Source organism: Pelmatolapia mariae, linkage group LG10_11 (genome assembly GCF_036321145.2).
Source record: "Pelmatolapia mariae isolate MD_Pm_ZW linkage group LG10_11, Pm_UMD_F_2, whole genome shotgun sequence".
In the NCBI taxonomy this organism is placed as follows: domain Eukaryota; kingdom Metazoa; phylum Chordata; class Actinopteri; order Cichliformes; family Cichlidae; genus Pelmatolapia; species Pelmatolapia mariae.
Genome location: NC_086236.1, coordinates 46,472,195 through 46,878,893, shown reverse-complemented (window position 1 = coordinate 46,878,893; position 406,699 = coordinate 46,472,195). Strand labels below are relative to the sequence as shown.

The 406,699-nt window shown below is 39.3% G+C and overlaps 11 protein-coding genes and 1 non-coding gene across 20 annotated transcripts; 7 read left to right on the top strand and 5 right to left on the bottom strand.

Annotated features, from left to right (window-relative positions):
- The first annotated feature begins 5,196 nt into the window (after window positions 1-5,196).
- LOC134635421 (C-C chemokine receptor type 2-like) lies at window positions 5,197-9,099 on the top strand. The gene is made up of 3 exons (XM_063484801.1): window positions 5,197-5,203; window positions 6,199-6,333; window positions 8,198-9,099. The coding sequence occupies exons 1-3, from the start codon at window positions 5,197-5,199 to the stop codon at window positions 9,097-9,099; spliced, it is 1,044 nt and encodes a 347-aa protein (XP_063340871.1).
- Window positions 9,100-11,597: 2,498 nt separating this feature from the next.
- On the top strand, window positions 11,598-13,898 carry LOC134635420 (C-C chemokine receptor type 2-like). The gene is made up of 3 exons (XM_063484799.1): window positions 11,598-11,604; window positions 12,634-12,783; window positions 12,997-13,898. The coding sequence occupies exons 1-3, from the start codon at window positions 11,598-11,600 to the stop codon at window positions 13,896-13,898; spliced, it is 1,059 nt and encodes a 352-aa protein (XP_063340869.1).
- A 7,359-nt stretch (window positions 13,899-21,257) lies between these two features.
- Window positions 21,258-22,723, top strand: LOC134635419 (C-C chemokine receptor type 2-like). Its single transcript, XM_063484798.1, has 3 exons — window positions 21,258-21,264; window positions 21,521-21,676; window positions 21,825-22,723. Exons 1-3 carry the CDS (start codon window positions 21,258-21,260, stop codon window positions 22,721-22,723), a joined length of 1,062 nt encoding a protein of 353 aa, XP_063340868.1.
- Window positions 22,724-24,669: 1,946 nt separating this feature from the next.
- si:cabz01093077.1 (C-C chemokine receptor type 2) lies at window positions 24,670-27,656 on the top strand. Its single transcript, XM_063487172.1, has 4 exons — window positions 24,670-24,732; window positions 25,584-25,738; window positions 25,967-26,139; window positions 26,870-27,656. Exons 2-4 carry the CDS (start codon window positions 25,594-25,596, stop codon window positions 27,584-27,586), a joined length of 1,035 nt encoding a protein of 344 aa, XP_063343242.1. The 5' UTR covers window positions 24,670-24,732; window positions 25,584-25,593; the 3' UTR covers window positions 27,587-27,656.
- A 951-nt stretch (window positions 27,657-28,607) lies between these two features.
- Window positions 28,608-36,652, top strand: cabz01093075.1. 2 transcript variants are annotated; one of them, XM_063487137.1, is made up of 2 exons: window positions 28,608-28,842; window positions 34,100-36,652. In XM_063487137.1, the coding sequence occupies exons 1-2, from the start codon at window positions 28,814-28,816 to the stop codon at window positions 35,187-35,189; spliced, it is 1,119 nt and encodes a 372-aa protein (XP_063343207.1). In that variant the 5' UTR covers window positions 28,608-28,813; the 3' UTR covers window positions 35,190-36,652. The 2 variants fall into 2 exon arrangements, with proteins under 2 accessions (XP_063343207.1, XP_063343206.1); XM_063487136.1 differs by lacking the exon at window positions 28,608-28,842 and adding an exon at window positions 32,410-32,480.
- A 5,376-nt stretch (window positions 36,653-42,028) lies between these two features.
- On the bottom strand, window positions 42,029-147,969 carry LOC134636986 (triple functional domain protein). 6 transcript variants are annotated; one of them, XM_063487287.1, is made up of 61 exons: window positions 147,683-147,957; window positions 133,234-133,287; window positions 106,583-106,657; window positions 104,769-104,883; window positions 101,992-102,184; window positions 101,053-101,157; window positions 100,415-100,855; window positions 99,514-99,636; window positions 93,589-93,780; window positions 92,592-92,723; window positions 91,388-91,618; window positions 90,134-90,256; window positions 89,665-89,856; window positions 87,940-88,109; window positions 87,465-87,639; window positions 81,617-81,812; window positions 81,099-81,265; window positions 77,866-77,985; window positions 76,762-76,860; window positions 76,577-76,669; window positions 76,140-76,289; window positions 75,145-75,259; window positions 74,210-74,325; window positions 72,725-72,847; window positions 72,202-72,396; window positions 71,780-71,895; window positions 70,984-71,050; window positions 70,570-70,679; window positions 70,367-70,436; window positions 70,114-70,203; window positions 69,823-69,915; window positions 69,628-69,739; window positions 69,181-69,371; window positions 68,640-68,741; window positions 66,678-66,817; window positions 66,403-66,502; window positions 63,553-63,805; window positions 53,207-53,493; window positions 52,956-53,126; window positions 51,891-51,986; window positions 51,415-51,563; window positions 51,177-51,243; window positions 50,974-51,077; window positions 50,777-50,846; window positions 50,591-50,680; window positions 50,388-50,480; window positions 50,257-50,307; window positions 50,009-50,086; window positions 49,549-49,740; window positions 49,201-49,378; window positions 48,150-49,066; window positions 46,802-47,055; window positions 46,550-46,679; window positions 46,419-46,446; window positions 46,143-46,305; window positions 45,795-45,916; window positions 45,583-45,661; window positions 44,857-45,057; window positions 44,620-44,758; window positions 44,311-44,497; window positions 42,029-43,556 (listed from the first exon to the last, which is right to left on the bottom strand). In XM_063487287.1, exons 1-61 carry the CDS (start codon window positions 147,750-147,752, stop codon window positions 43,138-43,140), a joined length of 9,474 nt encoding a protein of 3,157 aa, XP_063343357.1. In that variant the 5' UTR covers window positions 147,753-147,957; the 3' UTR covers window positions 42,029-43,137. The 6 variants fall into 6 exon arrangements, with proteins under 6 accessions (XP_063343357.1, XP_063343352.1, XP_063343353.1 ...); XM_063487282.1 differs by lacking the exons at window positions 42,029-43,556; window positions 44,311-44,497; window positions 44,620-44,758; ... (4 more) ...; window positions 46,419-46,446; window positions 46,550-46,679 and having other exon boundaries at window positions 46,948-47,055; window positions 48,767-49,066; window positions 147,683-147,962; XM_063487283.1 differs by lacking the exons at window positions 42,029-43,556; window positions 44,311-44,497; window positions 44,620-44,758; ... (5 more) ...; window positions 46,550-46,679; window positions 133,234-133,287 and having other exon boundaries at window positions 46,948-47,055; window positions 48,767-49,066; window positions 147,683-147,962.
- An 8,612-nt stretch (window positions 147,970-156,581) lies between these two features.
- Window positions 156,582-247,612, top strand: dnah5 (dynein, axonemal, heavy chain 5). 3 transcript variants are annotated; one of them, XM_063488497.1, is made up of 88 exons: window positions 156,582-156,671; window positions 164,630-164,764; window positions 164,913-164,990; window positions 165,265-165,405; window positions 166,886-167,104; window positions 167,282-167,419; window positions 167,589-167,765; window positions 167,934-168,047; window positions 168,199-168,306; window positions 168,477-168,599; window positions 168,848-169,063; window positions 171,131-171,238; window positions 171,441-171,526; window positions 172,439-172,646; window positions 172,774-172,887; window positions 173,868-174,074; window positions 174,311-174,391; window positions 175,451-175,541; window positions 175,789-175,934; window positions 176,152-176,329; window positions 176,458-176,466; window positions 176,555-176,794; window positions 176,910-177,106; window positions 177,249-177,342; window positions 177,816-177,958; window positions 178,179-178,255; window positions 178,337-178,461; window positions 178,563-178,798; window positions 178,986-179,204; window positions 179,341-179,403; window positions 179,710-179,948; window positions 180,891-181,038; window positions 181,161-181,253; window positions 181,533-181,732; window positions 181,878-182,031; window positions 182,540-182,703; window positions 182,923-183,079; window positions 183,330-183,542; window positions 185,158-185,382; window positions 186,367-186,539; window positions 187,763-187,833; window positions 188,233-188,340; window positions 188,560-188,747; window positions 189,578-189,772; window positions 190,067-190,201; window positions 190,301-190,408; window positions 191,000-191,153; window positions 192,450-192,596; window positions 193,635-193,876; window positions 194,043-194,219; window positions 194,532-194,736; window positions 194,968-195,110; window positions 195,755-195,889; window positions 196,623-196,745; window positions 196,853-197,066; window positions 197,411-197,634; window positions 198,077-198,275; window positions 198,362-198,534; window positions 198,872-199,002; window positions 200,762-200,915; window positions 205,358-205,625; window positions 205,828-205,951; window positions 206,099-206,206; window positions 206,380-206,494; window positions 207,116-207,292; window positions 209,379-209,582; window positions 210,070-210,249; window positions 213,264-213,401; window positions 215,419-215,554; window positions 215,956-216,137; window positions 217,645-217,779; window positions 219,090-219,245; window positions 220,708-220,890; window positions 225,673-225,777; window positions 226,020-226,158; window positions 226,468-226,582; window positions 226,908-227,098; window positions 228,784-228,905; window positions 232,789-232,938; window positions 234,066-234,311; window positions 234,479-234,698; window positions 235,445-235,650; window positions 235,884-236,087; window positions 241,565-241,780; window positions 242,498-242,710; window positions 244,247-244,399; window positions 246,171-246,402; window positions 247,430-247,612. In XM_063488497.1, the coding sequence occupies exons 1-88, from the start codon at window positions 156,582-156,584 to the stop codon at window positions 247,579-247,581; spliced, it is 13,923 nt and encodes a 4,640-aa protein (XP_063344567.1). In that variant the 3' UTR covers window positions 247,582-247,612. The 3 variants fall into 3 exon arrangements, with proteins under 3 accessions (XP_063344567.1, XP_063344566.1, XP_063344565.1); XM_063488496.1 differs by lacking the exon at window positions 176,458-176,466 and adding an exon at window positions 170,383-170,409 and having other exon boundaries at window positions 164,913-164,997; window positions 165,239-165,405; window positions 176,152-176,323; window positions 176,555-176,803; XM_063488495.1 differs by lacking the exon at window positions 176,458-176,466 and adding an exon at window positions 170,383-170,409 and having other exon boundaries at window positions 164,913-164,997; window positions 165,224-165,405.
- Window positions 247,613-250,755: 3,143 nt separating this feature from the next.
- On the bottom strand, window positions 250,756-304,096 carry adcy2a (adenylate cyclase 2a). The gene is made up of 25 exons (XM_063488498.2): window positions 303,530-304,096; window positions 296,726-296,923; window positions 280,736-280,897; window positions 269,660-269,809; window positions 266,499-266,647; window positions 266,202-266,313; window positions 265,427-265,554; window positions 264,902-265,060; window positions 264,578-264,710; window positions 264,306-264,482; window positions 264,172-264,215; window positions 263,899-263,979; window positions 263,572-263,641; window positions 263,343-263,440; window positions 263,103-263,187; window positions 260,465-260,602; window positions 259,300-259,419; window positions 259,008-259,192; window positions 257,072-257,156; window positions 254,792-254,950; window positions 253,716-253,862; window positions 253,435-253,545; window positions 253,219-253,333; window positions 251,903-252,027; window positions 250,756-250,914 (listed from the first exon to the last, which is right to left on the bottom strand). The coding sequence occupies exons 1-25, from the start codon at window positions 304,049-304,051 to the stop codon at window positions 250,762-250,764; spliced, it is 3,606 nt and encodes a 1,201-aa protein (XP_063344568.1). The 5' UTR covers window positions 304,052-304,096; the 3' UTR covers window positions 250,756-250,761.
- An 18,368-nt stretch (window positions 304,097-322,464) lies between these two features.
- On the bottom strand, window positions 322,465-330,767 carry LOC134636674 (terminal nucleotidyltransferase 4A-like). The gene is made up of 12 exons (XM_063486769.1): window positions 329,885-330,767; window positions 329,655-329,778; window positions 327,218-327,264; window positions 326,037-326,157; window positions 325,854-325,961; window positions 325,611-325,739; window positions 325,232-325,445; window positions 324,784-324,910; window positions 324,570-324,694; window positions 324,265-324,449; window positions 323,952-324,080; window positions 322,465-323,812 (listed from the first exon to the last, which is right to left on the bottom strand). Exons 1-12 carry the CDS (start codon window positions 330,577-330,579, stop codon window positions 323,354-323,356), a joined length of 2,463 nt encoding a protein of 820 aa, XP_063342839.1. The 5' UTR covers window positions 330,580-330,767; the 3' UTR covers window positions 322,465-323,353.
- An 845-nt stretch (window positions 330,768-331,612) lies between these two features.
- On the bottom strand, window positions 331,613-342,609 carry ice1 (KIAA0947-like (H. sapiens)). Its single transcript, XM_063488027.1, has 20 exons — window positions 342,397-342,609; window positions 342,153-342,211; window positions 340,970-341,081; window positions 340,737-340,813; window positions 340,455-340,492; window positions 340,286-340,368; window positions 340,075-340,151; window positions 339,896-339,933; window positions 339,701-339,783; window positions 339,016-339,052; window positions 338,819-338,875; window positions 338,617-338,700; window positions 338,164-338,513; window positions 335,151-337,772; window positions 334,683-334,845; window positions 334,255-334,415; window positions 332,925-333,115; window positions 332,672-332,772; window positions 332,478-332,576; window positions 331,613-332,251 (listed from the first exon to the last, which is right to left on the bottom strand). The coding sequence occupies exons 1-20, from the start codon at window positions 342,484-342,486 to the stop codon at window positions 332,070-332,072; spliced, it is 4,704 nt and encodes a 1,567-aa protein (XP_063344097.1). The 5' UTR covers window positions 342,487-342,609; the 3' UTR covers window positions 331,613-332,069.
- An 808-nt stretch (window positions 342,610-343,417) lies between these two features.
- On the top strand, window positions 343,418-343,489 carry trnae-cuc (transfer RNA glutamic acid (anticodon CUC)). The gene has a single exon. It is a non-coding gene; the product is annotated as a tRNA-Glu (tRNA).
- Window positions 343,490-350,817: 7,328 nt separating this feature from the next.
- Window positions 350,818-405,809, bottom strand: LOC134635418 (A disintegrin and metalloproteinase with thrombospondin motifs 16). The gene is made up of 25 exons (XM_063484797.1): window positions 405,729-405,809; window positions 405,530-405,620; window positions 402,128-402,486; window positions 385,072-385,214; window positions 384,857-385,014; window positions 382,108-382,310; window positions 380,492-380,575; window positions 379,677-379,836; window positions 377,174-377,279; window positions 376,840-376,977; window positions 372,819-372,972; window positions 370,428-370,523; window positions 367,866-368,014; window positions 366,238-366,410; window positions 366,006-366,136; window positions 365,542-365,665; window positions 365,078-365,322; window positions 364,838-364,979; window positions 363,611-363,737; window positions 353,010-353,214; window positions 351,847-352,041; window positions 351,690-351,746; window positions 351,274-351,480; window positions 351,013-351,160; window positions 350,818-350,933 (listed from the first exon to the last, which is right to left on the bottom strand). The coding sequence occupies exons 1-25, from the start codon at window positions 405,807-405,809 to the stop codon at window positions 350,818-350,820; spliced, it is 3,792 nt and encodes a 1,263-aa protein (XP_063340867.1).
- Between the last annotated feature and the right edge of the window lie 890 nt (window positions 405,810-406,699).

Genomic DNA, 406,699 nt, shown 5'->3' with positions numbered 1-406,699 from the left:
GTATATGTGAAAGAACAAAAAATAAACTCTTCATTTGCAAACATTTTCGCCTCTCTTTTTTCTATTTCATATTAATGCTAATCAAAAACAAAACTACACCACCACCTTGGCGTGGGAAATGTGAGTTTCAGGACAAACAAGAAAAAGCCCATTATTTGCATACATTTTAAAAAGGAAAAAGGACATGATGGGTCTTTCAAACGAAAAAGTGGAGAAGTCTTTGACGCTGCATCAAAAACTACCTGACTAAAAGTTCAGCAATCTGAATACAATGTTTGTTCCATGTAAGCATCAAAGAAAAGGGGGATTTCATATTTTCATAAGATAAGATGACCTTTATTAGTCCCACACGTGGGAAATTTGTTGTGTCACAGCAGAAAGTGGACAGTGCAAAGTTACAGTAGAAAAAATTCAAAAAACCCCACTGCAATAGGATAAGCTAATATAATAAGAATGGGGGGGGGGGGGGGGGGGGGACAACAGAAGGAGTCTCACTATCTATTTAACATCTTTCATTACAATGGGCCCAGTGTCTCGTGTGTAGGTGTGATACAGCATAAGGCCCACTTGTAGTGCACATGCATAAAACTAAGTGACAGGAGTGTTCTTGCTATACTAAAGTGAGAAAGTGATATTACTATTACTAATGTGATATTATTAAAATATATGATTAATACATCTGAAAAGAAATCTTCCACGACAGGAATCTCTCCGTCCCACATCGTGGGTGCCGCAGCCTGCCACTGAAGGAGGTGTTCAGTGCTGTCAGGGTCTCATGCATGGGGTGGGAGATGTTGTCCACAGCTTAGCCACCATTCTCCTGTCATTCAGCACCTTCACAGGGTCCAGAGAGCATCCTAGAACACAGCTGGCCCTCCTGATCAGCCTGTTCAGTCTCTTCCTGTCCCCAGCAGAGATGCTGCCGCCCCAGTAGATCACACCGTAAAAGATGGTTGAGGCCACCCACCACAGAGTCATAGGCTATGTCCACAATAATACATTTTTGTTTGAAAACGCATCTTTTTCTCTCCGTTTTGGCCTTCCGTCCACACTGAGACAGCGTTTTTTGTCAAGGAAAACAGAGCTTTTTGAAAATGCTCTCCAAAGCGGATACATTTGAAAGTGGATATATTTCGCAGCACAGTGTAGACTGCGTAAACGGAAACTTTTTAAAATGATGACGCATTTTAGTCATATGATGCAGTCATGTGACCAGTTAAACTAAGATAGCGGAGGGCATTATACAGCAGTTGTATAGCTTTTCTTCAAATTCTCTAATTCTCAACCCTTTTGCAACTTTGTACTTTTATGTTACTCACAGCAACAACTCCATCTCATTATCAGTCCATTTAAAAAATTTCCTCAACATTTTGCAGCGACGTTTCAAAGAGCCGGAAAGTAAATATGGGGCAGACAGGGCAGTCTTACGTTTCACCCATGCGCAATACAGGAACATAGCAGTTTCGATTGTTTCAGTGAGGATGAACAACTGTTCAGAAACGCTTGAAAACAATAGAAAATGCCGTTTTCAATTTTATCCGGGCTAGTATAGACGTAGCCATAGAAGGTCTTCAGGAGTTGACCCTTCACTCTGAAAGACCTGAATCTCTGCAGCAGGTACAGCCTGCTCTGCCATTTCGTGTTGAGGGCATCTGAATTACAAGTCCAGTCCAGTTTATTGTTCAGATAAACACCAAGGTACCTGTAGCTATCCACAGCCTCAATATCCATACCTTGAATGGTAAGTGGTTGCAGTGGAGGATGTTTGTGCCTGCGGAAGTCTACCACCAGCTCCTTGGTTTTACTGGTGTTGATCTGGAGGTAGTTCTCCTAGCACTAGTCCATAAAGTCTTGGGTCAGTTCTCTGTACTCCCTCTCATCCCCATCAGTGTTGAGGGCGACAATTGCAGAGTCATCAGAGAACTTCTGAAGAAAGCACTGGGTGGAGTTGTGGGAGAAGTCTGGAGTGTAGATGGTGAAAAGGAATGGAGCCAGAACCGTTCCCTGTGGCGCCCCCGTACTGCAGACAACCCTGTCCGGCACACAGCCCTGAGTTCTCGCGTACTGTGGTCGGTCGGTGAGGTAGTCCAGTATCCATGATGTGAGGTGATGGTCCACTCCTAAGTTCTCCAGCTTGTCCTTCAGGACCGTGGGAAGAATGGCGTTGAAGGCATTGGAGAAATCAAAGAGCATGATTCTCACAGTGCTCCCACCGGTCCACAGGTGAGAGAGGGAACGATGTAGGAGGTGATTGACGGCATCATCCACTCCAATGCCAGGTTGGTAGGCAAACTGAAGTGGGTCCAGTGATGATCTCACCAGGGTCCGAAGCTGAGCCAGCACCAGCCGCTCCAGGGTCTTCATCAGGTGGGGAGTCAGAGCCACCGGCCTGTAGCTGTTGAGGTCCTTGGGACGTGGAGTCTTTGACACTGGTACAACACAGGAGGTTTTCCAGAGCTGTGGAACTCTCCCCAACCTCAGGCTCAGGTTGAAGATGTGCTCGAACACCCCACACAATTGGTCTGCGCAAGACCTGACAACGCTTGAGCTGATGCCATCTGGACCTGCTGCCTTCTTCACTTTAATCCTCCTCAGTTCCCTCCTAACATGGCTGGTTGAGAAAGACAGGCCAGAGCCTTGTGGTGAATGGTGTCAGGGGTGGAACAGCAGCAATGGGGGTGGGTGAGTCTGCAGCCAATGTTGGAGACTGCATCCTGGATCAATCAAACTTGTTAAAGAAATGATTCAGTTCATTGGCCCACCTCACATCCCCCCAGGCAGAGAATTATTAACAGCATGTTAATAAAAGATTCAAAGAATATGAGTGACAGCTGTTGCTAGAATGAACAAAGTGTGTCACTGCATCCCCAAATGCAAGTTTAAACTGTTCCATGCAAGAAAAACTATACATTTACTGCACATATCAATAAACATGCCTGTTCAATTGCACATAAACACAAATATCTAATTAGCCAAACTCGTGGCAGCAACTCAGAGCATTTAGACCTGCACACATGGTCACGTCAACCTGCTGAAGTTCAAAGTGAGCATCATAATGGGGAAGAAATTCAGTTTAATTTCTGTTTACCATAACGTGGTTGTTTGTGCAGAGGGGCTGTTCTGAATGTTTCAGGAACTACTGCACTATCTATTCAACCATCTTTAGTGTTTACAGAGAATGGTCCAAAATAGAAACAATATCCAGTGAGTTGCAGTTCTCTGGTTGAAAATGTCTTGTTGATGGAGAAGACCCAGACTTCTGACACAGACAGCTGGCACGAATGCACCAGTAACTCAAATAACAACTCGGTATGACCAAAGTATGCAGAAGAGCATCTCTGAATGCACAACACTTCAAATCTTGCAGTAGATGTGTTACAGCAACAGAAGACCACATTGGATGCAACACTGTCAGATAAGAGTATGGGGAATGGCTTATTTCAAGAGTTTCAGTCGGGTTTCAGAGCTCATCACAGCACAGAAACAGCTTTAGTGAAGGTTACAAATGATCTTCGTATGGCCTCTGACAGTGGACTCGTCTCTGTGCTTGTCCTGCTAGACCTCAGTGCAGCATTCGATACTGTTGACCATAATATCCTATTAGAGCAATTAGAGCATGCTGTAGGTATTGCAGGTACTGTGCTGCAGTGGTTTGTATCATATCTATCTAATAGACTCCAATTTATTTCATGTAAATGGAGAGTCCTCTTCACACACTAAGGTCAACTATGGAGTTCCACAGGGTTCAGTGCTAGGACCAATTCTGTTTACATTATGCATGCTTCCCTTAGGCAGTATCATCAGAAGACATAGTATGCATTTTCACTGCTATGCTGATGACACTCAGCTCTATCTATCTATGAAGCCAGATAACACACACCAATTAGTTAAACTGCAGGAATGTCTTAAAGACATAAAGACCTGGATGGCCGCTAACTTTCTGCTTCTTAATTCAGATAAAACTGAGATTATTGTACTCGGCCCTGAAAATCTTAGAAATATGGTATCTAACCAGATTCTTACTCTGGATGGCATTACCTGGCCTCCAGTAACGCTGTGAGGAACCTTGGAGTCAAGGTTCCTCACGCTGTGAGGAACTTAGGAGAACCTTGGAGCATGGAACCAGAATTGAAATTCTGGTTCCATGCAAATGTGATAGCATCGTGCAGTTGCTATAGATTTGGTGGCAGCACATTCATAAAGACAAATCTCCAGTTTGTTGAACATCCCAAAGCTGGTCTGGTGGATTTAGGCTGTGGTGGCTGTGGAAGCCATTTGAGCACATTGAGCTTGTCATGTAAATATAATAGTGTGAGGTTATTTGAACTCACACATGGTCGGTGTTCCTGCTGGAATCAGCCATTAGAAGATAAAAACATTAGAGTGATGAAGAGTTGCATATAGTCAACAGCAATACTCAGGATGCTCAGCTGGTGCTTAATAAACCATGGTGAGGCAAAACACACAGAGTCTGCGTGAAAGTTACTGCATATATGTTCAGTGCAGACAGATATATAGTGCATATAGTTATATAGGTATACATGTAGTCCAAAAATCCCCCCGCCCTTTCCTATCACTCTTCATTATATCTCTTACAAAAAGGACCCAATATTATTGTTCTTTAAAGAAAATGAATGTGCAGCCACCAAATCTACAGCAGCTGCACGATGCTATCACATCAACATGAACCAAAATAACTGAGGAATGTTTGCAGCACCTGTTGAAGGTTAAAGTGGGTTCAACCCAGTATTAGTGAGGCATAATGGCTAAAGTCTCCTGTTAGTACAAAGCATATAATATGTAGCAGTGGTGTACATTAATGAGTCCAAGAAGAAAAACAAATAAAAATAGTAACAATAACAATAAAAATAAACTTTCTGTCACTTTTGGCAAAAAACCAGCAGTCATTTTGTCAAAGTAGAAATTTCTGTCACCATTTGCTGTGTTGTGCTTTGAACCATTTTCTGTCAGTCTAGATTTCAAGCAGACTCCTGATAAAGATCAGACTTGGGGACGTACAGGAAACAACATTTTTTTTTTCTCTTTCTGTTCTCATCATTAGCGGACTGCGGAACTTTTGATAGTTAGTTCATTTCTGCACATCTAAAGGGATCGCAGAAATAAACGGGGAAAGGGAGCCTTGAAGTGTAATTCCTGACTGGACCTGGTTGGAAGAGACATCACTGAGATATCACAATGTCAGGTAATTATCTTTCAACATTAATCCACAATTTAGACTATTTAAAGTGTCATGTTTTAAAGAGTTCTTGGACATTTACTTGGGTTATAAAGTATAATGTTTAAGGCTGCACGCATTGTCACAGAGATCTAAAACCAAATGTTGTGACTGAAACTCTGTCAAAGTTACTTCACGATTTCTAATTTCATCTTTAATCTAGAAATCTTATTTTTACTGTTGTTTTTTTTTAATAGTAGTTAAAAACAACACAACACTGCCACAATTCCTTAATACAACTTTTACAAGTGCTGTTATTTCCATCCATGTATCTGTTACTTTCAGAATAATAATGGTAATATTGTAAAATCATGGTAATAGTTGTAAAAAGTTTCATCACATCCAAAACAATGCTTACATAAAAAATTATAATAACACAGATAAACAAACCCAATGAAATAGTCGGTCATAGGTTTATTATGGAATACCATCCTCGTCTAATAATTTTTATCCTAATAAAACGAGTTATCAGATTTGTTACAATAATGGTGCAGGTTTAAATCATAGACAGTGTGAAGAAGATTTAAATCCTATTTTTATTTTTTAAAAAGAAGCATTTTATGGATTAACGATGTTCCCAATGACGGAGTACCAATGAGCACCAATAGGTGGCAAAATCAGCACCACTGTCAAATGACTGATGGCCAAACCAGCAGACGTGAATGGATTATTTGTGGTGCTCATAGCAAAGGAAAACCTCCTTTAAAACAGAAATATGTCATCAGCAATAGGTTGGCAATTCAGCTGGCACTTGATAAGGGTTGAAACGGCATTACGAAACCAAACCTAACACTTTGATGCAATGAGCATTCAAAAATAAATCAAGTTAACCTCCAACGGTAGCACGTGTTCACAGCAGTATAGAAGTCTTTGATATACTGTTATGCACCTTAATTGTCGTAGCCTGTGCTGAAATTAATATAAAAAATAATAATAGTAAATCTTTCTCTCTCTTGCTGCAGAAGAAAACACCACATCCTATGATTACTCTGAGAACGACACAGGCTTTCCTCCTACCTACGTGGGTGATGTAAAGGACTTTAACAAAGTGTTTCTCACCACTCTCTACAGTTTGGTTTTCATCATGGGCTTCATAGGTAGGTGTGTCCTCTTGTGTGTATATTATGGGGATTGGATTGTTTCTACACATTGCACAGACCTCCTTTTCTGGGAATTTCCAACTTGCGAACTTTTACCTATGTATGTAGGTGTGTGTATGTGAGACACGCAGATGGAACAGGAAAGAGAGAATGTTGTTCAACATGTAACAGTGTGACAGGTAGGGCTGGGCTATATCATACCGTTCACGGTAATACCGGTATAATGTTGGGCAATGATAAGAAAATGAAATATCACGATAGAATATGGGTAAAACGCGCATGCGCAGTGCCTTTGTTTTCATACGCACATGGCGGAAAAAGCATGGCGGTGACGGAGAATGAGAAGGGCAAAAGCGGATCTAAGGAGCTTGGAAAGAAAAGCGTCTGGACTTCTTTGAGTTGCTTGAAGACGTTTCACCTCTCATCCGAGAAGCTTCTTCAGTTCTAAGGGTCAAATGGTGGAGAGTCCCAGATTTAAACCCAGTGGGAGTTTCCCTACAAAGAGGGACAAAGGACCCCCTGATGATCCTCTACCTAATCACATGAGCCAAGGTGTGAAAGCGGGTGTGGGTCACAATCAGACAGGGTTTCGGGTGAGCTCATTGTGAAACCTGGCCCCACCCTATCATGTGATTTCCTGAGGTCAGATGGCCCAGGATGTGAGTGGGCGTTAAGGCGTCTGGGAAGGGATCTCAAAACTGGATTATAGATGGCAGACAGTTGGTGTCGTAAACCACCGCCTCTGTTCAAAGATGGTCGCTCACAGTGGACGTAAATGGCTTCTTTCACTCCTCTTTCAAACCATCTGTCCTCTCTGTCCAAAATGTGAACATTGGCATCCTCGAAAGAGTGATCTTTGTCCTTTAGATGCAGATGGACTTCTGAGTCTTGTCCCGTGGAGGTGGCTCTTCTATGTTGTGCCATGCGCTTGTGAAGTGGCTGTTTGGTCTCTCCGATGTAGAGGTCTGAGAAGACGCTGTACAGCATATACCACATTGTTAAGTTTGTTTGCTCCTTAGACTACGATGACCTGGATGACTGAGAACCTTCACAGCAAAAGTGGATCGTTGAATGAAACGGATGAACCAGAACTGGTTTGTAAAAATGCTGCAACTTCAGTGGTGTGGAACTGATTTAGCTTTCGTCTGTCAGATACACAACAAAGCACTATTTTTGCAAGAGCATGCTAGCGGACCGCCGTTATTACCATGTTTTTCCGAAAATACGGCACACTTAAAATCAATCCTTTTTATGAAAATCGAAAGTGCCCCTTATAATCCCGTGTGCCTTATGTATGAATTCTGGTTGTGTTTACTGACCTCGAACCGATTTTATGTGGTACACGGCGCTCGAAAATCTGTTAAATGTTTTAGTATGACTTTGCTAAGCTACGAACCCGCACCGCTTGATTGATTGTCACAGCATCACGGCTACCGTAGGCAGGAGCCTCGCGGAGTGATACATACTGTGCTTCAACATAATATTACCGTATTGTTTGTGTATAACCTCTTTTTAAGTTTTGTGGATATTATACATGGTTATGCTAAGGATATGTCGGCCAATTTCCACTGGAAATGCCTTTTGGTTAAACTGTCAGCAAGGAATTTGCATTTGCACTGTTAAATTTTTGTATAACTTTAATGCACATAAAAAACAGCTGCTTGTTTAAGTGAAAATACATTGATGGGGGTTTTTTTTGCACTAATAAAGTTGTGGAGTTGTAAAGTATTTTGTCTAGTGTCAATTATATCATCAGTCATATCGTTATCGGAAATTTTCAAATGTATATTGTGATAAATATTTTTGGTCATATCGCCCTGCTCTAGTGACAGGTACATATATTATGTCTTTTCTCCCAAAGGTAACGGACTAGTGGTGTGTGTCCTGGTGAAGCACCGCAATCAGAGCAACTTGACAGACATCTGCCTCTTCAACCTGGCTCTCTCTGACCTCCTCTTCGTCTTCACGCTGCCTTTCTACTCTCACAATGCCAGGGTCGGCCAGTGGACTTTTGGAGACTTCATGTGCCGTTTGATCTCCGGGTCTCACCACATTGGCTTCTTCAGCAGCATCTTCTTCATGGTTGTCATGACGCTGGACCGCTACATGATCATCGTGCACGCTCACAGGGTTGCACGTTATCGCACAAATAGGGCAGCCATCATTCTGACCGTGCTTGTTTGGATGCTGAGCTTGTTTGTCTCTCTGCCGGATTTTATCTTCATAAAGGCAATAGGACAGGAATCCCAAGGGGTGGAGTGTGACTATCCCGAGGAGAGCAAAGTCTGGGAGCATTACAGCCTGTTCACCATAAATGTGCTGGGTCTCATCATTCCCTTGCTGGTGATGGTAGGTTGCTACTCCAGGATCATTCCCACGCTGGTGAGCATGAGGACCGCAAAGAAGCACCGCATCGTCAAGCTGATCATCTGCATAGTGGTTGCATTTTTCTTACTCTGGGCTCCATATAACATTTCCCTTTTCCTGGAGTTTCTTCAGAAAAGAGAAATAATCTTCAGTGATAAAACCTGGGACAATAATATGAGGCTGTCAAAAACAGTGACCGAGGCCTTAGCTTACACTCACTGCTGTCTGAATCCCATCATTTATGCTTTTGTGGGAGAGAAGTTTATGAGACGAGCCTTGCAGCTGCTGAAAAAGTTTGTGCCTTTTTACGGAAGATATTTGTCAGACAGTTCATTCAGGAGAAGCTCAGTTATGTCCAGGGGCTCTGAAATCACCTCTGCTTCTTTGAAACTGTAGAAGGTGGAGTGCAGTTGTAATAGTTTTTGTCATGAATTTTTCACCCTCAGACCATTCAGTGTTTTTCCTGTTAGTTTTTTTGTTTAGTCACTTTGCCACATACAGCCAGTTTTATTCACCAGTGTCTCTCCTTTAAAGTTTGTCTGTACACCTTTAGATCCTGCTAATGTTGTTATGACCATAAGATTTCAGATGTCTTATAAACAACTGTATTCTGTTACCATAGCCATATGTTTTAGAGAATCTCATGTCTTTTCCAAACTCTGTGCAATGCCCTTTCTTCTTCTGCTCAGGTTTAATGAAACTTGCTTAAACTGAACCTTTTGTTTACAACAGTATTTGTAACAATCTGTTAGTTTATTTTTTGTCACACATCTTTAATGAGCTTGTGGAAAAGTGGTTTATTCAAATGTATGGAATTCTGAAGTTGGGTTTTAGAATAACTTTTGAAAAAAAAATGCTTTATGCCAGCATTTATAATGGAATTTGATTGGAAACAAACTTTCCAGTGTTGGTTTTTGTCTCACTTTTTAATATGTATATATATATATATAATATACAGTGGACTGACCTACTTTTGCTACCTTTTACTTTTACATTGTAAATAAATTCTTTTCATTTGCCTCAGTAACTTTGACCACCATTTCAGATGGGTTTTTGTTTTTGGTTTTTTTGTATCGTGCCTGCACACTGTACTGTTTTCCAGGTATTGATCTTATGCACGCTTATGTTTTGTTATGATACTTGTACCTGTACTTGCACTGTTCATGAATCAAGGCTGACATCGACTGATCTCTTGTCCTGATTTTGTATCAGAATTTTCTTAAGTCAAAACATTTTACTGCAAATCTTGAATTTACTTACAATAAAAATCACATTGGGTTCTTAATTGTCCCTGTGACATCGGGGAAGTACACTTAAGGGTAGCTTAAGTGGTCATATTCTACATTCATTCCATATGTTTGTATCTCAACTTGAACAAAGTTCAATTCCTAAAATTAAAATAACTCAAATAAAAACTTCTTACAACCAAAATATGTAGAAGAGCATCTCTGAATGTATAATATACATTAACCCAGATGTGCTACAGCAGCAGAAGACAACACTGGATGCCATTCTGATCAACAGATCAAGAAACTGAGGCAACAGTTTGCACTACATAGTTTGGACAACTGAAGACTGGAAAATGCTGTCAGTTCATATTATTCTTGAGTTCTGCTGCCATACTTGGATGGCAGGGACATGATGTCAGGTGTTAGAATTTGGTGTAGACAACATGAAAGGATGGATCGATCCTTCCTTGTATCAACAGTTCATGGTGCTGCTGGTGGTGTAATGGTGTGGGGGATATTTTCGTGGCAAAGTTTGTGACCCTCAGCACCAACTGCGCATCCTGAGTATTGCTGTTGACTATGTGCATCACTGTAGAGTTTCCATCTTCTGATGGCTGATTCCAGCAGGAGCACCCACCATGTCATAGAGTTCAAATCACCCCACACTGTTATTTTTACATGACAAGTTCAATGTGCTCAAATGGCTTCCACAGCCATCACAGCCTAAATCCACCACACCAGCTTTGGGATGTGGCTGAACTGGAGGTTTGTCTTTATGAATGTGCTGCCACCGGAGCACATTATGAATGTGCTCCGTTACCGGAGCTGAGAAAGTGAGTTATTCAGGAGAACTCTCAGCAGCATTAACTGCCCTGCTACTGTACCACCTTAATAAACCATGGTGAGGCAAAACATCTTGTGCTTAAGAGTCTGTGTGAAAGTTACCGCATATATGTTCAGTGCAGACAGATATATAGTGCATATAGTTATATAGGTATACATGTCATCCAAAAATCCACCCCCCCTTCCCCACCCTTTCCTGTCACTCTTCACTATATCTATCAAAAAAGGACCCAATATTATTATTATTTTAAAGAAAATGAATGTGCAGCCACCAAATCTACAGCAGCTGCACGATGCTATCACATCAACATGAACCAAAATAACTGAGGAATGTTTGCAGCACCTGTTGAAGGTTAAAGTGGGTTCAACCCAGTATTAGTGAGGCATAATGGCTAAAGTCTCCTGTTAGTACAAAGCATATAATATGTAGCAGTGGTGTACATTAATGAGTCCAAGAAGAAAAACAAATAAAAATAGTAACAATAACAATAATTATAAACTTTCTGTCACTTTTGGCAAAAAACCAGCAGTCATTTTGTCAAAGTAGAAATTTCTGTCACCATTTGCTGTGTTGTGCTTTGAACCATTTTCTGTCAGTCTAGATTTCAAGCAGACTCCTGATAAAGATCAGACTTGGGGACGTACAGGAAACAACATTTTTTTTTTCTCTTTCTGTTCTCATCATTAGCGGACTGCGGAACTTTTGATAGTTAGTTCATTTCTGCACATCTAAAGGGATCACAGCAATAAACGGGGAAAGGGAGCCTTGAAGTGTAATTCCTGACTGGACCTGGTTGGAAGAGACATCACTGAGATATCACAATGTCAGGTAATTATCTTTCAACATTAATCCACAATTTAGACTATTTAAAGTGTCATGTTTTAAAGAGTTCTTGGACATTTACTTGGGTTATAAAGTGTAATGTTTAAGGCTGCACGCATTGTCACAGAGATCTAAAACCAAATGTTGTGACTGAAACTCTGTCAAAGTTACTTCATGATTTCTAATTTCATCTTTAATCTAGAAATCTTATTTTTACTGTTGTTTTTTTAATAGTAGTTAAAAACAACACAACACTGCCACAATTCCTTAATACAACTTTTACACCTGCTGTTATTTCCATCCATGTATCTGTTACTTTCAGAATAATAATGGTAATATTGTAAAATCATGGTAATAGTGTTAAAACCTTTCATCACATCCAAAACAATGCTTACATAAAAAATTATAATAACACAGATAAACAAACCCAATGAAATAGTCGGTCATAGGTTTATTATGGAATACCATCCTCGTCTAATAATTTTAATCCTAATAAAACGAGTTATCAGATTTGTTACAATAATGGTGCAGGTTTAAATCATAGACAGTGTGAAGAAGATTTAAATCCTATTTTTATTTTTATTTTTTTTAAAAAGAAAAAAAAGAAGAAGCATCTAATGGATTAATGATGTTCCCAATGAGGGAGTACCAATGAGCACCAATAGGTGGCAAAATCAGCACCACTGTCAAATGACTGATGGCCAAACCAGCAGACGTGAATGGATTATTTGTGGTGCTCATAGCAAAGGAAAACCTCCTTTAAAACAGAAATATGTCATCAGCAATAGGTTGGCAATTCAACTTGCAGTTGATGAGGATTGAAATAACATTACGAAACCAAACCTAACACTTTGATGCAATGAGCACTCGAAAATAAATCAAGTTAACCTCCAACGGTAGCATGTCTTTACAGCAGTATAGAAGTCTTTGTGTAGCTTTTTAGACATACCGTTTTGCATCTTATTTGCCGTAGCCTGTGCTGAAATTAATAGAAATAATAATGTTAATAATAAATCTTTCTCTCTCTTTCTGCAGAAGAAAACACCACATCCTATGATTATCCATATTACTTTGACTTTCCTAACGACACAGACTTTTCTCCTACCAACCTAAGTGATGTAAAGGACTTCAAGAAAGTGTTTCTCACCACTCTCTACAGTTTGGTTTTCATCATGGGCTTCATAGGTAGGTGTGTCCTCTTGTGTGTATGCTGTGGAGATTATGGATTGTTTCTACACATTGCACAGACCTCCTTTTCTGGGAATTTCCAACTTGCAAACTTTTACCTATGTATGCAGGTGTGTGTATGTGAGACACAGATGGAACAGGAAAGAACGAGAATGTTATTCTACATGTAACAGTGTTACAGGTACACTTATTGTGTCTTTTATCCCAAAGGTAATGGACTAGTGGTGTGTGTCCTGGTGAAGCACCGGTATCAGAGCAACCTGACAGACATCTGCCTCTTCAACCTGGCTCTCTCTGACCTCCTCTTCGTCTTCACGCTGCCTTTCTACTCTCACAATGCCAGGGTCGGCCAGTGGACTTTTGGAGACTTCATGTGCCGTTTGATCTCCGGGTCTCACCACATTGGCTTCTTCAGCAGCATCTTCTTCATGGTTGTCATGACGCTGGACCGCTACATGATCATCGTGCACGCTCACAGGGTTGCACGTTATCGCACAAAGAGGGCAGCCATCATTCTGACCGTGCTCGTTTGGATGCTGAGCTTGTTTGTCTCTCTGCCAGATTTTATCTTCATAAAGGCAATAGGACAGGAATCCCAAGGGGTGGAGTGTGACTATCCCGAGGAGAGCAAAGTCTGGGAGCATTACGGCCTGTTCACCATAAATGTGCTGGGTCTCATCATTCCCTTGCTGGTGATGGTAGGTTGCTACTCCAGGATCATTCCCACGCTGGTGAGCATGAGGACCGCAAAGAAGCACCGCATCGTCAAGCTGATCATCTGCATAGTGGTTGCATTTTTCTTACTCTGGGCTCCATATAACATTTCCCTTTTCCTGGAGTTTCTTCAGAAAAGAGAAATAATCCTCAGTGATAAAACCTGGTACAAAAATTTAAGGCTGTCAAAAACAGTGACTGAGGCCTTTGCTTACACACACTGCTGTCTGAACCCCATCATTTATGCTTTTGTGGGAGAGAAGTTTATGAGACGAGCCTTGCAGCTGCTGAAAAAGTTTGTGCCTTTTTACGGAAGATATTTGTCAGACAGCTCATTCAGGAGAAGCTCAGTTATGTCCAGGGGCTCTGAAATCACCTCTGCTTCTTTGAAACTATAGAAGGTGGAGGGCAGTTGTAATAGTTTTTGTCATGAATTTTTCACCCTCAGACCATTCAATGTTTTTCCTGTTAGTTTTTTTTGTTTAGTCACTTTGCCACATACAACCAATTTTATTCACCAGTGTCTCTCCTTTAAAGTTTGTCTGTACACCTTTAGATCCTGCTAATGTTGTTATGACCATAAGATTTCAGATGTCTTATAAACGACTGTGAAAAGTGGTTTATTCAAATGTATGGCATTCTGAAAGTTGGGAATTTGATGTTAAAGAAACTTTCCAGTGTTGGTTTTTTTTCTCACTTTTTAAATATATATATAATATACAGTGGTCAGACCTACTTTTACTACCTTTTACTTTTACATTGTAAATAAATTCTTTTCTTTTGCCTCAATAACTTTGACCACCATTTCAGAAGAGTATTTGTTTTTGCTCTTTTTTTTTACTCTGCCTGCATACTGTACTGTTTTGCAGGTATTGATCTTATGCACACTTATGTTTTGTATGACACTTGTACCTGTACTTGGACTGTTCATGAATCAAGGCTGGCATCCACTCAGCTCTTGTCCTCATTTTGTATCAGAATTTTCTTAAATCACAACATTTTACTGCAGATCTTGAATTTACTCAAAATAAACATCACATTGGGTTCTTAATTGTCCCTGTGAGATTGGGGAAGTACATTGAAGAGCAGCTTGAAGTGGTCACATTCATTCTATATACTTTTATCTCAAGTTAAGCAAATTTCAGTTCCTAAAATATTTAACGGAGAAAATTCTGCATCAAATCATGAAAAGTGAAATTATCAAATTAATTTGTCCCAGATTAATTTATTAGACAAGTAATTGTTCGCTATCATAAAAGCTTTGTAGTTACTGATGAGCTTCTGTTAGCAGAGAATCAAATTTTTTTCATTTGAATACATTTTCCCTTTCCTATTTAAATCTAGTGATCATGCGTGATCACTAGATGCAATTGTTAAAAACGTACAGCAACAACTTTGTGTGAGAGACATGAAGTTGCAGGGAAGCACAAGTACACATATTTGCATAAACTTACCTTATACTTTTAGCTTATATTACCTTATACATTTCACTTCAGCAAGAGAAAGACTTTTTATTTTTTATCCCGTGCATTGACACAACACTGCAAGAGATAAACAGGTAACATAAGGCTCCGCAGGCTAGGCCCACTATGCTACCCAAGCCCGCCCCGGAAAATGAGCATGAGACACATAGCTGAAGCCTTACTGGCTCAGACGTTGCATCATGTGTTGAGGAACCAGGACACACTGATGAGAAGTGGGCTACTGAAGTATCAAGGCATAAGTGGACAAGCACTGAGAATAGATGTTGGAATGCTGCTACGTATTTAATGTGGAAAGTGGAAGGAGTTACATGAAGAAGATTTGGGATCTATGCATTTTCTGACACCCAATATATAGAGTAATGGCAAAATATCTGACAGCTATGTGTTTAAACATCCTTAATTGGCAACTGCTATCACAACTAGAGATTGATGAGTTACAACACAAATGATACGGCAAGGGGTGCTAACATGCCAGGTCAGGAGGGAGATATCATCACCCCACCCTCAAAGATTGGGCACCGAGCCCCAAGAACAATTAGTATTCAAGGCATTGAATACAAGAGCAGCTTACCTGAGAGACAGGCTCATAGCTAAGGTGGAAACCTGGACACTTCATGGTCGATTACCAAGATTACATTAAGTACACCTGAAAGTCTGCTAAAAGAGATGTGAATGCAGCATTTTAGACAATCCCAACTGCAACTTTCACTAAAAACAAGCAGCTGATCGACACCATGGCAACAATGATCCTTGAGATGTTGGCTACAAGATGAACAGCCACATAGAGCAGTGCTCTTTATGAAAAAGGAGATTAGAGGTAAAGATCAAGGCAGCACGGAGGGAGGTTAGCCAATTATAAGAGTGGCTTATATGTGTGCCTAAAGATGTGATAAAGAAAGGGATGTACTAAGAAGTGCAACTAGCTGCCAATAGCTTAGGCCTTAGGAGCTCCCCAGCAAGACTCAAAGTATTGGCTAGCTGCTTGAAGAGGTACATCAGAGAGACAGAAGCCAGTAGAAAACCCAGATGTTCTCCACTGAACCATCAAAGATGCAATCCCAGTGGCACTTCACTCCATAAATGTTTGGCAGTGGAAATGAATGAGCTGCTAATGGATGAGAGCTAGCCAGAACGGCTAACGGCTATAATAACTCAAAAAACTGATGTACTATTAGCTTTCAGTGTAAACTAGACATTCATGAATAAATAACAAAAACATATAGGCTATTTTAGTGTCAGTGTTTAGAAATCAAAGCTGGAAGGCTGCTGCACCTGTCCCTTTAAACAAGAGGTGAGTAGCACAGAAGGGCCCAACTGGAGTAACTTGTTCTGTACACAACATGACAAGTGACAACACACTCTTTAGCTTCTGACTTTCTCTCTGAGCTGTAACCTTACTTTTAAATGCATACATTTTTTCAGCGCAGTCTCATTTTCACAGTTCTGTTGCTAATCTTGACAATCTGTCTATTTCGCATTGGCCAATTTGTGAAAAACACACAAAATATTGAGAGGAGGAGGGATTTTGTATTTTTTATGGGTCAGAGTAATTTTTCATGTTGTTTTTGTTTTTGAGTTAAAATCTCAAACAATTTTTTTGATTATAGAAATGCACTTATTAACAAGCTGAACGTAATAGCTTTCTTTGAATCAGTTTTTCACTGTGATGCTAAAACCATGTGTTAGCTAGGTAAAAATGTTTACCAAGAGGTCAGCTTAGGTGACAACCAGGCCCCTGAGAATGAGAAATGGTTTTACAGTTATGTGTTTTTGTTTCTTTGTTGGATAAGCAGCTTGTATTAAGCCATATACCAATAGCTGGCCCACAAAGCAGGGCTTCAATGTGTTGTCTGCAAAAACTGATCACTCAAAGATTATATCTCTGACAATCCGGTATGCACATTTGTCATAAATGAGTTGTGTGACTAATGCACAGGTTTGCTAGATCAAGACTAGCAACCTTAAAAATAGGCAGCCTTTCCTTATCTGGATGATCTAGCATGCATCAAGATTTATAACGGAGAATACTTCACAGTCATCTTGATGTTGATGTACTTCTTTTTTACACTGACTTGCTCACTGTCGCTCAGGTTATCATGCATAAAAACAGTTTGTCTTTTAAAAGATACTTTTGGCCTTTTTGAAATTATATCAAGGATACATCAGTACAAAATGCAGTCATGGTGGAGCGTGCTGACTGTTCTCAGTTGTTTTTGTGATTTTTAATAAAGGCTACATTATTAAAGCACTTGTATTTAAATGAGGCAGTGTTTATTTCTAAACTTGTTTATGTCTCTATCTGAAAAAAATAGAGAATAAAATAAAGCCTTTTTTACATAACCAGGGACAACCAGCCCCATGATGGAATTGGTTGTCACAAAGTGTTAGAGTGTGGTAATTACTTTTTGTTACAGTTAATTGCAAACATGATAAGCAGACCCATTTTGAGCCAGCCCAAACCTTAAACTTCAACTTAATGAAGGAATTGGTATTTAAGGATGTTTCAATGATCAACAATTTTAGCAGTACTAAAAAGTGGGCCAACAGATGTTGGTCTATGCTGTAAGTAAAGGCAGACAGTAGGAGAGAAGCAAACAGACATAAACTGCTAAGAAAACAAGTTGAAGGCGATAATATGTACTGAAACAGCAAAGATTGACACGAACACACAGAAACACACTCAGTACTTGTGTTTGCTATAGAAATACTATAAATGGGCCTTTCTACATTCCAAGGTTGTCCCTCAGAATTACAGTCAGGTCCATAAATATTGGGACATCGACACAATTCTAACATTTTTGGCTCTATACACAACCACAATGGATTCCAAATGAAACGAACAAGATGTGCTTTAACTGCAGACTGCCAGCTTTTATTTGAGGGTATTTACATCCAAATCAGGTGAACAGTATAGGAATCATGACAGTTTGTATATGTGCCTCCCACTTCTTAAGGGACCAAAAGTAATGGGACAATTGGCTTCTCAGCTGTTCCATGGCCAGGTGTGTGTTATTCCCTCATTACCCCAATTACAATGAACAAATAAAAGGTCCAGAGTTCATTTCAAGTGTGCTGTTTGCTTTTTGAACCTGTTGCTGTCAACTGCCAGGATGAGATCCAAAGAGCTGTCACTACCAGTGAAGCAAGCCATCATTAGGCTGAAAAAACAAAACAAACCCATCAGAGAGATTGCAAAAACATCAGGCATGGCCAAAACAACTGTTTAGAACATTCCCAAAAAGAAGGAACGCACTGGTGAGCTCAGCAACACCAAAAGACTAGGAAGACCACGGAACACAACTGTGGTGGATAACCAAAGAATCCTTTCCCTGGTGAAGAAAACACCCTTCACAACAGTTGGCCAGATCAAGAACACTCTCTAGGAGGCAGGTGTATGTGCGTCAGAGTCAACAATCAAGAGAAGACTCCACCAGTGTGAATACAGAGGGTTCACCACAAGATGTAAACCTTTGGTGAGCCCCAAAAACAGGCAGGCCAGATTAGAGTTTGCCAAACGACATCTGAAAAAGCCGTCGCAGTTCTGGAACAACATCCTATGGACAGATGAGACCAACATCAACTTGTACCAGAGTGATGGGAAGAGAAGAGTATGGAGAAGGAAAGGAACTGCTCATGATCCTAAGCATACCACCTCATCAGTGAAGCATTGGGGTGGAAGTGTCATGGCGTGGGCATGTATGGCTGCCAGTGGAACTGGTTCTCTTGTATTTATTGATGATGTGACTGCTGACAAAAGCAGCACAATGAATTCTGAAGTGTTTCGTGCAATATTATCTGCTCATATTCAGACAAATGCTTCAAAACTCATTGGACGGCGCTTCACAGTGCAGGTGGACAACGACCCAAAGCATACTGCAAAAGCAACCAAAGAGTTTTTGAAGGGAAAGAAGTGGACTGTTTTGCAATGGCCAAGTCAATCACCTGACCTGAATCCGATTGAGCATGTATTTCACTTGCTCAAGACAAAACTGAAGGGAAAATGCAGCAAGAACAAGCAGGAACTGAAGACTGTTGCAGTAGAGGCCTGGCAGAGCATCACCAGGGATGGAACCCGGCGTCTGGTGATGTCTATGTGTTCCAGACTTCAGGCTGTGATTGACTGTAAAGGATTTGCAACCAAGTATTAAAAAATGAATGTTTGATTTATGGTTCTTATTCTGTCCCATTACTTTTGGTCCCTCAAGAAGTGGGAGGCACATTTGCAAACTGTTGTAATTCCTACACCGTTCACCTGATTTGGATGTAAATACCCTCAAATAAAAGCTGACACTCTGCAGTTAAAGCATGTCTTGTTCGTTTCATTTGGAATCCATTGTGGTGGTGTATGGAGCCAAAAATGTTAGAATTGTGTCGATGTCCCAATATTTATGGACCTGACTGTATGTTTTCCCACATAGGTCTAAATGTGTGCATGTGATAATTATAGCTTGATAGCTACAATTAGCTCCACTAGAGCTCCACTGTGAAGTAATTATCTGAGGTAGTTCACTGGGTTTTCAGTTCTTGTTTTTATTTTTGGGTATATTATGAAATATTTTCATGGCTATAGTTGCTTTCAGAGATGCCCTTCTTTATATTTTACCAGAGGTGCTGTGTTTTTGTTTAACACACCAGTCTCCAATTTTTTTTTAAAAAGCGCTAACATTACCTCAGAGGACTGGTTACTTTGTGACTTCATGCATTCACACCTCACATGTCTGTTTTCCAGTTTTTCCATTTTTTTCTGTGGAGTTTGGTGTTTTTGACCAAAAGAGGACTTTAGTTCCTCTTCACAAAGAGCTGCACAGCAGATTAAGCTCTAAAAAGACTTTAAATTTAACTTAAAGTTAAAATGTTGGTGATTTTATTTACTGTACTGTTTTGTGGCTGCACTGACACCGACAGAAGTTTGCAGTGAAGAGGAAGATCTGTGGTCTCTCACAAAGATCGATGGAGAGGGCGAGAGATTATTCTAACCTATCACAAGATTGTATTCAAACACAACACCCTCTCAAGTTTAAAATATCTGCACATGTCAGTAAAGCTGCAGTTAAAGTTATGATGGTGATTGGATTCTGTGTGTCGCTGTAGCCATCTCCTCACACAAAATGGCTTATAAACTCCAAACTGGAAATTTCTATTCACCTGCTAAAAAAAATACGACAGTTCCAACAAGTTACACTACAGATTTTTGCGTATGTTTTCCTAGTATCAACCCGGAGAAGACGTTGGAAATAAGACCCATTTTCTTATTATTTGAGGGTGGAATATTTGCTGTAGAGTAAAAATTGTGGGATTGTTTAAAGAATTTTTCTGTATCTCCCATTTTACTGGTTGATTAGTTCACTGTAGCCTTATCAATTACTCAACTGGAAGGAATTTGGGAGATTTCTAGAAAAAAAATTAATACATTCATAAAAACCTAGAAAAAAGTAGACAGAGTTATTTTAGCCATTTGATTTGGTGGAAGAACAGTGTCTCTATGACAACCAGTCTGACAGGAGATGGGTATTGAGGATTAACAACAAATAATAAAGAATTTAGATGACGGCAGCATATGTTGGGATGATTCGGTGTTTATAAAATCGCATTATTAATAAACCCTTTAACGCTTTAAGCAAAGTCCAACAGTCATTTTCTGAAGCTGTTAATATGTGTCCACATGTCCTGTCTTTCTCTTTAAAGTTTTATTGCTGTTTGGATGTCAAGCTATATCTTTAACTACAGAATCCTGATAAGGATCTCACTTAGGGCACATACACGAAACAACATGTGCACTTCTGTTTCTGTGGTCCTTATTATCGGACTGCAGACATCAAGACAGTTACTTCACCTCTGCATGTCTAGAGGCATCACGTCAGTAAAAGAGGAAAAAGGAGGCTTGAAGTGGAATTCCTGACTCTACCTGGAAGAACCTTCACTGAGACATCGCCATGGAAGGTTAATATATTTTACCAGCAATTCAGTATTTGGTTGTCTTACTTTGAAAATTGTTTGCAAAAAGGTACAAATTCTATGCATTGTCGCAATGTCATTAAAGTTCATCTTAAGGCTTTTGTATTTTTCTGTCATTTAATGTCCTATCATTTAACTCATATGAACTAAATAAGTTATAATAATTCAGGTTTAATTAACAGACCAAATCCTATTTTAGTGTAGCAGTGGTATCTTATGGATTGATGATGGTGGGAAATGAAGGGGTGAGAAACTTCCAAAAATATACCTGTGTGGGAAAATAAACCCTCATTTATCAATTATCTCTGAGGGGCCAAAATGCCAGGTAACGACAGTTCAGTCAATGATTATCAGTGGTTTTCTCAGAAAAGGAAAATCACCTTAAAAAAACACACAAAAGTAACCTTTGATTGGGCGACTACAACCAGCACTTTCTTCTCCTGTCCTATCCCCAACAGTCAGCAGCAGGTGTATACAGTAGCAGTTGTGTTTGTGTTTCCTAATAAATAGGCTCTAATCCCGATGCATGTGTGTTGTATCTTAATTGTTGACATTTTAAAAGCTTTTCTCTCCCTTTGCAGGAGAGAACATCACAGAATACACCACAATGTATGATTACAGCACTTTTTTTACTGACGATGGAAACTACACTCCTATCAGCTACAGCGACGTAATGGACTTCATCAGAGTGTTTCTGGCCACTCTCTATAGTTTGGTTTTCATCCTGGGCTTCATAGGTAGGTGCGTCGTCTTGTGTGTATATTATGGGTGTTGGATTGTGTTTAAATGATGTATGAAAGTGTGTGTATGTAAGAGAAAGAGAGATAATGTTGTTCTACATGTAACAGTGTGACAAGTACACTTATTGTGTAACTTCTCCCAAAGGTAACGGACTAGTGGTGTGTGTCCTGGTGAAGCATCGCAATCAGAGCAACTTGACAGACATCTGCCTCTTCAACCTGGCTCTCTCTGACCTCCTCTTTGTCTTCACGCTGCCTTTCTACTCTCACTATGCCAGGGTCGGCCAGTGGACTTTTGGAGACTTCATGTGCCGTTTAGTCTCCGGCTCTCACCAGACTGGCTTCTTCAGCAGCATCTTCTTCATGGTTGTCATGACGCTGGACCGTTACATGATCATCTTGCACGCTCACAGGGTTGCACGTTATCGTACAAAGAGGGCAGCCATCATTCTGACCTTGCTCGTTTGGATGCTGAGCTTGTTTGTCTCTCTGCCGGATTTTATCTTCACACAGGAAACAGAAGAGTACCAGAAGTTTGGATGTGACTATCCTGAGGACAGCAAAGTCTGGGCTCATTACAACCTGTTCACCGCAAATTTGCTGGGTCTCGTGATTCCATTGTTGGTGATGGTAGGTTGCTACTCCAGGATCATCCCGACACTGGTGAGCATGAGGACCTCAAAGAAGCACCGGATTGTCAAGCTGATCATCTGTATAGTGGTTGCATTTTTCTTGCTCTGGGCTCCATATAACATTTCCCGTTTCTTGAAGTTTCTTCAGGAAAAAGGAAAAATCCCACATGATGAAACTTGGGAGAAAAATTTAATGAAATCAATAATAGTGACCCAGGCCTTGGCTTACGCTCACTGCTGTCTGAACCCCATCATATACGCTTTTGTGGGAGAGAAATTTATGAGACGAGCCTTGCAGCTGCTGAAAAAGTTGGTGCCTGGTTACAGCAGAGATGTGGCAGACAGGAGAAGCACAGTTATGTCCAGATCCACTGAAGTCACCTCCACTTACATCTATGGAGGTCAGTTGTAGCCACAGTACTCTTCACCGGTGTCTTAGCTTCAAGGTCTGTCTGCACATGTTTAGACCATTTGAATGAACATAACCTGTTAGCACTGCCACCTGCTTTACAGAATTTCAAGTCTTTTCTAAACTCTGTGAAATGCTTTTCCTTCGTCTGTTCAGGCCAAATGAAACTTGCTGGTGCTGTAAACTGAACTTGTTGTTCACAGCAGCCTGTAACAGTTTGCTTTCTTCTTTTACGTGTTGTTAATGAGCTGTGGAAAAAGTGTTTCATTCAAATGTATCGCATTATGAAGTTAAGGTTTAGAAGCATAATTTCCACATTTCACATCATAATGGAATTTGATATGTTTATGTGGAACAAACTTTCCAGTGTTGCCAGATTTTATTATCTCACTTTTGTATTTCTGTACATTATACAGTGTGCTGTTTTTCATTCTAAACATATTCTAAAATAAACTTTGCTTTTTCTGATGTTTGTACAAAACCTGTACTTTCATTTACATATTTCAAGCTAATCTCGTTCTAAATTTCAAATATATGCAATTTCTCTTTCTTTTATAATTTCATGATTCCTTGTATTTGTAAGTACTCTGCAAATGGGGAGATCAAAGTCTTTCATGTACTCATCTCTCATCTTGTTTCTGTGTAACTGTTTTCTTAGGACAATAAATGATACAGTACATCTTGAACTTGAAATGAAAGTCATACACTGGGTCATTGAGCATTCTTGTCAGATTCCAAAATTACATTTGAAATATGTATATTTGGTAAGACATGTTAGGTAGTTTCAAATCAATGTATTTATGGTTGCAGCCACCACTAAACACTAGCATGATTTATTTCAGGCATGAACTGTGAGTAAGTTCAAGTAAAGTTGTGCAAACTACGCTCAGTCATTCCTGATGAGCTGAATTTAGTTTTTAGAAATCAGATTATTAAGAGGTATATTTGAAAGGAATGAAAAGGAAACTCCTCATTTGAATATATTTTTCCCCTTTTGTCTTTTCCCGCCTCATGTTAACGCATAAAGGGACATTTCTGAGAAAACCGCACCAACACCTCTTTGCAGGTTTAACACAATGCGGAGGAAACAGCAAAACCCAGAGTTCACGTTACCAGAAATGAGCTCCGCTGCAGGATTTGACACAAAAAGCAAGCAATGCATATTGGCAGGATGACATGTAAGCTCGGCGCGCAGCACAAGAACATACACATTCAGGAGCAGTGATTTTGGCCAAAACTGTGGTAAGTGTGTTCAAATTTTTGATTTCTAAACATTTAGTTTCAACTTACTAGACTTACTTCAGCTCATTCACCTCCTACACCCTTTAACCCACTGTGTAGTTGAGGAATATGCGTGTGTGTGTGTGTGTGTGTGTGTGTGTGTGTGTGTGTGTGTGTCAGCACGTAAACACTGTCACCCACAGGAAGTGAGGGTCGGCATGGGTAACAAGTCAGGTGGTTGTGCATCTGTTTATAGTGAAAGGAAAAATGTTTGACATGCGGTTTGAATAGATCACATCAATTTGATTATGGTCACGCCGGCAGGAAGTTTTGAGATGTCTATGGATGTATAAGCATTCATCTACAGCCATTCTTTATATTTAGCCTGTACTTGAAACACAGTTTAAATTTGAAAACAGAAGTTAACCTTCTGGGTGGTTTTTACACATAAGCCTCTCTTACATGACTCACTAAATGATGATTCTATCAAAAATGTTCTACTTAAAGGGCAGGAAAGTCCAGTCCACTCTCTCAATTCCCTGTTTGAACTAATTTTTCCCTTTTGAAGAATTTATCATCACTTTAAAATGTTCATTTGATGAGCAAACTGTTCACTCATCATGCTTGTGGGGAATAGTGTGTCTAATAAAGAGAAGAAATAAACAACATACTCCTTTTCTGTTTCTTGAAGACTGGCTTTAAAGACTTCTGATAGGTAAACTATGGAGGAAATTCTTATGTGATTTTCAACAAGAAAAATTAAATCAGGAGCCAAAAGGTGCCATCATAAAGTAAGTAGGCTTTTTTTTTTTTTACACATACATACATATTTATATTTAAAATATTCAGGTGCTTTGGCTTTAAAATAGAATGAGAACAGACTCAAGTTAATGTTTGGTAAGAAATTCAGTAACTACCACAAATGGCTTGTAGACATGTTCTGGCATAATATGGCACAAAAAACATAATCTTATAATCATCATAGATGTAAATGTGCCTCTTTAAATTATCTGTGATATCTGTTAGACAGCAGAGTGACTGAAGAGTGCGTGGCACTGGGGAAAGGGAACAAAGAAGGCATTTGAGGACAAAAACTGAATAGCGGAAGTTTTATGTCTGTTGGGCATTTCTCTCTATCTGTATTGCCACTTTTTAATCTTCTGATGTGCTGAAGAAAAATGAGGAAGATACTGGAACACTTCATATGTGTGCATGTATGTCAGAGACTCACCCAAAACAATCCAGAACTGGGTTTGAAACTGAAAACATGATCAGCCAGGTCCAGCTGCTTGAGTGGTTTTGGCTGGTGCTTTTTAAAGTACTGAGCTGCACCTTTTTTAACACCAGATGAACTACTTTTATTTGATTTCCCAACAAGCTGATTTAACAGATTTAGTATTGTTGGTGCCAATTACATCTATATAGCAACAATGGGCAGCCTCCATATTGTTATTACTTGTGTATTGTTTACATCATTTTAATAACTTGAGATGAATACATTGACAATAGTTCAGGTAATTGTTTTTTTCTTTTTTTCTCTTTATATCAAAGACTACAGTAGCTTTTAAACGTGACGGTGCTATTCTCACCTTTTTGCACGACTGCGCACTCCATTGACCAAATTTCCTTTTCTGTCTCACAGCTGTACCACCATGTCAGATAACGGGACCTCTAACTACTCAGACATTTATGACTATGATTACAATGATACCTGCGATCAGGATGCAAGTTCGGATTTCATTGGATCCATGGGCTTAACAGTGCTTTGCTATGTGCTGTTTTGTGTTGGCATTCTAGGTATGTTTCGTACTATTTTTCCATACCAATTCTATGTAACACAGCATTTATAAACCAGCCCCTGATAAGGCTTTTCGAATACACAGACATAGCTTGTACGATAGCCCAAGACTCAACACTGTATACTGAAGCACAGAACACATAACTCATCAAAGTTCATGCATGCAGCAGACTTTCACATATGAAATGTCACATGTTCTAAGGTTAATATCTGAATTTACTTCACAGGAAACAGCACAGTCCTGTGGGTCCTCCTGCGACATGTTAAGCTCAGAACTATGACTGATGTATGTCTTCTCAACCTGACTCTGTCTGACCTCTTAGTGGCTGTATCACTGCCCCTCTGGGCCTACAGTTCCCAGAACCTCGGCTTATGCAAAATAAAGACAGGAGTTTATCAGGTAGTTATTTTCTTTCTTACTTTCTTTCTCTAAATGGAAAACCTTATGTGTACCATAACACATGGAATGCATATTCATTATTGGAACAACTGAAGCACTTCAACTTTCATGATTAACAAGTCGATAGCTTGCCTTCTTCAGAGCCAAGGCTGCGGTCCACGAGATTTAAAAAACAGATAATCTGGATTCTGTTGAATTAGAAATGTTGCAACTATGACTGACGAACTGCAACTTCCTCATGGCTTTGCCATGTTGTTGGTGAAGAGAAAGAGATGATTATTCTTAGGCTCTTTATTCTTAGGCTCATCAAAATCAATAGTTTTAGGTTGTATTGAATCATATGTACTACCAAAAAGTAAAGTTTATATATAAACTAAGTAATCTGAATGGGCTCCTTTGTCAAGATGAAAATTTTTTTATGTTACTTTTTGTTTTTTAAATAAGTGAAAGTTTAACCGGTTTACTCACATTAATTACTTCATGCTTTTTCATGTAACTTATATCAGAAGTTAAAAGAAATTATTTCTGTTTTCTGAATGCAAAATTCACAAACAATTACACCTGTTTAGTTGTTCGATGCTCTAAAGCTCAGGTGATGTGTGAAGCAACTGCTGGGTAATGTCAGATTTGTGAAGAACCTCACTGACGCATTTAAAGCCTCATCAAAGGTTTCCTCATCTCATGTCACATCCTGTTCTAATTTTACTTCCTCTCTTCTTCCACCCAACAGTTAGGCTTCTACAGTGGGACCTTGTTCGTGACCTTCATGAGCGTGGACCGCTACCTGGCCATCGTCCATGCCGTGGCAGCCATTCGAGCCCGGACACGTCGCTACGGCATCACAGCCAGCATCATTATTTGGGCGATATCTGTCACTATGGCAACCCCTCGGGTGGTATTTGCCTCCTTGGAGTCTGATGATAACACCTCAGAGTGCCAGCCCATCTATCCAGAAGAAACGAAGCATTTCTGGAAGTTGCAGCGCAACTTCAGTGAGAACACAGTGGGCCTTTTTCTGTGCCTTCCCATCATGATTTTCTGCTATGTGAAAATCCTCATTGTGCTGTCAAAGTCCAGGAACTCTAATAGGAACAAGGCTGTGAAGCTGATTTTCATCATTGTGTGTGTGTTTGTGGTGTGCTGGGTTCCCTATAATGTTGCAGTTTTTTTCAAAACACTGGAGCTGTTTGAAATAAACCTGGGACTCGACCCCTGTGTGAGTTCAAAAACCCTCAACGCTACCATGAGCATTGCCGAGATTATCGCGCTGTCCCACTGCTGTGTAAATCCAGTGATCTACGCATTTGTAGGAGAGAAGTTTAGGAAGTCATTGAACAAGGTGATGGCTAAATACCTTGGCTGGAGTTACCAAAGCAGTGGTCCTTACAGCCACAGGGATACCACAGACAAAGAAACCTCCAACACACCTGTAAGATCAGAGTATTAAAAATGGGTCGTGTGCTTTGCTGATGGGTGTAACTGTTTCCGCAGCACTGGATTTTTTTTTTATTTGAAACTGAGAGACTACAAAGATCACAAATTACATATGTGTGTGTGTGTGTGTGCGCGTGTGTGTGTGTGTGTGTGTGTGTGTGTGTGTGTGTGTGTGTGTGTGTGAGCGCACGTGTGTGTGAACGCATGTCTGTGGTTAGTACCTCTGAGTGGTGTAAAACAATTCTCCAAACCAATTTGCAGTTACAAGCATTCATTTTCAAAAGTGCTTAAAACAAAACACATGCATCAAAACATAAATGTCGTGTTTATTCACAGTTTGTAAGACAATGTTATTTTTGAAAAAATAAAATTATTGAACAAAAAAAACCCTTTCGTCATTCTTCTTTCCTTTTACAGTAAGAGGAAAAAAGTCTCTGAAGCGTGTTAAAGGGTGTTACCAACAGTGTGTTTGCAGGGTAAGATAGACGCATAGCAGCACTTTATGATGGAAATGGCAAAACCACTTTCACTGCTGTAATTCCTGTTAGAGGGTTATTATTATTTGAAAAGAAGTGTACAGATCTGAGTTCATGTGTCATCTAACAACAACATATCTGAGTAACACAAGGCATTGTAGGGGCCTACGAGGTGAATTTAAATGATGCACAACAATATTAAGATCTAGTAAACACACAAGTCACACAGAAGGTTTCCTCTTTAGATTTTAGTCAGAAGTCTACCCCTAACTCAAAGAAAGAAATGCATTTAGCAGACACGATGCTATTCTGAAACCATTGTCTGTACAGGGTGCACTGCTGGCTGTGTCGGTAGTATCACTTCTGTCAGGCAAAAAAAACAAAAAACCCACACGCAAGCCTCCAGCTGTGTGCGCCTGCAGGTCTGGTCAGAGTCACCTTGCATATTTAAAAGTTTGCATATATGGACTTGTGGGTCTATAGCTGCACAGACTGTGGGCTTTTGCACTGCGTGTTTCAAAAACAGTCTCAGGAAACAATTAAACCATACATCTCACATCGGAACCCGCAAGCCCACCCAGTTAACTTGGTTTTGAGGAAGGTTGTACTTTTTAAAAAAAAGCAACACCTTCAATTTTTTTCATGTGTGTGCAAACCATTTCTCACTTAATGTGTGTGCAAACCATTTCTCACTTCACAGATCTTAATGCAAAGTGGATAACTTGTTTGATTAGACAAGGCATCTCTCTATCCTGCGATCCACAATGAATTCCACCATCAGCACCACGGAAAGGTAAAAATATTTTTCCCACTTTATATGCAGAATGATTTAGGCTAACATGTCAGCAGTATTGCTGCACGCCTTTACAGTTCTGTAAGTGGGAAGAAAACAATGACGCACACTTATTTATTTTCAGCCTGTAACAATTGAAATGTTTTTTTTTCTTTAATGGAAAGCGTCTATACTCATATCTAAATGGACAAAAGTATAAAGCAAAAAGAGGAAGGTCAGTCTAATGACTGTCATTTTTCACTACATGTTCAATTATAATGCAATTACTGTCTCAAAATGTTTTGGATTTAGCTCATAGATCCATATCTTAGACGCAAGATCGTTATCAGTTCATCTTTTACCTGTTGTGGTATAGGGCAATCTGAGTGAAGAATAGTGAACTGGGGCACAGTGAGGAATGTTTTATCTATGCATTATTGAATTAATGAGAGTAATGGTGCATAATTTTCTTTTTTTTTCTTTTTGTAAGTGATAATAGAGACAAACACCAAGGTGCATTTTCTGTATCTGTCTATCTGCTGACAGTGACAGGGCATTTTCTCTTTTGCGTGTTAAATTTAGGTCAGTGGGAGAGGAAATTACATCCTCATCTCATTCGTAACACTTTTGAATATAAAATGCAATATGCTTTGATAATATCCAAGTTATCTAAGTGGTTTTCTACTTTTTTGCCTTGTTTTGTTTATTTGTCTTTTTGTGTGTGTTTTTTAAATTAATGGAACGTGTTAAAAAAAAAAAAACTTTTCTTAATTCTTGAAAAACAGTAGTAGCTATCATCAACCGTCATTTCCCATATGGAAAAGATATATATATAAATCTTATAAAGTTTGTATCTGTCTTGTGTGAAACTTGTATGAAAAGCATACAAGAGTGAGTACTGATATAAGATCCCTTGAAAAATTATATAATGAAACTTGTATGTTTTGGATATTTACTAAAACAATATATGAAAGTGGCCACTTTCATGAGTAAATCATATAAGCCTTATATGATTCACTATATGAAGTAAGCCAAATCTGATGCAAGTCTTTTATAAGTTTTTTCTATTTCTTTTCCATATGGATTAGACTGACGCTAATCACAAAACATTTGAAATAAAGTGTGACGCACTAACTACAAAGTTCTCACAATTCAAGAGTTATTTTTTCAGTCTTAAGTATATAAACTACCTACAGTGGAGATTTCTTCTTCTGTGGCCAGCATGCAGGATTTTTAGTCTTTAGTCAATTTACACCTATGTAGTGGTAAAAAAACAGCAATTATTCTCTTTACGGAGAATAATTGCTTCCTTTGGCTTCCTTTTTTAATACTTTTATGCTTAAAGTGACCTTGAGTTCCTTGAAAGATACCATATAAAGCTAAGCTATTATTATTATTATTATTATTATTATTATTATTATTATTATTATTATTATCATTATTATAATATTGTGTAAACAAGCTGCCGATACTGACTGCTGACTGATGCACACAAATCCTATGCCAACTCAGGTTCTGATAGAAATCATGACATAATCAACTTTAGCGAGATATTCTCCTTTAACATTGCTTTTCATAGATTTATTTATTGATTGATTTGTTGTATTTTTTTGCATGCAGCTGTGAAAATGTGTTATAGGCACATCACTGAAGAAGCTACAACAGTCAGTGTGCTGCTGTAACAGATCATTTATTAGATTAAATTTACCAAAATTTGAATCAAAAGAGGAAAGGTAGAGGGAAGAGATGACAAAACCACTGCTGGGGAAGCCTACCACAAACTGATGCAGCGCACTGATTCTAATCCACCTGTGTGAAATGTAATAAACCAAAAGTGCTATGAAGTTAAAAGGGCATACAAAAGAAATCTGTCGCCACAAACCATAAGAGGAGCAAATGTGGGTCACCCTCCCCTCAATACATGGAATGACCACAAGCATGTAAGTCATCAGCAACTAGAAGCAGATAGATCTTTAAAAAATGTTGCAAGTGTGTAAAACTTATTTATATAGCACTCTATAAAACATGTAACCAGTCACAAAGTCATTTCATATTATTAAATAATGAAGCAGTTAAAGACTAAAGAGCATTCGATCGACTGGTAAAATAATCCCAAAATTAACAGCAATCAGTTCTCGAATTAATTCCGAGTGCGCACGGAGCAGATTTGAGTTGGCTAGCTATAGACGTGTAGTGTTTTTTCCCCACTCCTCTGTACAACCTCGCTTCAATTCATTGAGATATTCAGGAATTTGTTCATGCGCAGCTCTCTCAAGGGCCAGCCACAGCATTTCAATCAGCCTAAAGTCTGGACTTTGACTGGATCATTGAAACATGTTGATCCTCTTCTTTTTCAGCCATTCTTTTGTGTCACTGTCATCAATGATCAAACTGGGTCAGGCTTAAGCTGTCAGACAGGTGGCATTTGACATTTGATTCTAGAGTATTTTGGTATACACAAGAGAGCATGGTTGACTTAATGATTGCAAGGTGCACAGATCCTGTGGCTGCAAAAAACCCCTATATCCTCGCCTTTCCTCACCTTCGTGTTTGACACTTGGTATGTGGTTTTTGTACTGACATGCTGTGCTTGGTTTTCACTGAACGTAGAGCATGTTCGGCTTCATGGCCAATCATCTCCACTTTGGATATCTACTTTATCGGATTATTCATGTGAGGTTTATTTCCACTTCTGCACCATAATGTGCCTTCTAATTTATCCCATTTCTTTGAACACTTTTGTTACTTATATTTTTGCAGATCCACTGATATATATATGATATGATATATATGTCAACTATAAGTTACACTGATTTATGCAGATAAATGAACTTGCAGATAAGCTTGCAAGCTGGGTTTAAGTATTAGGTTAACAGCAGTATAGAATCATTAACATTTGGTTAACCACAAATACTTCTGCTGCAATCGAGGTAAGCAGCATGCCTGTGAGGGACAGCGGTGAGAGGTAACCCTCATATATATTTGAAACTAAAATCAGGTCAAAACAAACAGAACTGTGTTGAAAATAAATGCGGGCTCACAGTCAGCTGTCCCACTGTGTGTGGCGGTGCGTCTGCTTTCAAACATGTATTTTCCCACTTTATCTGTGGCTACATTCCTCTATGACATTATTATGCGTGTATGGGTGCAATTATGCAGGGTATGTATGAGTGCAATCACATTTTGTATTCTAATTCATGTAATAGCAAAGTGAATTGAGCCAAATTCCCCCCATCAAAGCTGTTTGCCCATCCAGTTCACATGGCCTGGTGCTGAACCTGTCCCTGTGTGTGCATATACTTACACGCACATTTAATTTGCCCAGATTTAACTCAGTTTAAGATTTAACATTTGAGTTATGTATCAAAATTGCATAGAACATTTACATGCAATTTAATGATTAAACTAATTTACATCCTTTTTTTACCATATAAGTAGGGCTGATTTTTGCTAAGGAGTGAAAACTAGAGATTTATTTCACTCCTTTACAGTAGAGTTAAAATACAGTATCCCCACCCCTGCCACTTTAGGAGGTAGGACGGGTTTTCAGTTCTTTGGCTTCTTTCTTTCTTTCTTTTAAAGCAGCTGATCATGGACGAGACCACCGAAACTGACTTTACTTTCAGTTTGAATCTTACTGAATCTTCACTTTTCCAAGGGTAAGATTAGCTATAACAAACATCTATCTGCATTTTCTTCATTTATTGCTCATCGTGAGACTATTTTAAGCTTTTTAATATCATTACTATCCTTCCCCACCCCCGTCTTTTTGAATCTTCGCGGTTTTCACGTTCCTTTCATTTTTCCTTCCAGGCGACGCATTCCTAGTTATTGTTTTAGCGCTGGCCTGCATTTGGACAGTTTGTGTCACTGTCTCATGAACTGTGGGCGATTCAAAATCTTCAAGCACTTCGTCATTTGTCGCCAAATACTTGTGATTTGCTCGCTTGTAAACAATCGCCAGCTGTTTGTTTTCACAGTTGCTGGCCGCCTGCCCTTACTTCCAAACACACCAGCAGCAGTCACAGACCGTCTGTCTCGTAGGAAGTTTAAAAAAGAAGCCTGATAAAGCTTACCTCGCTGCCACGTGAGCTCGTGCAGTGGTTCTCTTACTTTGCTACAGTTCTTATCTGCACCAAAACAACCGTGCTGCTTCACTAACCGCTTATTTTATTTACAACCGCAGCACTTCATAATAACATTTGACTTCCTGCTGAGCTGTAAGACTGAAATTCAACTGAAGTAAATAAACAGAATGTTATGAATATTCTTTAGATTATATATATATCATAAAATAAATGTTAATTGTACTTACAGATTAGAAAAACTGGTCACACAGACCTTCATGATGCTCATACTGTGTCTGATTGCCTGCGCTTAAAAGTGCCAGGAGGCATTTTAAGATGGTTGCAAAACCTGGTGAGCGCATTGAGAAACTCTTTGATAGAAGGACTTGGCTGGCTGACACCGTATTAAAAATTGATTAAATTCAGTTAAATTCATTTTTATTTGTGTAGGTCCAAATCTCAGCAAGGTGCCTCAAGGTGTTTTATTTTGTAAGGTAAAGCTTCTACAATAAACACATAACACGATAAATGATCAAATGTAATCTTAGTTTCATCATTGTATATGTTAGTTTTCCACTATACTCTCATTTAGTTAAGATGTTGCTATTAATTAATTATTGTATTCTGTATGCTGTGCAGTGTCACAGCTGTGGTGCTGCTATTCAGATGGTTCAGATGAAAGTGTCTATCGGTACTATCACACACAAACGTACACGTTCTCAGCGGCTTCACTTTAAATGCATCAGTGCATTTAAAGTGAAGAAAATCTCCTCAGTGCTCCTGTTAATCAACTTTTACCTGAGCAGCTGACAACTGAACAACTACCAGTCTTTATCCCCTGCTTTGATTTTGCTGATCCCAGTATTCTGATAAACAAGCTGCTTTATATAAATTGTTTCTGTTTAGACTTCCAACACTTTGAACAGCTTTGGTCAAGGTCAGACATAGTACCAAAACCACTGATCATGTGAGAGACTGGTTTTGAAAGTTCCTCATGCCAGTCCTGAAAGTGAAGAAATGATTTCCAATACTGTTTAAATGAGCTGCCACACAGTTTGAAGCCTGCAGATCATCGCTGAGTTAAACTGTTTAAAAATGTGTTGTTTTATGTACATGCATACTTTAATCTGTGATAAACAAAGTTGTTGAAAATAAGTAAGGCATATTGAGTAAATCTAATCATTTGTTTTTGTGCCTCTGTTTCTTTCCAGCTTCAGCACGCCTCCAACTGAAAATAGTCCTGCATATAGTTCTGAATATACTACTTACTTTTATGAATATGACCCATCCATGTTCGATGGATTTGAACCATGTGTATATGTGCGACACGGAGCAACTTTTCTTCCTGCCATCTACATCATTTTCTTCCTGCTGGGCCTTCTGGGTAACTCTCTGGTCTTCTGGGTCATTACTTGTGGAGCGCGACTCCGCACCATGACCGACGTGTGCTTGTTAAACTTGGCCATCGCTGACCTCCTTTTGGTATGTTCCCTGCCCTTCCTAGCCCACCAAGCCAAGGACCAGTGGGTGTTTGGGGATGCTATGTGCAAAATAGTCTTGGGCATTTATCATATTGTCTTTTACTGTGGGATATTTTTTATCAGTCTAATGAGCATTGATCGGTACTTGGCTATAGTGCATGCTGTTTGTGCAATGAGAGCACGTACACGCTCCTTTGGAATGATTGCAGCTGCTATTACATGGGGAGCAGGATTTCTGGCTTCTTTTCCTGACTTGATCTTCCTCAGAGAGCAAAGAAATGTGTCGGGACAGCACACTTGCGATCCTGGATTTCCAGAAGTGAATTCCAGTGTTCATTTTTGGCAGGTCTTCAGCATCGTTAAAATGAACATTGTAGGCCTGCTCATCCCGATCATCATTCTGGGTTTCTGCTACTCACAGATCATCTGGAGGTTATTGAACAGCCAGTCATCCAAGAAACAAGCTATCCGCCTTGTTGTCATAGTGGTAGCTATTTTCTTCTGTTGCTGGATTCCCTACAACGTTGCATCACTTTTCCGAGCACTGGAGCTAAAGCACCAGTTGTTAGATTGTGGGCACAGCAAAGCCATCAGACTGGCTTTACAAATCACAGAGGCCATTGCTTACTCTCACAGTTGCCTCAACCCCATCCTGTATGTGTTTGTCGGGGAGAAGTTCAGGAGGCACCTGTTGCGGATGATAAACAGATCTCCCTGCAGACTGTGCCAGCTGATCAAGGTCTTCATACCACAGGACAGAATTTCTACATCAGTCTACTCACAAACTACCAGCGTGGATGAGAGGAGCACTGCTATGTAGTGAACTAGGACAGTTGGGGGATGTGCTCTTTTCATTTTTTCATGTCCAGTAAAAATAGATCACTGTGGCGTATTGTCACTTCTAGAGTGCTAAGGTCTGGCACTTGTGAATGTATGCATGTGACTGTATATTAATATAATGTACCACAGATATGTATTTTTTCCTCTGTTTTTGTACTTCTATGAGTTATGACCGAAATATACGCAATTCCATTATAAATCTCATTTTGAATACTTTGTTGTATCTTCACCTTGGACAATGAGTCACAGTTAAACTTGTTGCAGTTTGTTTTGCCGCTGGCTCTTTACTTAGCACGAAACTGTGTCAACTACAACATCTGTCAGCAGCTACGGCAACGTCATCCAGTTTAAGTGGGGAAACGCACCACCATGAAAAGTTACATGTCATAGTAGCCTACATTTTTATCCAAACATGATGACCCCCCTCACAGTTGTACCCGTTGCATCAGTCTGCGCACAGGAAATCATGTTCAGTGCAACTTTGCAGATTCAGCAGTGTAGGTTGCCTAGCATCATTAGCAGAACATTTGCACTTTACCCAACACAGAGAAAACCACAACCTGAAAGAGGAAGCATGTAACCAAGCTGTTAGTTTAACCTTTGCAGTCTTTGTGCACATCCGAGCCGTTTGTTGTCAAGTGACTTCATAGTTCTGCTGGTTTTTCTCGTGATATTAATCAGGATTACAAGAAAGAAGTCCCTTTTTACAAGAGTTTATTGATGGGCATGCGGACAGTTCCTCTTTCAGCTTCTTTGTTTCAATGCCCGGAGGGATGACAAATTACAGGAAAAATCACAAAAACTCCAGGCTGCATTTTACTGGATCCTCTTAGAGAAGGGTAGCTCTGAATCAATAGAAAGTTGTTCTCATATGAATTGATATCATTATTATTATTATGATACTATTACCCCCCACCCCCCTTTCCAGGAAAACAGCTATAAGGAGTCACTGAATTGTCTGATAAAACTTGGTTCTATCTTTTCACCTATAATTCCGCTGATGTTTTTTTTCCATCTTTGCTTCAGTTTCCAGTTTTTTGATAGTTTTTGTAACATAAACGTTTCTGGTTTCTGTCAAATGGGTGCAGTCATTGGGGCCACAAGAATTACGATTTGGTTTTTGGGGTAATTTAAATGTTTGATCAGTTTTTGTGTTGTATTTTCTCATGTCTGTTTAAAAAAGGTGTTTGTAATCAGCTGACAATACAGAATAAAGGTGTTATATTTCTATGGTAAGTGCGGCATCCCTGTGACATGAATGAGTGTGTATGGTGAAAAGGTGTGACAGATCCAATCTAACCGCAGTTGCCTCTCTTCACTATTTTTACCTTTTGCTTTAAGTGCTTCCACAAAATAAGGAGTATTTGCACTGACTAACAACCCAACTTTGATATGTATGTTACTGTAGAGAGGTGTTACTGTTCTGTAATAAACTGTACTATTCATCTGGTTTCAGTCAGTGAAGCTGTTTGCTTTACAGGCAATCACGTTTTTCATCTGATAAATTAGCCACACATTTCTTCTAACTTCCTGGTGTCATCATTTTCTTTCTTTGATTTATATATATTAAATTTTACTATATTTTGAAAAGAAGCATGCAGCTACCCATCATATACCATTTTTTAAAATCTAATAAAAATCCCCCTGATTTTTTTGCGCATCACACCATTGTCTATGTGGAGAGATATGAGCTAAAACATTATTTCTGTTAGTCTAGAGTGGCGCACTAAGTCCATCCTTGGGAAACCCAGTTATGTCGACTCTTGAGGAAAGTGACAGAATACGCCCATCCCTTGATAACACAATCTGCTTCTGTTTTTTGTTTTTTTTAAAGAGCTTGCTCTTAAACTACTGAGAACACAGTGTACTGAGGAAGTGGAAACCCTAAACTGAGAGGAGGGGCAGGCTTGACCCTGTCTATAGATGTAGATTGATGATTACTGCTTCCTCAGAAAGTGTTAGATGAAACCTGCCTTATTTAGACTGCTGACATTTAATGTCTGGTGTTTAAGTCCCAAGAGAATGGAGTTCTTAAGATGCTCAAAACAATGGCGAGCATCATCATCATCATCATTATCATCAGCAACATGTAGATTTCAAATGAAAAAATTCCAGTCCAGGAAGAAAACATCTGATGCAAAAAGAGTTCTCAAAAGCTCCAAAATTTCATCACAGGATCTGCAGGAGACTGTGCGCAGCTATTTGTGTCAAAGTGAACGTGTTTACTTTCAGAAAGCACAAATTTGGACTGAATCAAAAGCGTACCAGGGAGAAACATTTGCTGTGCAAAAAGACGATTAGAAGAAAATTGCTTTTAGTCAGTGAAGATACTGACACAAATTGGGGCTTTTTGTTCTGGGTGGATGAATCCAAAATTGTAGTTACTGACCTTCCTGAAGACCACTTTGACGTGTATCTACCATCAGGAAAAGCCCCTGTAAAACAAACCATATATACTGTGATCTAACTAAACAGGAGTGTAAGGAGTTAATGGATGTTACAGCATCCTACAGAGCTGTAAAGCATGATCTGAAGGTGCTGCACGGCTCTAAGCAGTTTTAGGGTTGGCACAAACATTTGGTTTCTGTGGTCAAAGAACTGCTGAGGCAGTACAGAAGCATCTCACCAGATAAGGCTGTTTAGGCAAGGAAACGGAAAAACAACCTGCAAGTAAACAGTTTGAAAACTGTCTGCGATATAAAAAAACAAAAGCTGAACAATTATTCCCACTGCAGTACTAATGAGAAAGAAGAAACAAGCAAACATAAAAAACAAACCGCCTAACGAGATTTTATTAGCCTCCCCAAATAACCCAGGTTAGTACAGCAGAGGACTGAAAGCGTGTCTTAAATGCATTCCAGCGAGATGTCAACAGCTGAACTACTTCTTGTTGTATATAAGTCTGGAGAATGCAGCGATAAAGCAGCAGCTCTGACAAGCTCTGGGGGAAAGTTTCACACTAACTACTAGGAAAATGCTTTCCCTGCAATGCTGAAATGATTAAAAGTGAAGTCTTCCTTTCACTCTATAACTTAACCGCTCACGTGGATTGACTCATGCCAGACTTCAGATACTGATCTGTGGTCTTTACTGATAAATGACTCGACTTTACTTCAGCTTGGTGCTCATGACTTGAAAAACTTGAAAAAGCTTTTTTATTTTTTTGTTGTTGTTGTTGCATTTGTGTTGCATCCATTTTTAATGTATTGACAAGTTATGTTTTGTTTCTTAACCCTGATAGGGTGAGTTCAAGTTATGATCTCTCTCCTCCCCCCTTCCTCTTAGCATGTGTGTGTGTCGGGGGAGGGGGCATCAAACTAAAATACACTTGTGGAGACCTCTAGTGTAAAAAGGTTCAGTGGCAGGTCTGCAGGTTTGCTGGCAGATTTTTATCAATGTGGAAGCATCGCAGCCATGAAAGAAGATGCAGTCCAAAAATTTGATGTCATCTATAAATGACCTCAAAATGAAAGTCAAATTCCAAAAACAGTGGACTTAGGGAGACTTTGTGATGTGTCATGTGTTTTCCCCTTATCGTCATGTTCTCACAGTACAGTTAAAAAAGGACAAAGGGTCAAGTGAGAAAGATGGTAAACAGATACGTGAGAGTTGGGGCTGTGATGTCAGTACTTGTTCTTACTGGCTGCCACGCAGCGTGAAATACCAGTACGATATAACATATGATATAAAACGCATATTTTCACATTCACCTGTTTTTGCTCTCACCACTTTAAATGTGGAAACTGGGCCAGCGAGTTTCATGTGAACTGCCTGGCCTGTAGCAGAGAGTGTGACTCAACTGCCCAATTCTCACTACATGGGAACCACCTCTGCTAAACACACAAAACTCTAGTGAACCTACAGAGGGAATTTACCCTCTGTAGGTTCAACAGAGTGTTTCAGCAGTGCATGGCACATTTAACCTTTTAATAACACACAGTTCTGTTATCTCCGTCAAACCCTTTTCAACACTACGTGCTGTTTCTGTTGTTCTTCTCCAGACTGCAGTAGTTTCTGTTTCGAGCTTGGCCAATCAAATTTGCCGGTGGTTCTTTAATAACGTCTGTAAGTTGTTGCTCTGCAGGTTGTTTTGCACACGACGTGTTCCGCTATCGGCAAATTCTTGAAACCAAGATCTCCGATGCCATCTAGTGGTCTCTTGTCTCCTGATTGTGGTTAGATAGTAGGAGTGTTCTTGTTTACAGTCTTGCAACTCGCGTCCCGTCCCGTTAGTGTGTGGGCCACAATCACGTCATTATTCTCCTCATCAGTGTGAACTTTCTAAGTATTTGACATCTCTTTCTCTGACTCACGTTTGCTTTTGGTTTTAAACTACAGCCAGACAGGACTCTCCCCATATGAGTGAATGCTGAATTCAGTGGGTGGAAAATGCCCAGAAGCAACAGTGGGTGAGAAGGCGCAAAAACTGGGAAATATCGGGCTGTCGAGAAATCCACATAATCGTGTATTAGGTATTTGTGTCGGGTTAAACGTGTGGACTTAAAGTAAAGCAGTACCCGAATAATGAAAATGAATAAACAACACAGTATTTGGTCACAGGTTAAATCAAGTTTGTAGAACAGAAAAAGAACTCTGCGCTGGCGTGCATCACCTTCACACTTCACAGCTCTTGCGTGAGATTTTGATCACAAGATTTTGTGTAAAGATTGGAAAGATACCCCTTCTGTGGTTTCATGCAAAAAATAAAAACAAAACAAAAACTGTTGCTAAGAAAGACGAAATAGATTTCACACCCGATAAGTGCACAGGCACCTTTCAGGCACTGGGTGAAAGCGCCACTTTCAGAACAGAGACACAGGTGCGTCAGGTGAAGTAAATAACCTCGAATGGGGCTTAGATGACAAACACTTCAGGCTGATAACGCTCATGCGTAGATACCAGGGTTTAAAATGCTGCAAAAAATGTTCTCTAGCAGACCTCAGTGAGTAACTATTGTAGCGGACGTGGGTTGAGTGGGAGGTAAAATCGTGCGTTCTTTGTGCAGTGATGCAACACACACTGCTTGCACTGATTCAGAAACAGCAGCGGCATCTGCTCCAGACTGATAAGATCAGCAACAGTCCCCTCCTGATACCTTCTCATAGTTTATCTCTTGAACTGATCTTCATCACAGTAATGACATTCGTTCACTATTACTGTACACGTATCTTCCTCCTGATTTTAATATTCTCACTTTGCTTTTCATTGTTTCCCCGCAGTGCTTCCAAATGTCACACTTCATATGAAAATGAAAAGTAAAAAAAGTAAAGAAAAACGTGTCAAAGGTGTTACGCTATCGCAAACAATGATCCCCTCTAATGCAAGGCTTAACATGACTGCTGTGTTAGTTGGGTTTTTTGTGTTTAATAATTTTAATGAATGACTGATTGCAGCCATGTGAATTAAGGGTTTCCCCCTGTTTTCTAATCATGCCGGGAATACAGATTTATCTCATCTTCCAGCCCTCAAAAGCTTATGGGAAATCATGAATGAATGATAATAACAGACATTCTCACGGGGGTGGAGATGAATGTACAATATATGCGCACAAAAGTTTCAGTAACGCTGACTGTGCCTTGTACGTTTAATGGCAAAATAACAGAGGACAAAATAAGTTATTTACAACACGTAGTAACATGTAAACACAATCTTCTGTACAAAGAAATATACATGCAAAAGTAAAAATAAGTCATACTAAGACATTCAAGATGACATTTCTGCAGTCTTGTTTTAGGTGTATTTAAAATATGACAGTTGTGAGGTTTACATCCCGGGTGTGGGCGAACTGCCCGACCCTTCTCTGTACATCTTTACATCGTGAGCAGGCGGGTTTCCCACGACACCGTTTCATCGCTTCGATCGTAACCCGAGCGCGCTCTGACAAAGCGATGATCAGAATAGTTTCAGGGAAACCCTTATCCACATTAATAAATAAAAATGACACAAAATGAAAGACGGAGACTTTACAGACCAGAGAGACAAGTCATTAAACTCAACATGTTATCGACAGCAACTGACAACCTTCAAATAAAACGAGAAGCGACGCAAGTTTTTCATTTTTACCAACCAACTTAATTCACTGGACTGGCACTTTAAAGAAGTTTTTAAACAACTTTTTAACCTAAAGACGTCATCGTATTTAAATTAAAACAACTGACAGAGACCTTTTTCAAGGGAGATACCTGTTAATGCTAATCAGAAAAACGGTGATTCAGGGGTTGTTATTATCTGCCAGAAGGTATAATTCTTTCATCAGTGCAGTCCATGGTGACTTTTTTCACCCCAGACCTATTGCTTGGTGAAGATATAAATCAATACGGTCTAGCAACATACACTAGTATCTACCTACAAGAGCCAAACAAACTCACACGGCAAATAACTTTGTGCACGGCTTGAAAAAAAAACAAAAAACCCAAAAGAAATAATAATAAAAAAAGACAAGTCAATATAATTTTTTTCAGCAATAAACCACCAAACAATCTTCTTATTACAATAAGAATAAATAAAACCACAAGGAACCTTTGTAAACGCTCATATGCCTCTGCTCAGTGTGGTCTGTTATAACTCAACATGACAAATCATTAAAAAAAGCAAACAAACATATTAGCAGGAAAACAAAGCAGAGCCAACTTTGGTATTGTTACAAAAAAAACAAAAGCGAAACAAGGACGACATAAAAGCATAAGTGCCTATATTTCATAGATACACATTTTTATACATTATTTTGGAAAAACTCTCCTTTTGTTGCAGGGTTGTTGTTGTTGTTTTTTTGTTTTGTTTTTTTTTGCAGGATATTAATACTGAACTTAATACATAAGAGTTAACACAATACAGACATCTATTGCAGTACCAGGTACGTACATGCCTTTTTAAGAATACGGCTACAACACAAGTTTTCATAAATAGTTGCATAAATGTTAAAGCTGCGACATTGCACGTGGGAACCTAGTAGCGGTTTGATCCGGCTGTCCGCAGGGACTCACTAAAACTCAGCAGATGGAATCGTTTTTGTTTGTCGAGAGATAAATCCGTCAAAATGAGAACGAAAAGCGGGAAAAACGTTATTTACAAATAAGGCGGATGCAGGTAAAAATCTGAGAAGCTCTATCGGGATATTCTTTTTTTGCTGAGTTGTTTTAATGCTTTGTTCAAGTTAGTTTCTCTTAGTGTCACAAACAGAAGTGATTTAACCTTTGAAACTGAAGCGGGAGAATAAAGAAAAGCAAACTATTGCACTGAATGTAAGTTTCTGCAAAACGTGGTTTTGGTAGTTACACCTTGTTCCAGAATAAGAGGACCCTGCTGATGGGTGCCACTTCACCACGCAAATCTCACTTCCCTTTTTTTTTTTTTTCGGTTTTTTCTTTTTCTACTCATCAACTACCCTTTGTTTTCCAAAAGGTTATGAATAAAGACAGTTCTCTGTTTCCGCGCTGTACATTTTGTTTCATTTACAAAAAGTAATCTCTCGTTACAAAAAAACATTTTCTTGTGTTCAACCGAAAGCAGCCTGAAATATTCCTATTGTACAGTATTCTTCTTTTTTTTTTTTCTTTGTTTAACACTGTCCGAAACGCAAGACTCGCTCACGCTGGCTTGTTGAGAAAGCTTGGTTTTCTCCCTGCTGAGTCAAGGTTTTGAAATCTCAAATGGATTCCAAGAGTTCGCTTGTTGTGCAGGCATAGTGACGGTATGCCAGGTTTAAGGAGGGGAAGGACTTGGGGGTTCGAAGGGTTTAATCGGCAGAGGTTAGTCAGTCGGCAGCAGCAGCAGCAGCATCAGGACTTTTGTGGCTTTGTGAGGGAAAAGGGGATTGTAGCAGGCGTGTCGCTGGTGGTGCTCTCAGTAGGCTTCTAACAAGGATCAAGTGAATGAAGAGCAGTAGTGGAAGGAATTCCTTCTGGTCGTGTTTACCTGGTGACCTACTGTCAGGTCTGGCTGAGCAGCCGGCTGTGAAGGAAGGCCTTAATGGTGCCTATGGGCCGGACATCATTCTGGTGTTTCCGTCTCTCGATGAAAGAAATGAGCCTGGATGTGTCCAGATGTGTGCCGCAATGATTCCGAGATGGTGACAGTGCTGGTGGCTGTGTGGGATTTAAGGTGGAGTCACTGCTTGATAAACCTCGAGGCTGGAGCCAGGGCTCCTCCAGGCAGGACGCAGCAGGGGGCCGTCGCTCTGGCTCGCCCTGGAGCAGCAGGCAGATGAAGTCTCTGGCAGCTGGGCTCACACCCTGGAAGTAATCCTCAGGGAAGCTAAAGTCCAGGCGACAGATGTTCAGACACGTCTCCTCAAGGCTCTCGTCCAGGAATGGAGAGGCGCCGCTCAGAACCACATAGGTCACCACCCCTGTAAATCATCCAGTTGGTCAATCAACAGGTTATTTAGCCAAATTAAATTAATTCATTCAGCTCATTTTTAATTTGGCTATAATAATCAATATAGCTTTATATTAAACAATCATGCACAAAAGCAGCTTCTGCAGCTGCTAAAATATTATAGCACCAAGACTACAACAATAACAATCCTCTGTTAGATAATTTGCCTGCTTGTTGGGGCTTTTACTGCATTACTGTAGGGTTTTTACCTTACAACACAAAAAAGCCTATAAATGCCATATAAATAAAACTGAACTGAATCATTAATTTTACACTGCACTCCCTTACGCTGTACTAATATATACATTTTTCTGATGAAACTCATCATCTACATACATAGCAGTAAAATATCACTTGAAGCTTCAAAATATTGAAGTCAGTTAATAGATTGCTGCACGGTTGGCAAGTAGAAATTGCGACTGGGGATTTAAATCACTGATCTTTGCATCCCCAGAGAGGCTGACTGACTGCACTGCAGAGGAAACACTTGTGTTAACACACCTGGCTTAGAGATTGAGATGATAGTATCGCATGGGAGTATTTTTGTCTATTTTTGTGTCTTAGTCAAATATCAATAAGCAGCCTTTTGCACATACTGATAAATAAGAACAAAGGAATTTGTATTTAATACTATTACAGTGGGTTTCTGCTGCTGTGATTGTGTATTCGAGTACATAAAGGGTTCTCTAATGCAAAAATCAGCAAGATACAATTTCTCTACAGACCTAAGCTCCAGAGGTCAGACGTCAGTGAGACGGGCTGACCCAGGATCAGTTCAGGAGCAGAGAACTCTGGGCTTCCCAGAAGAGGGTGGATGTAAGAGGAGGGGGGGTTCAGTTGAACAGCATCACCAAAGTCTGTCAGCTTGATCACTGGCTGGGAGGACGCATGTTCCACCACAATGTTTTCAGGCTGTGGGAGCAGGATAGGAGGATATGGAAACAATCATCAGACCTAGAGAAGCACAACAGCAGCGCAACAGCTTCCCCAAAATAAGATTTAGATTGTAATGCTTTGTTTGTTGAACTGTTTACTTTGAGGTCAAGATGCGCTATCCTCCAGCTGTGCAGGTAATGGAGAGCTTCAAGAATATCTCTGAGGTATAAAGCAACTTTCTCCTCCGTCAGGTTTCCCCAGCTCACGATGTAGTCCAGGAATCGCCCCTGGTCTGCCCTGATAACACAAACACAACATGCATTTTATTTATTTATTTTTTTTAGAGACAAAGTATGTTTTTCAGACAGATGAGATGTCACAGTCGTTTTACTTACATCTCTAGTACCAGTACGTAGCTGCTGGCTGTCTCATACGTGTCTAGCAGCTTGACCAGATTGGGATGGTCTAGATTCTGGAGGAGTCTGATCTCCTGCAGGACCTGTTCTCGACGCAACAGCTTCTTATTAACATGCTTTGCTGCAACTGTGCGTTTACTCCCTCTCTGGTCGCATCGCTTAGTCACCGAGAACCGACCCCTGCAAGGCAAAAATTAGTAGTTAGTAAAATGAAACTTGAGGAATAAGACATTTTATTTGTGTTTTACTTTAACTGATTTTAAAGATCCCAGGAACAGGACTGGACTCACTTTTTTTAAAAATATCCTACATCAAATTTATAAACTATAACGCCCAATCATGACTGGTGGACTTGGATGCATAATGTCAATCTACTTCTTTGTTGATTATCTATATCAGCTTATCCAATGTACAACCTCATTTCCAAAAAAGCTTGTGACACTTTGTGAAAATGTAGTTTCTCATTGCTTAGTAAAGTTTGAACTTGTATTTGTGAATGCAGTCACAAATTGTGTTAAATGATTTGAATATTGTTGCATTCTCTAACCAGCTACTAAGAAATAAGCAACTCATTCCTCATTTAAATACCATCACTTGTATCATCTGTCGCTACTACTATTACTACTGCTACTATATATATGAGTGCAGCTCCTGATTTATTAGCTTTGATGTGGCCGAGAAGCACTGCGTGACAGGAAAACACACCTTCCTAGTTCAGTAATCTCTGTGTACTGGGACTCAAAGCCGTTTTTCCAGAGGAGTTCGCTGCCATCGTCAGGGGTTCCTGAGACAACACAGTGAATTCACAATGATTCAAGTATACTAATCAAATGTAAAATTAATAAAATCAATGTTTTAAATGTTTCAAACACCTGCGTGGCATAATATCAAGAGACATACACAATGACAGGACTGACCTGACACTCTAAGACTGGCAGAGGAGGTGACAGCGCCTGCTATGTTTGTAGCAACACAGGTATACATGCCGCTGTCCTCTACAGACGCGTCCGTGATGCACAGGGACGCCTCTCCGGTCTCACTGCAGAAATGAAGAATGAAAGGAAACAAAGCATTAAGTGAAATTCACAAACTGATACTGTAATTTGCACACAGTTATTATGACTTCATATTCTTTTTTAACAACATGAATGTGTTAACTGAGTTTGTTAGCAGCACATCTGCACCTTTACGTCACAGGCTAATGTAAGATTTGGATTTTTCTAGCTAAAAATCAATAAAAGAAATTCAAGTGAGCCCCCCCACACCTGTAGGTCATGCTGTAATGTCCGTTGTTGCTCAGAGAGTTGTTGTCAGGGCCACGCCAAGTGATGGTTGGTCGGGGGCGACCGCAAACTTTACACCTCAGAGTAACTGCATTGCCACTCTCACATGTTGCATCACTAACTGGAATGAGGAACTCTGGGGGACCTAAAAACAACAACAACAAAAACCCAGTAAAGCTTATTGTTTATCTTTTTGAATTTTTATTCCAAATGCAAGGAAAGATTTGCTCCTTGGCTGAAGCAACAACGTGCACGTACCTTCATAGATAAAGTTGGGATTCAGAAGCTGAAATGACAATTTGAAGACATAATTAGATTTCTTGCACAAATTACAGTGGATGGGGGGGAGGGGAGTCGGTGGGGTGACTTTTAACGTGACACTTTTCTACCTTGACAGAGACTTTGTTGGCCAGGCTGTCCTGAGACTTTCGGTAGCCGTTCTCAATTTTCCTGCCCTCCTTGTCTCTTTTCTCAGACTTCCGGCGAATGCGCAGTGCTGTGTGCCACGATAATGACTTTCTAAACAAACGCAAGAACAAAAATGGAGAAGTTTCAGGTTTCACGTTTGCATAATCGTAATCACTATGACTGTCATGTTTTCTGTGGCAACCTAAAAAGGAAGGAAGGCTGCTTATGCTTACTTTATGGTGCCTTCGGAGAGCTCGGGTGTGACTGAGGATGAAGTGTGTCCTAACACGTAGCCAGGGATCCAGCCCTCAGCCGCAGGGCAGTGCTCATTGGCCGCCCGGTACACCAGGAACATGTTCTGCTGGTTGCTTGCTAGCATTTGGACCACCTCACCCTGCACCACACTGATCTCATCCTCCTTCACTGCCACATAATCCTGAGTCACCAGCATGGTGGACACGCTGCTGCTGCTACTACTGCTTTCACTCTGTCAGGAGGAGAACACATTAAATCATGAGTCAGGAGACACTTTAAATATAGCAGAACATGTTACTGCACACATTAACACACATGAAAATACATAAACGCACATATGTCTAAAAGGGAAATGTTACTTTACACCAATCAAATGGATAGTTTGATTGCAGGGAACATATATAAAAATGAAATTGAGAATATGTTGATCGCATGCAGTGCAAAATGCTTTTTTTTCTTCTTTTTTTGAAAAAGCACTTGTTTGTATTTAGAGCGACGGGCTGACAAGTTAGACTGAAAAGTTACAAAAGCACAGAGCTTATGATCCCCCCGGGCAGGGATGATGAAATGAGGAACTTTCTGTTTTCAAAGACAAAGACAAGCTTTCAAGAAGAGGTGCTGAAGACACTTTGAAACAAACAGGGCAGGTTGTGGGAATTAAAAAAAGCAGTTTGTGCAATCACAAGCTTTTAGCCTTTGTGAAGTGAGAAACCATCTCACCAGATAAAAAGCCATTTCAAGAAGAAATTCTGTTGGTACTGTCAAACAAACAAGGCAGGTTGCGGAAAACAAAACGCTGTTTGTGCAATCGTAAGGTTAATCTCTGTGAAGTGAGAAACCATCTTACCAGAACAGAAACGGCTTTTTTGAAATGTGCTAATGTTTTCAAAAAACAAAGAAAAAAAACGTCCCATAGCTTTTGAAAGGAGATTAGAAGTTATCACCTAACGGAAAAAAGAGATAACATGTTTTTGAAATGGCACTTGTTAATGTTTAGTAGCTACAGTTGGAAAGCAAATGCGTACTGAAGCTCAGAGAGAGTCTTGAAAAGCAGATACAAGTTTCTCTGTGACTCAGATCCACACTGTTAGTAGTTTCCGGGAAAGGCAAAAATTATCCCTCACACACACTGTCGGTGAAGTTAGTGCACTCAGATAGGTGTTATTCTTCAGTCATTCAAGTGTTTCAGCAGCAGTAGTAGTTGTTGCATGTAAAAGCCATTCTTAGAGCCAGCGGCAGGTTGACTGACTGACAGACAGGCAGCCACTGAGGGTGAGGTTAGTGACTAGTAAGTACTCTAGGCCTCACTGAAGCCTGGGCCTCGACTTGGCATCTTACCCCATTGCTCTGGGTGGAGTGTATGGACTGCTCGCTGGTGGAGGAGCAGGTGCTCATGCGATCTATGTCCTTACTGTGGCTGGAGTGGCGGTGATGAGAGGGAGTCCCGTGACTTCCTCTGCCCAGAGAGTCGCTTCCACTGCCACCATTGTCACTGGGGTAGGAGAAGGAACCTGGCCTGCTGGCAGGAGAGGGAGGCATAGCGGGGACTATGGCCCAGAAAGCGTTGCCTTTATGAGCTGGGCTGGAGGGGACAAACGCTTCCTTTCCTCCTCCTCCTCCGGGAGTTTGAGGTAATATCAGAGGTGAAACTGTCCCAACTCGAGGGCTTTTGAGATGAAAATTCAGAGGAGCTACTGGCATCTGTGGTCTGCCGGCCATTTGATGCTTTGGCATTTCCTCTGAGCCTCCGAGAACCTGTCTGACACTGCTGTCCATACTACCTGATGGCCTGTTACTGTTATTACTGTTACTTCCATGAGGACTATCCAGCATCCTCATCTTAGGGACCTCTGAGGCTAACAGCTCTCCATTTGCTGTGCTGACTGAACGGGGGTTAGAGGAGAGGGACTGAAGCGGCTGTGGGTGGCAGAGTGACCACATACCTGCTGATCTGTCGGGACCCTCAGGGCCCGGGGGGTGATGGTGGTGAACAGGCTGGGGGAGGCGTGAGGATGGCTGGGGGATGCGAGATGGTCGGGAGCGTGGGCCGCACAGGGAGGAGGCGCTACCCCCTGCTCCCCCAGAACTGCCTTCGCCGCCACCTCCTCCCCCCATATTGCAGGTACTGTTGGAGCTGCTGCCTCCTGGTAGACCTGCAGTACTGCTGCTGCTACTGCTAGGTGGACCGCTTGGCCCGCCACCTCCCACATGGTTCCTCTGATACTCTATAGGTGACGTCAAAGCTGTGGGATCGGACAAGTGTTAGGTTTTTTTTAACAACTTAATAGCCCTCTTAAACTAAAAGGACCAAGAGTGTCAAAATGTTTTATGTAAAAATGTAATTTTATGTGTTACAGTATTCACAACAATTTCTTACCATTGAGGAAATTTCTCTGATTCTCCAGGATCTGGCTGACCTGATGGATCCAGACTTGACTGACTCCAGGACTTGGTGAATGGAAAGTGTACCTCTCCAGGTTGCCACTAGATGACCTGGAGGTCAGTGTGAACTTGCAGGGGTCATCTGCATTTTCTTCTAGACCCAACCAGCTCACCTGAAGTTATGTGGCAGGCAAGGGTAAAGAGACAAAGATAAGAAAAAAAATATATATATATATGAAATAAAATAGAGCAGGTTTAGCTTCATGATCAAGAGGTACAATCCAAAGTAAGTCCACACAAGTTTACAGTTGGTCTCAAAGCTATTTCAGTGAACTGTATTCACCTTAATGCTGTTCTTGAAGAGGTAGCCAGGAGTAGAGAAGCCCTTCTTTTTGTCCAGGGGTTCACTGAAGATAACTATCTGCTCAAACAGAAACACTCTCCTCTCTTTCATCCTGGACAGGAGCCCTCCATCCTGGTCTGAAACCATGAAAGTGTCTTGGAGAAGCAATCTGCCCTGAGCCACAATTTTACCCTGAGAAACAAACAGGCAATCCAAAGAAAGGTCTAGATGGTGAAGGAGTTTTCTTAAATAGTTTTACTTTGGATAAGTTATTAGAAAAAATGAAAGCGAATCAAACACACAAAATCGGACAACAAACTACAGCTGCAAAAACAAGTGCACACTGACACCAAGTGGCAGTTGCCTGAAACAAGACAAAAAATGTGAAGCATTTATTCTATTGTATTATTTATTTTGGAAACATTCACACACTATCAGAGGTACCGAAAGGGAGACTTACATCAAAGCCTTGGAGGCGCCCAACATTCATCATGTCATTGCAGCGTTTGGGGACCACGCACATCACTTCTACAGCTTTCTGTGGAAGAACATGAGAGAAAAAAAGTTAAAAACTACTTGCATATTAGACAAAGTGACTAAGAATATAAATTTAGTTATGATACTTTCACAGCATTCATTGGAAAACACAGCAGATTATTATTTTTTCATTAGTTTTGTGCTGAAGCCTGGGCTTTTTCTCGATTGTACCTCCAGCTCTGTGGCATCCACTCCAGCCTTCTTAGAAATTTTAAGAAGATCCTGTGAAGAAGTTAACAGAGGTAAGGAGAGAAATTCAGACTGTATTGATCATACTTTATGTTGTACAGAAAAAGATTTACCTTCAGTAGTAGTTGGTACTTCATTATGCGCTGGACAGGTTTGATGAGTAAGTCAGTGAGCTGCAGTCTGTGTCCCAGTCGCTGCTTCAGGTCCTGAAGAAAAATAAAAATATATCATGTCCGGGGCCTGACTCATGACACGGACAATGCAATACAGATAGCATGCTGTGGCTACGAGGTGCAAAATGATTAAACAATCTTACCTCAAAGTACGTATCAATATACTCTGACACGATGTGCTCAGACTTAGGCTTGTTTTGGCAGTACACAATATACATGTGCAGTCTCCGTTCCTGTATTTGGAACAAAAACAGAAAAGAATATTACAGATAAGAACGTGTAATACCCTCTTTAACAAAATCATGCTGCAAAACTAGTTCATTTCTTACTTGTTTGACAAATAAAGGTGCCAGCCGGTCAGGATCCTCCAAACACTTTTCAAGTTCTCCCAGGAAAAAACTGTGAATGGATACAGACATGTGATTTAACCTGCCAAGAAACAGCATGTTGACATTTTATTTGTATAATGCTGCATATGCCCTGAAGCAGGGGCAGGTACTACAGCTGAAGGATTCTGCCAGCGTACTCTTTGTGCCAGTCATAGATCTGATGGATGTTTCCAAAGACAATCTTGTCTTTTCCTTTCATGTCATCTGGAACTCCTTCCTCTTTCATTCTGCTCATGTAGCCCTGAAAGAAAGAGCCACCCAAAGTGTAAGAAGCACAAGCAAACACTGACCAACAACTATGTCCGAAAATTTATTTATCCAGATTTTTTTCTTTTCTTACCTCCACCACTGATCCCAGGTCTCTGACATAGTCTCTCTCAGTCTCCACCAGCTCCAGAAGTACATAACTGAGAGAAAGAAAACACAGAAATTGTCGCGAGTAAGACGAATGCAACGCTCAGCTGTGGATGAATATCAGAAATGCTCCATATAAGCACACGAATGAGGACAAACATCATTTAGTGTCTGGGTTCAAGCAGCTTTTGTTTATAAAAACACCAACAGGACTTATAACTCACTGTCTTCTCTTGAGGAAGCCAGATTTGCGCTCATCCAACTCGTCGATGGGTGAGGAGGAGGAGAGGAGGGAGTTGTCGGAGGGATTGAGAGAGGGAGAGCTGCTGTCACCTTGCTCCACCGACAGAGAACTGGGACGGTCTTCCAGTGACTGAATTAAAGAATTAAGAAATTAAGAGGCAGAAAAATATGTTCCACTTACTTATCTTTATCGAAATGAAGCATAATATACGTGGAGGCCAGTCTGCACGAGTATACTGGGGATATTCGCCAGAGTGCAGTGCCCATTTGTTGGAACAGAGGACAGCTGGGATAGTTAGTCACAGTTTTGACAGATGACTAGCTGGCAATGATGCCATTCTCTGTCACTAACACCAGAAAGAAAGCGTGCGCTTGTATCTACATCTATTAAAATTGTTCTGTGTGCAAGTGGGCCTCATTTGCAAGTATTTGTGAGTGTTTATGAAATCCATCTCACCATCTTGCTCTTCACCAGTTCTTCGATGGCACTGACCAGTTCAGCCGCACTGGGTGTCTCTGAGCTACTGGGACGGCCAGACAGCCGAGATGCAGACTGAAAGAGAGAGAAGAAACGGAAGGAATAAAGAAAACTAACGGTTAATCTTCAAGACACTGTGAATGGAGAACTTTTGGGTGTTGCATGCATACAGGAGTCATACATTCTTAGAGACTTGAGCTCACCATTGTCGTGATTTGGACCTCGATATTCCACATGTCCAAATAAAGACTTGGTTTGTGTGATCTCCCTAATAAAAGGGTTAATTGGGAGCCAACTTGGAGCCAATCACAGACTATATTCTTGGGAAAACAGGGGTTACGAGGTGGGTTTAGGTCAGGGGGAAACTGTGATTGGAGTGCTCTTGGAGCACACGCGCCATAATTGGTCGAAAAAATACTCCATTGGACGGAAAGTTTGCCTCTGCTACAGAGCTTAGTCGGAGGCACAAAGGGCAGGGCGAGATTTAAACGATCCACAATAAACAACCATTTAATGTCACAGACATTTTGCTACTGCAAAGACATGTAAATGGAGTATTCACTTCAGCAAAAAAAAAGAACAAAAAAAGAAGAAAAACCCATGCAGAGGGAATTTAATTAGACAAGAAAGGAAAGAAAGGAAAAATCTAAATAGGATCATTTAGAGGGTTTCACATGGACAGATAGGGAAACTGGGACAGAAGAGAAGCAGAACAGAAATCAACATAATGCTGAAGGAGGGAACATGCAACCATTAAGAAAATAGGAGAAAACAGGCAGAGTTATTAGTGCCAAAATAAAGTTAAGCTGTTATTTTAAGCTGTGAGTGGAGGAGCAAGTTAAAAATCTTGCTGCCTATGAGTCATGTGGATTAAATACTAACAGAACAAATACAAACAGAAATAAACAAAGAAAAAGCTCAAATATATGTCCACTTTATGCTGTTCAATCTATCTTACTTTCTCTCTTGTTGATGCACATGATGAGCCGTTGTGTGTACATCATATATTTATGACTGCGTATCGATTGCTCTGCATGTCCCCACCTTGTCATCCTGAGAGTCGGGCTGAAGCAGGCTGTGTTGCTGGATGGCCATTGGGGGAGGCAACGGGACAGCGTCCGCCCCCTCTTCTCCTTCCTCCTCACCGCAGCTCTGCATGCCCGATGAGGAAGACTTGGACAGGGTGCCGCTGCTCAGCCCCTCATTGCGCATACGCTGGAGAGAAATAAAGAACAAATGGTAGTTCAGAGTCAGACATGGTCACAGTTATTCAGCATTACGGTGCGTTGTCTTACTTCTTCCAGGGTCTCATCTTGTGGCGTGGCGGCGCTGTCGTCAGAGTCCTTCTGCGAGCCGGGCATCGCGTCCATGTTCTTCCTCGTGCCATCGCGGTTCTTCTTATGCTTGTGGGCGAGCTTTTTGACGTGGCCATCGGCTTTACCGGAGCTGAGCCGCCGAACTGGACTCGTCAGCCACTTCCTTAGCGTGTTTCCAGGACGTTTGGGACCTGGGGAGCTGTGAGGACCCAGGGTTTGGCTGGAGCCGGGCTGCAGGGCGTCATTGCTGGATACGGACAAGGTGTCTGAATGGATAGAGGAAAGAGAATGAAGCGCATCCAGTGTTACTCAAACGAAACGCAAAGAACATGCAACCATTAAAGAAAAAAACAAACTTTTTTCAGTTTTACACTGACTGGCAGGTCTTTCAAATCAGGGACTAACAATGGACAGCTAATCCATGTGATTAATGCTGTCTGGTTGTGCTGTTGTGAAGGTTTGTTTACATCACACATGCTTTTACACCGGCACAAACTCGTCCTGGAATATGAAAGTATGACCCAAATCAAATCTGTCAAATTTATTGCTCATTGTAAAAATCATGCATATTCATGGTAAGATGTTAAGTGTCACCAACTCATTTATTTCTGCATTAAACAAAACTCTATGCATATGTAACATAGCCTAGAGGCAGAGTGAAGAAAAAAAATAAAGTCAATATATGTTAAAGATAAGTGTGGATTTGTTTGTTTGTGCTCTGTGCAGGAGGCAGGCTGGCCTCCTCCCCCTCTCACAGTGATGACGGTTCCTCGGGGAATCTGTAGGAGGAAAGCTCTTTTTCTTCGACTAGAAATGGAGCGGTGAGAAAATAACGCAGTATAAAGGGATGCTTGAGGCTTTGTCTGAGTACTTCAAACATACAGCCACCTGTCTGTCTCACCTGTCTCTGCTCATTTACTCCTTTTCTCCCTCTAACCTTAATTTGTTTTGCCCTTGTATCACCCTTTATCATTCATTGCACTACCATCCTCCTCTTTAGCTTCCTTTGCTCTCGCTGAAAATGCTGATGGGATACTCACAAGTCTGACAACTAAACAAGCTTCTGACAATCTCTGAACAATCTCAGGATGAAGGTGGATATCCTCAACCAGTTCAACCGAGGGTAACAACCTGATTTAAAAGTTTTTCTCAATCTGCTCATTTCATGAGAGAAAGAAAAACAAAAACCACAAGCAGTAACTCTGACTGTGGAGACCACAGAATACATTATGTTAATTAATTGAAATTAATTACACTGCTGCACAGTTTGTCAGCCTGAGTGGACATGTACTATTGGACACACTTTCATCCCAAGATTGTTTTACACTATGTTTTTTTTTCTCTATTTGGCCAAATTATTATCAATCACCATGTCAGCTACAATTTTTATGCACGACAGAGAGCTGTAGTTACAGAAAAATTATGAAAGCATCCCCAGTGCATGCAAAAATCATATAATAATAACATAAAATTAGGGATTTTAAATTCTGTCATCAGGATACTGTTTTTTTAATCTTAGAAATACACTAAATGGACAAAAGTACTGGGGCGCCTGCACATTACACCTACAGGAGCTGTTCAGCCATGCCATGAAGCTCCCGGTGCAATTTCTCTTCTGATGTTAATGCCAGAGGAGGTTTCAAACTTAGTTATTGAGTCAGCAATAAGTAACTGATAGAGGCTTTTACACACTATGCGCCTCAGCACTTAATGACCGCGATCTGCAACTATACGTGGCCTGACACTTTGCGGTTGAGCTGCTGTGGCTTCTAAATGTTTCCGCTTTGCAAGCTGATCTAGGACAAAAGAGTGACTTCTTGGAACAGTAGCATCCTCTTTCTGTACCACAATTCACTACGCTCTTTAGAATAACCCATTTTTTCACAAATGTGCGGTAAAGGGACAAAAAAGACCTGAATTCAAAGATTACGAGAGTGTGGGACCCAAAACTTGTTTCCATTTTCAAAGTCTGACCTTTCAGAACAATGCCTCATTTCTTCATGCTTTTATCACTGCCAATTTAGACTAATAACCAGCACTTATTCTGCTTTTTGTTGAATTTAGAAAACAAGCAAACAAACGAACAAACAAAATGAACTACAGTGACACTGCATTGGCTCTCTGTACCTTATAGAACCTGTTTGTTTTGTTCTCCTCTACATGAGAGACTTAATTTCCTTTTATGTTTCAGCCAGATCACTGCTTTTCAGCAGTGAAACCACCTACTGATTTAACCCCTCATACAGGCTTTCAGTATATTTTAAAACACAATTTAATACCTGTCTGTTAAATGAAGCACTTGTTATATTATACCCACAGTTTTATTCATTTTAAAGTCTTTGTTTTAAATCCTATTTTGTCCTCTGTTTTTATTACACTGATTTCTTTAAAGATCCTTTGCATGAAAGGTGCGTTGTTAATACAGCGAGTTAAATTAAAGGCCGTTTCTTGATACAGGCGGTGATGACCTTTTCATTGTGGACACGACTTCCAGTGAGGAAGTGACTGCAAAAATATGTTTATTCATACAGGGGCGATGAGTCAGGACAACACACTTTCCTCCTACATCACTCTGCTTTAAATTGTTTGCATGAAAACACGATGAGCTTGAAAACAAACATCCAGAAAGGAGAACAGAGAGATGTTTTTCATCTTTTAGAGGAAGGTTAATTTTAGTGTGTGTACGAGTAGAAGTTATCTAGGTTTTATATTACTGTTAAACAGCTAGACTAAAGGCAAGGTTTAAAATACTCGAATTCAGTTATTAGAGCATTTAAAAAGGTGCAGCTGCAAAAGATTAAGGCACACGCCTGAGCCGAACGGCTTTTATGAATAGCAGGTGTGGAATTTCTGCCGTTCTTCATTGGACGATTTCACCCAGCCTGACTTAATGCAGCAACATGTGAATGTGTGTGCCCGTCATTAAGCCTCCAGAAGACTTTTCTTCTTACTGTGCTCTCCTTACTTATAGAATGTGTTCCTGCATCACATGCAAAGGAATGAAGACATCACGGTTCCCACATCAGGCACTGTAAAGGCTTTAAATCCATCTTTACTAAGACTCCTCGCACCATCTTCTTCTCACAGTGAGAATCTTTCAATATCGTGCACTTTGATGGCACAGAAAATGAGAACACATGTTTTTTACAGGTTGCTTTCATTTTGTTCAAGCATCTTGAAGGGATGGGAAGGGGAAACTTGGGACGCTTTGCAAATCAATATTTTCCACCCAAACACTCTATTTAAAGACAACAGGAGGTGTCGAAGATTTGTGTGTTTTGCTTGAGGGCAACTTCATCGCTTTTGTTGGCTCAAAAGTTTTACGTGCAACCTCGCTGGTTAGAGCAGATTTGTGGGGGAGCTTTGTAAAATGCTCTCCTCCAACAGATCCCCTGCAGTACTAAATGAAAACCAGTCACAATTGCTGGTTACAGTACTACCCTGGAATTTTTTAGTCACGGGTGCATTCACGGATCCCGTTTAAGGCTGTAATTCTGATGACTCAGAATACCTTTGTTGGTCTCCGAGGATTCCAAATCCCTCACTTATGAGTTCTGAATCCTTCCCCAAATGATGTTTACATTCGATCCACTATTCATGCTAAAAGTTAAAACTACAGGTGCTGACTAGACCTTTGATTTATTAGTGTTTAATATCCGGAAGAGTGTAGGTAAATACCTGTATTAGACAACTGTTGTTCACTAATGGGAACCAGATGAGTCTCTGACACATGTTCACCCAGGCTGATAAACTGTAGCAGTTAAATCAAATTTAACCCAAGCTAAAGTGATTAAGGTAACCGCTAAAATGATCACTGAACTGAGAGACCACACCGATGAGCTCCAGCACTTAGGTGGAAACTGCTGCTTTCACCAGGAAAGCATAGAGAAGTGAGGACTTCTCACAAAGAGCAAATGGACTGTGGTTCCTGCAGACATGCTGTGGTTAACAAGCATGAGGTGCAGCTACTTGATTCATAGCCTCACCTTGATGTAATTAAAATTATACCAAAAAATACTACTTTATAAAACAGTAGCAGTGAGGTTAAACTGTCTTCATAACTGCACTGGAATTTTATAGGTTTGTATATTAGCAATAAGCAGAGAATGGAATCTGCTGGTTACTTATTGTGATCAATATGCAGATATACAGTGTGCAAGATATTGCACACTGTATATCTGCAAGTAGTAAGTGTGATGCTGTTGATTTTTCACTAGTCCCACCTGTCTCATGCTTAAAAATCTTCAAGCTTTGGCTTGGTAAGTGTTAAGTGGCAAACTGAAGATGTTGATCTAACAGGAGTGTAAATGAAAGTGTGAGACACCTCTCGAACAGCTGGTCAGCCTCTCGCTCATGGGGAAACAAACAGAGGGAAGTGGCAATTTGTTTGAAGCCTTCTTTTTAATTTTATTCTTATACTGTCAATTATATTTAAATCACAGAAATAAATCACGTTTTTTTTTGTTCAAATGAGCTATAACTGCATTTACTGTATTATAGGCATCATCCTTAAAGACCTTTCAATTTTGCTGCTAAAATAACACAGAATGTTCTACTGGCAGCGGTAGCAGCAGTGTCCGCTTTAAAGAGGTTTGAGTTTTTACATAACTTACATTTAGATATTTTTTCCTTATAGGCTTGATGCCTACAGTACGCAACCTTTATGCAAAAAATTAAAAATAAATCCTTAATTATCCTGAATTCTCTATTACCCAAATAGAAAATGACTATAATAAATCAATAACTGAATCAGCATGTCTGGCTCTTTGTATTAGATCTAGATAGAGCACCAGATAGACACATAAGTAGATATTTATGGCACAGCTGCCCTAAATTAACAGTGTGGATAATTACTAAAGTCAAGTTTTTATATTTCTGTACTGGCTAAGTATGGAGACTATTTTTATGCTATCATTATTATTATTATTATATTATCATTGATTTTACTTTTGGATTTTAAAACGTACTCTTTTACAAAAAAGCAGAAAAAAATCTGGTTAAGCAGTTACAAGTTACATGTTTGATTAACTGCTGACTTCTTAGAACAGTCCAGCGTGCAGGTTCATCCTTAGATACAGAAACAGGAATTCAGTTTCTTATTTGCCTAATAAATAACATAATAATAAATAATAATATTTTTTGACAGGTGGTCTAATAAATTGGTCAGGAAGTATACATACATAGATGAGAAAAACTTAAAATTTATTCTACTTTCTTCATAATTCTGGCTAGAAAACAACAGTTGGTACTTAAAAGCAAAGTCAAATCATACTTGTGTTAGACTTCTCAATACTCCTGTTCACTTTAACTTTGTGGGCTGATGTCCTTCAGAAGAACCCACCAGATGTTCTAATACTACTTAAGCATTTTCTGATTTATCAGCAAGCTTCAGACACAATGTGACGACTCAGTCGCTGCTCATTTACGCTGCTGCAAAGAACATGCTAGATTTACAACTTTATGTGTGTTCTTGTGTCTCTAAGAATAGAAGTGGGGTAGGTGGAGGGGTTCTTGTACAACTGCAGTGATCCAAAAAAGCGCTGCTCAACAGAAGCATGCCTGGGATTCCAGAGGTGTCACCAGGGGAGCATCTTTCATGTGCCCTAATCTTGCCAAGAAGAAGCAAAACAAACACACAAAGCCATAAACATCAGTTGGTGTGGCTGGGAACGTGCTTTTAGGGGCGGAGGTGCAGCGTGTGGGGAGAGCTCCAGGGGATTTTGGTAGATGATCTGAAAAAATGTGTACAATGCTAGAGAGGGCTTGCCACCAACAGCCACATTTAGGGAAGGGAGTGGTAATAGGATGAGAGACCACCCAGTGCACATTCTGGCAGAACTAGTGCATATTTGGGTGATTTGTAATGCTTTATCACACTGTATCTAGCAGACACCTGTGAAAACATTAAAAAGGAAAGGGATTCCATTGTTTAAGAGTCCTCATTCTCCCCTTCTCGTCAGTTTGACCTCATCATTCTCTCTTTTCTCAACAACACGCTCTGTCCATCTGTGCACCACGAGCCTAACCTGGATTTAAACAGGAACGAAGACATAATCTTGTCCTGGTGATTTTAGTGGATTTTAATATTTCATTATGTAACGGTGCATTCACCAAATTACTTTTGCAGCCATAATGCCACCACATAATCGACAGATGAACTGTGAAACTGCAGCACAAAGCCCGTACAAAAATAGCTGATGTAAACCCAGCAAATAAGGACAAGCTGTCAAAACGACAAATGTAGAGTTGCAGTTGTTTCTTGCACAGCTGGAGCTTCAATGTTGCACTTTAGAGCAAAAAAAGACCCGTTTTAATAATCATAAGACCAGAGGCATAGTCTAATTGAAATTCTAATGTTATGCTTTTGTTAGATTTTCACCAGAGGAACAAACAATAGCAGCAAGCCGCTAAACCAGAACAACTTAGCGCAACTTATCATTTTTGTTTTCCCAAGCACACTGCATAAGAAGCAAATCTAGCATTAACAGGATAAGAGGAAGCAATTTACTTTTGTCCTACACATTGCACCTACCCAGATCCAACAGCCAGAACTTGCAGTTGTCAGAGTGTTCTCCCTGCGCCGAATCCACAGAGTAAAAAGGGTTCAAAGACACTAAAGATTCAATTCCACGGGCCATGCTAGTGGAATATAAAAGTCTGACTTGAAATATTTCCTTAGAGCATCTCCAAAGGTATGCCAAATGGCTTTAAGATCCTTTGAAAAAATCCCAGAATCTTTATAAATAACAATAAACCTGCAGTAACTACGTCGCTGAAATTCCAGGGAAAGTGTGAAGTCCAGTGTGAGAGAAAAGCAAAAGTCAAATGCAGCATTAGAGAGTAGGATGTTTTCTCTCTCTTTCTTTGTATCTCCATCCCTCCCTCCCTCTCTCCCTCCCTCACGAGTGGGCTGCTGTGAAGATATTGGGCAAACCTCCACTGTGCCTCTCCCGATCCAAGGGGACGTCTGGAAACAGGCAGCATTTCTACCGTATTACCCTTTGTAGAAGCACCCACTCAGTTTGTGTGGGCGGGTGCATATTTTACAGGCATTAGGTCGCATACAACTTGTGCAGTATGCTTGGAACAAATATAGATTTGGTTATGAAATCGAACACAAATGAACAGCATAAAGCTTGGTTTAAAAAAGGAATATGTTTTCTATTCAGTTGTTCATCAAAAGTGTCACGCGTACATTTCAAATTTTCTTTTTACATTTATTTAGTTTCTGAATGGTACTACTGACTATTTATCCAACACGTAACTCTGTTTTTGGAGCGTCTTCATCTGAAACTGTGCTCTGTGCAGCCTTGAGCAGTTATGCAAGCTAAACACACAAAGACCTGCCTGTTTAACTATGAGTGTGTGTTTATGTGTATCTCTCTGGGCTTTAAACACACTCTCTACTGTTAGGGCAGACACACACATACACAGGCACTCCGAGTCCTTATATCAATAACATTAAGTTTCATTAAGTGGGTACTTTTGTATTTATTCCATTTCGAGGGGCAGTGCAGTCCACCTGCACGTCTGACAAATCTGTGATATTACATAGCAGGGACGCGCAGGCTTGTGCAACTGTCAGCAATTGGATTAGAGCCAGAAAAACAAAAGAAACATATCATAAATCTGAATAACTGAAACTGCCAAGTGTACATTTTGTGGCTTAATTCATCTGCATGTGAAGCCTTCTATGGTACTCTGTCCCCTCAGATGCCTCAAACTGCCAGTAACTCTTAGTGGTGAGAAATTGCAGCTGTAGTCACTGGTTGTCTGCGAGGCTTCACCTCAGTTTATTCATGTCACTGAACTGTTTGTTTCTTTTGGAGGATTTATAATGCCATTTTTCCTGAAAAATGATATGGCTTACTACCTTGCTAGAATTAACTTTAACCTTAAAAGACTGAACCAGGGGTGTCAAACTTTCCAAACCCCTGGCCGGCTTTGGAAAGTGTGAAGGAGGACACAGATTTTGGACTTTTACTACAAATAAACACCTCCCCCACCATCATTCATAGTACAACGAAGTCATTACGTAATAGAAAAGCAATTAAATGACTGAAAATGTCCCGTTTTTCACTATATACTATAGAAATTTCAGGATTTTTTTTTACAGTGATTTCACAGTCCGGGAAATGTGCTACCAGAAATTTTTCCATAATTTTACACACTTAAGACCCAAAGAGTCATGTTGACAGATTTTTTTTTAAATTTATAAATTAAAGTTTTAACAGAGAGTTAAACTTCTTTAACTTTTTTGCTTAAGCTCAAAGTGGAGTGTAGGTGGCCCACGGTGTAAAATGTGTTTGACATTCCTGCTCAAAATAGTCTTGAAAACTCAAGGTTTCGACGAGCATAAGCTGATGATTCAAAAAAAATGCATCCAAAGAACACTGGATGAAATGTCAGGGTGAATATCTATACACATTTTTACCTTTAACGTACAGTCTATGATTGTGAGACATGACAAGAAAAATGGGAGATTTCCTGGACGACCATCTTAATGCCCTAAACCTTCACCCTTCCACCACTTTGGACAAAGCGGCATCCACGGTTGGTCTGTAAATAAAAAAAGACTGACAAAAACTGCACAAAAAGCCTTTTTTCCCCTTTTTTGTCATCCTCGTCTCCCTCCTCTTGAGCAGCAGCCTTTTTGACGAGAGTAACCCCTGCAGAGAAAGGCTCCTTTTCATCACCCCCTCTGACCGCACAAACACACAGCGACAAACGGACAAGAAACACAAGTCCCAGTAAACAAAGTGAGGATGACAAACAAAGAGCTGGAGTTGAAAGCGTAAAATAATTGGTTGGAAAATTGTAGCCTTCTTCTCGTGCTGGTCTAGTAAATCATTCAGCTAATGCCAAAATTGTTAGTTCCTGTATTCACCATCCAAGCATCCTTTAATTTTAAATGCAGACCTTTCTCGTACTGACTACAAAGACGCTGCCAGCAAAATATTTGTATGCTATATCACCATAGAAACAAGCAGTCCACCTCTCACCCACTCTTCCAGATTAAAAAGAGAAAGGCACAAGCAGAAACTTCTCTCAAGACATGATGACAGCAGCTCATAACTCCAACTGGCTACGCGCAATTTGATCACAGCTTGGATTATGAGTGTTTTGGTCAAAAGAACAACAGTTCACAGCAATAACTAGACAACCCTATGATATATTCACATAAGAAAAAAAATGAATATAAAGCATCTAGCTAAGCCAACTACAAGTCACTGTGTGACTAATTAAACTAAAAGCATGCATGTTTTACAGCAATGCAGCATTAGCATTGGTGGAAAGTCCTTAAGCAAAATTATGTGCTACAGTACAGTTCTGAGGAATATGTTCTGCTTTTCTTTAGGCTATATGGTAGTATCGAAAACTCTGAATTAGTGCCACTTTTGCCAACAGCAAAATTTAATTTATGCTAAGGTAAGAGTAGGGCCATTCCTATTGATGAGCACTTCTTTTTTTGGTGCTACGAGTATAATTAAATACTAATAACTTGTAAGCATAGTGGGATTCATTGTGCGTGTCATTTTTTGCTAGAGACCTACAAGCCCCTACTTCAGGAAAATAATATTTTATTTTAGAACCATCAGGCTATAGGTGTATTTTTGGATCTAATACCTTCAGAGGAAGTACCTCCTTCTCTGTGTGTCTGCACTGCAGGAACCTGGGATTACTGAAGTTCTTAGAACCTCATTTTTAGGGCCACAATCCCTCATCAGTGTTGAGACTCTGAGTTTTTATGTCCTTTGCCCAACTTCACGTGTTAGATAATGCTTCAAATAACAACCCAAATAAGTTCCTGGAAGTCTTACATGGCGAGTGCTGAATGACTAGACTTAGTTTGAGAAGGGCTTTGGTGTTAATACATACAGATTGAGAAAATCCATTGGAAATGTGTTTTTTCTGCCAAAATATGTCAGGTATAAGAACAAAGGCACCAACACAAGGACAAAATGAGGTTTTCTGACAGTAATAACATCTGTCAATGCTAAAATTGTTAATGAAAAAAGTTTAAAAAAAAAGAGTCTAATGAAAAAAAAACTGCTGTGCTTCAAGTGGGCCTTCCACAGTTGCATAGCAACACCTAGAAATACATGTCTGTGTTCCCCGAAGCAGCTGTTTAATGGAAAGTGAAGGCTCTACGGGTCATCGATGTTGTATTTGCAAACAGGAACCGAATCCGATATGTCCATGCTCATGCATGTATGCGACGAGCAGCTGTTTTTAAGTGTTCAGATGTGCTTCGCGACAAAACAAACATCAAAAAACATCATTCAGTGCACCTGTAATAAGCCAAGAAATTATTCTCCTCCTACCTTTGTGGTTGAAGAGGCCCTCCATCTCCATGGAGGACCTGGAGTGAGCGATGCAGAGCATGGAGCAGGGCACAATGCCCTCCTGGGCTGGCGAGCGATCCGTGGTCCGGACCAAGCACCAGTCCGGCTTGTCGTGCAGTCGCTCCAAAACCTCAACAGTCTGGCCGCGGCGGACTGTCAGCTCCCCGTTGCTGCCGCCGTTACTGGCCACAAAGTCGTGTATGACCACTGTGAGTTCACAGCCACCAGAGAGCTGGAAGGGAAACAACAGTACTCTAAATGTTTTTTCAAGAGGATAACCTCCATATTAATAGGTGTTGGGCTAGTGTAGCAAAATTTTCAAACAATCCATTATTGTCTCATTGTGTTCCCTTACAATATACATAAACATTTCTGAGTAGTTTTCTGCATTTTATTAATCTTATCACCAACACTTGCTCGATGTTAAATAATAACCCTGCAGTAAAACTTTCCCTGGCAATTAATTAATAACTGTAAAGCAGATGTGCCCACACACTATCATGTGCTATCAGCACAGGGACTCAAGAAGCTCTGTACAGTGTAAGAATGAACCGGTGACTCATCCAAGCTCAACCGAATAAAACGTCATTCTGACGACGTGATCGTCTATGAAAGGAAAGGCAATTTTAGGTAGAGGTGGAGCGAGTCGGGATTAGTCATTTTTCTCACTGGTTATTTTAAAAGGTTTGTCCTTTTAACGTGTGAGTGAAAAAGCAGCTGCTAGTCGCTAATGATGCTTTGATCTGTTGTGGAGGCACAGAGGGTGAGCAAATGTAGCTATTCTGCAAACACAAGAGCAGATAAGATAGAACATTTAAAATGTTTTATGCAATTACAATTCTGGGAAATACAGACCTGAAAACAATTAATATATTAATACTATAATTGTTGCATAATGAATAGCTTGTACTCATTCTTATGCACTGCAATGGACATTCTCTGTTTTTAATGCTGTAGTTCAGTAATCACTGGGAGTATAATTGTAATCTTTGAATGACACATTTTCAAGAAGGAAAACCTGTGTGTTTTTACGTTAAACATAAAAATTATTAGCAACAGATGAAAAGTCTTGGAAATGGAGTGAAGCCATGCAGCAGTCATTAGCTACACACTCTGCAGTGTAAATACTCTATCCACTGAAAAATGTCCCATGTTTTCCAATACTTACAACTGCTCTAACTGCTTGTGTGCGCTTCCATTTGAGTCTTTCAAAGCATATATTATTGCTCAATATTTTATTCACAGCACACTACACTGCATTAATTGTCACGGCAAAGCAAAGCAGATTATCTGAAACATACCCTTTGGTAGTGGGGCAAAGCCAGAGAGCTTAGGAGCTGAGAAACGGGATGTGAGCTCCTTTCTCCAAACCTGTCCATTGTTTTCCACTCCCTCATTGCAAGAAAAGTTCCAAAAAAAGATAGAAAAACTCTACAGAGCAGAGTTATCTGTGTCTCAGTCCACTAAAGTTCGAATCACACTAAGGGGATGCAGGGAAGCAGGTAAGTAGAAGTTAAAAAAGAGGAATAATCATTCATTTTTAATTAGTATTAAAATTCCTGATCCCAACATTCCAAAGCCAGTAGAAAACTTCCTGCTGTCCACTGTAATTGCACTCCTCTGTGGGTCCTTACAATCAGACTATTGAAGATTAAATGATTCCTTCTCTTGTGTCACTTTCCAGAAGCGGCGCAATTAATCCAGCCGTGTCTTTTAACAATTACTTTCACACTGAACCTTTCATCAAGAAAAACAAAAACAAAACACACACCGGGAAAATTAGCGGTAAAAACATTATGGTAGCCTGTATTTTGAAGCAAAGAGTAAGATCGATAGCTGTGAGGACTTAAAACTGTGCTCTCCTGTCTGGCATACAGACGAGCATCCTCTGTGAAGTGAGCGTGGGAGGCTGAAGCTGCTGACACACAACAAGTCAGTCACTAAAGCAGAAATGCACACAGGAACAAGCGCGCACACACACGGCAACACAAACACGCCACTGTCACTGCCTCTTGAATGAAACGTCTCATGGAGTCCGCACAAAGCGAGAGATAAAGAGATGCATTCAAAAAGTGAGAATGAGATGCTAATTTGAATTTGCAGGTGTTACTGTGTGTTTCGAATGTGTATGCATGTGACTGCTGCCTAAACTGAGGCGCTGTGACTATTTAGTCAGTGTCTGTGATAGTTTAGACTTCAGCGGATGCTCCTCACACCTCGACCATTAAAATTTCACATTTGGGTCATGTGAAACGACCGCAACTCAAGCGTGAAATTAAGGAACCGATGCATGAGTCCGGTGATCAGTTTATAATTAGTATGAGATAAACGTACGGGAAGGCTATTTTATCTGTGTGTGTGTGTGCTGCATGTTTTTTAGCTTTACAGTTGATCATACTGAGCGTAGGAGGACAAGCCTTCTGTGGTGCTATTACCAGATATAACCACAGCCACAAGCACAAATACACACGAAAAAACAAACACACACATGCCGCTTTAAAGCTCTAAGAGTCGCGCTGTTTCTTCCTCCTAACACAATCAAACAATTTCACAGGAAACGACTTGAGGACAGTCGACTGCATCTAAGCATTTTGCACATTTGTTTTTTGTTTTTGTTTTTTTTTTTTTACAATCGTATTACTGAGTGACAGCATTAATCGACAGCTGAGCTGCAATGTGACTGCATGAGCTGCACAGTGTGACAGGACATAAAATAAAAACAAAAAAAAGAAATAAATAGCACTGAAAACTTGACTATTTTTTAATGTGGCTACAGTGCTTCCCTTACATACTGGTTATGACGAACGTCTGCGTGAGTTGTGTTTTTACCTTATCGCTGTCCAGTGTGTTCTGGGATGTACGTGAGGCAATAGAGATGGTATCAGGTTGGCTGCTGGCGTCTCCCTGGCTGTCCAGCTCCTCTCCATCCCTGCAGGCAGGCATCATTACAGCAGACCCATAATTACTATGACCAATAAACATGACATTTACCCTATAGGGCTATCTTTACATCATATAGTTTTGTTCGGCTGAAATGCTTCTAGGCATTATCATAAAACTGATTTCTTTTTTTTTTGCCTGACAGTAATCTACTTTTAGCTCACCTTCTGCCTTTGTGTTTAGCTGTGGTGGCTTTAGGGATGTGGATGGGTTCCTTCAGAGCTCCACGCAGGTGGATTGTTCGCTCCTGTATGACTTCCCGAATGTGTTTGATCCAGTCCTGCTTATTCTCAATACTTGAAGCCTGGTGCATAACAGATAACTGGGTTAGATATATGTTAGATTTCAAAGTTTCTTAAGTGCACAGTTTTCTCTTTTTTAACCTCTTAAGCCCCAAGCCTAGCTGATCTCCTGCCTTTTGCCCCCGTATCAGGGGGCGCTGGGGCTTAAGAGGTTAAATACAGACAGTGACAGCATTAATAGCAAGAAAAACATGGGTCTACAAATAAGGCCTAATTTAGTTATTATAATTCTCTCTTCCCACAGTGTGCTTAAGCCCTGCAGTCTTTAACTTGACTCACACGTCTATATGATGAGCACAGCTTCACTCAGAGCCCCAAAAAGCAACCACGGTCTATTATTGTGTTTATTTACGTCACAGATTCAATGTGTAGATGCAGCTTTCATCCTATAACCACCCTCATTTGAATCTTCCCTTCCTTTTTCACTTAGCAACCAGGACCATGACTGCCATGGAGCCGAGTTATATAATATACAGTTTAAGATGATCATCAGAAGTTATGTAATAAGACAGATAGCTGTACAGCACACATTGCCAAATCGTAACACACCCTGGGAGTCTTTCTCTGTGTGTCAGTCTCAAAAAGCAAACGCATATCTACACACACACAGCATGCACAAAACATTGCTTCTGACTCACTGTGTGAGAATTACCAAGTTGCTTGTGAGGTTTGGATTATGACCCATCAACTGCTATGCTAATGTGATGAGTGAAGAAGTAGCAGAAAGTAACACTCCACCCCCTTACAGGGACTGAACTTTGTTGGCTGAACAAAAGGAGCCAGGGAGGATTTAGTGAGGATGAACTATAGACATGAAGTAACACTTCTTCATGTATCAAAAACCTTACCACTTCCTGTGATCATATGAGAAGTACATCCATGTGAAAAAAAGAGTTTTCACAGGACTTTATGCATTCCTCTGAGAAACACAGCACACCCCAGATTCAGCGGCTTGTAGAACCACTTTTAACACCAATAACTTGAACTGTTTGACTTCTTCAATCTCACACATAATTGTGGAGGAAATCTGCCCCAGTCTTTTTTACAATGTAGCTTCACTTCATTGAGGTTTATGTGTTTATGTTTAGCTCTCCTAAGGTCTTGCCACGGCATTTCAGTTAGTTTGGCATCTGGACTTTGACTGAGCCACTGAAACACCTTGATTCATTCCATTTTCAGCCATTATGTTAAAGATTATTGTTGTGTTATGTTACATCTTCACTCTCATTTAGCCAAAGGACGTTGTTCCAGACGTCTTGTAGTTTGTTCAGATGCAACTTTGCAAACCTAAGCTCTGCAGCCATGCTCTTTTTAGAGAGAAGAGGTTTTCTCCTGGCAATGCTTCAGCACAAGCCACACTTGTTCAGCTATTTTCCAGTTGAACTTTAAGTTTGAGCATAATCTGACCTTGAATTTGCTGGGATAGCCACTCTTAGGAAGATTGCGTTAACACACACTTCAACACTCAAACAGCTGGTTTTACAGAAGTGCTCACATTCACTGGTCATTTAATCAAGTACTTGTGATTAGCAGCACTTGGCTGCTTTTTACTCTCTTATTTCCCACAGAAGCAGTAAGGGTGTACTTAGTTTTTCACTGTACTGTATAGAGCCCTATGAAAACTTTCTTCACACAACTTTATAGTAACAATGCTAGAAGTGCCAAAGCTTTTTTGCAAGAGGATTACTTCTAAAATGATTACATCAGATATGTTATAATATTCAAGGCTTTCAGTAAATCTGCTGGTTAATCTTAAAATACTGTTAAAATAAATATGAATGCAATGACTCTTTCCATAACCCATTGAAGTCAACATCTTCATACCTTCAGAACAATCTTGTTGTCTGAGGTTGGGGTCCTCCCCAACCAGAGGGCAAACTTGCAAGGATCTCCCTCCACATGTTCTGTCACTCCAAGCTCTGACGTCTGATGAGATGAAAAATGTGCAAAAAAATTAGAGGAAATATAAAAATATCTGAGATCTACCATCCTACAGTTGCATTCTTCTGCTAAGTTTTTTAAGACTTCACATCTTTATCATTACTTCATATTATTTTTATATGCAGTTGTGTCAAATTTAGTCATATTCAGCGTTATGGCCAAGGTCACAGTGAATGGTACGATTTGAAAGAATTCCCTCGAGGTGTTCAAGAGATATCAAGTTCAAAATGGGAGTGGCTGACAAACAGGCTGACTCATAGAAGTAGGGGCAACTGAGAAGCATTCTGTCTCCAGCCACAACCGTTGCCATCACAGAGGCATAAAAATGATGTGATAACAGCCTTGTAACCCAGATAAAAACAACAGGTGTCTCGGAGGACCTGGCGTGGATCCACCCAGTACAGCCTGATAAAACAATTCTTACAAAGAGCTTGCTCTTGTAGAGGTATTTGCTGCGCCCATTGGAGTCTTTCACTTCTTTGCTGAAGACCAGAGACATCTCAAAGAGGAAGAGGTGTCGATCCCGACCCTTCCGGATCAGAGTCTTAGGATCCCAGACCTGGAAGGACTCCTGGAGTATCAGCTCTCCCTGGGAGTCAATGTTTCCATCAAATCCTGAGGTAGTGAAGGGAAAAGCAGGGAAGATTCACTTAAGGGTGCTTTCTTGTTTCTGCAGTAAATGCAAATATGTTTGTAGGAGGCAAGTTGAAATAATTTACTTCTGACTCACAGCTGAGTCAGAAATACAACTGACTATAAAAGTGAGCAACATATTTCGTTTTCTCTCAAAAAAGCGAAGTGACAGTTCAGTCACTGGCTACAGACAAGCAAAGAAAAACATACTAGCAGATGTACAGATATGTATACCCACCCTCCAGCATAGAGAGGTGCATGGCATCGTTGGCTCTCTTGGGGACACTGAGCATCACTTCCAGGCCATCCTTGATCTCCCCTTTTCCTTCCTCACAGCATGTTAACAGCTCCTACAGTGGAGCACACAAACGTGTCAATCCAGTGGCATTTAAATACAAAACTTTCTTAAGATTCATTTAAATGTATGCTCTACCTTTAGAAGCAACTGGTATTTTGTGATTCTTTGGACTGGCTTGATCAGGTAAGAGGAAATAGAGTTTGCGAGACGATGTCTTTGCTGGATTTCCTGTAAATTGAAAAAGGAAAGAGACACTTTTACAGGAAAGTGCTTCATTCATTCTAAATCATGCGGCACACAGAGGAACCTTGAGAGTTAAATTAATTATGATTCGAAGGGAGCCAATTTCAGATATAAAATGCAAATTTAGTATTTCTACTCCCTGAAGATGAACAGAAAAGATTAATGCTGTTGGTAATATCTTACATCAAAGTAGGGTCCAGCATGTTCCACGATGAGCTGAGTTGAATCTGGCTTGTTTTTACAGTAGTTCACATACATCTGAAACTTATCAGCCTTAGCAGGAAAAATAACAGCAGTATTTATTCACAAGAAATCCAGAGATGTGGATAAAACATAAACCTTTTTAGAAGAAATTGACTATTGTACTTTGCCATATTTTAGCATTTAACATAGTGTAGAAAGAAACAAATTACTAAGGTGCAAGTTTATCTCTTACCCAGGTTACAAAACAATGGCCGACATCTTCTGGAAGCTGCTCGTACTTTTCTAACTCCTTCAGGAAAATACTGTACAGAAAGAGGAAAAGGTAGAGGGTCAAATTTCTGTGGATTCAATGCACCTAACAATGATTTTTTTTTTAAAATCAACTGATATTGATGGTAAGGAAAACAAATTGTCACAAAATAATGCACTACTGACTTGTGATGAAACTCATAGAGGTCCTGCATGTTCCCAAAAATGATGTGTTCCTTGTTGACAATACCAGGAGGAATTTCCTCCACGCCGCTGGTCATTTCCCACAGGTAGGTCTGCACAGACACGCACGCCACAGAATAATTAATTCATCACCTAGACTTGTGTCTAGCTTGGAAAAAAAAAGTAAACTGGCAGTGTAACCAAATGGAAATCATTTTAAAGAAAAATATCGTCATTATTCAAGAACAAAGAATGAAATATGTAAAGTTTTATTTATATTGCACCTTTCAAGATAAACATCAAAGTGCTTTACAACGAAAAGAGTAAAAAATATGAACAAAAAGCTACCTATGAGAAAGTTTAAAAAGATGCGTTTTCAGCTGTTTAGTGAAGACTCGTGTCTGTTACAATACTTACATCCATACACTCTCGTAGGTCTCGTACATAGGCTTTCTCTGTTTGAATCAGCTCTGCCATTATAAATCTGAAACGATATAAATGTTGGGAAATACAGAAAGTGATGCACACGGCACACTGCTGTGACTGACAAAAATGCAAGTATATATAACTCAAAAACAAAAGGATTTCTGAAGAGATTAAAGACTGCAATTTAGATCAACACTTTAGAAGAAACGAAGAAGAACAAATTAAAGGATTTTATGAACAATTTATCCACAGATGTGCTTGTAAAACCTGTACCTTTTTGTTTCTTAAAGATGACTTCATGATGTCAATGAGTTAAACAAACCAATCGGTATGATAGAAGTAATCCATGTGTGTGTAAATATTACAAAAAATTGGTTAACAAGGAAAGACACATAGAACAGTGCTGCTCTATGTGGAAGCATTATAATTCCCCTTGCTTATAGCTGCTTATGAGTAGTTACAACAGATATTTTTTTACAGCATCAGCAACACAAAGTTGTGCCATTAAAGCTCATAACTCTATGTCGTTGTGCACTATAAACTGTTTTTGTACACACTTGAATGAATCTGAGGTAATCAGGATGATATTTACATGAAGTTTGGGTTATTTAACATGAATTTACACATTACTTAACAGTAAATAAAATGAAAGCTAACCTCAAGCTAGATATTGTCAACAGCACTGAAAATGCTGAAAATGTTTTGTTTTTATGTTAGCTGGAAATGATGTGCCTGAAACCTATGGCCCTGGAAATAAGCGGAAAATCAACCCGTCTGCTGCCCTTACTCTTTCCTTCGTGCTGATTTCCTCTTCTCCTCATTGAGTTCATGGGCAGCGTCCCGCAACTTGACCTCTGACCCTGGAGCACTGGCTGGAATGATGTCCAGTTGCAACTCTTTACTCTGAAAACACAGGAGCCAAGGGCTATTATGTGGTGCACAACAGGCCACATCAGTCACTCAGCAGTTCCACACACCAGTGGGTGATTTATCAGCAGTTAAACAAACAGGATTCAGTCCAGGTGTAGTTTTTTTGGGCTATATCAATGTTAATCCCATCAAGCACAAAATGATTTTTGAAAAGCTGAAAGTCGAAGTAAACGGTCATAATGCATAGTTATATCTCGCAAATACACATATATGCATGCAATTTCATTTTTAAAGTTGCTTGAAAGATCAGATATGGTGTTATCAGCGATGGGCACTCACGGCCTTGTTTGAGTCGGAAGAAATGCCAAGCGCTGATTCCAGGCAGGTTCGGTATTTGTCCATGCGGAGAGAGAAGTCCCTGTAGCGCTTGTCCACCGAGGACACCCATTTCTTTATTTCCGAGGCATGGGCGTGGCCCTTGTCACAAAACCCATCCGCCAGCTGGATCAACAGCTTTACCCGCTCTTTGGTTTGCTGTCAATAGAGAGGGAGGGGGCACAGAGTGGAGAGGGATGGCCATACAGAGGAAAGGTAGATGGCAGAGAAAAAGAGAGAGAGTGTTAGGAAACAGTGTGTTGCCTGATGGACACAATAGACTGCTCCCTAACATAATAACAGCGACACAGTAAAGAGGAAACAGGACAATATGCCGCCCTGGGAATGGGCCTCACAGCAGAGGGTGAGACTGTGCAAATATACACGCAACGCAACCAGTAAGTAGCAGGTAGGAAAAAAACTGCAAACAGGCTCGTCCTCCTTCTTTTATGGATAAATAAACAGACATAAATGTACACACACATACCTTTGCTGTGATCTGGAAATCTTCATGTTCCTTCAGTAGCTCCTGTGTGTGGTGAATGCTCGACCCGGTGGATGTGTGAGTGGACAGGTAAAACTCCCCAGTGTCATGGATCCACTCCAGGGCCTGAGGAAACAGCCAATCACAAATGAGTATGTATACAGTGAAGGGATTTTAGTTTAACACAGACTACCCAAATCTGAAGACCTAATACACTTAAAACTACAAAAAAATATAAAAATAAACCCTTAGTGTATTATGTAGTATGTAGAGTATTATGCAATATGTATATGTAAATTTAAACTAACAATAATTCTTGCGTTTAAACTGATTGTGGTCTCTCTGTAGTATTTTCTGCCATACAGATTGCCTCTAAGAATCCCTATAATTCCCTACGATCACATTCATGGAACTTCTGGATGAGGAAAGTTGACATCAGTATGACCTTGTGAAAATAACAAGACATGGAAATATTATGCATAATTTTATGTTTTTTGGTTTCCCTCCAGATCCAATCATTTAACACTTATTAAAATAATTAGCTAGTTCCTATATTTCTAGCATTCACTTTAAATATGTCCTATTTAATTTCTATCCTTATTAGTGTTTGCGTACTTTAAAACTGGGTCTGCCAGTGATACCTCCCAACCAGTGATGGCAGAACTGGTCCAGTCAAACTGTGAGACCAGAAACAAGCCCTGGGCCCTGGGGATAAAACCTGGACCAGCCTAGAATAGCCATGTCCTAGAAACACGCTGGATGTCATCTGGCTTTATTGGCTAAGAGAATTGGTCCGTGCATACACCCAAACACCACAAGAGGGAGCCAAGTAGCTTATATTAAACAACCTAAGGCATCCTAGTACAGGAAAATAGAGTGCAGATTCAAACTTGCTTTGGCTCTCTCATGTCATGTTTAAATAAAGCATTCCAGTTATGAGCTCAGTTTGTAGAGTGTAAGGGCATCCCACCTGCTACTGCAAACAATATTAACCAAACTTTTCTCAAAGTGAGACTTGTTTGAATGAGAAATATTGAGTGTTCTTTGGAACTTTGGTCTAGCTCAGTTCTCTTATTCTTCACAGAAAAGCTTCCCAAGGTTGGGTTGACATGTAGGGGGAAAAAAGAGTTGAAGAGATGCCTTGGAAATGCTTTCCAGTAACTGTAACCTTTATATGTCCTGTGCCACATAATGGTAGCCATCCTTAAGACATTTATACATATCACTGCCTGTTTGCAGCACTTCCAGTTGAATGTGCCATTATAAAGAAACACTAACTCATTGTTTAATTCAAAAAGAGAGACAAAACAAGATGGACGTTGCAGCTGCTCGCCAACAAAATGAATATGCTGATATACTCCCACTCCAAACACGAGGCTTATTTCTACTTCTCAGTCTGCAGTAAATCAAACACCACAATGCAGTTATCTGCTGAGCCTCATGATCAGATTGTGCTTATTCCCACTGCACATATAAACAAGCACACACCTGTTTGGCGCTGCGTTCAAACACTACATATTGCTGGCACTGGTCCAGTCTCCGCTTCCTCATGGTCCAGAAGTGAAGCACTCTGTTTTCTCTCTGCAGCAGCTCATTCAAGATATCTGATGAATCGACACAAGCATTTTGTTTATTTGAGTCAGTTACGAATTTCTGCTTAACACGCGAACAAACGCAGGGAAAAAAATTGAACGCATGAAATCAAAACTTCTCAGAATAATTAAAATGGTGCAAGGAAAGTTAAAAAAAAAAAACCTTTTCAACCATGGAATACATATCAGCTTCACACATCTGTTAATATTAATGTTTATGTTCGTGCATTTGTTATTTGCCTTACATGCAAAAGCACTGATGGATTTATGCCACTGTCAGCATAAACTCTAGTTTAGTGTAACACCTCTATGTCTCTCTTTGTGTCTGTATACGTGCAGTAATCAAAGAGAGGTGAGAAATTGCTATAACCCTCCCACAAATACTCAGGAAGAGGGCGATCTCCCCCAGACTGGGAATAGCAAAAGCCCATCACAGTCTTTTATCTTATTGCAAATTAGCAGCAGTGTTGCTGAGACAAAATGCTATTATGTAAATGTGTTTACTGCTTCAATAAACCTAGATGAGAGAACTGTGCAGCTGTAATTTTCAGTGAACACATCTATCACTGTGACTGCATGCATTCAGACTTGTTTTCTTTTGAAAGTGACATATGAAGGACCACTGCCCTGACTTTTATTTAAAAGCTCTGGGGAACTTCCCAATCAGACATGAAGAGATGTTAAGATGCCATCGAGTTAATGGCAATGAGTGCATGTCTGAAAGGGGCTTAGGTTTATACCAACTGTGTAAAAAACATTTGTAATGATTCCTGTAAACTGTAATAATGAGATCCAGAAACGATGACAGTTATCTCTGAGGTGTTTACTTACTCTTAACCTGAGTCTCTGGAGCTTTGACGTGGGACAGCATGCCAGGCATGTTGACGCTGTTTCTGTGTAGGTACTTCAAGAAAACATCAGCGTTGCGTCTGGCTAGCGTACAAGCCTGTAATTGTGCAGAAAGAACCCGAATGTTACTCAGCGGGTCAACACATTCATATCCTTATAATCAGAGGTTGCAATGAGAATTGGAACCCTAAGATCCAGGGTAGAAGCACAGCGGCGAGCATGCCTGTTTCACAAGCCCTAGACAGTACAACGTTGGACTTTTCCTTTTGCTACCAAATGTATTTATATTTGTCAAACATCACTTGTTGAGCAGTCTTTACCTTTGAAAATAGTCTCTCATCTTTCTCTCGTATCCTCTCTTTTGTACATCTTTCCCACACACATTAGCTCTTTTTTTCTCCCTGCAAGCATGGAAACTCTACCTTTAACTAACACGTGCTACTTCAAAAATGTAACTGCTAATACTCTCGCTCCTTTTCTGTCACGGTAGCTAGAGTGGGTGTCCTGGGTTACGTCTTTTGTCTGCCTTTTGAATGCTTCGTTCCACCAGATGAGCTGGAGGAGTTGGCTGGGAAGAGGGAAGTCTGGGCTTCTCTGCTTGGGGTGCTGCCTCTGTAACCCTGCCCCACATAAGTGGCAAAAAAATGGATGGCTTGATAGCTTAGATGCTGAAATACCAAGACCCCAACATTTACTGACGCTTGCGTACGCTTGACGAGGACAAAAAGTAAATAAAATGTGTGTAGACTGTGCAGATGGGATCAAGGCTAACATTACTTTCTCAGCAGTAGCAGCTGTTAGCAACAACAAGCGGCAGCACATTAACAATGAACTCACTTGATCTTATTTTGCATTAAACTGCCTGTCAGATTTAATTACTCTTTAAGTGAGTGTGCAGGAATGCCATTCTGGATCAGTCCAGGCCCCTAAAATGCTGACGTTTATTTTCCTATTTGCAATAAAATCATCATTCTCACCTTGAGGAAGGCCTCTTTCTGCTCCAGATGTTTGCTGATCATGGGAGTGACATGGTCTGATTCACTGTTAGGGCCCAGTTTATCAGCACCACCGCACCAGTCTTCTTCTCTCTTATACTCCTGCTCGAGGCTTTCTAGCACACTGCACACCTACGACACAGATGACACAGTGCAGTTTGTAAAAAAAACTGCTCTTCAGTAATCCACTCCTGGTCTACACTTTCATGCAACCTGTGCAAATTCAGGCTGCTGGAAGCAATTTTCTTATCCCAATGTAAATCTGCAGGCACTAACTTTGGGGACTGATGCTTACCAGGGAAAGAGAATGTTTGTAAACTTAAATTTATACTAAACTTACTCATACATTAAGATCAGATATTACTTTGGTGGCACCCACTCCCACACTCATATGCATTCACGTGCACAAACAATAATACCTGTTCAGAGGTCTTGTAGAAAGCCACAGAAGCATTAACCAGCTTAAGTCTGTCCTCCATCTTTAGCATCAGCTGCTGCCAGTGGTCTGCCACCTTCAAGTCAAACAAAATAAATCAGTTTACCATTACCAGCCACTGCACTGCCCGCACTATTTTCCCTCAGAGACAACACAAAGCAACAATACCTTTTCTGCACAGTCTCTGATCATATCCATGTCATAGTGGTTTGCCTGGAGTAGAGCCTCAGCTTTCTGCTGTACCTGCAGCGCGCTCTGATGGGTTTTCTGCACGCAGGGGAAGGGTGATATGAAAAACAATGAATTTCAGGCGGTACATGAATCTCTATATCACAACGATTGCTTTGAAAATTCGACCTCAGCTTCCTCTTGGCCCCACGGGGCACTTTGGTAGAGATCTGTGAACTGGGAAGCAACAAAGTAAAGGCAATATAAACAAAAGCTGTGTCTGATTATAGCTGTGTCATAAAGGCTGTCCTAGAGTGAGCATTTCGGAGAGGAAATGAGATCGAGGGTAACAAAAAAAACCAGTATCTGGTGATGTTTGAGTTAAAGTGCATAGCCTGAGAGTAAGGCTTTTGCTTCCTGCTGGACTCGGGGCAGTCGAGGATAAACAAAAGAAAAAAATTAAGGATATCTTGCTACCTTTGATAATATTTTTGTGGGATAAGTCTTAAGTCCGAAGCATCTGCTGTGTACAATTTAGAAAGATATTGCTTTTTTTCCCTTCACTAGTGCTGGGGTGGGAATCAGGGGTGTGCAGCATGTGTTAAACTTCCACTCTGACTTACACAACAATAAAAAACAATGTTCTTCTATGTGTGAATTGTCGCATGTATGTCAGCGTCGTAGAAGTAGGTCAGGCACAGGCCTGCATTAAAATGAACCAGTCTCAATAGAGTTCAAAGAAATGCACCCCGAATAATCAGGGGTAAAGAGGAGAAGGAAAATAAGGGGGAAAGGTAAAAGCAGCGAGAGAAGAAAGAGAGGGGTATAGATGCTGGTTATTCATAATTCCATTTCATGGCTGACTTGTGATCAGACGGAGAGGCCGTGTGCAGCGATATCAGCCTTAAAAAGAGTTTTAGAAAAGCAAAAGGTTGGAAGATGAAGGGCAAGAAAGCGACACGGGAGCAGAAGCGAGGGTGGAAAAGGCAACTAGACCTTTAAAAAATGAATCAAGGTAAACCTGGTGAAAGGGGGAAGGGCGGGGAATTAAGTTTTTACAAAAAACACAGAAGCAAAAAAATGACACAGCTGAGTTTCTTGTACCTCTATTGCATGTTGAAATTGTTCATGCTCCTTTTGCAGCTGTTCAGCCTCTTGTAACGAACTGGCTGTGATCAGACCTGCGTTCAGCATCGACTCACCATTACGGATCCAACCCAGCACCTACAGCACAACAGAAAGTGTATTTATTTATCTTCGAAAAGAGTGGGAGTAAATTTATTATGACATTTTAAAAACAACTGAAAAACAAAAAAAGTGGACTGGTCACTTATTTTTTCAGCTACTTCTCTATTCTGCTATATTTTACTGTTGGTACTCTGTGACAGAAATGCTCATTTCCAACTTTTAGATCTTGAAATTATACCCTGCGCACATTTCCCAAACCACCTACTCTACCCCGCCTTGCATACATGCTGCCTGCAGCACCCAAAAATCACATTTGCTTTTGTTTTTCGCTGGCCTAATTCTAGCCAAAGGTTAGTCTCTCGAAGACACCTCGCTCACTCTCTCTGACTCAGCATGCACGCCTGCTGAGTGGGTGGTAGCAGAACTGCAACTGAAGCGTGGCCAGAAAATTAATGACGCTACACAACACTGACACCTGTTTTTGAGAAGTTTTAACAGGGTCAGTGTTTCCATTGCACTTGCAACGACCTGAGGCGAGGCAGGTATGAGGTTAGCTTTTTAATCTCAGAGGAGCTGTGGGGACATGTGGCTTAACACAGATGTGTGAATGAACACTAAACCCTTTTATAATATAGCTCAATATTTTATCAAACCATGGCATAAAAACACAGCTTTATCTATTTACAATCCTTTTATTTTGTTTGAGCTCCCGCTTTTCTATTATAAGGCCTCCAGCAGACCTAATAAGAAACTACTTCTGGGTTTGGGTTAAAAAAACAAACACACAAACTGACACTGGTAAATTTAGCACAGCAATATTTAGAGATAGTTCAGCAGCATAAACACACAAGCTACAATTACAAGATTACTGTTGTTCCCGGCTTTACTGTAAAAGGGTGCAGTTAGAGGATTCAGAGCAGGGTGTGTAATAGCTAAGCTCCCCCGTGTACGAGAGTGGATGGCAAAAGCAGTTGAAGTGTATTTTACACCGGATTCCTGAAATAATACGCACTAACCACACTGACAATCTCCATCCCAATTCAGATTTTCTAGCTGAACATGAGCTGAATAAACAATCATCACGCTCTGTAAAAGAGCCGCACCTGCAGCAACCTTTCTCTATGAATGATGAGCAACTCCATTCAGTAACTGAATGAAAACTAACTCCATGCTAACACGCTATCATCATTCTGTCAGCTGTCGTATCATTGTGACGGCAGTGGGTTTGAAATGTTTTGACGCAGCCCTCTTCGAGTATCAATATCATTTTTTTTCCAGCAACCAAATTTTTTTCATTAGTTTTAGTTCAAGTTCAAGCCTAAGACTGTTGTTATTTGGCTGCATCACCACAATAAGAGTCCTTGTTCTGAAAATTGCCTCCGTGTTTGTTGATGTTTTGGTTTCAGATAGCAGCAGGAAAGATTGCTCCACATGATTGTCTTGCTGTAATTGTGTTCCACTACTGAATAGATACTGTTAGGGAATGACTAGATGACATGCAAAACAATAGGCAAAGCAAAGAAACCACATCTGTTTTTGTCTGGATTATTGGTTTTTCTTGTGTTTCTTTGTAATATTGCTGTTTATTCAAGTATTTGAACAAATAGGAATATATTTTTCTTAATGCTCTGTGCATTAAATGTACAATAAATTAGTGGACACTACACCGAATTTCAAAGTTGCTACTTTGATTGGACTTTTCTAGTTATATTGAAAGACGTTTGTGGGTAATATACAGTCATGAGAAAAACCATTAAAACAGATCATTATGGAGGGATTTTGGTTCATTCTTCTTTACAATCTTGTTTAAGTTCATTGAGGTTTGTTGGCATTCATTTTAGCACAGCTCTCTTAAAGTCCTACAGTCATTACAGCGCTGAGGTCTGGGCTCCGACTGTGTCGTTACAGCACAGGATTCAGCTCTTTTTCAGCCATTCTGTTGCAGATTTGCGGGTGTGCTCGGGATTATTGTTGCATCTTGAGATGTAGCTGAGACACGACGTCACATTTGACTCCTTTGGTGTACAGAGGAGTTCATTGCTGACAAAAGCATTCAGATTCATAACAAGCCCAAATTATTACTCCTCTACCACCGTGCATGATAGTAGGTATGAGGCGTTTGTACTCTGTGGTTTTCACCAAATGTGGCAAACAGCTCCACTTTGGTCTTGTCTGTCAAAAGGACATTATTCCAGAAGTCTTGTGGTTTGTTCAGATATAACTTAGCAAACCTAAGCTGCGCTGCCATTTTGTTTTCAAAGAGAGGAGGCTTTCTCCTCGCAACTCTTCCAAACAAGCCATACTTGTTCAGTCTTTTTCTAATCGTACTGTTATGAACTTTAACATGCTCACTGAGCCTTTTATAGTCTAAGATAAGACCTGAACGCTGAAAACCAGCAAACTGCTAAAACGTCTGCTTTTATAGAGGTGCTCACACTTGCTGATAACAGTTAATCAAGTGCATTTGATTAGCAGCAACTGGCTCCCACTTGCACTTTTAATTCCTAAGGAAGCAAAGTGTACTTCATTTTTCACAGCACTCTTGTGAGAAAATCTCTATCCGTCATAATGCCATGCACCTGGACAGATCAAAGTGGAGTCAAAGAAATTCATATTTAGTATTCTGATGAAAATTTAATGATGGATCAATTATTGCACTGCAAACTAAATTTGCTCATTACTGAATATTTTTGGGAGAAGCAGAATGAATACAGTTAAGAACGAGTGAGAGAGACAGAGAGAAATTGTTGACACAGGATGAGTCATCTACCCATGGTCATGTACAGACAGAACATAGTATGTGTTAAAAGGCCGCACTATCACTCTCTGCTGCAGATTCTCAGTATGTTAGCAATGAAGTATCCGAACAGATTTCCATTCAGCAGCGTGACTACAGGAAAAAAGAAGCCTCATGTGAATATTCATGTGAGACTATATGTATGGGACGCGTATATGCAGTTCATAATATATAAATATGTTATGAGTTACCAGATGTCAGAAAACAGTTTCAGGCTTTGTGAGTATAATGCAGTCATTGTTCTTTTTCTAGCTTTTTTCTGCGTTGCTTTTAGTGAGCTTTTGAAACCCAAGTTAAACCTTAATCACTGCTTTAGTGTTGCATCTTTGTCTCCCCTGAGTCACATACATACCTGTTTGACTTCAGCCTGCAGATGCCTTAACTGGACACACTGCTCCAAGTGTCTCCTGTGCTGTTCTGCGGCGAGATCCAACTCCTGCTGCTTCTCGTGGAGAAACTCCAGCAGGTCCTGAACCCGTGTGGCCATGTCCACATCTCGGTCGCATAACAGCTCCACACCTGCAGAAAGTGGACATTCTGTTGTGTTACCAACACTGAAAAAGGTTTTCTAATATAATCAGGATGGTTATACTATACATCACTATATTTCCCAGCATCCATACAACAGCAGCAGCCACAGCTGGATGGCTTCCTATTTTTACACTCTACAAATTATTCATGGAAGGCATGAGCAGAGGAATAAGCTGGGAAATGACAATGTAGCAAAGGTTTGGCCTACCAGAAGTCAAATAAGGGACTGAGCTCCCGAGGGTATTTTAGCCCATGCAGAATTTCCCCTAACGACTGGCACTGGGTCGCCCCCTTGAATAAATACTGAAGGTTTAAGTGTATTTATATTCCCTCACTCACCAGACGCCTGGACCTCCGTGACATACTGCAGCAGCTCTTGTCCCTGGTGGATGACATCAAAGGTGAGGTTGTTCATGGTAAGAGCTTTGTCCGCATGATGCTGCAGCCTCTGCTCAGCCAGTGTGAGATCCTCCGTGTCAAAGTCGCTCATCTGCTGTGACAGTTCCTCATTCCATGACTCCAGGTCTGAGATGATCTGAGAGGGGCAGAGAGGGTTAAGGCAGGAAGAAGGGCTAACATGCACATAAAATGGGAGAACGTTTCCTTTTTGTATTATTATTCCCACAAAGGACAGTGACAATGAAGAAACATTTGCACCAACAGCTGTGAGCTACTTGATCCCAGAAATTTTTCCTCTACACCACAGTTACCCCTCAATCTAGATATATATGTGTATTTTTGGTTAGTTAAAATCATTTTGAATGTATGTTCATTTGGTGTTGAAAAAAGGGAAAAATAGATACCAAATGACTATGAATTTAAAAAAAAAAATCAGGGTTTCTATGTTTAAATATTATCCTGCTAATTCAAAGCAAGATGTCTGACAAAAAACAAAAGAAGAAGAAAGAGGGAAAGAATTGCATTTAAAAATATGACAGCTGTTTCATCTTCAGTTAGCAACTCAAGCACTTTAAGAGCTGTAAGCCAGCAGTGCACTGGCTTCCACAATAATGGATAATATATTACAAATGGTAATAAACGGCTGGTGGAGCAGATGTACTGAGATGTCAGCGCTTGTCTCTGACTGCCCACACAGACTGAATCATGATACCAGGAGCACCTTGATCCTGGCACCATTCAGCTCTGTCTCCATGCTGTCTCGATCTTTTTTGTTTTTCTTGTTTTCAAACCGTGAGTTATAGTTTTGTTGTTTTCTAGAAGGTATTCACCTCTTGCTCTGCAGTCTTTATTTATTGTATCAAGAGAGAGAGAATCACGTTTTATGAATACTGTTATTACAAGCAAACTTTTTTTTACTAAACTTGACTTTACACATTCCAAAAGCACTTTAAACACACAGGTATGCTGGGGAATCACATCTTAATGTCAGATCTGAGCTTTAGAGAGTGACATTTACAGTGCTGCATCGGCAGTAAATCAAATTTTCAGATTTCAATATCCATGGTTTGTGCTGTTTTAGTAATATGAGCAAAATCCAAGTTTCTTTCGAGGTCTGACCCTAGTCTCTGTCCTAGTGTAACCCAACAAATGCATGTAAAGAATTTAAAGTTACCTTTGGGTAACTTGAGTCACCGTGCCCTAAAAATGAAAAGTCCAGATAAGAATTAAACATTTTCCTGGAAAATCAAAGCTGTCCTCTTCAATTTATAAACAGTTATCCTGTTGCTGTCATGGTCCTGGGTTTGTGACCAAGTAGTTTGTGCTTGTCTTGAATTGTTAGGTATTTCTGGAATGAGGTTTAAGATAATGTGTTATTTCCTGAGTATAATTTCCTTCTGTTTCTTACTTTGGTTAATTCTCTGTTCCTTGTTTAGCTTTATTTAGTTCCCTTTTCATGTCCAGTCTTCCCTCTGTGTACCCGTGTTAGTTATTTGTGTTTCCCTGTGAAATCTGTCTTGTCTCCATCTTTATTGGACTTTTTCCTCAGTCTTCTCTCTATGTCCCTGTCTGGTCCCTCGGTTCCCTCTGTGTCCCTCACTCTCGCTCTCCCTGTCTCTCGTCCTCGCTCTCTCTGTCCTTCGCTCTCACTTGTGTTCAGTTTCCCAAGCTCCAGCAAAAAAGCTGTGCGAGTTCTGAATCTGTCTCCGAGTCTCACACATGACAGTTACACAGAAAACCTCCAACACAGTGAGAAAAAATAAGCCAACAGGTAACAGCCAGGCCACTGAGTTTCAATATAAGGCAGAAAAATAAAAATCAGGAGACAGTCATACAGAAAATAGATGTTGAAAAAAGGAGAACAGCATTGATGGCATCACATTCCTAATCATATGTGAATAAGTTAAACCTCCTCAGCCAGTACTGTGCTTAATTTAATCTGTCCCTCAGGTACATCCCCTGATCCAGATTGCCAGAGACAGTTATTTTCTTCATAGTGCAGTTACACTGTACACTGCTAAAAATGTAATTTACTACAGCCTCTACATAATGTGTAATTATACATTTTGCAATGCTTAAGATTGTTACTGGTGTTCTCAGAGAGGTTCGCCTAGTAAGTGTGAGACAGCTGAGAGCTTTAAATATTCCCCCGAGATACAGAAAACAAGCCACAAATGCCAAATTCAAGCTACAAGAAAAACGTTGTCTTTCAAGTGTTTCTATGAATAAATACATATTCTGTGGAGGTATATTCATATTTTAGCAGGTATCAGTCTTCAGCTTCCTGATTTCCTTCTCCTTTTTCACCTCATGACAAAAGCAGACTCAGATGAGAATTGAACCAAGGGAAAAAAAAAGATTCACAAAGTCTTGAATTTTCATTAAGATTAAAACTGATATACTGGAATTATTCAAAGCAATGAGGAAAACACAATGCATGAAAGTCTACTTCACAGGAAGGTCCTAATCGTAACTATCGAATAAGTATACAAAAGGCGAGATAGACCACTTCTACAACAGAGAACATTACCCTGTCTTCAAGTGCCTCTGCTTTGTGCACTGTGCTGTAGGAGTTTGGATTAATAGAAATTCCCCTGCCATAAAATCTGCTCTGTACAGAGACACGATTTTTCTTTCAGTTAACACACAGGATAATCTTATCAAGCTTCCATAAGAGAATAACAGATAATACCTTCTTAAACCAATATGATGATTTTTACAAATCTGGCAACAAAGTTTTAACAAACTTACCAAGCGCTCATTTAGACTCTGCTCTCCTCTCCTCTTACAGTTAAGTAAAATGCCCTCTGAGTACAAAAAGACCATTTCCTTAATCTACAAAGTCTGAAATGACTAACTAATGGAGGAGAAGTCTCCCCTCTGACTGTTTTGGTCTTGGTGCTATGCACTCATACACAGCTTTTGTCAGGCAATAAAGCACTGAGGGAGGAGTGTGCGTCTCACCTCAACCAGTGCCCTCATCTAACATACACCCCCCCCCAAGTTAAGCCAGGAAGGAGTGTCGTTGTGCAACTGCGCGTGTGTGGAGTGGCAGGAATGCCTTTTCCACTCATCATATTCCTCAAAGTCCCTCTGTTAATGCTGTGTGCAAGAGTGGGTGTACCTGACCTGACACGCACATGTAATATACACCCCTTCATATAATACTAAATTTTAAAGCTTTACATAATGTAATGTTTTGACTCTACATTATATTTATATACTTATGGTTAGTAGATTCTTCTTAAGTTAACAATATTTTTGTTCAGATGAAGAGAACAGACAACTCAACACTTAACATGCTAGCTGATATGTGACAAGCATTTTTAACATATTTATCATATGCTACTAATAACATTACAACCAGGTTTATTTTAAGGTCATAGGATATTTATAGAAACTTATATGTAACCATTGACTGTTTATAGACTGTTAGAGAATGCTAATAAAGCCTGAGTCTAATTCATTTATCAGTTGGGTAACTGTTAACAAATTAACTTTTTTAGTTACATTTAAGATACATTTTTGTTATACATTTATTTGCAGTAAAGTATACATTTTTGCAGCTATTACATTTATTAACATTTACTATGTTATGCTATACTATGCTTTATTATGATAAAAGATGACAAAAGATGCTTATTATTAGATAATTACATAATCATATCGTCATTAACGCGCTCAATAGACACTTTGTGGGGTTCACCTGTTTGACTGCTCGTGAATGAAAATATCCAATTAGCCAACCACAGGCAGCGACATTTACGCATGTCAACATGGTCTTGAGACCACCTGTTCAAGCTCAAGCTAAACGTCAGAGTGGGGGAACATTTTCCCACACTAACGTCTCTAAAGTTTAAAGAGAATGGTCTGAATAAGGGAAAATCAGTGAGTGTGAGTTCTCTGGGTGCGTTATTGATTAGAGTGAATGACCAGATAGTTTCAAGCTGATAGGAAGACAACAGTAACTCAAATAACCACTTGTTACAACCAAGCTGTGTAGATCAGTATTTCTGGACACGCAATGTGGCAAACCTCGAAGCAGATGAGCTACAGCAGCAGAAGACCACCACAGATTCTGCTCATGCCAGCTAAGAACGGGAAACTGAGGTTGCAGTTCACAGGAGCTCACTAAATTTAGAGAATAGAAGATTTGATAAACGTTGTCTGGTCTGATGAATCTTGATTTCTGCTGTGACATTCACATGGTAGGGTCACAATTTTCTGTAAATAACATAAAAACACAGTCCTATCTTGTGTTGTACTAACGGTTAGGGCCAATGGTGGCTGTTTGATAGCGTGAGCGATATTTTCATGCCACACTTTGGGGCAATTAGTATCAACTGAGAATTTAAACACTGCAGTCTGCCTGAGTTTTGTTGCTGACCATTTTCATCCCTTCACAAAGCTGCAATTATCTCAAACTGGTTTCTTGAACAAGACAATGAGCTGACTGTATTCAAATGGCATAGACAGCCATAGATCGCAGAGCAACTTTGGCATGTGGTGAAAAGAGAGATTCACATCATGGATGCACAGCCAACAAATCTGCAGCAACTGTGTGATGCTATTATGTCAATATGCAGCAAAATCTCTGATGAATGTTTCTAATACCTTTGTTGAATCAATGCCACAAAGAATTAAGGAAGCTCTGAAGGCAAAAGTAAGTCTAATCCAGTACTAGTAGGTTGTACCTAACAAAGTGGCTGATGAGTGTAAAGTAAAGCCAAGACATAATCAGGAGACTCATTCTGTGGGCTTTCCACTTACCATCATCATCATCATCATCATTATCGCAGGATCACCAAACCAAGTTAAAGTCATCCACTTACCATGAGTGCTGGTGCTCTATCGAGTAGCTGTTTAAGCTATTTTTATTCTGGACCAAAAAACACTAAACCCTATCACCCACAGAAACCACAAGTGATGAGTTTATAACTGAAAACCATTTTCCAAGATAAATATATTCATTATGTCCTCAATAATGACTTTCCACATCTCTTCTTCTTACTTACATGATTCTTATTAATATAAGCCTGCATCTCTTTTTAGTGCGTTTGCTTCTAAAGTGCCTGAGTGTAATTCTTCTGTCAGCACAGTATGGCTCAACAAATCTAATTTGATAGCCATGATAAAAATAAAAGCAGTGCTTTCTTTCTTTCTTTCTTTCTGTTTTTTTAAGAGCAGCTCTCATTTCTGAGCACCAGCTGAGTAAAGTGTTCACTCTCACAGCAAGATGCTAAGGAATTAGCAAACTGCAGACCGGGGAGGGGGAGACATAACTGGAGCGAGTCAGTGGATGAGATTCATCGAGTGGAACTAAACACTTTTTTAATGTAGCGCACGTGCGAGTATGACTGTGAATTTAGCTGAGATTTAAACCAGCTGGAATTCTCACTCCAGGACTGAATCTTCCTTTCACACTGTAATGGTCCATCAGCTCACAGTCACAGTCATTTTGGTTTGCCAGTAAGCCCGCTGTCACATGTAATTGATCTTTTCAACAGCCAATAAGTTGTTATTTCTTTCTTAGCATATCACATGTGTAGCACTTTGTTTTTCATGTCCAAACTTTTAGTCTTTTTGGTCCCTGCTGTACACCTTAATTTCTCCCTTTTCATTGAAAACACCTTCCTGCTGTTTGGATATTTGAAACATTCTGTCTTCGCTTTTACATCTAAAGATCACGAGTTCTACTATTCTGGTGTTTCCTGTTCTGTCTTCCTCACTCTCACTTTTAAAAATAAATATGCATCATACACCAACCCTCTATTTTCCACCTACTTACGTCAATTGCGTCCCTTTCAAAGATGCGGAGCTGGAGGAAGAGCTCAAGTTTGATCTTCCTTTCCTGGAACAACTCCTCCATCTGGCCCTGGGCCTCGTCCAGCTGCTGCAGCACGCTCTCGATGTGGGCCATGGAGCTGTTGTGCGGAGTCTTGTTGCTTGAGATGGCAGAATCTCTGTAAGCAGGGGTTAAATGGAGAGGACTTAGAGGTCTGCAGAGGTTTGTTCCCAATTTTTGTCAAGTCATTCTATTAGAAATCACCCTCACCCATTTTTCCCAGTGTATACTTCTATCAGTGCTTCTTGTTTTCCTTTTATCTCACGAGCACATGATTGTTGAATAATTGGAAAATATGTGTAACCCAAGGCCATCTCCAGATGGCAAATGTGACAGATGATCAGATGAACATTGAATATTACAATATTCAGACTTTATTGAGGCATTTAAAAATGTAATAATACTAATAAATGATCACCTGAGCTGTTGTATGAGGTCCTCTCCTTCCTTTATAACATTGACTGTTGCCTGCAGGGTGGTCTGCTGCTGCTGGCCGAATCGCTTGATCAGATCCTGGACTGCCTCGACTGACTCTGCGTAAACATCATCCAGCAGTTCTTTCTGAAGCTCCTCCAGCCATGTCCACAGCTAAGTGTCGACAAAGAAAAAAAGCCAGTTTAAATGTAGGAAAAAAAAGCACAATAATCTGCAGACACATGTTTGAGGGTGGTGCATATAGTGCTGTGAGCTAAACAGAGATCTAAGAATAAACAGACAAGCTGCCAAATGGATAGACACGAGATATGAGACTGAAATCAACAACAAATCAAATCCAACCAGTTCTTTTCAAAGCTGGTGTTTGTGAATGGTCATCTTTGTAACAGATTAGCCATCTGGGTGAATTGGCTCAGGGTACTGAAGCCCTGGCATACGGTCCAGGCTGCAGGGGAGAGACCCTGGCACCCATTGTTTGTCTAACACCCACGCTGCCAACACAAAAACATGCCTACTTTTGATATGGTTCACTGCGTTAACTATGTTACATATTAAATGGTTTCCATACTGACACAGACCATTAAAAATGTGTGAAAAGTGAAATCGAGTGAGTGACTCATTTTTCAAAACAAATGCTTCTCTCTTTGTCAAAGCCCCTGTCTGAGAATTTCTGATTAAATAAAGATGGCTACTTTTATTAGTCCGAGCCTTCTGATCAGTTAGCTTCATGGAAAACTGGTGCAGGTAAACTGCTTCTTATACAATGTAGTTCATGCCCTGTCATCACAGTAAACAATTGCCCTCTAACACACTGGACTGCATCCAAAGGATTCTGCAGCACTTGAAGAAGTGATGGGCAGCAGAGTTGGAAACATTCACTTGTACAAACATATGCATGCAGAGAAAAGAATCATAGTGGCACAAACACACACACACATGCTCAGAAATACACGTGCGCTCATACAGATAGCGTACTGCTATCATTGTGAGCTGACAGATGGGATGAAGGAGATTAGTCCATATGGGCATTAAAGACTAGCTTCATTAATAATACCTAGGCTCTGACTGTCTATGAGTCTATGTAAACAGGATGTAGTGTTAACACATGCAGAGAGCACTGCCTTTCCGTCTGGGAAGGTTAATTTTGACAGTCAAAGATGCACAAAAGAGTTATTTCAAGGAGTGCTTAGCACAAATGCATTTTTGCAGCTCCCTAAAGGCTTAAGAAGACAACCTAAAGACCTGCCTGCCTTAATCAAAGTCAAGGAGAAGGCAGATGAGGTCAGATTACCTTTGTATGGTGTGTGAATGTGTACCACAGAGGCAAAAGAAAATTATACTCTTTGTTTTTTACAAACAGCATAATGATTGTTGCAGGAACACATCTGGAACCAATCTGATGCATTTATGCAAACACACTTTACATAAATTGCTACGGCTATTCAACATAGCCTGCATGTGAAAACTGCCAGAGCAAAGTTAGCCTGCAGAGTTTATTGCATTTCAGCTGGAGCTGCAACAAAAATATGAAGACAGGTAACTCAGTTTAAAATATGTTTCTTAATACAGAATAAACATCATTACATCATTTTTATACACACTGTCCTCTTACTGTATTAGTCGCATTAAATTCTAGCAATAAGCAAAACAGAGGAGTTAAATCAATGCTGCAAACAGGACAAGTTGAAGCAGGGAGAGGGACACACACCTCTTTGACATGTGTGTGGAAGGCAACAGACATGTCCAGCAGCACTTTACGTTGCTCAACACGTCGCACAAAATCCTGGATGCGGTCTTCAAGCTGGTGGGCGGCCTGGTAAATTTCCTCTGGGTCGCACTCTCCGGTCTGGGCCAGCTGCTCTGCAGCCTCTAGTAACTTGTCAGCATTGGTGTAGGTGTTCTGAAAGATTAAATACATTTAAAATGAGAATATTCTATCTCTTGCAAGTGACCTTTACAAGAAGAACTTTACTTACTTTCTCTTGTCATTTTTGTCACAACTTATTAAACTGAACTTACCAACTCAACGTTTTGTTGTTTTGTTTTGTTTTGTTTTGTTTTGTTTTGGGGGGGTTTGTCAAGTCTACACAGTGGAATACTGTTTTCAGGTTGTTGCAAAAATAAGAAATTGATGGGAAAAAGTATGTCACAGAACAAAACGTGTTTGCTTTGCTCACCTGTGCAACCTCTTCAAAGTCTTCATGCCTTTTCTGTAAAGCCCTGGCTCTGTGCAAAGACTTTCCAACACCTGTATGTTTGCTAAGGAAGGCCTCACCGTGATTTTCTATCCAGTCCAGCACCTTTAAACACACACACAAACACATGCACACACACAAGCACATGTAAACAGGTAAAAATAAGTAGTGCATTTGAGGATGCAGTACATATTTTCCAGCAGTAGGGGGTACAGTCGGCTGCATTTAGACCACATTAATTACAGCAGTCTATAGATGTCATCTCTCTGCTTCTCCCCACCCCCTTTTCTTTATTCCTTTCCTCCATATGCAGTCTGTCATGTTTAAATTACAGCCTGGGTGACTGGGTTTTGCTTCAGTGTAAATCCAAAGCAGTGTAAAGAGTCAACATTTCCATTGTGGCTGTGAACAGATATAAGTCTTTGTACTTATTAATAACCTTATTATTTATTAAACAGATGGCCTAACTCCATCTGTTTCTATGTGGGGTAGTGAAAGGGATTTTCAACATCTCTGAGAGAATATTTTGATGAGGCAAACACATATGAACATGCACACAATGCCCTCGAAACATTATGTGACAGTAAATTGCATCACCATGGAAACCACTACCAAGAGAAAAAGGTGATAAAAGAAGAGATGGGGAAGACAGAAGCATAGACGTACAGCAAGAATGAGTGAGAGAGAAGGAGAGGTGGAAGAGGGGAGAGAGGGGTTCATGCCCAAAGGACAGAAATACACCAACTCAGAAGTTTTGATCTATGAGCTCTGCCATCCCCACCACAGCCATACATAGAGACACTCACTCAAAAGAAATAAAAAAAGCCCAGAGGAAGTTAAAAAAAAGGTACTGAAATAACTGGAGATTATTATATCATATTCTTAATATCACCCCCTCATTTTTTAAATTCAATTTCCAGTATGAACTGGAAAATACAAATATTTATAAGATTCAATAACCCTAAAATTGACATATAATGACAAGCCTAGGAAATCGCTCTTCATAGACATCCTCTCAAGCTCTCAGAGTAAAAAAATGCTTAAGTGGACGGATTTCTGCATTGGATAGTTAAGTAGCCAGAGTACAGACAATTTAAATCTACAGGGAAACTAATTCAGACATAAGGGCAAGATGGGACAGCACTTTATGCAATTCCTACTGTACTGTCGTTGTGTGGGCGTTGAGAGTCTCAGCAAAGCCAGGTTTTGCTGTGGATGTTTGCACACATTTCTTACTTGCTGTACATCCTGCTGAAAGACACACAGCTGCAGGCGCTGGTGCAGACGGACTTTGCGATGCTGCCAGATGTTTTCCAGTTGCCTTTGATGATGCAACACCTCATGGATGATATCCAAAACATGATGCACAGCTTTGGAGTAGTTAGCTGATGCCATCAACGAATCTGCACTTCCTGGGGTCAAAGGTCGCTGCAGTTTGTCCAACAGAGACTTGCCATCCTGGCTTACCTTTGAAAGTTGATGGGCAGTGTGACATTTAGTACTGGGTGGATCTGATGCGTTTGATGCTGTAAGTCGACTTAGAATATTGATATTAATACAATACTAAAATCATTTGATTATTATATACGTATAATATATGTTTTTTATAATTTAATTCAAAAAGTTAAAACTATTACTTAATCTATATTCATTTACATACTGTATAGAAACATTTCAAGGCATTTTATGTCATTTTGAAAATGATGGGCTATGGCTCATGAAAATCAGAGTCTAAGATCTCATATTATTAGAATATTTCCTAGGATGAATAAAAACAGGATTTCTAATGCAGAAATGTGGAATTTCTGAAATTTTTGGGCTTCCTCTTGACAATATCTCATAGATTCTCTGTGGAGTTGGCTGGCTAGTCAAGCGTACCAGTAACATGGTCAGCAAACCATTTAGTAGTAGTTTTACCACTCTGGGAAGATGCTAAGCATCTTCATAAGGCTTGTCAACAGACTGAAGCAGGAAGTGCTTTAAAATCTCATGGGAGGCGACTACTATAGCACACAGTGGACCAACCACTACTAAATACCAGTAGATAACATAACACCCCTAATAATGTTTTTTATCTCATCGTGTCATGTATGTTTTTAACAAAATATTGTTTTAGACTTCTTAGCTGGAGGCAGTGAATCTACCAAACTAAATTTCAAACATTGTTTAATTTGTGTTATTTGCTTTATTTTAAGTTGTGAAACTAACTAAAACCCAAAGAGATGTATCGATGGAGAAAGTTTCCATTGTTGTTGAAGGCATGTGTGAATATTTGGAATGCACGATTTGCATAATCATCACATCTATTGTTTGTATTCCATAGAGTCACAATGATATTTGTATATATATTTGTATACTCTGCGTGTTTGCATGCTTATTTGTGTCACGCACTTATGGTTCAGCATGCACTGTCTCTTCAAATGTGCCTGTTCCTACTGACCTCAGAGTATGCTGTGGTGATGTGCTCATACAGCCCCTGGTGATGATGGATTGTGTCTTCCAGATCCTGGAGTTCAGAGGGCAGCTCTCCCTCACCACATGCCTTACACCACGGCTCCACTTTACTCATGTACTGTGGAAAAAGACAGATATACAGTATTTGTATAGAAACACAAGTACAGCATCATACAAATGCTATTAAGACTGAACGAGCAGGTCAGTTAAAGATTACAATAGCTTTAATATGTCTTCGAAAGTCATTTTTGCACACAAATAATAACCCTGAACTTTTCTATCCAGATGGTGGTGCATATGAGAATTTCTATGGGAGGACCAACACAGTCAAAAAGAGAAAAGTAAGACATCACTTGGAAAAAGAAAGACAGAGTGATGGTATTTATTCACAAAACTGTGAACAACTGATGGATTTTGATCTTATATATCATATCATATACATATCATAATACAGTCACTTACAAGGAAGTCTTGGACATGAAAGACCACACAGAAAAAAAGCCACTCAGCAAACAACAGTTGTCAACAACTAATGTTCTGCTACTGCAACCGTAAGCAAAACAATTTAAAGTAGTATTGATCATTTAAATGGTCTCTCATTGGCAAGGTTCCACAGTAACCTCAGGGCCTTTAAATTGCAAAGGTTTTTTTTATCTAAATGTATAAGTAAGTAAGTAAGAGTAGAAAATTACACAAAGCTGTAATACGGTTTAGATGACAAAAACACATCATTACATAACAGATCATATGCTGCATGCTCCAGTTATTGTTTGCACAGCATGTACTAAATGAATGTAAGAACTCACAACTTTATAAATACATGCAGATATTCTGATGCTTTCAAGCAGAGCTGCCAACAGCACATTTACTTCTGCCAAAAAAAAGTCTTTTTGCACATATAGAAAAGAAGAAATGTGCATCTATTATGCACACATGTATTAGTATAATATCAGAAGTGTAATTAATTTTTTGCATCCCAGTACCTGATCTGCTTTCTGGTGGAAGCTGGCAGACATCTCCAGCAAGGTGCTGCGTTCGTCCAGTGCTGCAGCAAAGGCCTTCCACTCTTGCTCCAGCTGGCTTGAGATCTGCTGGATCTGCTGAGAGGCATAGTGGCTGGACTCCAGGAGCCGATTTCCAACAGACATGATTCGATTGATGTTCACATACACATTCTGTTTTTCAGAGAGAAACAGATACAGGGAAAAAAACCAAAACATATTAAAAATAATTAATTTCAGTTCTATACAAAAGAAAAGCTGCATTTATATAAAGAGTGCTCTTATCGATAATATTTGGACATCTTCCAGTGTAGTCTGTCATTCAAAGTATATCCAGTCTTCAAATGGCCCAGACTGTCACTGTTCATTCAAAGCAATTAAAGTTATATGTGGAAAGAATAGTGGCTAAAATTATTTATTACATATTTCACCTCTGTCCTCACACACACACACACACACACACACACACACACACACACACACACACACACACACACACACACACACACACACACACACAGTGTAATTCACTTGGGAGACATACCCCCATGTGAATAATAAAAAAGCCCATTTGTCTCTTAATCTTTCAGTCTTTTATAATATATGGGCCCCAAGCTGTTTTGTGTAGATAGGCATGGATCAGCAAACGCTAATTAACAACTGTGTTAACAGTGTGTTATTATTCTATTCAATTACTGCTCCTGGAGCCTATTATGGCTCTTAGCTAGCTTGTTTCAATCACTATGGGAAGGAAAGATGAACCAAACACCAGCTACAACCCTTATAGCAGTTTTCATCAAAGCTGTGGACACTGGATTTACTTTGTTCAACTCAGGAAGCTTTGAGTTTGTCTGTTTTTATATTAGGGTTTAGAGAGATTTTAAACAGCTCTGCATTTGCGTGTACTGTAGAAGAACAATCCATACTGTGCAGAATCAACACTGAAACGTGCTCGATACAATCTGATGTTGGTACAAGGATAAGAGCGACAGTGGTGAGCTAAACAGCACGGCTAACATGAGTTCAGCTTTTGAATACACAGCAGAAGTTAAGTTGTCATAAATAAAAGCATGGTGGTTAGGACTAGAACTACTATAATCCCATAATAAATCTTACACATCAAATGTCACAGGAAGAACTGTCTCTGAGGTTTTATGTGGTATCAGGGACTATTGGGATTTTGGGGGGACCTCCAAATCACACAATCATTCATGGGAAGAGAGGAAATGCAGACATGTTGGACTACTTCGGGTGGTAATCTAAAACTGATGGCTGAAGGAGAGAAGGGAGGAGCAGTTGGGAGAATATAAATTTAAAAAGTCTTCTTAATTTAAAACTGATGGTGCCGTAGGGAATGAGAGTGGCTGTGGGAGAGAAAATAGACATAAATATGGAAAATGGAAAAGAGGACAGGTCCCAGAAATGAATCAATCTGTAGAAATAGACAGTGTCTATCCTGTAAATGAAGCACAAGAAACATTAAAAACTCCAAAAACCTTAAAGCTTTAAATACTTCCTGTTTCTAAAATGACCAGTAACCAGACTTGCTGCTTTTGGTACAATATTTACTGAAGTGAAAAATTCATGTGTAATATAGGGATGTCAAGAAATATAAAAATATCTCTACAATGTGCAATTCTTCAGCTAGCTATAGGTTAATGTAAATGTAACTTTGCAGGACGTGTGAATTTATGCTAACCATGAACAGTGTAAATAAACAAACCAGTCATTTTGGGCAGGATCCTAATTCAGTTAGCAAGTTAGCTGTATGGAGATGACTGGCTTTGTAACATGAAACACTAGTAAACCCAAAGCGCCATTTGTAAGATTCCTTTACTCAAACAATGTAAACCCAGTTTTGAATAACTGGGTTATCTCAAGGTTCACTTTCCCAACACCCTGGGCTCCAGCTTTCCAGTTTTCACGGGAACTATTCCTAATCTCTGTGAACCATCTCTTTGTATACAAACTAAAGGCAAATCATCGATTTGCCTTTAGGAATTTTTCTTGGTTTTCCATTTTTTATTCCACTGAACAAGATAGAGTTTCAAAATCCCTCCAGAATCCTTTGGAATTCAGATTCTTTTTTTTTAACATTCATTCTTCTTTTCTTTTTTTTACATTTTTATATAATATATGCTGTTATATTCCAGATGTAAAAAGTAGCTGCCCGATGCTTCCAGTGAAACCTTTTTACATAGGCCCCTCCTACCAAGTCATTTGCATCGATAAAAATCTGTAAAGTATTTTAGAAAAACACATCACACAGTCACTAACAACCAAAGACACCACTCAGCAATGGCGGAGCCGGCAGCAGAAAACGATGAAGATTACATGACAATGGATGCTGACCAGTGGTCAGAAGACGACAATACTTATGAAGTTGCAGACACACTCGGTATAGATTACAACGCAACGAGGGACTCAAGAGAACAGCAACCAAGCCCTGTGTTCAGAAGTAAGAACAGAGAGGCGCTGAAAAATCAGAGAGCTGCGACAAACGCAACACTGCCAAGCATTGGAAACCAAAGCGCAGCCACGAACCGCCCCCCCTCTCTTAGGTACATGACTATCAGATGGCCGGGGTTCAACAAAGGAAAAAAGCAACCTCCTGAGTTAGGTAAGACAAATATTCAAATTCAGACGATACGAACACATTAAATACAAACACACAAAACTACTTACATTATTTTCTCATTAGTTTTTTTCAGGCATGCTACAGTGTGTCTGGCGGTTCTGTGTATTCTGTTAATCAGCGTACTCATCTGTGTGAGCATCGCTTGTGAGTCTGAACTTCACTTTCGTGAAATCATAATGTTATCACCATGTGTATACACTGATCTACGCACTGATGTATGGAGGACATTTTTAAGGCACTACAGCAGATCTAACAGACTACATTTAAAAATAGTGATACTCACAATGACTGAAAGTTTTATCCTCATCTTCAGTGAATATATTAGCTCATTTATCACTTAGTCATGTTACTTTAACTGTCCATAGGACCATGAGCCTGGAATAAATCTTCTTTGCATTGCTGTCCTTTGTAAAGAATTACGTCCGTATGTGAGCTTCAGTTGTACATGAACTCATAAACATATCATTCCTTTCATAATAGGTGCCACTTTAGCTGGGCATCAGATGAAGTTGACTGAAGAAAGCAACAAGCTACGCGGAGAAAACAATGAGTTGACGAATCAACTAGGCACGTAGTCAATAAACACAAAATCAGCATTAACATCTTCAAAATTCAGCACAACTCCATCACAACAGAGTGCAAAAAACACAAAATTATGACATAATATGAAGACAAAGTCCACTCTAAATCCTTGAGCAAACAGTTTCTTAGATATATAAATATATATTTATTTTAAAGTGTACTTTTTTAGAAAAAACCTGTTTCTGTATTTACAGATAATTTAAGAAACGTTTCCACAGCAGCATATCATGTTTCCAGTGATGCTTACCCTGCCTGCCTCTCTGGAAGAACATTCTTTGTACTTAATTATGAAGTACTTGATGTAAGAAAGCTCTTTTCCTGTATCTCTATGTGTGCGTGTGTATATGAATGTTATGGGTATAAAACATTATGCTCAGACTTAACAGCTTTATTTATCTTTAATGCAGGATATCCTGACAGAGTGCTACTTCTATCTGCGCAAAGTCAGCATGGATGGTGGAGGCTGCAATAGCACATTTTCTTGGAGGTGTGCACGTACCTTTCCCTGAGACCGCAACAAATATACAAAACGACTGCTTGTACAGATCATGGCATTTCTAGAGTCTGACTTCGGGCTTATATTGCAATATTTTTTGGACAGTTGTTATATTTGCTGCATAACATACACCATGTGTTTCCTTCTCAACAAATATGACTAGAAACATTTCGACTCCACACATGACAGTTTGAACAAATCTACTAGCAATGCTTATTAAATTTAATTATTACAAGATACCCAAGTCCTGTGGCTTCAACACAATCCCACCATCCCCTCCCATGGATTCTTGTAGCTCTTGGATTTTTTGTTTCTCTTAGCATTTCTATGACCTTTAGGTTAATTTGTTGGGATGTCCACTCCTTGCAAAACTTTCAACTGTCTTGATTTTTTCCAGTTGTGAAAATGTTTCTCATTGTAGAATTACAGATTAGTTTGGAAATGTCCAAACAATTGATGGGTAGCAACAATTGCTTCTTTGAGATCATTACTGCTGACTTGCTTCTCTGGCATCTATAAAATAAACATCTGAATGTGTCGCATCATCAAACTGTTAAAATCTTCAGCAAAACTGTGTTAGTTATCAAAACAAGCCAAACAATCTGAACTCTCTGAATGCATTTTGTGATATTAGAGTTTTAAAACCTGTAATAGTTGGCATCAAACATGTGACCCAGAAAAGGCCACATATGTAAAATGACGGCTCTATTAAAAGTGTTTAAAAAAAGCTCCTTGACTCCTAAAGTGAATTTTTAAGTACCTCCCATAGGGGGAGTAACAGTATCATAACCCTAGGGGTTGTATTTTGCAACATGACACATTATCTCTCACATAACAACAAAGACTCACCATCAGCATTTGGTCCAAACCTTCACTTACACATGACACTCCCATCACTGATGACTGCCTGACACAATACAGTAAACACATGCGGGTGTTTTTTTTTGTTTAGTCGCTGGAAAATGGCAAACGAGTAATTGTGTTGTTTCACCTTGGTTTTACTCTTGCTACAATGTTGACACAGTCGGAGAACGCGGACACACAAACAGGAGAACAGGCAGTATAAACACACCTACTGACACTGTGTATTTCCATTGTGCTGTGCAGGCAACAGGAAGGGGAAACACCGCTTCCTGTGGAAGAATAGGTGGAGGGGGCGGTGGTCTTTCACTGTTAAACCATCTGTATGCGTGTTTGTATATGTTTGTGTATACTGTCAATATGGGCCTGAGTATACTGTGTAGGTCTATCTGTCTTCTCAGCTGTCTCAGTTGCTTTTTGGCTCACCTCAGCCAGTACAGTTGAAACATCCGGCTGTGGGAGGTCACTGAAACCGCCCTCTCTGGGCTGAATGTTGCAAATGATCTGTAACACCAGTGACTCTGTAAGAAGATTTAGGCCAGTTGCCCTGCTCTCCATTGGTTACACTTTTGCACTAAAAATAATTACTTTCAGAAAGTGGCACGGAAAAACTGTCTCAAATCAGAGGTAGTGGGCTACATCCTTATTGTTTCTCAGATTGTTTTGAAGCTGTTTTTAGTCTAAAACAAATCTACTAATTTAAATGCATCCCATGAAGCCTGGAACAAGTTTGGTTTACTTGCTTGATGATATATGACAAGCAGGAATAATACACCATTATAAGTTATGAGGGATGTAAAAAGAAAGTGCACTGCAAAGGATTGACAAAAAGGATGAAACAGAAACCTTGCAAGGCTTACCAGTCAAACCGAGACAAAGGAAAACAAAGTTAGGGCAGAGTGCATAGTGCGGTGGGTGCAGTGACACAATACAATATCCTCAGCTAAATTTATTAGCCAACAGCAGAGCTCTAAGGACTAGAGTGAGGTATGATGTCGCAGGGAGGAGGGTGGAGCACAGCAGCAAAGGGCAGCACACAGCGGTGGGAGGGGCACAAAGGCAATGCGGGTCAATTATGGGAACAGCACCATGACAAGACATGACAAACTGGGGCAGAGTTGAAGCAGAGTACAAAAAAAGATGAATATGAGAAAAAGGGCATGGCAAGACAGAAGACATGAGTGTCCCCATATAGGGAGAGGGTGGTTTGGGATAAAGGGTGGGAAAAAAAAAGCATTTAGTGTGGATGAGAGGAATAATGGCAGTTTACGATTGCATTACCTGTTTCTGTGCATTTGTATGTGCGTGACAGCTAACGATAGGGTCTTACCATGCAGTTCATAGCGAAGTGGTTGTGCTGCGTCTGCAACTCCACAGCATGCTGGTGGTTCCCTCCGATCTCCGTGTAACTGGTCAGGAAAAGCCCCTTGTTGTGCATTATCCAATCAAACATCTACACAGAGAGTAGGTGGAGAAAACACAGTTAGCTTTACAAAAAGCACATCAAATGAAAAGCTGCCCATCTTGTGGTAACTCATGGCAGCAGGAGTGAGAGGCCTTGTTGATTGCTAATTAACCACAACCGCTGAAGAAGGCAAAGGTCATCTCCAAGCTCCTCTGATACGAAAACTAGAAAACTATGTGTGGGATGCGACTGCTGTTGTTCACCCTCTATTGAGGTAAGAATATGACAAATGTGTGTTAAATAAAGGTACTTGCCAAAAACCCTGAAAAGTGTATAGGGCTACAGTTTCCATTCGCACACACTCACACATTACTTAGAATATGAAAAACTCCATTATATATTTCCAAAGGGCATTTAAAAGCTTGTAAACTCAATGGGCAACCAGAAATCTAAATATATATTTAAAGAATATAAGCAATTTCCAGTGTAAATGTAAAGATGACATGTATTATGTCCTCCATTCATTTAGAAGGAAAAGAAAATTAATATTCAACACCTGCCATCAGTGAGCTTTATTAAACCTTTACCACCATATTGAGTCTCAATTATCTGGCTTACATGGTAATGGTGATGATCATGTTATATTTTTTTATGCCTGAATAGAATTGGTAAGTATGCTCATGCAAAAGAATAGTCAGGTATGACTGCATGTCCAAAAAGTTAAACCGCTGTAGTGGCATATTTAACATCAGGCATACTGCAGAACTGACAACACAATTAACTTTGTGATTAGTTCATTTGTGATTAGAATGATTAGTCCTCTGACCTTCTCAGCATCTTGCTCAAATAGCCGCAGTTGGAAACACTGGTCCAGCTTCAGTTTCCTCATGTGCCACAACTGCTGCAGATTCTGGCGCATCCCGTGCAGCTTATCCAACAAACCCGTCACTTTAGCCACCAGATTGTGCGCGTCCGCATGCACATGAAACCCGTGATGGTGGTCGTTAGAATCTCCGCTAGCTCCAACACTCCCAACCCCTGCAGTCTGTGACTGTAGCCTTTGGAGCAGCCTCCGTCCCTGTGCGTCGAGCTCCTCTACCGATGCTTTGGTGGCCCTTTTCTTCAGTGCAGCATGTTCTTCCATTAACCGCCGAGCCCCTTCCAGATCCCGTGGGAGATCACGCTGGGACAAGGTTTCCTGGAGTTCTTCAAGGCGTGATAAAGCCCGCGCTGCATCACTGGCAAACGTCTCATAAGAGAGCCGCACCTGAAAGGAAAGTTAAAAGTCAACTTTTTTTCCCCAATAAGGAAATTGAATTGAATTTAACATTAAAGAATTGAATTTTTAAAAAGATCTGCAATAAGACTGGTCTTTGACTGATATTTTCTTAAGTAAGCGCACAAAAGATTTAAATTAAAAAACATCTTATGAAGGAACAGTAAACAAAAGAAAAGAATCAAAACCTCAATCCATTCATCATGGTTGTATTCTAGGCTGCCCTCGAAGTCGGCTGTCAGCTGGGAAGGGTCCACAATCTTGGTTAAACCCTCTAAGGAGACCATCACCGTCTGGTGCGGGCAGGCAGATTTGGGACACACAAGGAAAAAAAAAAAAGAATTACAAATAGACGAAAGGGCGAAAGAGGAAAAATAAGCACAGTTTACACTAATATAATCAACACCATATTCCAGACTAGTCAACTGTTAAGTTTCTAAAATATTTCCAACTGTAAAAACTTGACTCTAAAGATAATACGCAATCAGTAAGCACTGTACACCCACTGTTTGAATGGGTGTGGTGAGGAAGAAAAAGACAACATCATATTTAATAAGATGTTATTAATATAAACCCTCAACACAATTAACCCCTCTGACAAGAAAGACTGAGTTATCTCTCATACGAATGCTTCTATCACTGTGGTCTGCATGATAAGTAAAACTCTACGAAAAAGAAAAAAAAAAACAAAAAACAAAAATACAACAAGTTGCTTGTCCAAAGCCAAATGCACTAAAGTTAGGAATAAACTCTTTGCCACGTCCTATATATCCTGTTTCCATAGTAACTGGGTCAGAACTAAATATACCACCTCTACATGCCCACACGGGACAGAATCGTGCCACTGACACAAAGCACAGTCCAATTAGAGCTGGTAAAAAAGGCCAGCGGGTATGCAAAACTAACTAACAGTTTACAACAATTTGCTCATCTGAGCATATGGTACACTGACATGACGAGACAACCGGTATCTATATCTGCTGTGCAAAACAAAATACAGTAATCATTATTAAAAAGAGAAGAAAATCAGAGCAAAAACCAAAAATTACAAAAAAAAGCAAGGTGGAGGGGTTAAAATGATTACTTTTTTATGCTGTACTATTTAAAGCACATCGAGCATCACCTACCTCAAATTCAAACTTGGAGCTGCCAAAGTTGGTCCTCTGCTTCTGCCAGAAGTTGTCTGGCTTGATGATAAGAGCAACGTGAATACAAGAAGGGAACGATTCCTGAAGGATCTTTAGCAGAGGTTTGATGCTGTCCCACTTAGAACCACGCATGTCCACAATGACTGTGAAGCCATGTCTGGCCACCTCCTCACTGCAGAAAAAAAGGAAATAAATAAAAGAGGTCATATCCCAGGATAAAGGGTTAATTCACAAAGAAAAAGATGCAGTACATTTAACATTTATAATGCTAACATAGAACCATTAAAGCCAGGTTAGAGAAAAAAAAACAACATGCTGGCAACGAAAGGGCAAAATTTGACGTCACTGCCTCGTAACATAACATTACAAAGCCCTTTTCTAAAGGAACTGCTATAACTGAAGTATCCAATCTCCACAGCATCTGGAGAGGAAAGAAAACAGTTAAAACATTCAAGCGTTGAAGTTTCCACCGCCGCTTACCAGGAGTCCTGCTGCCGTACACTTCCATAAAAGGTTGTTTCTCAGTATTAAAGGCTTTAATCTGAATGTGTAGCTAGGACACAGAAACAGACGCAGGGCCTCCTGCTCTATCTCACTCTGACCACACTCTATGAAAACAGATCGGCAGCCAAATGGATAGAGAAAAAAAACCCCAGAGCAGAGCGGGTAGAGAGGAGAGCGAGTGAGAAAGAGAGATACTGAGACTGGAAGGAGGGTAAAGAAAAAAAAGGGGGTAAGGCAGCAGAAATATTTAGACAGGAGGAAGAGAAATTAAGCTGAGGAAAAGAAGCTGGCCTCCTCCTGACTTATGACACTCCTCGGCCTTCCGACTGGATGACTGGCCACCTCTGACTAATCTTTTATCCTCTCCAGTCTTACCTCTTTCTAAAGAGCTGAGCCGTTTGGAAGCCTGTAAGTCTTTGCACACCAGCTGTATCGGCTTCTCCGGCTTTAGTTAGAGGTAGATACTTGTTTTTTACCTCTCAGTCCCAAAAAATACTTTAGAGAAAATTATTTCAACAATTTTAATAAAGAGATCAGACTGGCAAAATGGTCTGCCTTCAGATAATGATTTTAACATAAACTTTTTATCCAACACAGACTGCTCTCCAAACTTAAAATAACAGGCACTTTGACATAAAACATAAACTCCTCGCGTGCATAATTTAGACTTCATTCACCCCCTTTTTGAGTCTTTAGGCATTTGATCTGAGAATATATTCTGTGGGATGATAACTACGCACATAATCTATAGAGAGTAAACAAAGTAAAGCTGTGAACCCAACAGTTAAACTTGATTCTGCTGCTGCTGCTACTGAAATTTATGCAGGGACTGAAAATGCCTCATTCAGCCTCTGACATCCCACAGATGAACTAAAAGATCAGTGAATCTGCGCTCCATCTTTTTTTTCAGTAACTGATCTGGACCACTTCTTGCCTCAAGACAAATCTCCAAACTCCACCGTGAAAAAGACTTTAAAGCAGTCAACCTGCAAAGCACTAGTAAGCATAGCACAGGGGAGATCAGACGCAGCAGAGAAGAAAAGTGCAAGCTTCCCTCTAAGCTAATGACAACTGACTCCAAACAGGTAAACGCCCGGAGCTACGTATTAAAGGTGCTTCTAGATTTGAAGATCAGCCTGCACACAACTACAGGGAGCAACTGTGGAAATGCTTCCTGTGGCAACACGTTTTGAGTGTGCAGTAGACTCTAGTCTAGCATGACAACACATCAAATGCAGGAACGGGAGGTGAGGTGGGGGGGTCAACAATTGGCAATACACCCTTAGACACTTTATCAGTAACAAAGTGACAGAGACAGAACAGGGTGAGAGGTAAGCTAAGCAAAGTAGCAGCTTTTTCTAGACAGCAAAGAGGAAATGAGAAGGTAAAAAGAGGAAGAGGGGGCAGGGGCTAATTCTCCACAGAGAATCCAAAATAAAAACAGCCCACGTTACTGTTGACTTGGGTTTTGCTTCAGTTTTTATTTCTTTAAATTGAAGAAAGGTGGGAAAGTCGAACACAAACCAAGCAATGAGTATACTTTGTCTGTCTTCAGGCTTTGTGGATACATGACCGCTAACCATCTGATGTTAACTTGTTTGACATTTTGGATGTGGGACAATCATGGTGACAATGTAGGATCAAGTGAATAAGGTCCCAGTCATACAGGCCTAGACCGCACAACCATCTGGCAATCAATGGTCATGAAGGAAAGATGAGTATTTCCTGAGCAAGTTGTAACTGCAGGTTGATGGAAGTCGATGAGAAAATCTTTACTTAAGCCAGTCAGTGACCCCCTGGCAGCTACCTTTTGGCTGGGAGAAAAGTGCATTCCCCCAAAATGTCCTTGTGACTACATTGGTTGTTAGCATATTGCCATGGTGGTAGACTGAATGGAAGTGATGGACTTGTCTACAAAGATTGGCTGACTACTCTGTGAAAAGTACTACTGCTCACCTACAGGCAACTACAGGCAACTACAGGCAACCTGCTAAAAACCAAAGCAATCACCAAAAGGTTTCTGAAGCAGCATCTTCTTTAAAACTAATTTTACCCAGTAACAGCCTCCAGAAACCACTGCAAACCAGTTGGGGAACACACATTTTCATCTAGCAGTTGTCAGTTGTATCATGTCCAGTTATTGCAAACAACTCTCGATGTCACGTGGGAAACATCAATAGCAAGCTATAGCAGAGGTTAGATTTGAGCGTCTATGCACGTCCATAGATGGGCATGTGTTCCACTATCCTTACCTTGGGATGGTGGCCAAGTATGCTATGAGCCTGCGCAGGTCTTCGGGTCGTATTCTGTCATGGTTGCTCCGGGCTGGAAAGGTGAGAATCGGACCTCCACGTCTGTCTCTGCCACCTTCGCATAGAAATACAATGACACAAAGAAAACCTATTTAAATGATGAAGATATTTTCTTTTTACAATTGTCAGAGATAACTAGTGAGTAGAGATAGCTCGTTCAGATGCAAAGACCGGTCAAGTGAAACTTCAAAACAAGTTACTTTTGCTGAGAGCCAGGAGTGAATTTAGTCTCACAGTTAGGAGACTGGTAATAGAGTTCCAGTCACAGAGCTATAACAAACCACACCAACTACTAATCTGACAGAAAAAAAGCATCTTAAATTACTCACAACTATGCCAATACAGTTAACACAAATGAGGTAAAAGTCAGATCAAAACCATGCTGTGTCAAATTCACAGTTCAGAGAAATAAGTGAATGCTAATAAATTACCTACACATACCAAATGCAACAGGGGAGCCAACAACTATACCCAAGATCAGTCTCCATTTCCATGTGAAAATTTCACACTTTTCAAGGATGATTTCACTGACCTCTCACCTTTAAAGCCAAAAATGTGCCCATGTTCCCAACCTATTAAGCTAGCAAATTGAACACCTGCCACAAAATTAGACAATTAGCCCCTAATGGTTTATAATACAGTCAAAAAGATAGAGACTCCTGCTGCAGATAAGCACACTACATAGTTGGCTTAAAGTACTACAGAAAATACTGCTCAAGTTTTGGTTCCTAGAGTTTCAGTTGTGCATGTTTCACTAAATAAATAGATTAGAAATGTGAATAGGGAAAGTGTCTAACCGAACTCATGACTAGCTAGTAGGCTAGCAACATAGGCAGCATCTGTATAGTTAGCTTAAGCCAAGTGAAAATGATGAGATGTCAGTGATCATATGCAACATTTTTTGAAGCTTTCAAGATTGGTTAATCTAGATAAACTATGGGTTTGATGTCATCACAGTAGCTATTTGGATAAGTGACCTAGCCTACACAAGAGAGAGAGAAGAAGCAGGTGACAAAAAATGAGACATCAAAAAGTATCCATGTGATTAGAAAAGTGTACTCCTATAAAACTCTGATGAGGAAATTATATTTAATATTGTGGATAATGGTTTATGTTCATTAATACAGATTAATGAGGAAGGTCAACCACAGAAATATAAATCAGAAAAATAACATGATTTGGAAGAAAATGAGAGATACCGAGGAAACAGATTAAGATATTAAACTAGACGATAAATGCGATAATTTAGGTCATCTGGCTGCAAGAATCGGCAAGATTCACTAAACAACGACCAATACTCCAGGGGAAGTATCAATTCTCAGTTGGGCAGAAAACTCACCATGGACTAAGCTCACTGGTCTTTCAACCGGATGAGCAAAAAATGTTTGGCAGGTTTCACAGAATACATTATTTGATAGAAACAAAGGGATTTTCTAAATGGCTGACAGTCTAAGAAAGTAGAATTAGAGCAAAGCATATTCTCAGGTTTGTCTAAATGCTAAAGTGGCTTTACTCCAGCCTGCCTTGCAAACACTAAAATACAGGGAATGACACCAAACATAGAGCACTGTAAGGACTCTACAGCAATATAGTGATACAATGGCTCCTTCAAACGGGTAAATAAGAGCACAATTTTGCTGAATGTCAGAAGTAACTAGACTGACTTCTTCACTGAAAAAGGATGAATGGAAGTTTCAGTGAGCTTAAAGTTGAAACAGATATTTACAATTACAGCACATAAAAATGACACTGACCTGAGAGAAAGGCAACCTTCTCCTTGAGGATTGGAAGCACATCAATGGCCTTCATATCCTCATTACGATGAAACCCTGAAACACAGAAAAAATAAAGGTGTAAGCAGAATAGAATATTTAAAATCGAAATCTTTAACGCAGAGACAGCAATTAGACCAAGTTCATTCAACCTTTACACCCATGTAGAGGATACATGACCCTGCAACACACCATGTTTAAAGATAACCGAGCCTCTGAAAAAGCCTCCAGGAAAAAAGGCAAAACGCTTAAATAAGGTAACCCACTTTATAGCATGGCACGCAAAAAAACAACATAAATGTACATTATAATGCTGTTTGTAACTTTGTTCATATCTATGACCACAGACACAGCAGGAGTGGCTCTATGGAACTGGTTAGAGTTAAGGTTGATGTTGTTACTAGTAGTAATTCTGAAGAAGTTAAGACTGGCTGCAGATCTAACTAGCTGCCAACAAAATCTCTGTTTTAACTATCTGCTTCTTGTAGCTTGCAAGCTATTACATTTGCATTATTTTTGAAATAGTCCATTGCTTTAGCACTGAATGTTCAGCCTAGCTAGGTTTACTCAGGAATTCCCACAATAGTCAGTGTGTTACACTATGTTGCTGAAATGTCATCCCCTTTGCCTCGCCTCCTCAACAGATGGCACATGGTTAATACCAGGAAGATGGAGCATTTATGTACACACACACGCACACACACACACCCTCGGTCTCTCTTTCTCCTTCACATCAAATCATGTTGAAGTCTTAAAGTCATGAAAACAGCACGTTTACTGAAGGCAGTATTTTGGAATTTGGTGATAACTGATAAGCATATTTATTTTTCAGGAAATTTCATTATGAAGGACTGAAAAGGGCATTAATGCATAGCTGAACGCTATCATGCCAGAGTTAGTAAGAGAAAATATACATCAGCCATGATGATATTGACATTTCAGGCTAGTGAATATATGAGTAAGGCGCTGGCGGGTAGGGAGGGGGCTCTGTCTGCAGTTTCAGTTTGCTAGTGATGTCATCAGATATTCCTCACGTAGCTCTTTGTCATCTCTCTCACACAAACACATAAGAAATGTAACCGATGCGGTTCATTATCTTAAGTCCCGCCACCACATAAATCACCGCTATCACCTGAACTACAACTGACTCAAGGCGTGATAATGCTATTAGAACTGAGGGCACAGACTATCACATCCAGGAAGGCGCAGAAAAATAACAGTCCTGCTTTGCATAAAACACTTCAATAAGTCGCCGTTTGGGGGGCTAAGTTCTGATAAACAGAGCCTAGGGGGTCAAAAAAAGAAATACATAGTAACAACTTTGCACAAACACGGTGCTGCTTTGGCATTTCTAATATAAGCACTTTATCATACTGACTACCAACAGAAACCAACTAATCAGAGAGGCCAGTCTACTGAGTGCTGAATCATGCCAAATTCCCTTCAATAAAAGTCAGTCGTGACAAGTACAAGCCAATATCTCCAGCAGGAGGTAGTGACTTAATATTACTCTAAAAAAAGTGATGGCTTGATGGCACAATTCAAACACTGAGTGACATGATGTAATGTAGATATATTTCAACATGAGTGCCATTAAATCTGTGATTGCATCTACTAGGTTGCAAGTGAGTTATAAGCTGAAGATATGAAGAAACAGGAAGCAAGAGATAAACAGAGAGATAAATGAGTTGGCAAAAAGATAAATGATCTATTGGATTGGGGGGGGGCTATCTTTTAAATGTGCAGTATGACATCACAGGAATAGAGAAGCCAAGACGGATTTGTGAAAGCATAGAGAAGAATATGGGGACAGAACAACCAGCTGTGACAGCACACACACAGGACTGCAGAAAAGCAAAGAGAGAAACAGCTAAATAGCTCCTGCAGGTTTAAACAGCTCCTGTAATATTGATTTCAGCAACAGTTTGAAGTCAGGCCTGAGTGGTATTACGTCACCTCTCTGTGGGAAGCGACTGGACTGATTCAAGGATAATGTCACAACCAGCTGACAGAAAATGGGACTGAGGTAGCAACAATGGCTTTTTATTGTCTTTCCATTGGTAAGAGGATTGGGAAACCCACATATTTTAAGCCTCTATGCTTCATGTCCTCCTACACCTGTGTGTCTTCTCTTGACTTGCAGATAAATTTAAAAAAAAAAAAACAGTAATAAGACTGATCATGGAAAGAGTTAACAGAGAGACAGACTTCATTGTGTGTCTTTAGAATAGTGCTTTGTTGCTGGGACTGCGTTCACTGAAAATCAGCACTATACAGAGCAAAGGCAAAAAGAAACAATACACCTCTAGCACGTTTTTGTGTTAGCACATGTGTGCCTTTCCTGTGAAGTGTGCCCCAGACACATTCCTCTCAGTGGTAGTTTATGTGAGATACTGACTCTGGCACGCAGCCAGCACTGACCTCTGTTACACTCCTGCTTTCCCCGCTAAAACTCAAGCTACGCACCTTTCTCAAACACCACACATCAGACCAGGTCAGACAGCAGAATGCTGGGCTTATATGCACTTAAGCTTTATGTTGAGGACTGTGCTAAGCTAAACAGATCTGCAGTTGTATATTTTAATGCCTAAATACCTGATTTTTCAAAATTCGGTGGTGAATTTAACATAAATGCTGCATTGCTAAAAAAAAAAATCGAGAGCAACTGGCAGTAAAGAGAAAGTTTCACAGTATGACGGCCTATTACTTATGACATCAGAGCCTCTCCTAATTTTAGTAAACAGTAAGTACTACCCTACACACTGTGATTCATGACATCCCATCACCGCCTCTTGCCACACACACACTGTTGTGTAGTTCTTCAGGCTTTCTGGGGGTGTTTCAAGTTTTTCTTTGGACATTTTCACTCATTTTCAGTCCAGTCCTTATACCTGACCAAACCACTTAATACTGAACTGTGAATCATTCAAGCATAAAAAAGGTAACTAAATCAAGGGATTAACCAGTGTTGTGTCTACACATAACAGAAAACTTAGAAAAGAAACAGTTTTAAATTGTATTTGTAGGCACTTTGTTCCTAGGAGTCTGTTGCAAAAACACATCATTTGTTTCCATTTCTTCAAAAGAATCTATGAAAAATGTCAAAGACAACACAGTCCAAGCATTTTTTCGAACAACAAGATGAGTATTAAAACGCTATTAGCCAAAACTTGGTATATCTCAGCATGTGTGCAGTATGACTTTAAAAAAATCTGAGGAAACTGGACAAGTGTTGGACAAAAGGTGTGCCAGGCCTAAAAACAAATTTCAGCAAATGAGCAGCATCTGCAAGTCATGTCCTTAAGAAACAGGAATAAATCCTTGACCTGACACACGAACTGAGAAATGCAGCTGGCCCATCAGTTGATCTATCTACTGTTGACCGAAGTTCATCAGTGGAAGGGCGGCTGTCAAATTACATTTGACTGAAAATCAGTGACAGTAATGAATCCAAGATGAATTTTTTGGTTCAAATGGTCATTGGTATGTGCACAGGAGATCACCAGTGAGGTACAACAGTGAATGTCTACATCATCATGTCATGGTGGAATTGATGGAATGGAACTATGAACTCAGAGGAATACCATCAAACTTTGATCCCTCATGCAATACCATGAGGAAAAAATCTCATTGGTGAAATGACTTCATTTTGTAACACAACAATTACTGCAAATTGCTAATATATTAAAAGGCATACCTTGTTGGTCAAAAACACAAAATAGAATCCCAAGAGCCCAACGTGGGCTCATCTTTGAATGGAAACCAAGAAGCCTGGAGAACTATTCCTGAAGACTAATGAAGAAAGAAATTACTTAAAGCTTGCCTAAGAGAGGTCCGGCTGTGTTGAAGAATAAAGGTGGTCACACCAAATATTGACTTTCAAGCTTGTTACAATTGTGCAAATGCTGTTTTTCCCTTAAGTACTGTATTTCAATTTATGTTTACACATTTTTCAATAAATCCCTGCACCCATTTGTACACATTTCCAATTTTCCTAGCGAAATATAAAGAAATAAGGGGTGGCTCGAGGCTTTTGCATAGCACCGTATTAAAACAAAAGAAGCACACACACAACAATCTCCTCCTTTCACTACATGTGACCCTTCATTTACAAGTCTACTGAGCATGAAATAAAGCTTTTCAATCACAGATTCTTTGTTCATAGTGGTCTCATAATGAGTACAATCCATTTTACTGGTGGTGTGCATTTAGCACCCTGTAATATGAATAATGCTTGTCCACAAAATATGGCCTTTATAGTAAGCTTTTTATTATTATAACATATTACAACAATTTAAACAGGAAATAAAGACAAAGGACCATAGCAACATATCTTTCCTCAAATCTAGAAAGTATCAGGATATGCCAGGTGATGAATGCAAAACAGAGGATCAGCTGCACACATGACAGATCATCTAGACATATGCAATGCATAACAGTTTGTCATTCATCACAGACAGAAATGTGGGCAGCGACATATGCATTTAAATGCTTTCTGTCTCTTTGCACATTTGTTAATGGAGGCATTGTGCAGACATCCATCAAAGGTGCAAATAACACATAATGCGAGGGGTTGCGAGGCGTGCTCTTTGTAGCAATTTGCATTTCCACTACATATTTAGGTCGTGCACTATACTCTGATATTGTTTTACTTTATTTTATTTTTTTAATTTAATGGATATTTAGTATGGTTCAAAACCATGTAATATTCACGATCCCAACAAGTCATCGCAAATGGCTACCCTGCCCTGAGCCTGGTTCTGCTGGAGGTTTCTTTCCATTAAAAGGGAGTTCTTCCTTCCCACTTTCACCAAGTGCTTACTGATTGGCTGTTCTATGATTGTTGGGGTTTCCCTGTAATATTGGCAGGTCTTTACCTTACAATGCTTTTGCGCTATATAAATAAAATTAAAAATAATTGAATTGAATAGAAGAAAAGGTCAGAGGTGAATGATTTTTTCTCTCTTTCTTGCAAACAATAACAAGCAAAAAGCAAAGATGATCTCGTACAGTTTGCTCATTTGTATAATGCAAACTGCTGTATGTTTAGTAGTGGCAGCAACTTGGCAAAACTTGTGTTTTCATGTTGCTCGAGGGTCAGTCAACCCTTTCAGTTTAGTTGGGCTTAAGACAGAAAATTGCAGCTTGCATTTAACTTCACGTGAGATCTTGACTGAGCCTGTACGTGGGAGTAAAGAGCTTCATGCATGGTTTCGAAACTGTAATGTTTCTGTGATTCCAAAACTCCACAAAGAACATTGCATTTTCACTCCTGTTGCTCTGCATGAATTTAGAAAGCAGAGTTGGAGCAAGAGGTGATGACACAGATTCACTCTGTTCAGCCCTTTTTTTTGTCTTTCTAACTCCAAAAGGATTGTGCCCTAAATCCATCAATTCGCGTAGTCGTGTAGCAGAAGCATGCCAATCCTTTTCCCTTTGCCCTGCTAACTCCGGGCTGGAAAGACTCACATACTAATCTGAATACACTACTGGAGAACAGATTGTCTTCAGTGTTGTACTAATTCTTCACAGCACAGACTGAGAACATCCTACATCGTTTCCAATCTGGGTTACAGGCTAGTTTTTAGAAGGCTTTATTGAGATGTAATGGGGGAATGAATGCAGTAAGTTTACACAGTAATGTAGAAATTCTACGAACCCCCAACCAAAATTGCAACACATGCAGGGATAATTGCAAGCAATTGCTTCACCTAGAAGCGCTGTAACAACATCTCATAATCCAAAATGAGCATATGTGCGTCGTCTTTCCACAGAAAGTTGGAAATCACAGCCTCGATGCACAGGGCCAATCCCTTTGATTCCAATCCGTCAGACCACAGGCTAGACTGAACACGGTGCATCTGTGCAGCCTGCCACATGATGCCAATCCTCTGGCTCATAACCTCGTAACCTCAAACTCAGACCAATTACAAGCCAGGCTAAATGTAGTGCAGTGGAACAGATCAGGCATGCAGCATAATGCTGCAGAAATACTACAGTACAATTCCACTGGCCGATATCGTGACCATCCCAGCAAAAATTTGATAACGTGCATTCCAGCTGCCAGCGAGGATAACTGTGGTGAGATTCAGAGATTTAGAGCAGCACTTGCTATGAAATGAATTTCATACTAAAAATGTGCACCCAGCATTTTATCATACAACAATATTTTACCGGACAAATCTAACAAATTACAGCTGTAAGAATGCAAGACTCTTTAAAATTAAGTGGTGACCACGTATGAATATTTACAATGCAAGAGCAACACGAACTGCAGTGCAGTTCATATGCTTCTTCCATACTTCAGTTCTGGGTCAGAGCCCAGTATGTGACCCTCACTATGTGTTAGTGCTAAAAGAGAGAACTGGGAGTCATTTGTTGCACTGCTCAGCATGGTTTGGCTCAGTATATGTGCAGCTTTTAGGGAACAGCGCAGACACTGAGGAAGTGTGGGAGCGGATTCATTTATGGGACCAATATACCCAGTCAGAACAGCTTGTTGGACAGTCCAGAAGCTTTGGAAACTGCCTGACATATATCTAACCCTGTCATTGTTACATATACAGAAAGGCACACTTGTAGCTTTAAAGGTTCTGTATGTGTACGGAAGTGTGCTGGTGCTGTTCTGGCTGGTGCTTCACGGTGCAGCAGTGTGACTGACATCCTTTGTGAGCCTCTCAGAATAGTGCTCCCTCAGAGGGACGGATGTGCCACTTTATAAGCTTTTTGGATAAAAGTAAAGAGAACTTTGGCAAAAAGCAGGGCACAGGCCACAGACGCTCCATAAACTGTATATAAAGGATGGAAATAGTCACTGTGATGCCACCCACTAGTCTTGGAAACCTTAACCTTAGGATTTTGTATGCCATTATATTAGCTCTTTAAGAAAGTTTGGGAGAGAGGGCGAGCTGTTACACTATTAGTTAACACTAGCAACCCTGGTTAGCAAGTTGTATCCATAAATGTTGCACAAACACGTATTTGCTAGTCAGTGGAGATTAATATCAATAAAACACTAGCAAACTTCAACAGATCATTGGTCACCAATACCGACACACATTCATCTTGGAAGGGATGTACCACACAGCAAGCCATAGTATTTGTTAGATAATGTCATTAAAAATGTTGTAACATGCACTGACAGCATAAACATGTCCAAGAGGTCCAGCACAGTGAAACAGTGAGACCTGGCAGACAAGCTATACATCAGCATCATTCTGGAACCTTCTCTCTGAATGCATACAATCATGTTTTGGAGGTTTTTGCAGTATTTTTGATGTATTTAGCCAGGACTGTTCCAGCCAGTATTCTGGCTTACTTTGAGCTAATGGTGACACTAGGTATGCCATTTGTTTTAAGCTCAATAAGCTCCATATTTATATTTTTGAATCAGAGTAGCTTTGCATGATTCATGGTTCAAAATAGCTCTTACTTAGCCTACACTGGACGCTAGCACAAACCATCAGTTCATCCGCTGTCTGACAAATGCTGCTCCAGGTCCTGTCACTTCAAACAAGCTTTCTTCTAACTGGCTGCCTCTCAGTCTGAAATGCCAGTGGGTGGGCCTGCTGGGCTCACAGACAGAGCTGTAAGTCGGAAATAAAGATATATCTATGACGTCATACAGATCTAAGAGTAGAGATAATGTATAGTGTTTAACATGAGCATCCACCATTGCACCACTAGTGCAACAGTAAGGCAGAAAATTAAAAAAGCACAATAACTCCACAATAACAACAACAAAAAAAATCTTCAACACGCCGCTTATACAATTCAATACTGAACTATTGCAGCTATTTTTGCAATCTTTTACAAGAGGCTTAGAAAATCATCTTTAAGCTCAGTTAGCACATCCATTCACACATCACCTAGATTTGTCATGTGTCTGCCATATGAAGTTGTCGTGTTGCGCTCTATTTCTGCTCATCCCCCTAGTGTGTAGTGGAGATCAAGCTACCTTTCCCTTCATGTAAGAATGTTTGGCCTGGTCTCTATGACAAGCAGGGCAGTCATCATGTCCCTGGTGTGACAACCAGGACTAGGAAGTGAGTGTTGCAACAGGGTGATAAGATAAACAACAGCAAACTCTCTCATCGCGCTCTCTCTTATTCTGCTCCTCTCCCTCTGATTCTCTTTCTAGGCTCTTCAGCTGTAAATCACCTGCATTTATTTATTTTTGGCACTTTCATTCACACGTCTTCCTCACATACAAAGCCACTTCTAGCAGCCCCTGCCCCACTCCACTCTAATTCTGCAACCTTCATCGGGAGCTGGCAGGGGGCCTGGGGACTGTGGCGAGCTCAACTTTCATTGGGTTTCTCATATTGTTGTTACAGTGTGGCTTACAGCAAAAATAACACTTTGCTCCAACCGCAACCCCTCGACCGGGATATAACCCCTAAACCCAACAGAAAGAGGCCATGAATAAATCATAACAAACTGGAAAGGTAGAACACCAAAATCTAATACCACACTCTCACACTGTGCTTAAATCTCAAATCTGCAGTGCAGCTCCTTCAGATAAAACACTGCTATCATGGATTCTTCTTTTTTATCCTCATAAATTTTTTAAATGTTGCTCGGCACATTACTACAAACAGCACAATGTTTAAAACAAGCTGAATGAAAACTTAAATGCAACCCTTCAACACAATGTCACTTGCGTAAATAAGTTATTATAGGGATTATCACAGGAAAACCTAAGAGATGACAGAGTGAAACTAAATATATGTTAAAGATTAAAAGCCCCGCTGAATGAACAAGTCATCGTCCAGAACAAACCGCGGGACTAACAGCTCCGTAAAATCATGTCCAAGTCAAACAATACAACAAATACAACTCGACCCCTAAATATAACTCTTATTTAGCAGAGTGTGTGAGCAGTTGAGGGGCAGTGCAAAGATAAACAATGGTCAGCAGTCTTATGCAAGCCAGTGATTGTGCATGTGAAGGCTATTTCACTGAGCTGTTTGTGAGGGAGGCCGACGAAGGGTACAATCAAAGTTTCAATGCTGGATAATGAACTACTGTGGTCACATCTGTGCCCTCATAATAGTGCATCGCTACGCAAAACACTTGCATACACACTCCTGGAATTATCTTGCAAGTGTAGCACTTTGCAGCGATATATATACGAGGTCTGCAGAACTTGGGAGTGAGCCTGCGGTCATGAGACAACGTGCGCGGCTGTCTGTTTGTATGTGCAGCTCTTTCATTTGCGATCCTGTTAGAATACACCTTGAGAGATTATAAGTCCTTTATGTGTTCTTATTAAGATGCTACAGCTGTTTCTCTGCTCTGTTCACAGCTCACTGAGTCTGAATAACAACCTCAGTGTTTAAGTCTCCTCCTCGCTTTGTTCTTTGCACTTTTCATCTCTTGTGTGACGTCCTTTCACTCTGTCTGTCTCCATTCTCACCTCCCTCTGTAGTTTGACTGTATTTGCTTCTGACATACTTGGCATTCCCCTCAGCCTCACTACTAGTAACCCACTGTTTCAGTTTGTTTCTGCTTGGCATTACTTAGTTTAGTCTTAAATGTTGGGGTGTAGGCAAAGTTAACCTCTGCTGAAATAAGGACGGCCTTTCGATTGGAAGCGCTCGTCATTTTGCATCTATCCAGCTTTTATAGGGCAGGAGAGCCATAACGGAATATAAAAATGAGACACCTAAAGTGCTGCAGCATGAAAGGGGGGTTTTAAAGTTTTGAAAATCTGCAACAAAGTTTGATGGGCCTGTCACTGCTTTAATTTCCCTCAATAACATTCATCAGCACATTACAGTGCACACATACTCATGCTTTTACAATACTGTTGATCACAGGGCCAAAAGACTAGGTCAGTGCGCTTTACTATACAAAACAAAAGTTCACTCAGTCTCAGGTGCAAAGATTGATCCAAGCGTTGCCTTAGTGCATGTATTTTAAATTAAACTATGCCAGCGGCTTCATATATCCTCCCTCAGCTGGCTCTGTTTTGATCTCACTCTGCTGTGTACCCATCGTGACAAATCGCACCACTTCTCCTAATCGCCTCAGAAGTCATCTACTCAGACACCTGCATTCATTACCCCTACAGGTACTCAGTCTTGTGATTAAACAAGTATGGAGGAAGAAAAAAAAAGATGTTTTTTACTACAAAAAGATGGGTAGCTGTCATTTCTTCTGGTGGCATTAGAGGAATATATTAAGGAACTAAAACCATCCCAATGTTATGCACAATATGTGAATCTTTGAGGTCTGTTTTTGGTTCCATCAAGACCAGCTGTACTGGTCAATCTGTTTCAACACATGGCACTGACCCACTGAGGCTGTCCAGACTGACTATTTAGGTATGGTCTTCATTTTCATAATGCACCCTTAACACCCAATAAACAAATATAAGATAATATTTTCCTTTTCTTCCTATTTATATGGTAATATAACTTACAGGTCTTAGTTTCAATCACTCTTACTATCTACTTAACAGGAAAATGATAACCTTTTCAAGCATCTGACAATGTACACATAGACAGACTCTCTTGTCCCTCCGCCTGCCATCAACATCACAACACCCCCCCCCCCCCCCCCCCCACACACACACACACACACACACACACACATCTTGGCTCCTATAGTGACCTAAGGAGCAACATAGCTCAATAAAACCACAGGCTTAAAAACATAACCTCAGTTAAAGAAAAATGTAAAAAAAAATCTAAATTATAATCATCACAACAGTATCATTTAGTGTGCATTTTTTGAACTGGTTTGCTATGCATTCCTATCATTTTTTCTCTTGGGAACTGCTTTGATACAGCTGTATTGCATTAAAGCCATTCTGCATTAGTCATGGGACACAAACATCACAATTGACAAAGCATTGTGAGGCCTAATGAGGCTCGTGATCACGAACATTAAATAAGGAGGGAAAATAAATACATCTCTAGAGATTGGAATGAATTTTGGTGAATATCTCTTCGTGGACATTATTATTTTTTAACCACACACCCTGTCTCATCACAGGATTTTGGATAAGCATAACAAAATACATTTAAAATAAACAATACTCTACCTGATAGCCTGATCAGGGTTTTTCCAGCCTGGGCGTACTGCCAGCTGTGGTTATCCAGCACTGCCATGGGTAAACTAAATCCAGCAGCAAACCATTCCAATCTATATAGTCCTACACTACATCCTATCAAAATTTACAGTGGCTATCGCCCCTACCCATTCTAGCTTTCTGATTATACCACTGTGGCATGGTGAGGAGGCAACTGAACAACAGCCGTGCCATATATTGGTCAACGCCCCGCCACCCACTGAGCTGCAGAAAGCCAAAGACACTGCCAGCTCCTTTTTGCCTTCACCAACTGGCTTTTCTTCACTATGTCCCCCCACATGTCACTAACCCCTCCCCAAAACAAGATTTAGTAACAAGTGCTGCTTTGCATTTAATAGTTTCTCCCCATCCTGTGTGCCTGGCTAGCTACTCACAAGGGGGAGGAAAAAAGTTAAGCCAGCCAAACAGTTGTAGCTGGTGGATTTGTGAGTGAAATAGGCTTTAATAATGATTGGTTGTAATCTGCTCTCTGACTAATACTCAGAATCTGTTGCTATAAGCTTTAGCAGTGGGCCACCTCAGGGCCCTTAATGTAAATAATGTCCTTCTTGTCATCTTTTCAAGTGTATTTACATACAGTGTGTCTGCTGGGACTTGGATCTTCTTCACCTGATACAGTTAGTCTTTAAAATTGATTGATGAAGCATGCACACACACTAATAATCAGTTTGTTCATTTGTGTGAAAAGCTTTTATATTTTAGCCCTTGCGTCATGTTAATAAACCTCAAAATAACTGAAGCAACATTGGTGCATAAAGTAATTAGCTTGCTGTTTTCCTATCCTATCGGGATAAATTGTATTAATATCCATCCAAACTGTTGCATTTTCTATTTTTTTACAAATTGTAAAGAAAGTTTAGATAAGACTGAAAAATAAGAGGCTCAAAAACGCGTGATCCAGCAACCAAAAGTGTGCTTAGCGTGCATCCGCATTCAAGCCGCAGCAAAGACATAAAGCATGACACACTGAAATTTAGCATGTGCAGACATTTTTGACACAAAAGCCATAAAAAAGACAAGAAATGTGAATACTAACATTCACATCTTTAGTATTCTCTCAGCAGCACTTTCTGGGTGCACCTACCGACTCTGTTAGCTGCCTGATGCGGTTCCGCTGTCAGCCGACCTTTCCTGTCCCTGAGAAAGCCCATGTAGTGCAACCGGAATAACACGGTCAGACTAGCCATATCCAGAGTCACAGATAACAACCTGGGGTCTCATAGGAGCTTCGAAAAGCAGCGATCCTTTCGGTTTCCCCTAACTAATTTATACGCTCTGAGGTGCTGAATGTGTTCTCTGGGGTTTTGAATTAAATAGTTATCTACCTAAGTGCACAGAATCTGAGGGTTAACTATGCTTTGTTTTGGTTTCAAAGTATTATCTTAGAGCGTGAAAGCTGGCAGCGTCTTGTCTCTGTGAGCTGAAAGGGAGGTCTGTCCTTGCTGCATGTGAAAGCAAGAAGGCCAGGTCACATATATGTGACTGATCCTGTTGGAATAAATAACTGAGAGGGATTGTCACCTCTCGGTGACGGAGTCAGTGACATGCTGACAGATGAGTGTGTGTAATAGGTCAGGCCTTTCAAGCTGTAGATATACAACAACCTAACAGCCAATAGCATTACCTTCTAGACATGGACTGCGTCGCCTTTCTATAAATATGCTAACTACAGTTAACCCGGGTTTTTGAGGTACTGAAATTTGCCACAATGTGTATATGTCAGTATATTAGGTCAATATTAATTGTGTTGTTATACTTTAACATATAACTGAATACAAAAAGTAAATTATTTGAAGACGGTTATTAGATAAAGTCTCTCATTTGAATTGTTTCTAACTGCAGTGTTTTTATTTCTTATGGATCACATTTCATGCGTTTCAAGCAGAGGGGGGAATAAAGAAAAGCAGCAGTTATGAATTGAATTGCTGCACACGCATTTTGTGTCTGTATTAACATTTTGAATGTAATTTTTACACTGTATCACCTTAGTTAATTAGCTCTCTTTGCCCTTTTGTTTTTCTCCTGTCAGTTTCCTTTTCTTCACAACTTGGTTCATTCTTGTTCACTCACTCGTTTGATAAGCAACGACTGTGACAAACAGTGTGTCAAACAGGGAGGTAAATCCTTCCAGAACCGCTTTGTGTTTTAATGAAAATATCCTTACTTGGTACCAATGGAATAATTAAGAGGAAGTGATATATATTTGTATCTTTTATTTCGTCCATTTGTTGTATTAACTTTAATGCAGCTTTCACATTTTAAATCTGACTCGTAGTCCTGTGTGCACCCTATTCTGTGTTTGGAGTACATATTGTGTGCATGTTTGGCCCATGTGGATCGCTACAATGGGAAAGCACTTTGGGTCAACTTTGGTTATGTTTAAAAATAATTAAAAAATAATAATTAAAAGCCAATCAAGCCCAACCAATATATCAATCAATATTAGCTATTTCCCAGTTTATCAGTATCAACATTTATAATCTCAGATAAATGACAATGTAAAAAGTAAAGAAGAGACGGGAGAAACATCCTTCAACCAGTTGATGTTGCCTAGATTGTTGAACAAAGGGCGTTCTGCTACGTCTTTGTTGGCAACACATCTTGAAAAGAGACCACGAACACCACAAGCAGATGATAAATGAGAAATCCGTGAATTGTTGTGATATTAAAACAAGAATATTTTTAAATGGTCTTAATCTTAAAAAGGACTCATAAATGCGTACACTTTACAAACATTAGGGAAATACACGTTTTTGAAAGACAAGAAAATATGGATACGGTGGATGTTTATCGGTCGGGCTGTAAAAGATGCATACTTGATATATCAGTCATATCTGCCATATCAGGATATTATATCAAGGCTGGCCATCCAAAGCTAATTGTGATCTATGTTAATAAGTTGTCACTTAGAGTAGAATTTCATTCATAGAAATGTATTCACCAAAAGAACTATTCACGGTGGCTTCCTGTAGCCTTTAAACTGCGTCTCTGTGACCTCCAAACAGACTCCATGTTACATGCTACACAGCTACTGTAGCAGAGAGAGGGAGAGGGAGGGCAAAGGAGAACAGAAAGACCACAAGAGAAGCAGTCACTGGGAGAGGGACTATAAAGAAGATTGAATGTCCTTTTCAGTGCTGAGCGCCCATGTGCATCTGTCTGCTTGCAAACCCACAACAGTACACAGTACGAACTCACTGGGCAGCCAGCTGAGCCGCATCAACACATCAATGAAGCGGGGAGGAGGACGCTTTGTACTGCTCTGGATGCGCCATTCATCAGTTTCCTCTAACCAAACCACCCGATTGTCCCGCTGCACAACAAAAACAGGCCAATAAAACACAGCAGACCAAATAACACTCGACAAGCAGGGCGCAGGAGGGAGAGAGCGAGAGGGACGAGTGGAGAGAGCTAGCGCCGCTGTGGTCTGATGTGTCACTAACTGCCTCAGAAGAAAGGGGGGCAGAAAAGAGAAAGAGGAGGAGGAGAAAGATAGAAAGAAAGTGCTCGAGACAACACCGTGTCAGCTGTCCCTCATTCATCAAGACAGTTGTGGCCTGAAGCAGATGGGACTTGAAACGATGATGTCAGACGGTGGGAGAGAGAGGTGAGGAGCGGAAGAGAGAGAGAGAGAAAGAGAGAGATGGGGAAGGCACTTGTTTTTCTAAGCTCTTCCAAATCTGATGCTTGAAAATACTTTAATAGTGCAAGTGTAAAAATGTGGGTTGCTAAAGTGTAGGAGAGCAAAAGTGGGCTGTCACATGGTCGCCACCTACATATATATCTGATAAAACCATGCAGATCCATGTTGGTATTGTATTTGATTGATACTAGCATGATGGGATCAGTAATTTGTCCTCTAATGTCAGTATGTAGCCAACTGAATTGTATTCAATTATTTTCATTTGAAAATGTAAAAAAATCAATTTCAAACATGAACTATGAAAAATCTTTTTTGTGCTGACTGTCACATCTATTTTATTTACATCCAATATCACATTTAAACAACAGAAACTGACCCTTGCTTTAGAGAGGGGTGTGTTTACATCCCAGGTTTTCAAAAACACGCTGAAAAGTGGGGGGGTTTGTGGAAAGTAAAAGTGTGTTCATTAAAATGTGCTCAGAATTTGTAAACTGATGATGATTTATCTCAATACAAAATACTGGACACGCATAATGCACACACACAGTAGGCAATAAGTGCATTCTTGTATGGAACGGCACAGAAAGAAACATCCCATTTCACAGCAGAACTATCAGATCAGCCGACTCACGACCTGGGCTGACAGCAGCACTAACAGAGCGACAGCTGAGCTCTGATAATAGGATTAATTACTCCTACAAACCTCAGGGACAAAACTAACAATTAACACGTGATGAGCTTTAAAAGCTAGTCATTAGCGCGAGCACCGTGATGACGCTCGACTCTGCACCGGAGACGTCTGGCACACTTCGCTGAGATAAAGCTGCGAACGTGACTCTCTGCAAAACATTTTTTAGTAAACAAGCTAAAAAAAATAAATAAAGGAATGCTTAAAAGAATCCAGTAGTGGCTTACTGTCCAGTCTTTCCCTTGGTAGCTGCTTTTGGAAAGAACAACAGACAAAATCTGAAATGAAGTGCTGCTGAGAGCTCGCCAACTGGTAATTTCTTTCTGTAAACAGTATCTGTAATGAAAACCTCTAACAGAGCGCTGAATGATAAACAGAGAATCCGGTCCTGCAATTTGTGTCTCAACAAATCCAGCAAAACAGATAAAAACTATCATAGGCGAATCCAGCTTTTTTTTTTTTGATGACGTGTGTAAGCACCTGCAGGGCTGCCAGTTTGCTAAAAGCAGGATAGTTCCTGTTTACAAGCTCGGCAGTCAGAGTCTGCTCCCAGAGGAAGACACAGAAAGACACGTGTGTGCACATTACTGTTACTAATGTATATCTGTGCGCGTGTGTCAATGTAGTCCAGGGGGAGTTTGAGTGGACTGTTTATGAGCTCCTGTTGCACAGATGCATCACTTTCTCTTCTCCTGTCATCCTTCGCTCCTCTGCAGCCAACTTCCTAAGCACATCCCCTCTCTGTTACCCCTCTCCTATCGCACCGTCGCCCTTCCTTGCCTTTTTTTCCCCCAATCCAAAACAGTCTCTTCCAGTCATTTCCAATCATACCCTCCCTCTCCCCATCGCCTCTAACCCTATCCCCCAGTGAGTAGATTTTCACTAGACTTGTCCTCAACAAAGACCAGTGTCCTGTTGAGTACACACACAGCAAACACGGAACTACGGGGCTACAGCAGGAGGCCCCGACCGGGTCCCATGGTTATCCAGTGTTATCACAGCCCTGAAAAACAACTGGCTTAGAAAAACAGGCGCCACCGCACTATCTTATGGAACATCTGACTTATTGTACACGCATGGATACCCAAGTGATGCACAGATTCCCCACAACAGAGTGGTCAATAGTCACCAGGAGGAGAAAAGTGACATGTTTGCTCTCTGCTTCAGATAAATGATGTAAAAAAAACAACAACAAAAAAAACCTCTTTTGCATGAGCACAAAGCTACATTTTGCAGTGAAAAAAATACCCGCATGCAGCGAATAAGCAGCACTTACTGGTGGGAGTATATTTGCAACTTGCCAATTGATTTACAACAGTGTTTCTACAGAGGGAAAAATTTCACATCAATTCAGACAGTTGAGCAGTCCCAAATCTAATCTCATCTAGACGTTTTCAGGGTTTGTTCAGGCTCCTGACTGTCTCAGTTTGTAACCATCCTCTGAGAGGAAAGGGGGGGTGAGAAAGTAAGGGGTAGAGGTGCGAGGAGTAGGGGACGATAAGAGAAAAGACAGAAGAAGACTTCAGGATTTGTTTGTGCCTCCTCATAATTTGCTCTCTTCTAGCCATTTCATTTTGGGTCTTTTATGACTTTGGGGCCTCAAATTCATGCTCAACTCAGAACCACATCTGCATCCAGACTCCACCCTGACTACATATAGATAGGATGCAACACACAATCATGTTATACGTGCTTTCTGTTTTTAGCAGGGCGACTAGTAAACACAAACACAAACCGCACCTATGAACTAAACACGGAGCAAATACGCAGAATTACACGCAAATAACACATAAAATGACAGTATTACTGCGAGAGAAAAAGAGAGAACGAGATGGGGAGGGACAAACACAAGTCCCTGCACTCTTTACACTCACACAGTAGGGGTCACTAGATGCATTTATCAGTTATTCATTGGTAGGAATAAACATATTTTAAAACTGAGAAGATAGCATTTATTCAATTAGTTTCTGGGAGGAAACTCCTTACCAGCAGAAAAACAAAGAGATATATCACTTTTTAAGCTCCAACATCTTTTCAACATGAAAGTCATGAATTGGAATTGTTAACTGATTAGTCTTAATCCGCCTAAAGCCACTAATTACAGTGGCCAAGTTAATTATTTTATTTGCATGATTTCTTTAACATCCTGGGCCTACACTCTGGCATCTTGCTCTTTCTTCCTTCTCTAAACTGAAAGGCTTTTGTACCAAGATGCCATGATGAATAAAATATTCACCCTTAAAGTATACATTTTAACGTGGAACACAGCATCCTCAGGGAAAAACTGCGAGTGGCTGAGCACTTTCGTCTTGAGCTTTAGTATTCAGCTACGGCGTTTGATTTCTGGACGTCATTCAAAAAACACATTTTCATTTAACGCTGGAAGAAAGGAATATCATCAGTCTTGGGTTCGGCAAATTACGTCGACAGCACTGACAGCTTATTACTCTGTCACAGAATACGTGCATCAGCAGCCATGTCGAGAGGGGGGAGAAAATGGAAAAAATGATTTGATTATGTGGCTTTCTGCTTTGAAAATCAGGCGTTTCTGTCTTCAGTTAGCACAGCGCGACTTAAAAACGCTTCCTCCCAAAATTTAAATGAATAACAGGAAACCAATAAAGCAGACATTCCCAACATTAATGACCCTAATATTCCCATAATCCAGCCGTATAAAACCTTATTGACAAGCAGCTTACATATTATAAGCTTACAGGTCACTAAACCCTTTTTTCTTCCCCACTGCCAAGAAGGTCACAGCTCGCTGTCTGCTCATGTTTTGATCAATGAGTAATATGAACAAGTTATTTGATATGCCGAGCAGCTACAGGCTTACTTGTTCAGGTGCAAGCAGAAGCTTTTGGTGGCTAATATTAGCCACTGTTGGCAAACTTTGAGCATAAATCATTTGCTGATAACTTGACCAGCTTGAGTACTCTTTTGTACTTGCACCCCTTGTAAACATTCACCGGTATCCTCTAAGTTGCCACTCTTTAACTAAAAACCTTAAAAAAATTCTTTTAATCACCACCGTGGACTCCAGCTGCTCGCTCAAAGTTCGTATCTTCACTTTGAAGTCGGTTCAGCTCACGAACGCTCTATTATTTGTCTTTTATGTTGAGAACTGCTGGCGAAGTGATACGCTACACCTTTCTAGATTTTATATATGGTCTTGCTGGTGGTCACACCCCTTTCTATGTAAACATAACCCTTTGCAAGAGGATAGGCAAGGCCTCGTGACTCACATGCATTCATTAGTTACCCAGCAGACCAAAAATAGGTGGTTGTGACACTGCTGAGAAGTAGCTCTAAGCATAGCTCAGCAGAGTTTAATAGAATCCAAACGCTGCCAATGGAAATAATGCATTTTTTTAATGGGCATTAGGCATATGTTTTGGATTGATCGGCAAAAAAACAAACATAACAATAGATGAACATTTCAAAGCCTGTACTTTTCTTTCCTGTGTTTGAAATAAGTCAGTCTAGCTTTGTTTTATCATATCATACTTACAAGCTTTTACAGACATGATCCAGATGGTCAGTCAGCTGACCAACAAAGAAAGCAGCATGCCAGCACAGGAGGGATTCCAGCCAGAGGAGAGTAGATTGTATAGCCTCTCTCATTTAAAAAAAAAAAAGGTTGCAAGTTTCAACAACTAAAGCCGTTACCACCTGGGTTTCTCTCCATTATAAACACTGCTCTAGTGAGTGTCAACTCTTATCTTGTGTTGACTCCATATTAGTATAAACCTGCAGGGTATAAACCAATCAAATTCATAAGAAACTGTCAATATTAGTTCCGCTGCATGTGCTTAAATGCCTGAACTGAACTGTGGAATCACTATAATAGTCCAACTGCCACATTTCTGCAGTGCAACAAGCCTTTGACTACAGTATTCCAGCATCAAAATGATCCAGTTCACTGCACAGATGCAACTACTATCAACAAATCCAACATCATGCTCCCACTGCTCACTTGAATGAATGAACAGAAATTTTAGAACAGGAAATCAGATGTTTTGTCATAAATCAGCACTGCTCCTGCAGCAGCTCAAGCATCAAAAAGTGAAATTATGGTCCTTTTGAAAAGGATGGAGCAGGCATTGTAATGATTTTCCTCTGTCCTCGGAGCAGCCAAGCATCCTTTATATCCCTGGAATCAAGCGGCAACCAGCAAGCACACGTATACCACCACCCCCCCCCCCCCCCCTTCCTGTTCAGCCCCTCCCCCGAGATGGCTATTTCCAGCAAGCAATTGGCTGATGCGCAGGGGGAAGAGGTTGATGGCGATTGGATGGGTGATAAGAATGGAAACCCTGACTTCCTATGCATCAGTGCTCTCCAGGAAAAGGATGGCTAAGTGACAGAGGGCAAGATGATAATGATGTGAGAAGTAAGAATGATATGATGGTGTGGGGGATAGGGAGGAGGCGGGGTGAGATCTAAGCTGCTGAAGATGAGCTACATCATCTAAATTCTAATGAAATGCTGTCTGGAATACATCTGTATTTTATTACTATTAACATGAAGTTTTGCAGACAGAGGATTCTGATGAAAAGAGTGGACCTGACGTTAACGGTGCAGGGGGAAAAAAAAGTGCAGAGGAACTCACTGCCTGAACGTCAGGCCAGATACAGTTCACAACAGATGGAACCAATTAGCAGACAGCACAGCGGTGTAAATTTCTGCATTTAACATGCGTGTTTGTATGTGTCAGGGAAACCCGATCAGCAGCGCATGGTAATAAGGAAAACAAATATCAATAAAGCTATGAATTACCTAATCCTCAAGGGAATATTGGTCATAGTGTTGGGATGTAGCTGGAGGTGTCTGAATGTCCATAGGTTGTGGAGAGGGAGCGGTAGCTGATCCCAGCTGACAGAGTTAAAAGCAAGGTGCACCATGCACACTCTGACATCCTACAACCAATTTAGAACCACCAAATAACCTGACATGCCTCTCTTTGGACTTTGAGAGACGGAGAATATGCACAGAAAGGCTCAAGCTGACCTAGAGGTACAAGCAGAAAAGTTCCTGGTGACAGTGATAACCACTGCACCACCCACACGATGGCTCTGAAATCCCTTAAAGCAGCGGTCCCCATCCCCCAGACCACGGACCTGTACCAGTCCGTGAGTCGTTTGGTACCGGACCGCGAGAGTTGAGGCTTGGGTGTGAAATTTATGGTTTTCAGTGATTTTAGCGGTTTTTGTTTTTTTTTTGTTTTGTTTTATCGTTTTTATCATTAACTTGGTTTCCCTGGGTCTTTTCCCATGTGTTATGAATAAATCTTTTATTTTGGTACAGGTACTGGTTTTATTTTGTTGTATTTATCCGCGACACCTTAAAGGCCGGTCCGTGAAAATATTGTCGGACATAAACCGGTCCGTGGCACAAAAAATGTTGGGGACAGCTGCCTTAGAGCAACACATTCAAACATATAGGGTAACTCTAAAAGTAAATGGTCAGGTGGTAAATTTCCAGATGGGTTATTTTTACATGGTACCTACCTACATCATTGCCTTTCTATGATGGCAATGAGTACTGTATAAAGAAAGATTGTATAAAGAAAACAATCACATTTACTTCCTACAATTTACGTGGTTATTACGTTTTAAAATAAATCTCAGACACTACTGGACCCATTAAAACACATGCACATTTTCAATCAGTTTAATCATCATCCTTTTATTCAAATAATGAATTGCACAGCTTTTTGGCTCAGTAACTAATAACTCCAGTAAACCTGTCCAACTCTTTTTAAGAGTAGTAATACAGATATTTAAAGCTATGCTCAAAATTCATTATCAATTGACAAAAACATCTACTCTACAGTGTGCATGGATTAAATAAGAACAAGAATACATTTCACTAATAGGCTCCAGTTTAAACAAGCCAGAGTGTGGTTTGGAAAAAGAAACTTTTTGGATTCGATTGTCTTATTATTTGCAGCCAAATGCGGCACAGCCAAACAGATATCATTATGTTGATATCCTGTCACAGAAGGATGCAAGCTGTGTTCTTAAAAAAAAGAAAAGAAAGACAGCCAGTGTTCTACAGCATGATCCAATTAAGGTCGTCTGCGCAAACACATACGCACACATACAAAAGAGGTCAGGATGCACACATCCACATGCAGAAATCCACAGAAGGTTCACAAAGACATGACACAAACACACTGCAGAGTGCAGAGTCCAGCTGTCTCTGTGTAAGACACCACAGGGAGTCTAACTGGCTTTCCTCTCTTTTATCATATCTCACGAGTTTGTGTGTGTGTGTGTGTGTGTGTGTGTGTGTGTGTGTGTGTGTGTGTGTGTGTGTGTGTAGCTGTCAGGAAGAATTTGGTCATTTTAACTCTAATAACTATGTAGCGGCACGGGAGTCAGTTAACTCTAAACCACGATATTATTGAGAGGCTGTGATTCATTACACATTCCAGTGAACACTTTGCAAAGTCCCTGTTCCATAGTAGTGCATGTATAAGGTCTACCTGCCATACTAAACAGTAAGTATGCCGTAGCTGTTACACACATAGATGTTAACCACACTATGCACACTTTTTAGGCTATAGCACAAGCTACACTGACAGATATAAAATGTTATGGCACACTGTTGAATACGCAATAGAAATGAGATTAATTAGTCATCTGCTTTTATGATAGTTCAAATTAGGTTCAGAGAGCCCCTTCTTTAAACCACAATATTAAACACACACATTGTGTGCTGTGGAAGTACATCTGTGAACTTACAGACTTAACTTAGGTTACTGCGTTCAATTTGTCTCCTCATGCCGCCTGTTTTATTAGAGCTTTCATGACCTTTAGTTTCACCCTTTTAGTCTGTTCTCTGCATTTGAATTGAAGTTAATTATAAATGAAGCTAAAGCTTCATTTAGATAAAAGATAGAAAAAAGAACAAGTAAACAATCAAACAGTCAAACACACACACTCTACACTCCAGAGTTTAGTGTTCCCAATCCTGGCCTTTGCAGGGGAGAAAAAAAAAGATCCAATGAACTCCAGAGAAAACCACTTCCTTTTTGCTTAGAAGTTTGTGAGTGTGTGCGTGTGTGTGTGTGTGTCTGAGTGAGCCTGCCTGCCTGCCCGTCTTACCCGTGGTGCACATGGTTAGCATTCAAAGCCTAGTTCAATAGGAACCACACAGTGAGCTCAGTATGGGCAGAATGGGAGACTGAGCTCACAGCTGAATTAAACTGAACAGAAACATATGGAGGAAAGCAGAGGAAAGGAATGGAGGAGAGGAGGGTTGCTTTTTTTTTTCAGTCAACAAGTATAAGACTGAAAATCGCTCTCATCTAATTCACTGTTGACTGTCTGCGCTAGAAATTATTAGGCCAGAAAAAGAGATGAAAATCATCCTGACTAAACTGGCAGTTGGCTACTGTTGCAGATGATTATTTTGGAATGAGAGTCTCAGCATATCTGGGGAATAGTCCAACACTTTACTCTAAGCATGCTTAGTCTGTAAATCCATATGCACGCAACAGTGTTTTGGGGACACTTGTGATTTTGTGGTTAAGTGTCTTCTACAAACTATCTCGGCTGTAAGTAATGCATTTTTTTAATCTCCTCTTCTATGACAAATTGAAATGAATTTGTAACGCTCAATCCTGTTAATGCATAAATCAATGCATAAAAATTAAATAAAACAGAAAAGTGATAAGTGATAAGCAAGAAAGTAAACCTCCACAGTATGTGCAGAATAAAAGCACCAATATTTAGATGCAGGATGGATCCCTGCCCCTGTGTGGCACTGCATGCTACTAGTGGAACAGATGAGTGCTGGCAGATCAGACAGACGAGGCAGGTTGATGTTGAAGAAAGGTTAAAGTTAGCATGAGTTTATGGGATGCAGAAACATCACTCACCACTAAAGCAAGACCTAAAAATCTACCAATTCCCAGCATTACTTACACTTTTAAACCTAAATGATAACATAACTGATCGATCTTCTCTTTCTATGAAATATGCAGCATATCTCCCAATGAATGAAACAGGCTGTTATTGTTGTTCAAAAATAGCTGTATGCAGATAATGTAATATTACCTAACATGGCTCTGTTTTTTGGCTATAAGTGTGATTCTAATAATGGAATCCCTTCTCTGAACCACTGCTTGGCCTACACGATGCTGCAAATATCTTCATTGAGCGACTTCATCCAGTGTTTTTCTTCATTAGGATGCCATTTCATACGCCAATGCTAACATAAAACATTAGGTTTTCTCTCTATATATTTTTATTTGGAAAGACCTGCATCCACACAAAGATGTGGGAAAACCACAGCTTTTGTTATATCCTCACAACATTTTATTTTTTCATGAAAACTGCTGTACCCATGCTCTACGGAGAAGTAAATTGTAACAATGAGGAAAGCTTGAGTACAGCAGAAAGGGCTACATTGCTGTAACTTACAACATGTGGGCATCACAGGCCAATAATTCATGTGACCATCAGCTCATTATCTCACAGAGGAATGGCAACAATATCTCCAATAGTAAGGTAGTCCACATGGACTTGCATTCTTTGCATCCAATGAAGTTGGACTAGACTGTAACACAAAGAGTTTATCAGGTGCTTGTAATACTTATGATAGGTCATAATGATAGTGTTGATCAGTCTGCCTGCTTGACAATCCCATTTTATCTTAAACAAAATGAGTGAAGTAAAAGGAATGGACTGAGAACTTTATCTTATTAGACAAAACAGATATTCACAAAGTTTACCTTTGTGGATTTTAATTGCAAAAACCGGTGAGAAATTGTAATATATTGCAATATATGGGCAGTAACGTGATTACTTTTTTCAAGTAACGAGTAATGTAAGGGATTACTATTGCAAAAAAGTAATTAGATTACTGTTACTTTCCCATGTGTTACTGCCTTACTAAACCGTCGTGATTTTGTTTGTGAGAGTGTCTCATGACAATGCCGTACAAGCATGTGACGCCCGTGGCAGCAACAGATGTGTGCAGATCAACAATGGAAAATATGGAGTGTGGGAGAGAGTACGACCATGCAGCGTTTAAAGCGTGGATGTGCTGACATCACTATAAGTTTTATTCTGTAAAATGTGACAAAAACATTAGCATCCGCTGTACACTCTGCGTGGGAATAAAACTTCTTTCTACAGCAAAAAATTAAAACAAAAAAAATATTAAACACCTAGCAAGCCGCCACATGAATGTGAAATTTACAGAGAAACCTCAGGATCCTCCCATTGACATGACCGCTGTGGCACCGGGCAAACCTCCGATATACCCACTCCTGCTAAACAGGTGAAAATAGATTTAAGAGCGACAGGACTTAGTGCTGCTGAATCTTTGATTTTATTTATTTTTTGCTGTGTTTTACTTGCATCTATTTGAAAGGGTGAGTGTAAACCCAAAACATTATTTTATTTTATATGCTGGAATATGCAGAAAATAGGTTTAAATGTTAAAGAATTTCTTCAAGTCAAAGACTGTCGCATGTAATTAAATTTTTTGCTTAATGCAATGTGCATAAAATTAAAAGATTAAAACTCATAATACAATTTTTAAAAAGAGGCTTTCCATTTGATTCAATTTAATATGATGGATTATGCATAAAAAACAGAATTGGGCTGAAAGATCTATTGCGTTATTACGTATTCAGGTCGTGTATCATGTTTTTAAAAAGTAACTAAGTAACTAATTACTTTAGAAAATAAGTAATAAGTAAAGTAACGGGATTACTTTTTTGGCAAAGTAATCAGTAATTAATTACTAATTACTGTTTTCAAGTAACTTGACCAACACTGATATACACACACACACACACACACACACACACACACGGGCTTAAACAATTCTTAACCCTCTAGCACTTTCTATCTAACAGACATACTCAGGTAAAAGGTAAAAGCTTGTATTCTTCATTAACATTCACAATACATGTTTAAAATGCACCACATCAGCACAAACGCTTTTCCACAAGGACACCTGCAATTTCATGTTACAGTGCAATAGATTGCTACAGGCAATTTGCTAAACTGACACTTAATTCAACAGCAAGATGATTTTCTTCACAGTAATTGAGAATGAACAATGAACAATCAGCCATAAGCGGCCAATACAATCTGATTACCTTTGATTCGCCGTGAGCAGCTCAATTTCTTAATTTCTGCCCGATTTTCACAGAAACACAAAGACACCAATGCAGCTCTAATTTTTTTCGTGTCAGCTTCAGGAATGAAGTTCAAAGTTCACAGGATTTAGCTGGCTTGTTCCAATCATTTCACATTAACACCCATTCAGATTCTGGCAACTAGGAATAATAGCCCAAACGGTCAATTGAAAGCAGTCTTCTTTTCATCCCTGGATGACCCAGTTGGAAAACATCAGGTCAAAACTGTGTCTCACAATCGACTAACAATGACACTCTAATTCTGTAAAACCCCACATGATATGCTTTTTTTTTTTATTCACTCTTAGCATGACAACACAAATGCACTTTCTGTCACTCTGTGTCAGCTTTCCTGGCACGGATTACACCAATCCCTTTAATTTAAATCAGACTCTCTCTGGAAACAGTCCAAACACTTTTGGTGTTTTAGTCCAAGACCGATTAAACGGAATGAACTGGGGCCAGGGAATCTATGAACTACGTGCATACACTAATATGGGCCATTTAACTGACCTGCTTATACCGCAAAACAAATCACCCTGGCAAGTGTGACTTGATATATTTTTAGTATGTGTGTCCTGGGGGTATTAGGGATGAGAAGCAACAAGGTCATGGTTGCTATCTGATGCACAGAGGAATATGAGTGTGATGGGATTGGACACAGAGAGCTTTGATGGAAGACAACATTTTATTTAAAGTGGACATAGTATATGGTGTGAGCCATGTTTTGGGGGTTTCAACACTGCCTCTCTTCTACCCACACAAATACATATACTATAAAACTATGCTGTCCCAGCCACGCTAAACTGGAGAGCATTTTAAGTGTGAGCCTTCCTTCTTCGGCTATAGAAGTCTTAACAAACACAAATGTGCATTTTACAGACCTCTGAGGCTTTCGTGGAATTCTATTTGATGTGGGACAAATGAGATTATGTATAACTTATTTTGTGATCACTAACTGCGAGATTCACGGGACGTTAAGAGATCATGTGCATCTATTCCCCTCTGTAAAGGGATTTCTGATTAGTCCCTCGTGACCTACCTGAAGTTTGACCAGGGCCATCCAGTTTGGATTCACATTTTGGAAGAGAGCAATCTAAAAAGAGACAGAGATAAAAATGAGAGAGGGAGAGAGAAAGAGAGAGAAATTTTAATGAAGGAAATATAGAGCTAAAGGACTGCCCAGTGACCCACTAAAGCAGCAGCATGACCTTCATCATGTTTTAGTGTCCAAACATTAAAGCCTTGGGATTACAAATGAGAGCGAGTGAGCAATTCAAGAGGAGCCCTTTGATCTGCATATCTGGACAGACCCACCCTGAGATTAAACGCCATCAGACATTTTGTACGCAGTTCTACACACACACACACACACACACACACACACACACACACACACACACACACACACACACACACACACACACACACACACACACACACACACACACAGTTGTGTTTTCATATCTTAGTGGGGACATCTAACTGACATAATGCTTTCCCTAGCCACATACCCTAACCCTAACCATCAAAAATTAATGCCTAACCCTAACCATAACCTAATTGTAACCCTGATACTAAAAAAATATTTTGAGTCTCAAAAATGCCTTCAAACTTGTGTGGACAGGTATTTTGTCCCCATAACAGCTGTTGGTCCCACAAGTATAGTAACATCCCAGTTTTTGGTCCCCACAAAGATATGTAAACATGGTACAAACACACACGCGCGTGCACATTCACATAGATGTATAAATGTGCTACTATATGTGCTATCTGTATTTATCAAGAATATAGGTTTTTCTGTACTCTTAAACACACTCTTAGACATATGCTCACACACATATAGGACACCCAGCACTGATAAGTGAATTAACCTTTAAAAGATACCAAGTACAGCTGATACCATAGTATCTACTGCCTGAGAAACCATCTTTAAGGAGATAAAATTATTCAACCAGATATGTGAAAAAGCAAAGCTGCATGCTTGGCAATTTCTATGCTAAGCGTGTAACACTACAGTTAAGACAAATTTGGTCTGCCCAAACTGCTAAGCTGCAATCAATAATGTCAGTTTGAGCACCTCAATTAATTCAGGATAAAATAATCAATAATGACTCATTCATAATGGATCCTCTCCTAGTCCACACATCCAGCACACAAATCTAATTTTGCCAAATTCATACATAAATAAATAAGGCAACATTACTTCAAAGGGAACACTGATGTGAGAGACATTCCATGCCGATGACATATACCCTTGAAAATAAATACAAATGAATGAAATGACTCCAGACTGTAATAGAAGTTTCCCAGAAGTCAGTGCAGGTAACAGCTGGACCAAATGACCAAATCATCTTGCAGCCTGTAGAAGACTGAGAAACTCTTTCTGGGTCGCTCACTAGTTGTACACTATAGTGGCAAAAGATAACAGAGAGGAGAGGAGAGGAGAGGGGCAGCTTAGTCCTTCACTCTGACTTTTCCTGGACTCCTTTATGAAAAGAACAGCCTGGCATATGCTGTCGCCTAGCCAGGATTACAGTAAGCACCTGTTCACGCACAGTACGCTTCATTTTGTACAGTGTAGATAAAGTTTTTGGTCCAGTGAAAAGCACTAACAGAATTTTCAAGAGCTTATATATACATGCATGTACAGCAGCCTGCGAGAGACAGACAGGCAGTCGGAGATGCCAAAGGGAACGCGAAACAGAAGGTAACCGTCTACCAAATACTGTGAAATAAACAAACCACTAGGTTAAAAATATTTGAAAGAATCTTTACTTGTACCTGAGGACAAGGTCAAGCTGTTAGGAAGTTTTAAAGTAAGTAGAAACTATCCAGATTTCTCCAAAATCTGCACAAATGAACTTCTAGACAATAAATAATGCAGATTATTTAATATAAGAGAATTAATATAAGAGAGATGTCATGGAAAACAGAGGAAAACCCTTTTAGAGCAACGATGATATAGAAAGATGTTAACCTAAATCCTGTGCCTGTTTTTGTGATCGTGCAGGAAAACAGAGAGGGGAAAAAAGTGAAATCGTGCACCACTAAGTGTGACCAATCAAATTCATTTGAGTGCATGTGTGAATTCGACAACAACAGAAGCAAGAACCAGTACTTCTGCAAGCCTATACATTAGGATGGTATGTTAGTTTGATCCTCAACCCATTTTATACAAAGGCAGAGAGGCTTTGTCGGCTAAGTCCGAGGAGCACTGGGCTGGCACTGTTCACGCAACACAGATCAGAGCCTGCTGCTGCCTTCAAAGCAAGGGTGAATGATGCAGAGTCAGTCTGTTTGCGAGGGGAAGAGAGACTACACAGTTCCTGCTGGAAAGAGCGAGTACAGCTGTTGGCAGAAGACAAGCAGTCACGGGCAGCACACAACCTCACACATGTATGCAAACACACTCTGCAAGCTGTGCTTTGATTTTACCAAAGCTGAGCCCATGATGCACTTTAGTCCGATTTGTTGTTTTCATGCTGACTAAAGAGCGTCCTTGACTTGCCTGCTAAAGAAAGTAAAACATGCTATCACTGCAGAGAAGAGCAGTAAAGAGTACAGGTATGTTATCAGATTCAACTTAAACATAAATAGGAAAAGTGTTAAATTAAATATTCCAAAGTTAACAACACTATGTACAATATAAGCAAGATATTACAAGTGAAAAATAGTCCAGATGTCATAAGGAGGAGATGTAAAGTTTAATTGCAGTAGGTAGGAATGCTTTCCTGTGCTGTTCTGCGGTACATCGTGGTAGAATGAGTCTTTTGCTGACCGTGCTACTGTGGCTTTCCAGCAGAAGATGGAGAGGATGTAAACTAAGAAGCTTGGAAAGAAAAGTGTCTGGACTTCTTTAAGTTGCTTGAAGACGTTTCACCTCTCATCCGAGAAGCTTCTTCAGTTCTAGGGTCAAATGGTGACACCAACTGTCTGCCATCTATAATCCAGTTTTGAGATCCCTTCCCAGACGCCTTAACACCCACTCACATCCTGGGCCATCTGACCTCAGGAAATCACAAGATAGGGTGGGGGCAAGGTTTCACAATGAGCTCACCCGAAACCTTGGCTGATTGTGACCTACACCCGTTTTCACACCTTGGCTCATGTGATTAGATAGAGGATCATTAGGGGGTCCATTGTCCCTCTCGGGGGGATACTCCCACAGGGCTTAAATCTGGGACTCTCCATCATTTGACTCTAGAACTGAAGAAGCTTCTCGGATGAGAGGTGAAACGTCTTCAAGCAACTTAAAGACGTCCAGACGCTTTTCTTTCCAAGCTCCTTAGACTACGATGACCTGGATGACTGAGAACCTTCACAGAGAGGATGTAATAGATTGTCAAATACTGTCCGTAACTTGGACAGCATCCTCCTTTCTGAAACCGCTGTCAGAGAGTCGAGCTCCACACCCACAGCATCACTGACCTTGTAGATCAGTTTATTGAGTCTGTTGCTATCCATTGCACCACAGCGCAGACGATGGCACTGGCCACCACAGACTCATAAAACTTCCCGAGCATCATCCGGCATATATCAAAGGACCTCAGTCGTCTCTGAGAATACAGATGGCTTTGGCCCTTCTTCTAGAGGGTTTCTGTGTTTTTAATGAAGTCCGAGGATTTTTTTGGTCAATGTGATCACCGCGGTAACAGTATATGAAGTTTCATGAATGCAGCTTTTGCATGTGTGCTTCTGTGCGTGTGACAGAATATCGATTATTTAAAGTTACTGCTACACCATCAGCCTCATATAAAATTCAACAGAAAGACTTAAATTAGGAGCTGTAATTTTTTTAAAGCAAGAAACTAGAGTGCACAGTGTAAGAATGAGGCCTCCTTTTCTTTCTAACTCTATGCAGGAAAAGCAACTGGTACTCTCACTAACTGGTTTTATGAATGGAAAAAAATAGCACACTGCCTGACACTTGACATGCTACCTTTCCCTCAAAAAGTATTTAAAAAAATAGTCCCAGAACTCAACAGAGCACTGGCCTCATGAGTCATTGCACGTGTTTTTTTTTTTCAAAGTGCTTTTGGTGAAAGTAAAACTGAGGCACAAAGCACTGCATGATGCTCCTGACTTAAAAGACTCCACATTCAGATACTACCGTTGCCTGAAAGAGAGCCGAGATAAGGGAGGGTATAAGTAGAAAGCTTGAGAAAGGAAGAATCATATTTTCGTTTATGAACATATGGAACTTCATATGATGATGTAAAGCATTTTATAATCTCTGCATTGGTGTCTCGGTTACTGAAGGTACAAGAAAAGAATGGAATTAGATGTGGTGGGACTTGCAAACAGAAGATCTGAATATTACAATAAAAGATCATTACTTGGATATATGACAACCCTGAGCAGAAGCGAGGTCTGAAGTAATGATGGAAGGCTGTGTGGGAGAGAAGTGGAGGAGGCGAGGAAGGGAATGAAAAAGGACAGAACGAGTGGGAGACTGCAGTTGAGTGATAGGCTTCACTCTTATCAGATGGGGGATTTGCAGAAGACACAGAGACGAACCCACAGCTTATTTTTATGACCTGCAATCCTCCTTCATTCCCCCCCCCCCGTGCTTCATAAGCCCGGGGCGACGTGGGTGGGATGTAGTGATTTATACCTATGTGCATGTGTGTGTCATATGTATATGAATGTGCTGAATGTGTTAAATGAACGAACGTGATCTCTGTCACGGTGCAAAATAAGGCAGCGTAGTTTCACTCAAGACCTTAACTCAAATTAACTCGAGAAAATAAATGGCAAACTGAAAAGTTTGATTGGCTTCATTAAAGCTGAAACAACCGCGGCACGTACTTCCACATTTCCTGTGTTAACATAATGGCCCAGGCCATGTCGGTGTGCCTTCAAAGCGACTCCACAGATGTACGTGACATTTTACAACAATCAATAACTTGGCGTGATGGAGTGTATTACGACTCTCAAAAAGGTCAAGAGCCTTTGATGGGATCGATCAGCATGGTCTGGCTATAAAACAGGTAATTGCCTCACTGTGCACCCTTCTTGATTGTCTTTGCCATAAAACTCTCTGATGAACGCTTAGAAATGGATCCCGATATCTGGCCCTTATAATACAGTATACAGTAGGCTTTTTATATAAATTCACAGCGGGTGGAGGATTAACTCTTTATTAGCCATATCAGCAACTTTGTGAGGGTATTTCAGGCACACAGGCACCAGCATCTGGTCTGTTTATTGCACATACCTGACCAATTTGATCACAAGTGGGATAGAACATAAATGCCACTCCACTGCAACATATATGTTTAGGGGGGAAAATTAGTAGATCTGTTTAAATTCAATTTGCTAATATCAGGGATTAAATACTTTCCATACAGTTTGACTCCTATATAAGTTTCACCACACTGCCAATGCTTTAAATTGAAAAAAGGAATTATTAATGCCTTAAACACACTGTAAAGCTACTCAGTGGGTTAGATCGGACCCTATGGTGGGCCAGTTTTTGCTTACTGGCTGTGCACAACTGATTTATGGGTCTGTTATTTCTCTCTCTTATATGGAGAATTAATTTGGGAATACGCTGTTGCTTGCACACCTGTGAAAGATAATTGGATTTTGACAGAAGATTTGGACGTTCAGTAGTTGATAAACAAGCATAAATGGTTAAAAACATACTGTAAAGCTCAGCATGAATGTGTAAATATTTATTACTTATGGTACAAACACCGAAAGTATACAGTATTAAATGACCAATTTGAGAGAACTCAAGTTCATAAGCAGTCCTTTTGGTTCAGTTTGTATCACTTTGTTTTCAAGCAAGCGCTCTGAAAACAGCCTAAAACATTTCCTGGCTCCGAGATGTTGGCATTTAATATATATAATCTGCATGTTTTGTGGACAGCGTCTTAACTGTTGGCTTTAGAGCAAAGGTTCTAACATTTCTGACAAGCACACAAGAAAAAATGTACACGTTGGCCAAAGATACGGAGAATCTCTGCTGCGAATAAAAACAGCCAAGCAATGACGCAATGAAGAATAACTGGACTTTCCAATATTTCGAATGTTTGCTATCTTAAGACTGTTTGCAAATATGTCTTAAAACTATGCCAAAAAAATGCAGTTTACTGAATAGTTTTCTGATGCATGAAGTCTAAATAACACACAGTTTTACTCCAAATCTTCGTCCCACAAGGAGGTCGGCTAGGAGGAAAACACCCTGATGAGTGCAGCCACACAAACCTTGGGCTGCGACCCGGCCAGTCATTCAACCAGCAAAATTTCCCCCCTTTTTGCTGACAGCTTCTCCATCTTTAGCCTGTGGCACTATGTGGATTATGATTGATCGACAGTTGCTTGTAAAACCAGTGGAGTTAAAACTTTGATCTGCAAACATGCTACAAGTCAATCTTGGACTTTACCCTGGTTTTCTCTGCTGCGTCACACTTATTTAACAAATAGTTTATTGGTTGTTGTCATTTTGGCTTCTTTTACTGATTTTTAACTATTACCAAGGTACTAATTCTTGACCACTGCCTTATGTGGCATTGCTTGGACGGCATAATCAGCTGATGATGGCTAATAAACAAGAGTTAAAATAAAAGAAAAATGATTATTTAGTAGTGCTGTCAGCATTAATCTCGTTAAAATGACGTAAACGCCATAACCGCAATTAAGCCGCAGATCTCCGTTAGCAAGTTAATGCGGATCGCCCCTCGCGTGGGGCTGCACGGCGCTAACGCATTAACGAGCTAACCGCGCCAAAGCGTTAACGAGCTAAACATGCTAACGCGTTAACTAGCTAACCGCGCTAACGCGTTGATGCTGTGCAGCCCCACGCACGGGGCGATCTGCGTTAACTCGCTAATTTGATTTGCGGCATTAATGCAGTTATGGCGTTAACGTCATTTTAACAAGATTAACGCTGACAGCACTATTATTTAGGTTTTTTTTTTTATTTATTTGTATACAGTGACACAGAATGAGGATGCTTTATTTTTGTCACATTTGCAAGGCAGACAAAAGTGTTACCAAGGTTTACCACTAGCCAATTACTCTAAACCCCTAGTTTTAAAGTAACGTTTCACATATAAAAATGTTGGTTCATGTTGTTACTCTGCGCAACACTGAAATACACTCATATATCCCAGCGTTAAGGAAGGCAAAGCTAGCCTGATTCTTGTAATTGCAAACACAAATGCTGCCATGAAAGAGATTGTTATTTTGTCCTTGTGTAACTAGCATTTTACAAAAACCATAGTGATATCTATGTTTTTCAAACTAGTCCTGTTTTTCTGTGGAAGTTTACCTAGCAGACTCTTTAAGCAATGCCGGCTGATTTAGCAGCACAGGCACTGCCAATCTAAGCTTACAGTCTTTAACTCTGACCAACTGCCAATTAAGCTGCTCCGAGAAGCGACCGTAAGGTCTCAGCCTCAAGACCAGAGTAGCCTACATTTTGCAGGGTGTACTCCACCCAAGCCTCAGATCTATAATTTGATGACTGAAGGTTTTTTTTGTCCCTCTAAGTATGTCATGTCCTCTCTTTCTGGATCTCACTCCAGTTCCCCTCAATCCCACATTTACATTCACTTTCTTCAATCTGTTTCTCTTTGCCTTCACTCTGCCGTTTCTCTCAGTACACACTCCATGTTTTAAGATGCATACTGCATCTGTTGAAGTTCTCTTCCTCATCTACATGATTATATAAGATTTACGCTTGAGTCTGCAAGGCAACGCTAGGTCGTTATGCTTCCATCGATTGCGAGTGTGCTCAACGAAAATAAAGAATCACTGCTCAGTGATTTGGCTGCTATTGCAGCCTGCACTGGCAGAGGTCACTGGGTTCACTTTGGGCACAGAGAGAAATGGCTCACTTTAATGTCAGACTGACTCTGGTAATAATGATTGAAGCATTTTGATTCTAGTCTTTCTGAAAGAATAACTGAGGGACAAGCCATTAAAAGCAACATGGACGGAGCCCCAGTAAGCATCACTGTTGTTTAGTCAGTCGCTGGTACAATTCTGTAAACTTGTCTATGCAGTACAAGGTTGTCATAATAGTCCCTAATAGTCCAAGATCTGATATCCCAATGTTGGTGTTGTTCCTACATCATGATAATAATCGTGGTCTAGAATCAGCATTGCAACTGGCCAGTGAAGTTGCCATACCATTATGTTAGCATTAGCCAAAGGGTTAGCTAGCAAACGAAAATGAGTTACCTAAATTTGGCTGACAGCAAACCTAACTTGATAATATATGTATGTCTTGTATATAATATTAACAAAGACAACATTTATTATGCTTACTATATGTTTTTAACAGTACAAGCACAACAACTGCAAATAGTTGTTCATGCCATAAAAAGTAGATCTTTGCAAAAAACCTAAACCCTAGGGCTGGGCCATATCACGGTAATACTGGTATAATGTTAGGCAATGATAAGAAAATGAAATATCACGATAGAATATGGGTAAAACGCGCATGCGCAGTGCCTTTGTTTTCATATGCACATGACGGAAAAAGTATGGTGGCTATGGAGAATGAGAAGGGCAAAAGCGGATCATTGAATGAAACAGATGAACCAGAATTGGTTTGTAAAAATGGTGCAACTTAAGTGATGTGGAACTGCTTTGGTTTTTGTCCGTCATATAGCCACCAAAGCACATTTTTTTGTACATGGCGCTCAAAAATCTGTCAAAAAATGTTTTAGTACGACTTTGGTAAGCTACGAAGCCGCAGCGCTTGATGAATTGTCGAAGCATTATGTCTACCGTAGTCAGGAGCCTCCCGAAGTAATGCGTACTGTGCTTCAACCTAATATTACCGTATTGTGTGTGTATAAGGATCCCAAAATGGCACCTGTTAAGAGACATGCGTATGAAGCGGATTTTAAACCCAAGGCTATCAGTCGTGCAGTAGAACATGGGAATAGAGCAGCTGTGAGAGAATTCAGAATTAATGAATCAATGGTATGGAAGTGGAGGAAGCAAGAAGAATGAGTTGAGTATGGTTTGACTAATCTGACTGAAAAATACGTATTTGACTTATTTATTTGGCACACTGCAGTTTCATGTTGCAAAGCACCTCTTTTTAACTTTTGTGGATATTATACATGGTTATGCTGAGGACATGTCAGCCCATTTTCACCAGAAATGCCTTTTGGTTAAACTGTCAGCAAGGAATTTGCATTTGCACTCTTAAATTTTTATACAACTTTAATGCACATAAAAAACAGCTGCTTGTTTAAGTGAAAATAAATTGATGAGGCTTTTTGCGCTAATAAAGTTGTGGAGTTGTAAAGTGTTTTGTTTCACATCAATTATATCGTCAGTTATATCATTATCGCAAATTTTCAAATATATATCGTGATAAATATTTTTGGCCATATTGCCCTACCATACAAAACCCTATAGTTTATTGATATCATGACTAAAGATGCCAGTCCTATGACCAGTGTAGTTGACTGTAGACTGGGAATATGGCTCTAATGCAAGATGTTTTGACAGTTATTGGACCTTCTTCCAACATACATCTGGTTGCTTTTACGCCAATTGAGTTTCACAGTGCAGCTCTGTACAATAATAGTATTGCGCAGGGCCAGTAACTTCATTTAGCATCACTCAAAAGACTATATGAATTAATACCTTTTATAATATACCATCATCCCAGTTTTATTTTTTTGTCTTGCCAGTAAGGCTCGCCCCAAAGCACCTTAATGTATTTGAAAGCGGTTAATCAGAAGATATGATGGGTTGCAACATAATCTGATTTGTTGGCTCATATTGCTAGTGATGCAAGTGTCACATCACTGGCCATATGAAATACAGAAGACTCTATTCAGCATTTTGCCAAATTAGAAATTGGCAGCACATCTCAATGACAGACATGCCCTATGTATGACATTACATGGAATAGAGTCATTTAAGCATGAAATAACACTTATTGGTCAATATTTGTAGAAGTCAAACTGGATAATAATTTGCATTTTGCACAACTTAATGTAGAACATGCAATACTCACTGCAAACTGCAAACTCAGAGCACTGCAACCCCAGTTGTATAATTGTATAATTTTTAGGTTGCACATTAATGGTTGTATTGCACATTAAATAAGGTTAATTGTATATAATGATTAGAGCAGGGCGACATGACCAAAAATATTTATCACAATATACATTTGAAAATTTGCGATAACTATATAACTGACGATATAATTGACACTAGACAAAATACTTTACAACTCCACAACTTTATTAGTGCAAAAAAAAAACATCAATGTATTTTCACTTAAACAAGCAGCTGTTTTTTATGTGCATTAAAGTTATATAAAAATTTAACAGTGCAAATGCAAATTCCTTGCTGACATTTTAACCAAAAGGCATTTCCAGTGGAAATTGGCCAACATATCCTCAGCATAATCATGTATAATATCCACAAAAGTTAAAAAGAGGTTATACACACACAATACAGTAATATTATGTTGAAACACAGTACGTATCACTCCGCGAGGCTCCTGCCTACGATAGCCGTGATGCTCCGACAATCCATCAAGCGGTGCGGGTTCGTAGCTTAGCAAAGTCGTACTAAAACATTTGACAGATTTTCGAGCGCCGTGTACCACATAAAATCGTTTCGAGGTCAGTAAACACAACCAGAATTCATATATAAGGCACACGGGATTATAAGGGGCACTGTCGATTTTCAGAAAAATCAAAGGATTGATTTTAAGTGTGCCGTATTTAGAAAAAAAAACACGGTAATAACGATGACATGCTCTAGCAAAAATAGTGCTTTGTTGTGTATCTGACAGACGAAAGCTAAACCAGTTCCACACCACTGAAGTTGCAGCATTTTTACAAACCAATTCTGGTTCATCCGTTTCATTCAATGATCCACTTTCGCCCTTTTCATTCTCCATCGCCGCCATGTGCGTATGAAAACAAAGGCACTGCGCATGCGCGTTTTACCCATATTCTATTGCGATATTTCATTTTCTTATCATACCGTTCTTACCATGAACGGTATGATATGGCCCAGCCCTAATAATGATATATTACAAAAAACTATATATTTAGATGGGTGTAGGTAACTTATTATAGATCAGTGCAGGTACACATATATTATTGCAATGAGGGACTGTGTATTACATAGCTCTATTTATTTACAGATAGTTTATATGTATATATTAGACTGTATAACCAAGAACAGACATATAATGAGTTAAATAGGGAATGAATAAGCATTTGCTTCCACCCACTCATTTTCAAACAGGAAATGGTTGATATTTTATAGGATTTCAGTCTATTGAGTTTGACTGACATAGTTTTTCACATTAATATGATGGCTTTCTTTTATTTAATGTTTCTTGGGCTTTTTTTTAAATCTTTATTTACATTAGTTACTTATATGTTCAAAACTTAAGATCTCATTCATTCAACTTCCATGCTCATTTAGACAGATAAAGATATGGAACAGTTCCTGACTATTCTATATCTAGGGAAATCTTTAGTTATGAGCAACTTGCCTTGATCACAAATGACCTAATATTATCACAGTTACGTTTTCGAGTAATCAGCAGTAGACTGTTGCACCATGATGCCTTACTTCACATACTTGATCCAATCCAAAATTCAAACTGGAAACAAAGGAGTATTAATACATATTCTTGATCTGATAGTCAGCTGATTGTGCTATTTATATAAAGGATAGGGAACAACTAAATATAACTATGAGGAGTGTTATTGTACTGCCATGCCTTATGAGGTTTTCTCTGCAGTTAGGTGAAAATCTTGACGGACGCTCGAACAGCTGAGCAGTTGAATATGTCTCATCTTTGACCAGTTGCAACATTTTCGAGATTAGAGTCTAAGTCATGGCACAAGAAACCTCGGAGAGTGACTCAGCGGCTGAGCTGTGATCCACAGCAACAGTGTGGGACTCAGAGATGGAGCACCATCTGCTCACTGAAAATAATCACGCGGAGATGAACACTGAGTATATTCGAGGACCGGTGAGAATATTATCTGTTCAGGTGAGGCGAATTAAACACCAGGGCTGGATGTGGATGTAAATGTGTTGATGAAACGCAAATCACTTTCAATCCAAATAGTCCACCAGCTTTATACATAAAGTACAAGCTTAAATAGTTATCCAGATCGTAAAGACGTTAGTCTTTCTCTAAGTCAGACTCTGAGTCAGTGACCAAGCTGTTCAGGTAGCCCATCGATCACTTTAGTGTCGGTTCAGTAAAGGAATCTGCTACCTTTTGTTTTCCTTCACTGACTAACTAGGGCACCACAGTGCACCCACAGACACACACTCACACGCACAAATCCCCAAAATAAGTATTCAGAATCAACTAGGATGGGCAGCTGTTTGGCAATATTTCAACATGTAACAGGCTGGCAGGGTTTAGGATTCATGCTATGCATGCAAGAACAAATTAAATAATTGACATGTTTGCATTGGGCTGAGAGTAAAAAGGTATAGAAATAGAACATAAAATGAAAGGTGAGGGAAACTGATGAATGATTCAATCAGCTTTAAGGAGATGTACATAGAAATTAATAAAAGAGTGTTGAAAGGAGAATCAGAATCAGAAAGGGTTTTATTGCCAAATGTTAAGCAGGTTTACAACATTAGGAAATTGCTGCGGTACTTAGTGCAAACATACTGTTATACAACTCTTAAATAGACATAAAAATAAGAATTAAAAGTGCTAAGAGGATAGATATGTACATGAGTGCAGGTGGTGATCAGTGCCAAACATGGAATGATGCAGTGAACACAGTGTAGGGTCATGTGTTAGTGGTGGGAACAGTCATATGGTTATTGTTCATGAGTCCAACAGGAAGGAAACTGCTAAATGGTAAAAAAAAAAAAAATATCGCTTTCAATGTCAGATTGATTTCAGGTTATCAATGTATTTGAGTGCACATGATTTTGTGCTTTTGGGCATATTTTTCAAAGTCTCAAAAAGCAAGGAAAAGCGTAACTTTGACCTTTGAACTGTTCGACAGTATTCACAATGCATTTTGTTGTTTTCCCAGAACCTTCTTTTTCCATACTTTCTCTTCATAATAGGCTCTCGTAAAAGTTTCTTGAGGGCATAACCTATTTCTGTCTCCATCATGAATACTGTATGAACTGCATTTGCTGCTATATAAACAACCAAGCAGTCCAACTTCACTCTGAGCCAACTTTCCAGCCTGATACAACACAGCTATAGGAAAATACATTGGCAGGCATCCAACCAACCGTAACAACGGATTTGAATACAATCCATTTTGACAACATTCCTTACTGTCTGACTGGCAGGGAAGGCAATATCCAGGAGAAGGTATGGGGTTTATATCGGCTGTTTAAAAAGTGCGCACGTGCAAGCGCAAGGCTGCTGCATTTATCAAATAATTTTCACTTAATTGGTGTAAGTGTGTGTGAGCGTGTGTGTTCCTACATGTGCGCAATCAGTGGATGTGGTGGACAGCAGACCCCAAGGCACCAGGTGTCAGAGAGAGAAACAGCTGAGAGAGAGAAAGACAGCTGCTTGTGCTGTTGTGTATCAGAGGTGGTCCTAATACTGGACTGTCAGCCTAATGTTTGTCAGATTCGATTAAAGAGGTATTGTACAGAGACTGAATAGGATAAAAAGAAAACAATCACAAATGTGTTAAGTCTGGTTAAGATACAGATTAAAACAGATCTTCCTATAGAGTGGAACACATAAGGAATTATTATCACTGGAGTAAGGACACTCCAGTTATCTGAAATGACAGATCAAAAACGGATTAAAAAAATGTTTGCCACAGACACCTAAATCTTAATACATGGCTGATATCAAGGAGGCTTAAAGACCTCTAGGACCTATAAATGGTGTTTACATTATTTCCATGGTGAGGGATAAGGCTGGCAGGCCAATCCTTGTTTGTTGTGATGATGCCATCATATCAGGGAGGCTCTACGCTGTAGAGTGCAACCTATTGCCCATACATGCATCTATGGCCTTGCCTATCAGTGCATAAGATGATGAGAGAGGTTCGTTAAGATCAACATCTACTGGCTTCCCATGTTTCTCTCTATTTGAAGACATGAAAAATAAATTTTACAAAAAGATCGAGTCACATCTGGTGGGGTTCGTGATGGATACTGTGTGTATAGCATCAAAACACTCCTTCAGCCCGAGGAGACCACGGTCTAGCTCTATCACATCCACACCTTGTTGTAGCCTAGGCTGCTTGGTCCAACCCAAAATGGGGTCACTGCATAATAATCAATATTTCAGGAGGTATGATTGGTAGTTGTCATTAAAAAAGGTGCGACATGACAACTGAGTGGTTGACTACAATGTGGTAAATAACTACAAAACTGTGAGCATCTCTCCAGCACGTCCGACGCGCACTCTGCATCTCGCCCATCACTGCTTTTTGTCATATTTGGCAACAATGTGGCAGACCACCAGTGAACACGCCGATAGCTCAGGGTCTCCTAGAGGGAGACTCGCCCCTTCTCTGACTTACCGGATTTGAAAAACGCCGCTATGTCTGCCGCGTCCTTCCCAGCCTCATCTAGCCCCTCTCCTGCGCTCATGGCTGCGGTCGCTTGTGCGGAAATAGCGATAGATATCCTCAAAGTGTTAGGTTGCTGCAAGAACTATTATATCAGCAAAAGCGGGTCCTGATGCCGATCATTGAAGCAGATCCGCTCATATAGTCGGTGCTCTCTTCATTAAGCGAGAGACCTTCTCCTCCATTTTGGCCGAGAAGGGAAAATCCTGGCGACCGATCGGCGGCGCTCCCGAGTTGGGGACGTGAGGCCGACAGCCGGGGAGGAGGAGGAGGAGGAAGGGGGTGATAATGAGAGAAGGCGGAGGTAAAAGAGGAGGGGAGTAGGAGGACTGAGGAAGGAGGGCTATTCCGATTCGAGGGGTGGGTGGGGGTGGGATATCCTGGGATTCCGTTTCGGGGGGTTTTGGTGCAGTGTGCGCCACCCAAATTTAGTGTGCGCCACAGCACATCAGCAGTCCCAGGCGTCACTTAATGCGGTGCTGATGCGGGTTGCGTGGGAGTCATACCATAGAAATTTATGCTTTAATTGCTTCAAGCTCAGATATTACATCAGATGTGATATGGAAAGGCACAGATGTGAAGTTGTATTAACATATCTGACTTTCTCATATAGTCCAGGCCTTTCTAACGAAATTCTTACGAAAGAAAACACGATTTTACATGTCCACGAGGGTCACTGAGTTCTGGTGTTGCATTATTAAGTTCCCGGTTTGCTTTTAGCTGCTGCAAGGTGTCGCTTGTCTTCTCTCAGTGATGCCAATCCACCCACGCTTTTAGTTATAACAGGGTGAAAACGACCGTGGCAGAGAATGACATCATCATCCTCTCTTCATCTCCTCTGTGATGAAGAGGATGCTACAGCATGAGGTCATTTGCCCCACAAATCTAACCCAGTTCAACAGGACAGCTGCAACTCAGTCCTGGAGGAACAGGACGCTGCTGCCATCTAGGGGTTGTCGTCACATATTGCCTCGGGAGGTCAGCAGCGCTGCACGGTGGAGATGTTTGCGAATAGAAATTGACTCCGCAACTTCATTACCTCCAGCAGTTGGCGCTGTTTGTAAATGTAAGCATATTGACTAAGCCAGTGACTCTCACCCAGGAGTCCAAGAACTAAACTGGGTGCTTTTACACTTTCAGTAGAACAATTAGGTCACCTACTTGGACATATAAATAAAAAGAAAGGAAGGAAAGAAAATATAGTTAAGTAGAAATAAAAAGGTATGGAAGGTAATAGTAGTGAATAAGCATTAAAAACAGCTTCCTCAACATTTAAAATTGAATAGAAGCTCAAAGTAGTGAATTAACTAGTAGTAAGTGTATCATCAAATGACTTGAAGTCGATAACAAGAATCTTATACATCAGGCAGGTCATCTGGGGTAACTTTTATAGCCTGCAAGGTCAAGGTGGCCTATTAGCTGAAGAACCACCCATGATAGCAAGTTATCAGTAATAGTAGGCCAGAGAATGGTTGGAGAAGGTGGGAGAGATGAAAGTTGTGAAATTAACCATAACTGATAAATGTTTAACTGAATACAACAGCTGAGAATAAACAGTATAAGGTCAACAAATTAAGAAATGGTTCAAGTAGCTGAAAGCTAAGAGGCTATATAGTTAAATTCAGTACAGTGCAAATGCTTTGAGCCACCACTCATTTCTTTACATTTTCCTCGAAAGATAGAAAATAGGTGCAGAAATTTATTGAGTCATGTACAACTATACATGGCAATACTTTAAATGATACAGAGTTTGTATAATTCTAAAAAGCTTGAAAGTCAATCAGTATTTGATGTGACCACCTTTATGAAGCTACTGCCAGCCAAACACTTTTCATATGGTATTCCATGGTAGATCAAAAATTTGCAGGTACCTTTTAACATCAATGTAAATGCCGCCATCCTTCCACTGAATCAATTAAAAGAACAGATGAGGTGATGGTTCTTGACTTGTACTCACTGTTGAGTCAGTGGGTAAGGGAATGGTCCCAGTTACAGTGGCTGGTCATCTATCTATCTATCTATCTATCTATCTATCTATCTATCTATCTATCTATCTATCTATCTATCTATCAAAACTCAAGGAATGCAAATATTTAGATGCTTACAACTGTGTACTGTGCAGTCATGTCTAGGACATACCAAGAGTATAACTGATATTATTGATTTCTTCTCTCTGCTTACATTGAAGACCAATGTCAGTCTGTGGGAGAGTGAATCCCTGGAGTATGTTACTTGGCACACACACACGCACATGCACACGCCGAAAAAGGCAGAACAACAAGCACATCCTTCCACCTTTTGTGCACAAGAGGAGAGCCTACAGACAATGACATTAAAAATATCAAACATTACAATAAAACAGATGATCTACAAGTGTAAGTCCTACTCTGGAGGCCAGAAATGGAGTAAAGATTACACTAATTTCTATGCTTGTCATGGTCTCCGTGCCTGCCCTGCCGGCCCCACAAAGCTACATGTGCTGTTTTGGTTCTCTCTCCCTCTCTCTTTCTCCCTCTCTGCCTGGGCGGAGCTCACTGTGGGCTCCCGCCCTTGGCCCACACACCTGACAACAATCACCTGTCATCACCGGGAGCACTATTTGAGGCTGGAACACAGAGCCTCTCGTCGCTGGATGATTGTACTACAGACGGTAGTGTTTCTCACAGCTCCTGTGAACCTGTGCTTAGTAATTTGAGATTCGTGATTAGTTTGTGACTTCCCTTCTCTTCTGCTTCAAACCTTCCTCCCCGGACCTGTGACCTCCCTGCCGTGTGAACGTGTGTGAGTGTGGGCAAGAAGACGTGAGCGAGTGTGAGAGAGCTACCCTGTGATTCCCTGGAGTTCTGGATTCCCTTCACTGTATATCAGGGGTATCCAAACTTTTTTCGCTGAGGGCCACATACATAAAAATATAGGACGGGCTGGGCCACTTACTAGAAATTAGGTATATAACCTTTACTGTTTTAAAAATCACTTAAAAATGGTCAAATGTGTTATATTGTTGAATATAATTAAAGACAAAACTGCCTTCATCACAGTTTTCCATAAATGGATCTTTATTGATTTATTCAGAAAAAGCTTTGGTAGCTCATTCTCAGAACAGCAGCCTCAGATTTCTTCTTAGACAGAAGATTTACTCTACAGAGAAAAAACAAAGGGGAAAATGGGACGGGTAAATTTCAAGTTTGTTATTTAAGTTATTAGGCTTAGCAACACACCTATTAACGTTCGTTTGAAACGATTATCAACATTAACAGACTGAACTGGACTTAATAACAGGAGTGCATATAATTTTAGTAAATTATTCTGGTGAGTATCAGCTGCGCCGGGTATGTAAATCGGGCCATCCAGCTGCGGTGCTGATCCGACGCCACTCGTGCCAAAAAATCCGGACAAATGTCACTTGATCAAGGAGGAAATCTGCATCAGATGAGATCAGCTGACTTTGCATGTGCGTGCGCTGTGCACAGCGGTGTGTACTCTGTGTGTTAACAAGAAAAACGCATATAAGAAAGTGGTGCGCAAAAGCAGGCTAGTGACAGAATCGATGCGCATTATTGATATTTGAAGCACGTGTACCTGCACGTTAACACGGGTACTGTGGAATACATTTTTACTCACCTAAAGTGCTCGTGCTCTCGTCCACTCCCCGCAAGAAATTAGCAGCTGTGCGGCGTCTGTGGCATCAGCGCTCTCATCACATGCGATGGAGTAAAAATCAAGAGCACAGCTTTATCAGACAGTTGCAGTTTAATGTTGGCTGACGAGTCTTCAATGCGTCGCACAACTGGATTTCTGGACATGCTGACTTTGTTGAAGTCCTGCACTTTTTCCGGGCACGTTATTTCGGTGACTTTAACAAGGCCGTGTTTTATGAGGTCTCCATCCCGACCTCATATTGGAGCCTTTTCCTGGACAATTTGAGCACGAAAAAAATACTGTTGCTCACCCTGCAGGAGAGCTACCATTTGCTTTAATTTCTGATCTCGCTCAGCACCAGTGTAGGATGCATAGGCCTGATGTTTGGTTTGATAATGATGTCGTACATTATACTCTTTCAAAACTGCCACAGTTTCAGTGCAGATCAAACAGATACACGTCCCCATGAATTCTTTGAAGAAATATTCACTCTCCCACCTTGTCTGAAATTTTCTGCACTCACTTTCTACCTTTCGCTTCTTCGGTTCTGCCATGTTTAGTAACTTGGGGGTAAATTTCTCCTGTGATTGTACTTTTTGGTGGAGCAACTGCCTTGATCAACAGCAGCTCCCCCTGGTGTTAAAACTAAGAAGTGCAATACACTCAAGCAAAAGTTGAAGTGCGGGCCATATTCTATTCAATTTATAAAATTACTTGCGGGCCAATTAAAACTGGACCGCGGGCCGCAATTGGCCCGCGGGCCGGACTTTGGACATGCCTGCTGTATATATTGTGCACTGGTGCTGTAAATAAACTGTTTTTTGAGACGTCTAACCGCTCTGCGCCTGAGTTCCTACAACCAGATTGTGACAATGCTAGACTTGCTGGTCTTGGTACTCATCCATATCACTTACATCTTGGTGCAAGTTCCTGTATGTTGTCTGTCAAGGTCCTCAGTCATCCAGGTCAAAGAGCTTGGAAAGAAAGTGACTGGACTTCTTTAAGTTTCGTGAAGACATTGCACCTCTCATCCAAGAGGCTTCTTCAGTTCTGAAACCAAAACGTGTAGAGTCCCAGGTACAGGTTCTCGATGGGCATATGGAGTACAACACACAGTACCACAGTCCAGGACGAGACAACGAACATTCACGAGTACGTCAGGAAAATACCACAACCAGCCGCGTGTTCAGTGAATATCTCAGGCAGCAGAAATTCAAGAAAGAAGACCAAGAGCCATCATGGAAGGTCAGGCCCCTCCATGGTATGTACCACATGCAGATAGAGGAAGTGGCTGATATCTAGAAATCCTACCAGTAGCTGGACCAAGCTGGACTGAAGAGAAACACCCACTACGTCTTTCGTTATATTTTGCTTTCAAGAAGCCAGTCGTTTAATGTAATTTTAAAATGATTTTGAGAAATAGTTTTCCGGGCTTTAGGAATGGTTTTCAAAGTTTTCTTTGGACAATGACTTCCTTTTTCACTCATTTTAAATCCATTCTTTGTACTTGATGTTGTTTTTTCTTTATTGTTTTGTTTGTTTGTTGAACTACTTAACACTGACCTATAAATTACTCAAGCATAACAAGGAAGCTAACTCAAGGGATGATTCAATCTTGTGTCCAGCAAAGTTGATTCACCTACTGTTCACAGAAGCCTCATCAGAAACGTTCTCAGTGCAAGGATGGCTGTCAAAGAAGCCATTCTTAAGGAAGGCAAATGGAAAGAAAAGGCTCAGGTATGACAAGATACACAATAACCTGTTTCATGGAGTGATCACTCCCAATTTGAAAATTTCAGTTCAAGTTGTTGTCAGTTTGTATGCAGGAGGTCGGGGGAGAAATGTAACAGTGAGAGTCTACAGTTATTTGTAAGAGATGGAGTAAAACGTGACTTAGGGGATCTTGTCAAAATTGATGGAAATATGAATGAAGAAAAGTACTGTCAGATTTTGATCCACCACATAACACCAGTTTGGAAAATGTCTGATTGGTAATGACTTCATTTTATACCTGGATGGGGAAAATAAATACTGTACATGTGAACAGTGTCAGTTACATTAAAGTTGTAGTGCATAAGACCAAGCATATTTTGATGATCATCCATGCATCACCGCTACAGTATCTTTCAGTTTTGATAATAAAGACTACAAAATAAGAGTCGTAAGCACAGTACAGGAAAGAAACTGCTGAGCTCTTTTTTCCCACAAATTTCCCACATGTGGGACTAATAAAGGTTATCTTATCTTATCTTATCTTTGATTGCACTGCATTTACCTTGCAGGTTAACATGCTGTCAGAAATTTCATGCTGCATCATAGATGGCTTTAGAGATCATGACATTTTCATCTGGAAGTAAAAGATGGATGATTAGAATCATCACACCTCTGCTGAAAATGATTAAGAATGGTTCTATTATGAATGATTACTTCACAGCACTTCGACACATAGGTCTTAAATCAGTGCATCATTTATTATTTAAATATTCAGACGTGTATACATTTTATACTAGTGAAGACCTGACTAGGGTACTGAGCAAATACACCAAATCATTCTGCGATGGGAACCAGAAGATGCTTTACAGCAGATTATAATCATATATATATTTCTACTTGTAGTCTTTGATGGTTTAACATGTTAGACATTGCAGAAAAGCTATCAGGACAAGAAACTACAAAAGGAAGACAGCCTGGGGCTCAACATCCCTTGAAGTAATGGAGAGACCAGTCATTGATTTAATGGGTGGGAAATCCATAAGATCAGTTACAAAAGTGAGGAAAGTTGACAAATCAACACTTTGGAGGAACAGTAAAAAGAGGCAGGCACTCAAATATACACGTTGTACAAGAATGCTGGCCCATTCTTCTTTGGCAAATCTCTAAAGCTTTTCCAGATCTGATGTTCTTCTAACATGGATCTTGGTTTTCAGTTCACCCCACCCATTTTAATGGGATCAAAATCAGGGCTTGGTGTAGGCTAGTCAGTAACGTTCACTTTGGTTGCTTTGGAGGTAAGTTCTTCACCAGGATCGAATTATGTTTTAAATCATTTTCATGTTGGAAGACAAAGGGAAGACCCAGACTGAGCTTTGCTGCTAACTGCTTGAAGTTTTCTTTCCAGCTGTCCTTCTTTCTTCATGGTTTCTTCCACTTTGATGAGATTTCCAGTTCCTGGTGCACTGAAGCATCCCCACAATTCAATTCAGTTTTATTTATACTGGACCACATCACAACAACAGTCACCTCAGGACACTTAATATGTAAGGTAAATACTCCCACCACTGTGTTTTACAGTGGGGGCGGTGTTCTCTCCCTTCTTTCACCAAACATATACAGCATCATAAGCCAAAGAGCTCTAGTTTGGTCTCATCTGACCAAAGGACAGAATTCCAGTATGCATACTCTTTCTCCAGTTTGTCCTTAGCACACATCAGTCTGGCTTAAAGATGTCTGCAGAAGTGGAGATTTTCTTGGTCTGCAATCTCACAGTCAATTCCTGTGCAGTGGTTTTCTTCTCTGAGACTACAATTCCTGATGTGACTAAGTCATTGACTGGTGTCTTTGCAGTTATTCTCATTAGACACATTTAGACGCCTTAGACATATTTCTCATTAGTTTTCTTCACAGAGTCTTGGAAATCTTTTGCTTCTTGCCTCTGCCAGGCTTGTTCTGTACTGAGGGGCGCTCTTTAAATTTCTTGATGATACCTCCCACTCCAGTTCTTGACATTTGGAAATCCTGTGATAACTTTGTACATCCAACTCCTGCTTTGTGAGCATAAGCAATTCTTTTTCTCAAGTCTAAACTGATTTCTTTTGTTTTTGGCATGATGCTTCCTCGAAAGACAGCTCAAACCCACGCTGAAGTATTTATGCTGTGAGTAAATTGGAAGATAACTTTCAGTTTTAACTTGATTTTAAAGACTTTGAGCATCGCAAAGTTAAAGCATATCATTGCACAGCAGTGGATTGTGCTATGGCTCAGTACTTTCATTTTTCAGGAGCCCATGAAACTGTAAAACAATTTACTCTTAAACTCCAAAAAGCCTGCTGTTGATCTCAGTAAATGAAAGAGGACTGTCTCCCCTCCTCTTCAGAGATTTGCAAATGTGGATAAAAGAGGGGCAACACACTGGATGGAAGAAAATGTCTAAACCAGCCTAAAACAGACATTTTCTTAGGAACCTACTGTATGGAAATATTTAGTAATTCTTTCTTTAAACTGACAAGATTTTCTGCTGTTGCATTTTGTAATTATTCCATATTAAATACCGATGTTAAGTGGCACAGTTGGGCAAATAGTGTTGAATGGAGGAAATAATTTAAATCTGGCATCTTAAATCATCTGTATTGTTGTGTTGGTTTGCCATAGCTACATGGTCAGACTGGGAATGATTTTCGATCATTTCATTAAAAAATTAAAAGCACATAGGCCAGTGAACGCATAATGCTTATTTGTGAAAGAGGGAGAGTTTTCAACCTCATGTTGCAGTTCACAGGATTGAACAGCAGGTGGTAATGCTAGATTAAAAAAAAAGACCTGAGATCCAAACGCACAGCAGCCCATGCATTGGACAACTGCTTCTTGATCACTGGAATGCATGTATCATCCTGCTGAATTTATAAGAGGGGCACTTCAGATCAACCTGCTTATCAGCAATAACACAGCACAATAACGCAATAACACATGAGACGATTTTCTCTTTCATTTTAAAATCTGCTATTAAATCTTCAATGTTTTGTGCGTAAAAGTCTCCCACACTGCTGACTCAGTAACTGCAGATTTCCAAACAGTTTTATGTTAATACCAGAGGAGGCATGGACATGTAGGTGGCCCTCTACTTTGGCTCATGTAGTGCATGTTTATATCTGCGTGGTTACCCCGTGACAGGAAGTCCTCTAGATAATTCCATGGCCCTTTTGATCCACTGCTGGCTGTAATGTGAAACACCTGCAACAAAATAGCCAATAAGTGGCCCACATTTTTTTTTAAAGACCAGCCCTCTCTCCCTTTGCCCCCTTTTACAAATACCTCGTTACCTTGGAAACCAGTAACAACACGAGGGGCCTTCCTGGAAAGTGAGAGCGTCAACTAAATCGCTAGAAATTGTACCCCAAAACATAATGGAGTAAAACGCCTTTGCTTGGTCCAAATGAAGCTTTTGATATAAAACTGAGTTACTGAGGAGGCCTGTCCGTGAAGGAATGCTGGAGCCATGTCCTTCAGCGCCAGGATCGCTAAAGTGAGCTACAGGAACAGACCCACCCAGCCTTCCGTGGCTGTGGAGTCACTCAAGGAAATGCAGGTTTGATCCCAAATGCTCTCAAAAGTGTCTATAACACTTTTTCTTTTGTATTTATTTATAGTTCTGTGAGCTAGGACTCCTAGTTGCCCTTAATGTTCTGTGTTTCTAAAAGCCACCATTGTTATTTATATGTGTGGGTTTATTTTTTGGTTCGCGTGTTGCACAATTAATTGTATTATAAACAGGTAAATTATACAAAAACAATAGTTTAATTTTTTTAAACTATAAAATATATGTCGTTGATTCTTTAGACTTTTTTTTTTGTAAATTATGTCTTCAGTATCTCCGGATTCTTCTGTTGATTTGTACAAGTAAGTAAGACGATTTTCATTCAGCCTGTATCCTAGAATCAGGACACCAATTTTTCCTTTCCACTTTTCGTAACCTAACCTTTTTTGTTTTGTATTATGCAGATGCAGATATGCATTTTATTTATTTTACATCTTGTATAGTTGCTATATAGTGCAAAATATCCGATATTGTCACAAATCAAAGAGATTTTTAAATTTAATTTCAGTACGCAGCAACACTTTAACTTTGCCCTAAAGGGAAATCTGTCAGTGCAAGAGATAATCTAATGTGATTTCATTACCATATTTTCAATATATGATTATTTTTCAATTTTTTTCTGTAATTAATTGAAAAGTGAGCGTTGATATAATACTGCAGTAATTGAGCACAGGAAGATGTAGCTAACCCAGCAAGATAATGAGCTGCAAGAGTGTAACACCAGAAATGTCGTTCTCTTGTGAGAGAGGGGAGAAAAAAAACACAATGATGGGATTAATTTGCACTTCATTTTCACCTCAGGAGCTCTCTAAGCCCTTTGGAAAATTGCTCGGAGACTCACTACACTATTAGATTCTCTGGCATAACAGCAGGCAAAGATAGCTGTGGCACAACCTACTGTAATGTGTGGTTGATTGTATTGTCAGCCCCAGCCCACCAGATGGCGGGGTGTTCATAGTGTTGCTGCTGTCTTATTGGCTTTGCTGCAGGAGGCTGGATGATGTTGCCCAAAGACAGCTGAACAGTAAACTTGAAATGAGCAGTGAGTATCCAGCTTCTGTCATTCATGTGGAACTCTGTCATTATTACAGTGACTGGTCTTTGTGGGGTCTGTGACACACTACTTTTAAAAATCTCCTTTCGCTTGTAGGTGCTAAGAAAGTCAGATTAGGCCAGGATGGAAGTTATAATAGTTCATTTTATTAGTTATTTTTATAAACTTTTAAACATTAATCTACATAACCCCTTTCCATGTTAATTGGTCTTCTGCCTTTAGTCAAAGCACAGCCTTTCACACATTTTAGAAATGTTAAATAGCTATGCTTCTTTGCCTCCCAATAGCAGTGCAGCACTAAATATGGCACTTTAAACCAAGTACATGTTTAATTAGTATGCAATAGACATGAGCAATAGTAACTAAAGCCCCCTGCACTCTATGTCTATGTGTCAGACCCACTGCCATCATGCAAAATACTCCAGTTTCTTGCTTATTTTTCTACAATACTGACCGTAATGAAATAGAATTGGCTGAGGCATTCCTGCATTGTGCGAAAACACAGGCCAGATGAAGCAATGTCAGTTCATTAGAGTCAGTTTTCGGCATTGGACCCAGCGAACCAAATGCAAGGAGACGCCATGGTCCTCGAAAGGAGAATAAAGTGTATTAGGCATGACATTTATGAGCCACATCTTTCTTAAACATATTTGCTTAAGCTGTCTGTGCTTCTGTCAGTGTGAGCAGTCGCTGTGAAAAACTGTGAACTCTTGTCTGTCTGTGTCTTCAGATCTCACCACCTCCTCATTTATAATTTACAGTCACTCTCATGTTTCATGGCCGCTCACAACCAGGCAGTTCCACACAGAAAATCAGCCATGGAATAGTGAAAAATTGATGACCGACCCATTCTGTAATGCAAAGCTTTGCAACCATTTCTTCACTATCTGACTCACAGTCAAATCCTCATGGAGAGGGATGTGCCTCTCATCGGCAAGATGCGACTGTAAAAAGCAACGAAACTGAATATTAATTGGTGGCGACGGTGGGGTTGTATATGCACTTGTGCACATGCATATGTGCTCTCTAGGTAAATAATTAGGATTACCCCAGGGGTAGTGCATGCTTAATCTCATTAGGTTCTAATCTATTGTTTTTCCTGATTATTCAGTGAATTGTAAAATGTCACAAAAGCTATTTAAGTTTGCAGTGACATGGAAAGAAGCAGCACAATCTCACATTTCAGAAGCAAGAACAAGAAAATGTTTAAAAAATAAATCTCTCTAGTGTGGGGATTCCTCCTCACCTCATAACTGTCTGATCAGTGCCGCTCCAAGCAGACTTAGACAATGGAGTTCAAGGGATCTGCTAACATAACAACTGATTGAATAGCAGATATTTTTTTTAAGCATCACACTGCCACATATCAGGCACAATGAGTCACCCAATAAATCTGTTAGGCAACTTAATGATAATCATGTTACACTTACTGCTTCACACAGTGAGTTCAGTCCTATACTGTTAAAGTGCTGATCCAGGTGATGACCTTGCATCGGCTTCCTTTCCTATAAGCATCAAGTTTTACTCTTGCTTAAACTGAATTTCCATGTTAATTTAATTTCTAGTATTTTGTAGCACTTGCTTTCAAAGCAAGGTGCCATTGCCTGTTAAATTACACTACTGGCTATATCAAATGACTCGCCACATTTTTTCCTTTAAGAGGAGCGTAACACATTCTCTAATAGAGCCAATTGTACTACAATGATGCAACATTTATTTTTTTTACTCACTTTTGTTTCTGTATTTTTTTAAAAGGTTGTACCTGAAACTATCTCCCTCTAATGATGTATTCTGCAACCTTTTCGTTCCACCCCCCACCCACCACCCCCCATCCTTCATCCTATTGTTGTAACAGACTTGTAAGGTGAGAGTTGGACCTTGATAATTACCCTGCTGACAGGAGGTCATCCAACACCGCATTATCTAGTTAGCAGTACCCTTTTAGGAGAAAGAGTCTGATAATTTCAGGGCAGCAACCTTTCTCACATGACAAACAGGAAGACTGATTGCTCACATAGTGTAGCGCAGCCACTTGTTCGCTGTCTTGTCTTCTTTGTTGGAAGCTTTAACTCTCTGATGTCATGAAAAACGCAGACAATTAAGAGGGTGGAATGACTTGAAAAGAAGTGTCAGCGTGAAAGGCCGACAGCGACTATGCTGCATTTCAAGCCAGACTATCAAAACAAGGTAAGGTGACCCAAGAGTTCTGAAGTTACAGATGACTTGAGCTTCTTGACTATCAACTTTGGCCAAATGCAATTCATCATTAATGTGCCGGGATTTAGTAAACAGCGGATGTGTTTGGAGTGTGTATGTGGTGGAAAGCTTAAGCGACACAAAACCATGCAGTTGTGAAAGCAATTTTAAAGGCATTTTAGTGGGTTTCTGTTCAGGAAGGCCTGGTTTTATATGGCAGAAAGCCTAAAATAAGTTTGGCAAATGTGTCATAAAATAATAAAACAAGTGTACAAGTAATTCTGTGTCAAAAAAAAACTCAACACAAACTGCTGGACACAAGATTACATTTATTTAAAATGTATGTCATGATGTTGCAATGATAAATCCCAATTTTAACACCCGTGTTAGCATCCAAAGAACCCGTTAACACGACACTGCAAATACAGACAAAAAAAAAATGCGTTCACTAAGTGGAAATGATCAAAATTATAATGCCACATCACATATTTTTATTTTTTTATTTTTAACTTTTAACATGTTTAGGTGTTAGGCTGCTGATTATACAAATAAAACATATCTAAAATTTAGACAAACAAAGCTGATCTGTTTTTGAGATTAGTACAAAAATTACATCCAAGCAAGCAGAAAGGTTTGCTGCGGCAAACTGGACGGAAACTGAATTTAGACTTTTTGTGACTGTTGCTGTAAAAAATGAATAAAACTTACCTTTTAAAATCCACTGAATTAGTTGTCCCTGTAATCTATACTGCTACTGTTTGTCAAAATTTCATCTGGAGCTCAGAATCTTTAATTACCACTTCATCTATGCGATTTGGTGAGAATGTCCATGAGCTTAACACAGAATTCACTCCCAAGCACTTATTTGCACTGTTACATTATAGTGAATGCTGACAGCTTTGTTCTGGTGTGCTGCTAATCCTGTGAGCCAGTGATTACCTCAGTGTTTGACCCTTGTGCATCTGTGTTTGCATTCCTTTATGCTAGTTCATTAGCGTACACTACACATGTGCAGACAGAGCTGTGAGTTTTTCCTTTCCGAGCATCACTCCATCTATGGGAATTTCAGCCTAAAAGCGAGGGTATGAAGCCCCATCTCATAAAGCTCTCAAATTGCCTGTGCTTTTAAGTCGAGTGCCTCTTAACATTTTGACATATTGCTTGAACTAGAATGTCAGAATAAAGCAAGCGTTTTACTGTTCTTAAGGGATCATGTCTACCCTGACATCACCTAGCTGTGAAAAGTCATACACTTCTGATGGCAGTGGCCATCATACATAACGAAAGTATAGCCCAAACTCTGCTAGCTGAGCGCTCACCACTGACAACTTGATAGTGCTAACCCTTCGAGGGTGAGAGTATATGTCTCCCCTGTGTACATACTGATGAGAACGTGATAGCAGGTTTTAGAGAAGGTATACACGGGTTGGCTTGAAGAGACGAGGAGTTGTCATGTCGCAGGTGTATAGAAAACAGCTCTGGAGACAAATTGTTTCCAAAGTCATTCAGGTAAGAGAATTCATGCAGCAATGGAATTGTTTTTATTGTAGGGTCATTCGAGGTTTTCTCTCTCACATAATTTTCATGAGCCATTGGCTTTAACGTTTTAGACTTTGAAATGAAATGAGCAAAACTAATGGCAAAGCTTTATCTACAGGGACTGAGTTGACTTTGACAGCGTGTGTCTGCTGTTTTCTATTCCCTGGCTGATTTGGATTAAAATTGATGAAATTTATCAGATGCCAAACTGTCCCCGTGCACATTTGTGTTTTCTCTTTAATTCCAAAAGCCACAGTTTGTTTATTATAGGGATTCTCTGTCTCGCCATAGCTTATCTCATGATGGGGCTTTGTGTGCTTCTGAAAGCTATTAGCATTGTATCTGTTATTATTTGGGTCTTTCAGCGCTGGCTTCTGTGTCTGTGTCATGGGAATAACTAAATGTGGATTTGTGTTTTGCCGGCTTTTGTTGACTAGTGTATTTTTTGTGTTTGTGTATTGCATTCACTGGTGACTTAGTCTGCTTGTTTGAATAATCTGCGCCACCCTGCAATGTGCCTGTATTGTTTGTGTCTACCCTGAAGACTGAGACTTGGCTGTTCATCCAATTTGAAATAAGGGCAGAGAGAAGGTGTGTGAAATGGCTGGTCGCCTGGCAACGGTTGGCTTGGTATCCTTTTTTTTTTTTATAGTCAGTCCATGATGTTAGTGTGTGTTTATGTGTGTGTGTGTGTTCAGAGAGTTTCTGTAATGGTTTAAACAGATGGGTGTTACATTTATTTTTTCATGCAAGAAAAGATCATATTGAAAATATAATTAATATTTTTGAATCGAGACTGAGTGCGCTTGATTAACACTGATCGATAGCTCGTTCTTTTGTTTGTGATATATTCTTTACGACAGGAAAGCCATACACTGCATTAATAATAAGTGTCCATACTCTCTTAAGCCACCCAGTTTGCTTCCAAGGAGCCAGACATTCTTGCATTTTTCAAGGATCTAGAGTTTAGTAGTTCTCCAGGCTTTCTGAAGGTCTTTAAAGGTTTTTCTTTGGATTGAGGCTTTTTCATTTACATTCAGTGCAGTCTTTGTACCCGTTCATTTTCAAAGGAATGCTGATTGTGTTTGATTGTAAAGCCACTTAACACTGACCTATGAATAATCAAAGCATCCAAAAAGATACCTAACTCAAGGGATTTGCCACTGTTGTGTCTTCACATAACTTCACATTCACTTTGGCCACTTTGTTACTGGCAACCTGTGGCAGTGTGCCCTTAGAAAATATAAGTAAAATGAACAAGTGGAGGACAAAAAACGAGTGGTAGTCTTAAAAAAACTTTGATATGTTAATAAAATTCACGTAATTGTGATGGTCACTGCAGATATTGACTATCAAACCCATTAGAATTGTCCAAACTCAGTTTTTTTGCCTTGTATACTATAATTCAAAAAGTGCTCATGGGTTAACCATCTGAACTGTGCAGACTTTTGTTGTGCTTTCTAAAAACACTGTTATCTTTTGAAGTGACCTTTTAAGCAAGGAAATGCACGCAATGTGCCAATGAAAGATTTGGGAAGAAAATCCTAATCGTTAACATTTCTACCAGGATTTCTGTGAAGTGAATAATTATGCAGATTTTGCAGCTGCTGTAGTTAGACATCATTTTAGTTCTTTTAGTCTTTTTTTCTCTTTTTTCACTACAGACACTTGGATGTCAGCTTTGGTATTTCTTGGTCTTGTTTAAAGCCACTAATGTGCTGATATGTTGCTGTTCTCCCAACTATGCTGACACTTACAACCTGAGAGATTAGGATGTTTTCCACTTTAGAGACTAGTGGGCCATTTTAATTTGGCCAGCAGATCTGTGCGTGTTCAAACTGTGGGAACTTTGACATGCTCCTGATAACCTTGGCTTCATATGTCCAACTCCCCTTAGACCTAACAGACAGCATAGCTTGACCACTATGATTTCTGGTATATATAGAGTTGTCCTTTGTTTATGTCCAAGTATTTATGTCCTCCGTTACACACAAATTTTTTCCTCAATCTATTTCTTTTCTCTAAAACTTTTTTTTCACCTCATCCCATTTTTTCTTCTCTTTCCCGTACTCCTCTGTCATATAATTTATATTCTTCCCTTTCACCTTTTTGGTATTCAATCATTTTAATCCCTTCTTTAGCTCAACCTTTGACAGCTACATTCCTCATCCCTGTTTTCAATGCTGTTGCTTGATATCAATCCAGTCTTTTGGATTAGATTTTTTCCACATTGTTTTAATTTAAGTCTCAGTTCTCAACCTCTAAAGCCAAAGTTGCCAGTTGGTTTCTTGCACCATTGCGCACTACAGACATTTACAGTATTCTTGAAACTGTTATTTGAGAATAAGGCAGCATATAGTTGTAAAATCACTGTTTACTACAAGGCAACCACATGAATGTGCACACAAGGAAAAGAGAGGTGAGACAAAGAAAATACATTACTTATTATGCGATACTCAGTGTTAAAGTTTAATCCAACTGTTTCACATTGTCTAAACAGACTGTTGTATAAAAGCAGTAGCTCTCAAGAGTAATTTTGGTATAGCTATTCACAATAGGATGCTAGAAGTGGGCTTGTCTGACAAAAGCAATGTCAATGTAAAATTATTTCAAGCCAGGAACAAATATTCCTTTTATCTCCTGTTTGGTTAAAAAACAATTTCTATACAGATGAAAGGCAAATGAGTGATTTTAGATACACCCTACTGCAACGGCTTCATACAGCACCAGGTTTCATGTAATCTGTTTGTTGGCTGACCTTGTTCCTGTGTTACTAAGCAGCACGACCTGACAACCCATTGTAGCTGATTTTGCTCCCCAGACCTAAACACAAGCCACTGCACGCAAGCAGCAGAGTCTCAAGTAAAAGGGTGGCAGTGAATCTTTTATATATGAAACTCAAGTGTTTAGTAACATCAGATTAGGATGCTGCAGAACAGAATTATTCACAGTTAACTGAAATGTATCCAACTTTCTTTAAAAATTGTTGTGTTCTTTGGGTCCTGTACTTAAACAATGCCTAAGCTTCAGTCAGTTGAAAGATGGTCATGTGATGGCTGAACTGTCCATTCAAAATCTTTGAAAAATTACACAGGTTACATTTTTATTGAATGGAACTTGGTATTTAGTAATTCAAAATTTTGGAACTTTTTTTTTTCAGCAAAAGTTGAAAGAGGAGCGTGAAGCCAAGCGGGCTCAGCTGGATGGAAGACATGACTATATCCTCAGTATTGTGGCTTCATGCTTGGGGCTGGAGAAAGCAGATGTGGAAGATGCCATATTGGAGGGGAATCAGGTACTTTGCACATAAATGTTCAAACAGATTATATTGTTTTATTGGACAACTTTACAGGCCTTAAAAGACAGAAACAAGCAAACAAAAAAATGTGGTGCATCTACAATGGGACTGAACAGTGCTGAAGTTTTGTTTTCATCTTTGTCAGATTGAACGCATGGAGCAATTTTTCATTGCTGACGGTCTTCCACACCTAATGTTCTACTATCAGGACACTGAACCAACTGTAGCAGGTACCATGAAAATCTAGAGTCTTATAAAAAAAAGTGTGTGTAAGTTATATTGTGTAACTTTGCGGTACAGCAGCTCTAGGTCTATCTTATATGAAATTGTCTCTGTCACTAATAGAGATCATAAAAGTAATCCATTCTCAAGTAAATGCCACAGTATTAAAATCAGAATAGGAAGTCAAAGTTGGTTACCATGACACCTTTTGTTGTTTCCAATCCTTTATGCGAGCAGCAGCAGCACCAGCAGCTACAGCCTCTATGCCCGCCCAGCCTGTTGCCCAGCAGCCTGGTCACAGCAAGAAGTCCAAAGTGTTTGTAACAGATGGGAGGGATGTGGCACTGACCGGAGTGTGTGTCTTCTTCACCAGAGCCAATACTTCAAAGGCAGTCACCTCTGAGAACATACACAGAGTGAGTCAGTTTGTATTGTTTTGGGATATCTAAGTTATTCATTTCTTTGCGAAAGAGGAGGGATTTAAAGTCAATTAAAACCATGCAAGTGGACAAACACAAATTTAACCATGACTGTGTTGTGGTTGTGAGCACTATGGGAAGTCAACTTTTATCAATTTGTGAAACGTAATTAATGATAGGCACTGAGTGTCACAAGACAAATGTTCCGATTTTTTTTATTTTACTTGTTCTTATCATGCATGATATCCAATTAACTAAAAAAAGCTTCTTACACCCAGAGGTAGTGAGGCACTGGGGGAGCTCAGTAATGGCACTGTGATAGCACAGCTGGTTCTGGCTATTGATTCCTACTGAACACCTGCTATCTGCAGCAAAGTTAATCACCACCACTGATAACAGGTCCTGTTTGCTACAAAACACCCTCAGCTAGAGACAGAGGAAAACAGGACTCGGTGTGTATGTGTGTGTCTGTGTATTCATGTAATGAGAATGAGAGAAAGCACTTGTGTGTACTTCTCTTGCTAAATTTCATAATTAGTCGCTTCAAAAAAATTCAAGGGCACATCAGGTGTTCGGGTGTTACTTGACATTTGGGTGGATTAAGATAGAGGAGTTATTATTAAAAGGGAGGTGTCCAGCTCATGGCTGACAAAAGCTGTTCACCAAAGATTCACAATTATGTGTTGCTGGCAAATTGTTCATGAGGACTGGTGAGTTGCTAGTTAATTAAAATCAAGTCAGTTAACTAGCAGCCACGGGGTTAGTGGATACATTGTATTCTCTAGATGACTGTGCCACACCTTTGAAGGGTTAAAGTAGTATAGTACAGTAATAAATGATTAATGATTATTATTAACAATGTTTAATAATCATATTTTTTAATTCATTTGAAAACCAGTCCGTCAGCATGACCCAAACGGTTATGTTAAAGTTATAGCCGATTTATAAATATTATTGGAATTTATATCATGAAGTTTATAACACTTGGTTCAAAAAATTATAAGTAGGCCTTTGGGACCCATGGATGGTCCCGTGATAAAAACCCTTAGAAAACCACAATAACATCTGACAATCATTTAAAAGGGGTCGTATATTTTTAATTTAGTCACATATGTGCTGGTTCTCTCTTATTAGATGTGATACATTACAACCACACAAACTAATGAAATCTAATCTAATAAATGTAATATTATAACTATGATTGGTAAACATTATGTCCTTTTTGCTAGCAGTATAGTAACTTTTTTTAATGCTTTTTCAAAGTATTACAGCAGATTTTAAATAGCTTCCCAGACTCACTTGAAGGACACATGCATAGTTGGTTCATTATAGTGTCTACACTACACTAACCCAGGGAGACTTCTGCCAAAAGCCAAAAGGTTTTCTTTGCCAACTAGTAAGCTAGGAAGGTCTCTTTTGCAGCATGTTTAATATATGAATGCTAAGATTTTTATTATCTTTTTTTACTATTTTCTAGGATGTAAATTTCAATATGTTGGATACAATGGAAGGTGGTCTTTTAAAAAGTGTGGAGCAGCTGCTCTCTGAGATCTTCATTCCCACACTGAGGAAGATGAACCACGGCTGGGGAGAGGGGACAAGTCCTCAGACCCTGGCTGTCAAACAGGACTTCATATCTTCATTGGAAAGCTTTGTGTCTGTGTTGGCTGGAGCACAGGAGAGCCTTCAGGAAAAGGTAGGGGACAGACAATGTCACTAATAAAAGCACCATATTACCAAAAACTAAATTAAATATAAAATACATAGTAGGTTAGATTAACATAGATAAATAAACACAGTTTAAACATTACATGCACTTACATTATAGTAAGTGTGTTGCAAATAAAGTAACAGGACACAACTTTGCTTTCAGGTTACCTTGAAAGAGTGCGATACCTTTGACTTGAGGGTACTGAAGGGCCCGTCTGACTACGTGGCAGCTGCCAGCAGTACAGAGACCATAGAGAAGATAGAGGCCTGCATGAAAGTCTGGATCAAACAAATAGAACAGGTGAGAAGGGACTCTCATCGTGTTTCTCCTCAAACTTGATACAGAAAAAGTATTCTCATTCATTTATAACAAGTTTTCTGCCATTTTATTTGAATGTGCTTGCATCAGATGAAGGATAAACTGCAGACCTGAAGTTTCAGCAGTGATATCGAATGTCTCTATTCTGCAGGTTTTAGCTGAGAGTGACCAGCTTCGAAAGGAGGCTGATGATCTTGGCCCTCGGGCCGAGCTGGAGCACTGGAAGAAACGGATGACTCGCTTCAACTACCTTCTGGACCAGCTGAAGAGCCCTGATGTCAAGGCTGCTCTGGGTGTGCTCTTGCTGGCTAAATCTAAGCTCATAAAGGTCAGATGTGACTGTCATCTACTGCTGATTTTAAGTGGCTGTACCACATGCTCTCTTTCTTTGATATTGCTGCTTTCTCTTTTATTTCAGTGGTTTATTGTAAGATTATGTTTGGGTTTTTTGAGAACGGTGCACACCTTAATTAAGTAACGGTCTGTAATGGTCTAGTCATGGCGGGAACTGGATGCAAGGATCACAGATGGAGTTAATGAGGCCAAAGACAACGTCAAGTATCTCTACAGCTTGGAGAAGTTTTGCGACCCGCTCTACAACAGTGACCCTGTGAGAAAAGAATATTTTATCACACTCTGGTGCATTTTAAAAAATAAACCAAATCAACTGCATTCATGGTGAAGACAGTACAAATGTGCTGGATGTGTGTTATATTTGGATGTACAAAGAAATCCAAGCTATAATTTCTGTTTCATCCAAGGTGTCAATGGTGGATGCAATCCCAGGTCTGATCAGTGCCATCAGGATGATTCACAGTATTTCCCGCTACTACAACACATCTGAAAAGATTACATCACTTTTTGTAAAGGTATTGTGCAGATCAACAGGCTTTTGTTATGATGAACAATGGGATCCTACATTTTTTTTATGAATGATTGATACTGAAGCATTTTTAGGATACTTTTACATTAAGCCAACAAAAAAGTACACATTTACAAAATGATTTATAGTTTCCATTTCTTCCATCCTCATCTCCAGGTGACAAACCAGATGATCACAGCTTGTAAGGCCTATATCACTAATAATGGCGCAAACTCAATATGGGACCAACCTCAGCAAGTCATTACTGAGAAAATCAAAGCTGCCATTCGCCTAAACCAGGTAATGGATCATTTCTAAAGGAAAACAAAATGTGTTTTGTAGCAAAATGCACCTCTGTCAGTTTTTTATCAGTCAAAATATGCAGATTTAACACGATATTCCTGTCACAAGCACAGATGAGGATATGTCATTTTCCTATTATGTGAAAGGAGTTATTATATTAAAATCTTTCATTTTTATCACTGTCGGCACTGTTGGCTTGAAGAACAAACAACATGTTTGGTTCTGTATCATAATGTGTTTTCCAGGAATACCAGCGATGTTTCCACAGAACTAAGGAGAAGCTGGAGCAGACTCCTTCAGAAAGACAGTTTGACTTCAGCGAGATGTACATCTTTGGAAAGTTTGACACATTCCAGCGAAGACTGAACAAGATCCTTGAAATGTTCGCCACCATTTCCACCTACTCCGTTCTAAAGGACTCGAAGATAGAAGGGCTGGAGACGATGGCCACCAGGTTTCAAGTGAGTATACTGTGATATCAGACAGTTGTCAAATCCTGTTAATAAGACATGTGCAGGGAGGCATTGCATTAACTGATTAAATGTCACTGCCAGGCAGCTGTGTCTGTATTTCTCCTGGCATCTTCAGATGTTGAGCGTGTTGCAGTATGGTAAATGGAAAGTTTCTCTGCATGGTAGAACAGAATTTCAGGCTGCACACTTACAATGCCAGTGGCAGGCAGTGTTGGGAAGGTTACTTTTAAAATGTATTCCACTACAGATTACAGAATACGTGCCCCAAAATGTATTTTGTAACGTATTCAATGAGAGTATATACGTATTCTGAATACTTTGGATTACTTAATATATTATCATGCTGTTTACAACTACATGAAAGTGACTTATTACTATTACTGAAGGTCCGCGGCTCCGAACCATAGTAAAGGGACCTCTGGCTAATATGTCGGGTTCCTGTCGGGCTCGTAGCCGAAAAATAGCTTTACTTTGTTGTCTGGGTCAAGTTTGCTAGCGAGAGACAGAGAGAGGCGTTGGAAGGCTGCTCCAACGGAACTTATTGTTTCGGAGGAAAACACGAACACAGTGTACAGTCGAGTCTTAATAGCTTACTTACAACTGGGCTCATCAGGCACTCTTTTTGGCTGCAGTGGTTATTATTATATTTACATGCTTCCAGCTCCCGTTTCTGCTCGGTGACAGCTCGTACTTTTCCCTTTTCTCCCTCCTCGCGCTCACAGACACATAAGGGGCATGGCAGTCCATTCTCCCTGCAGCACGGACTACACTGCCCATGATGCTACATTCTTTAGGGCTATGCCTGTAGCATTCTGCCTATTAGCATAGCACAGCAACAACAACAAAAAGCCGCTCTCTCACGCAGGAAACACACAGTCGCACAGAGAACGCGCGTCACCCTGTAACCATGGCAACCGTAACGCTGCCGCCTGGAACAACAGAACACAGCTGTCAAACAAACCCAAACAGTCCTGACCCGCGACAATATGAAACAGGAAAATACAGCCGTGTAATCCATTTATTTCAACAAAGTAACTGTATTCTAAATACCACCTTTTTAAACGGTAACTGTAACGGAATACAGTTACTCATATTTTGTATTTTAAATACGTAACGGCGGTACATGTATTCCGTTACTCCCCAACACTGGTGGCAGGCTGCTGGTTTTTTTCTGTGGTTTCCTGTTGTGCAAACAATTAATTTTTTTACATCATCAAACTGTGATGCTTAAGGTTATAGTACATAATACGTTGAGAGTCTGTTGATGTAAACTATGTGTTTGTGTCCTTGCTTCTTGGGCTACACAGACTGCAGAAATGCAGGGGAAATGGGAGGTAACGTCTCACTGCAGTCTTCAACTTTTAGCAATGCATGACCCATTTTTCTTGCAGACAGCATGCAGTGGTGAAATATTGTTGTGCAGTGTTTTGCCGTACATATGCCTTAATAACAAAATAACTACTAATTGCATGAAGATTAAAACCAACTCCTTACTTTCTCTTTTTTCCCATTATTAGGGCCATAGTAATACTTTCTAAACTCAGCCCTGTGATGACCATTTGTTAATACTACAAACTTGTATCCCAACCTTTCTCCAGTTCATGGGGAGCTTCTGAGTTTCCTGTTTAGATTAATACTTTTTCACAAAGGAAAAGTGTGTGCAATGGTGTTCATTTTAGTGTACAGGCAATTCATTCTCATGTTTCACTTGTAAAATGTTTATCTAAAGTTTGTGAAACTTCCTGAATGAATAAAAACTTAACAAAATGTTTCACATGCATGCTTGAAGTAACCAAACTGAGCTAGAAGATGAGATTGCAAACCTTTTTTTGGTATAACTTGATAGTTAGCTTTGCAGAACATCCATAGCTTGCAGTAAGACACAGTTGCACTGTTACATTTCTACTAGACTAATAGACTACAAGTTCCAAAATGTATGCATTTAATTATGCATTTAATAATAATACCTTCAGAAGAAAACAGTGCATTTTATTTAGAGCTAAAAATGTTTTCTAAAATGTGTGTTTGTGTATGTCTGGATATTTTTTTTGTTAGGCTATTGTGTTAAACATGAAGAAAAAACATTACAGTTTTCTAGACCAGAGGAGAAGTGACTTTGATGTTGACTATGAGGAATTCTGCAAAAGCACTTCTGAACTCCACGTAAGTTAATTAGACAGTGCATTTGCCCTGTTTTGTGCAAATAAAGTTAATGCAAACTGACTAGACATCTGTTTTGTAATGCGGGTTAGCCAAGTTCATTTGCTGGTGATTAAGGATTCATTAGGTGGAGTTTCATTTAAAATTCATTTCATTCCGCTGTCGTTGTTGTGAATATTATTGTTGTCTGCGTTTTCCTTTCCAGAATCAACTGAAGAGTTTCATGGATAGCACCTTTGAAAAAATGGAAAATACAGAAAGGGCTCTAAATGTGCTGAAGACCTTTCAAAGGTATTTCATTGGTAACTAATTAGCATCATTCTGAAATATTTACCGCGATTTCCCTAATCTTGCCAAAGCCGCTTCATGTGACATACTGCTTAATTTAATCTCTGAACTTTTAAACTATTCTGCAATCAAAAAAAAAAAACAAAAAAAACTCAGAGTAGATATTTCATTGAAATAAACACCGGGGTAAACAATAACTGTCATGGTCCAGAGTCTCTTTATGTTTTGTGTTTATTAATTTTTTAGAGTTTTCTGTTTTTTGTTATTTTTCTTCCAGTGTTTAGGTGTTCTCTGTGCTCCCCTTGTGTTCATGTCATTTTACTTTGATGGTCCCTTGTCTCATGTCTGTGTCTCTAGCCTTGTCTCCCCTTAGTCTCGTCAAGTGTGATCAGTCCCAGCTGTGCTCTCCTCCTGTGTCCCATTCCCTCGTTATCCCTCAGTGTATTTTAGCCCTGTATTTCTCTCTGTCAGCATTCTGTCCTCCTGTCATGTTGTGTGGGTTTCTCTTGTTGTGTCCCCTAAAATTGCCGTTCCTAGTGTTTTGTTATTAGTCTCCAGTTTCTAGGTTTTGCTTTGGTTTTGTAAGTGTCTTTTGTGGAAGTTGTGCCACTGCAATAAAGCAGCCTCCTTTAGTTCATTCCCTTATTTTGAGTTCTGCATTTGGGTCCTTCCTCCTGCCTGCCACAGCCGTTTCATGACAATAACAAGTATGCTTTAATGTACAAGTAGGTTTGCTAGTTACAGGGTCCTTCTTTGCACATTTTAGCTCAAAACATTTACCAGCACATCCAAACAAAATAGAGTCATTACTGGTGCTGGTACTGATATGTGTTTATTGCTGTATTTAAATATTTTTATTGCTGCTGGGTTTGAGTTCTGCTGAACCACTTGTATCTTTGGTTTTCCCAAAAACAGACTGGGCATCCCAGATCTTGGGATTGATGAGAAGTATCAGCAAATTTTACAAAATTATGGCCGGGACATTGAAATGGTTTTCCGCATCTACATGAAGCAGAAACTTGACCCCCCCATTGGCAGGGACTTGCCCCCAGTGGCCGGTCAGATCATGTGGGCTCGGCAGCTGTACAGCCGTATACAGGGACCCATGGATCTCTTTCAGCAGGTAATATTGCATGTCTGACTTTCAGTTTAGGTTTGGCTGGTTCTAGCAGATTAATGATAAAATTGTTTGGCATTTCCCATCCAAGTAATGCATCATGTTTGTTTGTTTCGTTTATTACTCTAATTAGCATCCAGGAGTTCTTTCCACATCAGAGGCAAAAAGGATCATCAAGAACTTTAACCGTGTAGCAAGAGCATTGTTGGAGTTTGAGATGATCTACCATCACAGCTGGATGAAAAAGGTTAACGAACTGTAAAATTTATAATACAAACAAGAAATCTGACAGAGGAGCATTTATATACAATATGTATTGTTAATTCCTTTATATAGTGTTGTGATTTCGTTTGTTGCATATATGTTAACAGTTACATGTTTGAGATCATCAAACACATTTTAATACTAGACAAAGTTGATCAATTTAAAAAGGAGAAAGCTATCTAATTATATCTGGCACTGTGTAAACAAGTGATTTGGTGAAAATGATGGATGACTAAAAAGGACACTAAGGCTCCTCTCAGATCTGCCAAAAAACATCTTAATGCTCCCCAATATATTTTGTGGACTGATGAGAGTGACATCCAGCACAAAACTAATGCAGCATTTCATAAAAACAATATCACACCAGCTCCTGAAGGACAATGTCTGGCCATCGGTTTGTGCCTTGAAGTGGAACAAACTGAAGTGTAATCGGGTTATGTAGCAGGACAACGGATATGAAAAACACCAGGAAGTCCACCTATGAAGGTCGAAATGTCTCAGGAGCTGCAGATGAAAATTAGCTAGCAGCTAAATCTGGTACAATGCATCCTTTCTCTATAGAGGTTCTGTTTTTGCTTGGTCACTGACAAATAAAGTGGAAATGACAAATAAATAAATAAACAAAATGAAGGGTTTGGAGTGGCCTGGTCAAAGTCTGGACTTAAATCAGATTGAGGTGCTTTGGCATGACTTCTCCTTGAAAACCTTCTAGTGTGGCTGAATTAAAACAATTCTGCAAACAAGAGAGAGGCAAAAATCTTCTACAGCGAGATAAAAGAATCATTGCAGTTCTTGCTGGAAAAATCTACATTTTGTCCATACTTGGGTTATCTTTGTCTAATATTAAAATTAGTTTGAGGATCTGAAACACAAACTGAACATCTTTTCTCCCCTCTTATTCACAAATTTTCCCCCTGCATCTCTTCACATAAACCTCACTAAACACTTTATACCTCAACGCAGATGGAGGATGCCAAAGTTGGCCTGCAAACCTCTCTTCTGGTCAGATCTCCAGAAACTGGCGAGTTATTTGTGAACTTTGACCCAGAGATTCTGACGCAGATCAGAGAGGTGAACTGCATGACAAAGATGAATTTGGCAATCCCTCCCTTCGCTTTTCTACTGCTGCAAAAACAGGATGTCCTTAAGAAACACTACAATAGAATACAGGTGAGCATAGCACACAGTTGTAGCTAAAATTTCAAAAATGCATACAGTGAACAACCAAATGATCAAAGCTGCATTTATCTAGGAATATAAAACATCCTGGAATTGTGTTCGAATTCCACACAGACTTAAAAATGACTAAAATCGACAAAAGCCCATTTTATTGTCAACTGAAAAATTCAGTTCATCCCTTTTGTGTGATTACAAAAATGCACCAACATGCATCTATCTCATTTCAGCTGATGTTGAGCGAGAACACTAGAGTGCGTGCTAAGATTCAGAGTGTCTTTGAACAGCTGGCCATGCCACATGTAGCTAAGGTAAGTGGACCGACCCTCGGCTACCAAAACTAGCAATTGGGACATGGAATGTCACCCCTCTCATGGAGAAGGAGCCTGAGTTAGTGTGTGAGGTTGAGAGGTAGCGGCTAGATATAGTCAGGCTCACCTCAATGAATGGCTTGGGCTCTGGAACTAGTCTCCTGGAGACTCACCCTTGGTGCGAGGTGGCGGGCTGGGGTGGGAATCCTAGTGTGATTGACCGAGGAGTAAAGGACAGTCAGGCACAGGTTAAAGTCCAAAAAAGTGTTTTTTATTTAACCCAAAAAATAAACTTGGGTAAATAATACAAAAATCAACATCTTGGGCAAGAGATCAAAGCAACTGAGCTCTACTCAAAGAGTGTTTTCCTCCCTACCCTCACCTATGGTCATGAGCTTTGGGTAGTGAGTGGGTAGTGGAGGAGGTGACTGGGGAGAGGGAGGTCTCAGCTTCTCTACTTAGGCTGCTGCCCCAAGACCCGGCCCCGGATAAGTGGAAGAAAATGAATGGATGGATGGATGTCTGTGAAGGTTCTCAGTCATCGTAGTCTAAGGATGGATGGTTTCCCTCTGTTCTTTATCATGTCGATGTCAAATCCTTCATGTTGTGCGCACTCCAGTTAGCTAAATTATGTTTGCCAGTGCTAGCTAATAAAGCTTTGTTTTGATTTTATATTTCTCTGCAAAGTCCTGCATTTCAGTCCATTCTCTGCCTGGAACCCAGCACCCCATGAGAGTAGTGATATGATTTTAAATTGCTCTTCCCAAAGAGCGTCATGTGATTACATAAAAGTTCAAAATAGGACATTTAAGAAAAGCATATCCCTGGTATCCCATTTTATTTCCTTTCATTTCATTTTATTTTATGTTTTTATTTTCAATTGTCTCTAGCAAGTAAGAACAACACACAAAAAATGTTAAATCCCTTTTTATTGTTGCTTGGTTTCATCATGCATCTTTTCTAAGCATTAAACAGGTGACAGGTATGAGACTGACTGTCACAGCAGGTTGCTTACAAAGTGCATCACCATCATCATACCATACATCACTTACTTGACAGGTGGATGAGGCTATACAACCGGGTTTGACCTCCCTCAACTGGACATCTCTGAACATTGACAAGTATCTCGACCGCATCGACAAAGCGTTGGGTAAGCAAAAAATGTAACGAGATCGATCCTGTACACGCTGACACGAGACATTCCTGCAACTCAGCACTGGCTGCGTGTGATAACATTTACATTAATGGATTTATTGCATAGTTGGTGTTCTCACAAGTAACACTCATATATTCAATAGATTCTTTCTCCCCTTGATTTTTCCCTCTTTCCCTTATTTTTGGTGGGTTTGTGTCCCTCTCTCTCTTTTGTGTTGTTTTTTTTTTTTTTGTCTGTTTAGCTGATCTTGAGTTGCTGATGGACAGAGTGAATGACCTGGTGGAGTTTAGAATAGAAGCAGTACTGCAGGAGATGAGCATATCCAACCTGTGTGTGCTGCCAGAGGATGAGCCTGTGACCTGTGAGGAGTTTGTTCAAACCACCAGGGTAAATAAGGACAATAAAATAAAAGTATCAGCTGGGTTATTGTTGCTCTACTCAGTCTGTGTAACTATGCAGACATAGTTGAAAGATGCTGTCATTATTTATTAAGTGGGGGTTTGGTAATTCTCACACATTTAAAGTACTTTTTTGTAATCAAACGTTATTTCTTATTCTAAAGATTAATTACATTGAACTGAACTGTATATCTGCATGTGTCTAGGACCTTTGCATAAGACAAGCCCAGAAAGTGAACATGAAGAGCTCACTGGTGGAGGAGGCAGCTAATGAACTGATCAACATGCTGCTAGAGTTTGACCACAATCAGAGAGAGGAGGTGGAGAAGTTTGAGGAAGAAAGCTGCACAGAGAGCAAGACCATAGACCACAATGACAGTGAAGGTATGCTGACAGTTTCCTTTCATGATCAAACACAATACAGTGTGATAAATTATGATTCAATGCTGTAAGAGACAAGTTAAAAAAGGCAGTTCAAAAGCATTTAAAGGAAAGGGGATTACCTTTTTTAGAACCTTGTTGTTTTTACTTTTATTATAATGCTGATTTATTCAAGGTGAAGTGTTGCTGAAGGTGTTCATATTGACTGTAAATGTGTCGGCTTCTTAGGTGATGACGAGCGTCTCTTCTCCAGAAACACGCTGCTACGTTCTGCTAGTGTTGGTCCTTCTTCTCCGTTGGTGAAGAGGAAGAAGAAGAGGGACTTGATGGAAGTGATGGAGCAGGAAGCCCAGGAGCTGCTGTCCTACTTCAACCACCGTAACGTGGATGCCTTGCTCAGAGTGACGCGCAACACCCTTGAGATGTTGCGCAAGCGCATACATACATCCTCACTCATACATTTCTCTGGTGCGTCTAGTTTAATTGTTTGCTATATTTCTGTAAAGGCCTAAAATATTTAAAATAAGCTCATAAAATGTCTATTCCAATACTTTATGTGTGTTACCCTTCTCTCCCTCTGTAGCTGCAAGTGACCCAACCATAAATGGCAAAAGCAGCGATCACCATGCAATCTTCAGAGTAAACATGACCCTTTCCATCCCTAATATTGTCATGGTTCCAGCTTTGGAGGAGGTTCAACAGGCTCTAAACCGCGCTGTAGAGTGTGTAGTCAGTGTCAGCAAAGGAGTCAGCCAGTGGAGCAAAGAAAGGATATCTAAGGTGAATAAAGGAAACATTAATTTGTGACAGTATTTAGCTTGATAACTGTAATAAACTGTTAGAATTGCTCTTTTTGAACTAATGGTGTCGTGGTCCAGCAGTGTACTAAATAAACCCCGAGTTTTTACATTCCCCTTTCCAGAGACAAATGAATGAAAGGCGAATGGCAGCACTGAAACAAGACAGCTCTGAGAGTGAAACAGAGGACGGAGCAACAACATACAGAAGCTTGGCTGGTAGTAGAGAATATTATCACTTTCATAGCTTAACCTCAGACCTTCAACAGCTCCCAACTGTGTCAGCTCACTCGTTTTAAAAATTTTAAGATTTGCTGTTTTCAGCGTACAATTACAACTCAATTTTACAGCTCAGCAGAGCAAGCAAATATCTGACCAGGGGCAGAAACACATAATATTGCTTGGGAAGGAAAGTATTCAAGAATTTCATATTTAATGCAAATTAAATGCATATTTAATTATAAAGTGGCAGGGATAATCAATTTCCACTAAGAAAAGCACATTTTACTTTTAGAAATTATATATACAGAGAGAGAGAAAAACTAAATGGAAGTAATTCCATTATTAACATGTTCTCTTGTAAAAAGACCTGTAACATATGATTATTTAAAAAGCCCAGAAGTTAATATTTGGAAGAATAATGTCCATCATTTCTGCTCAATGTGTTTTCTATGAACTTCTGTCATTTTCAGATGGCAGTACCTCAGACATGTCAGCTTCTGTGATCCAGGCCATCCCGTTCCAAGCCAGAAATTACTACAAGAGTGTGTCTGAGAACAAGGAAATAGCCAAGCTAATCTCTGTACTTAGCACCTCTATCACCTCCAGTAAAAAGGTACATGGCACTTAATTAAGCTATACTGCACATTTTATATGAAACTAATCCAAACTTAGCTGTACAGATTTTTCTTTTATTAAATCATGCCATACACTTTTTATATTTCTTTATCCCACATTAACAACAGATATTTCTGTATATTTAATGAATATAAATGTCTTTTATTTTTCTATAAGTGCACTTCATTTCATATTCTCCTGTTGATATTAATGTGCAGGAAGTGGTGACCGCTCTACATCACTTTAGCCGTTACCATCACATCTGGAGGAAAGACCGTGAAGAGACCATGAGGAAGTAAGTTGAAATGTATGGTTTCTATTTAAATCTGCTTATCTGACATCGCACTAGTACTATTTTTGTTTGTGTTTTGAACAGATTTATCGAGGGGAGTCCCTTGTTATCAGAGTTTGAGAGCCAGATTCTTTTCTATCGAGATCTAGAGCTGGAAGTAAACTCTGAACCAGAGTATATTGCTGTAGGAGCCTTGGCGCTATTCACAGGTCTTATTAAGTTACAAATTTAAAACCAGCATGAATGAGATTTTCTAGATTTTCATCAAGTTAAATAATGCTCTCTGCATGCTCATATTACTTTCTGCCAGCACCCTTAAAGATGTCCCTCTCTGCTGAAATCAAGAATTGGATGGTGGACTACGGACTTTACTGTAACAGGAAATGTCGCTCAGAGATGGAGCACATTTTTGCTTTTGTAGATGAAGCAGGAAAAAAACTGAATCGACAGATCAAAGACCTGGATGACATTCGTATTGCCATGGCTGCACTGAAGGAGATCAGAGAGCACCAGATATCTATTGATTTTCAAGTTGGGCCCATAGAGGTAAACCACAGCATCACATATTTATTGAAGCTCTTTTTATACACACAAATACACACAGTGGGAAAGAGACATTTTTAGCTGTTTGAGTTTATGAGTCTGTACAAGAAGCTCAGAAAGAAATAATTACACATTTGCACATTCCAGTTTTTGTCAGGTGGAAGGCTTAGTATCTTATTTTTCCTCACAGGAGTCCTATGCCATGCTCCATAAGTATGAACTATCAGTGGCTAAAGAGGAGGCTGAAAAAGTGGATACCCTGCGCTACACTTGGGAAAAGCTCTTGTCCCGGAGCACAGAGGTGCAGAATGAGCTGGTCGCCTTGCAGCCAAACTTCAGAGAAGAACTGGTCAGCAATGTGGAGACCTTTCTGGAAGACTGCCAACACTTTTATCAAGATTATGAAAAGGTAAAATATCTATGGCTGTTTGCTCTGTTTCAATTAAACTGTTGATTTCAATTCAACAAAAAATGTTCAGTTAATTACAGTTAAGGTTTGTTTTAATAATAGCTACTAAAAAGACACTTTTCCCTCTCTGTTTAAGGACGGTCCCATGGTTGTGGGACTTGCACCCCAAGATGCCAGTGATCGGCTGATCATGTTCCAGGTTGGTTAGTGATTAATTATTTTGTCTCTCTGTCAGTTAGTAAATATTTAGATCCTGCATTGACCTGATGCCTCAGAAAAGCAGTTACTTGATACTAATGTTAAAGCTATTATATATTGAGCTATTATATTTTTATTATTATTATTATTATACTATTACAGTTTCTATTTCATTGTTAGCAAAAGACAGATTTTTTTAATTCTGTATAAATTATACTCAGATAATTACAAATGTTTTACCTCAAACGTGTAATGTTTTAAAGTCCATAAGTAAGCTGTACCTGATCGTAGCTCTTCTCCTCTTCAGAATCGATTTGACAACCTGTTTAGGAAGTACATCACTTACACGGGAGGAGAAGAGCTCTTTGGACTTCCTGTTACCCAGCATCCTCAGCTATTGGAGATTAGGAAGCAACTGGCTCTGCTGCAGAAGTTGTACGGCCTTTACAACAATGTCATCGATACAGTTAATGGCTACTATGATATCCTCTGGGCTGACATCTGCATCGAGAAGATTAATAATGAGCTGCTCGACTTTCAGACGAGGTTTGACAATTTATTTGTTTGTTTTTTATTCAAGCAACTGTTGAACTCTTTTAACTGTAGATGCAGTAACATGAGCTTATGTTAATGAAGAAGGAGACGTTTTCAGGAAAGAAGCTGAACTCGAAACAAACAAAACTAGGTGTTTTTCTGCAGAAGCAGAATTAAATTAAATGATTTTCATTAGTCCATCCATAAACATCACTCCTATTTTCAGGCATTAAAGAAAGTGCTTCCTCTCACTTGCTACGATATGGAAACTTGTTTCGAGATGTTATAATTTCGAGATACTAACCCAAAAGTTTTACATAACAACAAAAAAAATGATTTTATTTCAGTGGCAGAAACAAAGCTTCCTGTTCTTCATCAGCACTGCATTAATATTTCAGCCTCACAATGCAAAGCTAATCTTTGCCCTTTATGAGGTCACATCATGTGTCAAATGGACACTGAAGGGGAAAGAGGCTAATAAGATACAAACTAGTTTATTTTACCTAAAGAAATTAAGAATAACTTTTAATATAGCTGGAAGGGATTACTTGACAATGAAAATCTAGATAAACATTAGAAGCAGTCAGAAGGAAAATATAGAGCTATAGTCAGAGCTGAAGAAGAGAGGATATTTGTTTCCTCTGGCAGAAATGTCAGCTATCTGTTGTGAAGGTGTTGATTTGGTTGAGTGAAGCTATGAACAGACACTGATGCATGAACTTTTGCTCTGTGCTAGTAAGGAACGATACCCCAAAAGTTGCCCAAACAATGACTCTTGTAGCGTTAATACCAAACTTGAAGTGTATTGTAATACTTTTCCTTTAACAAACAAAATGTCAACTATACATCTAATCTAGTTCATGTCAACTTTACTTGACTTCAGCAGAGCTAAAGTGTAGTTTAGAAAGAAGACAATAAATATGAGTTTGACTGTCATGTCCTGTGAACTACCAGGTGTCGAAAACTGCCTCGTGCTCTGAAGGAGTGGCAGGCCTTTCAGGATCTGAAGAAAACAATTGATGAATTCAGTGAGTGCTGCCCCCTGCTGGAACTCATGACTAACAAAGCTATGATGGCCCGGCACTGGAAGAGGATAACGGAGGTTAGTGAAACATGGCCACTGGTGTAGCACTGCAACTGAATGTTATTCTTGACTGAAATCAAGTCATCACCAGAACCTAATGATAATGATAATAGCTGTAATTTGTCCTGTTTTGTATCCAGGTGACTGGCCATACCTTTGAGGTGGAAACTGATACATTCAAGCTGCGTAACATAATGGAGGCTCCTCTACTCAAGTATAAAGAAGAGATTGAGGTACAAACGAATCATTAGCTACTAATTCATGGTGTTTTCTTTTTTATTTGATATAATAAATTCCAAATAAAATACAAGTTTGGAAAATTGTTCGGAGGAAATGAAAACATTTAAAAAGTTTAAAGAGTAATATATTGAATTAACTTTGCCAACTGATATAGGTGGTCCTGTTCAGTGCAAACACTGATCCTGTTTTTTTCAGTGCATATGCATCTGTTTGCTATTAGCATTTTTATTGCTAACATTTAAAAACATTTGGGGGGCGGGGTCCTTGTGCAGGATATCTGCATCAGTGCTGTGAAAGAGCGTGATATTGAACAGAAGCTGAAGCAAGTGATCGCTGAGTGGGACAACAAGACTTTTACATTTGCCAGTTTTAAGACCCGTGGGGAGTTGCTGCTGAGAGGAGACAGCACATCAGAGGTCATTGCCAGCATGGAGGATAGCCTAATGATCTTGGGATCCCTTATGAGCAACAGGTACGGCACTGTTGAGTGTCATTATCATTAGTGTCTGTAGTGATGATCTTCTTCCACAGCTGTGGGAAATGTAGACATTAGGCGAGCCACACACAGGTGTGCGTCCCTAAGTAAGGCTAACGTGATGATTTACCTTCTTTTTCAGGTACAACACCCCATTTAAAGCCCAGATTCAGAAGTGGGTTCAGAATCTCTCCAACACCACTGATATTATCGAGCACTGGATGACTGTCCAGAACCTGTGGATCTATCTGGAGGCTGTGTTTGTGGGTGGAGATATTGCCAAACAGTTGCCTAAGGTGAACAACATTTCAGGATGTGATTCATATTGGTTATCAGGCTTAAACATAGACTCCAAATGCAGTTTAAAAGGCAATTTCAGTTTAAAAGGCAAACAAGTTACACTGAACTGAAATTACTCATTTGCAGTTAGAATTTTTTATGTAAATTGTGTATCTTTACATCATTATCAGATTTCTGGACAATATTCTGGATGTTTAGGTGCAGTGTAGTGCATTAATGTGCCAGGCGTTGAGTTTCTTTTATTTCCATTTTCAATTATTATATTTCACAGTCTCTTGAGCAAAATAAATCACTGATCCAGTCAATGTTTTCAGGCCACAGTGTTTTGACATTTAAAAGAAGGAAAAATAATAGTGAAATGTTGCCATTGTAAGATTGTTTTACGAGCTTACTTCTAAAATCGGAGCCAAACAGTGTCCAAGCATTTAAAAGAAACAACTAAATACAAAATAAAATAATAAAACAGTCTGATCATGAGATAATTGACTAACTCAATCTTTTTAGGAAGCAAAGCGTTTCTCTAACATTGATAAATCATGGGTGAAGATCATGATGCGAGCCCATGAAATGCCCAATGTGGTACAGTCATGTGTGGGGGATGAGACCATGGGACAGCTGCTTCCACATCTCCTCGAACAGCTGGAGATCTGTCAGAAGTCCCTAACAGGGTGAGTAGAAAAAACTAAAAACACCACTATGGACCATCTTTTTAGGTTCTAATGAACTTAACCACCAAAAGAAAGGTAGAAGATTTTAAACGATAATCAGTAGTGAGGGTAAGTGAAGTGACTGATTTCCTTTTTATGCTGTACAGTTAACTATCTGGTTTATTGTATTGTCTGATGATACTTTGGTATTGATTTTTTTAAAATTATGTGGTCAAACAGTTATCTGGAGAAGAAGCGTCTGCTGTTTCCTCGTTTCTTCTTTGTCTCTGATCCTGCCCTGCTGGAGATCCTGGGCCAGGCCTCTGACTCCCACACCATCCAGGCCCACCTTCTCAATGTCTTTGACAATATCAAGTGTGTCCAGTTTCATGAAAAGGTGGATTATGTTCTTTTTTTGTTGTTTATCTTAAACACTTAACCTTCTGACAAGAGAATTTTGCAGAACTAAAAGCTCAGAAAAATATGTGATTGTAACATGAAAGTAATAAAATATAATAGCTGCTTTAATGTCAAATTGAATGAACTAATCAGAGTAATGTAGAATTTGAAAAATATACATTTTATAAGAAAAATAACTTCATCATTGTTGTTATAATAATCGATCTAATCAATGTTGCCTTTCACAGATATATGACCGCATTCTGGCCGTGTCATCACGCGAAGGAGAGACTGTGGAGCTCGACCGTCCCGTCACAGCTGAAGGGAACGTGGAGGTGTGGCTCAATGCTCTGCTGAAAGAATCCCAGAGGTCTTTGCACCTTGTGATCAGACAAGCTGCTCTGGCTATCCAGGACTCTGGCTTCCAGCTAATTGACTTCCTCAACTCCTTCCCTGCTCAAGTAAGTCATTGTTAAAATCAAGGAAGTAATCTACCTAGTTTTAAAACATTGATTCGACCACAACTGACTATCCTTGGGGAGCAAGGACGGCACTGCTCAAAAACAGAAACCTGTGTAGCCTAAAGACCCAATCACCTATGAACATTGTGATAAACTCTAAAACCAATTCTAAAGAAAGTTGGGATGCTGTAAAATGTAAGTTAAAATAGAATGCAATGATTCGCAAATCTTATAAACCCATATAATAAATCTAGCAAATGTTTAAAACTGAGAAAACTATTTTGAGATAAAATATTGGCTCATTTTGAATTGACTACAACACATCTCAAAAAAGTTGCGACAGCCAACAAGAGTCTGGATAAATTAGTGGTAGTAAAAAAAACAGCTGGAACATTTAGCAACTAATTAGGTTATCTGGCAACAGCTCAGTAATATGAGTGGATATAAATAGAGCATGTTAGACGAAAAAACTGGGCTGAGGTTCACTAATCTGCAAAAAACTAAAATTGTAGAACAATTACAGAATGATGTTCTTTAGTGTAAAATTGCAAATATGAATTTCCCGTCATCTACGTTACATGATATCAAAAGATTCCAAGTATCTGGAGAAATCTCTGTGTGCAAAGCACAAGGCTGAAAATCAATATTGGATGCCTGTGATCTTCAGGCCCTCAGGCAGCACTGCATTACAAACAGACCTGATTCTGTCATGGAAATCACTGCATGGGCTCAGGAACACTTCCAGAAAATGAATGTGTAGGAGCACAGTTTGCTGTACAGGCTAAAGCTCTATGCTGCAAAGAAAAGGCCATGTGTGAACATGATCAGAATCACTGTTATATTCTCTGGACCAGAGGTCATTTAACACTGACTGAGCCAAAGTGGAAAACTTTTTATACAACATGGAGACCACATCCTCACGCAATCTGTCTTTATTCTGCTCTCTCTCATGGTATGGGGGTGCATCAGTGCCTATGAAACTGGCAGCTTCCACATCTGGATAGATACCATCATTCCTGAAAAGTATGTAAATGTTTTAGAGCAAAATATGCTCTAATCCAGTCATGTCCCTGTCTTTTTCAGGGAACAACCTGCATATTTCAGCTAAATTGCATACTTTGTAGAAGGATACTCTGGGTTTTTAACTGCCTTTCATCAGTCCAGACTGTTCACCACCTGGAAACATCCTGTGCTGGTCTCCCCAGTTCCCAGATGTTTACTGACTGTTGTTAAAAAAAGAGGGAATGCCACACAGTGGTAAACATGGACCTGCACTAACTTTTCTGTGATGTGTTGCTTCCATCATATTCAAAATGAAGAAGTATTTTTTTTCTTAAAAGGGTGCGTTTTCTATAAGTATTTGTTATTGTTTCTATGTTCTGTTGTGACTAAAATATGGCTTTTTGAGATTTGCAAATCATTGTGTTCTGTTTTTCATTTACACTATAGTCAGCATCCCAACTTTTGGGAATTGGGGCTGTTATTTTCTCTGTAAATTATGGGGTCTGGTACTAAACTGCTATAGTATTCCTTCATCAAAACAATAGTTAGATTTCTAAGGTCATCGGTACATTTGACCATTATGATGTGTTTTGTTTTTTGCACGTTAATGTAGGTGGGGTTACTGGGTATTCAGATGATTTGGACAAGGGACTCAGAGGAAGCTCTGACCAATGCCCGATACGATCGCCGCATCATGTCCAAAACCAACCAGTTCTTCCTGGATCTCCTTAACACCCTGATTGACATGACCACAAGAGACTTGGAGGCTGTGGAGAGGACCAAGTATGAGACCCTCATCACTATTCATGTCCACCAGAGGGACATATTTGATGAACTGGTGAGTATGTTGATCATTCAGTAAAAAGAGGCCAGACATCCGAGCTGGGATCAGTTAGACTGACGCCGAACCGTGCACATGAACGCTTTGCAATTTCTGTTCAAGATTAGAATCTCCGGCTCAAAATAGCAACCACTCTGTAAACTGTGTTTGATATTCAGACTCCCTAGGGCTGCCATGTCAGAATACAAAATGTTGTTTACTGCAGCGAGTAAATTCTGTCGAAAGTAGTCAGAGGGGTTTTAATGGCAGTCAAGTAATATTTAAAGTCACGACTGTGTTTGAATCTCCACTTAAGGCATAATAAGCATGTTGCTGAACCCCAAGGTTAATAGAAGCAGTTTGAAGAAACTTTATTTGGATGTGTTTTTTTTAGTTCTTTCTAAAATCATTTGTATTTATTTACCTCTTACCATTAATTTGTCCTGCTCATGTTCCTTTGTCCTGTTTGTTTCTAAACACATTTTTGCCTCACCTTATTTCCTCTCCAATAATATATCACACTGCTACTTTTCTACCCCCACTGTATTTTTTCTCACACATATTCTGCTTTTTATCTCTTCTATTCATTACTATTCTAATTCATTTTGTACTTTTTCCCATTTGCATCATTTTAACTTGCTGGACTTTTCTCTTCCCTCCTCTCACTCTCCCCTATCCTTTACCTTCCTTTCTTTCCATTTCACTTCATGACCTCTTCTTTCATCCTCCACTTTCTTGCTTCTCTTCTCTTTCCACTCTTTTAATGCTACCCTCCTGTCACTGAAATCCCTCCTCACACATCCTGCCCTTCCACCTTTCTTCCCCTCTTTTATCCGGCTTTCATCTCTCTTTTCAAATAATCTTCTGAGTGGTGCCCTTCAATTTCTTATTCTTCACATGCCATCTCCCTTCTCCCTTCACTTCTGTTTCCATCCCCTTGTCTCCTTCTGCCCTCTCTTTCCCTCTTTCCCTCTCTCTTATCGCTACCCTTTCTCCGCCTAGTGCCGGTTGCATGTCAAAAGCTCCAGTGACTTTGAATGGCTGAAGCAGTGCCGTTTCTACTTCAATGAGGACTCAGACAAGATGATCATCAACATTACAGATGTGGGCTTTGTCTACCAGAATGAATTCTTGGGGTGTACCGAAAGGCTTGTCATTACACCTTTGACGGACAGGTAAAGCAGACATACGTGCGTAAAATGTATCATAATGGCAAAAGTCACATGCACACACACTAATAAGAAAATAAAGGAAAAAAACAGACCTAAACAGCAGTATAACTTTTCTTTTTTGCAGTTTAAACAAAGACAGTTTAAGTCAGAAATGCATGCTGCATCATGCATCAGTTATTTTAGGAACCCACTTTAGATTTATGCTGGAAACTTGACCATAAATGTTCGTTGTAATGTCAAGTTTCATGGATTAAACTTTCTGTGGTTGACTAATGACTGGATTTGTAAAGCAAAGATAAAAAGGCAACTCGGGGACTGTGAGGATGAGAAATTAGAAAGCAGGATGAAGCGGGATGAAGCAGTCTTACACAGCGATCATCACCTCTGTAACTAACAGGCGATATGAATGACAGAAAGAAAAGGAAAGAGGATCAGACAGAGTGAGGGAGACAGCAGTCCAACAACAAGAAGTGTCTTAGTAACAGACACAGAGGGTAAAATATGAGAAGAGACAAGGAGGGAAAATAAGATGAGGAGAGACAAGGAGGAGATGTGAGAGGACAGCACTAGGGAGGGAGTTACCAGCTAACATCAGACAGCAGCTCTCCAAAAAAGTGGCATGCTGGCCTTATGGCTAGAGGCGCCAAGACAGCTCTGATTTTCAATCATTTTCTCATGCTATCTTTCTCTGCCTGAAAGCCCATCCACTTCATTCTGTTCAGTTCAGATTTGATTTGGTCTTTTTTTTTGTTTTGCTTGCTATCATTGTCCTACCTCCTCGCTGCCACCACATCACGTTAAAAAAGGGAAAGGTGCAAGTGGTCCTAAATTGTGGCAAAAAAGATGTTGGGATAAAAAAAAAGAAATCTGGTTACGGAGTGGTCAGATTTAATCTGTATCTGCTGAAGGAGAGAAAATATGTCAGTATCCCAGCTTTACCATGATTTTTACCCCGAGGTCAGTCATTGTAATGAAGATGGAGACCAGTGACCAGAGGGCTAGGTCCTGTTGTCAGTCATCCTTATTGCTGATGTGTCCTTGAGCAAATCGCTGAATCCCCATCAGCTTCAGGGGCAGGGTTCTAAAGCTTAATCCTTAAACCTTGTGGAGAATGAGATCACGTTCATTTGTGGTCATTTTGAGTATGGATATTATTAGCTGATGAATTTATGAAATGATTTATGAAATTAGATTGTCATTATGTTTGTGTGTCTACAATTGGACAGGTGTTACATCACTTTAGCCCAAGCTCTTGGTATGAGTATGGGTGGAGCACCTGCTGGTCCAGCTGGAACAGGTATAAAAATTAGTCACACAGTATCTATCTATTTTTTGGAAATTACATTGAATCAAAAATGCAATATTTTATAGAAATGAACACCTAGAACTGGTATGCACAACTTATGATTTCGGAATGGGACAGACATGTTAAAAAGCTGTTCCAAGGTTTGCCAAGTGTTAAAGTAATTGAATTTAACTGTTTTAAATATAGATAATTTACCCTTCTAGACTCTATACAACTCAGGTCATTTAAATGAAGAATCAAACAACACAGCTATCTCAGTCGGGAAAGGCTTCATTACAGAGTTAGCTTTAATAGTTTCTATTATGAGATCATTTGTTATCAGGTTTTCTATCAGCATACAAATGGTTGCAACTCAGTTTAGGCTGTGAAAATGTTGCCTTTTGTTATCAGGAAAGACCGAGACCATAAAAGACATGGGTCGCTGTTTGGGAAAGTACGTCGTGGTCTTCAACTGCTCTGACCAAATGGACTTCAGAGGCTTGGGAAGAATATTTAAAGGTGAGAATCACTAAGTAAAGTCATGCTATAAGTATATTCCCAGAAAGAAGTTTAAGGCTTTGGGTTATCAGGTTATAGACCTGTGTTTTTTTGCTAATAAATCATAACAATGTAGATTAAAAAAACCAGCAATCACACAATATGTAATGTCAGATATCTTAAACAATTTATTTGTTTGCAGCAGACGGACCATAACTCTGTGTTTATGTGATTTACCAGGTCTGGCTCAGTCTGGTTCGTGGGGCTGTTTTGACGAGTTCAACCGCATCGACCTCCCAGTTCTTTCTGTGGCAGCCCAGCAGATCGCGATAGTTCTCACCTGCAAGAAGGAACGTCGCAAAAATTTTGTCTTCACAGATGGAGACAGTGTTGACATGAACCCAGAGTTTGGCATCTTCCTTACCATGGTTAGTAATGGAAGTAGAACAAGACTGCTAATATGTATTTGACTGGTCAGAGGAGATATATAAAGGATGCAGTTCTTAACATCAGTAAATTTACACCTTAGTTAACAGAATGAATATTGAAGTGTATGAGCTGTATCTGTTTCAGAAGGTGACTGGACATGCTGTGCATGCATGGACATCAATATTTACTCTTGGCTGTTAGATTTATCGCATAATGATTCCTTTTTTTTAAAGCAAAAACTTTAATCTTGTAATGAAAAGCGAAATAAATCACAAATAACACTAAAATGGAATTGAACTCTAACATGTAATATTTTATAAGTCCATTTTTGAATTAAACTCAAGGCTGTGCCTGCTATTTCATGTGATTTATTTCTTAGAGTAATAGTTAAATCGCTTTATCTCCTTGCCTCATTTGCTATCCTGAGGCAAGTCATTAAACATAACAGTGGAATTATTCTTCCCTGTGGCGAGAGGGGTCAGAGATCATTTTCCTCTTTTTTACTCTGTTAGTGTGTGTGTGTGTGTGTGTGTGTGTGTGTGTGTGTGTGTGTGTGTGTGTACATTAGTATAGACAAGCTTTGTGAAACAGGCTATGTCTGTAGGCTGTGTCTGCTGAAGTTGAAGGATAGCGTTTGTGATGACGATGAACTACATTCCAGTATAAACTTCATCCATTTAGTTTCATTGTTGTTGCATTCTAGTCTGTCATCTAAATTTCTAATGTAATAGAATGGGCAATGTAGCATTTACTCCTAATTATCATTAAATGTTTTATTTCTGTTTTACTCCATTAATATTCATTGTTTTGTTATTCTCCGTGTAATCAGAATCCAGGTTATGCAGGTCGTCAGGAGCTTCCTGAAAACCTGAAGATCAACTTCCGCTCCGTGGCCATGATGGTTCCAGACCGTCAAATCATTATTAGGGTAAAACTGGCCAGTTGTGGGTTTATCGACAACATGGAGCTTGCACGCAAATTCTTCACGCTTTACAAGCTGTGTGAGGAGCAACTGTCCAAGCAGGTATAAAAATGAAAATTGAAGATCTTTCTTTTAACCTTGCAGTAACAAGTTGAAAGTGGTAGAACTTGCATTGAGTGTGGGAGCATTTTCAAGCTGCTGCTAAAAATGCATAAAAAGGCTTACTGACACACAGGCTGCTGAAAATAGAGTGTGATGCTTGGGAATGGGGTCAGAAAAGGACTTAGTTTGGAGCAGGTATCATTGTCACATGACTTAACAACAAGGTTGTTTCAGACGCAATTTGTCTTTTCCATTAATGTAAATGAAACTAAAATTATATTTATGAATGTTCAGGTTCACTATGATTTTGGCCTGCGCAACATTCTGTCAGTTCTGCGAACTCTGGGAGCAGCCAAGCGAGCCAACCCCAGTGATACAGAGTCTACCATTGTCATGAGGGTTCTAAGGGACATGAACCTTTCAAAACTGGTAAGTCTACAAAGTACACAATAGGGCATCAAAAAGATAACCATGCTAATATTTCATGTTTTCACCGGGTTTTGCAAATTTGTGTGCACATGTGTTTAGATCGATGAGGATGAGCCACTTTTTCTGAGCTTGATTGAAGACCTCTTCCCGGGCATCCAACTTGACAAAGCAGGCTACCCTGAACTAGAAGCTGCCATTGACAAACAGGTAGGAGAGTTTGAAGAATGGATTTATCTGTTATTGACGAGAAGAGTGAAAATCCACAGTAACACCAAGTTTGCAAGATGGGGGAACAGGAAGGGGAAACGATGGAAAGAGGCAGAAAGAGAAATGCGAAGGCTGAGTAAGACTGTCCAAAAGCCTAATGGAGAGTGAGGCCGCCGTATTTGTCATGTCACACCTCAGGACAGGACATCGAGAAGGATATAAATGGTGGCATTTATTATTTGTAAAGGACCTAACCCGAGGACTTGTGAAAAACAGTGCAGGAAGTGAGAGATGCAGTTAAAAGTTAGAACTTTTAGATTTTATGCTGTTTTGTTGCTGATCAGTTAAGCAAGTGCATTTGATAGTATTAGTTTAGTTTTTCATATATTGCTTCTGCATTTTGGCTTAATTTTTTTAATTTTAAAAAAAGATGTTTTGATGTGTGAAACCTTAAAATTGACTGAAGGTGTGCTTTTTTTTTTCTTTTTTTTTTTTTACCACGACTGTATACTAAGTTATTATACTTGTAAATACAGTAAAAGCATTATTGTTACAAAAATAGCTGGAATTGTAACTACTTTGTTTCTTCAGGTGGAGGATGCAGGCCTAATCAACCATCCTCCTTGGAAGCTAAAGGTCATCCAGCTGTATGAGACTCAAAGAGTCCGACATGGCATGATGGCCCTGGGGCCCAGTGGGGCTGGAAAGACAACTTGTATACACACGCTTATGAAAGCTATGACAGGTAGGATTTAGTGTATTTTGTCGCATGTGAGTTTAAAGAAAAAGACACCAACTTGTGGTAAGCTTGTTTTGAATCTATTGTACTGTAGACACGAATATGTGAACAGAATAACTGAAGAAATATACTCACACTGGGACGAGATATCTATTTAATTTATGGGGTATCTTATTAAATCTACATATTTTTAGGGTAATATTGTTACTTTTGCAGTGTTGGGAAGGTTACTTTTAAAATGTATTCCATTACAGAATACCGAATACATGCCCCAAAATGTATTCTGTAACGTATTCCGTTACGTTACTCAATGAGAGTAACGTATTCTGAATACTTTGGATTACTTAATATATTATCATGCTTTTTACAACTACGTGAATGTACTATTGCTGTGATTTATTACTGTTACTGAAGGTCCGCGGCTCCGAACTGTAGTAAAGGGACCTCTGGCTAATACGGCGGGTTCCGTGTCGGGCTCGTAGCCGGAAAAAAGCTTTACTTTGTTGTCTGGGTCAACTTTGCTTGCGAGAGACAAAGAGAGGCGTTGAAAGGCTGCTCCAACGGAACTTATTGTTTCGGAGGAAAACACGAACACAGTGTACAGTCGAGTCTTAATAGCTTACTTACAACTGGGCTCGTCAGGCACTCTTCTTGGCTGCAGTGGTTATTATTATATTTACATGCTTCCAGCTCCCGTTTCTGCTCGATGACAACTCGTACTTTTCCACTGGCCTTTTTCTCCCTCCTCGCGCTCACAGACACATAACGTGTATGGCAGTCCATTCTCCCTGCAGCACGGACTACACTGCCCATGATGCTACATTCTTTAGAGCTATACCTGTAGTATTCTGCCTATTAGCTTAGTACAACAGCAACAACAACAACAAAAAGGCGCTCTCTCACCCAGGAAACACGCAGAGAGAGCGTCACCCTGTAACCATGGCAACCGTAACGCTGCCGCCTGGAACAACAGAACGTAGCTGTCAAACAAACCCAAACAGTCCTGACCCGCAACAATATGAAACAGGAAAATACCGCCGTGTATTCCATTTATTTCAACAAAGTAACTGTATTCTAAATACCACCTTTTTAAATGGTAACTGTAACGGAATACAGTTACTCATATTTTGTATTCTAAATACGTAACGGCGGTACATGTATTCCGTTACTCCCCAACACTGTACTTTTGTGACCTTGTCATGTGTTTAATATAATTATTGCTCCATTAAAGTATTATATTATCCATTATATTAACTTTAGGAAAACAGAACATGTTTCTGCTAATATCTAATTTTCTTCCAGAATGTGGTCATTCTCACAGAGAGATGCGCATGAACCCCAAAGCCATTACTGCACCTCAGATGTTTGGCAGACTAGATGTGGCCACAAATGACTGGACTGATGGCATCTTCTCTACACTGTGGAGGAAAACACTGAGAGCAAAGAAAGGTCCAAAAAGTTTCTTATTGTGCACATATTTCACACTTGGATATTAATAAAGCAAAAAATCATTGGTAAACATTTTTTTCCATGAGAACTTTGACAAACCAGTTCAAGTAGGTTATTGCAATTAAGTATTAATATGTTGGGACAACATTGGAAGGTTCAAAGGAAACAAACCACTGTTTAATCTTCCTATTTAGTTCTAAGCTTACACGGATAATTAAAAATGTCTGCGGGCAATTGCGTATGCATTCCATGTTTGCTTTTATGTGTCTAAGTACACATCTCATCTATTAATTACTTGTTCTGATGGTGTTTTGCATATCTATGAGTGGGGTGTTCTCTGCGTATTTGCATTATTTTCCTGCTGCTACTTCCTGCTCATTTGTAGAGCTTGCTACTTTGGACAGAGTGAATTCCAGTGTAGAAAAGTAGATGTGGCAATGTGATAGGGCAGCAGCTCCTGAGTCGAGTAGATATTCCTCAAAGAAAAGAAGTACTTTGTGAAAACAGCTGTGTGCTGTCCACGCTCATTGTGTTTTAACTGATGCAGAAACAGCCTCGTGTGTATCATCTGGTAACTTCTGTGTAAAACACGTGCTCATGTCTTATGTTAGTAGTCATATTCAAAGGAACTGATTTCTCAGAATTTAGAGTGTAAACCACATTCATTGTCAAACAGCAGCTTTATTGTGCGATATTGCCTGAATGTCAGACAACTGTCTTTTGCTTGTTTCAGACGCAATTTGTCTTTTCTGTTTCTGTTTTTGGATGTTTTCCAACTTGGAGGAGAGCGAGGAGGAGAAACGGATTTCTTTGTTCATATTTAAAATTCCACAAAATAAATGACTCAGTTCTTGTTTTTCTTGCAAACAGATAGCTCATGATTGCTGGTTAGCCAAGAAAACATTTTGAACTCTTTTTTTATGCACTAAATTCATATTCAGAAATGTAGCTCATTTTTGCTTGAGGGTGACAGCACAAGGTCTTCATACCACCTCATTTTCGTAATCATGTAAACAAACACTTTTTTCCCCCTCACAGGAGAGCACATCTGGATAGTGCTGGATGGGCCAGTTGATGCCATCTGGATTGAAAACCTAAATTCAGTTTTGGATGACAACAGAACTCTTACACTCGCAAATGGAGACCGAATACCAATGGCTCCCAACTGCAAGGTGGTATTTGAGCCGCATAACATCGACAATGCCTCTCCAGCCACCGTCTCACGCAATGGCATGGTGTTCATGAGCTCCTCTGTGCTCACCTGGATCCCCATACTAGAGGTGAATGAGCTTTATGAAAAACTGGTTGTAATTATTTTTGTTTCATTTTGCAAAAGTTTGAAATCAAGGTATATTAAGACAATATTTACTTATGAATCATATAATTTAAAACCTGTGCACTGCATGTAGTTTTGACTAAATAGAGTCATACTGTTGCTGCTTCTAGGGCTGGTTGAAGAAACGGTCCCCACATGAGGCAAAGATACTGAGAGAGCTCTTCTCTTCGTCTTTCTCCGAGCTCTACCGCTTCTGCGTGCAGTCACTAGAGTTCAAAATGGACATGCTAGAGGCCTTTGTAATCATGCAATGCATAAACATGCTACAGGGACTCATACCACCTAAGGTAAGGTATTCCCATCCACTGGACATGCACACGAACAGCAACTGATATATATTTCATTGATAAGTGCTGTCAAGACAAAGTGACTCTTGAAGTAGAAGTGGAAATTTATAGTGAGACCAACTCGTATTTATGTTTCCAAAACCTTTTTTAAGCACATTTATACCCATTGTACAGACTGGGACTCATAGTTTTGTCCATATATTTTGTATGTTCAGTTTCATAGACTTGGCCTAACCTATGAAGTGCTCATCTCCTTTTTGGGTTCTTTAATTGATCCCTGTATTTCCTCATCTTAAAATGATCAATTTACAGGAGCAGTGTGGCGATTTATCCAGAGAGTTCTTGGAGCGGCTTTATGTCTTTGCATTAATGTGGAGCGCTGGGGCCGTACTTGAACTGGATGATCGGAGGAAGATGGAAATCTGGCTTAGAGGAAACAAGAGTATTCATCTAAACTTGCCAGACATTCCTCCTGACAGTGAGGACACCATGTTTGACTACTATGTCACAGCAGATGGTAAGCATGGCTTCATTAACTTTCAGTCAGATGGCGTTGTTTAGTTACTGGGTAGGCAAAAACATTATGTCTCATGTTGTACTTATGGAAAGTACATATATGTATATAAAATTATTTTTAGTGATACACTGAATTAATATCTTTGGGTTAATTATTTTGAAAAATTATTGTCATATTTTGTGTTGATCTCTACAACAAGCTTTATCTTATTAAAATTAAATATTTTTCCAGGTCATTGGGTCCATTGGAACACCAGAGTGGAGGAATACATTTATCCATCTGAATTCACACCAGAGTACAGCTCAATTTTGGTCCCCAATGTGGACAACGTTAGAACAGACTTCCTAATCCAGACTATTGCAAAGCAAGGCAAGGTATGGTTACCAGTTAGAGTAATTTCCATCCAACAGTCACATCATCAGCAAACACTAGTGACCCGCTTCCAGTGACAGCCATACACGCACATGCTTTAATGCATACTGTTAAACTGCCTCCTCCATGTTTGATAGACAATGTGATGATGTTCCACATACTTTTCTTTTCCCATCATTCTGGCACAAAGATTCTTAGTTTTAGTTTTTGGATAATTGTGCAAGGCTCTTTTTAGCTGTTTTCTATTTTCAAAGTCTAATCTGACCTTCCTGCTCTTGAGTGTTTTGTGTCTTTTCTAAATCCTCTATATTTACATTTATGAAGGTCTCATTTGTTTTTAGACTTTGACAATGAGTCATGTACTTTCTCCAGAGAGACAACTTGAAATAAACTTTGGATAACAGTTTAAATGTAACTACAAAATCAGCATCATGTGTTTATGCTCAGCAGATGCGGAGGATATGCTCTTACTTCCCCTTTGATCTTTCCTCATAGAATATGCCATAGACTTGCCTCTCTTGCATTGGAGGACACGGTTAACTGTTTGTGGTCTTGTTCTACTGTCGTCCTTCTCATGTTATCCTATAACGTGGAAGTTAGTTGGGATAATTTGGACTGATGGCAAATGTAAATATGTTTGTTATAGGCTGTTTTGCTAATTGGAGAGCAAGGAACAGCCAAGACTGTTATCATCAAGAGCTACATGTCAAAGTATGACCCTGAGACCCACATAGGCAAGAGTCTCAACTTCTCTTCTGCTACTACACCACTAATGTTCCAGGTAAAGCGGCAGGTCACCTGCCTACTTTTCTCTTAATTTAGAAGAAACAGCAGTGTGTTACTTTTTGAATTTTTAACTTAAAAGGAGCGTTCAGTTAAAAAGGGGGAGAACTCAAATGCGCGACACCACAGGCAGGTAACAAGAATAAAGAGCAAACTTTCAACAAAAAATGAAAGCTGATGCAACAGAACATAACGCCAAGAGATCAAACACAGGAATTAGCTGAAGGCTTATACAAATAGTAGTAAAACCAAAAACAAAAGAATATGAAGGATGGATGCAAAGTACAATGAAACCAAAATAGACACTAACTAGGAATGAGGGTGGAATACAGCTGAGTAACAAGGCATATTATAGGCTCCTTACTGCGCACACTCAGGGACCGATCGAGTGATGAGATACAGCTGAAGTAGTAAGGGTAGACAGCAGTCACACAGCCAAAGACAGGAAGAAAGTAATCGTTTCAATGCAAGGCAGGGGGCAGTTGCATAAGGCATTGCCAACCTGGATGAATCACAGAGCAGGTCTATAATGAAAACCAACACCATGACTGTGTTCATTTGCCATTAAAGAATATGAACATGTATGATATTGATGATTGGTGATGAATTACATATCAGTTGAAATTAAAAGATCTCCTTCTTTATCTCGCTGTACTTTTTCTTGCCTTTTTTCACCCTGATTTTTTTTATGCCCCCCTCATCCCTCCCTTTTTTCCTTTTTTTTTTTTTAGAGGTCAGTTGAGAGCTATGTTGATAAGAGGATGGGGACCACTTATGGACCGCCTGCTGGGAAGAAAATGTCAATTTTTATAGATGACATCAACATGCCTGTCATCAATGAGTGGGGAGACCAGGTCATTATAACATTTCTACTGGCATTTTTTCATTCATAATACTGGTTAATGATAAATAAATGAAAACAAAACTTTTCTTGATTTAAGCTTCTTGCTTTCAATCACAGGTGACTAATGAGATTGTCAGGCAGCTGATGGAACAGAATGGTTTCTTCAATCTGGAAAAACCTGGAGAGTTCACAAATATTGTGGATGTTCAGTTCCTGGCAGCAATGATTCATCCTGGAGGGGGCCGTAATGACATACCACAGAGACTGAAAAGGCAGTTCTCAATCTTTAACTGCACCCTGCCCTCCAATGCTTCAATAGACAAGATATTTGGTGGGTAAAACACTGCAAGAAATCATTTTTCTGCAGTCATTTATATTTGGTGGGATTACTTCGCATTACATGTTCATACATGGCAAGGCCTAAGGCAGGAATTATATAGGTATTCCTGAGAGACATACATTATTTTATTTGTTCTTATTTTACCATTTCCAGGCAGTTGTGTAGGTGTTGTGTGCTTGTAATATAGTTGCCAATCACATATATATCACAGCAAGTTAGAAGGATGAACTAAGTACTAATAAATGCTATCATACAGTGATTTCACAAAGCACACTGTATCCTTTACTTTGGAAAAAAAATATATAACTTTTCTAAACATCGACTTTATGACACAGGCGTGATTGGTGAGGGCCACTTTTACACAGGACGTGGTTTTAGCGAGGAGGTCCAGAGCACTGTACCTCGTTTGGTTTCCCTCACGCGTCGTCTCTGGCAGCTGACTAAGGTCAAGATGCTTCCAACTCCTGCAAAGTTCCACTACATCTTTAACTTGAGGGATCTCTCCAGGATCTGGCAAGGCATGCTCAGCACCAATGCTGAAGTCGTTACCTCTGTCCAGGTGAGATGGATTTTGCATGCTTAATTACCTAATTTTTAACATGACAAGTAGTTAAGAAACTTGACAACATGTTGAGATTTCCACTGGAGAAACAATATTTTTTTGGTCACACATGCAGGATTTTTCCAAGGACAAATATGCATGACTGAGTAAGTGACAAACAGGGGAAGTGGCAGCAGTATGAAGCTGAGTGGCAAGAACTGTCACAGGAGGCTTGCTGAGGTTGAAAATAACTAGGTTAAAAATATCAGCTGACAGTCTGACTTCACATTCAATAAGTCAAATAATACACTAGTAATACAGTTTTGCAGTAACTAAGCTACCCCAGTGCTTTTACCTATTACCAGTCATTATTTTTTTTATTACTTATTATTATTACTTTATCACATGTAGCTAATTACCTTCTGTCTAACAGAAAAATAACGCGAAATATATTTTCCAGATGTTGATGGCACTTTGGAAACATGAGTGCAAGCGTGTGATAGCGGATCGATTTACGATGCCTGATGATGTGGAGTGGTTTGACCAGGCTCTGGCAAAGCTGGTGGAAGAACATCTTGGTGAAGAGCACAAGAATATGGTGGACTATGGAGCAGAAAGATATTTTGTTGACTTCTTGCGAGATGCCCCTGAGGCCACAGGTACTACTGAGTCAGACTATATTGAAACATATATATATTTAAGATTTTCTCAGTTTTGTGACTTGCTTTCATGTTTTTCCTCACAGGGGAAGAACCAGAAGACTCAGACTTTGATTTGCCCAAAGTGTACGAGCCTATTGAATCACATGAGGCTTTAAAGGACCGTCTGAACATGTTCCTAAGCCATTACAATGAAAGCATTAGGGGTACTGGCATGGATATGGTCTTTTTTCAGGATGCTATGATACATTTGGTCAAGGTACTCTAAAGAATTTTTTGTTGTGTTTGTGCCAACCAAAATAATCTACACTTCCTAACGTTTTCATCAGTCAGTGTTTGTACATTTCAAAGTTCTCCATAAATGTTTTCAGACCACCTTAAAGCCCAAGGAATATCCTAACAGTTTTACTTCAAGGAATATAAATTGTGAAGTGTTCACAAACAGTTGCTCACTCACAGACATTTGCACTCAGACACAGATTCCTACTTTATCTTTTTAATGTATTCCTACTTTGCTTGCTATTTTCTTTTGTTGCCTACAACTTACTGCAAATTTAAACATGCTTATTTGACTCTAGCTCTGTGTGTATTTGTAGGTGTCGAGGATAATCCGAACACCGGGAGGTAATGCCCTGTTGGTGGGTGTTGGGGGTTCTGGCAAACAGAGCCTGACCAGATTGGCCTCGTTCATAGCTGGATACAAGATCTTCCAGATCACGCTCACACGGTAGTGTGCTGGCAAAAATTAATATTCATATTCATATTGATATTATTAATGATGATACTAATTATATATTAGTGTAAGTAGGGTGGTGTAAGTTGTAAACCTCCTAAGGATTGGAGTGTGGAGTGGTAGTAACACCTTTCATTGTCAGATTTCCTTTTCTGAGTAATTCCTTCACAAAACATGTCAAACTAAACTTGTTTTATAATCGTTAGATTTAGTTATAATCTAATCATTAATCATATAATCATCTATAATCAAACCATTAAACTCAGAACCTTTGTCACTGATGAGAAACATTCTGCATTATCAGCTCTCAGGCCCAGCAGCTAGTATATTCTCATTAGAGGTACGTTTACAATTTGAAGGAAAATGAATCAGATATCACACTAATTATATGATATCTCAGAAGCTCTGGCTTCACGAACGTACTAACTCACCATCACTAACTCGTGCTTCCAAACCTGTCAAATGGTTTCCTCCTTCAGTCCCTACATTCATTTATTGTCACACTTTCCACCGGTTTGTTCCCCAAACAGATTTTAATGTTTCCTATTAATATTAATGAACCACATGTTTGTCCTCTTAGCTTCACAGCTATCCCTGGTGAAAACAGATACCTCTATTGTGTGTCCCCTTCCTTCTTTTTCATCTGCTCTCTCTGATACACACATAAAACTGATTTTCAGATGCACATCCAGTACAGATAGGTCTCTTATTTCATGCAAACTCAATTTACTCTCTTTCTCTCCCTCTGTCTGTACAGTAACTTAGACTTTCTTGTTGCTTTAATGTACACAATTTCTTTTAAACTTTGTTATTCTAACACTATTATTCCTACTAGAGATTTTTTAAAAGCATTTATTTTGGTATATATACTGCTGTGATTTCTTAGAAGCACACTAGACTGCATATAAAGAAGCATTTCTATCATCACAGCAGCCCTGAGTGGCTAGTAGTCATGCTGTCTGTGTCCGGGCTCTTTATCCATATGGCTGACGCAATGTTACTTTTCACTTAAGCAGCTTTTCTCCCTTGAGTGGAGAGGTTACTCTTTACCTGTATCTTGCTTAACTAGCTTCATTGCTCTCAAACTGGCATTATTTTGTCCTCAAATATTATTTCTTCTTTTACAAACTGGTCTACTCATCACTTTTGCTGGGTTGAGTTGGGAACAGGTGTGTTTATTTTTAATAACCAGCAATGCGTATCTAGTCTGGCAGTCACAGCGTAACTCCCAGCCACTTAGGGCTGTTGTTATAATTTCTTATTAACTACAGGATGGAGTATCTCATCTCACTGATAGTCATTAAAGAACCAGAAGAAAGTAAACTGTGGTTTCTCTCTCATGTTGTTTATGCAGTTAATATCTCCAATTTGCAGCTTCTTCCATTTTCCCTCTAACTTATTTTTTATCTGCCTCTTTATAATTCAATAAATTTGACATTCACACACTAAAGCAGGTGAACCTTCAAGCTAAGATGTGCTTCACTTTCATTGTCCAAGCCTCAAACTGGTGCGCCGACACTTTTTTTTTTTTTAACCGCTCTCACCAATAAATGTAGTTTGAGCTTCAATCTCATGAGAAATTTCATGCAAATTGGCACATAAATAGATGAATTAAAGTTTTTGTGCGATCTAGTTTTCTGCTGCTGCACTTTTTTATTGCATTTAACTACGTATGGATGATTTTTAGAAGCTGTAAAATTAGTTATTAGTGAAGAAAGGGTGTGCATATTTCTTTTATGCTTTTCTTTTCCAGCTCATACAATACATCCAACCTGATGGATGACCTGAAGAGTTTGTACAGAACAGCTGGCCAGCATGGAAAAGGCATCAGCTTCATCTTTACTGACAACGAAATAAAAGACGAGTCCTTCTTGGAGTACATGAATAATGTGCTGTCGTCTGGAGAGGTCAGCAGCACACACAAGGAGAAAAGATTTCAAATAATCCGTATTCATAGTAATATAATCCTCTACTTAATGTGGGTCACAGTTAAGGCTTGAGACCAGAACAACAAGAGAATATGCAGTGTGCAGTGTTTGCAAGTTGTATAGTTTTAAATTAAATAATCGATGAGAGGTTAAGGTATCTTTAAAAAGGCAGCTGGATGCTTCTACTTCTTTTATATCATTAATAGACAGTAGTGATCCAGTGCTGTGCATGTGCATGGACTGCATTGGCTCTGTTGTTGTTTTTCAGGTGATATCACAGTATATCCTATGGTTCGTAATCAGGAGTTATAGCTTGGGAAACAGTTACTTAGATATAAGTTACATTATAACTTGTTTTGAGCGCACTAGTAGATTCTTATTTGATAAGCTGCCATGTGATGTTGCTACCATGATATCCATTTCTCTTTGTGGATTTAGCTAACTGAAGTCAACAAGATATAAGCACGTTTCACAACCTATATGGCCGATTTCTAACCCCAAGATATTTTAAAGGTAGTATAAAAGGTGGAATTTGGCGAGATGAATCTAATCTTCATCATCTTCTTAAATAGAAATTCATGTATGCTACACTTGACGTAGCCTAATATTGACCATGAACACACTACAGCCTGCTCTGTACCAGTCCAACTTAGTGTGTCGCTATTAACTTCAACACAGTGTTTGAAAGTAACTGGCATAGCCTGCACTAAACTGTACCAAACTGCCCAGTGCAGTATTTTCATGGAACTTTTGAATAATATAAAGGAGAATACTTCAGTTTGTTTTGCAAGATGTTTCACCAAAAACACAAGTCAGCAACTTATCATGTCTGATTTAAAAACTCTAAAATGAATTTTGGGGCAAAATGCGCAGACATAGTTTGTGTGTTTTCTGATATTTGTTGAATTATGTGAAAAGTTACTCGAAATTACCCACCTTTAAAAAAAAAAAAAAAAAAAAGACAAAGCAAAACAAAACGAGTTACTCTATTTATTCAAACTCCTGTTCTGTAGCGCAATAATACAGCCAAGTACAGACTCTAGCTAGCGCTAGTAACTTTAATAATATCAGCACCATAAAGCCATCACAGTGTCAAGAATGAAATATGGAATGTGCTGAGAGCTTAAGCAGACTGAAAAATGTAATCATTCTTATTATGTACTGAGCTGTATCATGCCGTCACTGGAAGCGACACCAATATGCATTCTGTTAAATTTAATTGCTCATTAGCTGAAGGTGCTGGAATGGCCTTTTAGCTTATTCTGGGCCACTTCAGTCTCTGTTCATAAGGCATTCAAAATGTTATTCATACCTTTTATTTCCTGTCTTTATAATACAGGTTTACCTTAGTTATATATTCTCTAAAATGTTTTTTTTCCAAAGCTAATCTTGCTTTTCTAGACTGGTTTGGACAAAGACTGACTGACTTTTCATTGACTTTTCTGCTAAATGGCTGAAATTTCTCAACACTTAATGCAAGTTTTGTGTTCATCCCCTAAAATTAAATCAGAAAGTCTGAAATTTAAGCTTGCCATAAAACTGTAACTGTTTATAAAACTGTTTACAGAGCTCAGTTAGTGTTGGTGTTGAAAAATATATGGTTCCAAGTTTAAGTAAGAGGTTGGAGTCTCATTGTCTGATAGTCCATCTGAATGACTCATACTGATATTTTATATTAGATAACGTTACTGTAATTGGTCTGTCAGGCACTACAGTACAGAAAGCTACTTGGTGCTTCCTTAAGCACGTTTTCAATCCATTGGTGTCTTTGTTCTGCAGCTTTTCTTTGCATGCTTTACAAACTTAATGTTTTACATTGCATGCATTTTATATTTACATTTTTGTAATTTGCCTTAGAATTGCTATATAGTTACTGGAGAGGTGGACTTTATTAGAAGGTGGTGTTTATTAGAAAACTACAATTCATGAATTCTTTGGCACAAGTATGATTGTCTGATTTACATATTATCTTTTTATGAAAGCGCTGGCACCAGCTGTTTAACAGTCACACATAGTTTTGGAAAACCTACACACTGTTGTACTCGCTCAGATAGCTGTGTATATTCACTTCAAGTCAGCTTAATTTCGTTTTGTTTAAAAATCATCAGTTTGCAACCCGAGTCTACTCAAGGTGCTTAAAATTGTGAGGTCAAGCCCTTAAAATATTAGAGAGAATCACAGTGGTCCTCTGCAAGCAATTACTTGGTGACATTAGGGAGAAAGGACTTTATTTTAACATGAAAAACCTTGGGGCCTGGGTGAGAAGATAAGGAAAAGAGCAGGATAAAGAAGCATGTTAGAAGTCAACATTTTTTTTTTGCACTGCATTCCTCTTTGAGTGCAGTAAACATTTCATGAATGCGATCTTAAGAGAGCACAAGTCATATCAGTTCAGTGCAATTTTAAAAGTGTATTTTCCTCACCATTATAACAGAGTTGCAGTTATTTTCTCTTTGATATTTGTAATGAAATGAAACTGTAATGGACAATCACATACAAGTACACCTCTATGTACTACAGCATTTTTCATTACATCTGCTGAAAGACTCTTTCTCCACTCCCAGAATTTTGTTTTCATCTTTGTCCTGCCCTTTGATTTTTTTCCCCGCTAGTTCTTATGCACATTTCTTACTGTCTTCTCTCTACTCGCTGGTTATATTTTCTCTTCCCTTTCCTTCTCATCTTTGCTCCTCCTCTCCATGTTTGTTTACACAGTTGGGGGGGGGGGGGGGTGTATGAATTGAAATGAACCCTGTATGTTTACATTTCGTTATTCGGGAAGTCACTTAATAAAAGAGGGCGAGTTCTCTGAGTTCTTTTAAAAGTCAGATCAATTCATGTGACAAGTATTAAGCTTCAAGTGAGGTTTACCAGCACTCACCAAGCTGAAGCTCTTACACTGTTCGAAGTCAGTGGATATCATTGGATTTGACATTTAACACTATGGGAACACCATGATAAGAGCTATGCAGTTGCTTTTTCCCTGTTAGTTTCCCACTTGTTTTCCCTTCTTTCAATTATTTCTTATTTCTTTTCCCATCTTTTTGTCTTCTTTTCTTCACATTTTCAACCGGAACTTCCTCTTTTCTAATCTCGTGTATGTAAACGTGTCTGCGTGTTCTATTTCGCTGTCTGCCTGATAATAGTATTATTGTTTCCTCCTCATCTTTGACCTTTTCCCCCTGCTCCCGTGTCACCTTTTCTTCTGCCTCCATGGCTTGATAACAGTTTAAGCAGCAGCTGCATTACCAGGGGGGGTAAATTTAAGTGGTGAACTGGGTAGAACGGCATTGGGGTTTTTTTTATTATTGTTTGTGTGTAGGTGAGAGGTTTGTAGGTTATGTTTGTGTTTGGTTGTAGAAGGGAGTTTGTGTTGCAGTAGTATTAGGATGTTTGTGTGTGAGAGAAAGTGACAGAGATGAGAAACAAAAAGGAAAAGCAAGCTGTTAGTGTGATATTGTTGTTTTTGTGAGAGTAACAGATGGTTAGGGACACGGTGCTGCTTACCACAACACCACATAGTCCCCCAAGACACTGTTTCACTTTCTTAAATCTGAGTTACATGTTCTCTCTCATGGAAACTGGAGATTTGGAGAAATGACTCAGCTTAAAACATTTAAACAGTGAATCTCGTACCTTCAGCCACTTGGTTAAACTTGTACCCACACAGCGTGCTGTTTTAAAACTCACCATTTCAAGATTTCTTGCCAGCAGTCACATACATTTAGTTCATCAGCCAACCAATGTACACTACTTCTACTGAAATTGCTAAGGAAAGAAGTTGAGGTAAGAAGAAGTGACAACTATTATGAAGTGTGAGGAAGAAGAAGATCCAATTAAAATAATGTTAAAAAATGGTCAATAAAACATAGTATTGTGTAGGGAAAGACATGAATGTTAGAAACATTCACGTCTTTGGACTGTGGGAGGAAGCCATTGTATCTGAAGAGAACATCCAAGGTTTGCACCCACAGCCTTCCTGTGAGGTGACAGTGCTAACCACTGCATTTAAAAACTGCAACTGCTAGATCTCTGTATGGGAAATCTTTGATCAGATCAGAATGAAAACTTTCTCTGTAAAAGATTTGGTTGGCACTATTATCGGAGTAGAAATGTTTGAGCTTTAAAATACACAGCAGTACAGGTACTGTGGCTTGGGAGCGGCTGCAGGGGAGGATGAGACACAGCGGAGCTCCATCAGCTCATCACACCCCCCCTGTTGAAAAAAGTATGCCGGGACCTGGCAGTTGTTGGACGCAGCTAAAAAACGCTGCGGCCATGAGTTGTAAGAGACGACAGCCGAAATTAAGTAAAGTGTTAAACGAGCGAACTACAGTTAGGTCCATCATTAACGTTACATGGATGCATTGATTTCAAATAATAAGAGTATCAGTGACATTAGTGGATGTTTCTGCCTTCAGGTGTCCAACTTGTTTGCCCGTGACGAAATAGATGATATCCTCAATGATCTCATCCCTGTCATGAAGCGAGAGTTTCCCCGGCGACCTCCAACCAACGGAAACCTGTACGATTACTTCATGTCACGAGTTCGACATAATCTCCACGTCATTCTGTGCTTTTCCCCTGTTGGGGAGAAGTTCCGGAACCGAGCGTTGAAGTTTCCGGCGCTGATCTCTGGTTGCACCATGGACTGGTTCAGCCGCTGGCCCAAAGATGCACTAGTTGCAGGTATTTTTAACAGACAGTTTTATTTTCACAAATGTGACCTGTCTGGTGCGCGCATTTCTTTTCAAAAATGTATGCGGTACATGTTATACTCAGTTTTCAAAGTGGATGCTGTTATATGAATATAAGATATCGACTTTCTTTGCGTTCTCTGAGGTTTTTCTCCAATTAATAATGTCCTGTCTCGTTTCTTCCTGTCCTTCAGTTTCAGAGCACTTCCTGTCTGTTTATGACATAGACTGCTCAGCCCAGGTTAAATGTGAGGTAGTTCAGTGCATGGGCTCCTTCCAGGATGGTGTAGCAGAGAAATGTGTGGACTACTTCCAGAGGTACAGTATATATATATATATGTGTGTGTTTGTGAAGATTATATGCATATATGTGAAGATTGTTTTATGTGTGTCTGCAACGCATGATGATTGTCATAATATTTAGCATGTTGCAGTATTAATGTAACCCAATTTGTTTAAATCTAGATACCGACGCTCCACCCATGTCACACCCAAGTCTTATTTGTCCTTCATTCAAGGCTACAAAACCATCTATAAAGAAAAGAGGTCTGAAGTTCAGACTTTGGCCAACAGGTAAATTGTTCAAAATGAGTTCAACAATGTTGTGCAAATGATAACATATCCAAGTTTTGTTGCCATTTAAGCAAACAGAAACCCAGATAGTAGACAGATAGTACACAGAAGCAACAAGTTTGCTGTAATCATATTTGACTTGATCAACTGTATTCAAAATTTCTCCTCTTTAGGATGAATACTGGTCTCCAAAAGCTGAAGGAGGCATCGGTGTCTGTGGCAGCTCTCAGCAAAGAACTGGAGGTGAAAGAGAAGGAGCTACAGATTGCCAATGACAAGGCTGATATGGTACGTTTGTAGACAGGGAGGTATGTGTCTACAAAGTATTTGTATTTGTATGTGTGTGGGTTTAAGGTTCAAAAAGCATACAGAATGCTTCAGCTGGCTTTTTTGTTGCATTTGTATTAAAACAGCAACACGGTCTATGAACTAATGCTAGTTTGTATTAGACACTAATATAACATTTCATGCATAAAGAAGAAATTGAACACAGAATGAAGAGATGAAGTGTTTATTCTGTCCGTTGCTGGGAATCAGGCTTTCCAGTGATTGTTTTGGGAATATTGTATTGTTGCGTAAAATTACCCTCCTGCAGTGTGTGAAATAAGAGAAATTGATGTTTAATGGGGCGAATGTGTATTTTTTACAGTCATGCTTCAGTATAAGTGAAGCAGTTTAAGCCGTCTCTTTTTTTTCTCCATTGGTGAACGCTCACTCTTGTTATACAGAGACCTCTATATCAGGTAGAGCCTCTTCAGTGTTAAAAATGCTCAGATCTGCCATCTCCCATTGGATTGAGCATTCTGTTTTCTACTTAACCACACTTACGATCTTTTCTCAGCTGAGAAAGTCTACCAGCTTCAAATCATTTCTCTGTCACTTATAATGTGTGTTTGTTTTCTTGTGCAGGTGTTGAAGGAGGTGACAGTAAAAGCCCAGGCAGCAGAGCGAGTGAAGGTAGAGGTACAAAAGGTGAAGGACAAGGCGCAGGCCATTGTGGACAGCATTTCAGCTGACAAGGCCATCGCTGAGGAGAAACTCGAAGCTGCCCGGCCAGCTCTCGAGGAGGCAGAGGCTGCGCTGCAGGTATGGGATGTTGAAACAGCAATGTTGAATACATGCCTCCAAGGCTTCCCTCCAGACTTAATTTTCTCAGGTGGACATATCAGACGTCTTTTTTTTGGTTTGTTTTGTTTTAAATCACTCAGAGCCTATAGCCATGCTAGAGATTCACAACATGCTACACGAACCATTTCAGTTTAAATGTTAAACCTGAGTATTTTTTTGAGTACCACATTGGCGGTAATGTGAGTGTATGTGTGTGTGTGTGTGTGTGTGTGTTGGACCGGGGGTGGGGGGGTGTATTATAGGATAATTAGTTTTGCAAGTAGTTGATCATAAATCACTTAATTAGACAAATTAAAATGATCTGAAGATTACAAAATGTGCTGGAAAAATGATTACAATTAATCATTCAACAGCAACATGACATTGTTGTCTGAACTGGCTTTCATGAGCCAAATGTCACCCTAATGTTAGTGCCAGTGAAAAAAGGCGGGAGATCACCAGAGTCATCAAAGTTCATCCTGTAGACACCATGAGTCTTGTAGCTATTAGATTATTTCACTCATAAAAAAGTTTTTCCTGTGTCACAGCTTTAGGGGGGTGAATGTAAGCATGTTTGATCCAGTGAAGCAAAGCATGTTTGCTTTTGCCTTCATGATCTAACCCTACAATATAACTTGAGTATTTAAAAAAGTGAGGGCAGTCTTTTTGTGCTTTAATGTGTGACTTACATTTACTCAATTTAGATTTCTCCTGCTCTTTAACTATGTATTGCTTCAGGGTGCCACTTAAAGCCCTCTGTGACTTAATGTGTGAAGCTGTATGAATGTTTCTGCCTGCAGCCTTACTGTCCTGGTGTGTCTAAACTTAGTATGGTCGTCTGGTGCCTCTAGCTGCATTGTAATTAAAGCTGTCCTCCTGGGTAGATGGTTGCATGCAGATCTCCTGTGGCATTTCCCTGATTTAAAAAAATGTTATCGTGCAACTGCATATAGAAACATCGGATTTCTAAACAGACAACCCAGGACACTTCCTAATGTTGCTGGTGTTCTGCAGTATAGCGAGATTAAAGTAAAAGATATTTTATAACTTATTCAAGAGCATCAGTTTTAGTGGCAGAGGAGTTGAAGGAATTCATGTTTCCTTTCTTCAGGCTTTTCATACCACACTGTCACATTAAAATATTCACAGACAGGTTCCCTTTCCTGATTAATTTGGATATTCACCCAGCCTTTAAAAGGACCAAGTTTGTGTGTGTGCAAACTCAAGGTAACAGTACCATTCTATAACATTTCCTTGTCATACAAAAGGAGCTGATTTGCTAATAGTTACAGTGGATTAATGATGGCAGTAAAGCATAAAATAGTTTTGTTTTTATAGTACTTGCTGAACTGGAGTGATGATTTTTTTTTCTTACAATAGGCTTAGTAAGAGATTTTCATAAGAAGCTGTAGGAGAATAGAGGATATAGGCTAGTGAAAGTAGAAGTACATGATAACCCAGACTGTCTGCTGGCTGACACTCTAGTGGGAAATTCAGGCTTGGACTGAGTGGAAATGGAGCAAGGAGGAGAGAACAGAAATGAGAAGTGCAAAAAAAAGAAAAGATAAGAAGAGAGTAAAGCAGCCGAACAGTTCTCACAGGAACATTTTCTTTACTGGTCTGCTGTCTCTTGTTTTAATCAGTCCCTGGAGGTAATCCTGTGTCACCCTCTCCTGAACTCCTCTCATTCTGCCACAGTTTATACTTACAGTCTTTGTGTTATTTCCCTCTGTCTCTTCTTAGTAGCGCCTCTGGTTATATTTTCTCTGCACACCTCTGCTTTTATATTCTGAAACTGGAGAATTAGGTATAATCCTCATTAATGTATCTGTCTCTTCTTTGAACATGGTAATGAGAAACAAATGATTTATTCTTTGTTCTCGTCATAGTAACGCGCTGCTCTAATCGTCTCCTAACATGCTCTGCGTTTGTCCAGTTTGCTGGAGTCAAATCCTTACTCGACTTACTTGTCACATGTTTCCAGCTCTACCATCGGGGTCATGCCATACAGTAAATGACTGTTCTAAATTCTCCCGCTCTCCGTTTGTCCTCTTTGCCCACATAGACAATTAAGCCGTCGGATATTGCCACAGTACGGACACTTGGTCGCCCCCCTCACCTCATCATGCGGATCATGGACTGCGTGCTGCTGCTCTTCCAGAGGAAGGTCAACCCTGTGAAAGTTGACCCAGAGAAGAACTGCAACACTCCTTCATGGCAGGAGTCATTAAAACTCATGACTGCTGGAAACTTCCTGGGCAGTCTGCAGGTGCAGTAACATTTATTTAATTTGTATATAGTTAAGACTGAAGTGCTCATATTATCTCAACACATGATTCAGGATTTATGCTTTGTGTTATTTGCCATGTTTAACATGAATGAAAGCTACATTCTACATAATAGAAAGGACTAAACTTAGACTCTAAGAGTTTATTCTCTGCACTTCCATAAAAGTGGTTCATGTCTTATTAAAATATTTATTTGTAAACACCTTTTATTTTAAACATAACCCATTGATGCCCTGATTTAAATAGTTTTTTTTTCATCCTGATGCAATTTTGGTCTCAATTGAGTACAGGCTCTATTTTCTGTCTTTGTCCCTTTCAGTATGTATGTTTTTCATTTACTCTGGTTTTGTATACCTTTGCATAGATTTGCATTTTCAGCATTTGTCTAAATGCACAGGCTGAAATAAGTCCCAGATTAAACCACCGCATACTCATTCTGTTTTTTCTGCCTCTTTTTCCCTCCTGAAGCAATTCCCCAAGGACAGCATTAATAGGGAAACTGTGGAGCTCCTGCAGCCTTATTTCGAAATGCCTGACTACAACATTGAAACAGCCAAGAGGGTGTGTGGCAATGTAGCTGGCCTAGCATCCTGGACCAAAGCCATGGCCTCCTTCTTTTCCATCAACAAGGAGGTCTTGCCCTTGAAGGTAACAAACAGTATTGTAGATCTAGTAGAGTGGTTCCTCAGAAAAGCAGAAAGTGAACTGAATTATCTACTATTCCACTGACTACCAGTTGGCATCTGTAAGTTAAACTCATCCTTGCAAATATGTATTATGAAACGCCTCCTAAAATGTGTAACATTAGGGACACACACACACTTTTTGGACTATTCTCCCAATCTGATGAATATGAAACATTTCATTCTGCAGAAAAGCCACAAGCCACAAAGGCACAAAAAGAAACATATTTCCATTTCCAGACTGCAGCAGCAATAATTTGCTGATGGTAGAAGTTTGAAGTGCAGCAAAATTCAGAAGTATTTATCCACTGATTATAAACATTGGGTGCATCTCAGATTTTCAGGGCTTATGTGATTTAATCCTGTGATACAAGCCTGAAAATGGATTTCCTCAGACTCTTTGTACTCAAAGACTGCTGGGTGAGAGTGAGTGAGAGAGTGCTGGGTGGGGCGAGACCATACTAATCAGTATCTGTGAATTTAGGTTATCCTATAATGTAGGATTTACTATGTGTGAGAAAATATAAAAATACTTCTTTTAAGATCATGACATCCTCATTTTATCCAATACAGTGAAACATCTTGTTGATAATCTGGCATGAGCTGAAAATAAAAAGATTACATTTTAGACACTCTTCATGCTTTCTACAACTGAAGGGAAGCACTTTTTTGTATTACATCCAAGAGACTGATATAATCTATTTTTCCTTATTTATGCAGCAGACTGCACTATTTATTAGCTTTATGTCACCGTTTCTGGAATCCCTGTGAATTATTAAATCCACACACCCAGATCTGATATCTGCAGAAAATATGTGCAAAGTCTTGATTAATACTGCACAGCATCACACATCACAAGTTGTGTAAGCTAAAAGCTTACCAGCTGAGCCTTCTCTCACCTTCATGCTTACCCCAGAGATAAAATACAAACATAATAAATCTTTATTTTTGTCATTTTTTTGTGTGTGCCATTTTTGACAACTAAATGGATCAGCAAAATCAGCCACTAAAGGTGAAGTAAAATGTTTAACAAAAAGAAAAACGGTTAAGTGTATTGCATCCATGATTGACCTTTAAATCAAACATTTTCTTGATCTGTGGCTGTTTTTGGGGAAAAAGGAGCTAACATTTTCAATGTTAGAACGTTTCTAAAGTGTTAATATTCAGCCTTACCTTATTCAGCAGTTAATTCTTCCAAAACAGAAAATTATTTGGTCAAAAAAATATAGAAATATAGAAAATATGTTTAGAGATAATGTAGTCTAAACACGATGGAAAAGTGGATATAAAGATGCCAGAGAGTGCCAATGACCGCTTTCTAACCAGAAGCAACTGAACTTTACTTCAACTAATCTCTCTTTTACTTATCATTTTTTTAAAGGGACAAACTTACTTAACTAGTCACCCTCTAAACCGAGTGTCTCTAGTTGGATGAGTGTGCCAAGCTGGGTCAACGGAAGAGGTTACAGAATCATGAGAAGCACTACACAGAGTTGCTTGCAGAAGCTTGTTAGCTACAAACAATACAAAACTAGCTAACAAGCAATCTTTAGTTCGTGCAATCAGGAAACACAGCATGGCATGTTGTTCACACTGTCCTGAATAGCAAAGTGGCAGCTCTTTTAAAGCTGCTGCTGTGATTAGTGCTGTATTCCAGTTGAACCACTGCACTGGGGCAACTGTCCTGTCATTCGTGAGAGAACGCAGAGCAGGCCAGGAGGCAGGATGAGAGACAAGTGCAGGCACCAATCATTAACAGGGGCTTGCACATGCTAATAAGCATACAAAACAGACAGGGCTAATCACACCAGATGAAGGAGCGAAGTGACCCATGGCTGTAACATGTGCTTTCACCAAGACAAAAGGTAAAATTCTTCTGAAGAATCACCCACTCAGTTAACTACAAGTAAATACAAGCTGGTGTGAATGTCTGATGGGTCATAGTCATTTAAAGGCATTTACAGAGTACATTTATGCTTTTGGAAATGTTGCCTGATGATGACATCTGTTGCTGTCACCCTTGTTGTTAGTTCTCATTCAACACCTCTCTCTTTTCTTAACTGCATTCTATTCTTTTTGCTCTAGCCACCAATTTCTTTTTCCTTCTTTCCACTTTGTTTCCCTTATCCCCCTCCAAACACACTCACACACAGCTACATATACACACATCAACACACGCACACACTGTTTTTCATATGTTTTGTACAACCTCCCTGAGAACTCTTGGCGCTGTTGTTTTATTTTGACCTTTTGTGGAGCACAGCCTGCAAAACAGATTTTCTGGTTTGGAGCCCAGTGGTGTTTTCCCTTTAAGCTGGATACAGAGATACAGTCGAATGGACAGACATGCAGAAAGATGAGAAGGGATGTTCCCCTCAGATGTCAATTAATATTAAATAGCTATGTTTTTTCCTTATCCCACACCAAGCACACTCTCAAGTTTTCTCCAAAGCTCTTGAGCTTCAGTGTTTTCTCTACAAACCTAGCTCTATACACAAACTATCTTTTTGCTGACTTCTGTCATCTTCAAACTCTTTCTTTCAGTGTTTATGTCCATTCTTCTAAAATATCTTACTAACCATTTTCAGACATTTCTGCCTCTATTAGATAGCACACTGGTAAATAGACAGGAAAGTGGGGAACAACACACAGCAAGGGGCCATGGGTTAGAGTTGAACCCTGGCTGCTGCATTTAACCTTTGTGGCTTGCGCATGCTGTGAGCTAAACTGGCACCCCACTAACCATTTAACTATTTAATTACTTTTTCTCTGTTTTTCACAAATTCTTTGTTCCATTGTTTTTAATCCTCACCTCATTAGGTTTCTTTTCTTTTCGATTTTTTTTTAGCAATCTCACCAGAGAATGTACCATTAACCCTGAAACTATTAATGTGCAAAAAACAAAGCAAACATACAAACAAACCATCACAGCTCCTTCCCCCCCGGCACTCTTTCATTATTTCTCTCTGTCTTTTCTAGGCTAACTTGGCCGTGCAGGAGAATCGTCTGACCATAGCTAATGCGGACCTTCAGAAAGCTCAGGCTGAGCTAGATGCCAAGCAGGCAGAGCTTGATGTGGTACAGGGGGAGTATGAGAAAGCAATGATGGAGAAACAGGTCAGCAACTTCATCAAAACACAACTGTAATTTAGTTCAGTACACAAAACCCGTGTGTTGCTCCTTCCACTTTGGGAATTTAATACCTTTATCTTTTATTTGGAAGTGCAACAATTACTATAGTTTATTATTTGTTACATGATATTTTTTCCCATGTTCTTCAAGAAAGCAAAATGTTTTTTGAGAATATTAATGTGCCACTGATGTAATAACAATATTATTATAAACTGCAGTATGTACTTTGACAATTATACCATAAGATCTGTGACAGCCTGGCAAAAAGGAAAAAAGGGACTGAACCTTAGTTACTGAAGTGACTGAGTAACACCAGTTAATCCTCTGTGGAGGTCTGTGAGAGCATCTGGTCTGTGTTTTCCCATGTTCAGTACACTTTGTGACATGAAATGTAACATCTTAATGGAACAGCAAGTGAATCAAGACTCCCTGATTAAGAGACCAGGACGGGAACAGGTTATAATGTCATGATTAAGATGCAGAGACTGTTCATCTTCCAGGGCTAAAAGTGAGACTGAAAGGCTCGTTGCAAAGGCATTTGGTGTTGATGATGGACAGGAGTGGCTCCAAGTGAAGACCAAAGTCTCGATGTAAAACAGAAAGCAAGCTTTATTAGGAATGCAGTCGAAGTCCATAACTAAACAATAAAAGGCAAAAAAACAGAAAAAGAAAAAAAGAACTGGAAATCTAGATGGCTCTCTGGATGAAGCCTGGGAACACTAGGCTCATGGGAGGGAAACAGATAATCTGACCAAGAAGTAAAGACTTTGCAACCCCTGACAAAAATGATGAAATCACCAAACTTGGAAGATGCTCATTCAGCTGTTTTAGTTTGTATAAAATAAGGACATAGACCTAGAGAAGATGTGGAGGGTTAAGGAAATAGTGGTACCTGTAGTAATCAGACCACTCGCAGCAAATCCTAGGAACGAAGCTGAGATCTCTGTTCAGAAGAGTGCAGTCCTAAGAACAGCTAAGATACTATGCAGGAGCTTTAAGCTCCAAGGCCTCTGATAGAGGACCCGAGCTTGAATCACAAATACTGACTGCAGGGCGAGTGGGGAATATAAATGCTGACAAAATACTGTTTAAGTTAACATGCTTAAAAATATCATAGCTCAGTCATTAAGATACTGATGATCTAAACAGAATCTGATGGACTGTAATCAAGTGTTTTATTCAATTATGTTTAAAAGGCGAGTTAGATTTGCAGCATAATTTACCATGGTGATATAACTCTGTAAGAAGTAAACCACCTTCACAATACAAAAAACCCAGGGTTAGCCCTGAAAGTACCAGGATAAGATGAAATTCTGCTTCATAGCACAGGCCACAGGCCTTTTTCAATATTTCCCCTTTATAAAGTGGTAAAATATATTTTTTAAAAATGAGTCCTGGAAAGCAAAAGAAGACAGATAAAGTGAAGATAACATTAACAACAATAGCTTGGGGCAATACAAGCTTCCCAGGGCGTGTTAATCTGTCTGCATTTGTTTGTAATCACAGATTTAACACCTAGCATTTTCTTTATTTTGCCCAAGTCACTGTGTTCCTGACACATCACACAACTTCTTCTCTCCGGTGACCTGTTGGAACAGCACCACCTCTCCTTTATAGTCCTCTTGATTTACAGAAGAAGCCCTCGGTTTTTCTCTCCTGCTTAACAAAGCACACACTTCAGCAGTGTGGAAGGGCACTGTGTCCCTCTCTGTCAAGCAAAAAAGCCTAAAGTGTGGCTTGCGCATGCAGTGAGGGGCAGTTCACTGGTGAGCAGCTGAGGGAAGAGGTAGAGGCAAATATTCTTAGATTCATGCGTACTAAGTTAGATAAAGATGGCGGGTATGTAATTCTGATGAACAGAGATGAGCTTTTAGGGGTTTAATCCATGAATGTGCAGATGGTGGAATAAGACTTGGATAGAGGCAGACACACTTGGACAGACACACAAGGCTAAATAGTCACATCAACCTACTGACCTGTTTGCGGGCCCCTTTCCCATCAGACGCTGCTGGAGGATGCTGAGCGCTGCAGACACAAGATGCAGACAGCGTCCAGTCTCATCAGCGGTCTCGCTGGCGAGAAGGAGAGATGGACGGAACAGAGCAAAGAGTTTGCTGTCCAAACCAAACGGCTCGTGGGTGGGTTTCACAGCAGGTTTCAAAAACACAGATTTAGCCTCTGCAACATAATAACAATTATCTATCATAATAATATAAAGTTCTTTGTGTGATATGGGAAATGTTCTGTGGATGAATAATGTGAAGTGAAAAATCTCTGTCTGATGATGCAGTTATACTTGGAGTTATAACCTTAATGTGTCATGTCGTTATTGTATGCTAATGCTTTTAATTTATCAGCGGGATAGTCGTGATGCTACTGTTTGACATGGAATTTCTTGCACTTTTAAAATTACCCCACTAATATTTCGGCATGTTCTCATTTCAGTGCATAGGCAGTGCCACATCTGATTAATATGTAACTGATACACTGATGTGTACTGATAAGTATGTATACGTAACAACGCTTGTTCCTGTTCCAGGTGATGTTCTTCTGGCCACAGCTTTTCTTTCTTACTCAGGACCTTTCAATCAGGAGTTTCGTAACCTTCTGCTGAACGACTGGCAGCGAGAGCTGAAGCAACGTTGCATCCCGTTTGGTAACAACCTCAATCTGACTGAACTGCTCATTGATGCGCCCACTGTTAGTGAATGGAACCTTCAGGTCAGTGATCTATTTTGCCAACTAGAGATGTTTTTACATATTAATGCCACATGTAAGGTAGCACAGCATTATATACCAGCAAGCCCAACTTCAATAACCCTACAAGTAGGGCAGTGCGATATGACCAAAATCTCATTTCCCGATATAAGACATCTATCGTCCGATAACCATATAAATTACAAAACAATTACATTTTCTGTAAATTCTGTGAATCTCGGGCAGCTCGACTTGCCTGAAGTGTTTCCAGCTGGGCGTAGTGTACCTGGAGTCGAGTGTTTTAACCGATGCATGAAGCTATACATTTTTAGACATACGTTGTAACGGCCGCCGTTTTCTTTGTGAGTATTTATTACACGGCGTGCTGCGGGGAAAAGCCTGTTCTAACGTTTGAGTCTAAGGTTTATATTTTAGCACCTGACGGCTCTTTTTTGCTTCTCATCCTAAACACTCTGCATACTCTTTCACGTGGTTCAGTTTATTTTGAAAAGTCTCAACAGGATCTGGAGCTTTATTGTGAAAGGCTTATGTGGAAAATAAACAAGCGGACACGCGATGGTTTTACCGTCATTGTTGCTAACGACAACGCATCCATAATGTGGTTAAATATAAGAGAAAGAGAGAACTTTAAGAAATTAATATAGCCACTACAGTGACCATCAAAACGATCAAAAATATTGCTGTAAACAGTTTATTTTGTGACACCACGAAACAAACAATAGCGTAAAATGAAACGATACATATCCTTATATGAACAGCCCTACCTACAAGCATCACTGCTGTTTAGTTTTCTGTCTTCATTTATGCTGGCAGCGATAGCAGAGCTGTATGTTTTAATTTTTTTTTCAGAAATCTCTCAGTCAGAACATGGTATCATGTTTAGACAGAAACTAGCGAGGTAACTTCCTGCTAACCTATAACTCTAATCTAACCTATAACTATAATCTTATAAATTCTGTTTTCATGGATGCCTGTATATTAAACGAATTTGTTACACCTGGTAAATCAGCAACGCTGATCATTTTATTAAATATGAAAGAATTTAGACAGTTTTTAACTCTCAGTGATGTGCACTGTTTGTTCGACTTTGGGACCTGAAGCAACGGAGTTTTGGACCCAGATTACTCCGCTAACATTTTTGTTAGCTTAAGTTGTTTTAACGTTTGTGTAAATGTTAGTTCATGTTAACAGTCATATTTCTTTTTTTACCCCTCAGCAGTAAAAAGCTGATGAGGTGTTGTTGTCAGTCTGCTGGGTCGCCAACCGGGTGGTGTGGACGCCCAGTTTGTAAATAAGATAACTTGAAAACCAGACAATTTAGGATTTTTAAACTGATACCCTAGGTGCTACTAAAAGGCTGATGGGTAGCACTGGTAGCTGCTAGTATTTTTTATTTATCTTTCAAACGAGGATCCCAGGAAACATTGATTGCTGGACTATTTATCATTGGTGGAGATACTGTTAAGCATCAAGATTGACCCTCACCATTTATTCATGTTGTGTCTTACAGGGTTTGCCAAATGATGACCTGTCCATTCACAATGGCATTATTGTAACCAAAGCGGCCCGCTTCCCCCTCCTTATTGACCCACAGACACAGGGAAAAATCTGGATCAAGAACAAAGAAGCCAAGAATGAGCTACAGGTTCGCAAAACTATCTTCTACAATTTTGTTTCAATGTCTGAAGCATATAAAGGTTAAATGAATGCATCCATTCATCCATCCGTAATGCAGCCTTTTGCATTATACCAAGTCTTCTTCACCAGTCCAAATGTCCTGTGCCCATTTTGATTTTTAGTGGCCTCTAATATCAGAATCAGAATCCTAGAGGAAATTGTGTGTTCACAGTTCCAAGTAAGAACAGTTACTACCAAGTTAAAGTACCAATTAAATAATACAATATAATACTAATTTAAAAATAGAACAAAACAGCTCTAATAAATGAAAATAGCTCCAATTATAAATATCCCAATATATTAGACAACATTGAATATAGACAAAGCTGAAATTGCAGTGCCCTTATATTCCTGTATAGGATGTGCAGATCATAAGGGTGTGCAACTACTGCAGTGTGTACTGGTGGTTTAGATTCATGAATTTTACAGAGAGAGAGCCACAGGCAGGAATGATTTCCTGTGTCATTCAGTGGTGCATTCGGGTAATCTCAGTCTCTCACTGAACGTGCTCCTGTGACTGGCCAGCACGTCCTGGAGTGGGTGGGAGGTATTGTCCAGCATTGTCCTTATCTTGGAAAACATCCTTCTCTCTGACACCACGTTTAGAGAGTGCAGCTCCATCCCCACAATGTTACTGGCCTTGTGGATCATCATTGCTTGTTAGTAACTGTGGTCCTAAATTCTTTTCTGCCCTTGGTCCTTCCTGCTGTCCAGTATACAGAGCACAATGTCAAAACCCCCCACAAGAAAACTACCACCAATTCTGCAGACATAATAAGCTAAGCAAAAGTCGCTGACCCTGTTAGGGGCAATCTCTAAGCCGAGTGAATGCATTCTGAAATCCCATTATGAGCATCCTGGAGACACATTTCCTCCAGCGGTAGGTTTCAACCCTTTCTTCATGTCACATCATTAGAAAAGGCTTATTTATTTTTTTCTAAAAATGGCTCACTTGAAAAGCAATTCTTTGTTAGCTTGAATAGTCAGAATCCGCACATAGAGGCTGACCTTTGTAGCTTTGAAGGAAAAGTGAGGAAACCACACATGTGTCTCCTACTGTTGGAGACAAATATTATTGCTGCTGAGGTCACATAGGAAGGTTATTGTATTGTACAGTAAAATCAATATTTTTGTCTGTTTTGTAAAATGCGTCTCACATTTAGCCCATTTATTTCATATCCTCAGGACAATATTGGGCTCTGTGGTGGTGGTCATCCAAACTGCACATTGAAATCAGACAATTACCATTTTAAAATGTATTTTCTTGTCTGATCTCAGATCACCTCACTGAATCACAAGTACTTCAAGAACCACCTAGAGGATAGTTTGTCTCTTGGTCGACCCCTTTTGATTGAGGATGTGGGGGAGGAGTTGGACCCTGCACTTGACAACATACTTGAGAAAAACTTCATCAAAACTGGCTCCACTTACAAGGTAACAACACAGAACGAAATAATCCTACTTAGATCCACGTGTTAGATTTTACTTTTAGTTAGAAGGGTATGAAATGGGCAGGCATGTTCAAAGACTAGTGGTCAGTATGATGGGAATTTGCCAGCTTCTCCTTGGCACGCCAGCTGTCACATCTGGACTGATAGGACTTGATAAGCTCAGACAGAGAAAAACAAGCTCTCTCGCTGACACTGCACAGGTAGTGTCGGCTGGAAGAGAGTTTTAAGTATGAGTATCATTGGCAGCCAGACCACATTTCCTAGATCATATTAATTATTTTGAGACAGATTAAAATGTGCTTGGTAAGTCTGGGAAAATGGTTTACACTGTGCAGTGTACACTGTACTTTTTCCTCCTTTATTTTGCTGGTTTTTATAGAAGGTCGGCATCATTAGATCTTGTCAAAAAGGCACAGTTGGTTCTCTTGACTCTGCTTTGGGTATTCAGACAGTTTTGAAAGCTACATTAACAAAAAATACAATAAAATATAGTACTTCAGTCCTTTTAAGACATACTCAGGGAAACAAACATTCAATATGTCACCACTTAGAACAAGGGCAAGTGTCGATACTTTAACAGACTTCTGTTGCATAATGAAACTTCCTTTTCTTTTTTATTTCCATCATTTTTGTTGATGCCAAGCAAGTTAAATTCGCCACATAAATTAAACTCAATCAGTTGTTAAAGTAACATCAAATTAAATACAGTACACAAAGTGCATTCGGTATCCTGTATTAGCTCACATTCTAATGCTGTGGAGCATTGAGCCAGTGCAGATGGGATGTGGGTTGATTTGAGTGAATATTATTTTGTTGGGCGAAATAAACAAACCGTCGCTACCTGATGCTATTGCGTGAGTTGTGGGTTTTTGGGGGCATGTTAGTAAAAAAATAAAAAAAATAAAAAAATTGCTCAAATCAAATGATTTTACAGGATGAAGGCTGAAATTGCAGCATACTTTTGCAGAGTGCTTCCTGTTCCTGAGATGTGAAATGCACCGATTTTGACTCTATTGCAGCTTCAGTTTTATGTAATGTTGAAGATAATTTTAGTTGGGAAAATTGCAGATCACAGTTTGAGTGGTTTTGGTTTCATTAGCCAAATTAAGCTTTGGAAGTAGACTCTGGGTACAACAGGACATTCATATGTTTTTAATGGAAAAAATGGTTTGCACTTTTGAACAAAAAAAACATTGATATTGTGCGCAAATGTCTTTTCTGTGTTGCTAATAAAGATTTGAACAATTCCAATTTCCTGAAAACACAAATGAGAACACTGTAAATTAATTCTGTACTCTATATGAACTTTTAGCATCCAAATACACCCAGATTAATGTCCAATGGAAAACCAGAACTCCAACCAGTAATTCCAACTCTGAGCTCTTTATTATGTTATTTGTAAGAGTTAATATTCTAAACAGTAACACACATACACCCTCTTGCAGGTGAAGCTTGGTGACAAAGAAGTGGATGTGATGAAGGGCTTCAGGTTGTATATGACCACCAAGCTGCCTAACCCGGCTTACACTCCTGAAATCAGTGCTCGCACCTCCATCATTGACTTCACTGTCACCATGAGAGGACTGGAGGACCAGCTGCTGGGCAGAGTCATCCTCACTGAAAAACAGGTATACAAATACTCAAAATGGTAGCCACTAAAGCCAGAGGATACATAATTAAGGAACATATTTAAATTAGGTTAGCATAATGTACTATTAGATTGTACCCCTTCATTAATACTGCTTATGTGCATCCTTGTAGAACCTGAAATAAATCTTGAACAACATTTAAATGCAGACTCTCTACATCTTTCCCAATCTCATTTTCTCTCTTTAGCAGGAGTTGTACTGTGACATTAGAACGCCGTTTGAATACAAACAATTACAATCGCCCTGCTTTGGTCAAACACAGTGTGAGTGGGGAAAAAAGTAACCCAGAAATAGTGCTCACATGTATCAGTACCAAGCATACGCACAAAGACACAGACAAGTGACGTCAGTCTCACTGGGGAATAGATTAGTGAATTATAAATGCACCAAATGCAGGACTCATTGATTGTCACTCTGAAAAGGCTGGTCCTGTTACAGAAAAACAATTTTCCCTCTGCTGATAGGTGGTCATGAAATGAAAAATTTATTCCAGATGGGAAGAGGCTTGTTACTGTATCTGTGTACTAAATTTGGATTTAATCAAATAAGAGCTAAAACTACTACCTCAGCTGTAAGCCCTGCCTCTTGTCTTTGCAGTTTGTGCAGTTTTCACAAACCCAACATCGCTGTTGAATCGTTTCTTTTTACTTTCAGTCACACTTCAATTCAAGGTTCAAGGTTCAAGGTTCTTTATTTGTCACATGCATAGTTATACAAGTATAACACACAGTGAAATGTATCCTGACACGCTCCTCAACATGTGCAAAAAAAGGGGGGGGGGGGGGGGTAGAGGAATAACATTATAAATATATATATATATATAGTATATACATTGGGTGAATGTGCAGTAGTAGCAGCAAGCAGGTGAATTCTGTACATTAATATGAATAGACATCTGACTATTTTACAGAATGGACAATATAAACATATTTAAAGTTAAAGGAATTGAGTGTCTGGAGGAGAGTCTCAGTCAATTATAGATGATGTGAGAGGGCGGGTGTGTGTGTGTGTGTGTGTGTGTGTGGGGGGGGGGGGGGGGGGGGGGGGTTGGTTTAGGGCCCGGATGGCTTGAGGATAGAAGCTCCTCTTGAGTCTCTCTGTCCTTGCCCGGATGATGCGGAAACTTCTACCAGATTGTAGAAGTTGGAACAGTTTGTTGCCAGGATGGGACGGGTCCTTCAGTATCTGCGTTGCTCTAGTCCGGCATCTCCTGGTGTAGGTGTCCTGAAGCGGGGGGAGAGCAATCCTGCAGCAGTGTTCTGCTGTACGGATCACTCTCTGGAGAGCTTTTTGGTCCTTCACACAGCTGTTTCCAAACCACGATGTCATGTTCTGTGTGAGGATGCTCTCCACAGCGCCTGTATAGAAGATCCTGAGTGTTAGAGTGAATTGTTAAATGTTTGTCATTTTTATGCTGACCATCCCTACGAAAGGAATTTCACTGTCCCCCTCCCCAGATTCTCGAGGTTCTGGGTGGGGGGCTGTAGTCTTTTATTACAGGCAACATCCTTGTGAAGGTCTTTTTTGATGTAAGCTTCCTGGTCTCTCTCTCTCTCTCTCTCTCTCTCTCACACACACACACACACACACACACACACACACACACACACACACACTCTTACTTACATACAGAAGTTCACACATATACATACAATGCCTTAGAACTATGTGGGCGTTGCTTTGCTGTGTTTTGTGTGAACTGTCTCTCAATAAAAGGCAGCGAGAGGAGGCCGGATTTGGGGTTATTTTCGTGCTGGACACAGATGAGGCCTCCCTTGCGCAAGTAATCGATCGAACGCTGTTGCCTTGTTTTCTTTCATGATGAATAAGTCTCTAGAACTAGCGGGGTTTGTGGGAACAGACCCAACACTGAGGATCTTTGGAGAGACCCTGAACTTCCTCAGTTGTCGTAGGTGATACAGGCGCTGCCTAGCCTTTTTGGTCTGGGCCTGAATGTGGGCAGCCCATGTCAGGTCTGAGGAGATGTGGACGCCAAGATACTTAAAGGACTGCACCCTCTCTACTGGAGCTCCATTAATGATAATGGGCTTGTAGTCTCTGTGCTGACTCCTTCTGAAGTCCACCACCAGCTCCTTGGTCTTGCCGACGTTCAGCTGGAGGTGGTTGTCCTGGCACCATGATGCCAGATTCTTCACTTCGTCCATGTAGGCCGCCTCATCGCTGTTGGAGATGGCACCCAACACCACTGTGTCGTCAGCAAACTTCACAATGGTGTTGGAGCCGTGGGTGGCCACACAGTCTGAAGTGTAGAGGGAGTAGAGCAGTGGCGAGAGGACACACCCCTGTGGTGCTCCTGTGTTGATGGTGATGCTGTCGGAGACACACCTACCCACCCTCACCACCTAAGTTCTGCCAGTGAGGAAGTCCAACACCCACGCACACAGACGGCTGTTGAGTCCCAGATCCCTCAGCTTTGTGAACAGTCTGCAGGGCACTATTGTGTTAAACGCTGAACTGTAATCAACAAACAGCATTCTCACATAGTTACCCTGTTTCTTGTCCACGTGGCTGAGGGTGGTGTGCAGGACGTGGGCGATGGCGTCCTCAGTGGATCTGTTGGGTCGGTAGGCGAACTGGAGCGGATCTGTGGTGTCTGGGATGGAGGAGGAGATGATGTTCTTCAGCAGCCTCTCAAACACCTTCATTACTACCGAGGTCAGCGCAACTGGCCGGTAATCGTTCAGGGATGAGGGTTTGCTGTTCTTGGGCACCGGGATGATGGTGGATCTTTTGAAGCATGTGGGGACCACAGACTTCGCCAGGGACTCGTTGAAGATGTAAGTGAACACACCTGCTAGCTGGTCAGCACAGCAGCGCAGCAGACGGCCGGTGATGCCGTCTGGCCCCGCCGCTTTCCTTGTGTTCACTCTCCTCATGCCGCTCAGACGTCATGCTCCGCGATGCTGGTCACCGGTCTCTCGCTGATGACGTCACTGTCCTCGGTAGTCAGGCGGTAGATGGCATTAGCCGCCTGGCTAACCTCGAAACGGGCGTAGAACTGGTTCAGCTCATTGGTGAATGCAGAGTCGGCGTTGATCGGCGCAGTGTCCCTGGGTTTGTAGTCCGTAATGGTGTGTAGTCCGTGCCACATACTCCGTGTGTCGCCCTGGAGGAAGCGGGACTCCACACGCTCCCGGTACCGGCGTTTAGCATCTCTCACCGCGCACCGTATGAGGCCGCTTTGTAGGTGCTCATATCGCCAGTGGCGAGACCCGCGTTGTAGGTGGCGGTCCTGGCGTTTACTGCAGCGCGGATCGATCTGTCCATCCACGGTTTCTGGTTTGGGAATGTGGTGACTCTCGCAGTGGGGATAATCTCCTCCGCTAGCATATTGACGAAGCATACTGCTACTTCCGTAAACTCGTTGATGTCGACTGCGCATGCTCTGAACATGTCCCAGTCGACGTCGTCGAGTGCGTCCTGTAGTGTAGATTGGGCAGACCACCGTTTCACCTCCCTCGTGGTTACTTCTTCCCTCCGTATGTTTTGTTTATACTGGGGAATGAGGAAGATGGCGTTGTGGTCAGACTTCCCAAAAGCCGGGTGTGAGACAGCTTTGTAGCCCTGCTTGTATGGTGTGTAGCAGTGATCCAAAATTCGATCCCCCCTCGTTGGACACGAGACATGCTGGTAAAAGTTTGGCATGACTTGTCTGAGGTTCGCTTTATTAAAGTCTCCTGCTACAATTCTACACACATATGCAGTAATAGAAAGGGTATGAATACTAATTCTGTCCTCTCAGACCCACTGGTTTCAAATCAGCCTGCTGTCTTGACCATAATAATTCTCATAGTAAAAGTAAAATTATAGGAAATGTAAAAAAAAAAGCATTTTCATAAATATTTGTGTATTCATATTATACATATATATTCTGTTATATTATATTATATTTAAAGAGCATTTATCATCGATAAAAACCTGCTGTAATAGTGTCCAACACAGCAGTTCTTAGGAAAATATGCTTGCAATCTACAATCAAAATAGCAATATAATTGATTTAAAACACACCTGCCACTTAGAAGTGGTAACTGGTGAGTGGGTTTTTTTTATACCCGCTTAACGGCAGTCAGTTTAATGTGATGTGGATAGTCGGCCTACTTATGAGCCACCATTAAATTTGGCTTAGATAACAAGACAAATCTTGTTTTAGTTTAATCTCTCGCACTCTCAGAACAAAATGTCAAATTACTGTCTCTCATACTCTAAAAGGGGTTTAACATGCTGGTCAAATTTATGCTCCCAGCAGGCAAGACTGTGGTGTAAATTTTGATAAGACCTGCTTTCCCCAGTGCAGAAATAACACTTTTGGACACTTAGAAGAGGTAAGCTGGAGTCATTTGCTGGGGCTTACTTAGGACTACGGAGAAAAGGGCGACAACATAGCTTTACAGGTCTTATCATCACCATGAGGCTCTCCTCTCCTCTCGGGGCGTTTTTATTCTTCACATGGATTCTGTTCATCTTTTCATTTAGATAAGGTAATTATTAATTGTTTTTGCCAATATCTCATCTTCTTGACCTTCACGTGGCTGCAGATATTAGTAAGAATAATATAGACAGCTACCAGAGGCCACCATGATAGACAGGCACCAGAGAAGAATCTAAAGCCACAGACAGAATCAACTCATCAGAGCAATGCAGAATCAAAGACCTTTGATTTTAATGACAGGCTTTCTCTAGCACCGTCCTGCAGCTATATCTGCTCATTGGGTTGTGTTTTCTTTGCTTTTATGACACCAGGAATTGGAGAAGGAGAGGACAGACCTCTTGGAAGATGTGACATCTAACAAGAGAAAGATGAAGGAACTAGAAGACAGTCTTCTCTACCGACTGACCAGCACACAGGCAAGAAACCGCAATGTGTCAGAAATTTTCTTTTTAGAAATGGTTAACTACATTGCCACCAGTGAGAAAATGTTGTATTTATTTGCATGGGTGAGGTTGGGGCCAAGTTTTGTGCATTCTCATTTTTTAATTAAAACTAGAAATAGTTTGCAGCCTTCTTTTTCTTTTTCTCTTTTTCTTTATAAGAGATAAATTATGAAAAATAACCGTTTTTACAATTTTTTTGTGTGTGTGTTTTTTAGGGTTCCTTGGTTGATGATGAGAGTCTGATTCTTGTCCTTAGCAACACAAAGTGTACGGCTGAAGAAGTAACTCAGAAGTTACAGATTGCCGCAGAGACTGAGATCCAGATCAACGCAGCCAGAGAGGAGTACCGGCCAGGTAAGTTAAAATGATTTAAAAACAAATTTCCCTCTTTTTTTTGTGTTTTTCTTTGGTGAAAGTAAGCCTGCAAAGTGTCAGTCAGCCTTCAGTTACACAAATATTCTGCTTTTAATTCAGATGAAGCAGTGACAATGAGCCCTTGAGCTTTATACTCACACAAAATGTGAGACATATTGGTTTTAATTTAAAAATACAGGCTACAGTTAACAGACCATTCTTTCAAAAACCTGTTTAAAAATGTCCTTATGAACGATATTGCTTGTTTTGTTGGAGTTTGTGCATTTGTGTGTCCCTGTGTGATTTCAGTGGCCACCAGGGGCAGCATCCTATACTTCCTGATTACAGAGATGAGTATGGTGAATGTCATGTATCAGACGTCTCTTAGACAGTTCCTGGGACTTTTTGACCTTTCTCTGGCCAGGTGAGGATACGCTGACATTTACCATTTTCTGCTTCCTTTAATGAATTGGTTTGCCAATAGTAATTTGTTGTGTGTTTATATGTATATTGGAAAGTCTTTGCAAACTTCAAATCAAGGAACTATTGTGCATTTAAAACACCATACCTTTCTAATGTAAAAACCTACAAGTTATTACTTCATGAAGTTGTGCAATCATTACTAGTAGTTTATATTTGATTTTAGAGAAGTTCTCACTCTTACTACTGGCAACTATAATTTTATGACATAGTAACAGAATCTTCAAGTTGCTATGTTATTTAGAACACCTGTTTATTTCCCTGAAAAGGTCTTCTAAAAGCCCTATCACAAGTAAACGGATCGCCAACATCATAGAGTTCATGACCTTTGAAGTTTATAAGTACGCAGCACGGGGCCTGTATGAGGACCACAAGTTTCTTTTCACTTTGCTGATGACGCTGAAGATAGACATGCAGAGCAACAAGGTCAAACACGAGGAGTTCCTCACACTCATTAAAGGTAAGAGGCAGATGCAAACACTGAAGGTTTTGTTTGTACTGGTAAATTGTTGTTTTTGTGAGCACATACAACCATGGGTTAGTTTGAATATTTGGAACGTTTCAGTGGGGTCATAACTCATGTTGATTACTGGCATTTAGATGTGCATAAGTATTCTTTATTTATTAGGTATTTAACTGCATATTACAAATATAAAGAATAGAATATTTGTTACATGAAATAACATCAAACAATGCAACAATATTTCTATGATCTACTAAAATACGCCAAATGAAATCTATTTAGTACACGCAGGAAAACAAATAAAAGATTAAAATGCTAAGACCCAAAATTGTGAGTTTCAACACATCTGCTCTGAGCTATGAAAAAACATGGCTTGTATTAACAAAGATTCTTAGTACTAAGAATTTAACAACATGCCACCGTTGCAACAAGTCAGTTTGGGAAATTTCTTCACTCCTAGATATTCCACCATCGGCTAAACTACAAAGTGTTAGACCATGTAAAGTTACAGGGCGGGATCACTGAGTACTGAGACACATAGTGCATGAAGGCTGCCAGTGCTGTGCTGACTCACAAATTGTCCAGAACCAAAGAGTCCCAAACTTCCTCTGGCATTAACATCAGCACAAAAGTGTGCACCGGGAGCTTCATAAAATGGGTTTCCATGGTTGAGCGGCTCCTGTAGTTAAAGTGTTTGTGAGCCAATGCGGCCACGTGCCTTGTGGCTGGGGGCGGCCTGCCCGGGTTCGGGTGCCCTGTCTGTCTCTCCCTCCGCCTTCCTGTTGTTTTTTCACTGTATCTGTCAATAAAGCTAAAACAACCCCCCCAAAAAACAGAGATTACATAAAAACTGTAAAAATGATGCGCACGTCGATTGTGTGCAACTACATGTGTTATCAGTGTGCTGTGGCAACTTGACGTTTGTGGAGAAACTGAGATTTTTGGAAACGTTGATGCAGGTTAATTGCTAATTCTGTTGCTTCTCTGATTTAGATGGGTGATTCTACAACTAACGAATAGATCATTTAGCTAACAACACTCATGTTCGATCACATGGTTGTAAACATGATTATGATATTTCTTATGGCTTGTTAGAATGAACAGACAGATTTTTTGAAACATATTCATCTGGACAAAACTGTTTTCCCTACTTTTTCTTAAAATTTATTTTAAAAACACCATTTTAAAATAAAAATGAAAATACAAGGGTTTCTGTAAAGCTATCATTCACATCAAAACAGCCTCAAGGTTTGTTAAAATTGCCATCTGTTTCTGCTGTTTGCTATTTTTTAACCATATTTATTGTTTATTTCAAGGAGTAGACTTGTTTTAAACCTCATGACAGAAACTATGCACAATTTGAACATATTGACACTGTAGCAGTTCACTGAATATGATATGGAGTGCTCCTCACTGTGGGGATAAAACCCAGCAATGGCAACTGGCAGAACCAGAACAGCCACAGTCTGGTGCATGCACGCAGCTTCACCATCTGTCAGCTCCGGCCTGATAAACAACAAATTACAATTCTGATGACTTTTTCTGTGTTTTTGAAGATTGGGTTTACATGTTTACATTTGTTATGTGTTTTGGGATTTTAGAATGGAATTTTTTACATTGGATCCTCCAGTTTGTACTTACAGGTGTCTATATCTGTAATTGTTCATGTTCATATTATTCAGGAGGTGCATCCTTGGATCTGAAGGCTTGCCCCCAGAAACCAGCTAAATGGATCCTTGACATGACCTGGCTAAATCTAGTAGAGCTCAGCAAACTTTGGCAGTTCGCTGATATACTGGATCAGGTACAACACACACTTGATCAATTTAGACATGCCTTGACAGCTGTATGATAGTGTCCTTTAGCCTACAGAAAATCTACCCACTTGGACTTTTATCTTTTAAGTCTTCAGATAGCAGTTCTAATCTATCACATACACACCTGCACACACACACACACACACTCACATACACAGCAGTTGTCTCAAGGTGCTTATTAAATACTTTTCACAGCTCTTCTTTGCTCTAGTAAGCATGTCAATATCAGTCTCATCATGGCTCACTTCATTTCCCTCTTGTACATAGACACACACACTCATCATGATGGACTGTCACTCACACTTAAATACACACACCCTTGTGGATGAATGACAGCACTGTGGTCCCCATGGAGTCAAAACTCAGTGCTCTGTGAAATGAGCTTAGTTGGAGAAACTTCCAGTCAAATACTTTTGGCTGAGCATGTGTGCATACACAAAGTGTGTGTGTGTGTGTGTGTGTGTGTGTGTGTGTGTGTGTGTGTGTGTGTGTGTGTGTGTGTGTGTGTGTACTTGTTTGAATATCTTTGTGAGGACAGTCACTTGTGGGGATGCCGATCCTCATGAATTTGAAGGCATTTTTGAGGTTCAGAATGTGGTTTTAGCGTTACAATTAGGTTATGGTTAGATTTAGAGTTAAGCTTTCATTTCTGATGGTTAGAGTTAGGGAAAGCATTATGTCAATTCAATGTCCATACTAAAATGTGAAAGTCGTATGTGTGTGTGTGTGCACTTGGAAATAGACATTTGTTTTTTTATGCATGAATCACAGGGATAGTTGGATTAGCATTTCAGATGCAGGACTTAAATGTGTAACACACTCTGTTTTATCAGTAATTACTGTTAATGTACTCTTCAGCAAAGCACTAGACCCCTAAAATACTTTAATGCTTTCAGGGCTAATAGACAAACATAAGCAACTCTCAGTTTAATGTTAAGTAGCAGCAGGTAGCTTTTTGACTGCAGTAAGTAGTCATTAAAGGGCATACTCTTTTTCAAGATTACACACATGCCTAAATATGAGCAATTTTAAAGGTACATTTTTATTGAGATTTAGAAGCAGGGCTTGCTTTATCCCTTTGAAGTGACTTGATTTCTTAAAGAAACTAGTTGTTAAGATGTTGTTAATACAGCTTTATTAGGAAACCTGCCTAATTTTTTCTAATTTTGTTCGATTACACACAGTTATCCATGGCAATGCTGTTGTTGCTAAATATAAAAACATGCGTGTTTAAGGTAATTTATGATTCTGACTTGACCACCATATGTGTCGGTACCTGAAGTTTTTGCAATGGTGATAGTTTGTAATTTGGGCCTAAATAAGCAGTTTTTCCAAGAACAACATCCACCCACAGGTTGGGAACGTTTTTGCTAGATGTTATTGGATTAGCCCTGGACTGAAGCTGGACTGGTTGAGGCCTCCCTGGATGTTGTGGCTGTGTAGCAAATTAAAGTGAAACGCTCTGGATTAGAGAGGTGGTGGAAAAAAAGAAAAAAAAAACAAGGTGAAGGTGGTGGACTTTCTGTCTCCTGATCTGACCATTCAGGTGTTCAGGTTAAAATTATATTTCTAACTGTTCTGCTTTTAGCAAAGTAACATTGAAGTTGGCATTGTGTATTTCTTCATAAGATACACACCAATGGTATAAGTGAATAGGCTAGTTTTCTTGCAGTATTATTGTAAGGACAGGTCTGACTTTCGATGTTATTCAGACAGAAGTTTTGAGGTTTAGTCAAGCATTTAGTGATGATGTTTGAAAATGTTCAGTTGTCTTCTTCTGCGTCTTCACTTCACTTTAAACTGAATTTTTTCTTCCTTTATGTTTTTGTTCCAACAAAAACATTTAAAAAAAGCCTATTTCACCTGTTATGTCAAAGTGAGCCTTCAGTTTTGAAGAGTAACACTTGCTCTCAGTCTCAAATCATTGAATCTACGATAAATTTGGAGCAAAAACAGTCTTTACTTGTTAATGTGTTAAGTGAATTTCAGTCTGGCATCAGAACTGGGCACAGTACAATTACTGCTGCTTCAGAAATGACCTTGTGGATTGAACTGTAGAAAGTAATTTGGACTTGCCAAAAAGGGCATCTAAGAACTAAGTCATGTTTTGCTTGGGGATCAAATACTTAATTCTCACAATGATAGGTGAATCAATTTGTAACTTTTATGTAATGTGTTTCTTCTGGATTTTTGGTTGATATTCTGTCTTTCTAAATTGAAATGAAACAACCATTAAAAATAGAGACTGTTTTTCATTTCATTGGAAGTGAAACTTACAAATTGGCAACTTACAAATTCAGCAGGGGGTCAAATAATTGGTCCCTCCACTATGTATGTGTTACCTTATGACTGACTGCTAAACTGTCTTGGGTATATCCTCAATTTTGCTCATTTTTTTTCTAAATTTGATCCTAAAGTATGTGAGAGTTTAAAGCTATATTGATGAGCTGTATCCACTGTTATACAGTTAAAAGGTTATTGCCATGCCATTGCCATGCCACTTCTGCTAGTCTAGTTTCCTTTGTGCTTCGTTGTGATAAACATAACAATATTAGCACAATCTGTTGGCATATTTTGTGCTATCACACATGCAGATCGCATCTTGGAAGCACATGGTGTTTACAGCAGTGTCAATTCATGGCCTCCTGTTATTGCATAATCATCTGAGTTAGGTCACGCGTTACATGTTGTGTCCGTCTGTGCTCGTTATAAAATGAAGTGCCATAAATAAGACTTCTTCCATGCATGAGACTTCAGCTATATTGTCATGAATTGCTGTGTGAAGCAGGCAGGATAGGACAGAAATGCAGACTCACACTCAGAACAGCTTTATTGCTGGACGCCAGGAATACAAAACTAAGTAAACTGGGAATACACATGAACTACACAGGCAGGCAGAACACACAGCGCAAATACACACCAGGGCAATTGAGGGAACAAACTACTGGAGGGAACACAGCTGAACGTGATCTAACTAACGAGACATGGGGACACAAAACTGAACATGATGCACACCAGACAGGAGACTATCAAAGTAAAACAGGAATCACTAAGACAGAGACCAAGTCACACAACTTGACACGGGAGCTGGGAGGAAAGAAAATTCAGGGAAATGAGACGCACCAGGGAGATAACGGGAGGAGGGGGACACGGAAACAGTTAAGGGAGATGAGACGGAGAGAGAGAGCGAGGGAGTGCACATAATGAAAACAGAGAGGGACACAGTGGGCAGAGACACAAGGGGAACCTAATGGACAAGGAACCAACCAGGGAATATAAGTAACTCAAAACAGACTAAACTTAAGACTGTTAATGAACCTAAAACAAACCATGATACAAAATGACACCAAAACACAAGAAACTCCAAATGTTAGGTCAGCATGACCCAGAGCCATGACATATATTTCATTGCATTAACAAAGTGGATATTATTTATATAATGTATTGATTTAAATGTAATGCTCTAGCCTCTTACCTATATTTTACAACATGAGTTTGAAGTAGACAAGACTGCACAAAAATGATAATAATTGGCACAGACCTGTTGCGCAGGTGCAGAAAGGCACACGGTCATCATTGGCCTTAAGCACATTAGTACTGTTTGGACAATTTGTGGCGTGCATAATGAATACATTATGATATTTAACACACACATAGGGTACATTTCATCCTTTTTTTGTTGTTACTTATTAGATTTCTTTTGTTGACCACTTTGAAGATCACTTTGTGTCTAAATATGTTTGAAGTGTTCACATTATTCTTTTATCTTTTCTGCAGATTTTGATGTGCTGTAATACAGTTAAAGTTTTGCCCCGTTTTATATTTGTTTCCCACGTCAGAGCTTTTTGTCACAGATAAGTCTTCTTACAGATAAGTCGTAACGAGAAACAGTGGAAGGCTTGGTTTGACAAGGAGGCCCCAGAGGAGGAAGTAGTCCCAAACTCCTATGACCAGTCTCTTGACTGTTTTAGACGGCTGCTCCTCATACGCTGCTGGTGTCCTGACAGGACCATCGCACAGGTAAGGAGAGACATGTTTATGCATGGCTATAGAGGACAGATACAATGATTAAATTCAGTTTTCTTTATATAATGCCAATTCAAAACAAAAAAGTTCCTTGGAGCATTAACATTGTAATAACTATTATAAGTTCCCCTGTGAACAAGCCTTTGGTGACGGTGCTCCAGAATTAATGATTGGGTCCTTGGCAGAAGCTGGTTTAGGTTCAGAAAGGGAGGCCATCTACTGCGACTGGTGGAGGGAGGTGAGGGATAAAGAGGAGAGAGAAAAGGAGAACATAGAAAGACCAAGGACAAAACATAAACTACGGGAGTGAGAAGGGAAATATTAACAGTATGAATATTGCAGTGTAAATTTTAAAAGCATCAGAAGAGTCTAACCAGCCTATAGCAGCATAGGATGGCTAAGGGTCACCCAATCCATTTTCTTTAATTAGAAAGCCAAACATTGGTTGTCTGTTCTGTTTTTTGGTCATGCTTTTGCCTTCTTTATAATATACAATACTACAAGTAGGAACAGGCAATGTAAATCTACTTTTCTCATTTCTATCATAGTGCATTTTCAATAGTATAGACTGCAATTAAAATGAATAATTACCACTAAAGAAAGAGAAAAGGCTTAAAGTTGCTAATCTGAGAGTTAATGGCTTAAAGCTTGGGAGGAGATACCTCCTGACTTAAAAATACAGCTACATAAATGAGACACGGGCCACAAAACAAGAATGTATAATCTCTTAATCTTCACTGAAAGCTGCTTGGTCAAAGCTCTTCTTGAGATAAGAAGCCGCTTGTATAACTTGTTGTTATACAGCTTTCACCCTCCAGCCTGCTGTGCCTGAATATTTACAGTGGCTAAAAGATATTCAGTTTTACTGATGGATAGCTTTCTGGCCCACTGAAGACAAGCCTGGAGTCCAATTTATTTTGTTAAACTCACAGTCCAGTCCACAGTTGCCCTAGCTTTAAGGGTAAAAAGAGTTAGCCAGTAAAGAAAATCCTTTGAAGAATTATCTCACTTCTCAGCTTTCTAGAAAGTAAATTTATTCCAATATATACTATTGGACTACTTTGCTCAACTCTTTGCATTCAAAAAATTACATCTGCTTTGTGTCATTTTCTTCCCTTTAGGCCCGTAAATACATAATGGATGCAGTAGGGGAGAAATACACTGAAGGGGTGATTCTTGATTTAGAGAAGATGTGGGAGGAGTCTGACCCACGAACACCTCTCATCTGCTTTCTTTCAATGGGCTCAGATCCAACTGACTCCATTATAGCACTCGGGAAGAAGCTGAAAATCGAGACCCGATATGTGTCCATGGGTCAAGGACAAGAGGTCCACGCACGCAAGCTTCTGCAGCAAACTATGGCTAATGTGAGTAGTGGGATATTACTGCTGTTTTAGCAATGCAGACGTAAGCAATACAGATGTTCTGTCTCTAAAAATGTGGTTTGGAATTTATAGAAATTATTGAGGGTTTTCTTGAACTCATTTATAGTCCTCGTCATGGATGATAGGCATACCACTGTGTTTGTCCCCAGGGTGGCTGGGCCTTACTCCAGAATTGCCACCTGGGTTTGGACTTCATGGATGAGCTTATGGACACTGTGACAGAGACAGACTTTGTCAACGACAGCTTCCGCCTTTGGATGACCACTGAGGTCCACAGACACTTTCCCATCACACTTCTCCAGATGTCCATCAAGTTCACCAATGAACCACCACAGGGCCTCAAGGCAGGGCTTAAGAGGACATATGGCGGTAGGTTTGGCTCCCTTAAGCTCACATTAAAGAAGTCCAGAAATACTAATCCCAGTTTAACAGATCCAATTTATCTATGTGACAAAGAAAGAGGACCTAAGAGAATGAAATATATTCCAATATTGATGTGTACATTTGGAGAAGCAGATATACAAATAGACCTCTAATCCATGATAGGAATAAGTAAGTGAATAAAAAGATGGAAATGTGGGAGAAACACCTGTTTGATGCTATATTTATTGTATTCCATATTTTTTTTTTTTACCCATGTTACCCAAGGTTGGTAAAATTTTAAAGAAGTCTGAGTTATCTAGTCTGTGTTTTGGTCCAAAACATAAGGGTGAAGAAAAGAATCTTTAAAATGTATGAACCAGCTGTCTTTTCCTGGCTCAGATGACATGGTTCCTGGAGGGGAATTGAGAGCGTATCTTCAGCTCTTGAATTCTGATTTCGATTAGTAATTGCAGTTTGGTATTATATCAGGAAGAAGGTATTATTTTGACTGACATATTCAGTTCATTATCTTTTCTCCCACGTTTACACAACAAATCCTGAATGTTCACTAAAAAGGAAATCTGTGTGTGCATGTTTGTGCAATGCTTGGTTTTAGAAGTAACTAACTTTAGTCAGTTATGGATTATTGCTTTGAATGCTGACATTTAAAGCTTATATATTTCTATAGATGTTACACTTAGCCTGCTTTTGGGCATGCAGTACATCTTTTTGACCTGCATGTCCCTGACCAGGTATAAACCAGGACCTTTTGGATGTCAGTAACATGGCGCAGTGGAGGCCGATGCTGTATGCAGTAGCCTTTCTTCACAGCACAGTTCAGGAGAGAAGGAAATATGGCCCCCTGGGATGGAATATCCCCTATGAGTTCAACCAGGCTGATTTTAATGCCACTGTCCAGTTTGTTCAAAACCATCTTGATGACATGGATATTAAGAAGGTAGGTAGAGTGACGCTTATTATTCTGTGTGATTAGGACTCTTGACCACAAACAAATGTTAAAAGGGTTGAGATTTAAAGAAAGGATATTGTAAATACTTATCAACAACAACCATCTGCTGGGAGTTTTAGAGCTTTCTGACTGTGTATGTATTCAGTCTGCTCACAAATTATATTGCACATTCATGAACAATTTTTTTGTCATCCTTTATCACTGTTTTATCATCTCCTTAGGGTGTGTCCTGGAACACAGTTCGATACATGATTGGAGAGATTCAATACGGTGGTCGTGTGACCGACGACTATGACAAGCGCCTCCTCAACACCTTTGCCAAGGTGTGGTTCAGTGAGGAAATGTTTGGACCTGCATTTAGCTTCTACAAGGGCTACAGCATCCCAAAGTGCTCCAGTGTTGACCAGTATCTAACATACATTCAGGTCAGTCTCTAAAAATAACAGACATTTGTTAGTGCAACGTGTCTGCAAAAAATGCCACTGTGTCAGTGACTGTTGCTGCTGTCTTGTGAAAATTCATCTGTTTCCAGACTATTTCTCAGTTTTTTCTCACTCAAAGTTAAGTTCTGTGATATATTTATTGTTTAGCGGGGTGTCATTTATTTATTTATGTTTTTTGGTGTTGCTTTCTTGTGATGTGCTCTTGTTACATCCAAAATGCACTCTATGTGAGATTTCACAGATTATATATGATTTATTAGTGTGCTTAACTTGTAGGTGTGTGTGTGTGTCCAGGGGCAGTTCCTGAGCTTGTTTCATTAAAGGTAGTTTCATTATGGCTACGTTCACACTGCAGGCGAAAGCGCATCAAATCCGACTTCGTATCCGATCATGGTATGACAGTGTGAACAGCACAAATCCGATATTTTCAAATCCGATCTGGGTCACTTTGTATGTGGTACTGACTCTGATACATATCTGATGTTTTAGAAAGTGACTGCTGTTTGAATGGTCATGTCGCATTAAATCGGTCTTCTACGTCACTGACACAAGACAGACGCCAATTATCAGCGCCCGATAAGACATCGCGAACGCTTCCTGGCCATCCAGTGAAACTGTTTGGAAGACAACGTTGGAGAAACGTGAACATTTTATTTGTACTGTATAATCTGCAGATTCTGACAGAAATCTGCAACTATCCTTTGAAGCACCGCTCCTCTCTAAAACAGCAATAAGGATATTTATTAGGCCATATGTAAAGAACAAAATAACTTTATAACTTAAGGCATAATTGGGATACGCAAAGTCCGAAACAAGTCTTTATATTAAGGGCTAGGGCTGGGCGATATGACCCAAAATTCATATCTCGATATTTTTTTAGCTGGATGGCGATATAAGATATATATCTCGATATTTTTTAGCTGGATGGGATATAAGATATATATCTCGATATTTTTTAGCTGGATGGGATATAAGATATATATCTCGATATTTTTTAGCTGGATGGGATATAAGATATATATCTCGATATTTTTTTTAAAGCCATAAAGTAAGAACAAAAAGAGAGTTCTTAGTCAAAGCTGTGTCCCAGATGTCACACAGGCACTTTTATTACCATATCCTCTTTGTAACCACGTCTCTTAACAGGTGCCATTTATGGTCCTTATACACACACAGTACGGTAATATTACATTGAAGCACAGTACTATTACTACGCGAGGCTCCTCGGTAGCCGTAATGCTCCGACAATCCATCAAGCGGTGCAGCTCCGTAGCTTACCAAAGTCGTACTAAAACATTTTTCGACAGATTGCTGAGCGCCGTGTTCCACATAAAATCGGTTCGCGGTCATCAAGCACAACCAGAATTCATACATAAGGCGCACTGTCAACTTTTGAGAGAATGAAAGTTGACAGCCCCTGGGCTGAATGGCGTTAGCGTGGTTAGCTCGTTAGTGTGGTTAGCTCGTTAACACGTTGAGGCCGTCCAGCCCCACGCACGGGGCGATGCGCAGTAACTCGTTAATGGAGATTTGCCGTGTCCATCTTGTCGCTGCCTGCAGGTGAAGCGATGGGGGAGGAGGGGGAGTTGTGTTCAGTGAAGGAGAGAGGCGAGGCAGAGTAACGTTGCGTAAAGACAAAAGTGGACGAAAGAGAGGCAAACTTGTGGCTCCACAACTATAATTATAACGTAACATAGACTATATCGATATAAAGGATATTGTCACATCTTATATCTCGTATAAAAATATATCGATATTTTTTAAAAAACTCGATATATCGCCCAGCCCTATTAAGGGCCATCAGTCAAACAATACTGTTTGGTCTGGGTCTAAACAGAGCGCATTGTGTGTGACGTCTTTTTTGCGCATGCGGACCGCTTTGAGGGTTCACACAGGAGCGTGTTTTCTGTCACATTTTATTTGTAGTGTGAACAAGCAGACAAAAAAATCAGATTTGATCAAAAATCGGAATTGAGCATTAAGACCTGCAGTGTGAACGTAGCCTAAGGCGGATGCTTATGGCTGTCAGGCTCAGCAGGCCTATTCTATTTGTGCTGCTTCTTAAACTGAGAATGACAACACAGCCTTAGAAAACTCATGCACAAACCTATACATATGCATTCAACAGCATGCACATATAGCATATTAAATCTGTAAATGTAGGTCAATTTCAATTTTTTTTGTATATTTTACTTCTGTACGCTGCCAAGACTTGATGTTAAATGCAAGTTTCCACTCGTAGCTTTTATTAAAGATGTTAAACAGAAGTCTTGCATCATCTGTTCATGAATTGAAGCCATTTTAGTACCCAGTTATGAATTGGACAAAGTTACATAAGGATTGTTTTTAGTATTTGGATGAAAATTCTTTACATGAAGTCCAGAACCCATAGTCATCATCAAATGCCTTGTTTCCTCCCTTGAGATGCTCTGCCAGACCGATACTGTAGGCGTCTTCAGTTGTTGCTTGTTTGGGGTTCTTTATGTATTCAGTGTCTTCACTGAAAAGCATGGAATGAAGATAATCCAATTTCTTTCCCTTGAGAAACTCTTTGGTTGCTTTTCTGGTATACATTGGGCCATTATCCATTTGCTCTGTGAAGCTCTATCCAATCACTCTTGCAGCATTTGGCTGAACCTGAGCAGAGAGTATCCCTGTTCACTTCACAATTCAGCCTGCTATTTCTGTTAGCACTCACATCATGAACAAAGACTAGTGATTCAACTAGCAGTCATGCATGACCATCTATCTATCCACACATACATGACACACACACACACACAAAGGGCTGTTGGTCCCCACAAGTATAGTAAACTTCCAATTTTTGGTCCCCACAAAGATATGAATACATGCTCTCTCACACACACAAATCCCTATAAAGAATTAAAAGAACATAAATTGGCCTATTGAAAAAAAAATGTAGTAAGAAACACTACATTTTTTTCAATAGGCCAATTTATGTTTAAGAAAACCCCAACAATCAAAATGATCCCCTCTGAGCAAGCACTGGGCGACGGTGGGAAGGAAAAACTCCTTTGTCTTAAAAAGAAGAAACCTTCGACAGAACCAGGCTCAGATGGGGCGGCTTCTGTCAAGACCGGTTGGGGGTGAGGTAGTTAAAAAACTACTCTAAAGGTACAGCATTACTGCTTTTTGATGGAAATGGGTGGAAGGATGGGTGTTACATCTGGTTTCATTGGTGGTCTTACAGGTGGTCGGGGTGTATATTCAGCTTTTTTACAAATGGGCGGGACAGGACTAGGTCGTGGAATAATAACTGGTTGGGCGGGTGTAGGTTGCTTTCCGCTTCTGGATATAGGTGGAACACAAATCCTACGAAAAGGTTTGATAGTTTGCTTTTCCGTTGGTTGTGTGACTGGAGGAGCAGGTGTCAAATTTGGCTTTTTCTGTCTAATGGGTGGCAGCGGAGTCCGCTGTAACTGTTGTTGGATTTTCTGCTCTTCGTCAGAGGTAACGTCCCCGCCTTTTCCCCCGACCCTCAGAGCAAAAGAGAAAAGGGATTCAAATGTTATATTTCTCAGTATCTGTAAACTGCGGTCCCTCGTTTATCGCGGGTATTATGTTCTAAAAATAACCAGCGATAGGTGAAATCAACTAGCCAATTTTATTTTTTGACGGTGCAAAATGTTTCGTTGACATCCAGTACTGCACTTCAGAGTCACACTGCTAGCGATCGATGCGGCGATTCTGTACTGTACAGGAGAGACGGTACGGAGGAGATCGTCTGCAGCGATCAGGACGCAGGACACAATGTGATGTAAGAAAAAAAAAAAAAAAGCATGCAAACTTGCACTTAAAAATCTGCGAAACAGCGAGGTGAAAGGTGAACCGTGTTATAGCGAGGGACCACTGTAATTTTGAAGGTAAGTCACAACATACCCTTCGTAAATACTAATGTATAGAAACCCCTACCAGCAATCATTCATTTTTTGTGTGGCTTTTTTTACGGTTTGTTAACATGCTGTGTAGGTGTGTACTTGACTAGCTGATATCGACATAACGGGGGAAACATCTGGTTTGACTATTCTTCACCTGTAGTTTGAATGCTGAACATTTGCCTGTTTAAATCATAATAACTGTCACTATACATAGATGTGCTTCTGAATGTGGCCGATGTGTCTTCTGATTTTGTAATGCAGTTCTGCTTGTGTTGAGTGATGTAAACAACTGATCGATCTAAACTCTTTAAAGGTCAAAATTGATCATTAGATTTTTTATGACACAACAGTGGTGAGTGTTCCCACCTTCTCCTCTTTGTAACTTAACGCGATCTTTCCGTTTTCGAGTTTTGGACATGATTTTTGGAGTATATCGTCGAAGTAGCGATTGACCGCAAAGTAAAGCTACCGGAAATGTACAATCCTACATCCGGTCTCAATCCAGGAAGTTAGCATTTTCTCGTGAACAGGGTCTATTATATTATAAATGCCGGTAGCTAGCATTCCACACACACACAAGCACACATACTTTTTGCCCAGGTTCCAGCTGCAATCACCAAGACATGTTAATATATTTATTAATCAGCACTTTTAATTCGTTTACTTTTCCAAATGGTTAGTTCCTTATCAGATACATTGTTTCATCCATTTTATCTGTGGTGGCATTCGCTGGTAAAATCATCTGTGGTGTCTTTGAGGGGAAAATGATGGGACAGAGCCTTTCCACTCCTGATGATGCACCAGAACAAACGCTGCAGTGTGTGAGGAAGAAGAGCCAGCAGTCAGCTACGAGTTGGAGAGAATAGACAGGCTGTTCTCTCTTTGTGAAGGACTGATAGAAAAATTTCAGCAGATACACATTTGTCGACAAAAACACAAAGAAAGGATTTTAAACTTGTCAAGTTTCTTGTCGTCATTGTCCATGTTCACATGCAGCAACACAGAAAGCAGAGCTAACCATCACCACAGAGTAGTGACTCTTTTATGTGCTCACTGAATACATTTAGCTGTGTTTGTGGGAAGCTTGGGGGTGATCTTATCACTGCACTCACTTTATAGTAGCTGGCCAATGGCCTTTTACTAGAAGCGGTAGTATGAATCCCCTCAGTGTCACACCCCCACAGTCATTTTAATGGGTGAAAAGAAGCAGCTGGTAACTCCACGTGTTCCAGTGGAGATTCTTGCTGTTTGCTCCTCCAACTTGGCCAACAACGAGCTTAGCAGTGACACAAACTGCAGTCCAGTGAAGTAGCTGTTTGAAAACCAGGGAAAAAACCAAAACTAAACCAAAAAGCAGGTAGTAGTTCAACTGTTCCATATTGTATAGGATAGGTTTCCGCTATCGCAGGGATGAAAAGATGCTCCATGGGACGCTTTCACAGTGCTTACTGTGAAAGTAAAGAGAATGCACCATGGACATTACCTGTCTGAATAGATTTGTCTCAGTGATGCAAGCAAGTGACCTCTGGCTCACTAACCATCGCTGTTCCTCTTTCTCAGGGTCTCCCAGCCTACGACACTCCTGAGGTGTTTGGGCTGCACCCAAACGCAGACATAACCTTCCAGAGTAAACTGGCTAAGGACGTACTGGATACCATCCTCAGCATTCAGCCAAAAGACAGCTCATCAGGCGGAGGAGAAACCAGAGAAGCTGTAGTGTCCAGGCTGGCTGACGACATGCTGGAAAAACTGCCTCCTGACTACGTACCTTTTGAAGTAAGCCTATGTGTATTTGCTTTGCAGAGTGAAGTGTGCAAAGTGTGCAGTGTCACTCCACTCACCTTGTGCGCTGTGTGCTCCTCGTGGCTGGTGCAGGCGGAGAGGTGGGATGTAGTGTTTTTGACAGTAGAGTGTAAAGAAGACCAGAAATAGACAGGAGTGTGTGTGAATGCAGCTGGATCTTGTTTTATTTTGGTGGCTGTCTCCACTTTTTTTTTTCTTTTTTTTTTTGTTGCTAAGAAAAAAAATGAGGCGAGAGTGTGACTTTTCTGAGGCGAGGTGCAAAGCTCATCATGGAAAACTGTCACCTCACAACACACCCTGCGAATACCACTTTCACTGCTGCTTGCTTGACTGTCTCTTCACACAGTGCATAAAGGCCTCCAAAATAGAAAAAAAAGATGTTTTTTAAAAGACGTTTTAAAATGAATGCAGTCTGCATGTGGAGCAGAAAGGCCCGTCAGAAATACAGAATATCTTCATTCCTATATTTGTTTCATTTTCAGTGAAGCAAACATGAATTCACCAATACTAACAACAGTAGCAGCTACAGACACACATGAAAAATGCAGCATAAAGCTCCACTTTAAATACAGTTTTTCCAGAGTAGAGATATATTAAACTTTAGTGATCCCAGGTACATTTCCACATAATGAGATTGTGTGTTTTCACACATCTCTGTTGATATAATCTTTTCTGCCTTAATAAAACCAGGTGAGAGAGCGTCTTCAGAAGATGGGTCCTTTCCAGCCTATGAACATCTTTCTGCGTCAGGAGGTCGATCGGATGCAGAGGATCATAGTTCTTGTCCGAAACACCTTGACAGACCTGAAGCTGGCTATTGATGGAACCATCATCATGAGTGAGAACCTGCGGGATGCCTTGGACTGCATGTACGATGCACGAATTCCTGCACGCTGGAAGAAGGTCAGTTGAGAGAATCACTGTGAGTTTATGTATTTTAAACTGAGCTATGCATGCCTATACACCTTACATGTCAGCGCAAAAGGGGTTATTTTTTTTGTCCAGATTTTTCTAGTAACACCCTGTCAGCAAAAATGAGGCCTTTTGAATATGAAAGGTTAGGGCTGTGTGATATGACCAAAATCTCATATCCTGATATAAGACATCTATCGTCCCGATACTGATATAAATCACAAAAATGTTACATTTTCTGTAAATTCTGTGAATCTGGGGCAGCTCAACTTGCCTGAAGTGTTTCCAGCTGGGCGCCGTGTATCTGGAGTCGAGTGTTTTAACCGATGCATGAAACTATACATTTTTAGACATAAGTTTTTTTTTTGTGAGTATTTATTACACGGCGTGCTGCGGGGAAAAGCCTGTTCTAACGTTTGAGTCTAAGGTTTATTTTTTAGCACCTGACAGCTCTTTTTTGCTTCTCATCCGTAAACACTGCATACTCTTTGACGTGATTCAGTTTATTTTGAAAGGTCTCAACAGGATCTTGAGCTTTATTGTGAAAGGTTTATGTGGAAAATAAACAAGCGGACACGCGATGGTTTTACTGTCGTTGTTGCTAACGACAACACATACAAACAGGTGCTTGTCTGTCCATAGTGTGGTTATATTAAATATAAGAGAAAGAGAGAACTTCAAGAAATTAATATAGCCACTACAGTGACCATCAAAACGATGAAAAAATATTTGCGACACCATGAAACAAACGATAGCATAAAATAGACATTTTTATATCTTCATCCGATATATATTGTTATATCGAACAGCACTATGAAAGGTGATCATTTTATCTCCGGTGAAAGCTTCTAACAACTATTCAATACAGAGTACTAGATAGCCCAGAGGCACAAATTAATACCTCAGATCAGATTTTAGTGCTGTCAGCTTTGTTATTTAGTGTCCTTGAGGTTTAGTTGTAGCACACGGGATAATTGATGCTCTTACAAGGGATATTGTCATTATCAGACCAAACTCTAACTTGTTTGTCATTTGGGCCGTGTTTGTGCTCCTTTTTTCATTAATGTACTCATTGTTATAATTGTATACACAGCACACAAATCCATCTCAGTGATAAAGGAAAGGGAAAAAAGAAACTTTGTTCTGATGCCATACTAAAGCAAACAATAAAAAGCTATGACTTTTTAGGGTTTTTTTTTTTAGAATTATTCAGCTGACAGTCAAGCTGCACTCACAAACACAGCATTGTTAGAATAATTCAGACTGGAATGGGATTCCTGGCTGCAACACCGATTTCTTTTACCTGCAGTTTTATCCTTTTTCTGAATCATTTGCCTCCAGTCTATTGTGTTCTGTTGTATTTTTTTTTTCCATTGTGTCAAGTCTTTTTTCACTTGCCACACCATGTTTCATAATCCATGTCTTATCTCCTCTTTTCTTCTCAGAGCCACCTGGATGACATGTTTCAGCGTTTTATTGTCCTCTTTTGCTCATGTTATTGTTTGTCTGTCTCCTTGTTGTTTTCAGTCATCGTGGGCCTCCAGCACCCTGGGGTTCTGGTTCACAGAGCTGCTTGAGCGGAACCGTCAGTTCCAGGCCTGGATCTTTGAAGGGAGACCCAACTGCTTCTGGATGACAGGTTTCTTCAACCCGCAGGGCTTCCTGACAGCCATGAGACAGGTACGCACGGCATCAGGCTACCTACCATTTACCCGCAGCAAGGGAAAAGACCAGATGGCACGCAGAGGGAGAAGCAGGCACACATCCACATTTACACACGCATGCAAACATGCACAGACACAAACACATACACAGGGACCTACAAGTAGTAGTAGTTATTTTTTACAATGCATGAAATTCATTTTGCATTCAGAGAATATGCTGAATTTGTCTTTAAATCCTGCCCCTGTTGTGAATTCTGCAGGCACAAGCATGGTAAATGGCAATTTTGTATGAAATTACCGTTCCTAGTCTTGCTCCTCCTCACTCATGCACCCTTCCTCTCTGACCATTTCTATCTATTGGTGCCATTTGTGTGCTCTGATCTGGCCAATACTGGTAGATTGGCAACAAGTGGGAATAGTTTTATGGGGAAACAACATCTGTGTTATAACTGTATTTTACTCCTGCCATCTGTGGTTCCAATTTTGCATCACAAGTACATGACAGCAAATGTATGTTTAAAGTTTTCTGGAAAAGTGAAAGCAGATGGGATCTTCAACTTGAAGAGATTTTGAATGTTAAATAATTTATTTTGCAAATCCAGTGATTTATCAGTTCTGAAAGTCTGTAATGTTCAATTCAATTCAGTTGTGTTTATATAGCTCCAAATCACAACAACAGTCACCTCAAGGTGCTTCACATTGTAAAGTATAAACCCTACAATAATATAGAAACAAAAAAAAACAAAATCAGACGACCCGTCTTTGAGAAAACAACTGGTGACAGTGGGGAGGAAAAACTCCCTTTTAACAGGAAGAAACTTCCAGCAGAACCAGGCTCAGGGAGGGGCGGGGACATCTCCCTTGACTGTGGCAGATGGAAACAAGACAGGAGCAATACAACAAATATTTAAAGAGCTCATGTATATGAAGGTAATTGAGTGCCGTTACATATGACAGGCTTGTATCATTGCTCTTGCAAGGTAAACAATTCCTCCATGCTACTGAACTTTTATCTTGAGGGTTGTGTATAAGCACCTAACCATTTGAATCTAATAGTTTGCTGAACATATACTTTGACTGATGGCTTAAATACATGTGTTTTTAACTGAATTTGGTGGTAAACAGGAGTCTTATTACATACAGTAACAGTGAAAATGAACTGAAATGTAGACCTGAGAGTTGCAGTATGCACTGAGTACAGGATTCTACTTCCAAGTGAATATTTTGAAGAGCCTGGCTCTTTCGCCCGGATAAAGGAAATATTGAGGATGTAGATTTCTGTATTTTACTAAGAAGAGATTTGTTTGACTACTGATAGATACCAAATATAGCCCTCAATCATACCACTGAGCTTCTCAGGAGATGTACTTTTATCATCCCACAGGCATCACAAACTACCTACAGTGTTCTTTGATTCTGTGTAATGTGCCTGAAGTTGCTAGCTTGTTTTATCTGAGATGCTTATGTGCCTGCCTTTGTCATTTGTTATCAGTCTCTATCTCTCCCAAGTTTGCCCACTAAGGATTTCTTTTTTTAAACTTGAAAATGAAAATAAAATGACTGAGGCCATAAAATACTCACATTTCACTTACTTTGTCATACTGGAGTTATTTTTTTCCTCTTGCAACATCATCTCACAAAACGACTCCTGTGATGGAGTGCACTTATCTTCCAGTATTTTGGTGTTCCTATTGTTACAGACCTTTTATCAAAATTGATTTTCATGTGGGAAAACCATTTCAAAATGTCACTTCTGTCATTTATGTGCCATTCACATGTACTCGCAGGAGATTACTCGGGCGAACAAGGGCTGGGCCCTGGACCGCATGGTGCTGTGCAACGAGGTGACGAAGTGGATGAAGGATGACATCACCCAGCCGCCCACAGAGGGAGTGTACGTCTACGGTCTTTACCTGGAGGGAGCTGGCTGGGACCGCCGCAACTGCAAACTTATTGACTCCAAACCCAAAGTTCTCTTTGAGATGATGCCAGTGATCAGGATGTATGCTGAGAATAATGGTGAGTTTTATTATTTAGGAACGGTGTGGAGGGAAAATAAAAAAAAAAAAAAAACCAAATCTTTTGGTGGAGCAGCTTTATATCCTACCTGTTTTAAGAGTATCTTTCATCCTTTCCTTCTCAATGTTTGCATCCCACACAGTCACTCGTTGGATGTAACATTTAAATGTCAAGCAGAATAAGTGCTATTTATTTTGTCTGGGAATAGATTACCAGCAGTATGTGGCACAGTGTTTGTTCTGGATAAGGCCAAAGTATATTCAGACAGACACAGACCCCCATGGATGCCTGCAAGCAAGGCTTCCTGGGAAATGAACTAATGATCCAATGATACGCATAATGCGGTTTGTTTACACCACGTCCCCTCCCAGCATTTCCCATACGAAGGAAGCCTGCTACGTTTGAGTGTGTATCAGTGCAAAGGAGACTGCTGAAGGGATGCTTCAGTAGACAAGTGCTTGGTGTGTGTGCCATGCACGTGTGTAGGCATGAGGTACAAGAGGCTGGAAAGCTGCTCTACTTAATTTTCACTCATTCAAAGGGATTAGTTCCATCCTTGTCCACATACAGTGTCGTTTGTAAAGACACAACAAGCCTGTTTGTTTGCTCTGAGAAAATTATTTTTAGTTTTTTCCCTGCTGATGCATGAGCAAGGAGCACTGCTGTTGCTATTCTACTGGCAGACTAACAGCAAAACAAGCAGCAGACTGGCTATCTAAAGAACTATAAAATGGTGCTGAGGGAGTACTGGGTAATAAGCGTGCTCCCCTAATTCGAGCTATCTAATTTGAGCAGATTCTAACTACATAAAAACAGATGTTTTTTTGAGCACAGCTGTGTGTCCCAGTGGCATCTCTGCACTGATGTAAATATTTCATTGAATTGAAATGATTCTAGTTAGAAACACAATTAAGGCACAGTTTGGCAGCTGCTGCTCTCTCTCATTAGTTTTCATGAAAAATGCCATTTTTGATTTTTCTCTTTCCACTTTCTGCAGCAAATGCCGTGTTTCTTTTCTGTGTTGCAGGTCTAAAAGACTCCCGCCTCTATTCCTGTCCAATCTACAAGAAGCCCACCAGGACAGACGTAAACTACATCGCAGCTGTAGACCTGAAAACCTCCCTTCCTCCAGAATACTGGATCCTGCGTGGAGTGGCGCTCCTCTGTGACGTCAAATGACTGTTTCATAATGAACACTGACACATACAGCCGTTATTCAATTTCCCTCAGTTATAGGGATAGTTAAGTGTGCAGGATTAAAAAGCTCTCATCAAGGTTAAATCTATTTTTGGCATCATTTCTGTATGAGTGAAATATGCAGCTCCATAGTAAAGGAACAAAGTGACTAACAATTTTTTACAGTCAGTGTCAGGAATTGTGGATGGATACTGGGGTTTTCTGTGCAGTCAGGCCAAGGTCAGACCCAGAATTAGCACGTTCAAAAACATCATGTCAGTGTTTTTTGTTTTTTTTTGCTTGAGGTCAACAGAAGCATAGACGTCTGTACTGTGGCTGCTAAAGGTCCTGTGTAAATGTTCTAATACTCTGGTATTCAGCCCCCTGTCTCTTTGGGTTTCCTCTTTTCATTCAGACTAGTTGGACCAAAATGATCTAATCACCATGTTTTTGAAATAATTTGCACCCAAAAGTCCAGACATATCGTAGCCATCCGCATGCTCACCCAGTGTCAAGTCTGTACAGTATTCTAAAGGTAAACCAAAGACATTTATTCTGGTTATGATGCATGTATTATAGTGACATCGTCAGCTCATTTGATTACTCACACAGTCCAGTTTAATTTGCCGAATAATATCAGTTCAGCACGTACTGTACGGCTTTTCATTATGTCTGAGTATTACAAATCCTGACATGTTAATGAACTGAGCTTGTCATATTCGAAGAATCCTGAAGGTAAATAAAGGCACTCAGTAGCACTGAAATACATAGAAATTTTAATTAAGTTTTTACAAAAAACAACTTGCATCATCAAAACATCAAAACACTTTTTTGGTAGTATTTTCTTTTCTTACAAAACCACCATATCATATGTGATCTAAAGCTACCCTGTACACAGGTCAGGCGTGGATTTCCCAAGAAAGTCTTAAATGTTTGTATCCAGTAGTTTTTTAATTGAACCTGTTTTGTAAATCTTTGTGGCTCACCGGGGCCAGGTGCATAAAACTGTGTGTACCCACAAACAAAAAAAGTCTGCATTCTTTCTGTCAGGTTCGCAATATAAAGTGCATGCCAAGATAAAACATTTTATAGCACAGTTTGTAGAGTCACCAAATGTGTCATGTTATGTGTGTCTGGATGCCATTTTAACCTTTGTCCCACCTTCCCACATTCAAATCAGCTTTTATTTACAAAAAAGAGAGATGAGCTGATGTGCAGATGCAAACTGGATCCAAAGATGAAATAACAGTTTACTACTTTAACATTGAAGGAATTTACTTTTGTGTAGGACCTTAGAGAAGCTTTAATGTATGCTGTTTATTTTAACTTAAAAAAGGCTGGGTAAACTGTATTTAAATGACAATCTGTCACATGAATTCAGTTTAGGCTTACAGTGCCAAATCACAACAACAAGGTGCTTTCTACTGTAACATAAAGACATTACAGTTAGTACAGTCTGGATGAATGATGACAAAATTGTAACCTTCATAGTGTGTGTTTGTCAGTTTTTTTGGTCATTTGAACTCACACTGAATCAGACTACATATTTAATTGCTGAAAATAACATTACGAAGTCACCGTTGAGGATTTGTTTCAAATTAAATCATCCAAGAAAACTTGGAAGAAAAAGACATGATTTTACAGAAAGGTTTGTCATTCACGTTTTCATTTTAATCTCTTATTTATTCTGCTTGTGGCTCTAAAAAAAAAAACCCAAAACAACTATGTACACCTGTTTTTAAGTGTGCAAAGGGTGTCCATTGTTATAGCACATCCTGTTATAAATTGCATGAAAGCAATGTGTTTATACACATCTCAAGTCATTTATGCAACTGGCCCCAGATTTTCCATTTTCAGCAAGCACTGACAAATCTGATCAATGTCCTAATGACTTCAGTCAATGCAGCCAAGGAGAAACTGGAAAGACTGTTTTGGAAAACACCGCCCTGCATGAATATCAGAATATATTCATAGATTCTACTTTTCATTTGTTTTTCCTATTATAGTCCTAGACTGTTTGTAAAATACATCTAAGACTTGGTGCTTCTAACAAGGTCGATGGACTTATGTACACATGGTACACCTTGTTTTCTGGCTTTTTTTTTTCTTTTCTTAACAAGACACATTTTACCTTTGCAACAGTGGCTGTGACATTTTCACTTGTATTGGTTTGACCTTTGCTTTCATTTCAACATCAGATTTTTCATTTCTGGCCTTTTGTGTTACCCTAAGACTTTGCTTGAGTTGGGGAAGCAGGTAAAAGTTAGTAGTTAATTCATAACCTCTGTCTTTGGGGCGCCAAAGTCTTTATAAGAATCTGCTGAAAATTGTTGCCATGCAGTTATTTTTCTGCATTCATATGATGCTGAAATTACACAAACTGAGTTCCCAAATGGGAGAACACACATAAATCCCCTTCAAGTGAGAACAGCAGCTCAACAAATCCAGCCAAAACTGTGATGTAAGACTTGCTGAGTTGTTGGCGTCTGTACACAAAGAAATGGTAGAACAATGAAAATGTTTGGTGCCAAGAGTTGGTAAATGGTGCATATTTGTTCCTCGTTAATAATAGTACTGGATTGTAACCATTAATTGTTGTCCAGATAGCATGCTGAATGTTGATTAACATGTCTGGTAAAGCATTTAAAGCAGATAAAAGTACAAAGACAAGAAACTGTCTTCCTAACTCTGGAAATGCTGCCATCTTCGGGGCATGCAGAGTCAAAAGTTATTTGGCATCCAAACTGTATCCTGTAGGGTGAGATTGGTTTTGATGCACCTTGCTGATAAGGGGTTTCTATGATAAAGTAACTACCACAAGCCTCCCAGAACTGAGGCAGGATTTTAATTCAGCCCATTGGAGATTTTCACTCTCATTGAACTTGTACATTATTACATCAGACTGACTTGTGCAACTGTGTTTTTTCCAGCTCCCACATTCACATTACAGTATATTTTTAGGTGTTACTGCCTATCTCCTGTACATGCTACACTTACAGTTACATAAGTGACAAAATGTATACTACAGCTGTGGCATAGGTAATTTGTAATGCAACAGTAAATGTGATTTTTACCTCCTTGTAGATCAGGTCCCTTTATGCCCCACACTTTATAAAAGCAGCACTGAGAAATTCAAACCTCTTCAATCTGAAACAAAAGTCTTCATGCCTGTGTAAATCAGGCTCAGGGCATTACGTTCCCCTGTGACAGTGACCGAGTCATCTCCGTGTGCACAAAGAAGGTCCTAAGCTCTCCTTTGCCCTTGACATTGATGATGCCTCTACAAGAGCACATGTACCCCAAGGTTAGAAGGATGTCACTCGTCTCCTCCGTCACCTGCAGGGAGAACCAGATGGGTGATGTCCATTTTGCTCATCTTACATGACTGAATTAAATTCCTACAGGCAAAAATACTCAGCTGTCCACGGGAAAATTCTGCTGACCATTAACTCATCAGTAAACAGTTCTTCTTCGATGCAGTGCTTCATTAAAATCCACTGACAGCAGGATTTCGGTTGGATACCTCTTGTTTAAAGTCTAACATTTACATTCATTTTTAGCCCTAACAGCAAAACGTGTGAGTCAAGCAGAGTTGCCAACACTGGTGCATATTTGGATTCAGTCGTTAATAGATGAAGAAAACAAAAACATAAAAATTCAATGTGTAAGTTAAAGCAAAAGAGTACTCTGTCTCCCAAAGCACAAAGATGAAATACTGTGTGAACAACAAGCAAACAATATTGAAAGCCTGGGAATTTTACCATGAGTAAAAGTGACATTCTGGTAGGCAATATCAATGCTACTTTAAAAGAAATTGTCTTATTTCTGCCTTCTATCTGTCTTAAAATATCAACCGGCAATCATGGAATGCAATTGCGAGCCCTGTAGTTGTGCCGCACTGCACAGCAGATGGCTCTATCAAATGTGTACAGGCCGCGAAATGTAATACAGCCCTCTGAAGACTGAATGATTGCCACAGCCACATGCCATGCAGCAGGTGAAAAACCATTCTGTCTTATCAGTGCTCAGACATGACATAAAATAGGATTTGACGATGCCATGTGATGTCAAGATGATGACATGTCCTTGCTGTAATAAATGGCACATAAGAAAGAAGAGTTTTATCTTTTTAAGCATCCGTATTGCCATTTAAATGTCTGCAGTATGAAGAAGGAGGTCTGCTGGTCCTTTGAAAGAAACTATCAGAATAAAATACCAGCTGATGTTTGACAGCTGTCTTAACATTTAGTATTGCAGTGAATAGGCAGGGTAGTGGGGTTTTTTATTTATGTCTTTAAACTCAAATGTTCCCCAAATCATTTACCTGTATTTTCCCCAGGACTCCGGTGCTGTCCATTCTGCTGGCTACATTCACAGTGTTTCCCCAGATATCATACTGGGGTTTCTGGGCCCCAATGACTCCAGCTATCACTGGACCATGGTTAATACCTGACAAAGGAAACATTTTAGTAAACCTTTCACAGCTGATCCTTAAGACAGTGTCCCTATTGCTGCCATTCATTTGGAATTACCTTATTATTTTATAGTTACAAATATAAACTGCTTTTTTAGATTTCCTACTTGTTGAAAATGTATCAAAATAAAATGTTGATACCACTGATTAATTATTGAGTGCTGCTCAAAGCCGACTTGAGCAGGAACCATACTGCTTTGAGAATGAACAAAGATTTCACAAGATTTCATCAGAACATGAAACGGAGGGCGAGCTAAATGCAGCTCAACTCTTAATCCCCAGCAGTCTGGAGGTTGTTCACAGCACTGAGATGACACTGGGCCTCTCTTTGACTGAGCTTCTGACTCAGTCTCCAGATTGTTGGAAATTGCAATCTGCTCAAGTGTGCAGGAGGCGCATACAGTCTCACAGCCACTGGTTCTGTCCAGTCCCAGTGGGTGAGGGTGTGTACGGCTCACTGATGGAGCATTTTCAGCCCCATCTGGAAGCAGCAGGGATGTACAGTTACTCACACGCACACTGCTGAGTTAATGGTGCATCCCATGCTGAGATCTTAAGACACAGGTTGAAGGTATCGAACTCTGACTCTTATTGCACAGAGGGAGCTGGGGTATGCCTGCCTGCTGTTCTACCTCTTATTTTAGTCTTACTGCATAAATAAGTGTTATTGTCTTGTTTTTTTTTTTTTTCAAACATCTGTGCATTTCTCTCACTTTCTGTCAAGATAATAAAATTACTCTACATCTTACTGGAACTCTACACAAAAAAGGGATGCATAGAGGCTCCATGACAGTGAAATTTCAGATGTATTGCAGTCAAGCTGATTCCTGGTTTGTACAAAACTCTAGAAGTGGGATTCCAGAAAATATAATAACAAAAAGAAGGCAACGAGGAATGAAACTCTCAACCCACTGCAGTGATAGTATTTTGTTACATCATGTCATTTACCTGAAATGAGCTGTGGAATTTAATTAATTAGTTTAAACCACTCATTTTCAATTCTCATGTGAGGTCAGTACACTTAAATATGTGAAAGATTACAGTGTAGTCCTGTATATATAAAATATTATCTATCTATCTATATGTATGTATATATATATATATATATATATATATATTTCTATTGTACACTTTTTATTTAATTTCAGCTTCTCTGCATAACTCACCAACTCTGAGTTTGAAGTCATTGAACGAGTGTTTGTTGATAAGATCCAGTTTTCCCATCAAGGCAAATGCAAACTCTACCATGGTCCCTATGTGCATATACTGCCTGTCATGTTCCTGGGAAACATAAAAAAGCACAACTAGAAACACATTAGGTTCTTGCATAATGTGCATACGGCAGTCATACAAAAATGATGATGTCTTTGTAATGGGCCCACCTGTGATGTGTATTCAGGCCCTGGCGATGTGTTCAGCCCAGTAGCAGCCATATAAGTGCTGCCAATGGTCTTGATCTTTTCCACACCGCTGAACTTTGGTTTGGAAAGCAACTACACATGGAAATACAAACACAGCTCAACCAAATAAAACCCAAATTTATAGCAGCACAGACAATAAAACCTAATTGTATGAATCTGTAAAAAGCAATACTCTTCACTGAGTGAAGCAGTGCAATGGTATCACGGTTTCTGTCTGTTTTTGTGGTGATCTGGGTATTTACCTCATCAAAGTCAGCAATGATTTCGTTGAGGAGCCTGAGGCACTCTAATCCTTCTTTGTTGACGTCAGACTCAGTGTAGAACTCTTTAAAGTCTGGGATAGAGGCAAACATGACACACACCAGGTCGTAGGACTGGTGGTACAGATCCTGCATGACAAAGAGAAGCAGAAGACAGAGTGGAGTCGTTAGCTTGTGCAGGTGCAAAACAATGCTGTAAAATTTGTTATGAAACTGATAAATTACAGATGAAGAGATTTTGAAAGACAAATATGGGATCTGCACCGCATATTGGGGGTTTTCTGTGTTTTATTCAGACCTAAGAAAACTTCACAACAAGTAAAAATCAATCACTGGGCAGCACATGAAACATAATTGACAAATTAAAGGAGGCAAATCACCCAAACCACCATCCAAAAAAAACAACAAACAGTTGCTTTAAATCCCATTAGAGCATCTTGTTCTTGGACCCTGTTCAAGAACAGAAATGAAGTCAGCTGCTGACTCGTCATTCAGGATTTCTGCAGCAGATGCTGCTCTCCTGTTTAATCTTACATGACCTCCAGGATGCCACATTATCTAAACTCCCTCAGATCTAAAACTTCACTTTTCCCAGCTGACACTGTGAAAAGTACTCAGGGGATGTAACAGGATTTACAGCGATGAATGAGTCATGCGAGGCATCATACTAGCTAATTAATCACTGTCACACTACAAAACAAGTGTCAGGTTCATTTAAAGTTTGCACTTTCAAAATAAAAATCTGAGCTTTAGCCCTTGATATTTTAATAAACAACCAATGAATATTTCAGTTTAAATTAATCACACATTTTAAAACAGTGTATTCAATATTTTGCATTTGACAATTGTGTCTTGATATCCTGAATTAAACATCCTGTTTTTGTGATGCATCAGCGAATGAACGCAAAAGAACTTTGCCCATAAACAAGCACTTTGAAGTCCTCTGTGTAATTCTACATTCATTAGTCCTGTAGCTATTGTGAAAATAAAATCTGGATAATGTTACATTTACATTAGTTATTATTATAAAAAAAACACCACACATTATAAATTCCTACCTCATTCTTCCAGTTACGGGCCAGGAAGTGCTCCGCGACATGCGCGGGCAGGACATTCTCCAGCAAAACGCGGTTGAGGTTCTCCATGGTTTCAATCTCCTCACACTCCTTCTTGAACTTGTTCTTCCAGAGAAAGTCTAACCTACAGTAATATTCATTCTGTTACAAGAGGACACAGAGGTAAAGAGACTGAAGGTATAGCTGTACAGCTTTCTTCCAAGAAGTCACAGAGAAAAACAGAAACAGCCACAAATATGGACACCAACAAGCCTTAGGACATGAAGGACATGAAATGTAAAAAAAAATGAAAGAATTTAGGCACATTTACAAAAACCTCATACAGTATGACTTTTGGTCAAGGCAGACAAGACTGAACCAGTGATTTTTGCAGCTTTGCTTAAATGATGTAGTTACTTCACCAGTGTAATAACAAGGCCTTCTTCAGAGCCCAAGATCAGGAAGGACAAGTGGAATAAAATGTTCCAGGATCAGGTAGAATTAAAGGCTCTGATGGGATTGATTATTTTTTTTCCTTTTCTTCAGCACTCACACCTCAGGTAGTCTGTGATGGCAACTCTAGTCAATCCTGTTTAACTGTCATATGCAGTGAACTGATCTGGTAAATAAAAATCACCAACCAAGGAAAAACGTGCTCGCAGGATGGGACAATTATGATCAAGCACTGCAGATGACCGGATTGGACAACACAAATATAACCACATGTTTCAGCCAGCAACAAAAATAGAGGCAGTGATTTAAAAACTGTGTGTACACAAATCAGAAGCGCGTGTAACACTTTAGATATTAATAAATAGAATTTATTATTTATGGTGCAGATATAGTTACACCTTATGGTAGAGAAAACTACTTCAGTAATTTGTATTCTTGAAATACATTTAACTCTCTCTGAAAAGCACATTTAGATAAAGGGACGATTTGCTAACAGTTTAAGTGTCAGTATCCAGTTCTGTTGTAGCTTTTCAGGACATCCACAGCATCCACAGTGAAAAACATTTCCAGCAGCCTTGCTGACAGTACACAGTAGAGCCCAGCTGATCAGCTCCATCCCATTTAAAAATGAAACAGCAATATTCCTTTGACCATGCCTGCTCTCCCTGAGTGACAAAATCCTGAATGTGACATTATTCTAACCTATGCAAGGTAATACACCTTATTTATGATATACTGTGTACATGTATAACAAAAAAAAGAATCTGCATTTCTTACGCAATATACTGGCGAAAGACAAACCACTCTTTAGACGCTTTTAGCATCAAGGTCTGAGCAATCTTCCAGGATGGTGATAATATTTTCCAGAGAACTGAGTGGTCAATAGGAAGTAACGATGTAGCTGTTAATTTGCTTATCTTAAACATAACCTGCTCCATAGCACTTTAAGCGTATAGGTTACTTCCCTAACCAAAAAATCCTTCTTCATATAGTACAGGCCTCGGGCTGATTTGTACAAATATGATGCTCCAATTCTAGTACATAATTAGAACAATTCAGCAGAACCCCAAACAAGTCAGAGTAAAGAACATGTTACTCTCCAGCCTCTGGTTTCTCTCTCACTACTAAATCTCAAATTACATCTGAGTAACAGCAGACTTGCTGATGTAAATCGCTGCCCCTGAGTGACTGAGGGAGGTTACACAAATTGGTCTAAAGATGCCTCTCTTTCAGTGTGTCACAGCAGCCAAAAAGCTTAACCATTTCTACCAAGTTCACTGATTGATTTTCACTTAGAAGATAAATGAGAGCCACTGTTTTTTCCTCACAAAGCTCTGAGATAATAAAGAGATACAGAGAGAGAGGCAGAACCAGCAGCATCAGAGCTACAAATTTGTCTGCATTTATAATCATCCAAAGCATCGCTGTTGTGACATATAAGAAATCCATGAGTCAGGTAAAACGTTAGTGGCAATAAAATGTGTTAATCTATGAGAGACCATTAAGGGTCAAAGAATCTAAAGGAAGGTAGGTAAAAGATAAGGCTAAAGCTTAGCAATGCTCTCAACATGCTTCAACAGCCAAAAGACTAAAGCTAGCAGCTGGTAAGAACACATCACAAGGGAAATTTTTTTTTGTTTTTTTACATTTTGCAAACACAGTCAAAATAACTTTCCATCAACATCCAAAACCCGCAGCTAAAAAGAATGGAAAAAGTCAAATGATGGTGTAATAATGGCACACAGACGAAAACTACTTTTCTTTTAGCGATAAACTGTGCAGCAGGAGACAGATGACAACACCATTCAGACTATTACAGCTTAGACTTACCTGCCTGGCAAGCACAAGCAGAGTGATGAAGAAGATAAAGAGGGATATAGAGCCCATAGTCTTCAGGTCTTTGAGAACTCCTGGTCTTAAAGGGCAGGAAAAAAATAGACAAATGTTTTTGTAAGATAAGAAACAGATAAAGACAGAGATAAAATGTGACTGAACAACAAAAAAAAGAACAGCAAAAGAGGGCTAGAAAACTAAAAGTTATAGACGAGAAAGGGACTTTAAAAAAATTTGATTGCAGTCAGTAGAGATGTCTAGCAGAGCGTTTTATTCCAACCTGTCACTTAATTAAGACTGTTGCTTCTGCTTTGCTGTGACAAGAGCTTGTTTACTGGATGCGTTTCGGAGGGGGGTTAGCCCTCCTGCAAGGGTGGATCGACTAGAGACATTTCTCAAGAAGGAAAAAAAAGGCAAGTGTTCATGATCCTCAGAGATACAGCTCTGCAAAAACTCTTGAATATAAAACTTCAGTCTTCCACTATCATAAAAAGCAAGGCTTTATCAACGTAGACTCCCATACAGTCCAAGCCCAAAGCATATTGGATGAAAGCTGATGCTAAAAACATTTAAACTGTCAAAAGACCTGCATTCTAATATAAGGAAGCACATTTTACATTTTTACTCTTAATCTTATCTGTGCTCGAGCTCAGCAAACAGCCGAGAAAACAGCACGCAAGTTCTGCATTTACCTGGCTGATTTGATCAGTTCTCTACACAGACATTAATTCACCACACTGGTCTTAACACAGATGGGTTGGTTTGAAGAAAAACTGGAGATGAAAAGTAGACACACTGCAGCTGTGATTCTTCTTCTTTTTTAATTAAAGAAATAACAGCTGTTAAGATTTTTCCAACTAGAAAAATTATCAAAACTTTTCAGATTTATCAGTTTTACAGTCTGGGACAGTAACGTCCATAACCAGACAGAAAAGTGCCGTCCTTGGTGGGAAATCAGACAATTTAGACTTTAGAAGTCATCTGCTGACATTTATTTGCTCACAAAGAAGAAGCTAATGATGCTTTAGACGTCAAAAAATTTTATGTTAGAAATTACATTCAAAAACCTGTCTTCCAGCTCAGAAGAAATCCATATTTTCTAGTGACGTTACAATTGATGTCATAATCTGTTAGGGTTAATTCAGTTATGCTCATCTATGGGGGAAGATTTGTCTCTTCATGTCCCAACATCTCTATAGTCTCTCTTAGCAACTCAGCTCAGCCGTAACTTGGGGGACAGAGCAAAAACTTCCTTTGCATGAGTTAAATAATAACAGCCATTTAATACTATGTTGGCAAGTCTGAGTTTATCAAATACTGGGTGACATCCTGAAAGATGGGAGCGCCTCTGATCCAATAATAGAAAGATGCCTTGTGATGTCTCAACTTAACATGAGTAGACACAGAAACAAGCATAAACATTTTGGTGCCATTTATTTTACAAGAAGTAACAGTAACTCATAAAACATATTTCTCATACTACATCATGTTTATTTGATTCTTATATGCTACCTATATATAGACACTTGTTCTTATAAAGTTTGGCACTTTCTATCATATCCTTTCATCATGGCATGATTAGCTTTTTCCTTTTCTTTCTGCATGGGTGGATGCATCATGGCACATAGGGAAACTATTCAATGAAGCTTGGTCTCTGACTTTTTAAATATAGATTTTAACTTGTCTACTTCACTACTGAACAAGTGGTGCATTAACATTTTACTGCTATAAAATCTTAAGGTAACCCATCCACCTCCTCTTTTATCTTAGCATGCCTTATAGCTGCAAAAAAATATAATTTACTATTTCTCAATTTGCTCAGAACTTTCTGCTCCCTCCTCGGGCTACCATCACAGTCTCCTAACCCTCTTTGACTGTTTTCATCCATCTCATGCTCCCCCCGAAGTGTTCCTGTTTTTCACTTTAAGCCTACCTGTCAAGGCTTTCGGTCTCGTACAGAAATCTGCTGTATTCGTCCAGCAGAGAGGCATGTGTTTGTAGGATAATGACATTGTAGACCACAACTGCTGTCAACATGATAATCATCTTCAGCTCGTAGTTTATCCTCAGGAACACTGAGCAGGAGATCAGGCCCAGGATGCAACTGTAAATTAAATACTATACGGAAGGAGGAGGAGTAACTGTAAAGTTGTACAAAAACAAAAACAAAAACCTAAAGTAACAAATTTTTGAATAAAGTGTGATGATGATGATGTTTGTCTTACAGGAAGGTAGAAATTGTTTTTCCCAGAGAGGGTGATTAGTTCCTCTTTATTGTAAAACAGTGTTTCATTGGATGAATTGTAATTAGGAACTGGAGGCAGCGCGCTGTCTTCCAAAAAGAACTAGAAGAAAAACACAAAGTCAACAGAAATTCAGGACCACAGAAAACAATCCAGGGAATTGTCATGCAAATTATAAATACGCTTTCTCTGCCTGCCTCTTTGCACATCAGCATGGGACAAGATGAAGTAGTCTGCATTAGACTTGCAGGAGGAAAATAGAATCTTGTTAGATAAGAGGCCAATAGTGACAAGCATTCAACAACGTCGTTTAAAGTGAACCTGCAGGATAAAATGAGGATTGGCTGCTCCGCTGAGCAAAGCCAGGTTAATTTGGTTCATACGCCCTGAGCGACTGACCCAAGTTAGACGCAAAATACGATTATAATCTCTGGAATCGATTTGTGTGAAGGTCTAAACCAGGGTCCTGACATTGTGCTTTATCACGCAGCTTCCTTTCAAGCCTCAGGCTTCCATCCCACCTTTGTCTGAGGCTTTATGTTTTGATGGGCTTCCTTGTCTACAAAAATAAACCTCAATCAGATAAATCGGAAAATAAATATAGAAAATCAAAGCAACGATGTAAATATTAAGTACAGCATTCAGTCATCACTGCACGCAAATTGTCTTGGCACTTTTATGAAATGCTGGGTAAACAATCTTCTGGTCTGAGGAGCCAATTGATAGACTCACTGCAAAGAAACAATGCAATATATTTGCTCTGCAGTTAAATATTTTTCAGGCTTACTTTACAAGCAAGAAAAAAAAGAAAAAAGGAAGAGGGGAGGGGAAGGGCATATTAATGAATGCTACATAACAATATTTTCCATAGGCTCTAAACATGATGACTGACTTGCTTCTTGCTGCAGTAAATGAAGATATCATTTTTATATTATTCATTTGTATTCTGCAAGGTTGTTAAGAATATAATTTTAAAGAAGCCCATTTCTTTTTTGTGAGATAACATGCCACATTTTACTTTCTAATTATGCTGCAGTTACAAATAGCACATGTGTTATCAGAAGGACTGCTATATATATTCCTCGTAAAGCCTGAAAAGTGTGGTCCCACCCCCTCAGTGTAGTACCTGCACATAGAAAAAGCTTACCATGTTGAAGACTGCCATTATAAGTATTAGAGCTGTGGTTGTCATGGTGAGAGTGATGCGGGGCCATGGTTTGTTGGCAATAATAACTGATGACCTCAGCATCCACATCCAAGAAGTGGAGGTGCTTTTACTGCAGTGCTGCAGGAACACGTAGACACACAAGACACAAATGCAATAAGGTATGAAAGAGCTGGGATATAATGTCACAAATATGTCACATGCAAAGGAAGCCAGAACGATGGACAAGCTAGTTACAATAATCTCAACAACCAAGTGCTAAAGAGCAAATTCATTGCTTTTGTTGACTAAAGATAATTAGTGTGACATAAACTAAACTAAACACAAGTTCAGACACAGAAGCAACACTTTCTGATTAACCTGTATGTCCTCAGCAGGGCAAAGGAAAAATTTCGAGAGCCATATAATGATGGAGAGGGTTCCACTTAAGTTCATAGCAATTAATTCCAACATTTTAATTTCAACATAAATGAAATAACAGAGCTGCAAAATTACAACTTTAAGTGACTTTATCATGAACAACACTGTTTAGAAATGATCACCAATAATAATTTTATTAGAAACTACTTGTAATAGTACCTGTGTTTCTTTTGTTATTATTATAATTAAATAAAGACAAAATGGGATATTAACTAGATTCAAACCCTGGTTCAAAAAGGAAATTAATATTATTTAGAGTCACTTTAGAGCAACAGAGACTGTGCAATCATGCACCTCATTTCTAACCCCGGCAGCACAACATAGCCACTTTATACTTAATGTTTACTGTTTATTATCAAAGATTTATTGAAATCTTCCTGTGCCAGGTCAGTTACAGACAGTTTGTTCCATTGTGAAGCAATGAGAGCGAGAACCCAAATCGTTTATTTGATTATCTCAGAGCAAATATCAGAGGATCACTAGGGCTGAGTGGATGTGACATTTAAATAGCTCAGAGATGACAGACTATTTTATACCACAGGGAATATTGGAAATGTAGAGTTAGTGAGGCAATCATTTTGGTCTGAAATCAAGATATTTGTGGACCATTTTGTTAGAACAGCTATTTGGATGCCTAGAACTTAAATGTAAATGATGAATGAAGTGAAATGAAAGCATTTCAAGTTGATCAATGTAAGAGACGTGAGTGCTTACATAAGATTCAATTAGTCACTTTTAAATAACTTTGCTACTTAAGATAAAAGACTCTGCGGCAAAGATTTCTCAAAGCAAAGAGATCTCCCTTTTCTGTATTTCTGTTTTTCAATATATATATATATATATATATATATATATATATTTTTTTTTTTTTTTTTAATTTAATTTTCTAAATAAACAGAAGCTTTTTTCAGTGACTAAAAAAGGCTAAGTCTAAATAGGTAAAAAAAACCAACAAAAAAAACTGACTAGTCAAAGATGTTCAGTGCTTCCAATCCAGGAAAGAAATTATAAATAAGTATTATTTAAATGTGAAATCGTATCATATTTAGTTTATCTAACTCACATGAGGTATTTGACATGTGGTCTGACAAAAGGAATCATAAAATGTACCGTAGGCTGATTCTGTATTATCACACAGTAGCCCTGCAAGGATCTTCCTGAGATACTGTAAATTTCCCAATAAGTAGACATTTTCATGACACGACATGAAACAGAGCACGAACCAGCAATGCCAAACAATGCTGATAAAAAGGCAACAGGTTGTTTATAAAGTGTTTTTTCTAGTTTTGTCTTTAAAGAGTTCAGCGACATCCATGGGGAGCCGAGGTCAGAACCAGCAGCTGATGCACACTTACTAAGAATTAAAGCCATCAAAGAATGAGTGAGGTTGTAGTACCTTCAGTTTTTTATGTCATTTCATTACATGTCATATTGAAATGCCTGTGAAAACACAAGTATTAATGTAAATTAAACAGACTTTAATAAATATCTGCAGCCTCACACAGAAGACAAAGTAAATCTATTAACACAGATCAGGATCTCCTGGTAAATACAGTAATGATTTGTTTTGTTTTGTTTTCTACACATTGTACAGATCAGCTGTACAGTTTTTATACAGTGGAAAAGTTTGTGATAATCTAGCCCTTCACTCCACCGAAACAGTAGATTTATCCTGAGAACAGCTGCCTTATATTAACCCAAATTTTCATGTTGTTTTCAAGACAGAAACAAATGCATTAAACATGCACTTACATTGCATTACTTTTGTTAGTGATTTCTAGAACTTTCACACTCCCACCGGCGTATTTTCTGTGATTGCAAAATGCAAATGTTCTGTAATGATTTCCTGAAACAAATCATTCCACTAGAAACAGGATGATAACAATGTGTGGCGTAAAATTTGATGATTGCATCCGTGCATGTAAATGGCACCTGGGAAATAATACAGAATAACCGGTGTGCTCTGGACCATTGCCCCAAAGCTACACCAAAGTGGCACTTGTGTTGACTTAAGGGTCACTTAATGGGCTGCTAAGCTGACCAGAGAGGCGCTTGGATCACTCGTGTGCCTTTGGAATGACATTAGGATAAACATTAAGAACACAAGGGCTACATTAAACAGCAGGCCTATCCACTGATGTGAAAAGACCAAGTAGAAAGATGCCTGGAGGAATTGACTTTGCATAAAGACACTACTCACCAGGAGGTGTCCAATGAAACATATAAAGAGGATAAGGGAAAGGATGAGAAAAGCCATTCCAAAGGATATTCCCAAGATTGTTGTCCTGCAAAAAAAGTTGAATGTTTAAACTCTGAAACGAAGTTTAATCTGTTCCACCAAACAAAGCTGTCCCCTTTACAAACCCGCCATACTGACATTGATTAAAAATGTTTTCAGTTCTAATATAAAGAAATATAAAGAAATATAAAATGCACATACTTTGGCAATACCAGAATCTGCACAATGAAAATGCAGAAAAAGATCAAACAGGCGCAGGTGACATAGTATTTAAAGGCCGGCAAGTTTGTTGCTCTGTACTGAAAAGATTAAGAAAAAAATGGTTAGGCATTATAAAAAAGACGTTTAAATCCTGCTTCAAGAAATTTCTCAACTTAGACATGACAAATTTATGTAATTTACAAGATTTACAGCTTCTAAAGCCTCTTACCTCTTTCTCTAAGGATTTGTTGTGAAAGAACAGCGATATTCTTTGAATGTCCTCAGACTTCAGCCACTGTCTGGAAGCATAAAAGCAGTGTTATAGACTGGATTAAAAAGAAAAGAACATTAAATAAATGAAAACTAAATTAAGATAAAAGTAGTATGAATATAGGCATGAATTAATTAACATATTGTGTTTTAACACAGCCACGTTCATTCAGTTGTACTATTAGAAAACACGACCTTATGTGCAGTAGGATAATCTATAATATGCTAGGCTGTTCTTGGAGTATATTAACACGAGTAATACATGTTTATATGTGTGTAATAATACTTTTGTGACGTTATTCCATCAAAAGTCCTGATCATCCTCTCGTTGAGCTCCTCCTCAAACCGTTTTTTCTGAGACTTGGTCCTTTAATGGATAACAAAATAAGAGACAAGATATCTTTTATTTTCACATAGCATTAGTGACTCACACTTTAAAGCTTAAAGCAAAAAAAAAAATGTTATCAAAACATTTTGTTGGCTGTCCTTATAATATAAAAAGAGATGAGGATAATCCTGTCAAAGGAAATAGTGCGGAGCTATAATATGAGTAATTTGCCTTTCTGATCTCCTCTGGAAGTGATACTGCCCCATCTTCACGTCCTAAACACAGTGCAAGAGAAGAGAGACACGTTAGCAGCTACAGATTAACTGACAAACAAGAAAAAACATGTACAGAAAGAAATTACACACAGCAGTATTGATCTTCCCATTCTCATTAGTCATGCTGTCTCTGTGGTGCAGGTTTGCAAAGGGCTTCGCTGCTCCCCATGACTCCAGATAGCGGGTCATCCTGACAGAGGCTCTCATCTTGGCTCCATCTAGAGTGTTTCTGGGTCGGTAATGATGCTGTGGGCTCCGCCGCTCGACCTGGACAAACATGTTTCGTGTTTGAATTCTCATGTTGGTGCGTTTTCTTCTGTGTCCAATATTCTCGTTTACTGGATCTGACATGTGTGTGATACCTTTGGGTTAATGACCAGATATGTGATGACTCCATGTTCCTTCAGGTAAGGATCTCTTTCTTGTCCATCCCCATCTTCCACCTTATAGGCACCATTTAGGTGTTCCAGTGTCACTGAAGTGATGTGGACTCGCCTTAAAGGGAACATTTGATAAAAGAATGGTTTCCTCTGTATATTAACAATATATCTGGACATTTATTTGGCATAATTTAGCAAACAACAAGCCAAACAACACTGGTCCAGGCAAAATATGAAGTAGCGACATAATTTCATTTTTTGAAATTCAAATGCCTTACAGTATGTTTTTATATGCTTCTCACTTACCCTGGTACACCGCCTGCCTCCATGTGATTGGCCAGTGTGACATCATGTGACCAGACATCATACTGCCATTTTTGAAGTCCAATGACACCACACAAGACATTCCCAGAATGCACTCCAACACGCATGTTGATGTCAACCCCTGTGGCGTCCCGTACTTTCCTGTCATACATCAAAAAGTTGTGTTTTGTTAATGTGGAGCAGGAAAAAAATAATGCATGCCATCTAGCCTGTCAGAAAACAAGAGCAAATGCCTAACTCTGTGACATACAATATATGCTGCTTAAAAAAAACTAAAACAAAACAGTGAAAAGTACTTCAAAAGCTGAAAACAGCAACAACAATTAGTCCTTTGTTTTCATTGCAGGTCTGCTAATCAATACTTTAATACTTATTTCTGTTTTCCAGTAACCACACTAACAATCTGAACATAGTCACAACATGTTTTTGACATCAGTGATTCATTCACCAGGCTGAACTATAGTGAATGAAATTGGAAAAACAATTTTACTCCATGGCAGCACTTACTTAATGGCCTCACACATGTCTAGACCCATTTTTACACAGTTTTTGGCGTGGTTCGGCAGTGACTCTGGCAGGCCGGACACACAGTAGTAACAGTCACCAAGGATTTTGATCCGCATACATTCATTTTCCTGCATATAGAAGGGTGAAATATAGTCTCTGATACACAAGGTCAGGTAAATATCAAAATGTTCATTTATAACCCTGCTTCCAAAAGCTAGAACACGGTGTGAATTATAAATAAATAAAATCTTTTTACTTTTTGAAATCAGTTTGTCTGATAAATATCAGTGACAGAAACTTATGTATAGAGTGAAAGTGAAGACTACTGAGAAAAGAGATCTATTTTCTATCTAGGACACTTTCAGCACAAACTGTATGGTATCTAACCATCAAATAACTGAGTACAAGGTGTTTGCAGGAATTTTAAAAAATATTAGAGAAAATTGAATGTAACCATTTTGCATGACATTGCATTAAAAGCTGGTTGTGTTACTCCTCATTGAATGCTACTGGGCTAATTTTAGTATGCAATATTTTCATTCAAAGACATTTGTTTGACTGGCATGGATGATTCAAGGGTGCAGGGACATACATGAAATTTTAAGAATTTCTAACATGTGACTAAGAATTTGTGAATTCCACACTTCACAAATTTCCTAGCGAGTAAAATACTTTCCAGTAAAGCAGTTTGAGAGGTAAACTCTGTTAATCTAAAGAAGATCAGCATGTGTTAGGACAGTAATTCATTACAAGAGCAGAGCAGGCAAATGTTTACCTTAGCTATTTGGTCAAATTTGCCAAACAGTTCATTCAGCATGTGCACAAGTTCTCCAGGTGAGCAATCACTGGCCAGTCGTGTGAATCCTACTATATCAGCATAAAGTATGCTAGAGATATAAAAAACAGTAATGGATACACTTTAATGATTTTATGGATTTTACAGTTTAGAAAACATCTGATTTGAAAATATACATTAGTATGTACCTACTCTGTATGTAAATTTGACCTATACACAAAATACAGAACCACTTGGCTACAATACATTTGATTTAAAAAAAAAAAAGATACATGCCTGACATTAGTGTGCCTCTGGACATAGAGGTTGTGAAAATTGTTTGTGTTTTCAATCTGGCCAAAATTTGGACCCTTTAATCTCTGGATGATCTCCGCTTTCATTACACGGGCAATGTGAGCTGGCAGCAGAGACAGTAGGAGACGCTCCTAATGGCAGAAAACACAAAGGAAAAAAAGAAGTAGCAGTAATGCAGGCAGGGTCAGAAACATCAAGAAAAAAAAAGCTGATTATTATGTAGTTTATTTATTTATTTTTTTACCATGAAGCACTTAAATGTATGTGACAAAGTGACGACAAAATTAAATAGTTAAATTCAGGTCATGTACAGTAGTTGGTTAAATCACAAAGCAAATATGACATATGCATAAACATAACCTATTTCTGTTAACTGTGGAGTCTATTGTCTCAGGGCCACATTGATTCATTGCCCCACAGCTGTAACTTAAGCAATAAGCAGATAGCAGATGGTCACATGAAATATACATGCATATTAAGTTTAGAAAATGAACAGCAAAGTCAGTTAAACTTGCAATATCACTCACTCCAGTTAGCAAACATAAGCCACTGTGAATCACTTTCACCTGCAACAAAAAGACAACTCCCAGAAAGGGAATGCTTTAGCAGGTAGTGACTGCAAGATACTGGTGCTCTCTCCTTCTCCTTCCTTGCTGATTTTTTGCTAGTTTTGCTTTTTTGGTAGTGTCCTTTTCACTACTGGGAGTATGACACAATATCTGCAGCCCCCTCAGGTTGTATAGGTAGGCCAGCTTCTCCAAAGTGGCGCACCCATACAATCGTTAAAAGACGGTAAGGTCTGCTATGTCTCCCAGCAAAGTTTCAAAAGTATGGCTGAGAAACCAGGAGACGGGTAATGATTCCAGTAATGATTGACCAGTATCTGCTCCTTTGTGAAAGGAGAAACAGGAGGAACACTGACAGAGCCCCCATGATGACCTTTAGTGAACTTTTCATGTATGTTTTTGCCCAAAGACTACATGAAGGTGGAATGAGGTCCTTTAGTGGAATCTGTGCTCACAGACCAGAGCATTCTAAATGGTTGATGCTTCCTAGCTGGACACATTGATATTCCTTAAGTTTAACTCACTTTGTGTTATCTATACTTAATTTCTATGAGGTGTATAAACTAAATTCAATTTAATGTATAGGTTTAAAGTTAAACTAGAGTGCATGCATTAGGTTGCTGGCACAGAAAATGAATTCATTGCAAGTATTCATTACTTTCTTGCAAGCCCTTACAATTTAAATTCAGCCTTTTTTCACTTCTTTCTCCTTTATTTTCTCAGGTGTCTCAGATGGCTCAGACTACTGAGTCTAACCTACAGTACCTAGCAAGCAATTCACCTTTAGGGTGAAGAGAAGCTGGGAGGAAATGCTTAATTAATCCAATATCAGCCCAAACGTGACAGCCAATGATCATCATCTTTTTTTCACGCTCAGAGGATTTTATGTGGAAGAGAGGGAAATTTTTCTTGTGAATACCGCCAGTGATTTTGGTGTATGATGAATTCCCATAGTCCACTTGGACCACTCATAATGAAAATGTATGCACTCACTGTACTGCAGAGCACTTTGGATAAAAGCATGCAGTGCAGCAAACAGCATATATTATGAGTGCAATGAGCGCCCAGGAGGAATGTGTCTCTGCACAGTTACTACCATCTGTCACAGGCAGCAGCAGCACTCCAGGGCTACTGTGAGATGCTCCACCCTAGACATTTTCAGCTTTCCTCGTGGCACTTCTAACACCACAACCTGCATTTACCATATGAAAAACCAGCTCAACCCTAAGCCTGGGCTTTCACAACAGCAGCTGGATTCACATCATCTCACTAAATAACTCACCAAAACCTGTAGTAAAAAGCTAGCCAGATCCCAGAGTCTCACATCAGAGTGCTTTAATCAACACTTTGCTAATACTATCTCACAGGATGCTGTACCACTTGAAAGTATTAATAACAAATTAGTACGTATTATTATATTTCAATGCTTCCAACTTTGCAGGTAGATGCAGAGAAAACACAAAGACAATGCAAGCTGGGACAATATCAATAATAGAAGACACATAATGTCAAAAAACAACTAGCACGATCCAAAATGTGAGTGATGTGTGTTCACATAAGAAAACTTTTTAAAAAATCATAGAAAATATTACTATTAAATGCATATAAGAGGACCCTGAGGATAACAGGTATCTCAATGAGGATAATTGTCATAAAAAACCAACTATAGCAATATAGGCTGAGATAATCACACACTGACATCATTAACAATTCTCACATTCTGCACGATGTAGCCCTGACAAAGTTCTCTGTCGTTGTAACTCAGAAGGTAGAGCAGCTCATCTAGTAACTGGACGGTTGATGGTTCAATCCCTGGCTGTTCAAGTCTGCATGCCAAAGATACTCAAATACTAACAGAAAGCACTTAAGCATAATAAAACTGATTATATGAACGGGTCAATTAGGCAAGTTGTATAAAGCGCTTTGAGTGCTCAGGTGGAATAGAAAAGTGCTATATAAGAAGGAATCCATTTATCCAGAGCTGATTGATTTCAATAATTTGAGTGTTAATATAAAGAGTGTCATTTTAAGCACAGGACACAAGTGCTACTTTCAGCTGTTCCCATATTCACAAGGCAGCTCTGCATGTTTTATATGGCAGATTTTTATTTAGTTTTTTTACACCACATATCTTTCCTGACACAAACTCATTGGGATTTGTGTCTCCTCTTGGGATCAAATTGGGGATCTTTCACTTGTTAGGCAAATGTGTAAAACACTCAAATACTCTATGGAACCGCTAAGTGTAGCATGTAAGTATGACATAAAAATATATAGGAAAGAAAAGAAAAATAGAGGAAAGATGAGTTAAGTAGCAGTGGGGTGTTTGACTCGAGTGCATGACATAAATATTCAGACTAGATTATAAGATAAGTCATTCTAACAAGGCTCCAACATTTCCCCATGCCATTGTACTACACTATATTACTAAATTAGCAAATGATAATTAGAGGTAATGTTTAAAATCTGAAAGTCATTACTGTAACAATTATTGTAATGAACAGCACCATCATAAATATTTTATTGCCTGGTGTTCATTGTTTCAGTGTTTTAATTAAGTGTTATTAACTACTTTACCTGCTGTCTCTTCTCAAACTCCAGTTTAATTGGGGACTTGATGCAGTTGCAGGTGTCCTGGTAGGTCTGTTTGAGTGCCAGCTCCATCAGGTGCTTATGGTACGCTCCAGCCATGTTGCCACACATGAAAATGATAACATTGGCCAGAATCTGGGAAGGAACAGAGGACAATAACATTAAAAAGTGTTGTTAAGCTTTACTATATATATGAAATAGTGATTACAATACAATATAAAGAATTTATCTCATATTTAGAATCAGTCCATTAAATAGTTCCTGTTATAGGAAGGCCTAGCAAAGAAAGTAAAAATCAACCTAAAGTAAATATTTTCCTCAATGGTACCTGATCCTATGGTGAGATCTTGCAGTGGCATCAATAGGCAACACTACGTTGTATTCAAAGGTAATGTGGCATATAAATACACATCTTTCATTTCCAGTTATTTAATGAAACATCCTGTGCCTGCTGATGACTTTAAAAAGAAAAATACAATACAATAAGAGAATAATGGCATTGGATAAATTTGACACCGCTATACTGCCCCTGCTCGGTTGTTTATTTCCTCTCACTTCAGTTTTACAATGGCAACACAGCCTCTACCCTGCAAGAAAAATACAGAAACACAAATAAGGGCAACCTATGTGACTACATCCCGTCTATATAAATAGACTCTCCCCTGAGTTCAGGTTGATCGCACACAAAAAGCCCTACCTTAATTAGAATTGTTGCAGCAAACATCACATGCCACTACAAGCACTATTTGACAAATGGTGGGTTCAGTTGAGACAACTGCTCTAAAACATGGATTGTTTTGAGCACAGTAAGGCTTAATTAGATTTGTTTATTGTAATAATGAGAAGCCAAAATCTTTACACCCATAAACTTTACGACCCAATTTCCTTCGGGGTCAACCTTCAGGATCAATAAAGTTTTATTGAATTGAATTGAATTGAATTGAAAGTGTATTTAGTAAAGTCATTAATAAGATGGCCAATCAGTATTATTAATACATACTATGTATTAATATGCATTTATGCCAGAAATGTCTTTTGTGTCCGCTACCTTGCGCTAACCAAAGCATTCAGCTTATTTTTAAATACACTGGCAATAAAGTCATAGTAAAGAAGATCTTAACAGTCTCCCATTTATATTTGTTCATCTTTATATCAGCTGCAGATTGACTGCTGGGATGTGGTATGGAGCAGCGGTCCCCAACCCCCGGAGTCGTTTGGTACCGGGCCACGAGAGTTGAGGCTTGGGTGTGAAATTTATGGTTTTCAGGGTTTTTTATCGTTTTTTGTCGTTATTTTTTTTAAAATCATTTTTATCATTAACTCAGTTTCCCTGGGTCTTTTCCCATGTGTTATGAATAAATCTTCTTTTCTTTGGTACCAGTACCGGTACTGGTTTTATTTTGTTGTATTTATCCTATACCTTAAAGGCCGGTCCATGAAAATATTGTCGGACATAAACCGGTCCGTGACGCAAAAAAGGTTGGGGACCGCTGGTATGGAGCATGTTCTGTTTTTCAGTCCACAGTGTTGCTGTGACACAGACTACAATTTTGAATAAATGCATTGTCATTTCATCAAGTGCTACACATGAAAGTTCATAATTGACAGACTACCTCAAAACCAAATTAAGTCCTGGCTTTAAAGCATTTCTAATGCCTAACTTTTCAAATGTTTACAATATTTTGGATACATCTTTCTTTCTCACTCTACAATGTGAGTGCATTTTGTATTCAGCAGATAAATGACATAGTATGGCAAAGTTAAGCCAAACTTGTGGAGAAAACTTTCACCTTTTTGACTGTGGCAAATTGGCTCAAGTCAGAATTGACATTTACTACCCTGCTACTTTTAATGATTCAAAAGACTGGAAATGATGTCTTCATTTTTCATACATATAAACACCACAAAACAAAACAAAATCTTGAAAGAAAATCTTTTATAGAACATGTCCTACTTCAGAGTCAGACAATACAAACCATGACACACAGGGATAGATGCTCTCCACTATAAGCATGGAGTGCAAATTGCAGTCTGTCCTCAAAATTAAGACTTTATTTCTCCGCACATTTCAGGAAAAACGCAGGGCTGCACTAAACAAGAAGCCCCATTAAAGGAACAATTTGGATGTTTAAAGATTTGGATGTGTAAAGACCCTGGAGCTCTGGTAACCTTGAGTTTAACATTTCGCAGCTATACAGCAAATGGGTAATTTAATGGTTCTTCCCCATTGCTTGAAAAGAAATCTCCCTCTCCTTCACACTCTTGCATGCCTTGTCTCATTCTCACTATTTCTCTTTCACTTCTATTCTCCATCTTTGTGTCTTTTCTCTCCAGCATAATGTTGACCTTACTGTCACAGTGACCATTGTTCTCTCTTTTTGGACATAAATATGCCCAACAGACTTGCATCACAGCACGAGTAGAAGCTGGTGACCTTTGCAAAAAGGACGTTTTATTTTAATAATAACAGTCAGACAAGAAGAAAACAAAAATGTCTAAAAACCACAAAAACTAAAGCCTTCCTCATGAATTTTATAGCTTGCAGACATCTGTACTTTGCTTCTAGTAAACAGCTGAAACTGAATTTAAAGTTATTTTCCAAACAAAAGCAAAAAACCCCTATGTACCCTTTTTACAATGCTAAATTATTCAGTATTTTTATTTGACAGCTTAAAGGCAGACGAGGCAGCTGCACACACAAGTATAAAGCAATTGTAACCACCTGCAGCAGAGTCTTCCTACTTATCCATCACAAAAAGACTACCCATCAACATTTTCTTAACCAGGGTCCAAGGCAAGCAATACCTATAAAACTAGTGAGAGCCAATAAAGAAATATTGCAGTGAATCATACTGAGGTGAAAATAGTATAAACTATGCATATATTGTCTCCTTATTGAGAAAGCTGTTTCCCTTAATGTTTATGTGACTACACCAGAAATGTACCATATCTCTATATTTGACAAAAGCAAACATCGAGGCCAGTAGCCAAGTACATGAGGTGACCTGCTGTCTGGATTTACTTTCACATCTATTCAGTGTATTTCAAAAAGACATCCCTCTTCCTCTCTGCCAGGGCTTTTTTCTGCACATTGAAAAATACTGAAAGAACACAAAAAACATTTTTTTCCCTCTATATCTTTCTTCTAAAAGATATAGTATGCACAAGCTTGGCTTTGTTGATCATCATCCATTTTCAATGGGAAAACTGACAAAACAGCTAGAATCTGGTACTGTAGAACAGTTTTATAGGGTAGATCGTTGAATAACAGAAAAAAGCCACAAAAAGATGGATAGGGGCTTTTGTACGGTGGTTTATAGAAGCGCTTTAACCCATAGACTGTATATAATATTTTAACCCTTTCACGCATAGTGGTCACTACAGTGGACAGCTATTCAAAGGCTGTTTTCTTGTATTTGTGTCAGTGTTGACGTTATACTTGTACATAAACCTCTACATTGGACACTGATGTGTCACTCCATACCCTGCCACCCACTGGTCGTTTAATGTTACTGCAGATGTATGGCGTGTTTCATTGTAACTATTATTATTTAACCCTGTCATGCATGAATTATGACAACCTCAATCGGGGTTTTTTTCTTAAGTATTTTTGATGAATAAAAATACTTAAGGAAAAATCCTGATTGAGGTTGTCATAATTCATGCATGAAAGGGTTAAAATTCAAGTTTAAAATTCCCTTATCATACCAGCATATTTAACAAATAATCTATTCAGGCACATCTTTAGAGGCTGGTTAACATAAACTTTGCTGCACCAGAGCCTGAAAAAAAAACAGAAGTCATACAGAAATTTTCAGTATGCAAAACCTACATCTGATCTTAAATGCAAATTACTTCCTATTGTGTGTAGCTGAGGTCGATATATTCAAATGGCGTGTACTCTTTGAAGACTAAAAAGAATATTTTCAGGCGCAATGTCAGTAAAGTTACTATACTTGAAATCTAAATGCAAAGAAGAGTGGGTGCATTTAATTTGCATTTGAGTTTATCCTTTTATGCAGGTATGTGATATTTTACCAATATGTACTCAATTGTAATATGTGCTCAACAGATTACATTAAGTTAACATAAATATTACTCTATAACCCAACTCTCACACTGACTACTTACAACCCATCTCAAATATCCAACCCAACATCACAGCAAACCTTTTAATACACACATCAGTCCACTGTTTCAACTTCACACTTTGCCTCTCCAAAACATGAAATAGACACACATGCTGAAATTTCATTACTGCATGTAGACATTTTATTACCAGCAATGGGAGATAATATATTAAAAGCCACAAAGTCAGTAGTGAGCAAAAAAGGTATGAAGTACCTTGGTGGCTAATATGTATTGTGTTAATAATGTCTGTTTAAACACTTTTCCATGATTGTTTTCATGTTGGCTTGAAATAAAATATTTCCCTCTGCTGTTCCTGCAGATTACTGCAACTTACTGCAAATTCTACTCTTGATTTGGAGAGGCATAGCGCGAAATGGTCACGGTGGACCGGCGTGTCTATTACAAGTTTTTCCGTGAAACTGGGTTGAAATATCAGCTGTGTATAAAGGCTGGTGGTGCAAGTCATTTGTACCTCAGTGGTACCCAATTACAGATAACAGCAGGGTTAGGTGAGAATCACATCTCAAGAGCTGTGAGTCCTGCTGGGATTATCTAAAATTAGGAAACTTCCCTTTCTGAATGTTATATTTCTGCCATGTTACTGACATGTGGATGGAGAAGGACATTAGCGTGCAGATGAATCTTGTTTTTACTGTACATCAGTGACAGATGTCCACCGGTCCTGTCTTCAGTAGACCCTCAATAGAAATGACCACAAGCACAAATGACAAATAGTAACTTAGAATTGAAAGGATATATCAAACTACAGTAAGTTCCACCAGCATTTTAACTCTGTACACTGTTAAAATTTACCTAAAATGAGTCGTGGTGGTAGGCAATATCCAAATACAAAAAAACCCCCCAAAACAAACAAAATAACTGCCAGTGACAAAGGCACAAAAACAGGAAAAAAGATCTGTGAGCACCTCGTGTGAGCAGGCAATCTACTCTTTTCCAGCTGAGGAACCAAGACCTCACAATTATAGGAGCCAATTTTCATCCCAGCTGCTTCACACTGTAATCCACCCCACTGTGAACTGGAAGTTGTGTCTGGATAGAATCAACAAGACAACATCATCTGCAAAAAAGCAAACATGATTCCAAGTCCACCAAACAAGACACTCCTTAGACCAGGGTCTCAAACTAGAGTCCTCAAGGGCCGGTGTCCTGAAACTTTTCCATGTGTCCCTGTTTGAACACACCTGAATAAGATTAGTATAGTATTAGTATAGAACTTGACTGCATGCTGAAGTGGCAACCCCTAACCCTACTCAAGTAAATTTAAGTAAATCTAAGTGTTTGGAAAAATGTACTTCTAAAAGTACTTTTATTGCAACATGTTCATTCACTCATGAGCTGCTGTAACATGAATCAAATGGCATGCAGTCAAGTTCTATAGAGTATTGATAATGACCTTTGTAGCTCACGTAGCTCCTCCCAACTTTTCTGTCTACTCTGTAGAGCCCTGTAAATAATTAGCTGAAAATAAAAATTTTTAAAAAGTCTTGGTGAAGGAACTCAAACTCAACTCATGCAGAAGTCGAAAATACTGCAGGTAATAAGAACCAAGATCACACTCCATTTGTATTATAAATTCAATGGTTGTTCTATTGGGCCAAATTCTTCATACTTCCGAAGAACCCTCGTGTCCGTTGTATTACACAAGGTCCTATATATTAGACCAAATCCACAAAACACATGTAGAGTTTTTAGGAAAACTCCATGCTTGAGAAAGACAAAGACTGGCCTAGTTGGTGTGTCAAAATTAATTCAAAATGCATTGAAAATGGATGTGATTTCACAGATTTCCACTTAAGTGAGAGTGCAAGGGTTAATGGTGCGGGCTGCCTACTTCTAATTAGAGATGTTAAAATTCTTTTACATAAATGTCATTGTGTAGACAAGTGCCAAACAGATAACTCACTTAGCTTGCACTGTAAAAAATCCAAATGTCTTCACAATGATTAGCAAACAAGGATACAAAGGATCAAAAAAGCAACCACAAATATCAAACAAGAACATAAAAAAATGAACGTTTTTTTTTAGTAGAACACCCACAATAAATTCTTAAAAATAGCTGGAGGCAGCAAACCTGAGGCAAGTGTGTGATTGTGAATTCACTGGGCTATTGCATGCACTTTTCTCACCATGGCACAAACCGACCTTTCTTTAAGGTTATAAAAAGTTGGAGACATGTTGTTGTCTGGATATCTGCATCTTACATGCCTCTCTGTCGGCTAATTTCGGGGGAGGTAAGTTCAGAGATGCACTGCGTGTGTGAATATGGCTCAAATGAGAGATCATTGACTTTGCTCAACTGCTGCTCAACTCTTTTTCTCAGTCAACAGGAATTTAAATACAGGAATGCAGGTAAATCACACAATTGAGCCATAAAGAAGGTTTCTTCTTTTGGCAATATGAAAATCACATCCAGTGAAATGCAACACCGTTGAGACCAGTAGCCTGGATGATCTGAGTACAGACAGAAATACTCAAGAATTGCAATTTTGGTTCGTATTACTGACATACAACTTTAATATGATTCAATCTGAAAGGATGAGACAAAGAAATTCAAGAAATACCAGTCTCACAGTTTAGACCTCACAAACACACTTAAGTATGTAATATATCTTTAACAAAGGCAAAAACCCTTATCTGAATTCAAATGAAGCCTCCCGTCCTTCAAAACATCCTCCAAAAACAGGTAATACATGCAATATTCAACAGCTACTACCGCAGTAGTTTATGTGAAATTCTGTCAGCTAAAGCTTAAATGGAGTGTGAACACTGTGATGAATTATTGATGACTTAAGTACTCAAAAATAATTAAGAAAGTACGCATCAGAAGTTTGCTTCTAGTCTGAAGGGAGAAGCTTTGATACAAAAACACAGTGGTCAGCTTACATGAACAATTTTCAGTGTTGCACAGGACCTAATGACATCAAAGTCTGCATTGCATTAACGTTAGTACCCCCCAAAATCAAAGAAGTCACTGATATTGAAATAAGAGCATTGTTTTAAAAAATAATGTTTTTAATAGCTCTAATGATAGATTTAGTTAGTAGCTTTCTCTGTACATCTACCAATAGATAATTACAGTATCTAATCTCACATAAGGTTGAGGCATATGAGAAATACTAAAAGAAATAAGAATATTTTTCCACTGAGCTGCCTGAGTAATCTTTGTACCTCTTAGGACCAGAAACAGATGTAATTATATTCGTAAAAGATGAAAATGCTAATGCTTCATTATTATTGCTTCTAAATATTACCCACAAGTAAATGTGGATCCAACAAAGTGCTATTTCCTGTTCAATAAATAAGCCGGTTCATTAAAACTCCAATGAGCCAACACTGTAAAGTTTAATAGACCTGACAAAGTCAAGATGTTGGCATGGTTGCTTCTCACTTAATACCCCCTGGGCAGTCTCTCACGAGTGTGTAGGCATTTAACAGCTGACATTTACAAATGTCTGGAGGAACAGACTGATAGGTTTTTTTTCCAAAAACTGCTGAATGCAATATTAAAAATTTCTGAAATAACAAAAATCTATCTAATCTAATCTAAAAAAATCTGGATACTGATTTGTAAATAATGGAATTTGAAATAAGGGGGTAGAAACAGAAAAAGTGTAAATGTCATCCTACTGCATTTCAAGCATTAACATTTTCATTAAAACATGTTTTAAGTTTTCTATAGATCTATCTATCTATCTATCTATCTATCTGTATCTTTAAAAAATGAATACTCTTTTGATTGAGTGTGGCTGAGTGTGTGTGCGTGTGTGTGTGCAGGCTGGTGTGTGTATGTGTTGCTTTAACCTCCTAGACCTGAACTCTTAAACGGCATGCATTTTTAATTTCTCTTTGATATTTGGGCTGATTGGGACCTGATGAATGTAAAAACAAAGAATTACCAGATTTTTTTTTTTACCTAATTTTTGGTTCTAAGAAAAATCAGAGCCACTTATGAGGATATTTGTTTAAAATTTCGATAGAACAGTAGCAGTATAATGTCCTCGTAAGTGGATATCAGGCCCTTGTAGAGCAAAATTGAGTATTTTGGTCTAAATAACCCAAAATGTGATGTCCACATATGTGGACGCCAGGTCCTAGGAGGTTAAAGAATTATTTTTGATGTTTTGGAAAAACTCACATACATTTTCTTACTAATTCCAGTGTGAATACTGATAACCTTCAAGTCTACATATAGTCACAGCCAATTACTTTAGCTGTGCACAAATATTTATAGCATATTTATATACATTATAATATATAAAGTATATTTAGATTATACATAAATAATCCACATGTTGATATGTGAATCTATATTTGCTTTTGTGTGTGTTTGTGTGTATTACTTAAAGGATATAGAATCATAATACACATATTGAGGATGTAGCTCATCTTATAAGATTTCAGAAGGACTGAAAAGATGGCGGTTGCCCTGAAAAAGCCATAAGCCAATGGGTAAAAGCACGATGCTGCACTAACACACAAACACAGTAAAGGTTTGAACAGTTTCAACTATATGACGCACTGGTGGGCATACCTGGTCATTATCACTGAAAAGATGCATTCAGTTTTCTTAATTATCTGCATTCATAAAGTAAATTACCATGTTGTTTTTTCTTCAGTTTGCTGAGATGAACCTGGGATGCTGATCATACCAGCAGCTGATTAAGGTGTTTATGAACACAATTCCTAGCGACAGCACAAGCAGTTTTCCTAATTACATTACAGCAGCAGTTTGGGGCGGCCAAACGTTTCTATTTTCACACTAAAGCTGAAAAAAACAAAACAAAACACAATCTTACTTAAAATGTTGAAAAGAATATTTCATCCTAAAGCTCTGAGCTCTGTTAGCTATTCACAGTAGCAATTTTTGACCAGCTTTAGTCAAGCATTTTTTGCTAGTGTATATTCACAATTTCCTTTTATTAACTATTAAGTTACAGCACCCCAATATCTCAAATGCTCCTTCTGACCCATTAGATCCTTTCTTAGCAATATATGTTAAATATCTTTGGGACATCTTTTCAGGAAATGAGACAACGTCTTGCCCATTTACTGAGATAACCAACAGGCTTTTGAGCAGAGTGTCAATATCTGTAAATGATTTACTTTTGTAACATCTTTTAAAGCACTATGAACCACGAGTTCTAACTTGTGATTCATGCCATGATAACAGTCAGGTTAGGATTGATCTTTTCACACAGCAGAGTGTTTCCTCTGTATCAGTCCTTCACAGAAACTAAAATATGACATGGCTATGCCATTTAGAATGCCATATCGCTATACTGTTGCTTTAGCAAAATATTTTTGCAATAGAAAATGAGTTTACATTTCCTTGTACAAAGTCTAGGTATGTCTGAGAGCTGTATGCCAGCCTCAGATGGCCATTTAGTGCCTAAAAAGGGAGCTACTTCAATGTCAGTCCTCTAACAAGTAGTGTACCAAAAGTAGTGTACCTTACTCTACTCCAGGAAGCTATTGAGCAACATAACGCAGTACTTAAAGAAAAGAAACACGTAATACATTCTTTTTTTTGAGGAATGACCCCAGCACTGTTTAGCTAGCTGTAGTTTTCACACTAAAGTAGCCAACTGCTGCCCGATGGCACGCTGAATGAATATAAGTAGCACATACTATATTACACATTGAGTTTATTCACCAGACTTCTCTTTTAATCTATAGTCCTTCTTATTGCTTTAGAAAAAAAATATATTGATTATGAAAAGAGTAATTCTTCTCTACTGTGTCTAAAGGAAGAGAGTCGAAGGCTGTCAAATCAGTGAAGAAAGTAAATAGAACAAAACAGTCCCAAATGTTTTGATGTCAGGGTAAAATCAAGTGATGTGTTACAAAGTGCTGTCCTATTTCATCTGATGTCACTTGAAGTTTATTGACCATACACATGGGAAATGCTAATTTTATCCAGAAAATGGTCTGAATAATTTCTGAAGTGACTGTACATGTTGGAAGCCATTGAAGTGAGCATCTGGTAAAACTTAGGAAAGGTACTCAGTTAGTATGTTCTCCACCAGGGCTAGTGCGCTATTTCTGTAAAAAAAAAAAACTGATTACATTTTTTTTGGGCTCTTGCTGAACCCAAGCACCACATCTTTTCTAAGTTTCAATGATATTCAGCTCAATATTTTTTATGTAACAAAAGGCTTTTGTTGGTGGACTAATGATCATCATCAGACTTATTTTTCATGTGCTATAAATGTTTGTTGTGGCTGGCTCTGAAATTCTTCAAAGTCTCAGGCTGTCAGTGAGGAAGAGCTTTTGTGACCTGCTTATTAAATTAATCCTGTTTACTTTATGGATTGGAAGAAATTAGTCCCAGTGTATTGAAAATTATTGACTGCTGAAATCAGGTTTAATTAGGCACTAATTGATTAAAGTATTAGCTAGACAGTTACCTGATATTGCTTTTGCTTTGTCTTTATCATCATATGGCATATGCCTGAACAGTTAGCACACAAGAAGCAGTAGTGCTAGAAAGAGAGGTGACCTTTTAATGAAGGATAAAAAAATACATTAGAATTTCTATCACTCAGCTGATATGCTAAATTAGTTTTTGTTTAAAGGTCACAATTGTTTGTTTACTATAAATACAACCTGTATAGTGAGCCTGATGAGGAAACAAATTAAATGTCACAAAACAACTTTGCTTTATTATTTGATCTAGATAGTAATAATAAATTACCTTAAATGAAGAACAGGGCAGGATTTATTTAGTGACCTTCAGATGTAGGTGGTTGCTAGTTAAGGGCGATTTACCTTTTGAACAGGTTTCCCCATATACATATCAATCTAAGGACTGCTGATGATCTCATGTGCAGGTACAAAGGGTCTGTGCTTTTCTCCTGTGCATTCATGTGCTCGCAACTGTTAACTCGCACTAAAATTTGACTGCCTTACCTGCCACACTATTGGCTCGACGTGATCAGCTGTGATGGACAGGCAGACACTCAGCACGATGGTGTGAGAGGCAGAGGTTAGAACACTGGCGATGACGGCGTCCCGCATGGAGAACGGCAACATGGTGTAAACCACAAACACAATGAACAGGAAGAATGATACCTGCGGAGAAAGTCAAACAGTCATATAACATTTGCAAAGAGAAATGGAAAGGAGAAAATAAAAGGAGCAGAATAAATGCATGCAGAAGAAACGAAATATAGATGCAAAAATGTGGTAATTTGAGATTTCAGTTTTCTGGACTAAATAGCCAGGTCATATTAGCGCCTTCAGCTTACTTAAGGGGGACAATCAGCGCCTACACTTCAAATCTGACATCTCTAATGTAGCACGAGCAGTGGCTCCCTTTTTTATCCAGTTTTAACGCACATACAATTGTATAAACACACAAATATACATACACACATAAATTCTCACACACAAACACTTCTTTAATTCACTTTCTGCTGCAGGGTTAAAGCTGCTTGGCTGTTCCCCTGCCTGAATAGAAAGGGTTCAGTCTTCTTCCTGCCTGTAGCCCGGATCTGGTTAACCATCCTTGGTTTATTTGCAGGACTTGCGGGAATGTTGTGTTAGGGTGCAGCAAGATGCGAAGAGGAGAGAAAATGGAGCCAAAGGACAGTGTGTGACTAAAACAGTAATGCCTCTATTAAAGCATGACTAACATAAATGTCTTTGACGCATGACAACTTCTGAAGCTGCTCTTAATCAAATGTAGCAAACAATAGATTTTGCATGTCAGATGTGTTCTCAGTACTAGATATATTCCGTTTTTTTATGCACTTGGATAAAGCAAATAGATACATCCACCATTTGGTATTACTGTTGGGCCTACATTACAATATAAAGCACCTTGAGGTAACTGTTAATGTGATTTGGCGCTATATAAATGAAACTAATTTGAAATGAATTGCATTAATTGTGAATGACCTGACAATTACTTGCTTTATTCTCTCCTGTCTGTGCTCAGATACAATTGATTTGAATACTTGAGTTCTCACTTACAGCTCCTCTAAGCTCTTATTCATGTGTGAAAAAAATATTTAACTACACTTATGAACCTAAACATCAGTAAATATTAAAGTTTTGTCTGGTCCATTAAAGACAAGACACTGATGTTCATATCTGAATAAAAAAAATTAACCATAAGTGATAGGCCAAGTAATATAACTCCCATCTATAACTTCAGTATTAATAAAAACCACCACAGTAATTTACAGCTTTTTGCTGTAAATTTGCTGGATGCTGTAACCACTAGTGTAGTAGACCATGAGTTCTGCAATTACAAGAAGAGCAGAAACAAATGGATATGAACAAATGGAGATCATAATAACATACAAACACTACCTCAAACTAAAAGTTCAAACAGCAGCCTTAGATGATAAATGTCACCTACTTTAAGAATAATGTAAAAGAACCCTGATAGGAATGTGGTGTTATTAAAAAGCCCTCCAGCAGAGCAAGTGCAGACACCCATCCAGATATCTATTAAAAAAGAATTTCACTTATTCAGTCCAATAATAACAAAATGTATCCACACAAAAGATAATGTAAGAAAAAAAGAGAAATAGAAAAGAATGAATTTTATTGTCACTATGCACATGTACAATTAGTTTAAGTTCAACAGCAACTCCTACCCAGTACACACATGTAAAAAAGATGGGGTAAGGTATCAGCCACTATCTGCTATATCATCAACTATAAAATATTTGCTTTCTTGATAGATTTTGATCGAAAAAGTGAAAAACTGCTACATTAATATTTGGCAATCAACTGAGTAAAGCACTTTATATAATAAGACATCAAAGTGCTTGCAAGTACTGATGAAGTTTAAATATTTGAAAAGTCAAACCAATATGAAATAGAGTAACAATGATTTTTAATTGAAGAAGATACTGACAGTATACACTATGCATTGATTATATTTCATTTTATTAAAAAAAAACTTGTTGAAGTGCTGACTCCTCAAAAAAAAATGTTCGAAAGGCTATTCTGCTGGGATGATGCAGCGTCTCTGTGCATTTCTCAATAGTTGCAGAGCATCTTACTGAACGTGAAGAGCCTTGAAAATTCTGCCTGACACATCATTACAATGAACATCAGATTACTACCATCTGTTACTGACAATCAAATGCATTTACAATTATTTCCTGTTATTATGAGCATAATAATGGTGGTTTCCTGCAGTGTTTCGAGAGTGAGAAGAAATTAATCATTTTCAGCGAAGTGACTGACACAAAGGCCAAGCACCTGAATTATGCTTAATATAAAATTCCACAACCTCCTACTAATAAATGTTCACATTGTTCTAAGATGCATATAACATTTAAGAGTGTTTGAATATAAAAATTCAAGCAAAAGCAACAGGTAGCAGTTGAAGTGTATATTTTGCTTCATGCATGGTGAAGCCTTGCAGTGGTTTGTTTTTATTACCTACAGAAGTTCTACACCTCCCTCTTTGTAGAGACAGTGTGTAGTCATAAAAGCCAGCCCCTTGTAAAGGTGAGTAGCCTATGACACCCCATGACCCTGGGCAAATGCATACAATGATTAATCCAGGACAGGTGTCACAGTTAACAGCTGACAATGTCCAAATCCATAATAACCTCTCTCATGTGACGGCTGGTAGAGGTCACTGTTACTGCAACACGGTGCCACCAAATTCTGCCATGGGTCATGGCAGAACTACAAACACCAACATCTGCAGCTGCTTGACCTTCATAGCAACTATGTCTTTTTCTAAATCAGTGGAGCTCATCTTTTTAGATATGCAGTCTGGCATTTCCATTTTCCATTTTATCCAAGTCATTTCACATGTATAAACTAATAACAATTACCATAATAATCCCCACTGCATAAATTACTGACAGAAAATGTTATATTGAGTATGTCGAGAGAAAATGATTTTTAAAAGATGCAGGAGAAAGTGCAAAGAACCAACAAAATATCTAATGCTGCGTGATCCCCATTTCTATCAAATGCATAGCTAGGGTCCAGGCCTGAAACTGTTAAGATATAGAGCACTACAAAAGAACATCAACATTTAGCTGATAATATCTCTGGAAGACAAAGTAAATTTAAAGTTTATACATTTGCATGCATCTTGTTTTCCTTCATTTTGGTCCCAGGGGAGATATGTTTTTTAATCTCTTTGTGCCAATGCCTGATGGAGCTTTAATTGGGTGCAGTCTTTTTTTTTTAGTCTTACAATGTCATGGTTCAGTTGTGCTGGCAATAATAGTTAGGATCCAAGCATGAATGCAGCACTGAGAAGTTTTAGAGGCCATCTATTGGGAAGGGATGCTGGAACAGGAAAGCAGGCAGAAATGGCAGGAAAGAATTGTTGAATATATATATATTTTGGCAAGAAGGGAGAGCGAGTAGTCACCTGTTTATTGTGCGGAAATGCTGACAAAATAAGATGACTGTGGAGAAATATGAAATTTGATGAGCACAGAGGAGAAAACAAGAGCAGGGTGACTAGTAGAAAGGTAAGGGTCATTTAAATGGTGAGAGAGCTCACATAATTGATGGTAGTTTTAATCTTGAGCCTTTTTGTTTGTCTTGGCCAATGTAGGTACACGGCACACACTTTGTAACTCATTTCATGTGATGCTAGTCAATCAAAGCCTTTATTCAAAATACGAATTTTACGAATTTCTTTTATTTATATAGCGCCAAATCACAACAACAGTGGTCTCAAGGCGCTTTATATTGTAAGGTAATACATACAGAGAAAAACCCAGCAATCATATGACCCCCTATGAGCAAACACTTTGGTGACAGTGGGAAGGAAAAACTCCCTTTAAACAGGAAGAAACCTCTGGCAGAACCAGGAACAGGGAGGGACGGCCATCTGGTTGGGGAGAGAGAAGGAAGACAGGAAAGTGGTTCCACGGTGAGATTAGATGCAAAATCAGGTTTAAAGCTGAGATGGGCTACATGTGAAATGTAGGAAAGGAAAAACTTAAACTATGCCTTTTTATTATAAACATTGATTTGAAGTCTTTTTCAAAAGCTGTATTTTATTTTTGACTGCTGATCTTAAATTCTCTTAAATGAGAAGATTTTACTTTTTTTTTTTTATTATTATTAAAATACCATCCACTTCATTTGTGAAAATTAATTCAACACTGTTGGAATACTGCTGAATAGTACTTTGTTTTATATGATAGCCAGTTTTTGAGTATACAGTATATAGTTGGGCTACTTTCAAATATACTGCATTGAATTATGATGCAACTTTCTGAAAATTTGGACTTTTATTTGAGGAAATTTACTCTAACTGGACTTCTTAAATTTGATCTAGATCTGATCTAGACAGAGACCGCAGATGAAGGCGAGGAGAAATTTAGTTCTTCACAAAAGTCCCCCAGTGGAATTTAAGTTTTTATCCCTTCAGTGCCCCATAATAGCAAATGTATGTTATGGTCCATGTGCATAAACATTAGAAATTAAACATTAGGCCCCAAGATTATACAGACAATAATTATTCATTTTAATGTGGCAGAAGGGGAATAAGAAAGTATTAACTTACTTCCTAATACAGGAGAGAGCCGCTAATGCTGCCAAGCATCATCTAGCACAGTAACATAATTTGCTTAGGGTACAGAAAGCCTTTCCCTAAATTAATTCTCTGAAATTCAATGCTGCTAACTCAATCACAAAATTGTACCCAGTATAATGGAGAGGCTGCAGGAGTGAAGACACCTGCTAAGTTCTCCTACACGGTTGATACACAATGTAGTAGAGTGCAGGGAATCCTGCATTCTGGTTACGGGAAGCACGTAAGAGCAAAGGATGGATGTTGAACTTGATTTCTTGAATAACTTAAATTTCAAGACAAGGTCTGAAATGTTAATTAACAATATATTTCAATATTATTAACATTTATCCACATCTTTCGTGCAACTTTTGATCCCAAATCAAATCATCTAGTACTCATTGTAAATAAAGCTTACATAATGTAAACATCACCAGTGTGAGTACATCCATTTTGCACAAAAGCTTTGTGAAATAATTACAGCAATCAAATAGTCGGGATACACAATAAATTAAACAAGCCTGAAGCTTCAGAAGATAGGATGAACAAAGCACTCAAGCAGCCGTATATTACTTGATAAGTACAAGTAAACATACACTCAGAAATGAAAAGGCTCTGATATGCAATAAAGACACATTTTCAAAAATGATGGGTTTATTTTCACATTATTTCACCTGTGTTTTGCATACATGTGAAAGACATCATATTAATGGCTTTGCTCTCCCCCCCAATCCTGTTTTCATAGTTATTAAATCCAAAATGCCACCAGGTATCTGTTCTTAGTTCTGGCATTGGCTTCAGTAGACACAGATCAAACTGATTCAACTGATGCTGGTTCACTAGAATTGGATGGACCTCACTCTGTGATGAATCAAAAGTGCAAAAGTGTCCAGACAAACTGGGTTAAAGCTTCAGAAAATCAACAGAAAATGGAATACATAAAGAAAACAGATGTCTATTTTTTATGGTTTATTACTGGATCACTCAAATGGAGCCCAGCCCTATTACGGGCCCTGTTATCTAAAAACTGTGGCCAAAGCTTTTTGTTGGTTCATCATGCTAAGTCAACTTTGCTTCTCTCCATGAATCTATCCCTTGATAATTACACTGGTGAGGGTTCATAAAACAAATTATAGAGATGGAGTGTCACATTACATCAGCCTTTTAGTCCACAGTCAGTGGCTGAGATTAGTGTACAGGTTAGATTTACTACATGGGATATGTGCTTGTTGCTGTCCATGTGTGTCAGCTATTTATAGTCAGAGATGACATATACTCATTTCATTTCTGGCTACACTTATTAAAATTGAGTAAAGAAAAAATCTATTGATTTAAAGTAAAGATGCAAAATTAAATGGAGTGCATAAGAGGCAATTAGCCAAGTGCTTGGTTTGCAATTTATGTTATCTGTCTGGGTATGTTGACCTTGATCACTAAGATAAATTAAACTGGTAAAGGAGAAAAAAAAACAATTACTTCTCGTTACACTGAAATGCATCTGTCCCTGTCTCTTCTGCCACCATTTGCCTGTCTTTCCTATCAGTAGTTCCTGTTCTATTGCCATCTTCCCTCTTTTGAGTGCATCTGGCATGTGTGTCTGAGGGCCAGGGAGAAGGAAAGGAGGAGAGGAGGCATAGTCCAGACATCTCTCAGTGAGGGGTAGAGGCTGGACCACACAGATAAGCCTTTCTTCCTACCACCAGCAAATAGAGAGGGCTTTGTGGGAAAAGGATAAGCATCCAATTGATTTCAGGTTTGAAAATGGAAAGTGCACTCCATAATAACTAAATCTGAGAGAGCAGGAATGGTGAGCACAACAACACATAAGAATTTTTTGACCATCAACAATGCAATGCTTCTTTTACATGATATTAACTGTAATGACAGTGCAGTTTTTAGTATGACTATATTTTGCTCTCTTACCATCACATTATCTCTCAGAGGATGTCACCATAAAAATACATATGGAGATGTCACTCATTTTATTTAATCCACAATATACTGGATAAACAGCAGAAATCTAATGGGAGAAAGCTTTGCAAATTCTGCAAGAGATAACACATGAGATGTCAGATTCATTTGGTTCCAAGGCTAGTCCATTTCCCTTGGGTGGGCAGGTTCTCTCTTTTCAGTGGGTTTAAAAAAATGTAATCAGGACAAAAGGGAAATCATCTAGTTTTGTCAACACATGAGCAGAAATGCAACTGGAAAATATTCAATTCAGAGCGCCATCTGTGAACATCTATAAAGATCAAAAACAAGTCATGTTATTTCCTTAAATGAATAAGTCCAGTTACTTTTTAAGCTTTAGGCTTAAAAGGTCATATGTAGTGAGATAAAAGAGTAAAAGAATGGAAAAGACACTTAAATTTAAGAGGTAAGTGTACACCAATGTTCCCTCTAAGCTGCGCACGTGCGCAATTGCGCACTGCTGGCACGGTCTCTGCGCACAGAAAATCTGTGTTGCGCACAAAAAAAATCTAACCTGAATTGAAATTAAAATTAAAACTTTAACAATTCTGTTTTGCAGTGTTAGTCAGTAAGTGACTGGCTGCTCCCGTATGGGATTAGAACGATGCCACCTTATCCCATAGTCCAGCCAATGATGCGATTCACATTCGTATATACGCAGCCAATCAACGTCGTTGACAGGCTATGACAGCGTCCTTATGTGCTGACACTGGTGTTCTAGTTAGCAAAGCAGCGTGGCTCATGTGGAGTGAAGCCACGTTAATGACAACGTGTACAACCATTGGAGAGGTGAGCAGGACAGACGAACAATTGAAAAAGGGAAAAGTGTGGACTTTATACCAGTTTTTAAATTGTGTTGATAGGCCACGTAAAACCAGAGTTATGATAAAAATATATGCAATGTTTGGTTTTCTTCCTGAATACTGTCGTTGTTTATATTTACTGCGGGAAGAAACGGTAAAAACGGTGTTTTATAAGGAAAACCAACACAGGCGGAGAGTGCCTGTGTGAGCAAAAACAAAACCAACCCCCACCCTTTCCTATTGGTCGAAAAAAGTACCATGTCGACCAATCAAAAAATGATATGGCAATGTGGCATCTAGTTGTTAAGAAACGGGGGGAAGTTTTAGGAGTGACGGCGGTGCTTTGAGATGTGAGAGATTTGAGACGTTTAGCGCAAATCGTGTGTAGTTAGTGTGTAGTGTAGTCAATAGTTTTGTTGTGTGTGTCAGAACAATGAGGCGACTGCTGAATGTTACAGGTGTTAAAGGAGTCATACATCTGTTGTCAGGCCTGCAGGTATCAGGCTGCTGTTCTCCTTTATCTCATAGTGGACAGAAATTAATTTTTGGAGTGGCACAAATAATTTGTGTGGCATCAGATTTGATGCAGAACAGCTGATTGTTCTGTAAATAGTTTGAAATGTTTATTTAAAAACGCCTTGGCTGCATTAAAAAAAATAGCTGCAAAAAACTTTGTTTGCCAAACTGAGTTACTTTTTTGAAGAAGTAACTATATAATTAATTGCCCAACATTGGTCATTATATACTGTATTTGGCAGACAGAGTTACAGGACTCTCTCCCAGACCACAGACTCATAATACAAGTCAGAGCTTTATGAAAAAAAGAAAAAAAGTGTGTTTTCAAAATTGGAGTTCAAGTTATTTTTACTTCCAATAGTATTAACATACTACACAGGTCATGAACAAGATTTTTTAAATTTTCATTGTAAGTGGGCTAAAGCAGTTAATTAAAAGTAGTCTAACATAAATGTAAATGCTGTAATTTGATTATTTTAATAAACCATGTAACTTGGATGGATTTGATGCTGGCGTGACCACAGTGCACACGTCTGATGTCGCTCACAGTGGTCCAAGGGACCGCTCAGGGAGTTTGTGTGTTCGCTCAGACGCATGAAAAATTAGAGGGGACATTGGTGTACACTATATTTTAAATTTTCACCTACTTTGTCACCAGACAGCCCTCTTCTTGTGGATAACTAAAGCATATTCAAGCCATTTTACAATGTGTTTGTGATATGTGTAACTTTAGCGTTTTAAAGCTTGGCTGCAGTAACAAATGGAAGTTGCTTTTGGAATTAGGTATCGGTACCACAAAAAATGTATTTAATCACAAATTGGCATGCTTTCATAAATTAGAATAAATGTTGTGTGTGGGAATTCTGGGATGGTCCAAAGGCCAAGACATGCCAACATGAAACATTTTTTACAAATATTTCATCTACTGGTATCAAACTCAGAGTATGGTATTTAGTGTACAGTGTAAGCTTACAGAAGTTGCCATATATAAAATAACCAGTGATGCTGAAATAAGCAAAAATGCACTTACTTTATCAATACATGCTTCCAGTACACACATGATCTGATCAAGTTACGATAGTGGCCGTGCCAGTCTGGACTGGTTGGTCCTCTCAATGCTTTATCATGTAAGGAATGGAAGCTTTCAGTTGGTGTAGAAAATAATAATTTCCCAAAGGACAATATGTATTCACTCATCTGGCCTTATTCCTGGGCTTCAGGCTAGTCTTTTCTACACTTCCAGCTCTTCACTATTGAACGTGATTCTGTTATCATCACCCTGACCCAATCTTTTGTTGCCCACCTTCTGTGAACCAATCAGCCACTGCTCTGCATGCTTTAAATCTCAGTGCTTTTCTTCATCCGTGTAACTCACCGCTTCCACCTCATCTTGGCCCGTTGTCCAAGTCTCCACCTGCTTCGCCTCTACCACCAGCGTCTATACTGGGAGGGGGGCTAATCTTTACTTCCACAAATTATGATGAGGCTCTCAAACAGTCTCGACTTAATAAAATAACTTCAGTAAAGGTTACCAGATTGTTATACAGTTTTCATAGGCTTTCACCTCTATAAAAATTAGAGTTTTGGTAGTTGGGTGCATGTTTTCCTTCCAGGACATCCCAGCAAATTCACCCCAATGTCAGACCATGCAATGCTCAGAACAACTGACTACTTATCTCAGACTACACTTATGAATTAAATGTTAATGATAATGACAGCACAATCACAAACAGACTGTAGAAAAAGACTAAGTAGGTATAGCCTTTTTTAAATTTTCTGGCAAAAATAAAAAACAGCACATCAGGAGCCTGGGCACCTTGTAATTATTGAGTCAACCTCCTCATATTAAATGAAATGTGAAACCATCAATCTGACAGAAAAACCTGCCTGAAACTGGGTTATACAACAGGACAATGATCCCAAGTACACCAGCAAATTTGTAGCATAATGGGTCAAAAAATAAAGAATCAAAGTGTTGCAATGGTTCAGTCAAAGTCCAGACCTCAGTCCAACTGAGTTGCTGCAGTGAGATGTTGCGAGAGCTTTCCATAAACAATTATTTGCAAACTTTAATAACTTAAAATAATGTTGTAATGAAGAGTTGGCAAAAATTCCTTGATAATGGTTTTACAGACTGATAAAGACACTCATAAAATGATTACTTAATGTTACTGCTGCTAAAGATGATTCTACAACCACCAACCACGACCATTCTACTTTTTCACAGGACTTCGCTGTTCAGCATGTTTTCTGACTCTCCAAAACTGTTCATCTTATTGTCATTTTCAGTGTGTGGAGCAATTTTCAATAAACTGTTACTATGTAATAAAGAAATGTTGCAGCTAGTACAAAAGGGAAGCTTGTTAGCTTAGGTAAAAAAGAAAAAGAAAAAAAGGCTTCATCTTAATAAAAAAACATGTCAATATTTTAAAGAAATACATGTAAAATAATGTTGGTGTTGGCCTTTTTAAAAGTCATTAATAATAAGAAAAATATAGAAACTCAATAGAGAAATATTTTTAAAACTATTAGTGTACATGCTGGTGTCTGAGGAAATGTTCTTCGAGGACAACTTGCTTATATTACATATTGAATTTTTGATTGTGACAACTGGCAACAACATTTTCATCTACTTATGAGCGAGGGCTACACTGCATGAAAGACATGGGAAAAAGTCATCTAAATGACCTTAGGGCTGTACATGACAGGTGAGGCGATTAGAGAGGATGAAGCCGATGCTCTAATCAGTATTTTGTTCCTCTACTTCTCATGTCTACCACTTTGCTACAGCACAGGAAGCTATAATTGACTCTGCCTTTTACTTTGAATTCCCTAGTTTCTCCTCTGCAGCAGATATGCACTTAGCAACTGGACAGTAACACCAGGGTAACCACAGTTTCAAAGATTGGTTGTTAATATAATTGACTATGACGCAATTGCACAGCATGCTCCAAATTCATAATTAAAGTGAAATACTTGAAAAATAAATAAATAAAAAATTAAAGATCCCCTCTGGACATGCTTATTAATACAATTATCCAATCAGCTTTTAGGTCATGTTCACATTGATAAATATAATTGGCTTTATTTTGTATATGAGATTGTGGAGTTACTGATCTCATAAGATTTTCATATTTAAAGAGTTGGGAGAAAATGGATAGAGGGATTAATAACAACAATTATAGGTTTTAGTTGTGTCAATCAAGCACAAACGTCAGTTAAAAAATACATTTGGCATCAGCAGGAAGAATCTAGACCGGCGGTTGTAGTGTAATGCTATGGGCAATGTTTTCATCACACTACAAACTTTATTACCAATCAGTCACTGTTTGATGATCTGATTTAGAATTGCTTTAAGCAACTCTTAATATCTTCTATATTTGCCATTTTCAGCATGAGAATGACCACACCACAAAGGTTATCGCAAACTGATGTAATGGAGAGAATAATGATTGCAATGTTCACCAGATCTGAAGTAAATCCATCAGAAATTTGTACCTGAAATGTGTAGCTGTGGAAACTGTGAGGGCCACAAACCATACGCCACATTTTAAAGCAATGCAAAAGCAAACAGAAGCCTCACTCAGCATTAGTAAAGTGTTCTTTTCAAAACACTTGGTGATAACAAAGAAAATAACAACTAGTTTAGTACATAATACATACAAAGTGATTTTGGAGACATCTATAAAATGCAAAAAAAAGCATTTAAATATTTTTTTAAAAGGACCAGGATGTAGGTTGTAAAACTTGCTCCCTCCCGACACCTTGACGGCTGTATCTCTACTGACGTGCAAAGTGCTGCTAAAAACATTGTCCGTATTAGTTAAGCTAGAGGTAATAGATTGAAAAGAAGGAATTTTATTGCTGCTCATGTATTCTGGTTTAAATGATCCATTATAGACATCACTTGCTGTAATATATAGGGAGAAAGAAAATCACAAATAAAGTGCTGATCCTGTCCACTTAAATGGATTAGTGACATTGCCCTGATACTAACTTCATCTGTAACTCTTTTGACGTTCTTCTTGCTTTTGCCACTGGAAATCTCTCAGAGCCAAGATGTGTTTCGAATGGCGCCTGCTCATTGTTATACTGTGCTCTGAACTGATTTCAGTCATTTATATGCAATATGCCTGGCAAAGAGTGTATCAGCCTTAGAAGCCAGCAACTACAATTGTTATTTAAACATATTTACTTCCTTAGGCTAAGCAAGAAAACTAAATGTCAAAAGAATTTCATATAGCCATCAGATGTTTTGGCTTGCCCTGCCCTCTCAATCTGAGTGATATCAAGAACTATTCATTTATTATTCTGACTAGAACATCTCAGTCAGATGTTCTAGTCTAAAAATTAGCACATATGTATTACTCAAAGGCTTTTTCCTTACTGACTACATGAATAGATATGACTCACATTCATTTCACTAATACATGAAGTAAGTTTTCTGGTCACCCCGGGCATAAATGAGTAAACTGAAAACTGTATACAAAGATGACGCTGTGTGAGAACACTAATGAGTCATCAGCTTAATCTATAAATTGGCAACAAGCAACTAAAATGCACAGACAGCAGCGCTTTTCAAAAATAACGTGTTTTTCAAATACGTTTTAATTAACATGGCTAAGATGAAGCAGTGAGAGAGCAGTAATGTCATAATGGCTGAAAATTTCAGTGAACAGAAGAAAAGCATGAATGGAGTTGTGGGTGAATCAGGCCAACTTAAACTACCTCTCTGAGTCTACACTAGACATCTGTCTTGCCATTACACTTGAATGTGTGCAGCTTTCCAGTGACAAAGACCTAATGTTCTGTGCCACATTCATGGAACTCTTTTGTAGGCTGCATATGGCAGTAACAATGAAGAATCACTGTGCATTTGGCTGGCATTTTTTACCTTGTGTCTGACCTCAGTATGCATAGATGCACTTCTCACAAAAATTAAAGGAACACTTTATAAACACATCAGATCTCAATGGGATAAAATCATGCTGGATATCTATACTGATAAGGACTGTGTAATGTGTTAGGAACAAAAGGTTGACACACCATCTGATGGCTGCCCCTCCCTGGGCCTGGTTCTGCCAGAGGTTTCTTCCTGTTGTTACGGGCAGGCATCGTTTGTGTTTGTTTTGTGCGAATAATGCACTGTGCTTATGTTAATTCAGCTGTCCAGGAGCCTGGCTGTGATTGGCGCGCGGATATACAGCTCTGGAGTAACTGGTTCAAGCTGGAGGACCCGCCCATTAAATGAAGGCTGGAGCACCGCGAGAGGTTCTTGTGTTTCTCCCAATGTCCAAGCAGTACCCCGTGACAGCCTCTGGCTGCAGTTTCTCTGCAACAGTTGAGGAAGTGGAGTGGGTAGGGGTGAGCTGCCGTTCCTTTTGATCACCTGTTTTCTCCTGTTTTTGAGTAAGTTTAGGAGGTCAGACACTGTCTTTATTTTTGGCTCTTGTTTTGGTAAGGTTAGGTATGTGGGAATCAGTTTAGATTCTTCTGTTTATTATTTTTGGCCCGTTTTGTTGTTCCTCTTTTTATCACATTGTAAATAAAATCACATTGTAACAAACAGATTTGTTTCATGTCACTGCTTGGGTCTTTGTGGGGGGGGGGTGTGTGCTTCACTCATGTTACGACCTGGCCCCTAGACGGGTTGCAAGACTGTTAAAAGGGAGTTTTCCCTTCCCACTGCTCATAAGGGGGTCATATGATTGTTGGGTTTTTCTCTGTATGAGGCAACTGTTGTTGTGATTTGGTGCTGTATAAATAAAATTGAATTGAATTGAATTGAAAATTAAAGTTAGAGAGGACTGAATTCAAAGACACCTCCTCAAATCAAAGTTTAAAAAAGTCAGGCCAGGGATTGTCATGCACCAGCAGGAACCCAGGCCCCACTGCACCAGTGTAGAGTCTTACAATGAGTCATAGGATTTCATCCCAATTTCTAATGGCAGTCAAGGTGCCATTGCCTAGCCTTTAGAGGTCTGTCTGTCTGTCAATTGATATGCCTCCCCAGACCATCACTGACCAACTACGAAACCGTTCATCCTAAATGATGTTACAGGCAGCATAACAGACCTTTTCATGTCTGTCATATGAACTCAGATGTGAAAGGCTCTCATATGTGAAAAGCACAATTAGACTCTACAGTGCCAGGCAGTGAACACAGCGGTAATTCGAGGACGTTGGGCCCTCAAGACACATTCATGAAGTCTGTTTCTGATTGTTTGGTCAGAGACACTCACACCAGTGGGCTGCTGGATGTCATTTTGTAGTTCTGCAGTGCTCATCCTGTTTCTCTTTGCACAAAGGAGTAGATACCGGTCCTGTTGTTAGTCCTGTCCAGCTCTCATAGAGCAATTGCCTATCTCCTAGAATCTCCTCCATGCTCTTGAGACTGTGCTGGGAGGCACAGCAAACCATCTGGCAATAGCATGAACTGATGTGCCGTCTTGGAGGAATAGGACAACCTTTGAAACCTCTGTAGGGACCAGTAAAACTGAAAACCCTCTCTTGCACTTCTTGGCAATTTTATTGATATCAAAACAGCCTCTCTGCTACTTATCTGACCACATTAATCCCAGAGGTCTAACTGACTTGATTCTATACTGTGATTAAAAAGTGTTCCTCTAATATTTTTGAGTGGTGTATATAGTGTTTATATACATATAGTTAGTTTAAAGGGCAACTGTGGCTTTTCCGCATGCATTTTTCTGTACGTATGAATGGCTGGATGATCAGAAGAGACAGGTTTCACACAAGACACCTACCAAGCACTTTGCATCAAAGTCGCACTAATATATAAGGTGTAACGAATACGTTCAGAGAGTTGGGCTGTAAAAATCAGAATCCACACTGGAATTGAATTTGGCAGGTTTTCCCTTGAAGATATCTTTTGATGTATCTTCAGGATACTTTTAGCGCCGCTGCTATTTTTAGAACAGTCCCTTGAAGCAGTGATATGACCACTTAGACTTGTTCATTTGTGATTTCAAAAGGACCCAAATTTCATGTGAAGGATCATAGCTGGTGACAAGAACTAGATCTCTGGCTATGACAGAGCAGTTTTAAACAGTTTTTGGTCCAAGAGTCCACAGTTTCCAAGCCTAAAGGTAGCACATATAGTACGGATTTTCACTACTTCTCTTCAAAAAATTAAAAACATAATTTGAAGGACTGCCATTTTAGCACAGTGAAAGAGAGCCAGTGCATATCACTAAAGAGCAAGTGCAAGCAGACAGAATGCGACGAATCAATCTAAAGATATCAGCCAGACTTAGACCAGCTAGTCATGCACAAGAAGATGATCATGACGGCTCAGCTATGGCTTTGGATATTTCTGAGAATTTGGATAATTCTCTTGTTATAAGCTCTAAACTTATATAATCTTCTCTCTATAACCTTAGTCAAGTAATAATATTGCAGGTTTCTAGATTAGTGTAGTTTGTGTAAACTGTATAGATACTCCCTTGAATACTATTTACAGTAGCAATCTATAAAAAAAAACAACCTAATCTCTGGTGAAAGTTAGTGTGGTTTTCCAATCAAAGGTTCCATAATTATATTTTTTCTAACAGATGATTAGACTTTAATGTAATTTTCTTGTATTAATATCATTCTAATATAATTTCTCTAATGGGAACTTGTATTAGAACTTCAGTCTATCAGATAAACTCATTAAGACAGAAGTAAAACTAAAAAGCAACAAAACATGATTAAATAGAAGAAAGCACTGAAGAACATGCATGTATGAATGTAAAACTTCAAAGGCAGACCGTCTCAGAATGTAGGTCAGAAATCACATCAGATAAAATAAAAGATTAAGATTTTTTTTAAACCACGCCAATTACATTCCTGTGTCACATTTCACATAGCTCCACATCAGCAGAGAGTAAAAAGGAGAGAGGAGTTGTACACACTTAGGTATAGATATGATGTTGAGTTCAAGTTCCATCATACTTTTTCTTGTCTCTGTATCAGTTTTTATCTAAACCAATCACAGGAGTATCTATAAAACACAAATAAATCACTTCATTTAAACACACATGTAACATGCTCTACAACAAATAAATGTACCAGAAATTTCATCTCTTGTCTTACCTGATCCCACGGACAGATGATCCCTCCAGAAAACATAAAAAGGTAACCCATGGCAACCAAACAAGCCCAGATGACCAGGGAGAAAACACGTAAAAGCTTCTTGAAGACAGACTCAATGCAGACAAGCACAAATACAGCCAGGAATATGGCCAGTGCCGTGGGTACAGTGATTACAAAGGCCACATGGTCCGCAATGTTCTGGAAAAGGACAGAACAAAAAAAAAAATTGAGCATCAGAAAGAAAAAGTGAGACATGTGGATGGACATTTTAAGAGGGAAGGGAATTTATCAGACGACTGAAGAATAATCGGAGTAAAATACCCTTTCCTACAAATTCAAAGGGCAGATTTCTCGAGAGGACACAAAACAACCTTTGTAATAAAAAGCCATTTCCCTGTCTCTTTCTGCTTTAATATTCTAAAAATAGAGCGACCGAGGCAGATGTGTGCATGTAAATGTACACACCTGCCATAAAAACTAACTAGGGACGGTGGATATAAATGAACACTGTATGACAGCTCCTGGTAAACCGAATTTAACCAATCTCCATATTTACAATTTTGTTTGCATAAGACTGAGAAAAAACCAAACCAAACAAAATGCTAATAACCTAAAAAAAAAAAAAAAAAAGGAAAAGGGGTAAAACTAAGTGCCCCCAAAGGATAAATTAGAGCTGGGCGATAGAACGATAACGATATGTATTGCGAAATAACTTTTTCTCGATAGAAAAAATAAACTATTGCGATAGACCTTGCTCTCTTAAAAAAAGAGAGAAAAGAATCACAGCCGCAGCGTCACGTCACGTGACTTGTTACGTACAGCACAAGTGCCAAGCCGCACATGTGTAGTTGTTTCGGAAGCAGCCAGCCGGGCTGCCCAGGTAATGGAGGAAATGAGTGTGCCGACTAGAGAAAAATCAACCGAGAGCGTGGGTGACCAGGTTACCGAAGAGAAAAGAGATGACGGTTCCAATGCCGGAGAGATTGTCGAATGGAAGGGCCATAGAAGTTCCGTAGTGTGAAGGTATTTCATAGTGATGTGTCGGTTGCGACTATTGACGTGAACGACGCGAGCCGGCTCCTTATCGCGAGCCGTGGGGTTTTTTACTTTCCTTCTCTCACCCTCTCTCTCGCACTTTTTTCCGCTTCACTCTGCATGCGAGCCTTGTGCTTTGCGCTGGGAAGAGGGGGGAGGGGCGGTAGTTACACTCGCAGTAGCACAGGAACAGAGCGGGAGGGAGAGAGAGAGAAAGAGAGCCAGGGACAACAATGTCACATTAGAAAGGTATAGTAATCATCCACAACTATTTTCAGTTGCGGATGATAAAGGATTCAGAAAATTCAGAAAGCTATACAACAAGGAGAGATTGAAAATTTCCTTTTAGTTCTCAGTTTATTTGATATTGACAAAAGTTAGTCAACTTTGTCTGTTCTTCTGTAAAACAAACTAAGATTTATTTTTAGAATTAATATTTTGTTTCTAAGTGGAATTGACAATTTAGTAGTCTGTTTTGTTTGTTCCATTTTGAAACTTAAACTCTTTAGCGGCTGCCTTTTGTGTAGTTTGCAATATTTGCCTTTATTTATCTGAAAAAGTCTCATGTTCCTTAAGTACATCTACCCTGTTGAACTTATTATGGGAAATAAATATTAAAATCAAGACAAGCTGCTGATTATTTCACATTTTACTTGTGAGCAACGGCACATTTAAATCTTACAAATATAGTTATTTGGCTTATATCGTGATATATATCGTTATCGCCTGAAATGAAAAAAACATATCGTGATATGAAAAAATCTTATATCGCCCAGCTCTAGGATAAATCATGAGTTCACAAGTTTCTATGCAGTCCTGTGGGAACTAAGTGCACCCCATGATTCAGTGAATTGCAGAACCACCTTTGGCAGCAAAAAATTACAGTAATAATTTTCCGTAAAGCTTTATCAGAATTTTGGTTCACTCTTCCTTGCAACAATGCTTTAGTTCATTGAGGTTTTGGAGGTATTTGTTTATTCACAGCTCTCTGCAGCAATTCCGTTGGATTGAGCTCTATACTTTGACTCGGCCATTGCAACACCTCAATTCTTTTCTTTTTCAGCCATTCTGTTATAAATTTGCTGCAGTGCATAGGATGGTTGTCCTTTTGCAGGGCCCTTCTGGTCAAGCTTTAGCCATTGCACAGATGGCATTACATTTCAGTTCAAAATGCTTTGCTATAAAGAGGTGTTTGTGACTGACTGAAAGAGTGGAACCTGTCCAGGTCTTGGGGCTGCAAAACAAGTCCAAATCATCAGCCCTCCACCACCGTGCTTAGAAGCTGGTGAAGTATTTGTGCTGGAATGCTGTGTTTGGTTTTCACCAGAAATAACTTGTTCAATAAATCTTGTGGTTTGTTCAGAGGCACTTTTGCTATCCTAAGCTGTGCTACTAGAGAAAGAAGAGGCTTTTTTTGGGACTCTTACAAATAAGCCATACTTGTTCAGTCTTTTTTTTTCATGAACTTTAACATTTATGCAAACTGAGCCTGTAGAAGCTGAGATGTCGCTCTTGAGGTTTTTTGCAGTTTCTTTGAGCATTGCACAGTCTGACTTTGGGATGTATTTTCTGGGACATTAACTCCTGGGAAGATTGTGGCAATGCACACCAATTTCCAAAACTTTATAGAGGTGGTCATGAGGAGGAAAACAGTGCATTTGACTAGCAGCGCCTGACTGCTATGTACTTTCATGATTCCTATGGAAGCAGTAAGGGTCTACTTTGTTTTTTCACAGGACTGTGTTATTATATTATAGATAATAAGCTGTTCAATAACAATACATGTATCCATGTCCTGTCATGTCCTCTTCTCAGTGTGCAATGATAGAATAAATTAGAGTGACAGGATGTTACACGGTCCAAAACAAAAACAGATACAAAAGTCGTTAATCAGTAATTAGCTGAAGTATTCATTATAGGCATCTTTCATTTTTAAATACACTTCAATATGCAAGTTCTGATAAAATATTCAAGAGCTTCTCCAAGGTGGACATAAGAGTATAGGATGTTAAAGTGAGACACGAGCTGCCAGGCTTTGCCAGGCTTCATCCCATCAGTGGTTTCACAGTGGTATGATGGGGGATGGAAAAGGGTCAGGACAGGGACATGGAGGCTGATGTGTCATATCATATCATATTTTCCTTTGGAGGAAATGAAATCTGTAAAAAAAATTCCAACATTTGAGATAAATCAATCAGTTCTACGAATAACTGTTTTCAGTGCTGGTTCAGTATATATTAATTTAAAAACAGAGTTAGTAATTCACAGACGTGATGATATTAAGAGAACCTCATAAAATAGCTTCCACATCCATGGACATGATTGTCACATTTAAAAATTAAAAATATCCACTATACGAAGCAAAACATAATCCAGACTGACAGCAACAATTAAGACTGTTTAAATTCTCATTTTAACTAGTGCGTAAAAAAACAATAATAGTTAATTTAAAAGCCATTAATGTGTACTTCTCATTCACTGCAGTGTAATTACTAAAATGATTTTTAATTCTTTCAATCACCTCTTTCAAAAGTGACCTGTAATTCCGCTAGCTTAACAATGTTTCTCTTTGCATTTATCCTTTTTCTAGTTCTCCTTCTCCTTATTTAGCCCCCCACCCCCACCTATCCTCTGTCTTTTTCTCATGCGCAGTCAATGCACTGGGACATGAGAGGATGTGTGTGGCTGCAGAAAGCCACATAGAGTTTGTCTCGCCCAGAGCAGAGCTCCAAAACAGCACAGGATTTAGGTCAGCCAGCTAGGAGGATGGAGGGATGATGGGATATGAATAAAAAGAGAGACAGAAATATGAGGAGGTGATAGATGGCATGAGAATGGGATGATGGAGAAAAAAAAGTAGCAATCAGAAAATTCATGCATATCCAGCACAGGGATAGAGGAAAAAAATATATAAATAAATACATAAAAATAAAAAACAGAAGGCAGAAGATGTTGAAACAGATAGTCTGAGCAGTGGGCAAGAAAAGATTTATTCACTGTGTACCAACAAAAACATTAAAAAGATATTTGTTAATGTTTTTGTTTATAATTTTATTTAATAGAACTGTTTTCCTAAAACTACAGTTTCAAAAGACTCTTGGTTGGTTCTGGTTTATGCTTCTTGCTTTACGTTAATTATTAATGGTTTTAGGCGCTTTTACCTTGGGGTTAAAAATACTTCTATGCTTTGATCTAGTTAACCATTTGTGTTAAATAATAAGTTCAAGATGAAGTTATCCTTCAGGCTGAGAGTAAGGTATCAAATCTTAAGAATGACCAACTACCTTAATATCTCTCCATGTGGAAACCCATAACATCACTATTAGAAGACAGTGTATCCATGATATTTATAATCTAGTTTGGAAAACTTGTATCATGATTTGTTTCAATAGTGGTTAGAAATTCAAACTATAAATCTATTATTCTAAAATTATTCTTGATTAAGATAAAAGAAAGAGGGCACTGTATAACTGCTGACTCCCAATACTAGTGCCAAAGCAATGACCTGCACAACCTTTCTGAAGTTCAGACATAATTTTGAAGCATATATTTAACTAAAAACAGTACAACTATAATATATCCAATGTTGTTTTTGAATTTGATGCCAGCAACATGTTTTAAAAACCTGAGACAGAGGCTTATTTCCCCACAGTGCTGCATCACCTCTTGTTTTAACAGCACCTTGCTAAGTGTTTGGGTACTGAGGGGACCAAATGCTGTTATGAAAGCAAAATGCTCCCATATTATTGCTTGATATTTGCCATTCTTTTCATTGCATAATGCTATGAGTGTTTACAATACAAGCTGGACTGTAGACAGTATAGTTTAGCACCAGTTTGCCTACTACACAGTCATGCTGCTGGAAAATGTGAAATGCTGTTTTTCTTGCTGAAATAAGCAAGATGTTCTCCAAAAATTACTAAATGTGCAGTAATGCTACCAAGATTGCATCAAGGAAACTGACCTTTGAACTTTGACCTGAGAACAAGCCAGACGGTCTTCATTCTCTATAGCATAGAGAAAGAGCCATCCATGGTTTTTGAACAAAATCTTACATTTTTTAAATTTCAGATAACACACTAACCAGCTAGGAGGAAGCATAGGAAACTGCTTATTGTAGTCATCTGTAAGTCATAGTGCTGTTCAGACCTTTTGTTTGCAAGTATATCATCCCCCATTGGAATTATTGTACCATTAAATTAATGTAAAGCAGTTTCTCACAGAGTAGTAAATCCCTACCTATCTTTATTTCTGAATGACTTTTGCACGGCTTTTAAACAAGTATTTTGTTGCAGTTCTCATTTTCAAACAATGTACTGCCTATTTTAGTAATAAACCTAACTTATCTTCACTGGGTAAATGCTTTTATATGTTTTTTATATTTTATTGTGCTTTTTTTGCTTTTAACTGTACTGGAGTATAGTAAAAGTTGACAAAAGAGTGACAGCGTTTTTGCTGCAACTCTAGTACAGTAAGAAAAGCAGTATGAGCACAGGTCTTTTTAATAACGTAAAGGCAGAGCGATTATCATCCCATCAGAGCTGGTTGAACCTTTACACCGTGCTGCAGTGTCAGCCAGTCTTAGTTGATAGTGCTGAATCTTGGTAATCTGCTAATGTTATTGTTTCAGTAATTAGGTATGAGCCTCCACTGAAAGCTACCACCGGGTTTCAACTTGGTCCTAACACCTGAACTATAAAATAATGATGATATGTGAACTGCACAATATCTACATGCTTTAATATCTACTCACAGTTGAATAAAAACTAATTTTTGAAAAAAAAAGAAGATTATTTTTGTCATTTTAGGACACACATTCACCTCATTCCACCCCATGGATACCACAAATATTATAATATGCAACAATTAAAAATGTATGTAACATTATTAAAACATTCTTAACTAAAAATTTGAAAGTTTCCAGATTATGATATGCTCGCTCATAAGATTTCAGCCTTTTTGATGTGTCATTTGTTACCTAATCAGACATTTATGATTTTGTTTCGTACTAACTGATTGTCCATGCAAGGAACTGCAACAGCTGACTTTCCAACCACATGTTAGTGAGCTCATCAGGTTACTATGCAAGACTTTCTAAATATTATGTGATATGTGCTCTGTGAGCCTGTCCTTTCTATGCAATACTGTGTCTTTGTATGTTTTAGACTGATCACTTCAAAACAACAGACACAGCAGAGACAGTAGGAGAGAGACACTTTTCTAGATTCGGCCAATGTCTAAAGAGTTCTCGTCTTCTTAGATATATAACAGTATGAATGTAGGAAGCTAATGAAAGACAGTCAAAAATGGAAGCAGAGCCAATGACCGTAAGCACTTATATTGTGCCATTTTAGAGCCTTTTTTTTTTCACTTTATGAATTTTCAGATTTTTCCAGAAAAGATACTCCACGAAAATAGTGAAAGAAGGAAACAGATCTTTCTGCAGCTATGAGCTCATAAAATAACTAAGACCCTTGCATCCCCTCTCACTTTTATCCCACCCTTCTCCTCACATTAGTTTTGCAATAAAGACATGCTGTGACAACCTAGGCATGTATGTACAAACAAACTGTGTGTGTAGTCAGTTTCGGTGACCCCATTTGCATGAATACTTATAGGATGTACACTATACATTATATAATATATACATTATACAGTATGTGGCTTGCATCCACTTCAATAAATGCAACTGTTTAATATTCATTTCCTATACATACATAAGTCTGCATGTGTGTGTTTGTTTCTGTGTGTTTTGAATGAGCAGCTTACCAGTCCTGAAGCAAAGAACACAGTCAGCAGAGCCAGGCAGGCACCCATCACTATGAGGAGCAAAAACACAATCAGAGGATGCTGCTGGCTCATACAGTAGTATGATTCATACAGCCAGTCTGGGGACTTGTTTCTCTTCACTTCACCACCACCTCCTCTTCTGTTTACTTCAGACTCCCCTGTCCGGTCAAGGAGATACCGCTTTCTCCTTATAGCCTCCTGCCACATGGATCTTGGAGCTGAGAGGGAGGAAAAAGAGGAGGTGGTCACTGCTGAGGTATGAGTAGTTTCCACCACAGATGAGGAGCAGTTGCTCTTTTCTGTTCTCCTGCTGTTGTTGTTCCTGTTGAGGACCCTGAAGTGAGAGCTCCTAAGCTCCAGCTTAGTCTTCGAGTCCTTCTCCACCTCCCCTCTCAAGTCTTTCAGGCGGGGACGGCTGAAAGCTGAGGCTGAGTCTGAGTCAGAGGCAGTGTGCGCTGGCCGGAGTGGTGGCAAAAACGCACCAAGGGTAGAGCGCAACATCCTCCTCTTTCTCCTCCTGCCAACATGTTGGGGTGGAAAATGAAGAGAAGTGCAGGCAGTGAGTGCTCTTTAGAGTGAGAGAGAGAAAAGTGGGAGGGAAGTGGAGGGAAAGAGGAGGGAGAGAGGGCTAAGGGGGAGGGGAGAAAGGAAAAGAAGGTGCAGCAGCAGGGAAAAGTCAGCAAGTGAATGAAAGAGTAGAAAAATGAAAAGAGCAGAGAAACTGACATTTATGGAGAATGCATTATGTGGTATTATTTGTAATAACATGGGTTTGAGCCCAGTCCTAGAGCTCTAACCCAGATGATTATGATTTTCAGAGCAGCGATAAACCATATCATTAAATCAATTCTTTTTCAGTTATCCCCTTTGTCTCTCTTACTTAATAAATAGCCAAGCAAATAACACATTTGTCAAAACATGCATATTTGCATTTTTTCCCCAGCTGCAGATTACAAAACAGAACCTCAGCTGAGGTTAAAAAATATCCAAATAAATTTGTTATCAATGCATAGTAGGACGTTACGAGTATGAGCAATGATGTGCCTGCCCAGAAAAACTGAAAACTGGCACACTTGTACATACATGGCATCTCCTCAAATCCTGTGTGCGTACTCCTGCAATGATGCACATGCACAAATGCCAACACACACACACACACACACACAGACACACACACACACACACAGGGGGCAACCGAAAGGTGGTGCTGGCCAAACCACTGTCATTACAAAGATGAGTAAATCATGACAGGTTCCTCTAATCCCCTAAAACCTGAACAACCTCATTTGTGGGCTGAGTTTGCACAGCAAAACGACATATTACTGCAGAAACAAATATATAATTTGAATATTAAAACTACAAATATACCCTATGTAATGTTGAAGGGTTTAGCATGTGACTGTAACATTTTTCAACTGCAAAACAGAAAATAATGAAAACATTTGGTCTTGGAGATGAAATGGGTGATGTATAATTTAAAATTTAAAATAATTTAAAATTATTTGGATTTGATTGAGGAGCCCTAAAAAAGATTATCATTACTAAAGAATTATATGTGAGCTACTTGTAAAGTTTTCCAATATCAACAATTTAACATTTATGTTTGAAGAGAGTTCAGCTCACATTTTTATCAACTCTGGGACTGCCTGACCAAATGGAGACTGCTAAGTCGTACTGATGATATATTTTTATTTTACAAAGCTCAGCTCCAACTGGGAAAAAAAAAATCACAATGTATCAAAGCTGTTTTCCCTGTATCTGCATTCTATTGTTAAAAAAAAGGATTCGACTATTTGTATCATTGCTGAACAACCAGCATGCCACATAATCTTTAAACGGTAGGCTAACCCATTAAGATGTTCCACCAACTTCCGTGTTTAAGGCTTGAAGCTTTGAGTGTGAACACATCAGAACTGGCAAATTTCAGTATATCTGATTCAACAGTTTAAGAATTTCAGGCACGGCTTTGAGGGCCACAGTATCTGCCAGCCGTCATCAATACAGAAAATCTGAATAGTTCTTGCACTGTAGCTCCATGTTTGGATATCAGCTAAACATAACAATAAATCAGTTATTAATTGATGATTTAATATGCTGCAAATGAAAGCTTTTTTCCTGCTTCCTTATAAATAATTTAGTTTAATATTGTTATAAGGATAGAGTGCAATGTGACCAATTAAGCTAATTTAGAGATAATGTGCAGATGGGAAAACATGATACTTATTCATTCCAAATGAAGCTGAGATAGTAGGAGTGGCAGTAATGCTTTCATTGCAAATATTTGTGGGTAGTAGTTAAAAAAATGTAGCTACACCTCCCTCATAAATGGACAGGAATGTATCCCTCAAAGAGCTTTTATAAAACAAATTCACATTTTTACAGTGCTCAGCTTGGAGTTAAATATCTGGCACTAGTATCCTGCCTGCAACATGGAGCTCTGATTAGTCCTGAACCACAGCCACCCTGCTTTTCTTTGCTAAACTATTCTTTTCGCTCATCTTCATCAGTACCTGCACATCATAGCATCATTTTATTCACCCATTTTCTCTTAGCTTTCATCTCTGCCTTCACCTCTTATTTCATACCCAGGTTTTTCCCAGCTCATTTTCCACAAGTATGCTGCCTCTGCTCCTGCATTCCAATCCCTTCTTCCATCTCGCACCTTTCATCCTCTCCCCATCATGTCCCAAAGAAATCCTTAGATATTCTCTCCTTCAAATTCATATTTCTATCCTTTTTCAGGGTATAAAAATGTATATCCATTTTGTGAGCTTCAACTTCTGTTCCCCTACTTCATCCAATATTTTCCTATCCCTTCATTTTTTTTTTTCACATCACAATTCAGGTTCCCTTTTATTTTCCCTTTCTTCCCTCTTCCCCCCATCATGCCTCCAGTTGGTGAGCTCATTCTATCTTGACCTACTTTCTGCTACCATCCCGTCTCTTCTTTCACTCATCTTTTCTCAGTAACATTATTATAGTTTGATATGGCCATGTGCTGTAGGTGACACTGGCAGCTTATGTAAGAAAAATGAAAATTATCTTTGACCAAAACAATCCTGTTGTTTTATAACCTCAATTCTGCAGAAGTTGGGACAATGTATAAAGTGTTAAAGTAAAAAAAAAAAATCAATGCGAGGCTCATGAATTCATATGTTTTTCACAGTGGAATATATATATTTAAAAAACAAAGTTTTTAAAATGAGTAAACATACGATTTCAGGAAAAAACATTTCCTCATTTTGAACTTGATGGCATCAACACATTAAAAAAAATGACACGAGACTGGAAAAGCGAGTCATAATGTGCAGATTCACTAACCTGCAAAAAACTGCATTTCCAAATTGTGAAACAATTTCAGAAAAATCTTCTGACATTAAATCCCAAAGGTCTTTGATATCTCACCATCTACAGTACATACAATCAAAAGAAGATGATAAGTACTATAGAATCTGTGCACAGCACAAGGCTGAAAATCAATATTGAATGCTCATGATTTTCAGGTTTGAAGCACCACTGCATTAAAAATGGGCATGATTCGATTATGTCAATGAATGCATGGGCTCAGAAACACTTCTAGAGTCAGTGTCTGGAAACACAGTTCTTGTTTTTACAGGCGATGCATTTTAAAGCTCTATAATATAAAAAAGAAGCCATATCTCAACATGATCCAGAAATTTTCTTCACTGGCCAAAAAAAACATAGTTAAAATGGACTGAAGCAAAGTGGAAAGCTGTTCTGTGCTCAGATGAATCAAAATTTGAAATTGTTTTTGGAAAACATGGTCTGCATCTTAAACTAAAGAGGACAGGGACCATTCCGCCTGCATGGCAATTACAATGACACTAAATATCGATTGGCAACCAAATCCTTAACTCCAGTTCATGTCAAGCAAAAGGGTGGTCAAAATATTGAGTTTCCTTTTTTTCTGTTTAGTTTTCGTAGAGATACACCAGTTGCTCTGACAGTTTAAGATGAGGCGAGGGGCCTTTAGGCAGAAAATTTGTCAGGGGCACAAACAAGGACTTCAGCTTTTTCATTGAGTTGAAAAAAAATGAAGTCCCTGTTTGTGCTTCTGACAAATTTCCTACTAAGAACCTCAGATATATAACTGAATGTCATCTGCATAGCAGTAATAAAAAATTTCCTTAAAGGTGCTCAAAATGTGCTAAAGAGGGAATAGAAGGCCCCAAAACAGAATCTTGTGGCACACTGTATGTAAGTGGAAAAGGACCTGTACTTAGAAACAGCCACAGAAAAGCATCATTCAGGTAGAAATGATGCAAAGGAGAACCAGACACCCACCCAATATCTGAGCCTCTTCAGCAAAATATGAACAATATCAAAAGCAGAGGTAGGGTCTAACATCAGCAAATCGAAACATTCTCCTGCATCACTTTACAACAAAATGCCACTGGACACACTAAGAAGAGCAGTTTCTGTAGAATGAAAGACAGATTGAAATTTATCAAAAATACTGTATTTGTCCAATTCAGCTATAAGCTGATTTAAATAGGTGGATAACAGAATTCTTAAAATAAGCAGGAATGTGACCAGGGACCAGTAATGTGTTGATTATAGTGAGCACTCAGGGACCAATAGACTGAAACAGGAGAGAGAACAGGAGGAATCTTTCATTGAGTCAACCAATTTTACCATCTTCAGTAAAGAAACAGGTGAAAACTTTCTGAAATAGCAGGCCGAGCTGATGCAGGAACACACAATGAAGATGCTGATGGACGAGTATTATTTCACGTCATGTGAAAAAATAGGGACAGCAGGTGGAGCAGGAGGAACAATATTACTAATAGTGTCAAATAACACCTTAGGATTACCTCTGCTCTTCGTAACAAGGTTTAAAAAAGACAAAATCGTTTATGAGGCTGTTTCTCATTTTTGTCTGGACATATAAATGGCATTTAAACATCATAAATCATTATTTTAGGTAGGCATCCTAAACTCATATTGTTACACTTTCAAAATAAGAGTTACAGTCTGCCTTTCTGAGATCAAATTCAACATCAGTGGTTTCCAAATGGTGCGCTGGGAGTTTGTATCTAAATAGTTAGTTTGTTTATCAACACATTGTGTGCAGTAATACAAAAGTAAAATCTATACTCCAAAAATACTTCAGTCAAAAACAAGCAAAAAAACAAAACAAAAAAAACCCCACCAAAAATATATCAGTCACAGGGTAAGTCATTCTATTTGCACAAGTGCTGGATGGTGGGCGTTACCAGAGGTGACACATCAAAAGGACTTGAGGAGGACAGCAATATTTGTGCAGGGGGGATTGGATCTCTTTCTTCTGCAGAATAAACTACAACTAACCACCAGTGCAGAAGACCAACAGAGAGGAAAACAAATCTCTCTATAGACAGTATAAAGAGAGCCACCTGTCTTAAAGCTTTAGACGCATCAGGGATGTCAACAGTGCTAACCCTGAGGGTGTTATCTGTCAGGAGAAGTTTCCTAATGTTAACACTGTGGCAAGCACGATTAAAAGACTGTGGGAAACCAAAGATCCTGGCCTAAAAGAAGCTTCAAACGAGAGCTGGAGCTGAACCAGAAGCAGCTGTGTTGAGAGAAAGTATCTGCTAATGTGGTGGAGGTAAGCAGCCCATGGTGCAAAGCAGAAGAAAGCTGACACAATAGCAACAACACTTACAAGAAGACTGCTAGGTCAAGATGTCACTATGAAATTAACATAAAATGAGCAATGAAAAACATATGCCGTTTAAAAAATTAAATAGAACATGCTTGTTCTCAATGACTTTCAACAATCACATGTGGTAACAATTCTCATACAAAAACATTCAGCACGCTGCACTGGAGCTCTCACTTTGTCAGCCAAGGCAATTACCCATGTATTTTCACAGCGTAACACTGAACTCAGTTTACTGTCACCTTATACAATATGCCACAAAAAGTGCGAATAAAATAATGGGCTTATTTTTTAATCACGTCAAAAACTTCACACTTTGGGTTTCTTTTTTAGGAAAAGAGTAAAAGTGAGCTGTTATTGGTAAGTGTAATTAGATGGCAGCTGTGCTAATGTCACAACAAGGACGAAGCAAGTTTACAACTGGCAAATATTTTTAGATTTTAAATACCATACCTATTCTCTTTAAAATGTTATCTCCGTAAAATGTTCGATATCTTACTTTAACGCAAACTCCTCGTTTGCTCCCATTTGATCTGGAAATTGTTTCGCGCCAATCCAGCAGAGGGCGCCTGCTCCAAAATACCGGAAGTGGTTGGCCATCTCCGTCCAACCAGTAGGTATTTATTTTTGTCAATAAGGGAAGACAAAAAAAAAAATCTGGATTTTGCAGTTTTACATTAAAATGTATTAGTTTTTACCCATGATAAAACGTATTATAGTGCGAACAAGATATCTTACTCATCTAACAAGGGAAAACAAACAGTGTTTAAAACAGTGCTATCTTTTAAACATTGTTAGAATATGTTACATCATACCATCTGAGGGAATACTAAACTGGCAGACAAAAACAATAGTGAAGAAATTTGGCTTACTATATCCTACAACACTAAGTTTTTACGGGGATTTCGTATTGGACAAGCATTCTTTTATAGATGGGATATTGTTGGAGCTTAAACAACACATCTTAATTGTTGTTCTATCCACATATGATACAATGATATGCCAGACATAAATTCACTAAAGTATAGATTGTCTCTTTTCCCTGGCTGTCTCCACTTCTCATTTGATTTAACCTAGATATCAAAGAAGACCTGGATATTTTAAGGCACTGGAGTATTTAACTGTAACCCTTCATTATCTGGGCAAAGAAATTTGCCACTTAACCCATAAGTGTGTCTAACTGAGAGCCTCCCAGCAACCTTAACCTTCATATTCTCTTGGTAACCTTGGTGCTGATTGTACTAATAACTCTGATGCACAATTAAATGCTTAAAAGCACCGTGGATGTTTTGAATTCAGGTTGATAGAATGACTCAATATTAAGTATCACAGAATGTACTGCACTAGCACATATGCCAATACAAGAGCATACATACAATCTCACAAATGAATTACTTCATTTGTGAGATTTTCTTTCTTTTAAATTATAATACACTGTGCATACACTTTGCAAACCATCCCACCTGCCATGTCTGACTCCGACCTTTAACTGCATCCCAATCCAAAACCAAGTTTTACCCTTCAAGCAACCCTTTGAAGGAGCACATACCCGGGAGCTTGTACTTACTTTCCAAAAGTATCTAAAGGCATTTCATGTGTCTTGCCTTATATAATATTTACTGTGTGAAAAGAAAATCTATCCAAAGTATTTAAATTGAGGAGAAGGAGAGCAAATCAAAAAAGGTCTCTTGAGGAGGACTTTTTTTCCCCCCCTGCTTTTATTTTTTGCGCTGCTTGTTTTTGAAAGTGTCTTCAGTCATTCACAGTTTCTCCATAACCTCAGACGGGGAAAACATTCTTCATTCACACTTCATGAAGTGCGACATATTCTAACTGCACACTAATCCATTTTCTACTCTCCACTTTACCCTTAACAACTAATCAGCGGCTCTATTTTCCTCCAGCTGAGTTCCTGGAGAATTTTGATTGCCCTACCCTTTGGTGAGTTTAACCTTGACATTAGTCACAAAATGATGAAACGTTAATGAATATGGATAAAAACTAAATGTAAATGTGTGAAGTATAAAGAAAACGTGTGAGGAAATAAGTCATTGTCACTTTCACAGTGAAATGGAAAGAGGGTGACAGCAACCAGAGCCTGTATGTTTGTCTCTTGAGAGAGTGAGAACAGTTAGACTTTCACAATTTCTTAGATAAACCATCAAGTGCTCCACTAATTACCTTTTGCCCTAAATTCTCTTCTGTTAAACTTTTCTCATCTTTTTTTTACTGATTCTCAATTTTGTTAGTCTCCTTGTCTTTCTTCAAGTCTGAATTGTTATCAAATGGGAATACTACACATCAAATCACCTCACAAAAAATTACTTGAAGTGTAGAAGTAATTGAAGAAATAAACATATTTTTTTGGTATGTAGTTAACTTTTAAAAGAAAAAAATGTTTATCTGAGTCATCAAGGCTGAAAAGACTAAAAACAGAAGACATTTATGCTATTTTTTCCATGTATAGGGTTCTCAAAACTGCATCAAGAGTGTATTAATAAGCCTAAATCCATCATTGCTTAGACAAAATGACTCTCCAACCTACATAATATTATGCTAATACTTACCTTTTATGTTTATTTCATAGCTTCTAAGCATACAGTAAAGAAAAAAGAAGGAATATGGTAAACTGAAGATACTTATTTCTGTCACATTCCTGAAATATTCTTTATATAAAAATAAAATAAAAAAGGCAAACCTATCAGAAGGCCAGGCACAGGTCATGAAAAATTCACTTTTTGTTTGTATGTATTGAGATGTTCACAGAAAGGAGACACACGGTAGCTATAGGGATTTATAGCTTATAGGCAGAGATTATAAAGACTGTCAGGCTTTACAAATATTTGCTGCTCAGTTTCATCCATTAGTTGAACTATTCAGTGTAATTCGTACCCAAACTATGAAAGGTTGGCATCTAAGTTGTGTATACCACAAGTTTTTTTTTTTCATAGATTATGTTCTATTCTTTCTTTCTTTCTTTTTTTTTAATGACCTCCATTTTTATATCCCATGTGGCCAGTCTGAGACCACATTCAATGCATCTTCACTGAGTTACAGCATAACTATATTTGAATTGAAAATTAGCATCAACATCAAAACCATTAAAGTGGATAAAAGGTCTTCCATTAGTAATATTTTCCACATTAAAGGTTGGACAAAATGTAAAGGTGCTGTAATAATGGCTTTGGTATAATTTAGAAGGCCTACTTTGAAATTAATGGCATGTTAATGCGCCCTTCAAGTCTGCATTTTTCAGTCTGTTTAGTACAGTTTGTTTTTGTAACCTGCACTGATTGATGGATTTATCATCCTCTTGGGAGGAGGTGCAGCTAGCTATTAATGCAACTTTTACATTCTCTATCATCGCCACACAGTTCACAAGACGAACAGTTTACTATTAACACAGCCAATAGATGTGGAGCAAAATTTGAATTCATTAACTCCAATATGGATCTCTATAAAGTCTGGGTAGGTAGCATACAGTAGAAATGTTAAGATGGTGTTGCTGAAAGATCAAGGCTTGCGGCTGGAAAATTCAAACTACAGTGCTAAAAAAAACTTGTCTGCGGGTTCTTCACTACTTCTCTTTGACATTTCACTGTTATTTAATCTATTTTAAATACAATCAACTTCAGATCTTAATAAACATTTCTCAGAACCTTGTGAATTAAATTGCCTGCCACTGAAATGTATTCATATTTCTTTCATTTCTCACAGACGTGACACAAGTATTGCTGTATGAAACTGATGGAATGGTGCAAACCAGATGTTTTCATATATTTCTGTTTTTCCCGCCATTAGCTCTGAACACTTTATTTTCAATGCTAGATTGACAGTTGTGACTAATGTCCCAGCAGCAAATGATTTTGCCAACCGACAACAAGGGATCACAGAGAGTTTTGCATTAGAAAAAATATCACTAAACCAAGGGTCTCTGAGACACGTTGTTCATGTCATTTCTACATCAGTAAAACATATCAGGAAATAACCTCCAAAACAGCATATAAACCCTATTGAACAACAGAACCTCTGAGCATTATTGTCCAGGTGTCCCCTGGGCTGAAAATAAGCTTTAGCGATAATAAATTAGCGTGCTAGCAGAGCTCAGTTCAGTTGTGTGATCCTCACATGTCTTTGTGTAAGCCTCCATTATTATCGGCCTTCAGTAGGAGGACACTGCTCAGACGAGCTCTTCGTTTTCTTCTTTGTGATGTTTGCTGCAGGTATTAGACCATGGTAAAGATGAGCTGTACTGCAGTATATTGAATTACCCATTTCTAACTTTTCCAGAACTGAGCACAATCCTTCAATGATTATTCACTCAGGGACAAGACTGTGTCATCAAAATAGGATTTCAGCCTTTGTGATCAAAATAATACTGATAATAACTGGCTGTTTTTATTGGTGTCTTTCACAGTGTCCAAGGACACCCTATAATTCATCAAACCAGAAATAATTAAGCACCTAGACTTAAAATGAAATTAATTATGATGTAACCGGATTATATTTGAATTAAAGCTTTGCTCGTGTACAGCTCATTTGAGCGGTGTTTTACAGCGTCCAGTAAGTTGTAGAGGACTGATTATTAGTGAGGCAAGTACCAGGACTACGATGCTGTGCCGCAAAATGCTGTGGCTCCCATGTTGCCAAGCACAAAAGCATGCACAGGAAACATTGCAAAACAAGTCTGTTAAACCTGGGGATTTAAAAAAAAAGGGTGGGGGGCTGTATCTGGTCTGGTCACATGATGCTGTCTATGAATAAACAGCATCATGTGGGTTCATTGAATCAATAGATAACAGCATTTATTTAGAGGTTCCTTTATACGTTAAAGGATTTCAACACGTGGGCATAAGAGAAAAGGCACTTCCACCAAACAGGTGGAAGTGCTTTTTAATATGTCCTTATTAAAATGGATATATTAAGAATACGTGAATCAAGAAGTGTGACAGAAAAGTAACACATGCGCACACAGTTTGACATGTCCTAAAATACTGCAAAGCAGGATGTGTTAATGAACAAGGTCTGTAATTAAAGCCTTGTGATCTGACACAGCTGCTTACGTTACGCTGAGACACATGACAGCCAGGCTGAGATGTGAGGCTGAGTTCAGAAAAGGACTTTAGCCCTCGTGATAGTTTTAAACAGGAGCTGAAACACAGGAGTTTAAGTCAGATCATGACTTGTCATTATTCTAGCCAATTAATCTTACTACTTAAATACTTGTTTTCATTTCTTCATCATTTGCTCTTCTTTTTTTTAAATGTAGGCATCCATAAGGCCAAAAGCTGAATACCAAATATAATTGTCTCCACAAGAAGTAATTAGATAAGACAGTGGCAGTATACTGCAATCATTATTTTCATTGTATGTCTATAATTTATTTTAAACACACTTATTATAAGTAACCTGAAGTATATATAATTTTGCAGTTACACTCCATGCCATACCCAGATCTCCAGATATTAAAAGCTGTGCTCTCTTATCACTAACAGTCAGAATTTTGATGAGCCTTTCCATATTTTATATTATCTTATAATCTATTTCCTTGTAGTGAGCTGGGCGGGAATGAAAATTAAGCAATTAAAGGACGTTAACTGCTGTCATAAAAACTATTTTCCAGTGACACTTGAGGATGACCTGGATCTGTGCCAGGAAAATTTCATCATCCAGCAGGCAATTTGCCTGTCACTCCTTCAGTGTCCCAACACTGCGGGCAATTTTCACCCCAGCTGTGAAACTGAAATATTGTCTCAGACCCGCTTATATTCCACAATATGCCTTATTTCTTTAACTCTGTCTTTTTTTAATGTCATGTTATTTTGATCAAGTTGTGATAGGCAGACCTTCTTCTACCATTTACACATTTAGCATATCTGCTGTTATGTAAAACTCTTGTATAGGTCTGCAAGACTGATTAGGTTGTTGCATTATAATATTACCAAAAAATGCTGCTATATTAACGAAGTAGCTTCAAACGTTTTCGTGTCAAACTTATGCTAATGAGAGCAGTAAGAGCTGATCAAAGCTGCAGATGAAAGATAAAACAATTAGTTGAATCTGCAAAAGGGCACAATAGAACTGGGGGAGATGCAAAGTGGAAAACTCACTGCACGTATAGGTTTACGGATGAATGACTACTTGTCTCCTGCCAAAGAAATCAATATTTAATTCCCTTCACAGTTTTAATTTTCGATCTAAAATGCTGATACTGCCGACTGTTAGAGTGACTATTGAGACAAACCTCTTGAATTTCTGTTTCTACAAGTGGACAGGAACAAGGGGAGGATCACTGGCAGTCTGTTCCAGAGCAACAGTTAAAGCTCGTTACTGCAAAAACTGCTTGTAATTTACTCAAGAACAGATTGTCTGCCATTTGTTGTCGGTGTAAGCTGTCTTTTGACAGATGCCCTCCAATGCATGTCTGCCAATTTTTTTAAAAAAAAGAAAAGAAAGGGAAAATGTGTGCTATTTTGTGGGTTTGTGCATCCCTGAACTTGCTAGGCGACTACAGACAGATATCTGCGATTCTGATTTTCCTTAGTTCTGATGTTTTTTGTTGTTGTTGTTTTGTTTTTTTCAATGCAGTACATTTTATTTTACAAAAACTGCCCTTCCTGGAAACACATATGTTTAAATGCAACAAAGGGACAACATGAGGTTTTTTGGTTTTCACTCAAGCACTTGACTGAAATCTGTGCAGTACATGTGGAAGTTAGCATATTTGATGCAAATAACTTTTTTGCCAAATTGGCTACATAAAGGGTTTGATTTTCCATACATAAAATAGTTAACTGGAAAAAAAAATAAGGACATTTCTGAAACTGTGTTTTTAATTGGAATGACTTCTAAAAAATAAAGGAATAGGAACATCTGAGTACCTTTATTTCTATTCATGCCATCCAGGGTGGGATATGAAAGCTTGCCTGCCTCACGGTTCATTTGGCGAGCCAGAAGGGCAACACAACTGGCCTATCAAAACGATTGGTTTAAGGATAACATACAGCAAACCTTTATTTTAGTGGAAATGATGGTCCAGAGGACACCCTGGTATTTTGTTCAGGCATTGCACCAGTGGAAGCTTGTCTATTTTACTTTGAAGTTGTGGTTTATATTGCTGCTAAATTTGCAACCTTCAGGGATAAAAAAAATAATCGAGACAACACGTAAATGCCAAAAATGCAGTAACACTAATGGCCACTTGAGGCTTGCTTCAAAAGCATGACATTCCCAGAGGGTACGGCATGCTTTTCTTCAACCATAAAATAACATGATTACAGCCTGGCACAAAAACATTTTCAATCTTCAGAATTTTTCCTTCATAATGACTGAGCGGGGTAACTTTCATTTCATTTTATTGTATTTATTTTTTTAAATAACTCACCCATTTTGCTACTGTCGAGGTTGTAAGTGTGCCTGCTTTGATGGATGGAGTGATGGAGCCTTTCTGGACATTTTATTGGGATTTTCTAGAAAATAATAAGAACTATTGTGCCAGAGATAAAAAAAGGTTTCTTCCTGTTAAAAAGGACTTTTCCTTCCCACTGTCACCAAGTGCTTTCTCACAGGGGGGTCAACTGAGTGTTGGGCTTTTCTCTGTATTATTGTAGGGTCTTTACCTTATAGCACCTTGAGGTGACTATTGTGATCTGCTGTTGTATAAATACTAGTATTTATGACCCTATTACTAAACTCTCATTGACAAATAGATGATATATACCAAGGCAATGAAGATTCCAGGTTCAGAGTCCACAGACCAGTGAGTGACATCAGTGGCATCTTTTATAAAGTGGAAGCAAAATGGTAGTGTAGCATCTGCAAAGTGCAGAGTGCTGAAACTAATGGGTGACATCATAGGGGTTACTTGAGGAATGGGAAATGAATCCTGTCATTAATCAATTAGCTGGTTATAAGAACCCCAACCTTCGCACAGACAGCCTAAATTTTGCAACTCTGCAACAAATGCTTCCTGCAACATGTCTCAGAAAGATATTTTTATATAGATTTATCCATAATCAAGTTTGTCTGATTGTGTTTGACAGCGTTAAAATCAGGGACAGTGTGCTATCTTTCTTGTGGCAGAAACTGCAAATAATGGCTACAACACTGATAGAATGATATGTTGATCCCTTAAATTCTTAGAAGTGCATACACAGTATTCAGAAAGCTGCAGTATCATGATACTCCAACATATAAGCCTAATGCAATAAGTGGAACCAGTCACTTTCCTTTACATTTTCATATACCCTGAGAGTAAACAAAGGAGCCCGAGACGAAGATGAATAAAAGTAATTTTCTATTTTCTTTTTCTCCCTTCGAGTTCAGACACACAAGCGCAACAAAAACACAGTGCATAAATGGGGTCATGCTGCATTCTGCGGCGTGTTGTGTTGCATAAACCCAAATCATCAAGCAAGCTAGCTATCAACATCTGAAGAGATACATACAGTATGCAGTAATAGGCTGAGTCATCTAAATAACTCTTCAGCAGGGTGCAAGCTATAGAGAAAAGATAAAGTGATGGAAGGCACCCGGTTTGTAAATGTGTTTTTCTGTATAAATACAACCTCAAAACCGAGCATGCTGAATATAAAAATAATGCAGTCATCATTTAATCATGGAAACATGCATTTGCTCTCTAAGTTTATTCTTGGTGTTAACTTTCAAAGAACCTACATCGTATATTTTTATGATTTGTAGGTCTCATTTTATTTATGTTATGCACCGTAATTTTATTTGTTATTTGCTATTTGCTATTCATAATCTACATCCAAAGTAATTTGGATTAGTCAAATATTTAACAGCAGATGGAATTGGCATGATAATGTGGAAAGGCTAGAAATGATAGACTGACATCAACTTATCTATATTCTGCAGTTGCTGTTGGCTCTGTTGAAGATTATAATGGCATTCAGCTCATTGTTTCAGTTTTACAATTAGACATTTTGATTCAGTCTCACAGCTCTCCTGTACTCTGATAAAAAACCCACTGTGGAAACTTTGCCAAGAACAAGCAACAAACAGGCAAAGTAAGCGACTAGCTGGAGAAGAATATGGAGCATTTATCAAATAAGGTGCTAGCCATTTTTATCTGTGACAAATTTACTTTGCATTATGCTAAGTTAGTCTTTTATTATTGAAAGTCTGGGTGTGTAACCATAAATGTTTTGAAATGAAATCAAATCTGAACTGAATGTATGGTTTGATTTAGATAAATGAAACCTTTTGAGTTTCTACACCTTTAGAAAATTTCTGACCAACATCCGTCAGCAACTGTGCTGGTTGATGAGATTTGTACCTCAGTTTTGTTATGCAATGTTTGTTGACAGCCGCCTGTGGAATATGAAAAATTAACACTGCCTTCTAAAGAAATCTCCAAAAAATGGAACTAATGATCTGGAAGATATAGATGTAACTAGGGTCTGTTCCATTCCACTGTCAGGGTCTTTAGAGAAGTATGTTTCTTAAAACTGCCAAAAAAAAAGCTCCATTATTCACAGAAAAATAGGTTTTGTGGGAAGCAAATGAATACTGGTGTGTATGGGTCATTAGTGAGCTTTAGACTAGAGAGAGGCTGAATGGAGCCATTTTATCAGGCAGAATACAGAATCCATCAGGCCTCTTTGAGCCAAAGAAGAAAAGATATCTCAAGTGAGCACATTGGACTGAACCACGAATGAGCATGAAATCAAGGTAAGTGGAGATATCTAGGCCAAGAGGCTATGCTTGTTAGCTAAGAGTATTATACTTTGACTTTGGAAACACACAAGGGAGATAAGCTATTTAACAGGTGCTACGTAAACGAAAAATGAATGAACATGGTGGGTGCACATAGGCCACAATTAATGGGATCTGATTTTAGACACATTTTATATAGCTATAGTGTGGAAACTCAATCTGAATGTTTGGTTTTAGCTATCAGTGGCATATTCAGGGGGCTTTGATGGTCGACATTTAGACCATTATTATTGTTATAATAAATTATTCTAAAACAAATAAATTTACAATAAATATATAAATACATAAAAATAAGAGTATGAATAGTGTGTAGAATTCGACGACCACCATGTTTAAAGGTTTTTTTTTCCGCTAAGAGGCTGAACTAAGAAAGGCATAATAGAAAGTGAAAAGTGAAGTGGGACCGATGTCAGTACATTTACGATTTTACAGAAGTACAGAACTTCAGATGGACATCATCTTTCACTTAGAGATCCATTTACAGGTGCAAAAGTAAAAAGTCCGCGAGACTTTTTCTTATTTCTTGACTTCCCTTTCCATTGCACTAAAACAACACCATCACTGTCATTTTCGTCTCTGTTGTGCACACTCTGTGCTCGCATCATCTGTGTCTACATGGCTCCATGCTGTAAATAGCATAATGGTAGAAAAGTCTCTTCCATACATCTTGAAAGCATGACAAAAAGAACCTGTCAGTAGTTAAGGCTGAGCCTTTGATCACATTTTCTCTGTATTTCAGAAAGACACAAAGGAAGAATAATTGGCAGAAAAATAGAAAAAAAGACTTGTCAATGTCACTTCTAACACTTCTTAAAAAAAAGAAAACAACAAAAAACTGGCCTGAGCACTATTGGGTGGCATTGAGGAGATAACAGCTATATCATTTGAAAATGTGTATGGCAAAAATCTGATGGATTTATGTCTCCATATATAATGACATGTCCACTTGGCATATAGATAAGAGACTTTGTCTTGGACTCTATATGTCCAGAATCTTCTAAAATTGTGATATGGCACTTTACCTGGGTGTTATTTTATGAGTCAGACCAACAACCATTACAAGCAAAAATAATATTGTAATAATTGTTCTCTGGACCAAAATGTCCCTTATACCCTGATACTATGTATCGACACCAAATTTTAAACTACAGTCATGGTGCTTTCAGACAGCCTGGAGGCATAAGCTATATTTAATTCCAGTAGAGGTTGAAAGGAAGCTCTTTTAAAGAACCTTCTTTAGCCATTTCAGTTTGACTGGTTAGCACACAATGATATTGTACTGATTTATACGTGAAAAAGGCTTGTTTATTCCCTCTGGAAAGCTATTTTCTTGATATGTTGAACACAGCAAAGTTCTCATTTTTAACGTAGTATAAATTTATTTATTTTTTTGAAACGCGCTCTTATCTAGAGAAAGATATTCACTCTTTGCGAGCATTACATAAAGACAAGTGCCCCCTTTACTGCATGCAGATCTCAGCAGGTGAATGCTAACTGGAGGCTCCTTCTGTTTCCCCCAAGGGCGGACATGCTTTTAGGCAAACCATGTAGCAGCACAAAATGTGTGAACAACCACTGTGTGCAAAGGCAGCTGAATTTCTCATCAGTGCATAGGCCAGATCCCATGAGCCCTATGATCTAATCTAGTAAATAGATCTATCAGGAACAAAGAACCAACTTTTAACAATATTATGAACTGTAGCTGTGCCAAAGTAATCATTACAAGCCGTAGATTTAAAGTCTAATTTCCTAGTGTCTTAGTCAGCTATTTTAAATGAAAGACTAAAGGGGGCATCCTCGTTGCCCCCTTTTCCATTGCTTTAATTGAAATAAAATGACAGTTTCAGCCACTAACCCTCTAGTGATTAAACCTTTAGATGAACCACTTCATTGAAGCCCTTTCTTCCCGTTTCCCTGCTGACAATCTGAAAGCTAATGGCTCTGGAGCAGCTACACCAAGCAAATGATCCAGCAGTGCCCCCATGAGAGACTTTGTGGGATTACAATATACTTACATGATGTTGAAACAACTGAAAAAGGTTTTGATTGTTGTAGTATCTTTTGTACAGGTGACTGTGTTAATATAAATGCCTCAACTTTTTTTTTTTTTTTTTTTTTTTTTTTTTTTTTAAGAACTGCATGAAGAGTAGTGAGAATAACTTCTGCTGGGAAAACTGCATCAAAGCAGTTGAGAGAAAAATTTAATTAGTGCGTTTCCTTGGACACAGTCACTTTTTGAGTATAGTCCACAAATTCTCTCTCTCACACACAAAGGACTTTTGGAATTTTAAAATGTTTATTAAAAAAATAGAAAAATTGTATTAAAAAAAAAAAAAGTCAGTTGTTTACACAATACAACCAGCCATTAAATGTACAGGAAGGAATGAGCTGGGGGGAGATTTGGTTCATGTAACAACCTAGATTATCGTTTAAACATATTGCTAAAAAGCTGCACTGGGGGAAAAAAAAAAAAAAAAAAAAAAAAAAAAAAAAAAGCTGACAGCATCATGTGTCCATCAGTTTGGTACACGGCGCGTTACAATGATCCGACTTTCGAAACACGAGACTAAGTGAGTTTTACTCTTGCCTCAGCCAAAAGTCTTGTAACAATAAATCTCTGGTTTGCCAAGCTCAAGTTGCTGTGTAAACTTTAGCTGTGAAACTCTGTCTTTGAAATACGGACTTTAAAGATGGCAGAGGAAAAACTCTGGAAAAAATATGAGGCCCTCTTGCACAAATCAACTATTCTTATCAACTTAGAAAAAAAAAAAAAAAAAAAAAAAAAAACCCTCACAGACATGCTGCTCATGCTAACAATCACTGACTGCGATCGGAGTCTGCTCTCAGAGCTTACATCTACAAGCTGTATGGCAAAAATAAAAGTCCAACAGCTTTGTTGCCACTGACAAAACACAAAAGGCTCCAGCTATGTAATGGAGAAAGGGCAGATTTGGTCATTTAGAAAGGCAGTTACATTGTTGCTTTAACAGAATCAAAAAGGATATAAGGCAAGAAAACAAGCACTTTGCTGGTAATAAATAGCACCAACTTTTTTTGAACTAACAAGATATAACACTGCTAAAAAGGTGCATTTCCCCAACACAGCCTACCAAGAGGAAATACTAATGAAAAAAGCAAAAACAAACCCCCAAATTAAGTGATATGTCTAAAATGAGAACCAGTGGTGGGAGAGGGAGAGAGAGCTATATTTGGACAGTTGGGAAAATTTCAAGTGATCATAAATCAATGGTAAATGACACATTAGTTAAGTGTTGGCATCATGGGATTTTTGGCACATTTCTCACATTACACCCTAGCTCCCTCTTGTGTTGGAAAGCTGTAAACAGACAAGCAGACAGTCCTAGGCCCTCAAATCCTTCTATTGCACAGATCAATGTAGACTAAAATAAAAAGCAACCTTATAGTGGAGAGAACCCCCTTATTTAAAAAAAAAAAAAAAAAAAAAAAAAAGTGTAATAAATTAAAAACTGGTCAATATTGCACAGAAATGCAACAGACATAAAATAAGGTGGCAATGTTTACAGTACAGAACACAGGCGTGCTAATGTGTGTGGGGGGGAGGAGACAGTGAGGGGAAAAAATAAATTAAAAAAAGTTTGTAAAACACAACAACCACCCAATTTAAAAAAAAAAAAAATTAAAAAAAAAAAATTAAGGAAGCAGACAACGGATGATGACCAACACACACACACAAAACACTTCGTACATTCAAACAAGTCATCACAGTTTGAGCACTTGAGATAAGGTCCGTTTTTGTGCCGTCACACCAAAAACACCGTCAGCGTTGAGCTGCATAGGTAGAAAGGTAGTGCTTCGATCCAGAGTACAAGTTGTAGTAATAGCCCTAGCTGTAGGGGCTCTTCATGAAGAGTTCAGCTAATAGGGTGTTTCATTCACAAGATCAAATGAGCCCCGAACCTGATGAGATGGGCCCCGAAAAGAGTCAAAAGTTCAAGAGATGCCAGGCTCGATGAACCAGTTCAGTAAAATGGCACACGATGTTCAAAAAGGTCCGAGTTCCATGGAAACTCTACTTGACTTGAGCTGCTCAATAAACTAGGAAGTAACATTGATGAGAAGGTGAAGTCTGGAAAATCCTCAATCAAGTCTATGCTGGTGTGCGTCACATTGAGAGAGGGGCTTCTGACTTCAGACAGATGTAACAAAATGAGTTCAGTCATGGATTTAAATTCAGTTTTCTGACAAGAAGTGTGCGGCATAGTGAACTGACTTGGGAATGCTAGCACAATAAGGTGCATTTTTGACAGCCTCCCATATCAAGATTTCAAAAAAACGAAAAGTATCATCACATGATCACTTTGATGGTTGTAGAGAGGCTTTCAGAAATCAGTTGGGACAAATACTGTAGGTGTATTCTTTCATCTGATTTGGTTGAAGGCAGGAAGATTGTCCTTCTTTTTGCGTCGACAGGCGTTACGGCCGTACTGCTGCTGGTTCCTGAAACCCGATGTAGCGTTATGAACTTGGGGAACAAATCTGCGCTGAGGACTGAAGTTACCGTGACTTTGGCCTTGGAGGTTACTGCCTTGATTGTGCTTGAAGCCAAGTTTGGGATGCTCCAGTGAACCGTGGGAATTGGATCCCATGGCATAAGAGCGGCTCTGCAGTCCTCCTACCTGAGGGTGGTGAAGTTGTTGGTGGTGGTGGGGACTTAGGAGAGGGCTGGTAGAGTTTGTGTATGGTGAGATTTGAGGGGTTTGTGGTGCGGCTTGTGGCGACTGACGGTGCACAACGCTGATGGAAGGAGGGGTCTCGTGGTAGAAGCGGCAATCGGAGAGAGGGGGGATGGCTATGTTTTCTGGGAGGGACATCTGGATCTGAAAAATTGTGGGGAAAAAGAAAAAGATTGAATTTGGGATTATTTTAAAGCATAAAAAGGGCATTAAAAAAATAAATTAAAAAAAATTGGATTTTGCCTTTTGAAATATAAATGTCAGTATGAAGAAACAGACCGACCTGATGCATTGTGTGAATAAAGCCTGCTGGATGCGCAGTCCTCAGGTTAGTAGCCATCTGAAACATTGACTGGAAGGTAAAGGGATGGAATTGGATAGTAGCATTGGTGCCGTGAGGGGATTCAGATTCCTAGGAATGTCCATATACAAGTTAAGAAAGCCACACTGACAAGACAAAAAACCTTTAACATTTGGACTATGATCAAGTTGTGATGGAACATTATAGCTGCTTTGTCTATGTGCTTTATCGTTACACATTTTGAATTGGTTGTCAAATAATTTGGTAAAATGAAGAAAATAATATTTGCCCTTACTATGTCACTTCCCGAAGAGGAAGAAGAGGAGAGTGAGCAAGCAGAGGACGAGGACAAACGGTGATGGGGGCTGTTAACGAAAACTGGAGATGGTGACGGGGAGTCGGCACTGAGCGGGGAGGATGCATCTCTTTGATCCCCACCCAGCATCAGCCTGGCCAGATCCTGTTCACAAGCCTCAACATCTAGGACCAAACAGATTACGGTTAGACTGCATTGGGTATATTTGCCACATTTTCCTCTTTTCAGCAACATCAGTTATTGAAACTAAACTCCAGTTCATGTTACGCGAAGCAGGCACTAACCAGAAGTTGAAGACAACATTCTGTGGTTTCCCAGCTTGGCATACTGCTTGGCACCCCACTTCTGGATTGTCCAGTCCCTGTATTTCAGGACCTCCTGGCTGACTTTGATGAGTCTTCCCAGAGTACTGCAACATAGAGAAACACTGTAAAGATTAAAATCATAAGGAAAGGTTACACTTTCCTTATGATTAGGAGGGGGTGGGTTTGCACGAACCTGTCACAGTCTTTGTTAGGGTATGCACGTGAAAGTGGAGAAACACTATGGCTCAGTACCATGTAGGCAAAGTCAAAGACCTGCTTGACTTGCAGAACTCCATATGAACTTCTGCCCACGTCGTTGCCTGTGAAGATCACAGACACACACATACACTCGATTAGTTGAGCATTACAAGACGGACTCTAACAGCATGACACATTTTGGCGTTCATATATCAAATGTTTTGGTATGTACAGCAATCATTTGCCTCCTCTGCACAACTTTTATTGTTACTGAACCCACAGGTGATTATACTGCAGCTCTTTAACGTTTTTATTTCCCTTCACTTTGGATTGCCCTTCCAGCAGCCAATAAATACCTGTGTTTTTTTGCTTTTGCAGTAATGTCTTGTACAAATTCTATACACATTTGAACATTTTTTTTTTTTTTTTTTTTTTAGTCTGACCTGGTTGGACTGGATCTTCTATGCAGAGCATTGATGGTCTGTTTCCATTCCCCATTTCTTTGAGCATTTCCTCCTTGCACAGGGAGGCTCCTCCATTTTTCACTCTGATGGCAGTCTTAATGTAGTCGAAATCACGGCCGTACAGTGCAAAAAATTCAATCAGCAGGATGCCCAGGTTAATGTTGGGACGGCTCGTGTCTATCCGAGGGTGTAGCTGATTAGCAGGACATAAAGAACTTATTACCTTTGCTGTGTAACACTTTACATTTTAACAACTTTTTGGGCAACTTTTACAAAATGTTTTAATTTTAAATAAACCAGAGTGTAGTTGTTACCAACTCTGGAACTAATCACTTTGCTGATGAGCATCAATGTGTACCTGCAGGAAGCTGATGGCCATTAGTATAAGACTGTATGAGCTAATGCCTCCAGTGAAGACTTCATTTAATTCTCTCTGCAACAGGAACTGCTTCAAAACGAAGATTAAGGGTGGCAGAACAGGGTACTTCTACAAGAAAAAAAAAAGAAAAAAAAGAAAAATAATTTGCAGAAAAACAAAACGATCATTTACACAAACTCATTTTTTTTAAAAAGGGAAAAAAGTCAATTGTTAAAGGCTTACTTTAAGGTAGCTTTTGATGAACTGTGCTGCTTTGACTGCAGTCTCTACATTAAAGCTGATGTCCACTTTGACCCGTGTTTCACAGTCTGTAAGCTTGATGATTGGCACCTAAGGAAATGTCAGGAATTAGTTCACAATTTGGCAATGCCAAAATTAAAAAGCACGGATTCTCTCTCGACTTACTGTAGCTTTGTCAAGGAGTTTGATGGGATGTGAGCCGGACACATTGTGTTTTTTCAAGGCTTGCTCCAGTTCTTGCAGCGGGGGATGGTCCCACTTTCCGAACACCACCAGGTCAATGTCACTAAGGACGCAGCAGAATGAAAGCAACACAATTTCAAACAGTTTCTTTACACGTCTCTCAGACACACACACCAAATGTAAAAAAAAAAATAATAGCTACAACAAGACAAGAGAAGTTACTGTAGCCATGTTCCAGTCATAACACTTCAATCTTATCTGCTCAACAAAAAGGCTTTTGACTACATAACATACATATGCACATATGTACAAATAATAAAGAAAGCAGCAGTGATCTCTGCCTGTTGGTTTGTGTACACATGTTAGAGAGACAGTTTTATTTCATAACCAATATTTAATTGTTCAGGCAGTTTAATTTTCATTGCTGAGCAAGTATTATGTGAATCCAATGAAAACAACCATTGCACAAAACAGATGCTGTATGTACCCACTCCAAAAATCACTTCATTTGCTAATGCGATACAATGTTTCCAAATAAGGCTGCTGAATATTTTAAACTCCTGCATATTTGCTGAAATGTCACTCCCCCTCAACAGTCTTCATTTCTGTAACTCAACTCTCAGGACAAGACCTTGAGAAACACACTGCATACATAAAAAACAGCTTCTAGTTCTAGTTAGGGCGATCGTGGCTCAAGAGTTGGGAGTTCGCCTTGTAATCGGAAGGTTGCCGGTTCGAGCCCCGACTTGGACAGTGTCGGTCGTTGTGTCCTTGGGCAAGACACTTCACCCGTTGCCTACTGGTGGTGGTCAGAGGGCCCGGTGGCGCCAGTGTCCGGCAGCCTCGCCTCTGTCAGTGCGCCCCAGGGTGGCTGTGGCTACAACGTAGCTTGCCATCACCAGTGTGTGAATGTGTGTGTGAATGGGTGAATGACTGGATATGTAAAGCGCTTTGGGGTCCTTAGGGACTAGTAAAGCGCTATATAAATACAGGCCATTTACCATTCAGTGTAAATTCTAGCAGAATGAAGACTGAATGCGGTGTGGCATTTTAATACTGACAAAAATGGTGCTCCCACTTCCTAAAAAGCAGTGCATTTTACATTTTACAAGTAGCCTGTGTAAAGTGAGAGTGTACGTCAACGCTAAAGCAACAAATGTTACCTTGTTGGAAGATAAAGTCCAGTGCTGAAGCTGCCAAATATCTCCACCTGCAGAGGACAACATAGGTTTGGTTTCAAGAGCCATAAGCATATCTGAGGTATTTGCTAGCTTGACCTTGACTTTGAGCTGACAATGTGGAACCTTAAAAAAAAAAAAAAAAGATAAAATAAAGACTTCAGTGTAGTTACAATTAAGGCCATACATGTTTGCACAATCGGCTGTTTTTCCCCTTTATACGCCACCACAGTGGGTTATTACAAATAAAGTAATTTTTTTTTTAGTTTATGTATTTCAAGTGCTGAACTTAATTGGTAGCTGGTCACTGAAGGTGGACGTCATTAAACTGACAAACCAAAATCAACCTATCAGAGAGATGGCAAAAAGTTTAGAAGAGGCCGAATCAACAGTCAAGCACGTCCTTCAAAAAGAGGAACACACAATCTGAAAGACCAGCGCAGGCTGGGGATGACAGAGTTTGATCGTTAAGATAAAAAACAACTTCACAACATCTGAGTGAAGAGCACTCTCGAGGAGGCAGGTCTATCACTGACAAGGTCAACAATCAAGAGAGACCTTCATGAATACAGAGTGTATGGAACAAGGCTCAAATCATACACTCAACACCATGGCAAAATTAGAATTGACCAGACAATATCTAAAGAGAAAAAAAAAGGCTGCTCACTTCAGGAAAAATGAATTCATAACTTGTATAGAAAGATTGAAAGAGAAAAGTATGCAGAAGGGCAAACTGAAGCATAGCACATCAGCTGACAAGCATGGTGGAAGCAACATCATGGCACCAGCATGTATGGCTGCCAATGGAACTATGTCACTAGTGTTTACGGATGATTTGACTGCTGACAGAAGTAGCAGGAGTTCCCCTTTAGCGAGCTGTTATTTATGATTTTGGGGGAAAAAAAAAAAAAAAAAAAAAAGATTTGCAAACTAAATTTGACCTTGCAACCTTTTTTTTAGTTTTAAGCCATTTGGATAAATAAATATTCACTACTTAGCAGGTGTCTCTGAGTGTGCAATAATACAGTCTGGACACAGTTTGCCATCCAAGCCTGCTAGCATTAGGTGACAACTTTGTGCTCTACCCTTTTGCAAATATGGTCAATTCTGGACTTAGTAAAAACAATAAAACTCAATAAAAAAGTAAAGGCAAAGCCAGCTGCACTGCTATGTGGGGCAGCACACCCAAGAAGGTTTAACTCCAGTCTTACTTGAGCAGAATTCTAATATTTCTGAGTCTTTTACATAGCACTGATTCGCAGATATCTGTATCTCTGTGCTGCATCCACACAGTTTATGTATCCAGCTTGTTGACCAGGCTTTCTAGTGTTAGCGCCAACTCCTGATCTCCATTTTCTACATATAGTGTATGGTCAAAATACACTAATTTTATGTATAAGTCAGGATGTGCAGTAAAACTATTGCCTCTGTAAATGTCTGGTTTCTAGAAAAGAAAAAAATAAAAAATAAAATCACCACCAGGGATAGGAGGAGTAACACAGATCTTCAGAGAAAAGAAAGGAAAAGAATCCAATCCACAGTGAGGCCCAGTGGGATTTCTGTGGGCCAGGATTAGTTCAAAATGTTTATAATGTGAACCCCCCACCCCCACCCCCCAAAAAGAGCCATTTGTTACAGAGTGCACTCTGTTGGCAGTATACAACGGAAAATAATTTACTAATGTTACTTTGGGAATGCAGGCAATATGAATGAATGATTACATCTGGCCAAGTCTGTTTGGACATATAGTGTAAACTATGCTGCTGACTGCCTTCTGCATAAAGCAGGACACACAAATGCAGTAAAGTGCCAAACGTAATGACTGCTGAAACCATGAAAATCATAGGCCTGATTTATGCAGGGCATCACAAACAAAAACAAGCTGCATAATTATAACCATAAAAAAAATAAAATAAAATTACTGAATACACCAACAGCAAAGAAAAAAGAAATTGGATTCTCATAAAGTTAAGTGCAGGGCAAAAAGATGCCCTTTATTGTGACCAAGGCAGTAAAAAACGCTTGATTGGGGTCATCGCTGTACTTCCTCAGGCTTACAAGTGCCTATGGTTGAAATATCCCTTCTGTTCTAACATGTGTCCGAACATTTGGATGCCAGACAAAGACTGGGAGTAAAGGTTAGATTTTTCCAAATATATCTGACTCATGTGTTCAGTGTTACTCTGGAAGCAGGGAGGAGTACTCCTGAATTTAACAAGAATCTAACATCAGCTTGTCTCTTGATTAACTTTAAGAAGGTACTCTGATACTCATAAGCCAAGTATGTTGGCTTATGAGAGGGTTGGCTCAACATCACAAAAACAAAAGTATGTAAAACTGAGCATCCCAACCCCCCACCCCACACCAGAGTTACCTGTCCAAAAGGTGTGCACAGGTAAACATCTATGCTGGTGACACTCACCTGTACTGTGGGCCACAAATCTTTGATAATCCCCTCTATTCTGTTCACTACATCCCTTCTCATTGACTCTTCTTCTGGTTTTGGTGACATGAAGCTGAAGAAGTCCATAATCTCTTCGTGAAGACTAAAAAGACGGAAATCAAGTGTAAACCAGATGCACATCTATGGTGAAACACTACATTTGGATAAAAGAAAAGTTTGTCCATACCCCCCTCCCTCCTTTTCCTTACCCATTGATGCCCTGGCTGTAGCGCCTGGTTTTCCACGGGCTACAATTAGAGTCTGGATGATGTCCATTGGAGTCGCAGCACAGGGGGGGGTTGATGCCGTGGAAAGTGTTGGCCCTGTTCAGGTGCTTCCTGCGGCTGGATGAATGTGTCTGATAGTGGTGCTTGTTCCCATGCTGATTTCTTATCCCAGGGGGGGTGTGGTCGGTAGATTGTTGCATGCTGCGCCAGTGTTGCTGAACAGTGTGAAAAGGGGTTAGAGGGTGTTGCTGTCGGAGACTGTTCTCCTTCAACTCCTGCTTGCCGTAGTGCAAGAACTGGTTAGCCTCTTCTGTAACGCTCAAATTGTCGATGTGCAGGCAGGAGCCAGAGGGCGAGGAACTCTCGGCCTCCGAGTCCAGAGAGGAGGAGGACGGCGACAACGAGCCCTTCCTCCGGACACTTCCCCTCTCCCCGCTGCCGTCTCGCTTCGACAGGTTCCCCAACACTACCATCGATGGCGGTGCTACATTTCTGCAATACTCACCGCGTGAGTCCGTGGAGTTTGCGCTCTGCGCTGCAAAGTTACGTTGGTGTTGAAGGCGGCTGTCGATACCGGAGCCTGCTCCGAATTCCTGAGGGGTTCCCCAAATGTGCATCCACAGGGTACTGGCAGGTACCTTCTGCTCCGGCTGGATCCAAGCGGTCCTGGGATCCATTGGACTCAGAGTTTAACGGGAACCCCTCTTCTCTTCTTAAAATGGCAAGCAATGTAACAAATGAAACACACTGCAGTCAAGCAAACTAATAAATCCTACCGCGCTTATTCACTTATTATCCTTTCAGGGTTTCATGTCCGGAAACGGGTTTGGTTTTCCAAGCGGCTTCGCCAACTCCACTCCCCTAGTAAAACAGCAATATGGCGCACCCAGTAGCATTCAGCATCTACGCATGTCTGAGGGATTTAAATCTTTGAACACACCCCTCAGCCCCGAGAGAGCGGTAAAGCTAACAATATACAGGCCTGACAGAACGGAAGCTGGTCCCTTGAAATTTAACTAAATGTAATTATTTTATTTTGACGCACTAAAAGTAAATGAAAAAGAAAGAAAATAATATGAGCTACTTATTATTATCATTATTATTATTTCCAGTTATGGCGTTCTTTTTGTTGTTGCTATTCTTAGATTTGGCGCAAAGCATGCTTTTGTTTCTATTAAAAATATTTCCCACTATCAACGACTAAAATAGTTTTGATTTATAAAATTTCTACGATTATCTGCTCTTATCATAACAAATTGTAAAGAGGTTAGAAAAAGAAGTCCTAATTCGTATGAGCTTGAATGTTATGATGAATGTGGATATCGAGCAATTGTAGATTTTATTTTGATAGGCAGCCCCGGAAATGGCAGCTCTTACAAAATTTCCACATTTGATAATTCTGAACACCGGGTAAGATAAAACATGATTGTTGTAGTGGTTTAGTAGTCCTCGGGTATTACTCTATTTTAATGAGTCCTGACGTTTGCAAAATAAACCTCACTGTTCATCAAACTGTGAACGTTTTACTTTTTTAGGTTCAAGCTAATTTTTCATAAAAATAACAGGTTGATCAGATAGTATGCAGCATTCCCAATAGCTTTGAAGTATGCACACATCACTGAGAATACCTAGGTTAATAGAGACTGCAGCAAATGAACACAACTTGGGTCAAAATTCGGACATTTTAATTTGAAACCCCCCCCCCCCCCCAAAACAATTAAATAATCTCTCAAGCTTTTAACTGTACAACATATTTACTTTGGCAATCCTATTTTTCATGAATACAGACATTGATGCTACAACTGTAAACTTCAGCAGAAAAACATACACAGCAACACCACACATATACACACTGTACAGTACTTTACAGCATTAATCTGAGTATAACAGAAGTTATACCAGTACATTTGCTACAGGCAAAGTTTCAATTTAAAAAAACAAAAACTGCTACAAAATTCAGAAATATAAACATTTTTATATAATTTTAGAGTAGAAGTGCACATAAAAAATTAAAACAAAAAAAGCAGTCTGCTGGACGTTTTAAAATTTTAGAACCACCAAGTTATAACTGCTTGTGAGTCACCCAGTAAGTTTAAATCAGTGCCAATTTATTCGTCCGTTTCCAAAAAAAAGGGGACAGACTGTCATGTCTGTGGATTTGTGCACTTTAGCTGTTGGCTTGTCTGCAAATAGAGGCTAGCTGGTTAATGCAGCTAGTGACAGCAGGAGGGACACTTTGAGATGTTTCTCCTCTCCATTCTGCAAGAGCTTCCAGGGCTTGTTTGGGGTTGCATGGAGACAGGTCATAGATGCAGTAGATGGCTGCTAATTGCACCTCCCATGGCACACCTGCATACATGTGACATAATATAATTAGAACTGTTACACGAAACCCTTCCTTTTAGCAGCAAATCAGCATGTGCTTAATGGCACAGAAAATACAGATAGGCAAATGTGCTTTAACATGTCTGAGACAGAGAAATATAAATCTTGCTTAAATCCACACTACACAAATTAAAGAGATACCATGTTAACAAAAACATTGTATTCCCTTCAGTATGTAATTATTTCCTACCTTCAGCTGGTCCATGCCTACCAAATGTATTGATGACATTGGCAATAGTGACCACAGTAGAATTACACTTCTCCTTCAGCCCCAGCTGACCAAGGCATCCTATTACAAAAACAATTTAATTCATTTAATGTAATTTCCAACAAATCCCTCCAGCTTAAAGCTTGATAACCAAATAAATTTAGGAAACATCTGACCTATGAGTCTGAGCACAGTAGCGACAGCCACATCAGAGATGGGCTGTTGTTGCTGTCTTGGCTGTGTTACCCAACTGTTCATCAGTGGCCACAACTCCTTGCTGTCAAAGAAAATGAACAAGTTAAGCAGAAGCTATGTGCCTTCAGGAGCCATGTTGGACATGGCTTTTTACATCTTATTAGCAAGTCACATAAAAACCAAAAAACAAAACCCTCACATTATTAAGCAAGACAGAAAAACAAAATAACATACCCTAGTAAATTATCATAGGTCCACTTCCACTTTTTGTTTGTACAAAGAAGGTGCAGTGCATAGACGTGTTCCCAAGCCTCGGCTCCAAGGTCCTCCCCGTACCGACTGCGTTTTGTGAAGGACAAATTTGATCCCGATCTGATCTCAGAAAGTGTTCTGGAGATCAGCTTGTCAATGTCACAGGGAGGAGTCTGCAGTGATATGGGAAGAATAAGTTTAAGAGGGCACACACTACTTAATTTAAAGAGAAAAAAAGAAGGGAGATTTTATTATAAATATATTCTATATATGGGCAGAAAGTTGACAAAGGGAAAAACACAAAGCTCTTGACTGCTACAGTGAGAGGGTGGCATTTAGTGGGCATGGTTTAGGTCCACTTTCCCTTTAGAAGGAAGGATCACTGCGAATCATTACACAGTTGATGCGAGTGATCACCTTTACTCTATCCTGATGGGAATTTTCTCTTTAAAGGCTCCCATCAACTGGGCATGACAGGCCACTGAATGGTTCGAGAAGTATGAAGATAATATAAATGATGGCCTATTATCTAATCTCAACACACTGCAAACCCAAAAGACCCTTTGAACTGACTTGCTAGTTCAGGGAGTTACTGGTAGTGGAAAGGTCTTCAATCCACCCATAACAGTTCCAAAAACTTGTACAATTAAATTCACGGTACACTGAAGCTCTTTCAGCCTTCCTTTGTTACCCATTTGGAGTAATTTAACTTATATTTAGCAATAAACAATAACTACTGGATTAAAATGAGAACAATCTAGATGTCTCTTACACCAATCAGGGATAACATTATGACCACCTGTCTAATACTGTGTTGGTCCCCTTTTGCTGCCAAAACAGCAAACAACGGCGATGCACTATTCTCACCACTTTCAGTCAGAACCAGCATTAACGTTTTTGGCAATTTGAACAACAGTAGCTCATCTACTGGACTGGACCACATAGGGCAGGTCCTCAAACTTGTTGCTGGGTTCACTACTGTTCCTTCATTGGACAGCTTTTGATAGATACTGACCACTGCAGACTAGAAACACACCACATGAGCTTCAGCTTTAGAAATGTGATCATCTAGTTATCACAATTTGGCCCTCATCAAATTTCCCCACCCCCACTAACAGGTGCCATAACAAAGACATAATCAGTGTTATTCACTTCACCTGTCAGTGATCTTAATATTATGCCTGATAGGTGTATATATATATATATATATATATATATATATATATATATATATATATATATATACACATATATATAAACACACACACACACACACACACACATGGAGTGCATACTCTTAATCAAAAATTACCTTGTTCCAACCAAGAAATGCTAAAAGGCAGCTGAGAAGCTCTTCTGATGCTCTTAGTTTGGTGACGGCATGAATGGCTTGGGACAGAGAACTGGTGTGTGTGAGAAGGTTGGGCCATGTTGTCACCATAAATAAAATCAGCTTTGCAGAATCTGGAAAATCTGCAAAAAAGGATGAAATAAAGAAAATAATAGCAATATTGACTACAAATAAGCTTAAGTAATACATCACGAGTAGAGGTAGTTCTTTAACTTTAGCTTTCCATGCCGTCACTATGTTTTCCAGTTAAACAACACCAAAAATCAAATTAGCTATCACGTATACAAGTTCTCTTAAACTGTCATTAGAATTATTTTTAAATAAAACCATGTTAGTGTAGAAACGCTGTGTAAAGCTTTTATAAATATGGGACAACATAAACTGCTCACCTTCTATTAGGAGGCTGTAGGCCAGGACACGAGCCTTTTCCACGTCTCCCCTCTGCCTACAGATCCCAGTGTAGACTCTGCAGAGGGCCTGCACATAGTTTCCACTCAGGTCCATTTTCCCAGCTTTCAGTTTGTTCAGGATGGCCACAATCATGTCATCTGCCTAAAGTATAAACCAAGAGAGACAGAAAAATGTCAAATTACACAAAAAGAACATTCTTACTAGTCAAAGACATTTTGACGAGAGGCAGATGTGAACTAATTGCTTAATTTTGCTGACATGAAACTACCTTCATACTCGTATGTGGCAAAATGTACAAACAGGAAGGAGGTAATACATTTACTCACAAAAGGGTTATTAAAAAGCATTGTAGCAGTAGAGTGCCATTATTTTATTTTCAGTCCAGTAGATCCTCCAACCAGAGATTAAAAAATAAAAAATGTAAGAACAATAAACAGTCTACTAACTGAGTTGCTCTGGCAAACTTCAGCGATGACCTCCTTCTCCTCATCTCTTAAGACAGGCTTTTTGGGAAGGTTACCAACATGCAGATGGCTCCGGACCACAGGCAGCAGATCAAAGCACTGGTCTTCAATTTTCCTTAAAGAGTTAACTATAAGATTTTTCTGTGGATGTTCTACAGATTTCAGGGGTGAAGAGGTTGTCTCAGTTTTCGGCTGTTCTAGTGTCAGATTCTGGGCTGATGAGGTGTCGTCTCCACTTTTTGAAGAGGAGGCAAGCACCTGATTGCGAGTCACACCAGCAGCCTGGTCAAGCCTGAGACATTTACTGCTTTTAGGCTGCGGCATACCAATGGCAGGCCTTTTTTCTCCCCTCACTTCAGTCTTTGTGAAGGCCGTTGAAGTGGAGTTTATAGTTTTAAAGCTAGACTTCTGACTGTCGGTTGTCGGTAATGTTCCGCCCTCGGATGAGCAAATGTTGAGATTGACATTGCCTCTAAGAATGCTCAGAGTACGAGCCCGGGCAGAGAGCTCTGGATACATGGTGTCGAGAAATCTCATGGAATTTTCCTGAGATGGCGTCGTTGAGGATGATGAAGGAGAAGAACTAATTGCTGTCAAAGGCAGGCGACCAGGGACTGGCACAGCATGTTTAGGCGTGGCAGAGCCGAACTGAAGTGGTGATGAGGGGACTCCATTTAGAGGGAGTGGGCTGTTTGTGGATAAAGAACTCAGCTGATGACGGTTCGGTGTTCTGTTGGTCTGAGTAGGTGAAGTAGGAGATTCAATTCCATCCATGGGTGAAGGAAATAATAGTTTCCCAATAGCCTGCCTTGGGTTGATAGATCTGTTCGCCTTCGGAGGAGTCTTCAAAGGGGTAAGGAGACGAGGAAGTGGAGGACCCATTTCGCCGCGAACATTGCTTATGCACTCTGGAGCCTGAGCTTCAGCTGAACCTTCTCCTGAGGTAGTTTTTTCCTCTCTTATTAGATTTTCAGGCTCTACCGTTTGCAAGTCCAAAGATTGATCTTGTCCTTCTGTGGCAGCAGGATTCTGAAGTAATGGAGTAGTATCACCTCCATTAATTTTATCCTGAGCCTGGTCTTCATTAGTAGCACTTTTGGTGACACCTTGTTCCTCTAAACTGACAGAAGGCGATTGTATGTTTGTTGAAATAATTTCTGTCTGAACATCAGCATCCAATATTCCTGGGTTTGGTTGAGTGTCCAAAGATACCAGCTTTACAGTGGGCAAAAGACATGAGGGACTCAACTGCCTGCAAAAAGAATGTCTATCTTCTTTTGAAGCTTTACAGTTTACAGTATTTGTCTCTGGGGAATCAGGCATTGTCTCCAATGATGTACTACTACTGGTGTGTATTTTGTGCTGAGGAAGATCTTCAACAGTAGCTTTTTCAATGTCACATTCTTTCTCTAAAGTTGAGACGTGGTCTATGTTATCATCACAGTTCAATTTTCCTGGCTGACTATCCAAAGCCTGCAGCTTTATAGAGGGTAAAAGGCAGGAAGGACTCACTCGCTTGCAAAGAGAATGTGCACCTTCTTTCAAAGATTCACAGTTTACAGTATTTGTTTCTTGGAAGTTGGTAACTATTTCTATGTCAGCATCCTTTTTTCTAAAAGGTTCAACATTTGCGTGGCCAGATTCCTGATCAGCACCGGACTGGTCGTCTTCCTTCTTTAACAACGGAGATGTAGGGGGTGGAGGTATATTATTACAGATTGATGATGCAGGCAAAGCTGCCACATCATCTTCTGCAGTCCTCTGTGCATTCCCATCCTCCTTCCCAAGAAGTTTGATGCTTTCATCAACTTCAAATTTCTCTTCAAGATGTTTATTAGAGACAGCAGTGATGCTGTCACTGCTGCCTGATGAACTTGGAGTATGTTCAGGTATATCAGAGTCCTTGCAGCCAGACCGTGTATTGTCCTGAAGTTTAAAAGAATCCAGAGTATTTTTTTCAATGTCTGAACTACTTTGTGTAGCTGCAACCACAATGCCTTCCATAGAGTCACTTATTAGGGCTGACTCTCCACCATCAAGAGCAACTGTTTTGTTATCAGTAATGTCACTAGGGCTCATGTCAACATCCATGCTTGTTACAGTCTCTGAGAGATCACTATTTGCATCTTCTAAGGCATTTTCATTTTTAGAGATTCTACTGATGCCACGATTACAGGAGAGAAGTGTACTTTCAGTAGGTAATGGCACAGCCTCAATCAATCCCGTAAAACTTGATGTGGAAAACGACGATGATGGTGGTGATAACTGTGCAGATGATGGCTCCTGTTCAATCAGCATGTCGTTTTGAGGACGTATTCCTCTCATATCTGTAGCGATTTCATCAATAACTTTAGGAATCCCGCCAAACTTGGTTGGTTCAAAGTTCTTTTCATTGGAAATTTCCCCCTCTCCCTCGTCTGTGACCACCGACAAGTCTGCATTCTCCTCCGTTTGAAGTGCAGCTGATTTTGGACTCCTTTGACTTGATGGTGATGTTGCAATGTGTAAGGTCTGCTCTTGTTTAAGAGCAGGGCGGTCCTCACAGGGTTTAGAATGACTTTCATTTTCTCGAACCTCCATTTTCATGGATTCCACCTCAGTGTTCTGAAGGAAACAAGAAAGCAAGACTGTAATTTAAAAGATATTATACTTATCATGACCTAAGAATAACAAGGTTTATCAAAGAGTAATCCTTCAAAGGTATTTGATTTTAAATAGTTAATCTTACAGGTTTTATCAGCTGATGACAATTCTAATTAAAAGGTATATGCAGCCACTACAGATTTGAAACCTTTTAAGATACCAAGAAGGACTTCAACTAGTGTCTGGCCATACACACGTTTCTCAAAAACAAACTTTCACATTATATTAAACACTTTTCTTTAAACTACTGCAGCAAACAGAACACTGTGTAAAGCCATAAACAGGAAAATCAGCACTTTGATCAACAAGCAACAACAAAAGCCGTTCATATTAGATCTAACCAAATTCTCACCAAATCTGGAAGTGGTGAAATACTGGGAGGCATGGGCCTAAACAATCTGATTATCTCTTCAACAGATAATGTGTCCATCTCCGCAGATGACTCAGCAGTTTTGCGTGCCTTAGGTGATCGCTTGCTCTTTTTTGGAGTGCCTGCCTGCTTTCTTTCACCAGAGCACTGAAGAGATGCTTTGTGCTTGATGGCATCCTGTGTGCGAGGAGACTGTTTTAATGGTGTACAAGTTGCTTTCGCTGGTATGTGGAAACTGTGGGGTTCACTGATCTTCGGAGAACCAAATGGGGACATTTTACTCAAATGAGAGTGCAGTGTGGCTTGTGGAGAGGAAGGAGGAACTCTGGACTCTGAAATTAAAAGAAGATATTGTGTATGTAGAGGTGTAGAATTGTTAAATAAAAGAAAAACAAACTGAAAAGACCGTATATGCTGTTATGTTACAAACAATACCGTGAAAGGGCAACTGGTTTACAGACTCCTCCTGCTCTGGGTCTACACATGCCCACAAGTTCTCTAGCAACATCCGGAACTTTTCTGCAACACACGATAAAACATTATTGCAATTACAATGTAAAAATCAGGCAGCTTTGGGGGTTAGTGTATGCACGCAGCTTTTCAAATGAAATCACAAAATCTGTAAACAGCTGCATACCTTTGTCAATTTTAGGCTCTGCAGGCGCACTTGCTTGAGTTGTTGTGCTTCTGTATTCTTGAGAGATAATTCAGATATTGTTTAAAAACAGATTTTAAGTCAGGAAATGGATGCTGTTAAAAATTAAACAGACAATATTATTGTTTCCTTTAATGCTGAAAATATTATCGTTAATAATTTTCATTGTTGATTTTTACCTTTGTTCCTTTCCCTTTCCAGTTTCATCAGTCTCACCTACAATAGAGAAATGAAATTATACACAGATAATGGTCAGATCCTATTCCAGAAAGCAGGTTTAGCTAACAAACCTGAGTATTCTGATCCAGAAAGCCAGTGAACTTCAACTCTTACCAGGGTAACAGACTGAACTTAACCTGCTGCTGGCAGGTTTTCTATAGCAAACTCTGATTTCTCTTTGACTCTCCCTTCCTGCTTCATCTGAACCAGCTGACTAACACCCTGATTCATTTCAAAGCACAGAGCACTGTACTTAATATTTTACAATCATCCAGTCTTCAGTATACAAGGATGGAGACAGCAATTATATCACTGATTTATAATCAGCTCAGAATAAAATGTAGTCTCCATCCACCGTGTGACTCTAATGCAGCTCTAATGCAGTACGATGACCTGGATGACAGAGAACCTTCACAGACATATTGCCATACTCTAATACAGTAATGCAGCTGTCTCTGCTCCAGAGTTTTGGCTATGTGGATAACCATCATGGTCGGCATTGACATATGTTCATATTCCTCTGTTCATTGGATTTCTCTCATCAGCTATTCTGGAACTGAAAACTCAGAGCTGTCGAATCGTACTCTGGTCTATCGTACTAGAAAATATTTTACTCCATAACATTTGTAAAGGGCTTTACTGCACCTGTAGATCGTTGATATTTTTCTCTAGTATGGTCTTCTCTTTGGTCAGTTGGGAAATTTGATGCTTCTGTTGGCAAACTGAATCTAAAAAAAATATCAAAGAAATCACAGCTTAGACAGCAAACAAACACTCACATAAAAGTCTCAGAACTTATTAACAGGAACAAAATATTTAGTAAAATTTGATTTTAAATACCTTCAAGAATTCTGATTTTACTTTCAAGGCTGTCCTTTCTGTTGATGAGAAAACAACATGGAACCTTTTTTCAGTGCAATTCATTTTAAAAGCTTTGCTCAAAAAAAAGAAAAAAGAAAAAAAGATGAACCTCAAACTGTGACTAATCATAAATTTCAACAGCTCGTGCAAATTCTTACGTGCTTTTCATCTTGGCGTTTTCATCCATGAGTTTTTCAGCTTGCTCTGCTTGTGCCTGAGATTTCTGCAAGGATGTCTAAACAAGTGACATTTTTTATGGGTTTTAGCAGATTTATGTAAAGCCACTGTGAATGCTAGCTGCATTTTTGTAAATTATGATATTAAAACTAAGGTCAAACAATTCATTTGGAGAGCATTCCTTTAGTTTACCTGGGATATGAGCAAATCGTTTTCCACCACAGCCTTTTCTCTTTTCAGCTGTGCATTTTCAAGTGTTTGTTTGTCTGCCAAATCTAAGAAAGACAATTTAGGACAAATTCAATCAATTACAATTACAAGTCTTCCCTGGTACAAATCACACCATGCAAATGCAAAGTACCTTTAACATTTTTTAGCTGGTCTTCAAGCTTTTTGTTCCTGATGAAAATGGAAAATGCCAGTTAGCATTTTAGAATGATAACAACATTAATAATAATGATAATACTTTTGTAGCGCTTATCAAATCCAGTGTCACAAAGTGCTTCACCAAAAAACAAGCCAAAACAAAAATAAACAAACAAAAAAATCCCTTCAAAATGAAAGAAGATTAATAAAAAGTAACAATTCCAAAGCAAAAAACATTATTTGTACTGTTATGACCAAGACTGGATCCAGCACATACTCTGCTATTGTCTTGCTTTTTTCCACCTTCAGTTTTTCCACCTCTTCAGATAGTTGTTCATACACCTTAAGAGCAGTCTGTAAAAAAATAAATAATTTGTGAATAATCAGCAAAGGCCAGAAACTAATGAAATATTATTAGTGTGAATTATTTGGTGTGAAAACAGTATTAAGAGTCAGACATATGATTACAGGTTAGGACATTTCAAAAGATTGTAAAGTGTAACCGCTTACCTTCTTTTCTTCCAGTTCTGCTTGCACCGATTCATAATCAGCCGTCTTTTTCTCCAGAGTAACCAGTCGGATCTGAAGCTCTTCCAGCTGCTGCTGAAGCCTGATTGTGTCACTGCACATAACAAGTTGAGAACATGGATCCATGTGTTAAACCAATTGAATGTAGCAAAAGAACAAAAAACAAACCCAAAAATATTTTATCTTTTTTTCATTCTACAAATTTTCATAAAGTAACAATGTCCTGAAAGTGAATGGATATTGTTCATGAAAGCTTAGTTTTCAAAGATAAGAAGTTTTTATATGCAGTCACACCATTTATCAAGGTGTCTAAGTGAGAGGATCACCGTCTTAATTATCTGAGTAACACGGACATAGAAAGTTTTACTTAAACCGAGACTTCATCTTTTTTTGGCTTCTCTCTTTAGCAGTCGCCACAGCTGATCACCTGCTTCCATAGCATCCTCCTCTGTCACACCAAACCACTTCATGTCCTCGTTCACTACATCCATCAAACTTTGTTGCGGTCTTCCTCTTTTCCACCTGCCTGGAAACTCCATCTTCAACATTCTTTGTCTACTATATCCTCTCTCTCTCTTTTCCATGTCTTTGCATCATCAGCAGTGCCAGTCATACCTTATAGCAGATCTCACTACCATATTGCAAATACTTCCTTTCATTCTAGCTGCGATCATTCTGTCATCTCCACCCACTCAATCCTGCCTGCATTCTCTTCTTCATTGTCTGTTGCTTTGGATGATTGACATCAAACATTAAAACTCATCCATTTTCCTAGTCTACTCCTTGCAGTTTCTCTGCTACACCTGTCTCTCATTCACACAAATGTATTCTGCTTTATTTGTACCGACTTTCATTCCTCTTCTCTCCATCCTATATTCACAAACAAACAATGGTTTGCGAAATGGCTTTAAAACTTCTTTTTAAAAAATCAAGTAAATGTATAGTCACTTACGAACATCAATTCCATTAGAAAGCACATAGGGAGAAACTTTGGACAAATTATTGTAATTTCAGATAGTTTGCTTGTAGCTGACGACAGCCGCCATGTTTCAGAGCAAATCAAAACACAGGAGTTTTGCTTGTATGCCGAATACCGCAACTACGACCTGTTCACGTCTCAACGTAAGACATATTACCAAGGCAATAACCGCCCGTTGGTACTTACTCTGAAACCGCTATCTTCTGTTTTAGTGCCAGGAATGAAGACACATATTCAGCCAGACTCTGACAAAAGACAACAAAACAAACAGGGGACATCACAGTTAGAAAAGATTTATCAACACGTTAACTCCACAAGATAAAAACACATTAAATCGCTCCATAATGTTTAAGATCTGGATCGAAAAGATGAGGTAAAACACTGTAATTGATTTCTCGGTAACAAAAAAGCCCCCCAAAACATCACCGACCTGCTGCAAAACAGAGCAGTTTTGACAGTTTCCAGTCGTCGCGTCCGCGGCGATTGCCAACGCTTTGGACTGATTCTCCCCTGGCATCATAGTAAGAAAAATCCCACCGATACCCAGGCAGCCTTTACATTTTATTCTGAAAACGGAAAACTTTCATATCTTAGTGTCACAAACTCCACGACGGGTCGTCTATGTTCAAAACAACTTCACATTTTCGCGTCTCCCACGTTGACCAAGGACCCAAGCGAAGGACCCCTTTAGAGGTAGCTTTGCAAAATGCCTGTCGCCGTGAAATATAAGATTTCTAACTAATAAGTTCAGAACATATTCATATTATATTCATAAGTTACGTATTGAATTGAATATCGGTAACGCGTACGTACGAATTTAAAATAAATTTTACCGCTTCCTTACCGTGATGCCTCCTGTTGTTCAAGTTTTTTCTTCAGGCATTTCAGTCTCGTTTTCGTCAAAATAAATACACTTAGTCGTTTGTGTAAGTATCAGGAATGAACGAAGCCAGAGTAACCGTTTCCTGTAGTTTTAACATGATATAGTCTGTTTTAAATGTTTTATTTTGTTGTAGTGTTAGCTAAGATTTGCGAAGCCCGAAAAAAACTATTTTCACTCTGTCAAACCCACTGTCAATAAAGTGGCGACATCTGCTGGACAAATTCTACATATTGGCTTTGTGTGTTTAAATTTGAAAAAGAAGTTAACACTCAATATTTACGTGTATGTGTTTATGTGTATTATGTGTATATTTTTTCCATGAATTCTCCGTGTAACTACTGAGCTACTTAAAATTGTGACGGAATATTGGTCACGTGATTTTTTTTTTTCTGCGTAAAGTCCACGTGTTGACTCTGAATGTTATTGAGGTGGAAGAACTGTAATTTGTTAGATAGTCAGAGTATTTTGTCTTCAAAGTCCTACAAAACACAAATAACAGTAAAGCATATACTAATTAAGGCAGGAGGTAAAGGTATTTCAGTATTCATGTTTGCAACCTTGATATCACTCCCTGGTGGTCTAGTGGTTAGGATTCGGCGCTCTCACCGCCGCGGCCCGGGTTCGATTCCCGGTCAGGGAACTTGGCTATTTCTTTCGTCCCTGTATAGCTTCCCAAAATCATTGCAACACATTAACCTAAAACCACTAGAAATTACTCAAATACCAAAACATAAATATACTTTAGGTTTCTACATTTCACAAAACATCGCCAGTTCCTCTCTTTGGTTCTTTACACCAAGGAAATATGTATCTTTGTGAAGGAAAATCAGAAAAGTTACTCCTATCTAAATACTCCAGACTGGACTCTGACATCTTGACTTTACAGCACAGTGAAGTAATCTGTGGTCTCTTTATAAACAGCGAGGGATAAAAGTTTCAAAAGAAGGGACACACTTGCAGTAAAGAACAAGGAGTGAACTGGTTCACAAGTTATAACACAGAGAAGCTGGGATTTACCACACTCCATTTCCCATTTCCTACCAAGTCCAAGAGCAATATTACTCTGCCATTCAGCTAAATAGTTGCCTATTCTTCAAAAATCAAATATAAAGAATATTTAACGTCATATTAAAATATGAATTAATACCCCAAACCTATTTACTGACACAGAACGTTGCACTCACTCCATTTTCATTTACAAATACAAAGTTGCAACATAAAAAATGCATGTTACACACCAATCCCAAGTACCATATATCACATATTTTGACATTATATTATTATTAGTTAGCAGATATAGTCAGCAGAGGGTGCTATTGTACTAGTAACAGTTGTCGCACTGCTCTCGCTCCCTCTCAAACCCACACACTGAACCAGTACTTTTGTTAGGTATCATAATTTTAAGTTTCTTTTTAAAATACCACTTTGGAGTTCAGTGTTAATGTCATATTTTTTAATAAATGAAGATTTCTAGTTGGTGTTCTCCTTCTTGAAAGTTCTATCAATTTCAACATAAGAAGAAACACCTGAAGATACTGTTGTAAATGCCATCATGATGGAAAGACCCTCTGAACCTTCTGAGTTGCCTCAAGGCAAAGGAGCCACACTCTTCAAACAGATGCAGTCAAACAGAGATAGTGACTGTCTTTGACATACAATCTCTGCTGTTAACATTTTGGATGTTCTCTAAATTTGTCTCAGTCAACTCCTGTTTAAATCCACAGGAAGCTGTCTGAACCCTATCTTGAATACACAAAACAAAACTGCTCCATCGTCTTAATCCCTTCCTACTTGTGAGGTTGAATTTTGTCCTTTTATTTTTTTTCCTCTGAAGTTGCTGCGGTTGATGTAAATGGAAGTACATATTTTTGCACTGAGGTCAGAAATAATTTTGGTAACCTAATTACTAAGTTAAGTTAAAGGTCCTTCAACAGTAAAGCAGTTATGTGAGTTAAAGATCCGATCTCACTTGTGTCTCTTTTCTTCACATTGGCATGCACCAATAAAACGGTTCTGCATCACATAAAACCTTGCAGACATTTGCCTGTGAAAAAAAGGCCCACTGAAACTATGGCCTATATTTATTCAGTATTTCAGTGTCTAGGCACAAATTCTCACACAGACTGAGTGCCTGGAGCGAGCCAATGACTTTAAAAAATGACTCTTTACTTTCTACATGATTTCTTCCTACTTTTAACACTCTTCATATTTCCTTCCTCACTGTCCAGCTGAAGGTCCTTATAACGGTGCCCCAGGGATTATGACAATGGTTATTTTGTTTTGGGCATCTGTGTCTCCTTGACTTGTTGAGAAATGAGAAAAGAGCAAAGCCCAGATACAGTATGTCATAGGTGTTGAAATGGCTAATACCACATTGGCATTACTGTTAGCCTGTGTTCTGGCTTACATGCAGCACTCTGTTGAATCCTGAGAACTAGATCTCAGGATTAGCTCTCTGCATGCTGTTCTATAAATCTAATCATGCAATATTTCTTTTGAGCGTTGTTATAGTACATAATCTGTTGAAAAGGGTTCAAAAGAACTCCTAAATATCAAGCAGTCACAGAGTCAACAGATGGATGCCCAGTTATACCCTCATCGCCTGCTGTTAGGAAATGCAAGGTATGGCGTTAGCAAGACCTTATCTTGGAGTATTATATGAATAAACTGTAAATTAGCAATACTGTACTGACAAGAGTAATAATCGCATTGCATTCCAACTATACTATTTCACTTTACTTCACATACTTTCATTTATTTCTAGATGATTTTAATAAGCCCAGGAAGGATAGTTACAGATAGCATTAGCATTAAAAGAATATTCAGTAACTGAAAATTAAAATGTTTTCTGTAGCCAGTCCATTGAATTTGAACTTACTGGCATGTAAAAGTAAAAGTAAAGTAAATAGCTGTAATTAGTTGTAAATAAATGTCAACAGTTGTAATTAATTGAATATAGTTCATTAAAGTTCTATTAAAATCGGTTTGATGTGCTTTGTGCATATCAAGCTAATCTTTTTTTTTACTGCATTATTATTTTGTGCCGGCCTTTTAGAGTCCCACCTTCACCATAGCTAGAGCCGTCCAAAGATGAAGGCTGAATTATTACTTTTTAGTTTAAGTGTTCCAGTGTTTAAGTCTATTTTTTTGGTGTCTGTAATCAGCAGAGATATGAACAATCTTAAGGATAATACACATAATTTTGATATAGTTTAATGTCCACAGCTGGCTGTGTTTCAAATGGAGTCCTTTGACTTTAATAAATACCTGCAGTGTGACACAGCAAAAGAGGTGATGTGTGTTGTGATGTAATAGATAAACATGAATTGAATTCTTGTCTATAGCAGCAATCTTCCTATGAGCCAATTATCCTAGATATCTACAACCTCCAGGAGCTAGAAAAAAAAAATCCGATTTTTAGGTATTTTAAAATAAACGATGCAAAGATAGTCAGGTATTGAATTGCAGTTTTTTATACTTAACATTTCTTGACTCTGCATGGAATTACAGCTTGATGGTAATACAGACTGAAGGTGCAAGCTATATTGTAGTACATGCAGTAATAAGTAAATCCTTTTAGGCTAAAGAGAGGAGGTATTAAAAAGGTACAGGATATTTTTCCATTCACTTTCTTTAATGTAGTAAGTGAAGATACAAGTAATAATAATAATAATAATAATAATAATAATAATGGATTGCATTTATATAGTGCTTTTTGAGACCCTCAAAGCAACTGCCAACTCTTGAGCCACGATCGCCCGTACTAGCAGCTGAAGTGGCCTCAGCCAGTTGAATGTCCATGACCATCAAATATGACTACACAGACACAAGTACACATTCAAAGCACTTACACAACAACAACAACAACAACAACAACAACAACAACAACAACAACAACAACAACAACAACAAAAAACGGTACTAGAATAGAATCAACTTTTTGGGCTACCAATGAACAGCTCAATAAATCTATTTTGTATCAAAATAATGCTGTAATAAAGGCTCAAGGAAGACCTGCACATAACTGCAAGAGTGACCTCAGAAGAACAAGGAATCACTACATTTTTGATTTAGAAATTATAGTTGGTCTTCACCAGCTGCACAGCCAGAGGTTCTGATGTGTTAGTCTGTCACATAAGTGGTTTAGACATTGGTTCAAAAGCATGAAGCATGCTTAGCAGGTCAGACCTCTCACATCAGCATGTTTAGTAATAAAATCAAATCTGTTTTTTAAACTTCACACCATTGCCTAACTACAAATTATACTTGTTACCTAGAAATATAAATAAAAAAAACAAACAAAAATGATATATGGGATCTAGGTTCATACAATAATGCCATCAGGCCTATTATAATGGGGCACTTATGTACCTAAAATAACAGAACATAATATGAACTATTTTAGTTCGTATTAGTTCAGTGAGTTGCTCCTTGTGTTATGAACGTCACAGCTGTTTTCTACAGTCATTGGTCAGCACAGGTAAATTACATGAAGAGTTGCATTATGACTAAGGAAAAAAAGATACCTCTACACAGTTACCTCTGAGACTGAAGAAGTCACTTGGATCAGCGACCACTGAAAACCCAACGTCCAGATGAACACAATCAACTTCCTAGGGTTACCGCCACAGTTTCAGCCATACAACTTTAATGATATAATATGATGTCAGCTGTACACACTGAAGGAACATAACAGCATATTAGACATACTAGTTACATATGGGATATGAAATACAAGGCTAGCTCTTATCTGCTTCAAATTGTGTTAGCAAAACTTCAGATTACAATATTGAGTCCACCAACTATATTTAAAGAGATAGACATAGATAGTAAAGCTACAAATGAAGGCTCACTGCTATTATGGTAATAGCTATATTTTCAAACAGTGCATGTGAAACAGGATGAATACACATAACACTCTGGAGCGGAGCCATATTTGTGCTATTGACAATGTAAGTTAAGCCGGAGTAGGCCATCCTATATAGCTATATATCCAGCTATATCTCCTATATAGCTTGGGGAAGGACCTCCCCTTTGTCCTGAACCTCCCCTTGGCTCTGTTTCAAGATCTACTTCATTATGGGAGAGTCTGACCAAGCATAAGTCAGATCGGATCAATTGAGTAGAACAAAGTAATATTAAAAAAATATTTAAAAAAATATATTTAAAGAAAATATGAAACCAAACATTAAAAACGTTTTGGGTGCAAATTAATGTGTTACTGTAATGGCGTTACATTTTCAGTAAAAGTTACACACAGTCCTGCAATCAGCTGATTTCACTTTGTGTGCTTGTGAAAATTATTTTTATTAATATTGTGCAAAAGCATCTGCACAGATAGTACGCTAACACATAGCTAGCCAAGAAACCAGAAACATGTCAAAGCTAAGCGTAAACAGACCCCAGCCCAGCAGCCAGGGGCAGATTTTCAGCAGAAAAAAAGGCACTTAGACTTGTAGCACTGAAGCCTCCATTTCTACACGTACATATCACCCTGGTGTTCGCTTTAAAGTCTCTTAAAAGGAGGTCAAATGCACCGTAAATTTAGAAAACACCAGCAAACAGAAAAATATGCAGTTCAAAACCTTCACAAAAAAATAGCAGAAGTGTTTTTGGGGGAGACAATAACGTGATGGACCAGATACGAAACTGAACAGTTTATAGCAAACATGTATCCACATTGTTATATGAAAAATGCAACTAAAACCCACATTACCTGCATGTTTTTCCTCCCTCACAACACAGATGAAACCATCTCTTCTTTTAAGCGTCTCAGTGCAAACTTTTGTGGTTTCTATCGCTTCCACAGCTGTTCCGTCATGTTATTATCTCCAAAAAACACTTGAGTTGTGTTTTGTATTATTTTGTTTTTTTTTGTTTGTTTTTCTTACTTGTTTTATTCAACTTCTATTGGGTATTGCGTGCTCTTACAGCATTTTTGTATTTGCTGATGTTTTCTTGAGTCACAGTGTGTTTGACTTCTCAGGGCCACCATACTTTGGGCCAGGTTTCCTCTTTGCTTTGTGTTGCCGGCTTTGTGTTCATAAATAAAAACTAAAACAAAGATGAAATCTGGATATGGATAAAAATTAGGATAGGAATTTGAGTCATTGTGTGGGTCTGTAGCCTAAAGTTTTTATTTCTGACTGATAATTAAGTGACAATGTGTTTCAGGTCATTTTGTGGAGTAAAGCAAAAGCAGTGCAATTGCTTTGTCCAAAAAGTAATTTAGTAGCTTAGTGCATTGAACTGAACTAACTGTACTGAAAAGACATTCCATCAAAGTTGAGTAGGTAGGTAAAGCAGAGAACTACCATGTAATTTTACTTATGTTGGAAGGAACATAATAAATAGAAGCAAAGACTGGAGTTAAGATGTTTAAATGTACATATATACATTACAGCTGTTACAAGTAAAAGTTATAAATCTGTATTTTGAAGCCAGAGAAATGCAAAAGACGTACTAGCCCCCGCTATGGCAGAGTGGAACAATGGTGACAGTGATGTCAGTGATATGGTGCAATCCTAATCCTCTGTAAAGGCATGATGGCAGCGCCATGCCCAGTTGAAGACTGTAGCCAAAGTTGTATGACTCAAGCGATCAAGTTTCCATCCTGAATATTTGTTTTTCTGCTTTTCTCCAGGAGTCCTTTTAGAGTTTCAAGTTTATCCCCCCCTGAAAGATACTCTGTCCAACTTAAAGCTAAAAATGATGAAATCGGGGCTCATGTTCCTGTAGTTACACATTTTGTTTATCTTATTTCATTAACACTGTAAAAAAAATCATATTGTAATAGTATTACCTATCATCCATCAGTGCTTTTAAAATGTAATTGATATGTAACGCATTTTTGTGCCATATAAATGCATGCTAATGTCATGTATAATAATGTAGGACACATTAAACAACACACTGATATGGCTTGTTAGTGATTTCACTTGACAGCTGCTTTCTTTTAAAAAAATAAAAATAAAGGTTTTGCATAAAAAGGTGCAGTTTGACAGCATGTAATGAAAATTAATAACACATATTAAGGTAATGGGCTTAGGGTAGAGTAATACAAGGACACATTTATAATGCTTAATCATACAGTTTTCCAGAAACACTGCATTGCAAAGCCAATAAATAAAACAAATAATACTGTACACGGGTCACACAATTCATTTGTTATTTCCTGAAGCTTGAACATTTCACACTGATTTCATGAATTCAATGTGACAAAGTTGTAGCACCACTGGGAAGGAAAGCCACACAGGCTTATCCCATCACAGAAAACATATGCATCTGATGATGCAGTTGATTTGTGCTCTGTTCTTTTTTACTTTTACATGACAACTTACATGGCAACTGCCCAGCTATTAAAGAAATACACATTGATTAGCATGTCATTTTTGTTCTCTTTTTTTTAATTAAAAAAAATTAAGCTCAAGGCAAAATTTATTTATACCTTTATCGTCTCTTTGAAATGTCCCTTTTCATTAAGAAACCACAGATTGTCAATTCATCAGGGTCTGCAGCGCAGACCAGGGCATATCACATGTTGCGTGGCAGCGCTTGAAGACGTCTTTCTTTGTTGGTTTGCCATCGTTGGCCTTTGGTTGACTGAGAGATGCTGAGTGTCCTGAGTACAGATCTTTTCAGCTACAGTATATAAACAAAGCTGGGATTTTTCAGTTTCTTTTAGACATGTCCATCCTATTTGCTTTAATCAAGATTACTATTTTGTTAGTTCCTCCACATAATTCTTGTCTTTATTTGTGTTTTCCCGATCACATTCCTGTGTAGTGCTGTCAACATCAAGTTCTTGTATCCAGATGTCCGGCATCGCAGAGAGAAAATGAAGAGCACTTCCAAAGAAAAGGCTTTGTATTTCAGTGCTCGCCACATGCTTAAAACCACAACCATGTTTTGCAGTCTTTTGACTAACTACCTATCTGCCTGTACAGCGGACTGAGTCACGTCCTAGGATTATAGGTTTGAATTTGAACATGACTGGCAGCACTGCTTGCCATAGAACTTGTGGTTGCAGACTCCATGTTGGGGCACCAGGTAACACCAGCTGAAGTAATCCTGACATGCAAGTTCTGTGTAAAAAGAAGAGAAAAAAAGTGAAATTCTTTTTCTTTTTTGGGAGATCTTTTGAGAGAATAAGAGCACTGGTACCTTTCTTCTCAGGTTGTGGACAGAAGTTGGTATTGCAGGCCTGGGACACTGCAGGTTTGAGATGGAGGGCACAGCCGGTGGAAGGTTTCTCTTCCGCCAGACACTGGACTGCCCTGGCCTGCACTCCTCCTCCACATGTCACCGTGCACTGCGGAGAGCAAAGCAACAAGGAACGGATTATAGATACTGTGAATCTCCTTTGTGCGACACATTCGCTCCCTCCTCTTGTTTATATTACCAAAGTGGAAATTCTGCTGATACCTGAGACCAAGGAGACGAGCGCCATTCTGGCCGAGGTGGAGGGTGGGCTGGATAGCTCCGATGATGCGTCTTCCATTGGTGGTGCACTGATTGCGTTGTGCGGACAGGGCATTCAGCCAGGATGCAGGGCTTCTGAAGCTCTACTATGGGTTTGGGAACATGGTGGCACTTCTTGGGAGCAAGCTCTCTGTATTTTCCTGCAGTGTCCTTTATTATGAAATAGAGAAATTCACTAAAGCTATAGATGCCATTATATAATAAAGAACCTCCAACAAATCAATTTAGAAACACAAAAGAAAATAATTAAAATAATATTAACAAATTGGAATTTAAAGAGAATTTAAATGCAGCGAATTATTATGACACTGAAAAATGACCTTTTGCTGTATCTGAGCAAACACACACACAATACACACCTTCTCTGCACACTTGATGAAGCGTGCCTGATAGCCGCGACCACATGTTACTGAACACTGGATGTGGAACAGAGCAGAGACAGAGAGCTTATTCACATTAGCTAAAAATACATTTAAATACTGCATAAGTGCTGTTTTATTCATTTTAATTTCATACCTCTTGCCATGTGGAGACAAACCACTGGACCTTGCGTTGTTTCTGGCAGCGTCTGATGAAGCAGGAATCCTGACCAGCAGGTTTTGGCAGGCCTGCGCACTTGCTGTTGGGCAGCGTGTGTGCCTGGGCACCCGGGTTAGAGCTCACACACAGCACAGTCCTCTTCTTCAAACCATTGCCACACTTACGCGAGCACTGCCAAATAAAAACAAACATGATATCTGATTGCATTTAGGTATTGGAGCAAAGCTTTCTCTTAATTAATGGCTGATCAGTTGGTTTAAATGCTACAGTATTAACAATCTTTGTAATCATAGTTAGGTCCAAACTGTCATGTCATATTCCAGCATTGTCAAAGCCTTGTTATGTGTTACACACATTTTTATCATCCATTAACAAAGACATAAAAATGTAGACTAAACTGGTTTTTCGAGAATTTCTTTCCATTTTTTCCCACCTTCTTTCAAGCAGAAGGAACAAATTTATCAAAATTAATTGAGAGTTTGACATATTTAATTTAGCTATTACCTGGCTGGAACTATGAACGAAAGAAATGTCACATGCTAAACATCTTAACAGGCCAGCTATGCACAATTAGCATTTCAGAAAAGCTGCTATACAGCATAGTCACCACACAATGGATTACTGTGCTTTACTTCCTTAATAATTCCTTTGAGGTACTCCAGCAATTCCCTCAATATCCTTTTTTTAATCTAGAAACAGCTAATGGGACAATCTAAATCTTGAAGTGATTCACTACAGCCAATAAACACGGGGCTGTGACGCACTACACTGTGCCACAAGCTACCAGGGGGAGAGCGAACTGGACACCACTTATGCCATGTCGTTGACGATATTTGGTGTAAAACGGCAGTTAAAATGTTACAGTGAGACAAGTCACCACACAGAATGTATAGGAATTGGACAGAGAACAAAACACTGGAGGTCTCAGCGGGCACATTCATAGTTTAAAGCCACTGAGATCACTGTCATAAAATGTGGTGAAGCCATTAAAGCCGGGGCGAACTTCACAACACAATGTGCAGAGCTCTTTAGGGCTTACTGGGCGAGCGTATGACTTCAAAGGGGTTTTTCAAGCTGTGTTCTTCAGCAGCAACGTGCCAGCAGCGTAAACAAACAGCATTAAAGTTTCACACTCTCACCTGTGACCACGACCCAGTTGTCCAAACCGGTGGACAGCTGTGTGTGTTGCAGGTCTGCTTCCTGACCGGGGACGGCTGGGCACAACGAGAGTCAGCCAGGGTGTCCACATCAGTCTGGCTGGTTCTCTGGACACACTGGACCTGCCGAGTCTGCTCCCCTCCTCCACAGCTTCGGCTGCACACCCCCCACTCTCCTACAGACCAGCTGGGACAACACAACGCAAACCCATAGAGTCAATACGCACAGTTTCTAGATCAGTTAGACAAGTGTGCAGGAATTAATGATAATTATTGTTATTGTGGTATTGTTATTGTGATAATCGCTGGTGTATTATGGAATCCATCTATGTTACCAGTATACAATCTGTGTGTTTGCCAGCAAAAAAGCAGTTGGGCAAAAAAACACAAGAACAGGCTCAGGAACAGTTTTACCCTTGAGTGGTGATTTCCACCACCCTAATTTCCACCATAGTCCACACTAGAGTGTAAACACTCAATACAAACACATACATGTGGCAGGGAGGACATTTTAATTAGCTAACGATACTGAAACTGGCTAAATTGTGTATAATGCTGCTGTTTTCCTGCTCTGTCGGTGCTAAGTGTATTTTTTATCTTTAATAACTTACCATTTTTTAATTATTCTATTTTTAAAATAATTTTTAGCTTAAGAGAAAGCCACACAGAATTTCACTGTGCTATGTATAATGACAATAAAGATCATCCATTCATATAATAGCGTCTGCAGAAGAGTGTCGAAGACATTGCAGACATGTGCAATGTTTCAAAATAAATCTAAACTAAATTTAAACTAAATCTGATATAAATTTTATATTGTGTAGGTCATTATGGTTAATATGGCTTTTAACCCCCCTTGCCTGGCTAAGCTGAATCATGACTAAAACTAAACATCACCACATATTTCTTTTGTACATAACACTCCAAACAGATATGCTGGCAACTGCAAAAAAAATGGCTAGCTCGAGGTACCTTTTAAGCAGTTCAGTTTATACTATTTTAGTGCCTTTTTCTTCCAAGACTGCGCCTCAGTAAAATGTGTTAAGTTGCCTAATCCTCAAGCCTTCGCACTTTCTTAAAGCTTTGTTGCATCTCTTCCAAATGACCCCAAACTAAGGGCGCAGGCAGCTCAATCGCTCAACACACACTCTGTTATCCTTTCTCTAACTTCACCCCAGTATACCCACCCAGCCTCCTACGATTTACCCCAAACAACCCAAAACACTGCTGTCAGCACACTGAGCTGTGTATATTAACAGTCTAAACTTTATTTGCAGTAATTTGGTGCATCACTTGCTTGGAATGCTGCAGAAGGTCAGTGAGAAAAGCTCTGAAGGGCATCATATGTGCACTATCAAATGTAAATAAAGGCAGAAGTAGAAAATCTATCTGGTCTTTTGACATGTCATGAGGAAGATACACACTGCAGTAATAGCAAATGGTGGTTCAGGGGGAGCGAAAGCGGCATGTAGAGATGAAATTTTCAATTCGCTTGTTTATTTTAAAAAACCGACCAAGTAATCAACACATATATGTAACACATTTAACATGTTGACATAATATTTATTAACCTTTGGCAAAGAAATGTGAGCTGAACTTTGATGGCGTCATTAAACACATAAATAAATGCAAGCAGAACGCCAACCGAAGCCTAAGTGCAACACACCCTTCAAGAGCAGGGACTTTTTTGGGGTTTGTTTCATTTTTATTTTTAGTTTCACAAGGTACAAAATTCAGAATACCTTGTATTTTTTATAAATATATTTCCATAAATACTTCAATTCCTAATATGCACAAGATTACTATGTCACAGCATGCCAATTTGTAGTATAGTAGCTGATGTCACTCATTTAACATTTAAGAAAAGTTATGATGACATAAAATCACTTATTATGACATATTGTCTTGGCTCTCTTACCCCTTCTTAGATATCCCTTCCTGCACAGGAAAGTAAAATATAGCCATCTGGCATACAGTTGGCAAAATATTTGAATGTATATGATGATAAAGTGCAAATTAAAACTTTATTTCATACTCCAGGGTATTTACTTTTACCATGTAAATATCAACACAATCACTTCAAAGGAATGGCCATCGAAATAATATACTGTTTAATTTCTGGATCAAGTTATAGAACACCTTGTGATCTTTGCCTTGGCTGGTATGAGTAACTGTGGTTGAAGGATGAGTAAGCATCATGCTCCCTGGACAGAAGCACAAGAGCTCAGGTGTCCTGTGGTGTGTCAGATAGCCTTTGAGGTCTAAATGACGCTGTCTAAATGCACACTAGTGCATTAAATAACCTCTGACCAGTGTTTATAGCTTTGCCACTGTGCGTGTCTGCTTGGACTTTTACATGTATATATCACTGTGTGGGTTTTTTTTTCAGTGTACACCAGCAGTGTGAGACAGAGTGATATCATGCTCTAAATGTGAGTGGGCATCGGAAACCTTTTTCCATGATGTAATGCTTGTTCAGTCCAAATCACTGGTTGCAGACACAGCAAAATTAAATAACTGCACGGCCTTAGAATAGGATGACATGTAGAGATAGACTGGTGACCACAGCCTGCTAGTCTACACTTGCATCCAAGTTTTGCATGTTTCGGTCGGTCCAGCATGTGTTCTGCTTCAGATCACAGTTCATGCATGGCGAGGGCCCACAAACTGTAAAAGACTCATGCACTTTGATAACTTGAATAAAAGAAGCACACGCACATTTACAATTTTTAACAAAAATGCTTAATACTAGACTGGATATTTGACAAAAGTATAACTGAAACTAGTTTAGCTTGAATAAAGCATGAAACGTAACTTTGATATAGTGCAATACATTAATCAGGCAACTATATCCTATACATGTTATGGATGTTTAACAGGAAATCTGAGCATTGTATGGACTGCAATGGCATAAGAAGGTCTACGGAGGATGTAAATGCACAGGAATGCAGAGCAGGTTACACCGTAACCAACAGGAAAAATACTGTAAAGCCTATCTAATCTTATTAAGTTGAAAATATTTTGCAGCCACAAGAGAACTCTCATTTTTAGAGTCCTTATTGTTATCAGAAGTCGTTTATACGTCAACAAATGTTGGGTCTTGCTCAGAACAGTGAAAATCTGTCAGATGTTGCTGTATGTGTCTTACCAACACATGGTTCCCATGCACACACATATAAACATGCATACACATGCAGACCAGAAGCTCCAGCTTTAGATAATGAACGAGATAATCCTAAGAGACGGGTGTAAACTGTTGTGAGATTACTTTACAGCCTTTATTATCACTGCTTCCTCGGCTCAGTGTACACACGCAGGTCCATTAGTGGCTAAACAGTACAAAGCAAGCAAAGGAGAAATAGATTATGTCAGAGGAGCATGCACATCTACCACGAGTGAGTAAAGAAGTGCGAGAGAGAGAGGGCAAATATGAATCTGAACATATTTATAAACGACTTTTAAAAGATACAGACGGCAGAGAGACAGAGGATCAGACAGACAGCGTGGAGAGTGTTTGTCACAGTCTCACAAATCCCCGTTGAGAGATTGGAAGTGCTGTGGCCTGAGCACAACTTTGACTGAATGACAGCTATCCTTGGCTGACTGCTTGGTTGTACCAGTGTGGGTTTTTTTTGGTGTGTATGCGTGGGCGATTGCTGGCAGTTGGATAGGATTGGAAAGGTGATGGAGAAAGGGAAAAAAGGTATCCATATTAAGGTATCCAACCTATTAGATTTATGGTTATGACCAAGCCTGAAGAAACATAAGTGATGGACACTGCAGACAGCGTCTTAAAGCAGTCTTTGTATGTGGATGCATGAGAAGTGGAAGAGAGGTCTCAAAAGGGATATATTTCCCCCTCTTTCCAGAAACATCTAGTTTCATGATGCCATTATGACCTATTTACCAAGAGAAATATAATTAGATTTTCCACTTTAAGTATGGTATAGAAACATAATACCCTACCTGGATTTCCATCATGTCTATACAGTTATCATCATGCAGACATACTTCCATTTCAGTTGTGTTATTTCTGTGCAAAGGGAATACAGGAAATAATTGGGAAACGTAATTTAGACCACTCAGTGATTCTTGTATCAATATAAACTAGAAATAAATGAATTAGTCAAGCTTGGCATAACATTGTTATAGCAAATATTCCATATATTCATCAATTTCTACAGTCCCCAAAGTTTTACATAGATTGTTGCAATTTCATAGTGGATTCCACATATGTTGTGCTTTGGGTTGTAAATTGATTGTATATTTATCAAACCAACACGTCCACTTTGATTGAAATTTTTGTATCGAAAAAGAGGTATGTTTCTTTTTAGCACGTTTGTTATTGGTTTCAGTCATGTGTACTAAGTATAAACCTAACAAATTAATGCTGAAGTACTCTTTGTTTCCTTTTTCCTTTTAAGAAAACTGCTTAAAGTACTGTTTGAAAGTTTCCTGTAGTGTTGTGTGTCTGCATTCCGATATACAGTGAGCTTACAGACACAGCGGGATGCATATGGAAAGGTGACCCAGAACAACTTGCAAGGTCTTATGTTTACGCCACTTCACAAAAAGGAGTCGTTTCCATGACTGATAGTGTTCCTTTGTGTGTTTCTGTACAGGTATAATTTTTGACAATGTGTGATCATTGTTATGCTGAAAAATGAAGCTGTTGCCAATGAGACGCTTTCCAGATGGTATCGCATGCTGATACCTACCATTTTCACATCCAAATTTCAAAATTTGGATTAATCACTCTGCAAGACATCTTGCCGCTGATTTTCAGTCCAGTTCTTGTGTAATTTGGCATATCTCAGCCTTTTCTCCCTGTTTCCCTTCCCTAAAAATGGCTTCTTGACAGCCATCCCTCCACTGAGACCATTTCTAATGAGGCTTCAGTAAACAGTAATGGATCACCTGAAGGGCCAGATGCATCGCTCTTTTCTTTGATGGATTTTTTCCCCCCGTTTCTTAAAGACATAACTTTGAGATGCTGTTCAGATGCTTTTTAGACCTGATACTTCCTTCTTTTGTCCTCTACTTGTCCAGTTTCCTCAGACTTCATAGGGACACACTGCTCACCATGCTGAGATATGCCAGTTGTTGGCTGATTGCTCTTTGGGAATCACCTTGTTGGTGCAAGAACTACCTTATTCCTGTCAATCTGTGTTATCTTTGACATTTTTTTAATAGCATCAACTAAATGATTATGTGTTTTTGTGACAGGCTGCTACTAACCAAGTATCTAAAGATACAATTTAAAATTGTTCTTTGCTATGTTGTCTGTTATGTGTAGATACAACACCACTTTATCCTTTGAGTTAGGGGCCTTTTTTATGCTTGAATCGTTCACAGGTCAGTGTTAAGTGGCTTGAGGCCTGCAAGAAAAATAAGTGAAAAAGCAGCTAAAAAAATGTGAAAGACCTACAGAAAGCATGGAGAACTATGGCTCAAGACTGCTTTAAAAAATTACAACAATGTCTGGCTCCTTGGAAGAATAATCAAAAGAAATAATTGGTGGCACATGGCTTTCAGATACTAGTGTCGGTGCTAAACAATGACAAATGTAAGAGATAGAGGATGTTGAAGGCTCTGGCAGACAGCAATGAGGTGACAAGATCAAAGAGTCAAAGCCGTATAGCATAGGAAAGTGGCTTTAGACATTACTATGGTCCCACGTGGATTCAAACCCTCCACGAACAGTAAAGCCATGAATGCACTTCACAGACCTTTCTTTCCGAGCAGACATGAGCTGGAGCTGAGGAACATTAATAATGGCTTCAACCTACTATGTAATGCAATTCAATGCAGCATTAAAAATGTTATTGGTTCCACCTAACTGAGAGGTCATCGTGTCTGTTGTCAGCTAGGCCTGTTCAATGCATATGAAGTGAATCATTTATAAACAGCACAAAAGCATAAAGACACAGTTTTGGTACCGCCATCTGTGTTGCATTTAAATTGTCAGGCATGTCACAGTTTTAAGATTTTGACTGCTTTCACACAACAACAAATAAACCATCCCCACGAAAATGTGGCTCTCCCTCTTTAATGGAAGACTGTAAGATGTGGTTAAATGCTTTAAAGACTAACCAAGCTTGACCTTGTTGAGACTGTTTTTCTTACCACGCTGAGCTTAAATTGCACATAATTAAATAACAAAAACACATTTGTCAGGCATTAAAAAAATACTTGGTAATAGTAATGACAGAAAACTCCAGGTGGAGTACAGAGGTGGCCCTCCTATCTTAAATTTTGGTAAACCTTTATTTAAAACGCCTCACGTGTCTATGAGTAAAGACATTTTTTATCCTGGCCTGGAATCATCTGCACAGCTGGCAGTGGTGTGCTGTGATCATAGCACCATTTTTTCCCTTGAATAGTGAAAACAAAGTAAAAATGACTAAATGAAATACAGCACATTACTACACATGATGACACAATAAACCACAAAGATACTGAAAATGGCTGAAATAACAAAGCTCTGGGGGGACATGTGTTCCTTTTCTGAAGACTTATATATATTGTCAGCGCCATCACTGCTTTATGCGAGTGAATACGAGACAGTTTTGTGGTCATCTTGTAGCATTTTCCCAGGTTATCTGTTCCAAAATGGAGACAAATGCAAGCTGAGCGAGAGGAAAATATTCAGGCAATGACAGAGCTATGCAGAGGAAAAATCCCCTTTTGAACAGCTGTTGGTTACTATAAAACATGAGATAAACGCTAAAATAATTGGGATTCCATGATTTCAGAGTGGATTACATAATATCGATGCGCTGTTTAATACTGTATCCACATTTTCTTCTGGCTTGATAATTTTTTAAGCATACTTGGTAAACGCCCGTGAAAATGCAGAATGAGAGTGATGACTTCACAAGCAAGACGGGTTCCAGTGAAAAGCACTGAGAAGACGGGAGATGGGGCTAGTAGAAAGAATATGAATATAAATGCATGAGAGCTAACAGACTGCTGCAGTTTAAGACTGCTGGCGGCTCTGATTTTGAGGTGGGGTTGGAGTAGGGACACTGAAATTTGTCTTAATGAGAGGGTGAGAAAGTGTGGGTGGAAAAGAGTTTCAGAAGTAACTGAAGTCACCACCTTCTGCTGCCCTGCCATGTCTTCTGTGCAAGCAAGCCAGGCAGCAGCTGATGGCCACTCATTCTGCTTTTGGCAAAAACAACAACAGCATCATGCAGCATGATTGCATGCAAGATGTACTGTATATGTTGCATCACATTTTAGGCACACAAGTGCAGACACACCGCCCCCTGAGAAACACATTGCAGGCAATGCATTAGTGGCAGCACCACGACAATTTTGTTGACATTGCTTTTAAAAGTTCTTTAATATACCTTTCTATGAAATGTATTAACTTTGAGGCTCCTGTCACATCATATTACATTTCATAGAAATACTAAATATTATTACAGTAAGCAAGCATGACTGCAACAAGGCCTTATTGTGCCCAACTGACCTTCTAGTTCTTCTCGTTCAAGAACTTTATGGAGAGTTCTCGTAAGGTTTTTTTGATGGTTTGGTTTGGCTACTGCATGACATTTTTATAAATGTGGCGGACAAAGTCACAATTGCACACACAACAACAGAATTTTGCTAGACGTGCACATGCAACCCTGACCAAGATGAGGTCAGTGTCCCAGCTAAATCCCTCTCTGCTCATGAATCAATGCACAACTTGTCAGCAGCGTCCCCTTCGTTTGCAAGAATTTGGCTGATATTTCAAGAGCTAAGAGTGTTCATGGAAATGCTCACAATAGGGGCACAGAGAAATGGATGCCTCAGCAACAGCCCAACAAAGCCTCTAGGTAAATTCTTTCAGTATTAATTTTAAGACAGACATGCTTTTATCTCTGGTAGCTAAAATGATCTTTTCATTCACAAAACGTTTGAGTGCCAGTTTTCAGTTTGCATGATACAGTGTAACAAAGTTCAGCATTCTGCCTTAATAGAAACAACATTTAGGCACGGAAAGCCTGTCTGCTTTTAATCGAAAATAAAGTTTTTACTTTCTTATTTATTTATTTTTTGCAGACCTCATTAAAGTCTGACAATGCTTTTCACAATGAGCACTGGAAATAATATAATCAGTTGGTCCCTGCAGTTTTAGTGACATTTGGTGATATTTAGTGATATTTAAATGCTCTGCCCCAGCCTGTATGTAAATATCCAGTCTTAAAAAAACATATCCATATATTCGAAACCATTTTAAACCATCAACGCAATCGCAAATTCTCCTGTTATTTGAAACCACTGCTGTCCTAAGAATGCCTTTCACTCACACATTTAATGGCCAGGACTTTACACAACATGACACTGACCAGAGCAGTGCAGACAAGGGAGGGACATTTCCCCTGTGTGTGTTCATATATATCTTGCCTGTCAACGGGTGAACCACTTCCGATGATGTCCACAGCATCAGGCCATGTTGACTGATCTTTGTTCTTCTTTGTTGGCTCTTAGCGTCAGGGATACAGACAGTGACCAAACCACCTAAACCTAGCCAAGATCCTACAGAACTACACCCTAAAACCACAAAATCAGGAGTGGGTCTCACTCCCACTTTCCCTCAATATGTTTGTGCCACTCAAGGTGACCCCGCTGACATTTTACAACAACTGGGAAAGCCTGCTTAACCACAGCAATCTGGAAGTGCATCTCAGCTTATGATAACATTTCCTACTTCCCAATTAGTCTTGGGCCAGCATCCTGGTATAGCCTTGTGGGAAAAATATGCTCTGATCAGCAGAGTTTGGAAGTGCACCAGCATGTCCCACCAAAGAAACTGGCAGTGCATTTTGCATACACCAATGCGCTGGACATCTAAAAGAAAAAAAGTTCTAGGTGGATCCTGATATGGCCAAAGAGCTTAGGTCCCAAAGTGATGATCCATGTGAATAGGTTTACAAGTTCTTGGCCTGCTGCATTAAACAAACACAGAAGCTAACCATTCCTGACAGTTGGTGGGGTTTTCATGCTGAACTGGATAAAGACATGAACAGAATATCCAGTGGAACTTCTCTTTCTTCCCTGTGTCTCACACGCATGTTCTGGCCAAAATGTAAGTTATTTTTCATTTTGAAGTGAGGATAATGTCATCATCACAAAGCAGGTGCTTTAACGGGTTGGAAAAGGGTAAAACATATAGTCAGTCCTGCCTGACACTCTTCATTGGCTTTACTATGAGGAGATAGCGTGGGAACTTTGGAAGAATTCACTCAAGTAATAAACAGCTCTTCTGACAGAAATTACAGAACAGATGTGTAGGTGTTGCAGACCAGCAACACGTGGCAGTGAGAAAGAGTGAAGGCGAGAGGAGGTGAAAAGGAGCGAAGCTAGGAAGATAGCAGGATGGGAGAGAGTAAGAACACCAGAACAAAGTAGACAGAATACTATTCGCTGCCATGTTTTTACCTTGAATAACTAGATGTGAGTGTATTTGGCTGGTGGCCCTAAAGCTGATCCTCTAGCTACCTAAGGTGCAAACATCAATTGCACGCATGTAGAAAATGTTCACCATTTACAACTGAACACATTTTGGCTGTCCCATAGCCAGAAGTAGACGCTGGCCATTCCAGGATATGTCAACTGAACAACTGAATAATTGACAAAGCCTGAAGTCTTGAAGAGCCAAACATTGTGCTGTTTTCCATCCAAAATATGTATCTGGAAAATATGAGGAAACGTCTGCACAATTCAAATACCATTTTTAATAATGTCCAGACTGAGAGCCATCTAAAACCAGAGCGGCGATATATTGATGAGGTCATTCACAATTTTTTTAAAAGTCACAAATTATTTCGTTTGACTTGCATGAGTTGTGATGTTGTAACTACATAAAGTCATCTTAACAACAGAAGTCTGCAGCCATGCTATCAGTTCTATGATGCTGCACAGTGCTGCTTAGAGCTAAATGGTTACAACCTGCTGCTAATCAAATCAAAGCATATTAACACGCAAAATCTTGCTCATTTGTACTGCATACAAAGCATTGCTGATGGTAAGAGTGTCAACTGCTTTACAGGTATTTAGTTATAGACCAGACTGTCGAACTTTTACTATAGTTTTGTCTCAATCTAATGGTGGTGCCAGATGCAAAGTTAGGAAAATAAGAACGTGACTGGATTTCAACATCAATGTCCTGGGATTTATTTCCTGGATGCAGTGACTGTCTGTACAGAGTTGCATGGCTACCTGTGATATATGGGTGAACATGAAATCAGAAAGGAGCTGAACCAAGCTGATTTCTACGAGATATGAGCTAAAACAGAGGGAAAAAAAAACAGTCAATCACACTCACACTTATGTCCAATTTAGAATATTTTGTCAGTTAACTTAAAATTTATGCCCCAGTCACACCAGTACAACCACACCCTTCTTGCTGTGACATGACAGTGACGACCAATGGACCATTTAACCGCCCCATCCAGTCGTAGCCAAACGAAAAAAAACTATACATGTTAGAAAACCTACTTAAATGAATTAACACAATTTATAATACATGATGACTAGTGGGGATGATCAGCAAACATAACAAATACACATGAAAATGCTGAGGATCTGACCTGGGAGGACACGGTTGGGTGTTGCAGGGCATCAATCCAGTAGCTGGTCTTGATCTGGGATTGCAGTACGACACATTCACCTGCACTTTCAAGTCTTTGTAGCATGCTGACTTGGTGTTCATTTGGCCTGCATAGGGTATAGATCAGTAAACATAGAAATGTTTAAAGAATACAGTTGTCATTTTGCGTCAATCTGCTATTTAACTACTGTTAAATCAACAAAACTGCATGATGGGAGATGGAACCACACGTTCACAACTTCCAAATATGTTATTCAAATAAATGTTTTTGTCTCACACGTGTGCAAAAACTTAATTTGATTCATTTAACTTCACTAGTTTATCACCAGATTGTCCTTTCATCTTTAATAAACTTAAACTAATATTCATGTTTGACTGAAGTGGCTTCAGCATCAGTGACTTCTTGCACAATTGCATATTGTGTTGATTAATCTAAGTAAACCTTAAATCAGGTTTTCATACTTCTTTGATTATGATTTTAACTTAGGCAGAGTCAGTCTGCACATCTGAGCTAATATAGGTCACTTAGTCAGTCACACTCTTTAATAAAGCAAAAGACTCTCAACTCATCACAACCTGCAATCAGTATTCATTGAGGTGGAGGTGGCTAGGGGGTACTGCAACAGACCGGGGTGGACAACTTTAACCTCCAGGGTCAATCAATAGGAATTCTACACTAAGAGCTTTGTTCACAGTGATGACGCTAAGCAAGCGCACATGCACAAATATAGCCATGCCTACACAATGCACCCTTGTTCCTCAACCTCTGGCCACAAATTACCTGCCCAGGGGACAAAGGCCACCGGTCGTAGGCAGGCATGTGTGTGCTTGCAATGTGTGTGTGTATGTGTTTGTAATAGCAAGTCTCCAGTTGAATAAGGAGAGGTCCCACCAGTTTGAACCAAGAGCCTCTAATGTCCCCTCAGTAATGATGGGAACACTCTCGTCTCCATTTAACCTGGAGCTAAAAGACTGATTAAAGGTCAGAGAGGCAAGAACTAAGCTTTAGGGTTAGTCTACTGATCTACAAATTGTCCTCCTCATCTACGGTTTTAGATCAAGATTAGAGGTGATGCGTGCTTTTTCATCAGTGCAACAGATTTTAAATTGCTTCTTAAAAAGTTACATCTATGAAAAAACAAAAATAAATACAAAAAAATACAAATTAAAAACAAAGACATTGTATTTTTTTAATGTTTGCTCGTACCTCCAGCACAAGTGGCTGAGCACTGGGAGCGTATGATAGCCCATGTATAATTGTGCTTGATGCGGTTCTTCATCAGTTTCTCATCAGCTTTCTTTAGAGTATACTCCCAATGCACACCAGGATTCCAGCCCTGCAACAGCACCTAAAGGAAAAAAGGTAATAAACAGGCAAGTAAGTCACAAAGAAAAAGGAGAAGGAAAGTAGGTCTTAATCATGTTACTGAGACCAATGACATACTACCTCTATTACTAGAGTCTCATTGGTGGGACCGGCTGATATGAGACTCTCTGGTCTGTTATATGGTCTTTTGTACTCGAAAATTGCTCCAGCAATGGGGTGTCGGCCAGGCCAGTCCACGGTCCAGTGGCCATTAAGGTAGTAGCGTCTATGTGTGTCCCTGACAGCCAAGTAGGAGGTGGAGGAATTCAGTTCAATCACACGGATGCTCCGAGCTCCAGCTGGGATGGTTATCACTGCATAGTACTCTGAGAAATATTAGAAGACCATAAATAAGCATTAAAAGTGGCATAAAACTCCAGCAAACAAAACAAAATGTTAATAATATGATATCAGGCTACACAGATTTTATGGTGAGGACTGCACCATACAAAGATTGTGGGACATGAAAACAAATATTAGGTTTTAAAACATTTCCAATAAAATCGCTAAAAACCAATGAAGTGAATAATTCATTTGTGACGTACGGTTAGTAAAATGCTGTTTTGTGTACTGTCCTTTGTAAATCTTGCAGGTGGAGTTGTCTCCTTTACACACCCCACAAGCATCAGGCACAGCTGTGGAGCCTAAAACACGGTCACAGCCAACTCTCTGTGGAAGAAAACCATCAGCGCTTTTGATGACAGTGTAGATCACACACATAAAAACACAAGACTGCGTCACAGTACGCATTCGATTACAACATTTACAAAATTCCAACATTTATTATGTATGTGGTGACAGGTCAATATTTTACTATTCATTATATCTAAAGTAGCAGACAGCAGGAGAAATAAAAGAGTCTATTGATGTTCTTTACTGCTTACATCCATTGTCAAACTTCATAGAGCCACTTCAAAGACCTCACACGCCATATACATAAATGTAGCACTTTGACATCAATGTTTGGTCACATCATGTTACTTTCCAACTGCTTAACATTTAACATTACCTCACACAGTCCATCAATACAGACATTAGAGCTGTCTGGTGAGCAGAGTGTCCCATCCTTAACTTTGCTGGCCAAGGCAAAAAAGAAATCATAACCTTCAGCAAAGCAGTAGAGCTTGCATAGATCTTGATCTGGAAGAAAAAGAAAATGGCCATAAAAAGGCCTCTTTTATCATTTCAAATAATCTTTAGTTACGAGTATTTTTTGAAATTTAAGAGGAAAGCTTTCTCACCATCCACTCTAGTGTATGGTCTCCAAGTGTAGTACCAGCCTCTGAACTGTTTGCCGTTGAACTCAGCACACTGTTGTGCTCTATAGTCAATGGTGTTCCTGGGACAGTCTTCAGTATTGCAAAGTTTGTATGACCTGGAGGAACCCTCACAGAACTTCCCTCCATATGCCGGTCTAAAGAGATGAATTTAAACGTGTAGAATTTAAGGTTTTTCTGCACGAAACACATAATAACATGCTTCGCATTACGTATTTCATGGATTTTCTTTCTTCATCTTCTATCTGTGACTGTATGTTCGTGTTGAAACCCCAAACATGGGTGATAGTAGAGTGCAAAGTACTGAAATAATGATCATGGTAATAAAACATTTAAGATAGTTTTTATCTGTAGAGTCAGTGAAATTCTGATTGTGCTGATCCATAAGCATGTTTCACTCCACATGTGTGTATAAGTGTGCCTTTGTGAAGGCTTGTGAAATCACAAGTGTATATCCTCGGGTTATGTTCCTAAAAATCCCTTCTATGGGACAAAAACAGCTGCAAACTCTCCAACCACTCTCTCTGTGTTGTGTTCTTTCGTTTGATATCTCTGCATTTCATCTTTCACTTTTTTAATCCCTTTTCTGTCATCCCCCCCTCCTCCTCCCACTTCATTCCACTTGCCTGTCTTTGTCCTTCTAACCCTTCACCACCAGCTTTCCTTTCCTTGTCTTTCTTTCTCCTCCTCACTCTCTGTCTAATTTAGCCCACCACTTGTCAGGATCTTGGCATGACATGATAAAAAGGAAGTCCCAGCATTTGGAATAGGGGCCCCTGACTGACTGACAGTGCCAATAATCATGAGTGACTGATGAGTTGGGGGCTAAATTAGCAGATAAGTGACAGACTTGTGTGACTTAATCACAATTCTTAATATACTGTTGGCCCTTAGTCAAACAATCAGAGGTACCACAGGCCATCCAAGTCTTCTGCATATTATAGTAAGAAATTATACAACTAGAAAACTATACTTTGACAGATGATGACTTTTAGGTAGACTTTTAGCACCATTTAGTAGAACTGTTGGTAGTGTATTCAGTAGAATTTAAAAGTAACACTTGCTGTATAGTGTGAACAGTGAGGACATGTGTTAGTGTGGTTTACAGAAAGTATTATCTGGCAGCAGTATGATAGTTAGCATATAGCTTAGCATAAAGACTGGATACGAGGATTAACAGCTAACAAGGTTTGTCCTGAGTCGGTCTAGAAACACATCTAAAGCTCAATAATCATTCAGTATATCATTATTATATCTTAATTGTTTAATTAGAACACAAACACTTATTTGTGATACCTAAAACAATATCAATGATAAGACTCCCATTCCAGGAGGCTCCTAAGTTAATTTAAAATCCAAAAATTATTTTAGTCTAGGTTAAAAATCATTAAAAGTTTTTAAAAGGATACTAAGGACAAGTGGATGTGAGGACTTTTACATATAGAGAAAACTAGGTGCCGTTTCAGTTAGCAATACAGACAGAAGAGGTTTTGAGTAAAGTTTGTAGTCACTTGTAGATTTATGTTTTTCTAATGCTATGTAAGATTCAATGTAAATATAATGTTAGAGGTCATTGCTGTGTCTTTCCCTACCTGGGGTTGCTGCATTGCCTCTCACGATATGTAACGCCGCTCTCACAGCTTCTAGAGCATGTAGACCAGGAGGACCACTCTGACCAGTGGCCATGCTGAGGCCTTGGACCCTCATCACCCTGTTTCACACACTGGCCCCGACGACACCACTGAAGGGAACAAAAGAGCATTGATATATGGGAAAGAGAAAGATGCAGCAGAATGGGGGTTCAAATAGAAACTGTCAAAACTAGACCCGTTTTTATCTTAATCACGAGTGAACTCACACAGAATCAGACTTCAGCATCGTCCATCTTTGCCGTTTCTCATATGTAGCATGTGGCATGCATTTCTCATTATGGGGAATGCTCTGTTCTAGGTAGAGTGTGCTGGGATCATTAATAGGATCACTGAACATGCTGGCTGCAAACTCACTGGCAAGTGCTATTCTAACATCCGTGCAAGTCTGTGGGACTGGACTTAACAGAGATTTTGCAGAGAAGAGCAGTGAGGTTAAAATCTGTTTAATACTTGATTTGATTGCACTGCAAATGTGCCTTCTTATGTTCACCTCTGCCACGTCAAGATATGACTTACTGTGCTTACTGTACTGTTTTGTTTTGTTTTTTTTAAACTGTGGGCCAGTCCTGGTTACATGTTTACAGTCTACCAGTAAAACCTTTTAGAGGTCATCTCATGCTCTTTCAATTTTCAAAGACCAGTTTCTCTTTCATTCTGATCTCTGGTGGACTGAAAAGCCATGTGCATATAGTGTTACTAGCTGCTTCTGACCAAGCAGCTTTCGAGCAGTGAACACTGCCAAATGTGTCCCTTAAGGTAGCAGGCAAAACCGAAGATTACGCGATAGTGGATAAAAAAAATCTTTAAATATGTTTCTGCACTTCTTTGGACTGCATGCAATGATGGTGATCGTACAGGGAAAACTCAAAGCCACAATCAAGTACATACATCAAAGGCCGAATCATTAATCAGTTTCAATGTACTTCTTCTCCCAGAATTCCACACACACTGGTATTGCATAAGCTGTGCTATGTCCATACATCAAACATATGCAGCTGTTCTTGTTCTCACTATGTGAACAATAACTACACAAGAGACCACAGACCCACACGCCAGCATATGCAGACTCATGCACACCTCACCAACTAATCTCATGGTCCTTGACTAAGAACTAGAACAGCTGATTTCCCCTCAGTTTTCCCCCTGCGGCTGAGTGCCACAGATTCCTATGTGAGGCAGTCAGTGTTTGAGCTCGGTTAATTTTCCCGTGGAGGGGGAGCGCGAGATTAAACCATCAAGTTTAATATATTGAGAAGCAAACGTTGATGAAAGGCTGTCAGGGGAGTGAGGGTAAGAGAAAGAGCAAGCCTCAGGGGGGAATCATCTTGAAAAGAAGAATGAAAAAGAAAACAAAGAATAAATAAAGAGCGCAGATTGCTTTTTGGATCCAAGCCAATTGCATATTTCTGCCACATCAGCAACAAACGAACTGCAGCTGCTCCCTGAGGTAAAAGAAGGAAGGACAGAGTGGTACCTAGAGCAAAAGAAAAAAAAGGAGTTTTCATTTACACTACCCTCAAATGTACTAAATCAAAGTAAAGTTGCTGATTCGGCTTGAAAACAACTTAAATAGTCTATGCTGGGATATGAGGCCATTGCTATGTAAGAAAAAAGCAGTTAAAAGAAGTGTAGTATCACTCAGTTCAAGCCATTTGCTTTCAAATAGCTGGACTTAACACTACATAACACTAAAACACTCAATAAATGTTACTTTTATAAGGCTATGTACATCATTGTTGCCTTTTCAGTGTATTCATAGCTATGGCTTATTGTCCTTTGCAGCTTACTGACTTAAAGGTCTGTGGTATCCCTAAGACAAAGAATGTGTTTCCCATTTTTACAAGCTTTCCCCCGCTTATACTTTTACATGCTTGGTAATGTAAAGAAGCACACTGCCAAAACACTGCTAGGGCAACTGATATGCAGGAAGGAGAATTTGCCCTGAGAGTGAAGCCATTTTTCAATAGACGTGTTTAAATCCACTTTTCTTAAGTTAGCACACATAACAGAGTAAAACTCTCTTACTGAGTTGTGTTACTCTGTTGGATGGTATTTTTCTCACCAAAACTGAGAGGAAATGTGTGTGGGGCTCTTGTTTAGGCTGTCCTAAAGAAAAAAGGCAACGTTTGCTAAATGCCATATCAATTGGGGGAACATTTTGGCTCCTTTGGCTATCAAGAAACAAAGGTTATCTTATTGGTGATATGACTAAAAGCTAACTCTATGCCCTGAATAGATTGTGGACTTTTTTTCCAGTTCACAAATGACATTTTGAAGAAGGTATCTTCATTTTCCTGCTAGCGGTTGGAACTGTCTTCGGTAAGACCGCTTCAATTGCCTCTAAGGAAATGGATAAAAGAATCCAATAGAAGTCAGCGGCTCCCATGCCACTCATGTGATGCCACTCTTGAGGTAAAAAAGCCTGTGAGTGTCAACCCCTTTAACCAAACACATCGCCATACACGCACATGCGCACACGCACTACATCATGTGTTAAGTCACCATATCGGGGCCACAAGCAGAGCCCTCAGCAGGTGGCATGAATTTGGTCTCACACTTCCTCCCAACACGGTGGCACCACAGAGCCTTGCAGATATCCTGGAACAACATAAGAGAGAGAGAAGCAAAGTGTAACTTACATGGAAACCTTAACTTACTTCTTGCTCCAGATTCCAGAAACTGGATCATCACGATCCTCCTCACAATAGCTGTAAACAAAGCTTGCAGTGGGGAAAAATGATCACTTGTAATAGCATTTTGATTTTGCCTCTTGAGAGCTAATAAAACATGTTGAAGGAATCTTGCTGAATCTGCAACTGTCTGAATAATTATTTTCTGGAGAGCTTCCCGTGTGCAGCAAATGTGAATCTCCAAAATATTTATGCTTCAGTAGCTAGGGTAAAGACATCAGCATCGATACATAAAATCTGGTCTAAGTGGTTCCAACATCATCTCTGTTGCGGATCGACGTAGCAATCTTTAGCTTTGAGGAAGTGAAACACCAAAGTGAAGAAGTAACACAGAACATAAAGATTAGGACAAAGTATTAACAGGGTACAACTGCTTTACCAAACTTACATGATGTAATGGCTGTGTTACTCAGTCATTAAAGATTCAGCTGGGAGCACCGGCCTGTTTCCCTGCTCGGATTGCCTGAGAAACACGGCTTGCTGCTTTTTAACATGTCTACTCTGTTGCTATTTGAATGACTATATCAGATTTTGACAACTCAGTGCAGATGCTGACAGACACCTCAGCCTCAGCTTGCTGCTGCCAAAAGCCACCATGGAATTCATTCCAAGGACTATTTGTCCATCTGTTTCGCTTGCTCGGGCCTTGTGTAGCAGTAAAATAATGGCAGAGAGCGGTTAGCGATGGGAGGAGAGACAGAGAGAAATGATGGACAGTGTGTCAGAGGCTGAGAAAGAAAGAAAAACGCCCATTAACATTATTCCATTTTTCCTATAAAATAGCCCATCCCTATCTAATCGCAGAGAGTATCATTTGTTCCCTCCAGTGGTACCTTATCTTGACAACAGCTGCCAAAAAGTTTAGTGAAAAATGAATTCATTACACCATGAACTGCGCCGCTGAGGCCGATTCTTGTGGGCTGTTTTTTTTTATGAGTAACAAGTGCTCAGAAAGACAGTGAGTGTAATGGCTGCTTGGAGATTTATCAGTCCAGAGCACCTTGCTGCTACCAGGTGCACAAGCGTATGTTATAAATGTAATAATCCACGGATATTCAGATATTTATATAAGCACACAAAGAAGGACAGCATGTGCATAAGAGCTAGGATTCAAAGCCAGCTACTACTGGCACTGGCATTTCTTAGAGCATAAATTAAAAAAGTCACTTACTTAAAGTTCCATACTGCAGACATAACATATTTGATACATACTGCAGTAATTTTATTACAAAGCATTAAATATCCATCTTGCTTTATCGTTGATCATTTTTGGTAATGATATCTTCCAGATGAAGAAAATTTGCTACACAGAAAATGATACAGGAACAAGACAGGTTAAAATAAAATGTTAAAATAAATGAATACAAAGCACAAAAAATGCAGTAGATACATTATCAGATTTTTATACTGGTCCACTTGACTGCAAAAAATAGAAACCTTTATCCTGTGTGTGACTAAATGCTATGGTGTTGCTGACCGGAGGCAAATATGTTCGCCATTGTAGTATACAAAAAAAGGTCACAATAATCTGTTAGAGGGTCTGTGACAAAAATGAACTATTGGCTGCTAAGGGTCTGTGGGGTAGATGGATGGTTTAACCCTGTTTGTTTCTTCAGAGAGCTTTGTATTTCTTTTAAACACTGAGAACACCCTTTCCTGAATGGTTCAAACAATACAGGTGCAGCTTTGGCTCAACTGAGGTTCAGGTGGGATACTATATTTTAAGACTGATTACATTTAACAAGTATTTAAAGCCCTATTCGGATTATCTGGGAGAGTATTTCTAACAGTAAGATCAGCAGCAATGAGACAATGGGAGAGCAACGAGCAGAGATTCCCACTGGCAATGCTCCAGTGTATATTTAGTCATCTATCCCAGTGAGTACAGTATATCATGGGCAGTCTTCGAGTCTCAGTCTTTGTGTGTGGATGCATATGTGTGTACATGCACAAGGGCATGTAACCCGGATCAGTTTCTCTTTTCCTTCCTCTTTTTATTTGATTTTTCCTCTACCTCATTCATCCCATCCCACTCTTGCATTCTTTGACTTTTTTTCCCTAACTAACAACACATGATTGTTAAAAAAACGTATCAAATGCTCACGTTCCAGTAGATGTACCGATAAAACCCCTGACTGGGATTATAAACCTGTTTTTAAATTAGCATTAGATGGCATAAGAGAGTCCAAATCTATTTTATTACCTTCTTAAAATCAAGGGTGCAGAGTTTGGCCTTCTCCCCAAACTGCCATTTGCATTGTGTGTCTGCATCGTACAGCTCGCCAGGCAGCTTCTCAGGGTATTGATACTCTGTGATTGCTCTTGGTTCATCTGATAGGCACAAAGCCTGGGCAGAACTGGGGAATTTGATAGGGAGATAGCAAAGGAAAAGCACAAAAAAAGAGTTAAGTAGCTGGCATATGAGACTGCCTGCTGTGCACATAGAAATTCCAAAAGTGAGCATCACTCCACGTGTTCCATTGTTCCCAGCACAGTGACAACTGTAAAGTGTAGCTATGGTAACATAACAAGTTGGCAAACTCAAAACCTGTGGGTAATGTTTTAATGCATCAGACACTCAATTATGACAGACATAAAAAGTCCTTGCCCATATCGCTCATATCCTAACACCAGCAGGGGGTTTCCAATGTTAACTGATATCACTGGTTACTATACAGTGATGTTTTACAGCTTAAACACTGCAGTCGGGGAATATAATACAAGAATATGGTGGAAAGAGCATGAAAAGGCAAAATATGCTGGAATGGTTCATTGTGTTAGTGAGTGGTCCTGATTGCTTTAGCAGAGTGTATGAGTGTCTGTGTGTGTATATGTGAGATCTTCCATTGCTTTATGGGTCCTGTGTGTCTAAAGAGAACAATGTCTGTTCTACAAGTGCAATATTCTGGTATTCTACATTATTCACATAATATGGTTCCTGAAAAATACATTACATTTAAAGTACTGTGTGATCACACACATCAGCAAGGACTCAAGTAAAGATTGGGAGGACTTAATGTAATTCACAAGTAAAATTACAAAATGATTTGCAGGATCTCTTGACAAATTCTGTTATGAGCAGTTTTTCATATTCACTGAGGGCAAGAGGCTAAAGACAAAATTTACCCACCCACCCCTAAAAAATGTAAGCATGGTACACAAGATTCTCATCAGCTAGAGATAAAAAAGCATCCTTTCTTTTCTATGATTCCCTCAGGATCTACAGGCTCACCCCATCCAGACCGAGGGCTATTTATATCTATCTATTTGTTTGTTGGCACATAGAACACAGACAGCAAACTGCTGAAAAAAAAAATCATAAAAAGTTTAGATAACTTCACTGCTGTGAAGAAGACTGGTCACAAGCAGACTCATAGCTGAAGAACATCTTATCTGCAAGACTTTTTGATTAGCATTGCTGAAATCAGAGTGTCAACCAAACATATCAAACAAACCAGCGTCCAACAAACATACTGTAAACACATTTTATATTTACAGTATGTTCGCTGCTTGCAAACTTCCTATTAGCTTAATTTTAAATTAAGTCCGTAAGTAACAAAGTCTGTCTAACTGCATTTCTAAAACGGAAACATTTTGCATGCTGTTTGTCATTTGATTATTATGACTGACAAGATATAATGTAGTATATCTGTTTTACAGATGGAAATGAGTGGTTTTATTACTTTATCATAGCCAGCCAAGCAGTTTCCCTGTCCTAGTTTTTAAGCTGAGATATGCTATGCTAAATTAAGATAAGCTAACTAGAAATTGTCACAATCTGCAAACCTTGTAGAGACTTTTTCTGCAACTCTGATCAAGCTTCGTCTTCATTCAGCTGCTCCCATTAGGGGTTGCTGTAGTGGCTTGCATCTCACCCTATCTTTAGTATCCTCCTCTGTCCTCTGTCTCCTCTGCATGTCCTCTCTTTGTCCAGAAATCTTTCCTGTGCTCTTCCTCTTTCCCTCCTGCATGGCAACTCCATATTCAGCTCCCCCTGTTTAATGTACCAAGTATCTCTTCTTTGCACATGCCCAAACCATTTCAGCCTTCCACTCTAAAACTTTCTTTCCAAACTGCAAATCCTGAGCAGTCCATCTAATGTACTCATTTCTAATCTGGTCCATCCTCGTCACTCCTAGTGAAAATATTAGCATGTTCAACTCTGCCACCTCCGGTTGGCTTCTCGTCTTTTTTTGTGCTACTGTCTCCAAACCAGACATCATAGCAGGTCTCACTACCATCTTATAAACTTGTCCTTTCACTTTTGCTATTATCCTTCTGTCGAAAATCACCCCTGATACTCCAGCCACTACACCCTGCCTGCACTCTCTTCTTCACCTCTCTTGTGCACTGTCCGATGCTTTAGATGGCTGACTCGTCCACCTTCAGTACATGTCCTGCATCACCCTCACATACTTCACTGCTACTCCCGACATCCTCGTATAATACCACAACTCCTCTCTTGGCATTGTATCATATGGTTTCTCTAGATCTACAAAGACAGTGCAACTCAACTTTTCCATCAACACTCTCAAAGCAAACATCACATCTGTAGTGCACTTCTCTGCCATACTGCTGCTCACTAATCATCACCTCTCTTCTCAGCCTAGCTTCAACAACTCTTTCCTAGAGCTTCATGGTATGCCTTATCAGCTTTATCCCACTGGATCTACTACAGCTTTGCACATCACCCTTGTTCCTGCAAACTGGCACAGTACACTTCTTCTCGATTCCTTACACATCCTCTCACTCCCCAGGCTTGTGTTAAACAATGTGGTTAAAAAACTCTACAGCCCTTTCTCCTAAACATCTCCATACCTCAACAGGTATGCCATTTGGACTACCTCTCCTTGCGCTCTTCATCCTCTTCATAGCTTCCCTCACTTAGTCCCTACTGCACTTCACTACCTGTGCTCCATCCATCCATTCCTGCTCTCATTTTCTTCACTCATCAGCTCCTCAAAGTACTCTTTAGACCTGCTACACATCCTTTCCAGCTTGATCTCTCTGCCTAATCAGATGCTACAAAAAATGCTTTACTCCTTCCTTAAACTCTCAGCAAGGAGCTAAATAAGCACATTTCTCAGAGGAGTCTGAGAGAGAAGGGGATCTTGAAGCTTTCTGGTTGGTTTCACTAACTTCAACAACAAAAACAACTTCAAGTGGCTTTTAAGGAATTTGCTTTCACTGACGTGAAGATTATCCATCCATGTTAGGCATGGAGGGATAAAGCATCTGACCATGCGTACAGTCCGGCCTGTCAGTCATGGCTGACTGAAGAGAGGTAGATCCAGAGTGAGTGTAATATAAACTCTGCTGGCTGACATAACGCTTCTCTCCATAGCAGATGAAGGAGACACTGTGGAGTCTCATGATTGCAGCTAGGAAAACATACAACATTTCAGCAATAATATCATTCAGTAATAATGCAAGATGACGACTCCTTGATGGTTTAATGTTTCAGCGCTCTCCTCCATGTGACCTCAAGAGGTGATGGGAGTTTAATATAAAACTGACAGCTCTAACGAGGTTGAGGTCATTCCAGCTCTAATAACTCAGCGAGGAAATACACTGTCTGTCTCCGCCACTCTGAGAGGGGAGACCTGACAGTTCAGCTAACACACGGGTAAATTTAGTGGTGGGCACTGACTCTGAGCTATCTAGTTTCAAGTATACACGCACACAGACACACACACCTACATCCACAGACAAATAGAAACATGTCCAGACACATGGGCGCGTTGTCCGTGATGGCTGTTTTCCCGCTTGGGAGAACAGGCTATAAGCAGAACAGTGCACAAACCAACTGCCATGCAAACCTACGGCTTTTACTAGCATGCATCTTGATGCACAATAAAAGTGCATTTTGTAAAAGAGCACTAAGAGAAACGTAGGACCATATTTCACTTAAATTAGCTGCTATGGTAACTACATTCTTTCCTTAATTGCATATAGCCTCTTGTTCGTTCAAAGCTTTAAAATTGCTTTTGAAATATAAAATCTTTTACAGGTTTTATATAGGTAAAAGTACAATTTTTCACTTGACACATTAAAAAAAAAAACACAATGAATGCATGAATTAATTAAGTGGCCAGTTTGAAAAATGTAGTTGTGTGTTTGTTGTGTGAACTCTAACAAAAAGGCAGACATGAAAATTCTTAAAAACACTAGTTTAATTTCTTTTAGTCAACACAATGAAAGTAAAAAACCCCCCAATTGCTTACTTGAGGAAGCGGCTGAGGTACTGACGGCTGCAAGCAGACCAGGAGAAGACACCGTTGTGACCAGCTAATGTGGGAGACATGATGTTGCCTTCTGACTTTTTACAAACATTCCCTTCACCATCATGGACCATTCCAAAACTGGAGAGTTAAAAAAAAGAGATTTTTATCTACAAATTCAGGTGACATAATCATCTACTTCACACGTGACAAATGCAGAAGTTGTCATTCTAATAGATTATTTATTTTTACATGAATTAAAACAAATTTTGGTAAATTTTTCATTTCATTGTCGAACAAGGTTGAACGAGGCTGAATGTACTTTGGAAACCCTTACTTGTGTCCTGATTCATGGGCGATGGTGAATGCCAAACCCAGGCCAGTGTCCTCATTAATGGTACAGCTACGGTATTTGCTACACATCCCGCTAATTGGCGCAAACCCTGCAAAAGCAGTGATAGATTTTTGTTTTTGCAATCTTTAATACAAGTTTTATTATTTATTAGTTTAAAAAAGCCATTCCAAAAATAACTGTAATTGGTTAGTTAAAATAACTGCTGTCAAGTTGCTTCTTCTCAGCTTTTTAACTCTACATTGCAAGAGAAATTTCTCAAACGATACGCACTGGTGTGAATTTGTGGACGGCACATGTCGGAAATATCAAACAACATCAGTGAATTCAAATCCTTCCATATGTTAACATATGGTGCTCTATATAGTCACATATGCTACCTTTTACTTCACTTTAAAACATTCTTTCCCTATCTTCACATCTTTCTCATATCTCTCATTCTCAGTTAAACTCTTTTATAGTATTCAGCTCCCTTTGTGCCTCTCTCCGTCCTCTCTCCTCCTGTCTCTCACATTTACAGCAACCTCTGGCTCTGAATCAAAAAGGCTAATCCACACGAGAGCCTCCCTTAACGTTTTTTCCTTAGAGTTTCATGGTGAATTTGGCCTTAAATTTTGTTTGATTTACATCTCTAAGTCTTTGCCACAGAGTGGCTCATATACATAACAAATGTGAGCAATGATATTAAATATAACAAGGGAGATTAACTGTGAGAACTACCATTTATTTCTTTTTTGTGTTAGGAAAGAGGTAGGTCATTGATATTATATGACAGTTTTGAAATATGAATAAAAACATTGAAGAATAGGGCTCTAATAGTAATCCAAATAAACAGTGAATGGTTGTGCTAATGCCTATTTTACATTGTACTTCTGGGAATTAGAAAGCACTGATTCTTATTTTGACTGGACAGACACACAAACACACACACACCTTTTATCTAAGCTCGCACAGCTGTATGGATGAGGCTAGTGCCGGTTTCGACACTTTATTGTAAAATCTTAGGTCTGGGGAAGTTACACTCTTGTGTTTTTCTGGTGCAAAAAAGGGGAGTTTTTTTCTCACAGTGTGGAAGATAAGAATGTGTTGGCACGGTCATTACCCCAAATAAGCTTCTGTTATTGTGCTAGGTGATGCACACTCACAGAGACAGAGTGTTTCTGAATGCTCAAGCCAGCTGAGCTTAGTCTATGTAGAAAAACACTAAGCACTCTAAACTAAATGAAAACCTGATAATGTGTCCACTTTCTGAATTTCTATCTGGTTTTTCTGTTATCTCTGTTAAATATGGTTGGCTAAAAAAAAGTAAAAAAAATAAATATTCAGATACTAATTATCACTAAATACTTAATTACTATTGCATCAGATGAATTGCGATGAATTGATATAGCACTGATATCAACAGTGTTGTCTTTGTCTCACCTAGCTAACACACAACTTCACACAACATGCTGAAGGCATACAGCCCCACCCCTTTACTAGCAGCTGAAGATGTCCATCACAGCAGTGAACAACACTTTATGAACAATTTCGAGAGGTGAGTAAAGCTCCCCTTTTCAACAATAATTAAGCTCTAAACAGGTAGCACAAATGTCAGCCTGGCCAGCACACACATTTAACTTATAGCCGCATTAGCTGTCTCTTAATGATCATTAAGGTAGCAGCTAGCAGTTAGCAGTTATGGCTATTATTGGAGCTAGGCCGCAAAATCACTTGTGCCTGTATAACAGTGTTTATTTATTAATTTAAGAGGATTTTGCAATTATTTGTTTCTTGTAAAGTCCCTAATTAAAGCTGTGAAAAGTCTAAAACTAGACAGAAACAATGGCATCATACCTTACCAACAATATTTGATCAGTAATGAAAACATGGTACCAAGTCACCAGAACCCAAACAGCCTAAAATTGTTGTTTTTAAATAAAAAAAGAGTTAATCTTAAGATTCTGTACAAGCCTGAAAATATTTGTAAGATATAATTGTATACACCTCAACCTATAACTCAAAAATACTGTTGTTACTGATGTTATTTTTTAATGTATTGTTCTAATCTTTATGTAAAAAAATAACTTCTCTTAATATTTTGTCACTCCCCCTGGTATTAAAAATGGTATTGGCATCATATTCAAATTTTGTATTGTGGTAATCCTAATGTTAAGTCTATATATGTTTTTCTTCCTCCACAACATCAAAAATGATTGACATACATATTTCCAGGGGTTAAAGTGGTTGAATGATCGGATACTGATAACTGGTAATACATTTATAATAAATCTGGATTTAACATAAAGATAAAAACTAAACATAAAAATAAAGAAGATGATAGATTTTGCTTTCCAGGTTAAGGTACGCTGAGCAAATATGATGGATCGGTGTATTGACAGGATTGTTTATTGCCTCAAATGAGGCCTTCTGGCATTTGGTTGTTGCAGAATCTGCTCTTTTGTGATTTACAAGCAATAGAGCAACAAAGAGGTTTTTAAAGTCGTACCAAGAGTATCACAGGGTTCATTCTTCCAAGAGCAGATGTCGAGTCCCGTGAGGAGGATGGCGTGGTCATGGTGCCGGCCTTCTCTACCTCCCAGGGTGGACTGCCAGTGGCAAAAGCTGTTCAGTGTGTGGTCTGCATGGTGGTTGATTACTAAGCCATTCTGTGACATAAAACACATAAAAAGATATGATGATAGTATTAACTTCATTGAGGTAAAGCATTATTATCCATATATTTACTGCCAACTTACAGATTCTCTCTGGGTCTTTATAATCAATAACCAAGATCTCTTAGACATATAGCATGCATATTGATAACAACATAAAGGCTTACAGATTTTCTTTTGTGTACAAAGGAAAACGTCTGTGAACATTTTTGTATTTTCACCATTCCTCCTGCTTATAAATACTTAATTTTAAAATCTATGAAGTGGCTGGAAAGTCTAAGCCATTGTTCTCAAGCTGCTTTACTTTTCCCAACTGTACCCCAACAGTTTGTCTCTCTCTGTCTGTGTCGCTCATTTACTCCTAGACTCCATGAGAATTTCCCCTGTGGCAAAGATCCAGGGAAATACATGCTCTATTTAAACTGTAAAAGCCCCTAGTTGTTACAACAGCCCCAGGAAGATTTTGGAAGGACCAAAAAGATCTGGAACCTCAGGCAAAATAAACAAATAAACAAACAAATGATCCTTTTTTGCGTTTCCTACATGCCCCTTGGTATGTACAGCTAAAGAACATGGTAACATATTGTTAGTGTATAGGGTTGAGTTGCCTGGGTGAATGATGATTCTGACTAAAAACTGAAACGCTCACCTGTTCTTCATCCAGGAGGACGAGACCCACAATCACTATGTTGATATTTCCCCCTATTGTGCCATCTTTGAACAGACTTGAGACCTAAAAGGCAAACAGACAATCATTATGACGTATTACTAGCGCATCTGGCGTTTGTCTAATCCATCTCAAGTAATGTTTCAAACTCATGTAATTTGAGACATAAACTACATGTGCATGAGTAATTTTACAAAGCTTAAAGTGGCTTGAACGTGACCATCAAAGTGACATCTGAAGTACTCGCCTGTTTATACAAATGCAGGATCTGTCATTAAAAACTGCCACTGGTGCTCGAAGAGGATCTGATTAGTACAATCTAGGCTGATGTGTTAAAATGTCCTTAACTTATATTTATGCGCCACTCCCATAATATGACTATGAGGGTACTGCTGAGGTCACATTCACATTCATAACTGCTGTATTCAATTTAGTTTCTTGTAAGGACATCTGACCACTCTTTAAAATTTGGGCTTTGAAAGTGGACTTCTAATCTTTGGTTCATGTTCGCTGTATGCCTTTCTCTAAGACCTCGTGAATACATCTTTAGGAAAACTCATTCATTTCCCTCTTTTCGTCCTGCTTTGCGCTGACTCACAGAAAGACCGTGGTTTGTTGCAGAAAGGTCAGAGAGGTCATCAAAGAGCTCACTTAAACTAAGCTATGCTAAAAGCTGAGTGTTTGACAGGCTGTCAGATGTCTGAATTGATTAGAGCAATGAATCCCTATATGTTTTTACATATAGGAATAAAGTATCACACCTGTTTCCACAGATCTGTAGTGTTTTGTGATGCATAGTGCACTGCATGTTTTTTTTTTAAATAAGTAACTATGATTTTTTTTGTCTTTCCACTGTCACTGTGAAAGCATAATTCTATACAAAGCTAAAGAGCTTATTAGATTTCCTTTCCAACAAATATTAAATGACTTTTGTAAGCCCCATGAGGGCTGGCAGGTGGTGTGAAGCGTTGGGTATTTTCAGTGAAACCCCATATGGTATTTAGGTGAGGCCTATGAGGCCGGTGACTGCTCTGACTTCGTTTTTACTACAGGGAACTATGTTTTCAAAATAGATGGATTATCTTTGGATTTGTCAGTCAGTCATTAAGTAGCAAAACAAGTGTGACGGTATTCGCTTACAGATAAGCTGAGAGGAATGGAGGGGGACACTGCAAACGTTGTGGAGATGATCTCACCCAGATATCAGTTTTCTGTTTTAAGATCTCTGATAAGTTAGTCTAGCAGACAGGAGTGTCAAGTAACTAAATCCTTACTTCAAATAAATTGCATGGCTTCCTCTTTCATCAGCTGATGTTATGGTGTATAATAGCAAAAAAAGCACAGCATCCTAAAACTTCATTTGATGATGTGACTGCAAAGTTACACCAGGCTTTGTGGTTCTGCTGTTAAAGCCACTTGTAAAAATACAAGACAACTTTCCCATAAAGTTACAAGACATCATATTTGGTATTCTTAAAAAAACGAGTCAGCCTTAAGGTTGATTTATGTAACTCCTGTCTTGAATCTGTGCTGCACCCATGCTAGCCTATAGGCAGTGTGCACATCAAACACAGTGGTAAAGACTAAATTTGTCTCACCATGTTAAGCACAGTAAGAACATATGTAGTTATGTTCTCATGGCCATGGTTGTCCATCATCTTTCTGTCCACCACCACAAGTGTCTCCACATTGAGTCCCTGGCTGGCCTTGTTCTTCATCAGCACTGCCCTTTTATTCCTTGGGATAAACTTGTATTCATCTGGAAGGATAAAAATATCCTCTTCTGGAGGTTTCGGCATGTCTGTGAAAACAGATGGAAAAAGATATAGAGTAAGAATTCATTAAGTAATAAACTGGTCTGAAGCAAAATGATGTAGTAACAGCTGAACAACCTGAACGGAGCATTACTCAGTGATCTATGGCTGCACAGTTAACATGATGAACTACTGTATGGAAGCTTCCGAGTGACTGATGAAAGCCCAAACAATAGTGCATATAATAGCGCCTTAATTGCAGCCATAATGTCCATGACAAATACAAGCCTTCCTTTCCATTGCTGATTACATTTGCACGTGATTTGAAATAAATTTGTAGCCACTAGCTAAATGTTTACCTTTGCTTATGTGTGCTAACCAGCGATTCTGGCAAATAGCTGGCAACAGCTCTGGATGATTAACTGTGCTCTTACTTTTGTGACCTGATGTCATGGATAAACTGCTGACTGTGCTTTTTTTTTTTTTTTACTGTTGTTGACTCTGGCAGTCTTAGTGTTATGCTACCATTAAGTGTGAAATCCCAGTATGTGTTCTGCCTTACAGTAGCTACAGCTACATAAAGTAACAATATTTAAAACAATCGACTATAGGAAATATTTACATGTTGAAAGCACACACATTCATCTGAAATGTATGTGCTTCCAGAGCTGTTTCATATTCTATAGACATGTAACATAAATATAGTGTATTTTTGTCCCAAAATGATGTTATAGTGTTTTTTTGTTTGTTTGTTTATTTAGTACCAAGGAAAGGTGTGTTATGAAAAAGATTTTGTAACTTTTGATGAATTGAAGCTTGCTATTTGAATCTGGGAGTGAAAGCACTTTCTCGCATTCATATTTGAACTATGACATAAAGTAAGTAGAACACCTGTTAGTGCAAAAGCACAGCATGCAACCATTGTATCTTGTAACGTTATCTTCTTAAGTCTTCTTTTCAGTGTTTTGATAGGTTATCAAAATTTTGACCTACTCATCGCTGGCTTAGATAATCTAAAAGGGCTAGAAAGTTTGCTTATACAGGCGGAAAGCAGGTGAATGACTAAAGTGCCCCTTGACGAACACACAACGCAGGTGTTCGGTGATATCATCTTATAAAAATGCAAACATTATTGTGTTTTCATAGGGACATACAGCTGTTCTCGTTTGAAAGACCCCCGTGATGCAAGCAATGTTAACGGATCTTGTGGTAATTTCTTGAGAGCAAACATTTGTCATAGTGCAAAGTAAATAAAAGTTATAAGAATTAACCTTTACTCATAAAATCAACCACAAATGTCTAAATAAATACATGAAAATTATGATTGTTCAAGGAATCAGCATGAATTAGTGTTATTGTGTTTAAAGATTTTCAGTCTAAGACAATCTGCATTACAAGATTCACAATCCCCGTTTTGTGTAAGTGACAACACACTGCTGATTGTCTCCTTCACATAAAAAAGGGGCTAATGTGTTAACAATATGTGAAACCCAAGTCAACACAGAATGTGTTCACAAGTATTTGTAAATGTTTGCTGCACAAATATGATGATATTACCATCATTAAATAGCAATTTGATGCTTCCACCAGCCACCCTTGTGAAGCTGTTACAAACAGAGTAAACCACAAATGTAAACACATGTAATATTATCGAAGGGTAAGCAGGTTATTTAGTAAGTGTTAAGTGTTTTCATATGAAAAACTGAAAAGGGCAAAAATGACTTCATGACTTTTTTTATAATTAAATTTAAAGTAAAAAGTGATCCAATATCAAATCCACCCTAAATCGGAGCATATGTGAGTAAGGCTGACCTCAAAATAAAATAACAATGTTTGGTTCTTAAAGACTTAAGACGTCACCAATCCAGAAAAGTTTTGTATAATATTTTTTCCCATTTCACTCATCTTAATGCCCTTTGCATTCTTGGTTATTCAACACTGCTTTTAAAGCAATTACCAATCTTGGTAATTGCTTTAAAAGCAGAATCTTGAATTACCAATTCAAATTCTTGATATTTCCAGTCCAAATTCTTCTTCTTGCCAAAAAAAACAACAACAACAGAGAGATAAAAATAACCCGAACCAAACAAAAAACCCCTTCAATAGTTTGTTTGTTATAGCTGTTACTCTATCTATTACAATCTAGCAGTGCCTAGCCATCCATGAAGAAGAGGATTTATGAGGCTGACTTTAGTTGGCACTAAGTTAGCCACCTCATTGTTAAAAACTTTACCTAGCCTGCCAGATTAAGCACTTAAAATGAAATAAAAATGAAAGTTTAGTGGTGCTGTTACTTTCTGTTTGACCGTGAAAACCCAAATACCAGTGAGATTTGGCTAGTTGACACATAATGATCTATGACCCCTATAGTCAAGAGACATTGTTAGGTTAGCAGTGCTTGCAATTTCTTTTACAAGTTTCAGGGTTAAGGTGAAATTGATTTTAATAAACACTATGTAAACCGAATTATCAGAGGTTTAAAAGTATTATAACAAGCAAATAGGAAGTTGCAGGAATCAATAACGCATGTAAATGTTAAGAGGAATACTACAATGTTACATTAGCATTAGAAGGAGAAATTGCCCTTACATACATTTCTTCCTTCTCCCACAGAAGTGTTGCTTCTGCTTCTCCCCATGTCTGTAGTCGCTGTCATGGCGATGGTCATTGTGCTGATGGCCACTTCCATGATGTTTCATCGGGTCAGCTTGAGTGTTGTTGTTATTGTTGTCATGCTGTTTTTGCAGTCCCCTGTATTGATGTTCAAACACTGTGTTGTCAGCGGATCTCTTTTGAAGCACATGTTGCCGCTGTGTTTGGGAGTCCCTTTCTCTCTTATAGAGGATGTGTGGCTGATGACCGAAGGGCGCTGTGAAGTTCTCCATCTGCGCCAAGCCGTGTGACACGGGTCTCAAGAAATATTCTGCATCCTGTGTTTGGATCAAACCTGACTAGAGGCAAAACAGAAAGTTTGATTAGCTTTACAGCACAACCTGTTGCCTAGGCTGCACTAATCTACTGTTGCACCCATGTTAAGTTGTCTACACTCAAGCCACATGGAAAACCCTCAAAAAAATCATTCTCAGGCCAAACAATCTTGAAAAAAGAGGGTCTCTTCCCAACTTTTTTGTGAAAAAATATTCAAAAGTGACCCAATAATGAAATATTGTTTGCTAAAACCTCAAAAGTTCACACATTCTTTTCCACTGAAAAAGGCCCAAAGGGCTGCAGTCATATATTTTAATGATAACTTTACGATAATTACTTTCGCCAGCTTTTCATTTAGCTGCCCAGTCTGCCTCTTTTAGCAATTAGTCAAGGTTTGACCCTTAGTCGCTCTGAACCCACCTCCCTTAAACCTCTGTAGGTCAATCACTGGCCACGTTTGATCATGTTTAACATCTGTTTTACTGTTCAGGGTCAACCGTTATCTCACCTAAATCTAAACCAAACTTGGTCAGACAGAATGATTTTAAAACCAATGGGCTGGTGGCATCTGCTATAAACATGATATATGCTGTATAGCATGTATGTAAGGGAAGCTCTTAAGAGCCCATTTCCAGCTCTTTTTATCCTGTGACAACTTTAATACAACATGTAATACGAGAATGGGCAACATGAATATCCTCAGCAGCAACAATTTCCTTTTACTAAATATGAAGATCAATATGTGCTTTTTTGGTGCCACAGCATAACTTAGACATTCAGTTACAGGTTGCTTTTGTAAAAGGCCAATTAATATGGTCACTTGAAAAAGAAAGTGTGGGTACAAAGTAATCACAGTACCAGCAGTTAGGCGCTACTAATTAAATGCCCTTGATCAATTAATCCAAATTGCTGGCATTTTCCTGACTTCCAGCAAATTCACACCAAGTTCAGGCCAGGAAATTCTCAGAGAACCTGCTAAAAAACAAAAGAGCTACATCTCAGACTCTAGACCCTCAGGCCTCAGTCAGCATGTTAAATGTCAAAGTTCATGATAATACAGTTTGAAAAAGACTGAACAAGTATGACTTGCTTGGAAGTGTTTCCTAGACAAAGCTTCTTCTCTCTAAAAAGAATATGTCAACATGTCTTGGTTTACATCTGAACAAAACACAACACTTCTGGAATAATGTCCTGGGGACAGAAGAGACAAAAGTGGAGATGTTTGGTCATAATGCAGAGCGCCATGTTTGGCAGAAACCAAATGCACATACCAACCTCATACCAACTGTCAAGCACAGTATTGGAGGGGGTGATCATTTGTGACAGCTTTGTAGTCATAGGGCCTAGACACCTTGCAGCCATTGAGTCAACCACAAACTTCTCTGTATACCAAATTATTCTAGGGTTAAAAGTGAGACCATTTGTCCAACAGCTAATACTGGAATCAAAATGGGTGATGCAACAGGGTAAAGATCCCAAGCATAGCAGGAAATCTTCAACAGAGTGGTTAAAAAAAGAAAAGAATCAAGGTGTTGCAGTGGTACAGTTAAAGTCCAGACCCCAACCAGGTTTAAATCCTTTGGCAGGACCTTAAGAAAGCTGCGCATAAATGAATGCCGAATAAGTTGTAAAGAAGAGGGCCAAATTTCCTCCACAAAAGTCTTAAAGAATTACTTCAGGTTAACCCTGCCAAAGGTCATTATGCTAGCTACTGAATAATGGGGTGTACTTAGTTCTTCAAGGATTGCATAGAATCTTGTGAAATGCTTATTTTTCACATGACTGTCAATATATCTGCACATATTTTAAGGACACAGCAATTTTCATTTATAAATGTTCTAACTGGGTCAGTCTGAATTGTAGCAGTGGCATGTTGTTATTAATCTCAGTGGATAAATTGAGTCAAAAGCCTTTTTGAATCTCTACGTTTTACAGTGACAATTATTCACAATATTTTTTTAAGCTGACCTTATTCTCGCTTTATGTTTCACTCTATCCCTGTCTGTGTCAAAGAGACATTTCAGCTTTCATATTCAGTTTTTCAATAAACTTCTATCAACACACCAGATTCAGACAGTTGGAGATGGTTTCTCTTGCTCTCTTTTTTGCTCTCAGTCTCTCTAAACATGCACCACATTTGTGATGACAGTCAGTTGGCACGTAGTGTTTGTACTTTAACTGCACTTGGCAGTTACAACGATTTCCCTAAAATATGTTTAAATGACTACAGTCGCCACTGCTTTTTTTTTCTTTTTGTTTCACTGTGAGTGGAGTATGAGGCCCTTCATCCCTGCAGTCAGATGCTGGCTGACAGAAACACAGTGACACAGTTGCAGTGGTGAGGTAGTGAGTGTGTATTAATGTGTCTTTGTGTGTGTATGTGCATATGTCAGTCCTTACACAGTACAAAGTGGAAGTTTGTGTGTGAGACAAAACAGTGGGAGAGACAGCTGGAAAATTAGGGATCATAAATGTGGAACTCAAAAGTCTGCATGTGTGGATGTCTGCAGATGTTTCCATATCTCTAAGTAGGGGAATCTCTGGTAGCAATAAGTTAGACTCGCAGGAGCAAATTTCAAACAGTGATGTCTTTCATGCTGACAAGGTCTTCAGAACCAATTTTTTCATCATCACTCATCAACCTGGGCCGTTTACCCTTCGTACAGGTCAGAGAACTAGCAAAGCAGAGTCTATGGAAAGTACTGTGTTGAGCTTTGCATGCGAAAACTATGAAGTCGATACAGATGTGTCAGCTATGACCACAATGACCATGCAGTTTACAGCTTTCATCACATACTGTAGTAAAAAAAGTTATAGTCAGTACTGTGCATTTATGAAGTAATTAGCATGATTGGTTCTACAGCTGTCAGAATGGCTTATTCCTTGGAATATTATCAAATTATGAATATTAACACAGGTAAATGAAAGAATTATATATCCAACTGACCACATGATTCCTAGAGTGTGACATTAATGGTAAAATGCGGTAGAGGGGCAGGCTGCTGGGGTACCTTTCAAATCCTACTGTCAAGTTGTATGCTCAAGCCAGAGGAGAGCAATTTACAGATGTCCGATATTCAGATAATGATCATTTCCCACTATACAGTAACTGGTGTTTCACAGATGAAAGCTACACACAAACAGCAACACTATATGGACAAAAATGTAGGCCTAGACTGCTTAGTCTTTGAATTCAACTGTTTTCAGTCCCATTGCCACGGGTGTAAAAATCAAGCACTTAACCATGCAATCTGCTTTTGCAAAAAAATTGTGGCTCGTTTTAAAGAGCTCACTGAATTCGAGCATGGTACTATAATAGGAAGCCACCATTGCAAAAAGTCAGTCTGTAAAACTTCTTCCTTTCTAGATATTCCACAATCAACTTTAAGTGGTATTTTTGCAAAGTGGAAGCGTTTAGGAACCACAGCAACAGCCGCAAAGAGCCAGACCACGTAAAGTTGTCGAATGCCGAAGCGGAAAACGCGTAACAGTCGCCAACGCTCTGGTGGCTCAATAACTGCAAAGTTGCAAACCTTCTCTGGCATTAACATCAGCAAAACATTCCATGCCAGAAAGATGAGGGTGCGTGATCAGTTATTGAGGGAAAGAAAGAAGTGAGAAAGAGGCTTACTAAAACGTTACCACCTTCCACCATTGCTCGCCTGCCAACGGTCAAGAAATACGCCAGCCAGGATTGTTGCGTATATCACATGTGACAACCGGTGCGTGATTCCACATGGCACCCGCCCCGGCGCTGTGTAATCACAGACAATTGTCAACAATTGGTTCCAAGTCACGATGAGGCCTCTGACCTGAACTGTGCTGCCGTCAACCATCAAAACTTCACATGCTAAGTATTTATTTTTTCTGTGTGGGTGGTTCAGGGATTGAACACTGGGGCATTAGTGTGGTGATATGGTAAAGCAGCTCTACAGGGGAAAGACTGCCAAGAACATTTAAAAAAAATCCCTTTTCATCATTTTTTGTTGTTGTTGTATGTGGTTATTTTTAGTCAATCCATTGCAATGAACAAGACAGTCAAGAAAGGAAACCTATTGACTGAGAGAACATCAACCATAGGATTTAAACCTGCAGCATGTGTACTGACTGTTTAGCTTGCGGTTGTTATAGAAACAGACATCTTTTGATAGCTAATAGCAGTAGTTTAGACAGCGCAGGGCAATCTGGCTGACATTCAGTCTCAAAAAGAACTGTATCTACAGAGAAGATATTTTCAGAGCTGCACTATTTAAATTTGACTTATTTGCAGCTGTATGCTGCCAACTTTATAAGTCATGTGGTTAGAAAAAAACTTTAATTTCCACTTTTGTTTACATTTGCATATGATAGTTCGCCATAACAGCATTTACAATACAATACATGAAGCAAACAGTTCAAGAGCAAGTGGTTCGCCATTTCAACCGAAGCCAAAGGCTTTCCACTGGAGACATGTCAGCAAGCATGAACAACAAGATAGCTATGGCCACATTTCAAAGTGACAGTGTTCACTCTTTTACTGCCACTATTGTCTCCTTCTTTCCAGCACGAGATGTATCTTACAGTTTGGTTTGTCTTTTCAGCATTGATGTAACACAGCGGTTCCCAGATATCTGTCTACACATATACAAAGTGATTTTTGGAGCTGACCATGGTAGCTTACTGCCATGTCATGGCATTTCAATATTTTGTCTATGCAACTTCAGTTTTTACCCCGGGTAAAATCATCAATGTCGCTTTAATATTTTAAATGAGCGCATGAAAAGCTCTTTCAAAAGCATCGCAAAGCCAAGTTAGGGATGAGCAGCTAATATGCTTGTGTCTGGAGCTCCATCATAAAAAGGACCATGAGTCACTCCTCCACATATTATCCTGTTTCCTCTCATCTGCATTTGCTGTCACATAGACTGAAAGGACTGTTTCTCTGGAAGGATAGATCAATGCATCTAATTGTTTTACAAATACTGTCAATGTATTTTGTCCTGTGCTTCAGATATCCAATCCAGATGTTGATGCCACAGTATTTAACTGTTGGCTGTGAGCTCTTCTAAAATATGCTGATTTCATTTTAAGTGTTATATTACTGAATACATCAAGTTTCAGTGACAGAAAACTAGACACGCAGAGGTGTTGTACTGTGTGTGCAATGAATTTAAAAAGGATGTCGTTACTCAGCTAACAGCCAACAGACAAAAACAGATTATCTTTTTTATGTAGTTTTTGAGTTGAGCACAAACAACATACATGCACTTTCTTTAATTTCATACGTACGTGAGCGTGTGTGTGCAGGCTGCTATGTTAAGAGATTAGGTCACACTGGTCCCTTTCCTAAATAGCCAAAGTCATCGGATTACACAGTACGCAGTATGAAGTGCAAATAGCAGTCATAAAATGCTGAAATACTACTTGGGAGGGCGCAGACAGCTGGACTCTGTGTCAGACTCATCCAGACAAGCAGCAACAAGAACGGGGGGGGGAGTAGGCGGGCAAGAAACAGAAGGAAAACGGAAATGAGGCGGGGAAGCGCTCAGTGCATTACAAGATGCACCTGACTGTAGGCTGTATATGTTTCTGTCGTTATTTATCTCTACCCCTTCTCGCTGTCCTCAACAAAAATACGTGGCAACTTTGGCATCTCAAACACAAGGCTTCACATTTCCAAACAATTCGTCTTTTGACAGAACAAAGTGCTTCAAGAGTTGATGCTGCAATGCTTTATTTGTCATCCAAACTGATTCCACGATGGCTACACTTCAAGCAGCTGAAGGCAAGGATTCAGATTGTGAGCTTTGCGTTGACAGAGTTAACTGAACAACTGTGAATTGCTCTCTCGGGTCATATTTTAGTTTAATGCGCATTTCTTTACGAATTAGAGATTCCTACTGTATCCAAAATATCCAGCACGGATTACACAAACTGGAGGTCCTCATTACTTAATCTCCGTGGTATGGTGGAGGAAACCACGAATGATGAAGCCTTGATAAAACTGTTCTCACATCATTGGGTGCACAGTATCTACTGAGAAATGGTGATAGCAACCTGCCAAGACCACACTATGTGCTTTTCAAAGCTTCACTAACATCAGTAGACCCATCTCTCATATTCGCTTGGAAATCCCAGAGGTGGAAGAAATGTGCAGCATTCTGTTATTACCATGACTGCTTGCCCCGAGGCAAGAAACACACCCATCCTTTTACAAGTGGAAAACACATACCTTCCAAGTGATTTGTAGTGGCAGGACATTAAGAATTTCCCTTTGATACAAAAGGAAGGTGTGCTTTACAAGTCTGAGTAAAATTAGCCAAACTGATACAGATGTAGGTGAAGCACAGGGCTAAAGTACAGATGTGAAAAAAGGACATACTGTATAGAGAGTAAGCATTTGCTTATTAGTGGTTACTAGTTGAAAAAAGGTTATTATGCATACCTTTATGTAATATTCATGGATGCAAATTAGCAGGACATTAAATAGCATACAAAAAAGGCACAATAAGACCAAGTCGTTACTTTGGTAGTACAGTGCTGCTGCTATGCTGTATACAGACAAATATTTGAGAAAATGAGTCATAATAACTCAATAATTTAAGCTAGCAGGTTCCAGCATGGGGTTTGCAGACAGCCAACTCTCAAAGTCAATATATTTACAGATAAGAATCATGCTTGCAGCTCTGTGAGGCTTACAGGTACAACATTCTTTTACGTTTTGCCACCATGCTGGTGAGTTCACAATGTCAACTAGCTGCTGTTAGGTAGGCTGGATGACAATAACGATGTTCAACATATTAGTTCGGCATGCTAGCATGCTAAACATCTTGTGCCTGTGTAGGTTTTTAGTCATCCTGGTCACGGTAGTCATTGAAAAAACAACAAAGCTTGAAAAAGAAGGCAACTGGAGTTCTTTAGGTTTATGAAGATGTTTCACCTCTTATCCAGGATGCTTTTACAGGTCTAAAATGGCTTTTTACCCCTAGTAAGGGGTTGTCCCCTTTGGAAGTGGTCTTGAGGTCACTGACCTACTATTGATCATGTGAGTCATCTCAAGGTGTGAAATAAGGCATGGGTCATTTACCATCACCTGTGGGTTAAGGGTGAAATCCCTGTGAAACCTTGGATGAGAGGTAAAATGTCATCACAAACCTAAAGAACTCCAGTTGTCTTCTGTTTCAAGATCTCAGGAATAACATCTTTTTTCCCCTTTGTTTGGACCAAAAATTGCACAAGATGCCATATGTAGGCATAGGGATGAAAAAAAAGTTACCAGATTGGAACAATTTCTGCATATCACTCCTCAATAGCCTCATACCCATAAAAGCAGGACTAAAGCGTATCATGCTGCAGCATAAAGTCGACACAGAGAAAGAACTGTTTTATGATGGGCTGTTCCATGTGTGTGTGTGTGCTGGTGTATGAAACCCTTTGGCAGGTGATCAGTGGGATTGGCCTGAAACTTTTATTCCATCAATTCATTGCTTGTAAGTCAGAGATTTTTACGGCTGATCACCCTCCTGTCATCAACTGCATGGGCTGCCAGAAGATGAGAGTTGAAAAGGCAAATTATAAATAGGCTTTAACAATGTTACACTCCCTACAAGAAGAATTTTAGCACTTCAAACTTCCAGGGAGGGAGCAACGACCCTTATATTCTTCATCAATGTCACTCCTTTTCACTCTGATCTTTCATTATCCTTCTGTTGGCATCGATCAGCCAGTGTGAGAAAAACTAACCCTGCAGCTTACTCTAAACACAGACGGATGGTGTTAATTTTTTTTAATTTTTAATTTTTTTAAAGAATGACAGCGCAAACAAATGTGATGAAAGAGTCCAATCTAAGTTGTATCACTGCGCATTTGGGGTCCAGGTGCAGTGCTGCTCCGGTCAATATTTACCTGTTCCTTGCTAAAGCAAACTGGCCAAAGTGCAAGGTCTCCCATATGCTTTCAAGTAGTCCAGTGAACTCTGTTATGACGTTTTGACCAGTTGTATGCAACATCTGTAGCACGCACACACACTTACATTAACTGGCTGGACTTGAACACTTGTCCAAGAATTTTGAACCTTAACCAAAGCTTATATTAACGTTAAATCAATCTAAACATCTTCATAGGTATATAGGTCTATATAGGTATGTAGGTCTTTAGTGCAAAAACTCATCTTATGTATCAACTAATGCTGGGCGATATGACAATATATATCGTGTGGACGATAGAAAAGTGTCTATCGTGCCATTTGTCTTCTATCGTTTATATCGTACTAACTCAAATTTTATAAATTATTACATGAAATATATAATTAACCCTTTACAACCGGTCGGAGCAGGTACACTCCGTTTTACCTAACTATTTTTAAATCCCTGTAGAACTGGAACCACATAAGGTAGTGCAATAATTTTTTTTTGCATGTGAAACCGGAGTTGTACTTACATCTTATGCCATTAGCTTGTCCAAAGTCACGGTTTCCTTCCACATATAACTTTGCAAAAATTGCATAAGAAGCACTTGCAGCAACAAAAACACAATATTCCAAACTTGCAGCAACAAAAACACAATATTCCAGAAACAGGCTTTGCCGACGTTCATAAGACTTCCTACGTTGGCATATACGTCAGCGCGAACTATCGCACGTCCGGCATTACCTGCCCGAAACCGGAAGTGACGTCATTTTCGCGAAAGGGCCTTATAAGCCTATGTTGGTGTTTTTAAAAGACATGTTTGACTTTATGTTTTTCTGTATCGTTTCTGGGATGCTTAGAACTCAAATTACACTGTTGGAAATAGTTTATTTTGATGCATTATAATATTTATTTTCATTTTTCCTGTAGTATATAAAAATTAGTGTATCTCAAAAATAAAACTATGAAGACACTCAAAATAAATTTCTCGTGGTTGGAAACTTTTGTATTTACAGTTTTGAGGGATACACTGCTTAAATTTTTTTTAACTAGAAATATATGTAAAAAACAAAAAAACGATTTTCAATTTTTTTGTAGTTTATTGCACTACAAGTTTTTGCAATTTATGTAGTTACTATGGACTTAATGCATACATATTATTAAAATTTGGGCTATAACGGTTGTATTGATATATGGAAACTTGAAATACTCCCACAAATGGCACTACAGCATGTAAAAACATAAAGATAAGCTCTGGCGGACTTGGTTCTATGGTAGGTCTTAATCAATCAATCAATCAATCAATCTTTATTTATAAAGCACTTTTCATACAAACTTTAGCACAAAGTGCTTTACATGGTTAAAAGCAGCCCACCTCACCCTCCCACTCATTCCCCGCACTGTCATTAACAGAAGCGGTCATGATACACACATCCCCCTACCCCCCCACCCCCACACATACACACACACACACCTAAAGAGTAAAATTGGGCTGGGTACGTATTAGCCAAGTGAGGAAACACTATCACAGGGAGCTGTCTGCACCGGGAGCCGGTCACAGACCGCAGCCTCCAGGCTGGGCACACAGCAGGAGGGAGGCTAAGAAGCCCCCCAGCCAGGCTCAGAGGACCCACAGGGCCCCAGCAGCCACGGTCGATCACAGCCCCGGTACAGAGAACCCCCTCCGAGGAAACACTGGAGATATGACCTAATAAGAATATAAACAGGATAAAAAGATAAAATAAATAAGAGTGGGATATAATATAAATATAAGTATAAACAGAGTAAGAAGATAAAAAATGAATAAGAATAAAATCAGTAAATATTAGGTAAAACTAAATGAATAATATAAATAGAATAACAGGATAGAATAAATAAGCATAAAATAAATAAGCGTTAGTTAAAAGCTAAATTAAAAAGGTGGGTCTTGAGCCTGTTTTTAAAAACATGAACGTTCTCTGCGGCCCTGAGCTCCTCCGGCAGGCTGTTCCACAGTCGAGGACCATACCACTGAAAAGCTGCCTCTCCGTGAGTATGTGTCCTGACTTTAGGGACAATCAAAAGGCCAGTACCAGAGGACCTCAAGGTCCGCGAGGGTTCATATGGTAAAAGCAGATCTGAAAGATAAGAAGGCCCAAGACCATTAAGACATTTAAAAGCCAATAAAAGAACTTTAAAATCGATCCTGAAACACACGGGGAGCCAATGCAGCGATTCTAAAACCGGTGTAATGTGGGCCCGCCCTCTGGTCTTCGTCAGCACACGAACTGCAGAGTTTTGCAAAAGTTGCAAAGGTGAAATATTCTTTTTGGGGAGACCAGAGAGCAGCGCATTACAATAATCAATGCGACTGGTAATAAAAGCATGCATCAGCATCTCCGTGTTGGCCCGAGAGAGAATAGGGCGCACTCTGGCTATATTTTTTAGATGATAAAATCCAATTTTGGTTACATGTTTAATATGTGGGATAAAACCAAGCTCAGAGTCAAAAATAACACCCAGGTTTTTCACTTGTAGTGAAGGGCATAGTGAAAATGCCTGTAATTTAGACAAGAGTTTCTCTCTCTGAGCCTCAGGACCGATGATTAAAACTTCAGTTTTGTCCTGGTTAAGCTGTAAAAAGTTTTCTGCCATCCAAGATTTTATATCTACAATACAGTTAAAAAGGGCATCCATTGGTCTGGTGTCATCAGGAGACACGGAGATATACAGCTGAGTATCATCAGCGTAACTGTGGAAGTTCACTCCATGCCTCCTGATGACGCCGCCAAGAGGGAGCATATATAAATTAAAAAGTACAGGGCCTAAAACCGACCCTTGAGGCACACCACATGTCATTTTATGGATCTTAGAGGAGCATGTATCCATACTCACCATAAAAGTTCTGTCTGAGAGATAGGAAGTGAACCAGTTGTGTACAGTACCAGAGAGGCCCACCATGTGTTTCAGTCTGTTTAAAAGTATAGCGTGGTCTACTGTATCAAAGGCTGCACTTAGATCCAGTAGCACCAGGACTGAGAGCTTTTGGGAGTCCCAGTTACATCTAATATCATTTAAAACCTTTAGGAGAGCAGTCTCTGTGCTGTGGTTCACCCGAAATCCAGACTGAAATATTTCTAGGATCTGTTTATCATTCAGAAAATCATTAATCTGAATAAAAACAAGTTTTTCTAAAATTTTACTTAAAAATGGTAAGTTGGATACAGGTCTGTAGTTATTAAAATTATTGCAATCCAAATTGCTCTTCTTCAGAAAGGGCCTCACCACCGCCGTTTTAAAGGCAGCAGGGAAGACACCCGACTGAAGAGAGCAATTCATCATGTATAAAAGCTCAGCTTCAAAAAATCCATAAAGTGTTTTAAAAAGTGGAGAGGGGATTGGATCTAAAAGACATGTGGTGGGTCTCACTGTGGAGAAAACTTTCTTAAGGTTCTCAGCATTAACTACTGACTTTATCTACTGACTTTATCTACTGTTCTGATTTTATCTACTGTTCTGATTTTATCTACTGTTTTGATTTTTGATTTTAAATACTGTTTTGTTTGTTTGTTTGTTTGTTTGTTTGTTTGCTTGTCTTAATCAATTTTAAATCGTGCTTTTTATTTGTTTTTGTTTTTAATGTCTCTGTAAAGCACTTTGAATCACCTTGTTGTTGAATTGTGCTATATAAATAAACTTGCCTTGCCTTGCCTTGCCTTGCCTTAACCAGGACAAAGCTGTCCAGTGTCTCCTCAGGTACAGTCGGGCCCTCAGATGTGTTTAAAATCATATCACGAGAAGATAAAATATCACATCTGATGGTGTTGATTTTTCCCCTGAAGTGGTCTGCAAACTGCTCACAGAGTGAGTCTGTGGGGCTTCTTTGGGAGCTGTTAAAATCAGGGTTAAATAAGTGATCTATGGTGGAGAAGAGGACCTTGGGATTATTTTTGTTATTACTGATTATTTTGGCGAAGTATGAATTTCTTGAATTCCTTAGTGTATTATTGTAAATTTTAAGTTGCTCGCAAAGTATTTGATAGTTGATTTCATTTTTATTTTTCCTCCATCTCCTTTCTGCTGCCCTGCAATTTCTTTTGAGTTTTTTGACTTCTTCGTTTCTCCAGGGTGATACACGTTTTACGTTAATCTTTTTGGTGGTGAGTGGAGCAACGGAGTCAAGGCTTTTCTTCAGTTTTAGGTTAAAATGATTAAAAATAAAATCACAGAGTGCAGGTAGAATCACAGGGGGGCATTCGTCTAAAACCCTGGTAAAATTTGCAGCCACTTCAGAGGTTAGATAGCGCCTCCTCACAGTTCGCACCGAGGTCTCCCGCTGAATAAAACCGGTGATGTTAAAAAACACACAGTAGTGGTCAGAGACAGCTAAGTCAACAACAGAGGACACACTGGTGGACAGCCCATGGGTGATGACCAGGTCCAGAGTGTGTCCTCTGTTGTGAGTCGGCTGCGTGACGTGCTGGGTAAAATCCATACAATGAAGAATGTTTAAGAATTCTTTTGATGTAGGGTCAGAAGGATTATCTATGTGCAGGTTAAAATCACCGGTTAGAATTATCATTTTATATTTTGAATGTATGTTTGTTAAAAATTCTGAGAATTCCTTGATAAAAGCAGCACTGTCTTTAGGTGGTCGATAAATTGTGACAGATAAAACTGGAGGGCTGCTGAAAACAATAGCGTGGAATTCGAAAGTGGTAAAATGATCAAATAAAATTTGTTTGGTGGTGAGTGTGTTATTGGTTAAAGATGCAGTCCCACCACCTCTCTTACCACTTCTAAAGGAAAAAGAGAAATTAAAATTTGGTGGGGAGGCCTCAGTGAGAACAACTGGTGCATCCGAACCCAGCCATGTTTCAGTTAAAAATAAACAATCAAGTTTATTATCTAAAATTAAATCATTAATAATAAAAGACTTGTTCAACAGAGAGCGGACATTTAAAAGTGCCATACTAATTGAGACTGGTGGATTTTTGACAGTAGAGTTCAATGAATGCTGAGATTTTTGAAGAGGCCGGAGATTATTAATGTTTTTGGAGTTACTGGATTTATGATAATTGTGTTGCTCTCTGTTTGTGATTATTACGGGTATTGTGTTGACTGTGGGAGAGAGAGGTCCGAGTCCAGGGTTTTGTGTATTACTGTTAAAAGTGGAACAAATATAGGAGCTGGGACCAGGGGGACATCAGTCAGTGGAGGACAGATCAGCGGGTAGTGTCGGTTTGGGGTAATGACAGGACCGTGTGCGGGAGTGCTGTACACCAAATACCAAATTGGCGGACAGCAAACGGCGTCCCCAGGCGTTGAGGTGGAGTCCGTCTGCCCCAAAAAGATGTCTCCTCTCCCAGAAGGCATCAAAATTGTTAATAAAACCCACGCCGTGGGAGACACAGGCGGAGGAGAGCCAGGTGTTAAGGCTGAGCAGCCGGCTGAAACGGCCTATCCCTCTGCCGCAGGTGGGGGTGGGGCCGGAGATAAAAGCACTCACCTGCAACTGACCAAGGAGGCTGAAGAGTTGGAGGAAGTCCAGCTTCAGCAGCTCAGATTGCCGTTTGGGGATGTCATTGGTGCCGATGTGGATGATGAGCCGGTTGGCCTGTGGGTGGGACGCCAGGATGTTGGGAATTCTGTCCACTATGTCGACAACGGTGGCTCCCGGGAACGACAGCGTGAGCGCCCCCCTCATCCGCACGTTCCTGACGATGGAATCTCCGAGGACCAGCGTGGAGAGAGGAGATGCCACCGGGGACTGCTGGCCATCTGAGACGCCTGCGCCACGGCACCGGGGGTGTTCAGATGGAGATGCACCAGCCGGACCGCGTGCGTGACTCCCAGGTAGCTGCGCCGTGGGTCCTCTTCTCCGAGGAGCCGGGGTGAAGAACAGTTCTCCACGGCGAGTTTGCGCCACAGCGCCGGGCTGCCCGCCACGGCTCCGGGGACGTAGTGGTGGAGATGGTGCAGACTTCAGCGACACAGCGGGGTGGCGAGGGCTAGCGGCCAGAGGAGGAAAGTCCACAGGATCCAGGATACTGAATTTATTCTTCAGCACTACTGCACCGGAGGGGTGAGGGTGCGAGAGACGGATCCTCCTGGCCCCTCTGCAGCCACCGCGCGTCCCAATCATGGTCCATGGCGCTGGTTGGGTTAAAGGGTTAAATAGCCTGTGGCAAATATGTTAGTGTTGTCTTCTCACTATACATGCTCTTAACTTTATGCAAGTAAATAATATGGTATAAAAAAATGATATTTTTCGCAAAGAAACTCCGTCTCGTGGTTTGCTGCTGTACGTGCACCCGGATTTGCGACATACTTTACGGTAACTCAAAACAAAGACTGCACCCTCGGCACTCGCTGTTTCAGACTGCGTACTTTCCAGATGACCACAGGTCAGGTCGTATATCGTGATATATATCGTTATCGTGATATAAAATAATTCATATCGTGATAAATATTTTTTCCATATCGCCCAGCACTAGTATCAACACTGACTGTGTGACACTGGTGAAGTTAAATATTAAAACGTATGCTGAAAAATTCTTATATGCAGTTTAGAGCATAATAAAACCCATTCTTCCCTTTTTTTGAAAATCAGTAACCAGCTTGATCTTTTCCCTAGAATCTAAATACCTTTGCCTGCTGATATTGCTTTGCACTTCCCAACTTCACATCAGAAAAAGCCAAATTCCCATTGATGCCCTGACCCAGTCTGTCCTAGCCCGCCTCAGCCGTGAGAACAACATTTACAGTCTCTGCAACCCTGGACCTTTTGGCTGGATCTTTTATTGGGATCTGCTCTGAAATGTAGACACACACACACACAGAAGAAGAGAAGCATCCCTGGAGATGTGCCATTCTCTGCCTGTAGTTTTAGAGGGCAATTCTCAGACACAGCAGTGGTCCCCTACAATGAAATATAAACAGCAAACCAACATGGAATTTATTTTAGCCTAATTAAAAACACTAAAAGCCATGCTTAAGTGAAATGTGGTCAAACTGGTTTTTAGGGGAATTTGCTTTTGGTAAAACTGTGAAAAGAAACAAGTTCAAACAATGTTTCTTTTTTTAGATGAAAGCTTATATCCCACTGGCCTGAATGCATTCACTAACGGATGTCAACTGACAAATGAAGCATTCCACTGATGTTGAAGAACAAAATGAGGAACACTTGAGAACTTCTCTTCTTTTTACCAAGCTTCAGCTGTACAACAGAAAAACAGTAGAATGTATAATGAAATTAAGTGGCATAATAGCAAATAAAAAGAAACAATAAGACCAAACAAATCAATAAAATTCTCAACAGAAAGTCTGTTTGAACAAAAAAGGTTTGAGTCAACTAAACATAGCTGTAGTGGTAGACCGTTCCAATGCCTTGTGCCACAAGTGCCACAGGCTGAAAGGCTCTGTCTCCACTAGTCTTCAGTCAAATGTGTGAAACAACTAACACATTCTGAGCCTGTGAACGAAGACTGCAAGCAGCAGTGTATTTTGTAAGAAATAATCTCGAGCCTGGTCATTTAGTGCTCTGTGTGTGTACGTACGGTAATTTTAAAATCTACTGGCAGCTAGCGTAAAGAACATGCTGACTTCAAAACGAATAAGTGTGTAGGTAAGTTTTTGTATTAATTAAGTCCTTTGTTCTCTAGTCCAGACTGCTAAGAGGGTTAATATAACACTTGGGGTCTTAGCGTGGCACTACCTCACTTGAGCTTCTTACAGTAATTTCTTCTTTATGTTCATGCAGCACAGGAGGACCACCAGGGTGAGAACTGGAATTTAGCCAGTAAATCTAAACAGAATGTAAACTAGTCCAGAGGATTTAATCCAAACTGATTCAGTCAGCATTTTTAGCCCAAACTGCATAATAATGACTTTTATGCCTAAAAAAAAGATGGACTTATTACACATTAACGAGTAGAAAGAAAAATAAAATTACTTCCAAACACTGCTAGAGCAGATACCGAGTTAGTAATTCTTTCCCACGCTTCACTCTGACCAAACACACAAATACAGCTGATCATTTAAACACCAATAAATCTGCTCAGGTTTGCATGTGGATATCCGCTTACTGTCTGTGTAGCTTTTAGAGTGTTCAGAGTTTAATTTCACCTGGATTGGATTTGCACCCATTTCAATCCTCTTTAAGCAGTGACAGCTGCAAACGTTACGGCCTTCAAGATGATGCAAAGGTGCTTCTCGTTGTTGAAGGAATATTAAAAATATTTTTATATCCGTGTAGTAAATGCCATGTGATGGCCATGTGCTAAACGTAAAGATAAAATACCATCAAAACATTGTCATGGCATATTTGGCTCAAGTGTATTTTTAGAATTTTCCTGGCTTGTAGCAAACATGATGTGAACATGAAGCTTAGCTTTTCCATCCATTAGTTATTCATTAGCCGACTTACAACTAATAATGCATGACACGCTGGAACGAGAACCTCCTGTGTATGTTTTGCCAACTTATTCGGTGGGTTTTTAAGTCAATTTAAGTCAATTTTCTCTGCACACCAGACAGACAATGGACTGACTCAAGAACTGTGTGAAAGACAGCCATAGAAGCATACTGTCGAGAGTCATAATGTTTCATCAAAAAGTATGGCGTCTCACAATGAAAGAATTGCAATTGAATTGAATTTACTGTCTGTCTTTTGTCTTGGGGTGTTAAGTTACTATATTCAAAACTTTGTGTTAAAATCCAAAAAAAGTCAATAACCTCTCTCTCTCTGCCTCCCCAGTTTTGCCATGACAAGAACTCTGACACTCAGTGTTTATAGTATCAGCGGTCCCAGGACGAGCCAAATTTCTTTGGCTCCCAAGCTCGTTTTTTTTTCTCGGTCATTGAGTGCAATTAGAGAACTCACTGCTAAACCTACATGCTGCCAAAACTTAAGCAATATAAAAATGTCCCTGAGATGCACTTATGATGAATGTACCGTGAAGTCTTTTTGACTGATACAGATGCACACACACCCCTTATCTGAATTATTTACTGACTTTCCTTTCTTCTCTTCAGAACCCATCCTGCAGCCCATCTTTATTTTGACTCACCATTCCCATGCATGTGGATAGTGCCACAGAGGAGTTGACCCTTGACCTCAGTGACCCTTGATAAAAGCAGAGGTCATCCTGATGGTAGGCCCTCAGGCTCTTGGTGCCATTCTTTCCCAGGACCTGGATGGTGAAGCCAGGTGCAATCAGGCTTTCCGAGGCGTCCCTCAGCTCCATGTGGAAGTCCTGCCCCAAGCCTCTGAGTCGGAAGTGGACTGTTTCGCTGATGCTTTCAGTGGCAGATGAGTTTGCGTCTGAAGCGAGGGATCTGCGCCGCCTTTTGCGCTGGTGGTGGGCAATTTCATGAGAGACGTAAACGCCTTGGTGGTCGACCTCATATGGAGATACAATCTCATATTCTGGAGATAAAGGATGTTGAAGGAAGAAGAGGCAAGGACAGGGAAATGTGAAAAGACAAATGAAACACTGAGTGAAAATTGCAATCGCAACACCCACAAAAAAGGCAGCCACAAAAAAGAAACTAAATCTAGTCTTTTAATGTGGACATATTAAATATAAAGACATTTCTTAACTTGAAACTATGCAACTGAAAGCCTGCTGAGAGGTTTTAAACTGTGATGAGAGAAGACTATATTTTTATAGATAAAAAAATAAATGTTTAGCCTCATGGTAAATCTATACTAATTTGTTGTGTCAACATAATTAATTGTGAATTGCTGCACATTGTGTCAGCTGCTGCCTTGGTTACAACACGGTCTAAAACTACAGCTTTTTCCTTTTCTTTGTTAGCTCTCCTCTGCCTGCCTCATTTACTTTTGCTGACGGGGTCAAAAGAGGATTACGAGAAAAGGAAGCTTTCTAGACAATTCCAGGCCTTTTAGTAGAGAGTGAATCATGTTTGACCAAGTGCTTTACTCTATTTCTTTTATATAGCTCAAACTGGATAACAGCAAGTCATAAAGGGAGACGGTGGCATGTCATGGCCCTCGTGTTGTAGTCCAGTTAAAGGTCTAATCTTGCTGTGGTCATAAGAATTAACGGGCTTTCCTCAAAAGGTCAAATCAAAAGTAGCTGACTTTATACTGACTCCTTGCCTTGGTCCAAATTTCCTTTTGAGGAAAAATTATGTGACAGTGAACATTGCTTGAGGTCATCCGAGGACTAAGAATGGCAGAACAGACTACGGGACATCTTTTATAAGAAATGAACATATTCACTCTTGAATACTTGAAATATATATAGAAAAGGTGCATGATGGCCAGCCATCTATCCATCCATCCATCCATGCCAGGGCCATGGGGCTTTCATAAGGAAAGAGGCAGGGTACATCCTGGACAGGTCACCAGTCTGTCACAGGTCTAACACACAGAGACAGGCAACTATTCACATGGATATTCACAGATATGACCAATTACGAAGGGCCAATTAAGATTAACCACATGCATACTTTTGGAGTGCAACAGGAAGTTGAACTTGGTAGAACCTACACAGACATGAGGAGAACATGCAAACTCCACCACACTGGATTCAAACAGAGGGCTTTCTTTCTGTGAAGTGACTGCGCTAACCAATGCACCAATCTGTGTTAAATGTGCATGATTGCTCTTATTCTTTTAAAAATTATTTATTTAATTACTCATTTTTAGCATAACTTTTGTTACTGTCCTGGGAACTTAGTTAAATGGACACTAGATGCTGTCATGTTTTAAGTCACACAGCTTAAAACACCTTACAGTTGATGCTTTAAGAGAAATCTGGCAGTAAACAGACATAATAGCATCATGGCTGATTTTGTCACAGTACTGGAATGGCCACTGTAAATGTGTTTAGCCGTGCAAAAGTGATACGGTGTCACTTTTTTAGGTTAAAGTGCACAGAAATAACAGCAACATTGGACAGTCAATAAGAGCCAGTCCCAGTTACCGTACAGGCTGACCTGCTTTAGCAAGACCTAACAATGAGTATATATAGCATTGAGACAGACAGGTTCTGGCAGTGGGAAAAGCATGCAGGGTGGCAGACTGTGTGTCATCACTGCCTGTGCCAATGCCTGCTTTTTGGTGCATCTTGGTCATTCAGTGTATCTATGCACAGCACGACCTGTCCTCAGCAGCGGGTGATTTATTTAAAGCACCTTGATTTACTACGACTGCATAAGTTGTAGCATGGGCGGCCAAGGCAGGAAGCAAAGCCTTGACATGTCACCAGTCTTATCTATCTCAGAGTTACAGGACTGCAAAGAGCAAACACATGCCCCAAGTCTCAAGCATTTTCTATGCGGAAAGCAAAGCTCTTAAGCAAACCCAGAAAATGGTCCTCTCTGCCTTTGCCTCTCTGTCCACATCCCCCGAATGCATAGACACACACTTGCTTCCAGTTAACTGTTTGTCCCACCCTCACACAAAAAACAGCTGCGGTGACCCATGTCTGACAGTATACAAACAAAGAGTCCGCGAGAACAGAGTACACATGCACACACACACACACGCACAGACACACACACATGCACACAGAAAGAGAGAGAGAGAGACAAGGCTAAGACAAGATCCTGCAGTTGTTGGTTTAGTGGCTCCTGAGTGCCATTAGCACTGATGAAGTCTTCAGCCAGTGGGCACCTTGGCTTAAAGATGATAAAGGAATGAAAATATGAATTCTGCATATGAACTCGTTCTAACATATGAATGTTGACACATTAACAAGGAGAAGTAATTGTTGAAGCGCTGCCTATGACACTAACTCAAAACACAAGCGAGGGCTTTCCCATTCCTTTCTGTTTCAGATCATCAGCACATGTGCTCACAGAGAGTTCATTTATGCAGGCATATTTATGCACTTTCATGGTAACAACAACAACAACAAAAGATCTGGTAGAGAACTGCATAGCCAAAGAAGTTGCTGAGTCATCACACCACATGGGGGTTAGATCCACAAAAACAAGAACAGATGAAAGCCTCGCTCTTAACTGCCGGCACTAATAATTGACAAAGCAGGCATCACTGCATCCTCAAGGAAGAGTTTGGTCACTCTCCCAGCTAGATTGCTCTCGGAGCCGTTTTTATTGTGTGTGTTTTTTTTGTCAACCCCCTTCTTGTTCTTGACACGTGTCTTGACTTGACACGTTAATAAATAATTCCTTTCATGTAACGTGAAATAAGTGAAACGACTTTTACAGAATGAAAGAATTCCTTATTTTGCTGTAGACAACAATTTGAGATCCTCTGCAGCATGCACCAACTAGTGACTCCGAGTCAGGGTACAGGTTGCCCCCCAGCGGTGAATGGCGGTAACGCACAACGCAGGTGAGCGCCGTTTGATGCTGCTGACCGCTCTAAGGGTGAACGAGCGAGAAGTATTTATTGTCTTAATTCAGCTGAAAAGCATAAAAAGCATAAAACAGACCATCAACACTTTCCCCCTCTGTTTTTCTTGTTTAAAGCCTACCTGTGTTTTGAGGTAAATTGAGAGACCGTAGCAGAATAGATGCGCCTTGATCACATTCGGCACTGTCATCACCAGCATTCATAAGAACGCTCTGCGCGAGAAGAAGAAGTGCAAATGAACTTGTTTGAGTAATTATGCAGAAAGCACTTGCTTATTTGAGTTCCTGAAAACTTTATGAGCAGCATGCACGCAGACTTACGTTGCCCAGGGTGAGAAACCACAGCAGGTGGAAAAACGACGGTCTCCAGTTTCTGCACGCTGCGCAAGACAAGAAATTCATGTCCGTGGATCACTTTTAACACACCTCCCAGCAGTATCGATATCTTAAATAAAACAGTTCAACAGTAGCAGCAGAGGCAGCACTTCTGCTTTAGATGAATGAAGCATCAAAGAGATTCGCATGCAGGCTTCAGTTTAACCACTTTGGTCTCCATTCATTTCCATGCGGAGTTCCAATCGCGGTAAACTGCTTGAACTCCAGTCCTCTCTCCCGGCAAGTCATTTTCTTTCTTTCCACTCAGACAGCCCTACAATCCTCTCTCTCTCTCTCTCTCTCTCTCCCTCATAGCTACGCTCACTCGGCCGCTCTCTCCCCCTCTCTCTCTACCCAGTGACCACCACGGATCCTTTTGACTCCCAACGAAATCATGTGATTGTCTTAAATAGGCCGCATCTCATCTTGGCAATGGCAGACTCCTGTAAAAATCGCACAGAGTCCGAATATGTTTCTCTTGGGAGCCCGACGAGGGAGCTCTGCGCACAATACTCTGTGTGAGTGTTTTCTGGTGTAGGGGGGCTTACCCTAAGCAGGCTACAGCCTGTAGCCAATCACATTTGGCACCTGCTTTGAGAGATGTTCTACTTCTCAGCTTACATGGTCGCTATGATATTTAACAAACACACAAAAAATGTATGCACTGCAAGGAGACTGCTGAAAAAAAGGTTTTCTTTATGTCCCCCATCAGGTCAGGTTCGAATATATGAATCCAGTCATGTGGATCTAGTGGTCCAAACGCGATTCAGAGATTACACCCCGGAGCAGGTAATCAGTAATTTGTGATGGTTTACAGTCTGAAATTTAACCACTGACCCCGTTTAATCCGCTTGCCATTCTCCCATCTCTCCAATATTCCACAGCTGCACTGATAGGCAGCGTGCCAACATTTCTGA

Bases quoted from the DNA above. Each gene is read 5' to 3' on its own strand.
- dnah5 (XM_063488495.1), top strand. From the start codon at position 156,582: ATGTCCTTCAGCGCCAGGATCGCTAAAGTGAGCTACAGGAACAGACCC. The intron at 195,890-196,622 runs GTAAAGCGGCAG...TTTTTTTTTTAG, and splicing joins CTACACCACTAATGTTCCAG to AGGTCAGTTGAGAGCTATGT. The intron at 242,711-244,246 runs GTCAGTTGAGAG...TGTTGTTTTCAG, and splicing joins TTCCTGCACGCTGGAAGAAG to TCATCGTGGGCCTCCAGCAC.
- ice1 (XM_063488027.1), bottom strand. From the start codon at position 342,486: ATGATGCCAGGGGAGAATCAGTCCAAAGCGTTGGCAATCGCCGCGGAC. The intron at 339,934-340,074 runs GTAAGAATTTGC...TCTCATCAACAG, and splicing joins AACGCCAAGATGAAAAGCAC to AAAGGACAGCCTTGAAAGTA. The intron at 333,116-334,254 runs GTAATTTTTGAT...ATATCACTGCAG, and splicing joins CATTTCTTGGTTGGAACAAG to ACTCCTCCCTGTGACATTGA.
- LOC134636674 (XM_063486769.1), bottom strand. From the start codon at position 330,579: ATGGATCCCAGGACCGCTTGGATCCAGCCGGAGCAGAAGGTACCTGCC. The intron at 324,911-325,231 runs GTCAGACTAAAA...TGATCTTCACAG, and splicing joins AGAAGATCCAGTCCAACCAG to GCAACGACGTGGGCAGAAGT. The intron at 324,695-324,783 runs GTTCGTGCAAAC...TCTATGTTGCAG, and splicing joins CCTAACAAAGACTGTGACAG to TACTCTGGGAAGACTCATCA.
- LOC134635420 (XM_063484799.1), top strand. The intron at 12,784-12,996 runs GTAGGTGTGTCC...TTTATCCCAAAG, and splicing joins TTTCATCATGGGCTTCATAG to GTAATGGACTAGTGGTGTGT.
- cabz01093075.1 (XM_063487136.1), top strand. From the start codon at position 32,413: ATGGACGAGACCACCGAAACTGACTTTACTTTCAGTTTGAATCTTACT. The intron at 32,481-34,099 runs GTAAGATTAGCT...GTTTCTTTCCAG, and splicing joins GAATCTTCACTTTTCCAAGG to CTTCAGCACGCCTCCAACTG.
- LOC134635419 (XM_063484798.1), top strand. The intron at 21,677-21,824 runs GTAGGTGCGTCG...CTTCTCCCAAAG, and splicing joins TTTCATCCTGGGCTTCATAG to GTAACGGACTAGTGGTGTGT.
- adcy2a (XM_063488498.2), bottom strand. From the start codon at position 304,051: ATGTTGCGCTCTACCCTTGGTGCGTTTTTGCCACCACTCCGGCCAGCG. The intron at 264,711-264,901 runs GTAAGTGAGAAG...GTTCCCTTTAAG, and splicing joins GAGGCAGGCGGTGTACCAGG to GCGAGTCCACATCACTTCAG. The intron at 254,951-257,071 runs GTAAGTCTAAGC...CTCTTGTAACAG, and splicing joins TGCTTGTGCTTGCCAGGCAG to AATGAATATTACTGTAGGTT.
- LOC134635418 (XM_063484797.1), bottom strand. From the start codon at position 405,809: ATGAATTTCTTGTCTTGCGCAGCGTGCAGAAACTGGAGACCGTCGTTT. The intron at 405,621-405,728 runs GTAAGTCTGCGT...CTTCTCGCGCAG, and splicing joins GGTTTCTCACCCTGGGCAAC to AGCGTTCTTATGAATGCTGG. The intron at 366,411-367,865 runs GTAGGGAAAGAC...TCATCTCTTTAG, and splicing joins AGGCAATGCAGCAACCCCAG to ACCGGCATATGGAGGGAAGT.
- LOC134635421 (XM_063484801.1), top strand. The intron at 6,334-8,197 runs GTAGGTGTGTCC...TTTCTCCCAAAG, and splicing joins TTTCATCATGGGCTTCATAG to GTAACGGACTAGTGGTGTGT.
- si:cabz01093077.1 (XM_063487172.1), top strand. From the start codon at position 25,594: ATGTCAGATAACGGGACCTCTAACTACTCAGACATTTATGACTATGAT. The intron at 25,739-25,966 runs GTATGTTTCGTA...TTTACTTCACAG, and splicing joins GTTTTGTGTTGGCATTCTAG to GAAACAGCACAGTCCTGTGG. The intron at 26,140-26,869 runs GTAGTTATTTTC...TCCACCCAACAG, and splicing joins TAAAGACAGGAGTTTATCAG to TTAGGCTTCTACAGTGGGAC.
- LOC134636986 (XM_063487287.1), bottom strand. From the start codon at position 147,752: ATGAGCGCAGGAGAGGGGCTAGATGAGGCTGGGAAGGACGCGGCAGAC. The intron at 91,619-92,591 runs GTCAGTAGGAAC...CAACTTTCAAAG, and splicing joins TCACCACAGCATACTCTGAG to GTAAGCCAGGATGGCAAGTC. The intron at 69,916-70,113 runs GTAAGATATTAC...TTCAATTTACAG, and splicing joins ATGCTGGACCCTACTTTGAT to GAAATCCAGCAAAGACATCG.